At 41.4% G+C, this 546,492-nt stretch overlaps 3 protein-coding genes, 1 long non-coding RNA gene, 1 other non-coding gene and 4 pseudogenes across 18 annotated transcripts; 3 read left to right on the forward strand and 6 right to left on the reverse strand.

Annotated features, from left to right (window-relative positions):
* Positions 1 to 33,695: 33,695 nt before the first annotated feature.
* On the reverse strand, positions 33,696 to 40,010 carry LOC132230595 (uncharacterized). The gene is made up of 3 exons (XR_009451894.1): positions 39,489 to 40,010; positions 34,235 to 34,393; positions 33,696 to 34,048 (listed from the first exon to the last, which is right to left on the reverse strand). It is a non-coding gene; the product is annotated as an uncharacterized LOC132230595 (long non-coding RNA).
* A 41,950-nt stretch (positions 40,011 to 81,960) lies between these two features.
* Positions 81,961 to 268,720, forward strand: ATR (ATR serine/threonine kinase). 6 transcript variants are annotated; one of them, XM_059688266.1, is made up of 47 exons: positions 81,961 to 82,190; positions 97,001 to 97,092; positions 98,359 to 98,508; positions 101,032 to 101,909; positions 103,276 to 103,448; positions 104,230 to 104,421; positions 106,081 to 106,271; positions 107,231 to 107,383; positions 107,963 to 108,155; positions 108,390 to 108,649; positions 110,136 to 110,326; positions 110,410 to 110,510; positions 110,688 to 110,859; positions 111,463 to 111,633; positions 113,277 to 113,471; positions 124,899 to 125,084; positions 142,030 to 142,122; positions 144,456 to 144,586; positions 149,051 to 149,194; positions 151,708 to 151,801; positions 152,772 to 152,897; positions 175,875 to 176,081; positions 176,951 to 177,064; positions 179,721 to 179,836; positions 196,571 to 196,691; positions 197,994 to 198,131; positions 201,484 to 201,694; positions 209,191 to 209,369; positions 212,061 to 212,225; positions 213,215 to 213,306; positions 218,183 to 218,274; positions 218,497 to 218,674; positions 221,746 to 221,925; positions 222,346 to 222,505; positions 224,383 to 224,562; positions 231,923 to 232,065; positions 234,643 to 234,740; positions 238,616 to 238,848; positions 240,797 to 240,931; positions 242,434 to 242,634; positions 243,668 to 243,811; positions 245,924 to 246,074; positions 257,376 to 257,532; positions 257,639 to 257,792; positions 259,618 to 259,769; positions 267,227 to 267,332; positions 268,355 to 268,720. In XM_059688266.1, exons 1-47 carry the CDS (start codon positions 82,132 to 82,134, stop codon positions 268,526 to 268,528), a joined length of 7,926 nt encoding a protein of 2,641 aa, XP_059544249.1. In that variant the 5' UTR covers positions 81,961 to 82,131; the 3' UTR covers positions 268,529 to 268,720. The 6 variants fall into 6 exon arrangements, with proteins under 6 accessions (XP_059544249.1, XP_059544251.1, XP_059544250.1 ...); XM_059688268.1 differs by lacking the exon at positions 111,463 to 111,633; XM_059688267.1 differs by lacking the exon at positions 107,231 to 107,383.
* On the forward strand, positions 102,956 to 103,054 carry LOC132232088 (U6 spliceosomal RNA; annotated as a pseudogene).
* Positions 137,040 to 139,202, reverse strand: LOC132231885 (sestrin-3-like; annotated as a pseudogene).
* Positions 141,694 to 141,800, reverse strand: LOC132232014 (U6 spliceosomal RNA). Its single transcript, XR_009452178.1, has one exon. It is a non-coding gene; the product is annotated as a U6 spliceosomal RNA (small nuclear RNA).
* LOC132231886 (serum response factor-binding protein 1-like) lies at positions 185,558 to 187,419 on the reverse strand (annotated as a pseudogene).
* A 1,901-nt stretch (positions 268,721 to 270,621) lies between the features above and the next one.
* XRN1 (5'-3' exoribonuclease 1) lies at positions 270,622 to 466,921 on the forward strand. Of its 9 annotated transcripts, none has more exons than XM_059688272.1 (42): positions 270,623 to 270,818; positions 288,270 to 288,502; positions 307,929 to 308,026; positions 309,197 to 309,306; positions 309,399 to 309,509; positions 310,696 to 310,778; positions 314,476 to 314,563; positions 314,647 to 314,815; positions 315,537 to 315,604; positions 315,918 to 316,055; positions 318,682 to 318,748; positions 318,955 to 319,060; positions 326,698 to 326,787; positions 329,553 to 329,709; positions 331,084 to 331,203; positions 356,207 to 356,376; positions 357,619 to 357,739; positions 357,844 to 357,942; positions 361,012 to 361,115; positions 367,016 to 367,147; positions 393,509 to 393,671; positions 394,626 to 394,739; positions 396,262 to 396,360; positions 402,829 to 402,944; positions 403,438 to 403,584; positions 419,607 to 419,696; positions 420,086 to 420,221; positions 424,670 to 424,726; positions 424,861 to 424,993; positions 427,438 to 427,507; positions 433,441 to 433,663; positions 435,343 to 435,438; positions 441,830 to 441,929; positions 450,352 to 450,413; positions 451,598 to 451,711; positions 451,863 to 451,985; positions 452,662 to 452,821; positions 456,786 to 456,967; positions 459,452 to 459,565; positions 459,659 to 459,761; positions 464,899 to 465,059; positions 466,042 to 466,921. In XM_059688272.1, exons 1-42 carry the CDS (start codon positions 270,744 to 270,746, stop codon positions 466,342 to 466,344), a joined length of 5,205 nt encoding a protein of 1,734 aa, XP_059544255.1. In that variant the 5' UTR covers positions 270,623 to 270,743; the 3' UTR covers positions 466,345 to 466,921. The 9 variants fall into 9 exon arrangements, with proteins under 9 accessions (XP_059544262.1, XP_059544264.1, XP_059544255.1 ...); XM_059688274.1 differs by having other exon boundaries at positions 451,598 to 451,678; XM_059688273.1 differs by having other exon boundaries at positions 270,624 to 270,818; positions 433,441 to 433,648.
* LOC132230596 (SREBP regulating gene protein-like) lies at positions 322,457 to 323,647 on the reverse strand. Its single transcript, XM_059688265.1, has 2 exons — positions 323,396 to 323,647; positions 322,457 to 323,250 (listed from the first exon to the last, which is right to left on the reverse strand). The coding sequence occupies exons 1-2, from the start codon at positions 323,583 to 323,585 to the stop codon at positions 322,901 to 322,903; spliced, it is 540 nt and encodes a 179-aa protein (XP_059544248.1). The 5' UTR covers positions 323,586 to 323,647; the 3' UTR covers positions 322,457 to 322,900.
* On the reverse strand, positions 337,016 to 338,032 carry LOC132230598 (COMM domain-containing protein 2-like; annotated as a pseudogene).
* Positions 466,922 to 546,492: the final 79,571 nt, after the last annotated feature.

The following is a 546,492-nucleotide window of genomic DNA, read 5'->3' on the forward strand; positions in this document are numbered from 1 at the left end:
GTGAAAAATCATTTAGCAATTAAGCATACATTGAGATTCCTGTAAAGTATTAGAAACTTGTGTTAAATGTTTTCTTTTTTTTAAAAAATACACCCTACCATTTTTTTTTTTTTACAGTCACTAGACTAATTTCAAGCAAATATACAAAATTACCTTTGAATGGTAACTGGAAACATAATATAGAATTATATAGTGTTAGAGCCAGGAAGTGCCTTAAGGGGTGTCCCATTCTCCTCTTTAAGTGAGGCAAGAACAAGCTCACTTAAAATCTATATCTATTTTCACTGACTGGTTAATTCTCTGAAGAGGAAATCTGAAACATTATTTATGACGGCTCCATAAAAGTAAAGAATGGCTGTTATAAAAATGCTTCACAAAGTGAAAGAAAAAGTTAAGGATTTGTATGTTATAATCCAGTTAAAAAGGAAAGTACATACTGTATAATTTCATTTATATGAAATTCTAGAAAATGCAGTTTAATGTATGTCATATGCCTTTCTTGAGTTCCTATTATAAAACAAAACCAAACTTCCAGAAAAAATATACTGATTTTATCTCAATAATGACTATGTAGAGAATGATGTGGTGCCGAGTGACTGATCAGGGCTAAGTGCAGAGTGCAGTCCTGACACCTTGTGAAGACAAAAGTACAGTTTGAGCCATTATGAGTGCTCAATAAACAATAATCAGATTCAGAGTTGCTTATGTAACTGAAACTATTTAATAAAACAAGAATATTTAGAAAATGTTCCGTGTCTGCACCTTTTGGGAATGAGCCACATTTTTTTCAATCTCTATAAACCCACACATACTTATTGGGAGATTTGCTTGTAAGAAGTATTTCCACAATATGTAAAGAATTTGTTCTGTACCTTAGAAATAGTCCATTTCTCAAACTTCTAAAACATCAGGGTAGTGATTACCTTTGAGAATGGTAGCAACTGGAAAAAAGCAAGAAGGTTTCTGGGGTTCTGGTAATAATTTGGTTTCTTGGTATATAGGTGTTGATTTTGTGAAAATTCATCAAGTTATACACTTAGGATCTATACATTTTTTTTTTGCTTGTATACTATACATCAATTAAAGATTCAAACACACACACAAAAAAAAACATAAAAAGTCTACTCAGTAAAAGATGTATTGCAAACCTCATCTTTAAAATCCAATTTTTACTCACTTTAAATTAAACATTCTTGGCAATGTTCTTCTATTAACAGCATTTTGAGAAAACAATAAATACACATACCTTGCAGCGTTTGGGTACATAAATAACATACGCAAGTCACTTAAGTTTAGTACTTGAAACCAATTCAATCATTGGTTCTGAGTACCCAAATGGTGCAGGGCTTCTTTCATGCCCCACAGATTTAGGGAGGACATCATCATGGAGAAGAACTCATGAATCACCTTGGAAAGATCAGCAGACGATATGGATGGACTCTTTCCACCACTTTAATTCAGCTACTAGTAAAAGTGAGTAGATGCCATACTTTTAGCACCTTGAAAAACATTTCCTAGAATAAGTAGGTGTCAAAACTTGTAAATATGTGTTGTTATAGATAAATGGACATAAAGCGTTGGTCTTATTTAATATTTTTTTTTAAAGGCAGACCAGGCAGTTGGAAGTATATGAACAAAGTTGTGCAAGCAAGAGCACATGGCAGGCAATGGGTGAGGGAAGGGAAACATCCTGGCTGGAGGAGTGGGCCTATTTCACATCATAAGAGTTTTTTCTGAATCTAAGTTACCGGAGAAGCAGGCACAACACGAATCACCCCCATTTGAGACACAGAGGTAGTGCGGCTGCAGCTCTGCCTGACACACCCATGTTCAAAAATCCTGGCACATTCTTTCCCTGGGCCCTGAGCTGATTTCAATTTAGAAAAATATCCGTTAAATCATATTTTCTCATACACATAAATATTAGTGCCTGGTGCCCTGCTGTCCTGTTTGTCAACAAAGGCAGACAGTGTATCTGTGGCAGCAGAATAATTCTCCCCAAGCGGGCCCCAAGCCCCAAACCCCAGAACATGTTACCTTACATACAAAAGGGACGTGGCAGATGTGATTAAGGGTTAGGGCCTTGTAGCAGGCAGATTATCTTGGGATATCTAGACAGGGCCAATCTAATCACATGGGTCAAAGAGCAGAGAACTTTTCCCTATTGGGTGAGATGAAATAAAAGGAGGAAGAGGAAAAGAGATTCAAGATGTGAGAGGGCTGGACCCACCCTTGCTGGCTGTGAAGATGGAGGAAAGGGGCCATGAGCCAAGAAATGCAGGTGGGAATGGCCTTCAGTTTACATCCAGTGATAGAAGCGGGATCTCAGGCCTACCCCTTCAAGAAACTGAATTCTGCCAGCCCAAATGAGCCATGAAAAAGGTCCTCCCCTAGGCTTCCAGAGAGGAATGCAGCCCTGCCAGCACCTTGCTTTTAGCCCCATGAGCCCCGTGTTGGATATCTGACCTACAGAACTGTCAGATAATCAATGTGCTATTTATGTCACTAAATTTGTGGCATTTTGTTATAGGATCAATAGAAACTAATATAGGCTCAAATGGGTTTATTCAGAGCAGGATGTTCTTATCACCTTGGCCTTACATTGCCCACAAGAGAACAGCTATCATTCGGGAGAAGAAGAGTGTGTTTGGGAGGAGGGGGCAATATTGGTTTACAGCTCTCCTTAAATAAATTTCTCTCTGAAAGGGTGTACTCACATATGAGAAGTAAATTCAAATACTCAGCTTAGCAGCTTTAAAAAATTACAAAAGTTAAAATATTCAAGATTCTGCCAATAATGACGAGCAGGGGTGCCTCCCTGTCTTAATCCTCCCTAGCACACCAGGGCCCAGAGATTACTGCAATTGACACTAAATGCTACCCAGCAACTAGGTGCAGTGGTTCTCATTAGTAGTTCTAAGATTGCCTTCTGTGGACTGTTTTAAATGCAGATTCCTGGGCCTCATCCCCAAGGATTGTCATTCAGAAGTAAGTGAAGTGTAGCCGAGGAATCGAAATAGGATCAAAATTAAGAATTTCTAAATTCTGAATGACTAATATTGCTGGAAGCATTTTCCCCTTCTCCCACCAACCATCTGAGACCTCTCCTATTCTGACCAAGGCCTGAAATGCAATTCTTGTCAGGAGTTAGCCTAACAGCTAGCACACAGAACAGACTAGATGGTTAAGGGTATAGATATGATATAAACAGACATGGATTTGATTCTGCTACTTATCAACAGAGTGTTTCTGGCAAGTCACTTAAGTTCTCTGTACCTCACTTTGCTCATCTCCATAAAGGAATGACAAGACCTACCTACCCATGGGGTTGTTATTAAAGATTTAGAAGTTCTTAAAACAAGTAACTGACCAGTTATTAATACCACCATAATTTCATTTCTGGTTGAAGTCAGAGCAAAATATTTATAAGCAGAAGTAGTTTAAATTCTTTAGCATTTTTCATTCCTGAAAACATTAAGTATTTAATAGAAACAAGCTTACATTCTGGACTGCATGGAATTGAGTGTGTTTACAAGATGCTGTGCTATGGAAAGTAAATAATGGGAACCATAATATTCCTGTCTCTTGAAGGTTATAATACCCAAGGAAGCATAATTTTATACCACACCTCTAAAAAGTTGGCTAAAGCAAAAATATATTTTTCCAAAACACAGGCATTTGGGAAATTTATCTCTTTTCACCTTATATTATGAAATGGCAACTGTATAGATTGTTGAGACAACTATCACTAAGTATTTAGTGACTAACCAGGCCTCCTTTCTAATTTGAAAACTGCCGAGAGTGAAATTGAACCACCTGCTCAAGGTTACAAATCAAGTTAATAAATAAGCTCCTCTGCCAAGTAGAGATGAAGGACATAAAAAATCCTTTTCCTAAACAGTATATAGAAGTCAATAACTTGAGCATGAATGGACGAACAGGAAGCAAACAGCAGTACAGTTGAGTCTGAGCTGATGACACTATCACAGTCAAATGGCCAGTATTTGGGGTCACAACTAGAAAAATAAATTCAAGACTAAATTTTTAATTAATAAAACACAAAATAAATGATTAACTGTAAAGGATGATGTTGGAAGAAATACAATACCTATTTCATTATTTTTTCTATATCCTTTAGTGTTCTTCCTATCTCTGCTTGTGTTCATTCCTTCATCATTCCTTTTTGTCTCATTTACCTTTTATAGAAAAGGTAGGAAACATTGACCAATGAGGAAAGGGGCATCTAAAGAATGTCTTCATGTTTTCACCTGCTGATCCTCAGACTACAGTCCTCTACACTGGAGTTTACTACAGAGAGCTGTGGGGGAAGCCCATTCTCCTAACTGTATATTTCTCTCGGGGCCTATTGCGAAAGCAGCATTCTGGCCTCTTTCTCTATACTCTTTTCTCACTCTTCCCCAAAGAAGGGGAACTGATTCATCTTACTGGTAAGAGGGTAAGTGTCTAGAGTCCATAGCAGGGGTGGGCAAACTTTTTGACTCAAGGGCCACAATGGGTTCTTAAACTGGACAGGAGGGCTGGAACAAAAGCATGGATGGAGTGTTTGTGTGAACTAATATAAATTCAAAGTAAACATCATTACATAAAAGGGTACGGTCTTTTATTTCAATAGTTTTATTCATTTCAAACGGGCCGGATCTGGCCCGCGGGCCGTAGTTTGCCCACGGCTGGTCCATAGGAACCTCATTCCTGTACTGCAATGATTCTCAACCTTTAACTACAACAGAATCATAGATGGGGCTTATTAAAACATAGACTTCTGGGTCTAGATTGGAAACCACAAATCTACATTTCTAAAAAGTTATATAAGGTGTTTCTGACACTGCTTGTCTGGGGAATCACACTTTGAGAAACACAACTTTACTGAATGTGGGAAAATGTTCAAGGTCATTGTCCACACATGACTTGCCCCTCCCTCTTTAGCAGTAGCTTGTCTTCAGAACACAAGAGCCCTCCCTTTCTTCTATATAGAAAGCAACCCAGAGGCAATTGCCCAGCAGGTCTGCCTGGGATGGGATGGGTAGAAGCTAAAATTCTGGGAGGAAAGGTCTGAGGAAGACCATTTGCCACACAGGACCCAGCTACAATCCTGGTTCAACTGCACCAGGAATAAAGTCGTTATTTTGAACTCTGTCTGAAAGGCCTCTATTTCTTAATCATTTCAGAGAATAAAGAAAAGAAGAGAATGAATTATCAGCCCCTTCAATCCAAGAGCGTCCAGCATAATGACTGTGGGAATGATAGGGGATATGACTAGGAATTCCAAAGGTGTGACCTCATTCTGGAAGCACTGTGACCCTGTCTTGTCTAAGCCACAGTGCTGAAGCCAGATGTCATCAGTTGTGCTTACTGAATGATGTCCCTGCTCCTGAAGAACATGCAATTACCACCCAAGTGGTGTAAGTGGAGAGAAGATCCAGGGCCTTCAGGAAATGCAGCCTAGATGACTTATCTGGGTTAATCATCAACCATCCAGATCAGGCTGGCTGGCTCAACAGCTCCCTCCCACTCACAGCAAAGCAGAGCCCTCCCAGTTCTTCAGGGCCGCAGACACCTCTTGACCACTCCTCCTATGCCTGCTTTCCATCCTTGAGTCTGGCAGCTCCTCCTCTGTGCCATATTCTGGCCACCTATCCACACCCTGTACATGATGATTTTGATGGGTCTCAAATGACCCATCAAACCCTGCAGTGGAACCAGTCTTGCCCAACCTCTTATTCAGTCCCACTCATCTCCTGCAGCCCCCACAACTGGGTTCAACATCCCAGCCCCTCTTTCTCTAGGAAGTAAATCTGGATAGCAAAAGGTTTTCCTTAAGAAGAGCAACAAAATTAAAACACAGTCTCATCAGCCAAACAAAAGAAGAGGGTGAAAATGCATACCAGGTATTGCATTCTACAACCTCCATGCTCCTGGGGCCCCCATCTTTCTTTCCATCGCAGGGCTCTTATAACTTCGTCACCAAACCAAGAGCCTCTCCTGCCTGTCAAAGGGACCAAATTCTGAACACATGTCCTCTGTGGGTCACTAAGTATTTTTAAATGTTGAAGCTAAAATATAAAAATTAGGAAATGAACATAAAATTCACATTTATATTTTCTCTTTGAAAATCAGAAGGTATGGCAACACTAAGCCCACATCTCCACATGACCACAAAGGGCTAGGCCAGTGACTGTCACACCCTTTATATAAGGTGTAAACAAGTTTGCCACAATCCTTATGATCCCCTGCCATCTTCATTCTCCCACTGCCTTTCCTCCACAGAGCATCCATGAAGAAACATTAGGTAACCACAGCTCTGCTTCCTGCCACTGTTTATTTTCTGAGATGTCTCTGAACTCAAATTATAGTATTGTGAGGTGGAAATAAAGAAATGTATTTTATTTTCTCTGCAGCTGATTGTTGCTTCCATTATTAGCCATATTGTAGGGATCATGAACAAATGGGCAAATGTTTACCCCAAAGTGGCCCAGATCCTAGAGAAAGAGGTGAGAGAGGGTAAAGGCAATCTTCTTTTCAACATCCATAGTTCCTTAAAAGATCAGGACTCATGAAAGAAGAAACAGCCATTATCTTGTGTTTTTATAGGACAAAAATTCCCTAATCCAAAGTTACCAAATGTAGAATTTTATGGCACACTTAATTTCTTAAAATTACATATAAAGCAAATAAATATTTATCATTTTTGGAAAGATCCTATCACCTGCTAGTCCTTTTCATTTAGCAATAAACTATATTACAAGAAAACTTTGAAAATTATTAACTAATTAGGACTGATTACTGTGCAATAAAAGTATATAATGATCTTTTCTTATCTCAAATCATCTTTTATTGGTATGTACAATAACCATCCAGTGACCGCAGTGTCACAGAGACTGGCTCCAGAGGGGTACAAGTTTGTGGACCTCTTGAATTCCTGCTGTTTGTCCACAAGATTAGACTAGTTAATAGTGTCAAGGCAAATATTTGATTTTCAAAATTCCTCTTTTTTCTTTCTCACATCTTTCTTTCCAAAGCCAGCACTTAAATGAAAAAATAAAATGTATCTCGTTTACTTGCCTTTCTTCTCAGAGACTTCCTAGGACAAGAATGGATTCTATAGTCCTTGTCCTTGTGGTTCAACACAGAACAGGTCCAAAAGCAAATTAGGGGAATTTTAAATAGTTCACCAAGAATCTTTCAAAGGTGTGTTCACTTAAGATCTAACCTGTTCTACTGATTAAACTGAAGGGACAATAAAACTAAGGCTAAGGCTATATCTACAGTGAAATGGCCCACTGAAATGACTAACAATAATTCCTTTGGACTACGACTTGCAGGTTACAGAGTGCTTCCCCATAATGTGTCACATGTAACAGAATATTTTGTAAACTCTATATACAAATACAAAGCATCTATATTATTTTTGGGCTGAACATGATGCATAATTCTATTGTAAATCCAGCCCTGCCCTGATTCTCAGTATTAATTCAGGAAGCTCAGAAAAGAGAAAAATCTCAGCACACTATATTTATCCCAAGATAGTCTGAATGATTTATCATTACTCATGGACAAGATAAAATTAAATAGCAAAAACTATTAGAACACTCATTTCTTAAATGTTTCCTTTTTCAATTGCATATTTGCTTTTAAGGAAAAATAGTCTTTTAATCTTTATTCACCACTTCTATTTTCTTACACTGCAATTACAAAAAACAGTTTAACTACTTTAATGCATATATTTCAGTACCTATGAAGGCACAGTAAATATATATTAGGAGCCCTGGCTCTGGAGTCATAAATCTTGGGAATGAATATAGACTCTGATTTTTAACCTTGCGTGAGTCATTTTGAATTTTGGTTTTTATAGCCCAAAAATAAAAATGATGATAATAATACCAACTTCATAGAGTTTTTGGAAGGATTAATTAAAATAAACAGCCAAGGGCTTAAAAAAGGACCTGACATATAGGAAGTGCACAACAGAGGTTAGGTATTTTAAATACTAGAGGCCAGGTGCACAACATTCGTGCACTGGGGGGGGGGGCGGTCCCTCAGCCCAACCTGCACCCTCTTGAAGTCTGGGAGCGCACGGGGAGATGTCCACCTGCCGGATTAGGCCTGCTCCCTGTGGAGAGCCTAAGCCAGCAGGCGGACATCCCCCAAGGGGTTCTCAGTGCTGCAGCAGAGCTGGACTTCTTGTTGAATGGCACTCCCCCTGTAGAAGCGCACTGACCACCAGGGGGCAGCTCCTGCATTGAGCATCTTCCCATTGGTGGTCAGTGTGCATCATAGGGACTGGTTGTTCTGCTGTTCGGTTGATTTGCATATTAGGGTTTTATTATATAGGATTGATGAGTATGATTTTCATAAAATTAGTGGTCCTCAATAGTAATATATGTATGTGCTCACTTGTATATTATGTATTTTGCATAATATACAAATTTGCATATTGCATGTTAAAATTTGTATATTATGCAAAATACATAATTTGCAGAAATGACATTCACCAATAACTGATGGAAGAGTTGTTTTGGGGAGAAAGAACTGAATGAAGTTAATTATGTTTAAACACTGAACTTGAATAATTTAAGTAATCATTAAGGCACTTCACTATTTGTGAGAAGAAACCACAGAAAGCTGGTTCTAGACCAGGGGGAGGTAAACTCAACCTGCAGGTCAAATCAGGCCCACTGCCCACTCACACACAACCTGTATGTATAGTTTTTGCATACTTAAACAGTTGAAAAAATTTCAAAACAATGATAGTTTGTGACATGTGAAAAATAGAAGAAATTTTCATTTTAATGCCCATAAATAAAGCTTATTGGAGCAAAGCCATGCTCAATCACTCACGTATTGTGTGGTTACTTCTGTGGCATTAGGGAAGAGTTCAGTAGCTGAGACAGGCCACATGGCCCACAAAGCCTAGAACACTTATTATCTGGCTCTTCACAGAAAATGTTTGCCAACCTTTGGTCAAATCAGTGGTCGGCAAACTCACTAGTCAACAGAGCCAAATATCAACAGTACAACGATTGAAATTTCTTTTGAGAGCCAAATTTTTTAAACTTAAACTAAGTAGGTAAGTACATTGTTATTAACTTAATTAGGGTACTCCTAAGGCAGTGATGGTGAACCCTTTTAGCTCAGCGTGTCAGAATTTTGAAAAACCTAACTTAACTCTGGTGCCGTGTCACATATAGAAATTTTTTGATATTTGCAACCATAGTAAGACAAAGACTTATATTTTTGATATTTATTTTATAGATTTAAATGCCATTTAACAAAGAAAAATCAACCAAAAAAATGAGTTTGCGTGTCACCTCTGACACACGTGTCATAGGTTCACCATCACTGTCCTAAGGCTTAGGAAGAGCCACACTCAAGGGGCCAAAGAGCCGCATGTGGCTCGTGAGCCGCAGTTTGCTGACCACTGGTCTAGACTGTTGTTTCTATGAGGACGAAGACTGCTGGGGCATAGCTCAGTGACTGGCCCAAAACTGTGTTCAGTAAATATGGGATAAAAAATATGGTGTCAGCATAAAGAGTCTGAGGTAGGTGGTGGCATTTACTAGAGATAGTTGTTCTCAAGTAAAAGAGAGCCTTTTTCCAACAGAGAGCAAGAGAGGACTTCTCCTGTCAGCGCAACCTGACTATGGTCTTTGTTATCCTATCATTCCAATGGTGGAGTTTTAGGCCACACTGAAGAGAATAGGAAAGGGCAGACCATGAAGGTAAACTAAACAGGAATTCTGCATTTTCTAGTAGTATATTTTTAATTTAAAAAAAGGCTTCACAAAAATATAACTGAAGAAAATTATTAGTTTGCAAAAAGCATTTATATAAAAGAATACATTATGGCCTCAGTTCTCCATAAACTTATTTCTAGAAGTGGCAGCTAAAAAGGTTTGCAAAATCTTAAATTGTGTGTGTGTGTGTGTGTGTGTGTGTGTCTAAATCACAGTAAATAGTAAGTCTCTTGTAATCTATGCTAAGTAGACAACATCTAGAGTGTTGTCTTCAACCTAGGGAGTACAGTGATAGCCATTCCCAGAAGAGAGCTACAGCATGGAGACGGCTCTAATGTACGCACAATTTCAAATAAGACCAGTTGATGGAACTGGAGAATATTTACCTTGGAGATGAAATCACAGTCCTCAATGTGAATTAATTTAATTAAATACTAAATATTTCAGTATACTTTTCTGTCTTTACTGGAACTGTTTTCATTTTGTTTCGTTTGCAAACTGGCCAGTTATCTTGCTTGGAAGGTGAGGCAGAGGCATTTATTGCTCACTGAATAGCTATGTGTTCTTCCTCACTTCCTAGGGTCATGTGACTTGTTCTGGCCAATGAGCTGTGAGAAGTGATTTAGGTCCCTCAAGGTCAAATTCTTTCAGCATGTGATCCTCCTTCCCCTGCTAAGACAATCTGGAAGCCCCACGTAAAAACAATGAAATCACAGCAGCTTGTTTCTCTGAGACGCTGTACACACAACAGATGCATGAAGAAGAGCCAAAAGCACACTGACATTTATGTGAACAAGAAATCAATGGAGAGCTCAGTGCTGATTTGTTACTGCAACAGAGCATACTCTATCCTGGCTTCTAAAGAAAGTCTAAGCAAAAAGAAACCTTATATCAGTCTGTGATCAACCAATGGGCCGTTCACAAGGATTAGCTGAATAAGTAGGAAAGTTTTCATACCTTCCTCAGACAGGTATCTGTGCAACTTTATTATTTCATTTCAAGTGTGTTCACAGATCATTACCACACTTAATTCTATTCAAAGGTAAATATTAAAAACCAAATCCTTTATGCCACTCACTTATCAAAAAAACTTAAGAGCTGACTGAGACATCCCTTGAGTGATGTGCATTGAGTGATGCAATCACTGACAAGCCTTGGTGGATGCTGTTCACCCACACAGTTACTCCTGCTTTATGACGCTCAGGATTCTTTTTCAGGAGACACATGTGGTAGTGGACTGCAGTGCCCTGGGCAAAGCAGGCTCAGTTTCCCTGTGTTAGCAGTTAACAAGTATGCTGTTCACTGAACTGACTGATTTCAGGGGGCCTTGAACACACAGAGAAAGATGCTATCTCCTCTGGCTGGCAGTAAAATTGTCCAGTAAGAGAAGAACTTAAGCTTAGGTTCTTTCGATACATTTCTGATTAAAAACCACTGGAAACTCTGGAGCCTGACAGACAGTGGGCTATAAACTTGTATATCCCTAGGTTCAGTTCTCAGCTCAACTACTGACAGCTGTGTACGGTAAGTCAAACCACAGACTCTGAGCCACAGTTCCACCTCCTTCACAGGGCACCTGTCAAGGTTAGTTGAACTGATGGAGGGGGAAGTATTCATTGTATATTGGACTCTTGCTGCCTTGATGTCATGGAGTTCTTCTTAACATTAATCTGAATTTCTATTAACATTATGTCTTATTACAAGCAAAACAATATTCTCAGTTACATGTAAAGCTGTGAAAAATATACCTTTGGCTTTGCCCTTAGATTAGATGCTATTTAATGACAGTCTCAAAAATAAATTATATTACTTAATCTGATCCTTTTTAATGTGACCAAGTCCTCTCTATGAAAATATATCTTTAGTTACATTTCTGGTCATCTTCCAGGAGCAGTTGATTGTTTAAATTCCTAAGAATTTCTTAACCACACTTCTGCTAGTTTCCAATTCTGTGATTGTGTATTTTTATACTTCAAGTAAACTGCTTTTATTTTTTTCATATGAAAAACCAATGCCATCACAACCATTTTTTAAAAAATTGGAATTCTAACAGAGGGGCATCTTACATTGTATCTACTATAAGGACCACTACTACTCAAAACTCTCCCTGTCATCAAAAAAATCAACAACAAAAAAACAAGGAAAGTCTGAGAACTGTCACAGCCAAGAGGAACCTATGGAGAAATGAAAGTAAATGTAATATGATATCAAAAATGGGATCTTGGAACAGAAAAAGGAGTTTAAGTTAAAAAACTAAGAAAATATGAATAAACTATGCATTTTAGTTAAGAATAATATAACATGCCCTGGCTGGTGTGACTCAGTGGTTGAGTCTCTACCCATGAACCAGGAGGTCATGGTTCAATTCCTGGTCAGGACACATGCCCGAGTTGCGGGCTCAATCCCCAATGGGGGGCTTGCAGGAGGCGGCCAATTGGTAATTCTCTCTCATCATTGATGTTGCTATCTCTCTCTCCCTTTCCCTTCCTCTCTAAAGACAACAAAGAAAACCTAAGAAAATATGAATAAACTATGCACTTTAGATAAGAATCCTATCTAATAATAGAGAAACATGGTAATTAACCGTAACTTCGCTACCCTTTCCATTAGCTAATCAGCAGGATACGCAAATTAACTGCCAACCAAGATGGCAGCCGGCAGCCACGCAGCTGAAGCGAGCAGGAGATTTGCTTGCTACAGTGATGGAGGAAGCCAAGGTTCCCCGCCTGCCTCAGCCCAGCTCTGAGCTCCGGATGCAACAATGTTGCAATTATAGAAGCTAAACAAACCCCAGAAACGTGCTGTCAGCCGTCCACGGGCTCAGAGCTTAGAGCATAAGTGATGGTAACAGAGTTTCAATTATAGAAGCTAAACAAACTCAGATACCTGCTTTCAGCCAGCCGCAGCCTCAGAGCTGGAGCCGGCTCTCAGCTCCAATGACAGCCATAGAAGGTAAATAAATCCCAGGGGGAAAAAAAGAGGCTGGGAGCTTCAGTCACCCGCCACCCTGAAAACGGCCCTCAGCCCCTCACCCAGGCTGGCCAGGCACCCCAGTGGGGACCCGCACCCTGAAGGGAGTGTGACCAGCTGCAAACAGCCATTAGCCTATCATCCAGGCTGGCCAGGCACACCAGTGGGGATCCCCACACTGAAGGGGGTGTGACCAGCTGCAAACAGCCATCAGCCCATCATCCAGGCTGGCCAGGCACCCCAGTGGGGAGCCTCCCCTGAAGGGGGTGTGACCAGCTGCAAACAGCCATCAGCCCATAATCTAGGCTGGCCAGGCACACCAGTGGGGACCCCCGCCCTGAAGGGGGTGTGACCAACTGCAAACACCCATCAGCCCCTCACCCAGGTTGGCCACACCCCCATGGTGTGAGGGTCCCTGCTGGGGGGCTTGGCCAGCCCGCAAACAGCCATCAGCCCATAATCTAGGCTGGCCAGGCACCCCAGTGGGACCCCCACCCTGATCCTGGACACCCTTCAGAGCAAACCAGCCGGCCCCCTCCCATGCACCAGGCCTCTATCCTATATAGTAAAAGGGTAATATGCAAAATGACCCTAACAGCAGAAAGACTGGGGATGACTGGTCACTATGACACACACTGACCACCAGGGGACAGATGCTCAGTGCAGGAGCTGCCCTCTGGTGGTCAGTGCACTCTCACAGGGGGGAGCTCTGCTCAGCCACAGGTCAGGCTGACAGCTGCCAGTACAGCACTGGTGGTGGGAGCCTCTCCAGCCTCCTCAGCAGCGCTAAGGATGTCTGACTGCAGCTTAGGTCTGCTCCCCGCTGGCAAGTGGACATCCCCCGAGGGCTGCCGGGCTGCCAGAGAGATGTCTGATTGCCATCTTAGGTCCAATCCCCCGGGGAGCAGGGCTAAGCCAGCAAGTGGTCACCCCCGAGGGGTCCCAGACTGCGAAAGGGCACAGGCCAGGCTGAGGGACCCCCTACCTCCGAGTGCAGAAATTTTTGTGCATCAAGCCTCTAGTCCTATATAATAAAAGAGGAACATGTAAATTGACCGTACCTCTGTGATGCCTACCAGCCGATCAGGAGTGTGTATGCAAATTAACCCGACAAAGATGCCAGGTTAATTTGCATACATAGGTGCCAGGCAGAGAGCAGAGTGGTCACTGGGTGTGACCGAGGGAGCCATGCCTCCCCAAGCTGCCAGGCACAGAGCAGAGCGGGAGAGCTGGTGGAGAGTGGAATGACTTGGGGAACTCTCCAGACGGAGAGAAGAGAGAGAGAGCTGGGGGCTTGGAGGACTTGGCTGAGTGGGAGGACATTGGACGGAGACAGAGCAGGAAGGGAAAACCAAGAGCACAGGGAGCACCAGAAATTCTGGGAATAGTAGTTCTGGTAGCAGCCCCAGGACCTGAAGCAGAAGCCCAGAGCAGGGAGCACCGGGAATGCTGGGAATCATAGTTCTGGTGGCAGACGAATCTCCTAGACACTAGAGCAGTGTTTCTCAACCTGTGGGTCGCGACCCCTTTGGCAGTCGAACGACCCTTTCACAGGGGTCGCCTAAGACCATCCTGCATATCAGATATTTACATTATGATTCATAACAATAGCAACATTACAGTTATGAAGTAACAATGAAAATAATTTTATGGTTGGGTCACAACATGAGGAACCGTATTTAAAGGGCCAGAAGGTTGAGAACCACTGCACTAGAGCAAAGTGAACCTGGAGCAAGCTACTGTTGTGGTGGGGGATGGAGGGAAAGAAAAAGTGAGAGACATAAAATCAGAGTGTCTAGGAAAAATTAAAGGGAAGATATCCGAAAACTTCCAGGAAATCTCTACCAATGAAGCAAAGAAAAAAAAAAGCCTTTATTATTCTGTGAGCAACAAACCAAACTGGGTTGGGTGTCTCAGAGAATTCGCTCATACAAATGCAAAGACAGACAGAAACTCCCAGATTGGAGAGGGCTTCCCTGAGGGCTCCCATACTGGAGAGGGTACAGGTCAGGCTGAGGAACCCACCCCCCATGCACGAATCTTCATACACCAGGTCCCTAGTCATATAATAAGCCCAGGCCAGTGTGGCTCAGTGGTAGAGTGTTGACCTGTGTACCAATGTGGGTTAGACTCCCAGTCAATGGAATGTACCTCGGTTGCAGGTTTTTCTGGCCCTGGTCAGGGTATATGCAGGAGGCAACCAATCCATGTGTCTCTTCTCACATTGATGTTTCTCTCTCTTTCTCTCCCCCTCCCTCCCTTCCACTCTCTTTAAAAGTCAATGGTAAAAATAACCTTCAGTGAGGATTAACAACATCAAAAGAATAATATAACAATATTGGTTCATTAATTATAACAAACTAGAGACCTGGTGCACAAAATTTTGTGCACTAGGGGGGGAGGGGGGCCCCTCAGCCCGGCCTGTGCTCTCTCGCAGTCTGGGACCCCTCGGGAGATAACGACCTGCTGGCTTAGGCCCGCTCCCGGGTGGCAGAGGGCCGGCCCAATCCCTAGGTGCAGCCCCTGGTCAGGCTCAGAGCAGGGCTGATTGGGGAGTTGGGGCGCCGCCCTCTGTCATGCACAGAGCAGGGTGGATCGGGAGGTTGCGATGCCACTCTTAGTCATGCTCAGGGTAGGGCCAATTGGGGGGTTGGGGCAACTCCCCCTGTCACACTCAAGGCAGGGTCAATAGGGAGGTTGTGGGGCCCAACCCCCTGTCACGCACAGAGCAGGGCCAATCGGGGGGTTGGGGCTCCCCCCTGTCACGCACAGAGCAGGGCCCATCAGGGGGTTGGAGAGCTCCCCCCTGTCATGCACAGAGCAGGGCCCATCAGGGGGTTCGGGAGCTCCCCCCTGTCATGCACAGAGCAGGGCCGATTAGGGGGTTGAGGAGCTCCCCCCTGTCACTCACAGAGTAGGGCTGATAGGGGAGTTGGGGCACCACCCCCTGTCACACACAGAGCAGGGCGGATCAGGGGGTTGGAGCGCCACACCCTGTCACACTCAGGGCAGGGCCAATGGGGAGGTTATGGCTCTACCCCGTCACACACAGAGCAGGGCCCGTGGGGGGGGGGGCGCGTTGAGGTGCCACACCCTGTCACACACAGAGCCGCAGGGCGATCAGGGGGTTGGGGAGCTCCCCCTTATCAGGCACAGAGCAGGGCTGATCAGGGGGTTGGGGTGCCTTCCCCTGTCACGAACAAAGCAGGGCGGATAGGGAGGTTGTGGCCCCACCCCGTCGCACACAGAGCCGCAGGGTGATCAGGAGGTTTGGGCGCTGGCCCCTGTCACGCTGATCCCGGTGATGGGAGATCTCGCGGCTCTGCTGATCCCGGTGCTGGGAGGCATATTACCCTTTTACTATATAGGATAGAGGCCTGGTGCACAGGTGGGGGCCGGCTGGTTTGCACCGGTGTCCTGGATCAGGGTAGGGGTCCCCACTGGGGTGCCTGGCCAGCCAGGATGAGGGGATGATGGCTGTTTGCAGCTGGTCACACACCCTTCAGGGTGGGGGTCCCCACTGGGGTGCCTGGCCAGTCTGGCTGAGGGGCTGAGGGCTGTTTTCAGGCTGGCGGGTGACTGAAGCTCCCAACTGCTCCTTTTTTTCTTTTTTTTTTATTCTGGGCCAGCTTTAGCTCTGAGGCTTGGCTCCAGCTCTTAGGCCTCAGCTGCTGAAAGCAGGTATCTGGTTTGTTTGGGTTCTATAATCGAAATACTGTTTCAACTCCAGCTCTCAGATCCCAGCTGGCTGAAAGCAGGCTTCTGGGGTTTTGTTTAGCTTCTATATTTGTAACAATGTTTCAAACTGCAAGCTCAGAGGCCGGCAGCGGCAAGCGGGGAACGTTGGAGTCCTCCATCACTGAAGCAAGCAAGCCTCATGTTCGCTTCAAGCTGCCTGGCTGCCGGCCGCCATCTTGGCTGGCAGTTAATTTGCATGTCGCCCTGATTAGCCAATGGGAAGGGTAGTGGAGTGACACCAATTTGCATGTTTCTCTTTTATTAGTGTAGATACTAGAGGCCTGGTGCATGCAATTCGTGCGGGGGGGGAGGGTCCCTCAGCCTGGCCTGTGCCCTCTTACAGTCTGGGCCAGGGGGGATCAGGACTAAGCCGGAAGTCGGACATCCCTCTCACAGTCTAGGACCCCTCACTCCTTCCCGCCCACCTGCTCACAGCTCCTTACCATTCAGCTTGCTGCTCCTTAGCCAGCCATGAGCCCGGCTTCTGGATGAGCAGCACCCCCCCTGTAGGAGCACACTGATCACCAGGGGGCAGCTCCTGTGTTGAGTGTCTGCCCCCTGGTGGTCAGTGTGCATCATAGTGATCGGTCGTTCCGCCGGTCATTCTGCCGTTTGGTCTATTTGCATATTAGGGTTTTTTTTATATAGGATACCATACTAATATAAATCATCAATAATAGGGTAAACTGTGTATCCATGTGGGGGCACACAAGAACTCTCTGTACTATCTGCTTAATTTCTCTATAAATCAAAATGATTCTAAAATGTAAAGTTTAATACAGAAAGAAATGTCACCACAATGAGATACCACTTCCCACCCACTAAGACAGCCTTAATAAAAAACACAGATAATAATAAGGGCTGATAAGGATGTGGAGAAATTGGAACCTTCATACATAGCTGGTGAGATGTAAAATGGTATAGCACTTTCAAAAACAGTCTGTCAGTTCCACAAGATGTTAAATGTTGAGTTATCATATGACCTAGCAATTCCACTTCAAGGTATATGCACAAGAGAATAAAAACTAGTTCACAAATGTTCATAGCAGCATTATTCATAATAGCCAAAATGTGGAAACAACTCAAATGTCCATCAACTGATGAATGGATAAATAAAATGTGGTAGATCCACACAATGGAACTTTATTCAGCCATAAAGAATGAAGTATTGACACTACAAAATCAATGAACCTTGAAAACATTCTGCTAAATACATAAGCCAGACACAAAAGGTCACATATTTTATGATCCATATGTAGTGTATGAAATTTCACAAATATGCTCATTTACATACAGAAATTAGATTGTCGTTGCCTATACAGGGTGAAGGAGGGGTGCAGTAAGAAGTGAGGAATGAGTGCTAATGGATACAGGATGATGAAAATATTCTAAACTGATTAACTTTAAATGAGTGAACTAGACCTCAATAAAGTAGTGGTTTTAAAAAACAGTAACATCATGTGCACCAAGAACACTGCTGGAACGCCATTTAATACTATTCAAGGAAAAGATTTTGACAATGCCTGGTTGATATGAAACCTTTAATTTCCCTGAGGAATCCTGCTGCATGAGTTTGTAATACCTTAGTATAGTGTCTAAGGGCATAATATAGTGGAAAAAACCTATGCACATAGAAGGTCTGAATTAGCCATGGTATCCAATTTAGATTAAAATAAGCAACATCTGTAACATAAGGCCTCCCTACATTACACCCAAGACATGAAACAAGATTCAAAAGACTATTCCCACTGATATTTAATAAATTAATTTGCAAAAATGTGTATCATTGTGTCCCCTTTTAGTACACTACCTCAGAATGTAATCATTTCCTCTGAATTACTAGAAAATTACAATGTTTTCAGTTCTCCTAGTATTTTCTATTCTAGTGCTATGAGAAAACGTAATACTTACCTTGCAAAAATATGTCAAGATTTAATGTCCCATAGCACAATACACATAAGTACAATCCGTCATTAAAAATTTACAAAGCTGGCCCTAATCGGTTTGGCTCAGTGGATAGAGTGTTGGCCTGCAGACTGAAAGGTCCCAGGTTCGATTCCAGTCAAGAGATGTACCTTGGTTGCAGGCACATCCCCAGTAGCAGGTGTGCAGGACGCAGCTGATCGATGTTTCTCTCTCATCGATGTTTCTAACTCTCTATCCCTCTCCCTTCCTATCTATAGAAAATCAATAAAATATATATTTTTAAAAAATTTAGAAAGCTTAATTTTTTTTACTATTAGCTAATTTATTTAATTTTTTAATTTTATATTATTGTTTAAAGTATTACAGATAGTAATATATATGTCTCCTTCCCCCCCACCCCCATTGACCTTCCCCTGGCCTCCCCTACTTCCCGGCACATGCCCTCACTCCCCCCCGCCCGCCCCCGCCCAGTGTATTGTGTCCATTGGTTATGCTTATATGCATGCATACAAGTCCTTCGGTTGATCTCTTACCTGCCCTACCCAACACTCCCCAGCCTTCCCACTGTAATTTGACAGTCTGTTCCATGCTTCTCTGCCTCTGTATCTATCTTTTTGTTCATCAGGTTATAATGTTCTTTATTATCCATAAATGAGTGAGATAATGTGGTGTTTTTCTTTCACTTCCTGGCTTATTTCACTTAGCATAATGCTCTCTAGTTCCATCCATGCTGCTGCAAATGGTAAGAATTCCTTCTTTTTTATAGCAGCATAGTATTCCATTGTGTAGATGTACCACAGTTTTCTAATCCATTCATCTGTTGATGGGCATTTAGGCTGTTTCCAAATCTTGGCTATTGTAAATTGTGCTGCTATGAACATAGGGGTGCATATATCCTTTCTGATTGGTGTTTCTGTTTTCTTGGGATATATTCCTAGAAGTGGTATTACTGGGTCAAATGGCAGTTAAATTTTTAAATTTTGAGGAAATGCCATACTGTTTTCCACAATGACTGCACCAGTCTGCATTCCCACCAGCAGTGAAGGAGGGATCCTTTTGCTCTGCATCCTCTCCAGCACTTGTCATTTGTTGATTTGTTGATGACAGACATTCTGACAGGTGTGAGGTGATACCTCATTGTCGTTTTGATTTGCATCTCTAGGATGATCAGTGACTTTGAGCATGTTTTCATGCATCTCTTGGCTTTCTGAGTGTCCTCTTTGGAAAAGATTCTATTTAAGTCCTTTGCCCATTTTTTTTATTGGATTGTTTATTTTCCTTTTGTTGAGTTGTATGAGTTCCCTGTAAATTTGGAGATTAAATGCTTATCAGAGATAACATTGGCAAATATGTTCTCCCATGCAGTGGGCTTTCTTGTTGTTTTGTTGATGGTTTCTTTTGCTGTGCAGAAGCTTTTTATTTTGATATAGTCCCTTTTCTGTATTTTCTCCTTAGTCTCTCTTGCCCTAGGATGTGTCTGTAAAGATACTGCTACGACAAATGTCTGCAATTTTGCTGCCTATGGAGTCTTGTAGGATTTTAATGGTTTCCCATCTTACATCCAAGTCCTTTAGCCATTTTGAGTTTGTTTTTGTGTATGGTGTCAGTTGATCTAGTTTCATTTTTTTGCATGTATCTGACCAAATTTCCCAGCACCATTTATTAAAGAGGCTATTTTGTCTCCATTGTATACTCTTGCCTCCGTTGTCAAATATTAATTGAGTATAATGGCTTGGGTCAATTTCTGGGTCCTCTATTCTGTTCCATCGGTCTATATGTCTGTTATTGTGCCAGTACCAGGCAGTTTTGAGAACCGAGCTTGGTAATATATTTTGATGTCTGGTATTGTGATCCCTCCAACTTTGTTCTTCTTTCTCTGGATAGTTGTGGCTATTCGGGGTCTTTTTTATTCCAGGTGAATTTTTGGAGAGTTTGTTCTAGATCTTTGAAATATGCCATTGGTATTTTAATAGGTATTGCATTGAAACTATAGATTGCTTTAGGTGGTATTGACATTTTAATGAGGTTGATTCCACCAATCCCTGAACATGGTATGTTCTTTCATTTGTTTATGTCTTCCTCTATCTCTTTTTTCAATGTCCTGTAATTTTCCGAGTACAGGTCTTTTACGTCCTGGTTAAGTTTATTCTAGGTATCTTAATTTTTTTGGTGCAATGGTAAATGGGATTGTTTTTTTCATTTCACATTCTGTGAGTTCAGTATTGGTGTATAAAAAGGCCCTAGATTTCTGGGAGTTAATTTTCTATCTTGCTACATTGCCAAATTCATTTATTAGGTCTAGTAGTTTTTTGATGGAGTCTTTGGGGTTTCCTAAGTATAATATAATGTCGTCTGCAAATAAGGACAGTTTTACTTATTCTTTTCCAATTTGGATGTTTTTTATTTTTTCTTCTTGTCTGATCGCTATGGCTAGTACTTCTAGTCCTATGTTGAACAGGAGTGGTGAAAGTGGGCATCCTTGTCTTGTTCCTGTTCTTAGGGGAAATGATTTTAGTTTCTGCCCATTGAGTATGATGTTGGCTGTAGGTTTGTCATTTAGGGCTTTTATTATGTTGAGGTATGATCCCTCAATTCCCACTTTGCTAAGAGTTTTTATCAAGAAAGGATGTTGAATTTTGTCAAATGCCTTTTCTGCAACAATTGATATGATTATGATTTTTGTCTCTCAATTTGTTTATGTGATGTATCACATTTGTGGATTTGCAGATATTGAACCATCCTTGCATCCCTGGAATAAATCCCACTTGGTTATGGTGTATGATCTTTCCAATGTATTGCTGAATCTGATTTGCTAAGATTTTGTTGAGGATTTTAGCATCTATGTTCATCATGGATATTGGCCTGTAGTTCACTTTCTTTGTGTTGTCTTTATCTGGTTTTGGAATTAGGGTAATGCTGGATTCATAGAAAGAGCTTAGAAGTGTGCCTTCCTCTTGAATTTTTTGGAATAGTCTGAGGAAGATAGGTTTTAGCTCTTCTTTGAATGCTTGGTAGAACTCCCCTGTAAAGCCATCCATGGGCTTTTGTTTGCTGGAAGATTTTTGATCGCTGTTTCAATTTCTTCAGTAGTTGTTGACCTATTCAGGTTTTTTTACTCTTCTTGGTTGAGTTTTGGGAGCTTGTATATTTCTAAGAATATGTCCATCTCATCTAGGTTGTCCATTTTGTTGAAATAAAGTTGTTCATAGTATTTTTTCATAATCGTTTGTATTTCTGTGGGATCGGATGTTATTTCACCTCTCTCATTTCTGATTTTGTTTATTTGGGTCCTCTCTTCTTGCTTCTTGGTGAGCCTGGCTAGAGGTTCATCAATCTTGTTTATCCTTTCAAACAACCTGTTCTTGGTTTTGTTGATCTTTTGTATTGTTTTTTTTTGTCTCTATGTTGTTTATCTCCCCTCTGATCTTTATTATTTCCTTCCTTATGCTTATGGTGGGCTTTTCTTTTTGCTCTCTTTCTAACTCTTTGAGTTGTAGGGTTAGGTAATTTATTACCATTGTTTGTTGTTTTTTGGAGGCAGGCCTGTAGAGCTATGAACTTCCCTCTCAAGACTGCTTTCACTGTGTCCCATAGATTTTGGATTGTTGTGTTTTCATTGTTGTTTGTTGACATGATGGTTTTTATTTCTTCTTTGATCTCTCTGGTAACCCAGTCATTGTTTAATAGCATGCTATTTAGCCTCCAGGTGTTTGATTTTTTATTGTTTTTATTGTAGTTGATTTCCAATTTTATGCCATTGTGATCTGAGAAGATGCTTGATATGATTTCTATGTTATTGAATTTGAAGAGACTTTGTGACCCAATATATGGTCAATCTTTGAAAATGACCCATATGCACTTGAGAAGAATGTATATTCTGTGGCTTTGGGGTGAAATGTTCTGAAAATGTCAATTAATTCCACTTGATCTAGTGTATCATTTAGGATTGATGTTTCTTTGCTGATTTTTTGTTTAGAGGATTTGTCCAATGGTGATAGAGGGGTATTAAAGTCCCCTACTATGACTGTATTGCTATCAATCTCTCGCTTGATATCCTCCAAAAGTTTTTTTTATGTATTTGGGTGCTCCTGAATTGGGTTTGTATATGTTTACCAGAGTTATATTTTCTTGTTGGATTGATCCCTTTAGTATTATGAAGTGGCCTTCCTTATCTCTTGTTATGTCCTTCACTTTGAGATTTAATTTGTCCGATATAAGTATTGCTACCCCAGCTTTTTTTCCATTTCCATTTGCCTGAAAAATCTTTTTCCATCCCTTCACTGTCAGTCTGTGTGAGTCTTTTTTCTGAGGTGGGTTTCCTGTAGACAGCAGATACATGGGTCATGTTTTCTTATCCTCTCAGCTAGCCTATGTCTTTTGATTGGGGCATTTAATCCATTAACATTTGAAGTTATTTTTGATAGGTACGTGTTTGTCACCAATTTTATTCTTTATGCCTGTGTTCCTTCTTCTTTTCCTATTTCTTCTTTTTACAGCAGACCCTTTAGCATTTCTTGCATTGCTTGTTTGGTGGTAATAAACTCCCTTAGTCCCTTTTTATCTGTGAAGCTCCTGATTTCACCCTCAATTTTGATTGACAGCCTTGCTAGGTATAGTATTCTTGGATTCAGGCCCTTCCTTTGCATGACTTTGTATAATTCAGTTCATTCTCTTCTTGCCTGATGTGTTTCTTTTGAGAAATCAGTTGCTCGTCTGATGGGGGATCCTTTGTAGGTAACTTTCTGTCTCTCACTGGCTGCTTTTAAGATTCTTACTTTGTCATTGGTGTTTGCCAATGTAATTATAATGTGCCTTGGTGTCAGTCTTTTGGGGTTCATTTTGTTTGGGACTCTGTGAGCTTGTTGGATTTGTGTGAGTTTTTTCTTCCCTATACCAATATGGGAAGTTTTCTATCATTATTTCTTCAAATAGGTTTTCTATTCCTTGCTCAGTTTCCTCTCCTTCTGGCACCCCTATTATGCGGATGTTGTTTCATTTCATGTTGTCCCAAAGTTCTCTTAGGCTCTCCTGTTCTTTAAATTTTTTTTCTAGATGCTGCTCTGCTTGGGTTGTTTTTTTTTTTCCTACCTTGTCTTCTAGCTCATTGATGCGGTCCTCTGCTTCTTCTAGTCTACTGTTTACACTTTCTACTGAGTTATTTATAGCAGCCATATCATTTTTATTTCTTCTTGATTCTTCATTTCCTCTTGGTTCTTACACATATTGTTCAATTTGTCTTCCATTCTTTTCAGCCACCTTATGAGCATTTCTCTGAGTTCTTTCTCTGACATATTGCTTGCCTCCTTTTCGTTTACTTACTTTTCTGGTGATCCCTCTTTTCCTTTCATTTGTGGGCTTTTTCTGTGTCTCCCCATGCTCTCTCTTCTCCAGGTGTCTGGTTATGTAGCTCTGTCTCTCTTGCATTGACTTAAAGGCATAAAATACAACACAACAAAGCACAGCACACAAGGCACTGAACACAAATGTATTCACAATACTAATAACCCCAAATAAAGGTGACCACCCAAGAAAAGAGAATTAGGGGGATAAGAAAAAAAAGTGCAAAAATGATATTGAGAAAATGAAAAGAAGTAAATCAGACAAGAAAGAGAGTAAGAAAAGAAGGGGGGAAAAACTATTTATATGGGCAGAAAACTCCAGTAGAACAACAACTGATCCCAAAAAATGCAAACAACAAACACCCAGAGATGAATGCAAACTATGAATAACAACTAATAACAAGCGAGGAGAGGAAAAACAAAAGCAAAAAATAAAGACAAAAACAAAACAAAAAAATGGAAAGAATCTCACAAACAATAAAAAAAACAACAATCTAATCAACAATCAAGCAAACCAGAACAATAGGACAGAGAGAAAGCAAGGCAAAACAAAAACAAAACAAAACAAAAATAGTACAAAAAAAAACAAAACAAAAAATAACAACAACAAGAGAAAAAAACAAAAATAAGATAGAAATTTGATAGTGAAGAAGGTGAAGAGAGAGGTGTGTATGGACTTGGAGGAGGGGGTTGGAAATTAGATTTATAAGTAGGATGAATTTTTAACAGGTGGTAAAAAGGAGGAATAGGGAAAATCTAATGCAGGAATAGGGTAACAGAACAGGACAACAAAAGGGGAAAAGTGAGGGATGGAGTGTTGGCATATAGGTAAAGTTGAGATAGAGTAAAATGGTGCTAAAGGAAAAATGAAAATAGAATGTAGAACATTAATCCCAAAATAAAGAGAAAATAAAATGACACTTTTTTAAAAGGTTACAATAGTAGTAGTAACAATACTAATTAAAAATAAAAATATAATAATTAAAATGGTAAAATCAAGTGAGGAAAAAAAAAGAAAAAAATAGTTTCTTAAATAAAAGGTGAAAAAATAAAAATATGCAGTAGTGAAGGTCATTCATTTTCTCTACCCTTCTGTTTGGCATGCCTTGTTCCTATCAGGTAGTCAGGACAGTATTGAAGTTCCCTGGGATACACTGCTCCTTCGTGTTGTAAACCACAGTCCTGATTTTAAAGCAGGCACTATTTCTTTGTTTCCGAGACCGCCTTTATTTGTGTTTACAGAAGAGTCAATTTGTGATTCAGTCCCTGGCTGGCAGTGTTTCTGGATTGACCTCAGGACTATAAGTCCACTCTAGCCAGTATTTAGATTTTGTTTTTCCTGTGATTAACTACCTGCCTGGCATTTAGTTAAGGGGTTTTATTCCCTCCCTAACTTCAGGGAAAAATCCCTACCTGGGGAAACAACCTTTCTCAGAGAGGTGACCTTGGTTAAAACACATAGTGCCAAGAAGGTGAGCAAACATATTAAGAACAGTATGCCATATACACCAGGTCCCTTGAAACATATGCTGTGCAGATGTTTCTTCCCTGCAGCGACTGTGTCAAGCAGCAATGATGGACCGGCTTCCGGCATTCTGAGTCCAGGTATTTGCACTGCTTGAGATCCAGTGTTCCTGGGTTCATAGCTGGTCCCTGGATGCCATGGTTCCAGGATCCCTGGATGTATATGCTTCCGATAACAGCCACTTTCCCCTTCAAGATGGCGTGTCTCCGTGGCAGAGCCAGCCACGCCGAGAGAGATTTCAGCAGCAGTGGAGGCTGCCTGGTTAGGGGAGCCTGATCCAGCAGTCTCCAACAGTCCCCTGGAGTATAGCTATCACTCACCCACAAATTTACACTCTCCATACCCTCTCCTTTCGTTCTCTCACTCACACACTATCTTGCAGTCTGCCTTCCCGTCGGCAGCAATCTTCCTATACCCAAAGCTTAATCTTTTTTATCCTACATATTCCAGATGCATATAAGCAGGAAATAAAATTTTAAAAACCAAACTACTTTGTTCAAAATGAAAGAGATGAACTAATCAAGTCTAATTTAAGTAATCAAGAACTAAATTACTGTTAACATTAAAGAAACTAAAACTAAGGTAGAATAAAATAACTTCTTGTTTTTGTTTCATTATACTGCTGAAAAAACATATATTCAAGCTTCTAGCCAAACAGTGTATTCATACACATTGTTATGTTATTCTCCTACTTTTACTCTGATTTCTCGTAATAAAAAATACTTTAAGAGAAACAGAAACTCAGTTTATTTTAAAGGTGAAATCAGTTTTACATACAAGGATTTATATGTAAAACATTATATACATTTTTAAATTTATTTCTGGAATAGTTTAGAATGCATATGAATGTACAAAGATCCTTATACTTTGAATTCAAGCTATGCAACAGTCTCTTGGATAAGGCTGGAGTATCTTTCAAGATTTACTGTCAGTAAAACACAGAAAGAGGTTAATAGTCTAAATATAATGATCTTAAATCTCTATAAGCAAGTAAAGGCTAGAAAGTATTAGGTATGTGGGTGAGGAGGGGATTTGCATAGTTCCATACATTCATTCATTCCTTTTTATCTTCCATTCCTTCAGCAACCATGCACCAGGCAAAGGGGATTCAAAGTGGAAAAGACATGATCCTGCCCTAAGTGGCACAGATATGGACAAAATACTTACAACAGAATAAATTTAGTATTAGAAGATTTTTATCCAAAATGTGCATAGTACTTACACATTTTATCCTATTTAATCCACACAAAACAGAACAACCAACCATCTCGAAGGTTCAGATAGGCTGAATGACCTGAGGTTCTCCTACCCATTGGACCTCTCCGCTATGGATCTTGGGGAAAGGGAGTGAGTCAGTCAGCTCTGTCCCACTCACTCACTAAGCTACTGCTTCCATCAGTCAGCTAGCAAGTGGCAGCACCAGGATGACAACTTCTACTTAAGAATTCACCATTTTTGCTTTTCCCACCACAACATAGTTCTCAGCACAGGATACTTTTTAAAGAAATTTATATTTATTGTTGAAAGTATTACAGATGTCTCCCTCCCCCCGCCTCCCCCATTGACCTCTCTACCCTGCTCCCACCCCCTCTCCAGGCCTTCACTGAACTATTTATTGTCTGTGTCCATGGGCTACACATATATGCATATAAGTTATTTGGTTAATCTCCTCCCACCTCCAACTCCCTTCCCTCTGAGATTTGTCAGTCTGTTCCATACTTCTATGTCTCTGGGTCTATTTTGTTAGTCAGTTTTGTTCATTAGATTCCATATATATATAAGTGAGATCATGTGATACTTCTCTTTCTCTGACTGGCTTATTTCACTTAGCATAATACTCTCCAGATCCTTCCCTGCTGTCTCAAAGGGTGAGAGTTCCTTCATTTTTACAGCTGCATATTATTCCACTGTGTAAGTGTACCACAGCTGTTTTATCCACTCATTTACTGATGGGCAGTCGGGCTACTTCCAAATATTAGCTATTGTAAATAGCCCTTCTTTGAACATAAGGATGCATATATTCTTTCAAATTGGTGTTTTGGTATTCTTAGTATATATTCTTAGAAGCGGGATCACTGGGTCAAATGGCAGTTTCATATTTTTTGAGGAAACTCCATACTGTTTTTCCATAGTGGCTGCACCAGTCTACATTCCCACCTGCAGAGTACCTTTTTTTCCACATCGTTACCAGCATTTGTTGTTTCTTGATGGTAGCCATTCTGACAGGTGTGAGGTGATATCTCAGTATGGTTTTAATTTGCATCTCTCTAATGATTAGTGACTTTGAGCATGTTTTCATATGTCTCTTGGCCACCTGTATGTCCTCTTTGGAGAAGTATCTACATATGTCCTTTGCCCATTTTTTAATTGGATTGTTTGTCCACCTTTTCTTAGGTTGCATGAGTTCTTTATATTTTGGGGAAATTAACCCCTTATGAGATGTATCATTGGCAAATATGTCCTCCCATAGAGTGGGCTCCATTTTCATTTTGTTGGTGGTTTATTTTGCTGTGCAGAAGCTTTTAATTTGGTGTAGTCCATTTGTTTATTTTCTCCTTTGCTTCTCTTGCCCTAGGACCGTGGTCGGCAAACTGCGGCTCGCGAGCCACATGCGGCTCTTTGGCCTCTTGAGTGTGGCTCTTCCTAAGCCTTAGGAGTACCCTAATTAAGTTAATAACAATGTACTTACCTACATAGTTTAAGTTTAAAAAATTTGGCTCTCAAAAGAAATTTCAATCGTTGTACTGTTGATATTTGGCTCTGTTGACTAATGAGTTTGCCGACCACTGCCCTAGGAAATGTATCCACAAACATATTGCTGTGAGAAATGTCTGAGATTTTGCTGCCTATGGTTTCTTCTAGGATTTTTATATTTTCATGACTTACATTTAAGTCTTTTATCCATTTTGAGTTTATTCTTGTGTATCTAGTTTCATCTTTTTGCATGTACCTGTCCAATTTTCCCAACGCCATTTATTGAAGAGACTCTCCTTACTCCAATGTATACTCTTGCCTCCTTTGTCAAATAATAATGGAGCATAATAAGACAGGTTGATTTCTTGGTTCTCTGTTCTGCACAGGATATTTTTTAGGAGTCACACATGGAAGATTCTCAAAATCTCCAATGAGACACAAATATCCTTCCCATCTGTGGACATCCCCTCAAAAGAAGAACAGAAGAGACCTTAGTGTACTCTGATCCCCAGACAAGTTCTTCTAGTACTAAACCAGTAGATAGTTTTGAATTTATAAAATGATTCTAGAGACCACCGTGCTATTCACCCTTACCTTTGGAGTCTCCCAGCACTGGAAGTCAGCTTGAGAGGACCTGCTTGGTACACCATGTTTGTATCCTTAGCTTTAACTTTTGAAATCCCCAGCTTCACAGAACAAGCCAGAACAAATACTATAATCATTTATTTTTTGTCTCACTTTTAGAATTTGTCTCTCAGAATTTGGAATTGGTTATTCTTCCATATTTTACATAATTTTGAAAGACAAAGGAGCCTTTAATGACGGATTAATTTTTGCAAGTCTTGAAATTTGCATAATAAAATGAGAACCAGAGAGAAGTATTTTTAGACCAGTACATTGAGAGAAATGGGGTATGTTTTGGGGGTGAGAGGAAGCTGGCAATTAGGGTAAGGCAAGATACGCCTGCAACTCAGCATTGCCTACAGAATAAGTCCAAATTCCCCACCCTCATCTGCAAAATGTCCCACAATCTTCCTTTTCCAGTCTTATCTCCCTGTACTTCCCAGCCAGAGTCCTCACCAATGGCTGCATGTACACTTCCCTGCTGTACCTCTGTTCTGAGGTTCAGTTGCCCCCTTGTCTGGAATGCCCCTTCCTAGGCCTCTCCCAATTGACCACTCTACCTGGTGAGCATCTGCCTGTCCTTCAATGCCAAATTCAAATGCTCCGTCCCCTATTATTTTCTTCATGTAGACATATGCTCCCTCATTTCAGAGGGCTTACAAAGATGCATAAAACAGTTTTCATTCAATGTACCGCAGAATTTTTAAAACATGCAATACCTGACTATTTATAGTCAGGGGCAATGACCTCTTTTCCCTTAGTCAGCGGTTCTCAACCTGTGAGTCACGACCCCTGAAAATACATCCTGCATATCAGATATTTACATTACGATTCATAACAGTAGCAAAATTACAGTTACGAAGTAGCAACGGAAATAATTTTATGGTTGGGGGTCACCACAACATGAGGAATTGTATTAAAGGGCCACGGCATTAGGAAGGTTGAGAACCACTGCGACTGTCAAATAAAAATATGACAACAGCAAACACAATAGCCGTCCAGTGTGAATGAATCAAAATTATACCTATTTTTTTGTCAGATAGGCAAAAAATGTAATATGCTTTTTGGTGTATGGCAGAATTTTAGTAATTAGTTTATGTGTACCATGAGATGGAAAGGTTGAAAATCGCTGGCATAAAACATCAGAAGACAGCATAAATCATCATCCCCTCAACTCTGCCATAATGGTTCCACTGGAAAGTGAACCTTCCTTCTCAGTTCTGTCACAGTTGGTTTCTTTCTTTCTTTCTTTTTTTGTTCTCAATAACTCCTTTTATTTTTTACTTAAAAATAAACTTTTACTGTTGAAAGTATTACATGCCCCCCCCCCCCGCCCCATTGACCTCTTCTAGCCCTTCCCACCCCTGTCCTCCATCCCATGCCTTCACCAACCTATTGTCTGTGTCCATGGGTTATACATATATGCATACAAGTTCTTTGGTTGATCTCTTTAACACCCACCCACCCTTCCCCACCTTCCCTCCTAGCACAGTTGGTTTCTATCATTCTTACTGCTTTCAGCACCAGCTGCCCTGTACTGGAGCCATGAATTCATACATAATTAACCTTCCTGCAAGACTACATGTTTTTTGAGGGCAGGGAAGGAACTTTATGCAATTGTGTAAGTTCTAGCCATTCCAAACATACTTGTTGAAAAAGTTTAACATTATGAACGAATTAACAAAATAAAAACCAAATACATACTCCTTGAGTACACCAGTCATTCATAATTGGTTTAGGTCACCCCCTAACATCATCCAACTGATGTTGGCTACTCAGCTTTCCATGAGTGGAATGGTCACACTGGCTAAACAACAGTTACTTTAAAACATGAAACAAAAGAAAAGGGATGGTTTCTTGGGAAAACTAGCCAGGAAGGGTGTGTGTGTGGCAGGGGGCGGGGGGGGGGGGGGTGGTGGTGTAGACAGAACCAGATAAGAAACTTCCAGACTGCAACAAGTAGCACAAGGCAGCAACCACTTGGTAAATTATACTCATTAAACAAACAAAACAATAACAACAATAACCACCCTGAACCATCTATTTTGTGACAGTAAAGTTTCAAGAAAACAATTTTTTTCTAGATCATCTGTCCCCTATACTCTAGCCAGGTGGTTCCCAGATCAACAACCTCAGCATCACCTGGGAACAGGCTAAGATGAAATTCTCTGGCCTCACCCCAGACCTAAAGAATGAGAAATCCTGGAGTTGGAGCCCAGCAATCTGTTCTTTAACAACATCTCCAGGTGATTCTTATCATGCTCGGGTTTTAGAACACATTAAAGTACCAGCAATCTCCTGAAGGGGCCAGCTCTTCCCTGTCTCCTCGATTTTGTTTATGATGTCTCTTCCCCCATGGAATGCTCTTACTAGACTCTATATTGAACTTGTACTTTCCTTTCAAGGCTCAGCTCGAAAGTCCTAACACCTTCCTCAACCCACTGAACAGAATTAACTACTCTCCATTTATGCTCTCCCAAAGCTTCATTCCATGCTTCCACCTGGTGCCCACTCATGTCACAGGCTATCTCTGTGTCCTCCATCTGACTGAGAACCCATGGGTGCAAGGACTATGTCTCACTTATAGCCCTTCCCCCAGCCCAGTTCCCTTTACTCAGTCACATCCCTTTGATTTTGTGTAGAAGAGAGAAAATACTCTCCTGGAACAAGCCTCTGATTAACAAAACGAATGCTGAGAGGCATCCAACCCCTCTCTCCACAGTGGAAATTAATAAATATCCTGTCGAGTGAATCTGAAGTTTAGGGAGCAATCATTGGAGGCACCTATGGCAACAGAGATATAACTTTAATAGCTCCACAGTCGGAAAACACATATAGGATTTTATAAAAACCAAATAAAATTGCAAGCAATTATTCCCTCTGGTCAGTAAAAGCAAAAATGTAGATTAATTGGAAGAGCACTAGATTTGGGGCTACACTGAAGTTCCATTAGGATAAGGACCCTAGACCTGTCTAGGAGGCCTTCACTGTGGTCCCAATGCTGAGTTCTGACATTCTGTCAAATTAAAAGACACAAATGTGAGTCCCATCTCTACCACTTCCAAGCCAAGTAACCTCAAACAGGCAAGTCATTCTCAAAGTCTTGGCCACTTATCAGTGAAAGACAGCAAAGTCAGACATTTATTATAACTATATTAAATACCTTACTTCCTTATCTTACAGTTTACTAATTGCTTTCACATCCAATGTCTTGTTTAATCATCAAACCTGCAGTTAAAGAGAAGGCCTCCCTTCTCGTGGGGTCAGAAACAGAATCACAGGTCTTGACTTTCCATCCACAGCCCTGATCAGAGGCCAAATGACCTCAGATCTCTGAACTGTAAATTATCGGAAGCAGCTCACTTTGGTTGACCACTAAACATTCAAAGATTCTTAGGTTACTTCTTTCCACTGATGGTGATCCTGCTTTATGTGGCCTGTTTTGGGATTTTAAAAAAGGGATCAAGCAAATTGCTATTACCATTATTTTTCCAAAATTAATTCATTAGCATGACAACTTTTGCTAAAAAACATCATTGGGTTTTTGTGAACTGAGTTTCACAGTTGACATCTCACTGACGTGATAATAACACTTTTTTAAAAATCCTTACCTGAGGATATGGCTTTTTCCTAAAATGATTTTAGAGAGAGGGAAAGGGGGAGGGGGAGAGAGAAACATCAATGTGAGAGAGAAACATCATTCAATTGCCTCCTGGGGATCAAAGCTGTAACTTTTTGGTGTACAGGATGATGCTCCAACTAACTGAGCCACCTGGCCATGGCAATATACTTAAACTCTTTAAGAACTGGGCCACTCTTAGAAACATTCCCCTGGACCAAAAGAGTGTCCCAATGAACAGAAAGCTGAGGAGAGAGGAAAGAAAGGGAGACTTCACAATAACAGAATGCTGACAGGCTATTGAGGCGAAAAAACACAGGAGCCTTTGAGAATTGTTGGTTTGTTCTCAAAGATTATAAGTACTAACTTCATATCTAGCTAAAGGTTCAATTATCTACTAACTTGATATTGTCTTTCTGCCAAATTATTGATGAATGGCATTAATTAAAGCCATAAGCAGAGATTCATTTATCAAACCTCAAAATTCTAGTTTGCATTGATTTTTTTCTATAAAAGTACACAGTGAGTATATATTATTGAGGGCCAAAAGAAAGAAACCAATATAGCCATAAAAGATATCTTTAAGATGATAAAGTGAAATGAGACAAAGTCTACTTGTTTGTGCCTTTGATCATTCACTGTGAATGAGTCAGTTCTGAACCTGCTTCTCTTTTACTTCAACAATTTAACCTAGAGCAGGGGTGGGCAAACTTTCTGACTCGAGGGCCACAATGGGTTCTTAAACTGGACCGGAGGGCCGGAACAAAAGCATGGATGGAGTGTTTGTGTGAACTAATATAAATTCAAAGTAAACATCATTACATAAAAGGGTACGGTCTTTTTTTTTCAATAGTTTTATTCATTTCAAATGGGCCGGATCTGGCCGGGCCATAGTTTGCCCACGGCTGACCTAGAGTCTGAGCACCAGCTTTGGAAACAATATGTGAATAAAGCTGGAACTTTCTAAGGCATTCAAATCGCTTGATCAACACCAGTTTTAGATTGTCATGCATTACTTTGGATTTTACAATTGTGATCCATGGGGATAGGTTTACTCATATATTCATCAGTCCAGAGGGTGCCACATGGGAATTCATTGTTGAGGAGAAGGTTTAGACAAGTAGACCTTGGCCCAAGGTGTAATTAACAGGACTAATCTTCCTATACATAATTGCCAATGTTTTAAACTCAAATTCAATCCAAATTCTATTTTGACAGCACTGGTAAGCTCTCGTGTTTCTTGGTTCTCCAACAAATTGAAGAAGCTTTTGTCATTTTTTAATAAAAGATGTGTTATTTTCTGGGACTGGACCTTTAAACAATTTAATTTATTGAGTTTCTCAATAATAAAGTAAATCTAATTTCCTCTAATATTTTGAGTCTCTATGGTAAACCATCCCCCCAAACCTTTTACTTTTTATCACAAAGAAGCCCCCCACCCCGCAAACTTCTTCCACCTTAATAAGACATTCATCTATCTTACTATCAGCAAAGACAGTTTCTCATGTTTCCTCTGTACAGCATATCTGTATGCAGTCAGTTATCCCAATATTCTTAGAGTTTTATAGATCTGGATTGCTCAAAAGAGTAAGCCATACAAATTCAGTTTATTATAAAGTCTAAAGTCCCCTTCACAACTGGGCTTTATGAGCAAGTTATCTGTAAGTGTACTAGAAAATAAAATACTTTCTCATGAAATAAGTGTTTAAATAAAAGAAAAACTCTTTTAATCACCATTCTAATTCCCACCCTTTCTGTGTGCAGAGTATTACTAAAAAGCAACTTGTTTTTATAGAAGCCATGGTATGTGTTTCTCACCAAAAAAAAAAAAGGCAAACAGGAACTTTCAGACACAGCAGTACTGAAAAGAAATAAGATGATTAAAGTTAACACAGCCTCAAATCTCAAGTGATTTATATGTCAGCAAAATTTCCAGCAATCAAATTGTATAACCATTTTATAACTGATCAACCTATATGGAGCACAAAGGCCTCTTTCTCCTTCTCCCTGATTTTATCATGATCCAAAATAAAATGTTGATTCACACCTTTGTTCAGGGAAAGAGCTGGGTGATGTGATGAGTTTTTGGATGTCGAGACGAGTAATGGGTAGAGGTCAGAAGCGGACGTCCTTTCCTTTCACATCTGAACACAGGTCTTACCCAGGAGAATATGAAGTAGAAGCAGGTAATGGAAAGAAGGCTCACCTAGCACAGGGAGGGGAGAATGCTTTCAGCTGGATTCCATTTTGAAACTCTCAAAAGAGATTAATTAGGTTCATGTGGGGAGGGAGAGGTTAGCATTTTCTCACAGCTAATTTCACTGGTCAAATTTGGGGCCTGATAGTCCTGTCTCTAAATTACTCTCTAAACAGGAGCCTTACCTGAGGTATCTACACACACTTCCAACTGCAACAAGTCCACACTGACTTCAGAGCTCCCTGATCTCTAGGCTCCCAGGAGAAGGTGCTCAGGTCTGGATTCTCCCTGGGCATTCTAACCAGTTCACAGGCCTGAAATGAGGGGAAGGGTCAAGACTCACAGATATTCCAAGGATTCCAGCAGTGGATTCCACCACCCCAGGGGGGGAAGTCCTTACAAACTGGGCCACTCTGCAGTCCTCAGGCTCATGTGCAGAGTTTCCCACGCACTGCCAACCCCTGAGGTATCTCTTGGATCAATATCAACTAACCTCTATCACCCCAGTTCCTCCTGAAAGGAGGGAGCAGGACAGAAATAGCTTTATGGTGCTGTTTCTGCCTCTAGGAATGCTCCAAGAGTACAAAGGAGATAAAGACCACTACGAATAATTTAAAAAAAAAAAAAAAAAAAACAGAAAGATTCATCACTGTTGCTTGTTCCTCAGATTAAAGTCTGGCTCATAGAATGTTGAGAGTTTCACCAGCTAAAATCTGTGACCATTCTCAATGGACGCCTAAGCATCTGTTAGGGTTGCCACCGATAAAGTTTTGCATTTTAAGATATTTGATTAAGTTATTTAAGCTCTCAGTGCCTGAAGTCAGGCAGGGTTGGGATCAAAGCTCAACTCAGCCACTTGTCAACTGTGTGACCTCAGAAATGTGATTTTTACCTAAGCCTCAGTTTTCTCATCTGTAAAACAGGAATAATAATTGCACCAATTTCACAGGAGGGTTTGTAAAGCCTAAATGGCATATTGCTTATAAAGTGTTCAGTACACTGGTAATGGAAAACATTCTATAATACTAATTACTAATATTACCTTTATTATTTTGAGAAGGTTACATAATATAGTCATTTTACATAAGATTGTAGTATATAACTCTAGATTTCAATATTTGGGCATTTTTAAATGTATGAGACATTAACCTCAACATACCACCTGATTTTCATTTGGCTGTCCAATCAATTTTGACTAAAGTCGTAATTTAAAAAAAAAAAGTAATCCCGCTATACGTGCCCAACCCTCCACTTCCCCTTAGGAAACTGTGTCTCTCCCCTCAATTGCTCTCTCTTCTTAATATTTTTATGACAAGCACAGAACTGGCAGTTGAAGACAGTGATCAACTTGCTTGTGAAGGTGCTAACAGCTCGCTCAATGCTGTGTGCAGCTCAATGGAAAGGCTGTGTTTTGATTTGCAAAATCCCACAAGTATTCCAAAATGGGATTGGAGATTCTGAAGGACTGCCTTCTGTCTTGTTCTTCCAAGTAGAGAGTCTGATCACAATTCTCTCTCTCTCTCTCTCTCAACCTTATCCCCACTTTCCTGAGTCATAAACAACATGGCTATCGCTCACCACTTCCTGGTAGTGTGGAATGTTTCTCCCAAATATACTCTCAGCCCAAGGACTTTGGGTAGATCTGTTTATGTCTTCTGTCCTGACAAGTTAAGCTACACTCACCTTTCCAGACTCCTCCTCAACTCCCTCGAGTGCAGATACCCCAAACCCCAGCCTCAGCCTCCTCCTCACTCTGTGCACTCAACCTTGAATTGACCAGTCACCCCTTATCTCATCTCTTCCAGTGACAGACATCCACCCATCGGCCACCAAGTTCCCACTTTAGATTGCTCTCCAAGGGCTTTAGATCCACAAAACATTTCAAGCTAGAGTGTCCTGCTGCCATTTCAACTTCATCTTAGGGTCAACAACCTTGAAAAGGAAGGGTCAACAAAACAAGCATGGCGCTAGTAATGAGGAAACTTGAGTAGAAGCTCCAGTTACACCACTAACTACCTTAGTTAGTGGTTTGGATAAAGTGATACTTCACAGCTCTAAGATCCTAAATGCCCACCCTCTCCTTGTCAAAATACACTATTTCTTCATTTATTTACTCATGCAACAACTAAGTTACTGTGCCTGGCATTATGAGGCGTTAAAGATCATCCCCCAAAGAACTTATCATCTAGAATGGGAAATAAGACAATCACACCAGTAACTGTAAGAAACAAAAGGAATGTCATGATTGGAGGGACTTTTAAAAAGAACATTACAACCCATTACCAACATACCAAGCCTGAAACTAAAGTAATTTTCAAGATGTCTTTCCTTTTCTGCATCCAGTCTTTTACCAAATGCTTTTTCCTTTACACCATTTCTTAAATCTGTGCTCTCCACTCTGCACTTGGAGTGACATGCTTAAATCCAGGCCTCAGGCAACACTCCCCTCTTATGTTGGGCAACCTCTGTCCCCAACACTTTCCTAACTTATGTGTGATCTCCCATCAAAATAGGAGACTCACCCCATCAAGCTGTTTTGACTTGACAACTCTCTTGCTATAGCTCTAAGGTGGCCTTCCCATATTACACAACATCCACATCAAATTCCTTTAAAAACTATTCGTGCTTTACTTCCTCCCTCTCGAAAACAGTGGCTGAAAACAAACTTTGTACTTTGTGCTGGGTGGGATATCTAAGTCATAGACTTTAACCTCCAAGAGCTTACGAACTGGTCAAGAAGTTGGGACTGTGCTAAAATTCAAAAATTCAGAAATCTAAAGATGAGGTGCCTTCTAGCAACACAGAAAACAGTAATAAATGCTAGAGGATTAAGAACATGGAGAGCTATTTTCTGGCCACAGTAATCAAGGGAAGCTTCTAAGAAGACGTCATACCTGAGCTATCCTGGCAGTATGGGCAGGACTTCACGGAGGGAAGTAAACAGGTAGTCTGGCCCAATGTGACTGAGATAGGAAAGAAGGGCAGTTTCAAGACCAGCAAATAGTTAGGTGGGACTTGGGTGAAAGGGTATATTTATATTTATATTTATATTATCTATATCTATATATTTATATGTATTTATTTATATGTGTGTGTGTGTGTGCGTATTTTAGAGAGAGGATACTTTTTGAAAGAACTTTAAAAGGTACTAGCAAGTTGAGTAGCAGGAATAACTAATTATCTGGTTAAGCCAGACTACACAGTATAAAGATGTAGATGTTTAACAATCTAAACCAGCGGTGGGCAAACTTTTTGACTCGAGGGCCACAATGGGTTCTTAAACTGGACCGGAGGGCCGGAACAAAAGCATGGATGGAGTGTTTGTGTGAACTAATATAAATTCAAAGTAAACATCATTACATAAAAGGGTACGGTCTTTTTTTTTTTTTTTTTTAGTTTTATTCATTTCAAACGGCCGGATTGGGCCTGCAGGCCCAGGCCCCGTAGTTTGCCCACTGCTGAAAACTGTGAAGAGAGTTATCAGCAGGGGGATGGTAAAAAGAGCCCTGAAAATCAGAAAACCTGGGTCGCAGGCCCAGCTTTGCCAAGGAGGGGCTCCAGCAGCCACGGTAAGTCATTTAACCTCATCGGTCTCAGTTTTCTCATTTGTAAACTGAAGCAATTGAACTAGCTGACCTGGAAGGTCTCTACAGTCTAAAACTAAACCAACTATATATTATTTCTGCCATTAAAACATTCTTCATCGGGGGGGTGAAGGGAAAGGCAGGTATCTGTATTTCCTTTCCCACATAGGTTTCTCTTCCAGAACTAAAAATTTCTTTTTCCTAAACTTATTAATTCTATATATATATGCCCCCCATCATAAATTTAACACTTAACCTAAATAATATTCAGTGTGTATGTACCCCATGGTCTAAATTTTTGTTTATGGTTCATAGGTTATCCAAGAAATTTGTGCAGCACAGCCTTAGCCTTGTAGGAGTGTAACCAATACCGCAGCCCCAGTGTAAAATATCTCTGTATGAGACACAAAATGTGACAAAGTGACAAAAAGGGAAAAAAGTGAGAACTGTTACTCACTAAAACACCACTTCCTGCCCAGACAAGTGGCTCAGTGATTGAGCCTGGACAGAGCAAGAGGCAGCCTATCAATGATTCTCTCTCATCATTGATGTTTCTATCTCTCTCTCCCTCTCCCTTCCTCTCTGAAATCAATACAAAAAAATATTTTTTAAGCATTTAAAAAAAATGATTAAGTATTTCTTTTTTCAAAAGACCACTTCCTTTTAATAGCACCAAATAAGGCCTGAAATAACAGTAATGTAAAAAAGTAAGTGGTGGGGCTGTAATGTCTTAAATTTTAGAGTCTCCACTTAAAAATACAGCTAGCCCTGGCCAAGTAGCTCAGCTGGTAGAGTGTCCTAGGGTATGCTAAGGTTGTGGCACATACAAGAATCAACCAATGAATGCATAAATAATCTCTCCCTTCCTGTCTCTAAAATCAATAAATAAAAAATGTTGCTAAAATACAGAACGTTTTAGGCTCTGAAATTCGCCATAAGTTTACTTTTTTAATGGCGCACCCAGAAGCGCCCTGCTCCAGGAAAGGCACCAAAACCAGAAACCGGGATACGATTTCACTCCAGCCCTATTGATCCTATGCACCAAAAGTCCAAAGGCACATAAACCGGTCACAGAATTCACGCGAAACAGGCTGGATTTGAAAGCCTCAGCAGCAGCCTTCCACCCAAAGTTTGAGAGAAAGAGGGAAACAGCAAAGTTAACTAAAAACCTAACTTCATGCAGATAATCATAACACAGTTCTCAGGCTGTGTAAACAGCATAAACACACAGTGTAACACCTGCCGGCTACAGCCTGTCCAAAATGGGCAGGAGAGCGCCTGAGCCACCAGGCGAGAGAGGGAAACCCCGATAGACCCCCGCTAGCCGCTGTGAGCCAGCGACAAAGTGAGGCTTTGTCTTCTGCCTTCGTGTCCAGCCCTCCCCTGGTACCCCACCGCCGCGCACCCAAACCTACCGCGCTGGTCCAGCCGCTACCTCCCTGCTCTCGCTGTTCTGCTGCGCTCGCCAGTCTGCGCATGCCCGTCCGGCACCCAGGCCAGCCCAGTCGGAATCCACTTACCAGGATTTGGCCACGGCTCCCAGGGAAAAGCACCCAAGTCCGAGAGCTTGGGCTCAGCGGAGGGTGCTGGTAGAGGCGAGGGGGAGAATTGGCCTGGCGCCGCGCTAATGTTACCCTGCTGCCCAGTTACGCAGGACTTACGCTTCTCCCATCCCAAAGATAACCGCCTACATTCCTGGAATGAGCTTAGCACAATGGTTCTCAAACTTGAGCTTCGATCAGAACCACCTGGATGGCTTGTCGATTTGGCTCAGGCGTTTGCCCGCGGACTGCAGGTTCCAGGTTCGATTCTGGTCAAAGGCACATGCCCAGGTTGCAGGCTCCGTCCCCAGTAGGGGGTGTGCAGGAGGTAACCAATTCATGTGTTTTTCTTGCATTGATATTTTGCTCTGTCTTTCCCTCTCTTCTACACTCTCTGAAAATCAATGGAAAAATCCTACACCCGGAGTTTCACTCAGTAGGTCTAGAGTGAGGCCCAACATTTGCATTTCTAACGTTTTTAAAACTCTTGTTTTTAGTCCCCCTCCCACGCTTTGTGAACTGCTAGTCTAAAGAAAAGTTTTCTTTCTCCCCTTTTTGAGATTTCACAAAACATTTCCTCTTCATTTAACAGCCACACCTGTTTTAAAAATAAGTAAATAGCTACACCTAGCACTCAAACAAAGGTGGAATATTTCCTCTAGCATGTGAATCAAGTAAATGGAATGCAGCCCCAAGACTTCTCACAAAGAGTTTGCACAGCATAGTCTTTCCTTGTGGTCACTTCAGCTCTGTCGCCAGAGGCTGCAGGAGGGGTCTCTATTTTGCTGCCCCTTTAACTGTGTGCCCTCTCATTACCTAGCACAGTACTGGGTACAAAATAGATACCCTGAGATGGTATCAGTAGGGCTGGAGAGATGGAAAGAAGGATATTGAAATTATTTTAGGAACCCAAAGGAATTGATAAGCAATTAAATATGGAAGTATGTGAGCCAGGTTTGGGGAGGATAAGGATTTTTTTCCTGCCTTTTACCTAGAGAAATTGATGGATTTAGTATCCTTATCTGAGCCCAGATATACAGAAGGAGTTGAATATGTAAGTTCTCACAAAATATTTCTTAAAAAGTTAAACACACATCTGCCACACAAGCCAGCCATTTGTGAATGATAAAGGAATTCTATAATAAAACTAGTAAGTCCAGTGGCAGAAAGTAACCCCACAGGGTGATCTGATCATAAACTCCTAAATGGGCATGTCATGGTGAGTAGTCACCCCAGGCATATCACTTTTTTAGTAAAAAGTTTATTTCACCTTAAGCAAGACCTGCCCAGTTGTTCTTAGGCATCTGAATTAAAACATTTGAAATGCCAGAGTATTTATCTTTTTTCAAGTCCCTCTGAAGCAACCACCCTCAAGAAAGCCCATAATCTTGATAACTATCCTGTAATCAAATTCCTGCTTTGCTTTCTCCCACCTCCATGTAAGTTTTCTTACCTCATCCCCCTATTCCAATGTATACCATAAAAGAAACTGCAAAACTGTCATTCTCCAGAACAGTTGAGATCTTGCTGCCCTGCAATTGTCCTAAGTTTGGCTCAAATAAATTCATATAAAGATTCTCTACAAGTTTGGATGTTTCCTTTTTAAAAAATTGTTTTATTTTATTTTTATTGTTGACACTATTACAAATGTCCCCCATGGACATTTCTTGCATTGACATATTTGTACTTATTATCCAAGAGAAATTAAAACATATATGTTCACACAAAGACTTGAACACGAATGTTTATAGCAGTTTTTTTCACACAATAGCACCAAACCAGAAGGAATTCAATGCCTATCAATAGGTTCATGGATAAACAAATTGTTTAATCTATGCAATGGAAATAATTACTCATACAGGCTTCAACATGAATAAATACAAAAATTATTATACTGATTGGCAGATGCCAGAGACAAATGTATGATCCATTTATATATAAAGTTCAAACTAACCTCTTGTGATACAAAGCAAATCAGAAATATCTTGAAGCTAGGGGTAGAGGGAGGGATGAGCTATAAAGGGGCAGTAAAAATATTTTAGGGATCATAGAAATCATCTCTTGATTGCAGTAAAGATTTTATAGGAATACACACTGTCAAAAGTAAATTGTACACTTTATTCTTTTTTTAATACTTTTATTGATTTCAGAGAGGAAGGGAGAAGGGAGAGAGATAGAAACATCAGTGATGAGAGAGAATTACCGATTGGCTGCCTCCTGCATGCCCCCCACTGGGGATCGAGTCCAAAACCTAGGTATGTGCCCTGACCTGAAATCGAACCCTGACCTCCTGGTTCATAGGTCAATACTCAACCAGTGAGCTGCACAGGCAAGGCTAAATTGTACACTTTAAATCAAAAGTCTGTAACAACCCATTTCTAAAAGTTGCAAACCTCAAGATGTGATTTGTAAATTTATTGCTGATAAAACTAACATATTTCCCAAATGTATCTCCCAAATATAAAACAGAAAATAGAGTATATCATTAGAAATGCACAACCAGCGAATAACAATTACAAAGAAAGTTATCTGGTTGTAATAACCACTAGAGGCCCAGTGCATGAAATTCATGCACAGAGTGGGGGGGTTCCCTCAGCCCAGCCTACACCCACTCCAATCGGGGACCCCTCTCACAGTCTGGGCCACTGGCTCCTAACCACTCACCTGCCTGCCTGACCACCCCTAACTGCCCTCCGCTGCTGTCCTGATCTTGCCACCAACTGCCCTCCCCTGTAAGCCTGATCTCGCCCCTAACTGCTCCCCTGCTAGCCTGATTGCCCCTAACTGCCTCTGCCTACCTGATCACCCATAACTGCCCTCCCCTGCCCACCCCTGCAGGCCTGATCTCACCCCCAACTGCCCTCCTCTGGCGGCCAATTTGGTTCTGATTGGTCAGTTTCTATGCCAGTTAGCATCAAAAGCTCCAACTTCTAGGCAGCCATTGGCTCCTCACAGTTGACCCAGATTTGGTTCTGATTGGCCAGTCTCTATGCCAGTCAGTGTCAAAAGCTCCAACTTCTAGGCAGCCATTAGCTCCTCACAGTTGACCCAGATTTGGTTCTGATTGGTCATTCTCTATGCCAGTCAGTGTCAAAAGCTCCAACTTCTAGGCAGCCATTAGCTCCTCACAGTTGACCCAGATTTGGTTCTGATTGGTCATTCTCTATGCCAGTCAGTGTCAAAACCTCTGCCTCCTATGTAGCCATTGGCTCCTTACATTCACCCAGATTTGGTTCTGATTGGTCAGTTTCTATTCCAGTCAGCATCTCTGGGCCTATCCACAGGGCCTGATCAGAAAGGCATCAGCAGCCCGGGTGGAGGCCTAGAGAGAAATGGAGACGCAGCTGTTGGCCAGGCTGGGAGAGAAAGAGAGGCAAGTTCTGATCAACAGCTACCACAGAGGCTATGGATCAGACCCTGCCTCTCTCTCTCTGCAAGCCTCTCTCCGGGCCTAGGCAGTCAGTGCTGGGTCGGGGTGCCTACAGCGCCCTCGTCAGTGCTACACTGCCCTTGAAACCCAGCACTGATTTCCAGTCTGGTCGAGCCTTCGGTAGTTACAACCCTGGCTCTTTATGATATAGATACTAGTGTGCCAGTGCACAAAATTCATGCATGGGGGTATCCCTCAGCCCGGCCTGCACCCTCTCCAATCTGGGACCCCTCGAAAAATGTCCTACTGTCGGTTTACAGGGATCGGGCCTAAACCGGCAGTCGGATATCCCTCTCACAATCTGGGACTGCTGGCTCCTAAACACTCACCTGCCTGCCTGCCTGATTGCCCCTAACCACTCTGCCTGCCAGCCTGCTCACCCCCAACTGCCCCGCTGCTGGTCTGCTCGCCCCCAACTGGGCCCCCCTGCTGTCCTAATCACCTCCAACTGACCCCCACTGATGGCCTGCTCACCCCCAACTGGCCCCACTGCTTGTCTGCTTACCCCCAATGGCCCCACCCCCCATCAGCCTGATCACCCACAGCTGCTGTCCCAACCTGGTCTCTAACCGCCTCTACCTCAGTCCCACCACCATGGCTTTGTCCGGAAGAACGTTGGAAGGTCTCCTGGAAGGTCTCCCAGTCTAATTAGCATATTACCCTTTTATTAGTATAGATAGAGGCCTGGTGCATGGGTGAGGGCGGGCTGGTTTGCCCTGAAGGGTGTCCTGGATCAGGCTGGGGGTCCCTACTGGGGTGCCTGGCCAGCCTGGGTGAGTGGCTGATGGTCGTTTTCAGGCTGACCACGCCCCCGGGTGACCCAAGCTTCCAGCCTCTCCTTTTTTTCTTTTTTTTTTTTTCAGCGCCTCCTTGAGCAGAGGCCAGGGTGGGCTGTACGCAGGTATGTGGGATTTATTTATCTTCTATAATTGAAACTTTGTAGCCTTGAGCAGAGCCCAGGACCAGCCAGGCAGGCAGGCAGGAAGCTTGGTTTCCTCCATTGCCAGGGGCAACCCAAGCCTCCTGCTCACTCCATCTTAGTTGGGTTAATTTGCATACTCGCTCCTGATTGGCTGGTGGGTGTAGCGGAGTGGCAGAGTGATGGTTAATTTGCATGTTTCTCTTTTATTAGTGTAGACTAGAGGCCCAGCACGCGATTGAAATTGCAGGAGGAGGTGCCCCTCAGGGGGCCTGGACCTGCGCCTGACCCGGGTAGCCCCGGCCTCAGCGTTGTGTCGGCTGGGGTGGGGGCAGGCCTCCTGTGTGTTGTGTCTCCACTCTGGCCTGCCCCCAGCCCCAGCCTCTCCATGTGTTGTGTCTCCACTCTGGCCTGCCACCAGCCCCAGCCTCCCCGCAGGGCCTGGGGTGGGGGCGGCATGCAGTCCCCTCCTGCCCATCTGTGCACACAGCTCCTCCTGAGCAGTCATGATGCAGCCTCCTCCTGAGCGGTTGTGACACTCAGCTAATTAGCATATTCCCTGTTTATACATATAGATGTTTCATTTTCCCAGAATAGTTCCAATTTAAAATACTTATTTTATCAAATGAATTTATGTCTAATAATGTGTTACAATTGAGGATTGAAAAAATAAAATCAACTTAAATTGAAATAGGGATAATTTTCTGGCTCTTCTATAGCTTATATAAAATATTAGTAATATAATAATAATAAATATTAATAACATACCTAGGAGTTATTTAATTCTTACTGTGTACCAATAACTATTTTAAGCACTTTAGAATGTTTTATTTTTTTTAATTTTTTTACATATTGATTTTAGAGAGAGAGAAACATTGATTTGTTGTTTCACTTATTTATGCATTCATTAATTGATTTTTGTCTATGCCCTGACCAGGAATCTAACCTCAATGTATTTGGATGACACTCTAACCAACTGAGCTACCTGGATAGGTCTCAAAGTTTTCTCATTGAATATCCATGACAACCCTTTTAAGTTATTCTCATTTTATAGGTAAGGGAGACACAAAAATGCTAATTATTTTTTTCATAATACAATTAAATAAAGACCATTTTATACAAATACAATCTTTGCTCATATCACACTTCACAAGGGTTATTAATTTACTTTTTCAGGCTCATTGACACTGGGAAGGGGTCCACACAGAGCAGACTTCCCATAATAACCACCACCATCATCTTACTATCATCTCTAATATCTATTCTATGTTCCCTGTGTGCTAGATGCTGTGCCAAAAACTTCATGGTTTTTCTCTTATTTACTCAGAAGGACAAAAGTAGAGATTCAGAAATATTAAGTAACACAGAGAGTGAATGAATGGTGGAGCCAGGATTCCAACTCAAGTCCAACTCCAAATTTATGTTACTTATCAGAAGTAGCCCCTACAAAGTTATAATATATCCCATACTCTTAAAACAAGAAAAGCATTCTGTGTTATAAAGTGAATCTCTGTGAATGTGGTTAGTGTTAGTTCCCCAGAGCCTTATGGTTTCTACAATGTTTATAATCAAAATGACCAACTGCCACCCAAACCTAATCCTAATCTGAAAATCAACTGCTACTCATAGATGCACCAATATTACCTCCCAATTCAGGAAATGTAAATTTTTAATGACATTGGGTAGCACCAGGAAATATGATGATAAAATCTTTACTTTATTTGGCCACTTTTGCAGAATACAGGGAATAGAGAAAAAAAATAGGTGAAAAGGGTTAAGATTTAGTTCAACTCTGGCTGTATTTCTTTTAAATAATTTAGAGGAGAAAAGAATAATCTGAGAACTAAAAAGATAAAATAATGCAAAAACCTCTCTCTCTCTCTCTCTCTCTCTCACACACACACACACACACACACATTATTTAATAGAGATTTGATCATAATAGCTTATCAAGGTCATGCACCTATACCCTATTTCCCACATAAAATCCCATGAAATGATAGATACTTTTTAAAAGTAAAAAAAATCTGGAATCTTTAGAGAAACCAAGATGGCAGAATAGGTTAATGCCAGAGTTTGCTGCCTTGAACCACCACTTCAAAAATACAACTAAAAGACGGAACGGACATCATCCAGAACCACAGGAAGGCTGGCGGAGTGGAAGCTCTACAACTAGGAGGAAAAAGAAAAGCATACCAAGACTCAGAGGAGGCGCAGTACTGAAGTGAAATACTAAGGTGCGGAGTGCATGTGGAGCAGACTGGCGGCTGAGGGCGAGGTTGTCTGTTTCAATCAGGAGGGAGTTTCAGACTCTGAGCTCCAGATCCGGGCGAGTCTCTAGGGACCCAGACTCAAAGGGGACTGTCTGGCTTCAGTCAGAACTCGAAGGCAGCTTTCTCTCCGAGGTTTGCAGCGATTGCTGACACTCTGAGAGGCAGAGCCCCTGGGGACGGGACTGAGAGCAGCCATAACTGCTTGCTCCGCCTGCCCTGTAGATCCCCTGGGACCCGCCCCGCCCAAGCCCTGCACAGGGCTTTTTTTTTCCCCCTCTTTGATTTTGCTTGCTAAATCCAGTACATAGGATCTTCCATTTAAAAACACTCACCGAGACTGCAGGGGAAAGTTGTTTTTGTGGAAACTGGGGATCAGAATAAAGAGAGACAAGCAGGAATTGAAGGTCAGATAAAGAGCTTCACAGATAAGGAAAAGCTAAAGGAGTTCATCGCCACCAAACCAGTATTATATGAAATGCTGAAAAGTATCCTTTAAGAAGAGGAAGAAGAAGAAAAAGGTAAAGATACAAATTATGAACAACAAATATGCATCTATCAACAAGTGAATCTAAGAATCAAGTGAATAAATAATCTGATGTACAGAATGAACTGGTGATTATAATAGAACCAGGGACATAGAAAGGGAATGGACTGACTATTCTTAGGGGGGAAAGGGGTGTGGGAGATACGGAAAGAGACTGGACAAAAATCGTGCACCGATGGATGAGGACAATGGGTGGGGAGTGAGGGCGGAGGGAGGGGTGGGAACTGGGAGGAGAGATGTTATGGGAGGGAAAAAGAGGAACAAATGTAATAATCTGAACAATAAAGATTTCATTTAAAATAAATAAATAATCTTTAGAAAATAAATAAATAAATAAATAAATAAATAAATAAATAAATAAATAAATAAAAGTAAAAAAATCTGGAAAACAAGAAAAACTGCTATCAATAAACCAGAAATATTAAGAAAATATTAAGAAATACTAAGAAGAGAGAGAGCAAGATGGCGGCCAATGGGACGGCAGGCTGCAAGATAGTGTGTGAGTGAGAGAGCAAAAGGATAGTGTGTGGACGTGGGGGCAGTGTCTATATTTGTGAGTGAGGGAGAGCTATATCACACAGGACTGTTGGGGACTGGCAAACCAGGCTCCCCTGGCCGGGCAGCCTCTACTGCTGTTGAAATCTCTCCCAGAGCGGCGGGCTCTGTCACAGAGACCGTGCCCTCTTGAAGGGGAAACTGGCTGATTGGAAGCCCAGCCTTACCTTTAACTGGGGAGACCTCAGATACCTCCCGGGACCCTACAACCACAACGCACAGGGACCAGCTGCCTCAGCTGTGAACCCAGGAACACCACGACTCCAGCCTCCCAGGACGTGGGCGCTTTAAAAGTTTGAAACAGGGGGAGACAAAGTGACGCCAAATATGCAGACAGGCCCTGCGCCTTCTCACAGAGCAGATAGAAGGAACAGCTGAATCGAATAACATCCACCCTGTATTGGCGAATTAAACACAGCATGTGAGTCAATGCTTGGACAGAAAGGTCAGAGATCTCAACCTAGAGAGAGGTGAGATATGGAATCCATGCTAGAGAAAGAAACACACGCAGTGGGGAATAGAGTCTCAGAGGGAGACCTCGCCCCACCAAATCCTTGGTCCTTGGGGTCAGTGTAGCCCTTGAATGTGGAAGGGGGTCCACAGGGCTGCTGGAAGAGTGGGACTCTAGATCTAAGCCTACAGACATGGGAGACTGTGCCCAAAAAGGCAGCCTGACATTCTATGCTGGCCATGCAGTGACAGGGGAAAAAGACGTGAATTGGTGTGGCTCCTTTGCCTTTTTTTTTCCCCTCTTTGATTTTGCTTGCTAAATCCAGTACATAGGATCTTCCATTTAAAAACACTCAACGAGACTGCAGGGGAAAGTTGTTTTTGTGGAAACTGGGGATCAGAATAAAGAGAGACAAGCAGGAAACCAGCTCTGGGTCAGTCCATCCCTCCAACCTAGTAGTAACTGTGGCAAGAAAAGAAGAGTCTAAACACTGTGCAGAGGGGCCATTTAGTCCCAGAAATTAATACAGAAACACTGCCACCCAGGGGTTGTGTAGGAAATTGACTTTTTTGTAAACACAACTGAAGGCAGGAAGAGAAACAGTCAGCAGAGAGAGCCCACCTACTTGAAAACAAGCCTGTGGCTTATGACACAGAGGAGCAGTGGATCACAGAGAACTTCAACACTATGCTGACTACCTGACAAGAAATAGATATGCCAGGCAGAACAGCAGAGGAAGTGAACGACCTTCACTACTTCACTTTTTTATTTTTTATCTTTTACTTAAGAAAATAACATTTTTTGTCTCACTTGATTTTACTTTTTTTATTATTATACTAGAGGCCCAGTGCACAAAAATTTGTGCACTCGGGGGTATGGGGGGTCCCTTAGCCCGGCCTGTGCCCTCTCGCAGTCTGGGACCCCTCAGGGGATGACCACCTGCTGGCTTAGGCCCGCTGCCCAGGGGATTGGGCCTAAGATGGCAGCCCGGCAGCCCTCGGGGGATGTCCACTTGCCAGTGGGGAGCAGGCCTAAACTGCAGTCGGACATCCTTAGCACTGCTGAGGCAGGAGAGGCTCCCACCACCACCGCTGTACTGGCAGCCATCAGCCTGGCTTGTGGCTGAGCAGAGCTCCTCCCATGTGACAGCGCTCTGACCACCAGAGGGCAGCTCCTGCATTGAGCGTCTGCCCCCTGGTGGTCAGTGTGTGTCATAGTGATCAGTCATTCCCAGTCCTTCTGCTGTTAGGGTCAGTTTCCATATTACCCGTTTACTATATAGGATAGAGGCCTGATGCACGGGTGGGGGCCAGCTGGTTTGCCCTGAAGGGTGTCCCAAATCAGGGTGGGCGTCCTGCTTGTGTGCCTGGCCAGCCTGGATGATGGGATGATGGCTGTTTGCAGCTGGCCACACCCCCTTCAGGGTGGGGGTCCCCACTGGGGTGCCTGGCCAGTCTGGGTGAGGGGCTGAGGGCTATTTTCAGGCTGGTGGGCAACTGAAGCTCCCAGCCTCTCCTTTTTTCTTTTTTCTTTTTTTTTATTCTGGGATTAATTTACCTTCTATAGCTGTCACTGGAGCTGAGAGCAGGCTCCAGCTCTGAGGCCATTGCCGGCTGAAAGCAGGTACCCGGGTTTGTTTAGATTCTATAATTGAAACTCTGTTGCCATCACTGGCCGCTCTAAGCTCTGAGGCCGCGCTGGCTGAAAGCAGGTTTCTGAGGTTTGTTTAGGTTCTATAATTGCAACATTGTTTCATCCGGAGCTCAGAGCTGAGCTGTGGCAGACGGGGAACGTTGACTTCCTCCATCACTGGAGTAAGCAAGCCTCATGTTCATGTTCGCTTCCGCTGCCTGGCTGCTGGCCGCCATCTTGGCTGGCAGTTAATTTGCATATCTCGCTGATTAGCCAATGGGAAGGGTAGCGAAGTTATGGTTAATTACCATGTTTCTCTATTATTATATAGGATTTTTACTTTTTTATTATTATTACTACTATTATTTTAACTTTTATAACTTTTATTTTTTTCTTTATTTTATTTTATTTTGGGATTAGTGTTCTACATTCTATTTTTCTTTTTCTTTTAGCATTATTTTACTCTATCTCAATTTTTCCCTCTTCCTTACTTTTCCCCTTTTATGTCCTGTTTCTCTTACCCTGTTCCTGATTTAGTTTTTCTCTAGCCTTTCTTTTTATTCCATTAAAAATTGATCTTACTCCTATATCTAATTTCCTCTCCCCTGCTTCAAGTCCAGGCACACTTCTCTCTTCTCTTTCTTCACTAGCCAAATTTGTTTCCTTTTTCTTTCTTTCTATCTTGTTATTGTTGTTTGTTTGATTGTTAGTTTGTTTTTTTTCATTTTTTTCTTCTTTTTTTGTTTTTGCTTCTGTTTTTCCTCTCCTCACTTGTTCTCTTCTACTAATAATTAATTCCAATCACCAACTCAGCCCTATCTACTCTCTATTATCCTTCTCCAATAATAGATGAATACATAGATGATAGATAGATAGATAGATAGATAGATAGATAGATTAAAGGGGAAAATTTTTATATCCTATATAATAAAGAGAGAATATGTAAATTAACCATCACTCTGCCACAAAGATGGCAGCGTCCACAGCGGAGGCGGGGGTTTTCATAACACAAGATGGCTGTGCCCACAGTAAAGGAGGAGTTTCCATAACACAAGATGGCTGCACACAGTGGAGGCCAAGTCCCCATAACAAGCCTTACCGAGCAATCAGCGGGGACCTGAGGCTGTGCGCACGCCCTCCTCCCCTGCTCCTGTGGAACTTCACAGGGGACCACAGGCCATGACCCATCGTGGCACCAGGCTGGGGGACCGTAAGCTGCACCCCTGCCTTGGCGCCAGCTGAGGGACCTCAGGCCATGCCCCCCACCCAGCAGGGCTTGACAGGGGACCTTGGGCCATGCCCCCCACATAGCAGGGCTTAATGGGGGACCTCAGGCCGTGCACCATGACCCAGCGCCAGGCCAGGAGACCTGAGGCCGTGCCCCCACTTTAGCGCCAGGCCGGGTGACCTCAGGCCATGCTCCACGCCTGGCAGGGCTTGATGGGGGACCGCAGGCTGCTCCCTTTGCCCTGAGCCTGGGGACTTCAGGCCATACCCCCCACACAGTGGGGCTTGATGGGGGACCTCAAGGCACACCCCCTGCCCCAGAGGGGCTTAACAGGGGACCTAAGGCCATGCCCCCCCCCGCAGCACTGGGCCAGGGGACTTGATGCTGTGCCCCCACCTGGTGGGGCTTGACAAGGGTGGGACAGGCTGAGTCTGTATCTGGCCCAATGGGTGGGGGCAAGCGGGTCTGGGTCTCGCACAATTTTGAGGTGCATGTGGGTGGACGGGGACTTGACTCTGGGTCTCATGGTGTGTCCCAGACTCTGACAGGAGGAAGATTTTCATATACATTTGACTAATTTTCTTTCATCTCTGACATTTCTATTATAGAGAAAGAGAGAATAGCAATAGCAATACTAAAATAATTCCTCAAATTAATCCCCTTTTAATGTGCACAGATTTTGTGGACCAGGCCACTAGTGTATATATAAATTTATATATATATATATTTCTTTTCTCTTTTTATGTATTTTGTTTTTAACTTTTCTTTTTATACACTCATTCTCTTTCTACCTCCTCTATACTTAATTGTGGCCATTCATTCAATTCCTTGACCTTAACTTCTGGAAATAAGCTCTGCCTCCTTAAAACAGCTGGGTGTTTGTTGTTTGGGTGTTTGTTGCTTGCATTGTTTGGATTAGTTGTTGTTTGTTGTTTTCATTCATTTCAGGTGTTTGTTGTTTGCATTTTTTGGATTAGCTGTTGGTGTTTTTGGAGTTTTCTTCCCTTCTACACTAATAAAAAAGAAACATGGTAATTGGCGTACGACCGCTACCCTTCCCATTGGCTAATCAGGGAGATATGCAAATTAACGGTAAGAGCCAAGATGGCAGCCAGCAGCCAGGCAGCTGATGTAAACAGGGAGGCTTGCTTGCTTCAGTGACGGAGGACTCCAACGTTCCCCACCTGACTTGCCGGCCACTCAGCTGCAACTCTAAGCAACTATGTTGCAAATATAGAAGCTAAAAAAACCCCAGAAACCTGCTTTACTCAGCGGGGCTTCAGCCAGCCGGACCGCAACATTGTATCAAATACAGACGGTAAACAAAGGCCAGAAACCTGTTTTCAGCAGCCGAGGCCTCAGAGCTAAAGCTGCCCCAGAATTAAAAAAAAGAAAAAAAGGAGCGGTTGGGAGCTTCAGTCCCAGCCTGAAAACAGCCCTCAGCCCCTCACCCAGACTGGCCAGGCACCCCAGTGGGGACCCCAACCCTGAAGGGTGTGTGACCAGCTACAAACAGCCATCATCCCCTCACCAAGGCTGGCCAGGCACCCCAGTGGGGACCCCCACCCTGATCCAGGACACCCTTCAGGGCAAACCAACCAGCTCAACCCATGCACCAGGCCTCTACCCTATATAGTAAAAGGGTAATATGCCTCCCAGCACCGGGATCAGCGGAGCCGCGAGGCCTCCCGGTACCGGGATCAGCGTGACAGAGGCCAGCGCCCAAACCCCCTGATCGCCCTGGGCTCTGTGTGTGACAGGGGGCAGGGCCCCAAACCCCCACCCCCCACGGGCCCTGCTCTGTGTGTGATGGGGCAGAGTCATAACCGCCCCATCTGCCCTGCCCTGAGTGTGACAGTGGCGGTGCCCCAACCCCCTGATCGGCCCTGCTCTGTGGGTGATAGAGGGTGGTGCCCCAACCCCCTGATCCACCCTGCCCTGAGTGTGACAGGGGGTGGTGCCCCAACTCCCCTATCGGCCCTACTCTGTGACAGGGGGAAGCTCCTCAACCCCCTGATCGACCCTGCTCTGTGCATGACAGGGGGGAGCTCCCCAACCCCCTGATGGGCCCTGCTCTGTGCATGACAGGGTATGGAGCCCCAACCCCCCTGATGGGCCCTGCTCTGTGCGTGACAGGGGGTGGCGCCACAACCTCCCCATTGACCCTGCCTTGAGTGTGACAGGGGGCGGTGCCCCAACCCCCCTATTGGCCCTACCCTGAGCGTGACTGAGGGTGGCATCACAACCTCCCAAACTGCTCTGCTCTGTGCATGACAGGCGAAGGCGCCCCAACTCCCCAATCGGCCCTGCTCTGAGCCCGACCAGGGGCTGCACCTAGGGATTGGGCCTGCCCTCTGCCACCCGGGAACAGGCCTAAGCCAGCAGGTCGTTATCTCCCGAGGGGTCCCAGACTGCCAGAGGGCACAGGCCGGACTGAGGGACCTCCCCTTCCCCCGAGTGCACAAATTTTTGTGCACCGGGCCTCTAGTATACATATATTTTCCCCCCTTCTTTTTTCTTCTCTTTCTTGTCTCTCTTACATTTTTTTCCTTTTCTCAATATCATTTTTGAACTCTTTTCTCTCCCCTAATTCTCTTTTCTCTGGTGGTCACCTTAATTTGGGGTTATTGGTATTGTGAATACATTTGTGTTTGGTGCCCTGTGCATTGTGTCTTGTTGTCTTTTATTTTGTGCCCTTAAGTCAATGCAGGAGAGAGAGAGCTACATAACCAGACACCATGAGAGGAGTTACAATGGGGAGACAAAGAAACAGGCCCCATATGAAAGAAAGGAGGAATCACCAGAAAAGGAAGTAAACGAAATGGAGGCAAGCAATATGTCAGAGAAAGAATTCACAGCAATGGTCATAAGGATGCTGAAAAGCATGGAAGACAAATTCAACAATATGTGTAAGAACCAAGAGGAAATGAAGAAGAACCAAGAAGAAATGAAAAATGACATCGCTGTAATAAAGAACACAATAGACAGCATCAACAGTAGACTAAAGAAGTGGAGGACCGCATCAGTGAGCTAGAAGACAAGGTAGGAAAAAATACCCAAGCAGAGCAGCAACTGGAAAAAATAACTTAAAAAACAGGAGGAGAGCCTAAGGGAACTTTGGGACAACACAAAACAAAACAATATCTTTATAATAGGGACCCCTGAAGAAGAGGAAACTGAGTACGGAATGGAAAACATGTTTAAAGAAATAATGACAGCCGAAACCGGTTTGGCTCAGTGGATAGAGCGTCGGCTTGCAGACTGAAAGGTCCCAGGTTCAATTCCGGTCAAGGGCATGTACCTGGGTTGCGGGCACATCCCCAGTAGGAGGTGTGCAGGAGGCAGCTGATCGATGTTTCTCTCTCATTGATGTTTCTAACTCTCTATCTCTCTCCCTTCCTCTCTGTAAAATATCAATAAAATATATTAATATATATATATATATATATATATATATATATATATATATATATATGAAAGAAAGAATGACAGAAAACTTCCCTGATATGGAGAAGAAGAAGTTCACACAAGTTCAAAAAGCACACAGAGTCCCAAACAAGATGAACCCAGAAATACCAACACCAGGAAACATTATAATCAAATTGGCAAACACCAAGAACAAAGTAAGAATCTTAAAGGCTGCCAGTGAGAGACAGAAAGTTACCTACAAGGGATCTCCCATCAGACTATCAACTGATTTCTCAACAGAAACACATCAGGCCAGAAGGGAATTGAATGAAATATACAAAATCAATCTAAGCAAGGTTCTGAATCCAAGAATACTGTGCCCAGCAAGGCTGTCAATCAAATCGAGGGTGAAATCAGGAGCTTCACGGATAAAAAAAGACTAAGGGAGTTTACCACCAAACAAGCAATGCAAGAAATGCTTCTTTTTTCTGCTGTAAAAAGAAGAAATAGGAAGGGAAGAAGGAACACAGGAATAAAATAAAAATAGTGACAAACAACTTTAAATGTAAATGGATTAAGTGCCCCAATAAAAAGATATAGGGCAGCTGAGTGGATAAGAACATATGACCCATATATCTGCTGTCTACAGGAGATGCACCTCAGTACAAAGGACTCACACAGACTGATGTTGAAGGGATGGAAAAGGGTTTTTCAGGTGAATGAAAATGAAAAAAAAAAAAAAAAGCTGGGGTAGCAATTCTTATACTGGAAAAAATGGACCTCAAAGTGAAGGCCATACCAAGAGATAAGGAAGGCCACTTCATAATACTAAACAGATCAATACAATAACGAGAAATAACTCTGGTAAACATATACACACCCAATACAGGAGCACCCAAATACATAAAAAAAAAACTTCTGGAGGATATCAAGGGAGAGATACATTCAATTGTTTGTTGTTTTCATTCATTTCAGGTGTTTGGTGTTTTTGGAGTTTTGTTTTGGGACAACACAAAACAAAACAACATTTGCATAATAGAGGTCCCAGAAGAAGAAGAAACTGAGCAAGGAATAGAAAACATGTTTAAGGAAATAATGACAGAAAACTTCCCTGATATGGGGTAGAAGAATTTCACACAAGTTCAAAAAGCACACAGAGTCCCACTAAGTAGGGGACTTTAATACCCCACTAACACCACTGGATAAATCCTCTAAACAAAAAAAAAAAATCAGGAAAGGAACCTCAATCCTAAATGACTCACTAGATTAGATGGAATTAATGGACATCTTCAGAATATTTCATTCCAAAACCACAGAATATACATTTTTCTCAAGTGCACATGGGTCATTTTCAAAGATAGACCACATATTGGGACACAGGCAAAGTCTCTTCAAATTCAAGAAGATAGAAATCATATCAAGCATCTTCTCAGATCACAATGGAATGAAAGTAGAAATCAACTACAATAAAAACAATGAAATGAATAAAAAACCTGGAGGCTAAATAGCATGCTGTTAAACAATGATTAGGTTAGCAAAGAGATCAAAGAGGAAATAAAAAGCATCATGGGAACAAACAACAATGTAAACCCAACAATCCAAATGCTATGGGACACAGTGAAAGCAGTCTTGAGAGGGAAGTTCATAGCTCTACAGGCCTACCTCAAAAAACAACAATGGTAATAAGTTATCTAACCCTACAACTCAAAGTGTTAGAAAGAGAGCAACAATAAAAGCCCAAACATAAGCAGAAGGAAGGAAATAATAAAGATCAAAGCAGAAATAAATGACATAGAGATCAGAATATATATACAGAAGATCAGCAAAACCAAGGGCTGGTTCTTTGAAAGGCTAAACAAGATTGATGAACCTCTAGCCAGGCTCACCAAGAAGTGAAGAGAGAGGACCCAAATAAACAAAATCAGAAATGAGAGAGGTGAAGTAGCACTGATCCCACAGAAATACAAATGATTATGAAAAAATACTATGAACACCTCTATTCCAAAAAAAAAAAAATGGACAACCTGGATGAAATGGACATATTCTTAGAAAAATGCAAGCTCCCAAAACTCAATCAGGAATAATAAAAAAAAAAAAACCTGAATAAGCTAATAACTACCGAAGAAATTGAAACAGTGATCAAAAATCTTCCAGCAAACAAAAGCCCTGGTATGGATGGCTTTACAGGGGAGTTCTATCAAGCATTCAAAGAAGAACTAAAACCTATCCTCCTCAGACTATTCCAAAAAATTCAAGAGGAAGCAATACTTCCAAGCTCTTTCTATGAAGCCAGCATTACCCTAATTCCAAAACCAATAAAGACACCACAAAAAAAGAGAACTACAGGCCAATATCCTTGTTGAACATAGATGCTAAAATCCTCAACAAAATTCTAGCAAATTAGATTCAGCATTACATTAGAAAGATCATACACCATGACCAAATGGGATTTATTCCAGGATGCAAGTCTGGTACAATATCTGCAAATCAATAAATGTGATATATCACATAAACAAATTGAGAGACAAAAATCATAATCATATCAATTGATGCAGAAAAAGCATTTGACAAAATCCAACATCCTTTCTTGATGAAAACTCTCAGCAAAGTGGGAACAGAAGGATCATACCTCAACATAATAAAAGCCTTATATGACAAACCTACAGCCAACATCATACTCAATGGGCATAAAACAAACCCATTTCCCCTGAGAACAGGAACAAGACAGGGATACCAAGAAGAAAAAATAAAAAACATCCAAATTGGAAAAGAAGAAGTAAAACTGTCTATATTTGCAGATGACATGATACTATGCATACAAAACCCCAAAGACTCCATCAAAAAAACTACTAGATCTAACAAATGAATTTGGCAATGTAGCAGGATAGAAAATTAACTCCCTGAAATCTACAGCCTTTTTATTCACCAATACTGAACTCACAGAATGAGAAATGAAAAAAAAAATCCCATATACCATTGCATCAAAAAATTAAGATACCTAGGAATAAACTTACCTAAGGAGGTAAAAGACTTGTACTCAGAAAACTACAGGACATTGAAAAAGGAGATAGAGGAAGATACAAACAAATGGAAGAACATACCATGTTCAGGGATTTGTAGAATCAACCTCATTAAAATGTCCATACTACCCAAAGAAATCTACACATTCAATGCAATCCTCATTAAAATACCAATGGAATACTTCAAAGATCTAGAACAAACTGTCCAAAACTTCATCTGCAATAATAAACCCCGAATAGCCACAGCAATCCTGAGAAAGAAGAACAAAGTTGGAGGGATCACAATACCAGATATCAAGCTATATTACCAAGCCACTGTTCTCAAAACTGCTTGGAATTGGCACAAGAACAGACATATAGAGCATTGGAACAGAACAGAGAACCCAGAAATCGACCCAAGCCATTATGCTCAATTAATATTTGACAAAGGATGCAAGAGCATACAGTGGAGTCAAGACAGTCTCTTCAATGAATGGTGCTGGGAAATTTGGTCAGATACAGAAAGAAAGAAAGAAAGAAAGAAAGAAAGAAAGAAAGAAAGAAAGAAAGAAAGAAAGAAAGAAAGAAAGAAAGAAAGAAAACTAGATCACCAACTTACACCATACACAAAAACAAACTCAAAATGGCTAAAGGACTTAACTGTAAAACTGGAAACCAAAAAAATCCTACAAGACTCCACAGACAGCAAAATAGCAGACATGTGTCATAGCAATATCTCTACCGACACAGCTCCTAGGGCAATGGAGACTAAGGAGAAAATAAACAAATAGGACTACATCAAAATAAAAAGCTTCTTCACAGAAAATGAAACCATCAACAAAACAACAAGAAAGCCCACTGAATGGGAGAACATATTTTCCAACGATATTTCTGATAAGCGTTTAATCTCCAAAATTTATAGAGAACTCATACAACTTAACAAAAGGAAGATAAATGATTCAATAAAAAAAAATTGGGCAAAGGACCTAAATAGACACTTTTTGAAAGAGGACATACAGAAGGCCAAGAGACATATGAAAACATGCTCAAAGTCTCTAATCATCCAAGAGATGCAAATCAAAACAACAATGTAATACCATCTCACACCTGTCAGAATGGCTATCACCAACAAATCAACAAACAACAAGTGCTGGTGAGGATGTGGAGAAAAAGGAACCCTCCTGCACTGCTGGTGGGAATGCAGACTGGTGCAGCCACTGTGGAAGACAGTATGGAGTTTCCTCAGAAAGTTAAAAAAAGGCCCTAACCGGTTTGCCTCAGTGGATAGAGCGTCGGCCTGTGGCCTGAAGGGTCCCAGGTTCGATTCTGGTCAAGGGCATGTACCTTGGTTGCGGGCACATCCCCAGTAGGAGATGTGCAGGAGGCAGCTGATCGATGTTTCTCTTTCATCAATGTTTCTAACTCTCTTTCCCTCTTCCTTCCTCTCTGTAAAAAATCAATAAAATACATTTAAAAAAAAGTTAAAAATGGAACTCCCATTTGACCCAGTAATCCCACTTCTAGGACTATATCCCAAGAAACCAGATACACCAATCAGAATGGATATTTGCACCCCTATGTTCATAGCAGCACAATTCACCATAGCTAAGATCTGGAAACAACCTAAGTGCCCATCTGTAGATGAATGGATCAGAAAACTGTGGTACATCTACACAATGGAATACTATGCTGCTATAAAAAAAGAAGGAACTTTTACCATTTGCAACAGCATGGATGGAACTGGAGAGCATTATGCTAAGCGAAATAAGCCAGCTGCAGAAGGATAAATATCACATTAGCTCACTCATATGTGGGGTATAATGATCAACATAATTTGATGAACAAGAATAGATCCAGAGATATATGGCAGGTTTGGAGAGCAACCAAAGGACTTGTATGCATGCATATTAGCATAACAATGGACACAGACACTGGGGCGGTGGGGGCTTGCCCAGGGTGGGAATGATTGGCGGGGGGTGGGGAGATCAAGCAGGGAAAAAAAGGAGACATATGTAAAACTTTAGACAATAAATAAATTTTTTTAAATATATTATATTGAATTTTTACAGAGAGGAAGGGAGAGGGATAGAGAGTTAGAAACATCGATGAGAGAGAAACATCGATCAGCTGCGTCCTGCACACCTGCTACTGGGGATGTGCCTGCAACCAAGGTACATGCCTTGACTGAAATCGAACCTGGGACCTTTGAGTCCGCAGGCCGACACTCTATCCATTGAGCCAAACCAGTTAGGGCAACAATAAATAAATTTAAAAAAAAAAGAAATACTAAGAAAAGACATAATACAGAATAGGCTCACATCTCAGAAAAAGACAATAGAAGGAAAGTTCAGATCAAATCACACAGAGGAGGAGCATTGAAATAAGGTGTGCAAGCTCACAGTTAACATACCAAGAAGTAGGAAAGAGGGCACCGTGGCATTGGTCAAAGTGGTTGGAGAAAGACCACTAAAGCAGCTAGACTAATCAACAACTTTCTTCTCTGCACTGATTCTAAATTGTGGCCCAGGAGCTACTAACTTTTAAGAAGAACATAAGGCAGACACAGCTGACTCTCATAGCCAGTTAGTCTGGAGGTCAAATCACCCCCGGTATTGCCGACAACAATCAAGGCTTAACTACAACAAGACTGCGCACAAGGACAACTAGGGGGTGCACCAAGAAAAGATAAAAAAATGCGGAGACAAAGAAACAGGATGCAAATGTCAGAAATGGAAGATATAGAGCTCAAAACCACACTTTTAAGGTCTCTCAAGAACTGTCTAGAAGCTGCCGATAAACTTAGTAAGGCCCTCGAAAAGACTGGTGAGACAGCCGATAAATGTAGTGAGATCCTCAAGAAATCTAATGAGACCCTCGAGGTTGTGATAAAGAACCAACTAGAAATTAAGCATACACTGACTGAAATAAAGAATATTATACAGACACCCAACAGCAGACCAGAGGAGCGCAAGAATCAAGTCAAAGATTCGAAATGCGAAGAAGCAAAAAACACCCAACCGGAAAAGCAAAATGAAAAAAGAATCCAAAAATACGAAGATAGTGTAAGGAGCCTCTGGGACAGCTTCAAGCGTACCAACATCCGAATTATAGGGGTGCCAGAAGATGAGAGAGAGCAAGATATTGAAAACCTATTTGAAGAAATAATGACAGAAAACTTCCCCCACCTGGTGAAAGAAATAGACTTACAGGTCCAGGAAGCGCAGAGAACCCCAAACAAAAGGAATCCAAAGAGGACCACACCAAGACACATCATAATTAAAATGCCAAGAGCAAAAGACAAAGAGAGAATCTTAAAGGCAGCAAGAGAAAGAAAGTCAGTTACCTACAAGGGAATACCCATACGACTGTCAGCTGATTTCTCAACAGAAACTTTGCAGGCCAGAAGGGAATGGCAAGAAATATTCAAAGTGATGAATACCAAGAACCTACAACCAAGATTACTCTACCCAGCAAAGCTATCATTCAGAACTGAAGGTCAAATAAAGAGCTTCACAGATAAGGAAAAGCTAAAGGAGTTCATCACCACCAAACCAGTATTATATGAAATGCTGAAAGGTATCCTTTAAGAAGAGGAAGAAGAAGAAAAAGGTAAAGATACAAATTATGAACAACAAACATGCATCTATCAACAAGTGAATCTAAGAATCAAGTGAATAAACAATCTGGTGATCATAATAGAATCAGGAACATAGAAAGGGAATGGACTGACTATTCTTGGGGGGGAAAGGGGTGTGGGAGATGCGGGAAGAGACTGGACAAAAATCGTGCACCTATGAATGAGGACAGTGGGTGGGGAGTGAGGGTGGAGGGTGGGGCGGGAACTGGGAGGAGGGGAGATATGGGGGGAAAAAAGAGGAACAAATGTAATAATCTGAACAATAAAGATTTAATTTGAAAAAAAAAATAAGAAGAACATGAGTCTTCCACACCTTGAGGATAAGCTTGCAATACATCCTTGCCTTTTGAGTGCTGTTCCTTACCTCTAATTGGCTCAACTATTAAAAAACAAAAAAACAAAAACAAAGTGGGTAGAGATTCTAAAATAGAAAATTGAACAGATAACTAAACATTATCGCACATTTTTTGGGAAAATTATCATGAGAGAATCACCATTTCTACAATTAATATTACAGAAAACAGAGTTAGAGAATAGTCAGAAGAAGACATTTGAAGAAGACATTAATATCTTCAGAGAAACATGAGATGTACAGAATATTTAACTAGATATTTGGGAGCTTAAAAGTTTGATGACTGAGATAAAAACTAAATGTAAGGTCTAGGTTTCAGAATAGACGCAGGTGGTGAGCAGTTAGGAACTGGAAAATCAAGCTTAATTATCTCAGAATGAAGTCAGCCTAATAGGCGTTGGGGGGAAAAGTGGCCCTTCGGGCATAGGAAGGTGATTGGGCAGCTTATTCCATCCTCCATCCTCCCCCCACACCTTGCCAACCCTTATTTGAAAAAAATAAAATCAGGTGCAACAGATGGGAACTAGGAAAAGAGCTGTAGAGGGTGGCAGAGACTGTTCATTGTCCCCAAATGTCTTTTCATTTATGATATACTAGAGGCCTGATGCACGAAATTCATGGACAGGTGTGGTCCCTAGGTTCCCTCCCTCCCCCCGTCGCCATCACCCACCCTAGGTTCCCTGTCCCAGCCTGGGGCCTGAACTGGGGAAGGGACTGGGAGGTTGGCTGGCAAGACCCGATCACTGGATCGAGGCCTGCAGGCTGGGGACAGCTCCTGCATTGAGTATCTGCCCCCTGGTGGTCAGTGTGCATCATAGTGACCGGTTGTTCTGGTCATTCAGTCATAATGGTCACTTAGGCTTTTATGTGTATAGATGGGATATCTCCACTTTTTTAAAAAAATAAGTCTTTATTGTTCATAATATTACAGTTGTTCCTCTTTTTTCTCCCCATAGCTCCCCTCCGCCGGCTTCCCACCCCACCCCATGCCCTTACCCCCCCCCCCATTGTCCTCGTCCATAGGTGTTCGATTTTTATCCAGTCTCTTCCCACACCCCTCACACCCACTTCCCCCAAGAATTGTCAGTCCACTCCCTTTCTATGCTCCTGATTCTATGATATTCACCAGTTTATTCTGTTCATCAGATTTTTTTGTATTCACTTGATTTTTAGATTCACTTGTTGATAGATATGTATTTGTTGTTCATGATTTTTATCTTTGCCTTTTTCTTCTTCTTCCTCTTCTAAAGAATACCCTTCAGCATCGCATATAATACTGGTTTGGTGGTGATGAACTCCTTTAGCTTGTTCTTGTCTGTGAAGTTCTTTATCTGACCTTCAATTCTGAATGATAGCTTTGCTGGGTAGAGTAATCTTGGTTGTAGGTTCTTGCTATTCATCACTTTGAATATTTCTTGCCACTCCCTACTGCTTGCATAGTTTCTGTTGAAAAATCAGCTGACAGTCATATGGGTACTCCCTTATAGGTAACTAACTGTCTTTCTCTTGCTGCTTTTAAGATTCTCTCTTTGCTTTTGCTCTTGGCATTTTAATTATGATGTGTCTTGGTGTGGTCCTCTTTGGATTCCCTTTGTTTGAATTCTCTGTGCTTCCTGGACTTGTAAGTCTATTTCTTTCACCAAGTAGGGGGAGTTTTCTGTCATTATTTCTTCAAATAGGTTTTCAATATCTTGCTCTCTCTCTTCTTCTGGCACCCCCATAATTTGGATGTTGGTATGCTTGAAGTTGACCCAGAGGCTCCTTACACTATCTTAATATTTTTGGATTTTTTTCTTTTTGCTTTTCTGGTTGGGTGTTTTTTGCTTCTTCATATTTCAAATCTTTGACTTGATTCTTGGGATCTTCTCATCTGCTGTTGGATCTCTGTATATTATTCTTTATTTCAGCCAGTGTGTATGCTTAATTTCTAATTGGTCCTTTTTCATATCCTTGAGGGTCTCACTAAATTTATCGGCGGTTTCTAGAAAATTCTTGAAAAACCTTATAACCGTGGTTTTGAACTCTATATCCAGTAGTTTGCTTTCCCCCATTTATTTAATTTGTCACATGTTTCTTTGTCTCCACATTTGGGCTGCTTCCCTGTGTTGATAGAGTGGCTTTGTGTGCTAGGTGTCCTTTAGGGTCCAGTGCCTCAGCCTCTTCAGTCACCTGAGGTGGATGCTCTTGATGCACCCCTTTGTGGGCTATGTGCACAGTCTTGTTTTAGTTAAGCCTTGACTGATGTTGGTATCACTGGGAGGAATTGACCTCCAGACCAATTGGCTGTGAGGACCAGTTGTGTCTACAATGGGAGAACTGCTGTGCTGGAAATACCCTATGGGGCAGGACTTGCTTCAGTGGGGCTTTGGTGCTCACTGAGTCTGCCCCTTGAGTGTGTCACTTATGGATGTGAAGAGTTGTAATCTGGTAAGGTCTCACTTTGACCACTGGGTACACTGGCTCTTGGATCTCCAAGGAGGTGCAAAGTCAGCCACTGCCTGAGGCCACCCAGCAGGAGCTACAGAGAGGTATGCAGATTCCTCCTCTTTGTATGGGGTTTGGAGGTGCCCAGATGAGGTGCAGCTGTGAAGCAATGCAGGCTGCTGGCAAGCTTTAGACTTTCTTTTGGAAGCTCTGGGGTTCTTTGACCCAGCTGCAGTTTGTTAGGTTAGGCTGCAAAAGGAGAAGCCATTCATATGCAAAAGTCTCTGCACACAGCTTGGTTGGGGTTGTAAATTGGGTGGGGCGTGGTCTCAGGGAATCACAGGGTGGTGCAAACAGCAATGGTTGCCCATCAGCCCTGCCCCAATAGGTCCCTGGGTCTCTGTGTCCCGCGGCCCCGTGCAGGAACAATGAACACTGCAAGCACCTCTGAGAAAAAGCTGCCCTCGTGTTCTGGACCAATGCCAGGCAGTCCAGTTTCTCCCCGTATGAATCTGGGTCCCCAGAGTCTCACCTGAAACTGGATTTCAGAGCAGTCGGGAGTTTGTATCTCCCTCCTGATTGAAAAAGACCACAGCGTACCCAGTTGCCAGCCCATTTCGCACACCTCCATACCTCTGCTCTTCCGCACCTCTGCACCTCCTACCAGTCTAGATGCGCTCTTCTCTTTCCTTCTTGTTGTAGAACTTCCACTCAGCCAGCCTCCCCCTGGTTCTGGATGATATCTGTTTTGTCTTTTAGTTGTAGTTTTGATGTGATTGTGGGAGGCAGCAAGTACAGGCGTTTAACTATGCTGCCATCTTGGTTCTCTCAATATCTCCACTTTTGTAAAATTCTCATGATGCCACTTTACTTTTACGAAAGACCTACAATGGTACTTGTTGTCACTACCTGAAAGAAATCTGAAGAGGATCTTTGCTTTTAGAAAAATAAAAAATGAGAAAGAAAAAAGGTGAAAATAGTGATCAGCATTTGTTTTGCAGCAGTCCTTACAGAGGCAGCATGCACATGAGCAGCAAGGGCAGTGCCAAGCTCCTTGCCAGGAACCGCACTCAGCCTCTCAGCATCAAGGTGCCATAGCTTTGAACATAATTGTGCATCATTTGCAAGATTGTCCTAAGGTAGCAAAAGAGTCTAAGAAAGCACATAAGGGTGTCATGTTTATCGTAAAACTGGAAGTAATTACGTGTATATGGTATGATTTGTTAGCTTATTTGGGGGGTCTGGGAATGCCCACAGATTTTTCCATATAAATCGATGGTATTTGTTTCTTTGCTTTATCCCATCCATTTTGACTTATGAAAGCTCTACTTTTGGATAGTGGGGAAAACCTGTACTTATGAAATTATGGGCTATCAAAATAATGGGATATTATGGACAAGTCAGTAACAGATACCGTGGACTGCTCCAACTCTCTCCTTGGATACCTTCCTAGAAAGCCAAAGTTATGTTTCAAGATTCACTTGTAGCTAGGGTTCCATATATGACTTAGGTTCCACAAAGTCAGGTAAGACTTGGTTGAACATTGAATTGCATGAGATAGAGGCAAGGCGTGTCCTTCTTTTGGCAGTTTTTAATCTTTTCAGAGTTAGCAACTGCCTTGACAGGAAATTTGGGTAATTCTCATGATAAAGTCTGTTTCTCCCAAAGATTCTATATATTATCTATATCTCTTAACAAACCTCCTTTTTCTTAAACTAGCAAAAGGGACCTCAATCCTGAAAAATGCATTATCCATCTGGAAAACAGGTTGTCGTACTAAAAAATGATCACCAAGTAAATGAGAAAATGAATACTAGAAAACTGGAGTACAAAATTCTTAGTAAAAGTAAAGAACACTTTTTTTTTTACGGGCACTTACAACACACTGGGCATTATGCCAAGTGCTGCTTTATTATTAGTGCATTTAATTATCAAAATCACCCTGTGAAAAAAGAGGCGAATAGCTTCACCAAGGCCAAATTGGGTAATAATTGGCAGGCGGAGGTTTGATCCTGGCAGTGAACAAAACGAAGTCCCCATAGCCATAGAACATACATTTCAGTAGCACAGACAGCTGACCATGTAAATGTATCATATGTCTGGTGGAGATAGTGCTGGGAGTAAAAATGAAGTGGGGTAAGGAGATTGATGGGGTGGGTGATCCGGAAGGTCTTTATATAAGGGGACATGTGAGCAGGTGAACCAAGGAGTGACCCATTTGGGGGAGAACATCAGAGAAGTTCAAAGTTCATCTCTGAGCCCCAAGCTTTTTTTTACTGCCCCCCCTGACTCTGTCTTCATATGAGGGCCTTAAAGTACAGAACACTTTTACACTTGGGGTTAACCTTCCTAAGCAAAACTCAAAACCCAGAAGCCATAAAGGAAAAGATAGATCTGATATAATAAAAATAAAAATTTCTTTAGGACAAGAATCAAGTGACAGACTAAGAGAAAATATTCTCAGAATATAAATCAGAATAGACATATGAGTAGATGCTTGAACTTGCTGGCAAGTAGAGAAATGCATATAAATACATATAAGTGCCTTACCCCAAATCAATTAAATCAGAACCTCTGGGATTAAAAACTTTCCACCCACATAATTTCAATGTGTAGCCAAGGTTAAGAGCCATTTCTCTAAAACATTAATTCAAAGTGTGGTCCAACTAATATCAGCATTATCTGGAAAGGAGCTTGTTAAAAATGCAAATTATTGAGTTCTTTTTAGACACATTGCATCAGAATCTCTGGGGCTCAGGAAATTGTTTTAATGCCCTCCATGAGAGCATTATGCTAAGTGAAATAAGCCAGTCAATGAAAGAAAAATGCCACATGATCTCACTCATTTATGGATAATAAAGACCATTATAAACTGATGAGCAAAAATAGATACAGAGACAGAGCAACATTGAACAGACTGTCAAACTACAGCAGGAAGGCCAGGAAGGTTTAGGGGGGTGGGTAAGAGATCAACCAAAGGACTTGTATGCATGCATGTAAGTATAACCAATGGACACAAGACACTGGGGGGTATGGGAGGCTAGGGGAAGGTCGAGGGGAGAAAAAAAGGAGACATATATAATACTCTTTGTAATACTTTAATCAATAAAACAATAAAAAAAATGAATTAGAAAAAAAAAGACCTCCAGGTGATTCTGATACATTCTCAAGTTTGAGAACTCAGAAACCTCTCTACTCAGGCTTTAGGCAGGGGCATATTAGCTAGAAACCCTCTGTGGCCCATTATTTCTGAGTTGTCTAGCAAGAATTTGCCTACCATGTGTGCTCCTCTCATCTTCAACGACCTATAAATTGCCCATTCTCACTTCTGAAATCTAATACTTTGTTCTTCCTTCACCTTTCTCCTTTGTCCAAATATGTCATCTACACCCAATGTTGCCTCACTGAATTTAGAATTTTCATGCATGTTAATTCCCCATGCACATGTATTAAAATTTTAATTTTCCTGTTAAAAAAAGAGAGAGAAACCTTTCTCCTCAACCTTTATTTATATTAGGAAAATAACAGCAGATGAAACATATTAAAATATTTTTTAAAAAGTAAAAGTAATGATTGCAATTGCAAATAATCATTACCATTCAAACAAATCCTATATAATAAAAGAGAAGCATACAAATTAACCGTCCCTCCGCTATGCTCAAGCCACACCCACAAGCCAATCAGGAGTGAGTATGCAAATTAACCCAACTAAAATGGTGGAGGCCACGGAGCTGGAGTGAGCAGGAGGCTTGGGTTGTCCCCGGCAATGGAGGAAGCCAAGTTTCCCACCTGCCCTGACTGGCCCTCGGCTCTGCTCAAGGATACAAAGTTTCAATTATAGAAGATAAATAAATCCCAGATACCTGCTTCCAGCCTGCCATGGCCTCTGCTCAAAGAGGGGCTGGGAGCCTGGGTTGCCCTTGCCCAGCTGGACCTGGGTTCCGCTCAAGGCTACAAAGTTTCAATTATAGAAGATAAATAAATACTAGAAAAAGAGACAAAAGAAAAAAAGGAAGAGGCTGGGAGCTTGGGTTGCCGAGGGGCGTGGCCAGCCTGAAAACAGCCCTCAGCCCCTCACCCAGGTTGGCCACACCCCCATGGTGTGAGGATCCCTGCTGGGGGGCTTGGCCAGCCCGCAAACAGCCATCAGCCCCTCACCCAGGCTGGTCAGGCACCCCAGCAGGACTCCCACCCTGATCTGGGATACCCTTCAGGGCAAACCAGCCAGGCCCCACCCATGCACCAAGCCTCTATCCTATATAATAAAAGGGTAATATGCAAATTGACCCTAACAGCAGAACAACTGGGAATCACTGATCACTATGACACACACTGACCACCAGGAGGCAGACGCTCAATGCAGGAGCTGCCCCCTGGTGGTCAGTGCGCTCCCACAGGGGGAACTCTGCTCAGCCACAAGCCAGGCTGATGACTGCCAGCACAGTGGTGGTAGTGGGAGCCTCTCCTGCCTCCTCAGCAGTGCTAAGAGTGTCCAACTGCAGTTTAGGCCTGCTCCCTGCTGGAAAGTGGACATCCCCCGAGGGCTCCCAGGCTACCAGAGGGATGTCTGACTGCCAGCTTAGGCCCAATCTCCCAGGGAGTGGGCCTAAGCTAGCAGGTGGACATCCCTTGAGGCGTCCCAGACTGCGAGAGGGCACAGGCTGGGCTGAAGGAATCCCCCCAAGTGCACAAATTTTTGTGCACCGGGCCTCTAGTTTGATATAAATTTAGTGTCATACTTAATACTATAAGTGACAATAATTCATTAGAGATAGAAATCTTTTGGACACGTGGGAAAGTAGTCCATGTCCTAATTTCTGGTTCATCTCCAAATATAGTGGACTCCTAGTTTTATAATATAGCCTTAGTAGATGTAAAACTATTACATAAATAGGATAACAAGTAGCTTTACTTTTAAGTCTCTTAAATACTATAAGTTCCCCTACGAGAACTAGATGCTATTTGTAATGTTTGTTTGTTTGTTTGTTTTGCAGTGTTTTGACTAAATTGGACCAGTGTATTTGGGCAATTTGACTATCCAGGATAATTATTCTGCTTTACTTCGTTTCAGAATGTTGATTTGTGGTTATGTTGGTCTGTTATTTGAGGTTTTCTTCAATGAAAAACAGACATGTGCTTCTTTTCACCCATTAATCTGTCTCACAATATTCAATATATAGTCAAGTTACTGAAGTAAGGGAATGGCATAACAGTATTTGGGTTTTGAAAGGTTGCTCTGTCTGTTGTGTAGGACAATCCCAAACAACATCAGCATTGACTAGTAGTAAACTTAAAATTTATAAAAAATGCAAACTATTAAATAATAAAATAAATAATTTAAAATTGTTAAAATTATTTAATATGCAAATTATTGATTGTGTGTATTTTGAAGTGTATTCAGGTGTAGAAAGGAACTTGCAAAATTGTATTTTTATCTCATTTTTAAAAGATTTTCATTTTAGTGTTTACTTTATGATATTAATTATATAGTAAAATCTTGACATAATACCACAAACCAAGTAAAAAAATTCAATGCATTATGATGGAGCTTGCACAGTTAGGCTGCCAAGTTTGGGCATTTGACTGAGAACCAAGTGATCTTGGTCTCATTTGAGTTGTAGTGCCACCTAGTGGTTATTCCAACCCTAGTTTAATCATCAGTGGGGGCAATTCTACATACGTGCTGTATGAAACTTCAAGAGGATATTGGTTGATGACCTTTGTGGACTTGATCTGGGACACTGGGCTTAGGAAATGCCTAAGTTCCAAGCACACTGGGACCCACCTAAGCCTCTCTGCTTTCTGCCTCCGTCTCCCCTCACATTTCAACCCCCCTACCCCAAATTATAAAAAGGGAGATGAGAGGAAAACAGGAACCAATCAACAGTTGTATTATAACCAAATTTACAAATCATGAGTTTTATGTATAATACAGTACTAAATATTAAATATATGATATATATATTAATGATATATGTTATATATGATATATATTATATATATTATATATATGATATATATATATATATTGCATATTTTAAATATTTCAACAAGCCTGGCTGGCACCAGATGGTGGCTGGTTTGTTGCCTGGTCAGGGCACATGTCCGGGTTGTGGGCTTGATCCCCAGTAGGGGATGTGCAGGAGGCAGCCAATCAATGGTTCTCTCTCATTGATGTTTCTATCTCTCTCTCCCTCTCCCTTCCTCTCTCTGAAATCAATAAAAAACATATTTTTAAAAATATTGCTTTCTTTTTTGATTGATTGATTTTTGAGAGAAAGGGGGAGAGAGATAGAAAGAAACATAGATTGGTTGTTCCACTTATTTATGCATTTGTTGGTCAATTCTTGTATGTGCCCTGACTGGGGATTGAACCCATAATCTTAGTATATCAGGACGACATTCTAACCAACTGAGCTACCTTGCCAAGGGCAAGATTTGCTTTCTTTAAAAATAAATAAATAAATAAATAAATAAATAAATAAATAAATAAATATTTCAATAATGTTATTGAACAATTAAAACAGTTGGGAGACTCCCCGTATAGAGAATAGATTTAAGGGATACAAGCCTAAAGGAAGAAAGGCAAGCTAGAACACTGTTGAAGTAATTTTGGCAAGAGTGATAGTTTGAAAGTAGAATGATGGTAATTGGATTTGGAGGAAAGTGGATAGCTTTGATATTTAGGAGTCCATATCTTTAAAAGATACAAACTGAAGTATTTACAGGTAAATTGATATGATGTTCAAATTTTCTTTAAAATAATCCAATCGGGGACAGGAGAAGTGGGAGGGGTGGATATAGATGAAATACAGACACACCATATGCTGATAACTGTTGAAGTTGGTGATGGGCATAAGGGAGTTCTCTAGTCTCTCTATTTTTGTATCTATTTGAAACTTTCCATAATAATAAGTTAAACAAAAAATAAAGTGCCTGGGAATAATTCAAGAGAAAAAAATTCAGTTGGAAGAGAAAAGTTCAGACCTCAGTAGAAGCAAAGAATTTGGGAGTGATCAGTAGGTGGAAAGTTAAGGTATCAGAAGCTTTAAGAGTAAATGAGGTCACTTAGGAATAAAAAAGAGAAAGGAAGTTAAACTAGAATTATGCAGGTCAAAGGAAGAAAGTGTTGCAAGAAGGAGATATTAATCTATGTTGTCAAATGCTGCTGAGAGGTCAAGAAAGGAAGGGCTGATCGATGTCTTTTGGGATTTAGTCATATGAAAATCATTGGTGACTTTGGTGAGAGGTATTTAAGAGGGGGTAGAAAGACAAAGAGTATAGTGTATGTAGGTTTAGGACTGAGTGGGAGATAAGCAAATAGACTCAGCTGTATGAAAAACTTCAAAAGTTTAGAGGAGAGAAATATGTGGGTACCTGGAGGAAGGATTTCTACTTAGAATAACATCAACTGCTCATTTATTGATACACTGCTAAAAAAGTTTGATTTCTTTAAATGATCTACTACCCTCTGTTTATTCTGTCCTGTACCCTCCTGCCAGATTTGAATGTAGCTTTGACTGTGTCACTCTTCATATAAAATATTGCAGTGCCTCTCTGTTGTTTACTGAGGTCTGTACAAGCATCCCAGACTACTTTAAATGTTCCTTAACACCAGCCAAACTGAATCACTCTACTCTCCTTCAGGATGCTTTTTGTTCATACTATTATTTCTAGTTAGAATATATCCTTCTTCTCCAATCTTTGTCTCTTCAAATCTAGTTCATCTTTCACACACTGTCTCAGATGGGGTGTACATTCTCTGTCAGCTCCTTATCTACCTTTTCTCCTCTTAAAGTAGGTATGATCTCTCCCTTCTCTATATTTTTTCCAGTGCATGCTATTTACATATTTAATCTGGCACTTGTAGGATTTTGCTTTGCTTGTAATTTTCTGGGTTATTATATTTTTTCTACATCCACAGATTGTACATACTTGAAACTAACTTTGTCTTCCTCATCTTGTGTCACATAAGTAAATAACACAGTGTCTTGCACAAAAATACCTTTTTGAATTAAATCGAATTCCCAATTTATTGTCTCTAATGTTTGTTCTAATTCTGCCTTTTAGAATTGCAATGATATTCAGCTATTGCCTCCCATATAATAATTGTAATTTTTATAATCTTTCTTCATATGATCCAAAAATAATACCTAACATTAGTTACTTTTTGGTTGATCATTTTTCACCCTAAGGATATTTTCATACATTTTGGGATATCTTAACCATACAGATACAAATAGTAATAAAACATCCATCCAAATATAACCAGTGTTAAATTATTCATGATTAATTCCGGTCCTATTGAAAGAAAACCCTCACAGATATTCTGAAGGCTCCTAATTTCATTTCCTGTTCCCTTCTTCAATGGTATAGCAGTTCTGGTGTTGATGCATATCCTCCCCAGTCATTTTTATACTTTATATATATACACTAGAGGCCCGGTGCACAAAAATTTGTGCACTCGGGGGGGAGGGGGCTCCTTCAGCCCGGCCTGTGCCCTCTTGCAGTCTGGGACCCCTCGGGAGATAACAACCTGCTGGCTTAGGCCTGCTCCCGGGTGGCAGAGGGCAGGCCCAATCCCTAGATGCAGCCCCTAATGGGGCTCAGAGCAGGGCCAATTGGGGAGTTGGGGAGCCGCCCCCTGTCATGCACAGAGCAGGGCGGATCAGGAGGTTGCGATGCCAACCTCAGTCACGCTCAGGGTAGGGCCGATTGGGGGGTTGGGGCACCGCCCCCTGTCACACTCAAGGCAGGGTCAATGGGGAGGTTGTGGCGCCACCCCCTGTCATGCACAGAGCAGGGCCCATCAGGGGGGTTGGGGCTCCATACCCTGTCATGCACAGAGCAGGGTCAATCAGGGGGTTGGGGAGCTCCCCTCTGTCATGCACAGAGCAGGGCCCATCAGGGGGTTGAGGAGTTCCCCCCTGTCACTCACAGAGTAGGGCCGATAGGGGAGTTGGAGCACCGCCTCCTGTCACACACAGAGCAGGGCAGATCAGGGGGTTGGGGCACCGCCCTCTACCAGCCACAGAGCAGGGCAGATCAGGGGGTTGGGGCACCTTCCCCTGTCACGAAAAGAGCAGGGCAGATAGGGAGGTTGTGGCCCCGCCCCCTGTCACACACAGAGCTGCAAGGCGATCAGGGGGTTTGGGTGCTGCCCCCTGTCATGCTGATCCTGGTGCCGGGAGGCATAATATTACCCTTTTACTATATAGGATAGAGGCCTGGTGCATGGGTGGGGGCCGGCTGGTTTGCCCTGAAGGGTGTCCTGGATCAGCGTGGGGGTCCCCACTGGGGTGCCTGGCCAGCCTGGGTGAGGGGATGATGGCTGTTTGCAGCTGGTCACACACCCTTCAGGGTGGGGGTCCCCACTGGGGTGCCTGGCCAGTCTGGGTGAGGGCCTGAGGACTGTTTTCAGGCTGGCGGGTGACTGAAGCTCCCAACTGCTCCTTTTTTTCTTTTTATTCTGGGCCAGCTTTAGCTCTGGCTCCAGCTCTTAGGCCTCCGCTGCTGAAAGCAGGTATCTGGTTTGTTTGGGTTCTATAATCGAAACACTGTATCAACTCCAGCTCTGAGATCCCAGCGAGCTGAAAGCAGGTTTCTGGGGTTTTGTTTAGCTTCTATATTTCTAACAATGTTTCAAACTGCAAGCTCAGAGGCCAGCAAGGCAGGCGGGGAACATTGGTTTCCTCCATCACTGAAGCAAGCAAGCCTCATGTTCGCTTCAAGCTGCCTGGCTGCCGGCTGCCATCTTGGCTGGTAGTTAATTTGTGTATCTCACTGATTATCCAATGGGAAGGGTAGCGGATGTACGCTAATTACCATGTTTCTCTTTTATCAGATAGGATATATATATGTATATATATGTATATGTATATGTATATGTATATGTATATGTATATGTATATGTATATGTGCCGGGGTCCAACCCCAGCAGGTCCAGGGGTTCCCAAAGGCGTGGACGGAGTCGGCGAAGAAGGAATGACACGGAGACAGCATTCAGTTGATCAGCAGCCTAGCCAGGATCTCCAGCCAAGTTCTGGTCTCGATCTCCAGAGAGGTTCTGCTTAGGATCTCCAGCCAGGTTCTGTACAGGTTCTAGTCAGGTTCTCTTGCCAATTTCTGTAGTCAGGTTCAGTCCAGGATCTTTTGCCATTTTCTCTCCAGCGAAGTTCTTCTGTCTCCAGGCTCCGTGTAGGTTCTGTCTTCTGAATTCTGTGTTCTAAGTTCTGTGTGTTTCTGTCTTGTTACAACTGTATTTATACCAGTTGATTCAATCCTATCAATCTCTATTACAAAGGTTAGGGCGTTTCTTATCTCCATTCCAGGGAGAAAAGATTATGTAGTTTAAGCATGATTGTGCGTAGTTAAAGTGATTAATTACCCGCCTGGCACTTAGTTGAAGGGTTTTATTCCCTCCCTAACTTCAGGGGAAAATCCCTACCTGGGGATTCAACCTTTCTCGGAGAGGTGACCTTGGTTAAAACACAGCGCCAAGAAGGTGAGCAAACATATTAAGAACCGTATGCCATATATGCCAGGTCCCTTGAAACAGCAAGGATGGACCGGCTCCCGGCATATATGTATATGTATATATGTACATATATATATATCTCCCACACAAAGTCTTTTTTTGTGGTTTTATAATGGAATGTAAGTGATATACTATTATGCATTCCTTTGCAATTTGCTTTTTTCCCCTCAACATCATTTTCAGGATTTATCTTGGTTGCATGTGATGCATAATTCATTCACTTTAAGAAATTATATTCGGGTTTATGACTCTACCACCTCTTATTTAATCTTTACCATAATCTTGTGAGGTAGCTACTATTAAATTCCATTTTATAGATGAAAACTGAAGTATGGAGAGGTTAAGTAACTTTTCCTAGATAATACAGTTTCTAAAAGATCGAATGAGAGCCCAAGCCAGTTTGGCTCAATGGATACAGTGTTGGCCTGAGGACTGAAGGGTCCAGGGTTTGATTCCAGTCAAGGGCACATGCCCAGGTTGTGGGTTTGATCCCCAGTAGGAGGCCTGCAAGAGGTAGCTGATCAATGATTCCCTCTCATCATTGATGTTTCTAGCTCTCTCTCCTTCTCCTTTCCTCTCTGAAAGCAATAAAAATAGATTATCTATACTAATAAAGAGCTAATATGCTAATGGTTGATACGCAGTAACAGTAATGACCAGGTCATTAGCATATTAGCTGTGGTGTTGCTCCAGAGACAGGGTGGAAGCGGGGAGGCGCCCAGAAGAGACGGGACCATCCCTTGCGGGGGAGGGCAGAGGTGAGTGCGCATAGCGCCCTCCTCACCAGTCCTTCACTACCCACTGCTCGCACTCTGAGTGCCCCACATGGCCCACCTGCTAGGGGAGGGAGCACAGCGCAGGGCACTCAGAGTGCGAGGGGAAGGAGAGGCAGGAGGCTTCCACGCTCTCCTCTGGTGCCATGACAGGGCAGAGCCACCGCATTGCTCCAGAGACAGGGCGGAAGTGGGGAGGCACCCAGAGAAGGCGGAACCAGCCCTAGGTGACTCAAGGGACTGAGGGAGGGGCTTGAAGTGGCCAAAGAAGGCCAGAGGGTTTGGGGGTTGGGCCAGGAGCACTGGAGCTCTGCGTGGACAGGTTTGGGTGTCAAGGCAGGGCAGTGTGTGATTTCAAACTGTGCACTGGGCTCCTAGTTTTATGTAATAAAAGCCCAGCAACTGTTATGGTGTAATGACCACAACAACCAGAACGACCGTGGCCTCTCACCCCTGCTGGCCCCACCCCCAAGGGGTCCCCCCACCCCAATTGGGGGCGGGGTTGGCCAGAAAACCTCCCATGGCCCCTGGTCCCGGCTGGCCCCACCCCCCAGCAGGTACCCTCAACCCCAACTGGGGGGCCCCCATCTGGGCAGGCTGGCCAGACCCCACCCATGCACTGGGCCTCTATCCTATATAATAAAGAGGTAACATGAAAATTAACTCTCACACTCTCACAAGATGGCTGCCTACGATGAGGCCGCAGGGGGGTTAGTGAGAGATGAGGAAATGACTGAATAAGCAGGCTGCATGGGGCGACCAGGCTGGCAGAAGGGCCATGAGGAGCAACCAGGCCAGCAGGGAGGGGCAGTTGGGGGTGACCAGGCTGGCAGAGGTGAGCAGTTGGGGGTAACCAGGCTGGCAGAGGGGGCAGTTAGGGGCGATCAAGCTGGCATGTAGAGACAGTGAGGGGCGATCAGGCTGGCAGGGAGGGGCAGTTAGGGGTGATCAGGCAGGCAGGCAGGTGAGCGATTAGGAGCCAGTGGTCCAGGATTGTGAGAGGGATGTTCAACTGCCGGTTTAGGCCCGATCCCAGGGATTGGGCCTAAACCAGCAGTCGGACATCCCCCAAGGGGACCCGGATTAAAGAGGGTGCAGGCTGGGCTGAGGGGACCCACCCCCTCATGCATGAATTTCGTGTACCAGGCCTCTATAGAAATATAAAACCCTACCCCGCCACCACTCCAACCCAACCCAGCAAAGGCTCCTGAAACCACAAAATTAGATCACTGCTTCAGGCTAGCAGTTCAAAGTATAAAGCCTCATTCATGAGGAATTCACATCTCTCTCCTTCCCCTTGGACTCCGAGTCCCAGAGGAGGCATGCACGGTGTGGATGCGCAAATGAAAGCTCAGGAAAGTCACCCTTTTGGGGTCCTGTGGTGCATCAAGGCAGAAACAAACTGATCACCAACAGCCAAACATCAGACTCTGTCCCTTCCTCACCCTTGGCCTCAGCTCCAGACAGGCACTCCCCGTGGCAGGATACAAGGAGAGCCGAGTCTCAAATCTTTGCAGAGAGGGGAATGCTCAGGAGGCCAAGATAATAGAAAGCTAAGGACCCAAGTGTTGGGGCCCATGCCGCCAGGGCCCACTCAGCACAAGGCCAAGGGGAGCTCGAACCAAGTTCTGGTCCAATTCCTAACCTGGTCGCGACCTGCCATCTGGGGCATTCAGGGGCCCAGCGCGCACTGGAGTGTGTAATCATGGGAGGTGGGGGGTGGGGGTGAGGGTGCTCTGGAGACTGAGGGCTCACTCCAACCCCTGGGGCTATCCACCTGCCCTTCCCTCCCCAAGACGCTCAACCCCAGCTGTGCCAGCAAAGCCCCAGCAGCAGGGGGCAGGCCGGGGGAGGAGTGGCCCAGGGGTGGGCAAACTTTTTGACTCGAGAGCCACAATGGGTTCTTAAACTGGACCGGAGGGCCGGAACAAAAGCATGGATGGAGTGTTTGTGTGAACTAATATAAATTCAAAGTAAACATCATTACATAAAAGGGTACGGTCTTTTTTTTTTTTTTTTAGTTTTATTCATTTCAAACGCGCGGGCCGTAGTTTGCCCATGGCTGGGCCAGGCCCATGGCCTCTGCTGCGGCTGTTTGCACACATATAATTAGCTCTAATTATCCCAGGCTTTCAGTTTGGAGCTGCACCCAGGGTGAACACGCCCACGGAGCTGCTGCTCAGCTGAATGAATGAGCTCTCTTACTGGCTGGGAAGCTCTATCCCTGTCCACAGACAGCACCCTGTGTCATGTTGTGTGTGTTTGCCCAACTGTCTACAGCTGGCTAGGGGATATCTTTGTGTGTCCTAGGCTGCGTGTCTACACTGGCTGCTGGGCAGGTTTGCGAGTACCAGGCACCGATGAGGAGAGGAGGGGTGGCAAGTCCTACATACTCGTAAGCCAGGAGCAGGGGCGAAGGCCAAACATCCCTGGGACTTCAGATGTAATCGCTAAACCTAGGTGTCCTAAACAGCACTCTGTCTCCTCAGCCCCCGGAGCCATTTCCCAAACCTCAGCCACCAGTGCTCTTCTCCTGCAGGTGGCACAGCCAGGGCTCAGTGAGGTTAGGGAAATCACACTAGGGCACTCTCCAGAGGCTCGGCACAGGATTGGGGATTCGGGTTTCAGGCTTCACTCAAAAACAGAAGGTGTGTGGGGACTTGGGAGGGATCGCCTCCAGGTCCTCCTCTCTGTCTGGTCTCGGATCCCTAGCCCTCAGCGATCCTGGTCCTGAGTACTCAGTCCATTGCCCGCCACATCCTTCCAGCCCTTTCCCTGAGGCCAGTTCAGCCATGTCTATGCTGAACGGAACCAGAGCACAGAGGAGAGCAAGCTCAGCCCCAGGGGCCTTAGTTGGAGGTGGAGGGATCCACCATCCCGAAGCAGGATTTCTCAGCACACTTGCACTGCCCTTAGGGCTGAGTCCCTCCCTTAGCCTTCCTGGGTTCTCTGTGTCTGTCTGTCTCACCCTGTGCATCTCTCTCCCTGTTCCTTGCTCTCTGATCCTGTTTACTCATTCCCCATGTCTCCCTGGGCCTTTTGTCTCTGTCTCTCATCGGATCTCTGCCCGTGGAGAACACCCCTGCTGTCCCCGCAAAGGAACACACACCTGCAGAATCCGCCTTTTCAATAAAAAATGACAAGTAGGAAACAGAGTGAATTAAAAAGATAACTTAAAAAAATCCATGTGTCTGCAAATGTGTTCCAAATGGCAGCACTTCGACGGGGGTGGCAGGGGCGGGGTGTGTTGGCCACATGTTCTGGAGCCTCAGACTCAGACACAAAGTGTAGGGGGCTCAGCACCTCACTATGGACCCCTCCCACTAGCCACCTGGGATGGCAGGGTCTGGGGAAGGGACTTAGTATATACTCACCCTTGCGGACCCCCACCTGATTCTGTAGACCCTTTCCCCTGTTCTGGCATCTGCAGGTCCCTCTTAATGCCCCAGTACCTCCAAACCTTCCTATGCTGCCCCCAACTCTCTTTCTGCACCAGCCCTCCTGCCCCCTCACCCTCCCACACAGATTTCACCCTCTCCCTCTCTCACCCTCAATCTTTTACTCCATACTTCTTCCTGCCCTGCCCTTTGACTCTGGTTCTATTCTGTCCTCCTGCCCCAGGCCACCCAGCCACCCTGGCTCCGGGAGAAATGGCCTTTGGCCGGAAGAGACTCTCCAGGGAGCTGCATGCAGAAAGGCACTCCCAGTCCTGTACCTGCAACTGCTCTGTCTTGCCAGATGCCAATCAGAAATTGTCTCTCTAGAGACAGAGGGTAGCAGAAGTAGGCTGCTGTCCTTTGAAGCCCCTCATCGGGAGGAAACTCTCCCCCCCAAAAAAATAAAAAAGTTCACCCTGCTGCTTCCCTTATCACTTTCAGCAACCCTCTTTTGGCCCTTTCTCTGGAAATGGAAGGATTAGAGCATATATATATCCTATCTAATAATAGACAAACATGGTAATTGACCATACCTTTGCTACACCTCCCATTGGCTAATCAGCACGATATGCAAATTAACCGCTAACAAAGATGGCGGTTAATTTGCATACGTAGGCTCCAAGCGGTGGAGTGAAGCCTGATGGCCCAGGGCCAGTGGAGCAGCGAAAGCCTCACAGCCGTGGAGCCGGTTCCGGCCAGAATTCAGCCAGAGCGAAGGCCTGGGCCCCGGGTGCCAGAGGCAAACCGGTGCCAGCAGCCAGGGGAAAGGAAGGCCTATTGCACGAATCTCTTTGTGCAACAGGCCTCTAATATAAATATAATAAGCAAATCGACAGAATGGCCGAACGACCACTTGACCAGTCACTATGAGGTGCATGACCACCTCTCAGTCCTTCCCTCCAGCTGGCAGGCTGCGATCGCCCAATGGTGAATGAGGAATCGAGGGTGGGTGGCAGTGGGGGGGTGGGACCAGTGAGCGGGAAGAATGGCCAACCACTCGGTCCCTCCCCCTGGCCAGCAGGCTCTGATCACCCAATGGCAAATAGGGAATCAGGGGTAGGTGGTGGCGGGGGGTGGCGCCGGGCGCCAGCAGCCAGGGAAGATGGCCCTGATCACAGGCCAGGCCTAGGGACCATAACCACTCACGAATTTTGTGTGCTGGGCTTCTAGTCTATATATATCAAAGCCTAAACAACTGTTTGACTGTTAGTTATGTCATGCATTGACCACCAGGGGGCAGACGCTCAACACAGGCAGGGAAACATGGAACAGACTGATGAATGTCAGAGGGAGGGGGGAGGGGTAGGAAGAAACTAACCAAAGATCTTATAAGCATATTAGAGGCCCAGTGCATGGATTCATGCACCAGTGGGGTCCCTCAGCCTGGCCTGCGGGGACTAGGCCGAAACTGGCAGTGCGACATCCCTCGAGGGGTCCCGGGTTGCGAGAGGGTGCAGGCCAGGCTGAGGGACCCCACTGATGGATGAATCTATGCACTGGGCCTCTAGTTTTTATATAAAATAAAAATATATATAAAATTAAAAAAATATATAAAATAAAGATAAAAGATGGAATGAGAACTTGTGCAGAGCCTCTAATTTCTAATCCCATGTTCTTTCCACTATATAATTTATCCATTTAACAGATATGTACTGAACACCAACTATATGCCAGGCAATGTTTTAGGTCAATAAAACAGACAAGATCCTGCTCTCAAGGAACCTATATTCTAATTGGAGGTAAATGAAATATTATATACTATACTATATTGGTTCTCAGTGTTATGAAGGAAAATAAAGCAGGTGGAAGGGGAAAGAGTGTGAGTGTAAGTTTGCTAGTCTACATGAGGCTCTCTGGTGGCTGCAAATATCTGAAGAGGAGCAATGAGAGGGGTGCCAGCAGCCAGGGGAAAGGAAGGCCTATTGCAAGAATCTCTTCATGCAACAGGCCTCTATATAAATATAATATGTAAATCAACAGAATGACAGAACTGCAGAACGACTATACAAGGTTAAGGCAAAGGGTACAGCAAATGCAAAATCCCCAAGGCAGGAGGATATGTGGCTGTCATTTCATAACTTGGATTTTTTTTTTAGATACTGTATCAAAGAACAAATGTAAGTATACTGCATAGCTTTGCCTGATTAAATGCATACTTTTGACATGTTGACAGTCTCTTACAATAACTATATTTCAAATATAAACAAATTGGGTTGAACTAGAAAATGTCTACAGCCAGAATCCACTGATTTACTTTAGACACCTGTTAAGGGGTCAATGAAAGGCGCGCCGCCTGCCTTTCCGGGCGGTGCGGGAGGAGGAGTCCGGCCGCTGGGCTCTGGAATCCCTCCCCGCCCGCCGTAGGGCCTGGCCTCCCCGGAGCGGGTCCGAGTGTCCTGACCGGCTGCGAGGCCAGAGGCGGGCTGAGGGGTGGGGCCAGGCGGCGACTGACCACGGGGGAGGTCGTGGGAGCGGAAAGCCTCACCGCCTGGCTCTTTCCTCCCTTCCCCCGTGGTCGGCTCCCCGCTTGCCCGCACTGGGGCCGGGGGTCCATGCGGCCCTCAGGGCCCGGTCAGGGGGGCCGGGGCCTGTGTGGGCCGGCCGCCAGGCCCCATGAGGCACGGCCTGGCCATGCTGCTGGCGGCCTTGGGCATCGACTCCCCCGTCCACGGCGGGAGCCCAGCGCAGGCTGCCACCCGCCCGCTGCCCCCCGGACTGGACCCACGAGGCAGCGGTGGCGGCGGAGTGGGGCGCGTGCCCTAGCCCGGGGAGGCCGCCGTGCTGCAGTGTGCCAGCCTCGTGGGCCAGGCCTGCTCCGAGCGGATGCTGCTCTTCCGGAGCTGGGTTGCTCCGCCGGCCGCACCCCGTGTGCTGGGCCTGTGCCGCCCAGACGCGCCGCTGCGGGAGTCCCGGTCCGCCCGCAGGCCGGCTGCAGGTGCTGTACGGGAGGGCCATCCTGCCTTGTGGCGTGTTCGAGCGGCAGCAGCGGGAGCCGGGCGAGGACTGCGCCCTCCATCTTGCCTTGGGTCCTCCATTTTGGGACAGAGCCATGTGTTTCTTCACGGAAGAAGCCTCTGCTAGCCACATCCAGGATTTCTCTGGACTAACCAATAATAGTCAAAGGAAGTGTACACCATCACTATGACCACATCCTGTGTAATGAGACACCGACTCGCGCCTGGCCAATCGGCGGGGCCCACAGTCCCCTCTCCTGCTCTCACTCCACCCCCCTATAAAACCCCCTGTCCCATCAGGCCTCGCTCTCTCGGCCACTGGACTTTCCGTTGTGTCGGTGGGTCTGGTGAATGGGGAGCGCAAGCCGGCTTGCATTAAAAGGACTCTTTGCTTTTGCATGGGACTGACTGGCTCCCTGGGGGTCTTGGGAACCTTGAAATCTGGGCACAACAGTCAACACAGTACTGCTGCTGATTTGATATCTATAAATACAATTAAGCCACTTTTAAAATATTAAGAGTTAGGAGAACACTTAAGGAAACCTGAGTAACTTCAGGTTGAAAAAGACTGCTGAAACAGAAAGGACAGGAGGAGCCCCCTTTTGTAGAAAGGCTGCCAAGAGAGTGGGAGGAACACGAGAACCCTAACGTGTGGGGGCTAGTCTAGGCCTTGACCCGCTGAACTATCTCAGTTTTCACCAGTGAAGCGAAGAGTACGGCCCGTGCCCTCAGGGCCCCTTTCCTCTGTACTAAGATGGGATATTCTGCTTTGCGAACCCTTCAGGTGGGAGTCACAGAGCACAGGGCTCCGCTCCGCCCTCACTGCGCCACCAGCAGGCGCGCCGCCCGTCCGCCGGAAGCCGCCGGGAAAGGGGCGGGGCGCGTGCGTCGCTGGCCCCTCCCACTCGGCGTCAGTGGAGACCTGAGGGCCGGCGCGCAGCACTCACCGCGGCTTCCGGGAGGAGTTTTGGGCTCCGCGAGGCCCCTTCCAGCGCTGAGCCGCACGGCAGAGGCCGTGGAGACGCCGCGAGCCCTCTGCGCGTCGTGGACGAGCGTCGCGCTCCTCACCATGGGCGAGCCCGGCCTGGAGCTGGCGTCCATGATCCCCGCCCTGCGGGAGCTGGGCAGGTAGGTGCCCCGGGCCGCGGCTCCCCTGTAGGGTTTCGGTGCTCCGGGGCGGAGCAGCGCCTCCCTCGGACAGCGGTGGGGACGCCCGCGGAGAGGGAGGCGGGCCGGGACTGAGGCCAGGGCCCGGATGCGCTCGCCCCTGCTCACTTCCCGTCGCTGGCCGCGCTCACCTGCTTCTTGCCTTACGTGAGGGACTGCCCCAGTCTCTAGGATTTATGATTGCTCGTGGAGGAATGGGGTTTTTAGCTCCACATTTTGACTCAGAACTATCCATGGGAGAAAAATCATTAGTTCTGATTCTGTGCAAGGAAGGCTAATTGCTAGGAAAGGCAGTTCGATTCCTTCTTCGAAGCGAAACCGTAGGCCATTCTGAGGATGTGACCCCTTTCGCTTGGACCATCGGCCCCAATCCGTTATTTCAGTCAGAGAGTCCGGGTCGGGCATGGCGTTCATGAAGTGCACAAGATGTTGCCGGAAGTTGAAGATAATTTAATATAGTTTCAGTTGCAAAAGCTTGTTTTCTGAAAAGCTAAGAGTAAAATATAAACCAGCCATCCCGGAAGAGGGGCAGATTTTTGTCCACTTTTTCCACAGCACTAGGAGGCAGGGCTTTCCTGTGTTCGTCTTGTCTTGTCTTACCTTGTCTTGTGTTTTCTTTTCTTCTTCCTTCTCCTCCCCCCTCCCCCTCGCCCCTCTCCCTTTTCCCCTTCCCTCCTTTTCCCTCCCCTCCCCTTCCTTTCCCCTCCTGGCTTCATCCAAAAGGTCCTCCGGCCTGTTGTTCTGCTGTTTGGTCTAGTTAGCATATTAGCTCTTTATTATATAGGACTAGAGGCCTGGTGCACGAAATGTGTGCACAGGTAGGGTTCCTAAGCCTGGCTGGAGATCAGGGCTGATGGGGGCCTTCCTTCATTATGCACCACCTCCTGGTGGTCAGCACACATCATAGAGAGGATCGAACTGCTGGTCTCAGGGTCAAACTGGGGGGGGGGGGGGGACGACGACGACACTTTGCATATTAGCCTTTTATATATATAGAAGAGGATAAATGAAGGGGCTATACTTGTCCTGACAAAATCATCCTATTTTTGTGCATGTGAATTTTTTCACTTTGCATGAGTACTGAGGGCATACTTGGTATTAATATTTTATAAACTAACATATGCCTTTCTAAAAGAAGAATACAAGTGCTTATTTTGGGAAGGTGATGTGTAGATTCATTATTCAGGCTCAATGCTAAGCTATTATGTTTTTTCTCAATGTTTTGCTTTAATATAGAAATAGCTTGTTAATACTTCTCTTTCCTCATATCTCTACATCTATGTGTTAATAAAAATATCTTAGATTTATTTATAGTCTCTTTCATCAACAGTTACCTTTCTTTTTTTTTTTTATTGCTTAAAGTATTACAAAGAGTATTACATATGTCTCCTTTCTCCCCCTCTCCCCCCCTTGACAATTCCCTGGCCTCCCTTACCCCCCAGTGTCTTATGTCCATTGGTTATGCTTATATGCAGGCATACAAATCCTTCGGTTGACCTCTTACCCCCCCTCCCGCCCCCCAACCCTCCCCAGCCTTTCCGTTGTAGTTTGAGTCTGTTCCATGCTGCTCTACCTCTGTATCTATTTTTGTTCACCAGTTTATAATGGTCTTTATTATCCATAAATGAGTGAAATCATGTGGTGTTTTTCCTTCATTGACTGGCTTATTTCACTTAGCATAATGCTCTCCAGTTCCATCCATGCTGTTGCAAATGATAAGAATTCCTTCTTTTTTATAGCAGCATAGTATTCCATTGTGTAGATGTACCACAGTTTTCTGATCCATTCATCTACTGATGGACACTTAGGCTGTTTCCAGATCTTCGCTATGGTAAATTGTGCTGCTATGAACATAGGGATGCATATATCCTTTCTGATTGGTGTTTCTGGTTTCTTGGGATATATTCCTAGAAGTGGGGTCACTGGGTCAAATGGGAGTTCCATTTTTAACTTTTTGAGGAAACTCCATACTGTTCTCTACAGTGGCTGCACCAGTCTGCATTCCCACCAGCAGTGCATGAGTGTTCCCTTTTCTCCACATCCTCTCCAGCACTTGTCGTTTGTTGATTTGTTGATGATAGCCATTCTGACAGGTGTGAGATGATACCTCATTGTTGTTTTGATTTGCATCTCTCGGATGATTAGTGACTTTGAGCATGTTTTCATATGTCTCTTGGCTTTCTGAATGTCCTCTTTTCAAAAGTGTCTATTTAGGTCCTTTGCCCATTTTTTGATTGGATTGTTTATCTTCCTTTTGTTAAGTTGTATGAGTTCCATATAAATTTTGGAGATTAGGCCCTTATCAGATATGACATTGGCAAATATGTTTTCCCACGCAGTGGGTTTTCTTGTTGTTTTGTTGATGGTTTCTTTTGCTGTGCAGAAGCTTTTTATTTTGATGTAGTCCTATTTGTTTATTTTCTCTTTAGTTTACAGTGCCCTAGGAGCTGTATCAGTGAAGAAATTGCTTCAGCATATGTCTGAGATTTTGTTGCCTTTGGATTCCTCTAGTATTTTTATGGTTTCCTGTCTTACATTTAAGTCCTTTATCCATTTTGAGTTTTTTTTGTGTGTATGGTGTAAGTTGGTGGCCTAGTTTCATTTTTTTGTATGTATCTGTCCAATTTTCCCAACACCATTTATTTATTTATTTTTTTTTTAATTAAATCTTTATTGTTCAGATTATTACATTTGTTCCTCTTTTTTCCCCCCCCCATAACTCCCCTCCTCCCAGTTCCCGCCCCACCCTCCGCCCTCACTCCCCACCCACTGTCCTCATCCATAGGTGCACGATTTTTGTCCAGTCTCTTCCCACATCTCCCACACCCCTTTCCCCCCCAAGAATAGTCAGTCCATTCCCTTTCTATGTCCCTGATTCTATTATAATCAACAGTTCATTCTGTTCATCAGATTATTAATTCACTTGATTCTTAGATTCACTTGTTGATAGATGCATATTTGTTGTTCATAATGTGTATCTTTACCTTTTTCTTCCTCTTCCTCTTCTTAAAGGATACCTTTCAGCATTTCATATAATCCTGGTTTGGTGGTGATGAACTCCTTTAGCTTTTCCTTATCTGTGAAGCTCTTTATCTGACCTTCAATTCTGAATGATAGCTTTGCTGGATAAAGTAATCTTGGTTGTAGGTTCTTGGTATTCATCACTTTGAATATTTCTTGCCACTCCCTTCTGGCCTGCAAAGTTTCTGTTGAGAAATCAGCTGACAGTCGTATGGGTATTCCCTTGTAGGTAACTGAGTTTCTTTCTCTTGCTGTTTTTAAGATTCTCTCTTTATCTTTTGCTCTTGGCATTTTAATTATGATGTGTCTTGGTGTGGTCCTCTTTGGATTCCTTTTGTTTGGGGTTCTCCGCGCTTCTTGGACCTGTAAGTCCATTTCTTTCACCAGGTGGGGGAAGTTTTCTGTCATTATTTCTTCAAATAGGTTTTCAATATCTTGGTCTCTCTCATCTTCTGGCACCCCTATAATTCTGATGTTGGTACGCTTGAAGCTGTCCCAGAGGCTCCTTACACTATCCTCGCATTTTTGGATTCTTTTTTCATTTTGCTTTTCCGGTTGGATGTTTTTTGCTTCCTTGCATTTCAAATCATTGACTTGATTCTTGCGCTCCTCTGGTCTGCTGTCGGGCGTCTGTATAATATTCGTTATTTCAGTCCGTGTATGCTTAATTTCTCATTGGTTCCCCAATATAAGATCGAGGGTCTTATTAGTTTTCGTGTAGATCTCATTAAGTTTATCGACAGCTTCTAAACAGTTCTTGAGGGACCTTAAAAGTGTGGTTCTGAACTCTATTTCTTCCATTGACAATTTTGTCCTGTTTCTTTGTCTCCGCATTTTGTTATGCTTCCTTGGTGTACCCCCTAGTGGTCTTTGTTCGAAGTCTTATAGTTAAATCTTGATTGTTGTAGCTAATTCCAGGGAGGGTTTGACCTCCAGGCCAAGTGGCTATGAGAATCAGCTGTGTCAGCAGTGAGAGAACTTCTGTCCTCTAGGGAGGTGCTAATCTAGCCTTTGCCTGAGGCTATCCGGCAAATGCCTCCGTGCAGGGCTTGGGCGGGGCGGGTCGCACAGGATCAACAGTGTGGGCCGGAGAGAGCAGTTATGGCGGCTCTCAGTCCTGTCCCCAGGGGCTCTGCCTCTCTGAGTCCCAGCACCCGCTGCAAAGCTCGGAGAGAAAGCTGCACTCACTCTGACCAAAGCCAGACAGTCCCGCTTCTCCCGTTTGAGTCTGGGTCCCTAAAGACTCGCCCGGATCTGGTGCTCAGAGTCTGCGACTCCCTCCCGATTGAAAACAACAACCGCGCCCTCCGCCGCCAGCCCGCTCTGCGCACTCCGCACCTCAGAATTTGACTTCACCACTGCGCCTCCTCTGAGTGTCCGTGTGCGTTTCTCTTTCCTCCTAGTTGTAGGACTTCCACTCAGCCAGCGTTTCTGTGGTTCTGGGTGATGTCCGTTCCGTGTTTTAGTTTCACTTTTGAAGTAGTTGTTCAAAGCAGCAAACTCTGGCGTTAACCTATGCCGCCATCTTGGTTCTCCCCAACACCATTTATTGAAGAGACTGTCTTGACTCCATTGTATGTTCTTGCCTCCTTTGTCAAATATTAGTTGAGCATATTGATTTGGGTCTATTTCTGGGTTCTCAATTCTATTCCATTGATCTATATGTCTGTTCTTCTGCCAGTTCCACGCAGTTTTGAGAACAGTGGCTTTGTAATACAGTTTGATATCTGGTATTGAGATCCCACCTACTTTGTTCTTCTTTCTCAGGATTGCTGCAGCTATTCGGGGTCTTTTTTTATTCCAGATGAATTTTTGGAGAGTTCATTCTAGGTCTGTGAAATATGCTGTTGGTATTTGAATGGGAAGTGCGTTGATCAACAGTTACCTTTCATTTCATTAATTTGTAGCCATTCTAAAAGAATGAATAGAAAAAACAGACCCACAAAGAATTGTCTAATAGTAGTTTGTAATTGTCATGAATTTTTCATTGCAACTGCTTCATTCAAGCTTATTCAATCTCACAGTATCTTCATGATATAGAATATGGAAAATATTATCACTATTAAGAAATGGAGTTACAGAAGTTTATGAACCAAAGGCAAAGAGATAGCAGTTATCAGAGCCCTTTCAGATTCAAGTCTTTAAGGCCTTTTCTCCAATGTTTGTTTTTCTTTGATTTGCAATTCAATTTTTGAAAAAAATGAGATGTCACAGTTCTAATGTGTAGGCTCATATTCCTGTATCTCTTAGGGATAGATTTTGTTACACTGTTTTTTGTTGTTAGCACTCTTTCTCTGCATAGTCTTTCTGGGTTATCTCATCTGTTTTCCAGCCAAACCATATCTAGCTACAATAGAGCTACATGTACAACTGTATACCAGGTGTACCGGTTAATAATGTGAATTTCATAATCAAAGAAAACATGATAATTTCAAGAGAAACATCAAAAGTACTTTATTCATGTAAATAAACATCAAAAGACATTTATTTAATGTCCATCGCTAGCTATACATTTCCCCCATCTTTCAGGCAATTTGTGGATACCGTCCCAATAGAACTTTTCTTGTTTTGAGGCAAACCATTCAGAGACCAAATTTCCACTTCTTTTTACGTTTTGAAGTGCTGCTCAGAAAGTGCGTGTGCCATCGATCAGAACAAGTGGTAATCTGAAGGAATAAGATCTGGTGAATACGGTTGGTGGATTAATACTCCCCAGGCAAGATCTTTTAACGTGTCTTTAACTGGTTTTGAAGTGTGTGATGGTGCGTTATCATGAAGCAAAATTACTTTGCCGTGTCTTCTGGCACATTCTGGTCATTTCATGATCAAAGTGTGGTTCAAATTGTGGTCGGGCTCAGAGCAGGGCCGATTGGGGAGTTGGGGCGCCGCCCCCTGTCATGCACATAGCAGGGCGGATTGGGAGGTTGCAATGCCACCCTCAGTCACGCTTAGGGTACGGCTGATTGGGGGGTTGGGGCACCGCCCCCTGTCACACTCAAGGCAGGGTCGATAGGGAAGTTGCAGCGCCACCCCCTGTCACACACAGAGCAGGGTGGATCAGGGGGTTGGGGCGCTGCCCCCTGTCACGCACAGAGCAGGGCCCATCAGGGGGGTTGGGGCTCCGTACACTGTCACACACAGAGCAGGGCCGATCAGGGGGTAGAGGAGCTCCCCACTGTCACTCACAGAGCAGGGCCCATCAGGGGGGTTGGGGCACCGCCCCCCGTCACACACAGAGCAGGGCGGATCAGGGGGTTGGGGCGCCGCCCTCTATCACCCACAGATCAGGGCCGATCAGGGGGTTGGGGTGCCGCTACTGTCACACTAAGGGCAGGGCCGAGGGGGAGGTTATGGTTCTACCCCATCACACACAGAGCAGGGCCTGTTGTGGGGGGGGGGGGGTTGGGGCGCCGCACCCTGTCACACACAGAGCAGGGCGGATCAGGGGGTTGGAGCGCTGCCCTCTATCACCCGCAGAGCAGGGCTGATCAGGGGGTTGGGGCGCTGCCCCCTGTCACACACAGAGCAGGGCCGATCAGGTGGTTAGGGTGCTGCACCCTGTCACACACAGAGCCGCAGGGCGATCAGGGGGTTTGGGTGCTGCCCCCTGTCACGCTGATCCTGGTGCCGGGAGGCATATTACCCTTTTACTATGTAGAATAGAGGCCTGGTGCACGGGTGAGGGCTGGCTGGTTTGCCCTGAAGGGTGGGGGTTTGCCCTGGATCAGGGTGGGGGTCCCCACTGGGGTGCTTGGCCAGTCTGGCTGAGTGGCTGAGGGCCGTTTTCAGGCTGATGGGTGACTGAAGCTCCCAACCCCTCCTTTTTTCTTTCTTTCTTTTTTATTCTGGGCCAGCTTTAGCTCTGAGGCCTCGGCTGCTGAAAACAGGTTTCTGGCCTTTGTTTACCGTCTGTATTTGATACAATGTTGCGGTCTGGCTGGCTGAAGCCCTGCTGAGTAAAGCAGGTTTCTGTGGTTTTGTTTAGCTTCTACATTTGCAACATAGTTGCTTAGAGTTGCAGCTGAGAGGCCTGCAGCAGCCGGCAGGGAACGTTGGAGTCCTCCGTCACTGAAGCAAGCAAGCCTCATGTTAGTTTCAAGCTGCCTGGCTGTCGGCCACCATCTTGGCTGACAGTTAATTTGCATATCTTGCTGATTAGCCAATGGGAAGGGTAGCGGTCGTACACCAATTACCATGTTTCTCTTTTATTAGTGTAGATTTTTGAAGTTGTTGTGCGAGGCAGCAATCTCCGGTGTTTACCTATACCACCATCTTGGTTTCTCCACCTTGTAATTTTAGACTTACATTTTTTTTTGGTTATATTTAAATCTGAAATGTCCTATAATATGGTAGCCGTTAGCCAAATTGTGGCATTAATTTTGAATATATCACTACCATTAAAATTGCCTGTTTCTTTTACATTCTTAATGTGGCTACTAGAAAACTTAAACTTAAGGTTTAACACATGTGGCTTACATTATATATCTGCTAGAGGCCTGATGCATGAAAATCGTGCAAGAGGCTTGGCCCTTGCAGTCGTGGTGGCCTGCCTTAGCTCTCGCAGCCCTGGCTTTGTCCAGAAAGTAGTCCAGAAGGACGTCTGGAAGGTCATTCAGCTGTCCGGTCTAATTAGCATATTACGCTTTTATTATTATAGATTGGCCAGTGCTGGTTTAAATATTAAGATATATTGTGGAGAGCGGCTACAGTGTTTGGACAGGTTCAAGCCTTGGACTAATGAGAGGGCACAGTCCTCTCATTGCCATGTGCAAGTCCCAGCTTGGAGGGCAGAGCCCTCCCAGCACAATTATAGCCAACAGCTATAGTTGTAAGCTTGATCCTATGGTCCGAACACGTGGCCCCATGTGCCTGAGTGATGTTGGCTTGATAGAGTTCAGGTGCATGTAATTGAGTAGATTCAAAACCCATGAGATTGTTGTAAACATCTTGACCACGCCCTCACATTGCCTAGTGGAATCTGGCTATAAAATAAAGACACAGCTTGTAGTCCGTGGTGCTGTCGCTTGCTCTCCATCAGAGAGGACAGCGTCCACCCAGACCCAGCTTTCTCCTCTTGTCTGTCTTTTCTCCATCCTTCACCGCCCCCTCTCAGGGTCACTGAACCTGGCTGAGCTAGCATGGCACATATGGCGCCCTGGGGCTGAGTATGCCATGGCCGTGCCAGCTCACCACAATATATAGCACCGAGTTTTTTTGCTTTAATGTACAACTATAATTACTTGTTTGCTTATTCTTTATATTCAGGGTTTATACTATCTTATATAATGAAAGCCTAATATGCTAAGTGTCCAACCGTTAGATTGTTCGACCAGTCACTATGATGCTCACTGACCACCAGGGAGCAAACGCTCCGACCGGTAGGTTAGCTCACTGCTGGGGTCTGGCCAATCGGGACTGGGCAAGATGGGCTGGGCATGCCCTGGAGCCCTCCTGTGGTCCTTCCCTGGCCCCGATTGTGCACTGGTGGGGTCCCTCAGCCTGGCCTGCGCCCTCGCAATCCAGGACCCCTTGGGTGATGTCAGAGAGCTGGGTTCAGCCTGATCCCCACAGGCCAGGCCAAGGGATACCATACCCCGGGCCTCTACTTTGTAAACATTTGTTAAATTCAGCAACTTAGTAGTTGTTTGTTGGTGTTAAGCAAGACACAGTTCTAGATGCTGCAGTGGTTACATGCAGAAACAAAACAGTTTCCCATGGTCTACTGGCAGGGAATAACCCCAAACTCCATAGGTCCAGAAGGTTATATATTAAAAATTAAGGAACCACATAATCCAAGAAGATTCTTATAAATCATTCATTCATTCATTCATTCATTCAACAAATGTCTTTTTGACTAGTCACTGTGTGCCAGGACCAATTATTTAATAGCACTTAAGCACTATACACCATGCGTCCTTTATGCAATCAGTTAGGATTGGACTTTGTGGTTAAATAATAAAGAAAACAATCTTACTTCTTCTTTTAGCATTATTTGAGATAATAACGGGGAAAATATATGTGCATTTTACAGTGATATAGAAGTTATAAATTGTTACTTTTATGGAATATATAAATGACCAGTTTACCAATACATCCTGAGCTGTTTTGTCAGAAGTGGTGGACTGAGCTAATTATTTACACAGCCTTCCTCTAGACAGAGTTAATTATTTCCTACTTCGGTTGTATATGACACTTGGTTACAATTATTTGTGTGCCTTCCTGTCTTCTCTCCAGCAACTAATCTGAGTTCCTTGAAGCAGGGGATCTTGCCGGGGTTCTTGTTCCAGCATCTAGAAGGGTTCAGCAATCTGGAGAAAGGGCTATGTGTAACTTAAAGAGTCCAGAGACGAAGCATAATTTTGAAAGGCATTTGGGGGTCAGAGGAGCCTAGCTTAAGAAACTAAGCTCTCAACCTCCCCGGGGCCATTCCCACTTCACCGGGGCCGTTTCGGCCTCACCGGGGCCGTCCCAGCTTCACCGGGGCCGTCCCAACCTCACCGGGACCGTTTCACCTCACCGGGGCTGTCCCAACCTCACTGGGGCCGTTTCAATCTCACCGGGGCCATTTTAACCTCACCGGGGCCGTTTCAACCTCACCAGGGCCATACCGACCTCACCGGTTGAAACGGCCCTGGTGAGGCCGAAATGGCCCTGGTGAGGTTGGGATGGCCCCGGTGACGCCGAAACGACCCTGGCGATGTACGGCACCGGCAAGGTCGAGATGGCCCCGGTGAGGTTGAAACGGCCCTGGTGAGGTAGGGATAGCCCCGGTGAGGTAGGGATGGCCCCAGTGAGGTCGGGTCGGCCCCGGTGAGGTCAAGACGGCCCTGGTGAGGTTGGGACGGCTCCAGTAAGGTTGGGACAGATAATGGGGACCAGTATAGACTGATGAACAGGGCTAGATGCAGAGGCAGAGCAGCATTGAACAGACTGTCAAACTACAGTGGGAAGCCTGGGGAGGGTTTGCGGGGTGGGGGGTGGGGTGGGGGGAGTTTAAGAGATCAACCGAAGGACTTATATGCATGCATATAAGAATAACCAATGGACACAAGACACTAAGGGGTAGGGGCCGGGGGAATGTCAAGGGGGAAAAAGGAGACATATGTAATACTCTTTGTAATACTTCAAGATATAAAAATTATTTAAAGAAAAAAAGAAAGAAACTAAGCTCTCCTCGTTTCAGGACCCCATACTTTTTATTAACACAAATTGTCCTGAGGCAAGGTAGAGATATACACTTCAAAGGGCAGGGTTTCATATACACAGTCCTTTGTCAGATTTGAGGAAATGCCTCCGGCTGTTCAGGTGTTTTGCCAGTAGGAGGCAGTAACATGTAGATTAAGATGCTATCTGGCAGCAAGCAATTATCCCTTTTCAGGTTTGGGGAAATGCCCTTCAGCCACTCCAGATGATTCAGCCTTGCTGTACATGCTGGAATTGGTTTCCTGCATATCACCCTTATGGATTATTTAAATTTAACAAGAATGTATGTTTTAAGATTTTTGAAATTCAATGGAAAGGACAGAGTTCTAGCAAGTCTCTTTAAATTGCTGTCAGGCATTAAAGGAATCAGTTTGCAGTAACTTTCTTTCTGGGCCAACAGTTATTTGAGTCCCAATTTCAATGTCCAACAGTTCCTTATGTGTACATGTCAGCAATGATATATCAGTTCTGGATGGTGGACAAACGGTGGCAATGCAGGTCCAACCTTCTCTGGTTTGTTCCTGGGCAACCTGCAGCGATGCACAGCTGCTGACTGCTAGTATGGCAAGGTGTCTTCACCATCTTAATTTCAGGACTGTTTCTCTTCTTGTCTTCAAGGGCCACTGTTTATTTTGTGGCTGGAACAGTCCGGTCAGTTCCTCTCTGGGATCTGTTGTTGCAGGAATCTACATGGGCTTGGAGGAGATTTCTGGAAATATACAAACATATTCTCGACCAAAGGTTAATAAAGGAATCATTTTTATAAATTAGACTTGGGATCCTTTTAATTTTTGCCCAAACGATTTTCCTTTGGCTTATTTTGACACCATGTGTATTTTTATGGGTGTCTTGTTATTAGCATTACAAGTGAAAAATAATTTTCAAAATAAAAATTTAAAGCAATTAAGGTTTGATGTAATTTTCTTACAGGATATTTTTCCACTATCCCCCCTTTTTTGATTTAAATATTAGGAGGATTTTGGAAATTTTACAATGCAGCATTGATAGCTTTTAATTTCAATTTTTCTGTTTAGAAATATGGCTGCTCTGGATTCATTGCATATTAAACAATTTTTGAACCATCAATAAAAAATTTAGTTAATACTTCAGGAACAGGTTCCTGCACAGTACAATTAAGTTTTCTTGAATATTCAGTTATTTCAATTAGCCAATTTAAATTAATCTGAAGTAAGGTCTATTTTTTAACTTTACTTGTCCTAGGTTATGGACAGTAAATGACATTAATTAAGTTTTTGCAATTAGTTTTTGAGTAACTTTACATAAGCTTTGTTTAGGGAGGCAAAAATACAAATTATTTACTTTTATTTTTGAGGCCTAATATATTGATTTTCAATTATAGTTTTCCAGATGTTTGAAGGAAACCTCTTTTTATTTCCTTCCAGAGCAATTTCCAGGCCACACTTAGAGAATTTCAATTTAAAAAAATCTTTGTCTTTCTTTTACACCAAGCAACAAATGTAACAAACATGGCTGTTTTTTGATGCTGGCTGATATTGCCAGGCCATGTCACATTAAACGACTTCCCTTCATGGTGACTATTATTATAGTCAGATTTGGTATTTTAACAACAATCTTTAGATTACCCTGTAAATATTAGTGGAAGAGATTTTAAAATTTAAAAATTTCTTTTTATTAAATTTAGAATTGTATTTGTAAAGAGTATCCCCTTCTGCTTAATTGCATATACAGAGGGATTATGGGAAGCCGTCAGTAATTTAGAAAACTTTACTAGGATTAAATTGTTTTCTTTTTTGTTTTGTTTTTTAAATTAATTAATTAATTATTTTTTTATGGTTTTATTGCTTAAAGTATTACAAAGAGTATTACATATGTCTCCTTCCCCCCCCCCCCCCCCGCCCTTGACAATCCCCTGGCCTCTCCTACCCCCAGTGTCTTATGTCCATTGGTTATGCTTATATGAATGCATACAAGTCCTTCGGTTGATCTCTTACCCCTCCCCTCCTGCCTCCCAACCCTCCCCAGCCTTCCCGCTGTAGTTTGAAAGTTTGTTCGAGGCAGCTCTGCCTCTGTATCTATGTTTGTTCATAAGTTTATAATGGTCTTTATTATCCATAAATGAGTGAGATCATGTGGTATTTTTCCTTCATTGACTGACTTATTTCACTTAGCATAATGCTTTCCAGTTCCATCCATGCTGTTGCAAATGGTAAGAGTTCCTTCTTTTTTACAGCAGCATAGTATTCCATTGTGTAGATGTACCAAAGTTTTCTAATCCATTCATCTACTGATGGGCACTTAGACTGTTTCCAGATCTTAGCTATGGTGAATTGTGCTGCTATGAACATAGGGGTGCATATATAGGATTAAATTGTTTATAGAAATATTGGCTTCTCATATACCTTAATTTATATGAGACCTTGATTATATTTTAAAAAGCTAATTTATTAAGTAATTTAAGTAGGCATTTTTATTAAAAAAGCAAAGCAAGTAAATTTAGTAAACTTATAAGTCTGATTCACAAGGTGCAGATGCCACCCCACCTCCAGCCTAATTAAAATGCAGGTGGCTAGGGGCTCTTGTTTGCTTTATTCCGTCTTAAAATCCTGCTTTTGGATTTTAAGAAATATTTTGTTACTTTATTTTGCCCTCCTTAGAGGCCATAACCTTCATAACATTTAAGACATATGTATATAAGTAAAATATATGTGTTAATTTTTATTTGTTTATGTCAACTTTGGATACACATAAAGCCCTTAGTCAGGCAGGCAATAGCAGTAGCAGACAGACTATCTTAAAGGTCATTAAATATTAGAAGGATTTACTCTGAGAATATTTGATCAGGAAATAGCTTGAGCCCCCATTGTGAGGACAATTGGTGCATAACTCTGGCCCTTGCCATTGGTTCAAGGTTCACCAGTGTTCCGGGATCCTTGTTTGTACTTCTCTGCTAGTGAAGACAATGGGCGGCCTCCTGCATCTCCCCTGTTTCTTTTCCTTAGTAATTCTTGAAAAGTGAGAACAAAAATGAGACAGGCAATAGTGGTTATGCTGAGAACCAAATGAATCAGTCTGTAGTAAGTTTCTTTCTGGACCAACAGTTCTTTGAGTCCCAATTTCAATGTCCAACAGTTCCTTATGTGTATTTGCCAGCAATGATATGCTAGTTCTGGATGGTGGGCAAACAGTGGCAATGCAGGTCCGACCGTCTCTGGTTTGTTCCTGGGCAACCTGCAGCGACGCACAGCTGCTGACTGCTATTATGGCAAGGCATCTTCACCATCTCCATCTCTGGACTCTTAGGGTCAGTTTGCATATTACCCTTTTACTATATAGGATAGAGGCCTGGTGCACGGGTGGGGGCCGACTGGTTTGCCCTGAAGGGTGTCCCGGATCAGGGTGGGGGTCCCACTGGGGTGCCTGGCCAGCCTGAGTGAGTGGCTGATGACTGTTTGCAGGCTGGCCACAGTCCCTTCATGGTGGGTGGGTGGGGGGGGGGGGGGTCCCGCTTTGGTGCCTGGCCAGCTTGGGTGAGGGGCTGATGGCTGTTTGCAGGCTGGCCAAGCCCCCCAGTGGGGACCCTCACCCCATGGGGGTGTGGCCAGCCTGAGTGAGGGGCTGAGGGTCGTTTTCAGGCTGCCCACAGCCCCTTCAGGGTGAGGGTGTCCCGCTGGGGTGCCTGGCCAGCCTGGTGAGGGGCTGATGGCTGTTTTCAGGCTGGCCATGCCCTCTGGTGACCCAAGCTCCCAGCCTCTCCTTTTTTTTCTGGGATTTATTTATCTTCTATAATTGAAACTTTGTAGCCTTGAGCGGAGCCGAAGCGGGTCAGGGAAGCGGGTCAGGCAGGCGGGAAGCTTGGCTTCCTCCATTGCCAGGGGCAACCCAATCCCCCTGCTCACTCCAGCTTGGTGGCCACTGCCATCTTAGTTGGGTTAATTTGCATACTCACTCCTGATTGGCTGGTGGGCGTGGCTTGAGCGTAGCAGAGGGACAGTTAATTTGCATGTTTCTCTTTTATTATATAGGATTTGCAGGTCATGCAAAATTATAAACTTAAAAATTAGCCTGATATATCTATCAGGTCAAACACATATGTAATTTTAATGATCTAGTTGCCACATTATAAAAAGTAAGGAAGTAAATGAAATTATTTTATTTAACTCAGTAATATATCCAGATAACATTCAATAATTAACGTAAAATTATCAATGAGATATTATACTAACTTTTGTACCATACATTCAAAATCCAATGTGTATTTTATATTTATAGTGCATCTCAATTTGGACTAACCACATTTCCAGTGCTGAATTCCTACTACATGTGACTACTGGCTACTATATTGGGCAGGGAAATTTAGGTTTTGCAAATTAGATGCCTGTGGTGTCATTTAGCATGTTCTTTTTTTCCTTGTTAAGTTAGATTGTCCTTTCATTTTTAAACAGAAGAATATTGTGAATGTCAACATTAAAGTTAAACAAATTTGATAAGTTCAACTTTAGAGAATTTTTTACAAGTGAAATTGTGACTCCATTTAATGGTTTAAAAACTTTTTATTTGTATTTTAGTGCCAGTGCAGAGGAATATAATACAGTTGTGCAGAAGCCAAGACAAATTCTATGTCAGTTTATTGACAGAATACTCACAGATGTAAATGTTGGTAAGAAATAACTATTTCTTTTATAAACTTTACAAATTGTTTTCTTTTCCATATATACAATGTTTTGCAAGCATTTTTCTCCATGTAGTTTTATGGAATTAGTATTTATGATAGTTAACTATTTTCAAGCAAGTTATTTACAGTATTTGTTATATAATATCAATTAGGCTCTTAAAAGAAATCTGTTTTCCTATTTGTTATCTATATTTTCTGTTGCTTACAGTGAGTTCTTTGATATAAGATATTATTATAGATAAAAAATATTTGGTCAGTTCCGATTATGTGGACTTCTTTTAGCTAGGTCTTGTGCCAGTGGTTGAAAAACAGCAAATGCCATAAAACTGGTAACTTTGTAAGTTGTTGAATCAACTCCTGTTTGTTTTTTCTATCTGGGGCAATCTAAAAGACAAATTACAGCCCAGCCAGTGTTTCTCAGTGGTTTAGCATCAACCTTAGAAACAAGATTAACTGGTTCCATTCCTGGCCACAACACATGCATGGATTTGGGGTTCCATCGCCATTAGGGGGCATGCAGGAGGCAGTTTCTTTCTCATTGATATTTCTATCTCTCTATTCTTTTCCTTTCCTCTCTCTCCCAAAATCAATAAAAACATTAAAAAAAAAAAAGACAAATTAGAAACTTGGCAAGAATGGTGTCATATCTGATATATCTATTAAAATTACATTGGAGGGGTAATATAGAGTGCCATTTGGCTCATGGTTTATAAATTTAATTCCAAATTTGGCACAGATTTTATGGTTTGTGACAGTTATTTACCCTTTTTTCAATCAGTAAAATTATTTGCTGAAAAATAACAAAAAAACTACTGAATATTTGCAAGATATGTTTAAACCGCTAGTCCACCCCCCTTGTGCTTTACTAACTCTTCACCATCCAGGAATCAAGATGCCTTCACAGCATCTTCCCACACACTTGTTTTCTTTATGCTGCATTACTGTAATTAAATATTATATTACAATTATTAGTTTATTTGTGTCACCTGAATATGATTTTTTTTTTTTATCTTCAGATTTTAGCACAGTGCCAGGCGTATTTTATGGGCCTGTAGTACATATTTGATGAATGGATGTATAATAGATAAATGAGCATGGTTATTAAACATTCAAAATTAGGTAGGATTGTAATGGTTAGCCCCATTAATTTACCATGAGCACTATAATTATGGTCACCAAAGTCTAGTTTTTTTAACAAAATACTGTTGTTTAACTTGTCACAACTCTTTAAAATGAATCTTGTATTTTTAGTTGCTCTAGAGCTTGTAAAGAAAACTGACTCTCAGCCAACCTCTGTGATGTTGCTTGATTTCATCCAGCATATCATGAAGTCCTCCCCTCTTATGTTTGTAAATGTGAATGGAAGCCATGAGCAAAATGAGGCCAAAGGCTGTTGTATTGGTAAGTCTTGCTCTTTGTACATTCATTTGCAATTGGTTTTTTGAAAGCTACCTTCTTCTCTCTGAAATATAATATATATATATTGACAGATATATTTTAGTCACATTTGTTATAAATTGAGGAAGTAAAATGGTAATGGTTAATTTTATTTTCTGCATCCTTATTGTTTTAATTTTTTATGAACTAGATACCCACAATGGAACAGAAGTAATTAAATTTGTTTATTTGCTATTGAATACTTTAGCTGTTTTCTTTTTTTCTGGTTTTGGTAATCTTTCTTCTAGATTAGGCATTAGTAAACAATAGCCTAATCTAGAAGATTAGGCTGCCTGTTTTTATAAAGAGTAAACACTATTTATTGTAACACAGCCATGCTCATTCATTTACTTACTAGGGGCCCGGTGCACGAAATTCGTGCACTCGGTGTGTGTGTGGGGGGAGTGTCCCTCAGCCCAGCCTGCCCCCTCTCACATACTGGGAACCCTCAGGCGTTGACCCCCATCACCCTCCAATCGCAGGATCGGCCCCTTGCACAGGCCTGACGCCCCAGGGCCGCCTTTGCCCTGCCCCCCAGCTCTTAGCTCCCCCCTGGGTTTCTGATCACTGTCAGTGGCAGGGGGCTTCTTCCTGCTTTCCCTTTCGCCTCCCTGCATTGTGCCTACATATGCAAATTAACCGCCATCTTGTTGGCAGTTAACTGCCAATCTTAGTTGGCAGTTAACTGCCAATCATAGTTGGCGGTTAATTTGCATATAGCCCTGATTAGCCAATGAAAAGGGTATCGTCGTACGCCAATTACCATTTTTCTCTTTTATTAGTGTTGATTGTTTGTAACTACTGAAAAGACAACATTGAGAACCCTGAGTAGTTCACTTGGAGACCACATGGCCCTTAAACCTATCTGGTTCTTTAAGAATGACTTTGGACCCTGTCCAGGTGGCTCGGTTGGGTAGAGCTTCATCCCATATACCAAAAGGTTGTGGGTTCGATTCCTGGTTAGGGCACACACCTAGATTGGGGTTTCAATCCCCGGTTAGGGTGCATACAGGGGTAGGGTGAGATGGGGTGAGATAGGGTGGGATGGGGTGGGATGGGGGGGCAGCTGATGAGTGTTTCTCTCTCACATTGATGATTCTCTTTCTCCCTTCCTTTTTCTCTCTCTAAAATCAATAAAAAACATATCCTAGGTTGAGGATTAAAAAAAAAAACAAAACCCAAAAGAATAAGCTTGCTGAATTTTTGTTTTTCTCAATCCCTTCACCTTTTTTACCCAGCCTCGAAATCACAAAAAACAAAACAAAAAAACACAAAAAAGTCCTCATTGACAGACAACATTATGGTGATTACCAGAGGGAAAGGGAGGTGGTGTGCGTTAGAAGAGGATATAGGGGGGATAAATGGTGATGGAAGGAGACTTGACTTTGGGTGGTGAACTAATATATAATGATGTATTACAGGATTGTACACCTGAAATCTATATACTTTTATTAACCAATGTCATCCCAATAAATTCAATAAAAAATGAATTTGCTGACACCTGTTCTAGATGTTGAAATTTTTTCTAGACTTTATCCTTATTTTCCCCACTACTTGTCCTTTTATTGGCTTGCTCCTAAAGAGATGTAAAGCAAACATCTCTTATTTTTATGTACTATGCACAGTATTTTAAATATTTTTGCTTGAATCTCAAGACTCAACTTTATAGCATGTCTTCCAAAAAGCCTTTCTGACCACTATTCCTGATTGCCTGGATTAGGACTGGTTTAGTTGCTCCTTCTTAATGATTTCTTAATACAGAGTGTTCTGCATTTCTTCTATCGTAGTGGTTTTTAAATTATATTATAAATACCTGTATTTCTGTATTCTTTGCCACACTGTTTTTTAAATAATAGATCATGACCCATAATAGTTTCGGTTATGAAGATAAAATATAATAGACTAGAAACATAGTACACTGCATATAATAAGAATAAATACTGTTTCATGAAACTTTTGTTTCATACATTTAAATATGCCTATGTGTACTGGGTCATAATATAAAGTGTATCTCAGCTTTAGTCAAAAAGTTTCAGAAACTGTATTAAAGGATTTATGAGGACAGGACTAGGACTGATTTGTTCTTGTGCACTTGGGACAAAGTTGCCACTCAATAAATACTTGTTGAAGGGGTATTAATAACTATAACTGCTATTTATTGAGCATTTATTTAACTTCAGGCACTATGCTGAGAATTTCACATGCATTATCTTACTTGGTCCTCACAGTAACACGTAAAGTAGGTGTCATTATTCCCTTTTCATAGATGAAGTTAGAGATTCAGATAAATTGAAAGTTCACACAGCTAGTAAGTGGAAAGCTAGGACCTTGTCTGTTTGACATCAAAATTGGTATTCTAAATTATTATATTTGCATTGTATAGAGAATGTTTTAGACTATTTTGTTAGTGAAGTTTGTACTTTAAAAATAAACTATCAGGCATTTAATTTAATTAGTAAATATCTTTTTTGTTTGTTTATTTCAAAGACTTTAGTAATTGGATCATAAGAAGACTTCTGCGGATTGCAGCAACTCCATCCTGTCATATGTTACACAAGAAAATCTGTGAAGTCATCTGTTCATTATTGTTTCTTTTTAAAACCAAGAGTCCTGCTATTTTTGGAGTACTGACAAAGGAATTATTACATCTTTTTGAAGACTTGGTTTACCTCCACAGAAGAAATGCAATGGGACACTTTGTGGAATGGCCAGTGGTACTTAGCCGATTTTTAAGTCAATTAGATGAACATGTGGGATATTTACAATCAGCTCCTTTAAAGTTTACGAACATGCAAAATTTAGAATTTATTGAAGTCACTTTATTAACAGTTCTTATTCGTATTATTGCAATTGTGTTTTTTAGAAGACAAGAACTCTTACTTTGGCGGATAGGATGTGTTCTGCTGGAGTATGGTAGTCCAAAAATTAAATCCTTGTCAATTAGCCTTTTAACTGAACTCTTTGAGCTTGGAGGACTTCCAGCACAACTGGCTAGCACTTTTTTCAGTTCATTTTTGGAATTATTAAAACACCTTGTAGAAATGGATGCTGACCAGTTGAAACTCTATGAAGATCCATTATCAAAGCTGATAAAGACACTATTCCCCTTTGAAGCAGAAGCTTATAGAAATATTGAACCTGTCTATTTAAATATGCTGCTGGAAAAACTCTGTGTCATGTTTGAAAATGGTGTGCTTATGTGGCTTAAGTCTGATTTGCTAAAAGGAGCTTTTTGCCATTTACTGCAATATTTCCTTAAATATGTGCCTGCTGGGTATGAATCTGCTTTACAAGTTAGGAAGGTTTATGTGAAAAATATTTGCAGAGCTCTCGTAGATGTGCTTGGAATTCAGGTAGATGCAGAGGTAAGTAATTTTAAAGGTTACTTGTTAGGTATGTATTTTTTTTTTTATAATTTGTATATGCATATATGCAGGATAAAATAATGAGGAAATACAATTTTTTTTTCTTTTGTTAATCTTCACCTGAGGATATTTTTTCCCCATTGATTTTTAGAGAGTGGAAGGGAGGGGAGAGATAGAAACATCGATGTGAGAGAGAGACATCGATTGGTTGCCTCCCACCTGAGCCCTGACCAGGGCTGGGGATCTAGCCTATAATTGAGGTACAAGGTACATGCCCTTCAGTCTGAGGGCCGACGCTCTATCCACTGAGCCAAACTGGTTAGGGCAAAAATACAAATTTTTAATAATGTACATTTAGAATGAAATGATTTTCATGATCTACTTTGGCTTCCTATAATAGATTTTTACTTTGATTTTAGAAGAATTTGTTCACTTACTTGGTAACAAACCTCCAAAGTCAAATGTTTTTTTTAAAAAATATGTTTTTATTGATTTCAAAAAGAGGAAGGGAGAGGGAGAGAGAGATAGAAACATCAATGATGAGAGAGAATCATTGATCAGCTGCCTCCTGCATACCTCCTATTGGGGATTGATTCCTGAAACCTGGGCACGGGAATTAAACTGTGACCTCCTGGTTCATGGGTTTATGCTCAACCACTGTGCCACTGGCCAGGCCAAATTCAGCTGTTTTAAAGTAGAATTTGTGAAGTGTATGCATGTTTGTGGCATTATTAATTAAAAGGGGGCCAGTGAACAACTTATTACATAAACTTTGAGCAGTAACAGATTTTATCTAATCAATAACTTAGAAAACCTATGGGTGCATAGTACTAGTCATGCTAAATTATCCCTCTTTTCCTGTTTGGACTATGGGAGATAGGCAGTATAATGAAATAGATATGCAGTAACTTGATTAAATGACTTTCTGAATTTGTAGTATGAAAGAAGTTAGTAGTTCCCTTATAGAAATTTTTTTTGTGGCATTTTGATAGAGAGATAAACAAGGTGTAGGAGGATTTGTCATGCCTTTTAAGACTATAGAATCAGTGCTTGCTTCGGCAGCACATATACTAAAATTGGATACAGAGAAAATTAGTATGGCCCCTGCGCAAGGATGACAAATTTGTGAAGCGTTCCATATTAAAAAAAAAAAAAAGACTATAGAAACATAGTTATAGATAAAGAACTACTGATATATATAGACTGTGAATAATAGATTAACTTAGGTCTTTGTTTTGCCTGATGAGACTCCAAAAATAGTTTACCTTATTAGAAAACTTATAACCAATACCTAATGCATATTTGCTGTCTATGAATATAAACATTTTCTAAGAGATAATTTTTGAAGTTCTTTTTGCTTCCTCAGTATTTGTTGGGCCCACTTTATGCAGCCTTAAAAATGGAAAGTATGGAAATTATTGAGGAAGTTCGAATTCAACAGGAAAATCTCAGCAGTAATAGTGATGGAATATCACCTAAAAGGCGTCGACTCAGCTCATCTCTGAACTCTTCTAAAAGAGCAACAAAACAGACTGAGGAGTATGACCTTCATTCATTTTTTATTTAATCATTTAGTAAAACGTTATTTACTCTTAAAAATTGCCTTTAGTTAATGCTTCAACTTAAATACACAAAGAACATTGTTTCTTTCTAAAGGTAGTCAAAGGAATGCTTAAAATATTTTAATAGTGTTAGTATGAAAATTTCATGGCTGAATATGGTTATTTAAAATATTTTTAAGTCTTACCTGCCTATTTAGTTTAACTTTTTAATATATGAAAAGTATCTGAGACTATACATCTAATAGCAATTTTAAAAAATGTGAACAAATAATTCTTTTTGTCTTGTGGCAAAGAATTCCTATATTTCAAACAGCCCTGGAAATTGTTCTGAATCTTTTATTTATTTATTTTTTAAATTTATCTTTATTGTTGTATTACAGATGTCCTTTTTTTTACTCCCATTAATCCCCCTCCTCCCCACTTCCATCCCCTCCCCAGGCCTTTACCCCACTATTGTCTGTGTCCATGGGTTATGCATATATGCATATAAGTTCTTTCGTTGATCTCTTCCCTTCTCTTGCTCTTGCCCTCCCCCCCTTCCCTCTGAGGATCCTCAGTCTGTTCCATGCTTCCATGTCTCTGGATCTATTTGTTTGTCAGTTTATTTTGTTCATTAGATTCCACATATAAGTGAGTGTTTTAAATTTTAGGATACATTTCAGTAGTTGACATTGCATGTTATCTTTTGTTTTACATATTTTTCATATTTGAACCAAATTTACATTAAATATGAATATATTCTGTGGTTATAATTACAGAATCAATCATGTGGATATGAACAAAAAGAGCATATTATGGAGTGCACTGAAACAGAAAGCTGAATCCCTTCAGACCCTCCTTGACTGCAGTAGTCTAAAGAATCCTGTTACTGAGACGTTAGAAGGAATTGCTGTTGTCTTACAACTGACTGCTCTGTGTACTGTTTATTGTTCTCCTCAAAACATGGACTGGTAAAGCAACTTGTATTTTCTGGGTGGGTTTCCTGTAATAAATTTGAATTTATTAGGAGACCTCATTCAATTGATTTCTGTGACCTGAAAACACAAGCTTTTCAGTGAAGTAGAAATTTGTTTTTTATTGAGTACTTGCTAAATGCGAAGTACTGTGATAAGTACTATTTATAACTTATTTAATTTTTACAACAATTCTGTGAGGTAAATGCTATTATTAAGGGTTGGTGAAATTGAGGCTTTTTTTTGTTTCAAGTCTAAACTAACTTTCCTGGGCATACATGTTTAGAAAGTAGCAGAATACATTTTTATGCAACTCAAAAGCCACTGTTCTTTTAGTCAAACATTAAGTTAAAAGAACATTTGCCTTTGATAGTAAGAGTAGGAATTTAGAACTCCTCAGAGGTATATTTTCAGTTCAGTATTTTTAATATAGGTTAATTATTCTACCAGAAGAAATAATAAGCTAGCTGTCTCTCTGAGATTTAGTCTTTTTTTCAGTTGCACATTGTTAATTTTTTACATTATCATTTGTTCTGTATATCCTGATTTAATCTTTTTTTTTCCAATTACAGTTTATATTCAATATTATTCTGTATTAGTTTTGGATGGACAGCATAGTAGTTAGAAAATCATGTACTTTACAGAATGGGTCTCTCTGATAACATAGTTATTATGATATTACAGTGGGGCCTTGACTTACGAGTGTCCTGACTAATCAGTTTATCAGCTGATCTTTTGCTTTGAGTTGCAAGCTAAAATTCGGGTTATGAGCCAGCTTCAGATCCCCACCGCTAGTTGGCGCAGCGAACGTCACAGTGAATGCCACAACATCAGCCCAGCATCACGTGTCTCACTCCTTCACTTTAAGATTTGACATATGAGTAATTTGAGTTACGAGCTCCGTCACGGAACGAATTAAACTCGTAAGCCAAGGCCCCACTGTATTGCTTATATTCCCTATGCAGTAATCTACATCACTCTGACCCTTCTGGTCTGATTTACTCTTTTAACTAGCCAATACAAAGTTATGGAAGAGATTTTATTTTTTTATTATTTTTTCTTTTTTAAAATATATTTTTATTGATTTCAGAGAGGGAGAGAGAGATAGAAACATCAATGATGTGAGAGAATCATTGATTTGCTGCCTTCTGCATGCCCCACACTGGGGATCAAGCCCACAACCTGGGCATGTGCCCTGACCGGGAATCAAATGGTGACCTCTAGGTTCATAGGTTGATGCTCAACCCCTGAGCCATGCCACCCGGGCTGGAAGAAATTTTACAGAAACTATATTAATTAATGTTACCTTTAATTTAGAATTTGGGATAACTTGAAGGAATAACTAATTAGGCCAAAGTCTCCCCTAAGAAAAGATTTAATTAATAATTATGAAGGTATATCTTTGGTCAATTTTAAGCCTGGTGATGCCAGATTAAAATATCCTAGATTAATTTTCTTTACCAAATCCTTAGAGTGCTTAGAAAGACATAAAGAGATTAAAATTAAAATAATTAAATATTAATTGATTTACATATTTACTTTGAATTGGTTTAAAATTATATGTTAGTTTCATACAATTTCTTTTGGGTTACTATATTATTAGTTTTGACTAACAATTCATTTTAATCCATGTCTTAAAAAATGTATTAACTGCAGCCATAATTTCAAAGACTGTCACCAGAAGTGTAAGAAGAAAACTTCAGTAGTAATTACTTGGATGTCTTTGGATTTTTACACAAAAGTGCTTAAGAGCTGTAGGAGTTTGTTGGAATGTGTTCAGAAACCTGATCTGGAAGCAGTTATTGATAAAGTGATGAAAATATATGATGTTTTGATTTATATTCAAGGTGAGTACAAATAAGTAGTAATTCAAAATAACCTTCAGAGATAATCAGTATAGAAATCTCTTTTGCCTAAGGTGTAAATGAACAAGTGTTTGGAATAACCGGAAGTTTTCTTGATTTCAGTTTTGTTAAGCTTGTCAGTAATTTCCAGTTGTGAAATTTATTTGTGTAATATATTGATTTATTATACGTTTTCAGTCAATAGAAATTATAACTTTAAAATTTTTTTGAGAGCCCTAGCCGGTTTGGCTCAGTGGATAGAGCGTCGGCCTGCGGACTCAAGGGTCCCAGGTTTGATTCTGGTCAAGGGCATGTACCTTGGTTGTGGGCACATATCCAGTAGGGAGTGTGCAGGAGGCAGCTGATCGATGTTTCTCTCTCATCCATGTTTCTGGCTCTCTATCCCTCTCCCTTCCTCTCTGTAAAAAATCAATAAAATATATATAAAATTTTTTTTGAGAATCTGAAGAATGCTATGATCTTTAAAAATACATAGATGTATATTTTAATGAAGTTACATTTAATTTTTGAGGGATTCACAGGCCTTAGAGCATTATATCTGTTAAGAACAGCTGTTAACTGAACATTTGTTCTAATTCCACTTGATGTTTAGAATGTCTGGCTTTGTGTGTGTGTGTGTGTGTGTGTGTGTTTGGTTTTTTTAAGTTGATTTTTAGAGAGAGAGGGAGGGGGAGAGAGAGAGAAAGAAACAAACATCGATGTGAGAGGAAAAAACATCTATCAGTTGTCTCCTGTACGTGCCCCAACCTGGGACTAAACGCACAAGCCAAGTATGTGTCCTGACTGGGAATCAAACCCACAACCTTTTGCTTTATGGGATGAGGCTCCAATCAACTGAGCCACCCTGCCAGGACTGTAGCATCTGTTTTTAATTGATAAAAAGACACAGGTGAATACAATTAAGGAAAAGATAATTAATCACCTGTTATGTGTTTCTGTAGTAAAAACTTCATTTGAAGATCATATTCTGGAAGATTTATGTGGAATGCTCTCACTTCCATGGATTTATTCCCATTCTGATGATGGCTCTTTAAAATTGACCACATTTGCCACTAATCTTCTAACATTAAGCCAGAGGACTTCAGATAGCTTCTGTAAGTGGTCACAAAATTCTGTGTGTGATCTGTCTTGGTTTAACTCATTTCTATATGGGACTGTTAACACTTATTTCTATTTTTTCAGTAATTAAAAGAGGAGGTACATTTTTAATGATTCAAAATGAGTTAGACATGTAAAGAATTAAAATGTGTAGGATTTGCACATCCTCAAATCTATAATGCCACAATGTTGTCTGAACATGTCTTTCTAATTTACAGTCTTGATAGCAGAATTATGGGAGTTCCCATCCTCACTTAAAAATTTTTGCTATCTAAAAAAAAAAAAAAAAAAAATGTCATTGTCTAAGAGGTAACTATGTAAAAGCAAACTTTTGTTATCTGATGGCTGTGCTTTTCTATTTGCATTTCTCTTATTATATAGTAATATTGTACATAGACTTTTTTCTATGAACATGTTTTAATTTTGGAAAATGAGCTTTTAATTAAATATATGTATTTTAGATGTTATTTTACTTTTTAACAAAGAATGAATATGTGTGTATACATATATATGTATATATATACTTATATAAAATTAACACTTAGAAATCTTATATAATAGACTTAATTTTTCAGCACCACAGGCTCAGTCACGATGTGTGTTTCTTCTAACTCTGTTTCCAAGAAGAATATTCCTTGAATGGAGAATAGCAGTTTACAGCTGGGCCCTGCAGAGCTCCCATGAAGTAATCAGAATTAGTTGTGTTAATGGATTTTTTATATTATTTCAGAAGCAGAATTCTTATCACACAGTTCCCAAGATTCTTATGTATGTATTCCTATTTTAATTTGAATATATAACTTGTTTGGAAAGATCACATTTGTAAATGTATGTTAATTGCTGATATTAATAGAACAAATGTTGCTTTTTGTTTTAGAATTTAAATGTTTTTTCTTCGAGGCTTTGTCTTACTAGTATTTTTGTCCCAAATTAAGTAAGACTATTTAGACTACACAATTAAGCAAAAAGGTTTAGTACCTTTTTTTTTTTTTTTGCCCCCAGAGATAAAGTTAAAGATGATTCTGATATTGTCAAGAAAGAATTTGCCTCTATACTTGGTCAACTTGTCTGTACACTTCATGGCATGTTTTATTTGACAAGTTCTTTAATAGAACCTTTTTCTGAACATGGACATATTGACTTCTGTAAGAGCTTAAAAGTCACTTCTCAACATGAATGTTTATCTTCTCGACTAAGAGCTTCTGTTTTCAAGCCATTCCTTTTTCTACTGAAAGAAAAAGTACCTAGTCTAGTGAAACTTGGTGAGTGATTTGTTATTTAATATTTTAAAATACATTTAACCTCTGTTTTTAAAATCAGTGATAAAATTAGCCTGAAGCCTTAAAAAATTAGACTTGCTTGATAGGTTCAGACTTGTTCAAGCATTGATCCTATTTAATAAAAGAGCAATATGCAAATTGACCATCACCCCAACACACAAGATGGCTACCACAAGATGGCCAGCAGGGGAGGGCAGTTGGGGGCAATTAGGCCTGCAGGGAAGGGCAGTTAGGGGCAATTGGGCTGGCAGGGGAGGGCAGTTAGGGGCAATTGAGCTGGCAGGGGAGCAGTTAGGGGCAATCAGGCCTTGAGGGGAGCAGTTAGGCGTCGATCAGGGTGGCAGGGGAGTGATTAGGGTGTGATCAGGCTTGCAGGCAGAAGCAGTTAGGGACAATCTGGCAGGCAGGCAAGCGGTTGGGAGCCAGCAGTCCTGGATTGTGAGGGATGTCCCAGATTGGAGAGGGTGCAGGCCCCCCACCCCCCGTGCATGAATTTCATGCACTGGGCCTCTAGTTATTTATAAATGGGATGACTGTATCATAGAACTAACAAGGGAAGTAATATTTGGATTTTAAAATGCTCTTGTAATATGACAGCATAATGGGGCATACCTGATGTTTTGGTTCAATGTAGTGAGTTTCTTTGGAGATACCAGGACCTTCTTAATTTGCTCCATGCCACTACCTTGACCCTTCAGAACTTCAAATAGTTAGAAATGCCCAATTGAGGCTATAGATTGTGTCTTCTTGACCACTTTCCAATGGTAATGGTGTATGAGTTTGTTGGGAGCATAAGATTTATACAAATACTTAGAAGACCTATTGATTTGGATTCTAATTTGTAACTTGTCAAGTTTTCAAAACAGTATGTGATAGGTAGTTTCTCTGACTTCTTAATTTTTTTAAGTTTTATCTTATTGTTTAAAGTATTACAAATAGTAGTACATATGTCTCCTTTTTTTCCCCATTGACCTTCCCCCGGCCTTCCCTACCCCCCCACCCCCCACCCCCCCGCACATGCCCTCCCCCTCCTCCCCCCAGTGTCTTGCTTATATGCGTGCATACAAGTCCTTCGGTTCATCTCTTACCTAAATATTTTAATGTAAGATTAACAGTAAGGCGATGATTGCCTTGAGTTCACAGTTCTTCAGATTAGTGAAATGTACTTTTATGTCTCTCTTGGTAACATAAAATCATAAGTGACTAGCAATTTTACAACTTAAAAATTTCTAGAGTTTATTTTAGATTTCAATTACTTATAACTTTTATTAAGTATAAAGATATTTAAAATAAGTTCATTTTAATCTTCCACAATTTGATGTGCTCTTCAAATTCAAATACTAAATATTAACAGGATAAGGCAACTTAAAATTCTAAGAAGCATATTATTTATTGACCATATTTTTTACAATAAAACTCTTGATATTTAATGTACTAAGTTAGGGGTTAATATGCTCTTGCTTTTTAGCTTTCATAGATAATTTGTGTCATCTTTGTAAGCATCTTGATTTTAGAGAAGATGAAACAGATGTAAAAACAGTTCTTGGAACTTTATTAAATTTAATGGAAGATCCAGACAAGGATGTTAGAGTGGCTTTTAGTGGAAATATCAAGCATATATTGGAATCCTTGGACTCTGAAGATGGATTTATAAAAGAGGTTTGATAATTTTTATTTTTAAACTTTTGTGTTTTCATAAACCTGGCCTTAAAAATTTTAATTAATTAATTTTATTATTCTAGCTTTTTGTCTTAAGAATGAAGGAAGCATATACACATGCTCAAATATCAAGAAATAATGAGCTGAAGGATACCTTGATTCTTACAACAGGGGATATTGGAAGGTATATTTGGCAGCATTATTCTTCCTTATTTTGGTCATTTTTATTTGCCTGGTGTTTGAAATGGTGATATGAGAGTTGTGGTATTATAGAAAGAAATGTGACATCAGCATGTATTTATTTGTGGATTTCCATTTATTTTTGAGACATTGATGATAACTTTTTTATTTTTAATTTTAGGGCAGCAAAAGGAGATTTGGTACCTTTTGCACTTTTGCACTTACTGCATTGTTTACTATCCAAGTCAGCATCTGTCTCTGGAGCAGCATACACAGAAATTAGAGCCCTGGTTGCAGCTAAAAGTGTTAAACTGCAAAACTTTTTCAGCCAGTATAAAAAACCCATCTGTCAGGTGAGAGTCAGCATTGGTCTTGACTATAGGAAATAGCAGTGCTTTGCAAGTGTTAAAAGAATATATATATATATGTTTTATTTTTCTTACCTTAAAAGATACTGTTTTTAAAATGATATATTCAGTTTATTTAAGAGGATCTAAATCTTGCCAGTTTTATATTTTAGTATCTTGGACTAAAGATGTAGAGAGGAAAAATCATTTTATAATAATATATTGGATTATCATACTCTATTATTAATCTATTAAGAGATGCCTCTTTTAGCCTTCCTTTTAGTGATGATAAACTTTTTTTTATGCTTTGATATTATGGAAAAGGTATTTTGTGAAAAGGTTGAAGCAGAAAAGTTAAGGTATATTAAAATATTGGCTTTGTCCTCTATTGGTGTAAGATATTCAAGTTTCTTATGTAAGCCTGGTTATTTACCTGTAAAAGGGAGATTACACATAATCTGTTCCACTAAGGTTGTTATAACAATTAAATGAATATTAATTCAGGTAATATGTTTAGAACATTGTCTGGTACTTTCTGTTATGTTACCTTGAAAAGTATTAGTTAAATTTTTTTCCTTGTGTGAAAACTAACAAATCATTTTGCTCTAGTTTTTGGTGGAATCCCTCCACTCCAGTCAGATTGCAGTACTTCCTAGTACTCCATGCCAGAATACTGAGATGCGCAAACAAGATATGGCTCACCAGAGAGAAATGGCTTTAAATACCTTGTCTGAAATTGCCAATGTTTTTGACTTTCCGGATCTTAATCGTTTCCTTACCGTAAGTCCCATAGTATAGTTGACTTAACTGAGGTTTTTAATTCAATATTTTGTATTTATTCTAGATGTTTAAAATTTTTTTATTTTTAAATTTTTTTTGTTAATCCTCAACCAAGGATTTTTACCCATTGACATTTAGAGTGAGTGGAAGGGAGGGAGGGAAAGAAGGAGGGAGAAAGAGAGAAACTTTGATGTGAGAGAGACATCGATTGGTTGCTTCTCGCAGTTGGCCCCAAACAGAGCTTGGGGATCGAATCTGCAACCCTTCAGTGCATGGGTCAACACTCTAACCACTGAGCAATATTGGCCAGGGCAGATTTTTTTAAATTGAATTTATTGGGATACAGGTTTCAGGTGTACAACTCAATAAGACATCATCTGCACACTGCATTGTACACCTATAAAACCCTGAGAAGAATCTAAATGTCTAATATTTAAGTCATAGAATATTATAAATGCTTTGTAGAAACTACCTTATAATGTTTAGCAGTCTTATAGGATTAATATTAGTTGAAAGACATAATACAAGTGGGATGTAAGCATCTCTGAAGGCAGGCCTAAATCTTGATCATTGTCTCATCTTCAGTGACTGACATGGAGTAGGTATTCATAGGTTACGTGTTGAATGAATAAATCAAAAGTCAATCATTTTATGTTTGGAATTTTGAGTATATTTTATGAGCAAGATCTTAAGGGAAATAGGCCAAAATCAAAATAGATTTGTTCCTGTTTTGGGACAGTGGGTGTTGTTAAAAAAGTTTTCTTCAGTACTTGTAGCATCAACTTTCTAACTTAAACAACTTAAAATATCGCCCTGGCCAGATGGTTCAGTTGGTTGGAGTGTTGTCCCATATACTGAAAGGTTGTGGGTTCCATTCCCAATTAGGGCAACATAACTAGGGTGTGGGTTCTATCCTTGGTCAGGGTGCATATGAGAGGCAGCGGATTGATGTTTCTCTTCCACCTCAGTGTCTTTCTCTCCCTCACTCCCTTCTCTCTTTCTCTCTTCCTCTCTAAAAGCAATAAAAACGCTCTAGGCAGTGTGATTCAGTGGATAGAGCGTTGGCCTGTGCACCGAAGGGTCCCAGGTTCAATTCTGGTCAAGGGCAAGTACCTTGAATGCAGGCTCCCCGGCTCAGGCCCTGGTCAGGGTGCATGTAGGAGGCAACCAATCGATGTGTTTCTCTCACATTGATATTTCTCTGTCTTTCCCTCTCTCTTCCACTCTCTAAAATCAATGGAAAAATATCCTCTGGTGAGAATTAAAAAAAAAAAAAAATCAATAAAAATAAGTTAGCTCAAATAATAAATCAGGCCTGGAACTTATCCTTAGATCATAAGTATATTTTAACACATACTCATGAAAAAGTATCTTCTTATTTATTGTCTCTTCCACTCTACATTTTAAACTCTGTCATCAGGAACCTTGCCTGTTTTTTCATTACTTTATCTGTAATGCCTGAATTGTAGTATATGCTTGGTAAATATATGTTGAATGAATAAATTGTAAATAGGAATTCAAATGTCATATGTGGACTTTGAATTTGTGTGGCATTTTAAAATATTTTTGCATATAGCTTATGTGAATATTTTATTGCCTGGACAAATGTACTTTTTGGTAATTGTAGTGTGTGTTTTTTTCAGAGGACATTACAACTTCTGCTTCCTGACCTTGCTGCCAAAGCAAGCCCTGCAGCATCTGCTCTCATTAGAACTTTAGGAAAACAATTAAATGTCAATCGTAGAGAGATTTTAATAAATAACTTCAAATATATTTTTTCTCACTTGGTTTGTTCCTGTTCCAAGGATGAATTAGAACGTGCCCTTCATTACTTAAAGGTAATTGAATATCTATCTATCTATCTATCTATCTATCTATCTATCTATCTATCTATCTATTTTACTCTTATTAAATTAACATTAAAGGACACTTCAACATGGTGGCCAGCAGGACCTGAATGAGGTTGAGACTGTGAGTGAGGGAGTAAGATGGCAAGTGCGCAGGTGGTTGTGGGTGTGGGTGTGGGTGTGGGTGAGGGTCAATCAGATCACGTGCGGGAGTCTTAGGGGCAGGAGGTTTGGGCTCTTTTGGCCTGGTAGCTGCTGCAACTCCCATAGCCATTCCTGGGCATGGCTCTGATTTGGAGACTGCTCCATCTTGAAAGTTTTATAAGGTCCTCCTGGGGCTGTGGGGAGCAGCAGCCTAGCCTCTCCACGACCTGTACTCGCCGGAACCAGGCCCAAACCTATGTGCATCCAGCCCCAAGCCCCACGTGTTGACTGAGGACACTGCCCGGACCTGTGTGACTGACACTGACCCAACGGGACTCTTGCCCCTGCTGTGCTGCTACAGCACGAGAACCCAGCTGCTCTGCTCCACTGCCAAGGCTCGGGGGCAGGAACTGCGCTGAAGGCCATGGAGGTGGATGTAGTCTCCCCTGCCCTGGACCTACTAGAACAGAGTACCTGAAGAGGCTGCAGATTTGAAGCATCTCATGCTGTGGAGCAGAAAGGGGATTGAACAGTAGGACCAGGAAGGAGGATCAGCCCTGCCAACTTGAACACGGAAGAGAAGCCTTCTTTCCCACTGGAAAAACAGCTGCTTCTGACCCAAGCTTCAGCTACCTGAGGTAATGAGGAACAGCCCAGGGCTGGGAATCTGTGCCTCTGCAGGTGGCAATGAGGAGGAGCCAGCAAGCCAAGCAAGGTTGAGGCATTGGAAGGGGAGGAAGTGCATGCTACTGGCATCACTCCCAACACTAGTCTGATCAAATCATCCTGGCTAAGACCAGGATATCCCTACAGAGCCCAGCTTGTGGAGGAAGGGAGAACAGGGACACTCAAGGCATGAGACTTGAGGCAGACTCAGCCTCTGGGCTAAGGAGACCCTGCCTGCTGGATGGCTATGGGCTTCAATGTATCAGGCCTCAGGTTGCCTAGGGCCAAAAAGGGATAGTGACTCACATTGGCCTGCTGCCAAGGAAGCTCCCGAGAGGCCCAGTTTAGACACACCAAGGGACCAAATTCAACAACATCAGAGTAAAATCTAGTAAGCGCCACAAATAGTGGACCAAAAGTTTTGGAGTGTGTGAGTGTGTATGGTTTTTTGTGTGGCATTTTTCTGGGGCGGGGGGGGGGTGAGGGGGAGTGGGGTGGCTTTTGTTTCTTTTTGTCTGTTTCTTCCCATTTTTTCTTCTCTATTTTCTTGTATATTTCTAATTTCTCTCTTTCCTTTGATTGTATTCTCATTTCGTCTTTTTTATTGTTATTAACTTTTCTCAATTTATTTTATTTTTCTTTTTTCATTTTTTGCCTATTTTATCTATATCTTAATATGTCCATTGTTACTGTATGTTAAATTCACTATTATTATTTAATTTTTTTGTTTCCTTTCCCTTTTCATTCCTATACTAGATTTTTTAGCTTCCTTTTTGATCCCATAATGCCATTTTTCTTCTTCTTTCTCCCTTTGTCTTTATATCCCCTCTAAGTTTTTGGTCTCGTGTCTTTTAATATTCTTTTTATTTAATTAATTTTGCTTTGCTTTTTCTTCTTTTTCCTTCTTAGACTTTCCTGTTGTTGCTTTGAGTAGTTTGATTTTCAAGGTGTTTTTGCTCCATCCTATTGTGTCTTCTGTTCTGTCAGCACCTGTATAACAGCTGGCACAGCGAAATTGGTGTTGAGCTTCACTGTCAGCAAGTTGGAGGGGAGATTCCTCCCATGAAGGGGACGTAAATAGTCAAGTCCCAGTTACAGCAGGAGAGCACAAATAATGCAAGGAAGGGGCAGTTGTGGGGCATCCAACTCAGGAGATCAAAGAGACTGCACCACTGGACCCGTCGAGACACTTTCGATACAAGGCCATCCCACAAAGACAGGGAGACATAACAGTTCTATCTAATACATAGAAATGAATACAAAGAGACAGCTAAAATGGGGAGACAAATTAACAACCTCCAAATGAAAGACAAGGAGGAGTCTCCAGAAAAAAAATGAAATGGAGGCAAGCAACGTTTCAGACATAGAGTTCAAAGCAATTGTTATGAAGATGCTTTAGGAACTTAATGCAAACTACAACAACATGAAAAAGTAATGAGAAACCATGAACAAGAACCAGACCAAAAAGAATAATAATATATTTGACATTATGAACACACTGGAAGAAATTATAAGTTGATTGGATGAAGTAGAGGATTGAATAAGTGATTTGGAGGATGAGATAGAAATAATTACCCAATTAGATCACAAATCTAGGAGAAACTAAGATGGCGGCCTAGGGAAACACCGAAATTGCTGCCTCCTACAACAACTTCAAAACAAAATAAACAGACAAAACGGACATCACCCAGAACCTACAGGAAGGCTGGCAGAGTGGACATTCTACAACTAGAAAGAAGGAGAAAAGCACATTGAGGGTCAGGAGCTGCGGAAGTAAAGTGCAAAGGTACGGAGGCTCATGCGCGCGGAAAGGGGCTGGTACGTGAGGACGCGGCTGTCTTTTTGAATCGGGAGGGAGTCACAAGCTCCCGACTGCTCTGAACTCCGGTTCCAGGAAGTCTCTGGGGACCCAGGACTCATACGGGGAGAAACTGGACTGTCTGGAAGCGAGCAGAACTCGGAACTTGAGGGCGGCTTTCCCTCAGAGGTGCTTGCAGCAATTGGATTGTTGGGACACTGAGACGCATGCGGCCCCTTAGGGCAGGGCTGAGAATCCCCCATAGTTCCTTGCTCCGCCCTTTGATACCCTGAGACCCCGCCCCACCCAGGCTGCCGCAGAGGCTTTTGCATATGAATGCCCTGGCCCTTTGCAACCTGAAAATTACCTAACAAATTGCAGCTGGGCCACAGACCCAGAACTTCCAAGAGAAGGCCCAAGGCCCCACAGCAGCTTGCATTGCTTCACAGCTGGGCCTCATCAGGGAACCTCCAAACTCCAAAAAAGGAAGGGGAATCTGCAGTTCTCTTCATAGCTCCTGCTGGGTAACCTCCAAGAGCCAGTGTACCCAGTGGTCAGAGGGGGACCATGCGGATTACAACTCCTCAGATCTATAAGGGACATACCCAGGGGGCAGACTCAGTGAGCACCAAAGCCCCACTGAAGCAAGTCTTGCCCCAGAAGAGTGTCTTCAGCACAGACACAGTCGATTCTCACTGCCAATTGGCCTGGAGGTCAGTTCCTCCCAGTGATCCTACAACAATCAAGGCTTAACTACAACAAGACTGTGCACAAAGCCCACAAGGGGGTGCACCAAGAGTGTCCACCTCAGGTAACTGGGGAGGCTGAGCCACTGGGCCCTACAGGACACCTAGCACACAAAACCACTCTACCAACACAGGGAAGCATAAAAAATGCGGAGACAAAGAAACAGGTCACAAATGACAGAAATGGAGGAAAGCAAACGACTGGATATAGAGTTCAAAACCACGTTTATAAGGTTTTTCAAGAATTTTATGGAAACCACCGATAGATTTAGTGAGACCCTCAAGAAATCTAGTGAGACCCTTGAGGATATGAAAAAGGACCAACTAGAAATTAAGCATACACTGACTGAAATAAAGAATAATATACAGAGATCCAACAGCAGACAAGAGGATCCCAAGAATCAAGTCAAAGATTTGAAATACAAAGAAACAAAAAATACCCAACCGAAAAAGAAAAAAGATTCCAAAAATATGAAGATAGTGTAAGGAGCCTCTGGGACAACTTCAAGCGTACTAACATCAGAATTATAGGCATACCAGAAGAAGAGAGAGGGCAAGATATTGAAAACCTATTTGAAGAAATAATGACAGAAAACTTCCCCTACCTGGTGAAAGAAATAGACTTACAAATCCAGGAAGCACAGAGAACCCCAAACAAAAGGAACCCAAAGAGGACCACACCAAGACACATCATAATTAAAATGCCAAGAGCAAAAGATAAAGAGAGAATCTTAAAAACAGCAAGAGAAAGAAAGTCAGTTACCTACAAGGGAGTACCCATACGACTGTCATCTGATTTCTCAACAGAAACCATGCAGGCCAGAAGAGAGTGGCAAGAAATATTCAAAGTGATGAATAGCAAGAACCTACAACCAAGATTACTTTACCCAGCAAAGCTATCATTCAGAATAGAAGGTCAGATAAAGAGCTTCACAGAGAAGAAAAAGCTAAAGGAGTTCATTACCACCAAACCAGCATTATATGAAAAGCTGAAAGATATTCTTTAAGAAGAGGAAGAAGAAAAAGGAACTCTTACCATTTGCCACAGCATGGATGGAACTGGAGAGCGGATAAATACCACATGATCTCACTCATTTGTGGAATATAATGAACAACATAAACTGATGAACAAGGACTGATCCAGAGACGGAGAGGCATTGATTGGACTGTCAGGCCTTGGAGGGAAGGTAGGGGAGGGTGCGGGTAAGGGGGAAAGATCAATCAAAGGACTTGTATGCAAGCATATAGGCCTAACCAATGGACACGGACAACGGGGAGGTGAGGTCATGAGCGGGGGGCGGGGAGGGTAGGGGGTAACGTGGGGATAAGGACACATATGTAATATCTTAATCAATAAAAAATATATTTAAAAAAATAAATATCACAAATCTAAACCATAAAAAATAAAAAAATTAAAAAAATAGAAATAATTACCCAATTTGAGCAGCAAATAGAAAAAAGAATTAAAAAGCAGGATTATAGCTTAAGGAAGCTCTGGGAAAAATTATGAAACCTAATAACATCCATATCATAGTAATACTGGAAGGGGACGAATATAAGCAAGGAACAGAGAAACTGACGAAATAATGATAGAAAACTTCCCCAACTTGGTGAAGGGAAATACCACGCAAGTTGAGGAGGCACAGAAAGTCCTAGTCAAAATGAACCCAAAGAGACCCACATCTAGACACATCATAATTAAAATGGCAAACGTTAAAGACAAAGAATCCTAAAGGCAGCAAGAGATGGACAGAAAATTACCTACAAAGGAGATCTCATTAGAATGTCACCTGACTTCTCAATAGAAACACTTCAGACCACAAGGGAATGGCATGAAGTATTCAAAGTAATGATAAGCAAAGGCCTGAACCCAAGGCTATAACATCCAACAATTTCATATAAAATTGAAGGTGAAATAAAAAGCTTTCCAGACAAAAAAATAAAAATTAAAGGATACATTACCACTAAACCAGCAATGCAAGAAATGTTAAAGCGACTGTTTTAAGAAAAAAGGAGAGAGGATCATAAATATAAAGAAAATAAAAATGACAATAAATAAATACCTATCCTATATAATAAAACCCTAATATGCAAAATGTCCCCTCGACTGGGAGTTTGACTGCTTGCTATGATGTGTGCTGACCACCAGGGTGCCAGGGCTCACATGCCGGGGAAGCCCCCGTGCTCAGGTGCCGGGTACCTGCGAGGAGTCCCCCCCCTGCACCCACGCTGCCTCCCCCGGGTGAGCTGGGCCACAGCTGCTGGGGCCATGGGTGCCAGTCAGGTTTCCTGTTGGTTTGCACAGGAGCTGGTCTGCGAGGCCGGCTGGGAGAGAGCATACTGCCCACCTAGTTTCCATGTGGTGCCACTGGTCAGCCCAGAGGCTCATGCTATGCCCCAGCTCACGGCATCTGGCCGCGCTCACTGCATCTTCGCATGGGGACTCAGGCGCCGTGACTCAGGCAGAGGGGGTCGGGTGGGGACCTGGGTGCCCAGGTGCTGCCCAGGGCCCAGGGGTCAGCTGGGACCTGCCCTTAAACTCCAGACACTCGCACTTCAATTGTTGGCCAGGCCTAGGGACTGCATCCGTGCACGAATTTCATGCACCGGGCTTCTAGTCAATAACAACCTTAAATGTAAGTGGAATAAATGCTCCAATCAAAAGAGATAGGGTGACTCAATGGATAAGAAAACATGTAAGGGACGAAACCGTAGAAATCTTAGAAGAAAACAGGCAGTAAAATGTAAGACATCTTTTGTAGCAATATGTTTATGGATACATCTCCTAGGGTGAGAGAAACCAAAGAAAAAATAAACAAATGGGACTACATCAAACTAAAAAGCTTTGCAAAGCAAAAGAAACCACCATCAAAATGAAATGGGAACCCACTATATGGGAGAACATAATTGCTAATGATACATCTGATAAGGGGTTAATCTCCAAAATATATAAAGTACTCATACAACTCAACAAAAGGAAGATAAAGAATCCAATTCAAATATGGGCAAAGGACCTGAATTGACACTTCTTCAAAGAGGACATGATCCATATATGTAAGTCTACAAGAGACCCACCTCCGAACAAGAGATACCTACAGATTGAAAGTGAAAGGATAGAAAAGAATATTCCATGCAAATGGAAAGGAAAAAAAGCTGGGGAAGTTATACTCATATCTGACAAAATAGACTTCAAAACAAAGGCTATAATAAGAGACAAAGAAGGCTAAATAATACTAAAGAGAATGATTGAACAAGAAAATAAAATGCATGTAAACACACATGCACCCAAACAGGAGCATCGAAATACCTTAAAAAAACAAAACAAAAAAACTTGTGATGGACTTTAAGGAAGAGACAGACAGCAATACAGTCATAGTAAGGTACTTTAAACACCTTTCGTACCACTCATGAGCTTTCTCATGTTTTGCGCGCCATCTGTTAAGGACCGCTCACGAGTTTTCTTGTTTTTCACGCGCCATCTGTTATGGACCTTAGATGTCAACACACTGTCTTGTCCACATTGAATGAAGCAATCTCATTGGTGGAAACCGTGCAGGTCAATCTACGAAAAACTATATAATTGCACAAACCCATAAAGCATTGCAGTTACGTTGTATTTTGGTCATTTGAATAGTCTTCGTCTTCAAGTTCCTGCGGCTTTTAGAAAATGTTTTACGCAGTACCATACGTTAAAAAAGTACTAGGAATTTGTTTAATTAATTGTTTTTGTAAATAAAAATGTTATAATTATTGAAAAACAACACCTAAAGTGCATTATGATCTGTAGTTATGATGATTTAAATAACATGCAGTTTGCCCAAAAACGTGCGGTCCCTGGCGTATGTCTTAGAGATTTCTATGCGGTACGAAAGGTGTTAACACCCCACTGACATCACTGGATAGATCAGTGATGGTGAACTTTTTGAGCTCGGCATGTCAGCATTTTGAAAAAACCTAACTTAACTCTGGTGCCGTGTCACATATAGAAATTTTTTGATACTTGCAACCATAGTAAAACAAAGATTTATATTTTTGATATTTATTTTATATATTTAAATGCCATTTAACAAAGAAAAATCAACCCAAATTATGAGTTTGCGTGTCACCTCTGACATGTGTGTCATAGATTCGCCATCACTGGGATAGATCTTCCAAATAAAAAATCTGCAAGGAAACAGATGACTTAAATGATAACACTGTATCTAACTAATATTTACAGAACATTTCACCCCAAAGCAAGAAAATATACAATATTCTCAAGCACACATGAAACATTGTCAAAGCTAGAACACGTTATGGCTCAAAATAAATCTATATGAATTTAAGAAGATTCATATCATACCAAGCATCTCAGATCACAATGGCATGAAGTTAGAAGTCAACTACAATAACAACAAAAAACCTCAAAAACACCCAAATACATGGAAACTAAATTGCAAGTTGTTAAACAATGTGTGTATTACTAATGTGATAAAAAAAAAGATACTAAAAACTTCCTGGAAACAAATGAAAATGAACACACAACCACCCAAAACCTATGGGACAGAGGAAAGCAGTCCTCAGAGGGAAGTTCATAGCATTACAGGCTTACCTTAATAAACAAGAAAAAGCACTAATAAATTAACCCTACAACTAAATGAGTTGGAAAGAGAACAGGAAGAAAAGCCCAGAGGAACTATAAGGGAGAAAATAAAGATTGGACCAGAAGTAAAAGACATAGAGATTAAAAAAACTGTACATAGGATCAACGAATCCAAGAGCTGGTTCCTTGAAAAGATGAACGATTGAGTAACCCTTAGCCAAACGTATCAAGAAACAAAGAGAGAGGACCTATATAAATAAAATCAGAAAGAGACGATATAATAATGGGCACCACAGAATTGAAAAAAGGATTGTAAGGTAATACTGTGAACACTATATGCCAACAAATTGGACAACCTGTGCGAAATGGACAAATTCCTAGACATACACATTTACAAAACTCAATCAGGAAGAATCAGAAAACCTGAATAGGCCAATAACAACTAATGAAATTGGAACAGTAATTTAAAAACTCCCAGCAAACAAAAGTCCTGGACCAGATTACTTCATAGGCGAGTTCTACCAAACATTTAAAGAACTAATACCTATCATCCTCAAACTATTCCAGAAAATTCAAGAGGAAGGAACACTTTCAAGTTCTTTTTACAAAGCCAGCATTATCCTAATTCCAAAACCAGATAAAGGCACTACAAAGAAAGAAAAGGCTAGTATCCTTGATGAACACAGATGCTAAAATCCACAACAAAATATTAGCACAACAAACGCAGGAATATATTAAAAACACACCATGATCAAGTGGGTTTTATTCTGGGATGCAAGGCTGGAACAGTTTTGGCAAATCAATAAATGTGATACATCACATAACAAGATGAAAGATAAAATCCACATAATCATATCAATAAATACAGAAAAAGCATTTGAAAAAATCCAGCACCATTTTTTGATAATAACTCAGCAAAGTGGGAATAGAGGGATCATAACTCAACATAATAAAGGCGATATATGACAAACGTACCGGTACATCATATTCAATGGGCAAAAACTAAAAGCATTTCCCTTAAGAACAGGAACAAGGCAAAGATGTCCACTTTCACCGCTCTTAGTATAGAACTGAAAGCCCTAGGCATGGTGATCAGAGAAGAAGAGATATAAGGCATCCAAGTTGGAAAGGAGGAAGTGAAAATGTAATTATTCACAGATGTCATGATATTGTACATAAAAAACACTAGAGACTCCACTAGGAAACTATTAGACCTAATAAGTTAATTCGGCAATGTAGCAGGATACAGAATTAATATTCAGAAATCTATGGCATTTTCTACACCAATAATGAACTCTCAGACAAACTAAAAAAAAAAATCCCATTTACTGTTTCAACAAAAAAATAATAAGATAGCTAAGAATAAACTTATCCAAGGAAGTAAAAGCTCTTGGACACAAACAATGGGTGGTAAAGACCTACAGTGGTGGGTAGTGGCTGGGGAGAGTGGGGCAGAGGGGATGGGAAATGGGAGAAATCTGTAATACTGTCAACAATAAAATAAATTAGCATTAAAGAAAGCTGCAGTAACATTTTTGCCTGAAGGAGAGTGGTTAATTTATTGCCTATCCTAGAGTAATACAAGTTTAAATGGTATTATGCAAATAAGCTTTGTCCTGGGACTAGAGGAGCTTATTACATAAATAGAATTATTATTTTGATTTTTTCTTTGATCATTTCACCATAATGGCATATGATAATCATCCATTCATGGATCAGTTTCTCAGCTAATTTTATTTTAGGAGTTTTTAAACGATTGGAACTATAAGTTGATGAATAATATGCAAGTAATTATATATATAGGAAGAGGCAGTTTCCTTTAAATGTAGTATAATGTCAGCATTTAGTTTACTGAATGCTCTGATTACAATTTTGCTCAGTTTCTTGGTAGTTTTTTAATTTAAAATAATAGCTGTGCATCTTTTTGGTGTCAGATTAGCAATGGTATTTGTAGACTACGAGACTACATGGGAACAGGAGAACCTGTACAATATGCATATGTGACTTTAGTATTTCCTCTGATGTTAATTTATTTCATGTATTTAATGATATGCCAGCAATTGATCTCTCTCCACATGAGAGTTGTTGAATATTGGGTATATTAATTAATTTTGAGAAAAAAAGTCTGTATCATAGAGGTGAAATGATAATAAAATATTTATAGAGTGCTTACTACATGTCAGAAACTTTGATAAAAAACCTGCCGAACTGGTTTGGCTCAGTGGATAGAGCGCCGGCCTGCAGACTGAAGGGTCCCGGGTTCGATTCCAGTCAAGGGCATGTACCTTGGTTGCGGGCACATCCCCAGTGGGGGGCGTGCAGGAGGCAGCTGATCGATCTCTCTCATTGATGTTTCTAGCTCTCTGGTCCTCTCCCTTCTTCTCTGTGAAAAATCAATAAAATATTTAAAAATAAAAACAAAAAAACTTACGTATCCTAACCGGTTTGGCTCAGTGGATGGAGCGTCGGCTTGCGGACTGAAGGGTCCCAGGTTCAATTCCAGTCAAGGGCATGTACCTTGGTTGCGGGCACATCCTCAGTGGGGAGTGTGCAGGAGGCAGCTGATTGACGTTTCTCATTGATGTTTCTAACTCTCTATCCCTCTCCCCTCCTCTCTGTAAAAAAATCAATAAAAAAATATAAAAAACAGCAACTTATATATCATTTCATTCACTGTTACCTAATGAGATAAAGATACTAATGTTTTTCCATTTTGTTGATAAGGAAACTAAGGCAGAGAGAGGTCAGATGAGGTAACTTGTTTAAGTTACAGCACAATTAATAAGTGACAAAGTTGGAATTTAAATTTTAGCAGTGTGACTAGAAAGGCTGTGCTCTAAGCCACTGTACTATAATGGTATTTCTTCTCAGGGAGTTAATGGAATTTAATTTAAAGCCTTATAGAAAACTAGGATTTCATTTTTAAATTTTATTCCCAAATGAAATCTGATCATTTCTCTTCATTATCTATAACCCATGGGAGACCAAGAACAAGATTAGAATAATTTCCATGGCCTATGTCTTTTTTTAAAAAATATATTTTTATTGATTTCAGAGAGGAAAGGAGAGAGAGAGAGAGAAACATCAATGATGAGAGAGAATCATTGATTGGCTGCCTTCTGCACGCCCCCCACTGGGGATTGAGCCCGCAACCTGGTCATGTGCCCTTGATTGGAATTGAACCTGGGACCCTTCAGTTCGCAGGCCAATGCTCTATCCACTGAGCCAAACCAGCTAGGGCAATCCATGGCCTATGTCTTTAAAATGAGTCTGAGAAATCATTCGGCATCTTGCTGTTTCTATAGCTGGACAACTCAGATCTTTATCCATTGCCTTTTAAAAATGTCATCAGTAAATCTTACCACCTGATCTAGAGTTCTTAATTTACTAATAGTATATTAAAAAATCAATATACTTATTTTTAGGATATTAGTATGGATAAAAGTTCTTAAATTTAAAAAAAAACTGTATCTTTGGATTAGAATGAAACAGAAATTGAACTGGGGAGCCTGTTGAGACAAGATTTCCAAGGATTGCATAATGAATTATTGCTACGGATTGGAGAAAACTATCAACAGGTTTTCAATGGTTTGTCAATCCTTGCTTCGTTCGCATCTAGTGATGATCCATATCAGGGCCCAAGAGATAGCATATCACCTGAACTAATGGTAAGAAATGTGTTATGTGGGTTTTTTCCTCCTTTTTGTAGCTTAATTATGATGCTGGTAAAACATCTGTTTTGTGCATTTTTCAAATGCCAGATATGAGTTTAAATTTTAAATTGGGTGCTTAATTTTGAGAAGGTTGAAATTTAAATTGTATGATCACAGCAAGGCATTAACAACATATATTAGCTTGAAAAATTGATATTTTCAAATGATTTTAGATTTTATTTTTTCACTGGGTAAAATGTTTATGTGTCTTTACTACTTATGAACTGTAGATTGGAATACATTTGTATCTCTCCCCAACTACCCCTTTCTTGGAACAACATATTAAAACCTTTTCTAACAATATTTAAATCCACTGTTGGATTTAAGGGGATTACAGGATATGTTAACCTTTTTATCTTTTCTTATCTTAAATTTGTATCTGAAGTCATTTTACTATTTTATGTTTTCATCTGAAAACATGTAAATCCAAGGCTTACTATGTTTTTCCTTTTGATTGCCCTCCTTCCTTCAAGAGACTCTCAGGATTTCTATCTCTGCTTTCTCCTTTTCCATTCATTCTTTAGCCCATTCTAGTTCGACTCCGTTCTCATTATTCTCCTGAAATTCTTGTCAAGGTCAAAAACAGTCTTCCTACTGTCAAGTCCAGTAGTTACTTCTCCTTTCCTATTTCATTCTACTTTTCAGTAGCATTTAATACAACTGACCATCCTTTCCTATGTGGCATCTATACCACATTTTCTTTTCTACTTTATTTTTATTGTTGACACTATTACAGATGTCACCATTCCCATCCCCCCTTTGCCCACCTCCCCTTTTCCCTCTGGCCATCAGCACACTGTTGTCTGTGTCTATGGGTTATGCATATATGTTCTTTGGCTAATCCCTTCTCCATTCATCCAGTCCCCCTCTTCCTCCTCCCCTCAGACAGCTGTCAGTCTGTTCATGTATCCAGGCCTCTGTTTCTATTTTGTTCGTCAGTTAATTTGTTGTTGTTAATCCACACCAGAGGATATATTTTTTCCATTGATTTTTATTTTTATTAATATATTTTTATTGATTTCAGAGAGGAAGGGAGAGGGAGAGAGAGATAGAAACATCAATGATGGGAGTATCATTTATCGGCTGCCTCCTACACGTCACCTACTGGAGAATGAGCCCGCAACCCAAGTATGTGCCCTTGACTGGAGTCAAATCCGGGACCTTCCAGTTTGCAGTCCAATGCTCTATTCACTGAGCCAATCCTGCTAGGGCTCCATTGATATTTTAGAGAGAGTAGAAGGGAGGGAGGAGGGGGAGGGAAAGATGTAGGGTGAGAGGGAGGAAGAGAGAGAGAGACATCATGTGAGATTGACCAGTCGATTGTTTGCCTCCCACATGCACCCCAACTTGGAGTGGGGATCAAACCTGCAACTCAGGTACATGACCTTGACCGGAATCGAAACTGTGACCCTTCAGTGTACTGGCTGACGGTCTGACCACTGGACACACCAGCCAGGTCTCATCAGTTATGTTTTCTGTTTTTTTAATTTAAATTCTTTATTCTTTAAAGTATTACATATGTGTCCTTTTCCCTCCATTAACCTCTCCCCGTCCACTCCCACCGCCCCAGCACCTGCCCTCACCCCCAACTGTTTATGTCCATTGGTTATGTTTATATGCCTGCATACAAGTCCTTCGGTTGATCTCTTACCCCCCAACCCACCCTTCCCCAGCCTTTGCTCTGATGTTTGAGGGTCTGTTAGATGCTTCTATGACTCTGGATCTATTCTTGTTCATCAGTTTATGTTATTCACTAGAGGCCCGGTGCATGAAATTCGTGCACTTGCGGGGGAGGTCCCTCAGCCCGGATTGTGCCCTATCGCAGTCCAGGATCCCTTGGTGGATGTCCGACTGACAGTTTAGGCCTGCTTCCCATAGGGAGCAGGCCTAAACTGTCAGTCGGACATCCTTAGCACTGCCACAGAGGCGGTAGAGGCTCCCGCCACTGCTGCTGTGCTTGCCAGCCGTGAGCCCAGTGTCTGGCTGAGCAGCGCTCCCCCCATGGGAGCGCACTGACCACCAGGGGGCAGCTCCTGTGTTGAGCATGTGCCCGCTGGTGGGCAGTGTGCACCATAGTGACCGGTTGTTCTGCCGTTCGATCGATTTGCATATTAACCTTTTATTATATAGGATTATATTCTACAAATGAATGGGATCATATGATATTTATCTTTCTCAGATTGGCTTATTTCACTTAGCATAATGCTCTCCATGTCCATCCATGTTGTTGTGAATGGTAAGAGCTCTTTCTTTGTTACAGCAGCGTAGTATTCCATTGTGTAGATGCACCACAGTTTTATTTTTGTTGTTGTTTTGTGTTTTTTAAAATATATTTTATTAATTTTACAGAGAGGAAGTGAAAGGGATAGAGAGTTAGAAATATCGATGAGACAGAAACATCAATCACCTGCTCCTGCACACCACCTCCTGGGGAACGAGCATTCAACCAGGGTACATGCCCTTGAACACAATCGAACCCAGGACCCTTAGTCCAAGGGCCGACCCTCTATCCACTGAGCCAGACCGGTTTTGGCAACCACAGTTTTTTAATCCACTCATCTGCTGATGGTCACCTAGGCTGTTTCCAAATCTTAGCTATTGTAAATTGTGCTGCTATTAACATAGGGGTGCATATGTCCTTTTTGATTGGTGTTTCTGTCTTCTTGGGATATATTCCTAGAAATGAGATTACTGGGTTAAATAGGAGTTCCTTTTTTAATTTTTTGAGGAAGTGCCATACAGTTTTCCACAGTGTCTGCACCAGTCTGCATTCCCACCAGCAGTGAAAGAGGGTTCCTTTTTCTCCCCATCTTCGCCAGCACTGGTCTTTGGTGATTTGTTGATGATAGCCATTCTGACAGGTGTGAGATGGCATTCATTGGTGTTTTAATTTTCATTTCTCAGAAGATTAGTGACTTGAAGCATGTTTTCATATGTCTCTTGGCTTCTGAATGTGCTCTTTCAAAAAGTGTCTATATAGGTACTTTGCCCATTCTTTAAAAAATATATATTTTATTGATTTTTTACAGAGAGGAAGGGAGAAGAATAGAAAGCTAGAAACATCAATGAGAGAGAAACATCGATCAGTTGCCTCCTACACACTCCCTACTGGGGATATGCCTGCAACTAAGGTACATGCCCTTGACCAGAATCAAACCTGGGACCCTTGAGTCTGCAGGCTGATGCTCTATCCACTGAGCCAAACCGGTTAGGGCCTTTGCCCATTTTTTGATAGGATTGTTTGTCTTCCTTTTGTTAAGTTGTTTGAGTTTCTTATAAATTTTGGAGATTAAACCCTATTGGAGAAACATTGGCAAATATGTTCTTGTTGTTTTGTTGATGGTTTCTTTTGCTGTGCAGAAACTTTTTATTTTAATGTAGTCCCATTTGTTTATTTTCTCCTTAGTTTCTTTTGCTCTAGGAGATGTATTGGTAAAGATATTGCTATGACAAATGTCTGGTATTTTGCTGCCTTTGGATTCTTCTAAGATTTTTATTGTTTCCCATCTTACATTTACGTCCTTTACCCATTTTGAGTTTGTTATTGTGTGTAGTGCAAGTTGGTGGTCTGTTTTCTTTTTTTTTTTGTATGTATCTGTCCAATATTCCCAGCACCATTTATTGAAGAGACTGTTTTGACTCCACTGTTTGCTCTTGCCTCCTTTGTCAAATATTAATGGAGCATAATGGCTTGGGTCAATTTCTGGGTTCTCTGTTCTGTTCCTTTGGTCTATATGTTTGTTCTAGTGCCAGTACCAAGCAGTTTTGAGAAGAGTGGCTTTGTAATATAGCTTGTTATCTGGTATTGTGATCCCTCCAACTTTGTTCTTCTTTCTAAAGATTGCTCCAGCTATTTAGGGTCTTTTTTTATTCCAGATGAAATTTTGGAGAGTTTGTTCTAGGTCTTTGGAATATGCTGTTGGTATTTTAATGGGGATTGCACTGAATCTATAGATTGCTTTCGGTAATATGGACATTTTAATGATGTTGATTCTACCAATCCATGAATGTGGTATATTTTTCCATTTGTTTATGTGTTCCTCTATCTCTTTTTACAGCATCCTGTAATTTTCAGAGTACAGGTTCTTCACATCCCCAGTTAAGTTTATTCCTGGTATCTTAATATTTTTGTTGCAATGCTAAATGGGATTTTTATTTATTTATTTTTTCTTTATTGATTAAGGTATTACCATTGCCCCCGCACCCCACCCCCACTCATGCCCTTACCCCCCTGGTGTCTGTGTCCTTTGGTTGATCTCTCCCTTTTAACCCTGCCTTCCCCTTTCTTCCCTCTGAGATTTGATGGTCTGATCCATGCTTCTCGGGGTTGTTTTTTCAGTTTCTCTTTCTGTGAGTTTGTTATTGGTGTAAAAAAAACGCCATAGATTTCTGGGTATTAATTTCCTATCCTGCTACATTGGCAAATTCATTTACTAATTCTAGTAGTTTTTTGATAGAGTCTTTAGGGTTTTCTAAAGAATAATGACAATTTTATTTCTTCTTTTCCAATTTGGATGCCTTTTATTTCTTCCTTTTGTCTGATCGCTATGGATAGCACTTCCAGTACTATATCAAACGGGAGTTGTGAAAGTGGGCATCCCTGTCTTGTTCCTGTTCTTAGGGGAAATGGTTTTAGTTTTTGCTCATTGAGTATGATGTTGGCTGTAGGTTTGTCATATAAGTCTTTTATTATGTTAAGGTATGATCCCTCTATTCGTGTTTTGCTGACATTTTTTATCAGGAAAGGGTGTTGGATTTTGTAAAATGCCTTTTCTGCATTAGTTGATACGATTATGTGATTTTTGTCTTTCAATTTGTTTTTGTGATGTATCACATTTATTGATTTGTGGATATTGTACCAGCCTTGCATCCCTGGAATAAATCCCACTTGGTCATGGTATATGATCTTTCTAATGTAATGCTGGATCCGATTTGCTAGAATTTTGTTGAGGATTTTAGCATCTATGTTCATGAGGGATATTGGCCTGTAATTCTTTTATTTTTTTTTATTTTTTGTAGTATCTTTATCTGGTTTTGGGATTAGGGTAATGCTGGCTTCATAGAAACAGCTTGGAAGTGTGCCTTCCTTTTGAATTTTTTGGAATAGTCTAAGAAGGATAGGTTTTAGTTTTTCTTTGAGTATTTGGTAAAACTCCCCTGTGAAGCCATTCGATCCAGGGCTTTTGTTTTCTGGAATTTTTTTGATTTCTGTTTCAATTTCATAAGTAGTTATCGGCCTGTTCAGGTTTTTTGATTCTTTCTGATTGACTTTTCGAAGCTTGTATTTTTCTAGGAATATGTCTATTTTGTCATCCTTGTCCAGTTTTTTTGGAGTAGAGTTGTTCATTGTATTTTTTTGCAATCCTTTGTATGTCTGTGGGGTCAGTTGCTACTTCACCTCTTTCATTTCTGATTTTCTTTATTTGGGTCCTCTCTCTTTGTTCCTTGGTGAGCCTGGCTAGAGGTTCATCAGTCTTGCTTAGCCTTTCAAAGAACCAGCTCTTGGTTTTATTGATCTTTTGTATTGTTTTTTTGGTCTCTATATCGTTTATTTCTGCTCTGATCTTTTCTATTTTCTTCGTTCTGCTTACTGTGGGCTTTTCTTGTTGCTCTCTTTCTAATTCTTTAAGTTGCAGGGTTAGATAATTTATTACCATTTTTCTGTTTTGTTTTTTTTTTTAAATGAAATATATTTCATTGATTTTTTAGAGAGTGGAAGGGAGAGGAATAGAGAGTCAGAAACATTGATGAGAGAGAAACATCAATTAGCTGCCTCCTGCACACCCCCTAATGGGGATGTGCCTGCAACCAAGGTACATGACCTTGACGAATCAAACCCGGGACCCTTCAGTCCCCAAGCCGACGCTCTATCCAATGAGCCAAACCGATCAGGGCTTTTCTGGTTTTTTGAGGTAGGCATGTAGAGCAATGAACTTCTCTCTCAGGACTGCTTTCACTTAGTCCCATAGATTTTGGACTGTTGTGTTTCCATTGTCATTCATTTTCAGGATTTTTAAAATTTCTTCTTTGATCTCTTTGGTAACCCACTCATTGTTTAATAGCATGCCATTCTCCCTCCAGGTGTTTGAATTTTTTCATTGTTTTTATTGTTGATTTCTAATATTATGACATTATGGTCTGAGAAAATGCTTAATATGATTTCAGTTTTCTTGAATTTGGAGAGACTTTGCTTGTGACCCAATATGTGGTCTATCTTTGAAAATGTCCCATTTGGACTTGATAATAATGTATATTCCTTAGCTTTGGTGTGAAATATTCTGAAGATGTCAATTAAGTCCATCTGATCTAGTGAGTCATTTAGGATTGCTGTTTCTTTGCTGATTTTTTGTTCAGAGGAATTATCAAGTGATGTCAGTGGGGTATTAAAGTCCCCTACTATACTTGTATTGTTGTCAATCTCTCCCTTGATTTCTTCCAGAAGTTTTTTTATGTACTTCGGTGCCCCTGTATTGGGTGTATATGTGTTTTCCAGAGTCATATCTTGTTGTTGTATTGATCCCTTTGGCATTATGAAGTGGCCTTCCTTTTCTATTGTTATGGCCTTCACTTTGAAGTCTATTTTTTCTGATATATAAGTATTGCTACCCCAGCTTTTTTTCATTTCCATTTGCCTGAAAGATATTTTTCCATCCCTTCACTCTCAGTCTGTATGCATCCCTTGCTGTGAGGTGGGTCTCCTGCAGACAGCATATATATGGGTCATGTTTTCTTATCTATTCCACCACTCGCTATCTTTTGATTGGAGTATTTAGTTCATTTACATTCAAGGTTATTATTGACTAGAGGCCTGATGTGCAAAATTTGTGCAAGAGTAAGCCATCCTTCTCCTGGCTGCCGACACTGGCTTCCCTCTGGCATCCAGGATCCGGGTTTTTGTCCGGCACCTGGGACCCAGGTTCCCTCTGGCCGCCGGCAGGCATGTGGGACCTGGGCTTCCCTCCACCTGCCAGCAGGTACCCAGGAGCTAGGCTTCTCTCGCAGCTGTAGCTTCGTCCAGAAGGTCATCTGCTCTAATTAGCATATTATGCTTTTATTATTATAGCTAGGTACTTACTTGTTTGTAGACATTTTTATTTTTTGTGCCTGTATTCCTTCTTCTCTTTTTAGTTCTCCTTTTTACAGCAGTCCTTTTAGCATTTCTTGCATTGCTGACTTGGTAATGATAAACTCCTTTAGGCTTTTTTTTTTTTTCTGTGAAGCTCCTGATTTCCCCTTCAATTTTGAATGATAGTGTTGCTGGATAGAGTATTCTTAGACTCAGTCCTCTGCTCTGCATCAATTTATATACTTCCTTTCATCCCTTTCTAGCCTGATGTGTTTCTGTTGAGAAATCATTTGGTAATCTAATGGGACATCGTTTTTTGGTAACTCTCTGTCTCTCTCTTAGAGCCTTTAAGATTCTCTCTTTGTCCTTAACATTTGCTATCGTAACATTTTCATCTTGTTTGGGACTCTCTTGTGAGTGCTTGTGTGACTCTCTTCTTTCCCAAATTAGGGAAGTTTTCTGACAGTATTTCTTCACATAGGTATTCTAACCCTCTCTCCCCTTCTTGTCATTCTGGTACCCCTATTAAACGTATGTTGCTTTCTTTCATGTTGTCCAAAAGCTCCCTTAGGCTCTCCTCCTGCCTTTTAATTTTTTTCTCCAATTGCCATTCAGATTGTATGTGTTTTGCTGCCCTGTCTTATAATTCACGAATTTAGTCCTCTGCTTCTTCTAGTATACTGTTGAAACCTTCCATAGTGTTTTTTATTGTCGCTATATTACTCTTTATTTTCTATCAATTTTCTTTTTTTAAAAATATATTTTATTGCTTTTTTACAGAGAGGAAGGGAGAGGGATAGAGAGTTAGAAACATTGATGAGAGAGAAACATTGATCAGCTGCCTCCTGCACATTCACTACTGGGGATGTGCCTGCAACCAAGGTACATGCCCTTGACTGGAATCGAACCTGGGACCCTTGAGTCCGCAGGCTGATGCTCTATCCAATGAACCAAACCGGTTAGGGTTTTTCTCTCAATTCTTACATAAATTGTTGATTTTCTCAACCATCTTCTTTATGAACTGTACGACCCTTATTCTGAATTCTTTTTCTGACAAATTGCATGCTTCCATTTCATTTAATTCCTTTTCTGGCATTTCCTTTTCTTTCCTTTAGGGTTGTTTCTTTGTCTTCCCATTTTTGCTCTCACCGAAGGATATAACTGTTGAGTTGCACTGTGCCTGTGACTGCAGCAGTGGGCTTGGCGGCAGCTTGCACAGTCACCAGGCCCGGGATTGATTCGTCTGGCTTGGCTGCAATTTGTGTGGTCACAGTGCCCGGGGTTGTTGTGTGAGGCATCTGGTGTTGCTGCATAGGGCTTGGCTGCTCGCGTTTGTTTGCGGTTCCTAGGATTTCTGTGTTGGGCTTGGTGGCTGCTACTGTCCAGGGTTGCTGCATGATGCTCCTAGGGTTGCTGCATCGGGCTTGGCTGTTCATCCATGGTCGTGGAGCCTATGTTTGCTTTGTAAGGCTTGGCTGTTCTGGCACGGATGTGGATTCCCTGGGTTGCTGTGTAAGGCTTGGCTGTTTGCACACATGGAGCCTGGGGTTGTTGTGTAAGGCTTGGCTTTTCGTGCGCAGTCGTAGTTCCCGGGGCTTAAGCGTCTGGCTGGTGGGTGGGGAGTGTGCTCCAGAACTTTTAGGGAGGCTTTAGTCTTAGTGTTCCTGATCCACAGCTGAGGTAGTACATGCCTGGTCGGAGTGGTTGTAGGGTCCCTGGTGGTGTCCGAGGGTACCCTGGGTGGAAGTGAGCCTAGTCTTCCAGTCATAGCATCTTTCCACTTCATGATGGTGCGGCATTTGAGGCAGAGCCGGCTGCCCCAGGAGAGATTGCAGCAGTAGCAGAGGCTACTGGCTAGGGGAGCCTGGTCTGCCAACTTTCAACATCCTGTAGAATCTAACTGTCTCTCACTTACACACATACACATCCCACACATTCACACACTCCCATTTTGCACCCTCACTCACTGACACTCTCTCCCTCCCTGTTTCAGGATTCTTAACACGATAAATGCCAAGCCTGTTTTGTCTTCTGCACAGAAAGTATAGTGTCAGTCACTGGTGACTGACAAGGCGCTTAACGTGTTAAGATAGAATCCCAGAAGTGTGATTGCTTGTGCAAAAAGGAGTTCCATTTTTAATTTTTTGAGGAAACTTCATATTGTTTTTCACAGTGGCTGCACCAGTCTACGTTCCCCAACAATGATGTACTAGGGTTTCCTTTTCTCCACATCCTCATCAGCACTCGTCATTTGTTGATTTATTGGTGGTAGCTACTCTGGCAAATGTGAGGTGCTTTATTATTGTGCTTTTAATTTGCAAGTCTCTGATGATTAGTGACATTGAGCATTATTTCTTGTGTGTCTTGGCCACCTGTAATGTCATCTTTGGAGAAGTGTCTTTTCCAGTCCTTTTCCTATTTTCCCCCCTTTTTATGCATAATCCCACTTTTAATATATACATCTGATATAGGAAACTGAAATTTCTGTTTCAAAAGAGAAAGAAAATAGCTGAATTTGGCATTTTAGTAGCATGCCTTAAAATTCATCATGATTAATTTCCCATTAAATTATGGACATGGCTATATCACATTTCGTATTATCAACAATAGCAGTAAAAAAAAAAACCACTAAACTAAAACAAACATGAAATCCAAGCAGTGCCTGACAAACCATCTCTGGTGACACAGGTATGTGTCCTGTGAGCATACCTTTCTTCTACCAGATTTAGGACACAACATGAAAAGGTGAGAATGTTCAGAGGAGGTTATTCTTTGCTGAATTCTAGTATCCAAATAAGCGATTCAGCAGATTTTGAACACTTTTCCTTATTTAACAACAATAACAAAAGATGGGTAGAGAAATACACATACACATAAACTCCAAAGTGCTAAAGTTAAGCATTAACAAACCAGGTTAATGATTTATGATCAGTTTCCAGAACTCCAACTATAAACAATACAAGTGCTCCTCAATACTATTTTTGCAATTGTTTGTAAGGGTAAGCATCAAGAAAAAGAAAACATATCATTGTATAAACCAGCTAAACTTTGACACAGAGAATTGAATAATTTTTGATGCTACATCACAAAAATTTATGATGTATATCTTATGTGAAAAGGTTTTTACAAATCCATATATATAATAAAAGTGTAATATGCTAATTAGACTGGACAGCCTAACAACCTTCCGGATGTCGTTCTGAACAAAGCTGCGGTGGCAGGGGCCGAGACAGAGGCGGTTAGGAGCGATCAGGCAGGCATGAGAGTGGTTAGGGGCAATCAGGCAGGCAGGAGAGTGGTTAGGGGCAAAAGGGCGGGCAGAGTGGTTGGGGTGATGAGGCAAGCAGGTGAGTGGTTAGGGATGATGAGGCAGGCAGTCAGAGTGGTTAGGGGTGATCAGGCAGGCAGGAAGGCGAGTGGTTAGGAGCTAGCAGTCCTGGATTGCGAGAGGGTGAGGCTGGGTTGAGCTAACCCCCTCCTGTGCACGAATTTCGTGCACTGGGCCTCTAGTCCTATGTAATAAAGCTGGAATATGCAAATTGACCATCACTTTGCGACAAAGATGGCAGCGCCCACAGCCAATAAGGAGGGAATATGCAAATGGACGCAACAAAGATGGCTGCAGCCGGGCCGGGCCACTTGCATCATCACCATGGTGACGACACAGGCATTCCACCCTCCCAAGCCATTCCAGGCCTCTGGGCAGTACATGAAGGTGGAAAGGCGGAGCGAAGGTGGAAAGGCGGAGCGAAGGTGGAAAGGCGGAGCGAAGGTGGAAAGGAGGCTTCCGGCCAGAGTGAAGGCAGTAAGGCAGTTCTGGTCGGAGCAAAGGTGGTGCCGGCAGCCAGGGGATGGAAAGCCTATTGTTGCACGAATCTTCGTGCGTCAGGCCTCTAGTACACATATAAAAGACTTAGACGACAAACTCTGGTCGACCGGTTGCTATGACATTCACTTACTACCAGGGGGCACACACTCAATGCAGGAGCTGCCCCATGGCGTTCAGTGCACTCCCACAGTGGAGCGCCGTTCAGCTGACCAACCTGTCCTGGCGGCTCACCAGCCTGGCAACAGCCACTCACTCCCTTAGTAGTCCTGCAGGTCCAATCTCTGGAGAACAGACCAGGCACCGGTGGACTGGTGCCGCCAGCATGATCCCAACAGTGCTGCTGGCCTCCTGGAGGTTGGTCTCAAGTACCGTGGCTGCTTCCCCTCCCTAGATGCTCGGCAAGGAAGAAATGATATAAAAGTGGCTGCCAGGTGGCTCCTGACAACCAGTGCAAACATCAGTGGGATGGATTTATATCTTGGGCCAGCAAGGGTGCTTCACCACTCTCCTGGAGGGCCAAGTGAGTCCAGGCTCCCCTCTGCCCCCCTTGCGACCGACACCAGATGTAGGGCTCATGTCTGGTGAGCACCGCTGTGGCTGCTTGAGCCTTTCCTGATCAGGACTAACTGGGCGCGAGCCTGAGGCAGGCGCAGCGGGGCCGGGATGAGCGAGAGTGGCAGGTGGTGTTGGACTGCGGGTTTCAGCTCGATCTCCACAGGCCAACCCCAAGGGACCCCATCTGTGCACGAATTCGTGCACTGGGCCTGCAGCAATGATATTTCCCCTAGGTCAGTGGTGGGCAAACTGCGGCTCGCGAGCCACATGCGGCTCTTTGGCCCCTTGAGTGTGGCTCTTCCACAAAATACCACGTGCGGGTGCACACGTACAGTGCGATTGAAACTTCATAGCCCATGCGCAGAAGTTGGTATTTTGTGGAAGAGCCACACTCAAGGGGCCAAAGAGCTGCATGTGGCTCACGAGCCGCAGTTTGCCAACCACTACCCTAGGTGATGCTTCAGGTCAAATGCCGAGTTATAGTACTAAAAGCTTATGAAAGTTCAGTTTGTATCCATGCTTCCATTAATTGTAAATTGACGTGAACCTTTCTGAGTGAACTGACGCCAGTAACTATCATTCATGCACTTGGTGGTTCTCTCAGTATAGCAGTTCATTGTCTTAATGGAAACCTTCAGGCTTCTTTCAAGTAACTGATTCCAAACATGAAGTGAATATAGTTAAATAAAGCTCTTTGCAGCATGGTTGTGTCAACATCCTGTGGGTGGCTGTAGTATTGTAGGTGAGACTGTAGATCATGCGAAACTTTTCAAGATGTCCAATGTCAGAATAAAGTCTGTTCACCCGGGAGAACCCATGACTTTCCCAGGTATAGTCTGAGCTCAGGATGTTGGCAGATGCTCTTCTGGTCTGACAAAGTCTACCTACCCAGAATCGGGAGACCTCAGGTGGTCTAATCATGTCATCCTCCAAATCTGTATGGGGAAATCAATGAAAAGTATCTTCAGAGACAACGAAACGAATTTCTTCTCTGAATAAGTGGTCATTTCTTCCTGAGATGCGTCTTCATCTTCCCTTTCTTCTTGATGCCTTTTCATTCTTTCCAGTAAGACCTCTAGCTCAGAGAATATACATTCCCAAAGTTGTTGCTTGTAAGGGATGTATTCTTTATGTTGTCATTAGTGAGGTCACAGACACAGAACTTGTTTACTGATATTAGCCTGAACCCATTGGAGATTTCTGGAACTCTCTCTGGATTGATACTACTACTAAAAATGAAGCTTGCCAAACCATGATAATATGCCAGTAGAACCACAGTATGTACCAGTTCGGTCAGAGATAATTTATTTTCTCCAGTTTAAATTTCTGAATGTGCTCCCTCCCAATTAAAAATGCAGCACACGGACCAGACCGTTCAGTGCCTCAGCCCCTCCTATCATTCTCAATGTGTTTTCTTCTTTACTTCTCTAGTTGTAGGACTTCCATTCAGCCAGCTTTCAGGCAGTTCTGGATGATAGTTGTTCTGTATTTTAGTTATAATTTTGATGTGGTTGTGGGAGGCAGCGAGTTCAGGCTTTTACCAATGTCGCCATCTTGATTCTACCCCAACAAAGGGTCTATTTTTATTGTCATGCCAACATTAAGAGAGCGAGCAGGTAATGTTAAAGAATCCAGTGGGTAGAAAATTTGTGCTCCTCTTAGTCCTGGGCAAGGAGAGGAAATGGTGTTACCAGAACCTGGTGGGGTGCTAGAATTATGGTGTGGGGGGAGGTCTATCACTATACCGGGATGTAGCCACCACCAGAAACACCTCAAAACAAAGAAGGGGCAGGAAATTTAAGTGTCATGCTTTTCCCTCCTGCTCTCAGTTCCTCCATTGGTGCTTCCTGTTGAGTAAATTTATTGGGAGGCCAGAGAGAGGGATATTGAGGATGAAATCTGTTAAGCCTCCCACGTACATAGCAGTGCAGAAAAGGGCAGAGAATGGATCTGAGTATGAGAGGATGGCAGAGACTATCCAACTTCCTCTTTGTCATCTCTACTTCCCTGTCATAAGCATCTGAAACAAGTCTAAACATAACATGTCCATTAGAAATCTTTGCTTTCCTTCTCTCATCTGTTTATCTCATAGTCTTCCCTATCTCAGAAAATGGTACCACTATCAACCTAGTTGCTCAAATAAAGACCTGGGAGACATTCATAAGCCCTCCATTTCCTTATGCTTTATAATATCAGAAGTCCTGTCACATTTCTCTCCAAAATATATCTTTCCATCTCTGCTGCCATTACCCTCATGCAAGTGACCATCTTTCTTCCAGACAACTGCAACACATCCTAACTATTCTCTCCCTTCACTCTTCTCTTCCTACAAATTTACTCAGTTATTTACACAGCAAAGTGCTCTTTTTACAACTTAAACTTATATCATTGCCGAAATTTCTTCTATGGTTTTTATTGCTCTTAAAGTAAAATCTGTAAGACTGTATGTGATCTGTCTAACTTTACCCTCATATTGTACAACTTTTTTTCTCCCATTCTCCCTAATTTGTAGCATTGTTTTATTTGTGTTTCTTAAGCATGTCAAATTTTTTCCTTCTTCAAAGCCTTTGTACTAGTCTATTAGATTAATAATACTTGGAATAATCTCGTGGATCTTTCTCATTCTTCTTTTTTTTAAAAAAATATATTTTTATTGATTTCAGAGAGGAAGGAAGAGGGAGAGAGAGATAGAAACATCAATGATGAGAGAGAATCATTGATCGGCTGCCTGCTGCACGCCCCACACTGGGGATCAAGCCCACAACCCAGGCATGTGCCCTTGACCAGAATCGAACCTAGGAATTTTGAGTTCCCAGGCCGACACTCTATCCAGTGAGCCAAACTGGCTAGGGTCTTTCTCATTCTTTTTTTTTTTTTTAAATATATTTTTATTGATTTCAGAGACGGAGAGGGAGAGAGAGATAGAGACATCAGTGATGAGACAGAATCATTGATTGGCTGCCTCCTGCATGCCCTACACTGGAGATCAAGCCTGCAACCCAGCCCTGACCAGGAATCAATCAACCGTTCATAGGTCGATGGTCAACCATTGAACCATGCTGGCCGGGCCTCTTTCTCATTCTTAGATCTCAAGAGTTTCCTGATCCTCTTATCTGAACTCTCTCATCCTAGCTCTTCTCTCTCTTATGTGATCATGCTTATTTCCATATAGCACTTATTGCAAACTTATTTACGTATTTACTTACTTATGTCCTCCACTTATATTAGTCTCTCGTTTAAAGTAGTAGGGAGAAAGTAATTTACTGATATTATGTACCTGAACCTGGCATAGTATTCTAAGCATAGATAATAAATATTTGGTGAGTGGTAGATGAATGAACTCTTTGTCTAAATTCAAGGTCTTTAAAATTAGAATGTTGACATATATACTCTGTGAGTATCATCTGTGTCTGCTTTTTATTTAAGAAGCTTGGGCTGGAACCATGCAATTAGTGAATTATGGGTTATTAAGCCTAAAAATAAGTTTAGGCCAAATCAGAAGTTTGCAAATTAAATGTAATTTAGGCTTGAATGACATGTGATTCTCTATGTTTGGCAAAAGAAAAATTTATCCCAGCATCTAGAGAGACACCTTGGACAGGAAACTTATTTTCTATTATGTGCTGGCACACACCTCCTACTCCACCCCTCCCCTTGGCAGTGTATGTAACCTTGAGATTCCCAAATCAGGTGCTTCACCATCAAACAATACACGTTTCTTCCAGAGTTGGAAAATACTTTAATTGCTACTTTTCCGCAGCTCTTTTTCTTTCACCTTTTTCTAACTGTATATAAAGATTTTGAAAGAGAGGAATATTCTTTGCAAATTACTCACATTCCAAGTTTGTTATAATATTAACAACTTAAATTTATTTAACTCTTTACTGTATTCTCTGTGCTTGACACATGTTATATTTAACCTCTACAACAAGTGTATGTAATAGGTGCTTTCTTTGTTCCCATTTTACAGAATCAGAGGAGTTAAGTAACTTATCCAAAATCACGTACTAGGACAGCGATGGTGAACCTTTTGAGCTTGGCCTGTCAGCATTTTGAAAAACCCTAACTTAACTCTGGTGCCGTGTCACATATAGAAATTTTTTGATATTTGCAACCATAGTAAAACAAAGATTTATATTTTTGATATTTATTTTATATATTTAAATGCCATTTAACAAAGAGAAATCAACCAAAAAAATGAGTTCGCGTGTCATAGGTTCGCCCATCACTGCACTAGGAAGTATCAAAATTGGGATTCAAACCCAGGTCTGGCTGACTTAAAGTCTCCTCTAGGACCTTCTTTCAAGAAAGAATTAATACAGCCCTAACCTGTTTAGCTCAGTGGGTAGAGTGCTGGCCTGCCCAGGTTCTATTCTGGTTAAGGCTATGTACCTTGGTTATGGGCTTGATCCCTAGTAGGAGGCAGCTGATTGATGTTTCTTTCTTATCAATGTTTCTAACTTTCTATCCTCTCCCTTCCTCTAGACTGTAAAATCACTAAAATATATTAAAAAATTAAAAAAGAAAGAATTAATACAAAGTGCCACATTCAGCCTGGCCAGTGTGGCTCAGTAGTTGAGTGTTGACCTATGAACCAGGAAGTCCAGGTCCGATTCCTGGTCAGGGCACATGCTTGGTTTTGGGCTTGATCCCCAGTCGGGGGCATACAGGAGGCAGCCGATCAATGATTTCCTCTCATCATTGATGTTTCTCTCTCTCCCTTTTTCTTCCTTTCTGAAATTAATAAAAAATATTTTAAATAAGCATAAATAAAGTGCCATCATAGTGATACCTAATCTATAACTATTGATGCCCGTAGCCTGAGCTGGAACCATGAATTAGTGAATTATTTCTTTACCAGTATTACCTCAGGGGATATTGACCCCTATGTTAGACCATTGTTCTGGCAGGGTACCTTTTTTTTTTTCCAGCTTAGATCTAAATGCTCTCTAGAATGACAGTCAGTTGTCTTTCCTAGTCTTCTCCTTAAGATAAATGTTCTCTCCACTCTGGATCCTGATGTGAATCAGATCCTTAGGATCCCACCCCAGCTGAGTCCAGAATTCAAAAGCTTATTTTCTTGTACAGTACTATTTAACCATATATATATATTTTTTAATATGGAACGCTTCACGAATTTGCGTGTCATCCTTGCGCAGGGGCCATGCTAATCTTCTCTGTATCGTTCCAATTTTAGTATATGTGCTGCTGAAGCGAGCACTATTTAATCATATTTTGTAATGGTGGTTATAAATCAGTTTCATGAATTTAAAAAATACTAGATGTGAAAATAATATGCATTTGGAGAAACTTAATTCACCAAGTATCTATTTCTGTTATTCTTATAGGCAAAATAGAAATGATGGTAGTTAAAGAATTAAATTATTGGTTTATAAAATTTTATTTGTATAAACTTTACATAATTATCTGTTTGTTTGTTTTCCCCTTAGGCTGATTATTTGCAACCCAAGTTGTTGGGCATTTTGGCTTTTTTTAACATGCAGTTACTGAGCTCCAGTGTTGGCATTGAAGATAAGAAAATGGTAGGTAGTGATAGTTGAGTTGCAGAGTGATGAAATAGAACTCATGTAGAATATGCAGGAGACATGACTTTTGCTACTACCTACAAACATTCAAAGATAAGAAATAATGGAATGTGATATTCTGTATTACTGAACAACTTGTGTAAGCTTTTGGGGAGTCTAAAAAGAGGAATTATATTATTTGCAGTTCTTTTTTAAATAAGGGACAGAAAACCCAAACCAAATTGGCTTACTGCAATTTGTTGGCTCTGTAACTGAAAGTAGAGGGATAATATAGCTTCAGGTATTGTTTGATTTTGAACACAGTGTTCTGCAATCAGTTTCTTTTTATTCTATTTTTTTTAAATGTATTAAAAATTTTTTAATGTTGACATTATTACAGGTGTCCCCTTCTTCCCCCCCTTTGCCACCCTCCACCTCCCTACTCGCCTTCCCTTGGCCTTCACCAAATTATTGTCTGCATCAGAGTATGAATATATATGTTGTTTAGTTAATCTCTTCACCTTCTTTATCCAATCACTTCACTTTGGTACCAGCCAGTCTGTTTCATAGTGTCCATGTTTTCAGTTGCATTTTGTTCATCAGATTATTTTATTCATTAAATTCCACACATAAATGAGATCATATGGTATTTGTCTTTCTCTGACTGGTTTATGTCGTTTAGCATAATACTCTTCAGGCTCATCCATGCTGTCACAAATGGTAAGAGTTCCTTCTTTTTTACAGCTTTAGCTCAAATATCCTTGGATTGTTCTATGCTTAAGTGCCAGGTATTGGCCCCAATAGTTTCAGGCTCACCTAATCACAGCATTTAGCTCAGTGGGAAAAAAGAGACCACCAATCACTGATAGCTCAAAGAACGGTTGCATAGTTGAATTTATTAGTCCACATTGGTCTGATGTGGCTCATGGTCCATGCTGTTTTTGAATACTAAAAATGCTGGGTTATCTACAGTAAGTAAAGTAGTGTTAGTTACTTGTCAGTTTATGTTTAAATGTATTTGGCACAGTATAGTTTAATTATGATTGCTGACCACTGGAAATTTTTGTCCATAGATTAGGATAGAAGTTTAAATAATGCTTTGTTTTCTATCACTGCAGTCAGTAAAATTATAGTAAAAATTTATGAATAGAATTTTATTTCAGTCTGTATTACCCTTAATAACCTTAAGGAGCCAAGAAAAACATGGTAAAATATTAAACTCTATGAACTTAAGCAACGAGTATTCATTCTTTGGTGTTAACTGATAAATTTAATCCCCCAAACAACTTCTAGTTCATCTGTATGGAATCTTCCTTATTGTTTTCCCAAGTGAGAGAATCTCAAATTTAAGAAAACTAGAGTTTTTTTTTTAAATCACAGAGAGCTTGCATATTTTGGCATATAGTTAATGTCATCTAGGCAGTTCCTTTACCCCTTCATTATAATCTGGAGTTGTTGATACAAGTCTGATTATGTGTTTCACACACAATGGAATGTGCGTATTATTTTCTGGGTATGTTACCAGCTACTTATTTGTTTCACTAAATTCAGAGCATCTTGAACTTAGTACCATTATGACAAAAATGCATGTACTATATAGCAGTTTGGGATGGATTTATATATATATGTATATTTCAATCCTCAAGCAAGGATTTTTTTTTTTTTTTTTTTTTTTTTTTTTTTTACTTTATATTATCTAGAGAGAGGGAGAGAGAGAGAGAGAGAGAGAGAGATGGAGGGGGTGAAGAGAGAGAGAGAAACATATATTAGTTGCCTCCCATTTATGTCCTGACTGGGGATTGAACCCACAACCTTTTTTGGTGTAAGGAATGATGTTCCAACCAACTGAGCCATCTGGGCCAGGACAGATACTGTATTCTTAATAAATTTGAAAAATCACTGGCTAGAGGAGACCAGCAGGCCTAAAACAACACATTACCTTCAAGGGAAAGAACATACAAAACAGAACTCATATTTTTCAAACTCTTAATTCCTACATAAGACGTTGGACAAAATGAACTGGACAGCATTTATTAGCCAATGGTTTTCAACCTTCCTAATGCCGCGACCCTTTAATACAGTTCCTCATGTTGTGGTGACCCCCAACCATACAATTATTTTCATTGCTACTTCATAATTGTAATTTTGCTACTGTTATGAATTGTAATGTAAATATCTGTTATGCTATATGTGTTTTTCGATGGTCGCGACCCACAGATTGAGAACCGCTGTTTTAGACTTGTGTTTCCAGAGAATAGATAACTACTCCAAGATTAGAATGTTTTTACTGCTCATCTCCTCCTGTCATCTTATTTCTATAAATAAGATGTTAAAGCCCTTCTTACTTTTAGGCCTTGAACAGTCTGATGTCCTTGATGAAACTGATGGGGCCCAAACATGTCAGTTCTGTGCGGGTGAAGATGATGACCACACTGAGAACTGGTCTTCGATTCAAGGATGATTTTCCTGAATTGTGTTGCAGGTAAGTAACTGCCTTAATTTATTAGATTTTGTTTTGCATTTCACAGGAGTACTAACTTGAATCCTTATCTCCTTGAGGGAAATTGGGTTCAAACCATAAATAATTAAGATAGAAAGCCGATTTGTATTGGAAAGAGAATGTATTTCCTAAAAAACATTTTACTGTGAAATGTTGTAAATACTGAAACATAGAATAATATAGTAAATCTCTCCACATACCTGTTTTTCAACCTTGGCAGTTGTCAACATTGCTAATCTATAATAATAAAAGCATAATATGCTAATTAGACTGGGACATCCTTATGGACGAAGCCGGGGCTCTGAGGGAAGCCCGGGTCTTGGGTGCCTGCTTGCGGCCAGAGGGAAGCCTGGGTCCTGGGTGCCTGCCGGTGGCTGGAGGGAAGCCCAGGTCCTGAGTACCAGAGGGAAACCTGTGCCAGCAGCCAGGGGAAGGAAGGCCTACTCTTGCACGAATTTCGTGCATCAGTTTTCTAGTCTATAATAATAAAAGTGTAATATGCAAATTGACCAAACAGCCAAACAGCGGAACGACGGTCCAGACCACCTTCCAGAGGAAGCCGGGGCTGCAAGGGCCGGCTGAGGCGGCTGGGGCTGTGAGGCAGCAGCCGAGGTGGCCTGGACTGCGAAGGCCATGGTGGTCTGGGCTGCGAGGACTGAGGCAACAGGGCTACAAAGGCCTACCCCTAGCACGAATTTCGTGCATCGGGCCTCTAGCCTTATATACTCTTCCACCCCCGCCATTTTTATTATTAGTTGGAATGTTTTAAAGAAAATCCCAGTATCACATCATTGTACTTGTAAATACCTCAAATGTAACCATCATGAATTACTATACTAAGTAGGCAGTCCTTGGGTTACATTGGACTTGATGTACATCATCTCGTGGTTACGTCGCCATCTCCCATTTACAGTATTTATAAAAAAAAAAAGTTGCGTCATTTCAACGTATGTACATATGTGCTTTATGTTTTTTATTATTTATTTACCACAAGTAAAGGTCAGGAATTGTTATCTTTCTTTTAAATTTATTTTACTGTTTCACTTCATTACTGTTGTGTATGTGCTCCATGTGAGTGATGTAGGTGCTTATGTAGGTGGGTTCCAACTTACGTTGCACAGCAGGAACGGATCTTCAACGTAACCCAAGGACCTACTGTAATAGGAATTCCTGAATATCATCTCAACTCAATCTATATTTAGATTTCCTTAGTTGTCTCAAAGAGGTTTTCCCCAAAAATGTTGGTTTAAGTCAGAATCCATATAAGGTACAATCCATAAAAGGTACACATGTCAAACATTTAGTTGTTTAGCCCCTTAAGTATCTATACTAATAAAAGAGAAAAATGGTAATTGGCGTACGATGATACCCTTTTCATTGGCTAATCAGGGCTATATGCAAATTAACTGCCAACTAAGATTGGCAGTTAACTGCCAACAAGATGGCGATTAATTTGCATATGTAGGCACAATGCAGGGAGGCGAAAGGGAAAGCAGGAAGAAGCCCCCTGCCACTGACAGTGATTGGAAATCCAGGGGGGAGCTAAGAGCTGGGGGGCAGGGCAAAGGCGGCCCTGGGGCCGCCTTTGCCCTGCCCCCCAGCCATGATCAGAGAATCAGGTGCCTTTTCCGCCCTGGCCAGTGATAGCAGGAAGTAGGGGTGGAGCCAGCGATGGGAGCTGGGCACGGTCGAAGCTGGCAGTCCCAGGAGCTAGGGGTCCCTTGCCTGGGCCTAAAGCGAAGCCCACGATAGCGGGGCCGCTGCAGCTGTGGGTCCCCGCTGCCTGGGCCGGACGCCTCAGCCAGAGGCTTCCTGCAGGGGCAGGGGCGGAGCCCGCGCGATCGCGGCACCCCCCGCTGCCACTGCAGGTCCCCGCTGCCCGGGCCGGATGCCTAGGCCAGAGGCGTCTGGCCTGGGCAAGGGGCCGATCCTGCGATTGGAGGGTGATGGGGGTCAACGCCTGAGGGCTTCCCAGTATGTGAGAGGGGGCAGGCTAGGCTGAGGGGCACTCCCCCCCCCCCACCCAGTGCACGAATTTCGTGCACCAGGCCCCTAGTCTAATCTAATAAAAGAGAAACATGGTAATTGCCATACGACCGCTACCCTTCCCATTGGCTAATCAGGGAGATATGCAAATTAACTGTCAGCCAAGATGGCGGCTGGCAGCCAGGCAGCTTGAAACTAACATGAGGCTTGCTTGCTTCAGTGATGGAGGATTCCAATGTTCCCCGCCTGCCTTGCTGGCCTCTGAGCCTGCAGTTTGAAACATTTTAACAAATATAGAAGCTAAAAAAACCCCAGAAACCAGCTTTCAGCGAGCTGGGATCTGAGAGCTGGAGTCAGAGCTGGAGTTATACATTGTTTCGATTACCTACTTTCAGCAGCAGAGGCCTAAGAGCTGGAGCCTCAGAGCTAAAGCTGGCCCAGAATTAAAAAGAAAAAAAGGAGCGGTTGGGAGCTTCCGTCAGCTGCCAGCCTGAAAACAGCCCTCAGCCCCTCACCCAGACTGGCCAGGCACCCCAGTGGGGACCCCCACTCTGAAGGGTGTGTGACCAGCTGCAAACAGCCCTCAGCCCCTCACCCAGGCTGGCCAGACACCCCAGTAGGGACCCCAACACTGAAGGGTGTGTGACCAGCTGCAAACAGCCATCATCCCCTCACCCAGGCTGGCCAGGCACCCCAGTGGGGACCCCCACCCTGATCCAGAACACCCTTCAGGGCAAAACAGCCAGCCCCACCCATGCACCAGGCCTCTATCCTATATAGTAAAAGGGTAATATGCCTCCCAGCACCGGGATCAGCGTGACAGGGGGCAGCGCCCAAACCCCCTGATCGCCCTGCGGCTCTGTGTGTGACAGGGGGTGGGGCCACAACCTCCCTATCTGCCCTGCTCTGTTTGTGACAGGGGAAGGCGCCCCAACCCCCTGATCAGCCCTGCTCTGTGCCTGATATGGGGGAGCTCCCCAACCTCTGATCGCCCTGCGGCTCTGTGTGTGACAGGGTGCGGCGCCCCAACGCCCTGATCGGCCCTGCTCTGTGTGTGACAGGGTGTGGCGCCCCAACCCCCCCCACCCCCCCCACGGGCCCTGCTCTGTGTGTGATGGGGTAGAGCCATAACCTCCCCATTGGCCCTGCCCTGAGTGTGAGAGTGGTGGCAGCCCAACCCCCTGATCAGCCCTGCTCTGTGTGTGACAGGGGGCGGTGCCCCAACTCCCCTATCCGTCCTACTCTCTGAGTGATGGGGGAGCTCCTCAACCCCCTGGTGGGCCCTGCTCTGTGCGTGACAGGGGGCAGCACCCCAACCCCCGGATTGGCCCTGCTCTGTGCGTGACAGGGGGCAGTGCCCCAACCCCCCGGATTGGCCCAGCTCTGTGCGTGACGGGGTGGCGCCGCAACCTCCCCATCGACCCTGCCTTGAGTGTGACAGGGGGCGGTGCCCCACCCCCCCCAATCGGCCCTACCCTGTGTGTGACTGGGGATGGCATAGCAACCTCCCGATCCACCCTGCTCTGTGCATGACAGGGGGTGGCGCCCCAACTCCCCAATCAGCCCTGCTCTGAGCCCGACCAGTGCCTGCACCTAGGGATTGGGCCTGCCCTCTGCCACCCAGGAGCAGGCCTAAGCCAGCAGGGCGTTATCTCCCGAGGGGTCCCAGACTGCGAGAGGGCACAGGCCAGGCTGAGGGGCCCCCCCTTCCCCCCGAGTGCACAAATTTTTGTGCACCGGGCCTCTAGTTTCTTATAAACAGATTTACCCCTTAAGTCCCTCCCCACATTACTTTTAGGCCATTGAGATTTGTAGGGTTTGGTTGATTGCTAATCTAATTTAAATACTACTGCTGCAATAAGACTACTGAGTGCAGTTTAAATTTCTTGGAGGTTCTATATGTCCTTAGACTATAACTTACTGTAGATGTACAGTCATAATAATACGTTTTGAAGTCATGTGAAGTAACTTTTCTGAATGCAGGTACCACTAATGATTTTGTTAGGTTAATTTATTTCAGTTTTCTTAAAATTTTTAGAGATTGCTTTTACTCTTTATTTAATTTTAATGTCACATAACACATTTACACTGTCCCAAATTCAAATTTGCTGTAAGTTACACTCAGAGAATCTAGCTTCCATTCTTGAAGCCTGGAGGTATCTATTTTTATTAACTTTTATATAAACCCCCTTTCTAAAACTATAAGCAAATACACACATACATTTTTTATATTAATCCTTCATCAAAAGTAGCATATTATAAGTACTGTTTTTACCTTTTTTTGCTTCATATATTAAGTATTTGAGTGTACACTACTGCATTTTTACAGCTACCTTGTAATTTTATTACTTGTATGTACTATTGTTTGTTTACCTAATAAATCATTGAAAGAACTTTACAAATAATAAAAATAATGTGACTTTTAACTTTTACTTTTTGTTGTTTGTTGTTTTTCCATAGAGCTTGGGACTGCTTTGTTCGTTGTCTGGATCATGTTTATCTAGGCTCCCTTCTCAGTCATGTGATAGTAGCTTTGTTACCTCTCATACATATCCAGCCTAAGGAAACTGCAGCTATATTTCACTACCTTATCATTGAAAACAGGTATTGTAACTGAAAAATTGATAACAAATGTAGCAACTTTTTATTACTGTATTTTTATGTCTCATGGTATTAGGATTACTAATGATAATGTAGAACTGTTCATATTCTGTTTAATTTAGTGTTCATCAGTAAAAAAAGTATATTGACATATTTTAAGACATATTGAGCTGATGCTATTTCAGTTGTGACATGATTTCCATTATAAGTATATTTTAAATTTATTAATTAGTAGGTCATCAACTGAATTATTTTTCAGCAATTTTGAAAAAGGTGAAGCTAAATTTACCTTCTCACAGTAAAAAGGCATATAATTGAGTAACATGAGAAAGTTAAGAGGGATATTCATTACTTTCTATAGCTTACCTCAGTTGAAACTCTTACTACTTCATTAGATTAACTTTCAAACCAGTCTCCCTTCCTTTAAGCTTTTATTACATTTCTTTATATTGGGCATATTTAAAAGCATTTCTTTATCTAGAACTTTATAGCATGCAGAGACATTTTGTGGTTCTCCATTTCCTAATTGACAGATTCCAAATTGCTTATTTTGACATTCAAGGCTTTCCAAAATCTGGCCACATCATACTTCTTAAAATCATTTCTCAAGATTTTCCAAAACAGACAGGCTGTAACCAATCCAGATTGTTTATTTTGAACTTTTTTTCATTTTCATTGCAAGAACACACATTATTCCTTTCCATTTTTATTTCTCATGCAGGCTGCCTTTTAGCCCAGAATTTTGTCCCATACATTTCAAATTTTTTCCATTATGCCACTTACTGGTGTGTTTATTTGCTTCTGAAAAGTTAGGATTTAAGTACTACTTATTTACTTACTTACTCATGTAATTGCTATTCCCATTATTTCCAGTAACTATCCAATGTTATTGGAAATAATGAAATTTTCTGAAAACACCGAAGAAAAGGCTAATGTAGTTTTTTTTTAAATCAAAAGCTTTTATTCTATTTTGTACATTATAGAACTGCATAATCACTGATCCAGACCACTTTTTAAATACTTTTTGTATTATCATGAAAATAGCTTTATCTTTATCATAGAGGAATCATTTCTCCATCATTAAAAAATTCTGCCGAAACCGGTTTGGCTCAGTGGATAGAGCGTAGGCCTGCGGACTGAAAGGTCCCAGGTTCGATTCCGGTCAAGGGCATGTACCTAGGTTGCGGGCATATCCCCAGTGGGAGATGTGCTGGAGGCAGCTGATCGATGTTTCTCTCTCATCGATGTTTCTAACTCTCTATCTCTCTCCCTTCCTCTCTGTAAAAAAATCAATAAAATATATTTAAAAAAAAAATTCTTTTACTTAGTGCTAGATAGAAGATCTTAAGCTCCTTGAGTGAGGAAATTATTTCAGCTTTCTTTATTGTTACAAACTCAGTGTCTAGCGCATAGTAGTTAGTTAATGCATATTTGTTGCATGAGTTAATGAAGACGAGAAATTATTATTATTTTTCTTTACTTGAATTTATTGAGTTATGTGAGACCAGAATTTAGAAACACTTTATTTGGACCCAGAAAGATTAGTGTATTGTATTTGAAGCAGATTAAAAATTATTTGTGTCAATAGGAATTATTTGAAATATTCTCTAAAATTCTTTTTTTTCTCTTTTTTTATTGCTTAAAATATTTTGAAGAGTAGTACATTTGTCTCCTCCCCCTCCCCCCCCCGCCTTGACCTTCCCCCAGCCTCCCCTACCCCCCAGTGTCTTGTGTCCATTGGTTATGCTTATATGCATGCATACAAGTCCTTTGGTTGATCTCTTATCCCCCCCGCCCCCCCAACCCTCCCCAGCCTTCCTGCTGTAGTTTGAGAGTCTGTTTAATGCTTAATGAGAGTTTGGCTATCTATTGCTGCACTCCAAAACAAAGCTTCTTAAAACAATGAGCATTTTTATTTACTCATAATTTTGCAGTCTGGGCTGGGTTCAGCTGGTTGAGTCTTTGGCTGGTCTTGCGAATAGTCATTGGTATGACTGCACTCAGTCTTCTGCTACACTTGCCTGGGCCTCTCCCTTTTTCCATGTAACCTCAGAGCCTTTTTGTCCATGTAGCCTGTCCTTGTTGGTGGCCAGACCTCTTATGTGGTTACCACTCAGGATTCTTATGAGCACAAACCCAGCTAGAAGCTGTAAGACTTTTTTTTTTAACACATAGGCCTTAAACTGGCACAGAATCTCTTCTGCCGTATTCTGTTTGTTAAAGCAGGTCACACACCAAGCACAAATTAAAGAGGAAGTTACTATACTTGTGTGTATACAAAAAATATAGTTTATTCACAGACTGCCACAGGGTTGTTTTTTTCTTAGGTCTGATTATTTGCTACTCTTAATTAGCTGAGCATCCCTAGACATGGTTAGAAAGAATACTTTGAATGTCAGTAATTAACTACCACTTTTAAATGTGCGTTAAGTTGGCCTTAATTTTAGCCTCTTTTTATATATTGTTAGTGTGCATTCTCTTTGCAAATAATGCTTTTTCTTCCAATTGACAATTAGGGATGCTGTACAAGATTTTCTTCATGAAATATATTTTTTACCTGACCATCTAGAATTAAAAAAGATAAAAGCAGTTCTGCAGGAATACAGAAAGGTAATTATTATTTTTTTTTTATAATTTAGATCAGTGATACAAAATTATTCCCAAATTCCAGTACATTGAAAGAGATTCTTTATATTCATACCTAGGCATAATATAGTCATATTCTAATGGCTAATTCCTGGTGACTAGATAATTCTATCATAAATCCATGATTTTTAGAAGAAAGTTTTAGCATTTAGATAAAAGCTGTAATAGCATTAGGTAGAACAGAGAGCCTTTATTACCTAGGCCAATATGTCCTACATATAGCCCCCAAAAGAAGCTACCATGGCTGCATGTCCTGGGTAAAGAAAGAAAAGCTGTGGGATTCTAATTATGTTGTGCTATAAACTATGGTATGGAAATTCAGGCCTGACTGATTTCTGAGCTTTAGAAAGGGAATAACCTGTAGTTCCATCATCTTGAAGTCCAGTGAACTTGGATTTGTAAAACTATTAGTGGTGATTCCATAGAATTTTAGGGCAGAAAGTGGAATACCTGACCTTGGGCCAGAGTGGCAGAGGTATTTACTACAGACCCCATGATAGGTTCTGCAGACTTTATTTCTCCTTTAAAAGGTAATTCATGATAGTTATAAGAAAATTAGTAGTCGGAGTAAGGAAGGGGTGAATTATCTGCATAATCTATAGACTTGGCTCAAGGCTATGATGTAGCCCTTTGTAAGTTAAGAGAAACTTGTATTTCTTACCAAACAAGGGATTTATTTTAGGTAAGTAAATTCATATGTAATTGGAAAAATGTATTCCTCCAGCTCTAAAGATGATAGAATGAAATCCCTTTCCCTGAGAATTGATTAAAATGACATGTTATCCAAGGGAAGAGATTGAAATTATATTTTAAAACTGCTTTTAATAGGGGTGTAACTTAACTACTTTAATGATAACTCTGGGGACTATAGGCCTTCCACTATTTCCTGAAGTGGTTAATGGATTAGATATACCTCTCTGTGCTCTTTATGTAGGAAACCTCTGAGAGTAATGATCTTCAGACAACTCTGCAGCTATCGATGAAAGCAATCCAACATGAAAATGTAGACGTTCGTATTCATGCTCTTACAAGCTTGAAGGAAACCTTGTATAAAAATCAGGTATCCTAAGATACAATTAAAAGGCTATAAAAAAGAAAGTGTGGAAGTTTAAAGACAAGATGACAGATTGGCGTATTTGCTTGCGATTCAGTATGTTCAGTGAAAAAAGTGATTTTAATTTTATTTAGATTATAATATCAGATTTAGAATCAGCAATCCATGTGGTATCCTTTGAGACTGAATATCAGTGGTTTGCAAAGGTTTTTTGTTTGAAAGGCCATGATTTGATGGTTATATGGTAGGTTCTGTGTCTTTCCGAGTAAGGATGCATGTTTTTTTTAACAGCAGCAGTTTATGTGAGACTTCTCATATAATTTCCTATAGCTATCTGTCATATAAAATTTTAGTGATTTTGCCATTTTACATTTTATTAGTTTTGACGAAGCTAAATTTTTAAATTCACTTTTTCCTGGGGCTGGTGAACTTTATTTATCCTTTTCCATGTCAGTATAATGTAGGTTATCCCTAATCTTGATGCTGTGAGAACTGAACTTAAAATGCCACATCACTATAAATATAAAATGGAAAAATTTAACTTAATTTTGCATATTAAGAATCCATATGATAAGATGTAAGAGTCTTAAGACCCTCATAGTTAGTGTTATTTTCATGATAGAAAGAAGCATTTATTTAGGACAAAAGATATACATGATGGTAATGACTACATGCTTGTGGGTCATTGAGCTTATATAACCAATGTGGGGAGCAGCCAATGTGAAGATGATCCTACCATATGTGAAGAGCTTTGAATCTCCTTGAATGTGTGATTTATGTCATATCAACTGTGGTTCTATATTATCAATGTTAGCTCTGGTCCGTGTTTCTCGGTGGTTAGAGCGTCAGCCCTAGCATCGTAGGGTCTTAGGTTCAATCCCTGGTCAAGGGCATGTACCTGGGTTGTAGGTTCATTCCCTCATGCGGGAGGCAACCAATTGATGTGTCTCTCTCACATCCATGTTTCTCTTCCTCCCTCCCCGTCTCTTTCTCCTTTCCCTTCCCTCTCTCCCTATCACTGTCTAAAAAAGCAGTGGGAAATATCCTTGGGTGAAGATTAACAACAACAAAAAATACCCCACAAATATATCTATATCTATCTACCTCTATATCTGTATCTATATGATCAATGTTATAGCCTCATTCTTTGCCCTATACTACATTGAAACTACTCTGCTTACCCTTGCCCCAAACCTCTACCTGGATTCCATACTTATAGGTCTTCTAGTTTCTTTTGTTGAAAGAAGTAGCACGATTTTATTGAAATGTTTTAGTGCAGTGTTGGAAGATCCTAAAATTCTCCATTCTAAACCAATACAATCACTGCAAACAATGTGTTCCTGAATCTAGTTGACATCCTAGCTAACAAAAGACAATTATAATATGAATGTTAGTAAGTTGATTAACATAAGTTAAGTTGTAGGCAGAGCTACTTTGGTATATTTACATATCTCTGGCTCCTCATTTATGTTTCCACACCAGCAGCAAGGGAAGTGTGGGTTATGGGATGAAGCTGATCAGAGGCTTGCTTCCTCATTTTTGTTGAACTGAAACCATCAAATAGCTCAGTTCTGCACTGCCACTTTGTATGGCTAAGTCTAACTTAATTAGTTAATAAACGTATTGGGAGTACTTTAAAACACAAATGTGGTCTAAATAATGATATAGACAATCAGGTTTTTTTTAAACTTATTTTTATTAATTTTAGAGAGGAAGGGAGAGGGAGGGAGGGAGAGAGGGATAGAGAGAGAGAGAGCGAGAGAGAGAGAGCGCAACATCAGTGATGAGAGAGAATCATTGATCGATCCCCTATTGGGGATTGAGCCTGCAACCTGGGCATGTTCCCTTGAATGGAATTGAACCGGGGACCCTTCAGTCCACAGGCCGACACTCTATCCATGGAGCCAAACCGGCTAGGGCTTGATTGATTAATTTGAGAGAAAGAGAGAGAGAGAGAGAGAGAGAGAGAGAGAGAGAGAGAGAGAGAGAGAGGAATGGGGCTGGGGTGGAGAGAGAAAGAGGCATGGATCTGTTATTCCACTTGATTTATGCATTCATTGGTTGATTCTTATATGTGACCTGACCAGGGATTGAACCCGCAACCTTGGTGTATTGGGATGACACTCTAATCAACTGAGGTACCTGGCCAGAGGGAAACAATCAGTTTTGAACACATAGAATGACAATATATATTTTTCTATCTTTTTTAAAATCTCAAAATCATTATTTTATTTATTTATTTATTTATTTATTTATTTATTTATTTATTTATTTATTTATTTTTATTGCTTAAAGTATTACAAAGGGTATTACATATGTATCCATTTTATCCCCCCGCCCTAGACAGTCCCCTAGCCTCCCCTATCACCCAGTGTCTTATGTCCATTGGTTATGCTTATATGCATGCATACAAGTCCTTTAGTTGATCTCTTACCCCCCTACCTCCTGCCCCCCAACCCTCCCCGGCCTTCCCGCTGCAGCTCGACAATCTGTTTGAGGCAGCTCTGCCTCTGTATCTATTATTGTTCAAAAGTTTATAATGGTCTCTATTGTCCACGAATGAGTGAGATCATGTGGTATTTTTCCTTTATTGACTGGCTTATTTCACTTAGCATAATGCTCTCCAGTTCCATCCATGATGTTGCAAATGGTAAGAGTTCCTTCCTTTTTACAGCAGCATAGTATTCCATCCTGTAGATGTACCACAGTTTTCTAATCCATTCATCTACTGATGGGCACTTAGGCTGTTTCCAGATCTTAGCTATGGTGAATTGTGCTGCTATGAACATAGGGGTGCATATATCCTTTCTGATTGGTGTTTCTGGTTTCTTGGGATATATTCCTAGAAGTGGGATCACAGGGTCAAATGGGAGTTCCATTTTCAGTTTTTTAAGGAAACTCCATAGTGTCTTCCATAGTGGCTGGACCAGTCTGCATTCCCACCAGCAGTGCACAAGTGTTCCTTTTTCTCCACATCTTCTCCAGCACTTGTCGTTTGTTGATTTGTTGATGATAGCCAGTCTGACAGGTGTGAGATGGTACCTCATTGCTGTTTTGATTTGCATCTCTCGGATGATTAGCAACAAAATCTTAGCAAATCGGATCCAGCAGTACATCAGAAAGATCATACACCATGACCAAGTAGGATTTATCCCAGGGATGCAAGGATGGTACAATATCCGCAAATCAATAAACGTGATACATCACATAAACAAATTGAAAGAAAAAAACCACATGGTCATATCAATTGATGCAGAAAAAGCATTTGACAAAATTCAACACCCATTTTTGATAAAAACTCTCAGCAAGGTGGGAGTAGAAGGATCATACCTCAACATAATAAAAGCCATATATGACAGGCCCACAGCCAACATCATACTCAATGGACAAAAACTAACACCATTTCCCCTAAGAACAGGAACAAGACAGGGATGCCCCCTCTCACCACTCCTGTTCAACATAGTACTGGAAGTGTTAGCCATTGCAATTCGGCAAGAAGAAGAAATAAAAGGCATCCAAATTGGAAAAGAGGAAGTAAAACTGTGCTTATTTGCAGACGACATGATATTATACATACAAAACCCTAGAGATTCCATCAAAAAGCTACTAGACTTAATACATGAATTTGGCAATGTAGCAGGATACAAAATTAACCCCAAGAAATCTGAGGCATTTCTATACACCAATAGTGAACTTTCAGAAAGAGAGATTATAAAAACAATCCCGTTTACCATTGCACCGAAAAAACTAAGCTACCTAGGAATAAACTTAACTAAAGAGGTAAAAGACCTCTACTCAGAAAACTATAGGACGTTGAAAAAAGACATAGAGGAAGACATAAACAGATGGAAGAACATACCGTGTTCATGGATTGGTAGAATCAACATCATCAAAATGTCCATACTACCCAAAACAATCTATAAATTCAACGCACTTCCCATTAAAGTACCAACAGCATACTTCAGAGATCTAGAACGAACTTTCCAAAAATTCATCTGGAATAAAAAAAGACCCCGAATAGCTGCAGCAATCCTTATTTATTTATTTAAATTAAATATTTATTGTTCCTCTTTTTTCCTCCCATAGCTCCCCTCCACCCGGTTCCCAACACACCCTCCACCCTCACTCCCCACCCACTGTCCTCATCCATAGGTGCACGATTTTTGTCCAGTCTCTTACCGCATCCCCCAAACCCCTTTTCCCCCCAAGAATAGGCAGTCCATTCCCTTTCTGTTCCCTTGATTCTATTATAATCACCAGTTTATTCTGTTCATCAGATTATTTAGTCACTTGATTTTTAGATTCACTTGTCGATAGATGTGTATTTGTTGTTCATAATTTGTATCTTTACCTTTTTCTTCTTCTTCCTCTTCTTAAAGGATATCTTTCAGCATTTCATATAATACTGGTTTGGTGGTGATGAACTCCTTTAGCCTTTTCTTATCTGTGAAGCTCTTTATCTGACCTTCAATTCTGAATGATAGCTTTGCTGGGTAATCTTGGTTGTAGGTTCTTGGCAGTCATCACTTTGAATATTTCTTGCCAATCCCTTTTGGCCTGCAAAGTTTCTCTTGAGAAATCAGCTGACAGTCATATGGGTACTCCCTTGTAGATAACTGCCTTTCTTTCTCTTGCTGCTTTTAAGATTCTCTCTTTGTCTTTTGCTCTTGGCATTTTAATTATGATGTGTCTTGGTATGGTCCTCTTTGGATTCCTTTTGTTTGGGGTTCTCTGCGCTTCCTGGACTTGTAAGTCTATTTCTTTCACCAGGTGGGGGAAGTTTTCTGTCATTATTTCTTCAAATAGGTTTTCAATATCTTGCTCTCTCTCATCTTCTGGCACCCCTATAAGTCTGATGTTGGTACGCTTGAAGCTGTCCCAGAGGCTTCTTACACTGTCTTCATATTTTTGGATTCTTTTTTCATTTTGCTTTTCCAGTTGGGTGTTTTTTGCTTCTTCGTATTTCAAATCTTTGACTATGCTCCATCTCAAGATACTTGTGAACGCTGGTTTGATCACTTTAAAAGTGATGATTTTGATGTGAAAGACAAAGAACGTCCAGGTCAACCAAAAAAGTTTGAAGACCAACAATTACAAGCATTATTGGATGAAGATGCATGTCAAACTCAAAGACAACTTGCAGAAAGATTAAAGGTTGCTCAGAAAACAATTTCCTATCCTTTACAAGCAATGGGAAAGATTTTAAAGGAAGGAAAATGGGTGCCACATCTACTGAACAAAAGACAAATGGAAAACCGAAAAGTCATCGGTAAAATGCTGCTTCAGTGGCACAAAAGAAAGTCTTTTTTGCATCGAATTGTGACGCGATGTAAAGTGGATTTATTTTGAGAATCCCAAATGCACAAAATCATGGGCTGATCCAGGTCAACCATCAACATCAACTGCAAGGCCAAATTGCTTTGGAAAAAAGACAGTGCTCTGCGTTTGGTGCGATCAGGATGGTGTGGTGTATTATGAGCTTCTAAAACAAGGTGAAACAGTTAATAAACGACCACTACCGGCAACAAATAATCAATTTGAACCATGCTTTGATCGTGAAATGAGCCAGAAGACACGGCAAAGTAATTTTGCTTCATGATAACGCACCATCACACACTTCAAAACCAGTTAAAGACACGTTAAAAGATCTTGCCTGGGAAGTATTAACCCACCCACTCTATTCACCAGACCTTGCTCCTTCAGATTACCACTTGTTCCGATTGAGGGCACACGCACTCTCTGAGCAGCACTTCAAAACGTACGAAGAAGTGGAAATTTGGTCTCTGAATGGTTTGCCTCAAAACAAGAAAAGTTCTATTGGGACCTTACCCATAAATTACCTGAAAGATGGGAGAAATGTATAGCTAGTGATGGACATTACTTTGAATAAAGCACTTTTGATGTTTCTCTTGAAATTATCGTGTTTTCTTTGATTACAAAATCTGCCATTATTAACCGGTACACCTAGTATGTGGCAGTGAGTGAAGATTCCATCTAAAATGGTTTCTGACTTATATCTATTGCTGAACATAATTTTGTAATTTTAGCACATGACATTTCAGGTAGGTGATAGTTATAACATGTTTTTCAGACATGGAAATAAAAATTATTGAACTGCACGGCCTCTGATGTGTCATTGGACCTCAAGCTTTTAAATTTAATGTAGGGATGTATGACTAGCAAAGGATCTCTCCTCTTGGCAGTTTAAATTATTTCTAAGCATTTGACATGGTCATGGTGTAACAATGAAAATTCATATTGATCATCACCTCTTAGATATAAATTGCTAAATGTGAGAACTCAAGATTTCTTATACTCTTAAGGAAAAGCCACAACTGCCCCACTTTTTCTACAAACGTTCCTTTAATGTAAAGCTCCAATGCTGATAGATTAACTAGGCAGTGTAAGAAAGTAAGTGCACTTGCAGGCGTCTTAAAAGTCTGATGGAGTAGTTTGAATAAGATATAATGGCTACAGATTATTAAAGGATATTTTTTAAAAGTGAGGTTTAATTTAGTTTAGAATCAATATGTACCTGGATACATTTATTTTAAGTTGGTAAGAAGAAAATTGAAAAATATTCTGTAATTAAACATAAGTAATGGTTGCACTTGTAAATATTTTAAACCTTGTGAATATATGAAAGACCACTGATTTTTATACTTTAAAGAAGTGAACTTATGGTATGTGAGTTATATTTTAATACAGCTGTTTTTTTTAAGAAAAGGTAGCACAGGAAGAGAGTAATAAAAAATAAAAGCAAAAAGTAATGTAGAAAAGAGAAAAATGGGACAAATTAATAAATAAAAATTCTGGTTCTTTGAAGAAAACTAGCTTAATAGATACATCTTTAACCTAAAGAAGAACTAAAAACAGAAAGCACAAATGTGCAAATAGGAAATGATCAGACACAAATATCAGTTGAAACTAAGAAATTATTTTTTAAAAATGACAGAAACTGCATGCTCCACATTGGGGACCAATCCTGCAATCTGGTCATGCACCTAACCTGGAATCTAACCATGACTTCCTGGTTCATAGATTGAGGCTCAACAATTGAGCCATGCCAGTCGGGTCAAAAGCATATATATTTTTTTAAAGGAGCAATGTATAAAGATGTTCAGTAAACTTCATAAAGATAGCATAAAATCAATAGAATTAAAGATCATTATTACTTACAGATATCCAAGCAAAAATGTAAATGAAATATTTTCAAACAGAATTCAGTTTCACATTAAGAAAACACTCAGGAATGATTGTAATTTATTCCAGGATTACAATGGTGCATATTTGGGCACATGGGAGGCTTTCCCGTGGTACAGGAGTGGACCTTCTGCCAACACAGGGTGGCTGTGAAACTCAGCCCCCCAAGCAGTCTAGGGACCCTGATTCTCTGCACGAGAGGCAGCACTGAGCACCAGTGACTTGACTCTTGGCAAGTACACATGATGACTCTGTTTCTTATTGTGCGTGCTCGGGTTCCCTGATTGTTAGTTCACTCACACTGAGCGCGTGTCACTCCAATTCTCAGTGCACGCACACACAGGGACCCTGATTCATGGCGTGAGGCCGCACCAAGCGATAGAAAATCCCATTTTAAGCGTGCACACAGGGACTCTGACTTGTGGCGCGCGCTAGGGGACTCTGATTTTTGGTGTACACCCATGGTGACTTTTTTTCAGTGCGACGCATTCAGGGTCCTTGATTTTAGGTGTGTGAACAAGGCCACACTGAGCGCAGGTGACTCTGATTCTCGGCATGTGTGGCTCCCACCTACCCGTGGCAGCCACATGTCTTGGGGTCGGAGCTCTTCAAGGACACTCGTGGCATGAAGCTTCCACTGCACCTGGCTCAGGCCCCCGTCCAAACGGCGTTTGGACATTCTGGCGATAGTTAGAATGAGGAGACAGCGAAACAATCCCCAGAGGAAAGAAAAAGAGGAATTGGCAACAAAAGAAATAAATGAAACTGACGCATGCATTATGACAGAAAAAGAATTAATTGTAATGGTCATACAGTTCATATACTGGATGGGTGAGAAAATTAACAACCTATGCAAAAATCAGGAAGAAATCACAAGTGATATAGCTCCAATGAGAAATACCATGGAAGGTTTAAATAGTAGACTAGAAGAAGTGGAGAACTGAATTAGCGAGTTAGAAGATAAGGTAGAGGAACAAGTCCAATCTGAACACCAATTGGAGAAAACAATTAAAAAGCAGGAGGAAAGCCTAAGGGATCTTTGGGATAGCACGAAATGTGGTAACATATGTATAATAGGGGTTCCAGAAGGACAAGAAAAGCAGCAAGGATTAGAGAATCTATTTGGAGAAATAAAGACAGAAAACTTCCCTGATGTGGGGAAGAAAAAAGTTGCACAATTACAGAGAGTCCCAAGCAAGATGAATGCAAAAGACCCACACCAAGACACGTCATAATTACAATGGCAAATGATAATGACAAAGAGAGAATCTTAAAGGCTACAAGAAAGAGACAGAGTTACCTACAGAATCCCCCATCAGACTGAAAGTGAAGGGATAGAAAAATATCAAACAAATGGAAATGAAAAGAAAGCTGGGGTAGCAATGCTTATATCTGACAAAAAAGAAATGAAAGTGAAAACCATAACATGAGACAAGGAAGGCCACTTCATCATTCTAAAAGGATCGATACACCAAGAGGATGTAACTATGGAAAAACATATATGTACCCAATGCAGGAGCACCCAAATACATAAAAAAACTTCTGGAAGATATCAGGGGAGAGATTCACAGTAATACAATCATAGTAGGAGATTTTAATACTTCATTAACATCACTGGATAAATCCTTAGACAAGAAATTAGCAAAGAAACAGCAATCCTAAATCATTCACTAGATCAGATGGACTTATTCAACATCTTTAGAACATTCCACCTCAAAACTACAGAATGTACATTCTTTTCAAGCGCACTTGGGATATTTTCAAAGATAGACCACATATTGGGACACATGCAAAGTCTTTCCAAATTCAAGAAGATTGAAATCATATCAAGCATCTTCTCAGATCACAATGGCATAAAATTAGAAGTCAACTACAGTAAAAACAGTTACAAAAATTCAAACACTTGGAGGCTGAATAGCATACTATTAATTAGTGGGTTACCAGAGAGATCAAAAAAGAAATAAAAAACATCCTGGAAACAAATGACAATGAAAACACAACAATCCTAAATCTTTGGGACATAGTGAAAGCAGTACTGAGAGGGAAGTTCATAGCATTACCCGCCTAACTCAAAATATAAGCAAAACTAGAAATAAACTATCTAAATCTTCAACTTGAACAATTAGAAAGAGAGCAATAAGAAAAGCCCAGAGTGAGCAGAAGAAAGAAAATAATAAAGATCATACTGGAAGTAAATGACATAGCAAACAACAAAACAATACAAAGGACCATTGAAACCAAGAGCTGGTTCTTTAAAAGGATAAACAAGATTAATGAACCTCTAGCCAAGCTCACCAAGAAGCAAAGAGAGAGGACCCACATAAAATCAGAAAAGAATGAGACAAAATAACAACAGACCCTACAGAAATGCGAAGAATCATAAAAAAAATACAATAAGCAACTCTATTCCAACAAACTGTTCAACCTAGAAGAAATGGACATATTCCCAGAAAAATATGACCTTCCAAAACTCAACCAGGTGGAATAAAAAAGGTGGGAATAGAAGGATCATAACTCAACATAATAAAGCCATATATGACAAACTTACAGCCAACATCATACTCAATGGGTAAAAACTAAAACCATTTCTCCTAAGAACAGGAACAAGACAGAGATGCCCACTCTCACCACTCTTGTTCGACATAGTACTAGAAGTACTAGCCATTGCGATAAGGCAAGAAGAAGAAATAAAAGGCATCCACATTTGAAATGAAGAAGTAAAACTGTCCTTATTTGGAGATGACATGATATTGTACGTAGAAAACCCCAAAGACTCCCATCAAAAATCTACTAGACTTAATAAATGAATTCGGCAATATAGCAGGATACAAAATTAACACTAAGTAGTCTATGGCTTTTCTATACACCAATAATCAACTGACAGAAAGAGATACTAAAAAAGCAATCCCATTTACCATTGCAACAAAAAAATTAAGATATCTAGGAATAAATTTAACCAAGGAGATAACGGACCTGTACTCAGAAAATTTCAGGAGGCTGAAAAAAAGTGATAGAGGAAGACATGAACAAATGGGAGAATATACCATGTTCATGGGGTGGTAGAATCAATATCATTAAAATGTCCATACTACCCAAAGCAATCTATAAACTCAATGCAATCCCTATTAAAATACCAACAGCATACTTCAAAGACCTAGAACAAACTCTGCAAAAATTCATCTGAAATAAAAACAGACCCCGAATAGCTGCAGCAATCTTGAGAAGGAAGAATAATGTTTGTGGGATCACAATACCAGATATCAAGCTGTATTACCAAGCCACTTTTTAAAAAACTGACTGGCACTGGCACAAGACCAGACAAATAGACCAGTGGAACAGAACAGAGAACCCAGAAACTGCCCCAAGCCATTATGCTCAATTAATATTTGACAAAGGAGGCAAGAGCATACAATGGAGTCCAGACAGTCTCTTCAGTAAATGGTGTTGGGACAATTGGACAGATACCTGCAAAAAAATGAAACTAGACCACCAACTTACACCATACACAAAATAAACTCAAGATGGATAAAGTACTTAAATGTAAGATGGGAAACCATAAAAATCTTAGGTGAGGCCATTGGCACCAAAATAGCAGACATTTGTCATCGCAATATCTTTACTGATCCAGCTCCTAGGGCAATGGAAATTAAGGAGAAAACAAACAAATGGTACTACATCAAAATAAAAAGCTTCTGCACAGCAAAAGAAACCATCAACAAAACAACAAAAAAGCCAAATGCATGGGAGGACATATTTGCCAATGTTATCTCTGATAATTGTATAATCTCCAAAATTTACATGGAACTCATACTAATTAACAAAAGGAAGATAAGCCAATCAAAAAATGGGTAAAGGACCTTTAGAGACACTTTTCGAAAGAGTACATTCAGAAAGCCAACAGACATATGAAAACATGCTCAAAGTCAGTAATTATCCGAGAAATGGAAATCAAAACAACAATGAGGTACCATCTCACACCTGTCATAATGGCTATCATCAACAAATCAACAAAGGCAAGTGTTGGTGAGGATGCGGAGAAAAAGGAACCCTCTTTCACTGCTAGTGGGAATGCAAATTGGTGCAGCCACTATGGAAAACAGTATGGCATTTCCTCAAAAAATTAAAAATGAAACTTCTGTTTGACCCAGTAACCCCACTTTTAGGAACATATCCCAAGAAAACAGAAACACCAATCAGAAAGGATATATGCACTGCTATGTTAATAGCAGCACAATTTACAATAGCTAAGATTTGGAAACAGTCTAAATGCCCATCAACAGATGAGTGGATTAGGAAATGGTGATACATCTACACATGGAGTACTATGCCATTGTAAAAAAGAAGGAATTCTTACCATTTGCAACAGCATGGATGGAACTGGTGAGCATTATGCTAAGTAAAATAAGCCAGTCAGTGAAAGAAAAATACCACATGATCTCACTCATTTCTGGAATATAAACAACATTATAAACTGATGAACAAAAATAGATACATAGGCAAAGAAGCATTGAACAGCTTGCCAAACTACAGTGGGAAGGCTGGGGACTGTTGGAGGGTGAAGGTATCAGATCAACCGAAGGACTTGTATGCATGCATATAAACATAACCAGTTGACGCAAGACACTGCCAGGGGGTACTGGTGGCTGGCGGAAAGTCAGTGGGGGAAAAAAGGAGACATATGTACTACTTTAAACAATGAAATAAAATTTTAAAAAAAGAATGGTCCATATTTGACAATCCATTCATATAATTCAGTGTATTAATCCATTGAAAAAGAAAATCATACTATTTCCGCAAATGCTGAAACAGACTCTGACAAACTATAACATCCACTTGAGATAAAAAACTCATGAAAATAGGAATTGATGGGCACGATCTCAGTAATAGTATACAGTAAAACCTCCATTTAATGGACCAGTTTGGGCAAGGGAGTGTGTCCATTAAAGCCAAAAGTCTGTGACATTATAAAGTGGGTTTTCTAAATGCATATGTCCAAAAATTGATAAATTAGTTTACCTGTTTTCATTTATGTGGACACATTTGTGTAATTAAGTATGTATGAAAAGTTTAATTTCGCAGAAAAGTTTTCTTTATGTATTACTGTAATTTTAAATTTATTTTGAATAGGTCTAGTAGATGCGTGCATTGACCTGTCACCTTGAGTAAACAAATGCACATGGCTGGAGCATGGCTTAGGCACTGGGAACATCAGCTGGAAAGACTTAAAACTGCTGCCGAATCAGGCCTAGGTGACAACCGAAGCAGTTACCGCATGCAGTGCAGCGTGATCACATGTTAATCATTCTCCGAAAATTGTTTACCAGTGGTGACTCTTCGATTTAAATATATAGACTACTAGAGTCCCGGTGCACAAAAATTTGTGTACTTGGGGGGGCAGTTGGGGGGTCCCACAGCCCGACCTGTGCCCTCTCGCAGTCTGGGACCCCTTAGGGGATGACCACCTGCTGGCTTAGGCCCGCTCCCCGGGGCATTGGGCCTAAAATGGCAATCAGACATCCCTCTGGCCGCCCGGCAGCCCTCGGGGGATGCCCACTTGCCAGCAGAGAGCAGACCTAACCTGCAGTCAGACATCCTTAGCACTGCTGAGGAGGCAGGAGAGGCTCCCACCACCACCGCTGTACTGGCAGCAATTAGCCTGGCTTGTGACTGAACAGAGCTCCTCCCATGTGAGAGCGCCCTGACCACCAGGGGGCAGCTCCTGCATTGAGCGTCTGCCCCCTGGTGGTCAGTGTGTGTCATAGTGACCAGTCATTCCCAGTCCTTTTGCTGTTAGGGTCAGTTTGCATATTACCCTTTTACTATATAGAATAGAGGCCTGGTGCACTGGTGGGGGCCAGCTGGTTTGCCCTGAATGGTATCCCGGATCAGGGTGGGGGTCCTGCTTGGGTGCCTGGCCAGCCTGGATGAGGGGATGATGGCTGTTTGCAACTGGTCACACCCCCTTCAGGGTGGGGGTCCCGCTTGGGTGCCTGGCCAGCCTGGATGAGGGGATGATGGCTGTTTGCAGCTGGTCACACACCCTTCAGGGTGGGGGTCCCCACTGGGGTGCCTGGCTAGTCTGGGTGAGGGGCTGAGGGCCATTTTCAGGCTGGTCACACCCCCTTTAGGGTGGGGGTCCCCACTGAGGTGCCTGGCCAGTCTGGGTGAGGGGCTGAAGGCCGTTTTCAGTCTGCCGCATGACTGAAGCTCCCAACCTCTCCTTTTTTTCTTTTCTTTTTTATTCTGGGATTCATTTACCTTCTATGGCTGTCACTGGAACTGAGAGCCGGCTTTAGCTCTGAGGCTTGGCTCCAGCTCTGAGACCTCGGCTGCTGAAAGCAGGTATCTGGGTTTGTTTGGCTTCTATAATTGTAACCCTGTTGCGGTCCTGCTAGTTCCAGCTCTGACAGCTGAAAGCAGGATTCTGGGGTTTATTTACCTTCTATAATTGCAACATTGTTTCTAAGACTGCAGCTCAGAGGCCGGCAAAAGCAGGTGGGGAACCTTGGCTTCCTCTTTCACTGGAGCAAGCAAGCCTCCTGTTCGCTTCAGCTGCATGGCTGTCTGCTGCCATCTTGGTTGGCAGTTAATTTGCATATCTCGCTGATTAGCCAATGGGAAGTGTAGCGAAGTTACAGTCAATTACCATGTTTCTCTATTATTAGATAGGATAATTTATGTATGTTCTGGAAATTACTAGTGTTTTTTTCCAACATATGGGCTCTTTGCTAAAATTTGTTAAAAATAATAGTGAATTAATAACAAAGAATTCCTGTTAATCTACACTAATAAAACTAATAAAAGACAAAGATGCTAATTGACCGTATCTTCACTACGCCCTAAGCCATGCCCACCAGCCAACCAGAGCGACTTTAAGCAAATTAACCCAACCAAGATGCTGGCCAGCAGCCACGGAGGTAGAGCAAGCAGGAGGCTTGGTTGCCTGGGCGATGGAGGAAGCCAAATTTCCCCCCTGCCCTGAGCCGGCTGTGGCCTCCACTCATGGCAACAAAGTTTCAAGTATAGAAGACAAGTAAATCCCAGCCAGCCTCCACTGGGAGCTTGGGTGGCTAGAGATTGTGGGCAGCCTGCAAACAGCCATCAGCCCCTCACCCAGGCTGGCCACACCCCCATGGGGCGAGGGTCCCCACTGGGGGGCTTAGCCAGTCTGAAAATGGCCCTCAGCCCCTCACCCAGCCTGGCCAGGCACCCCAGGGGGAACCCCCACCCTGGAAGGGCTGTGGCCAGCCTGCAAACAGCCATCAGCCCCTCACCCAGGCTGGCCAGACACTCCTATATAATAAAAGGGTAATATGCAAAATGACCCTAACAGCAGAACGACTGGAAATGACTGGTCACTATGACACACACTGACCACCAGGGGGCAGATGCTCAATGCAGGAGCTGCCCCCTGGTGGTCAGTGCGCTCCCACAGGGGGAGCTCTGCTCTGCCACAAGCCAGGCTGACGGCTTCCAGTACAGCGGTGGTGATGGGAGCCTCTCCTGCCTCCTCAGCAGTGCTAAGGATGTCCGACCGCAAGTTAGGCCTGGTCTCCGCTGGCAAGTGGACATCCCCCGAGGGCTCCCGGGCTACCAGAGTGATGTCTGACTGCCAGCTTAGGCCCAATACCCCAGGGAGTGGGCCTAAGCCAGCAGGTGCTCATCCTCCAAGGGGTCCCAGATTGCAAGAGGGCACAGGCCGGGTTGGGGGATTTCCCCGAGTCCACAAATTTTTGTGCATCGGGCCTCTAGTTTAAGTATAAGCAAATATTGGTTAAAAGCATTTTATAATTAACAGGGTGTTAATTTTGTTTTTTTTTTAATTAAATCTTTATTGTTCAGATTATTACATTTGTTCCTCTTTTTTCCCCCATAACTCCCCTCCTCCCAGTTCCCGCCCCACCCTCCGCCCTCACTCCCCGCCAACTGTCCTCATCCATAGGTGCACGATTTTTGTCCAGTCTCTTCCCGCATCTCCCACACCCCCTTCCCCCCCAAGAATAGTCAGTCCATTCCCTTTCTATGTCCCTGATTCTATTATGATCACCAGATTGTTTATTCACTTGATTCTTAGATTCACTTGTTGATAGATGCATGTTTGTTGTTCATAATTTGTATCTTTACCTTTTTCTTCTTCTTCCTCTTCTTAAAGGATACCTTTCAGCATTTCATATAATACTGGTTTGGTGGTGATGAACTCCTTTAGCTTTTCCTTATCTGTGAAGCTCTTTATCTGACCTTCAATTCTGAATGATAGCTTTGCTGGATAAAGTAATCTTGGTTGTAGGTTCTTGGTATTCATCACTTTGAATATTTCTTGCCATTCCTTTCTGGCCTGCAAAGTTTCTGTTGAGAAATCAGCTGACAGTCGTATGGGTATTCCCTTATAGGTAACTGACTGTCTTTCTCTTGCTGCCTTTAAGATTCTCTCTTTGTCTTTTGCTCTTGGCATTTTAATTATGATGTGTCTTGGTGTGGTCCTCTTTGGATTCCTTTTGTTTGGGGTTCTCTGCGCTTCCTGGACCTGTAAGTCTATTTCTTTCACCAGGTGGGGGAAGTTATCTGTCATTATTTCTTCAAATAGGTTTTCAATATCTTGTTCTCTCTCATCTTCTGGCACCCCTATAATTCTGATGTTGGTACACTTGAAGCTGTCCCAGAGGCTCCTTACACTATCTTCGTATTTTTGGATTCTTTTTTCATTTTGCTTTTCCAGTTGGGTGTTTTTTGCTTCTTCACATTTCAATTCTTTGACTTGATTCTTGCGCTCCTCTGGACTGCTGTTGGGTGTCTGTATAATATTTTTTATTTCAGTCAGTGTATGCCTAATTTCTAGTTGGTTCTTTATCACAATATCGAGGGTCTCATTAGATTTCTTGAGGATCTCACTACATTTATTGGCGGCTTCTAGACAGTTCTTGAGAGACGTTAAAAGTGTGGTTCTGAACTCAATATCCTCCATTGACAGTTTTGTCCTGTTTCTTGGTCTCCGCATTTTTTATGCTTTCTTGGTGCACCCCCTAGTGGTCTTTGTGCGCAGTCTTGTTGTATTTAAGCCTTGATTGTTGTCGGCAATACCGGGGGTGATTTGACCTCCAGGCTAACTGGCTATGAGATTCCGCTGTGTCTGCCTTGTTTTTTTTTATTGATTAAGGTATTACATATGTGTCAGGGTGTTAATTTTCATATACCACATATGGATCAGAAATTTTGTCCCTTAAATGTGAATTGTATTAAATCGAAGTCCACAAAATTGAGGCTTTACTGTATTATAATTGTATGCATTATACATATATGTCCGTATATGCATATATATACACAGATACAGATACTTAAGGAGGAAATAGATGCACTCCCACTACAAGTAAGATTGCTTATTGACTCTACTAATATTTATTTATTTATATTTTTATTTTTTAAAAAATATATTTTATTGATTTTTCACAGAGAGGAAGAGAGAGGGATAGAGAGTTAGAAACATCGACGAGAGAGAGACATTGATCAGCTGCCTCTTGCACACCTCCTACTGGGGATGTGCCCCCAACCAAGGTACATGCCCGTGGCCGGAATCGAACCTGGGACCTTTCAGTCTGCAGTCTGACGCTCAATCCACTGAGCCAAACCGGTCATGGCGACTCTATTAATACTTAACATTTACATTGAGAAATGAATTTAGACAAGAGAAAAGCAATCAGAAGCACATGAATTGGAAAAGACGCAAAACTCTATTTGCAGATGATATACTAATATACTTTGAAAACTTTAGAGAATTTATATTAACACTATTTCAGACAACAAACTAAATCAGTATTGTATGAGGATATAAAAATCAATCATCATAGCAAGCAATAACTGGATAGAAGACTTGTTGGAACACCCAATTGATAGTAGTAACTGAGAAAGATAATGTACTTAAAAATAAGCACCCCAATAAACATATAAGCCAATAAGAGGAAAACTTTAAAATATCCCTTAAAGACAAAAATGTAGCAGATTTATTTTATTTATTTATTTTTATTTTTTGGTTAATCCTCACGTGAGGATATTTTTTCCCATTGATTTTTAGGGAGGTTGGAAGGAAGGAAGCAGGGAGAGTGAGACAGAGAGGAAGGGAGAGAGAGAGAGTGAAGGAGAAAGAGAGAAAAAGAAACATTGATGTGAGAGAGAGAAATCGATTGATTGCCTCCTACATGTGCACCAACTGGAGTCACGGATTGAATGTACATCCCAAGAATATTCCTTTGATCGGAATTGAACCTGCCACCTTTCGATCCGTGCTCTGATGCTCTAACCACTTAGGAATACCGGTCAGGATGGTTATGCACAATATTATAAAGATTTTAATACTTTCTACTGAATGCCATCCCAAAGAAATGCCAAGTTTTTTGTTTTTTTTCAACTAGAAATGTTTATTCTAATGTTTATATGGAAAAACAAACGTAAAAATAGCTACGAAAACTCCAGAAAAAAAATAAAGAACAGCTTTGAGAGTTCAGCAGCCTATCAGATATTAACCTTTTGTGTCCAATGTTATTTTTGGAATTCAAACAGTCTGGTCCAAATTAATTGACGGGAATGAATGTTGAACTTTTTAATGTTCTTATTGCTCGACATTGGACGTGCTCCTAGCGCCTGGTCTGTCGAGTCAGCCTGGAGGTTGGACCAAAAAGGGTTAATATACTCTGTAACCTCCATAATTATAATATAACTAGAGGCCCCATGCACGGATTCTTGCATTGGTGGGGTCCAGCTGGCCTGCCCTGATGGCCATTGGGAGCAGGCTGACTGGGACAGGCGGTGGGGCCCACCAGGGTGAGGGCCCATGGGCTGTTTTCTGGTGTGCCTGTCTCCAATCGGGGTCGGGGTTCCCACTGGGTGGCAGGGCCGGCTGGAACGAGGGGCCACAGGCGTTCTGGTTATTCTGTAGTTCGGTCTATTTGCATATTACCCTTTTATTATATAAGACTAGAGGCCCGGAGCACGAAATTCGTGCACAGGGGTGGGGGTTCCCTCAGCTCCGTCTGCAACCTCTGCAATTTGGGACCCCTACACCTTTTTCTTATCTAGCTAACCTCTTCACATTTAAAAAAATTAACTGAAATACCACCTACACTAGGAAATCCTCTTTGAACAAATCTCTTTACAGTCTGTATTAAGTATTTTCATAGTATATCATTCTTTTTCTTTAACAGCAACTTAGAGTGGATGCAATGTGCTTCTCATTCTTGCATCTGAATTTTATCTTCTTGCTCTTGTAATAGCAAAGCTTATCCAATTTACATTTGCCCTTCAAGGGCTTATATTGGGTTTAGTTTCTAGTTGGCTCCCTGCTTTTTTTTTTTTTTTTTTTTAAGCAATAAATTTGAGTTGTGATAGTAAGCCTCACTTGTAATCAAGCCTGTAGGTCTCCCTATCTGAATATTTCTATAATATCTATCACTTTAGCATTCCAGAGATTGTGTTCATTTATTGAAAATTACAATAAATGTTAACGGATCATTTGATCTTCTAGTAATATTTTATAGCTAGATGTATTATTCTAGTAATTTAACTATTTCAAAATTGAGGCATGCAGAAATAACATTGAACAATAAAGAATGACTCAAATATCAAAGCATAGTACACTTAGGGCCTCCCTTGTCCTGTGCCTCAGATATCATAGCATAGTACACAGTTCACATGGAACTCAGTTTTCTTTAAAATAGGAAGGGATCCCATACTCATGAAGCAGCTACTTCCACACATATTTTTTTTATTTAATTCACAGCACATACTTTTGTACTAATTGTTGGAAAATCATCCTAGCAATTGCCTTTGTTCCTCTCTGTATTGTTGCCTTACAGTCTGATGTCATTACTGTGCTTTTATCATCCACTCGCTCTAATAAGATTGTTGCTGGGAGCCAGTCCATCCTTGCTGTTTCAAGGGACCTGGCATATATGGCATACTGTTCTTAATATGTTTGCTCACCTTCTTGGCGCTGTGTTTTAACCAAGGTCACCTCTCCGAGAAAGGTTGAATCCCCAGGTAGGGATTTTCCCCTGAAGTTAGGGAGGGGATGAAACTCCTTAACTAAGTGCCAGGCGGGTAGTTAATCATTTTAACTGCAAACAATCATGCTTAAGCTACATAATCTTTACTCCCTGGAATGGAGATAAGAAACGCCCTAACCTTTGTAATAGAAATTGACAGGATTAGAATCAACTGGTATAAATACAGATGCAACAAAACAACAAAAAACAGAACTTAGAACTCAGAACACAGAACTAAGGACACAGGGCTTGGAAGACAGGACCAAGAGAGACAGAGCCTAGGCACAGAACCTACACAGAACGTTCTCTAGAGACAGAAGAACTTCGCTGGCGAGAGCATGCCGGAGGATCCTGGACAGGGACTGGCCTCGGAGCCTGGAGGCGGAGCCTGGCGAGAGAGCATGGCAGGGGATCCTGGACTGAACCTGACTGCAGAGATTGGCAGGAGAGCCTGACTAGAACCTGGTGACTGGACCTGCCTGGAGAACCTGGACAGAACCTGGCTGGAGATCCTAAGCAGAACCTCTCTGGAGATCGAGACCAGAACTTGCCTGGAGATCCTGGCTAGGCTGCTGATCAACTGAACGCTGTCTCCGTGTCATTCCTTCTTCGCCGACTCCGTCCACACCTTAGGGGACCCCTGGACCTGCTGGGGTTGGACCCCGGCATCGATTGTGAATTATTTAAGGGCAGAGATCATGAGTTGAGCTTGTGTGTTCCCTGTCATGGTGCCTGGATAAATACTCAAATGCCATCCAGTCCAAATGACTGTGATGAGAGAGGCCCACTGTTGCTGGAGACCTCTGATTTTTATTTAAGGGGCCTCACTTGTTCTGCGCCTTTACAGAGGTGAGAGTAGTGGGGAGGCTGAAGGAATTTCAGGGAACCCAGACAGAATTCTCCTAAAAGATTTGCTAAGCTGGCAGCCGGGACCGCTGGGCAATTGTCCAATTAAATCCTGGACACACATCAATAACAAAGGCACTGGTCTCCTACTGCTAATGCCTAGGGATCAAACCCCAGCCTGCAGGAACTCACCCCCGCAGTCAGGACCAGGCCACTGGGTGGACGTGGGCTGGTGCTCCTAACTGTGGGGAGAGGGAGACTTCCCGTGGCTGCAGCCTAGAGGCCCCAGACTCCATGCCACTCACCCAAACAGGTCCATAGCGCAGGCTGGTCAGCAGAGCGGCTTCTTCGCCTGGGATCACAGGGAGGCCTGGCCTGGCTTGTTCGCCCCTCGATCGATCGCGGAGAGGCCTGGCCTGGCCTGTTCACCCTGCGATTGATCGCGGGGATGCCTGGCCTGTTCGCCCCGTTATCGTGGGGAGGCGTTGGACCCGGACCGCCGCTTGGTGCTGGCGCACACGGAAGCAGACACGGGGTGGGAACATCCACTTGGGGCCTGCTCCCGTAGGCCCAGAGTGGCTGGGGGCGTTCTAGGACCCCGGCTGCTCAGGGCCTATGTGTGGGCCTACAGGGTAGGAGCGGCCTGGGTACCAAGGATGTTCCCGGGACCCAAGCTGCTCGGTGCCTGCATATGCAAATTAACCTGCCATCTTTGTTGGGTTAATTTGCATACTCTCTTGATTGGCTGGTGAGCGTAGCGGAGGGATGGCAATTTACATGTTTCTCTTCTATTATATAGGATGATACTGGTACATGAATAAACAGATCAGTAGGAAAGAATAGGAAGTCCTGAAATAGAACCAAGTGTATATGGACTTTTAGGATATGATAAAAATGACATTTCAAATAATTGGAGTGTCCATGGATTTGTTTTAACGACTTGTTAAACATTTGGAAAATTACACAATTGCATCCATATGTTAAAAAGCTTGTCTAAATATTAGTAGATGCATTGCACATACTAGTCATTTTAAAAATTCTTTTGGAATTCAACATTTTTTTTGCAGAAAAATAAAACCCATTTTTTTCTAACATAGTATGAAGTAGGGTAAAAGCATTTTTAAGGCCGAAACCGGTTTGGCTCAGTGGATAGAGCGTCGGCCTGCGGACTGAAAGGTCCCAGGTTCGATTGCGGTCAAGGGCATGTACCTTGGTTGCGGGCATATCCCCAGTAGGAGATGTGCAGGAGGCAGCTGATCGATGTTTCTCTCTCATCGATGTTTCTAACTATCTCTCTCCCTTCCTCTCTGTAAAAAATCAATAAAATATATTAAAAAAAAACATTTTTAAGGACTTAGGAGATATATATTTATATACCTATATATAATTTTTAATTTTATTGGGGTTACAATGGTTACTGAAATTATATAGGTTTGAAGTGTACAATTCTATAATACATCGTCTGTATATTGCTTTGTGTTTATCACTCAAAGTTAAATCTCCTTCAATCACCATATATTTGACCCCCTTCCCCCCCTTACTAATCCCCACTCTCCTTCCCTTTGGTAATCACTATATTGTTGTCTGAGTCTATGAGTTTTTGTTTGTCTCATTTGTTCATCTGTTGTTTTCAGTTTTTTATCCCACATATGGGTGAGATTATATGGTTCTTGACTTTCTATCTGACTTATTTTGCTTAGCATGATATTCTCAGGATCCATCCATGTTGTCACAAATGGCAGTACTTCATCTTTTCTTATGATTGAGTAGTATTTCATTATATATCATTTAAATCATCTTTTATTTAGTGTTTCATAATTTATCTTGAATATGAACTGCATTTATCTTTGTCAACCAAAGTGTTATTTTCCTGTTTTCTAATTTTAATAAATGAATGTCTAATTTTTATATTAGCTATTTGTTGATTATTGGTTCCTCTTTTTATGTATTTATATCTGAATTAAGTTGTAATGTTATTTAAGTGATTGCATTTTGAAGATTCTAGATGAGATAAAACTTCTTTTTTCTTTTGAAATATATTACTCTAATTTGAATCAGTTTTAACATAGAATTTGAGATGCTCATATATGCTTGACTTTTGCTAGAAAGAAAATTATATAAATGAAGTATCTAAAATGGTCACAGAACAAAAAAAATAAAAAATAAATAAAAATAAATAAAATAAAATAAAGTGGTCACACAAGTACAATATCTAACCCTTAACTGGCTTTAGAATAATCTCTTTTTAACATTTTTTTAATTACAGCATCCTATAGAGGTAGATGAAAAAGAATTATTTGAACCAACATGTATTTAATCTTTCTTCCTACCTCTTTTTAAAAGATCATTTTCACAGAACCCTTTCCCCTATCTTTTTTAACTTCTCTAGTAGTTTTTTATATATTTTTCAGTCTTCTGATTTTAACTAATAGCTGTTCCTCCTTAATTTATTTGCTGAAATATCTGTTGACTATCCTGAGTTCTTTTTCTTCTTCTTCATTACTTCTTTACCTTGTAAATATATTTGTTATTGTACATATATGATATTTTAAGTATTTGTTTACATGTTTATTTCCCATTAGGTTATGAACTTTGGATAAGAACTGTCTTAGTTATTTTTTTTTATGCTGATGTAATAATACTCAGTTATACTGATGTACCAATAGTAACTGTTTAATGGATTAATGATTACAATTTTCAAACACTTAATGATTCTAATACTTTGGAACATATTGTGAACTATATTATGTGAATTCATCAAAAACTACCTAAAAAGACTACAGATATGAGAATTTAATTTTGTAATATTTATGTCAGATATTCCTTAATCTTTTAAAGTTTTCTAGTTAGGAAAATATACTAGTTTGTAGGACTATGTGTAAACTTTCTCTTTTTATTTTAGGAAAAACTAATAAAATATGCAACAGATAGTGAGACAGTGGAACCTGTTATCTCACAGCTGGTGACAGTGCTTTTGAAAGGTTGCCAAGATGCAAACTCTCAAGCTCGGTTGCTCTGTGGGGAATGTTTAGGGGAGTTGGGGGCAATAGATCCAGGTCGACTAGATTTTTCAACATCTGAAACCCAAGGAAAAGATTTTACATTTGTGGTAAGTAATGGTAATTTGGAATGACAAGAAGAGTTCTCTGCCCTATTGAGGTTTCTATGTTCCATTTACAAAGAACTATTCAGTTTATTCTTAGCTAACTTGATCTAAACTAGGCAATTTAGGTAACTTCTGACTTTATTCCTTAATACTATTGTAAAGATCTTCAGCCAAAAAAGTAAAGTTTGAGCCCAGTTTAGTGTGCTGTGTTCTTTTTAATAAACTTCCTAATCTATTTTTGACAAATACTTAAAACTTAGCACCTTGCTGACTGGTCATGATATAACTTGTATCTGCACTTACATTAATTTCAGTAATTTTAAAACTCTACATTGCTTTCAGACCTTAACATTTCTTAAGTTAATCTAAGTGCAGACACAAGTTATATTGTGATTGGTCATCACGGCGTTAATTACGTAAATATTACTATTTTTACACTTATTGCTGAGTGTTTCCATGGGAAACTAATTTCCCAGAGTGTTCTAAGAGTGTGTGTATAAAAAAGTTTCTGAGTTCAAATGACTGCGAAATTCTATAAAACGAAATTAAACAGAACTTTTAACATATTGGTGCATATTATTTTTTGGAGCTTTTCCAGGAAATGACATATTTAAAACTTTCTTTCTAAGTGTTAAAAAGACAAAACCCACAAATTGTTGGAGTTATGTAAAAGTTGATTCTAATATATCTTATAAATAGCCTTTAACGCCTTTGATTTAACGTCTTCGCTACAGATTATATTTTGGCCTTACTACCAAATTTAGTTTACCTTACTAGTCTTTCCTTTTCTAATTTAAATTCACCATGGAAGATATAATACAGTTTAGAAAAATTTATACAAACTATCTGATTTTTTTCTTGTTTTTATTGAGACTGGAGTAGAAGATTCGAGTTTTGCCTATGGATTATTGATGGAACTGACAAGGGCTTACCTTGCATATGCAGATAATAGCCGAGCTCAAGATTCTGCTGCTTATGCCATTCAAGTAAGAGTGCATATAGTCATTACTGACTTTATGTTACTGGCTATTAGTAAGAAATTTGTAATTCTGTACTTTGGAAACTCTTATTTTTTTAACTAATATTTTTGTTATTAAAGTAATACAAGTTCATAATAAAAAGTTCAGAGTACAGAAGTGTACCCTCTCAACAGATTATTATAGGTATTTTGAAAAATTATCTCTCTATATAAATATGTATATTTTCTCTAACAAACAAGGAGATCATATTACTTATGATATTCTGTAATTTTATTTACTTTTGTGTTTAACAGTCTTTCTTGGGTAATTTCCATGTCAGTACAATTCATTTTTTTTTCAATGACTTATTATTCATTATGAATATACATTTATTTAAGAAATATATTTAACACATTTAGATTATGTTTAATGTTTTGCTTTTACAAAAAATGATTTAGAGAACATATTTATATTTTTGAGCACTTTGAGTAAATATGTTAATAATATAAATACCCAGAAATTAAAATGTCTCAGAGCAAGTTCAGAGCTTTATTAAAAAAAAGTTTCACCGGTTTCTATTCCCTTGACAAATGTTTTTTATCAAAATTTTAAATTTTTACCAGTGTGACAGATGAAAAATGCTACCATTTTATTTTACTTTCCATTTAATTAGGAGAGAGGTATAACATCTTTTATAGGTTTATTGCTTTTTTATGAATTTCCTCTAGCTCTTTTCCCATTTTTCTCTTGGTAATTGGTATATTTTTAATTGATATGTAAGACCTATTTGGATATAATATAAATTAACCCTTTGTCTACCATACATGTAATAAATACTTTTTCAGTGTGGCTTTCTTTTTTCATGTTTTTTTTTTTTCAATTAGAAGGTTTTTTTTTTTTTTGTTAGATATGCACGTCTAGCATTCATGGTGAGAGGTCTCTGTTACAGATAAGTATTTGGAGCTTTATTATAGAGATGGTACTTAAAACTATGATTCTGGAAGAGATGATCAAGAGAGGGAATATTGATAGACCGGTTCTAGTAATTGAGATCTGGACAATGAGAGGTCAGTGAGAAGAGGAGGGAACAATTAAAACTGAGAAGGAATTGCCAGTAAGGTAGAATAATGTGTTTTGGAAGACAAAGAAGTGTTTCAAAAAGTATGGAGTGATTCACTGTATTAAATGCTGATTACAGGATTGACAATTGACTTGGCTGTCGTAACATAAATGTCATTGATGACCTTGATTAGAGCAGTTTCAGTGGAGTGTAGAAAGCCTTGTTAGAGTATTTTAAAGAACATATGGGAAGAGGGGAATTATAGAAATTACAGAAACTCTTGAGTGTAGAAGAATGAGAGTGGCTGGGGAATGAGTAAAGGTGGGGGAAATAACAATGCTTATATGTTGCTTGGGAACAGTTTAGCAGAAGGGAGTAAAGTGATGAAGGAGATAATGTAATGCTATTTTAAGTACGGAAAGAGATGTGGAACTAGTGTAGAAGTGAAAGGGATAAGTAACCTTAATTAACAAGAAAAACAATCCATCTGTAGTAACAAGCGAAAAAGAGCATGTGGGCAGTGATACTGATATTGCCTAGTTGAGTAGATATGAAGATAGAAGTTGTAGAGGTTTCTGCTGATTGCTTCTGTTTTCTCAATGAAATATGAGGCAAGGTCTGCAATTGTAAATATGCTAGCATTTTTCAGTGTAAATGGTCCTGAAACCCAAAAGTCAGGGAATTAGTAAGTCTGTCACTGAAGGTTGATGAAGAGAGTTTCTGTGAGCTAAAGCAACTTTGCCAAACATAAGAAAAAGCTGACTTCAAATAAAATTTTTATAACACTTTAAAGTTAAATGAAAGTGAGTTTGGGATATTTCTGTATTTGGACTTTTCACATATTTCCTTACTTTAATTTAAAAATACTAAATATAAAATACATTTTGCTATATAATGCTTATATTTTGTAAGTATTAGGATAAAGCTATGCGTATGGTCATTTTTAATGGAGTTTGAAAGAAAGAGTAATATATAATGGAAGATACAAAACACTAACATATTTGTCTAGTTTTGAAGATTGATATTAGAGATAAAAGATTTTTTTCTTCATGTATAAAATCCCAAGAATTTTATTTTCAGGAAGGTAAAATATAAACATTTAATTCCTGGGCTTGAATAGTAAATTGATCTTTAACATTTGCATCTTATTTTTTAAAAAGTTTAAGCTCAATATTTTATATCTAGAATTTGAGATATTTTGTGAATTTTTGAATTGGGATTATTAGTTGCTTTCATTAAAATTCAGAAATGGTGATAAATTAAAAATAAATATACAACAAGCAAAAATTTCAAAAATGGTTAAATTCTAAGAATTATACTTTTGCAGATATAGGAAATTTCGATATTTTTCTTCCAAATACCTCTCAATTTTATATTTTAATACATATTATATATAAAATATAAACTTAATGTTCAAATATTACCACAGCTTTGTGACCTTGAATAAGTCACCTAAATGGTTCTAAGCACTGAAATAAATGTCCTAAGCAGGTCCATAACCCCATTTTATAATTCTGTGTATCTTTCTGTGTTTATTTATAACTATCATATGTGGAATGTTAGTGAATGTAAAGGTTTACCATCTTTATTAGAGATTTAAAAATGTAAAATATGCATTTGTAGGAGTTACTTTCGATTTATGACTGTAGAGAGATGCCGACCGACAGCCCAGGTCACCAATTGTGGAGGAAATTTCCTGAGCATGTTCGGGAAATATTGGAACCTCATCTAAATACTAGGTTGGTGGACTCATTAAAACTATTTTCGTAAAATTGTGTCTAACTGCTAAAGTTAATTTTATTTTTGATATAGTATTTTGGCATTCAAAGTTGTTGTTTTTAGTATGTTTTAATATGTATTTTCCACTGTGATTTATGTTTATTTATAATTTTGTTAAATTGAAAGTACAGTTTGCCCATTAGTTAAATTCTGTAACTTTAAATATTTAGGCATATTTATTGAAGCTAAAAGGATTGATTTTTTAAAAATTCAGCCAACATAGTACTTTGGAAGAATCTATTATTAATTGAATATGAGTTGAAGTTTTTGTTAGGTGTAATTAATATAGAAATTTAAGAGTTTAAAGGTAATCTCGATTAGAGATAACAGATTTTTAATCCTAGCCAATTTCTCCTCATAAAAACATTTTCTACCTCTACTTTTTTAAAGCTATAATAAAAATTATACTTATTTGTATAATTTATTATATGTATACCCTAATAAGCATTACTCTCTTAATCTTAGTTTTGCTAACAAGAATAACTTTTATACTTTAAGCAATAAAAAAAAAAAATAATAACTTTTAGCAGAGGTGATCTATTTTAAATAGCTAAAATTTCCTTATATTTTTCTATTATTATTTGAAATGTACCTCAACATTTATTTTCAAAGAAAAGAAACACAGACCTAATCTAGTTAGGTACATTTCATGATAAGCACAAATGAGGAAATCTGAGAGTTACAATCTTAAATTCTCTTAAAAAGGGAACAGTATGGCTCTAGCCATTTTGGCTCAGTGGATAGAGTGCCAGCCTGCAGAATGAAGGGCCCTGGGTTCAATTCCAGTCACGAGCACATACTTCGGTTGCAGGCTTGATCCTGGTTGGGGTGCATGCAGGAGGCAACCAGTTGATGTGTTTCTCTCGCATCGATGTTTCTATCTCTCTGTCTCTTCCCCTACCTTCCACTCTCTCTAAAAATTCAATGGACAGAATGTTGAACCTCAGAGGGAAGACAGGGAAGGGATGGAAGTGATCAACCAATGAACTTGTATGCATATATGTATACCAGGTGTACCGGTTAATAATGCGGATTTTGTAATCAAAGAAAACACGATAATTTCAAGAGAAACATCAAAAGTGCTTTATTCAAAGTAATGTCCATCACTAGCTATACATTTCCCCCATCTTTCAGGTAATTTATGGGTAAGGTCCCAATAGAACTTTTCTTGTTTTGAGGCAAACCATTCAGAGACCAAATTTCCACTTCTTCGTACATTTTGAAGTGCTGCTCAGAGAGTGCGTGTGCCCTCAATCGGAACAAGTGGTAATCTGAAGGAGCAAGGTCTGGTGAATAGAGTGGGTGGGTTAATACTTCCCAGGCAAGATCTTTTAACGTGTCTTTAACTGGTTTTGAAGTGTGTGATGGTGCGTTATCATGAAGCAAAATTACTTTGCCGTGTCTTCTGGCTCATTTCACGATCAAAGCATGGTTCAAATTGATTATTTGTTGCCGGTAGTGGTCGTTATTAACTGTTTCACCTTGTTTTAGAAGCTCATAATACACCACACCATCCTGATCGCACCAAACGCAGAGCACTGTCTTTTTTCCAAAGCAATTTGGCCTTGCAGTCGATGTTGATGGTTGACCTGGATCAGCCCATGATTTTGTGCATTTGGGATTCTCAAAATAAATCCACTTTACATCGCGTCACAATTCGATGCAAAAAAGACTTTCTTTTGTGCCACTGAAGCAGCATTTTACCGATGACTTTTCGGTTTTCCATTTGTCTTTTGTTCAGTAGATGTGGCACCCATTTTCCTTCCTTTAAAATCTTTCCCATTGCTAGTAAAGGATTGGAAATTGTTTTCTTTTTTTTTTTTTAATATATTTTATTGATTTTTTACAGAGAGAAAGGGAGAGAGATAGAGAATTAGAAACATTGATGAGAGAGAAACATTGATCAGCTGCCTCCTGCACACTCCCTACTGGGGATGTGCCCGCAACCCAGGTACATGCCCTTGACCGGAATTGAACCTGGGACCTTTCAGTCCACAGGCTGATGCTCTATCCACTGAGCCAAACCGGTTTCGGCGGAAATTGTTTTCTGAGCAACCTTTAATCTTTCTGCAAGTTGTCTTTGAGTTTGACATGCATCTTTATCCAATAATGCTTATAATTGTTGGTCTTCAAACTTTTTTGGTTGACCTGGACGTTCTTTTTTTTTTTTTATATATACATGTAATTATGGATGGCATTCTACCTTAGGTCTTCCATTTTTGTCTATTTATTAAAAATTTTTTTTAATTAAATCTTTATTGTTCAGATTATTACAGTTATTCCTCTTTTTTCCCCCCATAGCTCTCCTCCACCCAGTTCCCACCCCACCCTCTGCCCTTACCCCTCCCACTGTACTCATCCATAGGTGTACGATTTTTGTCCAGTCTCTTCCTAGACCCTCACACCCCTTTCCCCCCAAGAATTGTCAGTACACTCCCTTTCCATGCCCCTGGTTCTATTATATTCACCAGTTTACTCTGTTCATCAGATTTTTTATTCACTTGATTTTTAGATTCACTTGTTGATAGATATGTATTTCCTGTTCATAATTTTTATTTTTACCTTTTTCTTCCTCTTCTTAAAGAATACCTTTCAGCATTTCATATAATGCTGGTTTGGTGATGATGAACTCCTTTAGCTTTTTCTTATCTGTGAAGCTCTTTTTATCTGACCTTCAATTCTGAATGATAGCTTTGCTGGGTAAAACAATCTTGGTTGTAGGTTCTTGCTATTCATCACTTTGAATATTTCTTGCCACTTCCTTCTGGCCTGCATAGTTTCTGTTGAGAAATCAGCTGACAGTCATATGGGTACTCCCTTGTAGGTAACTGCCTTTCTTTCTCTTGCTGCTTTTAAGATTCTCTCTTTGTCTTTTGCTCTTGGCATTTTAATTATGATGTGTCTTGGTGTGGTCCTCTTTGGATTCCTTTTGTTTGGGTTTCTCTGCACTTTCTGGACTTGTCAGTATATTTCATTCACCAGGTAGGGGAAGGTTTCTGTCATGATTTCTTCAAATAGGTTTTCAATATCTTGCTCTCTCTCTTCTTCTGGCACCCCTATAATTTGGAATTTGGTATGCTTGAAGCTGTCCCAGCGGCTTCTTACACTATCTTTGTATTTTTGGATTCTTTTTTCATTTTGTTCTTCCAGTTGGGTGTTTTTTGCTTCTTCGTATTTCAAATCTTTGACTTGATTCTTGCGCTCCTCTGGTCTGCTGTTGGGTGTCTGTATAGTATTCTTTATTTCAGTCAGTGTATGCTTAATTTCTAGTTGGTCTTTTTTCATATCCTCCAGGGTCTCACTAAATGTATCGGCGGTTTCTAGAAAATTCTTGAGGAACCTTATAACCGTGGTTTTGAACTCTATATCCAGTAGTTATCTTTTATCCATTTCTGTCATTTGTGACCTGATTCTTTGTCTCCGCATTTTTTATGCTTCCCTGTGTTGGTAGAGTGGCTTTGTGTGCTAGGTGTCCTATAAGGCCCAGTGGCTCAGACTACCCAATTACCTGAGGTGGACAGTCTTGGTGCACCCCTTTGTGCACAGTCTTATTGTAGTTAAGCCTTGATTGTTGTAGGTATCATTGGGAGGAATTGACCTCCAGGCCAATTGGCTACGAGAATCAGCTATGTCTATGGTGGGAGAACTTCTGTGCTGAAGACACCCTTCTGGGCAAGACTTGCTTCAGTGGGGCTTTGGTGCTCACTGAGTTTGCCCCCTGAATGTGTCCCTTATGGATCTGAGGAGTTGTAATCTGGATGGTCCCACTCTGATCACTGGGTACACTGGCTCTTGGATCTAAGGAGGTGCTAATTTAGCCTCTGCCTGAGGCTACCCAGCAGGGGCTATGAAGAGATCTGCAGATTCCCCTTCCTTGTTTGGGGTTGGAGGTGCCCAGATGAGGCCCAGCTGTGAAGCAATGCAAGCTGCTGTGGGGCTTTGGGCCTTCTCTTGGAAGTTCTGGGTCTGTCTGGCCCAGCTGCAGTTTGTTAGGTAATTTTCAGATTGCAAAGGGCCAGGGCATTCATATGCAAAAGCCTCTGCCGCAGCTTGGGTGGGGCGGGGTCTCAGGGAATCAACAGGGCAGAGCAAACAGCTATGGCTGATCCTCAGCCTTGCCTTAAGTGGCTTTTCTCAGTGTCCCGTAATAGCTGTAAGCACCTCTGAGAGAAAGCTGCCCTCGAGTTCCGAGTTTTGCCCGCTACCAGACAGTCCAGTTTCTCCCTGTATGAGTCTGGGTCTCCAGAGACTTCCCAGAACTGGAGTTCAGAGCAGTCAGGGGCTTGTGACTCCCTCCTGATTGAAAAAGACAGCCGCATCCTCAGTTGCCAGCCCTTGCCGTGTGCGCCTCCGTACCTCTGCACTTTACTTCCGCACCTTCTCTGAGTCTCAGTGTGCTTTTCTCTTTCCTTCTAGTTGTAGAATTTCCATTCAGCCAGCCTTCCTGTAGTTCTGGATGATGTCCGTTTTGTCTTTTCGTTGTATTTTTGAAGTTGTTGTGGGAGGCAGCAATTTCCAGTGTTTACCTATGCCGCCATCTTGGTTTCTCCTGACCTGGACGTTCTTTGTCTTTCACATTGAAATCATCACTTTTAAAGCATTTAAACCAGCATTCAGAAGTATCTTGAGATGGAGCATGTTCACCATAAGCTTCCCACAGTATACAATAACTTTCAGCAGCACTTTTCTTCAAAATAAAGTAATGAGTTAAAACTTCCTGCACCTGTTCTTTTTTTGGCACGAAATTCGAAATTTTTAAGCATAAAAATATCTATGATGTTAACACCTTCAGCAAATTTGATATATGAAGTTTTGGAGCTTTTTGTCAATACAACAAAATAGCATAAATATCAAATCGCATATATATCAACATATGTGTAACTCTATCTCTGGAAAAAAATCTGTATTATTGACCAGTACACCTGGTAAACCGTGACTATGTGGTGGTCAGGGCCTGGGGGTGGGGATGGGAGCTGGGAGAGGTTAATGGCGGGAAAAGGAGGATCTATGTAATACTTAAAAAAATATATTAAATAAAAAATATCCTTGGGTGAGGATTAACAAGCAAACATAAAGGAACAGTATGAGCATATTTTTAAAAACCAATTAATGAGTCTGGTCCGCATGGCTCAGTGGCTGTGTTGACCTATGAAACAGGAGGTCAAAGTTCGAGTCCCAGTCAGGGCACATGCCCAGATTGAGGGCTGAAATCCCTGTGTGGGGTGTATAGGAGGCAGCCGATCAATGATTCTCTCTCATCATTGGTGTTCCTATTTCTCTCCCCCTCTCTCTTCCTCTCAAATGAAAGCCAATGTATACAGTTGATTTGTGGAAGGTTTGTATAAACATAACTTGAACACACTTAAAAAAGAGAAATAAAGACAACAACAAATTTATTTCTAGGCCCCTCCAAAGAGACTTCTTCAAATATGAGTTTAAATAATGGGCTGGTAAAAATTAAAGAGAAGAAAAAGAATTTTTAGATGGAAATGTTCAGAAAAAAAGTTACTAATCATCAGATGTAATTTTTCCCCCTTGAAACAGCAAATTTTTTGTTTTTTCTCCACTTCCTTGCTTCCCATGAGGATACTGAGGCAGCTGTGTGTTTTGTATTTTCAAGTCCTCATTGTGCACCCTAAAAACTGATCCTTGAGCTGAAGTTCATTTGGTTTTCTCTGTGCCTATTCTCTGTAATTTCTTTCAAAGCCATTCGAGCCTTGGAAAAGCTGTAATTCAAACTTCCTTGCTTGTGTACTTGGCTCGTTTTTGTCATTTTTATACCCTGATGGGATTCAAGTATATCTTCTTCAGGGAACACTTTTGGTGGGGATTTTGTTGCAAAGCTGAAGCATGACAACTGCTTTCTTTGTTTCATGTCTGTCTGACTTTTCCAATGAAGAAATTATCACCACTATCACTGTCCTCAGACATGGAAGATTCTAAAGCCTTTCTTCTATGCTGTCATCAAAATACTTTTCTTCTTCATGTAATTCATCATCACTGTTACCACCAAGTGAGCTATAGGACTTTTTTGTGTGTGATTTTACATAATGTTTTCATTTTGGGGTCAGCAGGTGTCTTCTGGGATTCAGAGGGAACTATATAATTCTTTTCAGAAGGCTTTAATGGAGAATTTGGAATGTCCATTGTTTTGGGCCCATGTTCCATCATGGCTATTTTTCCTTTTGAACTATTTATTGGTTTCATTGCCAATATTTTAGCTTCTTTGTCATTTTGCTCACTGATAATAATTCCTTTATGCTGTAACTTAATGGTATTATCATTTGAATATGATGTGTCCTTGGAGTGATTTTTGTCTGAAGCATTCTTAGATGAATTTGTCTTGGACCTTTAAAGGCTTTAACACAAGCTTTTAGCACATCTGTTTTTTCCTTCAGAAGAGGGTGCCTTGGTAGTCTGGCAATTGCTCTTTCAGTTACATTAGAATCAGGCTTTTTGCAAATTTTTTCAAAATTGATATCATCACCAAGAGCAGATATAGTTACTATATTGGCTTTCCATTCCTTCATGGCATGAATTTCTTCAAGCAATTGTTGATCCTATCTTTGGTTTTTTAAAAGTGCATCTTCAGCACTCTTCCTTGACTTTAGTCTGCCAACACTCCTGACAAGTTTTCGGGTAACTAAAACTCAGATTCTCACCCTAGCTGATTTGTCTCAGTGGAAAGAGCATCGGCCTGTGGACTGAAGGGTCCCAGGTTCAATTCTGGTCAAGGTTATGTACCTTGGTTGCAGGCATATCCCCAGTAGGGATGTGCAGGAGGCAGCTTATTGATGTTTCTCTCTCATCGATGTCTCTAACTCTCTATCCCTCTCTCCCTTCCTCTCTGTAAAAAAAAAAATCAATAAAATATATATTTTTTAGAAAAAAAATAAAAAATAAAACTCAGATTCTCTTCCCTTCTTTTCTCATCTTCACAACCTCATTATTGAGGTTCAGATTCCACAGTTGAGACATGGTAGATCTGAGAAGAGGATCCACTGCTGCTGGCATGTGAATGCCTCTCCCTCTATTATTACAAAAAGTATTTTCTAATCTTCTTTTCAGTTTTGTAACTTTGTTAGGACTGATTGAAACAGATAAATTATTAATTATTTCATTTAGAAATTATAATTTTAGGTAGTCTAGGCCACATGCTAATTGGATATGTGACCTTGGATAAATTACTACTTTGAGCCTTAATACCAGGCCTTGTAGTAAAATTTATATATATCAAGACGTAATACGCAAATTATCCAGGCCGCTGTAACAGTCACGACCAGCTCAGGAGGAGGTTGTTTGTGCAGATGGGCTGGAGGGCACTGTGCGCTGTGAGGCAAGCCATGGATGGCGCAGCCCCAGAGCAGGGAGGCAAGGGGGCGTGCCCAGGCCGCCGCTGCTGGGAGACAGCACCCCAGCAGGCCTGGGAGCGGGAGCTGAGAGGCAGGAGAGCATGCACAGGCTGCTGCTACTGGGATACGTTGCCCCAGCAGGCCCACATCTGCATGTGAGCTGCAGAGGAAACACCTTTCTTACAGCTCATTGGCTCGGCTCCCTGTACACCACTCTCAGTGTTCTTGATAACTTTGGTAATAAGATTTCAAGAAGGTGATCTAGAGTTTTTCCACCTCACTCCTGGAGGAAAAAGTGAAGGTCCGCTGCTAGTGGGGCTAAGAAATGTCATATCCTGCCCTAGCTGGTTTGGCTCAGTGGATAGAGCCTTGGCCTCCTGACTGCAGGGTTCAGGTTCGATTCTGGTCAAGGGCATGTACCTAGGTTGCAGACTCCTCCCTGGACAGGGCCCAGGTCAGGGCTCATGCAGGAGGCAACAAATCGAAGTGTCCCTCTCACATTGATGTTTCTCTCTGTCTTTCCCTCTCTCTTCCACGCTCCCTAAAAATCAATGAAAAAATATCCTCAGGTGAGGATAAAAAAGAAAGAAAGAAAGAAATGGCATATCCTATGAAAGAGACATCTTGAAAAGGGCCTAAAGAAACTTGTCATTTTTTCGTGGTGGAGTGACCGGAGTCCGTGTTGAAAACACCTTGGTGGCCGGCAGTGGCAGCAGCAGTAGGGTGATGGGGGTGGTGCCTTCTTCTGATCAGCCCGCAGAGGGAGGCCAGACTGTGGTTTGGAGCAGGCCTAAGCCGTCAGTAGGACATCCCCTGAGGGCTCCTGGACTATGATTGGGGGCAGGCTGGGCTGAGGGACCCGCCCCCCAACCCCAGTGCACAAATTTCATGCACTGAGCCTCTAGTCTATACTAAGGAAAGGGGAATGTGCTAATTAGACCGGACATCCTTTCTTCGGGACAAAGCTGCAGCAGGCAGGGGTCAAGGCTGTGGCAGTAAGAGCCGCGGGCAGGGGCCGCGGCAGAGGCTGCAGAGGTGTCCAGCCATTGTGGATGGGGGTCAGGGCTAAGGCCCTTGCATGAATTTCATGCATCGGGTCTCTAGTCCTATATAATAAAAGGCCAATATGCAAATTGACCAAACAGCAGAACCACCAGTTGCTATGATGCACACTGACCACGAGGGGAAGATGCTCAATTCAGGAGCTGCCCCCTGGTGGTCAGTGTGCTCCCACAGGGGAGCACTGCTTAACCAGAAGCCGGGCTCATGGCTGACGAGCGCAGTGGCAGTGGTAGGATCCTCTCCTGCCCCTGTGGCAGCACCAAGGATGTCCAACTCCTTGCTTAGGCCCACTCCTGCTGGGAAGTGGGTCTAAGCCGTCAGTCCAACATCCCCCGATGACTCCTGGATTGCAAGAGGGCGCACACCTGGCACTGGGCCTCTAGTTCTTTAGAAAAGCTCTTGAGTATGCATACTTACATGCTAGATAACTTTTTTATCTTTATACACTTTTTAAACATTTTAATTTTTTAAAATATGTTTTTCTTGATTTTATTTTTTTATTTTTTAAATTAAATGCTTATGGTTCAGATTTTTACAGTTATTCCTCTTTTTCCCCCCGTAGCTCCCCTCCATCCCATTCCCACCCCACCCTCTGCCCTGACCCCCCACTGCCCTCATCCATAGGTGCACGATTTTTGTTCAGCCTCTTCCCGCATCCCCCAAACCCCTTCCCCCCCCAAGAATAGTCAGTCCACTCCCTTTCTATGCCCCTGATTCTATTATATTCACGAGTTTATTCTGTTCATCAGATTATTTATTCACTTGATTCTTAGATTCACTTGTTGATAGATGCATATTTGTTGTTCATAATTTGTATCTTTACCTTTTTCTTCTTCTTCCTCTTCTTAAAGGATACCTTTCAGCATTTCATATAATATTGGTTTGGTGGTGATGAACTCCTTTAGCTTTTTCTTATCTGTGAAGCTCTTTATCTGACCTTCAATTTTGAATGATAGCTTTGCTGGATTAAGCAATCTTGGTTGTAGGTTCTTGCTATTCATCACTTTGAATATTTCTTGCCACTCCCTTCTGGCCTGCAAAGTTTCTGTTGAGAAATCAGCTGACAATCATATGGATACTCCCTTGTAGGTAGCTGACTGTCTTTCTCTTGCTGCTTTTAAGATTCTCTCTTTGCTTTTGCTTTTGGCATTTTAATTATGATGTGTCTTGGTATGGTCCTCTTTGGATTCCTTTTGTTTGGGGTTCTCTGTGCTTCCTGGACTTGTAAGTCTATTTCTTTCACCAGGCAGGGGAAGTTTTCTGTCATGATTTCTTCAAATAGGTTTTCAATATCTTGCTCTCTCTCATCTTCTGGCATCCCTATAATTCGGATGTTGGTATTCTTGAAGCTGTCCCAGAGGCTCCTTACACTATCTTTGTATTTTTGGATTCTTTTTTCATTTTGCTTTTCTGGTTGGGTGTTTTTTGCTTCTTCGTATTTCAAATCTTTGACTTGATTCTTGCGATCCTCTGGTCTACTGTTGGGAGTCTGTATAATATTCTGTATTTCAGTCAGTGTATGCTTAATTTCTGGTTGGTCCTTTATCAGAACCTCAAGGGTCTCATTAGATTTCTTGAGGGTCTCATTAAGTTTATTGGCAGTTTCTAGAAAATTCTTGAAAAACCTTAAAAGTGTGGTTTTGAACTCTATATCCAGCATTTTGCTTTCCTCCATTTCTGTCATTTGTGTCCTATTTCTTTGTCTCCAAATTTTTTTATGCTTCGCTGTGTCGATAGAGTGGCTTTGTGTGCTAGGTGTCCTATAGGGCCAGTGGCCCAGCCTCCCCAATTACCTGAGGTAGACACTCTTGGTGCACCCCCTTGTGGGCTTTGTGCACAGTCTTGTTGTTGTTAAGTCTTGATTGTTGTAGATAAAACTGGGAGGGATTGACCTCCAGGCCAATTGGCTGTGAGAATCAGCTGTGTCTGCAATGGGAGAACTTCTCTGCTGGAGACACCCCTCCAGGCAGGCCTTGCTTCAATGGGGATTTGGTGCTCACTGAGTCTGCCCCCTGAGTGTGTCCTTTATGGATCCGAGGAGCTGCAATCTGGATGGCTTCAGTCTGATCACTGGGCACACTGGCTCCTGGGTCTCTAAGGAGGTGCTAATCGAGCCACTGCCTGAGGCTATCCAGCAGGAGCCAACTGTGACACAATGTAAGTTGCCCTGGGGCCTTGGGCCAGGGCAGTTTGTTAGGTAATTATTAGATTGCAATGGGCCAGCCCTGTCATATGCAAAATCCCCCGTGCACGGCTTGGGCGGGGCAGGGTCCCAGGGGATCAACAGGGTGGAGCTAGGAGTGATGGCTGCTCTCAGTCCTGCCCTCAGAGGCCCTGCTTCTCAGTGTCTCGCCTATCGTTGCAAGCACCCCCGAGAGAAAGCTGCCCTCGAGTTCTGACCCATGCCGGATAGTCCATTTTCCCCTATATGAGTCTCAGTCCCCAGATACTCGCCCGGAACTGGAGCTCAGAGGTTGAGACTCCCTCCCGATTGAAAAAGACAACCGTGTCCTCAGCCGCTAGCCCTCTCCGCATGCGCCTCTGTACCTCTGTATTTTACTTCTGCACCGTACCTCCTCTGAGTCTTGGTATGCTTTTCTCTTTCCTTCTAGTTGTAGAATTTCCACTCAGCCAGCCTTCCTGTAGAACGGATGATGTCCATTCCATCTTTTAGTTTTATTTTTGAAGTGGTAGTGTTAGGCAGCTATCTCCGGTGTTTACCTATGCAGCCATCTTGGTTACTCTGACTGTTTTTCTTGATTTTAGAGAGAGAGAGGAAGGGAGAGGGGGATGAAATAGACATCAATTAGTCGCCTTCCATATGCACCGTGACCATGGATTGAACCTGAAACCTGGATATGTGTCCTTACTGGGAATTGAACCAGCGACCTTTTGGTGCACAGGATGATCCTCAACCAACTGAGCTACACCGGCCAGGGCAAAACATTTTATTTCTTATGAACAGCATCATTTAAATATATATTTTATTATATAAAGTAAAATTCCACAGTTAAATTTTGGTTTTTCTTTTTTGAGGATACTACACTTATTTATTTCTGTATTCTGTATTTTATTCCTATATAGATAGATGCTTACGAGTTTCTGTGATCTAGTGGAAAGTTTATAGTCTTTGGATTCACATAGATCTAAATTTGATTCTTAGCTCTGCATTTGCTAGTTACTTAACATTTCAAAGTCTCAATTTTTTTGTCTTGATAATATTGATGGTCTTATTTACCTTGAACAGTTATTGTTAAAAATAAAGAAGATAATTTTAAAATTTACCTGGTAGAATGCATAATATTTAATTGATACTCAATAATAAATGCTTTTTGAATCCCAGCTTGCTCTTTTGCAAGGGGTAGGGTGGCTTGCCTATTTCACATAAAGTGGAAGGTAACATTTTTGCCTATTTCATTTTCATTTTCCATAAGAAGCAAACATTGCAAACTTTCTATCTATGTCCTATACAATAAAAGGGAAATATGCAAATTGACCCTAACAGTGGAACAACCAGGAATGACCAGTTTCCATCACACACTCTGACCACCAGGGGGCAGACCCTCCATGCAGACCCCCTGGTGGTCAGTGCTTTCCCACAGGAGAAGCTTCTCTCAGTCACAAATTGGGCTGATGGCTGTGAGTGCAGTGGTGGTGGTGGGAGCCTTTCCTGCCTCCTCGGCAGTTGGACATCCCCCGGGGGCTCCTGGGCTGTCAGAGGAATGTCTGATTGCCAGCTTAGGGAGCAGGCCTAAGCTGGCAGGTGGACATCCCCCGAGGCGTTCTGGACTGGTAGAGGGCACAGGGCAGGCTGAGGGTGGCCCCTAGTGCATGAATTTTCGTGCTCCGGGCCTCTAGTCCTATCTAATAAAAGAGAAAAATGGTAATTGGCGTACGACGATACCCTTTTCATTGGCTAATCAGGGCTATATGCAAATTAACTGCCAACTAAGATTGGCAGTTAACTGCCAACAAGATGGCGGCTAATTTGCATATGTAGGCACAATGCAGGGAGGCGAAAGGGAAAGCAGGAAGAAGCCCCCTGCCACTGACAGTGACCAGAAACCCAGTGGGGAGCTAAGAGCTGCGGGGCAGGGCAAAGGCGGCCCTGGGGCCGCCTTTGCCCTGCCCCCCAGCCATGATTGGAGAATCAGGCGCCTTTTCCGCCCTGGCCAGTGATAGCAGGAAGTAGGGGTGGAGCCAGCGATGGGAGCTGAGCACGGTTGAAGCTGGCAGTCCCAGGAGCTAGGGGTCCCTTGCCTGGGCCTAAAGCGGAGCCCACGATCGCGGGGCCGCTGCAGCTGTGGGTCCCCGCTGCCCGGGCCGGACGCCTAGGCCAGAGGCCTCAGGCCTGGGCAAGGGGCCGATCCTGCGATTGGAGGGTGGTGGGGGTCAACGCCTGAGGGCTCCCAGTATGTGAGAGGGGGCAGACTGGGCTGAGGGACACTCCCCCCCCCCCCAGACACACCCAGTGCACGAATTTCATGCACCGGGCCCCTAGTATATATATGAAAGCCTAAGTGACCAGCCAACTGGCCGGTAGCTATGACATGCACTGACCACCAGGGGGCAGAAGCTCAACGCAGGAGCTGCCTTATGACAACAACTTTGCAGAGTACCGTTGCACTCTGGGACCCATTGGGGCAGCGGTTCTTAACCTGTGGGTCGCGACCCCTTTGGCAGTCGAACGACCCGACCCTTTCACAGGGGTCGCCTAAGACCATCCTGCATATCAGATATTTACATTACGATTCATAACAGTAGCAACATCTGTAATGTATGAAGGAGCAACGAAAATAATTTTATGGTTGGGTCACAACATGAGGAACTATTTAAAGGGCCAGAAGGTTGAAAACCACTGCATTGGGGGGTTGTCGGACTGCCAATTTCAGCCAGATCCCTGCAAGCCAGGTTGAGTGACCCCACTGGTGCACGAATTCATGCGCACCGGGCCTCTAGTTCTTTCATAAGAAGCAACATTTCAGTGGTCATTTATAAGAGTGATCTTAGCAGAGCAATGAGAATTCTTATGATCCTTCTACTTTTATATCTGAGACCTTGAAGGAACCTCTAAGAAGTCTCCCAATGGTGGAAGTTAGGAGACTTATCTGGCTGGGATCTGCTCATTGAAATTGTACTCATAAAATAAAAGGTCATTAGCGGGGCAGTTTTAATGGAAATTTGTTTGAAAGCTTTTGTATAAAACAGCAAGATGCCTGGCTGGTGTGGCTCAATAGGTTGAGTATTGTACCGTGCACCAGGAGGTCATAGGTTCGATTCCTTGTCAGGGCACATCCCCAGTAGGGGGCATGCAGGAGGCAACTGATCAATGTTTCTCTCTCATTGATGTTTCTATCTCTTCCACTCTGAAATTAATAAAAACATATTTAAAAACAAAATAAAACACCAAGATACCAGATTAAGCTACAGGTCACTTATATAGCTTAGACTTCTTGATATTTACTTCATTGGGCCTGGGAATAATAAAGAATTTCCTAAAACCATATATATTTTTTGCTGCCCTAAACTTCTATATTCTCCTTTAAATTTTTTTTTTCAGTTAGGGCATTAATATGCAATCACTAAACTTGGATTAAAGGATGGCTGTCTTTGGGAGATTTTATTTTTAGAACTTAGATCAACTACAGTTCAAAGTTGCCATCAAAATTATTTCCAGAAAAAAAATTCGGCTGCGACTAAATAGAATCTGGCTCGAATACTAATATTGGCAATTTTCTTACTAAGTTCATTATAAAGCTCGGTAAAATCATCTAGAGAATTATACTTAAGATGATTCAAAATAGTGATGGTTAATTGAGAGATCATTGGATCTTCCAATTTTTTTTAGATATTTAAAATATGGTGAAATATATAATGTTTGCTGGGGACCTTCACTATAGGGCATTTATTATATTTCTCATTTTCTAACCTTAATTGGTGATTGACAAGCAACGTACTCCCCTTAAAAGCTACACACATGTAATAAGGTGAGAGCTATTCTTTTTTTAAAATACATTTTATTGATTTTTTAAAAAACATATATTTTATTGATTTTTCACAGAGAGGAAGTGAGAGGGATAGAGAGTTAGAAACATTGATGAGAGAGAAACATCGATCAGCTGCCTCCTGCACACTCCCCACTGGTGATGTGCCCGCAACGAAGATACATGCCCTTGACCGGAATCGAACCTGGGACCCCTGAGTCCGCAGGCCGATGCTCTGTTCACTGAGCCAAACCGGTAAGGGCTAGGTGAGAGCTATTTGATCATGTTTAAATGTTAATGCTGAGGAGCAAATTGGATCATGTTGAAGTTATAGAGGAAAATTGATAATTGATATAGCCTGAGGATGATAGCCATATTCCTAATGAGTGATTAAACCTAGAGGAAGTAAAATATTTTCCTTTGTAATAGGGGAAGATAAAATTATGGATATAACTTAGCTAAATTTACAGATGTGATTATGGGAAGCAGTGGTTTATTTTCTCCATGAAGTATGAGGTATAGAAAATGACCCTGTTGATGCAAGTGGCAGTGGAGTTGGTATAGATATAATTGGGAAAGTGAGGATTTGACATAGGCACTGTGGAAAACAAGAGTAAGCTAATATGCAAAGCTTAGAAGGATTTCTGGGCTGCAGAAAGGTGCACTGATGTTGAAAATTAAGAATATACAGTAGTACCGACCTCATAAGCAATTGTTTTTCTGCTATCAGTCCAGTGGCCTGGATATCATTACAGTGAAGGCAAACATTTAGATTGACCCAAGGTTTGGAGGTTGGCAGATGAGTACAGCTGGTAGAGACAGTGTGGCAGTGGAATGGGTAGAGGATGTTATCAAGAGAGTGCTTGGCCGAAACCGGTTTGGCTCAGTGGATAGAGCGTTGGCCTGCAGACTGAAAGGTCCCAGGTTCGATTCTGGTCAAGGGCATGTACCTGGGTTGTGGGCACATCCCCAGTGGGAGATGTGCAGGAGGCAGCTGGTCGATGTTTCTCTCTCATTGATGTTTCTAACTCTCTATCTCTCTCCCTTCCACTCTGTAAAAAATCAATAAAATATTTAAAAAAAAAAAAAAGAGAGAGTGCTTGAAGTAAGGGACAATGAAAACCAAGCTGGTTTGGGAAAGAGGTAATGAAAGGAAGGTATTATAGATAAGGAGAGTTTAGCTGGGTCAAGGGATAAAAGATCTCAGTGAGAGAGAAAATCTTTATTAGAGTAACTGGGTGAAAGGACTGGAAATTTGGGAAACTGTAGCCATAGAGTAAAGTGTTTAAGTACTTCATTTTGGAAGTGATGACGTTTCTTTGTATTGGCCAGTGTGTTCTGATAAAGTGTGGAGAAATTCATTGAGAAGTTTCAAGTTTAATTAGATGTCCATCCAGACATTGAAGCCAGTTAGGATGATACGACTCGGGGAAGAAAGAAAGCACAGAGCAATGTACTAAAGTTATTAATGAGCTTGATAATCAATGAAATTGGTAAATGCCCTTAATGAGGAGTAGAGAAGAGAATAGTATTCCTGAGTGACTCGAAGCTCAAAGGAAAAGATCTTTCTTACAGGAGATAAGAAGGGCATTCAAAGGATCTGAAAGGAGTACTGAGGAAGAGGAGGCCTACTGTAATCCTTTGAAGTATTTGGCATGTATTAAGAATGACCTCCCTGCCCTGACTGGTTTGGCTCAGTGGATACAGCATCGGTCTGCGGACTCAAGGGTCCCAGGTTCGATTCCAGTCAAGGGCATGTACCTTGGTTGCGGGCACATCCCCAGTAGGGGGTATGCAGGAGACAGCTGATCGATGTTTCTCTCTCATTGATGTTTGTAACTCTCTATCCCTCTCCCTTCCTCTCTGTAAAAAATCAATAAAATATATTAAAAAAAAAAAAAAGAATGACCTCACATCCCATCATTAAAAAGAATGTAGAAAAGCCCTGGCCAGGTAGCTCAGTTGGTTAAAGCCAATGTTGCAAGTTTGATTCTGGTCAGGGCACCTACAAGAATCAACCAATGAATGCATAAATAAGTGGAACAACAAATCAATGTTTCTCTCTCCTTCTCCTTTTCTCCCTGTCTCTCTTCCTTTCTCTAAAATCAATAAATAAATTTAAAAAGAAAGATACAGGAAAAGTAGTATCTTTAACTAGGTTTCAGTAAAGACAAAGCACTAGTGGGATAGTCAGTGGTAGAGTTGATAGTTTCTTCAACTTTATTTTTATTAAAGATCTTAACAGATGGTTATATAATTATATATTTTTTCAATACACAAATTTTCAAAATTACAGATACAAGAGTTCTCAGAAGTCAACAGATTGGTCTGGAGTAAAGAAGCCAATTTACTTAAGTAAATTAGGTAATAACTTTGCAGAATGGTCAGCATCTTGGGCAGGTTATCTTATAACAAAGGTAAGAGAATTGTGTTAAGAATTTGTTCCCTGAACACAGAAAGTCTAAAAGAAGTGAGGACATCTATCTGAATACATAGCACACACAGGAGGCATTGAAATATTTGTGTTGACAATGATACAAATTTTTGTAGAAAATTTTAGTAGAAAATGTTTACTAATAAAGAGTAACAATTTCTCTATTGCTACCAGTTTCTGAGTAAGGAGGTCATTGTTTTATCAAATTTCTGTGGTCTTAATGTGTTTGTAAACATTATTACTTTATGTTTGTTCATTTTAAGTTGTAAAATACTGTTTAAAAGGAAGTTAATGCCTTATCAGAGTTCATTACATAATAAAAAATACTTTATGTAATAAAAGATATATTTCCCTTTATTGGTTACTTTTAAAAGAAGATACATGATCTGAACTTGCCCCAAAATAAAAATAAAGATTTTTAAAAAGTTGAAATTTCATAGAAAAATAGAGGTATAGTTCTGATAATGAAATTTTTACATGCCCAAAGACAAAAAGGTATTCTGTGTTCCAAGAAAATGTTTAAGGCATATTTATAATCCACAACTTTAAAAAAATTCATATTTCTGTTAGTGTTTAAAATATTATAATTTATATTGGTAATTTTAAGAAAATTTCTGTCATTTTTTATAAACATACTGAAAATATAATATGTGAAATGTAGAACATAATTGCTTCTAGCAATGGATTTTTTTACATTTTTTTAAGTGAAGCATTTATATTTGAAGAAGGGAGGCTATAGAATTTTGTAAGAGAATAGTACTGTAGGTAAATCAAAGGATAGGTCATATTAATAAAATTTGACTCTAACCCTAAGTAATTTAATGTTCTATTAAAATTTTTTTCTCCTATAGTTAATCACTCTTTATTACTCATTAAAATGTTAACCATATGTTTGATGTGCTGGCCCAGAGCATACTTTTTGGTTATTTTACTCATCTGTGTGCTCAGGGAATTAATGCTCTAAACTTAATGTTAGCTAAGTAAAATATACTGTAATCAAGGAAGTTAATCTGTAACAAAACATCCTGCATTAAGAAATGAACTGTAAGGGGTAAAGGCCATTTATACTGAGGTAGTTGGAGCCCAGGTAGCTGTATTGCCTATAGGGATCTCAGTAGTTCAGGCACTTGGAGGTATTTAGAGTAAAAAGAGAGGCGGGGATCTGAAAGCTGCCTTGCTTGAGTGCATATGCCTCCCTTTTTTGAAAGAGTACCCACTCTGTAATCTCACATGTTTTTCTTTGACATTAAAATTCCTCACTTTCCCTCAACCATTGAGTTTACAGGTTCGGCATGATCTTGCCAGTAAAATTTTCACCTGCTGTAGCATTATGATGAAGCATGATTTCAAGGTGACCATCTATCTTCTTCCACATATTTTAGTGTATGTGTTGTTGGGTTGTAATCAAGAAGATCAACAGGAGGTAAGAGGGATTATTTTACTTGGGTTCTCTTTGTCCAAACATTTTCCAGCATATTAGAAAGACTTCATATTAGTAGGAAATGTAAATCAGTACTATGAATGTACATATGTAAAGGCATACAATATTCTCTTTATACTTTTAATTATAAAAAAATTATATATGCTTAGTGCAGAAAGTATGTAAAATATATACCCAAATAATCACAGAGCTTTTGAGAAGGATACAGAAGAAAATATTAATAGTGGTTTTTCCTGGGAAATGGTACTGTGAATTAGGGTAGGGGAAGGAGAATATTTTATTATTGACTTTTATAATATTTTGTAAATTCAATTTTTTAACTACATACATATAGCACTTTTTAAAATGTTTCTTTTTAACACCCTAAGTAGCATATTACTATAGTCTTAATGTAAAAATTAAAATTAGATGAATAAATCAAAGTATACTCATTAATTACTATCCTAATCCTAAATCCTCAGAGGTTATTACTGCTAATTAATTTGATATATTTTTTTTCAGGCCTTTTTTTTTTTAATGCAATTGATTCTGTTTTGTTTTTTTATGGTAGTATCATATTGTAGGTATTGTTCTGCAACTTGCTTTAATTTATTAATTAAGAGAGACAGTGCCACCTTTTATTAGTGCTCATAGTATATTTCCACTTTATAGTTGTATGATGATTTATTTAAATATTGCCATAGTAATATTGATTATTTCCAATGTTTTGCTTTTACAAACAATGCTATGGTGAGCATGACAATTCTTACTTGTGGACATGTTTGTGTATGTGTGTTTAGGGTGGATTCCAAAAAGTAGAACTGTTGGATTATATAGTATGTATATTTAACATTTTATTAGAGACAGCAAATGTACATACAGATTTAGAATCCTACCAGTTCACAAGTCTATCCATTTCCCATACACTGGCCAGTACTTGATATTTTCAAACATTTAAATTTTAGGCAACATGATGGGTAAAAAAAAAAAAAAAGGACATTTTATTGTTTTAATTTGTGTTTTTATTATTCCCAGTAGTTATGTTTGTTGGCCATTTGGATTACTTTTCTATAAACTAGAGGCCCGGTGCATGAAATTCGTGTACTGGAAGGGGGGGGTGTCCCTCAGACCAGCCTGCACCCTCTTCAATCTGGGACCCCTAGGGGGATCTCCGACTGCCGGCAGTTGGACATCTCTCTCACAATCCAAGACTGTTGGCTCACAACCACTCAGCTGCCTGCCTGCCTGATTGCCCCTAACCTCTTATGCCTGCCAGCCTGATCACCCCCTGACCATTCCCCTGCCGGCCTGATCGATGCCTAACTGTTCCCCTGCCAGCCCTGTCGCCCCTAACTGCCCTCCCCTGCCAGCCTAATCGCCCCTAACTGCCCTCCCCTACCGGCCCAGTTGTCCCAACTGCCTTCCACTGCAGGCCTGGTCGCGCCCAACTACCTCCCCTGCCAGCCCAGTCACTCCTAACTGCCCTCCCCTGCCGACCTGGTCGCCCCTAACTGTCCTCCCCTGCCAGCCTGGTCCCCCCCCCAACTGTCCTCCTGTGCTGGCCTGATTGCCCACAACTGCCCTCCTCTGCAGCCATCTTGTGGTGGCCATCTTTTGACCACATGAGGATGGCCATCTTGTATGAGGGCATGATGGTCAATTTGCATATTACAACTTTATTATATAGGACTAGAGGCCTGGTGCACAAAAATTTGTGCACTGGTGGCAGGGGCGGGGGGTGTCCCTCAGCCCCATTTGTGCCCTCTCACAGTCTGGGACCCCTCGGGAAATAATGACCTGCTGGCTTAGGCCCGCTCCTGGGTGGCAGAAGGCAGGCCCAATCCCTAGGTGCAGCCCCTGGTCAAGCTCAGAGTAGGGCTAATTGGGGAGTTGGGGCGCCGCCCCGTGTCACACTCAAGGCAGGGTCGATGGGGAGGTTGCGGCGCTACGCCCTGTCACACACAGAGCAGGACCGATTGGGGGGTTGGGGCACTGCCCCTGTCACACACAGAGCAGGGCCCATCGGGGGGCGGGGGTTGGGGCTCTGTACCCTGTCACACACAGACCAGGGCCGATCAGGGGGTTGGGGCACTCCCCCCGTCACACTCAGGGCAGGGCCAATGGGGAGGTTGTGGCCCTGCCCCCTGTCACACACAGAGCCACAGGGCGATTAGGTGGTTTGGGCTCTGCCCCCTGTCACGCTGCTCCAGGGGGCAGGAGGCCTCGCTGCTCTGCTGATCCTGGTGCTGGGAGGCCTCGCGGCTCCGCTGATCCCGGGGCGTGAGGCCTCGCGGCTCCGCTGATCCCGGTGCTGGGAGGCATATTACCCTGTTACTATATAGGATAGAGGCCCGGTGCACGGGTGGGGGCCAGCTGGTTTACTCTGAAGGGTGTCCTGGATCAGGGTGTGGGTCCCCACTGGGGTGCCTGGCCCAGCCTGGGTGAGGGGCTGAGGGCGGTTTTCAGGCTGGCAGGTGACTGAAGCTCCCAACCTCTCCTTTTTTCTTTTTTCTTTTTTTTAATTTCGGGATTTATTTACCTTCTATGGCTGTCACTGGAGTGGTTTTCTTTTTAACCTTTGTTTATACCTTTTACATGGAAAGATTTAAAATGTAATGCCAAATTTATCAATCTTACAACTTTTTAATTTTAAGCCTTTTATATGATTACTTCTCTTAATTCAATGTCATGAATATATTTCCTACATTTAAAAAAAATTATTTTAATATTTCATTTAGCCCTTTAATTACTCTGAAATTGACTTTGTGGATAGTGTGAGATTGTTTTAAGTTGTTTGCTACTAGTTAATAAATAGTTTCATTAAAATTTATTGTATAATCTAGAACAGGGACTTTCAACCTTTTTTATCTCATGGTATACATAAACTAATTACTAAAATTCTGTGGCACACCAAAAAAATATATTTTGTGCCAGTCTGACAAAGAAAATAGGTAGATTTTGACTCATTCACACCAGATGGATAGTGTTGTATTGGCTGTTGTAATTTTATTTGTTTGTCAACCTAAGGGAAAAGAGTTAAGTGCCCCTAATTAAAATAGTCAGGTATTCCATGTTTTAAAAATTCTTGGCGGTACATCAATGTGCCATGGCACACTGGTTAAAAACCACTGATCTAAAAGAATTTTAAAATATTTTTATGTTTACATTTGTTACTCTTTTATAGTAGGGTTTCTTTTTATTGGTTTTAACTATAGATGCGAAAACTAATTTATTATTAAGCCATGGTGGGTTGTTTTTTTTTTTTAGTTGTTGCCTTAGAATGGTTAGTCTTATATATTGGATACTAGTAAAATTATTATATATACATTATTAATTTTAAAATGATTTCTTTCAGGTTTATGCAGAAATTATGGCAGTTCTAAAGCATGATGATCAGCATACTATAAATAGCCAATACAGTGCATCTGACCTGTGTCAACTTAGTACACAAACTGTATTCTCCATGATTGACCATCTCACACAATGGTCAAGGCACAAATTTCAGGCACTGAATGCTGAGAAATTTCCACAAAGCAAATCAAACAGAGATAAGGTAGACTCAATGGGTGAGTCATAACTTCTGTTTATTTTTAATCTTAATTATTAACAAATTAGCTCCTTTCTGGATCAGTTTTATAATTTAAGCATTAGCTTTTAAAAAACCTATGTATTTTTTTTTCTTGGCCTTTTCACTGAGTAATTGTACTGAATTTATAATTAGAAAACCTCTCTTTCAAGTTCTCAGTCTCATTTCCTTGGGCAAGACACATAACTAATTTTTCTTTATATAAAATAGAATTAATTTTATCTCTCTTAGTAGATTAAGGATTAAATAAGATGATGAATATATAAACTGTAAAGTGTGAAATAAGTGCCTTGTTAATATTGTTATTAACCTACTCTTCAGTGTTAACTCATTTACTCATGTCACCTCAGTGTATTTGCATGTGTATACATATACATGTGCATATACATACGTATACATATATATGTAGTGAAGTGTTCTTTGTCCATTTACACTTGTGAAATACAGTAAATCCTCAATCCTGTGCATCGGGATTTTAGTATATGTACTGCCGAAGAGAGCGCTGTGGACCTCTATTAATGGGTAGGATTTCAAGTCTATATGTCATAAGTGAAAATTAACATCCTATTAATTTTTAAATGATTTTAATCAAGATTTGCTTATAATTAAATTAACAGGTTATTTTTTTTTATTAATTCACTGTCATTTTTAACAAATAGGCCATATGTTGGAAAAAACACTGAGTAATTTAGCTGACATAAATAAATATTACCTATCTACAACTATAGTCTACATATTTAAATCCAAGTGTCACCCCTGTAAATGTTCGGGGAATGATCAGCACATGATCACCTGCATTGCATGTGGTAATTGGTTCTGTTGTCACCAGGCCTGACTTTTCTGCTGCAGTTTTAACTCCTGCAGGCTGATGTTCCCAGTGCACTAAGCCACACACCAGCCATGTGCATTTGTTTAGTCAAGGTGATTGGTGAATGCGCGCATCTACTAGACCTATTCAGTATAAATTTAAAATTACAGTAATACATATAGAAAATTCTTCTGTGAAATTAAACTTTTTATACATACTTAATTTTAATTACACCAACGTGTCTACATAAGTAAAAACTGGTAATCTAATTTGTCAATTTTTTAACATATGCATTCAGAAAACCTATATTATTATATAACTAGAGGCCCGGTGCACAAAAATTTGTGCATGTTGGGGGGGGAGTGCGGGGGGGGGGGTCCCTCAGCCAGGCCTGTGCCCTCTCGCAGTCTGGGCCCCTCGGGAGATAACGACCTGCTGCCTTAGGCCAGCTCCCGGGTGGCAGAGGGCAGGCCCAATCCTTAGGTGCAGCCCCTGCTCGGGCTCAGAGCAGGGCCGACTGGGGAGTTGGGGCACCACCCCCTGTCATGCACAGAGCAGGGCGGATGGGGAGGTTGCGATGCCACCCTGAGTCACGCTCAGGGTAGGGCCGATTGGGGGGTTGGAGCACCGCCCCCTGTCACTCACAAAGTAGGGCCGATAGGGGAGTTGGGGCACCGTCACCTGTCACGCACAGAGCAGGGCGGATCAGGGGGTTGGGGCGCCACACCCTGTCACACCCACGGCAGGGCCGATGGGGAGGTAATGGCTCTACCCCGTCACACACAGAGCAGGGCCCGTGGGGGGCGGTTGGGGCGCCACCCTCTATCACCCAAAGAGTAGGGCCGATCAGGGGGTTGGTGCGTCACCACTGTCACACTCAGGGCAGGGCTGATGGGGAGGTTATGGCTCTACCCTGTCACAAACAGAGCAGGGCCGATCAGGGGGTTGGGGTGCCTTCCCCTGTCACGAACAGAGCAGGGTGGATAGGGAGGTTGTGGCCCCGCCCCCTGTCACACACAGAGCCGCAGGGCGATCAGGGGGTTTGGGCGCTGCCCCCTGTCACGTTGATCGCAGTGCTGGGAGGCCTTGTGGCTCCGCTGATCCCGGTGCTGGGAGGCATATTACCCTTTTACTATATAGGATAGATGCCTGGTGCACGGGTGGGGGCCGGCTGGTTTGCCCTGAAGGGTGTCCTGGATCAGGGTGTGGGTCCCCACTGGGGTGCCTGGCCAGCCTGGATGAGGGGATGATTGCTGTTTGCAGTTGGTCACACACCCTTCAGGGTGGGGGTCCCCACTGGGGTGCCTGGCCAGTCTGGGTGAGGGGCTGAGGGCTGTTTTCAGGTTGGCGGGTGACTGAAGCTCCCAACCGCTCCTTTTTTTCTTTTTTTTTTTTTTTAATCCTCAGCTTTAGCTCTGAGGCTTGGCTCCAGCTCTTAGGCCTCGGCAGCTGAAAGCAGGTATCTGGTTTGTTTGGGTTCTATAATCGAAACACTGTTTCAACTCCAGCTCTGAGATCCCGGCTGGCTGAAAGCAGGTTTCTGGAGTTTTGTTTAGCTTTTATATTTGTTACAATGTTTCAAACTGCAAGCTCAGAAGCCGACAGTGTTGGAGTCCTCCGTCACTGAAGCAAGCAAGCCTCATGCTCGCTTCAAGCTGCCTGCCTGCCGGCCGCAATCTTGGCTGGCAGTTAATTTGCATATTGCCCTGATTAGCCAATGGGAAGGGTAGCGGAGGTACGGCTGATTACCATGTTTCTCTTTTATTAGATAGGATGAACTTTCAGCTTAATGGACACACTCCCTTTCCCAAGTTAGTCCTTTACATCAAGGTTTTACTGTACTCCTTGCAATCTTTTTCACATTTAAGTTTTCAATTTCAAAGGAGATTTTAATTTCATGGACTTTTTGTTCATTTTATTTATTTTATCCTTTTTGTTTTTCTGTGTCTGGCACTGTTTGGTATCCAGCAACTCTCCAGATGTGCGTAATACATGTTATTACACTAAACCCTTCTGTTCTTACTATTGTTCTAGTTTTTATCTGTGATATTACAATTCCTAGTAAGGTGACTAAAAGGAGAATCTTACTAGAGCTAAAAATGACACCTGCCTCTCTGATATGAGCAGTTGGTGAGAAGAATTATGTTATTAAGACAGTAATGGATACTCTTAATATAATGGATACTCTTAATGTCTTTGAACCTTTTTTTTTCTCATTCTTATTGCAAGTAGATGAAGTATGTAATCTGTCTGCTTCTGTATATTTCAGCCATGTATGTTTTCCCACCAGGCTTTGAGGCTAATTGAAAAAAAAATTGATTAACAACTCTTAAAGATATCTTCACTTACACAGTTCCCAGTTTCTGAGCATTTCTCTCTTATTCCTATACCTGTTGAAGTGCATACATTCCTGTTAAGCACAATAGTTTATTTTTGTAAAATTTCTTGATCTGGCAATAATTATTTGTTTGGGACAATTTTTCTCCCCCTCTGGAATATGGCTAATATATTTCACATTAGTTTAACACTTAAGTGTTTTTTCCTGGTTCTGCATGTGAAAATTGGGCTATTAAACCAGGTACGAACTCTGTTATCAGCATTTCTACTAACATTGCAATGAAAATTAAAGATTTCAAGGACAGTATTTATAATGCTTCTAAAGTATAATACCCTTAGCATTTCTTATAATTTGAAATCATATACAAATATTGATGAAAGTAATGGACTTATTTTAAATATAATTTCTCTTAAATTTACTATCTTGTTTATTGGAATTTTGGAAAAATTTATTTCTGTTTCCTGTGTTCTACATACTATTATGAATCATTATTAAAAATAAGATGCCCTAGCCAGTTTGGCTCAGTGGATAGAGTGTCGGCCTGTGGACTGAAGGGTCCCAGGTTCGATTACAGTCAAGGGCACATGCCTGAGTTGTGGGTTCAATCCCCAGTAGGGGGTGTGCAGACGGCAGCCAATCAAAGACCCTCTCATCATTTGATGTTTCTCTCTCTCTCTCTCTCTCTCTCTCTCTCTCTCTCTCTCTCTCTCCCCCTCTCCTTTCCTCTCTGGAATAAAAATAAAAATATTTTAAAAATAATATTTTATAAATAAGAATTCATAAAATAGGGGGGGAGCACGGGGAGAGGGGTCAATGGGGAAAAAAGGTGACATACTTTCAACAATAAAGAGCTTTTTAAGCCCTAACAGGTTTGGCTCAGGTGAAGGGCATGTACCTTGGTTGTGGGCTGTGCAGGAGGTGGCTGAATCAATGTTTCTCTCTCATCGATGTTTCTAACTCTCTATTCCTTCCCCTCCCTCTCTGTAAAAAATCAATAAAATATATTTTTTTAAAAAGAATTATTTAAAAAAATAAAAATAAACAATAGAGAGATTAAAAAGAAAGAATTCACAAAATGGACTGCCCTCATTTAGAAGCTTCCAATTTATGCCTTTTCTTAGACTGCTGAAAAAAAGTACCCTTTTAAATATTTGTGGTTTTACTTCAAAGGCACTTTTACTTTTAGTTTCCATTGCAATAGTTGATAATGTATATATGGCAGGCAACACAGAAAAAACACACCAGAGTGTTAACAAAGAATTCTGAACTTTAAATTTAAAAAAGGTTACTTTAGTACAGGGGTCCTCAAACTACGGCCCGCGGGTCACATGCAAATACAAATATTGTATTTGTTCCCGTTTTGTTTTTTTACTTCAAAATAAGATATGTGCAGTGTGCATAGGAATTTGTTCATAGTTTTTTTTGAAACTATAGTCCGGCCCTCCAACGGTCTGAGGGACAGTGAACTGGCCCCCTGTTTAAAAAGTTTGAGGACCCCTGCTTTAGTATTTCTTTTTTCTACCAATAGCTATACTGTATCAGTGTTTTTAGAGGTATCAATAATAAATAACTCATCTCTATATCTTTTGTATCATATTTATATCTTTTCTACATTTCATATAGTTTTATAATTAACCCTCACCACAACATTGTAAGGAAGGCAGGATAGATAATAATATTTCCCTTTTATTTATGAGGAAACAAAAGTTCAAATAAGTTAAATGACTATCTAAGGTAAAGTAAATAATGTGAAGTTGAAGCATTTCTCTGAGCAATCACCTTGTTTTTTTTTTAATTAAATCTTTATTGTTCAGATTATTACAGTTGTTCCTCTTTTTTCCCCCCATAGCTACGCTCCACCCGGTTCCCACCCCATCCTCTGCCCTTACCCCCTCCCCGCACCTGTCCTCATCCATAGGTGTATGATTTTTGTCCAGTCTCTTACCACACCCCCGACACTCCTTTCCCACCCAAAAATAGTCCACTCCCGTTCTATGCCCCTGATTCTATTATATTCACCAGTTTATTCTGTTCATCAGATTATTTATTCACTTGATTTTTAGATTCACTTGTTGATAGATGTGTATTTCCTGTTCATAATTATCTGTGAAGCTCTTTATCTGACCTTCAGTTCTGAATGATAGCTTTGCTGGGTAAAGTAATCTTGGTTGTAGGTTCTTGGTATTCATCACTTTGAATATTTCTTGCCACTCCCTTCTGGCCTGCAAAGTTTCTGTTGAGAAATCAGCTGACAGTCGTATGGGCACTCCCTTGTAGGTAACTGACTGTCATTCTCTTGCTGCTTTTAAGATTCTCTCTTTGTCTTTTGCTCTTGGCATTTTAATTATGATGTGTCTTGGTGTGGTCCTCTTTGGATTCCTTTTGTTTGGGGTTCTCTGCACTTCCTGGACTTGGAAGTCTATTTCTTTCACCAGGTAGGGGAAGTTTTCTGTCATTATTTCTTCAAATAGGTTTTCAATATCTTGCTCGTTGGTACGTTTGAAGTTGTCCCAGAGACTCCTTACACTATCTTCGTATTCTTGGATTCTTTTTTCATTTTGCTTTTCCGGTTGGGTGTTTTTTGCTTCTTCGTATTTCAAATCTTTGACTTGATTCTTGCGATCTTCTAGTCTGCTGTTGGAACTCTGTATAATATTCTTTATTTCAGTCAGTGTATGCTTAATTTCTGGTTGGTCCTTTTTCATAACCTTGAGGGTCTCACTAAATTTATCGGCGGTCTCACTAGACATATTGAGGTTCTTACTAAATTTATCGGCAGTTTCTAGAAAATTCTTGAAAAACCTTATACAGTGGGGTCTTGACTTACGAGTTTAATTTGTCCGAGACCAAACTCGTTAAGGAGCTCGTTAACTCAAATTACTCTGTCAACTCAATGCAAAACATCGGTGAGAGATAGCTGGTATCTCAAAAAACTCGTTAGTCGGGACACTCGTAAGTCAAGGCCGCACTGTAAGTGTGGTTTTGAACTCTGTATCTAACTCTCTTTCCTCCATTTCTGTCATTTGTGACCTGTTTCTTTGTCTCCACATTTTTTATGCTTCCCTGTGTTGATAGAGTGTCTGTGTGTGCTAGGTGTCCTATAGGGCCCAGTGGTTTAGCCTCCCCAATTATCTGAGGTGGACACTCTTGGTGCACCCCTTTGTGGGCTTTGTGCACAATCATGTTGTAGTTAAGCCTTGATTGTTGTAGGTATCACTGGGAGGGATTGACCTCCAGGCCAATTGGCTGTGAGAATCAGCTGTGTCTACAGTGGGGGAACTTTTGTGTTAAAGACACCCTTCTGGGGCAAGACTTGCTTCAGTGGGGCTTTGGTGCTCACTGAGTCTGCCCCCTGAGTGTTTCCCTTATGGATCTGAGGAGTTGTAATCTGGATGGTCCCACTCTGACCACTGGGTTCACTGGCTCTTGGATCTCTAAGGAGGTGCTAATTTAGCCTCTGGCTGAGGCTACCTAGCAGGAGCCCAGCTGTGAAGCAATGCAAGCTGCTTTGGGGCCTTGGGCCTTCTTTTGGAAGTTCTGGGTTTCTCTGACCCAGCTGCAGTTTGTTAGGTAATTTTCAGATTGCAAAGGGCCAGGCCTTTCATACGCAAAATCCTCTGCGCACAGCTTGGGTGGGCCGGGGTCTCTGGGGATCAAAAGGGCGGAGCAAGCAGCTATGGCTGCTCCTCAGTCCTACCCTAAGAGGCCCCGCTTCTCAGTGTCCCAGTACTCAGTGCCAGTACCTCTGAAAGAAAGCCTCCCTCGAGTTCCAACCGATGCCAAACAGTCCAGTTTCTCCTGTATGAGTCTGGGCCCCCAGATACTCGCCCGGAACTGGAGTTCAGAGCAGTTAGGAGCTTGAGACTCTCTCCCGATTGAAAAAGACAACCATGTCCTCAGTTTCCAGCCCTTTCCACGTGAGCCGCGTCCTCAGCTGCCAGCCCTTTCCGAGTGCGCCTCAGTACCTCTGCACTTTACTTCCACACCGCACCTCCTCTGAGTCTCTGTGTGCTTTTCTCTTTCCTTCTAGTTGTAAAATTTCCACTCAGCCAGCCTTCCTGTGGTTCTGGATGATGTCCGTTTTGTCTTTTAGTTGTATTTTTGAAATTGTTGTGCGAGGCAGCAATTTCCGGTGTTTACCTATGCTGCCATCTTGGTTTCTCTAGCAATCATCTTGTTGATAGTTGCATTCTAAATATGATACCCTAATACATTTTGATAATTTTGTTAGTGAAATATATTTAATTTAAAATAAGAAAATTGAAATTATAATTAACACTTTTAAAATTTTATTTTCTAAGTCTTTAATTATTATCTTTTTATAATCTAGTATCTACTGTGGATCATGAAGACTATCAGAGTGTAACTCGTTTTCTTGACCTCATACCTCAGGATACTCTGGCAGTAGCTTCTTTTCGCTCTAAAGCATACACAAGAGCTGTAATGCACTTTGAATCATTTATTACAGAAAAGAAGCAAGATATTCAAGAGCATCTTGGATTTTTACAGGTTTGAAATTCATATTGTGAATTTAATAATGTTTATTGCTACTCTTTTTATGAGGAAATGAAATATTGTTCATTTTATGGAGTGTTTTAGATGCTGTGTTAGGAACTAGATATTTGTAAGTACTTTAGAAGCTTACAGATTAGTGTGGAGAGATAAACACCAATTTGGTGTAATATCTTAAGTATACAGTGACATAGATATGCCCTGAGGAAAGACATTTAACTCATCTTCTATGTAGGGTGTGATGAAAGATGGGAGTGGCTGAGAAAGGATTCAGTAAGGGCTTCTTGAAGATGATATCTAAGGGGTCTTAAAGAAAGAATGAATGATAGGTACAAGGAGGAGGCAAGACATTCCAGGCAGTGCATCCCTCTGGATTTGAGAAAGAGTGCCTATATGGAATGTCAGAGGAAAGATAAATCACAGACGATTGTAGAGGATTTGAACCAGGAAGTGCTTTAGTCAGAATTGCATTTTAGCTAAATGCCTATGGCAGTCATGGAGGAAGGACTTTAAAGGGCTATAATTTAAGTCAAGCAGGCCATTACTATTGTGAGAAACGTGGGCCTGAATTTAGGGGTGGGTGGATAGGGGGATGTACTGGTTGTAACAGGCATCAGCCATGGCAATGCTGGTGAAAAAGTGGTTTAGGTGATAATGTTATGACTGTGTGGGGAAGAAAAGAAACTAAGGGCAGGTGGGACTAATGCAATGGGACTTAAATAAGAGGTCAAAATTGGTGGGCTTTTTTCAGTAGAAAAACAAAGTGTGGTGAGAGAACTGGAAAATTAGTAGCTTTTAGTCTGAATAAATATTAGCCCTCTTCCTGTTGTTTTCTTCCTTATCTAGTTTGAGTCTTTTGTTCATTGTTAAAATCATTCCCTTTACAAGGATATTTAACTCCCTTGTCTTTCTCCAATCCTTCTGTATTGTACTCACTTTGTAAAACTTCAACCCTGAATAAATTCACCCAAATGCCTTCCCAGTATCTGCATGTAAGCAGCTGAACATTGCTGTAGAAAAATATCACAATCACAGAATTGGCTTTTAACTTATAATTTCAGCCATAAGCTGGACTCTTTAATACTCTCTTCAGTTCTTCTACTGGTAAATGTTTCTTTCGTAAACCCACTTTCTCACTCTTCATGATAACCTTCTCTTCATTTCTTACTTTCCATCTCATTTACTCTCAGCTGATGTTCTTGCTTCATTGTTCATTAGGAAAATAGAAACCAAATATCTATCAAATCTGAAAGCACACTGGCTGTTGCACCATATTCTTTTCCTTCTCTTCTGTTGTTCCTAAGGAAGGGTTCCCTGACAAAATTCAGCCCTTTTATTTATAGTTTCAATTTTTAAGGCTTTCACTCCTTCAAATATTTCTACTTTCTCTAGTATCATTAATTTATTTTTCAGCCAGAGTAAATAAGTATATAGATGTGCTCTGATATCTTCTATTTAAATTTTTTATAATTCCCTCATTTTAGCTACTCCTTCAGATGCTTTCCCTTCACAGTCAGTTTTTAAAAGAATCATCTAAAAAAAAAAAAAAAAGAATTGTCTATCTTTCCTGTATTCACTTCTTACTTTCCATTCAGTCTTTACCCAGTCTAACAAGTCTTTTTTCTCCATTCTGCTGACACTGTTCTTGCTAAGGAATTCAGTGAGCTTATGTTACCAAATCCAATCAATGTTTTCAAATCCTCATTTGCTTAACCTCACAACATTATTAGACCACTCCTTTCTTAAATAAGACATTTGCTTTTCTCCCACAACTCCTGGGATACCACATTCTCTAGGTTTCTTCAAATTACTTTGGTTTCTGTTCTCAGTTTCATTTGCTAGTTCTTCCTTATTTATAAACTAGAGGCATGGTGCACGAAATTCTTGCACTGGTAGGGGGGAGGGTCCCTCAGCCCAGCCTGCGCCCTGTCGCAGTCTGGGACTCCTTGCTCCTTACTGCCTGCCTGCTCGCTGCTCCTTACCACTTGGCTCACTGCTCCTTAGTGCTGCTGCAGAAGCGGGAGAGGGTCGTGCACCCCAGCTACACTCTCCAGCTATTAGCCCAGCTTCTGGATGAGCAGCGCTTCCCCTGGTGTTCAGTGCACATCATAGCGACTGGTCATTCTGGTTGTTCTGCTGTAAGGGTCACTTAGGCTTTTATTTTATAGATATAATACTCTTCTTCCCTTGCCCTCTTTTCTCCTCTCTCTCTATTCATTTCTTAAATCATGCCATTCTTTCCCCTGCCATCTTTGTGCTAATTGCCCCATAGATTTTTATCTTTAACCGGAATATCCCATTGGAACTCAGATTTGATGTCTTGGGTTTCTTGAAGGCATCTAAATACCAGCATTTTAAAGTGCTTGCTTAAATGTTTTTGTTTTAAAATGCAGTAAAACACATAAACTATACTCAACAGAATTTATTTGAAATTGGGTTCAAAATGAGTTCAGACCCTTGAAGTTCTTTACAGCTCTTGTTGTCAATAACAGTTACTAATGTAGGTGTGTATTTAAATGGAATGGAATTAGTGTTGCGGTAACAGAAAGGCTGGGGAATAAAATTATAATATTGCTGCTTTGAGAAAAAAATTCTCTTACGTCCTTTTCATGTAAACTGGTGGTTTGATAGTATTATTTTCAGTTGTGTTTTTCCTCTCATTTGATTGTTTTCAATGGTTGAACAAAGAAATTATATGCTGCTATGCATGAACCAGATGGAGTAGCTGGAGTCAGTGCAATCCGAAAGGCAGAACCGTCTCTAAAAGAACAGATCCTTGAGCATGAGAGCATTGGCTTACTGAGGGATGCCACTGCTTGTTATGACAGGGCCATTCAGCTAGAACCAGACCAGGTAAGATGATGCATGAAAGGCAACACAATGTAAAGAACACTATACAAGGAACTCTGGAAAACTTAGTTCACTACTGTCTCTACCAGTGTCCCAGTGTGTTTGGAAACCATTTCATCATCTCTGAGCTTGAGTTTTCAGATTGATAAAAGTAGAGACTTACATTAGATCTCAAAGATCCCTTCCAATCCAAATTTCTATGACCTTATATATCCCCAAATAAATGAGATTATTACAGAGTATATTTATATTAAACTGTGTATTAAATTACTCTAAAATTTATATAATTTTAGTTTGCTATTAAAAGTATAAGACATGCACCAATTTTTAATAATAATAGTGATTCTCTAGTCTAAGGAACTTCTTCAGATTTCACATGTTCGCGGTCAACATCTGAAACTCTGAAGTGGTCCCTTAGAAACAATGAACTACAGTTATTCATGGGGATATGGGGAGAGGGGTTGAGAATTGTTGATTTATAATTTTGGCTTAAATTCTTTCGAATCTGAGAGTATTTTGTCATATTTGCCATGTTCACTGTCTCAATGTACAGGGTTTTTGTTTTTCACAATCCATTGTTTTCAGCTTTAAAAAATATTGCATAATCCTATTTAACTTTCTTGTTTTGTTACTAATTCCCAAAATCTACATTAATAATGTTGTGAACTTGAATTTTCATTTTCTGTTACAATATGACAAATAGTCTTTAAATAAAATAGTAAAGAGTGCTTTTTACTTTTATATTTGATCTGAACCAAAAATTAGACCAAATCTGGAAAAAAATAAGAAATTTGAGTTTTTAAGGTTGTCTGCATTTAAAAAAATTTAGATGTTGTATGACATTGGTAGGAGGCTCTGCCATATACCAAGCAAGTTGACTGCTAAGGATGCATAAGCTCAATGAGGTAAATAGTATTTTTTAAAATAAATATTAAACTTTCTTTTGTTCCCAAGATATATTTGAAGTCACAATTGTTATTTTAAATTTTTAGATCATTCATTATCACGGTGTAGTGAAGTCCATGTTAGGTCTTGGTCAGCTATCTACTGTAATCACTCAGGTGAATGGAGTGCATGCTAACAGGTAATATATTTTTAAAAATTATTTTATTTTGTTGTAGCTTAATGGGGAGTTTTTAAATCAATGAATTGGGTTGACATAATAATTACTAAAGTAATGAAATATTTTTTTTTTCATGCATTGGAGATAAGCACTTTCTCATAAATTGATCTGGCACTTAACAGTTTATCTTCTGTCCAAAGAGTCGTCCTTGAATTAGAGCTGTGTTAAGACAGAAACCTTCCAGAATTTGCTTACTTCTGGTGAGGCTCATCTAGGCACTTCCAAACGGTGTCTGAGCTCTCCTGCGTTATCAGCATCCATTATTGTCTGTGTTGGGGGTGGGCGGGGTGGGGGGGGTGCCTTTGTGACTGAGATGCATGTGGAATACCACTCGACACTGTGTGGGTTGATTTCCCCAAAGGATTGATGAAAAGCAAAGCAACCTTCCTTTCCTAAAGAAACCAAATAATACCAAACAGAAAATAACACTTGTGTGTGGCAAAGTGAAGGTCACACAGTTCTAGTTTGTAGTTTCTAGCTCTTGAAGCTGCCATACTCTGAGACCTGAAAGCCTTGTTTTTTAATGGTTTTACCAAGACCCAACTGGCTTTTCTGGGCAGTGAGATCTGGTCAAAAGGAATAAGATATTAGTTAACCAAAAAGCACAAAACTGTTTTTACTAAGTACAGTTTCTGTACATTTCAAACTGTAATTTATAAATACCACTATTCTGAAGTGTCTAAGATCAGAGAAGCTTACTGTTAGTCACATGTTATCCAGTAGTAGAATTTATGAAATGACTAGAGGACCAGGGCACGAAATTCATGCACGGGGAGAGGGGACCCCTCAACCCAGCCTGCACTCTCTTCAATCTGGGACTCCTTGGAGGATGTCCGACCGGCAGCCGGACAACTCTCTTACAATCCTGGACCGCTGGCTCCTAATTGCTCACCTGCCTGCCTGCCTGATCGCCCCTAACTGCCCCCTCGCCCTCCGCCGGCCTGATCATCCCTCACTGCCTCTATGTGCCAGCCTGATTGCCCCTAACTGCCCCCCCCCCCTTACTGGCCTGGTCGCCCCTAACTACCCCCTGCTGCCAACAAGGTCACCCTCAACTACTCCCTCCCTACGGGCCTGGTTGCCCCTAGCTGCTCCCCCACCCCTGCCGGCCTGGTGGCCCCTAACTGCCTCCCCCGCTGGCTGGTCACCTCTTACTGCCCCCCCTGCCAGCCTGGTCGCCCCTAACTGCCCCCCCTGCTGGCCTGGTTGCCCTCAACTGCCCCTCCCACCAGCCTGGTCGCCCCTCACAGCCTTTCCTCCGTCCTGGTTGCCCCATGCAGCCTGCTGTGCAGTTGTTTGGTTGTCCCTCACTAACCCCCTTCTGCCGGCCTGGTTGCCCCATGCAGCCTGCTTGTTCAGTCTTTTGGTCGTCCCTCACTAAGCCCCCTGCTGGCTTGGTTGCCCCACATAGCCTGTTGGTTCAGTCATTTGGTTATCCCTAAATAACCCCCCTGCCAGCCTGGTCGTAGGCAGCCATCTTGTGAGGGTGTGAAGGTTAATTTGCATATTGCCTCTCTATTATATAGGATGGTGGAAATTTTGCAGAAGCAGGAAAAGGATAGGTTATATGTTTTACTAATCGAAGTGTTTCTCTAGATTAGTTGAGAGACCTTATGAATAAAAAGGTTGCAGAAATTTATAAATTTATCATGGCTCAAACCACGGTATCAAGTTTCCTTATGATGCACACTGGACAGTTAGATTCCTCATCTTTTCTTGGGATCTATAAAATGGCACCTCTCAATATTCAGTGAATCATACTGTATCACTTTGGAGCAAATGGTCGTTGAGGATAGGTGTTTTCAGGGGGGTGATACTTGCAATTTAAACAAATATATGTCCAACATTATTGTGCTTGACTTTCACAATCATTCTTTTAAATGTACTCATTTATGAGGATAAGTTCTTACAGCCTGATTCTCATTGTCATTTGGTACATTTTTGGTATAATGCTTGATACACACACCCTCCGGATAGTAAATCATACTAATTCTCCTCAGATTTTTATTCTAACATTTTGTTTGTCTGGCATCTAGTGATAAACTTGTAAAGTTATTAAAAATTATAGTTTTGAAAATTACATTTCTATTATATTTCTTTTGGCCTCCTTGTTTTTGATTGTTTATGGTGGTATTCATATTTAGAAATTAGAGAATATTCAATATTTATGCTGTTATTTTTTACTAGAGGGCCCGGTGCATGAAATTTGTGCATGCGGGGGTTCCCTCAGCCCAGACTGCACCCTCGGGAGATGTCTAATTGCTGATAGACCCCCGGGGATCAGGCCTAAACTGGCAGTCCCTCTCGCAATCCAGGATGCTGTATGCACCAGTGACCATACTTTTCATACAGGTGAAAGGCATCTTGCTGTTGTATGGGCAGCTACTTTTTTTTGCCCTGATTATAAAAAGTAGTACATAACATGATCCTTCCTAGGCAGTAGTACCATTTTCCCCATCTTATGGGTGGAAAAACTGAAATAGAAATTAAGTAATTGGCTTTGTCACACAATTATAAGTGTCAGAATCAGGGCTGACTACAAAATGTGCAAGCCAGAGTCCATTATTGTCACCGCTGCATCATCCTGTTTTTTCAGTATTAGCGTAGCCTGGCTAGGTTTTAATTTTATATCTAGGAGACTGTTCCCAATATATAGGGTAGGGTCCCTAGGCTTGGTCGGTGATCAGGGCCGATCTATCTGTTGGGTGATTAGGGGACCCCCCGACGGCACCTTCCTTGGCTGGTGGCCTGGCACTGCCCGCTGGCCGGCCCCGCCCCCTGATCACTGCCGCTGGTCGCCTCCCTCTTGGGATGCAGATGCTCAATGCAGGAGCTGCCCCATGGTGATCAGTGTGTGTCATAGCAACCGGTCATTCCGCTGTTCTGTCAATTTGTATATTAGAGTTTTATTATATAGGATTTTTAGAAAGAAAATGAAATTAATTTATTTGTTACATTTCTTCATGTGTTTTTACTGCAGAAAGAACAAAAAGGACTTTTTAAAAAATATATTTTTATTGACTTCAGAGAGGAAGGGAGAGAGTGATAGAAACATCAATGATGATGGCTGTCTCTTGCATGCCCCCTACTATGGATTGAGCCCGAAACCTGGATATGTGCCCTGACTGGGAATTGAACCTCCTAGTTTATAGGTCAAAGCTCAACCACTGAGCCACACAGGTCGGGAGGGAGGAGAAGGGAGAGAGGACGCAGGGAGAGGGACATTGATCAGCTGCCTTCCACCTGCATGCCAACTGGGAATCAAACCTTCCACCTTTTGGCGCAGGGGACAACACTCCAACCAAGTTACCCCAACCAGGGACCAGGGCACCTTTTTTATAATATGAGGATATGTGTGCCTTTCATTGTTATTAGTTAATTAAATGGAAAATTGTGCCTTGCCCAGGATCTAGCATGTAGCAGGTATTCAAATGGTATGATTAATAAAAAAAACATGGCAAAAGTCTAGCTTCTTTTATATAGTCATGATCTAAAGTATCACTAGTTATCTTAATGTCGCTTAAGTAGAATACTTAATAAAAATGAGTACCTATATTATACTGGTTTTATAAGCTCACATTTTGAAGTTACTGAAATAGTTTAAGAATAGGTATAGCCCGACCGGGTGTCTCAGTGGTTGAGCATCGACCTGTGAACCGGGACATTACCGTTTGATTCCTCAGGGCACATGCCTGGGTTGCAGGCTTGATCCCCAGTAGGGGGCGTGCAGGAGGCAGCCAATCAATGATTCTCTCTCTCTCTTTTTTTTTTTAATATATTTTATTGAATTTTTACAGAGAAGAAGGGAGAGAGATAGACAGTTAGAAACATCGATCAGCTGCCTCCTGCATGTCCCCTACTGGGGATGTGTCCACAACCAAGGTACATGCCCTTGACCAGAATCGAACCTGGGACCTTTCAGTCCGCAGGCCGACGCTCTATCCACTGAGCTAAACCGGTTCCGGCCAATGATTCTCTCTTATCATTGATGTTTCTATCTCTCTCTCCCTCTGCCTTCCTCTCTGAAGTCAATAAAAATATATTTTAAAAAAGAATAGGTATATATTTTAGTTAGCTACTTTTATATCCTTTGTTATGCCATTGACACATCATTTGTCACTTTCTTATGCCCTAATATGATGTCCTATGTACTCCCCACCTGCTCCTGACCAATTGCACCATCTCCTATAATTTTATCTTAAATTTCACTCAATCCCAGGTTATTGGAATTGATTACCTCTGAATGCATGGATGTTCATTTGGCTTTTATTCCTCCTTTCCCTTTGTTCAAGTGAAGCACAGAGCTAACCTTACAAATACATTTTGTAATTATCCAGGTACTAATTCTGTTCTATTATTATGGCTTGACTCAATTCATCACAAAATGGCATTTTTAAAAATATGGCTTTATTAATTTGAGAGAGAGAGGGAGAGAGAGAAACAGTGATTGGTTGCCTCCTGTATGCACCACAACTGGGGACTGAACCCACAACCGGGCATGTGCCTTGACCGGGAATCGCACCAGTGATATTTCAGTACATGGGACGATACTTAGCCAGCTGAGCCACATTGGCCAGGACAGAGAATGGCATTTTTAAATGGCCCTATCACAAGTAATTATTGAAGAAATGTTTGCAGAAAATGGGAAGATTAAAATTTGGGAGATACTTTTTGATAGACAATTATTTTGTATCTAAATACAAAATACAATACAGTGCAAATACAATAAGCAGAACAATAAATGCAGTATATAGAGTATCTAAACTAATAAAAAATAATCTTTAAATGCCACTTTACATTGAAATAAATTAAAGCTTAATATCGTTTCTTTTAATAGGTCTGAATGGACAGACGAATTAAACACATACAGAGTGGAAGCAGCTTGGAAGTTATCACAGTGGGATTTGGTGGAAAATTATTTGGCAGCAGGTAAAATTACTTCTTAAAATATAAGTTGTTTTAAGATGCCATAAATAGACTAAGTGTCTAAGAAATAGTCATAATTAATCTCTCAACTTGTTTTGTGATTGCTTTGTTTAGTTGTCAAAATGAAATCATCGGTTCAGTATTTTTTCTGAGAATTTTACCAAATGAAATAAAACTTGTTCATAGACCCAGCTCTAATTACTTAACTCTTTATGTGTTTTTCAGATGGGAAATCTACCACATGGAGTGTCAGACTGGGGCAGCTATTATTATCAGTCAAAAAAAGAGATACCACAGCTTTTTATGATACATTGAAACTAGTGAGAGCCGAACAAATTGTACCTCTTTCAGCTGCAAGCTTTGAAAGAGGCTCTTACCAACGAGGATATGAGTATATTGTCAGGTATTTCAAAGTTCCCATATTTATATTCCTGGTCTATAAGTATCATCTGATAGGCTTAGAATGCTTTGATTAGTAAATAACTGATATTATGTTTATTATCATGCATAGCTAAACAAAATAGCTTTTTCATTCTTTAACTCACAATTACTCTATATTTTTCCCTTTTTATTCATTTACTAGAGGCCCGGTGCACAAAAATTTGTGCACTCGAGGGGTTCCCACAGCCTGGCCTGTGCCCTCTGACAGTCTGGGACCCCTCAGGGGATGTCCACCTGCTGGCTTAGGCCCACTCCCCAGGGGATCAGGCCTAAGCTGGCAGTCAGACATCCATCTGGCAGCCCGGGAGCCCTCAGGGGATGTTCACTTGCCAGCGGGGAGCAGGCCTAGCTGCAGTCGGACATCCTTAGCACTGCTGAGGAGGCGGGAGAGGCTCCCGCTGCCACTGCTGTGCTGGCAGCCGTCAGCCTGGCTTGTGGCAGAGCAGAGCTCCCCCTGTGGGAGCGCACTGACCAGAAGGGGGCAGCTCCTGCATTGAGCGTCTGCCCCCTGGTGGTCAGTGTGTGTCACAGTGACCAGTCATTTCCAGTCGTTCTGCTGTTAGGGTCAATTTGCATATTACCCTTTCATTATATAGGCTAGAGGCCTGGTGCATGGGTGGGGGCCGGCTGGTTTGCCATGAAGGGTGTCCTGGGTCAGGGTGGGGGTCCCTCTGGGGTTCCTGGCCAGCTTGGGTGAGGGGCTGAGGGCCCTTTTCAGACTGGCCAGACTCCCTTCAGGGTGAGGGGGTCCCTCTGAGGTTCCTGGCCAGCCTGGGTGAGGGTCTGAGGGTCGTTTTTAGGCTGGCCACACCCCTTTCAGGGTGGGGGGTCCCCACTGCGGTGCCTGGCCAGCCTGGATGAGGGGCTAATGCTTTTTGCAAGCTGGCCAAACCCCCCCTATTGGGGACTTTCACCCCATGGGGGTGTGGCCAGCCTTGGTGAAGGCCGTTTTCAGGCTGCTCACAGCCCCTTCAGGGTGGTGGGGTCCCGCTGGGGTGCCTGCCTCGCCTGGGTGAGGGGCTGATGGCCGTTTTCAGGCTGGCCACCCGCCCCCAGCCCAGCCAGGGCAGGTGGGAAGCTTGGCTTCCTCCATTGCTGAGGGCAACCCAAGCCTCCTGCTTGCTCCAGCTCCGTGGCCACGGCTGGCTGGAAGTAAGTATCTGGGATTTATTTATCTTTTATAATTGAAACTTTGTAGCCTTGAGCATAGCCCAAGGCAGGTCAGGGCATGGGGGAAGCTTGGCTTCCTCTATTGCCGAGGGCAACCCAAGCCTCCTGCTTCCTCCAGCTCTGTGGTCGCCACCATCTTAGTTGGGTTAATTTGCATGCTTGCTTCTGATTGGCTGGTTTCAGTGTAGCAGAGGGATGGATAATTTGGATGTTTCTCTTTTATTATACAGGATTATTATTATTTTTTTTCCTAATCTTCACCCAAAGACATGGTCATTGACTTTTTTAGAGAGGGGAAGGGAGCGAGGGACAGAGGCATGGAGGAAGGGAGAGAAAAATAAAACATCAATCAGTTGCTTCCTACACTTTCCCTGACAAGGGTTTGAACCCAAAACCTAAGCATGTGTCCTGGCCAGGAATCAAACCTCTGACCTTTTGGTTTATGGGATGGTGCTCCAACAAACTGAGCAATACCGGCTAGAGCCATTTTGTAGTTTTTCAAAAACATTTTAACATACATTCTATTAATTGGGAAGGCAATTTTGAGACTTCTAAAAAAATAACGAGAAAAATTTTATATTTGTCCTGATGTAATTCATAGTTTATTTTTTATACAACTAACCTAAGTAATCTAGACATCTGTATTTGACACATTGGTCTTCACTACTTATTGGTCCCCTTCCCTTCTTCTCATTTAGAAAGGCATTTGACATTTCGCCCCCCAAAAATGTAGGCATTACATTACTAGAAAGGAATATTAACTTATAGAGGTAAGAAAGAAATGATGGAAAACATTTTAGGCCTGTTAGTTCATCTGAAGAAAATAATTAAACATGTTTTAATTGAACTATAATAAAAAAAGATAAGTAAGCAATTTTTCTTTTTTTTTTAGTTAGAATAATCTATATTTTTTATAAGCCCCTTTGGTAACAGCTTAATGAAATCAGAGATTGGACCACCAAAATTATTTCTGTTCTGTAGTTGTATCTTGAATACTGACTGAATCATAGGCTATTGTGAAAGTATGAGTGCTTCGATTACACTTAGGAAAAAATCAACTGTATAATTTCTCATTTTTTGCTGGCATTTACTATGCCAAGTCCTCTTATGGGCAAATATTTATGTTAACATATAATGGATTCATATTTTCTTTTATCTTCATAAAGGTGATAAAGTTTTATTTTCATACATTTGAATTTAGTTTTATATATCATTCTCTAACTTAATTAACAAGAATTTGGGGATCATAGTAAGCACTAAATTTTTTAAAGTATGTTTAAAAATATATCTTTATTGCCCTAACCAGTTTGGCTCAGTGGATAGAGCGTTGGCCCTCAGACTGAAGGATCCTGTGTTTGATTCCGGTCAAGGGCATATACCTTGGTTATGGGCTCGATTCCCAATAGGGGGCATGCAGGAGACAGCTGATCAATGTTTCTCTCACATCAATGTTTCTAACTTTCTATCCCTCTCCCTTCCTCTCTGTAAACATCAATAAAACATAAAACACATAGAGGTAAGAAAGAACAATAAAGATATATATACATTTATTGATTTCAGAGAGGAAGGGAGAGGAAGAGAGAGATAGAAATATCAGTGATGAGAGAATCATTGACTGGCTGGCTCCTGAATGCCCCACACTGGGGATCGAGCTGGGCTAAATATTTAAATCAACATCATACTATACCCAATATGAAAAGATGTTACTGTTTATATTTACTAAGAATATGTATTGGTTAAAGTTCTTCCAAAGAAAACTGCACATTTTAGATTTTCATGGCTAATTTAATATACATGCATTATATATGAGATTAATAAGGATGAAGATTATATTATTTTAACATTGCCTCTGTTTGTCTCTAGATTACACATGTTGTGTGAGTTGGAGCATAGCATCAAACCACTTTTCCATGAGTCTCTAGGTGATAATTCTCAAGAAGATTCTCTAAACTGGGTAGCTCGACTAGAAATGACCCAGAATTCTTATAGAGCCAAGGAACCCATTCTGGCTCTCCGGAGAGCTTTATTAAGCCTCAACAAAAGGTTTTTCCACACTTTGTTTTAAAATGTCAATTATTGTGAATTTAGTATTGTATTTGCATATTACTTGGGGGTATATAGCTTTCCTAATTTTCTCTCTGAATCTCTATTTTTTTGGTTTTAATTGTCAGGGCTACTCTACATAGTTGAAACTTAAGAATTACATGTACATGCAATATATCTTTTTTTAATGTTAAAAAAAACTTACCAGGGGGAAGTACAGATATGGGTCATTAATAGGTCTTCATAGACTTATTGATAAAAATGGAGTACTTTAAGAAAATTAAAAGTATTTTTTTAGCAAATCTTTGATTTCTTTGAAATAGTGTATTAAGAATGTTCCATGTTAGAAAGAGGTATTTTAATTGTCATTGAATACACTTAAAAATGCTCTTTTCCTCCTGTTCTGTCACATTTCTTTAGACAAGATTACAATGAAATGGTTGGAGAATGCTGGCTACAGAGTGCCAGAGTAGCTAGAAAGGCTGGTCACCACCAGACAGCCTACAATGCTCTGCTCAATGCTGGAGAATCACGACTTGCTGAACTGTATGTGGAAAGAGCAAAGTGGCTGTGGTCCAAGGTAACACCAAGGGAATATCATCATATACATATGTATTTTGCAGATTATGTACTTTTTCTAAAGGCCTGAGTGACAGACAGTGTGTAATCTCAATTGAGAACCTTCTTTTTCTGTCACCTTTTTTCATCATTAGCTACCATGATTGGGAAGGAACTATTCTTTCTATCCTGAAGACCCCAAATAGTTTTCCATTTCAAGACTTAAGTGTAGTTATTTCAGTTTTCACATGTTTTTCATTATTTTCTTGAGGGACGTGACCAATTTTACTTTGTTTTAACCTCCTATATGTATAAAGAGTGTATGTAGTAAGATATCAAAAAATATTTGTTAAATGAACACAACATTGTCCTTATTCACATCCTTGGCAGATAATTAGTTTTGTGTGGACTTGTCAGTACTTACCGTCAAGATTCACTTCCAATTAATCTAGCTTGTTAGGAAGGGCTTAGCTTCTGCACAAAGTCTCCAATAGTCAGATTAAAGCTACAGTAATGTGAAAAAGGCTTTTTAAATATCTTAACTTGCAAAGCTTATGCCCAATATTTAAAAGGTTGTTATTTATATATCTCCTCATGTTTGCCACCAGTTTAGTATTAGCAGTAGGTATAGCATGTTCTGAAGTTGACATTTACCAATTATAGTTGGTACCACCTGTGGCTGGACCAACTTCATGGTGGCTGAGAAACGACAGGAGGGAAGATGTTTCCTGGACGGACGGGAATTGAAAGTAATAATTCAGGCTGCATTGGTTAGTGCCTGATCATTTTCTGAGCTAGTATAATTCTATAAGTTGTAATACCTTAAACACGATATGTTAAAAATGCAGTTCAGTGCCATTTTTTCTCCCATTTTCCCTATTTTTCTAGGTAGGACTCTTACATTCTCTCATCCAAGATATCAGGGCATCATCTTGACCCTCCTACCCTCCCTCACTTTTCACATCCAGTTGGACACTAAATCTACCTTAGAAATGTCTTTTAAATTATCTCCCTCTTATTTGTCTCTGCTGCTTTTATTCATTCCATTTGTAACCTATAACAATGTTAATAGCCTTTTTGGCAGTCTCACCTTTTCTCTATATACATTACTGCAATCTGATGTTTCTAAAATTCATGTTGAATCATGTTGCTCCACTGATTAAAATCCTTCAAAGTATTCTGTATGCCTTTAGCATTAAGTCTGAATTCTAGAAAGTACAAAAGGCCCTTTGTGATTGAGTTCCAGTCTGCCTCTTCAGTTTCAGTAACAAACCCTTTAGGCTTCAGCTAAAACCAGACTACTCACTTTTCTACCAATTAAAATTATTTTTCCTTCTACCAAGAATGTTTTTTACTGAATTCTCTGCAGGGAAAATTCATACTCATTATTTAAGACCTAATTCAGATCTTCCTTATTTGGTAACCTTTCCTGACTGATGCTCTTTTCCATTTTCCTGTATTTTCAGGTATATTTAGAGGACTCCCTTTACTTTACCCCATTATGTCTATGTATATTCCTCTGTTAAAGGTACTTAACACATTGGGTTGTTATTTTAGGTACATAGTCTATTTCTTCACTTGACTGTGAACTTTTTTAAGCCAGAGGTTTGGGTTTATTCATTGTTTATCCCCAGTCATATAGACTTATTTTCAGTCCCCATCACTTTGATCGACTAAAATGAATGAGTATATGATTATGAATTTTACACGAAATGAAGCAATGTTACCTTTTTAGGATTTTACTTTTATAGGATGGAAATAAGAGCTGAACATGAAACTCAGATGGACCTACACATAAAATATCTAATGAACTTTAAATCCTAACAATTGTATTTGTTTTTCAAAAAATGGAAATACGTTCTTAAATTAAAAGATTTGTTGTTGCCTTTTTTCTTTTAGGGTGATGTTCACCAGGCACTAATTGTTCTTCAGAAGGGAGTTGAATTATGTTTCCCTGAAAATAAAACTCCAACTGAGAGTAAGGACATGTTAATCCATGGTCGAGCTATGCTGCTAGTAGGCCGATTTATGGAAGAAACAGCTAACTTTGAAAGCAATGCAGTTATGAAAAAATATAAGGCAGGTATAGTTATAATACAATTTCAATAAGAAACTCATTCTTTTGTTTTGTTTTTGAAAATGGATCAAATTATTTTAAAGTCCAGATGGAAGAATACATGTATAAAAATAGCCAAGAGCCCTGGCCAGTGTGGCTCAGTTGGTTTATCATTGTCCCATGAAACAAAAGGTCACCAGTTCTATTATAGATAAAGGCACATGCCAGAGTTGCCAGCTAGATCCCCAGTAGGAGGTGTGCAGAAGGCATTCAATCAGTGTTTCTCACATTGATTTTTTTTCTCTCTTTCTCTCCCTGTCCCTTTCTCTCTCTCTAAAGGCAATAAAAAATATAATTTTAAAAAATAGCCAGGAAACCTGTTTGACTTTTAGTGCGTATATAGCATAAGTATATAGCTGGAGGAACTATTACAAAGTAAATACACTCATGAAACCATCATCCCGATGAAGAAGTAGAATATTATTAGCACTTCACAATCCACTCTTTCACCCTCATTCCCCAAAGTTAGCTACCCTAGCCTGAATATTTTTGAACAAACACAATATATACCTTCCTTACTAGTAGTTATTAAGATTTACTAGGTACGTAGATGGTGTTATAAGACAGATACTTCTCAGTAACCCATAGGTCAGAGAACAAATTGCAGTGAGAATTGAAAAATACTTTGAACTGAATGATAATAAAAATATGACATGTGATACAGCTAAAGCCATTCTTTTTTATTAAAATATATATTTTATTGATTTCAGAGAGGAAGGGAGATGAGGGAGAGAAAGAGATACAAACATCAATGTTGAGAGAGAATCATTGATCAGCTGCCTCCTGCACGTCCCCTACTGGGGATTGAGCCTACAACTCCAGGCGTGTGCCCTGACCAAGAATCGAGTTGTGACCTCCTGGTTCATGGGTCAATGCTCAACCATTGAGCACACTGGCCAGGCAGCTAAACCCATTCTTCAAGGGAATTTAAAATGTTATTTTACATGTATTAAAAGAAAATAAAGGCTCACAATTAATGAGCCTTAAGTATCCACCTCAAAGTGTTAGAAAAGGGAACAAAAATTTTTAAAAAAAACAAAGAATGTAGAAGTTAGGAAATAATAAAGTAAGAGACAGTGGCTATAATTTGTGAGGCAGATTACCTGAGAAAGAGAAGTTAAACAGACAAAAAGTTATAGATCCCGCCGAAGCCGGTTTGGCTCAGTGGATGGGGCGTCGGCCTGCGGACTGGAGGGTCCCGGGTTCGATTCTGGTCAAGGGCATGTGCCTGGGTTGCGGGTGCATCCCCGGTGGGAGATGTGCAGGAGGCAGCTGATCGATGTTTCTCTCTCATCGATGTTTCTAACTCTCTATCTCTCTCCCTTCCTCTCTGTGAAAAATCAATAAAATATATTTTTTAAAAAAAAAGTTATAGATCTGTATAGGTAGCCACCTGAATCTTTGATTAAGGGCCATGGTGTACATACATAACTCAAAACTCTATGAGGCCCAGCTGGAAGCAGCTGCTGAGGAAAGAACAATTATGGGGAAACTATAAGAACAACAATATTGCCCTAACCAGTTTGGCTCAGTGGATAGAGCATCGGCCTGCGGGCTCAAGAGTCCCAGGTTCGATTCCAGTCAAGGGCATGTACCGTGGTTGTGGGCACATCCCCAGTGGGGAGTGTGCAGGAGGCAGCTGATCGATGTTTCTCTCTCATCAATGTTTCTAATTCTCTATTCCTCTCCCTTCCTCTCTGTAAAAAATCAATAAAATATATATTTTTTTAAAAAAAAGAAGAACAATTTTTGGAGGGCACATAGACCCTTTGATGTAAATTATCAATGTCAATCTTTTGAGACACAGGATAGAAAAAGGTAAAGTGTGATAAGTATATCTGGAGGGCAAACTGAGAAAAATTAGTGTATGTGTCAAAACTTATTATAAATGTACTAGAGGCACATTGCACAAAAATCTGTGCACTGGGGGGAGGGGCGGGAGGGTTTCTCATCCCACCCTATGCCCTCTCACAGTCTGGGACCTTTTGCTCCTTACTGCTTGCTGCTCCTTACTGCTTGGCTGCTGCTCCTTAGCGCTGCCGCGCAGGCAGGAGAGGCTCCCACCACCGCTGCTGTGCTTGCCAGGCGTGAGCCTGGCTTCTGGCTTAGTAACGCTCCCCCTGTGGGAGCACACAGACCACCAGGGGGAAGCTCCTGCGTTGAGGTCTGCCCCCTGGTGGTCAGTGCGCATCATAGCGACCGGTCGTTCTGGTCGTTGTGCTGTAACGGTCGCTCAGGCTTTTATTATATAGACTAGAGGCCTGCTGCACAAAAATTTGTGCACTCGGGGGTCCCTCAGCCCGGCCCGTGCCCTCTCGCAGTCTGGGACCCCTCGGGGGATGTCCCCAGGGGATCGGGCCTAAGCTGGCAGTCAGACATCCCTCTGGCAGCCCAGGAGCCCTCGGGGGATGTCCACTAGCCAGTGGGTGCTGGGGTCCAGCCCCAGCAGTCCAGGGGTTCCCAAAGGTGTGGACGGATTTGGCGAAGAATGTTTTACACGGAGACAGCGTTCAGAACTCTCTAGCTTTCCTTAGTCTCAGTGGATCTTCCCTGTGCCTGGCTGAAGCCACAGAGAGAGATCCCAAGGCAAGCTGAGCCTTTATTTTATAGTGAAAGGTAAACAAGGTAGTGGTTACCAAAATTACACTGTTCTTGTGAGTTTCACTTGTTTACACTGTTCTTGTGAGTTTCACTTGTTTACACCATGGTTATACTTCCTGCACTTCCTCAGGCCATTAGCTTCCCAGATAAGATCTAGGGAGTGTTATAAGGTCAAGCCTAATTATGCTAAGAGGACTGTGCCCTCTAAGCTGGGAATTGTTTGTGACTTTGCCCACAGGTCAGTCCGAGGCTTAACCCTATATCGGCTCCCCACAAGTGGGGACCAAGTCTAAGCTTCAATCGGACACCGCTGTGCTGGCAGCCATCAGCCTGGCTTGTGGCTGAGCAGAGCTCCCCCTGTGGGAGCACACTGACCACCAGGGGGCAGCTCCTGCATTGAGCCTCTCCCCCATGGTGGTGAGTGTGTGTCACAGTGACCAGTCATTCCCAGTCGTTCTGCTGTTAGGGTCAATTTGCATATTCCCCTCTATTATATAGGATAGAGGCCTGGTGCATGGGTGGGGGCCGGCTGGTTTCCCCTGAAGGGTGTCCCGGATCAGGGTGGGTGTCCCGCTGGGTTGCCTGGCCAGCCTGTGTGAGGGGCTGAGGGCCGTTTTCAGGCTACCTACAGCCCCTTCAGGGTGGGGAGTCCTGCTGGGGTGCCTGGCCAGCCTGGGTGAGGTGCTGAGGGCTGTTTTCAGACTGCCCACACCCCCTTCAGGGTGGGAGTCCCGCTAGGGTGCCTGGCCAGCTTGGGTGAGGGGCTGATGGCTGTTTTCAGGCTGGCTGCGCCCCCCGGCTCCCCAAGCTCCCAGCCTCTCCTTTTTTTCTTTTTTCTTTTTTTTCTGGGATTTATTTATCTTCTATAATTGAAACTTTATAACCTTGAGCAGAGCCCAGGTCCGGCTGGAAGCCTTTCAGTCAACAGGCCGACGCCCTCTCCACTGATCCAAACCAGCTAGGGCCACTATTGGTATCTTGGTAGGCATTGTGTTGAATCTGTAGATTTGTTTGGGTAGTATGGCCTTTTTAAATGATATTAATTTTTCCTATCCATGGACATGTTATATGATTCCACTTGTTTGTATCTTCTTCAGTTTCTTTCTTCAATGTTTTACAATTTTCTGAGTACAGGTCTTTTATATCCTTGGTTAAATATACTCCTAGGTATTTCATTCTTTTTGGAGCAGTTGTGAAAGGGATTCTTACTTTCTTTCTCCCTTCCTCCCTCTCTCTCTCTCTCTCTCTCTCTCTCTCTCTCTCTCTCTCTCTCTTTCTCTCTTCCTTTCTTGCCTTTCTTTTTTTCTTTCCTTTCTTTCGTTTTGTTCTCTGAGAGTTCATTATTGGTGTATAAAAATGCTACTGGCCTGACTGGCGTGACTCATCAGTTGAGCGTTGACCCAGGAACCGAGACATCATCATTTCCATTCCTGGTCAGGGCACATGCCCAGGTTGCAGGCTCAATCCCCAGTGTAGGGCATGCAGGAGGCAACCAATTGATGATGTTCCTGTCTCATCAAAGTTTCTATCTTTTTATCCCTCTCCCTTCCTCTCTCTAAAAATCAATTAAAAAAACAACAACACAAAACTTCTTTAAAATGCTACTGATTCCTGGATGTTTATTTTGTATCCTGCTATTTTACTGAATTCAGTGATCAGTTCAAATAGTTTTTTTGGTGGAATCTTTAGGATTCTCTATGTACAGTATCATGTCACCTGCATATGACAGTTTTACCTCTTCCTTTACAATGTGGAGCCTTTTATTTCTTCTTCTTTTCTGATTGCAGTGGCTAGACCTCCAGTACTATATTGAATAATAGTAGTGAAAATGGTCATCCCTGTCTTCTCAGTCTTAAGGGGAACACTTATAATTTTGCCCATTGAATATGATATAGGCTCTGGGTTTGTTACATATAGCCTTTATTATGTTGAAGTATGTTCCCTCTATTCCCACTTTCCTGACAGTTTATATCATACATGGGGGCTGGATTTTATCAAATGCCTTTTCTGGATGTATTGATATGGTCACATGCTTTTTATTCTTAATTTTGTTTATATGGTGTATCACATTTATTGATTTGTGGATATTACACCAACCTTGCATCTTTGGAATAAATCCCAGTTGATCATGCTATATGATCTTTTTAATGTATCCCTGAATTTGGTTTGCTAATATTTTGTTGAGAATTATGTCATCCATATTCATCAGGGGTATCCTATCTAATAGAGGGAATATGCTGATTGACCCTGATGTCATAAAGATGGCAGCACCCATAGCCAATAAGGAGGCAATATTCTAATTGACTGCCACCCCCTCAAAGGTGGCGGCGCCCACAGCCAATAAGGAGGGAATATGCAAATTGACTGCCCCACCCTCAAAGATGGCAGTGCCCACAGCCAATAAGGAGGGAATATGCTAATTGATTGCCATGCCCTCAAAGATGGATGTGCCCACAGCCACAAGATGGTGGTGCCCAGCCCCCTCAGCCCCTCCTGGGGGTGGGCCCATCCTTGCCATGATCCTGCCTCTGGATTCCCCTAGTCCCCTCAGCTCCCCAGCCGCCCAGGGCCGCCCGAGGCTCAGGTAACCAGGGCCGGCTGATGCTTGCGCTGCTGACAGTGGCAGCAGTAGAGGTGTGATGGGGTGTCACCTTCCCCTGATCACCAGGTTGCCTCCCACCCCTGAGGGCTCCTGGACTGTGAGAGCAGCCTGGCCGGGCTGAGGGACCCCTTCTCCAGTGCATGAATTTTCATGCACCGGGTTTCTAGTCTATACTAATAATTGAGAAATATGCATATTGTTCAGAATACCGTCACAGTATCAGTAACGACCAAACAGGGCCGGCAGGGGGTTAGTGAGGGACGACCAAACGACCAAACAGCCAGCTGCGTGGGGCGACCAGGTCAAGAGGGGGGTTAGTTAGGGACGACCAATGACTGAACAGCTGGCTGCATGGGGCAACCAGGCCGGCAGAGGGGCAGTAAGGGGCGACCAGGCCAGTGGTGGTGGGGAGTTAAGGGTGACCAGGCCAGCAGATGGGGGAAGTTGGGGGTGACCAGGCTGGGGTTGGGGGGAGTTGGGGGTTTCTTGACCAGCAGCGGGGGCAGTTAGGGGCAATCAGGCCAGCAGGCACAAGTGTTTAGGGGCGATCAGGTAGGCAGGTAGGTGAACAGTTAGGAGCCAGTGGTCCCGGATTGTGAGAGGGATGTCTGACTCCAGGTTTAGGCCCGATCCCTGGGGGCAGTTGGATATCCCCCGAGGGGTCCCAGATTGGAGAGGGTGCAGGCTGGTCTGAGCAGTCCCCCACCCCCCCATGCATGAATTTCATACACCGGGCCTTTAGTTAGCCTATGATTTTCTTTCTTTGTTGTGTCTTCATCTGGTTTTGAAATTAGGATAATTTTGTCTTTTGTCCTTTTTAATTTTTGAAATAGTTTGAGAAGGATTGGTGTTAGTTTTTTGAATGTTTGGTAAAATTCACCTGTAAAACCATTATGTCCAGGGCTATTGTTTTTGGGCCTTTTAAAAATACTGCTTCTATTTCACTAGTTTTAATCTGTCTAGTGAGATTCTCTGATACAACCTAATTTAGTTTTGGAAGATTATATGTTTTTAGGAATGTACCCATTTTGTCCACATTATCCAAATTGTTGGCATATAGTTGTTCGTAATAATTTTTTTACAATATTTTATATTTCTTTGGTGTCAGTTAATGCTTCTCTTTCACTTCTTGTTTTATTTGTTTGGGTCTGCTCTCTTTGTTTCTTAATGAATCGGTGTCTGGTTAAAGGTTTGTCAATCTTCTGTATCTTTTCAAAGAATGAGCTTTTGATTTTATTTATATCTGTATTGGGGTTTTTTTTAGACTCTATTTCATTTATTTCTGCTCTGATCTTTATTATTTCCTTCTACTCACTTTGGGCTTTGTTTCTTGTTCTTTTTCAAGTTCCTTTTAGTGGAAAATTAGATTATTTATTTGAGATTTTTTTTGTTTCTTGAAGTAGGCCTATAATGTTAATGAATTTCCCTCAAAGGGCTGCTTTCCCTGTGTCCCTCAGATTTTGGGTTCTTGTGTTCTCATTTTCAGCTGTTTCAAGGTATCTTTTGACTTATTTCTTGATCTCATTGTTAAGCCATTCATTGTTTAGTAACATGTTAGTTAGCATCCATGTATTTGTTTGTTTTTCATTTTTCTTCTTGTGATTGATTTTAAGTTTTATAAATTATGGTCACAGAAGATGCTTGATATGATTTCATTCATGTTAAATTTATATAGACTTATTTTGTGTCCTAATATGTGGTCTATCCTCGAAAATGTTTCATGGGCACTTTACAAGAATGTATATTCTGCTGCTTTGGGGTGAAATGCTCTAAGAATATCAATCGAATCAATTTGATCTAGTGTGTCATTTATGGCCACAGTTTCCTTGTTGATTTTCTGTCTGGAAGATCTATCCATTGATGTCAGTGGGGTGTTAAGATCCTCTATTATAATTGTATTACTGTCAGCTTCTCCCTTTATGTCCATCAAGGTTTGCTTTACATATTTAGGTGCTCCTATGTTGGGTGCATAAATGTTTGCAAGGGTTATATCCTCTTTTTGGATTGCTCTCTTTATCATTATGTAGTGTCTTTCTTTACCTCTAATTATCTATTTATATTTTACTTTCTAGTATAGTGTGGGGTTTTCTGAGGAGAGTATCCTGTGTTCTCTTTTCCAGGATGTGACCTTGTTCCTGCCAGAGTGGGAGGATGGGCACTTTTACCTTGCCAAGTATTATGACAAATTGATGCCCATGGTCACAGATAACAAAATGGAAAAGCAGGGTGATCTCATTCGGTATATTGTGCTTCATTTCGGAAGGTAAGTGTGAGAACTGCGAGTTTGCTGATTATATATGTCTAGGTGACTATTTTTTTAAAAAATATATTTTATTGATTTTTTACAGAGAGGAAGGGAGAGAGATAGAGAGTTAGAAACATGGATCGGCTGCCTCCTGCACACTCCCCACTGGGGATGTGCCCACAACCAAGGTACATGCCCTTGACCGGAATCGAACCTGGGACCCCTCAGTCCGCAGACCGACGCTCTATCCACTGAGCCAAACCGGTTTCGGCGTGACTATTGACATTGAATTGTTATCACAGATCTTAGCATATTCAGGATGTTTTCTGCTTTACCACTGATTCAACCTATTACATTAGATGAGATGTTAATTTTTTTTCTTTCCTTAAAAAAAACCAATTTTATCCCTAACCAGTTTGGTTCAGTGGTTAAGAGCATTGGCCCATACACTGAAGGATTGTGGGTTTGAGTCTGATTAAGGGCTCATACCTCAATTGCAGGCTTGGTCCCTAACCCCGGCCAGGGAGCATGTGGGCAGCAACCAGTCGATGTGTCTCTCTCACGTCGATGTTTCTCTCCCATTCCCTTCCGTTCTCTCTAAAAATCAAGGGGGGAAAAATCCTTGGGTGAGGATTAACAAAAAAACAAAACATCAACAACAAAAAACTATTTTAATGGAATAAGGCATGCATATTTTAAAAACATTTTATAGTACCAAGTATATACAATGAAAATTACATGTCCTTCCCATTTCAGACCCTTATTCCCTGAGTCCCTCTTCCTAGAATGCCAGAAGTCCCTAAATCTGACATATTTAATGGTTGTATTTAATTGCCAGTGGAATCTTCTAGCCTATTTAAGAAGTAATACCTATACAAAAATGATTTTGACATCAAACTTGTAAAAAGAACTTATCTCTTAAGCTAGATACCAGATGAAATATAACTTAATTTCATCTATTAGAAAATTGTAGCCAAATGGTGTATTATCTCACGACTACTGTTTATATAGTCACAAATTATTAATTCCTAACAAGTAATAATGACATTCCACTCATTCTTTTTATCTTGCTCATTAGCATTGCTTTACATTGAAGGGTAACTTACTTCAGAGCAATAAATCTATTTAAAGTTGCTAGTACTAGGTATTTGGACTTCTCAGTTCAATATTTTCAGGAATCAAAGCAATATTTGTTTATAAGTGAAAGGATTATAATATTTTCCAAGCCTTCCTTTCCACAATGGAATTCAAGTTTTATAAAATCCAAACTTATTTATTTATTAATGATTATTAATTGCTTGTTATTGAGGCAGAATTTCTGGCATATTGGCATTTTAAAATTAAAGTATAAGCAGAGGATATTTTTCTTTTCTAAAGTATGTAATAGCTTTCATTTGCTCTAGTATTAGTATATGTATTGGTATATAACATTTACTTAATACATTTTCTTTAAAACAGTTATTTGGAGTCCTTGATGTGCATAACACTGTTAGCTATAGTGTGATATATCTATAAATATAGTTTAAGAAAATAAGGCAATTTTATAAAATTTTATCCATAGTTACACTAAAACATTTGGATACTTAGAAGAGTATACTCAGTTATGGAGATTTACTTATATCCTTTGAATGATTGAATTACTGTGTTATTACTAATTAAGTATCAGTATTTGTCCTCAGGGAACTCCAATCTAATTAGATAGAGAAACGTTAAACATGTAAAACATTTAAATATTGATGTATAATAGAATGGTATCCAAATAAATAGTGTAAATATCTTTTTTATATTATCAAGATACCAAAAATGAATCAAATGAGTCCAGATTTTGGGCAAATCTGAAGTCAAAACTCAAGCCCCTGGCTTTGTGATTTAAAAAGCATACCTATTTGTACTTCATTGCTACAGAAACCTGGTAGGCCTCATGAAGAAGGTAGAATTTGAAAGATAATTACATTTAAGAAGGAGAGGACATTACTGACTTTTTACAGATTGGCAGAGAAACAGGGTTGAATGGTTTATTCAGAGGATTGTGAGGAAATTGGAGTTGATGGAAGATGTATGCTGGTGAGTAGTAAGAGACTATGATTGGAAAGTTATAAAGAAACAAGATTGTGAATATTTGAATCCTAGACAGAGTCGTTCATGTGGTCGTAATAAATAGGAGGAGAGCATGATAAAACTAGAATTTAAAGAATATTCGTCTGGAATTTATTGAAAGGAAGAAATGTAGAATTAGGGAAACTAAGTTATTATAATTTCCCAGAAATTGAGTGATTGGGCATGACCTGGGGCATGGAGTGCAATTGAAGGCACAGATCCTAAGGGCAATTTGAAGGAATTATTGACAGGATTTTGACTAGGTCATAACTTACATTAATTTTGTTACAGGCAGTATCGAGCTTAGTGAGGAATATAGTAGGAAAAAAGGAGAGAGAGGAAGTTAAAAGATAACCTCTACCTGGAAGAAATAATGATACTATAATTTTTGTTCAGAAGGCTATATATTACTCAAGTAATAGTTTAAATTTTTAATTTTTAATTTATATAACATAAACAAAGAACACTGTTAATAATATCTTCTCTGTATGATTGCAGATCTCTACAATATGGAAATCAATTCATATATCAGTCAATGCCACGGATGTTATCACTATGGCTTGATTTTGGTGCTAAGGCATATGAATGGGAAAAAGGTATAATTTTTTATGTAAAATTTTAAGGAACCAAGAATTATTTTTGTATAAAATCATATTTGGCTTCACAGTTTAACCTAATAAAAGCTAGAAATGAATTTGATAATTAAGATTTTATAAATTACAAAAGTTAGCTATAATTGAAAAATAAATTTTAAAATTATTTTATACTATAGGCCCAGTGCACAGGATTCTTGCACTGGTGTGGGGGTGTGGCCTGCACGGATCGGCCAGCTGTGGGAGTGTCACTCATCCTGGTCAGCCAAGTGGCTGTGGACCCGCCCTCTGAGCGGCTGCTCCCCAATCTGGCATCTTCCCTGCAGCCAGAGCACTTGCCTCTCCAGGAGACCCGGTTCGGGCCGGGCCCAGGGACAATAGCACTGAGAGGTGGCAGAGTAGGTCTCAGTCCCATTGCAGCCATGAGCCCTCCTCTCAGCCTCTGGGGTCAGCTCTGCAAGCCCTGTGTGGTGGTGCTGCGCAGCCTATGGACGTCCGGAGGAGGCGGCTGGGAGTGAGGAGGAGGAGCCTGGGGTGAGGAGGCAATTATCATAGCCCGGGTTCCTGCCCGTCAGCCTGCGGTTCACAGCTGGAGGAGCCACTCATCCCGGTTGGTCGAGCATTGCACCCACTGTGGTATCGCACTGACCACCAGGGGGCAGCTCCAGCATGAGCGTCTGCCCTCTGGTGGTCAGTGTGTGTCGTAGCAACTGGTTGATCAGTCGTCTGGTCCTTCGGCGTTTGGTTGCTGAGCTGTTATTATATAGGATACGTGTGAACAAGAAACTAAATGTGCCGAAACCGGTTTGGCTCAGTGGATGGAGCGTCGGCCTGCGGACTGAAAGGTCCCAGGTTCGATTCCGGTTGGGGGCATGTACCTGGGTTGCGGGCATATCCCCAGTGGGAGATGTGCGGGAGGCAGCTGATCGAAGTTTCTAACTCTCTATCTCTCTCCCTTCCTCTCTGTAAAAAAATCAATAAAATATATTTAAAAAAAAAAAAAAAAAAAGAAACTAAATGTTAAAAACAGGAAAGACTGCCCTGGCCCATGTGGCTCAATTGGTTGGGTGTCATCCCATGCATGTGCACCAATGGATTGCTAATTTGATTCCAGGTCAGGGCACATGCCTGGGTTGCACGCTATATCCCTGGTGGGGGGACATGCAGGAGGTGGCCAATCGATGTTTCACTCTCACACAGATGTTTCTTTCCGTCTCCTTTCCTCCCTCCCTCTCTCTCTCTTTCTCTCAAAATCAATTTTAAAAAATTTTAAAGGGGGAAAAACTAAACATAGGCTTTTTAAATTATAATAGGGTAAACTTTCAATATTCTATTAGTTTCAATTGTACAACATAGTTAGTCAACATTTATATACCTAACAAGGCCATCACCATGATTAGTCTGGTACCCATCTGTCACTGTACGAAATTACTATAATACTAGAGGCCCAGTGCATGAAATTCATGCATGGGAAAGGGAGGGGTTCCTCAGCCCGGCCTGCACCCTCTCCAATCTGGGACCCCTCGGGGGATGTCCAACTGCCTCTAGCAATCCAGGATTGCCTCCTCCAGTTGGTTGCAGGCACCCTGGACCCGGGCTTCCCTCCCTCTGGCCGGCCGCAGGGGACCGTGGACGGGCAGCTTCGCCCAGGCCGCAGGCACTCAGGACCACAGGGCAGGCGGCTTGTCTCTCTCCAGGGCTTCAGGTGCAGCCACTGGCTCCCAGGACCATGGGGCGGGAGGCTTGTCCCTCTGCTGGGCCGTAGCCTGGCTGGTCCCCATTCCTATCTCATGAGCTCATTTGTGCCTGGCTAGTCCCCATTCCTCTCTTGCGAACTCATTTGTGCCTGGTTGGTCTCCATTCCTCTCTTGTGAGCTCATTTGTGCCTGGCTGGTCCCCATTCCTCTCTCCCCAGTGTTGAGTGTCTGAACCGTTAACGTATGAGAGCGTGACGACCATTTGCATATTAGCTTTTTATTAAATAGGATTATTGAATATATTCTCTATTCTGTACATTACATCCCCTAGACCAGTGGTCGGCAAACTGTGGCTCACAAGCCACATGCGGCTCTTTGGCCCCTTGAGTGTGGCTCTTCCACAAAATACCGACTTCTGCACATGGGCCACGAAGTTTCACTTGCACTGTACATGTGCGCCTGCATGTGGTATTTTGTGGAAGAGCCGCACTCAAGGGGCCAAAGAGCCGCATGTGGCTCTCGAGCCGCAGTTTGCCAGCCACTGCCCTAGACTTATTTATTTTTTAAAAATATATTTTATTGATTTTTTACAGAGAGAAAGGGAGAGGGATAGAGAGTTATAACATCGATCGGCTGCCTCCTGCACACCCCCCACCAGGGACGTGCCCACAACCAAGGTACATGCCCCTGACCGGAATCGAACCTGGGATCCCCCAGTCCGCAGGCTGACCCTCCATCCACTGAGCCAAACCGGCCAGGGCCCTAGACTTATTTTTCAAATTTGTACCTCTTATTCCCCTTCACCTTTTTCACCCTTCCCCTGACTTTCCTCCCCACTGGCAACTATCAGTTTGTTGTCTATATTTATGAATCTGTTTCTGTTTCTGTTTTGTTGGTTTGTTTTACTTTTTAAATACCTAAACATAGACTTTTTAAGTAGTTACAGTTCAGGACCTGCAATTGAAAATCTGCTTACTCTTTGATGAAGCTAACAGATATTGAAAAATATTAGTTTAAGCCAAATAATTTACCATAAAAATTACAATGGATTGTGACTTGTTTTGTTTGTTTCTAGTGAAAATTAAAAGCCCTTAAATTTTTCAATGGCCCTAAATATTTTTTCCTACATGGACAGAGAAAACTATATTTTCATAAATTGGCACATGACCTGGTTTTGTACATGAGAATAGCACACAGTAGTCCCTCTACTACTATTACTACTACATGGGTGAAACATTCCTAGACCCCAGTGGATGTCTGAAACCATTGGTAGTACCAAACCCTAATCAAGTTCTTCAACTCTGTTGGAAATGTGGCAGCAGCTTCTTCATTGGCAAATGTAGCCTCTGCCGTAATTTTTATATTTTTCAGTCCAAATCTATTCCTAAATCTGTGTAACCAATCCTTATTTGAAGTAAATGGCTTGGTGTCACTCATTTCAGGGGCTCTCTTGCTGAAGTCTTTGTATGGGCTCATTGCTTGCTGGTGCAACACGTTACTCTCAGTCGAAACAGGTTTTCTGTGCATGTCTTCCATCCACAAATTTAATACATTTTCTGTCTTAAAGCACTTTTTCCTTCTTCAAAACTTCACGGATAGAAGAGTCTTCTTATTATATTAGTAGATGTTAGCAAACCCAGCATATGATTTTTTTTCCCTTTCCAGATGGTTGAGAACTTTTACCTTTTGACTTAAATGAAGCATGTTAGGGCTTCTCTTTGGCATATAGGAATTGCCAGGGTCATTACTCCTGTGCTTTAGGGCCATTATTAAAGTAAAATGAGGGTTATCAGAATACAAGCACTGTAATATGTTAATAGTTGATCTAATAAGTGAGAGACCTAAGTGACTAGCATGTACAGCATGAAAACACTGGACAAAAGTATGAATCATGTCCTAAGGAGGACAGAGTAGGGATGGAATGAGATTTCATCATGTTACTCAAAATATTGTGCAACTTAAAACTTAAGAATTGTTTATTTCTGGAGTTTTCCATTTAATATTTTCAGACAGCAGTTGACTGCCGGTAATTGAAAATGTGGAAAGCAAAACAGTGGATAGAGGGGATTACTTTATATCTTAAAGCTGTTTTTAAAACAAAATTTTTCTTCTGTGAAATGAACTGATATATTGTTCTATTCTTTCTAACTTCTATTTTTTTTACTTTGATTTTTCTTCCAGCTGGCCGGTCTGATCGTGTCCAAATGAGAAATGATTTAGCTAAAATAAATAAAGTTATCACAGAACACACAAGTCAGTTAGCTCCATATCAGTTTTTAACTGCTTTTTCACAGTTGATCTCTCGAATTTGTCATTCTCATGATGAAGTTTTTGTTGTCTTGATGGAAATTATAGCTAAAGTGTTTCTGGCCTATCCTCAGCAAGCAATGTGGATGATGACAGCTGTCTCAAAGGTAATATGTTAATCACAACATTGGGTTTTTCCCCTTCTTATATGGCATTAATTATTTAATGCTAATATGTAGGTGTGAGTACCAGGGTTTCTCTTTTATATTAGATTTGTAGTAAACATAAATATTTAAAAAACAAATTATAGCATGTTTCATTTAAAACTTTGGAAATATCTACCATACCAAATGAATTGACTAGTAGGTTTAAGATCAAAGAATTCAGCATGCTTTCTATAAGGTATATAAGTTGTTAGTGCTTGGTATAAAGTAGCAACATGTCCTAGGCAGGTAGCTTAATCAGTTGGAGTGTTATCTGTACACCAAAAGGTTGCAGGTTTAATTTCTGGTCAGTGCACATACCTAAGTTGCAGGTTCTATCCCTGGTCAGGCGCATGTCTGGGGCAACCAGTTGATGCTTCTTTCTCACATCAATGTTTTCCTTTCTCTCTCTCTAAAATCAATCAAAAGCATATCCTCAGGTGAAGGTTAAAAAAACACACACATAAAACAAAAACAGCGCCTTAGCCAGTTTGGTTCAATGGATAGAGCGTCAGCCTGCAGACTAAAGGGTCCCAGGTTTGATTCCAGTCAAGGGCACATGCTCGAGTTGTAGGCTTGATCCCCGGTAGGGGGCATGCAGGAGGCAGCCAATCAGTGATTCTCTCTCATCATTGATGTTTCAATCTCTCTCTCCCTCTCCCTTCCTCTCTGAAATAAATAAAAATATATTAAAAAACAAAAACAACATATTTTTTCCCCAAGTGGTTTAATCCTAAGTACCAGAACTGTTAATACTAGATAGAAAAATGTTTTTGCATTATTAATAGAACTTTACAACGTGGTAAATATGTTTGTTTAATAAATACTTAAGAGAATTTTAAAAATAATACAGATATATAAAAAGGAAAAAATTTACACTTTTAATATTTTGATGTAATTTTATATGTGCATATTTTAGCTCTAAGTTTGATTACATAGATACATAATTTCATATTTTCACTTGATTGTTACCATAAGTCAGTTTTCATGTAATTAAATATTTTTCAAAGACATAATTTTAATAATTATATAAAATTCAGTAGTAGTATTAGAGGCCCAGTGCACAAGATTTGTGCACTGAAGGGAGGGAGGGTCCCTCAGCCCTGCGTACACCCTCTCGTAGTCCGGGAACCCTTGAGGGATGTCTGACTCATGGCCTAGGCCTGCTCCTCCCACCACTGCCTCTACGCTCACCAGCCATGAGCCCAGCTTCTGGCTGAGCGGCACTCCCCCTTTGGGAGCGCACTGACTACCAGGGGGTAGTTCCTGTGTTGAGCGTCTGCCCCCTGGTGGCCAGTGCATATCATGTGACTGGTCATTCTGCCCGTCGGTTGATTTGCCTATTACCCTTTTATTATATAGGATTCTGTAGTAGTTAGCCATCTGTATTTTCACTGTTGATCATTAAGTTTGTTTACACATTTTTGCTATTGTATTACATATAGACACATCAACATTTATTCTCATTTCTGTTTCCTTCTTCGGGGTAGGTTCTAAGAAGTAAATTCATCAGGTCATACGATAGCAGCATTTTTATGACTATTGATAATATTGCCAAATTGATTTCCAAAAAATTTGAGTCAGTATAATCACATCATGAATACTTTCGAAGTTGATTTTTGTTAAAAGTTTTGTTGTTAATCTTTTTTTTTTTTAATATATTTTATTGATTTTTTACAGAGAGGAAAGGAGAGAGAGAGAGATTCAGAAACATCGATGAGAGAGAAACATCGATCAGCCGCCTCCTGCACATCCCCCATTGGGTACATGCCCTTGACCGGAATCGAACCTGGGACCCTTCAGTCCGCAGGCCGATGCTCTATCCACTGAGCCAAACTGGTTTCGGCTGTTAATCTTTTTAAAATCTTGTATAAAATTGCATTTGACTTTTTTTTTTTTTTTTTTTTTACAGTCTTCTTATCCCATGCGTGTGAACAGATGCAAGGAAATCCTAAATAAAGCCATTCATATGAAAAAATCTTTAGAAAAGTTTGTTGGAGATGCAACTCGTCTGACAGATAAGCTTCTAGAATTGTGCAATAAACCGGTATTGTCATAAATCTTACTACTGTATAGAGTAGACCAATGTTGGATAATTTATACAAAACTTCTAGATGATTTTAGCTGGTTTCTTTCATTTCATTAAGTTAAAACTATAACATATATTGTATACACAGATAGCAGAAGTCATCAAATTGTTTGCTTTAAATCTGCAGTCTACCCTAATAAAGCTGATTTTAAAATTTCTAACATGTCCCTCTCTTCAAGCATCCTCCAAATTTCTAAAAGTTCTTAATGTAAATTCTTCTAAGAGTAAATTATCCATGTTTATGAAAAGTAATTTTTTTAAATAGAAGATATGAGATAAGCCATGTAAAATATGCAGTGAATTCAAATTGTCTCTATGGTTGTTTTCTGTCATATCTTTTTAAACTTTTAAACTTACTACATAAACCTACATTAAAGGAAAGAAATTGGAGTTTTTGATTTGGTTTTTATTCTTTCAGTACACATTTTATTACCTACCAGGAGACAAACATGTTGAGGCAAACAAAGATGCATAAGACATGTTCTTCTGTCTGGATGTGCTCATGGTCTCATAGAAAACTAAGTAGATGGTTATTATCCAGTTTAATAACTACTTTTTTTTAAAAGTAAATTTGTGAGTAGAATTTGGACATGCTTATAGGACTGACCCACTCTTGTACCTAAGGAATTGGAGGGGAAAAAATCCTAAAGAATGTGTAGGAAAGTCAAAGGTGGGTGTATGGCTAGTTACCAGAAGTGAGAGAGACACCTTTATATAGTTAATAACTATATTTCTCTTTACAAATATTCACTATTAACTGTTTATAGGTGAGGAAATACAAGGTTATCTTATCTCTCATCTTTCCTCAACAATAAACATCTTCCAAGAATAATCTGTTTTTCTATTTGCATTAATTCTATTGGATTTCTGATGCACTTGACATTGTCAAAAACATTGTGATGATAATGGCCAATGTTTTTTAAACACTGACACTTTTATAAGATTCCAATTCTTTATCTGAAACTTTTGTGGCCAGCTACATTTAGGAATTCAGAATCTTTCAGATTTTTAAAGGGAATACAGTGCATTACTTTATATTGAGTGTCATAATTGGATATATAATTATTTTTGTAGTGGAATGTATTAATTTTTGCACTAAGTGCAAAATTTTGGTATTATTTTGCTGCCAAAGGAAATGTAATACAAAAAAACAGTTTTATTTACAGAGCTGTTTGAATTTTGTAATGTCTGATAATGGATTATAAGCCTCTATTATCTCCTTTAGTCATTTAACAGTCCTACTGTTGTTGATTAGGTAAAAGAATACAGAGTGGTTAAAATAAGATGATGTATTAAAAATACTTAAAAATAAAGATAAGAAAAAAATACTTAGAAAACTACAGACTGTGGAGCTATTGTAACTAAGATACTGTAGAATGAAATTTTATTTTGGGTGAAACTAGAGATTCTATAATTCAAGGTAAACAGAGAAATTAAAATGTACAATTTTCCTCCCCCAGGTGGATGGAAATAGTTCCACATTGAGCATGAATACTCATTTTAAAATGCTTAAAAAGCTGGTAGAAGAAGCAACATTTAGTGAAATCCTCATTCCTTTACAATCAGTCATGATACCTACTCTTCCATCAATTCTGGGCACCCATGCTAACCATGATCCATTTCCTGGTCATTGGGCTTATATTGCAAGTTTTGATGATACGGTAAACTTCAGTTTTATATACCTATAACTACGTTTCTTAAATTTAAGTTAAAATTTTCAAATTAATTTTAAAAGTGTCTTTTCTCAGAGACTAAGTGAATTTTATTGGCAAAGAAAATGTGATTGAAAATATAGAAAAGTAACACTCTCTTGTATTGATGAAATAAAATTAAGTGATAAAAATCCCATCTTCAGCCTACTATTTTGATTTTTCACATGCTCACATTTGTTTTTAGTATGAGTATAATCTTTATTTTTTTTCACAATTTGATTTTTCCATACTCTTCTTTTGTCTTAAATATAGAGAACAGGAAAAAACAAACAAGCAATTTTTTGTTTCTATTTTATAAGAAAGTGAAATTCAGCTAGGAAGAGCCCGATTCTTTTTTTGAAGTATGATGTGTGGCTGTTTTAAAGAAATGGTAGTAGAGTATTTCTAAGTAAATACTTTTGAAAACAAATTTATTACAATGCTTCTGTTTTAAAACATTTGTTTAACTGCTTCAGAACCAGTTATTAAATCACATAATGCAAGCATTCTTATTACTTACAGTCATGGTTTCTTTTAAATTAATATTATTAGGTAGACTTATTAACTAGATTTGAATTTGGAGAAGTTTCTTTAAAATAATCAAGTTACTTTCAATTGATAAACATTTGTTATAATTAACGATTTAATAACAGTGTCTTAGCCTTTGAAGAAAGGTCCTAAAAATATTTTAATTTTTTTTTAACTTTGTGACTACTTTAAGGGCTGCCTAAATTTTGGTGTGTATGCACTTACATTGCTGATAAAATAATCCTTTTATTTCATAGTCATTAGTAATTGGAGAAAATGTGTCTCTACGTATGGGCAACCATTCTTTTCATACATCGTAGATAATTAAAATGAAAGAAATGGTTAAAAGAATAAATTTACCACATAATATAGATTTTTCTCCTTTTTATTATGTTAGGTAACACAATATTTATAATACATAGAAACTTATACAAAGAATTTTACCTTAATTTATATATAACTTATCATCTTTTAGGTGGAAATTCTTGCTTCTCTTCAGAAACCAAAGAAGATATCCTTAAAAGGATCAGATGGAAAGTTCTACATCATGATGTGTAAGCCAAAAGATGACCTGAGAAAGGATTGTAGACTAATGGAATTCAATTCCTTGATTAATAAGGTTTGGAGATAGTTTGCTTTTATTTTATAATTACCATAATTACTGTCAATTTGATACAGGCTTTTCAGTATGGAGATAGATCAGTCTTAAAAACAGGAATAAAATATACTGCTTTTTATTTTAAATTAATTTTTAAATTGGGAAAAATATACATAAAATTTATCATCTTAATCATTTCCCCCCCATTGATTTTTAGAGAGACTGAAAGGGTGGGAGGGAGGGTGAAAGATAAAGAGAAACACGTCAGGAATCAAACCTGCAACCCAGGTACATGCCCTTGAACAGGAATTGAACCCATGACCCTTCGGTGCACGTGCTGGTGCTCTAACCACTGAGATACTGGCCAGCACTCACTTAATTTTTTAAAATGAGATACTTGCATTATACTGAGAAAAGTGAATGTTATATTAATGAGGGAAAATATTTTCTATTTAATGTTTAAATGATCTATAATATGCTTTTATATCAGATTTAGTTACATTTTATGTTTCATTGCTAGAAAGAAAATGTTAGGTTCTTTCTATTTTATCAATACGCTCTTTAAAGGTGGATCATTGGTATTTTTTGTTTGTTTATTTTATTGGTAAATACTTGATTTCTATTTCATAAATGGTATGAGAAATTTTATTAAAGGTTCATTAAAAATATATGGTCTTAGTTATTTTGAATTATTCTGTAAACAGGTATTATAAATGCACAGAATCTGTTTTTCTATTGTAAAAATAAGCCATACTGTAGAAGGATGAAACCTATTCTTTTTTATAAGCTTTTTCCCTATTCTCCACCCCCCTTCCCACATTTCACTAGTACCTCTTTTATAAGCAGAAAAGGTATGGACCTTTAACATGGAAAAGATATGGCAGCAGATGAGTTCATTAAAAAGAAAGACAATTATGGTTTGTCTTTAGTTTAATCAAAAGTAAGTTAAAAATTAATGCCATATTAAAAATCCATTTCAAAGGCAATATGAAGAGAATGAATATTTTTATTTTAAATGTTCGGTAAATGATAATTTAATTTACTGATTATTAAACTATTAGTATGTTCACCCTGAAGCTCTCTGAGTGTTTTTCTGGTTGAGATTATCAAGTGGCCTGGCTTTACTTTATGTATTTGTCTTTTTAAAGATTATTGATTTGAGAGAGAGAGAGAAGCATCGGTTTGTTGTTCTACTTATTCATGCATTCATTGGTTGCTTCTTCTATGTGCCCGGAATGGGGATTGAGCTTGCAACCTTGGTGTATCGGGATGATACTCTAACCCACTGATGTAGCTGGCCAGGGCTCTATATTTATCTTGATAGGCTTTGTCACTGATTAGGTTATTTTATTACTGTTCTCCTACATTAACATGGTGAGAAAAGTAGCCTGATTGTGAAAAACTAGAGTTTGACATGTTATTCAAGGAGGCTTTACGTGTGATTCTGATGTCATACTGTTTTGTTGACATTTATGAAGCCTACTTATTCCTAAAGTTTAAAATATGTTTTTGGTCAGTGATGTGATTTTGAATTGGACAGGTTACAATTATAGTTATGTATAGTTAGTTTATTTCATACAGGTCCAGAATTAAACAAAATACGCTTTATTCCTTACCTGATATATTTCAGGATTAATCAGATGAGATGTGAAAAGCTTTCTTACGCTAGAAGAGAATTTTTTAAATGAAGCTATATTATTAAATTGTAACAGTAAACTAGGGATATCATAAAACTCATACTTTTATTTATGCATTTTTGAGAGAATTAAAATTAAACAGCAGTCTCTGTGACTAAGTACTTAATATTTTAGTAATATTTTTGGAAGCAATAAAAATAAAAGAATACTTTGTCATTATCAAATATACAACTATAATATTTTTTAACACAATATTGTTGACACATTTGGCAAATAATTTATAAAAGGACTTACCCAAGTCATTTTTAATGATTTAGAAAGAGATTAGGGATACTGTCCAATCAGTTTCCTTGCCTATCATTATGAAAAATTACTCATCTACACTACATGGTAAGCTTTTATTGACCTTCTTTTGCTATGAAATGAGCAATCTTAGATATATTTGATATAACATTTAGAAATTTTTTAAGTTTATGGTGTTTTGTTTTTTTTATAGTGCTTAAGAAAAGATGCAGAATCTCGTAGAAGAGAGCTTCATATCCGAACATATGCAGTTATTCCATTGAATGATGAGTGTGGAATTATTGAATGGGTTAACAACACAGCTGGCTTGAGACCTATTCTCACCAAACTATATAAAGAAAAGGGTACTAAAATTAATTTTTACAATATAAGTATATAATATGCATATAATAGCTGCTAACATGTATAATATGGATATAATTGTTATTAACATATATCATAGTATACTTTTTGGTATAACCCATGATGAAATTTCCATTCAAATGAGATCCTATATATAGAAGTACTTAAGTGTTTTTCTGTCTTTCTTCCTTGTGTTTTAATTCCTTCTTTATTTTCATCCCAGAAGGATTGTGGTAGCTTAAAATAAATGTATAGAAAATTTGTTTTTCACAGAGTTACTGGTTAGCAATTCTGGGATGGTTATGTGTATACTAGATTTTAGCAAATAAGTAAATATATTGTGGCTAACGGGAGCTAGTTTTTCACTGTCAGAAAAAGAAAAGAAAAGGGAAGGCTGGAATGAAACCGAAATTATTAGAATTGAAGTGGAGCCTCCCACTGGCCAAACCTGGCATAAAGGAGTGCCAAACTAGATAAAGATAGTCTTAAATTATAACCCATGGACTAAATAAATAGAAAAATCCACACCAATATAAACAAATACTTGAATAAATAAGGAAGTACAAACAGTTCTTCTTTATATTAGAATTGCAGTGAATAAATGAAGAATAAATTATGGAACTAGAAAATCACCAATTAGCAAATACCATAGTAATAATTGTTATAGGCAGTGAATCTTGATGGATGCTGACATTAATAGGGAAAATATGACAGGAAACATATTATTTACAGAGTCTCAAAGTATATCCCTCAAAGATAGATTATTAATTACAAAAGGAAAATGTAATAACTTTGCAGTGGCAAAACAAAACTATAATTGCTCAGAACACTTTTAAAAATGTCAATATAGCCGAAACCGGTTTGGCTCAGTGGATAGAGCGTCGGCCTGTGGACTGAAGGGTCCCAGGTTCGATTCCGGTCAAGGGCATGTACCTGGGTTGTGAGCACATCCCCAATGGGAGATGTGCAGGAGGCAGCTGATCGATGTTTCTCTCTCATCGATGTCTCTGACTCTCTATCTCTCTCCCTTCCTCTCTGTAAAAAAAATCAATAAAATATATATTTTTTAAAAAATGTCAATATAATGAAAGATAAAGACAGAAATTTCCCAGATCTGAGAACATTATGGAAGCATGACAACTGAATGCAATATGGAATCCTGGATTGGATCCTGACCCAGAACAAGGGTGATAGTAGGACAGTTGGTGAAATTTGGATAAGGTCTGAAGATTAATCAATAATAGTCTAACAATATTAATTTTCTGGTTTATATAATTACTAGTGGCCCAGTTCACAAAACTCGTGCACGGTGGGGGAGTGTCCCTCAGCCTGGCTTGCACCCTCTCCAGTCTGGGACATCCCTCTCGCAATCCCGGACTGCTGGCTCCTAACCACTCACCTGCCTGCCTGCCGGATTGCCCCTAACCACTCTGTCTGCCAGCCTGCTCACCCCCAACTGCCCCCCCAGCTGGCCTGCTCACCCCCAACTGGGCCCCCCTACTGGCCTGCTCACCCCCAACTGCCCACCTCCCCCACCGGCCTGATCACCCATAACTGCCCTTCCCTCTTGGCCCCTAACCGCCTCTACATCGGCCCTGCCACCATGGCTTTGTCCAGAATGTCCGGAGGGTCTCCTGGAAGGTCTCCCAGTCTAATTAGCATATTACCCTTTTATTAGTATAGATAGAGGCCTGGTGCATGGGTGGGGGCCAGCTGGTTTGCTGGGATGTGTGTCCTGGACCAGGGTGGGGGCTCCCTTGGGGGGTGGGGCAGCCTGGGCGAGGGTCTGGGGCAGTTTGCAGGCCAGCCACGCCCCCATGGAGTGAGGGTCCCCGCTGCGGGGACATGGCCAGCCTGGGTGAAGGGCTGAGGGCTGTTTTCAGGCTGGCCACGCCCCTCAGTAGGGACTCTCACCCCATGGTGGTGTGGCCAGCCTGGGTGAGGGGCTTTGGGCCGTTTGCAGGCCCATCCCTCGGCAGCCAGCCTAGGCGACCCAAGCCTCCCGCCCGCTCCAGCTGGCTCCATGGCCACTGCCATCTTTGTCCCACTATTTTGCATACTCAATCCTGATTGGCTGGTGGGTGTCATGAAGTGACAATTTACATATTTCTCTTTTATTAGTGTAGATATTACTGTAATGAAAAAGATGGAAGATAAGAAAATTTGGGGGATGAATATATGTGAAGTCTGTGTCATTATGAAATTTTTCTAAGTCCAAAATTCTACTTTTTAAAATGCATGTGATGCAAATACATACTAAATGAATATATCAGAATGAAGTATAAGTGTTAGCTTTCTAGGGCTGCTGTAACAAGGTACCACAAACAGATTATAACAGTAGAAACTTACTCCCTCACAGTTCTGGAGGCTAGGAGTCCAAAACCAGGTGTGAGTAGGACCATGATTTCGGTGAAGGCCCTAGAAGAGAACCTGCTCCAAACCTTTTTCTTAGGTATTGCCAGCAACCTTTTATATTTCTTATTGATGCTTATAGGTGCATCAGCCCATTCTCTGCCTCAGGTGTGATAGCATTCTCCCTAAGTCTATGTCTGTTTTCTCTTATTTTTTTTTCTTTATTTTATTTTATTTTTTTGTTTTATTGCTTATAGTATTACAAAGAGTATTACATATGTCTCCTTTTTTTCCCGCCCTTTACAATCCCCTGGCCTCCCCTACCCCCCAGTGTCTTATGTCCATTGGTTATGCTTATATGCATGCATACAAGTCCTTCAGTTGATCTCTTACTCCCCCCCCAAACCTCCGCCCCTCAACCCTCCCCGGCTTTCCCACTGTAGTTTGATAGTCTCTTCGAGGCAGCTTGGCCTCTGTATCTATTGTTCATAAGTTTATAATGGTCTTTATTATCCATGAGTGAGTGAGATCATGTGGTGTTTTTCCTTCATTGACTGGCGTATTTCACTTAGCATAATGCTCTCCAGTTCCATCCATGCCGTTGCAAATGGTTAGCGTTCCTTCTTTTTTACAGCAGCATAGTATTACATCGTGTACATGTACCACAGTGTTCTAATCCATTCATCTACTGTTGGACACTTAGGCTGTTTCCAGATCTTAGCTATGGTGAATTGCGCTCCTATGAACATATGGGTGCATATATCCTTTCTGATTGGTGTTTCTGGTTTCTTGGGATACATTCCTAGAAGTGAGATCACAGGGTAAAATGGGAGTTCCATTTTTAGTTTTTTGAGGAAACTCCATACTGTTCTCCACAGTGGCTGCACCAGTCTGCATTCCCACCAGCAGTGAAGGAGGGTTCCTTTTTCTCCACATCCTCTCCAGCACTTGTCGTTTGTTGATTTGTTGATGATAGCCATTCTGACAGGTGTGAGATGGTACCTCATTGTTGTTTTGATTTGCATCTCTCGGATGATTAGTGACTTTGAGCATGTTTTCATATGTCTCTTGGCTTTCTGAATGTCCTCTTTTGAAAGGTGTCTATTTAGGTCCTTTGCCCATTTTTTGATTGGATTGTTTATCTTCCTTTTGTTAAGTTGTATGAGTTCCCTAAAATTTTGGAGATTAGGCCCTTACCAGCTATAACATTGGCAAATATGTTTTCCCACGCAGTGGGCTTTCTTGTTATTTTGTTGATGATTTCTTTTGCTGTGGAGAAGCTTTTTATTTTGATGTATTCCCATTTGTTTATTTTCTCTTTAGTTTCCAATGCCCTAGGAGCTGTATTGGTGAAGAAATTGCTTCGGCATATGTTTGAGATTTTGTTGCCTTTGGATTCTTCTAGAATTTTTATGGTTTCCCATCGTACATCTAAGTCCTTTATCCATTTTGAGTTTATTTTTGTGTATGGTGTAAGTTGGTGGTCTAGTTTCATTTTCTTGCATGTATCCATCCAATTTTCCCAACACCATTTATTGAAGAGACTGTCTTGACTCCATTGTATGTTCTTGCCTCCTTTGTCAAATATTAATTGAGCATATTGGATTGGGCCAATTTCTGGGCTCTCTATTCTATTCCATTGATCTCTATGTCTGTTCTTGTGCCAATACCAGGCAGTTTTGAGAACAGTGGATTTGTAATACAGCTTGATATCTGGTATTGAGATCCCACCTACTTTGTTCTTCTTTCTCAGGATTGCTGCAGCTATTCGGGGTCTTTTTTTATTCCAGATTAATTTTTGGAGAGTTCGTTCTAGGCCTGTGAAATATGCCGTTGGTATTTTAATGGGAAGTTCGTTGAATTTATAGATTGCTGTTAGTAGTATGGACATTTTAATGATGTTGATTCTACCAATCCAAGAACATGGTATGTTCTTCCATCTGTTTATGTCTTCCTCTGTCTCTTTTTTCAACGTCCTGTAGTTTCCTGAGTAGAGTTCTTTTACTTCCTTAGTTAAGTTTATTCCTAGGTATCTTAATTTTATTGGTGCGATGGTAAATGGGATTGTTTTTTTAGTCTCTCTTTCTGTAAGTTCACTATTGGTGTATGGAAATGCTATAGATTCCTTGTCGTTAATTTTGTATCCTGCTACATTGCCTAATTCATTTATTAAGTCTAATAGTTTTTTGATGGAGTCTCTAGGGTTTTGTATGTATAATATCATGTCATCTGCAAATAAGGACAGTTTTACTTCTTCTTTTCCAATGTGGATGCCTTTTATTTCTTCTTCTTGTCTAATTGCAATGGCTAATACTTCTAGTACTATATTGAACAGGAGTGATGAGAGGAGGCATCCCTGTCTTGTTCCTGTTCTTAGGGGAAATGGTGTTAGTTTTTGTCCATTGAGTATGATGTTGACTGTGGGTTTGTTATATATGGCTTTTATTATGTTGAGGTATGATCCTTCAATTCCCACCTTGCTGAGAGTTTTTATCAAAAATGGGTGTTGGATTTTGTCAAATGCTTTTTATGCATCAATTGATATGACTGTGTTTTTTTTCTTTCAATTTGGTATGATTTCAATCTTCCTGAATTTGGGGAGACTTTGTTTGTGACCCAATATGTGGTCTATTTTTGAATATGTCCCATGAGCCCTTGAGAAGAACATATATTCCATGGCTTTGGGGTGAAGTCTTCTGAAGATGTCAATTAAGTCCATCTGATCTAGTCAGTCATTTAGGATTGCTGCTTCTTTGCTTATTGTTTGTCTAGAGGATTTATCCAGTGATGTCAGTGGTGTATTAAAGTTCCCTACTATGATTTTATTGTTGTCGATCTTTCCTTTGATATCTTTTAGGAGTTTTTTTTATGTATTTGGGTGCTCCTGCATTGGGTGCATATTTGCTATACAGGGTTATATCTTCTTGTTGTATTGATCCCTTTAGTATTATAAAGTGGTCTTCCTTATCTCTTGTTATGGCCTTCACTTTGCGGTCTATTTTGTCTGATATAAGTATTGCTACCCAAGCTATTTTTCATTTCCATTTGCCTGAAAGATATTTTCCATCCCTTCACTTTCAGTCTGTGTGTGCCCCTTCTTCTGAGGTGGGTCTCTTGTAGACAGCAAATGTATGGGTCATGTTTTTTTATCCATTCAGCCACTCGATGTCTTTTGGTTGGAGCATTTATTCCATTTACATGCAAAGTTATTATGGAAAGGTACTTGTTTGTAGACATTTCTTTTATTGTGTGGCTGTTTTCTTTCTAAGATTTTTTTTTTTTTAATTAAATCTTTATTGTTCAGATTATTACATTTGTTCCTCTTTTTTTCCCCCCCCCATAACTCCCCTCCTCCCAGTTCCCGCCCCACCCTCCGCCCTCACTCCCCACCCACTGTCCTCATCCATAGGTGCACGATTTTTGTCCAGTCTCTTCCCACATCTCCCACACCCCTTTCCCCCCCAAGAATAGTCAGTCCATTCCCTTTCTATGTCCCTGATTCTATTATAATCAACAGTTCATTCTGTTCATCAGATTATTAATTCACTTGATTCTTAGATTCACTTGTTGATAGATGCATATTTGTTGTTCATAATGTGTATCTTTACCTTTTTCTTCCTCTTCCTCTTCTTAAAGGATACCTTTCAGCATTTCATATAATCCTGGTTTGGTGGTGATGAACTCCTTTAGCTTTTCCTTATCTGTGAAGCTCTTTATCTGACCTTCAATTCTGAATGATAGCTTTGCTGGATAAAGTAATCTTGGTTGTAGGTTCTTGGTATTCATCACTTTGAATATTTCTTGCCACTCCCTTCTGGCCTGCAAAGTTTCTGTTGAGAAATCAGCTGACAGTCGTATGGGTATTCCCTTGTAGGTAACTGAGTTTCTTTCTCTTGCTGTTTTTAAGATTCTCTCTTTATCTTTTGCTCTTGGCATTTTAATGATGATGTGTCTTGGTGTGGTCCTCTTTGGATTCCTTTTGTTTGGGGTTCTCCGTGCTTCTTGGACCTGTAAGTCCATTTCTTTCACCAGGTGGGGGAAGTTTTCTGTCATTATTTCTTCAAATAGGTTTTCAATATCTTGCTCTCTCTCATCTTCTGGCACCCCTATAATTCTGATGTTGGTACGCTTGAAGCTGTCCCAGAGGCTCCTTACACTATCCTCGCATTTTTGGATTCTTTTTTCATTTTGCTTTTCCGGTTGGATGTTTTTTGCTTCCTCGCATTTCAAATCATTGACTTGATTCTTGCGCTCCTCTGGTCTGCTGTCGGGCGTCTGTATAATATTCGTTATTTCAGTCCGTGTATGCTTAATTTCTCGTTGGTTCCCCAATATAAGATCGAGGGTCTTATTAGTTTTCGTGTAGATCTCATTAAGTTTATCGACAGCTTCTAAACAGTTCTTGAGGGACCTTAAAAGTGTGGTTCTGAACTCTATTTCTTCCATTGACAATTTTGTCCTGTTTCTTTGTCTCCGCATTTTGTTATGCTTCCTTGGTGTACCCCCAGTGGTCTTTGTTCGAAGTCTTATAGTTAAATCTTGATTGTTGTAGCTAATTCCAGGGAGGGTTTGACCTCCAGGCCAAGTGGCTATGAGAATCAGCTGTGTCAGCAGTGAGAGAACTTCTGTCCTCTAGGGAGGTTCTAAGATTTTTATTTCTTCTTTTTATACCAGTCCCTTTAGCATTTGTTCCATTGCTGGCTTGGTGGTGATAAACTCCCTTAGCCTTTTTTTGTCTGTGAAGCTTCTTAGTTCCCCTTCAATTTTGAATGATATCCTTGCTGGATAGAGTGTTCTTGGATTCAGTCCTTTGCTTTGTATCACTTTGTAAATTTCTCTCCATTCTTTTCTGGCCTGATGTGTTTCTGTTGAGGAACCATTTGATAATCTAATGGGAGATCCCTTGCATGTAACTTTCCGTCTCTCTCTTGCAGTCTTTCAGATTCTCTTTTGTCCTGAACATTTGCCATGGTAATTATGATGTGTTTTGGTTTGGGTCTTTTCAGGTTCACCTTTTTTGGGACTCTCTGTGCTTGTGTGATTTTTTTCTTCCCCACCTCTGGAAATTTTCTGATATTATTTCTTCCAATAGGTTTTCTAACCTTTTTCCTCTTTGTGTTGTTCATGCACCCCTATTATTTGTATGTTATTTCGTTTCATCTTGTCCCATAGCTCCCTTAGGCTCTCCTCCTGTCTTTTAATTTTTTTTCTCCAATTGCTGTTCAGTTTGGATGTGTTTTATTTCCCTGTCTTCTAATTCGCTAATTCGGTCCTCTACTTCTCCTAGTCTACTGTTGAAACTTTCAATGGTGTTTTTTATTGCAGCTATATCGCTCTTCATTTCTTCTTGGTTCTTACATAATTTATTGATTTTTTCATCTGTTTCACCTTGCTTGTTGCATAAGTTGTTGATTTTTCCTCCATCTGGTTTATGCACTCTAGGACCCTTCATCTGAATTCTTTTTCTGTCATGTTGCATGCCTCTGTATCACTTAGCTGCTTTTCTGGCGAGTCATCCTTTTCTTTCCTTTGATGGTTTCTTTGTCTACCCATGTTTAATCGTACCGCCATATCTAGATGTTGAGTTGTTCAGTGGCTTCTTCTTGGGTGGCAGTGGTTCCTCAGGCTGCAATTGCTCCTCGGGCGGTTGTGGTAGCTGCTGCTCCTCAGTTGGTAGCAGCTCCTCTGGTTGGTGCTGTTCACAGTTGTGGTGGCTCCTTTGGTTGGTGGGGGGAGGCTTCACACACAGCTGATGTTCCTCAGACAGAGGGTGTGGTGATCAGGAGGCTGCTGTTCCTTGGATGGGGACGGGCTACACAAGCAGCTACTACTCCTTAGAATTGTTACTTTTAATCTCTTAAGCGGCCTCAGGGCAAGGTGTTTTCCTATAGGGTGTGTCAACTGTCTTCCCCCCAGGCAAGGCAGATGTCTATCCCCCCAGGCAAGGCACATGTCTATACCCCCAGGCAAGGCAGATGTCTATGTGGCTGTGTGAGGGAATGACTGAGCTGAGGAGACGTGGGGTGTCTGCCTTCTGAGCTCTGTCCCCCTAGTCCGCAGTGCTGGCTTCTGCTCTCACAGCTCTAGTCCACTTCACCCTCCCTCTGCCAGAGCACAAGGTGGGTGGCTCCACAGGGAATGTTTGCGCCTTGGCCCTTTAAGAGGGTGCCTGAACTTTCAGCTGCCACTCCCTGGCAGATAGCACCCCACTGCTTTTCACAGCTTGATGTTATGTGGATACCTTCCTCAGTTCGGTGCTCTGTGCTGGGGATCCCAGCTCCGGGATTAGATCCCCTTCTCCACCATTGGCTGAGATGTCTCTCTGGGACTTCAGTTCCCCTCTGTGGGTCACGTCTCTGCCCCTCCTACCAGTCGCTATGCCGGCTCCACCTTCGGTTCTTGGGTATCAGGGTTCTCTCCTGTGAGTTTTCTGTTGATTATTCAGGAAGCCTTCTCGTATTTCAGTTGTAATTCCAGCTTGTTCCTGAGAGCATGACCATGTAGCATCCTCCTACTCTGCTGCCATTGTTAATCTCCTTGTTTTCTCTTCTTGTAAGGATACCAGTCATATTATATTAAGGGCCCACTCTTGATGACTTCTTCTTAATCTGATTATGTGGACAAAGACCCTTATTTCAAATCACATGCATAGGTACCAGGGGTTAGGACTTCAACACATTTTTTGCAGAATAAAATTCAACCCATAACATTACATAATATTGATGAGGTACCATATTATGTATATTGTGCTAAGTATGTTATGTACATTATTTTAAATAGTGGCAGAGAGGTTAACTAATTTATCCAAGCTCACATAGCTAGTATGTTGCAAAACTGTAGTTAAAACATATTTGAACCTGATTGCAAGAAACTTGCCGTTGATTATTTTATTTACAAGGATGAAATAATGTATAATTTTATATCTTCTACACTAATAAAAGACAAAGATGCTAATTGAGTGTACCTTTGCTATTCCCAAGCCACGCCCATCAGCCAATCCAAGCGACTATATGCAAATTAACCCAACCAAGATGGCGGCTGGCAGTCACGTAGCTAGAGCAAGCAGGAGGCTTGGTTGCCCTGGCTATGGAGGAAGACAAGCTTCTCACCTGCTCTGGCTGGCTGTGACCTCCACAAAAGGCAACAAAGTTTCAATTATAGAAGCTCAATAAATCCCAGATACCTGCTTCCAGCCAGCCTCCACTGGGAACTTGGGTGGCTGGGGGCTGTGGCCAGCCTGCTAACAGCCATCAGCCCCTCACCCAGGTTAGCCACACACCCCCACGGGGTGAGGGTCCCTGCTGGAGGGCTTGGCCAGCCTGCCAACAGCCATCAGCCCTTCAGCCAGACTGGCTAGGGACCCCAGCAGGACCCTCCACCCTGAAGTGTGTGTGGCCAGCCTGAAAATGGCCCTCAGCCCCTCACCCAGGCTGGCCAGGCACCCCAGGGTGGACCCCCACCCTGATCTGGAACACCCTTCAGGGCAAACCAGCCAGCCCCCACCCATGCACCAGGCCTCTATCCTATATAATAACAGGGTAATATGCAAATTGACCCTAACAGCAGAGCAACTGGGAATTACTGGTCACTATGACACACACTGACCACCAGGGGTCAGACGCTGAATGCAGGAGCTGCCCTCTGGTGGTCAGTGCGCTCCCACATGGGGAGCTCTGCTCAGCCACAAGCCAGGCTGACAGCTGCCAGTACAGTAGTGGTGGTGGGAGCCTCTCCTGCCTCCTTAGCAGCGCTAAGGATGTCCGACTACAGCTTAGGCCTGTGCCCCGCTGGCAAGTGGACATCCCCCGAGGGCTCCCGGGCTGCCAGAGGGATGTCTGACGGCCAGTTTGGGCCCAATCCCCCGGGGAACGGGCCTCAGCCAGTAGGTGGTCATTCCCCAAGGGGTTCCAGACTGCGGGAGGGCACAGGCCGGGCTGAGGGACCCTCCTGAGTGCACAAATTTTTGTGCACTGGGCCTCTAGTGTGTATATATATATATATATATATATATATATATAATCTCCTACCTTACTATGAACACACAATTGTACTGTGCAACATTTAACTCCCAAGAACCTCAAATCACAAATTAGGCGATCGAACTTTTAGCTGTGCGTTGTTTTATGAAGATTAACTGTTACTAATTAATTTTCAAGAGCACCAAAGCAAGGTGGGCCTAAAAGGCATTTGCTAGAGTAGAGTCATACCAGTCATCTGTCATGGCTCACAAATATATCAGAAGGAGAAGTTCTGCTTCCCCACATGATTTGCATTTTCAAGATTAGTTTAAGAACCAGGTATACTGTGAATCTTATAGGCTAGCCTTCACACAGAGTAAATTATTCCAGAGCACCATAGTACATTTCTTAGTAATGATTCAGTGTGGATCTACCTAAAACATACTGATTAACAGGGGGATCACTATAATTTTAGTGATGGTTGCAGCAATTTTACAATATTTACAAGGGGCACTATTCACATTGGATTTATTCTAAGTGCAATCATATAGTATTATTTGATTCCATAACATTGGTTTTAGTTGACATTAATTATAATGAACAAGAGGATAAATTTATCTATACATAATTGAAAGTTTTCTATTCTTGCTCTTGAATAACAATTTGAATAAAAGTAGAGTTTTCGCCCTATCCGGTTTGGTTCAGTGGATAGAGCGTCGGCCTGTGGACTGAAGCGTCCCAGGTTCGATTCCGGTCAAGGGCATGTACCTTGGTTGCAGGCATATACCCAGTAGGGAGTGTGCAGGAGGCAGCTGATGGATGTTTCTCTCTAATCGATTTTTCTAACTATCTGTCTCCCTTCCTCTCTGTAAAATATCTATAAGATATATTTTTTAAAAAAGTAGAGATTTCCTGTCCTATTTAACAACAACAAGAAATGCGCTTTTTCTCATTTGCCTTATGAAGATTCATGGAAATCACTCTGCTTTGCAGGAGTTTATATGACAGGGAAGGAACTTCGCCAGTGTATGCTACCAAAGGCAGCAGCTTTGTCTGAAAAACTCAAAGTATTCCAAGAATTTCTTCTGCCCAGACATCCTCCTGTTTTTCATGAGTGGTTTCTGAGAACATTCCCTGATCCAACATCATGGTAAATTACCAAGATTATAATACATTATTATGGTTGGATATAAAGAAGTATTTTAAGTTTATGTTACCTGATATGCATGAGGATATTTGATAGGTATTTTCTTTAGGTACAGTAGCAGATCAGCATATTGCCGTTCCACCGCAGTTATGTCAATGGTTGGTTATATCCTGGGCCTTGGAGACCGTCATGGTGAAAACATTCTCTTTGATTCTTTGACTGGTGAATGTGTACATGTGGATTTCAACTGTCTCTTCAATAAGGTATATGATATGACTTACTCTAGGTCAGTGGTCGGCAAACTCATTAGTCAACAGAGCCAAATATCAACAGTACAACAATTGAAATTTCTTTTGAGAGCCAAATTTTTTAAACTTAAACTATATAGGTAGGTACATTGTTATTAATTAGGGTACTCCTAAGGCTTAGGAAGAGCCACACTCAAGGGGCCAAAGAGCCGCAGTTTGCCGACCACGGCTCTAGGTAATTGTATGTTTTCTATTAATTTTCTTTCTTCAACAACTGTTCTTCCTAGATGTACCCATTGGTAGCAGTTATAGTCACAGTTGAGTCTCATATCCCATCGCCATTAGTAAAGCAATCTAGGATGGAGAGAACTCAGAAGCGTAATATAATAAAACTAGCACTGAACTTAAGTCTGAAAACACAGGTTCAAGTTCTGATTCAATTAGTTCTTAGTTATATGAACATGGACAGAGCAGTTCATTTTACTGAGACTCACTTTTAGAGAAATAGTAGTTTAATGTGATGGTTTCCAAACATGTCAGCATATCAGAATCATCTAAGAGGTGTTTTTTGTTTTGTTTGTTTTAAATATCTTTTTTCACTGATTTTTTTTAGAGAGAGAAATAGAAACATCAATGAGAGAGAAACATTGATCAGCTGTCTCCTGCATGCTCCCTAGTGGGGATTAAGCCCACAACTGGGCATGTGCCCTGATCAAACTGGTGACCTCTTGGTGCATGGGCCTACACTCAACCATTGAGCCACACTACCCTGGATAAGAGGTTGTTGTTTTTCTTCTTAATGCAGATATCTAGGAAACATCCCAGGAAGTTCATATTCTGTAGGTCTAGAGTAGGGCCTGGGAATTAATTAAGGTAGTTGGACTCTCCCTAAGGCCTTCTCCAATTTTCCAATGTTAGGATCTTGGAAAGCAGACTAGTAGTTAGACCACTTTTTTCTTCATCCTCATTCTCTATTGATTGCCTTCTGCTGTCACAGGAAAACAAGAAATGTCACAGGCCAAATTGAGAACAAATCAAAGATAAACCACTGGTATATGTTAAGTCATACAAGAGAGGAATTTAGGGAAACTGGAGGGATGAAAAATTCCTAGGAAGGCTCATTAAAGAATGGCAAAAAATAAAGGAACTGGACTACATTACATTCCATGTTGCATTTCCTTCTAATGCTTGGCTATATCTTTTTACCTACTCCTTTAAAATCAAAGTTTTAAAGCAGCGGTTCTCAACCTGTGTGTCGCAACCCCTTTGGGGGTCGAACGACCCTTTCACAGGGGTCGCCTAAGACCATCGGAAAACACATTTATAATTACATATTGTTTTTGTGATTAATCACTATGCTTTAATTATGTTTAGTTTGTAACAGTGAAATTGGGGGTCACCACAACATGAGGAACTGTATTAAAGGGTCGCAGCATTAGGAAGGTTGAGAACCACTGTTTTAAAGAAAAGAAGAAATATATAACAATACATGTAAGTACTTTATATTATTCAAGAAAGACATTAAGGATGTTGATATAACATAAAATATTGAATGCATAAAAATTTCTCTTTAATGCTGTTTACCACAGTAATTCAATAAAAGGTGAGTCCGTCCATCCTTTAGTTCTTACCCAAGGGGTTGCATTTAAATTCCCCAAAAAGCAAAGGTAGAGTCATAGTCATATAGATCATTTGTGATATAGGCTCTAACATAGTTACAAATATAAATATTTTGACGGTATGTTTGCTTTTTGCTAAATGAGTCTAGACATGAAGTTCTAAATTTTTTGCATAAAGATTTAAAAATTCTAACATTGTTGCTTTTTAATAATGTTTTAAGGGAGAAACCTTTGAAGTTCCAGAAATTGTTCCATTTCGCCTGACACATAATATGGTTAATGGAATGGGTCCTATGGGAACAGAAGGTCTTTTTCGAAGAGCTTGTGAAGTTACAATGAGGCTGATGCGAGATCAGAGAGAGCCTTTAATGAGGTAATCACTTATATTTTGTAAACAATTTACAGTAAGTTTGAATGGAATTATTGGTTCCTAAGTATGCTTTCTTTATATAGAAGCCACTTTGCATTGGTTGAAGTAGATTTTTTAAAAATCTTTATGTAATTTACATACCATAAAATTTACATTTCATAAAATTCACTCTTTTAAAGTGTATTCTACCATGGTTTTTAGTATATTCGCAAAATTGTGCAACCATCACTGCTTAATATAAAACAACCATCACTGCTATCTAGTTATAAAACATTTTCATTACCCCCAAAAGAAATAGTAGCAATCATTCCCCATCTCTTCTCTCTCACCATCCCTTGGCAACCACTAATATACTTTCTGTCTCTATGGATTTGCCTATTCTGGACACTTCATATATAAATGGGATCATACGACATGTAGCCTTCTGTGTCTGTTTTCTTTCACTTAGCATAATGTTTTTAAGGTTTATCCATGCTGTAGCATGTAGCAATATTTCATTCTTTTTTATTGCCAAATAATATTACATTGTATGGATACATTTTGTTCATTCATTCATGAGTTAATGGACATTTGGATTGTCTGCACTTTTTGGCTATTGTGAATGGTGTGGCTATGAACTTTTGGGTATAAGTTTTATGTAGATATAGTTATTTAATACTTTTGGATATACCTTGGAGTAGAATTGCTGAGTCATTTGTTAACTCCAAGTTTAACATTTTGAGGAACTTTCAAATTTTTTCAAAGCAGCTGTAATACTTTATAATCCTACTAGGAATGTCTAAGATCTCCAATTTCTCCACACCCTTACCAACACTTGTGATTGTATGTATTTTTAATTTTACCTGTCCTAGTGGGTGTGAAGTTGTATCTCATTGTGGATTTTTTTTAAATTAACTAGACATTAAATTATTGACTTTTCCTAGATGTGAACAGTTTTGTGATTATGTTGTAAAGGGCCCTAATCTTGGACAGATGCATTCTTAAATATTTGTAGAAGAAATAACCAGATGCTCAAGGTTTGTTTCAAAAAGAAAAACACAGAGGAGAACCAAGATGGCGGCATAGGTTAACGCCGGAGTTTGCTGCTTTGAACAACTACTTCAAAAGTGAAACCAAAAAACGGAAGGGACATCACCCAGAACCACAGGGTCGCTGGCTGAGTGGAAGTCCTACAACTAGGAGGAAAGAGAAACGCATACGGACACTCAGAGGAGGCGCAGTGCTGAAGTCAAATTCTGAGGTGCGGAGTGCGCGGAGCGGGCTGGCGGCGGAGGGCACGGTTGTTGTTTTCAATCGGGAGGGAGTCGCAGACTCTGAGCACCAGATCCGGGCGAGTCTTTAGGGACCCAGACTCAGGCGGAAGAAGCGGGACTGTCTGGCTTCGGTCAGAGCGAGTGCAGCTTTCTCTCCGAGCTTTGCAGCGGGTGCTGGGACTCAGAGAGGCAGAGCCCCTTGGGACAGGACTGAGAGCCGCCATAACTGCTCTCTCCGGCCCACACTGTTGATCCTGTTCGACCCGCCCCGCCCAAGCCCTGCACAGAGGCATTTGCCGGATAGCCTCAGGCAAAGGCTAGATTAGCACCTCCCTAGAGGACAGAAGTTCTCTCACCACTGACACAGCTGAATCTCATAGCCACTTGGCCTGGAGGTCAAACCCTCCCTGGAATTAGCTACAGCAATCAAGATTTATCTATAAGACTGCGAACAAAGACCACTAGGGGGTGCACCAAGGAAGCATAACAAAATGCGGAGACAAAGAAACAGGACAAAATTGTCAATGGAAGAAATAGAGTTCAGAACCACACTTTTAAGGTCTCTCAAGAACTGTTTAGAAGCTGCCGATAAACTTAATGAGCTCTACACGAAAACTAGTAAGACCCTCGATCTTATATTGGGGAACCAACTAGAAATTAAGCACACACGGACTGAAATAACGAATATTATACAGACGCCCGACAGCAGACCAGAGGAGCGCAAGAATCAAGTCAATGATTTGAAATGCGAGGAAGCAAAAAACATCCAACCGGAAAAGCAAAATGAAAAAAGAATCCAAAAATGCGAGGATAGTGTAAGGAGCCTCTGGGACAGCTTCAAGCGTACCAACATCAGAATTATAGGGGTGCCAGAAGATGAGAGAGAGCAAGATATTGAAAACCTATTTGAAGAAATAATGACAGAAAACTTCCCCCACCTGGTGAAAGAAATGGACTTACAGGTCCAAGAAGCGCGGAGAACCCCAAACAAAAGGAATCCAAAGAGGACCACACCAAGACACATCATCATTAAAATGCCAAGAGCAAAAGATAAAGAGAGAATCTTAAAAACAGCAAGAGAAAGAAACTCAGTTACCTACAAGGGAATACCCATACGACTGTCAGCTGATTTCTCAACAGAAACTTTGCAGGCCAGAAGGGAGTGGCAAGAAATATTCAAAGTGATGAATACCAAGAACCTACAACCAAGATTACTTTATCCAGCAAAGCTATCATTCAGAATTGAAGGTCAGATAAAGAGCTTCACAGATAAGGAAAAGCTAAAGGAGTTCATCACCACCAAACCAGGATTATATGAAATGCTGAAAGGTATCCTTTAAGAAGAGGAAGAGGAAGAAAAAGGTAAAGATACAAATTATGAACAACAAATATGCATCTATCAACAAGTGAATCTAAGAATCAAGTGAATAAATAATCTGATGAACAGAATAAACTGTTGATTATAATAGAATCAGGGACATAGAAAGGGAATGGACTGACTATTCTTGGGGGGGAAAGGGGTGTGGGAGATGTGGGAAGAGACTGGACAAAAATCGTGCACCTATGGATGAGGACAGTGGGTGGGGAGTGAGGGCGGAGGGTAGGGCGGGAACTGGGAGGAGGGGAGTTATGGGGGGGAAAAAAAAGGAACAAATGTAATAATATGAACAATAAAGATTTAATTAAAAAAAAAAAAAAGAAAAAGAAAAACACATACAGGAGTGGGTAGGACAGTTGTGGGTAATTGGTGGTCAGATATGGGTGGGTGCACAGGGTTCACTATACTATTCTGAGGACTATTGCCATATATTTGAAATTCTTCCTATTTCAAGAGTGTAAAAGACCTGTCAGGAATCTGACTTCCCACTCTCCCCGTTCTGATCCAACCCCACAGATGGAGGAACACTAATGTCTGAGTCGTCTAACTTCCCCACAAAAACAGCGGCAAGATAGGTACATGCTTTAATGGGGCGGGTTGGGGGGTTCCCATCTGCAGTGTCATGCTCAATGGCTCAGCTTGAGGCCCTTGAATATTCAGTGAAGGATGATCTGAGCATAGGCCAACGTGCTCAAGTGCATGATTCAGCCATGTTTGTGCTTGTATTTGATGTTGCTCAGCTGGTACTTGTTCCTGCATGCCTTACCCTGGCTTGGCTGTGTGATGAGGAGTCCCTAGGTGTTGGGGAGCCCCAATCAGGCCTGGGCATAGAGCCACCTGACATCTAGTATTGTTACTGACCTACTGACAGCACACAACAGGCAACAACTTGGGGATTTGCCCAAGAGAGCCATGTCTAGGTGCTGGTCACGCTGCCCCCCACATCTCATAGAGTTTAATTTGCATTTCCCTAGTGACCAACGATGAGGAATATCCTTTCATGTGTGTTTGTTTGGGGTTTTTTGTTTTGTTTTGTTTTTGTTTTTGTCAGTTGTATATCTTCTTTGGACAAATGTCTATTCAAATCGCATTTTTAATGGGATTATTTATATTTTTGTTGAGTTCTAAGAGTTCTTTATATAAGTAGATAACTAGCCCCTTATGAGATACGATTTGCAAATATTTTCTCTGATATATGGGTTGTCTTTTTCCTTTCTTGATGATGCCCTTTGAAGCATAAAAGTTTTTACTTTTGATAAATTCCAATTTGTCTCTTATTGTGGTTATTTGTGCTTTTGATATCTTATTTAAGAACCTATTGCATAATCCCAAGTTATGAAGAGTTATACCTATGTTTTCTTCTGTTTTATAATTTTAGCTCATATTTCAATCCTTCATCATTTTCAGTTATTGTTTTCTATTTAGTATCAGGTAGGGGTTCATATTTATTTTTTTGAATATCCATATCTAGTCCCAGCACCATTTTTAAAAAGGATTATTTTTTCTCCATTTAATTTCTTGGCAATTTTGTTGAAAATCAGTTGCCCATATATAGAAGAGTTTATTTCTAGATTCTCAGTTTTATTCCATTTATCTTTATTTCTAACCTATGCTAACACACACTGTCTTCATCACTGTAGGTTTGTGGTAAGTTTTGAAATCAGGAAGTGTGATTGGGTCCAACTATTATTTCTTTTTCAAGATTGTTTGGCTCTCCCGGCCTGCATAGCTCTGTGGTTGAGCATCATCGACCTATGAACCTGGAGTTCAATTCCTGGTCAGGATACATGCCGGGGTTGTGGGCTTTAATCCCAGTGGGGGGCATGCAGGAGGCAGTCGATCAGTGATTCTCTCTCATCGATGTTTCTAGCTCTCTCTTCCTCCCCTTTCCTCTCTGAAACCAATAATGCACACACACACACACACACACACATATATTTTAAAAGACTGTTTGGCTATTGTGGGTCCCTTGCATTTCCATATGAATTTTGTCAATTTTTGCAAGAAAACAACCTGGATTTTATAGGAATGGCATTGAATCTATAAATCAATTTGAGGAGTATTGCCATCTTAACAATATTAAGTTTCCTGACCCATGAATGTGGAATTTTCCCCCCATTTATTTATCTTTAATTTCTTTCAATGTTTTGTAGTTTTTAGTTTGCAACTTTTCTATTTAACTTTTGAAAAAATGTGTTTCTAAATACCTTACTCCTTTTAATCCTATTCCAAAAGGAATTTTCTTAATTTTTTGATTGCTAGTGTATATAACTGATATTTGTATATTGATCTTATATCCTACAACCTTGCTGAACTTGTTTATTACTTTTAAGAGTTATTTTTGTAGATATCTTAAAATTTTCTCTCTACAAAAACATGTCATCTGAAAATAAAGTTTTATTTCTTCCTTTCCAATCTTAATGCCTTTTCTTTTTCTTGCCTAATTGCCCTAGCTTAGATCAGTGTTGAATAGACATGGAAAGAATTCTGCATTCTTGTATTGTTCCTGATGTTAGGGCTAAAGGAGTCCATCTTTCACCATTAGATATTATGTTAGCTGCAGGAAATACAGTTAACCCTTGAACAACATGGCAGTTAGGGGCACCAATACCCTTGCACAGTGGAAGTCTGCATATAACTTTTGACTCCCCCAAAACTTAACTACTAATAGCCTATTGTTGACTGGAAGCCTTACTGGATGACATAAATAGTCAATTAACATATTTTGTACGTTATATGTATTCTATGCTGTATTCTTACAATAAAGTAAACCAGAGACACCGAAACCGGTTTGGCTCAGTGGATAGAGCGTCAGCCTGCGGACTGAAGGGTCCCAGGTTCGATTCCGGTCAAGGGCATGTACCTGGGTTGCGGGCACATCCCCAGAAGGAGATGTGCAGGAGGCAGCTGATCAATGTTTCTCTCTCATCGATGTTTCTGGCTCTCTATCTCTCTCCCTTCCTCTCTGTAAAAAATCAATAAAATATATTAAAAAAAAAAAGTAAACCAGAGAGAAGAAAATGTTACTAAGAAAATCATAAGGAAGAGAAAATTTATAGTAGTGTACATAATTATTGTAAAAAGTCCTCATATAAGTGGACCTCTATAGTTCAAGCCCATATTGTTCAAGGCTCAACTAGTTTGTAAAAAGGACTTATAAAGTTCATTTATTCACTTTTTTATATAAAAGCTGTCTACCAGACATTACCCTATATAATAAAAGCATAATATGCAAATCAACTGAACGGTGGAACGAATGTCGCTATGATGTGCTCTGACCACCAGGAGGCAGACGCTCAGTGCAGGAGCTGCCCCTTGGTGGTTAGTTTGCTCCCACAGGGGGAGCACTGCTCAGCCAGAAGCTGGGCTCACTGCTCGTGAGCGCAGCTGTGGTGGTGGGAGCCTTCCCCGCCTCCACTGCAGGAAGGCGGTAAGGAGCGAGGGGTCCCATACTGGGAGAGCCCCAGACTGTGAGAGAGATGTCTGACTGCTGGCTTAGGCCTGATCCCCTGACATCACCTGAGGGGTCCTGGACTGCGAGAGGGCGCAGGCCAGGCTGAGCGCCACCCCGTGCCCCACACGCCACCCCCCCCCCCCACCCCCCAGTGCACAAATCTCATGCACTGGGCCTCTAGTGGTAGAATACATGGGTTAGTTAGAGAAAGGCAAAAGCAAGTTCTCTGAAAGAAGAAGTATAACATCCTGTGAAACACTCAACTAGGAGCTTCTATACTAGTCTGAAATAAGTCAGGAAATAACTTCTAGAGGAAGTAGTTGAGACCTTTAAGATAAATAGAATTGGCCACGCAAAAGGGAATAGAGTCTTCTGAGAGAAAGAAATATCAATGGTATTGAAGGCATGGCTTGCTTGAGAAATGCAATACTGTATTCTAGAGGGTAGAGTAGACTTTAAGTACTTTATTCCTAGGAGGTGGTGTGAGCAGAGCTACATTATGAAAGGTCCACATGAGTTCGGTTTACACATTTAAACTTTGCCCTGAGAACAATCAGAAGTCATTGGAGGGTTTTAAGAAGAAAATAAAAAAATAAGAAGAAATGATATAATCAGATTTGCATTGTAGAAAAATTACAGTTCCAGTTTGGGTTAGAGGCCAGAAAACTAGTTAGAGGACTCTTGCAGTACCCCAGGCAAATACTGGCTGAAGTAGTGACAGTCAAGATGGAGATTAAGTAGAGAGATTCTAAAGAGATTTAAAAAGTAGGATTAGGTGTTTAGAGGAAGGGGGGCGGGGGGAGGCAAGGGATAGTGGATGAATGGTGTTACTCTTTACTGATTTGAGGATACAGAAGAAATAGTTTGGGGAAGAATCATGAGTTTTGTTTTGAAAATATTGAATTTGAGATGCCTACAGGATATCTAAGTGGGTTTTCCCCATAGGTAATTGGATTTGACATCTAGAGCACAATAGAAAAATCTGAACTGGGTCTGTTTATATGGTAGCTATAGATACTTTATGGTCATTATGGAGACATGGCAGGGGATAAAATTCACTCATTCAATAAATATTCATTAAACAGTTTACAGTATGCATTCAGAGATGGCACACAGACCATTTTACTGTACTACACGAACACCTCTAACCCTCCTCTATCTTGTCTCTCCCCCCCCCCACTTACCTTTCCCTCCTCTCATCCCAAAACAATAAGTTCACATATTTTACTGAAATAGGAATAATGTGTATTATAAGAGTATTACCATTAGTTTCTCATCTTTCACTTACTTTTCACCTAAGTATTTTCTTCATTAAGATTTCTTTTTACAAAGATAACATTGTATTATTACTTACAATGTTTTCTTTCCATTTTAGTGTCTTAAAGACTTTTCTACATGATCCTCTTGTGGAATGGAGTAAACCGGTAAAAGGGCATTCCAAAGCACTACTGAATGAAACTGGGGAAGTTGTTAATGAAAAGGTTAGTAGAAGGTATAGCTTGATGTAAGCTTATATTGTATATCTCTACAAATGAGAACTGAATCTAAATACTATCAGTGACTGACCATTGAATACTCTGAAATCTAGTACTCTAGTATGCTAATGCCCTACGTTTTCTTTATTATCTTTAGTAATGTTAACATTATTATCATTTGTATAATACAAGCAGAGTTGAGGACACACTTGTTTAAACCATAGACAATTTGTAATTATGAGATAGAGTGGGGAATACCTGAACACAAATTGTGTGGACTTACAGAGCAGCAGATCTCAGCTTTAATATTTTAATTGCTCTAATTTTACATTAATCATAAGTATATAAGTACTTAATTTATAAACTCAGTTGACACTCTATATAAGTAGAAATAAATTGTCAATAGCTGGTAAATTATATCACTGCATTTTTATTGCAAAATATTACTTATTTAAGCACTTAAAAATGGAAAGTGTACAAAGATTAAGACATGGTAAATTGACTAACCATACTGTTGACATGTAACAATACTGTTATAATACAACAGTTAAATTTATGAGTCTACAACAGATGTAGTTAGTAGTTGTTAGATTAACAAGAAACAAAGTTGAAAAGACCATGTTAAAACAAATTTACTGGCACTAATAGGTCAGGACTGTAATAGCAACAAAAGTATTCACTCAGCTCCTGAGTATGTCAAGTTTTACAGTACACATTAAAAATTATTTCTTTTATCAACAGTGTAAAACATTTTTTTCACTCCCTACTAATATTCCCTGGTATTTCAAATAGTCCAGGAAAATGTCTAAATAGTTGATCTTGGATCAACATTGCAAGACTTCAAATCAGTATCTTTTTATTATTCTTGTTTCATTTCTTCTCTCATATTTGCTCTGACAAAAGGGGTAATGATCAATAAAATGGCACTAACATTTGTTAAATAACAAAAAAGGTAGTAATTTCAAATTATCAACATGCTCATGTCATTGAGTCCTTAATTCTTATGATTTTCAACTTTGTCCTTTTAGGCCAAGACCCATGTTCTTGACATTGAGCAGCGACTGCAAGGTGTAATCAAGACCCGAAACAGAGTGACAGGGCTGCCCTTATCTATTGAAGGACATGTACATTACCTTATACAAGAAGCTACTGATGAAAACTTACTATGCCAAATGTACCTTGGTTGGACTCCATATATGTGAAATTAAATTACTTCAAAGAATATGTTAATAATCCAAAGTTAACATATTTGGTATTAATCTGTTTTTATTGAATTCCAAAGTACAATATAAGTTGCTTTATGTTCTCAAAGCAACTGTGTTATTTCTCCCTTTATGTTAACAATATTTAAAGTAATATATGTTGTTATTAAGAAATAAACTGCTTTGTTACTATCTACTGTGTATTATAACCAGAAATAGCACATCAAATATTCTCATACTCTAAAAATATTTATTTGCAAGAAGCAAGCCAGCCTTATTTCATTTTACACCTTTTATTTTTAAGTACTTGCTAGCATAAGGATTCATTTGGACAACAATAAAAACTGAATAAATTATGTGGATAGAACACTGCTAGATTTGTACACAGAACTTATGTCCCCTGACAGCCTAGTAAAACAGATAGCATAACAAAAATAGCACATCATTATGTTCATGTAACAAAACTCTTTTTTTTTTTACATATATATTTTTTTATTGATTTTAGAGAGTAAGTGAGAGGGAGAGAGAGAGATAGAAACATCAGTGACGAGAGAGCATCATTGATTGGCTGCCTCCTGCATGCCCCATACTGGGACTGAGCCGGCTCCCTGGGCATGTGCCCTTGATCTGAATGGAACCAGGATCATTCAGTCCACAGACCAGTGTTCTGTCCACTGAGCCAAACAGGCTAGAGCAAAAACTCTTTATGTGTGTGGTTTAAAGTGTGATATGGAAAAAACATAAGACAAACAAGCATGAATCTGAAAACAATATAAATATTGTGTAATTGTAAAGATGTTCCCATACTGAATGCAGTGGTCTTGGAAGACAGCAACACTTGAAATTTCAAGAGATTTTAAATGTGTTTAAAATTTGTTTTTTCTTGCAGAGGATTTAAAATAGTTTATAGAATTATGAAACAGTGAGGTTACTACATTCAAATAAATGGAAAACTTTTTTATAATTGACTAGAGACCCAGTGCATGAAATACATAGGGTCCCTAGTGGCTGCTGGCTGGGGCTCCCTTCAGGGCTGTTGGCTGGCCGCCCCACTTCCTCCTCGAATTCTGGGGGGAGGGGACAATTTGCATATTAGGCTTTTATTATATAGGATGATTGCACTTAAGTTCACTTGAGAGAATGCTGCTTTTTTGCAGAGTTGAGATTGATGGGGAAAACAGGATAAGCCCAAAGGTATGAAGGTGAAAACTAAACATAATTTCCAATTGAAGGCCTTATAATTAAGAGTTAAGGAGGAACCTGGATGGGGGTGGAGGCAGTTAGGAATATTTTTTTCAACGAATAACTTGTTAAACAACATTTTAAAAGAAACTGTTGTGTGTGTGTGTGTGTCCTTCAAAGAAACAAATTCACTGAACCAAATAAAACTAAACCAAATAAATCACATGATCTTTCCAAATCTGTGTTGAAAAATACTGAGATGAGCCCTGGCGGGTGTGGTTACAGCATGGGCCCTTGAATCAAAGGGGGCCTCAGGTTCCATTATTGGTTAATCCCTAGAGTGCCAGGGAGCGCAATAGGATTGTGCTCCTCCTGTCTTTCGCCAAAAGTACTAAGTCTGCTTTTATTAGTGATGATAATATTGCTAAATATGTCAAAGATGAAAACAAATATAGTAAAGGTTTCCTTAAGTTTTTGAATATGTAACTTCATTTACTTGCGATTCATAATTTTTTTCCTAAACTGCTGTAAAATCAGCAAAAATGCCTTGGCAATTTTAGCATAGCTCCTAGGATATTGGTTGGCACTCAAAGGGTTAAGGGCCTGTATATGGGTTGCAGATTTGAAGGTTTGATTCACTCCCAGCCCAGCGGACAGAGCGACAATCTCTCTCTCTCTCATTCCCTCTCCCTCCCTTCCACTCTTAAAAAAAAAAAAGAAATCCTCGGATGAAGATTACAGGAAAAAAAAATTAAAAATACTGTGATGGCATCCCAGGAGACTAAAGCCGACAGGATAAAATTCAGGGTCCGCCAACATTTTCAGAAAACCGCCCGCGCCGCCTACGCTGGGCGCCACGCCAACCCCACTCGGCCCGGAGGCCTCGGGGCGGCCGCTCTACCCCACGGCGGCCACTCTATGGTCGGGCGGGCGGTGTGTTGTCATCAGCCGAGCGACGGCGGCGGCGGCGGCGGCGGCCCCGGCGGGCGTTCGGTTTCGGTTTGGCCCTCAGTGGGGTTGTGTTGAAGTGGAGATGGGAGTCCCCAAGTTTTACCGATGGATCTCGGAGCGGTACCCCTGCCTCAGCGAAGTGGTGAAAGAGCATCAGGTGGGTGAGCCGGCCGCGGCTCTCTCCGCCGCCCACTTGCCGGCGGCCGGCTGTGGGCTCGGGAAGGAGGGCTCCGGAGGTATGGGGACCCCGTGGCCGAGGGGGCGAGCCAGGGGCGGTCGTGACGGCGGGCGGACCTGCGCGCTGCCCACTCAGTCTCCGGCCGGCTCTGGGGGCGTCTTCTTGCCGCAGCGGCGGGAGCTCCCCCGGGGCGCGAGCCCCAGAACGAGCCCCTGGGGCCTCCCGAGCCCGGAAAACACCCCGCGCCGCCGGCGCCGCCCCACCAGAACCGTGCTCACCCCGAGAGAGCCCCCGCCCCATGCCTGAATCTGGCACTGCCGAACCAGTGTCCTATTCCAAAAAAGTACACTTGGAAGGGCATTGGTTTTGGAGGCTCGTGTGTGTGTGTGTGTGTGTGTGTGTGTGTGTGTGTGTGTGTGTGTGTGGTGTGTGTGAGGTGTGTGTGTTAGGGGTGTGTTAGCTGTGTGTGTGTTGGGCGGTCTGTGTGTGTTAGATATGTGTGTGTGAGGTATGTGTGTTAGGGGTGTGTGTGTGTGTGAGGTGTGTGTGTGTTAGCACACCAATGTATTGGAACTGTGGAAAGGGCCTAGAAAGCAGTCAGACTGCTAGACTTTGAGTGATAGGTCACATTTAATGATTTCAGTAGATCTCTTGTCCATTTTGTATTTTGCAGAAAATAATTAGTTTTGAAATGTGTATCACTAATTGAATTAGTTGCATTGTATTTGTGGTGGGGCATAGTAATCCAGGGAACACCATCGTGCTCTGTGGAGTTATAGTTTGTTTGTTTTTAAAGTACCATAGCATGAAGGTAGTGTTAAACTTCCAGAAATAATTCTTTGTTGTTGTTACAGTCAGATTTGGTATATGAGGAAAATTTACAAAAAATTTCAAAATGGTAGTTTATCTTTAATTTATTTGAAACATGGGTTGTGTTAGATTAAGGAGACACTTCTTTCCAGAGAAGAGGTTACTGATACATTGCAGAAAGGGAAACAGCTAACTTTGGCTTTTCTTAGTCCTTCATTCAGAAAACATTTGAGTACCTGCCATCCATCATTCACTTTCTCAAGTGAAAAAAAGACTGTTATTCAGACTCATTTTATAATACATGATTTGTTCAGTAATATTTTTACTCTGTACTCTTTGGCACGGAATTCGGTTTGGTTGAAGTATGTGATTCTCTCCATCCTGAGGATTTTGTTATTGAAGAACAAAAATAATCTAAGGCAGTTTTATGATATGAACAATAAGGATAGGTTTTAATTGGTTCATCAAAGTGATGTCTTTCAAATATGTTTGATTCTGGTAGTTAACAACAACAAAAACAAAAACAGATGTTATAAAGGGTTACCATGCAGTGCTTGCAAGATGAGTGAGTGCCTAAATGAGTCACAATAGTGGAAAAGCTAATCTTGGGGGAAGAGACTGGAAAGAGGTTTGGTGGAGGGGTAGGTTCTGGAAAGTTGGTAGTGGTGGTGATAGTAGCATAGTTTTTGGTCTCTGAATCCTTACATAAAGATAGAAAGAGCAATTAGCAAAATTTTAAATGCCTAGAACAATTATAATAAAATCATGTAATAGAGTATTTCTACAAACCCCCAAATACAAGGAGATGGGAACAAACTACCTTTAGACCCAATCAGTATTGGCATCTCTGCAAGAGGAAGAAGGAAGCAATGGGGCGACATCGGATATACCTAAAACAGGAGAACTCCAGAATAGTGACTAAAAAACTATGAGGGTTGGTTGGACAGTAGTAGCTATAACTGAGGAGCTTTAAAGGGCAGGAGCAGTCTACCTCCTATCAACTTTCAAGACTGACTTGCCAAGGCACCATTCTAAGGCAAAGCTCACCCTAAAGAGAAACTGCTCAGAGTGATATATCTTCTATATTAATAAAAGAGTAATATGCCAATTAGCCTGGGAGACCTTCTGGATGTCCTTCCAGACAAAGCCATAGTGGCGGGGCTGAGGCAGAGGCAGTTAGGGGCGATCAGGCTGGCAGGAGAGGGCAGTTGGGGGTGAGCAGGCCAGCAAGGTGGGGGTAGTTGGGGGCAATCAGTCTGGCAGGAGCTGGCAGGTAGGGATGATCAGGTCAGAACGTGGGGGTGAGGGGGGCAGTTGAGATTAATCAGGCTGGCAGGCAGAGTGGTTAGGGGAGATCAGGTAGGCAAGCAGGTGAGCTTTTAGGAGCCTAAAATAGGCAAGAGCGGTCCCAGATTGCGAGAGGGATGTCCGACTGATGTTTAGGCCCGATCCCACAGGGATTGGCAGTCCGACATCCCCCAAGGGGTCCCAGATTGGAGAGGGTGCAGGACGGGCTGAGGGACATTCCCCCCACACACACGAATTTCGTGCACCGGCCACTAGTCTATTATAATAAAAGCGTAATATGCTCATTAGACCGGATGACCTTCCGGATGAAGCTGGGGCTGCTAGAGAAGCCCGGGTCCCATGTGCCTGCTGGCGGCCAGAGGAAACCCTGGGTCCTGGATGCCTGCTGGCTGCCGGAGGGAAGCCCAGGTCCCGGGTGCCAGAGGGAAGCTGGTGTCGGCAGCCAGGGGAAGGAAGGCCTGCTCTTACACGAATTTCATGTATTGGGCCTCCAGTAAGTTTATAAGAAAAGGTACAATAGAGATAAAAGAAGAAGGTCCAAATAAAAGTGAGAGGGTTACAGAGTCAAGAAATCTTAGAGCCATGGCCTCTGTGGCTAAGTTGGAGTATTGTTCTGTACACCAAAAGGTCGCAGGTTCAATTCCCAGTCAAGGCACATGCCTAGGTTTTGGGTTTGATCCCACGTTGAGGCTACTGGTCAGTGTTTCTCTCTGACATCAGTATTTTTCTCTCTCCCTCTCTCTAAAATCAATAAGCATATCCTCAGGTGAGCATTAAAAAAAAAAAAAAGAAATCTTAGAAACAAACCACCAACCAAACCCGAAACAGGCGAAGAGGAAGCTTTATGAAGTTAAAGCTTTCCAGAATCCCCTTATTCTAAAAGTTCAAGAAAATTAAATTTACATAAAAGTGAATAATTGAAATGTATCAAGGTCAAATAGCATGCAAAATTATTATAGGGAAAAAAAGGAACTTAATTCCCTATAGACAATAAAAGCTTATAATAGAAGGAGTACACAAAACAGACCAAAACAATAACCTACAATTTCAGAATGAGCTAAAAGGCACTAAGAAAATTATATAAGCCATGAAAAAATAACATAAGTCAATTATGAAAATTCTGGAATAAGGTGACAGAACCTAGGGAAAAATAGACGTAAATGAAAAAATTATTTCAGAAATGAAGCCTAAAATAGGCAAGAGCAAAATGATGCCATCAGGAAAACACAAAAGGTGAAAAGAAGAAAATTTAAAAGATAAAATAAGTTTCAAGAGAAAGTAATAAGAAAGACAAATAATAGAGGTTTCTGAAAAAGGAAATGAAAGCAATATAACAATAAATACTAAAACTATAGTTAAAGAAAACTTTTCTGAAATTAAAAAATATATATATATATTTGAAATTGCATGTTGAAAGAATATGCCAGGTGCCTGAGAATAGTGTTTCAGATGACCAACACCAAGACCTATTCTAGTAAAGTTACTTGACTAAAGGAAAAAAATAAGCTTTGGGTATTTAGAAGAAAAGAACACATGACTTACAAGGAAAAGAAAATTGGGTTTTCATCAGTTTTTATGCTAGAAGAAACTGGAGTTACATGATATTCAACTGACTTTTGCACAGACAGAATTACCTAATAAACTGCTATCAGTGTATGGTGGTTCAGGGAATATTGTTCCTTTGAGTACTTCCTTGAGGAATCTAGAGAATGAGCTTCAGACAAAATGACCAGGGAGACATAATGGAAGGACCAGTGGTGAACATTAAATATGGTTACCTGAAGAATGAAAATAAGAGTTGACGGAGTAAGTTTAGTATATACAGTAAAACCTCAATATAATGGACTAATTTGGGCAAGAGGGTGTCCATTAAAGCCTAAAGTCCATTATATAATGGAGGGTTTCCATAGTATATGTTAAAAAATTGACAAATTAGTAAATCTGTTTTTACTTATATCAACACATTTGTGTAGTATTAAATATGTATGAAAACTTTAATTTCATAGAAAATTTTTCTATGTATACTGTAATTTTAAATTTATGCTGAATAGGTCTAATAGATGCCTGCATTCACCAGTCCCCTTAAGTAAACAAATGCACACAGCTGGGACGTGGCCTAGTGCACTGGGAACATCAACTGGAAAGAATTAAAACTGCTGCAGAAAGTCAGGCCAAGTGTCAACAGAACCAATTACCACATGTAATGCAGGTGATCACGTGCTGATCATTCCTCGAACATTTACAGGGTGACTCTTGGATTTAAATGTGTAGACTATAGTTGTAGATATGTAATATTTATTTATATCATAAGCAAAATTAGTGTTTTTTCCAACATATGGCCTGTTTGCTAAAATTAGTTAAAAATAAGTGTTATTAATAATCCAAAAAGCCTATAATTTAATTATAAGCAAATCTTGATTAAAAGCATTTTAAAATTAACACGGTGTTAATTTTCACACGTGACATATGGACCAGAAATTTTGTCCATTAAATTTGAAGTCCATTAAATTGAAGTCCACAAAATCGAGGGTTTACTTTAATAGCTATATGCTCTGACAGTATATAGATAGCACAACTACAAAGTAAATGGGGATGGGGAGAATGGGGGAAACTTATGCAAAAAAATTTAAATTAACAATACTCAATAGTGATGGTGATGTTGTTTTTTTGAAATCCATTTGGGTGATATGGTAAATGCCTAATATAGTGTATTTTAATTCTATTATCTCTTGATTCATTGACAGCCAAGATTCTTGGTGTGTAAAATAGTTACAAATGTAATATAGAAAACGTTAAGTAAAAACTCTAGTCTTGAATTTGAATTTGGAAGTATCAATATGAATTTATGAGACATACACATGCATGTGTAAATTTTCTAGCTCTGTTCCCCTCTTGCCCCTATGTCCACGGAACAGGCTTAAAAACAATGATCAATCCAGTGTTAATATATATCCTTAGTGCCCAGGTATGGTTTTGAAATACCCTTGCTCACTAACAGAAATCAGGATTTGTTGGAGAAATGACAGCTTCTAGGTCAGTCAGGAAGTATTCTAGTAGGCCTGGAAATTTATCACACCATATAGCAAAGATGCTAATAAAGACTACTAGGAACATGCAAAGGTTTTGAAGAGACAACTGGAAGAGGCTTATAGTGTCCCCAAGTGGGACAATTTTGAGTTTCAACATTAATAATTCAGTATATTAAAACCCATCAAATATGCTTAAATCCCTTCTTAATTCATAATGGTACTCAAAAAAAGGGGTTGTCTTCCAAAGGTGATAGGGACTGTTCCTAATCTTGAAAACCGATAAAGGGAAAAAATTAAGCATTTGTTCTACCTTTCTTGTACCATTGGGTAACCAAATGGTAAAATGGTCTCTTTATAAAACTATTCCAAATGATAAAAAGAAATGATAGAATGTCACCATTTTGCAACCTCAAGTGAATTAATAGAAATCGGCATTAACCTTTTTCGGTCCAACCTCAAGGCTGACTCGACAGACCAGGCGCTAGGAGCAGGTCCAACGTCGAGCAATAAGAACATTAAAAAGTTCAACATTCAATCCCATCAATTAATTTGGACCAGACTGTTTGAATTCCAAAAATAACATTGGACTGCAAAGGGTTAAGCATCAATGGCTGCTAATACTAGAAAAAAGAAAGAAGGTGAGGTTACCAAATTATAGATCATAACTCTTCCTATTTCAGAGAACAGAGTCTTACCCTCTTTATTTTTTAAAATTGTTTATTGATTTTTTTTATTGTCTTAAGTTTTACATATGTCTCCTTTTCCCCCCAATTCACACCCCCCCAATCATTCTCACCTGAGCAAGCCCCCACCACCCCAGTGTCTGTGTCCATTGGTTATGCTAATATGCATTCATATAAGTCCTTTAGTTGCTCTCTAACCGCCCCCCTCCACCTCCCCTGCCATTTTGCTGGGGTCCAACCCCAGCAGGTCCAGGGGTCCCCAAAGGTGTGGACTGAGTTAGCGAAGAAGGAATGACACAGAGACAGCGTTCAGTTGATCAGCAGCCTAGCCAGGATCTCTAGCCAAGTTCTGGTCAGGATCTCCAGCGAAGTTCTGGTGTTTATTGTCTTGTTACATCTGTATTTATACCAGTTGATTTTAATCCTGTCAATTTCTATTGCAAAGGTTAGGGCGTTTCTTATCTCCATTCCAGGGAGTAAAGATTATATAGCTTAAGCGTGATTGTTTGTAGTTAAAGTGATTACCAGCCTGGCACTTAGTTAAGAGGTTTTATCCCCTCCCTAACTTCAGGGAAAAATCCCTACCTGGGGAAACAACCTTTCTTGGAGAGGTGACCTTGGTTAAAACACATAGCGCTAAGGGGAGCAAACATTAAGAACAGTATGCTATATACGCCAGGTCCCTTGAAACATATGCTGTGCAGATGTTTCTTTCCTGCAGCGACTGTGTCAAGCAGCAAGGATGGACTGGCTTCCGGCACCATTTGTCTCTAGATCTATTTTTGTTCATCAAATTATGTTGATCATTATATCCCACATATGAGTGAGATCATGTGATATTTATCTTTCTCTGACTGGCTTATTTCGCATAATGCTCTCCAGTTCCATTCATGCTGTTGCAAATGCTAAAAGTTCCTTCTTTTTTATAGCGGCGTAGTGGTATTCCATTGTATAGATGTACCACAGTTTTTTAATCCATTCATCTGCTGATGGGCACTTAGGTTGTTTCCAAATCTTAGCTATTGTAAATTGTGCTACTGTGAACATATATCCTTTCTGACTGGTGTTTCTGGTTTCTTGGGATATAGTCCTAGAAGTGGGATCACTGGGTCAAAATGAGAGTTCCTTTTTTAACTTTTGAGATATGTCCGTACTGTCTTCCCCAGTGACTGCACCACCAACAGTGTACGTACGAGGTTTCCTTTTTCTCCACATCCTCTCCAGCACTTGTCATTTGTTGATGATAGCCATTCTGACAGGTGTGAGGTGGTACCTCATTGTCGTTTTGATTTGCATCTCTTGGATGATTAGTGACTTTGAGCATGTTTTCAACTGTCTCTTGGCCTTCTGTATGTCCTCTTTCAAGAGGTGTCTATTTAGGTCCTTTGCCCATTTTTTGATTATATCGTTTATCTTCCTTTTGTTAAGCTGGATGAGTTCTCTGTAAATTTTGGAGATTAAACCCTTATCTGAAATAACATTGGCAAATATGTTCTCCCATGCAGTGGGCTTTCTTGTTGTTTTGTTGATAGTTTCTTTGCTGTGCAGAAGCTTTTAATTTTGATATTGTCCAATTTGTTTATTTTCTCCTTAGTCTCCATTGCCCTAGGACAGTGATGGTGAACCTTTTGAGCTTGGTGTGTCAGCATTTTGAAAAACCCTAACTTAACTCTGGTGTCGTGTCACATATAGAAATTTTCTGATATTTGCAACCATAGTAAAACAAAGATTTATATTTCTGATATTTATTTTATATATTTAAATGCTATTTGACAAAGAAAAATCAACCAAAAAAATGACTTCGTGTGTCACCTCTGACACGTGTGGCATAAGTTTGCCATCACTGCCCTAGGAGCTGTGTTGGTAAAGATATTGCTACGACATATGTTTGTTATTTTGCTGCCTATGGAGTCTTGTAGGATTTTTATGGTTTTCCCGTCTTACATTTAAATCCTTTATCCATTCTGAGTTTGATTTTGTGTATGGTGTAAGTTGGTGATCTAGTTTGATTTATTTGCTAATTTCCCAACACCATTTATTGAAGAGACTGTCTTGACTCCATTGTATGTGCTTGCCTCCTTTGTCAAATATTAGTTGAGCATAGTGGCTTGGGTCGATTTCTGTGTTCTGGTCACCTGCCCTTTTCCCACATATCCCTATGCTATGGTTCTCCTAACCAATTCATTCCCCAAATACATGTATTGCATGCCTCTGTGCCTTTATTCCTGTAGTTTCTCCTGGAAAGACCTTTTCTTCTCCGTCTGGTATTCACCTCCTCCTTCCCAGTCTCCTCCGCAAGGAAGCGCTTGACTCCTTCATACTTTACCAGTCTTTGTTTTATGCAGAAAGGTGCATGCACAGTATTGTTGCTTTTGATTTTCCTGTCTGTCTTCCTTTACTTTATTATACCTGAGAGCATGAACTCTTTCTTATGTGGTTCATTTCTTTCATAGTGTCTGGCAGATAGCAGTTGTTCAGTTAATGTTTCCTGATTTAATGAATAACATAGATAAAATAAAAACTAGAGATTCTTATGAGGAACATACATATTTAATGAAAACTTAACCCTTACAAAACATATAATCCTATCTAATAATAGACAAACATGATAATTAACCGTACTTCTGACATGCTTCCCATTGGCTAATCAGGGCGATATGCAAATTAACTGCCAACCAAGATGGCGGCCGGCAGCCAGGCAGCTGAAGCGAACAGGAGGCTTGCTTGCTCCAGTGATGGAGGAAGCCAAGGTTCCCCGCCTGCCGCTGCCGGCCTCTGAGCTGCACTCTAAGAAACAATGTTGCAATTGTAGAAGGTAAATAAACCCCAGAAACCTGCTTTCAGCTGTCAGAGCTGGAGCTAGCAGGACCACAACAGGGTTACAATTATAGAACCCAAACAAACCCAGATACCTGCTTTCAGCAGCCGAGGTCTCAGAGCTGGAGCCAAGCCTCAGAGCTAAAGCCGGCCCTTAGTTCCAGTGACAACCATAGAAGGTAAATAAATCCCAGAATAAAAAAAAAGAAAAAAGAAAAAAAGGAGAGGTTGGGAGCTTCAGTCACCAGCCAGCCTGAAAACAGCTCTCAGCCCCTCACCCAGACTGGCCAGGCACCCCAGTGGGGACCCCCACCCTGAAGGGGGTGTGACCAGCTGCAAACAGCCATCAGCCCCTCATCCAGGCTGGCCAGGCACCCAAGCGGGACCCCCACCCTGATCCAGGACACCCTTCAGGGCAAACCAGCCTGCCCCCACCCGTGCACCAGGCCTCTATCCCATATAGTAAAAGGGTAATATGCAAACTGACCTAACAGCAGAATGACTGGGAATGACTGGTCACTATGACACACACTGACCACCAGGGGGCAGATGCTCAATGCAGGAGCTGCCCTCTGGTGGTCAGAGCGCTCTCACATGGGAGGAGCTCTGCTCAGCCACAAGCCAGGCTGATGGCTGCCAGTACAGCGGTGGTGGTGGGAGCCTCTCCCGCCTCCTCAGCAGCGCTAAGGATATCCGACTGCAGTTTAGGCCTGCTCTCCACTGGTAGTGGATCCCCCGAGGGCTGCCGGGCTGCCAGAGGGATGTTTGATTGCCATCTTAGGCCCAATCCCCCATGGAGCGGGCCTAAACCAGCAGGTGGTCATCCCCTGAGGGGTCCCAGACTGCGAGAGGGCACAGGCCAGGCTGAGGGACCCCCCCTTCCCGAGTGCACAAATTTTTGTGCATCAGGCCTCTAGTTACAATTATAAACTCTTAGAGCATAATCTTTGTGATTATGATCCAGTGCAGTGCTATTATAATAGCTAATATTTGTTAAGCACTTCCCCATGTACTGAACACTGTTTTAAATGCATTCACTTATTTAATCATAGCAATCTTAGAATTATCTCCCTTTTGTAGCTTAGAAAACTGATTCACAAAAGGATTGAGTTACTTACCCAAAATACATTGCTCCATAGCTAGTAAAGTAAGTGTTGGAGCTGAATTGAAACTAAGCAGAATTGCTGCAGAATAGTGTTTCTTTTTTTTTCTTTTTTAATCCTCACCCAGGATATGTTTTTATTGATTTTTTTTTAGACAGGGAGGAAGAGGAAGAGGGAAAGGGAGAAGAGGGAGGGAGGGAGGGAGGGATAGAGAGAGAGAGAGAGAGAAGAAACATTCATCTGTTGCCTCCCGTACTCACCTGACCTGGGATAGAACCAGCCACCTAGGTATGTGTACTAACCAGGAATCAAACCTGTTCCATGTAGGGACAATGTTCCAACCCACTGTGTCACATGGCCAGGGCCAGAATAGTGCTTCTTAACCTTTCTTTTATCATTGCCCCTCCTCCATGTGGCTCTTTAGACTTGTTTTTTTTTTTTTTTTTCTTGCCTCCTCCCCGCTCCGTGCCATGAAATTTTAATACCACAGCTATACCATCTATCTGTTTATGTACTGTAGCACTTCATTATGTACCCTGTAGTCCCCCCCACCCCCAACAATTTTGATACCTTTAGGAGCCATATAGTTTTCTCTTGATAAAGTATACTCTAGAACCTGTACTTTAAAAAATTGTAGTAAAATACACATAACATTTGCCACTTTACCCATTTTTAAAAATATATATGTATATTTTTATTGATTTCAGAGAGGAAGGGAGAGGGAGAGAAAGATTAAAACATAAATGATGAGAGAGAATCATCGATCAGCTGCCTCCTGCATGCCTCCCACCAGGAACTGAACCCACATCCTGGGCATGTGCCCCGATCCAGGAATCGAACTGACCAGGAATCGAACCATGACCTCCCGGTTCATAGGTTGACGCTCAACCACTGAGCAACACTGGCTGGGCAACTTTACACACTTTTAAGTGTACAGTTCAGTACTGTACACTTAATTAAGTTCATTCGCATTGTTGTGCTAGAGCCTGTATTTTTAAAACCTGTCTTCTATACATTTTGCTAAAAATGGTTTCTTGACTATGAAAACCTAAATTTTCAAATTACAGGGAACATAAATTGGCATTTCTGTTTTAAAGTACTGCTCTTGTATAGGGAGCTTATCTGTCTTATCCTTTGTTCTATTCGCTATCCTATCTAATAAAAGAGAAAAATGGTAATTGGCGTACGACGATACCCTTTTCATTGGCTAATCAGGGCTATATGCAAATTAACTGCCAACTAAGATTGGCAGTTAACTGCCAACAAAATGGCGGTTAATTTGCATATGTAGGCACAATGCAGGGAGGCAAAAGGGAAAGCAGGAAGAAGCCCCCTGCCACTGACAGTGATCGGAAACCCAGGGGGGAGCTAAGAGCTGGGGGGCAGGGCAAAGGCGGCCCTGGAGCCGTCTTTGCCCTGCCCCCCAGCCATGATCGGAGAATCAGGCGCCTTTGCTGCCCTGGCCAGTGATAGCAGGAAGTAGGGGTGGAGCCAGCGATGGGAGCTGGGCACGGTCGAAGCTGGCAGTCCCGGGAGCTAGGGGTCCCTTGCCTGGGCCTAAAGCGGAGCCCACAATCGCGGGGCCACTGCAGCTGCGGGTCACCGCTGCCCGGGCCGGACGCCTAGGCCAGAGGCGTTAGGCCTGGGCAAGGGCGGAGCCTGCAACCGCGGGGAGCTGGGGGTCCCCTGCCCAGGCCTGACACCTCTGCCGGAGGCCTCAGGCCTGGTCAAGGGGCCGATCCGGTGATTGGTGATCGGAGGGTGATGAGGGTCAACTCCTCTGGCTGAGGCATCAGGCCTGGGCGGGGGGCGGAGCCGGGGATTGGGGGGATATGATGGTCCCCTTGCCCAGGCCTGAAGCCTGGGTCAGAGGCGTCAGGCTTGGGCGGGGGGTGGAGCAAGCGATCAGAGGGAGATGGGGGTCCCCTGTCGAAGCCTGACACCTCTGGCGGAGGCGTCAGGCCTGGGCAAGGGGCCGATCAGGCGATCGGAGGGTGATGGGGGTCTACGCCTCTGGCCGAGGCATCAGGCCTGGGCTGGGGGCAGAACCAGTGATGGGGGGAAATGAGGGTCCCCTGCCCAGGCCTGACGCCTCTGTCAGAGGCGTCAGGCCTGGGCAAGGGGCCGATCCTGCGATTGGAGGGTGATGGGGGTCAATGCCTGAGGGCTCCCAGTATGTGAGAGGGGGCAGGTTGGGCTGAAGGACACACACACACACACACACACACACACACACACACACACACACACCCAGTGCACGAATTTCGTGCACCAGGCCCCTAGTATTACTATATTTATTGTATCTCCCAGACCCAAGCACAATGTGTGGCACATAATAGGTCTTCAGTAAATATTTATTGAGTGATTGAATTTTTTAAGTACAGTTTATTACATAATCTGTAAAACATACATAGCATATAAAATATTGTGTACTGAAAGTTTATTAAAATATTTATGGTGTTTTAGTATGTCTTAAAACATAGAATATTAAAAATTAATTGAAGCAACAAAACTTTGGGATTGTTTAAGATAAATATTATTAAAGAGCTAGAGAAAAATAATTGTTAACAGTTCTTTTAATCAGTCAAATAGATACTGTCTCTATGTAAAAGGCATTTTGCAAGGACAAAAAGTAGGATACAAAGTTATCCTAACAAAAGGAAACTAGTGTTTTGAGAAAATTAGATGCCAAGATGTTAATTCAATACATAACTACAATTGAAAGCAGCGTGACTGTGTATTCTAAGTGAATGGTAAAGGCTACATGTACTATCATATTCAGTAAAGGGAAGCTTTATTTGTTTATTAATTTACTAGAGGCCCGGTGCACAAAATTTGTGCATTTGGCATGGATTCACTCAGCCCGGCCTGTGCCCTCTTGCATTCTGGGAGCCCTCCGGGAGTGGGCCTAAGCCAGCAGTCAGACATCCTTAGTGCTGCCGCGGAGGCAAGAGAGCCAGGGCACTTGCCAGCCATGAGCCTGGCTTCTGGCTGAGCAGCACTCCCCTTGTGGGAGCGCACTGACCACCAGGGGGCAGCTCCTGCATTGAGCGTCTGCCCCCCTGGTGGTCAGTGCACGTTATAGCGAGTGGTTGAGCAGCCTTACCATATTATTAGCATATTACACTTTGATTGGTTGAACTGTTGACTGGACACTTAGCATATCAGACTTTTAATCATTTTTTATTTACTACTTTGTGTCAGACATTGTGCCAAGACTTCTAAACATGACCAAATCAAAGACCTTGCTTTGAGGAATTTTACAGTTCAGCAGGAAAGGACAGACATTTGATGGGTAGAGCACCTAATATGTTCTGGCATTCTTGTATTTATTGGGAACACAAAATCAAGTAAGATGCGACATAAAGAAAGGAGCATCATTTCCCTTTGGGAGAGGAAGGGAAAGCTTCCAGACAAAGATACCTGAGCTGGATCTTGAAAGCTGATTCAAGGTCAGGGAGTGAGGAGCATGTAGGAAAGAAAAGAATTTCTGGTAGTAGGAACATGTGTAAAGTCACAGAGGTTTGAAAGCCTAGCATGTGTAGGGCTCTCTACTTTACTGCAGTTAGCTTGTAGGATATATGTGGAAATTGGAAAGCATATGGTATTGGTTGGAAATATAGCACCCAAATCATACAGGACCTTTCATGGTATTAAGGATTTGTAGTATCATGTGGGTTTAAGTAAGAAAGCAACATGATCAGGTTATGTTTTAGGAAAATGGCTGAACTGGTGAAAGAGAAAACTGTAAGAAAGCAGTCCAGTTGGAAAACTGAGGTCCTTAAGCTGAGATGGGGAAGCAGAATGGAGAAAAAGATAAGATTGCCTGAAACAACGTGAATGGATAGGAGGGTAAGATTGCAGAAACATTTGGGATGTTAAATTTAAAAAAAACACAGAAACTAATTAGATATGGGGTTGAGGAAGAGGGCGAAGTATAAGATAACCTTGAAATTTTTATTATAATTTCTAGTTATTCTCCTGCATGTTCTCATTTTCTTCTTTTTTTAAAAAATAAAATAGTAGGGTTTATTGATGTTTGTGTGTGTGAAATGAGAGGGTTTAGGAAGTTCTCATTTTCTTTACTGCATTAGCTGATGATTAGTTAATCATTCTGTACCTTTCTTATTAATCTTAAAGAGAATTTTAAATTTTTTTTCTAAAAAGAATATTATAGTGTGTTTTTCCAGATTATAAAGGTAATATGTGCTCATTATGTAAAAATTTTTATTAACACAGAAAGGTGTAAAAACTATTAGAGGAAAGTAAAAAGCAACTGAAATTCTATCATCTTGTTTCTGTATACTTCTTTCTTCTCTATGCAAAATACATATGTAGATATGAATGGGATAATAATATACTTGCTATTTTATGACCTACTTTTGTTGTCACTTGACCATCTGTATTATAATTTATAACTAGAGGCCTGGTACACGAATTTGTGTACCAGTGGGGTCCCTCAGCCTGGCCTGTGGGATTGGGCTGAAACCAGCTCTCCTACATCCCCTAAGGGGTCCCGGATTGTGAGAGGGTGCAGGCCAGGCCGAGGGACCCCACCGGTACACGATTGGGGCCGAGGAGAGACACAAGAGGTTGGCCAACCAGGGAGGGACTGCGGGAGGGCGCCAGGGTATGTCCGGCCCATCTCACTCAGTCCTGACCGGCCAGACCCTAGCACCAAGCTAACCTACCAGTCTGAGCGTCTGCCCCCTGTTGGTCAGTGCAGGTCACAGTGAGCATTTGAGCGGCCTTAGCATATCATTAGCATATTACGCTTTGATTGGTTGAACGGACTACTGGACACTTAGCATATTAGGCTTTTATTATATAGGATTGTGGAGTATTCCATTGAATGGATGTACCATCATCAATTTTCTTTTTTTTTTAATTGAATTTATTGGGGTGACATTGGTTAATAAAATTATATGGGTTTCAGGCATATAATTCTACAATACATCATCTGTATATTGTATTGTGTGTTTACCATCCCAAGTCAAGTCTTCTTCCATCACCATTTATTCCCCCTTTATCCTGTCCTAACTCCCACACCCTCCCATCCCTCTGGCAGTCAACCATACTGTTGTCTGTGTCCATGCCATCACTTTTCTATGAGGCCTTTCAATGGTTTTCAGTTTTTATCTTTTCTGAGCAATACTGACATGAATATTTTTGTACTTATATCTTTACGCAAATTTATGATTATGTCCCAGGATAAATTTTCAATAGTAGAAATCCTGGGTCAAAGATGTGCATACTTCGAGTCATATGGGTGCTCCCTTGTAGGTAAATAACTGCTTTTTTCTTGCTGACTGCTTTTAAGAGTCTTTGTCTTTAACCCTTGACATTTTATTTATGATGTGTCTTCATGTGAACTTCTTTGGGTTCCTCTTATTTGGGACTCTCTGTGCTTCCTAGAATTGTAAGTCTCCTTCTTTCACCACATAGGGGAAGTTTTCTGTCATTTCTTCAAATAGGTTTTCAGTATCTTGCTTTCTCTCTTCTCCTCTGGCACTCTATAATAACATATGACCTATGCATTTCCCCAAACCTTACCAATAATGGGTAGCAATCTTACTGATCTTTGCTAACATGATAGGAAAAATGATGTGTCAGTTTAATTTGAAATTTGGGGATGTTGAACATCTTTTCATATGTTTTTTAGCAATTTGTGTTCCTTTTTGCATTGCTTTGCATTTTCCATGCTTACTTTTAAACTTGCTCTTTTCCTTATTTATATTTGAGGATTTTTGTATGTTAGGAATATTGACTTTGTCCTAATTTGCAAACATTTCCTGCATTTTGTTATATTCAATTAAACTTTTTTATGGCTCTTTTTTTATTAACCCTGTAGATTTAAAAATATATTTTTATATAGCCAAGTCCACCATCAGTTTGGTTTTTTATTTCTGGATTTCCCCACCCTAACATTTCCAAAATACTTGTATATAGTTTTTTACTTTTATTTCTCAAATTAAAATGTCTAATCTTTATATGTCATTGTCTTTATTCTGCTCACTGACACTGCAGAGAAGCTATTCTTCATCACTGCTCCGCAAAATCATATATGCTCACTGCTTAATCATCACTTGTACTTTTTCATTTCATTTTTCCAGCTTCCTTGCATTATTATAGTGTCACTGGATTTTAAGAGCTTGTTTATAACTAAATATGTTAACCATTTCTCATGCATTGCAAATGATATACCATGTTTTTTGTTACTATTTTACTCTGCTGTTTTACTTTTTGGTTGTATCAAACTTGTGCATTAAATATAATCATATTCTGTTTAAAAATAAATAAATAAATAAAATGTCTAATCTTTATGGAATTTATTTCGTTATACAGTGAGGTACCTTTGTTTACTAATAGTTGCCTAGGTGCCCCCATTTCTTTCTTTCAGACTTGAAATGCCTCTTATGTACGAAATTTATATGTACACTTAGACTGCTTCTAAACTATGTGGTTCAATCATATGGTCTTATAATTTTTAATATAGAGAACGGATTTTTCTTTATTATTCTTTTTAATATTCTGTGTATGTTTATTCTCCTAGGGAAACTTTGTAATCGTTTTATAAAGTACTCCCACCTCCTTAAAAAAGATCACATATATATTTTGATTGAGGGTTTTCAGATTTTTTGAAACAGTAAATCTTTAATTTACTTTTAAAATCTCATTATTATAATAAGTCATTTCAGTTGAGTCTGTTATTCAGTAAGGGCATTTAAATTTTTTATGTGGTATTCAGCACAAGTGCGTTTTTACTGAAATATTTTATAGTTTTATTGATTCAGAGGCCAAAACTTTTCACAACACCCCTCCCCAATAAAAAACAAAACAAAACAAAAAACTCAAAGGTATGTCATTTTCTCAATAATAGGAAAATGTATTGTTACCTGTGCATATGGTAAAACTTGAATAACTGTTTCAGAGATGGTTCTCATTAAGTTTACACAAGGAAAGTCTATTAAGCTTGAAAATTCAAAACACTTTTCTTTAGTATGTAATGCAGACTATAAAAATTATTTAATTACACTAGATGTTTCAGGTATTAAGTTATGTCCATTCTAGTTCTTGGTTAATGTATGTTTTTTTTCAGTAGTGTTTTCTTGTCCCAGACATATAAACAGAGGAAAAATAAATTCCTGTAACCAAAAATAAATTTAATAAAATAATATACCCAAATTAGTGACTCTATTTTAGTGAAACCAAATATTCAGTAAAGCTTTAAATCATTTGTAAAACCTTTTCATAATCATGTACACACAGCCTTTTTATATAAATGGACATTACAGTAATAATCCATTCTTAGAGAAAATTGAGGTTTTGAGAGTTAATGTCAAACAGTAGGAAGAAAAGAAACTAATATTTTGAGTACCAAATGAACCAAGCACTTTTTATGGTGTTTTCCCAGGTTATCTTATTTTAAATAGATAATTTCCTGACAGTAACTTTGATCAAGCTATGGCTACATTATGCACGTAACCATATAATATGTCTCCATCTTACCAGTGCTTCTGTTTTTTCCCCTTTACTTTCTTTATTGAAATGTGGTTGTTCACTGTTTTTATATAATAAGAATGCCTCAGTATCCTGCTTTTTATTGGCTGCTTTGTCCAGCCTCTTAAATATCCATGGTTGATTATAATTATAATAATGATCTTCATCATTTTTTTTTAGATACCTGAATTTGACAACTTGTATCTGGATATGAATGGAATTATACATCAGTGTTCCCATCCTAATGATGATGATGTTCACTTCAGAATTTCAGATGATAAAATTTTTACTGATATTTTTCACTACTTGGAAGTGTTGTTTCGCATTATTAAACCTAGGAAAGTGTTTTTTATGGCTGTTGATGGTGTGGCTCCTCGAGCAAAAATGAACCAGCAGCGTGGAAGGCGTTTTAGGTAAAACATTCATGTCTTATTTTAGGATACTATTTAGATTAATAAAATATATTATTTTAATGATAACTGACTTAACACAATGTATCTTCTGTTCATGTTTCTTTTCTGCTTAAATTTCTCGAGAAATGAAACTATAATTATAATGTAACATTTTATCAATTAAGTAAACAAATTAGTAATTCAAGTGAGGTGTCATTTCTCAAAGCTGTTGAAAGGTTAAAATCTGTGGTGTGCAGGTAGGCTAAATAGCTATGTCAGGTGGTGAATAAAGAAAAATTGAATTTATTTAAGGAAAAGGGGTTGGGGAATGGGGATATCCAAAGGAAAGGGCTACACAGAACTGAGCCAAAGGGTATTGGGTCCATGATGGCAGCAAAAATGTACTTAGGACACTGAAACAAAGAAGGGCATAGAAGAAGCAACAGGAAAGCTTAGCCTGGGCTGCTTTGGCTCACTGAGAAGTCAGAGAAAAGGGGGCTTTGGAGACAGGTTCAGGGGGTTAGCCTGGGATGAGCTGCTGCTTCCTATTGCTCTCCTGGTTGCAGGCCTCATGGGATCCCTTGCCCATTTGCCCTCAGAGGTTGGGGGATACCTACGTGCCTGTGGGCAAATGGGCAAGTGTGTGCTCCTTGGAGAAAGAGAGTGCACCTGGGTCCTTTGTCCTGAGTATATTTATCTTTCTTGCGGGTGGAAACTTTATGGGAGGGTCTTAATAGAATATACATTAGCTTTCCAAGTGTGCTCTTTCAGGGTTGTGGTCTCTACTGATTGGTGGGTGCCAGGGCAAGGGGGCCTGAAGCAGCCAAGGCATCACTTGTCTGGTTTTGCTGCTTTTTGGGGCCTGGAACTGAGATATAATTGAGACCTAGATGTTATCTCTAGGGAGGAAAAGGTCAGGGGTCTAAACTGCCTGGCCAGTGATATGCTAGGCAAGGTTCTTGTTTTCCCAGTTTTGCCCCTTGTAAGGCATCCGGGGCTTTCTGCCCTGGTGAGTTTCTATACCTGACCCATCATCCTTGCTCTGCTCATGTCTAACACCTATGTTGGGCTCTATAAAGTTATTCTGTTGTTCCCTCACAAATTTTTCAAACACTTTACTGATAATTTGCAAATGGTAGTAACAGAGAAAGCTTCTATAGTAGTATGCCTTGAGCTAGGAAACTGCAGAATGATCTGAGAGATTATTCTTATCAGAATACCATTGCTATTTTAATTTAATTCAACAAATATTTGTTGAATGCCTAGATTCTGGGCTAGCTGCTGACTGAGCATGACTCCAGGTCAAGTGAAACTAGGTCTGAGTTAGGACATGTGATGTACAGAGTGGGGCAAAGTAGGTTTACAGCTGTTTCTATGGCAAATAATACATTAATAAATAATAGAACAATAAATTGTGTTTTGCATTGTTTCTATGGAAAATAATACATTAATAAATAATAATACAGCAATAAACTGTTTTGCATACTCAGAACTGTAAACCTACCTTTGCCCCACCTGTATTATCAGCCCTGTGAGTAGGATTGTAGAAGTAAAAGGATGGCCCTGACCGGTTTGGCTCAGTGGATAGAGCGTCGGCCTCTGGACTGTTCAGGTCCCAGGTTCGATTCCGGTCAAGGGCATGTACCTTGGTTGGGGGCACATCCCCAGTAGGGGGTGTGCAAGAGGCAGCTGATTGCTGTTTCTCTCTCATCGATATTTCTGGCTCTCTGTCCCTCTCCCTTCCTCTCTAAAAAGTCAATAAAATATATTTAAAAAAATAAAAAGTAAAAGGATGAAAAGAGGTTATACACACAGAGAGGGTTTAAAAGTCAAAATCCTGGACCTGTGAAATATTTCTGAATAACAATGAGAGCATGCTGTGTCCTTGTTTGTGAGTAGCAGAAGTAAAGTTAAGAGGGTTATTGGAATTGAAGGAAAGAAACCCTGAGTTTAGCATATTTAATGGATAATTAGCATAATGAATCCTTTCACCACTGTGGCAAGTAAAGTAGTCCAAAGGGCACCAGTAGAATCAAATGTGGAAATCATCAAGGAACTTGAGAGTATGTTGGAAGCTACCAGTGAGAATAGGAGGAGGATGGCCAAAAGTACTGATTTAAATATCAAAAGAGAAAAGATACTGAAGATAATGGAACTCTGAAATCTTTGAACACAAGGACCATCTCTTACTAAAATGTAGATTCTCAAATACCATCTAAGACTTTTTTAACCTGGATCTCTAAAAATTGGGCCCTGGAAACCATTTTTACTAGACTCCCCTGGTATATATTAAACTAGTTTTGGGGAACTACTGGGCTAGAAAATGTAGTGTTGAGAAAGAGTTATATAAGCCCATTGTATCAGTCAGTATTCAGTTTCTGGTAATAGAATTCTAGCTATTTTAATCAGAAAGGTCTATAATAGAATTAGGTGCCTATAAAAATTGTTCTAAGAGCCAAAAGGGTGAGAATCTAGGTGAACATTCAAGAATGATTTCCTGAACACACCATACAATTGACCCACCAGTAGATGGCACTGCTGCTACCACTTTGACGAAGGTGAGTTCAGAGGCCCCACCAGAAAAGGTGGTTCCAGGAACTAACTTACACCTTTATTGTGTTTCAGAGATTAACAAACTACCACCTGAGCTGTTGGCTCCAAGAATACATTACTTTGGTTAAAATTCAGTAATCAAGATGCTAACACTGAATCTGTTAGCTCTACAGCACCTGCTCCATCTGTAGCAAAAAGCAGATGCCCTGTACCTTGCTTTTCAGCACCTACTAAGCTGCTGAATATTAAGATCTCTTCTACTGATGAAACACCCCACACACATGCACACTACTCTAGTATCTCACTTCTACCTTCGAAACCGTTTTGGAGGCATTTGACTGATAAAATCTAAGTAATGTCTAGAAACCTCACTGCAGGAAAGCACAAGAGTTTAATTTTTTTAGCTTTCCAACCTCTCCAGTATTAGAAGACAAAGTAGGAATAGAATGGATGCTGAGGGCCAATTCACCATCACCACCAAATACATTTACTAAGTGCTGTGCTGGCATCGAGTGCTCCAAGTGCCCCAAATCCCCCACTTAGCAGTTTCTCATTCTTCACAGCGACTACTTTCTCCATTCATAATCTTTAATCATAATCTTTCCACATCTCTAACTCACTTTAAAATCTGCTCTCTCTGGCTTTCATCCCCCCCCATTCCACTGAGACTAACAAGATTACTAGTAGAATCCTTATAGGGAAATCTAAAGAATAACTCTGTACATTACTTCATTTTTCTACAATATTTTAACAGAGTTGACCTTTCTTTTTTGAACTTCCTTTCTGTCACGTAACCACACACTGACTGCACCTTATTAGTCTTATTATTATCCTCTCATCCTCTGCTTGTTCTTAAATATTGATGTTTCTTAAGGTTCTATCCTGGGTCCTAAGTGATCTTATCCAATGACTAATTACTATATCTGTACTGAGGACTCCCAAATGTATCTTTCTGGTAGATAACTCTCCAGAGCTCTCTATATATCCATATTCCTGCCAAATGTTTCCTTTTGGATACCAAAGGTACATTTCAGGTTTAACATGTTCAGAACTGAACTCCTCTTTGCCTCAAAACTGCCTTCATTCTGTCTTGCCTATTTCTTTTTTAAAAGTTTTTATTGATTTCAGAGAGAAAGGGAAAGAGAGAAATATCAATGATGAAAGAGAATCATCTCATCAATATGTTGCCTCCTGCACACGCCCTAATGGGGACCAAGCCAACAATCTTGGCATGTGTCCTGACCAGGAATCGAACTGTGACCTCCTGGTTCATAGGTCAATGCTTAACCACTGGGCAACACCGGTTGGGCTATCTTGCCTGTTTTAGTGAATGACAACACCATGCAAATAGCTGCTCAACCCAAAAGTCCAAGAGCAATTTGGAATTCTTCCTGTTCTTCATTTCTCTATATCCAATCTCTTAAAAATTCTTTTTTTTTTTTAATTCTTTCTTTAAAATTTTATTTATTTATTGTCTGAAGTTTTACATATGTCTCCATTTTCCCCAATTGACCCCACTCCCCCAGCCATTCTCACCCAGGCAAGCCCCTACCGCCCCAGTGTCTGTGTCCATTGGTTATGCTAATATGCATGCATACAAATCCTTTGGTTGCTCTCTAACCCCCCCCCCCACCCTGTACCATTTGTCTCTGGATCTATTCTTGTTCATCAAATTATGTTGATCATTATATTCCACTTGTGAGTGAGATCATGTGATATTTATCTTTATCCTACTGGCTTATTTCACTTAGCATAATGCTCTCCAGTTCCAGCCATGTTGTTGCAAATGGTAAAAGTTCCTTCTTTTTTTAGCAGCATAGTGGTATTCCATTGTGTAGATAGTTTTTTAATCCATTCATCTGCTGATGAACACTTAAGCTCTTTCCAAATCTTAGCTATTGTAAATTGTGCTGCTATGAACAGAGTGGTGGCATATATCCTTTCTGATTGGTGTTTCTGTTTTCTTGTGATATATTCCTAGAAGTGGGATCACTGGGTCAAATGGCAGTTCCATTTTTAATTTTTTGAGAAAACGCCATGCTGTTTTCCACAGTGGCTGCACCAGTCTGCATTCCCACCAGCAGTGAAGGAGGGTTCCTTTTTCTCCACATCCTCCCCAGCACTTGTCCTTTGTTGATTTGTTGATGATAACCATTCTGACAGGTGTGAGATGGTACCTCATTGTTGTTTTGATTTGCATCTCTTGGATGATTAGTGACTTTGAGCATGTTTTCAACTGTCTCTGGACCTTATTTATGTCCTATTTCAAAAAGTGTCTATTTAGGTCCCTTGCCCATTTTTTGATTATATCGTTTATCTTCCTTTTGTTAAGTTGTATGGGTTCTCTGTAAATTTTGGAGATTAAACCCTTATCTGAATTAGCATTGGCAAATATGTTCTCCCATGCAGTGGGCTTTCTTGTTGTTTTGTTGATGGTTTCTTTTGCTGTGCAGAAGTTTTTATTTTGATGTAGTCCCATTTGTTTATTTTATCCTTAGTCTCCATTGCCCTAGGAGCTGTGTCAGTAAAGATATTGCTATGACATATGTCTGCTATTTTGCTGCCTATGGAGTCTTGTAGGATTTTTATGGTTTACCATCTTACATTCAAGTCCTTTACCCATTTAGAGTTTGGGTTTGTGTATGGTGTAAGTTGGTGATCTAGTTTTATTTTTTTTGCATGTATCTGACCAAATTTCCCTCACCATTTATTAAAGAGACTGTTTTGACTCCATTGTATGCTCTTGCTTCCTTTGTCAAATATTAATTGAGCATAATGGCTTAGGTCGATTTCTGGGTTCTCTGTTCTGTTCCATTAGTCTATATGTCTGTTCTTGTGCCAGTACCGGGCAGTTTTGAGAACTGTGGCTTGGTAATATAGCTTGATATCTGATATTGTGATCCCTCCAACTTTGTTCTATTTTCTCAGGATAGCTGTAGCTATTCGGGGTCATTTTTTATTCCAGATGAATTTTTGGAGACTTTGTTCTAGATCTTTGAAATATGCCATTGGAATATTAATTGGGATTGCATTGAATCTGTAGATTGCTTTGGGTAGAATGGACATTTTAATGAGGTTGATCCTAACAATCCATTAACATGGCACGTTCTTCCATTTGTTTATGTCTTCCTCTGTCTCTTTCTTAATGTCCTGTAGTTTTCCGAGTACAGGTCTTTTACCTCCTTAGTTAAGTTTATTCCTAGGTATCTTAAATTTTTTTTGCAATGGTAAATGGGATTATTTTTTTCATTTCTCTTTTTGTGAGTTCATTATTGGTGTATAAAAAGGCCATAGATTTCTGGGTGTTAATTTTGTATCCTGCTACATTTCCAAATTCACTTATTAGGTCTAGTATTTTTTTTAATGGAGTTTTCTATATACAGTATCATGTCATATGTGAATAAGGACAGTTTTACTTCTTTTCCAATTTGGATGCTTTTATTTCTTCTTCTTGTCTGATTGCTGTGGCTAGCACTTCCAGTACTATGTCGAACAGGAGTGTTGAAAGTGGGTATCCCTGTTTTGTTCCTGTTCTTAGGGGAAATGAGTTTAGTTTTTGCCCATTGAGTATGATGTTCGCTGTAGGTTTGTCATATAGGGCTTTTATTATGTTGAGGTATGATCTCTCTATTCCCACTTTGCTGAGAGTTTTTATCAAGAAAGGGTGTTGAATTTTGTCAAATGCTTTTTCTGCATCAATTGATATGATTATGTGATTTTTGTCTATCAGTTTCTTTATGTGATGTATCACATTTATTGATTTGTGGATATTGTATCATCCTTGCATCCCCAGAATAAATCCCACTTGGTCATGGTGTATGATCTTTCTAATGTAATGCTGAATCCGATTTGCTAGAATTTTGGTGAGGATTTTTGCATCTATGTTCATCAAGGATATTGGCCTGTAGTTCTCTTTTTTTGTGGTATCTTTATCTGGTTTTGGGATTAGGGTAATGCTGGCTTCATAGAAAGAGCTTGGAAGTGTTCCTTCCTCTTGAATTTTTGGAAAAGTCTGAGGAGGATAGGTTTTAGTTCTTCTTTTATGCTTGGTAGAACTTCCCTGTAAAGCCGTCCAAACCAGGGCGTTTGTTTCCTAGATGATTTTTAGTCACTATTTCAATTTCTTTGGTACTTATCAGCCTTTTCAGGTCTTTTGATTCTTCTTAAATTGAGTTTTGGGAGCTTGTATTTTTCTAAGAATATGTCCATTCGTCTAGGTTGTCAATTTTTTTGGAATAGAGTTGTTCATAGAATTCTTTCATAATCATTTGTATATCTGTGGGATCAGTTGTTACTTCACCTCTTTCTGATTTTGTTTATTTGGGTCCTCTCTCTTGCTTCTTGGTGAGCCTTGCTAGAGGTTTATCAATCTTGTTTATCCTTTCAAAGAACCAACTCTTGGTTTTGTTGATCTTTTGTATTGTTTTTGTTTTTGTTTTGTTTTTTGTTTTTGGTCTCTATGTTGTTATCTCCATTGTGCTCTTTATTATTTCCTTCCTTCTGCTTAAGCTGGGCTTTTCTTATTGCTCTCTTTCTAACTCTTTGATTTGTAGGATTAGATAATTTATTTCCATTTTTTCTTGTTTTTTTTTGAGGTAGGCCTGTAGAGCTATGAACTTCCCTCTCAAGACTGCTTTCACTGTATCCCATAGATTTTGGATTGTTGTGTTTTCATTGTCATTTCTTGCCATGATGCTTTTTATTTCTCCTTTAATCTCTTTGGTAACCCAATCATTTTTTAGTAGCATTTAGCATGCTACCAGGTGTTTGATTTTTTTTTATTGTTTTTATTGTAGTTGATTTCTAGTTTTATGCCATTGTGATCTGAGAAGATGCTTGATATGATTTCTGTCTTCTTGAATTTGAAGTGACTTTGTCTATGTCCCAGTATGTGGTCTATCTTTGAAAATGACTCATGTGCCCTTTAGAAGAATGTATATTTTGTGGCTTTGGGGTGAAATGTTCTGAAGATGTCTATTAATTCAATCTGATCTAGTGAGTCATTTAGGATTGCTGTTTCTTTGCTCATTTTTTTTTTTTAGAGGATTTGTTCAGTGGTGTTAGTGGGGTATTAAAGTCCCCTACTATAACTGTATTGCTATCAATCTCTCCCTTGATATCCCCCAGAAGTTTTTTTTATGTATTTGGGTGCTCCTGTATTGGGTGTATATATGTTTACCAGTGTTATGTCTTGTTGTTGTATTGATCCCTTTAGTATTATTAAGTGGCCTTCTTTATCTTTTGTTATGGCCTTCACTTTGAGGTCTAATTTGTCACATATAAGTATTGCTACCCCTGCTTTTTTTTTCATTTCCATTAACCTGGAAAACCTTTTTTCATCCTCTTCACCATCAGTCTGTGTGAGTCCTTTGTTCTGAGGCAGGTTTCTTGTAGACAGAAGATATATGTGTCATATTTTTTTATCCACTCAGCTCTCCAGTGTCTTTTTATTGGGGCATTTAATCCATTTACATTTAAAGGTATTATTGATAGGTACTTGTTTGTCGCCATTTTTATTCTTTATGCCTGTGTTCTGTCTTTGCTTCCTATTTCTTCATATCACACCAGACCCGTTAGCATTTCTTGCATTGCTGGTTTGGTGGTAATAAACTCCCTTAGTCCTTTTTAATCTTTGAAACTCCTGATTTCACCCTCAATTTTGATTGATAGCCTTGCTGGGTACAGTATACTTGGACTCAGACCCTTGCTGTGCATGACTTTGTATATTTCATTGCATTCTCTTCTGGCCTGGTGTGTTTCTCTTGAGAAATCAGTCGATAGTCTGATGAGTGATCCTTTGTAGGTAACTTTCTGTCTCTCTCGGGCAGCCTTTAAGATTTTTAATTTGTTGTTGCCTTTTCCAATTTGAATATAATGTGTCTTGGTGTCCGTCTTTTTAGGTTCATCTTATTTGGGACTCTGTGTGCTTCTTGAACTTGTGAGTTTTTTCTTTCCTATATCAGGGAAGTTTCTGTCATTATTTCTTCAAACAGGTTTTCTATTCCTTGCTCAATTTCCTCTCCTTCTGAATCCCCTTTTATGCGGATGTTGTTTTGTTTTGTCTTGTTCCAAAGTTCCCTTAAGCTCTCCTCCTGTTTTTTAAGTTTTTTTCTAGATGCTGCTCTGCTTGAGTATTTTTTCCTACCTTGTCTTCTCGCTCAATGATGTGGCCTTCCCCTTCTTCTAGTCTACTGTTGATGCTTTCTATTGAGTTCTTTATTGCAGTGATATCATTTTTTATTTCTTCTAGATTCTTCATTTCCTCTTGGTTCTTACACATATTGTTGAATTTGTCTTCCATCATTTTCAGTAATATTTCTCTGAATTCTTTCTCTGACATATTGCTTACCTCCATTTCGTTTACGTCCTTTTCTGGTGATGCCTCCATTTCTCCCATATGCAGGCTGTTTCTTTGTCTCCCCATGATCATTCCTCTCTGGGTGTCTGGTTTTGTAACTCTCACTCTCCTGCATTGACTTAAAGGCACAAGATACAACACAACAAGACACAACGCACAAGGCACCAAACATAAATGTAATCACGATACTAATAACCCCAAACATAGGTGACCACCAGAGAAAAGAGAATTAGTTGAGAGAAAAGAGTGCGCAAATGATATTGAGAAAAGGACAAAATGTAAAAGAGAAAAGGAAGAGAAGAAAAAAGAAGGGGGGAAATATATGTATATGGGGAGAAAACTCCAATAAAACAACTGATCAAAAAAATGCAAAGAAGAAACACCCAGAGATGAATGCAAACTACAAACAACAATGAATCCAAAAAATGCAAACAAAAAACACCCAGATGAATCTGAGGAGGCAGATCTTATTTCCCAAAGGTAAGATGAAGGAATTGAATGTATGGAGAAATAGCCTCAATTCAGTATAGAGGAGGTAGAAAGAGAATGAGTGTATAAGAAGAAAGGTAAAAAACAAAATACAAAAAAAGAAAAATATGTATATATATTAAAATATATATAAAAGGAAACTTAATATATTAAATTTTACCCTGCTTTTATCTATCTATGTATTCATTAACTATTGGAAAAGGAGAATAGAGAGTAGATAGGCCTGAGTTGGTGATGGGGATTAATTAAGCTATTAGTAGAAGAAGATAACAAATGGGCAGAGGAAAAACAGAAGCAAAAAAAGCAAACAAACTAATCAACAATCAAACAACAACAAGACAGACAGAAAAAGATTAAAACAATGAAAAAAATTTGGATAGTGAAGAAACAGAAGAGAGAAGTGTTTATGAACTTGGAGCAGGGGAGCAGAAATTAGATATATAAGTAAGATCACTTTTTAACTGCGTGAAAAGGAAGGATAAGAAAAAAGTAAAGCAGGAACAGTGTAAGAGAAACAAGACAAAAAAAAGGGAAAATAAGAGAGTGTTGGCTTAAAGGAAAAATTGAGGTAGAGTAAAATAATGCTAAAGGAAAAATAAGATTAGAAAAAAGAACACTAATCCCAAATATAATAGAGAAAAAATAAAATAAAACTTGAAAATGGGTAAAATAATAGTAGTAATAATAATAATTAAAAATATAATAAAAAGGTAAAATCAAGTGAGAAAAAAATGTAGTTTCTTAAGTAAAAGATAAAAAATAAAAATGTGGAATAGTGAAGGTCATACTTCCTCTACTGTTCTGTTTGGCACGTCTGTTTTCTATCATGTAGTCAGGACAGTATTGAAGTTCTCTGCAATCCACCACTCCTCTGTGTCATAAGCCACAACCCTGTTTTCAAGCAGGCAAGATCTCTTTGTTTCTCAGACTGCCTTTAGTTGTATTTACACAAGAGTCCATTTGTGATTCAACCCCTGGGTGACAGTGTTTCTATATTAATATCTGAGGATAAAAGGCCTCTCTACCCAGTATTTACATATTGCTTTCCCTGCCGCACTTAATACTGGGTTGGGGAAATAGACTGCCCCAGTCCTGGTTTTCTGTTAGTCTCTCCCCACTCTGATCCCCATGTTTCACAAAAACAACGTTACCCTGCAGTCTCAGTGAGTGTTTTTAATTGGAAGATCCTATGTACTTGGCTTAGTAATCAAAAGCAAGGACTTAAAAAGAAAAAAAGCCAGAGTAAGCACGTAGCCTCGCAACTTTTTACCCTGGCACTGTGCATGTCTCTGTGCACATCTTTTTGCCCTGGCACTGCGCAGCTGGTATACTGCTAGAAGTTAAGGCTGCCTTTCTTGGGCCAGCCCAGCTGTGGGCTGATTTCTAGAATCCCCTTCTGCCAATAGCCCTGTGGACCCCCTTCCACATTCGCAGGCTACACTGACCCCAATGGCCGCGGATTTTGTGGGACGCAGTCTTCCTCTGAGACTTTAGATGTCGCTGCACGCATTTCTCCCTCTACCCTGGATCCCAGACCTCACCTTTCTCTAGGCCAGCGGTTCTCAACCTGTGGGTTGCGACCATCGGAAAACACATATAGCATATCAGATATTTACATTATGATTCATAACAGTAGCAAAATTACAGTTATGAAATAGTAACGAAAATAATTTTATGGTTGGGAGTCACCACAACATGAGGAACTGTATTAAAGGATCGCGGCATTAGGAAGGTTGGGAACCACTGCTCTAGGCAATATCTGACCTTTCCGTCTGCAGATTGCCTCACCAGCTGTGTTTAACTTGCCAATTCCAAGTGGGTGTTGTTCGATTCAGTTGTTTTTCTATCTACTCTGTGAGAAGGAGCAGGGCTCATTGCATCCACGTATTTGCGCCACTTTGTCTCCACTGGACAGAGTGGGCGCCCGTGGTTGGGGAAGCTGGAGTCCTGGTGTTCGTGGGTTTGCAGCTGGTCCTGGGGCATTGTGGTTGTAGGGTCCTGGGAGGTATCTGAGGTCTTGCTGGTTGAAGGTGAGGCTGGGCTTCCGTTCACAGCCACTCTCCCCTTCAAGATGGCGTGGCCTCAGCAGCAGAGCCGACCACTCCAGGATAGATTTCAGCAGCAGCAGAGGCTGCCCGGCCAGCGGAGCCCAGTCCAGCAGTCCCCAACAGTCCCTTGGAATATAGCTGTCCCTCACTCACAAATAGACACTCTGTGATCACCCACGCACTCTCCTTTTGTTCTCTTACACAGTATCTTGTAGCCTGCCATCCTGTTGGCAGCCATCTTAGATTTCCTTTTAAAATTCTTCCTATCCATTTACTTATTTTCATCTTACTGCTACTTTCTGAACTTAGGCCATCATAATCTATGACCTAGATTAATTGTCTTACCTTTTCCCTTGGCCAACATTCTATTAAACATTATGGCTGTTTAATTTTTTGTTTCCCTACTAGAGTTTCTCTTTTATTATATGCCAAGAATTTGGCATATAGTAACAAATAATCGTTTGTTCAACCTAAGAGTGAAGGGAAGAAAAAAAGGACAGAATGGTTTTCATTGGAGAGATGACAAATAAGTTGATATCTTCAGAGGTTTTGTTATGTAGAAGGAGTTGGTAAGAGAGAGGTTAAATATGAAGAAAAGTTTGTTTATCATAGAAATAGAATTCCACAGGGCACGGTAACAAGGCTATAGAAAATGTACATAAAGCAGAGTTTCCTAACTTGTATGCCATGTAGCATGCTGATGTACCACAAATGGATTATAGGAGAAACCAGACAGTAGCTGGGATGCTTCTGTTCAAACCTAGGTCCCACTGACTCTAAAATTCATGTTCTTTCTAGTAAATCTGATTGCCCTAAATGTGAAATGATTTTGCCAACTGATGCCCTTAATTTTATTAAGCTTTTATTTTCAATGTTTTTATGAGGAAACCTAAAGATATACATTACAATTTTATAATTATTTTTATTTAATATTCTTAGAGATCGTGTTAATGTGCTTCTTGTTTGATATTATTAAATGTATATACAAGGTGGGGCAAAAGTATATTTACAACTGTTCATATGGAAAATAATACAATAATTAATAAGTAATAATACAAGAATAAACTCTTTTACATACTCACAACTGTAAACCTACTTTTGCCTAAGGCTGTATAATGAAAGTTTAATTCTGTACTTTTGAGCTTGTTCCCAGGATGAATTTTATGTTTACTAGTGATAAGAAAGGAATTACTTGCCCTGGCTGGTATTTCTCAGTTGATTGGGTGTCCTCCTGGGTACTGAAAGGTTGCTGGTTCGATTCCCGGTCAGGGCAAATGCCTGGGTTGTGGGCTTGATCCCTGGTGGAGGGCGTGCAGGAGACAGCCAATCAATGTTACCCTCTCACATCGATGTTTTTCTCTTCTCCCTTCCTCTCTCCCTAAAAATTAATAAACTACCCTTTAAAAAAAGAAAGGGATTAGTTTATAATAACTATCTGTAATTGTCAGTTTTATACTATTACAATGTTGTTGACGTAAGGAACATTGAAACCTGTGAAGAATTTTTGTGAGTTCGTTTATTATCTCTATTATTGAAAGTATTATAGATGGCCCCCTTTTTCCCCCCATTGACTCCTTCTAGCCCACCCCTGTCCCTTGCCCCAGGCCTTCATCACACTATTGTCTGTGTCCATGGGTTTTGCATATCCTATCTAATAATAGACAAACATGGTAATTGAACATACCTTTGCTATGCCTCCCATTGGCTAATCAGCGAGATATACAAATTAACCCAACCAAGATGGCAGCCATGCTGCTGAAGTGAGCAGGAGGCTTGCTTGCTCCAGTGATGGAGGAAGCCAAGATTCCCCACCTGCCGCGGCCTGGCTCTGAGCTCGGAAAGCAACAAAGTTTCAATTATAGAAGCTAAATAAACCTCAGATACCTGCTTTCAGCAGGCTATGGCCACAGAGCAGGAGTGAGCAGGAGCCCAGCTCTTAGCTCCAGTGACGGCAACAAAGTTTCAATTATAGAAACTAAACATAGAAAACCAAGATGGCGGCATAGGTAAACACCGGAAATTGCTGCCTCCCACAACAAATTCAAAAATACAACTAAAAGACAAAAGGGACATCATCTAGAACCACAGGAAGGCTGGCTGAGTGGAAATTCTACAACTAGAAGGAAAGAGAAAAGCACACTGAGACTCCGTGGAGGTGCGGAAGTACAGAGGTACGGAGGCATACGCTGCAAGGGGTGGCAACAGAGGACGCGGCTGTCTTTTTGAATTGGGAGGGAGTCACAAGCCCCCGACTGCTCTGAACTCCAGTTGCGGGTGAGTCTCTGGGGACCCAGACTCATGCAGGGAGAAACTGGACTGTCTGGCAGCGGGCAGAACTCGGAACTCGAGGGCGGCTTTCTCTCAAAGGTGCTTGCAGTGACTACCTGGACACTGAGAAGCGTGGCCCGTTAGGTCATGGCTGAGGATCAGCCATAGCTGCTTGCTCCGCCCTGTTCATTCCCTGAGACCCCACCCCACCCAAGCTGCAGCAGAGGCTTTTGCATATGAATGCCCTGGCCCTTTGCAATCTGAAAATTACCTAACAAACTGCAGCTGGGCCAGACAGACCCAGATCTTCCAAGAAAAGGCCCAAGGCCCCATAGCAGCTTGCATTACTTCACAGCTGGGCCTCATTTGGGCACCTCCAAACCCCAAACAAGGAAGGGGATTCTGCAGATCTCTTCGTATCTCTTGCTGGGTAGCCTCAGGCAGAGGCTAAATTAGCACCTCCTTAGATCCAAGAGGCAGTGTACCCAGTGGTCAGAGTGGGACCATCCAATTACAACTCCTCAGAATCATAAGGGACACACTCAGAGGGGAGACTCAGTGAGCACCAAAGCCCCACTAAAGCAAGTCTTGCCTCATAAGGGTGTCTTCAGCACAGAAGTTCTCCCACCATAGACACAGCTGATTCTCACAGCCAATTGGCCTGCAGGTCAATTCCTCCCAGTGATACCTACAACAATCAAGGCTTAACTACAACAAGACTGTGCAGAAAGCCCACAAAGGGGTGCACCAAGAGTGTCCACCTCAGGTAATTGGGGAGGCTGAGTCACTGGGCCCTATAGGACACCTAGCAAACAGAGCTACTCTACCAACACACAGGGAAGCATAAAAAATGCGGAGACAAAGAAACAGGTCACAAATGACAGAAATGGAGGAAAGCAAACTACTGGATATAGAGTTCAAAACCACACTTTTAAGGTTTTTCAAGAACTTTCTAGAAACCGCCATTAATTTAGTAAGTTCCTGAAAAAGTGGTGAGACCGCCGATAAATGTAGTGAGATCCTCAAGAAATCTAGTGAGACCCTCAAGATTATGAAAAAGGACCAACTAGAAATTAAGCATACACTGACTGAAATAAAGGATATTATGCAGAGTTCCAACAGCAGACTAGAGGATTGCAGGAAACGATTTGAAATACGAAGAAGCAAAAAACACCCAACTGGAAGAACAAAATGAAAAAAGAATCCAAAAATACGAAGATAGTGTCAGGAGCCTCTGGGAAAGCTTCAAGCGTACCAACATCCGAATTATAGGGGTGCCAGAAGAAGAGAGAGAGCAAGATACTAAAAACCTATTTGAAGAAATCATGACAGAAAACTTCCCCTACCTGGTGAAAGAAATAGACTTACAAGTCCAGGAAGCACAGAGAACCCCAAACAAAAGGAATCCAAAGCGTATCACACCAAGACACATCATAATTAAAATGCCAAGAGCAAAAGACAAAAAGAGATTCTTAAAAGAAGCAAGGGAAAGACAGTCAGTTACCTACAAGGGAGTACCCATACGACTGTCAGCTTATTTCTCAACAGAAACTTTGCAGGCCAGAAGAAAGTGGCAAGAAATATTCAAAGTGATGAATGCCAAGAACCTACAACCAAGATTACTTTATCCAGCAAAGCTATCATTCAGAATTGAAGGTCAGATAAAGAGCTTCATAGATAAGGAAAAGCTAAAGGAGTGCACCACCACCAAACCAGTATTATATGAAATGCTGAAAGGTATTCTTTAAGAAGAGGAAGACGAAAAAAGTTGAAGATATAAATTATGAACAACAAATACACATCTATCAACAAGCAAATCTAAAAATCAAGTGAATAAATAATTTGATGAACAGAATAAACTGGTTAATATAATAGAATCAGGGGCATAGAAAGGGAGTGGACTGACTATTCTTGGGGGGGATAGGGGTGTGGGGGATGCGGAAAGAGATTGGACAAAAATTGTGCACCTATGGATGAGGACAGCGGGGGGAGGGTTGAGGGCGGAGGGTGGGGTGGGAACCGGGTGGAGGGGAGCTATTGGGGGAAAGAAGAGGAACAACTGTAATAATCTGAACAATAAAGATTTAATTTAAAAAAAAAAAACACGAAGCTAAGCAAACCCCAGATACCTGCTTTCAGCAGGCCGTGGCCTCAGAGCTGGAGCGAGCAGGTGTCCGGCTCTCAGCTCCAGTGACAGCAACCAAGTTTCAATTATAGAAGGTAAATAAATTCGAGAATAAAAAAAAAAAAAAAGGAGAGGCTGGGAGCTTCAGTTGCCGGCCAGCCTGAAAACGACCCTCAGTCCCTCACCCAGAATGCCCAGGCACCCCAGTGGGGACCCCCACCCTAAAGGCGGTGTGGCCAGCCTGTAAACAGCCATCAGCCCCTCATCCAGGCTGGCCAGGCACCCCAGTGGGGACCCCCACCCTGAAGGGGGTGTGACCAGCTGCATATAGCCATCAGCCCCTCATCTAGGCTGGCCAGGCACCCCAGCGGGACCCCCACCCTGATCCGGGACACCTTTCAGGGCAAACCAGCTGGCCCCCACCTGTGCACCAGGCCTCTATCCTATATAGTAAAAGGGCAATATGCAAACTGACCCTAACAGCAGAAAGACTGGGAATGACTGGTCACTATGATACACACTGACCACCAGGGAGCAGACGCTCAATGCAGGAGCTGCCCTCTGGTGTTCAGTGCGCTCCCACATGGGGGAACTCTGCTCAGCCACAAGCCAGGCTGATGGCTACCAGTACACCGGTCGTGGTGGGAGCCTCTCTTGCCTCCTCAGCAGCGCTATGGATATCCGACTGCAGCTTTGGTCTGCTCCCCACTGGCAAGTGGACATCTCCCAAGGGCTCCCGGGCTTCCAGAGGGATGTCTGATTGCCATCTTAGGCCCACTCCCCGGGGAGCAGGCCTAAGCCAGCAGGTGGTCATCCCCTGAGGGGTCCCAGCCTGCCAGAGGGCACAGGCTGGGCTGAGGGCCCCCCCCCCCCACCGAGTGCACAAATTTTGGTGCACCGGACCTCTAGTATGCATATAAGTTCTTTGATTAATCTCTTCCCCTTCACCTTCATCTTCCCTCTGAGATTCATCAGTTTGTTCCATGCTTCTATGTCTCTGGATCTATTTTGTTCATGAGTTTATTTTGTTCTTTAGATTCCACATATGAATGAGATCATGTGATACATGTCTTTCTCTGACTGGCTTATTTTGCTTAGCATAATACTCTCCAGGTCCCTTTCTCAAAGGGTGAGAGGTCCTTCCTTTTTACTGCTGCATAGTATTCCACGGTATAAGTGAACCACAGCTTTTTTTATCCTTTCATCTACTGAAGGGCATTTGAGCTATTTCCAGATCTTAGCTGTTGTAAATTGCGCTGCTATAAAGATAGAGATGCATATATTCTTTCTGATTAGTGTTTTGTGTTTCATAGGATATATTCCTAGACGGGGGATCACTGGGTCAAATGGCATTTCCATATTTAACTCTTTGAGGATGCTCCATACTGTTTTTTATAATGGCTGCACCAGTCTGCATTCCCACCTGCAGTGTACTAGGGTTCCCTTTTCTCCACATTCTCACCAGCAGTTGTACTTGCCATTTGTTGATTTGTTGGTGGTAGCCATTTTGACAGGTATGAGATGAAAATACCTCATTGTTGTTTTAATTTGCATCTCTCTGATGATTAGTGACTTGTGAGTTTATTTGAGTCAAACTGTTCACAATTGCTGGGAAGCAAAATCTCAAAGATTGCGATAATGCTCTTATTGAGATAGTGCTCAGGATAATGGCAGTTTTGCACCTTATTTAAATTTTGTGTGGATGATAAGGGGCTACATGCTAAGTAAACTGACAAGGTCAGAGAAGGCCTGCATGGAGGCCTTGTAAAGTTGGAAACCTAAAGGAACCACAAAGGATGATCTAAAATTAAAGCTTTTTAACTAAAAGCAGTTTATGGTAAGTAGTCATATCCCAGGCTGGCATCTTCCTTGACAAAGGTCAATCTTTACCCTAACTAAGCCTGTCTATTGTCTTTTTGCATATATGATAACATATCATTGGAATGTCAAAGTAATTTTTTCTTTTTCTGGATCCCTCAAAGCACAAGTGCCGGGGTCCAACCCCAGCAGGTCCAGGGGTTCCCAAAGGCGTAGACGGAGTCGGCGAAGAAGGAAGGACACGGAGACAGGGTTCAGTTGATCAGCAGCCTAGCCAGGATCTCCAGCCAAGTTCTGGTCTCGATTTCCAGAGAGGTTCTGCTTAGGATCTCCAGCCAGGTTCTGTCCAGGTTCTCCAGGCAGGTCCAGTCACCAGGTTCTAGTCAGGCTCTCCTGCCAATCTCCGCAGTCAGGTTCAGTCCAGGATCCCCTGCCATGCTCTCTCGCCAGGCTCCGCCTCCAGGCTCTGAGACCAGTCCCTGTCCAGGATCCTCCGGCATGCTCTCGCCAGCGAAGTTCTTCTGTCCCTAGAGAACGTTCTGTGTAGGTTCTGTGCCTAGGCTGTCTCTCTTGGTCCTGTCTTCCAAGCCCTGTGTCCTTAGTTCTGTGTTCTGAGTTCTGAGTTCTGTCTCTCTGTCTGGTTACATCTATATTTATACCAGTTGATTCAATCCTATCAATCTCTATTACAAAGGTTAGGGTGTTTCTTATCTCCATTCCAGGGAGTAAAGATTATGTAGCTTAAGCATGATTGTTTGTAGTGATTAACTACCCGCCTGGCACTTAGTTAAGGAGTTTCATCCCCTCCCTGACTTCAGGGAAAAATTCCTACCTGGGGAAACAACCTTTCTAGGAGAGGCATCCCCTCCCTGACTTCAGGGAAAAATTCCTACGTGGGGAAACAACCTTTCTCGGAGAGGTGACCTTGGTTAAAATACACAGCGCTAAGGGGAGCAAACATATTAAGAACCGTATGCCATATATGCCAGGTCCCTTGAAACAGCAAGGATGGACCGGCTCCCGGCACACAAGCACAGCTTTCTGGGGACTGCAAATCCCTTCATTGTTACTAAGTTAATTGTTGGCTGTTAACTATCCTGTATCCACCAATATAAAAGATGTATGTGTCTGTCATTTTGCTTTTTATCCAATCCCAGAGATTTCCCTGCTTTGCTTTCTCCCATCTATCACCATTGGATTTCATGTAACCCACATAGGTCTTCTCTTTTGATTGTAATGTATGAAATGAGGTGCAAAACTGCCATTCTCTGGAGCAGGGGTCCTCAAACTATGGCCCGTGGGCCACATGTGGCCTGCCAAAAACATTTATCCGGCCCGCCGGGTGTTTTTGCCGCCGCTGCCTGTCCTGCTTAGCAGCCGACTCGTCCCGGTCCCGCACTGCGCATGTGTGGAATGTCTGAGGGACAGTGAACTGGCCCCCTGTTTAAAAAGTTTGAGGACCTCTGCTCTGGAGCATTATCTCAATCTGTTGAGATTTTGTTCCTGGTAATTGTCTACAATTTGCTTCAAATAAACTCATAAAAAATTCTTCACAGGTTTGAATGTTTCTTACATTGACAGTGTTCTACTTCTATAGTCCTTATCCAAAAAAAAATTTAAATTTTTTAAAAACTAACAATCCTGAGACTGAAAACTTACATTGTTTTGAACCTAAAAATTGATGAATTAGTATTTTAGTTATAAAAGCATCTAATAACAGTTTACTTTATATAAATATCTTTCCTTTTTCCCAGAAAGTTTAAGATATTTTCCCCCTTATCATTTAAGGTCAGCAAAGGAGGCAGAAGACAAAATAAAAAAGGCAATAGAAAAAGGAGAGACTCTTCCTACAGAGGCCAGGTTTGACTCCAACTGTATTACACCAGGTAATTCCCTAAGAGATTGAAAGTGTAAATTTTAATTTTTGAAATGTAATTTTTCTTTTCTAGCCTTTATGTATTTTGTCTTTAGGATTCCATTTGTTTTATTTTTTTAATTGTGTCTCCTCGTGAGATAGTTTGGTCACCTCGGTCATAGTGCTCTTGTGAAAACCCACTCTAGGGATTAGTAGATGTTGATAAGAGCAAGTGTAGACTGAACTCTTCCAGATGCACAGAATTTCAGATCTAAAAGAAACTTAAAAGATTCGTCTTACTGCTGCCATTTATTTGTATGAAAAAGTGAGGTTGTGGCTCATCCAGGTTCATGTAGCCAGCTTGTTGTTTTCCAAATAAGAAACCTATTCTTCTAGTTCAGGGTGTTTACTACTTTACTTCTGATAGGCATTTTAGACTTCTATGACTTTAGGATAAATGAATTTATCAGTATTACAAGTATAATTCTACATGCAACAACATACTCTGTACTTCCTAGAGCTTTGTCTGATGGTATAATCCTTTGCTTTGAAAAAAAAATCTTAAGTCTTACTTTCTCATGAATTATTTACTAACTCTGATAATTTTCTTTTTCATTAAGTGCCCTAATCACACATTGCTTGATTTCATAACCAGTTTTATCCTAATTGTGGTTTAAGTTTAAGACTGTATTGCTTTGGCTATTGATCATCTGGACTTTTCATAAAACATAATCATGTAGACATAGTTTCCAGATTAACAATAATTTTCCAGGTTAACAGTAGCAATAATAATAGTTGCCTTTGTTGTTACTATTAGCAATGTAAGTGAAGTTACATTACTTATGACAAAAACTTCAGAATCCAGTGAGGAACTAGAAGATTAAGGTTTGTTAGACAGTTGAAACTGCCCTTGTGTGAAAGTATTTGCAGCAGAATCCTGAGGCAGTGGTGACATTCTTTGACTTTTCCTGTGGGACATTAACTTCATTTAAGGATAATCAGTGAAATTAGAAACAGTGGTGATATTTGACAGGGAAAGGTATGGCATTACTTGCTTTACTAAATAAGAAAGAAGCTTTTGTCTGCCTTTGGAGATCTTAGCTATTCCCTGGACATCAAGATCCATTTTCATGTTGTCACTGGGAATGTACTGTTTTTATGTCTCTCTTAGATTAAACTTTTTAAAACTTTTTATTTATAGGGACTGAATTCATGGCCAGGTTACATGAACACCTGAAGTATTTTGTAAATATGAAAATTTCTACAGACAAGTCATGGCAAGGAGTTACCATCTATTTCTCAGGCCATGAGGTTATTATCTTTTTTTATTTATTTAAAGAGTTTTAAAATTTTAATTTCTAATGCATATCATATTACCAAAATTTTGAAAACATTATATTTAGACTCCTGGAGAAGGAGAACATAAAATCATGGAATTTATCAGATCCGAGAAAGCAAAGCCAGATCATGATCCAAACACCAGACACTGTCTTTATGGTTTAGATGCTGACTTGGTAAGTATACTATTTGTTGTTATAACCTTATGCCATTGTAGTTTAATATCTGTGATATTTAGTCTTTATGTAAGAAGCTTTCGGGCTGTGGAAACAAATATTGGAGACAAAATAGTGATTGCTACTTCTGCCATTATAAAAACAATTGAAAAATGAGTTCTTTTGCCATATATGATCAGCAGGTCTCTTTGTAGTTAGTCTTCACACCTGACTAACCCTAATGCTATGAATGACCTGCTGAAGTCAGGGTAGGAGGCGCTTTTTACCCACATGTTAATACATAACTTTTAATACCACGTGATTTGATAACTCCATGACCCAACTAACTTGACTAGACTTCTTTTAAGTTTTTGTTGTGAAAATTTTCAAACATAGACAAAAGTAGAGAAGATAGTATAATGATCCTGCTCATGTCCTTTATTTACCTTAAATAATTTTCAACTCCTATCCGTACCCATCTGTCTCCCTTTTCCTTCTCTGGATTCTTGAAGCATATCCCAGACCTTGTATCATCTAATTTATAACTATTTCTCTAGAGGGGTTTATTTTAAAAAGCAACGCCATAATCTCACATAAAACAAAAATCAACAATCACTGTTTAATATGTAAATAACCACTTAGTATTCTCATTTCCCTGATTGCTTCATAAATGTTTTATTTTGTTGGTTTTTTTTTTAAATCAGTACTGAAATAAAGAAAACAATATACATTGAATTTGGTTGATATATCTCACTAAACTATTTAATGTGCTTTGGGGATTAGAATACTAAGTAACAAAATTTAATGAAAATGCACTTTTCCAATATTTTTCTGAGTTTTCACATACTAGAAGTATCCTGGCTTCCAGAACAGTCCTATTTTCTGCTATTGAAAAAGCTGCTGTCTTTAATTTCTTACCCATTCTCTCCTGGTTTGGGGGATTTTTTTTTGTTGGGGGTGGGCAGAATGAGTGTCTAAGGTTGTGTGAGTATAAACATTTTTTTTCTTAGAATAGTGCATTCACTTTACCCCATTCATAACCCATAAATGGATCATATTTGATATTTCTATATTTAATGTGCTAAAAAGTTGTTTTATTTTCCTTAAATAATCATGTTCTCTATATAGAAATATTTTTTATTTAATTGCTTTTGTGAAACTGATAAAAGCGAGAGAATGAAAACATTTCTTAATCATTTTTCAACAGATTATGCTTGGATTAACAAGCCATGAGGCACATTTTTCTCTTTTAAGAGAAGAGGTTCGGTTTGGTGGCAAAAAGACACAAAGGTAAATCACACTGCATATATGTTGGAAGAAAAAAAACAAATTAAATAAAGAATACAGATATCTGATCTGTAAATATTTTTTCCCATTCTGTGGATTGCCTTTTCACTCAGTTGATAGTCATAATAATCACAAAATTTTTAATTGTGATGAAATCCAACCTATTGTTTTTGTTTCCTGTACTTTTAATGTAATGTCCATGAAATCATTGACAAATAAATGTCCTAAAGCTTTTCCCCATTTTATTCTAAGAGTTTTATAGCTTTAGCTCTTACATTTAGGTCTTTGATACATGTTGAATTAACTTTTATATATAATACTAGTGGCCCAGTGCACAAAATTTGTGCATGGGGGAGAGGGGGTTCCTTCAGCCCAGCCGACACCCTCTCCAATTGGACATCCCTCTCGCAATCTGGGACTGCTGGCTTCTGATTGCTCAACTGCCTGCCTGCCTGATCACCCGTAACTGCTTTTGCCTGCCTGCCTGATCACCCCTAACCCCTCTGCCTGCCTGCCTGATTGCCCCTAACCTCTCTGCCTGCCTGCCTGATCGCCCCTAACCTCTCTGCCTGCCTGCCTGATTGCCCCTAACCTCTCTGCCTGCCTGCCTGATCGTCCCTAACTGCCCCTGTCTGCCTGATCACCCCTGCCCTCCCTTGCCGGCCTGATTTTGCCCCCAACTGCCCTCCCCTGCCAGCCTGGTTGCCCCAAACTGCCCTCGCCTGCCGGCCTGATCTCGCCCCCAACTGCCCTCCCCTGCCAGCCTGATGGCCCCTAACTGCCTCTGCCTCGGCCCCCACCACCATGGCTTTGTCTGGAAGATGGCTGGTTGACCCTGTCTAATTAGCATATTACCCTTTTATTAGTGTAGATAGATTATATAGGATAGGATTGCTTAAATGGGGGAAAAAGCCTTTTTCAGCAGGAGGAAATGCTCTTGGCAGACATAATCACATAATCCCTATATCTGGACTGATAGCCAGCCATATGCACTATACTGCCAAACTGGTCATTAAAAAATTGAACCACTTTCTTACACCTTACACCAAACAGCTGTTGCCCTTAAAATCCCTCCTCAGCCCCCACCTTAGGTTCTGCCATTCCTAGTTTTCCCGGATGAGATTCTGGTTGGTTGGTTTCTATGCCAGTCAGCGTCAAAAGCTCCACCTCCTCGGTAGCCACTGGCTCCTTGCACTTTACCCAGATTTGGTTCTGATTGGTTGGTTCCTTTGCCAGTCAGTGTCTCCGGGCCTGATCAAAGAGGCAGGGCTGATCAGCCCCCATGGAGACCTGGAGAGAAAGAGGCACGGCTGCTGGTGAAGCCTGGAGAGAAAGAGAGGCAACGGCTGATCAACAGGTGCCATGGAGGCTGCAGATCATACCCTGTCTCTTTCTCTGCAGGCCTCTCTCCCGGCCTGATCTGAGCCCCCTCGGCAGTCAGTGCTGGGTGACTGTGCCGCACTGGCTGCAGTCGGTGCTGGGTTGCCACAGCAACCCAGTACTGACTTCCGGTGTTCGGTCAAGTCTTAGTTTGTTGTGGACGTTATGGACCCTGGCTCTTTATATCTATAGATAAGGTAAGGGTCCAACTTCATTCTTTTTCATGTGAATATCCAGATTTTTCACCACCACTTGTTGAAAGATTGTCTTTTCCCCATTGAATGGTCTTGGCACTCTGGTTGAAAATCACTTGACCATACAGTGGGGACTTGACTTACGAGTGTCCCGACTAACGAGTGTTTTGAGATACCAGCTGTCTCTCGGCTGATTTTTTGCATTGAGTTGACAGAGTAATTTGAGTTAACAAGCTCCTTAACGAGCTCCTTAATGAGCTCGGTCTCGGAATGAATTAAACTCGTAAGTCAAGGCCCCACTGTATATGCAAGGGTTTATTTCTCGACTCTGCACTCTATTCCATTAGTCTGTATGTCTGTCTTTATGCCAGTACCCTACAGTATTTTGATCACTGTAGCTTAAAAGTAAGTTTTTAAGTCAGGAAGGGTATGAGGCCTCCAACCTTGTTCTTATTTTTCAGGTTTATTTTGTTTTTTGCGGGGTGGGGTTATCTCCTGAGATACAATTTTTAGGATGGATTTTTTTAGTTTTGTTAAAAAAAATCCTTGAAATTTTATTAGCGACAGCATTGAATCTGTTGATCCTTTTGGTAGTATTTACTTACATCTTGATATTAAGTCTTCCAATGCATTAGCATGTGGTGTCTAATTTTTTCCATCTACGTTTTGTAGTTCAGTGTACAACTGTTTTACCTTCTTTTTTTTATCTCTTTTATGTAAAAAAGCAAACACAAAATATAACCACCAGGCTGTACATTTCATCCCCAGGACTTATTTAACCTATAACTGGAATTGATATCTTTTGACCACCTGCACTCATTTTCCCCTCCTCCCCCCTACCTCTGAGTACCATAAATCTGTTCTCTGTGTCTCTGAATTTGTTTTATGCCTCTCTTTTTTCCTTTTGCCTCAGTGGTCAAGTTTATTACTAAGGGCTTTAGTTTTTTGGGTGTAATTGCTTCTTAATTTCCTTTTTGGTTTCTTTGTTGCTGGTGTGTAAAAACATAACTGACTTTGTATATTGATCAGCTGTGCTGAATTTTTGTTTTTTTGCACTCGTAGCTTTTTCTGTGGATTCTGTGGGATTTTTTTTATATAGAATTATGCCATCTGTAAATAGAGATACAGTTTATTTCTTTTTTTCTAATTCGGATGCCTTTTATTTGTTTTCTCCCCTATGTGCCTTGGCTAGGACTCCCAGAATAATGTTGTAGGACTACTAGAATAATGAATAACTATAGTGAAAATGAGCATCTTGTCTCGTTCATGATCTTAGAAAGAAAGCTTTCAGACCATTAAGTGTGAAGTTAGCTGTGTTTTTTTTGTTTGTTTTTTAAATTCCATTTATGATGTTAAGGAGGTTTCCTTCTATTCATACTTTGCTAACTATTTTTATCATGAAACTGTGTTGAATTTTGACAAATTTATTTCTGCTAAATGATTATGTGGTGGTTTTTCCTTTATTACTGTAGTGTATTACATAAACTTTTTTCTTATATTGAACCATCTTTGCATTCCTGTGATAAATCCCTTGCTGTTGGTGTATAATCTTTTTAATATGCTATTGTTAACTTGTATTCTTACTTGTAGTTAAACTTAGAGTGTAGGCTAACACCAGGAATATAGACCTCTATACCAAGCCAGGAAAAAATGAGAAAAAGTGATGCTGCCTCAGCATTGAAGCCTTGGACTCTACTGCAGTAGATATAAAAGTATATACTCACTTATCTGTCTGCTGTCTGCTGGTGAACAGCCTTCAATGGGACAGACGCCATGGTTCCTTATATCTATTATGTATTATTTAGGCTTTCTTAATTCTGAGTCCTGTCATAGAAAACATAATGTAAACCAATTATTTTGAACTTTATGCTATATGTATTATAATTACAATTATATATTTATCTTTATCCTGCAACTTTCATATAAATTACATGCCCTGAGTGTAAGAATTGTCTTCTCATAAGTTTTAAGTCTTGCTACATTTTTAAACTTGAACCTTAAAAATATAATTAACTATATATTTATTATGTACATGTATAATATATATATATATGTATGTATATACACACACACACACACACACACACACATAAATAACTCTGTGTTGATCATCTGACTAATTACAGGGTATGCGCACCAGAAGAAACCACATTTCACCTCCTACACTTGTCTTTGATGAGAGAGTATATTGATTATGAGTTTTCAGTATTAAAAGTAAGTATTAATATAGTTGTGGACACAAGATATGTATGCGGAAATTTTCATAGGGCTTGACATTTTTCTCCATTTTACTATAGGATAAGATCCCATTTAAATATGATATTGAAAAGATAATAGATGATTGGATTTTGATGGGATTTCTTGTTGGCAATGATTTTATCCCCCATCTACCTCATTTACATATTAATCATGATGCACTGCCTCTTCTTTATGGAACATATATTATCATCCTACCAGAACTTGGGGGTAAGCAAAATTTAATATTCATTTGCGGCTGCTTTAACTTAGCATTCCACTAATTCTAAAAATGTGACTCAGTTTATGAGATTATAGCATGCCTAACTAAAGTAGGAAAAAAGGGGCTTCTTTTGATCCAAGGCTCCAAGCTTTGAGGTTATAGTTTTCAGTAGTTCATAAGCAAAGAAAATGACCAGAATTATGCAGCCTCATTTATTGATAACTAATCTCTGCCTTTAAATTGTTTAAGAAACTCAGTAGAAGTTGTTGGTTTCACTTAGTTTCTTTAACATTTAAACATAGGAATTCAGTTTTCTAAATGGGTAAGTCATCAGAGTAATATGAGGGAAAGATTTTTCAATTAAAATAGGAAATTCACAAACAGTAGTGATGCTGAATAAAGCAACAGAGTAGCAGGAAATCAGTCCTTTTCTTCTCAAGGTAACATCAAATGAACAATTTGGATATATTCTAGAACATACGTAATTAACTGTTACCGTGTATTGGACATGTGGGAGGATTATAATTATATGAACCTAGAATTTTTTATATTTTTCTTCAGTTGTTACTTATTGTATATTATAGTAACAGCAAGTTAAATAATCCAACATTGAGTGTTTTTCTTTGATTAGTAGAATATCAACATTCAACATTTTATAAAAAGAATTTTATAGAATTGTTTAGAAAAAATGTCAGCTTTTAGTGCTAATTTAGATTTTGTTTCTTTTAGGTTATATTAATGAAAATGGGTATCTCAACTTACCTCGATTTGAGAAATACCTTGTGAAATTATCAGATGTAAGTAACCAGAACTTTTTGTTTTCTTATCCCAAGGTAGCTATAAATGGTCAGTAAGCAATTACATAATACCAGAAGAAAATTTTTTTGTAATTATAATCTTATTGGTCATTCTGTATAAATAATTTTATCTAAATTATTTTTATTTTCTTTTTTATTTTTCATTTTCAGATAGTAGATGAGATCCCCATGTGCATAAAAAAGTAACATTCTCAGGATATCTATGCCCAGAAGTAATCCATGTTAAAAGTTTGGTTTGTATTCCAGAAAATTCTTAAATGATTTTTAAATTAATTTAAATATTCCTATACAGTTTGATCGGGAGCACTTCAGTGAAGTTTTTGTGGACCTAAAGTGGTTTGAAAGCAAAGTTGGTAACAAGTACCTCAATGAAGCAGCAGGTGTTGCAGCAGAAGAAGCCAGGAACTACAAGGAAAAGAAAAAATCAAAGGTGTTCATTTTTTAGGTGTCCTTTAATTTTTTTTAGCTGTAAAGTTAAAACTGATATTCCTTGTTTCTCTACTTCTTTCCTAAGGTTTTGGGGTTGCTTCATTTCATTTTCATTTCTTCTCTATGGACATTTAAAAAAAATTGTTGTAGTTTTCTCTTTCCCTATTAGATCCTATCATTTAAGTCTTATCTTTAAAAATCAATTTCTTATTTTTACCCTTGAAGAAGAACATTGTGTTTCCTTTGCTCTTCTATTCTTTTTAAAGTGTAGAAAATATTTCTAAATATAAGAACTGAGAAAATTAGTTTAAAGGAGAATATAGCATCTAATGTTATGAGGCATTAACTAGATGAGTGATTTATCTGTAGAAATAATTTATGTATAAAATGAGGTATTTATTATGATTAGCACAATATCTCCTAAATATTAGGTGCTTAGTAATTGAATAACATTATTAGTTAGTATATGTTAGTACCCTGTAAAACATGCTATATAATAAAACCCTAATATGCAAATCAAATGAACAGCAGAATGACCTGTCTCTGATGCGCACTGACCACCAGGAGGCAGATGCTCAATGCAGGAGCTGCCCCCTGGTGGTCAGTGTGCTCCCACAGTGGGAGCACTGCTCAGCCAGAACCCAGGCTCACTGCTGGCGAGCGCAGTGGCGATGGTAGGAGCCTCTCCCACCTCTGCGGCAGCACTAAGCAGCAGCGAGCCAAGTGGTAAGGAGCAGCAAGCAGGCGGACTCTAAGAAGTGAGGGGTCCTGGACTGTGAGAGGGCGCAGGCTGGGCTGAGGGCTCCCCCTCTCCAGCACCGCCGCCCCCCCCCCCGCTCCCCAGTGCACAAATCTCGTGCACTGGGCCTCTAGTATTTTTTATAATTTATTAACCAATATTGTTACATTATTCTTTTGATGTTGTTATCCTCACTGGAGGATATTTTTACCATTGATTTTTATAGAGAGTAGAAGGGAGGGATGGGGAGAGAGAGAGAGAGAGAAACATCGATGTGAGAAGAGACACATGGATTAGTTTCCTTCCTTATACCCTGACCAGGGCCTGGAAAACCTGCAACTGAGGTGCATGCCCTTGACTGGGAGTCGAACCCACTTTGGTGTACAGGCCTACGCCGGCAGGCAGACATCCCCCAAGGGGTGCTGGACTGCAAGAGGGCGCAGGCCCCCCAGTGCAAGAATTTTGTGCACTGGGCCTCTAATCTCTAATAAGGTATAAAAAATGTCTTATATGTGTTAACTTGGAAAATAAACCTCTTTTGAAATTTTCCTCAGCTTATCTATAATTATTGGGTTCTTGTGAAGTTGATTTGCTTCCTGTACTCTCCTTGCTGTACTGTTTCTAATTAGGACTCTTGCTCCAGGAAGGGCAACTATCTTGATTTTTCTCTAGTAAAGTCCTTTTAGTTGCTTAGGTTTTTCTTAGTGCAACATAGCAGCATCAGTCTGCATTCTGCTTTGTGTTTTTCTCTAAGAAAACAGCCTCTGCAACTTTTTGGGAAACTGGCCTTACAAAACTTATATATCAATCAGTAATCTCTGGCTCTGTCCACCTCAACTTGATCCTTAAACTTCAGAAATCTTCCAGGCATCTGTGGTTAGCATTAGAGGCACTGGTAAAATAAGAGTAGCTGGAGGAACAGCCCAAGCACAGGAAGTTGGCAGAAGCCCAGTTTACCTGAAGAAAAGGAAATGATAGGGATAGGGAGTAGGGAGAACAAATGAGAGTCACTGGCAGTAGATAGGCAGTCAGAAAATAGAGGGAAGAAAAGATGAAATTACAAGAGAGGAAAAAGATAAGAAGGATGTGATGAGATGGAAAAACTATAGAAAAGCAAATGAGTTGCATAGAAGAAAAATTTAGAGCCGAAACCGGTTTGGCTCGGTGGATAGAGCGTCGGCCTGCGGACTGAAAGGTCCCAGGTTCGATTCCGGTCAAGGGCATGTACCTGGGTTGCGGGCACATCCCCAGTAGGAGATGTGCAGGAGGCAGCTGATCGATGTTCCTCTCTCATCGATGTTTCTAACTCTCTATCTCTCTCCCTTCCTCTCTGTAAAAAATCAATAAAAATATATATTAAAAAAAAAAGAAAAATTTAGAAGTGGAGATTTGGCAATGGAGCCATAGGAATGATGGGATTCAGAGAAGTAAGTGATCTTTGTAATCATTGGATTCCATCATAATCAAATATATTGTGTTAGCAGTTGCCCAGAATTTGACACATAAAAATGTTAAAATTGATAAATCATAAATGGATTTTATGTTGCTTATATATTTTTTCTAAGTAATATTCTTGGAAGTGGGTGTTTTTTTTTAACACATATATAATTAAGTATATTTCTCTTCCATATTTATGACCGTTACTTATTACATATTTTTGAGAGGCCTGAAGGTCAAGTTCTGCATATAAAGATTTATAGCTTTAGAAAACAAGTGATATAAAACCAAAAACATTTACACAGTATTTGAGAATTAGTTTTAAAATATTTATAGTGTGTCATTTAAGGATCATTCAGTTATTTTTAGTATTTTTAAAATCTCCCTGTGAAATGTCTCACTTTGAAATGCATCTTGCCATTAATTTTATATTGATTTATAATTTTTATAGGGCCAGGAAAACTCTATATGTTGGGCTGCATTAGATAAAAATAGAGAAGAAGCTGTAACTTCTAAGGGTGAGTACAAATTATGTTATTTTGATATGTTACATTTTGTACAGAATGGTTGTTATATATTTTACTAATACTATAATATTGGATGGAACGAATTTCTATGAAAGCTTATAAGCATCTATTTTGCTATGTATTGATCAAAGCTTTAGGTGGAAAACAGAATATTCACAATTGTCAGGCACTGTTTCTGGCTTTTTTTTTTTTTTTAGATCATTTGGAGGATGAGACTGAAGAAGATGACCTATTTGAAACTGAGTTCAGACAATATAAAAGGACATATTACATGACGAAGATGGGAGTGGACATAGTGTCTGAGTATGGTTTTGCCAATGTTTATTATACTTCAAAGTAGAAAAAAATTAGATTTTGCAGTTCTTCATAAAACAGCATAATTTTGGTAGTTAAGGTAGTGAGAAAGAAGGGTTTTTTGGTTTCATAAATTATTTTCAATCTTTCAACTGGTATGATTTTGAAGAAGGTGATATTAACTGATGTGTTCATCTATGATAAAAGTTGCCAAATAGAAATAGTTTTATGCTTATGTCTTCTACAGCTTACAGCACACTTATCTCATTGGACACCTGGCTCAACCGTAGGTTAATACCTATCCAAAATTTTCTTAAGAGCATGCCCTCTGGAATGGTGATTTTCATACTTTTAAACTGGAGCCCACAGTATGAATTACATACGATCATATTTTATTTACTTTAATTAACAACTTATAAAGTGCTTACCAAGTCCAAGCACTATTTTAAGCATTTAAAAAATATTACCTTATTTTATTCTCACAGTAGTTCTTTAAGGTAGGTAGAATTATTATCATTTTACAATAGAGGATATTAAAAAACAGAGAGGTTTAAGTGATTTGCTCAAGGTGACATGGGTGGTGAGTTGGCAGATCCAGGATTCGAACAGAGGCAGTCTGGCTTCAGAACTTAGGCTCTTATCCCTAGATTAGGTTGCTTCTCTGTTAGTAAAATAAGTGTTTCATGAACTGCTATGTGCCCTGATTTATATGCAATATATCTAGATATTTTCTGTACTATTGTTTTTACTGTTGTTTTTTAAAATGAAACTAAGTATTAGATTTTCCTAGAGTCTGCCAGGGAGAGTCCACGTTTTCAGACATTGCTCTGTAGTCTCTCAGACTGTCTTCTAATCTAGGCAGGCTAAGTGTCTATATTCAAACTGACTTCCAATAACAGGAGATATAGGAATTTTAGTATGTTCACCAGCTCATTTGAAGGTTTGTCAGTTGGCATTACTACGTAGGACTTTTGAGACTTGATATTTCAGTGCATCTCTACCTGAATTTTGGTAATAGACACTATTAACAAGTTTATAGCCACTTTTGGCTTTAGCCTAGAGCTCTTTTTTTTTTCTTTTGGTCTGGTCAAGATTTATTTTACTTTACATAGTTTTTGAGAAATATAAAGGGATTAGAGGGAAAATTGTCAATGGATATAATAGTACTTTTCAAAGTGTGTTCAAGCTGCTACTGAGAAATAAAATATTTATAATAGTTATGCTTTTAATCCTTTATTCTTTAGTTATTATTTCCTTGATTACAGTTATATAGAATTATAGTACCTGCAGTTGGCACTAAATGCTTAATTTGATAGGTAACTAGCCTTTGGTTTTATTTTCCTTCCTTTTATAGATTAAAATACAGATATGAAAATGAGATGCCAATTATTTACCTAGATAATAAACAAATCTTTTAAAATTACTGGTCCAGGGTGGTAGTACAGTTCTTCCCTTAGTTACTGGTGAGAATATAAATTGGTAAAATTATTTTGGAAAGCACATATCAAGAAGCCTTTAAAATATCCCTTTAATCCAATAATTCTAATGGTTAATCGAGGGGTGGGCAAACTTTTTGACTCCAGGGCCACAATGGGTTCTTAAACTGGACCGGAGGGCCGGAACAAAAGCATGGATGGAGTGTTTGTGTGAACTAATATAAATTCAAAGTAAACATCATTACATAAAAGGGTACGGTCCTTTTTTTCAATAGTTTTATTCATTTCAAACGGGCCGGATCTGGCCTGCGGGCCGTAGTTTGCCCACGGCTGGGTTGATCTATCTAAAAATATAAACTCAAGTACAGAAGATTTTTATACACAAGGATGTTTATTACAAATTTTTTTTTATTAAATCTTTATTGTTCAGATTATTACATTTGTTCCTCATTTTTCCCCCCATAACTCCCCTCCACCCAGTTCCCACTCCACCCTCCTCCCTCACTCCCCACCCACTGTCCTCATCCATAGGTGCACAATTTTTGTCCAGTCTCTTCCCGCATCACCCTCACCCTTTCCCCCCCCCCCCCGCAAGAATAGCCAGTCCACTCCCTTTCTATGCCCCTGATTCTATTATAATCACCAGTTCATTCTGTTCATCAGATTATTCACTTGATTTTCAGATTCACTTGTTGATAGATGTGTATTTGTTGTTCATAATTTGTATCTTTATCTTTTTCTTCTTCTTCCTCTTCCTCTTCTTAAAGGATACCTTTCAGCATTTCATATAATACTGGTTTGGTGGTGATGAACTCCTTTACCTTTTCCTTATCTGTGAAGCTCTTTATCTGACCTTCAATTCTGAATGATAGCTTTGCTGGATAAAGTAATCTTTTTTTTTTTTTTTTTTTTTTTTTACCCTCAAAGAAAACTTATCAGGACAAACCACTTTGGGAAGGTTAAGTATAAGAAGTAGTAGGAGGGGGTGAAGGGAAACGGCCACTACATATTGCAGAAACACACTGGAAGGCAAACATGGCCCAAAGAAAAAGAAGACAAAAAAAGTCAAAAGCAGCTTATAAAATAGCGCTCTGCTCCAAGGTCAACAACTTGAACCAATAAAATGAAAAAACCTTGCCCAACCCCAGGTCAGCATGTGACTCCAGGAAAGAGCTCTGCAGTAATGGAACTCCTGAGAGCAAAGAGAGATACTACTCAAGGGGCCTGTCGTGATTTGAGGACCAAACACCCCTGGCCTTGACCAGAGAGGTTTGGTGTTGTTCGGAAACACAGGGCACGCCTGGAGCGTGTGAACCTGCAATTGCATGCCCTGCGTTCATTCACTCGTCCCACTGAGGGTAGATGTTAAGTCTCTTACAGCTCCTTCCTAGCAACTTGGGTTTTCTTCTCCCTCTTTGTGAATCATGGGGAAACTGCATGTCTGTACTTGTTACATCTCATGAAGCTGAAAGCAATAAAGGATGACCGCTTATGGCCAGTTGTAGATGTATCTCCATTGAGGAAGCGCCTTAACACAGGGTTCCATGACTGGGAGGAGAGGAGGCTGCGGTGATTTTCCTGAGGCTCCTGCTGGACCACAACCAAGATGACCAGGCACTTCATAGGAAATGAGAACAAAATCCTCTGGAACAGTAAGTCAGACTCTCAGGTTAAAACGATGCTTGCCACAGGAATACAAGTATCCCAGATCCCCCAGAAAAAATCTGAGAGCACATGGTAGCAGCTGCTGGAAACTTGGCGCTAGATGAGAATGAAACAGTATCTTTGAGATCTCAGACCGTTTTAGATGTCAGCATACGGTGTTCAGGGCCCACTCCTGAAGATGCTGTTAAAACAAAACCAAAATAACTACCTGGAGAGAACATGCATGTTCTAAGAGGCCATTTTATCTGTGTGAAGGGATGATTTAACTCATGAAACTAAAGAACATAAGAAAACAACAACCACAACAGTTTCCTTGAATATATTCAACTATCAAGGCAAGGCATTCTTCAATATAAAACATTATAATTTTCCCAATACTACAAAGAAATCCAATAAATAACTGTACAGTGAAGGGCCCCGATGAACCCTGTGAGTGACCCTGGGACCCCAAGCAGCTGCAATGGTGGAGGTGCCCACAGCACCAATCCCTCCACAAGGTCGCCTGCAGTTTGGTCTTTTTCAAATGTGACCCGCTGGTGTTTCCAAGCTGCTTTATATATCAGTCCCATCTGGTGAAGCCTGGTGGGGAGTGCAGCCCAAAGAGTACAACCCAAGAAGTGGTCAAAGCCAAGGTTTCCGCACGACAACTCTCTTCTTCCAAGGGACTAGTGACCGCTGAGCCTAGCTTCAGACTAAGTGCTTTAGCCGCATGCGCTTGGAAAGTCTTCTGTGCCCATCACTGTGCCCATCACGCTGGGAAGAGCTCGGGAGGGCTCTCTCCATAGCAATACTTTGCTATGGGATCCCTATAGGTGTTCTTGTGCTGCACACTCTGGGATGAGGTCCTGCATTTAGCCAAACACAATTCAAAGTGATCCTCCACTGCCATGAAGAGGTTCTGGAAGGCCACAGCTGCCCGGTTGAGGAAGCGCTCCAGGAGAAGTTGCTTGTTGGGCTGCAGACAGCAGGAAACGCAGTGCTCGTAAGCGCTGCAGCAGCCATTGGTCAAGCAGCCATCACAGCAGTACTGCTTGGTGCACGGGACATTGACATTACAGCAGCCATTCCCCAGCAAGTCCTTCCTTTCACAAACGTATCCTAGTTCGTCGGTGATGAGGTGCTTCCCTTGGATGGAGTTCCGGCACTGGTTGCTGGGCCGACTGCTATTGCCCAAGTTAAACTGCACTTTCTACAGAATGGGCTGATCATGGTCTTGAACCTGGAGGAGATTCCGATCTCTCACTGCCCTCTCCTCCTGCTTGAAGGTGCTGGTGAGGAAGTAGACGAGCGAGAGCCCGAAGACCAGGGCAAGCAACCACCGCTTCCGCAGGAGCCGGCACCACACCATGGCCGCCAGGTTCACCATGCCAGTGCGGATGCGGGGCGCGGCGGCCGGGGCGCGGAACGGGGCAGGCCCGGAACCCAGGCGGCATGGCCCCTATGCGGCAGGCAGCCCCATTCCTCACACCAGGCACCGCCCCGTGGCCCTCAGCCCAGGCAGCTCCCAACAGCCACCCCGTGCCGCCTCCTGGATAATGTAATCTTGGTTGTAGGTTCTTGGCATTCATCAGTTTGAATATTTCTTGCCACTCCCTTCTGGCCTGCATAGTTTCTGATGAGAAATCAGCTGACAGTCATATGGGTACTACCTTGTAGGTAACTGCCTTTCTTTCTCTTGCTGCTTTTAAGATTCTCTTTTTGTCTTTTGCTCTTGGCATTTTAATTATGATGTGTCTTGGTGTGGTCCTCTTTGAATTCCTTTTGTTTGGGGTTCTCTGCGCTTCCTGGACTTGTAAGTCTATTTCTTTCACCAGGTAGGGGAAGTTTTCTGTCATGATTTCTTCAAATAGGTTTTCAATATCTTGGTCTCTCTCATCTTCTGGCACCCCTATAATTCTGATGTTGGTACGCTTAAAGCTGTCCCAGAGGCTCCTGACACTATCTTCGTATTTTTGGATTATTTTTTCATTTTGCTCTTCTGGTTGGGTGTTTTTTGCTTCTTCGTATTTCAAATCGTTGACTTGATTCTTGCAATCCTCTAGTCTGCTGTTGGGAGTCTGTATAATATTCTTTATTTCAGTCAGTGTATGCTTAATTTCTAGTTGGTTCTTTATCACAACCTCAAGGGTCTCATTAGATTTCTTGTAGATCTCATTAAGTTTATTGGCAGTTTCTAGAAAATTCTTGAAAAACCTTAAAAGTGTGGTTTTGAACTCTATATCCAGTAGTTGTCTTTCCTCCATTTCTGTCATTTGTGTCCTTTTTCTTTGTCTCCATATTTTTTATGCTTCCCTGTGTTGATAAAGTGGTTTTCTGTGCTGAGTGTCCTCTAGGGCCCAGTGGTTCAGCCTCCCCAATTACCTGAGGAAGACACCTTTGGTGCACCCCCCTTGTGGTCTTTGTGCACAGTCTTGTTGTAGTTAAGCCTTGATTGTTGTAGTTATCACTGGGAGGAATTGACCTCCAGGCCAATTGGCTGTGAGAATCAGCTTTGTCCGCTGTGGGAGGACTTCTGTGCTGGAGACACCCCTCTGGGGCAAGACTTGCTTCAATGGGGCTTTGGTGCTCACTGAGTCTGCCTCCTGAGTGTGTCCTTTATGGTTCCACGGAGCTGCAAACTGGATGGTCCCACTCTGACCTCTGGGTTTCCTGGCTCCTGGGTCTCTAGGGAGGTACTAATCTAGCCTTTGCCTGAGACTATCCAGCAAAAGCCTCCCTGCGGGGCTTGGACGGGGCAGGTCCCACAGATCCACAGGCCAGGGCTAGCAGTTATGGCTGCTCTCAGTCCAGTCCTCAGAGGCTCTGCTTCTCAATATCCTGGTAATCTCTGCAAGCCCCTTGGAGAGAAAGCTGCCCTCGAGTTCTGACTGAGCCAGACAGTCTCGCTTCTCCCATGTGAGTCTGGGTCCCTAGAGACTCACTTGGAACTGCAGCTCAGAGCCTGAGACTCCCTCCCGATTGAAAACGACAACCGCGCCCTCAGCCGCCAGCCCGCTCCGCATGCACCTCCGCACCTTAGTATTTTTCTTCCGCACTGCGCCTCCTCAGAGTCTCGGTATGCTTTTCTCTTTCCTTTTAGTTGTAGGATTTCCACTCAGCCAGCCTTTCTGTAGTTCTGGATGATGTCCGTTCCGTCTTTTAGTTGTATTTTTGAAGTGGTTGTTCGAGGCAGCAAACTCCGGTGTTTACCTATGCCGCCATCTTGGTTTCTCCAAAATTTTTTATAATAGTGAAAAATTATAAATCTACATTTCCAATAAGAAGGTTCATCATAATCATCTCCATCTCTTCCTCATCATAATCACCATCTCGCCATCTACACCAGAATCTGCAGAACTGCTAAACTTGTAATAATAGAAAGTCCCTAATAATTTAGAGAGATACTTAACATTATTCATTCATAAGTACAAGTTTTAAAAGCAGGACACACACAAACTATATATACAGTGTACTCTCATTAAAAGGAAAAAAATCAATCTGGGCATATAAAAAAGACTAAAAAGAAACATACTAAATGTAATAGTGAATGCTATAAGGTGATAAAAAATGCTTTTCGGCCGAAACCGGTTTGGCTCAGTGGATAGAGCGTCGGCCTGCGGACTCAAGGGTCCCAGGTTTGATTCCGGTCAAGGGCATGTACGTGGGTTGCGAGCACATCCCCAGTGGGGGAGTGTGCAGGAGGCAGCTGGTCGATGTTTCTCTCTCATCGATGTTTCTAGCTCTCTATCTCTCTCCCTTCCTCTCTGTAAAAAATCAATAAAATATATTTTAAAAAAAATGCTTTTCTTCATTATCTAAATTTTCAGTAATGAGAAAATGTTGAGTTTATAATGAAAAAGTTATACATTTCACTTTCAAGAGTATATGCTTCCTTAAAAAATGGAAATCTTAGATATTTAAGTGCATTTCTCCCTGAATTTGGTAATAGACACTATTAAGTTATAGCCACTTTTGGCTTCAGCTAGGGCTCTTTTTTTTGTTTTGGGGTTTTTTTGGTTTGGTCAAGATGTATTTTATATTACATGATGATAGTTTTTGAGAAAGAAGAAGGGGTTAGAGGACAATTGTCAGTGGATATATAGCACTTTTCAAAGTGTGTTCTAGCTGCTATAACCAGATTTTTGAAGATCTTTCTGATTTCCTGTGATTCTCTCAGGCATCATCCCACAGGAAGAATATACCCATCCCTGTCTCTCAAAGCCCCCTCACTACTTAAGGGTAGTACCACTCTATAGAAAGCTGTATGGGCTAAATCCTAAACCTTTAAACCAAAACATAATAAATTGACTGAATAAATATGCACAGCAGGTTTAAATATTCTGGTGACCAGTTTAGGAAAAATAAAAGGCAAACTTTAATGTGATAAGATGGAATTTTTTTAATAAAATATTTTGGAGTTTTTCTGATCATAATGATTTAGCTTATACATTAATTAAATAAAACGTATTGAGGCAGAGTGTGGTATCAGCAGATATTATGCTCTAAAGATAATGGCCTGTCTTTAAAAAATGATGTCATAATGAAAATATTATTTTCTGTTTTCAGTGATTTTCTGGCTGATCAAGCTGCATGTTATATTCAGGCAATACAGTGGATTTTGCACTATTACTATCATGGAGTTCAGTCCTGGAGCTGGTGAGGGAACACAAAAACAAATATTTTGATTTTTTTAGCAATGGTTAATTCTATTATAGTTTCATTTGGGGATTTCTTTTCCTTTTCTGTTTTTGGTAGTATTTTTTAAAAGGTTCGTACAGCCAAGTTTAAGGGAAATACAGATAATCTCTTCCTATATAAAAATACTTTTAAAAAGACCTTTGTATAATAAAGGTACTCTCAGCTCTGACAGATGGCCAATAATAAAAGCTCTTTTTAATCTAAGGATTTAAAATTCTTTATCATTGCCCTGACCAGTTTAGCTCAGTGGATAGAGCGTCGGCCTGCGGACTGAGGGGTCCTAGGTTCGATTCTGGTCATAGGCATGTACCTTGGTTGTGGGCACATCCCCAGTAGGGGGTGTGCAGGAGGCAGCTGATCGATGTTTCTCTCTCATTGATGTTTCTAACTCTCTATCCCTCTCCCTTCCTCTCTGTAAAAAATCACTAAAATATATTTTTTTTAAAGAAATTCTTTATCATGATAAATCAAGACTGATGAAGTCTTAATAATTATTGGGTTTGAGTGATTTTTATGTGGAATTGTTCATTATATTCTTTTATATATATATAAGATATTTTTATTGATTTTAGAGAGGAAGGAAGGAGAGAGAGAGAGGGAGAGAGAGAGAGAGAGAGAGATGCATCAATGACGAGAGAGAATCATTCATGGCTGCCTCCTGCACATCCCCTATTCGGGATGGAGCCTGCAACCCAAACATGTGCTGGGACTGGGAATCAAACTGTGACCTCCTGGTTTATAGGCCGACACTGTACCACTGAGCCACATTGGCTAGGCAATGTTCATTATATTCTATTTCACATTTTGTGTGTTTGAGAACATTTTTCTATCAGGAATAATTATTGAGGTTATTTGAATGTTAGACTTGGAATGATAAAAAAGAAAGGAGAAAGAAATTATTTGCTTTTCCTGAAAATAGTAATAATTTTCATTTCTCTCGTGCTTCCTATTCCAGCAAATACCATCCACATTTCCAAATTATCTACCCAAATAGAAAAATAAACAAAGCAGAAAATGCAGGGGAAAGTACAGACTTCTAGGTGATGAGATAGTTCGTTTTGTTTTGTTTTCAAAGCATCTCTGCTGGGTTTTATTTTAAAGCATCACATAGTAAAACAAACCAAAGCTGGATAATGTGACTAGTTATGATTTCACTTATTAACAGCCTTTAAAAAATGTTTCCAAAAACTGACCTGATTCTCAAAAACTCTTTAAAGAGTGTTCTAATGACAGAAATCTTTGATTTGTCATTTTTTAAGAGGGTGAGTCTTATTCCTATTATTGTATCCGTAGTAAGGCCTAGCACTTAAAAAGCATCCAATATAATAAAGAGGCAATATGCAAATTGACCATCACTCCAACATACAAGATGGCTACCCCCATGTGGACACAAGATGGCCAGGAGGGGAGGGCAGTTGGGAGGGACCAGGCCTGAAAGGGAGGGCAGTTGGGGGCGATCAGGTCTGCAGGGGAGGGCAGTTAGGGGTGACCAAGCTAGCAGGGGAGGGCAGTTGGGGGGGACCCAGGCCAGCAGGGGAGGGCAGTTAAGGGCGATTGGGCTAACAGGGGAGCAGTTAGGCGTCGATCAGGCTGGCAGGGGAGTGGTTAGGGGGTAATCAGGCTGGTAGGCAGAGTGGTTGGGGGCGATCAGGCGGGCAGGCAGGCAGGCGGTTGGGAGCCAGCAGTCCTGGATTGGGAGAGGGATGTCCGACTGCCCATTTAAGCCCGATCCCACCAAGTCCCAGATTGGAGAGGGTGCAGACTGGGCTGAGGGACACATACACACACACACACACACACACACACACACACACACACACACACGTGCATGAATTTCATGCACCGGGCCTCTAGTGTTCTCATATAATCCTCACAACCATTTAAATTAAGTGTTGTTGTCTGCCTTTTGCAGATGAGGCTCAAAGAGATTAAATAATCTTTCTAAGACCATACACACAACAAAGATCAAGTCCAAGCCTATCTGATTCCAAAGTCTATACATTTTCCATAATTCTACATGCAATTCTGCCTCCTAAACTTTTCCATTCTTTTGAAGTATGCCATAATTGTGGAATATAAAAATATTTATTTTGTGAGCATTTTTAGTCAAACATTAAGAACATTAAACTTTTTAAAAAAATTGTACATGTGAAGCTTTCTAAAAACATTTACACTTGTAGTTAAAGATGGGAAGTTATTAAAAACAAAAATAGTTCTTGATAAATATTTTAATCCTTATTGAAAACATAGTAATACATGGATACTAATTTAAATATAAAAGTTCTTAGAGCTGACTAGTAAGAGCCATATGAACTCATATTCACTCTTCTCTTTGTCCTATGGCACAGATCCAGGCTCACATGAGCCTGTTGAGAGTCTTCTGACTACCTCATTACTTCATTCTGAGATTTTATTGATTGGAAGATTCATTCTTTACATTTGGGGAACTAAAATACTGTGTGTATATGCTTCAATTACACTGTACATTCCAATTTTGGAAATGGGAAGCTATACTTTAAAAATTAAATGTAAAATTTGTTGCTATCTTTGACCTAAATTTTCCAAGGCTACTGATTTCTTGTATTTATGTGGTAGAAGTATTGGTGATAATTTTTTCCTTTAGAATTATTGTTATGTGTTATTAAAATATGGAAACATATGTACTTAATATTGACCTGTTTCATAACATTGCCAATTGTTTAAAACTCAGTTTTGTTTTATAGGTATTATCCTTACCATTATGCACCTTTCCTGTCTGATATACGCAACATCAGTACACTCAAAATCCATTTTGAACTAGGAAAACCTTTTATGCCATTCGAGCAACTTCTGGCTGTACTTCCAGCAGCTAGCAAAAATTTACTTCCTACATGCTACCAGGTGGGATTTAGAATTAAATGTTTTTATGTTCTATTTAATATTTGGGAGGTCTTCCTCCAAACCTGGAAACATACAACCCAAATAGCTAAATATATTTTTATTTTTAAATACAGTAGTTCTTAAGTATTTCTGATTTAAACTTAGCTTTAAATTACTTTGAAAAGTAATTTGACTTAATATAGTTTTGTTTTTAAAATGCAAGCAAACTGTATAAACCATTCAGAGCATAGCTTTTTCATTTTTAGCACCTCTATCCAAATCTTCAGTTTGTCTCTTCTCTGATGACAATAAACTGAGACAGGAAAAATCTGAAGCCATCAACTTTGTCCAAACATTTTCAGATCATTCCTGTACTTTTACCTTCTGTCTATTAGAATAGGTATGGTTCTGATAAGTCATTTCTCTCCGTTTATGTTTCGGTTTTAAGCATTTCATTTATCAAATTGTGGAACAAATGGCTTTTCCGTGGTTAACATATTTCACATAACAAGGGGGAGATATTTAGGGGCAGTTGAGTTACCACAATTACACTAAGCCTACAAAGCTGATTCTGAGGGTAAAAATCATTTAGTTCTTTTAGAGTAGGGGTGGGGAATGTTTGGCCCAATGGATGCATAAGGCTCATGAAATTACTTGGTCTGGCACTGCCAAGGGATTAGAGGTGAGTTAAATGCTTGACCAAATATAGCCTGTTATTTTTTTTTAATATATTTTATTGATTTTTTACAAAGAGGAAGGGAGAGGGATAGAGAGTTAGAAACATTGATGAGAAAGAAACATCGATCAGCTGCCTCCTGCACACTCCGTACTGGGCATGTGCTCGCAACCGAGGTACATGCCCTTAACCGGAATCCAGCCTGGGACCCTTGAGTCTGCAGGCTGACGCTCTTTCCACTGAGCCAAACCGGTTAGGGCGAGCCTGCTAATTTTTAAGCTGATAATTTTATATGGCCCACAAGTGAAGTTATAAATATTCAAATGGCCCTTAATAAAATCAGATGATTAGGGCATGAAAGTAAATTATTTAATTCAAGGTTAAAAATGGAGAACTATTAGAAGCCTGTGAAATAAAAACAGAATTTAGGTAGAAATGAAGAGTGAAAGGACAAGATAGAAATGATGAAATTAAATTTCATAATCCAGATAGTTTTGCCACATTACCACTGGAATGGGAAAGTAATGAGTAGCAGTGAAGTTAGAAGTATCATAGGTGAAAATCAAATTATAGTATGTTGCAACATATCTAGGACATAAAAATTTAGTAGTGCTTTGCTTAGCAATTTTAAACTAACATTTGAGGAAATATTATAAATATTAACATAAAGTTATATTGATATTCTTATATCTCTATTATACTATTTTGTCTTTCCACAGCATTTGATGACCAGTGAGGACTCACCCATTATAGAATATTATCCACCTGATTTTAAAACTGACCTAAATGGGAAACAACAGGAATGGGAAGCTGTGGTACTAATACCTTTTATTGATGAGGTCAGTGCATGAAAGATTTAAATATACATATATATTCTTTTATTTTTAATATATGTGATTTGTTGTTTTTAATGGATCTAAGAGAGGAAGGAAGGGAGAGGGGGAGAGAGAGAAAATAATTCATGAGAAAACACATCATCAGTTGACTGCCTCCTGCATATCTCCTGCTGGTGAATAAGCCTGCAACCTGGGCATGTGCCTTGACTGGGAATTGAACCAGCGATCCCCTGATGCACACACGGGTCAGCCCCCAAGCACTGAACCACAGCGACTGGGCTACACGCACACACACACACACACACACACACAAATATATATATATCCTATCTAATAAAAGAGAAACATGGTAATTAGCGTATGTCCGCTACCTGTCCCATTGGCTAATCAGGGCGATATGCAAATTAACTGCCAGCCAAGTTGGCGGCCAGCAGCCAGGCAGCTTGAAACTAACATGAGGCTTGCTTGCTTCAGTGACAGAGGTAACCAACATTCCCCGCCTGCCTTGCCGGCCTCTGAGCTTGCAGTTTGAAACATAGTTACAAATATAGAAGCTAAACAAAACCCCACAAACCTGCTTTCAGCGAGCCAGGATCTCAGAGCTGGAGTTGATACAGTGTTTCGATTATAGAACACAAACAAACCAGATACCTGCTTTCAGCAGCAGGGGCCTCAGAGCTGGAGTCAGAGCTAAAGCTGGCCCAGAATTAAAGAAAAAAAGAAAAAAAGGAGCAGCTGGGAGCTTCAGTCACCCGCCAGCCTGAAAACAACCCTCAGCCCCTCACCCAAAATGGCCAGGCACCCCAGTGGGGACCCCCACCCTGAAGGGTGTGTGACCAGCTGCAAACAGCCATCATCCCCTTTCCCAGGCTGGCCAGGCACCCCAGTGGGGACCCCCACCCTGATCCAGGACACCCTTCAGGGCAAACCAGCCGGCCCCCACCCATGCACCAGGCCTCTATGCTATATAGTAAAAGGGTAAATGGCTCCCAGCACCAGGATCAGCAGAGCCGAGAGGCCTCCCGGCACCGGGATCAGCGTGACGGGGCAGCGCCCAAACCCCCTGATTGCCCTGGGGCTGTGTGTGTGACAGGGGGCGGGGCCACAACCTCCCTATCCACCCTGCTCTGTTCGTGACAGGGGAAGGCGCCTCAACCCCCCGATCAGCCCTGCTCTGTGCCTGATGGGGGGGGGAGCTCCCCAACCCCCTGATCGCCCTGCGGCTCTGTGTGTGATAGGATGCAGCGCCCCAATCCTCCCGCACGGGCCCTGCTCTGTGTGTGACAGGGTAGAGCCATAACCTCCCCATCGGCCCTGCCCTGAGTGTGACAGTGGCAGCGCCCCAACCCCCTGATCGGCACTGCTCTGTTGGTGATAGAGGGCCGCGCCCCAACCCCCCCCCCCCACGGGCCCTGCTCTGTGTATGATGGGGTAGAGCCATAACCTCCCTATCGGCCCTGCCCTGAGTGTGACCGTGGCAGCGCCCAACCCCCTGATCGGCTCTGCTCTGTGGGTGATAGAGGGCGGCACCCCAACCCCCTGATCCACCCTGCTCTGTGTGTGACGGGGCGGTGCCCCAACTCCCCTCTAGGCCCTACTCTGTTAGTGACAGGGGGGAGCTCCCCAAACCCCTGATTGACCCTCCTCTGTGCATGACAGGGGGTGGCATCGCAACCTCCCCATTGACCCTGCCTTGAATGTGACAGGGTACGGAGCCCCAACCCCCCTGATGGGCCCTGCTCTGTGCGTGACAGGGTATGGAGCCCCAACCCCCTGATTGGCCCTGCTCTGTGCGTGACGGGTTGCGCCGCAACCTCCCCATCGACCCTGCCTTGAGTGTGACAGGGGGCGGTGCCCCAACCCCCCAATTGGCCCTACCCTGAGCGTGACTGAGGGTGGCATCACAACCTTCCAATCCGCCCTGCTCTGTGCATGACAGGGGGCGGCGCCCCAACTCCCCAATCGGCCCTGCTCTGAGCCCGACCAGGGGCTGCACCTAGGGATTGGGCCTGCCCTCTGCCACCCGGGAGCAGGCCTAAGCCAGCAGGTCATTATCTCCCGAGGGGTCCCAGACTGGGAGAGGGCACAGGGTAGAGCCGGGCCTCTAGTGTGTGTGTGTGTGTGTGTGTGTGTGTGTGTGTGTGTGTGTGTGTATACTTTTTTTTTTTATTCTTTATTGTTTCAACTATGACATATACTATTGCATATGTCTCCTTTTTCCCCCATTGACTTCTCCCTGACTACTCCCACCCTCCAGCACATGCCCTCAACCCTCTGTTGTCTGTGTCCATCGGTTATGCTTATATGCATGCATACAGGTCCTATGGTTAATCTCTTACTCCCCCACTTCCCTCCCCTACCTTCTCTCTGAAGGTTGATGGCCTGTTCAATGCTTCCCTGACTTTGAATCTATTTTTGTTCATCAGTTTATTTTGTTCATTATATTCCACAAATGATCTCACTCATCTTTCTCTGACTGGGTTATTTTGCTTAGCATAATGCTCTCCATGTCCATCCATGCTGTTGCCAATATAAGAGTTCTTTCTTTTTTACAGAAGCCTAGTACTCCATTGTGTAGATGTACCAGGGTTTTTAAATCCACTCATCTGCTGATGGGCACTTAGGCTGTTTCCAAATCTTAGCTTTTGTAAATTGTGCTGCTATGAACACGGGTGCTTGTCCTTTATGATTGGTGTTTCTGGTTTCTTGGAATGTATTCCTAGAAGTGGGATTACTGGGTCAAATGTGAGTTCCATTTTTAATTTTTTGAGGAAACTCCATATTGTTTTCCACAGTGGCTGCACCAGTCTGCATTCCCACCAGCAGTCGTTTGTTGATTTGTTGATGATAGCCATTCTGACAGGTGTGAGATGGTATCTCATTCTCATTTTGATTTGCATCTCTCAGATGATTAGTGACTTTAACTATGTTTTCATATGTCTGTTGGCTGTCTGTATGTCCACTTTTGAAAAGTGTCTTATTTAAGTCGTTTTCCCATTTTTTGATTGGATTGTTTATCATCCATTTGTTAACTTGTGTGAGTTCCCTATAAATGTTGGAGATGAAACCCTTATCGGATATAACATTGGCAAAAATGTTCTCTCATGCAGTGTTGTTTTGTTGATAGTTGTTGTGTGTTTTTTGCTGTGCAGAGCTTTTTATTTTGATGTTGTCCCATTTGCTTATTTTCTCCTTAGTTTCCATTGTCCTAGGAGCTGTATTGGTAAAAATATTGCTATGACATATGTCTGCTATTTTGCTGCCTGTGGAGTCTTGTAGGATTTTTATGCTTTACCATCTTACATTCAAGTCCTTTATCCATTTTGAGTTTATTTTTGTATATGGTGTAAGTTGGTGGTCTAGTTTCATTTTTTTGCAGGTATCTGTCCTATTTTCCCAACACCATTTATTGAAGAGACTGTCTTGACTCCATTGTATGCTCTTGCATCCTTTGTCAAATATTAATTCAGCATAATGGCTTGGGTCAGTTTCTGTTACATTGATCTATATGCCTGTTCTTGTGCCAGTACAAGGCAGTTTTGAGGACACTGGCTTTGTAATATAGCTTGATATCTGGTATTGTGACCCCTCCAACTTTGTTCTTCATTCTCAAGATTGCTGCAGCTATTCGGGATCTTACTTTATTCCATACTAGAGGCCCGGTGCATAAAATTCGTACACTCCAGCGGAGGATCCTTCAGTCCGTCCTGTGCCCTCTATAAGTCCGGGAGCCCTCAGAGGAATAGGCACAAGGGGAGCGGGCCTAAGCCATCAGTCAGACATTCTTAGCACTGCCATGGATGTGGGAGAGGCTTCCATCACCGGTGCTGTGTTCACCAACTGTGAGCCCATCTTCTGGCTGAGCGGCGCTCCCCCTGTAGGAGCACACTGACCACCAGGGGCCAGCTCCTGTGTTGAGTGTCTGCCCCATGGTGGTCAGTGTGCATCACAGCAACTGGTCTTTCTGCCGTTTGGTCGATTTCCATAGTCGTTTATTATATAGGATGAATTTTTGGAGAGTTTGTTGTAGGTCTGTAAAATATGCTGTTGGTATTTTAATGGGAATTGCATTAATCTATAACTTGCTTAGGGTAGTATGGACATTTAATGCTGTTGATTCTACCAATCTATGAACAAGGTATATTCTTCCATTTGTTTCTATCTTCCTCTCCCTTTTTTTTTTCAGTCCCTGTAGTTTGCCGAGTACAGGTCTTTTTCTTCTTTAGTGATGTTTATTCCTAGATGTCTTACCCTTTTGGTGCAATGGTAAATGGGATTGTTTGATTTGTTTCTCTTTCTGTGAATTCATTATTGGTGTATAAAACAGCCATAGCCATAGCTTGTTTTGCTCAGTGGATAGAGCATTGGCCTGCGGACTGAAGGGTCCCAGGTTTGAATCCAGTCAAGGGCATATTTCTGGGTTGTGAGATCAATCCATGGTAGAGGGTGTAAAGGAGGTAGCCGATCAATGATTGTCTCTCATCATTGATGTTTCTATCTCTCCCTCTCTCTTCCTCTCTGAAATCAATAAAAAAAAATTTTTTTAAAGCCATAGATTTCTGGGTGTTAATTTTGTATTCTGCTACATTGCTGAATTCATTTATTAAATCCAGTATTTTTTTGATGGGGTCTTTATGGTTTTCTATGTATAATATCATGTCATCTGCGAATAATGACAGTTTTGCTTCTTCTTTTCCACCTTTTATTTCTTCTTCTTTTCTAATCGCTATAGCTAACACTTCCAGTACTCTGTTGAACAGGAGTGATGAGAGTGGGCATCCCTGTCTTGTTTCTCTTCTTAGGGGAAATGGTTTTAATTTTAGCCCATTGAGTATGATGTTGGCTGTAGGTTTGTCATATAAGGCTTTTTTTTATGTTGAGGTATGATCCCTCTATTCCGACTGTGCTGAGAGTTTTTATCAAGGAAATGTGTTGGATTTTGTCAAATGCTTTTTCTACATCAATTGATAGGATTATGTAATTTTTATCTCTTAATTTGTTTATGGGATATATCACATTTATTGTTTTGCAGATAATGTACCATCCTTCCATAAATCCCAATTGGTCATGGTATGATCTTCCTAATATAATGCTGGATCAGATTTCCTAGGATTTTTTGGAAGATTTTAGCATCTATGTTCATCAGAGATATTAGCCTGTAATTCTCTTTCTTTGTAGTGCCTTTATCTGGTTTTAGGATTAGGGTAATGCTGGCTTCATAGAAAGAGCTTGGAAGTATTCCTTCCTCTTGAATTTTTTGGAATAGTCTGAGGAGGATAGGTTTTAGTTCTTCTTTGAATGTTTAGTTATATGCTCCCCTGTGAAGCCTTCTGCTCACAGCTTTTGTTTGCTGGAAGTTTTTTGATTACTACTTCAATTTCCTTCATAGTTATCCTATTCAGATTTTTTTTTTTGCCTTCTTTATATTTTATTTAAACAAAAATATAAAAAGTGACTGTAATTTTTAGCCAGATAATTAAAAATCAATTATATTACTCCTGCAAGCATTGTTTATAAATGTAAATGACAACATGTATCTTAGTCACTTTGGGTATTCGGGCAAAAAGTAGTCCTTGATAAAATGTAATATATATGATTGCACAAATTTGATTACTAAATACTTAAGCTAATTAGCCATGACAATTCAAACTTAAGCAATGCGCAAAGAAAAATGCATGAACTGCCTAAGCTATAGAGCATTTAAAAAAATTCATATTTATTTCCAACTATTCTGTGGCTATTAACATCCATGAGTTGCTTTTAAAGTTCAAAAACACTGAACTGTCTAGAAACATTCTGAATAGTAACAGTATAGTAATAGTAATACTGCAAATTTTATTTTCAAATTTTGGTCAATAAGGAAGAAAATAATAAAGTTAAGTAGTCAAAAGAAGTACTAAGTGTAATCATTCATATATACAGATAGTATGAACAGTATAGATTCACTTTCAGCTGATTCAATCCTATTTACATATTTGAAATAGAAAATACATCCTAATTTGTCAAGAAGCTGACCACATTTAGCACCAGGAAAGAAACTTTATGTCAGCTTTTGAACATGACTTCAGATCTTGTCATAGGAAAAAAAACTTTCATAGAATCTATATGTAGTTATCACTATCAATTAAGTAAAAAAAAACAGTTTTTAAAAGTAATTGCTGCACATCATTAATTCACAAGCAATTAAAAGGAAATAAAACTTAAAACCGGGACTACTTGATACTGTGCACAACTCTCCTACAGTGGTTTGTTTTCATTTCCTCCAATGCTTGTTCCAGTTGCTGAACCAAGTGCATCAGGGTAGCTGGATCTGTCTGCAGAACTTTGGTGTTGCGATCTCCATTCTGATTAAGGTGTAATTTTATAGTCACTGATGGTTTTATCTGTTGCCTGAGGCTTCTGCTTGCAAGCTGTACATCTAGTCGCCATTCAAGGCTGTGGCAACTGGGGAGGTCTGGTGCCAGTTCACTCAGAATAGTTCTGATCTCCTTTCTGTTATCCAGATAAAGCTGAAGCAACAATTTGTTCAATTCTTCTGAGAATCCCAGAACAAAAACAGTCTTGGAAATCCAGTTCGGAAATCATGAGCTTTGAGCTTTCAGTGAGCAGGTATATTAATCCTTCCACGCCATGCTGGACAGTGTTACTACTCACATTGAGTTTTCTGGCAGCGCCCTCGTAGATCTTGGGGTTTGCGCCTCGCCTCAGGAACTCCACCACAATCCGCCCAAACTCGGCGACGACCGAGTACTGAGCTGTTCACTCGCGGCAGAAAGGCCAGGTGCTCCTTGTGCTCCTCGGACAGGTCCAGCAACATCTTCGCGGGCCGCCACCTTCCCTTCCCTATTCAGATTTTTTTATTATTCCTGATTAAGAGCTGGGGTCTTACTCAGCATCTACAACGGTTCAGGAATCTGGAAAAGGGGCTGTGCATCAGTGGATTAAAGAGAGTAGTCAAGAAATGTGAATTTGGAAGGCATTTTTGAGGGCCAGACAGAAACTTAGTTCTAGTGACTAAGCTTCTGGAATCTCCTCACCCAGGGCTTTTTATTTACACATTTTGCCCTCTAGCAAAGCTGATATACATATCAAAGGTAAGGTCTGGTAAACAATAAAAAAATTATCAGGTTGGGGGAACTGCCTTCAGCTGTTCCAGCAGCAGGTCATATCATTCAGATTTTCAACCCTGCTGAAGGTGTCCATCAACCTTTTGATGGACCTCCTGCCTTTATTATGCTAACTACTGTTCCTAGCCTCCAGCAATTGAGTTTTTGGAAGGTCATATTTTTCTAGGAATATGTCCATTTCTTCTATATTGACCAGTTTGTTGGAATAGAGTTGTTCATAGTATTTTTTTACAATCCTTCTTTTTGTGGGGTCCGTTGTTATTTCGCCTCTTTCATTTCTGATTTTGTTTATTTGGGTCCTCTCTCTCTGCTTCTTGGTGAGCCTGGCTAGAGGTTCATCAATCTTGTTTATCCTTTCAAAGTACCAGCTCTTGGTTTTATTGGTCTTTTGTATTGTTTTTTTTGTCTCTCGGTTATTATTGATAGGTGCCTGTTTGTAGCCATTTTGATCTTTGTTATTTCCTTCTTTCTGCTCGCTCTGGGCTTTTCTTGTTGCTCTCTTTCTAATTCTTTAAGTTGCAGGGTTATATAATTTATTACCACTTTTTCTTGTTCATTGAAGTAGGCCCCTACTGCTACGAACTTCCCTCTCAGGACTGCTTTTACTGTGTCCCATAGATTTTGGATTGTTGTGCTTTCATTTTCATTTGTTTCCGGGATGTTTTTATTTCTTCTTTGATCTCTTTGGTAGCCCATTCATTGTTTTATACATTCTGTTTAGCCTCCAAGTGTTTCGATTTGTTTTATTGTTTTTATTGTAGTTTATTTCTAATATGCCATTGTGATCTGAGAAGATGCTTGATACGATTTCAATCTTCTTGAATTTGAAAAGACTTTGTCTCTGTCCTGCCGGGGTCCAACCCCAGCGGGTCCAGGGGTCCCCAAAGTTGTGGACGGAGTCGGCGAAGACTATCCACCCTCTTCCTACGGTGGAGTCTGATCCGTCCCGAGTGTGGGGGTTCTCAATGGGGGAGGGGGGCTTACCTAGGGGAATCCTGTTCCAGGGGTTCCCAAAGGTGTGGACGGAGTCGGCGAAGACTATCCACCCTCTTCCTACGGTGGAGTCTGATCCGTCCCGAGTGTGGAGGTTCTCAATGGGGTGGCTTACCTAAGGGAATCCTGTTCCAGGGGTTCCCAAAGGTGTGGACGGAGTCGGCGAAGACTATCCACCCTCTTCCTACGGTGGAGTCCTATCCATCCCGAGTGTGGGGCGCTTACCTAGGGGTCCCTGTTCGGGCGCCATATGCCGGGGTCCAACCCCAGCGGGTCCAGGGGTCCCCAAAGGTGTGGACGGAGTCGGCGAAGAAGGAATGGCACGGGAACAGTGTTCAGTTGATCAGCAGCCTAGCCAGGATCTCTAGCCAGGATCTCCAGCCAAGTTCTGGTCTGGATCTCCAGAGAGGTTCTGCTTCGGAGATCCAGCCAGGTTCTGTCTGAGATCTCCAGCCAGGTTCGGTCTTCAGGTTCTAGTCAGGTTCTCTTGCCATGTTCTATAGTCAGGTTCAGTCCAGGGTCTATTGCCATGTTCTCCCGCTAGGCTCTGTCTCTAGGCTCCGAGGCCAGTCCCTGTCCAGGATCCTCCGGCATGCTCTCTCCAGTGAAGTTCTTTTGTCTCTAGGCTCCGTGTAGGTTCTGTCTTCTTGATTCTGTTCTAAGTTCTGAGTCTTTCTGTCTTGTTACAACTGTATTTATACCAGTTGATTTAATCCTATCAATCTCTATTACAAAGGTTAGGGCGTTTCTTATCTCCATTCCAGGGAGAAAAGATTATGTAGTTTAAGCATGATTGTTCGTAGTTAAAGGGATTAATTACCCGCCTGGCACTTAGTTGAGGGGTTTTATTCCCTCCCTAACTTCAGGGGAAAATCCCTACCTGGGGATTCAACCTTTCTCGGAGAGGTGACCTTGGTTAAAACACAGCGTCTAGAAGGTGAGCAAACATATTAAGAACCGTATGCCATATATGCCAGGTCCCTTGAAACAGCAAGGATGGACCGGCTCCCGGCACTGTCCCAGTATGTGGTCTATCTTTGAAAATATCCCATGTGTACTTGAAAAGAATGTATATGCTGTATCTTTGGGGTAAAATGTTCTGAAGATGTTAATTAAGTCCATCTGATCTAGTGAATTGTTTAGAATTGATGTACCCAGTGATGTCAATGAGAATTATAGTCCCCTACTATGATTGTATTGCTCTCAATCTCTTCCGTGATATGATCCAAAAGGGGTTTTTTTGTATTTGGGTGCTCCTACATTGGGTGCGTATATATTTACCTGAGTTATATACTCTTCTCTCCCCACCCCCCCCACCCTCCCCACCCCCACTGGTCATTGGTGATTTATTTATTTTCTTTGTCAAGAAAAACTATTTTAAATATCATAATGTTACATGCAGTAAACACCAATTATTCAAGAAAAATGAACTTACATATAATAATATGACATGCAATAAACATTAATATTTCAAGAATAAAAGGATTTTAGGTATAATAATATTACCAAAACTAACATAGTATGATATCACAAAAATTTTAGGAAATATTAGAAATCTACAAATAACATGATTACTTCTATTATATTCTAGAATATTTTTCCCCCCTCTGGCTCTATTTTTGTTCATCAGTTTATGTTGTTCAGTATATTCCACAAATGAGTGAGATTGTATGATATTTATCTTTCTCTGACGTGCTTATTTTTGCTTAGCATGATGCTTTTAAAGTCTATTTTGTCAGATATGAGTATTGCTGCTCCAGCTTTTTTTTCTTTTCATTTGCATGGAAAATTTTTTTCCATCCCTTCACTTTCATCATGTGTGTGTCTTTGTTTTGAGGTGGGTCATCATATAGTTGGGTCATGGTTTTATATCCATTCAGCTACTCTACACCTTTTTATTGGAGCCTTTAATCCATTTACATTTAGGATTATTATTGAGAGGTACTTATTTATAGACATTTTAATTCTGTATGGCTAGGTTTCTCTCTCTGTTTCTTCTTCTCAGCAATCCCTTTAGCATTTCTTGTAATTCTGGCTTGGTGGTGATGAATTCCTTTAGCCTTTTTTTGTCCGGGAAGCTCTTTATTTGACTCTAGTTTGAATGATAACCTTGCTGGATATAGTAATCTTGGCCTTAGATCCTTGCTTTGCATTACCTTGAGTACTTCATGCCATCCCTTCAGGCCTGTAGAGTTTCTGATGAGAAATCAGGTATCAGCCTTATGGGAACTCCTTTGTAGGTAACAGTTTTCTTTTCTCTTGCTGCCTTTAAGTTTCTCTCTTTGTCTTTCATTTTTGGCATTTTAATTATGATGTGTCTGGGCGTGGGCCTTTTTGGGTTCTTCTTCTTTGGGATTCTCTGTTCCTCCTGAACTTGTGTGACTTTTTACTTTACCAGGTTTGGGAAGTTTTCTACCATTATTTCTTCAAACACCTTCTCTATTCCTCTCTTCCTTTCTGCTTCTTCTGGCGCATCTACTATTCTAATATTGTTACATTTCACATTGTCCCACAGCTCCCTTAGTCTGTCCTCCTTTTTTTAATTGTTTTTTTTCTTTTTGGTTCTCTAATTGAGTGATATTTTCAACTCTGTCTTCTAAATCACTGATTCCATCCTCAGCTTCCCCCAATCTGCTGTGTGTTCCTTCCAGTGTGTTCTTTATTTGTATTATGTCATTCTTTTTCTCAGACTGTTCTTTTTTCATAGTTACCATATCTTTTTTCATACTGTGGAGCATTTTTACCACCATTACTCTGAACTCCGTTTCAGATAAATTTCTTTTCTTTTTCTTTTTTTTTTTTTTTTTTACAGTCCCCTAGCCTCCCCTATCCCCCGGTGTCTTATGTCCATTGGTTATGCTTATATGCATGCATACAAGTCCTTTGGTTGATCTCTTACCTTCCTACCTCCTGCACCCCCACCCTCCCCGGCCTTCTCGCTGCAGTTTGACAATCTGTTTGAGGCAGCTCTGCCTCTGTATCTATTATTGTTCAAAAGTTTATAATGGTCTCTATTATCCATGAATGAGTGAGATCATGTGGTATTTTTCCTTCATTGACTGGCTTATTTCACTTAGCAAAATGCTCTCCAGTTTCATCCATGCCGTTGCAAATGGTAAGCATTCCTTCCTTTTTAGAGCAGCATAGTATTCGATCATGTAGATGTACCACAGTTTTCTAATCCATTCATCTACTGATGGCCACTTAGGCTGTTTCCAGATCTTAGCTATGGTGAATTGTGCTGCTATGAACATAGGGGAGCATATATCCTTTCTGATTGGTGTTTCTGTTTCTTGGGATATATTCCTAGAAGTGGGATCACAGGGTCAAATGGGAGTTCCATTTTCAGTTTTTTGAGGAAACTCCATACTGTCTTCCATAGTGGCTGCACCAGTCTGCATTCCCACCAGCAGTGCACAAGTGTTCCTTTTTCTCCACATCCTCTCCAGCACTTGTCGTTTCTTGATTTGTTGATGATAGCCAGCCTGACAGGTGTGAGATGATACCTCATTGTTGTTTTGATTTTCATCTCTCGGATGATTAGTGACTTTGAGCATGTTTTCATATGTCTCTTGGCTTTCTGAATGTCCTCTTTTGAAAGGTGTCTATTTAGGTCCTTTGCCCATTTTTTGATTGGATTGTTTATCTTCCTTTTGTTAAGTTGTATGAGTTCCCTATAAATTTTGGAGATTAGGCCCTTATCAGATATGTCATTGGCAAATATGTTTTCCCACACAGTGGGTTTTCTCGTTGTTTTGTTGATGGTTTCTTTTGCTGTGCAGAAGCTTTTTATTTTGATGTAGTCCCATTTTTTCATTTTCTCTTTAGATTCAAGTGCCCTAGGAGCTGTATCAGTGAAGAAATTGCTTCGGCATATGTCTGAGATTTTGTTGCCTTTGGATTCTTCTAGAATTTTTATGGTTTCCTGTCGTACATTTAAGTCCTTTATCCATTTTGAGTTTATTTTTGTGTATGGTGTAAGTTGGTGGTCTAGTTTCATTTTCTTGCATATATCTGTCCAATTTTCCCAAAACCATTTATTGAAGAGACTGTCTTGACTCCATTGTATGTTCTTGCCTCCTTTGTCAAATATTAATTGAGAATATTGGTTCGGGCCGATTTCTGGGCTCTCTATTCTATTCCATTGATCTGTATGCCTATTCTTGTGCCAGTACCAGGCAGTTTAGAGAACAGTGGCTTTGTAATACATCTTGATATCTGGTATTGAGATCCCACCTACTTTGTTCTTTTTCAGGATTGCTGCAGCTATTCGGGGTCTTTTTTTATTCCAGATGAATTTTTGGAAAGTTCGTTCTAGATCTCTGAAGTATGCTGTTGGTATTTTAATGGGAAGTGCGTTGAATTTATAGATTGCTTTGGGTAGTATGGACATTTTAATGATGTTGAGTCTACCAATCCATGAACACGGTATGTTCTTCCATCTGTTTATGTCTTCCTCTATCTCTTTTTTCAACGTCCTGTAGTTTTCTGAGTAGAGGTCTTTTACCTCTTTAGTTAAGTTTATTCCTAGGTAGCTTAATTTTTTTGGTGCGATGGTAAACGGGATTGTTTTTATAATCTCTCTTTCTGAAAGTTCACTATTGGTGTATAGAAATGCCTCAGATTTCTTGGGGTTAATTTTGTATCCTGCTACATTGCCAAATTCATGTATTAAGTCTAGTAGCTTTTTGATGGAATCTCTAGGGTTTTGTATGTATAATATCATGTCGTCTGCAAATAAGGACAGTTTTACTTCCTCTTTTCCAATTTGGATGCCTTTTATTTCTTCTTCTTGCCTAATTGCAATGGCTAACACTTCCAGTACTATGTTGAACAGGAGTGGTGAGAGGGGGCATCCCTGTCTTGTTCCTGTTCCTAGGGGAAATGGTGTTAGTTTTTGTCCGTTGAGTATGATGCTGGCTGTGGGCCTGTCATATATGGCTTTTATTATGTTGAGGTATGATCCTTCTACTCCCACCTTGCTGAGAGTTTTTATCAAAAATGGGTGTTGAATTTTGTCAAATGCTTTCTCTGCATCAATTGATATGACCATGTTGTTTTTTTCTTTCAATTTATTTATGTGATGTATCACGTTTATTGATTTGCGGATATTGTACCATCCTTGCATCCCTGGGATAAATCCAACTGGGTCATGGTGTATGATCTTTCTGATGTACTGCTGGATCCAATTTGCTAAGATTTTGTTGAGGATTTTGGCATCTATGTTCATGAGGGATATTGGCCTGTAATTCTCTTTCATTGTGTTGTCTTTACCTGGTTTTGGTATTAGGGTGATGCTGGCTTCATAGAATGAGCTTGGAAGTGTTCCTTCCTCTTGAATTTTTTGTAGTAGTCTGAGGAGGATAGGTTTTAGTTCTTCCTTGAATGTTTGGTAAAACTCCCCTGTGAAGCCGTCTGGTCCAGGGCTTTTGTTTGATGGAAGCTTTTTGATGACTTCTTCAATTTCTTCCATAGTTATTGGCCTGTTGAGATTTTTAGATTCTTCCTGATTGAGTTTTGGAATGTTGTATTTTTCTAGGAATTTGTCCATTTGCTCCATGTTGTCTAGTTTGTTGGAGTAGAGCTGTCCATAGTATTTTTTAACAATCATTTGTATTTCTGTGGGGTCTGTTGTTATTTCACCTCTATCGTTTCTGATTTTGTTTATTTGGGTCCTCTCTCTTTGCTTCTTGGTGAGTCTGGCTAGAGGTTTGTTAATCTTCTTTATCCTTTCAAAGAACCAGCTCTTGGTTTCATTGATTTTCTGTATTGTTTTTTTGGTCTCTATGTCATTTATTTCTGCTCTAATCTTTATTATCTCCTTCCTTCTGCTCACTCTAGGGTTTTCTTGTTGCTCTCTTTCTAAATCTTTGAGTTGTAGAGTTAGGTGATTTACTACCATTTTTTCTTGTTTTTTGAGATAGGCCTGTAGCGCTATAAACTTCCCTCTCAGGACTGCTTTCATTGTGTCCCATAGGTTTTGGATTGTTGTGTTTTCATTGTCATTAGTTTCCAGGATGTTTTTAATTTCTTCTTTGATCTCATTGGTAACCCAATCAATATTTAATAGCATGCTATTCAGCTTCCAGGTGTTTGAGTATTTTGGGTTGTTTTTATTGTAGTTTATTTCTAGTATTATGCCATCGTGGTCTGCGAAGATGCTTTTTATGATTTCAATCTTCTTGAATTTGGGGATACTTTGCTTGTGACCCAATATGTGGTCTATTTTTGAAGATGTCCCATGAGCACCTGAGAAGAACGTATATTTCCTGGCTTTGGGGTGAAGTGTTCTGAAGATGTCAATTAAGTCCATCTGATCTAGTGAGTCATTTAGGATTGCTGTATCTTTGATGATTGTTTGTCTATAGGACTTATCCAGTGCTGTCAATGGTGTATTAAAGTCCCCTACTATGATTGCATTGTTGTCGATCTCTCCTTTGATATCTTCCAGGAGTTTTTTATGAATTTGGGTGCTCCTACATTGGGTGCATATATGTTTACCAGGGTTATATCTTCTTGTTGTATTGATCCCTTTAGTATTATGAAGTGGCCTTCCTTATCTCTTGTTAAGGCCTTCACTTTGAGGTCTATTTTGTCCGATATAAGTATTGCTACCCCAGCTTTCTTTTCCTTTCCATTTGCCTGAAAGATATTTTTCCATCCTTTCACTTTCACTCTGTGTGAGTCCCTTCTAATGAGGTGGGTTTCTTGTAGACAGCAGATGTATGGGTCATGTTTTTTTATCCATTCAGCCACTCGATGTCTTTTGGTTGGAGCATTTAGTCCATTTACGTTTAAAGTTATTATTGAAAGGTACTTGTTTGTAGCCATTTCTTTTTTGTGTGTGTGTGGCTATTTTCTTTCTGAGCTTTTTATTTCTTCTTTTTATACCAGTCCCTTTAGCATTCCTTGCATTGCTGGCTTGGTGGTGATAAACTCCCTTAGCCTTTTCTTGTCTGTGAAGCTTCTTATTTCCCCTTCAAGTTTGAATGATAGCCTTTCTGGATAGAGTATTCTTGGATTCAGTCCTTTGCTTTGCATCACTTTGTAAATTTCAGTCCATTCTTTTCTGGCCTGATGTGTTTCTGTTGAGAAATTATTTGACAATCTAATGGGAGATCCCTTGTATGTAACTTTCCGTCTCTCTCTTGCAGCCTGTAAGATTCTCTCTTTGTCCTGAACATTTGCCATGGTGATTATGATGTGTCTTGGTGTTGGTCTTTTCGGGTTCACTTTGTTTGGGACTCTCTGGGCTTGTGTGACTTTTTTCTTCCCCACCTCAGGGAAGTTTTCTGATATTATTTCTTCTAATAGGTTTTCTAATCCTTGTTCATCCTTCTGTTGTTCTGGTACTCCTGTTATTCGTATGTTGTTTCGTTTCATGTTGTCCCAAAGCTCCCTTAGGCTCTCCTCCTGTCTTTTAATTTTTTTCTCCAATTGCAGTACATTTTGGGTGTGTTTTGCTTCCTTGTCTTCTAATTCACTAATTCGGTCCTCCACTTCTCCTAGCCTACTGTTGATACTTTCAATGGTGTTTTTTATTGCAGCTATATCACTCTTCATTTCTTCTTGGGTCTTACTTAAGTTATTGATTTTTTCATCTGTTTCTTCTTGCTTCTTGCAGAGGTTGTCGATTTTTCCCTCCATCCGGTTTATGCACTCTAGGACCCTTATTCTGAATTCTTTTTCTGTCATGTTGCATACCTCTGTATTACTTAGCTGCTTTTCTGGAGAGTCCTCCTTCTCTTTCCTTTGGGGGTTTCTTTGTCTACCTATGTTTGATCTCACTGACATATCTAGACGTTGAGTCGTTCAGTCGCTGCTCCCTGGATGGCAGTGACTCCTTGGTCTGTGGTTGCTCTTCGGGCGGTTGCGGTAGCAGCTGCTCTTCAGTTGGCAGCAGCTCCTCTGGTGGGTGCTGTTCAAAGCTGTGGTGGCTCTTCTGGCTGGTGGGGGGCGGTTTCACGTACAGCTGCTGTTCCTTAGCCGAGGGTGTGGTGCTCAGTTGGCTGCTATTGCTCGGATCTGCTGCATTGATTTAAGGGCACAAAATACAACACAACAAGGCACCACGTACCAGGCACTAAACACAAATATATTCACAATATTAATAACCCCAAATAAAGGTGACCACCCGAATAAAGAGAATTAGGGGATAAGGAAGAAGGAAGAGATAAAGATAAAAGAGAAAAAAGAAAAGAAAAGTAGGGATCAAAAAAGGGAGTGCAAAAATGAAATTGGGAAAAAGAAGGGGGAAAAATAAAAGTGAGAAAAGAAAAGAAAGAAAAAAGAGCGAAAAAAGAGAATGAAGTGGAAGAGGGGAAGAGACTTTTTATATGAGGGGTATACTCCTATAGAACCGCCACGAATCCCAGCAAATTCCAGCAACAGCTCCCTGTAGATGGATGCAAACTAGAAACAACCAATAATATAACGATGAAAATAGAATGGAGAACACTAATCCCAAAATAGAATAAAGAGAAAATAAAATGGCACTTTAAAAGATGGTAAAATGGTAGCAGTAATAATGCTGGTTAAAAATAAGAAGGTAGTAATTAAAAGGGTAAAATCAGGAAAAAGAAGAAGAAGAAAAAAGAAAAATTGTTTTCTTAGTTAAAAGGTGAAAAAAGGAAAAAAAAATTGCAGTAGTGAAGGTCCTTCGGTTCTTCTATTCTTCAGTCTGGCTCGCCTTTAGTCCTGCCAGGTATTCAGGAGAGTGTTGAGTTTCCCTGTGATATACTGTTCCTCTGTGTTGTAAACCACAGTCCTTATTTCAAAGCAGGCCTTATTTGTTTCTCAGACTGCCTTATTTTGTGTTTAGCAAAGAGTCAGTTTGTGGCTCACCCTCTGGGTGGCAGTGTTCTGGGGTTGGCCTCTGAGGCTATAAGGCATTGAAAATCCTTCTATAGGCCAGACCCTGTTAACTCCCAGGGACTGATCAGATTATTTTAATCCTTGATCTTGTTCAGGGTGGAATCTGGTTGTGGCTGTGCTCCTTGCCTAGGGGCTAGGGGGTGGAGTCTCACTCTCTGGAGAGAATGGCTGCCCCAGTCCTGGGCTAAGGGGTGTCTCAGCACTCAACACTCAATTCGCTGCCACCTCTCCTGGCCCCCCTTCTCTCCCCAGATTCCACTCCTCCGCACCCTCTCCCTCTCTTCAGCACAGGTGAGTGTCTGTATCCGAAATGTCCCATGAACAGGATTTGGTGAGAACAAACAAACAAACGCCGGCCGCGGAAACGGGGAAGGCTTAGGTTCTGTAAGCTCCTCTCTTACTGGCACTGCATGGTCAGGTCAGCTCTTCAGGCTGCCCCCTTTAGGCTCAGTCCTCCGTGGTCACAGAACCCAGTTCTCAAATCCCCTGGCAGCGCCAGGAATCCCGCAGATCTCCTTTCCCCCGTCAGGGGCTGTGCCTGTCCCAGGGGACGCGGCTGTCTGCCATGCGGTCTCCCTCCGACCCTCTGGGCTCAGAGGTCTGGCAAACTTTCCTGCCCAAATCCCTGGTTTTTTTTACCTTTCCAGGGGAGTTCTGCCCTTCCCGGCTGCAAACCGTCTCACCAGCTGAGCAATTTCGCCAATTTGGGGTGGGTGTTCGATAAATTTCTTATCTCTGCTTCATTTATCACTTCTTCTGGAGAATTCTCTAGTTCTTTCATTTGGGAGTTTCTTTGTTTCCACATTTTGGTTGTTTGGGTTTGTGACTATGTATTAGGTATTACCTCTATACCTCTCAGTCTCTAGTACAGGGCAGTGTTAAAGGCTGTTTCTGACTACTTGGATCTGGCAAAGACTCAAAGCCTCCAGAAACCACCTCTGTCTAGAGACTAATAGAATTCCAACTTGAATTGCCCCCAGACAATCATCCTCAGGTATGGCAAGAGTTTATTTCAACATGGTGGGGCAGTTGCTTCTTCCTGGAGGCTAATTGTTACTTTTAATCTCTTAAGACAGCGGTTCTCAACCTGTGGGTCGCGACCCCTTTGGCGGTCGAATGACCCTTTCACAGGGGTTGCCTAAGACCATCCTGCATATCAGATATTTACAATATGATTCATAATAGTAGTAACATTATAGTTATGAAGTATCAACAAAAATAATTTTATGGTTGGGTCAGAACATGAGGAACTGTATTTAAAGGGCCAGAAGTTTGAGAACCACTGTCTTAAGAGGCCTCAGGGCAAGGTGTTTTCCAATAGGGTGTGTCGACTGTCTTCCCCCCAGGAAATGCAGATGTCTATGTAGGAAAGATGTCCTCTGCTGCGTGAGGGAATGACTCAGCCCAGGAAACTTGGGTTGTCTGCTTTCTGAGCTCTATCTCCTGAGTCCCCAGTCTTGGGTTCTGCTCTCGCAGCTCAAGTACACTTCACCCTCCCTCCGCCAGAGCATAAGGTGGGTGACTCCACAGTGACTTTTTGTGCATTGGTCCTTTAAGAGGGTGTCCAAGCTTTCAGCTGCCACTCTCTGGCAGACAGCACCCCACCACTTTTCAGAGCTAAATGTTATGTGTGTACCCTTCTCAGTTTGGTGTTCTCTGCTGGGGAGTCCAGCTTAGGGATTAAATCCCAGAGTTACCAGTGGCACCCCTCCACAGCTGATATATCTCTCCAAGATTCAGTTGCTGTCTATGGGAGCCCGGACAACCCTTTCATGCCTCTGCCCCTCCTTCCAATCTCTATGAGGTCTCCACCTTTGGTCCTTGAGTATCAGGGTTCTCTCCTATGAGTTTTCCATTGATTATTCAGGAAGCCTTTCCATATTTCACTTGTAATTCCGGCTTGTTCTTTATTAATTTTTATTGCAGAGAGGAAGAAAGAGATAGAAACATCAACGATGAGGGAAAATCATTCTGATTTTTATACTTTTGTTGTATCAATCCCTTTAGTATTATGAAGTGGTCTCTTGTTACGGCGTTTGCTTTAAGGTCTGTTTTGTTGGATATAAGTATTGCTACCCCAGCTTTTTTTTTTTTTTTTCGATTCCATTTGCCTGAAAAATATTTTTCTATCCCTTCACTTTCTGCATGTGTGAGTCCCTTGCTCTGAGGTGTGTCTCTTGTACACAACATATATATGGGTCATGTTTTTTTACCCATTCAGCCACACAATGTCTTTTGATTGGCACATTTAATCCATTTATATTTAAGGTTATAATTGATAGGTACTTGTTTGTAGCCATTTTTATTCTTTATGCGTGTGTTCCTCTTTCCTTTCTATTTCTTCTTTTTAGAACAGTCCCTTTAGCATTTCTTGCATTTCTGGCTTGGTAGTGATAAACTCACTTAGCCTCTTTTTGTCTGTGAAGCTCCAGATTTCCCCTTCAATTTTGAATAATATCCTTGCTGGGTAGAGTATTCTTGGATTCAGTCCCTTGCTTTGCATCACTTTGTATAGTTCATTCATTCCCTTCTGGCCTGATGTGTTTCTGTTGAGAAGTGATTTAATAATCTAATGGGAGATCCTTTGTAGGTAACTCTCTGTCTCCCTCTTGGAGCTTTTAAGATTCTTTGTTGTTAATGTTTGCCATGTATTACTGTATGGCTTGGTGTGGGTCTTTTGGGGTTCAACTTGTTTGGGACTCTGCCTATGTGACTTTTTTCTTCCCCAAATCAGGGAAATTTTCTGTCATTTCTTCAAGTAGGTTTTCTAATCCTTGCTCCTCTTCTTGTCCTTCTGACACCCCTTTTATACATATGTTACTTAATTTCATGTTGTCCTAAAGCTCCCTTGGGCTCTCCTCCTGCTTTGTATTTTTTTCTCCAATTGCTGTTCAGTTTGATTGTGTTTCTCTGCCTTATCTTCTCACTAATTTGGTCCTCCTCTTCTTCTAGTCTTTTTTGGGAACCTTTCATTAATTTTTTTTATTTTAGTTATATTGTTTTTTTTCTTTCCTCTTGATTCTTACATAGATTATTGATTTTTCTCATCCAGCCAGTTTAGGAATTGTATGGCCCTTGCTCTGAATTCTTTTTCTGAAATACTTCATGCCTCTGTTTCATTTAGTTTCTTTTCTAGCGATTTCTCCTTTTCTTTTCTTGGTGGTGGTTTCTTTGTCTCCACATTTTTGCTTTCTCTTTCTGGCCATGGGCATTCTGCTTGGAGTTTGAGAGGTTGAATACCCTATCCAGGCAATTTTCTGGAAATCGTAGACCAGAGATTGAGTCTTCCTTGAGTCTCACGCCTTTATTGTCTCTCCACTGAGTTGTATCCCCTTCTCCGACATATCTGGTTCCTCAGTTGTCTGCTTCATATGATTGGGGTGTTGGGAGTGCATTCACAGTTCCTGTGGGTGCTATTCCCTGTGAGGACCCAGAGCCCTCTGGCATCTAATGTGCTGCCCTGGTACCCCTGGTCCCTCTGGCAGAGCATTTGCAGCGCAGTCCTGTGGCCTCTGGCTGGGCACACTGGGTTGGTCCAGGTCACCCCTGCAGGACTGCGGGGTTGAAGCAGGTGCAGGGTGCTCTGGGTCACACAGTCAGATTTCCTCTCTGGCCTGAGTGGGGCACAAGCTGGGTTACTCCAGGTTGCCCCAGCAGAAAGACTTTGGCCTCGGGGTGGAGCATGTGCAGGTTGCTCTGGGTCACACAGTTCTCTCTTTCTTGTAGCCTGGAGTGAGACATGTGCTAGGTTGCTCAAGTTCACCCCTCCTTAGAGTGGAGCGGGGGCAGGTTGCCCACGTGGCTCAGTCCGCACTCTCTTGTCTCCTGAAGTGAGGTGCGAGTTGGGTTGCTCTGGATGGCAGGACTGTCCAGGGGGCCGGTGTGGACCAGGCACAGGTTGCTCTGGGTCACACAGTCAGAGCTCCCCTGTGGTCCTCAGTAAGGTGTGTGCTATGTTGCTCTGGCTCACCCCTCCAGGTTTGGGTTGAAGTGGGCACCTGTAAGCAATCCTGTCTAGGGCTTTTGTTTGTTGGGAGTTTTTTATTATTATTATTGTTTTAGTTTCACTAGTTCTAATCTGTCTATTCAGATTCTCTGATTCTTTCTGATTTGTTTTGGAAGATTTTATGTTTTTAGGAATGTAACCATTTTGTCCACATTGTCCAATTTGTTGGCATATAGTTGCTTGTAATAGTTTCCTATGATACTTTGTATTTCTTTGGTGTCAGTTGTTATTTATCCTCTTTCATATCTGATTTTATTTGTTTATTTTTTCTTGTTTAATCTGATTAAAGGTTTGTCAGTTTTATTTATCATTTCCAAGAATATGCTCTTGGTTCCATTAATCTTTTGTATTGTTTTATTAGACACTATTTTGCTTATTTCTGCTCTTTAATATTTACTTCCAGCTCACTTTGAACTTTGTTGTGGTTCTTTTTCCAGTTTCTTTAAGTGTAAAGTTAGATTATTTTTTAGAGATTTACAGGTTACTTAAGGTAGGCCAGTAATGCTATGAATTTCTGTCTTATGCCTGCTATTCTTGTGTCCCACAGATTTGGATTGTTTTGTTCTCATTTTCATTTGTTTCAAGGTATCTTTTGATTTCTTCCTTGATTTACTTTTTTGCCCATTTATTATTAAGTAACATTATTTAGCCTCCGTGTCTTTGTTTTTCAGTTTTCTTGTAATTGATTTCAAGTTTCATAGAATTATGGTCACAGAAGATGCTCGATATGCTTCAATCTTCTTAAAATTCTTGAGACTTGTTCTGTGTCATAACATGTGGTGTATCCTAGAAAAGGTTCCATGGGCCCTTGAAAAGAATGTATATCTGCAACTTTGGTGTGGAATGCTCTAAAGATATCAATGAAATCCACCTGATCTTGTGTGTCATTTAAGGCTGCAGTCTCCTTGTTGATTTTCTGTTTGGAAGATCTGTCCAGTGATGTCAGTTGGGTGTTAAAATCTGCTACTGTATTACTATCTGTAACTGTATTTCTATCAATCTCATCCTTTATTTCCATCAGGATTTGCTTTCCATATTTATTTTTGTTTATTCTGGGTTTTTTTTTATTTTGTTTTGTTTTTTGCTTTCCATATTTAGATGCTCATATGTTGGGTGTATAAATGTTTACACGGGTTATATCCTCTTTTTGGATTGCTCCTTTTATCATTATGTAGTGTCCTTCTTTTCCTCTTAATATAACCTTGGTTTTAAAGTCTATTTTGTCACATGTAAGTATTGCTACCCCAGCTTTTTATTCCTTTCCATATGCATGAAATATCATTTTCCATCTCTTTATTTTTAGAGCTTATATGTTTCATTCTGAGGTGGGTCTCTTAAAGACAGCATATACATGAGTCTTGCTTTCTTACCCATTTAGCCACCTCTGTCTTTTGATTAGAGCATTTAAGCCATTTACATTTAAAGTGGTTATTGATATGTATATATTTATTGCCATTTTATTTTTTAACTATGTTCTGTTTTCTCCTCCTCCTCCTCCTCCTCCTCCTCCTTTTCTTCTCCTTTTTGTCTTCCTCCTCTTTCTTCTTCCTTCCTCCTCTTCCTCTCTCCTTCATCTTGGTAACAAACTCCTTTCACTTTTTCTTGTCTGGGAAGCTCTTTATTTCTCCTTTAATTTTTAATAATAGCCTTACTGGGAAAAGTAGCGTTGGTTGTCCTTGCTTTTCATTATTTTGAATGTTTTATGCCAATCTCTTCTGGCCTGAAATGTTTCTGTTGAGAAATCTGCCAACATTCTTATGGAAGCTCCCTTATAGGTAATGTCAAGTGCTGTCTGTCACTAGCCTTGGGTAACCTGTTTGGAACTATCAGAAATCCACAGCTTGTGGTTCCCCCTGCTGGGCCTGGGCGCATGTGAAAAGAACCAAGATGCACACCAAGGACTGCTTTTACTAGCCCTGGTCCCAGGAGCAGGTTAACAAACGTCTCAAAGCACTCAGAAATCTGCCTCTCCTGTGGACTCTCAGTCACTTAAAGAGCCTCTGACTACACTCCTCTGCAGGGATAAGCTCCATAGGATCATAGGGTGGGGTGAGAGGGATTCCAACGTGGTGGGGAGGCATCAACTGCGTCCCCCCAGACTGATGCTGCATAGAAGTGCATGCTCTTCCTATGAAAGATGACTTCCACCAGTATTGGGGAATGACTCAGTATAAGGATCCTGGTGACTGTCCTCTCAGCTCTCCCCCCAGAGCCACCAACCTTAGACTCTCTTCATGCAGCTCTAGTCTGCCCTGCCCTCCCTCTGCTGGATCCCAGGGTGAGTGGCTGCACACAAAATTTTGTGTTTTGGCCCTTTAAGAATGTGCCTGCATTTTCAGCCATCTCTCCCTGGCAGACAGCAAGCCCGCTGCTTTTCACAGCTAGATGTTAATGTGGGCACCTTTCTCAGTTCTGGTGCTCTAGGCTGAGGAGCCCAGTTTGGGATTTAGACTCCATACTTCTCATGGGGAATCCCCTGCAGCTGAGATATCCATCTGGAACTTCAGCTGCTGCCAGTGGGAGCCAGGCCAGCCCTTCAGAGCCTCTGCACTTCCTACCAGTCTCTATGTGGTCTCCATTTTACATCCTTGGTTATATGGCTTCTCTTCAGCAAGTCTTCAGTTGGTTATTCAGGATGGTTTATTTCTATACTTTAGTTGTAATTCCATTTTGGTCCTGGAAAGAGCTGAGTGTAGGTTCCATCTAATCCACCAGCATATTGTATCACTGTGGTATATTTTTATGTGTGCTTGCCCTTTGCATTTTTTAAATTGCATGTCATATATTGCCTGTTTATATTCGTTCCCTCATTTTTTATTTTATTTTTAGAGCTCTTTGTATATTAGCACTGTTCTTTCCCAAATGTGGCATTTGTTTCTTGATTTGTGCATGGCACCTTCTGTCACATTTTTTTATTTAAAAATGTCTTTTCCTTTAAAACTGTTTTAGTTTATCACTCCAAATTATCAATACTCCTAGATTTTCTTCTAATACTTTTATTGTTTTATTACTCTGCTTTTTTCTGTTACTCTGATTTCTTGGCATATGGTATGAAGTTGGGAAATGTATATGCTTTTTTTTTCTTTACAGCTAGATAGCTAGTTATGACAACACCACTTAAATATTTGAATACTATGTTTTTGACACAAATTTCTGTCTTTTTTTTAACTCTTTCTTCTGTTCTTCTGGTCTTTGGTTCTCTTGTGGTATCACAAGAGATGTTTTGATTACAGGAGCTTTATAAAAAATTATAAGATCCAGCCCTGACCGGTTTGGCTCAGTGGATAGAGTGTCAGCCTGCTGACTGAAGGATCCCAGGTTCGATTCCAGTCAAGGGCATGTACCTTGGTTGTGGGCACATCCCCAATGGGAGGTGTGCAGGAGGCAGCTGATCGATGTTTCTCTCTCATCGATGTTTCTAGCTCTCTATCCCTCTCCCTTCCTCTCTGTAAAATATCAATAAAATATATTTTTAAAAAATTATAAGATCCTTTAAGCATGTCCCCAATTACTTTTGCAATGCACACATTCATTCTTTCATATGGACACTCACATCATTTTGTCTGTTAAAAATATTTTAAACCATTGTAATTCTGATTGGAATTACGTTAAATATAAGATAATTTGTTAATATAAGCATTTCTGTACCATTGCAGAATTGTAAAGTAAGATAGTAATGCTTTATGATAAATAATAATAATCATGATAAATTCACGTTTAAAATTTGATCGTCTGTTTATCCACATTTTGTGACTACTGTTGGAGTAATAGGTCAGAGGAATTTGCAGAGGCAAGCGATATTCTATCATTATCAATCAAGTCCTTTGGAGTGGATAAATAGTATATTAGTTTTTCCTGTAATGAAATGGAAAATAATTCCATTAATTAAGGTTTTTGTTTTTCACACACAAAAATAATTATGTATACACGTGAAAAGATTTATTCTATATGTTGAAATTACAGAAATTTTATGCTTTTAACCTTTCTCTTCAATCTTTACATTCAGAAGCGATTGTTGGAAGCCATGGAGACATGTAATCACTCCCTCAAAAAAGAAGAGAGGAAAAGAAACCAACATAGTGAGTGCTTAATGTGCTGGTATGATAGAGACACAGAGTTCACCTATCCCTCTCCATGGCCAGAGAAATTCCCTGCCATAGAACAATGTCGTACAAGGTAATATTACTTGGTAATTTTCAAAAACTGTCAAGAGTCCCTACCTCATACCAAAAGAAAAAATTTTTGAATATCTATTTGGAGAATTAAAAAATCATTTATAACAGTTATAGTAAATTTATAATGAATTACACCAACTTATATCAAGAACCATAGCATCTCTCTCTCACACACAATTGTTTATATTGTTCTCTGCTTTCATCAGATGCTGCTTCTTTCTCTCCATCTTCTTGTGGTTTTAAGTATTTTCCTCCTGAGTGTATATCTGTATTATTCCTCAAAAGGATGTGTGAATTTTTGTTTCTATTTCCAGTGTCTGGTCCCAGCATTATTTGACATGCTATAACTGTTGCCCAGCTACCCAATTAGAAAGACGAAAAAAAGAAAGAAGGAGCTTCTCTATTTCTTGCCTCAAACCCACCTCTTCTTTATCTTCCTCATTAAAATGTATTCCCTTTTTTTCTCTTCTCTCTTCTTCCCTGCAAATAATGTATTCAGGTGGTAGTTGAGTTGCAAAGAAAGTGAACATCTCTCAGTTAATATTTTTTTCTTTTAATCCTCACCCAAGGATCCTTTTCATTGATTTTTAGAGAGAGTGGGAGAGAGAGGGAAAGACAGACAGAAGTGTGGATGTGAGAGAAACACATGGATTGGTTGCCTCCCTGACCAGGGCCCAGGCCGGGGAGAGGCCTGCAACCAAGGTACGTGTCCCTGACTGGAATCGAACCCGGAACCCTTCTGTCCACAGGCTGACACTCTGTCCACTGAGCCACACTGGCTAGGTCAAGATTTTTTTCCTTTTTTAAAGCAAAGAGAAAGATGAATAGACATTATAAAACATTTATTTTACACTCTGGGTTTTGGAAGATGGAGGATATGGAGATGTATAATATACTTAATACATCCATTTATTTTTAAAATTAATTATATATGCATAGCTTTGTTTTTATATAGTTTGTTTATATATGTAGTTTATATATGTGTGTGTGTGTGTGTGTGTATAGTTTGGTTTTAAATGAGTGGGGAAAACTTCCATTAAGTAACCTACAAGCATGTCTGGATCAATAACAACAGAGAATGTGAGTTGTCCTGCTCTATATTTTCTTTGTTTGTAGGAATGAATTATAGTTGCCTTATTTAAAAGCAAGGATGACTCTTGCACAATATTCAAGGGAATGCTAAAGAACTGTGATTGCTTATAATGTATGAGTTTTAAATTGAATGCCTTGATTTATTTTTTAGGTATAAAGTAATATCATTAGATGCTTGGCATGTAGACATAAGCAAGAACAAAATAACCAGGGTTGACCAGAAGGCTTTATATTTCTGTGGATTTCCTACTCTGAAACACATCAAACACAAAGTCAGTGGCTATTTAGTTCACAATTTTTTTTTTTAGTTTATTAAATATAAATATTAAGTGATTATGGAGAAAGTTAAAATTCAATTTCCTGAACTTTTTTAAAGTTTTTTTTGAAGAAAAGCGGAGTTCAAGTATTCCAGCAGAGCAGTCGTGGAGAAAACATGATGTTGGAAATCTTAGTTAATGCAGAATCAGATGAACTTGTAAGTATGTTCTTTATTATATATTTATTGGGTGTTTATCATGCATAAAACTGTCCTAACTGTAACATGTTTACAAGAGGTCTGATATAGTTTCTCCAAAAGTTCACAGTAAATAAGGATAAAGTAAACGAACATTTACACAAATAAAAGGACATGTATAATTGTTACATAAAGAGAAAAATATGCTCCAGGAACTTTGAAAAAGAAGATGAGCTGTGTGAACTAAGTGTAGACCTGTAGATGAGAATAGGCTTGAACGGGGTGCTAAGAAAAAGATCATCACAATGAGGAGAAAAGGAAGGGAAAGGAATTTTAGTTGAAAGGAATAACAAGACCTGGGAATTGCCATCCAATGTAAATTTGCATGTGATGCATTATCTTATTCTTTTTAACCTTTTTGTGTGTCTGGAATTTTTCTTAATACTTCTTCTTTTTTTTAGAATAAGTATGATATATTTAAGGAAAAGGAACAGATAAACCTGACTGAAGTAGAGGACTTGTGTTGGGAAATAGTGGAAGATAAGGTCGAAAACACAGATTAAGCCAGGTTATGGAGGACCTTGAATACCAGGCTCTGGAGTTTAGACTTCTTTTAATCAGTGTTATCTTGAAATTGGTATTTCCTTAAAGGTTAATTTGGTGGCAGTATAATAGACTAAATTGCACAAGAGAGAAATGGAAGAAAATGGAAAAGCCTGCAAGTTCAGCGATTGTGGTTATAGAAGCATTAGGCAACAAGGACATAAACTGTGGAAGTTGTAGTAGATCTAGATCAGCAATTTTTATCTCACAACTCACCAAAAAATATATTTTCTGCCCATCTGACAAGAAAAATAGGTATAACTTTGATTCATTCACACCAGATAGCTATTGCTCTATTGGCTGTCATTTTTTAATTTGTCAATCTAAGGGAAAAGAGGTCAGTGCCTCTTACTAAATAGTCAAGTACTGCATGTTTTAAAAGTTCTTGTGGCATACTGGTTGAAAATCGCCGGTCTTAGATGAACAAGACTAAATAAAATTGACATTTGATCAGCTGTTTAAATCTGGAAGTTGAAAAGAGGAAGAAAATGTTAAACGTAACTCTTAGGATCCATGCTAATTAACTAGAAAATAATTGCTGTTTATTGGAATAAAAAAGTTAAAATGGGAGAGTCCCTGATTTGAAGTGATTCATGATAAATAATGATGGAATTTTAAGGTGCTGCTATGACTTGTAACTACAGCTGCCCTACCAGCCTTTCTCAAAGAGATCCACAGAGATTTTAAGCCCTAATGTCCTAAATCATCCAGTTGTATATACTGGATTAAACTTATCTTCTGCATTTAGAAGGGTGCTTTTTACATACTATCCTTGGGAAAATTGAGAAAATAGTCTGATTGTTTATAATATTCTGTATTTGAGATGAAAAACCTTCATTGAGAAAGGGTGCTTACTAGTATACACAGTTTAATATCTGGAGCTAGAGCTTAGAGGGTAGATAGGTATATACAGTCATCAGCAAGGAAGTGCTGGCTGAGGCCTGGGGCTCATTTCCCCAAGGAAAAAGAATTCTGGTGATTCTAGGTCTCAGCATCAAGAAATACTCACAGTTATAAAGAGTGGAAAAGGAATAGTAAAAGTGACATAGTGTTTAGAGAGGTAAAAGAGAATGATTCCTAAGTTAGTAGTATCACAGTAGCATGAAGAGGATGCTGCATGTGGTTCAAGAATAAAAAAAAAAAAAAAAAAAAAAAACTAAAACCAAGTCTGAATTTGTCCTTTAGGCATCATTTTTGGCCTTTGATAATTCCATTCTTATAGATTGGTGGAGGCTGAAATACAATTCCTAAGGATTAGTCTGGGGCCGCATACTAGTAGATGGAAAGTAGAGGTAGCAAGAAGCCATTAAGCCCGTGGTTAAGAAGTTTATCATTAAAAGAAGGCTAAGTACAAAACTAGGTAGAGAAGAGGCAGTTCATCAAGCAAAATTCAAACAGAGAGAAATAAGGCTAATGGAGAAAGGAGGTAGGTATTAAAAGTACTGTGAAGGGGCCTGGCCGGTGTTGTTCAGTGGTTGGGCAGCTAGAGTTGCTACTTTGTTATATCAACCACAAAGTGAAAAGAAATCAGATTTCTTAGGTTCTGTTTTATACTGTCTGGCTATTTGATGTGAAAAAATGAATAATCATAGCCCTTTTCTAGACATTTCTGTTTTTGGGGGGTTTTTTTCGTTTTCAATAAGAAAAATAAGCAAGATGATCGTGAAAATAATGGAATCATAGAATTTTACAACTAGGTGGGATTTTGTAAAGCCACTAGTTCAACTCATTAATTTTACAAATTAAAAAACTTAAGTTGAAATTTAAAAAGGGACATCCACTCAGCTAGTTAGCAGCAAAACTAAAAACTTAAGTTTCTTGCTGAACATTGTTTCTGCTAATGTTGACTATTATTATGGACAGTAATACATTGTGGATCAGCACTCTTTTATTTTACTGAAACTTATTTTCTCACCAAATAATTTCATTTAGGATTAGAATCAGTGGGCTGCTCTACTAAGTAACTGCCACTGCTATTGAGAAAGTGAGTAGGAAGCAAGCTTCCTAGTGTCCTGATGTATATTCTGCAAAAAAGTACTTTATGTTGGTCATACTGTCTCTAATAAGAAGAGGTTGGCATAGAGGAAGGTAAACTTGGTTAACTTTTACAGGTTCATACTAAATTAAATGGTGAACAAAGGCATTTAGGTAAAAACAACTGAAAATAATTTTTTAAAAAAGAAAGGTCTCAAAAGTCCTGGAGAATGTACTAGAAAGAAAAAGAAGAGAAAATTAACTGAATTTCAGTGTATGTAAGATTTAAGTTGGAATAAAGTTGAGAAGAGCGGCACAACTAAGAACTATAGGGAATAGGTATTAGAGTGTATAATTGACTTGAGTGAGCAAATGTTTTATCTGTTTTAATTATTATTTTATAGATTTTAAATGCACAATTATAAACACAAGCCATTTTTAAATTAATATTTCTTCTTTATAATTTTCTACTGGACCTGACATATAAATGAACTTCTCTGCTTTTACTTTAAGAGTGTAGAAAATGTAGCTTCATTGGTGCTTGGAAAGTCTGTCTTTGTTAATTGGCCTCATCTTGAAGAAGCTAGAGTTGTTGGTATATCCGATGGAGAAACCAAGTAAGATTTGCATTATAATTTTTTTTAAATTTATATTTGCTTTACTACTTAATGGCTTTTATTGGTACATTTTTAGCTGATAGAAATATTGATATATTTATACTCTATAGTAAAAATGAAATCACACCACTTGAAGTTTAACCACTATTGCAGTTTATTGTGCATTCCTTGAGATATTTTATATGCATTTATTATTTTTTCCCTTTTGCCTTTTCCTTTTAATAGCTTGGAAGTTCTATAGCTTAATTCTTTTCTACCAGTTACCATTATATTATTTATGAAATAATTTCTCTTTTTTTAAAATAAATATTGTTCAGATTATTACAGTTGTTTCTCTTTTCCCCCCCCATAGCTCCCCTCCACCCGGTTCCCACCCCACCCCATGCCCTTACCCCCCCGCCCCCCACTGTCCTCGTCCATAGGTGTAACGGTTTTTTTAAAATATGTTTTTATTGATTTCAGAAAGGAACGGAGAGGGAGAGATAGAAACATCAATGATGAGAGAGAATCATTGATCGGCTGCCTCCTGCACGCCCCCAGCTGGGGATCGAGCCCGCAACCCAGGCATGTGCCCTTCACTGGAATCGAACCTGGGACCCTTCAGTCCACAGTCCAGAGCTCTATCCACTGAGCCAAACTAGCTAGGGCATAGGTGTAACATTTTTGTCCAATCTCTTCCCGCACCCCCCAAGCCCCCTTCCCCCCAAGAATTGTCAGTCCACTTCTTTCTATGCCCCTGATTCTATTATATTCACCAGTTTATTCTGTTCATCAGATTTTTTATTCACTTCATTTTTAAGTTCACTTGTTGATAGATAAGTATTTGTTGTCACTTTGTTGTTCATAAATTTTATCTTTACCTTTTTCTTCTTCTTCCTTTTCTTAAAGAATACCTTTCAGCATTTCATATAATACTGATTTGGCAGTGATGAACTCCTTTTCCTTTTTCTTAGCTGTGAAGCTCTTTATCTGACCTTCAATTCAAAATGATAGCTTTGCTGGGTAGAGTAATCTTGGTTGTAGGTTCTTGGTATTCATCACTTTGAATATTTCTTGCCACTCCCTTCTAGCCTGCATAGTTTCTGTTGAGAAATCAGCTGACAGTTGTATGGGTACTACCTTGTAGGTAACTAACTGTTTTTCTCTTGCTGCTTTTAAGATTCTCTCTTTGCCATTTTAATTATGATGTGTCTTGGTGTGGTCCTCTTTGGATTCCTCTTGTTTGGGGTTCTCTGCACTCCCTGGACTTGGAAGTGTATTTCTTTGACCAGGTAGGGGAAGTTTTCTGTCATTATTTCTTCAAATAGGTTTTCAATATCTTGCTCTCTCTCTTCTTCTGGCACCCCTATAATTCGGATGTTGGTACGCTTGAAGTTGTCCCAGTGGTTCCTTACACTATCTTCAGATTTTTGGATTATTTTTTCTGTTTGCTCTTCTGGTTGGGTGTTTTTTGCTTCTTCATATTTCAAATCTTTGCCTTGATTCTTGGGATTCTCTAGTCTGCTGTTGGATCTCTGTAAATTATTCTTTATTTAGTCAGTGTATGCTTAATTTCTGATTGGTCCTTTTTCATATCCTTGAATGTCTCAATAAATTTCTCAAAGAGTTTTCTAGAAGATTCTTGAGTAACCTTATAACTGTGGTTTTGAACTCTATAGTTTTGAACTCCAATAGTTGGCTTTCCTCTATTTCTTTCATTTGTGACATGATTCTTTGTCTCCGCATTTTGGCTGCTTCCCTGTGTTGATAGAGTGGCCTTGTGTGTTAGGTGTCCTATAGGGTCCAGTTGCTCAACCTCCCCAATTACCTAAGGGGGACACTCTTGGTGCACCCCTTTGTGGGCTGTGTGCACAGTCCTGTTGTAGTTAAGTCTTAATTGCTCTTGGTATCACTGGGAGGAATTGACCTCCAGGCCAATTGGCTGTGAGGACCAGCTGTGTCTACAATGGGAGAACTGCTGTTCTGGAGACACCCTTATGGGGCAGGACTTGGTTCAGTGGGGCTTTGGTACTCACTGAGTCTGCCCCCTTGAGTGTGTCACTTATGGATGTGAAGAGTTGTAATCTGGTATGGTCTCACACTGAGCACTGGGTATACTGGCTCTTGGATCTCCAAGGAGGTGCAAAGTCAGCCGCTGCTTGAGGCCACCCAGCAGGAGCTACAGAGAGATCTGCAGATTTCTCCTCTTTGTATTGAGTTTAGAAGTGCCCAGATGAGGCCCAGTTGTGAAGCAATGCAGGCTGCTGCTGCCAGGGCTTGGGCCTTCTTTTGGAAGCTTTGGAGCTCTCCGACCCAGTGCAGTTCGTTAGGTTTTAGGTTGCAAAATGACAGGCCATTCATATGCAAAAGCCGCTGCACACAGCTTGGGTGGGTTTGTAAATTCGGTGGGGTGGGGTTTCAGGGACTCACCAGGGCAGAGCAAACAGTAATGGCTGCCAGTCAGCCCTGTCCCGGAGAGGTCTCTGCGTCTCTGCATCCCGTTCCCCCGTGCAGGAACAATGATCGCTGCAAACACCTCTGAGAGAAAGCCGCCTTTGCATTCCGGCCCGATGCCAGACAGTCCAATTTCTCCCTGTATGATTCTGGGTCCCCAAAGTCTTACCTGGAACTGGAGTTGAGAGCAATCGGGAGCTTGTATCTCCTTCCCAGTTGAAAAAAACAATAGCGCTCCCAGTTGCCAGCCCATTTCGCGCGCGCCTCCATAATTCCTACCAGTCTGAATGTGCTTTTTTCTTTCTTTCTAATTGTAGAACTTCCACTGGGGCAGCTTTCCCGTAGTTCTGGATGCTATTTTTCTTGTCTTTTAGTTGTAGTTTTGATGTGGTTGTGAGAGGCAGCAAGTACAGGTGTTTACTTATCTTGGTTGTCTCCGAAATATATTTCTCTTGATGACAGGAATGAGTAGCATATATAAGGTGTCTCCCCAAAATATATATGCACTTCAAATGATTATAAAGTCAGTGTTCATTAACATACTGTTCATTTTCAAAATTTAAAAGTATCTACAGAAATGAATAATTTTTTTGTCAATGCCTGTTTTCAAACTAGATGTTCTAGTCCAGGCACTGCTGATAATGCGAAGCAATGTAATTGCAAATATCAAGAATCATTTTGTTTGCTTTTTGTGTGCCCTCAATTCATCAACTGTTGCGGGTTTTATACTTTGAACATTATCTTCTATGTATCCCCATAGAAAAGTCTAGTGGATAATTTTTTTGTTGTTCAATACTTTTAATACCTACCTCCTTTCTCCACTAGCCCTATTTCTCTTCTGTTTGAATTTTTGCTTGATGAACTGCCTCTTCTCTACCTACAGTTTTGTATGTAGCCTTCTTTTAAATGATAAACTTCTTAACCACGGGCTTAATGGCTGCTACCTCTATGTTCCATCCACCTTTGTCTGGCTTCACCCATTATTTCAAATCAGTTAAAGCTGAAAAAGAGTGAAAATTAAGTGAGTTATTAGCTGTTAAAGTGTGTCCCCCCCCCCCCCCAAAATATTCAAAGTTTAGTCTGGCTGAAAAGAAGGAAACATCAGTTGAGCTATCAGCTGTTAAAGTGTGTATATATGTTTTTGGGATACCCTGTATATAACCTTACCTTTACCATGCCCCTCCCAGATTTCTTTTAAATAATAATTTTTTTAAAAAAACTATTTTCGCCGAAACCGGTTTGGCTCAGTGGATAGAGCGTCGGCCTGCGGACTGAAAGGTCCCAGGTTCGATTCCGGTGAAGGGCATGTACCTGGGTTGCAGGCACATCCCCAGTAGGAGATGTGCAGGAGGCAGCTGATCGATGTTTCTCTCTCATCGATGTTTCTAACTCTCTATCTCTCTCCCTCTCTCTCTGTAAAAAATCAATAAAATATATTTAACAAAAAAAAAAAACTATTTTCTAGTGGTAACCGGTTTGGCTCAGTGGATAGAGTGTCGGCCTGCGGACTGAAGGGTTCCTAGGTTCGATTCTGGTCAGGGGCATGTACCTTAGTTGCCGGCACATCCCCAGTAGGGTGTGTGCGGGAGGCAGCTGATCGATGTTTTTCTTTCATCAATGTTTCTAGCTATCTATACCTCTTCCTTCCTCTCTGTAAAAAAATCGATAAAATATATTAAAAAAACACCCATTTTCTTTTTTAAAATTTTATTCAAGTTCACAATCATTTTGTCAGTGATTATTTAGACCAGTTATTCTTTGTCATCTCTATCTTTATTTCATGTAAACTTGGTCTGATTTCTTGTTCTTTTATTTTCATATAAGTTTCTAAAGTAACTTTTTTTTCAGAGAAAATGAGGGGATCTTATGTTTTCTAAGTTATTACATGATCAAATGATCTTTTTTGTTTCCCTCCCACATAGGTTTAGAATTATAGAGGCCCAGTTGTTTTTCTTCAGATCTGTACAAACATATCTTAATTATGTTCTGTCATGTAATTTTCTTGATGAGAATTCAGTGCCTGTATGAATTTTTCCTTTGTGGATATTTGCTTTTTTGTATGAAATTGTGAGGGTTCTTTTTTAATTATCAATTCAGTCCCTCTGCCTTCTGGATGAAATGTATTTTATCAGTTTTTTATTTTATGGATCATGCTTTTGGCCTAAGAACTCTTCACCTAGCCCTAGGTACCTGAGATTTTTCTCCTATACTTCAAAAAGTTTTATAATTTTTTATATTTTTACTCCTTTTACATTTAAACCCATGATCTATTGTGAGTTAATTTTTGTAAAAATATAAGGTTTAGATCAAAGTTCATACATTTGCCTATGAATACTCAATTGCTTCAGCACCATTGGTTGAAAGGGATATTTCCCTTATAAGATTGTTTTTACACCCTTGTCAAAAACAGTTTAGCACCTTGTGATTTTACTTATACATGGAATCTTAAAAACAAAATTTAAAAAAAAGAATAGATTCAGAGAACAAACTGATGGTTGCCAGAGGAAGGATGAGGTTCGAGAACTGGTTGAAAAGGGTGAAGAGATTAAGAAATACAAATTGGTAGTTACAAAATAGTCACGGGGTTATAAAGTAGAGTATAGGAACTATAGTCAATTATATTGTAAGAACTATGTTTGGTGCCAGGTGGGTACAGACTTAATAGGGGAATCACTTTGTAAGTTATCTAAATGTCTAACAACTATGCTGTTCTGTTCACCTGAAAGTAATATAAAATAATATTGAATGTCAACTGTAATTGAAAGAAAAAATATTAGTTGAGTTGAGCACTTTTGTGTGGCTCTACTACTTCTGAGTTGTCCATTCTGTTCCAGTGATCTGTCTGTTTTTTGTCTTGTTACTGTAGCTATATAGTAAGTGTTAAACTTAGGTAGAGTTATTTCTTCAACCTTATTTTTATTTTTCAAAATTGTTTTAGCTTTTTGTTCCTTTGCCTTTTTATAAAAATTTTAGAATAAATTATTCTATACCTATAAAAATCATGGAGAGATTTCTTCCCTGCCTTTTATTTTTTTTTTAAAGCGTTTAAGCCAGTTATTTTGTAGGATTCTGGATTTACCTGGCTATTTTCTCTTAGTGTCACTTAGGTGGATCCTTCATCCCACATATTTCCTATAAACTGGAGCTATGTGTAATGGCTTATAGAGTCAAGTTAAACACTTTTAGCAAAAATACTTTATTGAATTTGAGAGTACTTTATAATCCTTATATTTTTGTTGTATATTTAGTTTGGTGTCTTAAGAGAGAAAGAATATTAATTTGTTTTTAAGTTTTGATTGAATTTTTTACAAGATTTTGTTCTGAAATTTATAGTACAGTTTTTTAAAAGATGGCTTTTTTTCTATTATACCATGTAGAAACCTTTTTACTTTGAAGATTTATACTACTAGAACTCTATATTAAACCACAAATTTGGGTATAATATAATTTTTATATGAATTTTTAAGGTTTTACTTGGAAGAACCTCCAGGCATACAGAAGCTTTATCTGGGAAGAACTGCTCCACCATCTAAAGTGGTTCATCTTGGAGAAAAAGAACAATCTAACTGGGCAAAAGAAGTACAAGGAATTTCAGAATAGTGAGTGTCATTAAAAGTATTTAATATCATAGAACTAGAATGGGATTTAATGTACTTATCCTCTAACTTATTTTACACTTAACAAAATAATCACTCTGAATACTGACTACATCTTCATTTTATGTTCTAAAGAAAGTAATAAGTTCTAATTTAAAATAATACCTGGTTAGCAGTAGTTAAAGCCTTGCTCAGTTTGTCATTGAAATACTTCATTATATACAGAAAAGGAAAAGACATGATCACTTAGTACTGTGAATAACAGTTAATAGATTGTTGCCTGAATTTGAGAAATATTTTTACTAACTTAAAGCCATTGAATTTCTTGGCCACATGTAAATAATAAAAATAGGAGGGAAGACTGTCTTTGGATTCTCACCTCTCCCTTACCCAGTCCCCTTCACCCAAGCCCATATGCCCATGAATTCAGAAATGCAAGGTTTGTATCAACCAAACAACTAAAAAGCTAACCCTCCTCAGAATGCTAATTTCCAGGGTCACCATGATTCCACCCTAATAGTTCCTCTCTTTCTTCATCTAAACACTAGGATTTCCACAACCAAAACAATGATTGACTGGCAGTGGCACATGAAATGGTATTATAAATGTATATCCATCAGCCCTCCTGTTTAAACTGTAATAGCATTCACTATAGTAGAGGAGAAATATATTCTATAGTTTTGGAGCTAATACCAGGCTATTCAAAGATGAGTAAACAGGGAAAATCTAAAAGAAAAAAATCTACCGTAAATGAAGAAGGTAAATATAGCTCTCAGAAGGTAGACATAAAGCCTTCCAACAATATCAGAAGCCCCTGTTATAGCTCACATCTTTCTGAATTTTTTATCGCACATAAACAAAAATCATAATAAATTTATTTTTTTATTACCTTAACCATTTTTTAGATAGTGTGCTCTATAAGGTAGGGAACATACCTGTTTTTGTCACCACTCTGCTCTCATTCCTTAGCATTCGATACATATTTGTTTGAATGAAATAGAGATTCTCTTAGTTAAGACTCTTAATAGGATAAGAAAAATTATTCAAAATACTATGAGTTTAGTCATTTATTTATATAACAATTCAACAATTATTTATTGATATGTGCTGAGTACAGTAGTTGGCAGTATACCACAGTGAATAAAATCCCAGAGTCCCTATATTCATGAACTTTATGGCTGGTAGATGGGTTATGGATTTTAATGTCTTGTGTGGTTTGTTTTTTGTTTTTGCTTTTTTAATCAAACTGCGACTATGATAATTGCTCTGAAGGAATAGTACTGTGAGACCATATAATAGCAGGGTTTGACCTAACTAGGGAAGAATTTGCTCTAGTCAGATAAAGCTTTCCTGAGGAAGTGTTGATTAAACTGCTACTTAAATGTAGAGTAGGATTTGGTCAGAGTGGAAAAGAAGCATATTTCAGAATGAATGAAGAGTTACATGCAAAGTCCCTGTGGCACAAGGAAAAGCAGAATGTGTCATGGCTAATGTGGCTAGAGTGTTGGAATCAAGAAGGAAGATGAGGCAGGGGAAACAAAGGAGGCAAGCCAAGAGGTAAAATAAAAGACAGGAGATTCACATGTTATACTATGGAAATCAAAGAAAAAGAGTGTTTCAAGAATAAGGAAATAAGCCATGTAAAATGTTTTGATAAGATTTAGCAAGAGCTATTTTGGTTTTGAAAGGGGTCTTGTTCTTATTCAAGGGAATGAATTCTAGTACCTGCCAGTTCAGGGTCTCTTGTCAGCCAAGAAGGGTAGTTAAGACTACATAATTCATAACCATTCAGGTTTATTTATTCTAGTCCCCATTCTCTTAAATTGCTTTTCTTTACCACAGTATTTCCTTCATATCATCCCACATTTTGTCCCCTCTTCCCTTACCCCCCAAGTTCTTTGTAATCTGTCTTCCAAGGTGAACTTCACAAGACCACTGTTGCTCTTCCCCTGAGGGTTTACTTGACTTATTTATGACTTTGCACATTATGTCAGTAGAATGAGGTGATGATCCCGTAGCTCCAACAAGGAGTAATGCTTGTGCAAACCATTCTTAGTTCTAAGAGTTCTACAGCAAGAATGTAGAACCTATTACTTATCTTAGTTATATATCCATGAATCTTATTAACCAAAACATGTTCTCCTAAATTTAACACATCCTTTTTCTCTGAACATTAGACATGAAATATTTCTGTGAGTATCAAATTATATGATTTTTTTTAGAAATCTAACTATACCCATATGCTATGCGTGATAAATTTCTGTATTCCTGTGTAACATTTACTTTCTAATAGATACTAACAATAAGAGATAGATGAAGAAAGTTATAAAATTAAGTGGCATTGGTTTTGGTTTATTCAAGGAGATTTGATATGTGTAAAAACAAATGGCAAGAGAGGTACAAAAGAGAAAGCAATACATTTGAAGAAGAAACAAGATGTATTCATTAAGAAGATGGGATGGAACTGTTGGTTGGTGTGTGTGTTTGGTGTGAGGAAGATGAGGAGATTTGAGTTTGGCTATTGAGGACTGTGTGGGGTTGGCCTTAAGTAGAATGGAGGCAGTTTGAAATAGTCCTTGGAGAAAATGGGAGAGTTTCCATTGATAAGATAAACATGGTAAAATTATAGCCAGTATTAAGGACCCTTTTTGAAGTTGAAAGACATGAATTTATCTATCCTATCTAATAATAGACAAACATGGTAATTGACCATACCTTCGTTATGCCTCCCATTGGCTAATCAGCACGATATGCAAATTAACTGCCAACAAAGATGGCGGCTAATTTGCATACTGCAGGCAGGGCAGGACAGCGCCATCCTGCCTGCCCCGCTGCCATCCAGGCCTGCTATCTGCGACGTGGGGCGGCGGGCACCTGTGTGCGACCAGACCCAGGGTGGCCGGGCAGGGCAGCAGCAATCCGCCGGCCTGCTCAGGCGTCCCGTGTTCAACCCGACCGGGGGCGGTGCCCCAAACCCCCTGATCGGCCCTGCCATGTGCGTGACCCGGGGCTGCGCCCCAACCCCCAGATCAGCCGTGCCGTGTGCGCGACCCCGGGAGGCGGGGCAGGCACCGAGGGATCAGGCCTGCCATGTGCCACCCAGGGAGCGGGCCTAAGCCAGCAGGTGGTTATCTCCCAAGGGGTCCCAGACTGTGAGAGGGCACAAGTGGGGCTGAGGGAAGAATTGAATTTGAGAGTACTTTATAATCTTTATAATCGCCCCCTCCCCCGCCAGTGCACAATTTTTTGTACACCGGGCCTCTAGTCCTATCTAATAAAAGAGAAAAATGGTAATTGACGTATGACGATACCCTTTTCATTGGCTAATCAGGGCTATATGCAAATTAACTGCCAACTATGATTGGCAGTTAACTGCCAACTAAGATTGGCAGTTAACTGCCAACAAGATGGCGGTTAATTTGCATATGTAGGCACAATGCAGGGAGGCAAAAGGGAAAGCAGGAAGAAGCCCCCTGCCACTGACAGTGATCGGAAACCCAGGGGGGAGCTAAGAGCTGGGGGGCAGGGCAAAGGCGGCCCCAGGGCCGCCTTTGCCCTGCCCCCCAGCCATGATCGGAGAATCAGGCGCCTTTGCCGCCCTGGCCAGTGATAGCAGGAAGTAGGGGTGGAGCCAGCGATGGGAGCTGGGCACGGTCTAAGCTGGCAGTCCCGGGAGCTAGGGGTCCCTTGCCTGGGCCTAAAGCGGAGCCCACGATCGCGGGGCCACTGCAGCTGCGGGTCCCCGCTGCCCGGGCCGGACGCCTAGGCCAGAGGCGTTAGGCCTGGGCAGGGGCGGAGCCTGCAACCGCGGGGAGCTGGGGGTCCCCTGCCCAGGCCTGACACCTCTGCCAGAGGCCTCAGGCCTGGTCAAGGGGCCAATCCGGTGATTGGTGATCGGAGGGTGATGAGGGTCAACTCCTCTGGCCGAGGCATCAGGCCTGGGCGGGGGGCTGAGCCGGGGATTGGGGGGATATGATGGTCCCATTGCTCAGGCCTGAAGCCTGGGTCAGAGGCGTCAGGCTTGGGCGGGGGGTGGAGCAAGCGATCAGAGGGAGATGGGGGTCCCCTGCCCAGGCATGATTCCTGGGCCAGAGGCCTTAGGCCTGGGCGGGGGCCAGAGCCAGTGATCAGGGGGAGATGCGGGTCCCCTGTCCAAGCCTACACCTCTGGCGGAGGCGTCAGGCCTGGGCAAGGGGCCGATCAGGCGATCGGAGGGTGATGGGGGTCTATGCCTCTGGTGGAGGCGTCAGGCCTGGGCAAGGGGCCGATCAGGCGATCGGAGGGTGATGGGGGTCAACGCCTGAGGGCTCCCAGTATGTGAGAGGGGGCAGGCTGGGCTGAGGGACACTCCCCTCCCCACACACACCCAGTGCACGAATTTCGTGCACCGGGCCCCTAGTATATATATAAAAGCCTAAGCGACCGGCCAATGGCCAGTAGCTATGACACACTCTAACCACCAGGGGGCAGATGCTCAACACAGGAGCTGCGGTTCTCAGGTGACACATGGGAAACCAGAGAGGAGAGAGCCCGATTTTGGGATGCACCACCCAAGAACAACTCTCTCACAATCCGGGACTCCTCAGGGGATGTTGGAGAGCCAGTTTCAGCCCGATTCCTGCAGGCCAGGCCGAGAGACCCCACCAGTGCATGAATCCATGCACTGGGCCTCTAGTAATGTAATAATTGTTCTGTCTTTTGTTAGTAGAACAGGGTTCATCAGTCACAGGTCTAGAAAAAGCAGATAGGTTGATTTAAACAGCACTGGATTTTACCAAATGGGTACAACAAAAATATGAAGAGGCAAAGATTTAGGATACTGGCAGGAATGTTACTGAAATGATAGACAGTGGCATCTAGGTGAAATATAGACATTAGGAAAGTAGAGGGTTAATAGTTAATGGGAGTAATTAGAATAATAGATGGACTGGAGATCCCAAATTAATGGAATATGAGTCATAAACAAAATGGTTGAATAAGCAAGTTAGATGGAGAAGTTTTTATTTATTTATTTATTTATTTATTATTATTATTTTTTTTTAGATGGAGAAGTTTTTAGACAAAATATTTGAGGTAGTGATTTTAGAGGTAGAGGAGAGATTTGAGCCCATAGGGACAAATAAGCTTTCAGACCTAGGCCTCTGCCGTGATTGAGGCTCTCTTGGCAGAAATGGAGAGATTAACAATAGTAGCAAAGTATGTGGATGCTACACAGAAACACTCCCAGGACTAAACTGGAATTACAATTAAAATACAAAAAGAATTTTTTCTTAATAATTAACTGAAGACTGGCTGGAAAGAACCTTGATAACTAGGGATGGAAAGTGGAGACTGGTGGGAAGGGTAGAGGCATGAAAGGCCTGGCCAGGCTCTGACAAACAGCAGCTGAAGTTCCGGAAAGTATTGCAGCTCTGAGGGGTGGCCACTGAGAACTCTGGGGTCTAATACCCAAGCCAGGCCCCCCAGCAGAGAACACCAGAACTGAGAAAGGTGCCCACATAACATCTGGCTGTGAAAAGCATCTGGGTTGCTGTATGCCAGGTAAAGATGGCTGGAAATGCAGGGCCAATGCACAAAATTCTGTGTGAAGCCACTCACATTGTGCTAGGGCAGATGGGACTGGAACTGTGTGGACAGAAGCCAGGGTTAGGGGCTCTGGTGTTATAGCTCAGAAGGCAGACACCCCAGTTTCCTGTGCGGAGTTCATCTTTCTCACACAGACATTTGCTATGCATGTGGTTTTGCATGGGGGGAGGACAGTCAACCCACCCTATTGGAAAACACCTGGCCCCATAATGTGGAGTTTCTGAGGCCCATTAAGAGACTGAGAATAACAGTTAACCTTTAGGCAGAAGTAGTTACCCCATGCTGTTGGCAAAACTCATGCCACACCTGTAGATGATTCATGAACGCTACTCAAGACTAAATCCAATTAGTCTACAGACAGAGGCAGTCTCTGGAGGCCTTGAGTCTTTGCCTGATCTAATAAGTCACAAACAGCATTTGACACTGCCCTGCACTAGAGATTGAGAGGCGTAACAGATCTACCTAATTCATAGTCACAAACCCAAACTGGCAACCAAAATGAGGAGTCAAAAATACAACGTCCAAATGAAAGAACAAGAGAATATCCAGAAGAAGAGATAAATGAAATGGAGATAAGAAATTTTTTCTGATATAGAGTTCAGAATAATGATGGTAAAGATGCTTAATACCATGAGAAAAGATATAGTAACTATGAAGATGAAAGTAAAGAATGACATAGTACTAATAACACATTACAAGGAATACACAACAGATTAGAGGAATCTTAGAATCGGATCAGTGAATTAGAAGACAGGGTAGGAAAAAATCACTCAATCACAGAACCAAAACTAGAAAACAGTTAAAAAACTAGAGGACAGCTTCAGAGAGCTCGGAGATAATGTGAAACATAACAATATTTGCATACTAGGTGTGCCAGAAGAGACAGAAAGAGAGAAAGAGATAAAGAATGTATTTGAAGAAATAATGGCAGGAAGCTTTCCTAACCTGGTGAAGGAAAAAGTCACACAAGTTCAGGAGACACAGAAAGTCCCAAGCAAAAAGAACCCAAACAGGCCCACGTCCAGGCACATCATAATTAAAATGCCAAAAATTAAAGACAAAGAGAGAATCTTAAAGATAGCAAGAGAAAAGCATACTGTTAACTTCAAAGGAGCTCCCATAAGGCTGACACCTGATTTCTCATCAGAAACTCTATAGGCCAGAAGCAAATGGCATCAAGTACTCAAGGTGATAGAAAACAAGGATCTGAAACCAAGATTACTATATCCAGCAAGGCTATCTTTCAAAATAGACGGTGAAATAAAGTGCTTCCCAGACAAAACAAAAACAAAAACAAAAACTAAAGGAGTTCATCACCACAAATCTAGCATTACAAGAATTGCTAAAGGGACTGCTGTAATTTGAAGAAGAAATAGAGAAACCTAGGCAGACAGAAAGCAAATGGCAATAAATAAGTACCTATCAATAATAAGCTTAACTGTAAATGGATTAAATGCTCCAATCAAAAGACACATGGTAGCTGAATGGATAGAAAAATATGATCCAACTCTATGCTGTCTACAAGAGACCGACTTTAGAACAGAAGACTCACTCAGGATGAGAGTGTAGGGATGGAAAGAAATTTTCCATGCAAATGGAAACGTAAAATAAAGCTGGGGTAGCAATACTCATATCTGACAAAATAGACTTCACAATAAAGGCCATCACAACAGACAGTAAAGTTCTTAATACTAAAGGGATTGACCCAACAAGAGCTTATAACCCTGCTAAACATATCACCCAATATAGGAGTACCTAAATATGTAAAAAAAAAACTTCTAGAGGACTTTAAGAGTGAGATCAACAACAATACAGTCATGGTAAGGGACTTTAACAACCCGCTGACTTCACTGCATAGAACTTCCAGGCAAAAAAGAATGTTAACAGGAAAACGGTGACTCTAAAGGGCACAGTGGATCAGATGGATTTAGTTGAGATTTATGGAACATTTTACCCCAAAGCTGCAGAATATAAATTCTTCTCAAGTACACATGGATCATTCACAAAGATAAACCACATATTAGGACACAAAACAAGTCTAAGTTCAAGAAGATTGAAATCCTCTCAAGCATTTTCTCAGATCACAGTGGAATAAAATTAGAAATCAACTACAGTAAAAACACCCCAAACACATGGCAGCTAAGTATCATGTTATCAAACAATAAAATGGCTATTGATGAGATTAAGAAAGAAATCAAAAACTTTCTGGAAACAGATGAAAATGAACACCGAAAAACCCAAAATTTCAGGGACACAGCAAAAGCAGTGCTGAGAAGGAAGTTCATAGCACTACAGGCCTACCTCAAGAAAAACAAGAATAATTAATAATAAACTATTTAACTGTACAACTTAAAGAATTAGGAGCAACAAGAAACGCCCAGAATAAGTAGAAGGAAGGAAATAATAAAGATTAGAGCCAAATAAACAATATAGAGACTTAAAAAAAAAACTACACTAATTAAAGGGAAACATGCAAATTGACGGTCCCTCCGCTATGCCCACCAGCCAATCAGAACAAGTATGCAAATTAACCCAACAAAGATGGCTGCGGCCACGGAGCTGGAGGCTTGGGTTGCCCCCGGCGACAGAGGAAGCCAAGCTTCCAGCCGGCCCTGGCCTCCGCTCAAGGAGGGGCTGGGGGCCTGGGTCTCTGGAGGGCGTGGCCAGCCTGAAAATAGCCCTCAGCCCCTCACCCAGGCTGGCCATACCCCCATGAAGTAAGAGTCCCCACTGGGGGGCCTGGTCAGCCTGCAAGCAGCCATCAGCCCCTCGCCCAGGCTGGCCAGGCACCCCAGCAGGAACCCTCACCCTGAAGGGGGTATGGCCAGCTTGAAAAGAGCCCTCAGACCCTCACCACATGGGGGTGTGGCTGGCCTGCAAACCACCACAGGCCCCTCGCCCAGGCCACCCCACACCCCAAGGGAACCCCCACCCTAATCCAGGACACACTTCAGGGCAAACCAGCTGGCCCCCACCCGTGCACCAGGCCTCTATACTAATAAAAGTATAATATGCTAATTAGACTGGGAGACCTTCCAGGAGACCTTTTGGACATTCTTCTGGACAAAGCCATGGTGGCGGGGCCGAGGTAGAGGCGGTTAGAGGCCAAGAGGGGAAGGTAGTTGTTGGGTGATCAGGCCAGGATGGTACGGCAGTTGTGGGTGATCAGGCCGTTGGGGGTGATCAGGTCAGTGCAGGGGGTCAGTTGGGGGTGAGCAGGCCATCAGTGGGGGGCAGTTGGGGATGATCAGGACTGTGGGGGGGAAGGTTGGAGTGAGCAGGCCAGCAGGGGGCCAGTTGGGGGCGAGCAGACCAGTGGGGAGGGAAGGTGGGGGCAAGCAGGCCAGCAGATGGGGGCAGTTGGGGGTGAGCAGGCCAGCATGGCGGGCAGTTGGGGACGAGCACACTGGCACGGGGGGCAGTGGGGGTGAGCAGGCTGGCGGGGGGGCATTTGGGGGCGAGCAGGCCGACGACGGGGGGTTGTTGAAGGCGAGCAGGCCGGCAGGCAGAGTGGTTAGGGGCAATCAGGCAGGCAGGCATGTGAGTGGTTAGGAGCCAACAGTCCCGGATTGCAAGAGGGATGTCCGACTGCCGGTTTAGGCTGATCCCTGTAAACCTCCAAGGGTCCCAGATTGGAGAGGGTGCAGGCCGGGCTGAGGGACACACACACACACACACACACACACACACACACACACACACACACCATGCACCGGGCCACTAGTAATAATAATAATTACTGAAAACAAGAGCTGGTTCTTTGAAAGGATAAAGAAGATTGAATAACCATTAGCCAGACTCATCAAGAAATAGAGAGGTCCAGGTGGCGTGTCTCACTGGTTGAGCGTATATCTATGAACCAGGAGGTCACTGGTTCGATTCCCAGTCAGGGCACTTGCCCAGTTTGTGGGCTCAGTCCCCAGGAGGGGAGTGTGTAGGAGGCAGCCAATCAATGATTCCCTCTCATCATTGATGTTTGTATCTCTACCTCTCCCTTCCACTCTGCAATCAATAAAAATTAAAAAAAGAAAGAAAGAGGACCCAAATAAATAAAAGCAGAAACAAAAACGGAGAAGTAATCAATGACACTAGAAAAATACAAAGGATTGTAAGAAAATACTATCAACAACTATATGACAACAAGCTGGACAATTTCCTAGAAAAATAGTCTCCCAAAACTAAATAAGGAAGATTCAGAAAACATGAATAGGTCAATAACAACTGATGAAATAGAGGCAGTAATCAAAACACTCACCACAGACAAAAGCCCTGGTTCAGATGGCTTCACATGAGAATTTTACCAAACATTGAAACAAGAACTAACACCCATATTGCTCAAATTATTCCAAAAAATCCACGAGGAACACTTCCACGATCTTTTCTTATGGGGCCAGCATTATCCTAATTCTCAAACCAGATAAAGACACTACAAAGAAAGAGAATTACAGGCCAATATCCCTGATGAATATAGATGCTAAAATCTTCAACAAAATTTAACGAATTGGATCCAACAATATGTTAAAAAGATCATATACCATGACCAAGTGGGATTTGTTCAGGGATGCACGGTTGGTACAATATTCACAAATCAATAAACGTGATATATCACATAAATTGAAAGAAAAATCACATGTACATATCAATACAGGCAGAAAAAGCATTCAACAAAATACAGCACCCATTTTTTATAAAACTCAAAGTGGGAATAGAGGGATCATATCTCAATATGATACAGACCTACAGTGATCATCATACAAAAACTAAAACCATTTCCCCTAAGATCAGAAACAAGATAGGGATATCCACTTTCCCTACACTTATTCAACATAGTACTGGAAGTCCTAGTACAACAATCAGACTAGAAGAAGAAATAAAAGGCATCCAGATTGAAAATGAGGAAGTGAAACTCTCATTAATCACAGATGACATGATATTGTACATAGAAAACCTAAAGACTCCACCAAAAATCTACTAAATTTAATAAATGAATTTCACAATGTAGCAGGAAACACAACACCCAAAAATTGATGTATTTTTTATACACCAGTAATGAACTAAACCAACAGTCCCATTTACCACTGCAAAAAAAAAATTAAGATGCATAGGAATAAACTTAACTTAGGAGGTAAAAGACTTGTACTCAGAAAAATACAGGACATTGAGAAAAGAGATAGAAGAAGATATAAACAAGGGAAGGAAGATTCCATGTTCATGGATACATAGAATTGACATCATTAAAATGTCCATATTACCCAATGCAATCTACAGATTCAATACAATCCCTATTAAAATACGAACAGCATATTTCACAGAGCAGGAACAATTATTCCAAAAATTTATATGGAACAAAAAAAAAGACCCCGAATAGCTGCAACAATCTTGAGAAAGAAAAACAAAGTTGAAGTAATCACAATACCAGATTTCAAGTTATACTACAAAGCCACCGTAATCAAAATAGCCTGGTACTGGCATAAGAACAGGCATGTAGATAAATGGAACAGAACAGAGACCCAAGAAATTGACCTAAGCCATTATCCTCAATTAATATTTGACAAAGGAGGCAAGAGCATACAACAGAGTCAAGAGAGTTTCTTCAATAAAGGGTGTTAGGAAAATTGGACAGATAATATGCAAAAAAATGAAACTAGACCATCGACTCACATCATACACAAGAATAAACTCAAAATGGATAAAAGACTTAAATGTAAGTCTGGAAACCATAAAAACCCTAGAAGAAGCCATAGTCAGCAAACTTTTCAGACATCTCTCGTGTCAATATGTTTCTAGATACATCTCGTAGGGCAGTGGTCGGCAAACTCATTAGTCAACAGAGCCAAATATCAACAGTACAACAATTGAAATTTCTTTTGAGAGCCAATTTTTTTAAACTTAAACTATATAGTTAAGTACATTGTTATTAACTTAATTAGGGTACTCCTAAGCTTAGGACGAGCCACACTCAAGGGGCCAAAGAGCCGCATGTGGCTCGCAAGCCGCAGTTTGCTGACCATGGTCCTAGGGCAAAGGAAACTAAGGTGAAAATAAACAAATGGGACTACATCAAAATAAAAAGCTTCTGTATAGCAAAAGGAACCTTCAACAAAATGAAAAGGGAGCCCACTATATGGGAGAACATATTTGGCAATGATACATTTGATAAAGGGTTAATATCCAACTTAACAAGAGGAAGACATACAATCCAATTAAAAAAAGGACAAAGGACTTAAATAGACACTTCTCTAAAGTAGACATACTAATGGCCAACAGACATAAAAATGCTCAATTCACTAATCATCAGAGAGATGCAAATTAAAATGACAATGAGGTATCACCCTAACACCTGTCAGAATGGCTACCATCAACAAATCAACAAATGACAAGTGCTGGGAAGGATGTGGAAAAAAGGGAACCATAGTACATTGCTGATGAGAATGCAGACTGGTGCAGCCATTATTGAAAACAGTATGGAGTTTCCTCAAAAAATTAAATATTGAACTGCCATTTCATCCTGTGATCCCACTTCTAGGAATATATCCTATGAAACCCAAAACACCAATCAGAAAGAATATATGCACCCCTATGTTCATAGCAGCACAATTTACAATAGATGTGATCTGGAAATAGCCCATCAGTAGACAAGTGGATTAAAAAGCTGTGGTACATTTATATCATGGAAATACTATGCAGCAGTTAAAAAGAAGCTCTTACCCTTTGCGAAAGCATTGAGGGACCTGGAGAGTATCATGCTACGTGAAATAAGTCAGAGAAAGACAAGTATCACATGATCTCATTCAAATGTGGAATCTAATGAACAAAATAAACTGATGAATGGAATGGATCCATAGACATGGAAGCATGGAACAGAGTCTGGAATCTCGGTGGGAAGGTGGGGGATCGTGGGTGGGTGGGAGACAATCAACCAGATACCTTGTGTGCATGTATGCATATCCCATGGACACCTAATAGGGTGGTGACAGTCTGGGGTGGGGGTGGAGGCAGGCTTTTGGGGGTCAGTGGGGGTGAGGAGGGGACATATGTAATATTTTCAATAGTACAAATAAAAATAAATAAATGGGTGATGTCTTTACCCAAGTCATAGCCAAGGGAATAGGTGACCAAAGTAGAATGGAGGAGAAGGTTATTAAAGATAGGGAGGCTGAAGAACTACTGTGGTCTTGGATAGGTCATACATGTAACATTGAGAGGCTACCACTTGAGAGAGCTACCCAGGGAAGTGGTGGAACATTCATTTAAGAATGTGGATATTGAGGATATAATGGTTTCAAAAGGTTTAGGAATTAAAGAACAGAATCCAGGGAGAAGGGAGCAAGGTAATACTTTATGGATGTTATAGAGAACATTATGATGCAATTAGAGGATAATTTGGAGGAGGGTGCTTTGTTTAATCTTATACCTCAAACAAGAAGAGAATAGACTTACATTAAAAAAAATAGGGTTATCAAAATATTGGTTGTAAACACTGTAACTAGTAAAGAATTTTAAGTACTAATTCTCATTTTAGATATAAAAAAGTTACAAGGTAGTTTGTTTATAATTTAGAAATTTGGAGAAGTATGAAATGTTTTCAAAAGTTTAAGTCAGAAGTAACCATAAATAGAAATATAAAGCAAGATTTCTAACTTGCAAAGTACTAGCAAGAAAAAAATTAAATGAAAGAAATTATAGGAGTCTTCCTGTCAAGATGGCAGAGTAGGGAAAATGGTGTACTTGCCTGCTACCATGACCACATCAAAACTGCAAATAAACTAAAGACTGCCATTAGTGAGAACTATCTGATATCTGGCTGACCAGACAGCATATAACTAAGGATATACAGAAGAATCTACATCAAGACCAGTAGAAAGGGCAGAGGTGCGGAACAGGTTGGTCCCACACCTACATGTGGTGGTTAAAAGTTGGGAGTGATATCTCTGCTGCTGATGTCTCCCCTGAGGAGCAAGGTATCCCAGCCCTATACAGGGCTTTCCCAGCCCAGTGGCCCAGTGCCATGAAAAGAAGTCCCCATAACTTCTGGCTAAAAGAACCAGAGGGGATTGTGAATGAGTGAAACAGAAAGTTGCTGAAGTCCCAGGAAGTTCCTCTTACAGAGCCCATGCATGGACTCACTAATACCCACTTGCTCTAAGCTCCAGGACTGGGGCAGCAGTTTTTCCTTATGGGAAGGAACTGAGTTGTCTGGCTTCACGGTGAGGACTGGAGGGGCAGCTTTCTCCCAGACAGAAGTGCTGGCAGAAGCCATTGTTCCTTTGCTGAACGCTTTCTCCTGCACTGCAGGCTCCATGTCTGGGTTTCCATCAATCTGGGTAACAATATTTGCCCTGCCCTGGTGATTCTCTGAGACCCCATCCAACTTGCAGGCCCACCCAAGCCACTTCCAATGGCTTTTCCATACAGATGGCCTTGGCACATACTTCAGACTTTCCTAAAATCTCTCAAACCCCAAACAAGGAGCAACTGGCCTTATAGTGCCCCTTACCTTTTTCTAAGTAGCTCCAAGTCTGGCAATAGTGACGTATGGCCCAAGTTCATAGCTTAGCCTCTTCCAGGCACCTCCAAGCCCAGTACAAGTGGCAACCATCTGCAGATCACTTTGTAGGTCATAACAAATGTCCTTGGGCAGAGCACAGGCTCCAGAACTAACACACTGTAGTCACAGCCAGTCCTCAAAACCAATAGGCCTGAGGGTTAATCCCTCCCACTGACATGCCAATAGCAATCAAGGCTCAACTACAGCAGGAGGACAGCCCACACAAGAGACACATCTGGAACACCTGTGAACAGTGAGACTGTGCCCCACAGGACATGTGCTACATAAGGCCACTCTACCAAGACTGGGAGAGGTAGCAGCTCAACTTAATACATAGAAACAAACACAGGGAGGTAGCCTAAAAGAGGAGACAAAGAAACATGTCCCAAATTAAAGAACAGAACAAAACTCTAGAAAACAAACTAAATAAAATGTATACAAGCATTTTACCAGATGCAGAGTTTGAAACACTGGTTATAAAGGTGCTCAATGACCTCAGTGAGAACTTCAACAAAGAGAAATGGAGATGGAAAACATAATAAAGAACTGGTCAGAAATTAAGAATACAATAACAAATGAGGATTACATTAGAAAGAGTCAGTAGTAGGTTAGATGAAGCATAGGATTGCGTCAGCGATTTGCAAGATAAGGTAGCGGAATATACCCAATCAGAACAGCAAAAAGAAAACAATCCAGGAAAATAAGGATAGTTTAAGGGGCTTCTGGGACAACATCAGCACCAACGTTTGCATCATGGTATAACATAAGGAGAAGAGAAAGTGCAAGGAATTGGGAGCCTTTATCTACACTAATAAAAGAGAAAAATGGTAATTGGCGTATGGTGCTACCCTTTTCATTGGCTAATCAGGGCTATATGCAAATTAACTGCCAACTAAGATTGGCAGTTAACTGCCAACAAGATGGCGGTTAATTTGCATATGTAGGCACAATGCAGGGAGACGAAAGGGAAAGCAGGAAGAAGCCCCCTGCCACTGACAGTGATCGGAAACCCAGGGGGGAGCTAAGAGCTGGGGGGCAGGGCAAAGGCGGCCCTGGGGCCGCCTTTGCCCTGCCCCCCAGCCATGATCGGAGAATCAGGCACCTTTGCCGCCCTGGCCAGTGATAGCAGGAAGTAGGGGTGGAGCCAGCGATGGGAGCCGGACACAGTCGAAGCTGGCAGTCCCAGGAGCTAGGGGTCCCTTGCCTGGGCCTAAAGCAGAGCCCACGATCGCGGGGCCGCTGCAGCTGCGGGTCCCCGCTGCCCGAGCCGGATGCCTCAGCAAGAGGCGTTAGGCCTGGGCAGGGGCGGAGCCTGCAACCGCGGGGAGCTGGGGGTCCCCTGCCCAGGCCTGACACCTCTGCCGGAGGCCTCAGGCCTGGTCAAGGGGCCGATCCGGTGATTGGTGACCGGAGGGTGATGAGGGTCAACTCCTCTGGCCGAGGCATCAGGCCTAGGCGGGGGGCGGAGCCGGGGATTGGGGGGATATGATGGTCCCCTTGCCCAGGCCTGAAGCCTGGGTCAGAGGCATCAGGCTTGGGCGGGGGGTGGAGCAAGCGATCAGAGGGAGATGGGGGTCCCCTGCCCAGGCATGATTCCTGGGCCAGAGGCCTCAGGCCTGGGCGGGGGGCAGAACCAGTGATGGGGGGAAATGAGGGTCCCCTGCCCAGGCCGATCAGGTGATCAGAGGGTGATGGGGGTCTACGCCTCTGGCTGAGGCATCAGGCCTGGGCAAGGGGCAGAGCCAGCCATCGGAGGGGTCTGGGGGTCCCCTGCCCAGGCATGGTTCCTGGGCCAGAGGCATCAGGCCTGGGCTGGGGGAAGAACCAGTGATGGGGGGAAATGAGGGTCCCCTGCCCAGGCCTGACGCCTCTAGAGGCGTCAGGCCTGGGCAAGGGGCCGATCCTGCGATTGGAGGGTGATGGGGTCAACGCCTGAGGTCTCCCAGTATGTGAGAGGGGGCAGGCTGGGCTGAGGGACACTCCCCACACACACACCCAGTGCACGAATTTCGTGCACCAGGCCCCTAGTTAAGAAATAATGATTGAAAACTTCCCTAATCTAGTAAAGGGAATAAACTTACATGCCTAGGAATCACAGAGAATCCCAAACATCATGAACCCAAATAGGCCCACACCAAGACACATCATAATTAAAATGTCAAAGGTTATAGACAAAGAGAATCTTAAAAATGGTAAGAGAAAAGCAGTTAGTAACCTACAAGGGGTGCCCATAGGGCTGTCCTCTGATTTCTCAACAGAAACTTTGCAGGCCAGAAAGGAATGGCAAGAAATATTCAAAGTGATGAAAAGGAAAGACCTACAACCAAGATTACTCTACTCAGCAAAGCTACCATTTAGAATTGAAGGTCACATAAAGAGCCTCCCAGATGAGGAAAAACTAAAGGAGTTCATCACCACCAATCCAGTATTTCAAGAATGTTAAAGGGATTCTTAAGAAGAAGAAGAGAAAAAGGAAACATAAATATAAAAAATATGATTAACAAAATAGCAATAACTACATATCTATAAATTTATTAAATGCAAATGGATTAAATCAAAAGACATAAGGTAGCTGGATGGATAAGAAAACAAGTCCTTTACTTATGCTGTCTACAAGAGAGTCACTGCAGATTGAAAAGTACAAAGACTGAAAGTAAAGAGATGGAAAATATTTTATGAAAATGGAAGCAAACAAACAAAAAACCTATGGTAGTAATGCTTATACCAAACAAAATAATACCAAACAAGATAGACTTTACAACAAAAGATGGACCCACCAGTTTCACTTCTGTGTATTTATCTGAAGAAACCCAACACACTTCATTTGAAAAGACATAAGCACCCAAATGTTTATTGCAGCATAATCTACAGTAGCCAAATGAGGAAGCAACCTGTCCATTGGTAGACAAATGAATAAAGAAGAAGCGATGCATATATACAGTGGACTATGCCTCAGCTGTTAAGAAGAATGAAATGTTGCCACTGCAACAACATGGATGGACGAAGTGTATTGTGCTGAGTGAAATAAGTCAGCAAAATTAAATGTCATATGATATCATTCGTGGAATCTAAATAAAATAAATGAACAGTCAGAAACAGAGAATGTTTTGATGGTAGCCAGATGAGAGGGGTGATGGTGGTATGGGTGCAAAGGGGGAAGGGATAAGAAGTACAAATTGGTAGTTACAGAGTAGTCATGGGGATGTAAACTAAACACAGAGAATATAGTCAGTAATATTGTAATAACTACATATGGTGTAGACTTATCAGGGAGATCACTTCATGAGTTAACAAAATATTTAAACACTATGTTGTACAACTGAAACTAATAAAATATTGTATATCAACTGTAATTGAAAAAAAAACTTTTAAGAAAAAGAATCTATGATAGAGAAGCAAAACAAAATATAGTTTAGGCTGCCTAAAATGATAAATAAAATAAAATGGCAGAAACATAATTAAAATAGGAATTGTCATTAAATCTAAGTGGCTATAGCTCCTCAATTAAAGTACAGAAGCACTTTGATTATATCACCAGCATGATTATCCAACTGTAAACCAGCTATAAGAAGTACACCTAACACCAAAATTAGTAAGGTTTAAGGTACAGTAATCCCTCACCACCTACAGTTGTCAGAAATTATAATTTTATATTTATATCCCAACCATTTAAAAATGAATCTTTGTTTCAGCTCAGTCTCATGAAATAATACATTATTAAATATTGGGAAATGCAGACAGAAAGAAAGCAAGGGTTTCAGTATTAAAAATCAGACAAAATTGAATCGAAGGCTAAAAGAGTAAATAGTGGGAAAGGTGACTACAGAAAGTTTATTTCACAATGTAGATAGAACCACATAAAGCGTTATGTCCTGAATAACATAGTTGACCTCATTTATTTGGTGGATTTTGAAGTGCATATTTTCACTTTTTATCATCTTGAACTTAAAATGTAGTTTTCAATTTTGTAGTTTCATTGGTGGACTCTTTTTCTTGCTCAGTGGTTAATAAATTAATTACATATCTTAAAATCAATGGTGTCTTAACGGTCTTCAGGAAAAACTGAAGCGAATTAAGGACCACCATAATTTTGGAAGACTGACCTTTCTGACAGATTTGGTAATCAAAAAGCAAATATGCAGATACAAAATCTAAGCAATATAATCATTTGACTTAATAGTAATAGATTAGATTCCGTAGCCCCACAAAATAAATAAATAAATAAATAAATAAATAAATAAATAAACCATTTCACATAGGCTGCTAAGTAAATGCAAGAAATTTAAAAGTCCAGAAGGAATACAGACTACAACAATGACCCCAAAGCTATAAAAGTGTAAAATAAAGCAAAAGTTAAATAGAAAAGGTCTCCCAACCACTTAGGAGTTTAAAAATACTGTTCTAAATAACTATTTTGGTGGTTCTTTTTAACAGAAAATTTTTACTGAAGTATATGTACAGAGAGAAAAAAATGTACAAATCATAAGTGTATTACTTGATAAATTTTCATGTGTACAACCAGAATACAAGTCAATAAACAGAAGCAAAGAAAAATTGCTTAGTGGGAATTAGTGGGAAAGTCCCACTAATTGCTTAGTCCCACAAAGCCAAAATCCTTATACCAAAATCTTTTAAGCCATTACCATCCACTTCTCTCCCCCAACAATAACTATTTTGATTTACAACCCCAGAGATTAGTATTTGAATGTTACATGATTGATTCACACAGAATATACTGATTTTTACCTCAATTTCTTTTGCTCAGTACTGTGATTTTAAAATATTCATTTGTATTGGTACATATGGTTATATTTTGTTCATTTTCACTATGATAGCATTACATTGTATGAAGACAGCACAATTTACCCACTATATTGTGGATGGATAATTGAGTTGTTTCTCATTTGCGACTTTTGATGAATGCATATATATGCATTTCTGTTAGGTGCTATCTATAGGTGGAGTTGCTGCTTTATAGGATACTAGAGGCCAGGTGCACAAATTCGTGCACAGGTCGGGTCTGGCCAGCCTGCCTGGATTGGGGTCGATAAGGCCAGGCCGGCTGGCCAACTCCACCCTCTAGTCGAACTCCCAGTTGAGGGGACAATTTGCATCTTAGCCTTTTATTATATAGGATGCTTAAGATCAGCTTTAATAGACACCATCAAAATGAATTTTGCAAAGTTATCTCATCAGTTTACATCTAACAGCAGTTTATAACAATTTCTGTTTCTCTCTACATTCATCAATACTTATTACTATTGTCTCTTCCCTTGTAGCCATTCTGACATAGTGGCTACCTCATTTTGGTTTAATTTGTATTCTTTCATGCCTAATGAAGTTGAACATCCTTTTATGTTGCTGTCCATTTGAATATGTTCTTTTCTGAAATGGCTGTTCAATTGTTCTGCCATTTTCTATTGAAAACTGTTGAACTTTTTCTTATTTGTAATTTTTCTTATATATCTGTGTTGTCATTTTCAATTTCATGAAAAACCCTTAAATGATTCACTCAATATGATTGCTGTAGAGTTTTTTTATTTTTCAATATTCTTTATCAGATTAAGGAAATCTCCTTCCATTCCTAGGTGGTTACGTGTTTTTAATCATTAATTTGTGTTGATTTACCAAAATTTTTCTCCATCTGTGAAAATAATCATATGACTTCCTTTTTCTGTTAATATAGAGAATTACATTGATTAAATTTCAAATATTTATCTACCCGTGAATTCCTGGAATAAATCCCATTTGGCTGTGTTATATTATCCCTTTATATATAATTGGATTTATTTTGTTTAGGATTTTTGCATTTACTTTCATGAAAGTGATTGGCCTATAATTTCCCTTTCTTATAATGTCTTTGTCAGCTATTGATATCAAGATTACACACATGATAACTTTTGAGTGAAAATGGTAGAAAAAATCCCATTGAATTTTTAGAAAATGGTAACAGAATGCTGCATTTCAAAAATTTGTTGGAAAAATGTCTGTTTCAGGCTAAGATGAGATGGCTCATTTCAACCCTGCCATCAAGAGCAAAACCATTTAAGAATAAGCTGCTATGAAAATACCTATTGAAATACAAGGGTAATATGCTAATTGGACCAGACATCCTTCCAGACAAAGCCACAGTGGCTACAGGGGCCAAGGGCCAGCAGCTACAAAGGCTGAGGGCCGGCAGTGCAGGAGGTTCTCATAGCAGCCTCAGGAGGAGAAGGCACTCGTGGCAGTCACGTGAGGAGAAGGCGGCACCAAGGCCCCTTTTGCAGAGGCAGCTCAGGAGAGGGGGCTATGCAGTCCCAGTCCCAGTGCTACTCCTTCCACAGAGGCAGTCACAGAGGCAGCGGCGTGGGCCAGTCCCGGCGCCACACCTACACAGAGGCTGGACGGGGTGAGACCTGCTGTGCCTCAATCTCCCACAGCCCCAGATCTACCCCCACCCACCAGTGGGCAGGGGGGCAGGGCCAGTGCTAAGAAGCGAGGGCCAGCAGCTGCAGCAGCCGGCAGTGGCAACAGCAGTGGGATGATGGGGGTGGCACCGTCCGCTGATCCACCCAGTCGCCTCTCACAGAGGAGGACATCCCCTGAGGACTCCTGGACTGTGAGGAGGGCAGGCCGGGCTGAGGGATAACCTCCCCCAGTGCACGAATTTTCGTGCACTGGGCCTCTAGTGTGTGTACTAGTGACCTGTTGCACATAATTTATGCACATTAAAAGGGAATTAATCACACGAGACCCAAACCCGACCAGCCCCACCCTCATTGGGCTAGATCCAGACCCAGCCGGCCCCACTCCCATCAAGCCCCACCAGGTGGAGGGTGCAGCCTCAGGTCTCCTGGCCCAGGGCGGGGGTACAGCCTCAGGTCCTGTGGGCTGGGGGGTAAGCCTTGAGGTCCCTGGCCCAGGCCAGTGGGTTCAGCCTGAGGTCCCCCTGCCCAGCGCCGGGGCTGGGTGCATGGCCTGAGGTCCCCCATCAAGCCCTGCTAGGTGGGGGGCATGGCCTCAGGTCCCCTATTAAGCTCCGCTGGGCGGGGGATGTGGCCTCAGGTCCCATGGCCTGGTGCTGGGGCGGGGGTGCGGCCTGAGGTCCCCTGTCAAGATCCACTTGGCTGGGATCATGGCCTGAGGTCTCCCTTTAAGCCCTGCTGGGCATGGGGCGCAGCCTGAGGTCCCCCGGCCCAACGCCAGGGCAAGGGACACAGCCTGAGGTCCCCTGTCACACCCCACCAGGGCGGTGGAGGAGGGGGGTGCAGCCTCAGGTTCCCTGCCCCGGCCCAGCGCCACGCAGCCTCAGGTCCCTGCTGATTGCTCGTTAAAGCTCATTACGAGAACTCGGCCTCTGCTGTGGCTGTAGCCATCTTGTGTTATGGAATCCCTACTTCCGCTGTGGGTGCAGCCATCTTGTTATGATGTGATGGGCAATTTGAATATTCCCTCTTTATTAGATAGGATGTCCTATATAATCAAAACCTAATATGCAAATTGACCAGACAGCACAATGACTGGCGGAATGACCAGTTGCTTGATGCGCATTGACCACCAGGGGTCATATGCTCAATGCAGGAACTGTCCCCTGAAGGTCAGTGGGCCTCCACCAGGAGAGCGCCGCTCAGCCAGAAGCTGGGCTCACTTTTGGCGAGCGCAGTGATGGTGGCGGGAGCCTCTTCCACCTCCGCAGTAGCGCTAAGAAGCAGCAAGCAGGCGGTAAGGAGCGAGGGGGGTCCCAGGCTGCGAGAGGGCTCAGGCCAGGCTGAGGAACCCTCCCCCGCCCCCCAGTGCAGAATTTTGTGCACCGGACCTATAGTATGTACATAATATATAATAAAGTTATTTAATATATACTACATATAACTATGTACAGTATATGTCATTCATATATTTAAATATAAACACATATATAAAAATTAAAATTGTGATTGTTACAATGAGCTCAGTAGATGGTCTGAATAGTAATATGGGCATCCTAACAATTGAATCATTGGGCTGCAGTAAAAGGTCAAGCTAAAGGCTTCCTTCAGCACACAAAGCACCATGAGATGTAAAGAGTATACTCAGAATTGCTTACCTCTGTCTAATAGGAGTTTTGGAAAGAAAAAATGGAAAATAGGTAAGAAAATATCCCTCAGATGAAGAATCTTTAGATCAGGGATCAGCAAAATCCTATATAATAAAGAGTCATCACGCCCTCGCGCCTGGGCTGGGGGACCTGAGGCTGGGCCTGGAGACCTGAGACCCTGCCGCTGGGGCCGGGGGACCTGAGGCTGCGCCCCCTGCCCAGCAGGGCTTGATGAGGGTAGGGCCAGCCAGGTCTGGGTCTCGCGCAATTTCAAGGCACGCATGAGTGGGCGGGGACTTGACTCTTGGTCCCGCCGCATGCCCCAGACTCTGACAGAGGGAGATTTTAATATACATTTTACTAATTTTCTTTCTTCTCTTACACTTCTATTATAGAGAGGGCAAATAGCAATATTAAAATATTTCCACTAATTAATTCCCCTTTAATGTGCATGAATTTCGTGAACCGGGCCACTAGTGTAGAATAATAAAATCGCAATGTGCTAATTAGACCTGACAGCCAAATGACCTTCTGGATGTCCTTCCAGACAACCTTCCAGACGAAGCTGCGAGGGCCAAGACAAGCCGCCTCGGCTGCGAGGGCTAAACCCCTTCCACGTATTTCATGCATCGGGCCTCTAGACCTATATAATAAAAGCCTAGGTGGTATCACGCCCTCGCGCAACTTCAACACAAGATGGCCACCATAAGATGGCTACCACAAGATGGCCACACGCACAGTGGAGGCGGGGCTCGGTGGCCGCTCTGCGCAGTGAGGCCTAGGGGTCCTGCTCTGTGTAACGCGGAGGAGCCTGGTAGTAACATCTCCACTGCCTCGCATGGAGGAAGCGGGTTCAGTGTAGTAGGCAGGTCGTGGCAGGGGAGGGAAGTTGTGGGCAATGAGGCCAGCTGGGGAGGGGAGTTGGGGACAGTCAGGCCCCAGCAGGGGAGGAAAGTTGGGAGCCATCAGGCCGGCAGGGGAGGGCATTTGGGGGCCATCAGGCCAGCAGGGGAGGGCGGTTGTACATGTGACCAGAAAAAGGAAGGTGGCCATATTCCTTCCCAGATGGACGAGATCTGCAAAGAACATGGCTTCACTGGATGGTTTCAAACCTCTGCAAAGGACAGTATTAACATAGGGGAACCAGCCTGGTTCCTAGTGGAGAACATTCTCGTGAACCACCAAAGCTTTCCTAATGAAGACAATGATATGGACAAAATTAAACTGTACCAGGAGGCCTTGCCAGCAGAGAGCAAATCCCAGTATTGCTGACGTGGCTACAGCTCCTCTCATGCTTTCCAGATGCAGCCTGACTTGATTTCTCCATTTGGAGCAAAATCCTGAGAATGGTGGATGGATGCCCTGCTCTGTGATCTTCCCAGGGCTGTGCTTTAACATGACCATGAGGGTACCCCAGGAGCCTTAGCTGAAGTGGGTGTTCGTGTCTATCCTGAGCATGGCTCTATACCTTAGAGTGAGCACTCAGGCTTCTCTTGTTGCTGCTGCCATCAGGTTCGGGATAATGTTTATGTCCTTAACATCTTTGAAAATGACAATGCTCAGGATTTGGTATGAGTTGCAAGTTGTAGCTCTTAGTGTAAGCACTGGAGTAGTAATAAAACTTTCCCAGCCAAAACCGGTTTGGCTCAGTGGATAGAGCATCGGCCTGCGGACTGAAGGGTCCCAGGTTCGATTCCGGTCAAGGGCATGTTACCTGGGTTGCGGGCATATCCCCAGTAGGAGATGTGCAGGAGGCAGCTGATCGATGTTTCTCTCTCATCAATGTTTCTAACTCTCTATCTCTCTCCCTTCCTCTCTGTAAAAAATCAATAAAATATATCCAAAAAAAAAAAAAACTTTCCCAGCAGTCTTAGAGTAATTGTATGAGTCTGTATTTTTGTATTCCATCTTTACTTTTAAGGGAGTCTTTTAGACTATTAGCCACAGAAGGCTTGAAGTTTCTGTTCAGCAATTTCTTCCCCCTGGAAACTTCTAACTGGGGCTAGTTTTGTCAGATCTATAACAGTCATAGTCAAGGAGAGAAGTTATTCAAAGCACAGATTAGATCCGAGGTTCCATAGAATGAATAGTGAGAGAAACAAGGTCGTGTAGTTTTTATATAAAGTTTTGGGCATTTAAAGTATAATACATGAGAAAGGTATGTCTGGCTCACAATATTTGTATTACCATTCAAGCCAATTAAGAACAGAATAAATATTTTGAAAGGGAGGGAGGGAGGGAGGGAGGGAGGGAGGGAGGGAGGGAGGGAGGAAGGAAGGAAGGAAGGAAGGAAGGAAGGAAGGAAGGAAGGAAGGAAGGAAGGAAGGAAGGAAGGAAGGAAGGAAGGGCCCAGTGAATGCCCCTGTCAACCTTTTGTCTGTCTGCATTTATCTATTCTGGATGTTTCATATAAATGCAGTCATATATGTGACCTTTGGTGTCTGGCTTGTTTCATTTAACATGTTTTTGAAATTCATATACATTGTAGTATGTATCAGTACTCATTTCTTTTTATGGCTGAATATTCCATTATATGGATATGCTACCTTTTGTTTATCCATTTATCTGTCAGTGGACATTTGGGTCGTTTCTACCTTTCTGCTATTGTTAGTAGTGTTACTATTAGTATTTATTTATTAACTAGAGGCCCAGTGCACGAATTCATGCATGAATTGGCCCGGCCCCAATTGGCGGATCGGGGCTGGGCCTGTTGGGAGGAGGTGACAGCAGCTGACTGGGGGTGGGGCTGCAGGTGATTGGCCAGTGGGCCCCTCCCCTGATTGGGTTGCAGGGGCCCATCCAGGGCAGGGCAGGCTGAGGGGAGGGGCTGCAGGCTGATCAGTGTGGTGAGGGCCATCAGGGGCAGGGCCAGCTGGGGGGGGCGGGGGGGAGCGGGGGGGGGGGGGGGAGGTGCTGGGTCAGGGCTGGCCAGAGGGAGGGGCTACAGGCCGATCAGGGTGGTGGGGGCCCATTGGGGATGGGGCTGGCGAGGGGGTGGGCCTGCAGGAGGTTTGCCAGCCAGACCCGCCCCCTATTGGGGTGGGGGGGGTCGATCAGGGGTGGGGCCAGTCGGAAGGGCCACAGAGGAGTTGGCCACCAGCTCCACCCCCCTATCAGGGTGGGAGAGGCTGATCAGGGGTGGGGCGGCTGGGGGTGGGGCCTACAAAGGTTGGCCAGCCAGCCCCACCCGCCGATCCGGGGGTTCACTGGCTGCAGTGGGTGTCATAGTGACCGGTCATTCAGGTCGTTAACAGCGTTATGGTTGCTGGCTTTATATATAGATAGATAGATATTTAAGTATCCATTTCTAGTTCTTAGGGTATATACCTAGAAATGGAATTGCTGAACTATATGGCAATTCTATGTTTAACTCTTTGAGGAACTGTCCAATTGTTTTACACAGTGACTGCACCGTTTTTACATTCTTACCAGCAATATATATGTTCCAATTTCTCCACTTCTTTTCCAACACTTGTTTTCACTTTTTATATGATAGCCTTCCTGGGGTAAAAAACACAGGAGTTTCTTATAGTTCTGTGACTTCTCATTTAATTTCACAGACATTGGGATAGGTATTCAGAGAGTAAAAAAATGAATGCAAAAGTCTTAAGTGTCGAGTAAGACTCCCTCCACGTTCTGCGTGGAGTAGGGTTCAGTATCTGAAAGAGGAGCCGCACAACAAATGAGAGAAAAAGACACGAGATAATTTTGCAATATTGGGGGACCAGGCGGCAAGTCCCAAACGTCTTCCTCCTGTGCTCAGGCTTTACCAAGCTTTTATTGATCTGGGATGCACCCATAGCATAGCCCTTAGGCAGGTGACCCCCTGCAACAGGCAGACTAGCCCATCAGCAAGGATTTACATAATAATAAATGGGGGAGTAGTTTCAGCTACCACTGTCTGGACAAACAGAGGTGGTGCCTAGCTCCGACCTTTGCTAGGGCTTCAAAGGCACCCAGCCTTGGGGGGGTGGGGGGGGTTCTCTGTCTATGCTTATCAGATAGTGAAGGCAATAAACAGTTTCCCACACTTAAGTACTTAGAATTATTAGCATATTTATTTAAAATTTATTTAAGCATTTGAATATGAGTTGGTGGTTTGGAGGATGATTGTCATCCTAAATTATATACATACTCATACATATCTATATTTCTTTTTTATTCTTTCTTTTAGCTACCTGAGAAGAAAAGGAATAATAATAAATGAAACATCTGCAGTTGTATATGTTCAGTTACTCACAGGTCATAGATATCAAATAAATCAAAATGGTGAAGTTCGTCTAGAGAAACAGTGGTCAAAACAAGTTCTTCCTTTTGTTTATCAAGCTGTTGTCAAGGTAAGTCTCCATCAGGTCTCAATTATATCTTAGTGTACACTATTGCACACTGTATAAAGACAGATTATATATCATATTAACATTGGCTTCTAATTAGAAGAGTAATATATCAATGTATAATGGAAACTATTATTTAATATAATTTGCAAAATACTGTCTTTTTTAAAAGGCAGATTACCTCCTCAGACACTCTGTGGTTAGGAACATGTCCTTTTAATTTTTTTTTTAATCCTCACCCAAGGACATGCTTAGAGAGAGGAAGGGAGATGGCCGGGGAGGGGTAGAATGAGAGAGAAACATACATCGGTTGCCTATCATACACTCCCTGATTGGGGATCAAACCTGCAACCTTTTGGTGCACGGGACAGTGTTCAACCAACTGAGCCACTAGGGCAGGGCTAATTTATTTTTAACTTAATCTCTAAAAGAAAAATCTCAGCATTAACTTATACCTTTGCATTTTTAGATTTTTATACTCAAAAGAAAATGTTTGCCTTAAATAAATTAGTAAATGCAAAAGGCTGTTGTTGTGTTTGTAATCTTAGATGTAGTATGGGGATAACATTTTTTAAAGCATGTAGTGATTCTGTAATTTTGGGGAAACATTACAGTGTAGTGATTAAGAGCACAGATGCCTAAGTTGACTTCGTAGCTATATGACCTTGGGCAAGATTCACCCTCTTTCTGTGCCTTAGTCTCCTCATCTCTAAAGTGGGGCTAATAATTAATAATGGTCTTGTCACAGAGGGTTGTCTTAAGGGTAAAATGAACTAATAAAAGTGTGCAATGCCTAAAAGCAGTCAATAAATTTTAGCTGCCAGTATTGGTATGTAGACAGTCTTTGCATTTGACATTTATAAGTAGTATAGCCATAGTCCCATAGGAAAAAAACTTGTGTACAATCTATGAAAGATTTGACTGTGATGATTTACTTTTATATTTTACTCTATATAGGACATCCGAGCTTTTGATTCCCGTTTCTCCAATATCAAAACTTTGGATGACTTGTTTCCTCCTAGAAGTATGGTCTTTATGCTGGGAACTCCCTATTATGGCTGTGCTGGAGAAGTTAGTTACTGTTACTAATTAAATTTCTCTCTGGTTTGAAATTAATACAATTCTTTACCTTTTCTTCACTTAAGTGTAAAATAGAAAGTAATACTAAAGTGGAAAAATAAGAAAAAATTCATTCATCTTACTAATGAACATAGTATTTGGCTATATATCTTTAGTCTTAAGCATGTTGGGGTCAGGAGGTGGGGATAAAAAAGAATTCAAATCCTGCTCTCTGTAGTAGTATATTGTGGTATACATGAATCAATTCTGTAGTTATTTTAGATGTATTATTGGGTTAATGAATTTATAGATGTGTTAATGTTTTGGGAAGGTCCAGTTCTCACATGGAAAAAGGCACATGCAAATATACATATATGCCTATACATACACATATGTGTCTTTGCTACTTTCTGTGCAAATGATGAGAGGGTATCACATAGTCACAGGAATCAAGTTGAAGGGACTCCTACTGGTCAGATTTGGAACAGTTCGGGGGGACCTGGCCTGCGGCGGGGGGAGGACAGTTGAGGACAACCAGGCCTGCAGGGGAGGGCAGTTAGGGGTGACCAGGCCGGCAGGAGAGGGCAGTTGAGGATGACCAGGCCAGCAGGGGAGAGCAGTTAGGAGCGACCAGGCCAACAGGGGAGGGCAGTTAGGGGTGACTGGACTGGCAGGGGAGGGCAATTAAGGGCGACTGGGCCTGCAGGGGTGGGCAGTTAGGGGCTACCAGACCGGCGGGGGGGGGCAGTTCGGGGCGACCAGGCTGGCAGCGGAGGGCAGTTGTGGGGGACCGGGCCTGCAGGGGAGGGCAGTTGGGCGCAACCGGGCCAGCAAGGGAGGGCAATTGGGGGCGACTGGGCTGGCCGGGGAGGACAGCTGGGAGCAATCAGTTCGGCAGGGAGCAGTTATGCGTCAATCAGGCTGGCAGGGGAGTGGTTAGGGGGTGATCAGGCTGGTAGGCAAAAGTGGTTAGGGGCAATCAGGCAGGCAGGCAGGCGAGCAGTTGGGACCCAGCAGTCCTGGATTGTGAGAGGGATGTCCAACTGCAGTCGGACTATCCCCAAGGGGTCCCAGATTAGAGAGGGTGCAAGCTGGGCTGAGAGACACCATCCCCCTCCCCAGTGCACAAATTTCGTGTGGCCTCTAGTAATTATATATATTTAAATATGCATACAAAGCACAAATGTTAAAACATGGAGTAAAATGTTAACAGTAGGTTGATCTGAGTAAATGTTTTTCAAGTGTTCTTTGACCTGTTTTTAGTTTTGCAACTTCTTGGTAGTTTGAAATTATTTGCAAATTAAAAGTTAATAATAATAATAAAAAAAGACTGCACCTATTAAACAATGTAGACTCAAATTTGCAGTATAATCACATTCCCTCAAAAATTCCAAGAGAATTTCCACTATCCATCTTTATTGTCTTACTGTATTTCAGAAATAATAAACACTGTTCAAATAAATAGAAAAATCAAGTGAGTAAAATGTAGTGAAAGAGACTAAAACCTATTGTGATTTTTTTTTTTTTCTCCAAGGTTCAGGATTCAGGGGATGTGATTACAGAAGGTAGGATTCGTGTGGTTTTCAGCATTCCATGTGAACCCAATCTTGATGCTTTAATACAGAACCAACATGTGAGTACTATAGTCCATATTGTTTAATTTAGAATTAATGAACTATAAAAAATATTAGAATGATATTTTTGCCAACTTCTTGGAATTTATTGCAAATATTTTATCTAATACTAATTAAGTTTCCTTACAGTTATATCTAGTATTATTTAAAAACAAATGTGGAGTCTGCTTAGAACTTCATGTAGAACTTTGAGGGGGGGAGGAAATCACTGAAATCCCATTATTAATCTACTAGGGGCCCGGTGCACGAAATTCGTGCACTGGGTGTGTGTGGGGGGGGAGGTGTCCCTCAGCCCAGCCTGGCCCCTCTCACATACTGGGAGCCCTCAGGCGTTGACCCCCATCACCCTCCAATCGCAGGATCGGCCCCTTGCCCAGGCCCTGACGCAGGGGACCCTCATTTCCCCCCATCACTGGTTCTGCCCCCAGCCCAGGCCTGATGCCTCTGGCCCAGGCATCAGGCCTGGGCAGGGGACCCCCAGACCCCTCCAATTGCTGTCTCTGCCCCTTGCCCAGGCCTGATGCCTCGGCCAGAGGCATAGACCCCCATCACCCTCCGATCTCCTGATCGGCCCCTTGCCCAGGCCTGACGCCTCCGCCAGAGGTGTCAGGCTTGGACAGGGGACCCCCATCTCCCCCTGATCACTGGCTCTGACCCCCGCCCAGGCCTGAGGCCTCTGGCCCAGGAATCTTGCATTTGCAGGGGACCCCCATCTCCCTCTGATCACTTGCTCCACCCCCCGCCCAAGCCTGATGCCTCGGCCAGAGGAGTTGACCCTCATCACCCTCCGATCACCAATCACCAGATCGGCCCCTTGACCAGGCCTGAGGCCTCCGGCAGAGGTGTCAGGCCTGGACAGGGGATCCCCAGCTCCCCGCGGTTGCAGGTTCCGCCCCTGCCCAGGCCTAACGCCTCTGGCCAAGGCGTTAGGCCTGGGCAGGGGACTCCCAGCTCCCCGCAATCTCCCGCTCTGCCCCTGTCCAGGCCTAACACCTCTGGCCAAGGCATTAGGCCTGGGCAGGGGACCCCCAGCTCCCCGTGGTTGCAGGCTCTGCCCCTGCCCAGGCCTAATGCCTCTGGCCAAGGCATTAGGCCTGGGCAGGGGACTCCCAGCTCCCCGCGATCTCCCGCTCCGCCCCTGCCCAGGCCTAATGCCTCTGGCCGAGGCGTCCGGCCCAGCCAGCGGGGACCCGCAGCGGCAGCAGCGCCGCAATCTCCCGCTCTGCCCCTGCCCAGGCCTAACACCTCTGGCCGAAGCATTAGGCCTGGGCAGGGGACCCCCAGTTCCCCCCGGTTGCAGGCTCCGCCCCTGCCCAGGCCTAACGCCTCTGGCCTAGGCGTCTGGCCCGGGCAGCGGGGACCCACAGCTGCAGTGGCCCAGCGATCGTGGGCTCCGCTTTAGGCCCAGGCAAGGGACCCCTAGCTCCTGGGACTGCCAGCTTCGACCGTGCCCAGCTCCCATCGCTGGCTCCACCCCTACTTCCTGCTATCACTGGCCAGAGCGGCAAAGGCGCCTGATTCTCCGATCATGGCTGGGGGGCAGGGCAAAGGCGGCCCCAGGGCCGCCTTTGCCCTGCCCCCCAGCTCTTAGCTCCCCCCTGGGTTTCCGATCACTGTCAGTGGCAGGGGGCTTCTTCCTGCTTTCTCTTTCGCCTCCCTGCATTGTGCCTACATATGCAAATTAGCCGCCATCTTTGTTGGCAGTTAACTGCCACCTTAGTTGGCAGTTAAATTTGCATATAGCCCTGATTAGCCAATGAAAAGGGTAGCACCATACGCCAATTACCATTTTTCTCTTTTATTAGTGTAGATAATGGTTACTATGGGCTATTGTATTTGAACTTATAAGTAGCACGTTGATTAGCATACCCTCTGGGAATAGACTTGGGTTTTTAAATGATTGATAATCAAAGCCTGCATTTTTTATTTACAAGTGACATATGGCCTTCTTGCACAAGTTAAATGTTTCTACTCAGCTAAAGATGAATAGTCCCTAGAGAAAAGTTGAAAATTACATTTAAGGTCACAGCACCCTTTTTCAGGACCTTTTTCTCCAAAGATGTTCACTGTCCTCTTTCTGATTTCCCTGTTAAAGTAGGGAGAGGATCCTGATATATCTGTCATTTTTCTTATTGATTGGATAATTAACTTGACTAAAATTAATTCACAAGCAGCCAGCTATTGCTACTTATATTTTATCTAATGATAAAATCTAAAGTTTTATATCTTGTGGAATGAATGTATGGCATTAGGCATTAGCATACCCATGAGGAAACTTTATGGAAGGCAGAAAAGTTTCTAAAATCTTACCATTAGGCCTGTTGGAGGAAGAATCCTCCAAGCACATTCAGGAAATGGAGACAGTGGCCCATTAGGTAAAAAGCTGTAGCTCTGTTCTGGGAGTCAGAGGAGGTGGAAAAACTTGCATTCATTCCTTCATGCCTAGCTTTTTCTAGACCTGCAGGCACCTTCCCACTTCTAGCATATAGTGTTTCTAGGTGTACTTTCTCTGTACATACCTTCTTTAACTTTTACTCAAGCCTTCTTTCACTCTCCTAATGGTCTCACCTAATATTTTACAATTTCTAGGATGTTTGTGTAATTTTTTTAATTGATTTCAGAGAGGAAGGGGGAGGGAGAGATGATGAAAGTGAATCCTTGATTGGCTGCCTCCTGCACGCCCCCTACTGGGGATCGAGCCTGCAACTTGGGCATGTGCCCTTGACCGAAATCGAACCTGGGTCCCTTTAGTCTGCAGGCTGACACTCTATTCTCTGAGCCAAACCAGCCAGGGCTGTTTGTGTGACTTTAATAATTTTAGTTATACCATAACCCAATATTTCTCAAAAGGAGTACTATTGGTATTTTGGGCAAGACAGTTATGTCCTTTATCTGGTAGGACAGTTGGCATCCTTAGCCCCTGAACACTGAGTAGTAGTAGCCTTTGCCTTTTGTTCTTGTTTTTATCCTGACCCGAGGATATTTTTTCCATTGATTTTTAGAGAGAGTGGAAAGAAATGAGGAGAGAGGGAGAGAGATAGAGAGAAAAAGAAAGAAACATTAGTGTGAGAGAGACACATCAATTGGTTGCATCTAGCATGTGCCCCGATTGGGGCCGGGGATCGAACCTGCAACCCAGGTACATGCCCTTGACAGGGAATTGAACCCACCACCCTTTGGTGCATGGGCCAATGCTCTATCCACTGAGCCATACCAGCCAGGGCATTGTAACATGATGTGCCCCTACACATTTCCAGATGCTTATTAAAAAAGTGATAATTACCTGTGATAGAGAACTGCTACCTTAATTTTTATTATCTATTCGGGAAAGCATACTTGATTTGTCTGTATTATTTCTAAGTCTGATAAGGTTCTTAGTGGCAAAATTGTGTCATATTCTTGACTAGCCTATTAATGGTAACTATATTCCAGGGCACTAAAAATCTTTATCCACTTAGGAGTGACTATAGACATGATCATTAAAAAAATAACAATGGATGAATTAATTCCTTACCAATTACTCTCTGGAAATTTTGTATTTATTGGTGATAAAATATCCTTATCCTATACTAATAAAAGAGAAAAATGGTAATTGGCGTACGACCGATACCTTTTTCATTGGCTAATCAGCGAGATATGCAAATTAACTGTCAGCCAAGATGGCGGCTGGCAGCCAGGCAGCTGAGAATAGGAGGCTCGGTTGCCCCAGCGATGGAGAAAGTCAAGGATCCCCGCAGCTGCCGGGGCTCTGAGCTCCTGAAGCAACAACTCCAAAAGATACAATGTTTCAATTATAGAAGCAAAAAGATGGCGGTTAATTTGCATACTCAGGCTCCAAGCAGAGCGAAGCCAAACAGCCCTGAAGCAGCAGGGCAGAGAGGCCTCAGGGCCTGGGATCAGCGGAGCCGAGAGGCCTCCCGGCCCCAGTGATCAGCGGAGCCGAGAGGCCTCCCAGCCCAGGTGATCAGCGGATCCGAGAGGCCTCCCGGACCCAGTGATCAGCGGAGCCGAGAGGCCTTCCAGCCCAGGTGATCAGCGGATCCGAGAGGCCTCCCGGCCCCGGTGATCAGCGGATCCGAGAGGCCTCCCGGACCCAGTGATCAGCGGATCCGAGAGGCCTCCCAGCCCAGGTGATCAGCGGAGCCGAGAGGCCTCCCGGCCCCGGTGATCAACGGAGCCGAGAGGCCTCCCGGCCCCGGTGATCAGCGGAGTCCAGAGGCCTCCCGGCCCGGTGATCACCCGAGAGGCCTCCCAGCCCCGGTGATCATCCGAGAGGCCTCCCGGCCCCGGTGATCAGCGGAGCCGAGAGGCCTCCCGGCCCCTGTGATCAGCAGAGTCCAGAGGCCTCCCGGCCGGTGATCAGCGGAGTCCATAGGCCTCCCAGCCCCGGTGATCAGTGGAGTCCAGAGGCCTCCCGGCCCGGTGATCAGCCGAGAGGCCTCCCCGGCCCGGTGATCAGCCGAGAGGCCTCCCAGCCCCGGTGATCAGCCGAGAGGCCTCCCAGCCCTGGTGATCAGCGGAGTCCAGAGGCCTCCCGGCCCGGTGATCAGCCGAGAGGCCTCCCAGCCCCGGTGATCAGCGGAGTCCAGAGGCCTCCCGGCCTGGTGTTCAGCCGAGAGGCCTCCCAGCCCCGGTGATCAGCGGAGTCCAGAGGCCTCCCGGCCCGGTGATCAGCGGAGTCCAGAGGCCTCCCGGCCCGGTGATCAGCGGAGTCCATAGGCCTCCCAGCCCCGGTGATCAGCGGAGTCCAGAGGCCTCCCGGCCCGGTGATCAGCCGAGAGGCCTCCCAGCCCCGGTGATCAGCCGAGAGGCCTCCCAGCCCCGGTGATCAGCGGAGTCCAGAGGCCTCCCGGCCCCGTGATCAGCGGAGTCGGAGGCCCCGCGATCAGCGGAGCAGAGAGGCCTCCCGCCCTGGTGATCAGAGGAGCTGAGAGGCCTCCGGCCCCGCGTTCAGGGGAGCCAAGAGGCCTCCCGGCCCGGTGATCAGCGTAGCCGAGAGGCCTCCGGGCCAGGGATCAGGGGAGCCGAGAGGCGTCCTGGCCCTGGGATCAGCGGAGCAACGAGGCTTCCCAGCACAGGGATCAGTGTGACAGGGTGCGGAGCCCCAACCCTCTGACCGGCCCTGCTCTGTGCATGACAGGAGTGGCGCTGCAACCTCCCTATGGACCCTGCCTTGAGTGTGACAGGGGGTGGTGCCCCAACCCCCCAATCGGCCCTACCCTGAGCATGACTGAGGGTGGCATGGCAACCTCCCAATCCGCCCTGCTCTGTGCATGACAGGAGGCGGGGCCCCAACTCCCCAATGGGCCCTGCTCTAAGCCCGACCAGGGGTTACACCTAGGATTAGGCCTGCCCTCTGCCACCCGGGAGCAGGCCTAAACCAGCAGGTCCTTATCTCCTGATGGGTCCCAGACTGTGAGAGGGCACAGGCCAGGCTGAGGGACCTCCTCTCCCAACCCCGAGTGCACAAATTTTTGTGCACCGGGCCTCTAGTATTCATATAAAATAAAACATATGAATATGAAACATATGATTTATGTAAATATAAATAAGTATGTGTTATCATTATGTAAATTATGTTCGAAATGTATGGTAACTTACTCTAGTTGGTACTGGATTTGTAATTTGCTTCCTAATTAAAAATTTACATCATCTGATACTTTTAAAAAATTAATAATGTTCATAGTTTCTTCCCTTAAGTATACAATTAAGATTACATTTCATTGACTATATTAATTACAATCTTATACATACTTGTTACTTTCATGTGATAATAAATATTAGGGGAAACAAGTATTGTTTATATCTATATATAATACAAATATCATATATATTTTAATCCTCACCAGAGGATATTTTTTTCCATTGATTTTTTAGAGAGAGTGGAAAGGAGGGAGGAGGTTGGGGAGAGAGAAACATGGATGTGAAAGAGACACATCAATTGGTTGCCTGCCATTTGCAATCCAACCAGGAATCAAACCCAGGAGTAGGTCAGGGCAGAGCATACTTTTAATTTCGCTCAGCAGCAGCAATTTTGATGACATACTCATGTTTTAATTCATTGTAATAATTATCAAGGCCTGATTTTTTTTCCCAGGTACTTTACTAAGCCCTACTTGCAATATGAAAATTTATTTTAAGTATTTAATTCTTGCCTGCATTGTTTGCCATTTATTACTTACTGTAGAGTTTATTTCTTGAGACATTTCACAAACTGTATATTTCTTCTTCCTTTCACCTGTCCTTGGAAATTCTATCCTTTAAGGAAGGGAAGGTGCAGAAAGATTCTGCTTACAGATCCTTTTTAAAAAGAGGGTAGCGGAATGATCATTTACTTTTGAGAATTCTTATATAGCCACAATACAATGGTTAGTCATGTCTTGGATATCTCCAAATTTTAAACATAAAGAAATAACATTTAATGCTTTGCGTTTCTATAATTGACCTTTTTGTTTTTATATTTAAAGAAATATTCTATAAAGTACAACCCAGGATATGTGTTGGCCAGTCGCCTTGGAGTGAGTGGATACCTTGTTTCAAGGTTTACAGGAAGTATTTTTATTGGAAGAGGATCTAGGAGAAAGTAAGTTTATGTTAAAGAAATTTACTTAAAGTGGCAGAAAAAATTGAATGATAAAGATAAAATGATCAATATTTTAGTATATATTTTCTCTGACTTTTCCTTAAAAATTTTGCATAAATTTCTCTAATGGTGATATTTTCTCTAAATGGCATGTTATAGGTGGTTGAAAAGACAGTTGTTATTTTTGCAGCTAGTATATTGAACCTTGAAAAAAGGTATCAAGGTGTGTGTGAATCTCAATAGTATATTTTCCTATATCATTCTCCTCGCTAATTACATAATCTTTGTTAACTTATGCTTTCTTGACTTGGATTTCCTCTATTTTTTTCAATTACTGCTACTTCAGAAATAACCATGATAACTAAAATATAAAACAATTAAAACTAACTTTTTCTAAGATTTGAAATCAAAACTTTTTGTTCTTTCAACAAAATTTTAAAATGTGTGTGTGTGTGTGTGTGTGTGTGTGTGTGTTTGTGTGGTTTAAATTCAGCCCTCACGGAGACCATAAAGCAAATGTGGGTTTGAATCTCAAGTTCAACAAGAAAAATGAGGAGGTACCAGGATATACTAAGAAAGTTGGAAATGAGTGGATGTATTCATCTGCCACCGAACAACTTCTTGCAGAGTACATAGAGAGGTAAGTGCTGAATAAGATCCCAGTAGGCATCCTGAAACATAGGAATATAATAATAATAATTTTGCCTTGCTGATAAACAGTTTTAAAGAGAAAATGTTTCTTTTAGGAAAATTTGACATGTGTTACATATAAACTTATTTTTACCATTGGCAGAGATTTATTTACCTATTTTAATTTTTTTTTAAAATTTTAGTTACAGTTGAAATACAATATTATATTAGTTTCAGGTATACAGCATAGTGATTACAGATTTATATAATGTACAAAGTACTCATCCCCAAAAGTCTAGTACTCATCTGACACTATACATAGTTGTTACTATATTATTGACTATATTACCTATGCTATACTTTATATCCTCAAGACTATTTTTATAACTGCCAATTTGTACTTCTTAATACCTTCCCCTTTTTCACCCCTACCCATAACACTCCCTCATCTGACAACCATCAAAATGTTCTCTGTACCTATGAGTTTGTTTCTGTTTTGTTTATTTGTTTATTTTGTGTTTTAGAGTCTACATATAAGAGAAATCATATGGTATTTGTCTTTGTGACATATTTTACTTAGCATAATACCCTCTAGGTTCATCTATACTGTCGCAAATGGTAAGATTTAATTCATTTTTATGGATGAGTAATATTTCATAGTATACTAGAGGTCTGGTGCATGAAAATTCATGCACTGGAGGAGGGGTCCCTCGGCCTGCCCCCTCTCACAGTCCCGGAGCCCTCTGGGGCAGGAGGTGACCCTGCGATCAGGGGAGGGCGACGCCCCCATCACACCTCTGCTGCTGCCACTGCTGGCAGCGCAAGCCTTGGCTAGCCCTGGTTACCTGAGCCTCTGGCCGGCCCTGGGTGGCTGGGTGGCTAAGGTGCCTGGGGGACTCTGGAGGCAGGTGCACCGCAAGGCCAGGCGGGGCTGAGGGGCCTAGGCACCACCATCTTGTGGCTGTGGGTGCTGCCATCTTTGAGGGCGTAACACCCAATTAGCATATTCCCTCCTTACTGGCTATGGGCACCACCATCTTTGTGGGCGTGGCGGTCAATTAGCTTATTCTCTCCTTATGGCTGTGGGTGCCTCCATCTTTGCAACAGCGTAAGGGTCAATTAGCATATTCCCTCTTTATTAGATAGGATATGTACCACATCTTTATCCATTTGTCTATCAGTGGACACTTGGGTTACTTTGATATCTTAGCTATTGTAAATAATGCTGCAATGAATATAGAGGTGTATTTTTAATTAGTGTTTTGGATTTCTTCTAATAAACAACCAGAAGTGGCATTGCTGAGTCATATACTAATTCCATTTTTAATTTTTTTAGGAACCTCTATACTGTTTTCCATAGTGGCTGCACCCATTTACAATTGCACTAATAGGGCATTTAGGTTCCCTTTTTCTCCACATCCTTATTAACACTTGTTGTTTGTTGATTTTTTGATGGTAGCCATTCTGACAGGTTTATGGTGATGTCTCATTGTGATTTTAATGTGCATTTCCCTGTGGATTAGTGATGTTGAACATCTTTTCATGTCCTCATTGGAGAAATGTCTATTCAGGTCCTCTATAAAATTTTTAATTGGGTTGTTTGTGCTTTTTTGGTGTTAAATTGTGTTCTTTATAAAATTTGAATATTAACCCCTTGTTGGATGTATCATTGGCATATATCTTCTTCCATTCAGTAGATTGCCTTTTTCATTTTATTCATTTTTTTCTTCTGTGCAAAAACTTTTTAGCTTGATGTGGTCTCATTTGTTTAATTTTTCTTTTATTTTTCTGTGTCGAGGACACATACTGAAAAAGACAATACTGAGAGTGATATCAAAGAGTTTACTGCCTATGTTTTCTTCTATGAGACTTATGGTTTCAAGTTTTATGTTTAAATCTTTAATCCATTTTGAGTTTCTTTTTGTATGTGGTGTAAAAAATGGTGTTTTATTTTTTACATGTATCTGCCCAATGTTGTCAACACCATTTGTTGAAGAGACTGTCTTTATCCTATTGTGTATTCTTGTCTCATTTGTCATACAAAAATTGACCATATATGCCTGGATTTATTCCTGGGTGCTCCTCTGATCAATGTGTCTGTTTTTATGCCAATACTAGAGGCCCAATGCGTGAAATTCGAGCTGCCTCTGGCTCAGCCTTGGCAGAAGGACGTCTGGTCTAATTAGCATATTATGCTTTAATTATTATAGATTATTATAGATGATGCTGTCTTGATGACTATAGCCTGATGACTATAGTTTGATATCAGGTATCATGATACCCCCAACTTTGTTTTCCTTTCTCAAGATTGCTTTGGCTTCAGGTCCTCTGTGGTTCCATATAAATTTTAGGATTATTTAGGTTATAGTTCTGTGAAAAATGCCATTGGTATTTTGATAGGAATTGCATTGAATCTATAGATTGCTTTGGGTTGTATGGATATTTAATGATGTTAACTCTTCCTATCCATGAGCACAGTATAGGCTTCCATTGATTTGTATCTTCTTTATTTTCTTTCTTCTATGTATTAATAGTTTTCAAATTTAGGTCTTTTATTTCCTTGGTTAAATTTATTCCTAGGTATTTTATTTTTTGACTCAATTGTAAATAAGATTGTTTTCTTAATTTGTCTTTCTGATAGTTCATTAATGGACTATAAAAATGCAACCAATTCCTGAATATTAATTTTGTATCCTGCTACTCTGCTGAATTCATTTATCAGTTCTAATACTTTTTTTGTTATAATCTTTAGGATTCTATACATAGAATATCATGTCATCTGCAAGTTATGACAATTTTACTTTTTATTTTCCAATTTGGGTAACTTCTATTTCTTTTCCTTGTCTAATTGCTATAGCTAAGATTTCCAGTACTATGTTAAATAGAAGGGGTGAACAACCTTTTTTTGTTCCTAATCATAAGAAAAAATGCTTTACCTCTTCCTCATTGAGTATGATGTTACCTATGGTTTTGTCATATATGGCCTTAATTATGTTGAGGTATGTTTTCTCTGTTCCCACTTTGCTAAGAGTTTTTATCATAAGTGGATAATGGATTTTGTAACATCCTTTTCTGCATCTATTGATATGATCATGTGGTTTTTATTTTCATTTTATTTATGTAGTGTATAACATTAATTGACATATGGATATTGAACCACCCTTGAATCCGAGAAATAAATCCCACTTGATCGTGGAGTATGATCTTTGTAATGTTTTGCTGAATTTGGTTTGCAGGTATTTTGTTGAGACTTTTTGTATCTATGTTCATCAGGGATAATGGTCTATAGTTTTCTATTTTTCCGGTGTGTTTGTATGATTCTGAAATCAGGGAAATGCTAGCCTTGTAAAATGAACTTTGGAGCCTTCTTACCTCTTCAATTTTGAATAGTTTGAGGGGGATAGGTGTTAAATTTTTTCTGAATATTTTTTTAATTTACTTATTCAGGACTTTTATTAGAAGTATTTTGAATACTGATTTGATTTCATTGGTCATAATCAGTCTATTTAGATTATCTGGTTCTTCTTGCTTCTGTCGTGGAAGATTCTGTGTCTAGGAATTTAACTAATTCTTCCTGGTTGTTAAATGTGTTGACATATAATTGTTTATAGTATTTTCTTATAATCCTTTCTATTTCTTTGGTGTCAGTTGTTATTTCTCCTATTTCATTTCTAATATTATTTATTTGGGTCCTCTGACTTTTTCATGACTCTGATGAAAGTGTTATCAATTTTGTTTATCTTTTCAAAGAACCAGCTGTTGGTTTCATTGATATTTTGTTGTGTTTTTGGACACAAGTTTATTTATTTCTGCTCTGATCTCTATTATTTTATTCCTTCTACTCACTTTGGGTTTTGTTTATTGTTTTCTGTTTAGTTCTTTTAGGTGTAAGGTTAAATTTTTTGAGATTTTTTTGGCTTGAGATAGTCCTGTATTGCTATGATTTTCTCTTTTAGAACTACTTTGGCTGGTCTGTAGATTTTTTAGGCTTCTTGTATATTCATTATCATTCCTCTCATGATAGTTTTTTATGTCTTCCTCAATTTTTTTGTTAACCCAGTGATTGTTTTGTATCATGTTATTTAGCCTCTATGCATTGTGTGTTTTTCAGTTTCCTTCTTATCATTGATTTCTCATTTCATAACACTGTGATTCTAGCAGATGCTTGGAATGGTTTCAGTCTTTTTAAATTAATTGAGACTTGTTTTGTGGCCTAACATGTGATCTGCCCTAGAAAATGTTCTATGTGTGCTTGAAAAGAATATAAATTATGCTGCTTTTAGATTGAAATGTCCTAAAAATATCAATCAGATCCATCTGGTCTAATTTATCATATTGCCTTGTTGATTTTCTGTCTATGATCTATCCATTGATGTCACTGGGGTGGTTAAGTCCCCGACTATGACTGTATTATTGTGACCTCTCCCTTTGTCTCAATATTTGCTTTATTTATTTAGATGCTACTATTTTGGTTATGGAAAGGTTACAGGGGGTTATATCCTCTTTTTGAATTGATCCCTTTACCATTACAAAATGTCTTTCTTTGTTACCTGTTATATACATCCTTTGTTTTAAAGTCTATCCAATATGTCTATTACTACTCCAGCTAAATTTTTTTCATTTGCATTTGCAAAAAATATCTTTTTTCATCCCTTTACTTACAGTCTGTGTATGTCTTTTAGTCTGAAGTGGGTCTCTTGTAGACATCATATATATGGGTCTTTTTTTCTTATTCATTCACCGTTTGTCTTTTCATTACAGCATTTAATCCATCTACATTTAAAGTGATTGATCATTTATAATATGTAGTTATTGCCATTTTATTATTTATATTTTTATTATTTTTTATGTTCTTCATTTTAAAGAACTCCCTTTAACAATTTTTTGTAATACTGGTGGTGAACTCCTTTAGCTTTTCTTGTCTGGGAAGCTCTTTTATCTGTCCTTCAGTTCTAAATGATAGTCTTTCTGGGTAGAGTAATCTTCCTTATATGTTCTTGCTTTTTATTACTTCCATCCCTTGTGGCCTGCAAAGTTTCTGTTGAGAAATCAGTTGGCAGTCTTATGGGAGCTGCATTATAATAACTAGCTGCTTCATTATAATAACTAGCTGCTTTTAAGATTCTCTCTTTGCCCTGGCCAGGTAGCTCAGTTGCTTGGAGCATCATCCCGTATACCAAAAGATTGCTGGTTCAATTCCCCGTCTAGGCATATACCTAGGTTGCAAGTTTGATACCCAGTCAGGGCTCCTATGGGAGGTAACCAATTGATGTTTCTCTCTCACATCAGTGTTTCGCTCTCTCTCTCTCTCTCTCTCTCTCTCTCTCTCTCTCTTCCCCCCCCACCCCCTTCTTTTCTAAAATCAATAACAACATATCCTTAGGTGAGAATTAAAAAGAAAAAAAGATTCTCTCTTTGTCTTTAACCGTTGGCATTTTATTTTTTTAAATATATTTTTTATTGATTAAGATATTACATATGTGTCCTTATCCCCACGCTACCCCCTAACCCACCCCGCCCCCCGCTCATGCCCTCACTTCCCCCCCCCCCATTGTCCGTGTCCATTGGTTAGGCCTATATGCTTGCATATAAGTCCTTTGGTTGATCTTTCCCCCTTACCCCCACCCTCCCCTACATTCCCTCCAAGGCCCGACAGTCCAATCAATGCCTCTCCGTCTCTGGATCAGTCCTTGTTCATCAGTTTATGTTGTTCATTATATTCCACAAATTAGTGAGATCCTGTGGTATTTATCCGCTCTCCAGTTCCATCCATGCTGTGGCAAATGATAAGAGTTCCTTTTTCTTCTTCCTATTCTTAAAGAATACCTTTCAGCATTTCATATAATGCTGGTTTGGTGGTAATGAACTCCTTTAGCTTTTTCTTATCTGTGAAGCTCTTTATCTGACCTCCTATTCTGAATGATAGCTTTGCTGGATAAAGTAATCTTGGTTGTAGGTTCTTGCTATTCATCACTTTGAATATTTCTTGCCACTCTCTTCTGGCCTGCATGGTTTCTGTTGAGAAATCAGCTGACAGTTGTATGGGTACTCCCTTGTAGGTAACTGACTTTCTTTCTCTTGCTGCTTTTAAGATTCTCTCTTTGTCTTTTGCTCTTGGCATTTTAATTATGATGTGTCTTGGTGTGGTCCTCTTTGGGTTCCTTTTGTTTGGGGTTCTCTGCGCTTCCTGGCCTTTAAGTCTATTTCTTTCACCAGGTAGGGGAAGTTTTCTGTCATCATTTCTTCAAATAGGTTTTCAATATCTTGCCCTCTCTCTCCTTCTGGTATCCCTATAATTCTGATGTTGGTACGCTTGAAGTTGTCCCAGAGGCTCCTTACACTATCTTCATATTTTTGGAATCTTTTTTCTTTTTTCTTTTTCGGTTGGGTATTTTTTGTTTCTTTGTATTTCAAATCTTTGACTTGATTCTTGGGATCCTCTTGTCTGCTGTTGGATCTCTGTATATTATTCTTTATTTCAGTCAGTGTATGCTTAATTTCTAGTTGGTCCTTTTTCATATCCTCAAGGGTCTCACTAGATTTCTTGAGGGTCTCACTAAATTTATCGGCGGTTTCCATAAAATTCTTGAAAAACCTTATAAACGTAGTTTTGAACTCTATATCCAGTCGTTTGCTTTCCTCCATTTCTGTCATTTGTGACCTGTTTCTTTGTCTCCACATTTTTTATGCTTCCCTGTGTTGGTGGAGTGGTTTTGTGTGCTAGGTGTCCTGTAGGGCCCAGTGGCTCAGCCTCCCCCATTACCTGAGGTGGACACTCTTGGTGCACCCCCTTGTGGGCTTTGTGCACAGTCTTGTTGTAGTTATGCCTTGATTGTTGTAGGATCACTGGGAGGAATTGACCTCCAGGCCAATTGGCAGTGAGAATCGGCTGTCTCTGCAGTGGGAGAACTTCTGTGCTGAAGACACCCTTCTGGGGCAAGACTTGCTTCAGTGGGGCTTTGGTGCTCACTGAGTCTGCCCCCTGAGTGTGTTCCTTATGGATCTGAGGAGTTGTAATCTGGATGGTCCCCCTCTGACCACTGGGTACACTGGCTCTTGGAGGTTACCCAGCAGGACCTATGAAGAGAACTGCAGATTCCCCTTCCTTTTTTGGAGTTTGGAGGTGCCCTGCTGGGGCCCAGCGGTGAAGCAATGCAAGCTGCTGTGGGGCCTTGGGCCTTCTCTTGGAAGTTCTGGGTCTGTGGCCCAGCTGCAGTTTGTTAGGTAATTTTCAGGTTGCAAAGGGCCAGGGCATTCATATGCAAAAGCCTCTGCCGCAGCCTGGATGGGGCGGGGTCTCAGGGAATCAAAGGGCGGAGCAAGGAACTATGGCAGATTCTCAGCCCTGCCCTAAGGGGCTGCGCGCTCTCAGTGTCCTGATAATTTAATTGCTGCAAGCACCTCTGAGGGAAAGCCGCCCTCGAGTTCCGAGTTCTGCCCGCTTCCAGACAGTCCAGTTTCTCCCCGTATGAGTCCTGTGTCCCCAGAGACTTCCCAGAACCGGAGTTCAGAGCAATCGGAAGCTTGTGACTCCCTCCCGATTGAAAAAGACAGCCGCGTCCTCAGGTACCAGCCCCTTTCCGCGCACTCTCAAGCCTCAGTACCTTTGCACTTTACTTCCGCAGCTCCTGACCCTCAATGTGCTTTTCTCTTTCCTTCTAGTTGTAGATTTTCCACTCTGCCAGCCTTCCTGTAAGTTCTGGATGATGTCCTTTTTGTCTTTTTATTGTGTTTTGAAGTTGTTGTAGGAGGCAGCAATTTCGGTGTTTCCCTATGCCGCCGTCTTAGTTTCTCCCACTGTTGGCATTTTAATTATATTGTGTCTTGGTGTGGGCCTCTGAGTTCATTTTGTTTTGTTGGGGACTATCTATGCTTCCTGGGCTTATATTTCTATTTCCTTCACCAGGTTATGGAACTTTTCCATCATTATTTATTCAAATAGGTTTTCATTTCCTTGTTCTTACCTTCTCTTGGTTCCCATATGGTATAAACATTGCTATGCTTTATATTGTCCCAGTGGTCCCTTAAATTATCTCTGTGTGGGGTTTTTAATTGTTTTTTTTGTTAATCCTTGCCCAGTGATACTTATTCCCCATTGATTTTTAGAGGGAGTAGAAGGGCAGGGGGAGAGAGAAACATCAATGTGAGAGACATATCGATTGCTTACCTCACCCATGTGCCCCAACCAGGGCCAGGGATTGAATGTGCAATCCAGGCACATGCCCTTGACCAGAATCAAACCCGTGACTCTTTGGTGTACAGGCCAGCCCTCTAATCACTGAACACCACCAGCCGGGGCTGTTTACTTTTTTAAATAATTTTATTTCTATTTGCTCTTCTGATTATGTGTTTTCTGCTACCTTGTTTTTTGAGATGCTGATTTGATCTTCTGCTTCATCTAATCTGCAATTGACTCCAACTAATGTATGCTCATTTCAGTTATTGTAATCTTCATTTCTGACTGGCTCTTTCTGATGTTTCTTATCTCTTTGTCAAAGTTCTCACCAAGTTCATCTAACCTTTTCATAAGTTCTTTGAGCACCCTTCTAATCAGTGTTTTGAACTTTGTATCTGGTATGTTCCTTGTCTCCATTTCAGTAAGTTCTTTTTCTGGAGTTTTGTCTGGTTCTTTCATTTGGGCCATGTTTCTTTGTCCTCACAGTATGGCTGCTTCCCTATGTTTGTTTCTACGTATTAGGTAGATCTTCTACGTCTCCTAATTTTGGTATAGTGTCCTTACTAGTATATAGTAGGTGTCGTGTAGGGCCCAGTGGCCATAGTCTCCTTCATCACCTTAGCTGGGTGCTCCAGTAGTGTTTCTTGTATCTTCTGTTTGGGCCTTTCTGTTGTAGTTGAGATGTGATTGCTGTTGCAGTGTCAGTGGGTGGGGTTGGCCCACAGGCTATCTGGCTGTGAGGAATGGCTGTGACTATAGCTGATGAGCTGCTGTGTAGGGGCTAACTACAGGTACCAGGATTTGCTGTAGCAGTGCTCTGGTGCCTGCCTAGTTCTCTTTTTGAATGTGTCATTTTATGGAGTTGATTAGGTGGTGCTGATGTGATCGGAAGCCAGCCAATAGGTGTGTTAGTTTTGGGGCCTCTTGGGAAGTGCTCCAGTGCTGTCTAAGGCCAGCCAATTTTGTATAACTGAAGCCGAAAGAGGTTATATAGCCTGTTGCAAATTGGGTGGGCGTGGTCTCAGGGAATCATCAGGGCAGGAGTGAACTGCATTACCCAAGTTACTGGTCGTTCAGATTTGGTGCCTCCCTGTGCCTGCTAGCTGGGTAGGGATATGGCTCTACAAAGGAACAATGTCTCCTGTGAACACTTCAGCCTGCACCTTTGGGCTGGGTGGCAGAAGGCTCAGCAAAGGTACAGTGTCATATGCCAGCATTGTGTCTGGAGAAAGCTGCCCCTTCAACTCTCACCCTGGAACTAGACAATTCAGTTCCTTTTAGTGTGTCCCTGGCACCTTTTGAGTTGCTTCCCCAACGCTGGAGCTCAGACAAAGTGAGACCATCAGCCAATAAGTCTGTGTGCAGACCCTTTAAGAGGAATGCCTAAAATTCCAACAGCCCTCCGTTCCACTCATACACTATCTCCACTGGTTTTTACAGCCAGAAATGTTGGGGACTTTCTTCCTGACACTGGTCTCTAGTCTAGGGGAGCCCATGGTGTGACTGGGATACTTTGCTACTCAGGGGGAACCTCCACATCCAAGATACCCCTCCTAATGTTCAGATGCCACACATGGGACCAGCCCATTCTACGTCTTGGCCCTTCTTACCATTCTTGATGTGGTTTCTTCTGTATATCCTTTGTTGTAGTACATCTGTTTAGCTAGTCTTCAGGCAGTTTTCAGTGTTGGCTGTTCTACAGATTAGTTGCAATTTGGAAAATGTCATGGGGGGAGATGAACATAGTGTTTACCTACTTCACTACCTTTATGAAGCGCACATAGAAACTTAATTTTATATTGTAGAGCTCCTTTGCTAAAATAGAGAGACAAAATACTGTTTTTATTCTCTCTGGAACTCTAGATTGTAGCTAGACCTTCTGGATCAATTGCCTTACTTTCCTTTATCTCTTCTCATCCTTTTTCTATAGTGTATTCTTTTTTCTTTAATCCTTTATTGTTTAAAGTATTTACATATGTCTCTCCTTTTCCCCCCATTGACTGTTCCCCAGGCACTCCCACCCCCCAGCATATGCCCTCACCCTCCTAGTGGCCTGTGTCCATTGGTTATGCTTATATGCATGGTTGATCTCTTACCCTTCCCGGGCTTTCCTCTGTAGTTTGACAGTCTATTCAATGCTTCTCTGTCTCTGGATCTAATTTTGTTCATCAGTTTATGTTGTTCATTATATTCCACAAATGAGTGAGATCATGTGATACTTATCTTTCTCCAACTGGCTTATTTCGCTTAGCATAATGTTCTTCGTGTCCATCTATGCTGTTGCCAATGGCAAGAGTTCTTTCTTTTTTTTTACAGCAGCATAGTATTCCATTGTATAGATGTATCATATTTTTTAATTCACTCATCCACTGATTTGCACTTAAGCTGTTTCCAAATCTTAGCTATTGTAAATTGTGCTACTGTGAACATAGGGGTGCATATATCCTTTCTCATTGGTGTTTCTGATTTCTTGGGATATATTCCTGGAAGTGGGATTACTTGGTCAAATGGCAGTTCCATTTTTAATTTTTTGAGAAAACGCCATACTGTTTTCCACAGTGGCTGCATCAGTTTGCATTCCCACGAGCAGTGCAAGAGTATTTCTTTTTCTCCCCATCCTCACCAGCACTTGTAATTTGTTGATGATAGCCATTCTGACAGGTGTGAGATGGTACCTCATTGTTGTTTTGATTTGCATCTCTCAGATGATTAGTGACTTTACGCATGTTTTCATATGTCTCTTGTATGTCCTCTTTCAAAAAGTGTTCTATTTAGGTCCGTTGCCCATTTTTGGATTGGATTGTTTATCTTCCTTTTGTTAAGTTGTATGCTGGCTTCATAGAAAGAGCTTGGAAGTGTTCCTTCCTCTTGGATCTTTTGACATAGTCTGAGGAGGATAGGTTTTAGTTCTTCTTTGAATGTTTGGTAAAACTCCCCTGTGAAGCCATCTGGCCCAGGGCTTTTGTTTGCTGGAATCTTTTTGATTACTGCCTCAATTTCCTCCATAGTTATCGGCCTATTCAGATTTTTTTATTCTTCCCGATTGAGTTTTGGAAGGTCGTATTTTTCTAGGAATATGTCATTTCTTCTATGTTGACCAGTTTGTTGGAATAGAGTTGTTCGTATTTTTTTACAATCCTTTGTATTTCTGTGGGGTCTTTTGTTACTTCGCCTCTTTCATTTCTGATTTGGTTTATTTGAGTCTGCTCTCTGCTTCTTGGTGAGCCTGGCTAGAGGTTCATCAATCTTGTTTATCCTTTCAAAGAACTAGCTCTTGGTTTTATTGATATTTTGTATTGTTTTTTTGGTCTCTATGTCATTTATTTCCTCTCTGATCTTTATTATTTCCTTTCTTCTGCTCACTTTGGGTTTTCTTGTTCCCTCTTTCTAATTCTTTAAGTTGTAGAGTTAAATAACTTATTACCGGTTTTTATTTATTTATTTGTTTATTTATTTATTTATTTATTTAGGTAGGCCTGTAATGCTATGAACTTACCTCTTAGTTCTACTTTCACTGTGGTGTCCCATAGATATTGTATTGTTGTGTTTTCATTGTCATTGGTTTCCAGGATTTTTTTTTTTCTTATTTGATATCTTTGGCAACCCAGTCATTGTTTAAAAACATGCTATTTATCCTCCAAGTGTTTGAATTTGTTTGATTGTTTTTATTGTAGTTTATTTCTAATACTGTGCCATTGTGATCTGAGAAAATGCCTGATATGACTTTATTCTTCTTGAATTTGAAGAGACTTAGCCTGTTTCTTAATATGTGATCTGTCTTTGAAAATATCCCATGTGTACTTGAGAAGAATGTATATTCCTTAGCTTTGGGGTGAAATGTTCTGCAGATGTCAATTAAGTCACTCTGATCTAGTGAGTCATTTAGGATTGCTGTTTCCTGTGGATTTTTTTGTCTATAGGATTTATCCAGGGATATCAATGGGGTATTATAGTCCCCTATTATTATTGTACTAGAGGCCCGGTGCACAAAAATCGTGCACTTGGGGGGAAATTCACTCAGCATAGCCTGTGCCCTCTCACAGTCCAAGACCCCTCGGGGGATGTCCACCTGCGGGGAGCAGACCTACGTTGGCAGTCAGACATCCCTCTCACAGTCTGGGACCCCTCGCTCTTACTGCCCGCCTGCTTTTGCTCCTTACTTCTCGGCTCGCTGCTCCTTAGTGCTGCCACGGAGGTGGGAGCGGCTCCCGCCACTGCCGCTGCACTCGCCAGCCATGAGCCCGGCTTCTGGCTGAGTGGTGCTCCCCCTGTGGGAGTGCACTGACTACCAGAGGGAAGCTCCTGCGTTCAGCGTCTGCCCCTGGTGGTCAGTGCGCATCATAGCAATGGATCATTCTGGCCATTCCACCACAATGGTCGATTAGGCTTTTATTATATAGGTTGATGTCCATCTCTCCCTTGATATCTTCCTGGAGTTATTTTATGTATTTGGGTGCTCCTGCATTGGGTGCATATATGTTTACCTGAGTTATATCCTCTTGTTGTATCTATCTCTTTAGTGTTATGAAGTGGCCTTTCTTATCTCTTGTTATGGCATTCACTTTGAGGTCTATTTTGTCAGATACAAGTATTGCTGCACCAACTTTTTTTTTTTTTCATTTCCATTTGCCTGAAAAATATTTTTTCATCCCTTGACTTTTAATCTATGTGAGTCCCTTGCTCTGAGGTGGGTCTCTTGTACACAGCAGATATATGGGTCATGTTTTCTTATCCATTCAGCCACCCAATGTATTTTGATTGCAGCATTTAATCCATCTACGTTTAAGGTTATTATTGATAGGTACTTGTTTGTAGCCATTTCTGTACTTTATTCCTGTGTTTCTTCTACCCTTTCTATTTTTTCTTTTTACAGTAGTCCCTTTAGCATTTCTTGCATTGCTGGCTTGCTTGTGATAAACTCCATTAGCCTTTTTTGTCTGCAAAGCTCCTGATTTCACCTTCAATTTTTAATTATTTCCTTGCTGGATAGTGTATTCTTAGATTTAGTCCCTTGTTTTGCAGCACTTTGTACAGTTCATTCCATTCCCTTCTGGCCTGATGTGTTTCTGTTGAAAAATCATTTGATAATCTAATGGAAGATCCCTTTTAGGTAACTCTGTCTCTCTCTTTCAGCCTTTAAGACTCTCTCTTTGTACTTAACGTTTGCCATTGTATTTGTGACGTGTCTCATTGTGGGTCTTTTTGTGTTCATGTTGTTTGGGACTCTCTGTGCTTGTGTGACTTTTTCTTCCCCAAATCAGGGAAGTTTTCTGTCATTGTTTCCTCAAATAGGTTTTCTAATCCTTACTCCTCTTCTTGTCATTCTGGCACTCCTATAATATGATGTTACTTCGTTTCATGTTGTCCCAAAGCTCCCTTAAGCTCTCCTCCTGGTTTCTAGTACTTTTCTCCAGTTGCTCTTCAGATTGAGTGTGTCTTTTTGCTCTGTCTTCTTTCTCACTAATTTGATTCTCTACTTCTAGTCTACTGTAGAAACCTTCCATTGTGTTTTTTATTGTAGCTAGGTCAGTCTTGATTTCCACTTAATTCTTACATAATTTGTTGATTTTCTCATAGAGCCAGTGTAAGAACTGTATGACCCTTATTCTGAATTCTTTTTTTGCCATATTGCTTTCTGACATATTGCATGTCTCAATTTCATTTAATTCTTTTTCTGGCAATTGTTTTCTTTCCTTTTTTTTTTTTTTTTTTACTTTGGGGGTTGTTTCTTTGTCCCCATCCCATCCTCCCATTCTTGCTGTCTCTTTCCTGCCTTTGGCTCCCTTCTTGGAGTATGAGGTTTTAAAGTCCCTAGCGGTTCAATGATCTGGCACTCCCTAGACCAAAGGCTGTGTCTGCCTTGAGATTTCACACCTTATTGTCTCTGTTCTGAGTTGTACTACCTTTTCCCCCAGTTCTGGTCTCTCAGTGGCTCACTTCATATTCTCGGGGTCAGCGAGGGCACATGCACAGTTTCTCTGGTGTGCGACTCCCTGTGGGGGCCCAGAGCCCTCCAGCATGCAATTCACTGTGCTGCCCCAGTACCCAAGGCCACACACATGGAGCGAGGTCTGTGACCTGTGGCTGGGCACATCAGGTAGCACCAGCACCATTGACTTGTGCTGGGGGTAGTACGTGCCCCATGTGACAGCTCTGTCCATGCCGGCGGGGAGGAACCTGTGGTGTGCTTTGCATTGGGGAATGCACTCAAGTCTCACCAAGGGGTCCAGGCACCAAGTCGCATGCGGTCTGCAGCTGAAGCTGCTGGCTTGGCGGGAGGGGCGCATATGCCAACACTCACCAACAGGTCCAGTTGTCAAGTTGCAAGGGGCCTGTGGCTGAAGCAGTGAGCTTGGCGGGAGGGTCACACACTCCAAGGCTCACCAAAGGAGGCACTGAGTGGCGCAGGGCCTATGGCTGAAGCAGCAGGCTTGGCAGGAGAGGCACACACACCAGGACTCGCAGGAGTCTGCAATCGGGGAGGCTGGAGTCTCAGAGTCTGTGGGTCTGCAGATGAGGTAGCAGGTCTTTGACTGGAGTTGCTGCAAGGTCTGGATGGTGTCTGAGGCCAATCTGGGTGGTGGTGAGGCTGGGCTCCTAGTCACAGCAGCTTTCCTCTTTAAGGTGGCATGGTTTCTGTGTCACAGCCACCTGCCACAGGAGTGCTTGCAGCAGTAGCAGGGGATCACCATCTAGGAGAGCCTAGTCTGCCAGCCCCCAAGACTCCTGCAGGATCTAACTGTCCCTCACTCACACATACACACACCGCACATGTGCACACACTCCCCTTTTGCTCCTTCACTCACTCACACTCTCTCACTGCCATCGCTGCCACCTTATCCTTTCCCCTCTATACTGTATTCTTATACTTTTGTTCTACACTGTGGGAGACTTCATCTTATATCATTTTAAAATTCTCACTTATCTTTCATTTAAAAGTATGTCCTTATTCTCTAGCATTCCTTTTTAAATATCTTGTTCTTATAATGAGTGAAATATCTTCTTTCATTTTTCTGAAGATAGTACTTCCAGAGTTTCTTCTTCTGTTTATATTTTCTGTTTTTTACAAATTGTCTTTTTTTGTTGTTGTTCATCTCTGCTTTCATGTTAAAGGTATTTTTTTATTTGTTGGTGGTTCTTAGGTTCCAATCATATTTAAGAGTGAGGCACTAAAGAGCTGATTAGATACTTAGTCTGTTTTGGTGGGGCTTGTCAGGTGGGACTTGGCTATTTCTGCAGAGGACCTGCAAATATCACTACCTATATGTATATCTTTCCCTTGAGACTGGCTAGTTTCCCTAAGAGGTGTGACCTCCAGCCTTTTTCTTAGAGGACAGATGTGGAGAGGAAAATTGACTTCCAGTGTTCTAGAAATTAACTAGGGAAAAGGGTTTTCACTACATACATACACACCCCCACCTTCAATCTGCACTATAAAGAAAACAATGGAGTTTTGAGAAATATCAGATGAATCTTTTAATATATTTAATTTGTGGCATGCTCCAGCTTTGTTGTAAAAATTAGAAAATCAACCTGTAGATATTTTTTTGTCCATTATGATCTAAGGAGAACAGAGTCAGTAACTGAAGTTAATATGTAAGTGAAGTTTATTATAGTTTAGAAATTGAATCATTTCTCCCTCATCTAATGTGAGGTTTTTGTAGGCCTGTAAATACTTTCAAATATTTTCGTCTCTATCCCTTATTAATACTCTGTGTATAATAATCAGTCCTCAGTATATTTTATATATTCCCTTAGGGTCCAAAATGGTTTGATCAGAAGTTCATGTGAAGTTTGCCATATGTATATTTTTAAAGCGGTATTATGTTTGTTTGTTTGTTTGTTTGTTTTGCTAGAGCTCCAGAACTATTTAGTTATATAGCCAAAAATAGCCAAGAGGATGTATTCTATGAAGATGACATTTGGCCTGGAGAAAATGAGAATGGGTAAGCAAAATGTGTGGCATTTATGGCCTCATAGTTCATCTTAGTGGTTCCAGTAAAGGTACAATACTAGTTTATCAGGAATTTACATTACTTTTGGGGAGAGGGTTTTGTATTGTTTTCCTTTTGCTTTAAGATCTTAATATAATTTTTTAATTTATATAAAAGTACTTTTAAACTAATTTTGTGATTTTTAGAAAATTACTGAGAATTAACATGTTCATGTTTATATTAGATTTATAATTATTCCCAATTAAATGCAATGATTAATTTTTAATAACATATTTGATGTCTTTATATTTTATAACCCTCAGAATTTTTTATATCAGGCCTTTTGTATAAGCCCTCACAAAGTTTTAATCAATGTGAAACAATTACTGTTTTTAATGTAGTGCTGAGAAAGTTCAAGAAATTATTACTTGGCTAAAGGGACATCCTGTCAGTACATTGTCTCGTTCTTCATGTGATTTACAAATTCTGGATGCAGCTGTTGTTGAAAAAATTGAGGAAGAAGTCGAAAAGTACAAGGTACTAATTTTTAATAACCAAGATATTGATGAGATTTGAAGCTAAATGGACTATATATTATTTTACCAATAACTTATTTATGTTTCAACCAATTAAAACATATTCAGTAGTTTCTAATTTATGTAAAATAATCCTATAATTTAAAAAAATGTTCCAGCTATTTCCTGTGGCAATTAATAAATTTATATGAATAAATATAAATGCACTATAATACACAAAAGAATTAATATTTTGTGATTTTAGTCAAAATAGAAGCTTATGATTGAGAAATAAGGTTAATCCCTATTCCTTCCTATTCTAAATTCCTTAAAGACAGTTCATCCTTTTATAGAACATAAAAATTTTATTAACTTTTACACAATTAGTTCTAAGGGTTCTTTCCCACTCATAAACTCATTCAGTTACTGAGTATTTTGTGTAGGAATAGCCATTTCAACTATTTTGATCCCCTGTCTTGATGTAATAGAAAATTAATTGATTACATATATTTTTTTTACTTGTGATTTTATTTTCCACACATTTGCCTTCTTATAAGAATGATGTTGCTCTGCTAACACATTGTTTTAATAGCAGAGTAAGTTAAGAACTGGGCTCTGAAGCCACCTTCCCCATTCCTCTTTTAACACTTATAACCTTAGGCAAGACACTTACCCTTTCCATGACTTTGTTTCCTCATTGGTAAACTTATAATAAAATAGTACCTACCTCATAGGGTCATCAAGAGGATTAATTGAGCTGATGCATGTAGACTTCTTCTAATAATGCCTTGCTATTATTAATGCCTAATGATGCTTGGGTATCATTATTATCATCATTTGAGCTCTCTTATCACATACAGAAGAGTTGTAAGTATAGTCTGGGAAGTCACCACTAGATAACTCTCTCTTTAGGAAAAAATACAAGTCTCAGAGCCAAGAGTTTGACTTTTTTTAAGAGGTTGTTGACATTCAGTTGAAGATGATAGTAAGCCTGCATTTCTTTCTCTTTTTTCTTTTTTTTTTAATTGTCTTTCAGTGTAAAATGAAATATATTTATCCAGCATTGTTTTTGAAATGAGTTTTCTACTTAACAGAAGTTCATAACTTTAAGCCTCCAAATTTTACTTTAACCCAGTTGGATGAAGAACTTTTTAAAATGTTTTACACATTTTTTTCTTATTTTATAAACAAGATACATATACAAAGTTGTAGTCTACTGTTTTGGTTATAACATTTTTTAAAATATGTGGTTCTAAATAAGAGGAAATTTTTTAAAACCTATTAATGTGTCAAGGAGGTACAGTTATGAGTGATTTCCCTCCCTTTTAGGTTTATAAAGAAAAGGAGAAAAACCAAATACATTTTGAACATAATTTATACTTTTCTTTTATAATTCAGGATTATCATTAAAAGTATCAGGAGTTTTCTTATTGGATTCCCAAAGTCAACAATTGTCAAAATTACTGGAAGAGCTTTTTAAAAAAATACACATTCTGGATTACACCGTTAAAGCAGTACTTCTCAAATTAATGTGCAGTCAGTGGAAGATCTTGTTAAAACACAGCTTTTGATTCAGTAGCTCTAGGGTTAGGCATGAGATTCTGCATTTCTAAGCAGCTTGCAGGTGACCACAGTGTGAGTAGCCAAGCCCCAGAAATTCTCACTTAGTAGTTGTGAGTTACCCAGTTTATTAATTTGCCTAATGAATCAGGTTTAATTGCCACATCCTCTAATCAGTGCTATTATGTAATGATTAGAGCAGCCGTGGGCAAACTACGGCCCACGGGCCGGATCTGGCCCGTTTGAAATGAATAAAACTAAAAAAAAAAAAAAGACCGTACCCTTTTATGTAATGATGTTTACTTTGAATTTATATTAGTTCACATAAACACTCCCTCCATGCTTTTGTTCCGGCCCTCCGGTCCAGTTTAAGAACCCATTGTGGCCCTCGAGTCAAAAAGTTTGCCCACCCCTGGACTAGAGGCTCAGCGCACAAAATTGCGCAAGACCCATATTCCCCCCCCCCACTACTCCCCCTGCACAGCAGGACCCAGACTCCCTCCGCCATGCCTGCCAGCAGAACCCCAGACCTCGCTGCCACTGCCGCGGGCCTCATGAGCTCATTTGTGCCTGGCTGGTCCCCATACCTCTCTCCCCAGTGTTGAGTGTCTGAGCCGTTGGCTGCTCTGAACCATTTGGCTCTTTCCCTTAGTAACAGCTTTTGGCTTCTGCCTCAGTTCCTCTCCCAGCTCATGCCCTTCTCCCATACACTGCCTCCCCCTGCCCGCCCCCCCCCACCGCCCCCCGCAGCGAGAGCACCTCTGCTCGCCACCTGGGGATCCACGACGTGCTCCCCACCCACCCGTGCCCATCCCCTGTGCCCTCTTCACCACACGGCCTGTCCGCCCACCGCCTGCCTTGCAGCAATCAGAGCCTGTGGGCCGCGAGACTGAGAGGTGCTCCATGCACCTCCTGGTGACCGGTCTTTGGTCATTATGGTGTTACGGTCACAGGCTTTTTATAAATATAGATAGATGCCTAGGGATATATATTAGATCATATGGGGTTTTTTTATATGCAATTCTCCAGGCCTAGTTCTTTTTTTTTTTTTTTTTAATATATTTTATTGATTTTTTACAGAGAGGAAGGGAGAGAGATAGAGAGTCAGAAACATTGGTGAGAGAGAAACATCGATCAGCTGCCTCCTGCACATCTCCTACTAGGGATATGCCCGTAACCCAGGCACATGCCCTTGACCGGAATCGAACCCGGGACCCTTCAGTCCGCAGGCTGACGCTCTATCCACTGAGCCAAACCGGTCTCGGCCAGGCCTAGTTCTTGGGTCTGCTTTTTAAAATAGTTTTAAAATGTCTTTATTCTTTCTCCTTTTTGCTGTTGTCAGTTTTGTATCAGTATCCTTCTGGTCTGGAAATAGGCAACTTGGTCATAAGGCCTTCACTTTTCACCCTATTTAAAATGGCAATCTCTCCCCACACTGCTGATCTGCATTACCTGCTTTATTTTTCACTATGCTTTTACCTTCAAACATGTTATATATTTTTTTCACTTTGTTTCTTTTATGTCTCCCTCAACTAGAATAAAAGAATAGATCCCTGTTATAGCCCCAGCACCAAAACCAATACATGGTATATAAATGGAATTCAGTAAAGATTTATTGAAAGAATAAGTGAAATATTTCTATAATAAAAGAAAACAGGCTCTCCTTAAAGGCTTGAGTGTTTTACAGTGTATAAAAACATGACCTCTTGCCTGGCCAGCATGGCTCAGTGATTGAGCATCAACCTATTGTGATCAGGAGGTCACAATTTGATTCCTGGTCAAGGCACATGCCAGGGTTCCTGGCTCATCCTCAGGGGTGGGTGGGAGTGGAGGGATATGCAGGAGGCAGCTGATCACTGATTCTCTCTCATCACTGATGTTTCTATCTCTCCCTCTCTGAAATTAATAAAAATATATATTTTTTAAAAATGACCTCTGTAGTGTATGATCTCTGTAACTAGGACTATTTTGTCCTTTTGTACTTATTTCTGTAAGTTATGTTCTAAAGATAGGTGACTGCCATGTAAGTAAACTGCTGTCATTTTTCTTATAAGTAAGAATTCACTTCAAAAAAATATAATGTGAATGATAGTTATGGATTTCAATGGGTATAAATTATCCTCACATTTTTATTACGTAAAGCAGGTAATATTATTTCCATCTCATAGATGGAAGAAACTGACACTCAAATTAAGTTTGAGTTGACAGAACTAACAAATAGCAAAGAGAGTGCAAAAGTCTTCTTCCAGCCCTTGCCAGATGAATCTGTTGTTTGGACCATCATCCTGTACACCAAAAAATGCAGGGCGTGTGTGGGAGACAATTAATGGATGTTTCTCTGTCTTTCTCCTTGACTCTCTCTCTCTCTCTCTCTCTCTCTCTCTCTCTTCCCCCCCTCTCTAAAATCAATAATATATATATATTTATTTTAAAGTTTTCTTCCAGCATTTTTTAGAGGATCAAAAAATTTAAACATCAAAGCCAGTTTCATAATAGATTTCAGAAACAAGGATTTTATTAAATGAGTGCCACTTTTTTAGAAGTAGCCACAAAAAAATACAGTATTATCATAGATCAATACTTTATACCTTTTAGAAAAAAAGTTTTTGTTGGCCAAAACTTTTATAGTAAAAGCATTTGAACAGGATAGCACTTACATAAAGTTCAAAATAGACAAATCTAATCTTTTGTGTTAGAAGTATGGTTACTTTGGGGAAAGGTAGTAACTGGGTGGGATGGAAGGGAATTGAGGTGTTTTTATGTTGTGCTTAGTAATGTTTTGTCTCTCTTGAACTAGATATGGTTATACATAATTTTGCATTTTTCTATGTCTTACACTTCACATTTTTTACTGTAAGAATTTATTATTCCTCCTTCAGATATAAATATTTAAAATGTTTACTTCCTCAGCAAAGAAAGAATAATAAGAAGGTACGGGTGACAGTGAAGCCCCATTTGCTGTACAGAGTAAGTTTTCTGTTAAATAATTCAAAGTTGTTTTTACTTGGAAAGTATAGAAGAACCAAAATGTTTTCAATATATTATTAGAGTCAATATAAAATTAGAGTGAATAGTAATAGTTTGAGCTTTCTTCTCTTCAGCCTTTAGAACAGCAGCATGGAGTCATTCCTGATCGGGATGCAGAGTTCCGTCTCTTTGACCGGGTTGTGAATGTGAGAGAGGACTTTTCAGTGCCAGTTGGTCTTCGGGGCACCGTCATAGGAATTAAAGGAGGTAATCCCTCAGTACTGGGCAAGTTGTCAGCTGCATTTATTGTAGAGTAAAACACAAATTTCTGTGTCATATCTAAACAGAAATTGACTCTAAGTTAGGAAAAACACTAAATCCTTGTATGTTTCAGTTCATTTTTGTTTTAGTTTTCAGAGAAAATTTTATTTTCTGTCTTGTGTAATTATCTAGAAAACGATTAAAAGAAGGGAAAGTTGAATAAAGACTGCTGAAAATGTGGTAGCTTGTATATAACACATTAAAATTATACAAGACCTTAATGGGTATGCACACATTTTCATGAAACTGCGAAAAGTTTCATCATTTTTCTTAAGTTAGGCTTTCATCTAGTTTTGCTCAGAAGTTTACCTCAGTTATCATTGTAATCTCTTGATTTCTGTGGAGAAATAAACAAACATGAAGTGTTAACTCATTTACATTTAAAAGATTTTAATTAAATATGCATATTCATTTGAATTTTATGAATACAGGTAGATCATGAATATAAAACAGACCTATCAACCTGTTGCACAATGTGCATATAGGTAATACTTCTGTACTGTATACTTAAAAGTAGTTAAGAAAGTAAATTTTATGTTGTGTTTTTTATTTTAAAAAATTAATAAATTAGAAAGTGCTGAGAAAAGGGAAGAAGCAGCCTAAGATTTCAGTGTGCCTGAAAGGGAAGTCTGGACTAAGCAACTTTGCAGCAGAGATTCCAGAAAGAGTAAACAGCATAAAGCAACACACCAGGTGTCCAGGGGTCACAGTGCTGGCAGCACTGCCACTCCACGTCTCAGGCAGGCCATGAGCCTAAGAGAACTGCTTACTCAGTGCCAACACTGCTATGTACTTTTGCATTTTGCATTTAACTCTCAAGTGTTATTTTCTCACCTGAGAGGTTAAGTGACTCACCTGCCTTTACACAGATGAGTGGCAGAGCTGGGATTTGAATTATTTCACCTCATTCTTACCTAACTTTGAGCAGTGTGGTTCTTCACATTTTTCATCTGCACATCTTAGGATCTTCCCTGCTTACTTGACTCTAAAAGAGAAATTTTTTTTCTGAATGTTTAAAAATACTTTCTTGGATATATTTTTGGCTGCTGGAAGTGGAGAGAGGAAGGTCAGGGCTAGGTGTGGTAAGGGTCAGATGGCTGTAATGCAGCAACCCTCCTGCTATCTGCTCAACCCCCTGAATCAGCTTTTCAGACACTGAGCTTAATTGGATTGTACTCTAGTTAGGTTGTCCTGATAAAGACCTTAGGAATCTGATAACATGGAAGTTTCCTTTCTTCTGACAACAACTATCAGTAATAGTGACTGCTTGGAATTTTGTCTTGAAGGGTTTTAAAGCTACATCTATCCTGAGTGGAAAAGAGCTCTGTGATTGATTAGCCATGTCTGCCATGGGCATGGTATAGAAAGGGGATTATTTATTACTACTGCCCTCATCTGAGACCTCATCTCCACTAAAGGGATGAATAAATGTCAATAATTTTTTGAAGAAGTGGTTCCTCCCACAGACTGGAAATGGGAACCTAGAAAGTGGACCTTCTTAAAGTTTAGATTTTAGGTAAAAGTGCCAGGTTAAAAGGTACAACGGGATGAGTTCTGCAGGCCTGGTTTCACTTAGCAATGAGGGACTGCGGGTCAGGGAGACATCCTCCCACCCACTCCAGAAGCTGATGTAGTATTAGAAATTGTGGTTGTCAGAGAACTAGAACCAGTATAATGGAAAGGTAGTGGTATGGGGAGAGGGGAGGAAGAGAGTCAATTCTGAAGTTATGTGATAACTCTTATTAATTTGGGCTTAGAATTCAAAACGTTAATTTAACTAGTTATTTCACTTTACCTTGGCGTTCTGGGTAAATTTAATATTTACAGATATATCTTTCATGCTCTCTCCCAAGTTTGTCCTTCCCTGCACCTAAGTTTATTGCACCAGTGTCTTTGTCCTGAGTCTCACGTCTCAATTATGATGTCTATAATCTTCCAGGTCATTATCAGCCAGAACCTTGGAGTCATCTTTGGTATCTCCATCCTTTTTATCCACATAGGTTACAAATCCTACCAATTCTATCTAATAATATATTTGTTCTTTCCATTCTACTCCCAATTCCTGCCATGTTTTCAAAATTTCATTGTCTTTTGTCTTATTGGAAGAACTTTTAGACTGCAAACTCTAAATTATATCTTATTTATTCTCTTATTATGAATCATTTCAAACATATACAAAAGCAGAGAGAAAAGTATATTCCTCACAGCATCTGATTTAAAATATTATTTTACTTTAAATAACAAGTGAGGTAATCTGTAAGCTTATTTACTTTTCATTTACTGTCTGTATTCCTCTACATCATTTTTTTTTGGTAGCTTTAATGCTTTTTAAATTTTAAAACCTCATATGCTGATTTTTCATCATATGATTTTTCTCTCTTTTTTAACAGCTAATAGAGAAGCTGATGTCCTATTTGAAGTTTTATTTGATGAAGAATTTCCTGGAGGCTTAACAATAAGGTTTGTATTTCCAGATTACAGTTATACTTTCTGAATATGTCCCTGTGACCAGTGACTTTTCATTACTTGTTTGTACGGTTTGAGTTCCTATTATGTGCAAGACATTATACTTGCTACTAGGAATGTAACAGTGAATAAGACAGACATGTTTTCTATACTTGTAGAGCTTTTATTTTTGTGTGGAAGATAATTAACTGACTACAGTATTAATTAATTACATTGTGACTAATTCTGGTAAGGAGAAGTTCAGGTTTCTATAATAGTATGACCCTGATAGTTCCAGAAAGGTGGGACTTAAAGAATGAATACTGGTTAACTAGGGAGAGAAGAAAAGTGACAAGTAGTCAAGAAGAACAAATAGCATATGCAACAACATTTTTACCCATTCAGAAAACTGAAAGAATACAAGTGTTCCTGAACTTCAGTGACTGAGTAAGATTAGAGTCAGAGAGAAAAGCAAGGACCACACTGTGCAGGAACTTTTAAACCAACTTTCAGGACATGTTGACAATCTTGGTCTTCATTCTTAAAGCAATGTGAAGCCATCAAAATCAGAGATGTGGCATTATCAGTTTTGCATTTTGAAATGTTTAAATAACTTGAAGAATACAAACGTTTTTGAATTTAGTAACATTAAGTCTTCGTCATCTGTTTATGTAATTGTGAGTGCTCGAGCTAGAGTGGGCTGGTGTGAGGCATGAATGGCAAGTGTAATAATAGAGACAATAATTGAGCTGACTCCTGAGAAGTTTGACTATGAAGGGGAGAAAAGAGAACCAGAAATTAGGGGGTTTAGAAGAAGAGTTATTTTTTGTTTTAATTTTATATTAAAATTTATCTTATTTTTATTATACTTTTATTTTCATTTTTATTAAATCTATTGGGGTAACATTGATTAATACTATTGTATAAGATTCAGGTGTTCAACTTTATAAGCAACATCTGTGTACTCCATTGTGTGCTCACCCCCCAGGGTCTAGTCTTCTTTTGTCACCATATATTTGGCCCCCTTTACCCTCTTCATCTTCCCCCTAGCTTCCTTCCCATCTGGTACCCGCATTCTGTTGTCTGTATCTATGAGTGTGTTTTGTTTGCCCTTTTTAAATTGAAGTTATTAGGGTTACATTGATTAATTATATAGGTTTCAAGCACAATTCTATGATACATCCTCTGTATATTGTGTTGTGTGTGTTTACCCACAGTCTAGTCTCCTTCCATCACCATTTATCCCCTCTTTGCCCTCTTCTACCTGCCCCTATCCCCCTTCCTCTGGTAGTCACCATACTGATGTCTGTATCTATGTTGTTTGTTCTTTTGTTGCTTTTTTTATATCCACATATGAGAGAAATCATATAGTTCTTGTGCTTTTCTGTCAGACTTATTTTACTTGGCATGATACTCTCAAGTTCCATCCATGGTGTCACAAATGGAGATATTTTTTCTTTTTTATGGCTGATTAGTATAGCTATCTTCTTTATCCAGTCATTGGTCGAAGGACACTTAGGTTGTTACCATGTCAGGGCTATTTTGAATAATGCTGTAATGAACATAGGGTTATAAAATCTTTATGAAACAGTGTTTTCAAATTTTTCATGTATGTAGCTAGAGGAGAGATTGTTGGGCCATATGGTAGCTCTGTTTTTAATTTTGGGAGGAACCTGTGTACTGTTTTCCATAGTGGCTGCACCAATTTACAGTCCAGTCAGCTATATCAGGTTTCCCTTTTCCTACAACCTCTCCAACACTTGCTATATCTTGTCTTATGGATAATAGCCATTCTAACAGGTGTGAGGTAGCATCTTATTGTAGTTTTGATTTTCATTTTCCTAATAACTAGTGGTGTTAAACATCTTTTCATGTGTCTCTTGGCCCATCTGTTTGTCTTCCTTGGAAAAGTGACTATACATGTCTCTGCCCATCTAAAATCAGATTTGTTGTTTTTGAGTTGTGTGAATTCTTTTTTTTTTCTTTTTTAATTAAATCTTTATTGTTCAGATTATTACATTAGTTACTCTTTTTTCCCGCCATAACTCCCCTCCACCCAGTTCCCACCCCACCCTCCGCCCTCACTCCCCTCCCCACTATCCTCATCCATAGGTGCACGATTATTGTCCAATCTCTTCCCTCACCCCACACCCCTCTCCCCCCACCCCCCAAGAATAGTCCATTCCCTTTCTATGTCCCTGATTCTATTACAATCACCAGTTCATACTATTCATCAGATTATTTATTCCCTTGATTTTTAGATTCACTTGTTAATAGATGTGTATTTGTTGTTCATAATTTGTATCTTTACCTTTTTCTTCTTCTTCCTCTTCTTAAAGGATACCTTTCAGCATTTCATATAATACTGGTTTGGTGGTGATGAACTCCTTTAGCTTTTTCTTATCTCTGAAGCTCTTTATCTGGCCTTCACTTCTGAATGATAGTTTTGCTGGATAAAGTAGTCTTGGTTGTAGGTTCTTGCTATTCATCACTTTGAATATTTCTTGCCATTCCCTTCTGGCCTGCAAAGTTTCTGTTGAGAAATCAGCTGACAGTCCTATGGGTACTCCCTTGTAGGTAACTGATTTTCTTTCTCTTGCTGCTTTTAGGATTCTCTCTTTGTCTTTTGCTCTTGGCATTTTAATTATGAGGTGTCTTGGTGTGGTCCTCTTTGGATTCCTTTTGTTTGGGGTTCTCTGCGCTTCCTGGACTTGTAAGTCTATTTCTTTCACCAGGTGAGGGAAGTTTTCTGTCATTATTTCTTCAAATAGGTTTTCAATATCTTGCTCTCTCTCTTCTTCTGGCACCCCTATAATTCGGATGTTGGTACACTTGAAGCTGTCCCAGAGGCTCCTTACACTATCTTTGTATTTTTGGATTCTTTTTTCATTTTGCTTTTCTGGTTGGGTGTTTTTTGCTTCTTCGTATTTCAGATCTTTGACTTGATTCTTGCGATCCTCTGGTCTGTTGTTGGGAGTCTGTATAATATTCTGTATTTCAGTCAGTGTATGCTTAATTTCTAGTTGGTCCTTTATCACAGCATTGAGGGTCTCATTAGATTTCTTGAGGATCTCACTACATTTATCGGCAGTCTCACCAGTCTTCTTGAAGATCTCACTACATTTATCGGCGGTCTCACCAGTCTTTTCGAGGGCCTTATTAAGTTTATCGGCGGCTTCTAGACAGTTCTTTAAAGACCTTAAAAGTGTGGTTTTGAACTCTATATCCAGCAGTTTGCTTTCCTCCGATTCTGTCGTTTGTGTCCTTTTTCTTTGTCTCGGCATTTTTTATGCTTCGCTGTGTCGATAGAGTTCCTTTCTGTGCTAAGTGTCCCAATTACCTGAGGTAGACACTCTTGGTGCACCCCCTTGTGGGCTTTGTGCACAGTCTTGTTGTAGGTAAGCCTTGATTGTTGTAGTTATCACTGGGAGGAATTGACCTCCAGGCCAATTGGCTGTGAGAATCAGCTGTGTCTGCAGTGGGAGAACTTCTGTGCTGGAGACACCCCTCTGGGGGTCGACTTGCTTCAATGGGGCTTTGGTGCTCACGGAGTCTTCCCCCTGAGTGTGTCTTTTATGGTTCCACAGAGCTGCAAACTGGATGGTCCCACTCTGACCTCTGGGCTTCCTGGCTCCTGGATCTCTAGGGAGGTGCTAATCTAGCCTCTGCCTGAGGCTATCCAGCAAAAGTCTCCCTGCAGGGCTTGGGCGGGGCAGGTCCCACAGGATCAACAGGGCAGGGTTAGCACTCAGTCTTGCCCTCAGAGGCTCTGCTTCTCAGTGTCCCAGTAATTGCTGCAAGCCCCACGGAGAGAAAGCTGCCCTAGGGTTCTGAGCGATGCCAGACAGTCCCGCTTCTCCCATATGAGTCTGGGTCCCTAGAGACTCGCCCGGATCTGGAGCTCAGAGTCTGAGACTCCCTCCCGATTGAAAACAACAACCACGCCGTCAGCCGCCAGCCCGCTCCACATGCACTCCGCACCTTAGTATTTTACTTCAGCACTGCGCCTCCTCTGAGTCTCGGTATGTTTTACTCTTTCCTCCTAGTTGTAGAACTTCCACTCAGCCAGCCTTCCTGTGGGTCTGGATGATGTCCGTTCCGTCTTTTAGTTGTATTTTTGAAGTGGTTGTTCGAGGCAGCAAACTCCAGTGTTTACCTATGCCGCCATCTTGGTTTCTCCCTGTGTGAATTCTTTATATATTTTGGATATTAACTCCTTATCAGAGTCTTGTTTGCAGATATCTTCTCCCTTTCGATTGGTTGCCTTTTTGTTTTGTTGATGGTTCTTTTGCTGTGTAGAAGCTTTTAGTTTGATGTAGTCCCATTAATTTATATTTTGCTTTTCTCTTGCCTTTGGGATCAAGTTCACAAAAACCCCTCTGAGACCAATGTGTATACCTTTGTTTTCTTTTGTGTATTTTGTTCCAGGTCTTTTGAGTTAATTTTTATGTATGGTGTCAGATTCTTTTGCATGTGGCTTCCATTTTTCCCAACACCGTTTATTGAAGAAGCTTTTCTTTCTCCATTGTATGTTTTTGGCTCCTTTGCTGAAAATTAGTGGCCCATATATGTGTGGGTTTATTTTGGGCTAACAGTTTTGTTCCTTTGGTCTGTGTATTTGGCTTTTTCTGCCAATACAATACTGCTTTGATTACTATAGCTTTGTAATATAGTTTGAACTCGGGGAGTGTGATACCTCTGGCTTTGATTTTTCCCAGAATTGCTTTGGCTCTTTGGGATCTGTTGTAGTTCCATACAAATTAGAGAATTTTTTGTTCTATTTCGGTGGAAAATGCCATTGAGATTTTAATGGTGTTTGCATTAAATCTATATATTGCTTTAGGTTATTTGACTGTTTTAGCAATGTTAATTCTTCCAATCCATGAACACAGAATATTTTTCCATTTCCTTGTGTCTTCAATTTCTTTCAATAATGTCTTGTAGTTATCAGTGTATAGCTTTTTCATTTCCTTTGTTAAATTTATTCCTAGGTGGGGTTTTTTGTTGCAATTGTAAAGGGTTTTTTTTTTGTTTTTTCCTTTTACTATTTCATTGATAGTATATAGGAACACAGCAGATTTTTTTATATTGGAACACAACGAATTTTTGTATTTGATTTTGTATCCTGCAACTTTACTGTATTTGTTTATTGTTTCTAATAGTCTTGGTGGAATCTAGGGTTTTCTATATAAGAGAATCATGTCATCTGCAGATACTGACAGTTTTACTTCTTCATTCCCAATTTGGATACCTTTCATTTCTTTCTGTTGCCTGATTGCTCTGTTATACTATTTTGAATAATGGTGAGATTGGACATCCTTGTTTTGTTCCTGACCTTAAAGGAAAAGCTTTCATTTTTTCATCAAGTATGATGTGGGTTTGTCATATATGCCTTTATTATGTTGAGGTACTTGTCTTCTATATTAACTTTATTGAGAGTTTTAATTATAAGTGGATGTTGTATCTTATCAAATGCTTTTTCTGTATCTATTGATATATGATTTTTATCTTTTGTTAATGCGCAGTGTTTGATTTGCATATGTTGAGCTATCCTTGCATCCTTTAAATGAACCCCACTGGATCATAATGTATTATGCTTTTAATGTACTGTTGCATTCAATTTGCTGGTATATTTTTAGGATTTTTGCATCTGTATTCAGAGGTATTGGCCTGTAGTTTTCCTTTTTTGTCTTGTCTTTGCCTGTTTTTGATATCAGGGTTATGTTTGCCTCATAAACTGAATTAGCAAGCATTCCCTCTTCTTCAGTATTTTAGAATAGGTTGAGAAGGTATTATATCTTTTAATTTACTGGTGAGGCCATCTGGTCCTGGACTTTTGTTTTTTGGGAGGTTTTTGATGTTGGACGATCCATCCAAATATTATTTGCTTCATCCTAGCACATTCAGTATTATTTCACTCTGGTTCTGATGTAACTTTTTACTTTTAGGTGCTCACCTGGTAGGGGATATCGACTGCCAACAAGTGCCTTGGTGAACCTTTCTCATGGGAGTCGCTCAGAAACTGGAAATCAGAAGTTGACAGCCATTGTGAAACCACAACCAGCTGTGAATCACTATAGCTTGAATTCGTCAGTTTCATCTGGTCATTTGGGAGGCCTGAACCATTCCCCTCAATCTCTTTTTGTTTCTACGCAAGTAAAGACTCTTTCTGTAATTTTTCTCTACCCCCTTTACAAATTACAAGCACACTATAAATAGAGACCTAAACTGACTTAGATTTTTTTAAAATTTTTTGTTTAAGTCATTTCTAGTTTTGTTTTAAACTCATAGGCTAGGAGAGAATGATATTGATAGTATTCTACCTATGTTATAAAATTATAGTTATATTCAAGAAGAAAGACATTTATTTTTAAAATATCCTGAAAATGTCTTTTTTCTCTATATATTTGCTTTCAAACTAACATTTAAATATTTTTATTATATACAAATTTTCTATGATATCTGTTATAAAATGACATAAATTTGAAAGGTAGAAGAAAGAGGATATATCTTTATGAAAAGCAATTTTCTAGTTCCCACCATGTAACTCATGGTAATTTCCTTTATTTCATCTTCCAGGGGGCAAAAATTGAATTGTTTTGTGTGAGACACTTACCTTTATTTAATTCCATGACCACAAATCTTACCACACTTTTTAATCCAAATAATACATGTCTATTATATAGACTAATTACAAAGCACAGATAAGTAGATAATAACAAAGGAAACAAAAGCAAAAATCCTCTCAAATATCATAGCTAACTACTGTTAAATTTTTGGTACATTTTTTTGAGAAATTTTATATATATATATATTTTTTTTTTTTATTGATTTCAAAGAGGAAGGGAGAGGGAGAGAGAGATAGAAACATCAGTGATGAGAGAGAATCATTGATTGGCTGCCTCCTTCACTCCCCGCCCCCCAATGGGGATCGAGCCAGCAACCCAGAGTGTTTTGACCTGTATGAAATCAGTTCCCCATGAGTAATAGCGAATTTTTAATCTGTTAGATTACTTTTGTGTAAGATGAAAATTTTTTAAGTTAAATCATTAGATGTTAGCTTAAATGAGATAATTTATCAGTGCAATAGAAGACAAAAAGAATCTATTGGTGGGGATATATTGATACAGTATAATTTTTATAGCATTTATTATGCTTTAAAATTCAGTGGTTCTCACCCTTCTGGCCCTTTAAATACAGTTCCTCATGTTGTGACCCAACCATAAAATTCTTTTCGTTGCTACTTCATAACTGTAATGTTGCTACTGTTATGAATCGTAATGTAAATATCTGATATGCAGCATGGTCTTAGGCAACCCCTGTGAAGGGGTCATTTGACCGCCAAAGGGGTCGCGACCCACAGGTTGAGAACCACTGCTTTAAATGCTTTCAATAAAACCAAAACAATTACAAAAGAAGAAAGCCCTTTTCACTCTAATAGAATACCTTTATGATGACTCTACTGAGCTCTAGAAAAAGAGAATTGAGATTTCAAATAATGAAAGTTAAATATTCTCTCATGATAAATAACTTTAATTAATAAATTATTTGATTTTTATTTTTTTTAAAATGTATTTTATTGATTTTTTACAGAGAGGAAGGGAGAGGGATAGAGAGTTAGAAACATCGATGAGAGAGAAACACAGACCAGCTGCCTCCTGCACACCTCCTACTGGGGATGTGCCCCCAACCAAGGTACATGCCCTTGACCGGAACCGAACCTGGGACCTTTCAGTCCGCAGGCCGACGCTCTATCCACTGAGCCAAACTGGTTTGGCTATTTGATTTTTAATATGAATCTCTATTTCTTCATGTGTCAGTTTCTTAAGAAATTTGTCGCGCTTTGCCAGGTACCTACTAAAGATGATGATGAATTTTGCAACATTTGGCAGTCCTTACAGGGATCCAGAAAGGTTCAGCACTTTCAGCCAACTCTACAAGAGAAGGTTAGTATATCTTCATTGATGGACATTTAACTCGAAAAATTTTCATTTTATATTTCTTTCTCAGGCATGCAATGATTAATTTTCTTCTAAAACATCCTAAAATAGATATAACAGTTTTGATCATGAATTTGCATACTTCTGTTCAGTTGTATATAAAATTTTTTTGATCAGTGAATGAGAATATAGACAATTTTTATTTTAAATTAGTTTTGGATTATTTTTTAGTTGTTTAGAAAATCATAATAACTATAGTCTAAATTTAACAAAGGCCTTAATGGCACTCATTAAGTTAATTATTTCCACTTGAATGTGTAGCTTTATACTGACAGTTGGTTGTCTTAAAGATGAATGAGCAAATTCACATTCCTCTGCTAAAAGAGTAGACTCAGACAAAAAAAACAACAAAGAAAGGGACTGAATGCCTATAACTTTGTTACTAGTTACTGGCCTGTCTTCTCAGTTTAGGTCAAGAAGGAATGTTCTCTCAAGTTTATAAACCAGTAGCCTGTACCACACGGGCCTCATTTATACTAAATCCTTCAGTGATGGTGGCATTATCAGAACTAGAGAGGGGGAAAGAGCAAAGGGAATGGAGATAAAATAAACATAAAAAGTGAGAGTGACAAAATACACAGGTTTCTTCTGCAAATACGCAATTAAAAGCTTTCCTTACATCATTCATAAATTGTTTCTACCTGAATTTAACCCATTTCCAGATTTTCAAACCCTCTTTTCCTCCTTAATTTATTTGATACTGCTAACCACTCATTCTTCAGTGCTTTGCTATCATTCATTCATTCAAAACATATTTCTTGAGTGCCTACCATATGGACTTAGACCTGGTAGTAGGAGCCTGTGAGAATTGGTCAAATTGTAGACATTTTTTTAAAAATTATTTTATTGATTTTTTACAGAGAGGATGAGAAGGGGATAGAGAGTTAGAAACATGGATGAGAGAGAAACATCCATCAGCCGCCTCCTGCACAACCACTACTGGGGATGTGCCCGCAACCAAGGTACATGCCCTTGACCGGAATCGAACCTGGGACCTTTCAGTCCGCAGGCCAACACTCTATCCACTGAGCCAAACCGGTTAAGGCAGTAGACATTTTTTAGATTGAATTTATTGGAGTGACATTGGATAATAAAATTATACAGGTTTCAGATATGCAATTCTATAATAAATCTTAGACATCATAGAGGGATTGCCAGCTGATGATGAATTACATTTGGAATTAAAAGAGAAAGAATGGATTAAAGAATGTGACTCTTAAGGTATGAGTAACTAAAAGGATAAAGTAGCTATTAACTGAGATGGGAAGGATTGCAGGTCAGTAGATATGTGGGGAAAATTAAGAATTCAATTTTGGACATAGTGAGTTTGAGACATATATTAAACATTTAAGTCAGTGGTTCTCAACCTTCTGGCCCTTTAAATACAGTTCCTCATGTTGTCACCCAACCATAAAATTCTTTTCATTGCTACTTCATAACTGTAATGTTGCTACTGTTATGAATTGTAATGTAAATATCTGATATGCAGGATGGTCTTAGGTGACCCCTGTGAAAGGGTCATTCGACTGCCAAAGGGGTCGCGACCCACAGGTTGAGAACCGCTGATTTAAGTGCAGGCGTAGAGTTGGCCATTGAGACTGAAGCTCATGAAGAATGTCCAAACTGGAGAGAGAATTCGAGAGTCGCCATCTACATACATGCATGTGTATGTGTATATCTGTATAACTATATTTATCTATATCAAGGAAGTAGATGTAGATAGAGAAGAGGTCCAATAATTTAGCCTTAGAGAATTCCATCTTTAAAGAATTCGAGAAATTAGATGAAACTGACAATGAAGACTGAGAAGGAACAGCCAATGAAACAGAAAGAAAACTAGGAAAGGGTGGTGTCTAGATGCCAAGTGAAGAATGGATGTCTTACTGGACCAGGTGATCAACTGTGTTGAATGTTGCTCTTGGATCAATTAAGGTAAAAACTGAGAATTGACCACAGAGTTTAGTAGATGAAGGTCACTGGGAACCTTAAACAATTCTAGTAGAGTGATAGGAGTGAAATATTAATTAGAGGGGGTTTAAGAGAGAAGGGGAGGAAAGAAATTGGAGGCTGTAAATATAGACAGTTCTTTCAAGGAGTTTTGCTGTAAAGAAAACATTGCCCTAAGTTTCCTCTCACCTTTCCTATTAACTTCTTTATTAACCTCTGTTCTTCCAGACTTTCACTGGACTGTTCACCAAAACTCAAGAACAGTTTTCTTTTCCCTTTGCCCTATTGCTTGATTTGTGACTTTAGCTTTCTCGTCTCTTTAATTACCACTCAAAATAATCTGTCTGATTCCAAACTCTCAATCAAGATCTAGCCCAATACCTCCAACTCTCTGGAAGACAGATATAGATGGATGCCTACCGTCCCTCTCAATCTCAAGATGTCTCAGAATGGACCTGATCTATGGCCTGTTCTCTTATCCTTGTTTCTAACACTACCATTTTCGTCAAACATATAATCTGGAAAGTATGGAATTAAAAATTTTTACTCTTTCTCTCCTAATATTTTTTTTGCAGTGAGACTGCAAACTGTTTACTCCTTCTCAGTTTCCATAATTGGACCTTAGGTCGTCATCCCATACCTAGATTAATCTCCTATCTGCATTTCTTATTTCTGACCTCTTTCTTTTACAGTTCTTACATAGTACTGCTCGATCTATCTTTCCTAAAGATCCCTTCACCAGTCTTGGCCCTATGGCATAATTGGGCAAAGTTTCTAATTAATAAGAGCTCCTGGGTTTGAACTCAACTTATACCTTTACGTATTGTGGTGTCGTAAATCTGGTAGTGAACTCAGAATCAGGAAATCAGGTTTTGTGACTCAAATTGAGCAAATCTTATTTCGCTGAGCTTCTTTGGGCCTCAGTTATAAAATTAAGTTGGTGGACTTAGATCACCTTGGAGGTCTTTTCCAGCCCTAAAATAGTATAATTCAAATACTTAGAATGTACCCGGCTCCCTGTTTAGTTGCTAGAATTCAGCCTATACTCAAACTAATGCTTAGTTCTTCTATAATCTAACCCTACCTGATTCTTATATAAAGCATGTCCAAGTACTTGGTAAATGGTCTGTTCCAGTCAGGTTGGTCTCTTTACCTTCCCTTTCCTACAAACAGATAATTCCATTTCAGGTTATCTGTACTTCTTGTTCCTTCCGCTTAGGATGCTATTCCTCTCTCACTTCCAAAATTCCCCTAGTCGTGTTACTACCTATTTCAACACTTGATATATTTTCTCAGAATGTTCTGTATACAATTCCTGTGATTGGTTGCTATTTCATTATTTATATCAGTTTAATACTCCAGTGTTTGATCTCCTGTGTGTTCCAAGAATTCTGAGCCATCACATACAACACATGTATCTGTGAGGCATTAAAAAGCAGCCTGATATTCATCCAATGAGCAAATTCTAAAACACTCAACCCAATAAAAAAAAAGTTAAGCTTATGGAAAAGGCAAAACTATGGAGACAGTAAAAAGATCAGTGGCTACCCAGCCGGCATGGCTCAGTGGCTGAGTGTCAACCTATGAACCAGGAGGTCATGGTTCAATGCCCGGTCAGGGCACATGCCTGGGTTTTGGGCTCGATCCCCAGTAGGGGGCATGCAGGAAGCCAATCAATTATTCTCTCTCACCATTGATGTTTCTATCTCTCTCTCTCTCCCTTTCTCTCTTAAATAAATAAAAATATGAAAGAAAAAAAATGGATCAGTGTTTTCCAAGGTTGGGGAGAGAGGGAGGAAGGAATAAGTGCACTGAAGATTTTTAGGGACTGAAAAATGCTCGATGTGATACTATTGTCGTTGATGACATAAGAGAAACATCCAAACCTGTAAAGAATTTTTATGAGTTTATTTGACCAATGTTGACAATATGCCAGGAAGCAAAATCTCAGATGCTCCCCAGAATGAGAATTTGCAGTGTGTTTTCTCATTTGGAGTTAGGAAGGGAACATATGGAAGATACATGGATATGGAAGAAAGCAAGGCAGAGAAACAGCAATGATTGGTTACAGGATAACAAGGTTATGTGCGGTCTTGAGGGTTGTTACCCTTCTGAGGAATCTGAAAAAGTCATTTTAAAGCTATATCAATCTAGATGCACAGAAACAACGGACAGGGCTTGCATAAGGCAAAGATAACCTTTCATTAGGGAAGTTATAGGCCCGAGGCTTGACTTACCCACCATGACCTTCCCAGTTAGAAATTTATGATTAGATCACCCTGTGAGATTACTTTCAGTTAGATTTATTACAGAGCCTTTTTCATCCATACTGTAATGGTGAATACTTGTCATTATACATTTGTCCTAACCCATAAAATGTACAACACCAAGAGTGAACCCAGTGTAAACTATGGACTTGGTGTGATATGTCCATGTAGAGTCATCAGTTGTGACAGATATACTCCTCCCAAGTGGGATCTTGATCATGGTGAGGCTGTGCATGTGTGGTGGCAGGGGGCAATTTTGTTGTGAACCTAAAACTGCTCTTAAAAAAAAAAAATCTTTAAAAAAATTCAAGCCTTTATTGGCAAAATATGAAAATATGACTAACAAATAGCTTTATGTAAATAGAACAACTCAAAAAACTTTTTTTTCCTCTCTCTCCCCCCCTTCCCTCCCTCTCTACTTTCCCTCTTCCCCTCTCTCTAAAAACTATAATGTTTTCTTCCTAATTAAACTTATGACACACTTTTTCTCTGAAATGGTACTGTGAACTTGAGTTTTAGAGTTAGAACTCAAATGTCAGTTCTCCCATTATTTAGTACTGTAACTAAATTACTTTATCACTTTGAGCCTCAGTTTAGTCATCTATACAATGGAATCAAAATCTACCAAAGCATTTTTATAATCATAGTATTGTTGTAATGAAATTAAGATAATGTTCCATCCCTGGAACATAATAGACACTAACACAATATTTGTTCATACCAGTTTATTGATCCTGATGTTCTTAAAGTCAAAATCTCCCATAATGTACCCCACCAATTATTGTGCTATTCAAATAGAAATCTCTTGGCCCTTTTGATTCTCAAAGGCTAAAGTGCCCTGGGTGTTATATGCATATGAGCTCATTGGACCTTCCTGCACACAATGGTGCACATCACAATTATTTTTGAGCATGCCTACTGCCAAGCAGGATATGCCTTTGTACCTAGTGTTCATTATTTGTTTATGCTCAGAACAAAATAAATAGGGCCCACCAAAAGTAAAACTGTGAATTGATAGCCCTGGCTGGTGTGGCTCAGGTGGTTGGCGTGTTGTCCCATACACTGAAAGGTTGCGAGAATGAAACCTGGTCAGGGCACATTCCTAAGTTGCAGGGTACATATGGGAGGAAACTAACTAATGTTTCTTTCTCCCTCTCCCTCTCCCTCTCTCTCTCCCTCTCCCTCTCCCTTTCCCTCTCTACACTTCCTTTTCCCCTCTTTCTAAAATCAATACATATATCTTCAGGTGAGGATTTTTTAAAAATTGTGAAATAATAAATTTGTATTGAACATCTGCTTTTGCTTCCTCTTCCTCTTCAGCTGTGGAAATTATGTCTTTTTTGCCTTCAGGCATTCTTTCCCTGTCAGAAAACAAAGTGATCTAATCTGATCATTAGACAAAACTTAGGCCATTTTGCTAATTCTGTCTATTCCTGTACTGACTAATTATTGTAGCATTATAGTCAGTTTTGCTATCTGGTCATAGTCTTCCATCATTTGAAATCCTTGACAATATAAGTATTAGTTAATAAAAATCAGGTTTTGGGGAAAGGAATGAAGGAGTAATATTCTCAACTTTCACATCAGAGGTAGAAATGATGAATTTTCTAGAAGTTTTTAATGAAGACAAGAGAATAGTATAATGAACCCACAGATACCCATCCTTACCTTGCACATGTCCTATAGCACCTACTATTTCCCACCTCCCCCAGAGAGGAGGGTTCTGAAGCAAATCTAGAGGGTCTTTAGAGGGTGTTATTTCTGCTTGGAAAAAACATTTACCTAAAGTTTATTTCTTTAGTTTCTCTTTTAACTTCAAGCAAAACTATATTTAATATTTTTCTGTTGAAAACAGCATTATTGTAAATGATAGTTTTCTGTGTATCTTGCTAAGTAATACATAGAGAAACATAAGGAATTATGATCATTATGTTAGTAATGGTTATTTCTAGGTGGTGGGTTTGAGTGGTTTTTAAAATTCCCTATACTTTTCTGCATTCCTTAATTTGTTTTCTAGAGATATATAATTTTAATTATAAAATAATTATTTATTAAACATTGAAGAAAAGTACTTATAATAATAAAAGTTTCTTTAAATCATTTATAAGAATTTTAACTTTCAGGGTGCAGTTCTACCTCAAGAAGTAACTCAACATCATAAATCTGACTTAAATGACAACAGTGTTAAATGTCAGCAAAGAAAACATGAGCCTCACAGAAAATGTAAGTTTTAAGTTAGAAAAGTATACTTATGGTGCTGCTTCCTTTTATTTTTATTAACAACTTTACTAAGTTTTAATTCACATAACAAAATGGATCATTTTAAAGTGCAATTAGTGGTTTTTTGATATTTTCACAAAGTTATGCAACCATAGCCACTATCTATATTGAAATATTTTCATCACCCCCAAAAAGAAATATCATACCTATTAGCGTTCGTTCCTCTAGCCCCTGCCAACCACTGACTGCCTTACTGCCTTATGGATTGGCTTATTAGACATTACATATAAATGAAATCATAAAATATGTGTGACCTTTTATGGCTGGCTTCTTTTTTTTCTTTAATCCTCATTCAAGAACATGTTTTTATTGATGAGAGAGAGAGGAGAGAGGGAGGGAGGGAGGGAGGGAGGGAGAGAGAGAGAGAGAGAGAGAGAGAGAGAGAGAGAGAGAGAAACATCAATCTGTTGTCTCCTGTACACAGCCCAGGGATCGAACTGGCAATCTAGGTATGTGCCCTGACTGGAAATCGAACCTGCAGCCTTTGGGTGAATGGGACAGTGCTCCATCCAAATAAGCTATCCAGCTAGGGGTATGGCTGGATTCTTTCTATAGACATAATGTTTTCGGGGGTCTTCAATGTTTTATGTTGAGGCATGTATCAATACTTCATTCCTTTCTTTGGCTAAAACAAATTGCATTGTACAAATACTACATTTTGTTTACCATACACCTATTGATGGACATTTGGGAAGTTTCCATTTTGGGGTTATTATGAATAATGCTGCTGTGAATATCTGTGTACAAATTTTTGTGTGAACATATGTTTGCAGTTCTCGGGTATATATGAATGAATGGAATTGCTGAGTCATGTTGTATCTATGTTTACCACTTTGTGGAACTATCAAACTTTTCTCCAAATTAGCTGTACCATTTTACTTTCTATCAGCAATGTATAAGGGCCTAACTTTTCCACATCCTCTATAGCACTTGTTATTGCCCATCTTTTTTATTATAGCCATCCTAGTGGGTGTAAAGTGAACCCTCTTTGTGCTTTTCACTTACCATTCATTAATGACAAGTAATGCTGAGCATCTTTTCATGTGCCTATTGGCTGTTTATATATCTTTGGTGAAATGTCTATTCAAATTACTTGCTCATTTTAAAATTGGGTTATTTGTCTTTTTATTCTTGCTTCATAAGAATTCTTTATGTATTCTGTATACCTCAGGCTTATCCAATATTTTTTCTACTTTTTTTGTTGTTGCTTCTGCTTTAGTTGTCATAACCAAGAAAGCATTGCCTAATCCAAGATCACAAAGATTGACACCTTTTTTTTCCCCTAAGAGTTGTATAGTTTTAGCTCTTACATTTAGTTCTTTTTTTCCATTTTTGTGTTTGAATATGGTATGAGGTAGGGGAATCTCTATTCATTCTTTTACATATGGATATCCAGTTGTCCCAGCACCATTTGCTTAAATACTGTTCTTTCCCTATTGAATTGTCTTGGCACCCTTGTCAAAAATCAGATTACCATAAATGTATAGGTTTATTTCTGACCTCTTCATTCCATTCCATTGGTCTATCTGCCATTTTTATGGGAACAACACACCATCTTAATTACTGTACTTTTGTTGTTTTAGTTTTGAAATTGTGGTATTTGACTCCAACTTTTTCCACCCAGATTGTTTTGTCTGTACTGATCCCTTGCGTTTTCATATGAATTTTATTATCAGTTTATTTATTTTTGCAAAAGTGGCAATTGGAATTTTTATAGAGATTACGTTGAATCCATAGATCACTTTAGGTGGTATTGTCTTTTTAACAATATTAAGTCTTCCTATCCATGAATGCAAAATGTCTTTCCATTTATTTGGGTCTTTAATTTATTTCAGTGATGGTCTTATAATTTTCAGTATACAAGTCTTGCACTTTTTTTTAGGGAGAGGGAGAGAGAGAGAGAAACATCAGTGGTGAAGAGAATCATTGATGGGTTGCATCCTGCATGCCCCCTACTGGGGATCGAGGTTGCAGCCCCCACATGTGCCCTGACCTGACCAGGGAATTGAACTACGTGACCTGATTCATAGGTTGATGCTCAACCACTGAGCCATACTGCTGAGCAAGTCATGCACTTTTTTGGTTAAATTTAGTCCTAAGTATTTTATTTTTTTACTGCTATTGTCAATGGAACTATTTTCTTTTTATTATTATTATTTTGTTGTTGCTGTTAGTCCTCACCCGAGGATATTTTTCCATTGATTTTTAGGGAGAATGGAAGAGAGAGGGAAAGACAGATAGAAATATCAGTGTGAAAGAAACACATGATTTGGTTGCCTCCTGCACGAGCCCTTACCAGGGTCCTGGCCGGAGAGGAGCCTGCAACCAAAGTACCCTTGACCGTAATCGAATTCAGGATCCTTTAGTCTTCAGGTGATGTTCTATCCACTGACCCAAACTGGCTAGGGCAGAAATATTTTCTTTAAAAAATTTTTTTATTGTTCATTGCTATATATAGAAATAAAACAGACTTTTGTGTATTGATTATATATCCTTCCATCTTTTGGAACTCATTTGTAATCCCTAATTTTTTGTGGCGTTTGCATGTATAGTTTTAAGTTTTTCCTGTACAATCTGGATGCCTTTATTTCTTTTTCTTGCCTAGTTGCTGTGGCTAGAACTACCAGTACAATGTTGAATAGAAGTGGTGAGAGTGAACATTCTTATCTTGTCTTGATCTTAGTGATAGCTTTCAATTTTTCAGCATTAAGTGTAATATTAGTTGTGGGGTTTTGGCAGATGCCCTTTGTTAGGTGAGGAAAGTCCCTTCTATTCCTAGGGCGTTTTTTGTTTTTCTTGGAAGGTTGTTAGATTTTGTCAAATGCTATTTCTGTGTCTATTAAGATAATTATATGGTTTTCATCCCTTTATTCATTAATATGGTATATCTCATTGATTGTTTTTCATTTATTGAAACAGCCTTACATTCCTGGGATAAATCCCACTAGATCATGGTGTATAATCATTTTTGTATGCTACAAGATTTTGGGTTGCTAGAAATTTTTGAGGAGTTTTGTGTCTGTATTCATAAGGGATATTTTTTCTTTTCTTTTCATGTGATGTCTTTGATTTTGATATCATGGTAATACTGACATCATAGACTGTTAGGAATAGCACTGTGAAAGATCAACCTTATTCTGATCTCTGTGGTGGCAGCCAGGCTTATGGGTTTTCACCAAAAATGCTAGCTATTATTTCTGAAGGCTATGTGGAACTGGAGACTGTAAAATGGGATTAGAGCAATTTAAAATGCCAAAAGCTCACTATCCTTACTGAGATTTTTGTCTTTTTTTTTCCCATCCTCACCTGAGAATATGTTTTTTATTGATTTTAGAGAGGGGGAGAGGGAGGGAGAGAGAGAGAGAGAGAGCGAGCACGCGACATGGATCAATTGCACCTACCCTGACCAGGGATCAAACCCGAAACCTGAGTATGTGCCCTGACTGAACCCACCCCGCTTCAGTGCACAAGATGATGCCCAACCAACCGAGCCACCCCAGCCAGGGCAATTTTGTCTTTTCTTGAATAAGCATTCCCCTAATTGCTGCCAGCCTTTGATTAACTTCCATAATTCTGAAAATTTGGATTTTGGTTATTATGTCCATTTTCTCATTGCTTTTATGTAGGAGAGAATTTTTAGAGATCCTTACTCAGACATTTTTACTGACACCTCTGCTCTACTTTATTTTTATAATATACTAGAGGCCCCGTGCACGAATTTATGCACGGGTGGGGTCCCTCAGCCTGGCCAGCAATCAGGGCCAATCGTGGCCAGCCAGCAGGAGGGACCACGGGAGGTTAGCTGGCCGTGGGAAATTGGCCGGCTGCAGGAGGTTGACTGTGGGAGGAACACATTAACCACCAGGGGGACAGCTCCTGCATTGAGCGTCTGCCCCCTGGTGGTCAGTGCATGTCATAGCAACCAGTTGACTGGTCATTTGGTCATTCAGTCCCTTAGGCTTTTATAGATAGATAGATTTTTATTGATCTCAGAGAGGAACTGAGAGGAATAGAGAGATAGAAACATCCATGATGAGAGAGAATCATTGGTCGGCTGCCTTCTACACACCCCTACTGGGGATCAATCCTGCAACCCAGACATGTGCCTTGATTGGGAATCAAACCATGACCTCCTACTTCATAGTTCAATGCTCAGCCACTGAACCACATCGGCTGGGCTCTAACTACTTTTTGAGATAAATTTTATTTAAAGTAATCCAGTTCCTTTTTTGTGTATAAACACTTCATGCTAATTAAGTTACTCCGAACTATATTACAGATTTTTGCTAAAAATCTGTACTAATATTTTGTTATTAATATTCTCTTACCTAGTTTTTATATTTTTCCTTTTTTCCTTTTTGCAGTTGTGTCTAGTATGTGTTAGTCACAGTAGGAGATGCAGAGATAAGAATCTTCATCTTGCACTTTTTCTCTTCTCTTGATCAAAGTATTCCCAAATTGACTCATTTGTTATTCATTTATCTATTAAACTGCCACTTCTTAAACTATTATGTGCAAGATGCTGGGCATGAATGAATAAAACAGACAAGTTTTTACATTCTAAAGTGTAACCTGATCATAGACAAACAATAAATTCCATAATCTATAGTAATGATAAATGCTGTGGTGAAAAATAAGGCTGTTTATGAGGCTAGAGCAGCCATGGGCAAACTACGGCCCGCGGGGCCGGATCCAGCCCGTTTGGCTGTTCTATCCGGCCCACGGAGCCGAAAGAGCGGAGGGTTCTCTTGCTCTCCCCTCCGCTCCTTCACCAGCAGCAGTGTTAACATGTATTAGTTCACACAAACACCCCATCCATGCTTTTGTTCCAGCCCTCCATTCCAATTTAAGAACCCATTGTTGCCCTTGAGTCAAAAAGTTTGCCCACCCCTGGGCTAGAGTGATAAAGGTGTCCTATTTTAAATAGATGGTCAAGGAATGCCTCTTTGAGGACATAACATTTTAACAGAGACCCAAATAAAATGAGTGGAATGAGTAAGCTATGCAGAAAGTTTGCTAAAGAGCTCTCCAGCAGAGGAAGCCTCAAATACTAGATTCTAATTTATTATATACTAGTGGCCTGGTGCACGAATTTGTGCACATTGAAAGGAAGTTAATTAAAGGAAATATTTTAATATTGCTATTTGCCCATTCTCTATAATAGAAGTGTCAACCAAATTCACGATCAACAATGACAAATCAAAACACACGCATACAATTGGCACCTGCGAGAGCTTTATATGTATTGTGCATGCAGAAGTCAACTTAGCCTTTTATAGATATAGAATAAACTTGCTTAATTAGACCTGCTTTCTGATTTAGCTAAACTTTTTCCAGCCCAGTGAAGCATCCCAGCTTCTCTTTCAGGTAATTGTCAGCAACACAGCAGTAAATTTCAACACGAAGCAAATTATTATTATAGATCACGCAGGGAGAACAAAGGGTAAAATATTTAACTGCAGCAGTATTGATTATATTCTGCGCAATAAGAAAACCTGAAGTCATTTTCAAGGTCCACCATTTCTTCTTTTCAGTCGGGTAAAGTTTCTAGGCTTTCTGAATGTCTTTTTTCCAGCTAGTGAAAAGGAAGTCAGATTCCACCCAGTCTCCTATCTACCTACTCCAGGACTTCTGTGAGGATCAAATGAGATGAGGCACGGGAAAATGCTTCACGGACATTTGGTTAAAGTGTAAAATGTTTCCACGTGGCTATAAAGCAAGTCATGTTCCTGGGCTGAAGAAACTGCAAGGAGGCTAGTCACTAGGGAGAGGAAACCAGGCGTTGCTACGTGACATCATTACCCGGATGGATACTTAGCATATTAGCCTTTTATATATGTAAATTATATATATGCATGCTATTTTATGTATCTATATAGTACATGTAGTATTAAAATAGTGCTTTAAATTATTTTTCTAAAAAGCGATATGGAAATTTTGGACTGGAACGTGCAGTGTTCCCCTGGGCAGGATGGATTGTCCCAGACTCTTTGTCCATCGGAGTCTAAGAATAAAACCACTGATGGAAGATGGTAGGCTTTTATAGATAGATAGATTTATGTAAAGGTGGAAATTTATTGAAGAACAAGTACAGACTCCCACATGGGGAGGGGGAAAGAATCTCACAGCACAGAATCCCATGTGTGGGACTCTGTCCCACCGAGTTCCTTTTTTCCTGGTTTATAAAGGCTGCAGTTTTTGTGCCTCAATATCCCCTCTGATTGGCCACTATTCCCCTTTGATTTGGTCACTATAGCTACTCCTAAGCTCAAAGGTCAAACCTCGCGTGGGACATGCAAGGCCCTCCTTCTTTATTTTGTAAATATAGACCTTTTGCTACTCCCAGTTGCCTAATTTTTTGGAAATGTAACTGCTGCCTCTCCCAACTTCCTTATCTTATGGAAATGTAACTTCTGCCTCTCCCTTGTCTTATGGAAATGTAACTTTTGCAGCTCCAGGTAGCCTGTGCTTTTTCCATGGACCTCCTTAATTTTAAAAATTCCCTAAACCTGCCTATTTTACCCCTAAAAATTCCTATTTCAAAAGTAATTTTAAAAAATTTTTGTGGTTGTATAACTTTGGTTAAGTTCGATAACTGCTAGACTATATTTTTATACTAATATCTTTATATTATTTTTCCTTTTATATTTTAAGTTAAATATAGTCAAACCTCCACAGAAAAAAAATGTCTTGGTAGTCAAACCAAACTTCTGTGTTTGAAATTGATAATCCTTTCTTGCTGATACCTCAGCATGACAAAAAGCATCTGTTAGGCCACAAACAAAGGAGAGAAGGCATTTGTTGCCAGGGACGTCAACAATTAGCATAATTTTAAAACATAAAGAGGCCATCAAGAGTTTGAAAGAAACAGTGATCACAGGCAATTATAAAGAGGTAGAAAAACTATTGTTGATTTGGATAAAGGAAAAACTGCCAGGTGACAGCGTTTCAAAGGCAGTGATAAGAACAAGCAAAGGTGCTTCAAGCTGACCTGAAAGACATCTCTGGACCCAGTGCTGAAAGTGATTCCTTTAAGACTGATAGGGGATGGTACAATAAATTTAAGAAAAAAAAGTGCTTATTTATAGATTAAACAGTACATTAGACATGTACTATATATAAGAAAAGTGGAATGGAGTAAGCTATTTGACATATATAAGAAAAGTTAAAATGAAATCATTTGTGGGTCTGGAATGGATTAATTGAATTTACATTCTTTCTAAGGGAAAAAATGATTTGCTTTTCGAACAAATCACTTCTCGAACAGCCTTCTGGAACTAAGTTCAGAAACTGAGGTTCCACTGTACGGATTAATGTCCCCATAAATATGATAAATATAACTTGAAGATTTTATATTTAATTGAAATACATTGTGCTTATTCTTCAAGTTATTGTTTACATAAATGTATGTAAATTATTTACATTATGTGGAATTCTAATTACTTTTCTTGTGAGTGTGTCTCAATAAAGGTTTAATGTTGATACCTGTCTACTCACTTTTTCTTTTCCTCCTTTTCACAAAATTATTTCCTTTCCTCCCTTCCTTCCTTCCCTTACCTTTCTTTTCCCCTCCCCCTTTCTTTTCCTCTCTCTGTTCCTGCTCTTCCCTTCCTCCTCTGCTCTCATTCTATCCCTTTTCCTCTCTCCCATCCCCTCCCCCTACTTCTTTCCTCACCATCTCTTATTTTTGTCCTTTCTCCCTCCTTTCCTCTTTCCTTTTTTCTTCTTTTCTTTTTTACTTTCTTCCTTCATCTTCTAATTCATCCTTTCCATTTCCCCTACCATTTCCCCAATTTATCCTTAACATTAATACTAAAATAGCATCCTAATTTGTCTCTTAATAAGCCACTGACATTTTAATCTTCTTATTAGATCACTACTATCTGCTCAAAACCTTTCTATGATTGGTTGCCCTTTGTCTACCAGTTTATTCTATAGTCTTCAATACCTCTCAGATTATGGCACCAACCTGCTTCTGGAGTTCAATTAAATTCCATTATACTCCTTCACTTCTAGCAGAACTGGTCTATTGAGAGAAGAGACACATTCCTTGTTCTCTGTTTCCATGTCATTTCTCCTATTATTTCCTTTGCCTGGAATACTTAGCCTCTTATTCTGCCCATTGGAAACCTATTATCCTTCAAAGCTCAGTTAGATGCCCCCTTTCCTTTTTCTTGCTGTTGTTACCTGTGAGTATCTCTTCTCCTCTAATCTAGATTATAGTTCTTCAAGATCAGGATTTTCATCTTTTTGGAATTATGTGAATTTTTAACAAAGTACCTTGAAGTGGTAAATATTTGGTAAATGTAATTGGTGTGCGGTGAGTTTTTTTAATTTATCAAAATTTCTATTTTCTTGTCTCTAGTTAAGGAAGAATCTAGGAGCCCTAAAACTGAGAGTTGGTCACAAAAAATGTCAAATAATCAGGTAAGCTTTCTTAAAATGAAATACCTAATAGCCAGCTTCTTATTCCAACTGGTGGCTTTGTGGCATCTGACTGAATTTTGCAGCCAAATTTTCAGTTAATTCCTAAGTTTTGTTGCAAGATGGTGCTAAAGTATAACCTGAGAGTCACTGGATGGGAAGTTGCACAGTTAGAGTTCAGGATTTGGAACTAGAAATACCTGAAATCTTAATAGTTGGGTGGCTGGAGCAATTCATTACCTCTCTCAGCCTCAAGATCTTCATCTTCAAAAAATAGATAAAAATAGATCACTTGTCTCTCTCAACACATATCATCTAAATATACCTACATACATAAATGCATGTATGTATACATAAATATAAATGTGCAAAGTATGCATATACATATATATATACAATGAAAATATATGGATCAACATAGTAAAGTTTCTGGTTAATTCTGCCAAATTAGGTTGCAGAGGGGAGCTGAAGTTTGTTTTATTTTATGTAGTCTGCTGTTTGATATGAAGTATGTATACATTTTATAATCAAAGTATAACAAATTTTAATCTAAAAAAGTCAGTATGTGGCCTGATGATGTGCATATGTTCTGTATGTATATTATATTCTAATACAGAGTTAGAAAAAATTAGATCTCTTATAACTATTAATATATTAAATGATATCTTAGCATAATATGTGTCTGGCACATAATAGGTTCTTAGTAAATAGAATTCATTAATAGTTGAATATTAGTAAAATGATTTAATTATATGACTTTTAAGACCCTATTCTGCAACTCTTATGCTATGATTTCCTTTATTCTAGAAAAGGGTTTATGAATGTTTCATGCCATGGACCTTTGGTGAAGCCTATAGACTCTCTAAGAATAATGTCTTAAAACTAAAATAGAGTATATTCAATGCAAAAGAAAACCAGTTATGTTGAAATAGAATTAGAATCACCCCTATTGTGGTTTACTGCCTGTATTCATAATTGAAGGAAATTCTAAATTCTTATTTAGAAATTAGTTAATAAGATAAAAACGTAATTTTTTCCATCATCCATGTTTACAGGCCCCCTTTTTTTCTTATGATGTAAAAGGAAGAATACCACATTTTAAAGTTTACAGTGATGTATTTAGAGCACTAGTAATTAGTAACTATAAAATTTATTTGCACAAAAAGCTCACTCTTACTCTTTTGTAGACATTTGGACGGCCTGGCAAATGTAATAATACTAAGCTACTGAAGAGAAATGAAAGTACGGAAGTCTCAGAAAACCAAAAGGTTAGGACTGGTTATCCAAAAACTGTTGATAAGGTAAAAGGCCATTTATTCAATTGATCTTCCCACACTCTAGCACATAATTAGATGATTGGTGAAAATTATAAATCATTTTTGTACATACAACTTGTAGCTTTTTCTTTGTCCTTGTACTTTCATCTTCATGCACAAAATATTATTCTTTTAGCCTAACACTGGATTTGAGGACTTTCTAGCATCCTTGAATATCTCCAGAGAAAAGGAAGCACAGTCATCTCCTCACGAAGAGCCTCCCAGGGAAGAACATTGGTCACCACAGTCATTCGCTATGGTGCGTATTTTGGAGGAACTTTTGTACTATGGTAATTTCACCATCATTGGCCATGAATACCCACCCCCTACAACCAATTAAACCCTTTTCTCTCATCTAATGTGTTGCATCTTTTCTCTTTTTAAAATATATTTTATTGCTTTTTTACAGAGAGGAAGGGAGAGGGATAGAGAGTTAGAAACATCGATGAGAGAGAAACATCGATCAGCTGCCTCCTGCACACCTCCTACTGGGGATGTGCCTGCAACCAAGGTACATGCCCTTGACCCGAATCGAACCCGGGACCCTTCAGTCCGCAGGCTGACGCTCTATCCACTGAGCCAAACTGGCTAGGGCTAATGTGTTGCATCTTTCTTGTCATTCCATGAGAAAAACCAGGCTGTCCTGGGCAATTAAGCCATTTTTTTGTTATTTCTCTTTAGATCATACATAGCTCCCTTGCTTTTTAAATATTAGTACTAGGCAGTTTGGTCCAAAGTTATGCCTGGAAATGTTGGGGTTTGTTGTTGTTTTTCTACTCCAGGCTATTGATTTTCCTTATTCTCTATCTCAGTGAAGTTATTGTTTTAATTTTTAACAATGTAACTCATTAAAAGAAGGAACAGTAAGCTCTGTAATTCTGTTAACTTTTCTCCTGCTACCCTCACCATCTCCATATCACTCATTTTCAAAACAGAAGGGAACACAGATGCTTAAAGAAATTCTAAAAATTGATGGCTCTGGTAGTGTGGACCATAAGAACGAAATGAAGCAGTTTGGTAATGAAGTCATTGTTTCCTGTAATAGAAGAGATGAATATGGACCTTCCTCACAGCCTAAACAAAATGAGAAATTAAGTAAGTAAACAAAGTACAACTACTAATAACCAATTTCATTTCAGAAATTCAGTTTATTTTTTATCATGTGCTTTTTAAAGATAAAACTACTTTTATTTTTAAAGGAATATAATTAAAAGTAACAAATGAGTGTAATTTTTATGTTTATATCATTTATATAATAACTATGTAGCCAATAGTAGATGTCTAGTTTCTAAATGTCTTATTGTGAATACTGAAATTGGACTATTACAGACACTTCTTCTACAGATCTCAAGCCTAGAAAGGTTTTCACATTCTAGCCTTTTCCCCCCCAGCAATTAAGAATGATTATGTAACTTAAATATATCACTTAACTTTTCTAAAATTCTTTTTTTCTATTTACAGAATGAGAATAACATTTCAAATGACTGTTGTGATGATTATATGGCACATATAAAGCAGTTAGCACTGTGTCTAGCACATTGTAGGTGGCAAAACTTAATGTTAGTATTATGTTAAAATAATGTTACCAACATAAAAATAAAAGAAGCTATTAAATTATTAAAAATAGTTAACGGAGGCAGACATTGGAAAGTGGTTACTTACTTAAAATCTACGAAGCCTGTAGCACAATATCTGGCAGGGAGCTGGATTTTAGTAACTACCCATCATTGCCCCTGCCCCTTATTTCCCCTATACTTTAGTATTTTGTCTATGTAATTATCTGCAAATAATTACATAGGAAGAATCACTAGTGCAAAAGTCGGTGGGATAGAAGTTTCTCAGAGAGCTAAAAAATATTTTGAAATAAACATATCTGAATTTATTATGGAACAAAATATGCAAGAAATCCAGAGCCTTCCTCCATTTATACTCCAATTAATATTGGGATAATTAAAATTCCAATAACTATTAGGAAACTAATTGCTTAATACTAGAGACCCAGTGCACAAATTCGTGCACTGGTCGGGTCCCTCGGCCTAGCCAGTGATTGGGGCCACCAGCCAGAGGGAAGGACTGTGGGAGTGCACTGACCACCAGGGAGGCAACTCCTGCATTGAGCATCTGCCCCCTAGTGGTCATTGAGCATCATAGTGACTGGTCATCCTGTCAACTAGTCATAATGGTTGCCTAGGCTTTTATATATGTAGATAGTGACAGACATGCTCTTGAAAGAGACCAAAATATAAATTTAAAACAAAATTGGATAAAGATGGTCCCACTGCCAAAAACGAGTAACTTTTTCTTTGTTTCAGTAGTGAAAAAATTCATATACCTGAGAGTCAAGAGCTCAGAATCCAGGCTATGTTGCATAACTAACATCATCGGTGGCTTTGGGCAAGCCACTTAACCTTTTTTTAGTCTAAGATAGGAAGAGGTTTAGATTCATTCTTCACTGGGATATGCTCTTGTTCTATTAGTGAGTTTATTGATCATAAAGAATGTGAACTTTTAGAATTTTAAAATTATCCTATCTAATAAAAGAGAAACATGGTAATTGGCGTACGACCACTACCCTTCCCATTGGCTAATCAGGGCGTTATGCAAATTAACTGCCAGCCAAGATGGCGGCCGGCAGCCAGGCAGCTTGAAACTAACATGAGGCTTGCTTGCTTCAGTGATGGAGGACTCCAACGTTCCCCGCCTGCCTTGCCAGCCTCTGAGCCTGCAGTTTGAAACATAGTAATAAATATAGAAGCTAAACAAAACCCCAGAAACCTGCTTTCAGCAAGCTGGGATCTCAGAGCTGGAGTTGATACAGAGTTTCAATTATAGAACCGAAACAAACCAGATACCTGCTTTCAGGAGCGGAGGCCTAAGAGCTGGAGCCTCAGAGCTAAAGCTGGCCCAGAATTTAAAAAAAAAAGAAAAAAAGGAGAGGTTGGGAGCTTCCGTCACTCACCAGCCTGAAAACAGCCCTCAGCCCCTCACCCAGACTGGCCAGGCACCCCAGTGGTGACCCCCACCCTGAAGGGTGTGTGACCAGCTGCAAACAGCCATCATCCCCTCACCCAGGCTGGCCACGCACCCCAGTGGGGACCCCCACCCTGATCCAGGACACCCTTCAGGGCAAACCAGCCGGCCCCTACCCATGCACCAGGCCTCTATCCTATATAGTAAAAGAGTAATATGCCTCCCAGCACCGGGATCAGCGTAGCCGCGAGGCCTCCCAGCACTGGGATCAACGTGACAGGGGGCAGCGCCCAAACCCCCTGATTGTCCTGCGGCTCTGTGTGTGACAGGGGGTGGGGCCACAACCTCCCTATCTGCCCTGCTCTGTTCGTGACGGGAAGGCGCCCCAACCTCCTGATCAGCCCTGCTCTGTGCCTGATACGGGGGAGCTCCCCAACCCTCTGATCACCCTGCAGCTCTGTGTGTGACAGGGTGCGGCGCCCCAACCCCCTCTCACCCCCCCCCCCACGGGCCCTGCTCTGTGTGTGACAGGGTAGAGCCATAACCTCCCCATCAGCCCTGCCTTGAGTGTGACAGTGGCGGCGCCCCAACCCTCTGATCGGCCCTGCTCTGTGGGTTATAGAGGGTGGCGCCCCAATCCCCCGATCCGCCCTGCTCTGTGTGTGACAAGGGGGTGTTGCCCCTACTCTGTGAGTGACAGGGGGGAGCTCCTCAACCCCCTGATGGGCCCTGCTCTGTGCATGACGGGGGAGTTCCCCAACCCCCTGATCCACCCTGCTCTGTGCGTGACTGGGTGGAGCTCCCCAACCCCCTGATGGGCCCTGCTATGTGCGTTACAGGGTACGGAGCCCCAACCCCCTGATCAGCCCTGCTCTGTGCATGACGGGGTGGCGCCGCAACCTCCCCATCGACCCTGCCTTGAGTGTGACAGGGGGCGGTGACCAATCCCCCAATCGGCCCTACCCTGAGCATGACTGAGGGTGGCATCGCAACCTCCCGATCTGCCCTGCTCTGTGCATGACAGGGGGCGGCGCCCCAACTCCCCAATCGACCCTGCTCTGAGCCCGACCAGGGGCTGCACGTAGGGATTGGGCCTACCTTCTACCAGCCGGAGCAGGCCTAAGCCAGCAGGGCGTTATCTCCCGAGGGGTCCCAGACTGCGAGAGTGCACAGGCCAGGCTGAGGGACCCCTCTTTCCCCCCCCCCCCCCAAGTGCACAAATTTTTTGTGCACCGGGCCTCTAGTTTTCTATATAAAACTTTTTAAACACTTAATTTCAGAAAAAATAATTTTAACAAGCATCATTTGAAGCAACAAAAACGTTCACCTATTGTATCTTAGAGTGTAAGATGAATTTCTGAGAAAACTAAAGCCAAAGCCTCAAAACTTAAGAATTAATTATAAATCAGCTCAAGAGAGCTATTTGCTTGTTTAAATTTTGCCTGAAACATAACTATACTAGAGGCTCCGAGCACGGATTCGTACACCGGTGGGGTCCCTCAGCCTGGCCGTGCCCTCTCACAATCCAGGACCCCTCGGGGAATGTCGGAGAGCCAGTTTCGGCCCGATCCCCACAGGCCAGGCCTAGGGACCCCACCTATGCACAAATCCGTGCACTGGGCCTCTAGTATGCATATAAGATCTTTGATTAATCTCTTCCCACTCTCCCCTCCCCCTTCCTTCTGAGATTCATCAGTCTGTTCCTTGTTTCCATGCCTGTGCATTGAGCATCTGCCCCCTGGTGGTCAGTGCGTGTCATAGCTACTGGTTGAATGGTCACTTTGGCTTTTATATATATAGATAGTCATTAATCTATCAAGATGTTCATTTTTGGCCGTCAGCTACTAAAATTTTATTTTAAAATTTCTATTTTAATCATATATCATTAATCAGTTATAATCACCTAAAAAATCTTTACTGAATTCTTAGTAATTTTAGGTAGTACTGAATAGTTCTTAAATCTGCTTCATGGGAGATTCCCCTTTTCACCTTTTAACAATTTTTTGCTCTTATTCTATGAAACCTTGCAGTAATTGCCTAATTTGAGATATCACTTAATACAGATATGTCCTGTTCTCTTTTTTGGTAGCATCTTATGTGAACAAGCCTCAAAGTGCTAGTGAGTACCATCATGTTCGGTCTATAGACAATGTATGCTGGCCTGCTTCAAGCCAGATCCCTCCTGTGTCCACACCAGTAACTGAACTCTCAAAAATTTGTTCCCTTATTGGAATGCCACAACCAGATTTCTCCTTTCTTAGAACACCACAGGTATAGTATACTACTGTTCCATTTAAATATGTTCTTTAACACTGAGTTTAAATAAATTGACTGAATGTCTTTGGCTAAAAAAAGACATTTTTTTAAATTAACTCACCGTAATGCCTTGGCAGGGTCAGACCGAATGATTTCTTAGGCCTTATACAGCCCACCGGCCAAATGTTCCCCACCTCTGGTCTAAAGAATCTTAGTTCAAACTTTTTGATCTTAGAAACTCCCCACTTTTGGGGGTGGACCTCAAAGAAACTTTGTTTATTTGTGTTATATCCATATTTACTATACTAGAAATTAAAACTAAAAGGTTTTTAAATATTTATTTAAAAATACGTTTTTTTAAAAATGTAGTAAATGGCCTTGCTTTACATTTTTGCAAACCTTTTCCATGTCAAGCTTAATAGAAGAAGCTAGATTCTCCTATCTTCTTACTTTCGATCTCTTGTGATACATTGTTTTGGTTGAAATCAATCAAGTAAACCTGGCCTCACGTAGATAGTTGAAAAATGGAGCCAGTGTGGTTCAGTGGTTGAGCATCAACCCATGAACTGGGGGAGGAGGGCAAGCAGTGCCAAGGTTCGATTCCCAGTCAGGGCACATGCCCAGGTTGCAGGCTCAATCCCCAATAGGGGGTGTGCAGGAGGTAGCCAGTCAATGATTCTCATCATTGATGTTGTTGCAGAAATTACCAGGCAACTGGAAAACACACAATGGGCACTCAGAAGATTCAGGAAAAAACCCTTATTTGCAGATGCACTAGTGCGGTGACTCAGGGAAGTCAGTCTCCAAAGCCTGAGTGTTGAATGTAGGGGGAGCTTTCCCTTTTATCCCCTGAGTTGCTTTGTTTCCCAAATATGGACCAGGATTCCAGACTTTTTGCTGGCTTTGCAGCCCCCCGTGGGTTGGAATGGGGGAAGTGAGAATACACCCAAAGGCCAGGCCTGACTGGCGCCAGCGCTGCCAACTCCCTCCGGGGCTTATGTATGGATCATGGTTTATGGCCTCTGTACAATGGAAGTATTCCGGAAAGCAGGTTCTGCAAGGCTAGACAAGCCTTAACGATAAGAATGGGGCTTAATTATACTAGCAAGAATGTGCGTCAGAATACTGGTTACTGGCACAGATTCAGATTGCTAGCCCCCCAGTTGTCTTATATTCCCCCTCAATGTTTCTCTCTCTCTCTCTCTCCCCCTCGCTCTCTCTCTCTCTTCCTCTCTGAAATCAATAAAAACAAATTTTTTAAGGGGGGGTGGGGATTTTAATAGCCTTTTCATATAACTGTGGATATTTGATACTACAGTAAAAGGTAGTGTTTTCTTGAAAGTTAGTTGCAATGTAGAATCTGAAACTATATCAATGAACTTTTTGTCTTCTGTATACTTGTGGGAAAATGAGAGTCAAAAGGCAAATAACATCTTAATACTATTATGAAAATAGTTGTGACTTCAACAACCCCTGGAAGGTGTCTCAGGGACCCTCAAGGTCCCCAGGCTGCATCTTGAGGACCACTAGCTACAAGAAAGTATGTTTTATCCTTTTTACATCTGAGTTCTTGATACATTACTGCCTAAAACAGAAAGCAAAGTTAAACTCTGCTACCTTTTGAAAAAGTACAATTTAAAAGAAAGAATCCCTTTTGTAAAATAAAAAAGTATAATGTAAAGAGTTATAATTTAAATGTGAATATAAAACTATAAAACCTCTGAATCTTTTAGATTTGGGTAATTAATTCATATTGGCAAAATATCTGCTGTTTGGTGGATGGTGTAATGCAGGGGCCAGCAAATTTTTTTCTCTAAAGGTCCAGCTAGTAAATATTTCAGGCTTTGCAGGCCATGTGCTCTCTATCACAACTACTCAACTGTGCAGGTACAGTATAAAACAGCCATAGTGGTTACATAAAAGAATGGACACAGCTGTGTTCCAGTGAAACCTTACTTACAGATACAAGTATAAGTCCTAGTTTCCCAGGCCTTGGTATAAAGAAAATAGTTTTGCTGGCTTTCATTTGCATTAGGATGCTCGACCCTTCAGCTAGCTTAGAAGGCATTTTATTTTGTAAACATTGAAAGATAAGGTAATAATTCTAAAGTTTTTGCATGCTAATGCAACATTTTTTAAAAAATATATTTTTATTGATTTCAGAGAGGAGGGGAGAGGGAGAGCGAAATAGAGACATCAGTGATGAGAGAATCATTGATCAGCTTCCTCCTGCACACCCCACACTGGGGATCAATCCTGCAACCCAGGCATGTGCCCTGACTGGGAATCAAACCATAACCTTCTGTTTCATAGGTCAACATTCAATCACTGAGCCACGCTGGCTGGGCCTAATGCAAAATTTAAATAGTCCTCTTTTGAATTCTTGAATTTTTTTTCAACAGATTGTTAAAATTATTCTACTTGTTTAAACTAAGCTTTGAGGGAAGAAGTTGGTTTCCTAGCCAGACTTTCATAGACATTTCACATTCTCTTTTTCAGACAATGATAGTTTGCCAGGTGAAATTACCTAATGGCTTGCTGGTGCATGGACCACAGTGCCGTTCTGAAGAAGAAGCCAAGGACAAAGCTGCACTTTTTGCTTTACAACAGTTGGTGAGAACTGTTCACGACTTCTCTACTAAGTTTGAATTAATTACTAGAGCTGTTATTATTGCACTGTCTTACAACTTTCAAATACTTCCATAGGGCTCCTTAGGAATGAATTTCCCTTTGCCTCCACCGATATTTACAAATTATCCTCCTGCTGTACCACCTGGAACCATTCCTCCAGTTTTTCCCCAACCTACTGGTAAGATAATATTTGCAGTTACTATATTTAGAAAGTTCTTTCAAGATGCATCATTTTTGCCCTGACTGATTTGCTCAGTGGATAGAGCGTCAGCCTGCGGACTGAGTTCGATTCCAGTCAAGGGCCTGTACTTTGGTTGCGGGCACATCCCCAGTAGGAGGTGTGCAGGAAGCAGCTGATCGATGTTTCTCTCTCATCGATGTTTCTAACTCTATCCCTCTCTCTTCCTCTCTGTAAAAAATCAATAAAATATATATTTTTAAAAATGCATCATTTTAAAGAAAAATCCTAATATATAAAGAGCCAGGGTCCATCACGACATAAACGATCAGATGGACGACCAAACAGCAGGCTAGGGTCCTGGTCGGCGCGGTGGGAGGCAGTCCAGGGTCCCAGCCATGCCGGGCGGAAGTCAGTTCTGGGTCCCAGCTGCCTGCAGCATGGTGGCAGGATGGAGCTGTGGGAATGGAGCCATGCTGCCATCAGACTGGCCTCTTGATCCCTTCCCCCGCCCTCAGGCTCTGGGGAACCAGAGACATGCTGCAATCAGATTGGCCTCTTGGTCCCTCCCCCATAGCCCACAGGCCCGGGGAACCAGAGCCATGCTGCGATGGGACTGGACCCTACCCAAGGGGTCCTGGATTGTGAGAGCGTGCAGTCTAGGCTGAGAGATCCCCCCTCCAAGTGCACGAATTTTCATGCAGTAGGCCTCTAGTTTTATATAACTGTCTAGGGAATAGAAGAAGGAATTGTGAGAAGTTAGCCTGAAACCAGAGCCTACAGATTCATTTGGAAATGTCATTTCCCTCCTACAGCCTCTAGTGTGGCTAGAATAGGACAGCATTTTGTTTTGGGTAGCCCCATATTCCCCCAGAAGCTGCCAACATGAATTTTGGTTTAAGGTAGACATTAAAAACCTTTGGGAGAAAATAGAGATGAAGGGAGTAAAAATAGGTCAGGCTTTGAAGCTGTGGATGTGAAAGACACTGTCCTTCATGATGAGGGAAATGGAGAGTAGAGGGATTTTTAAGCTCACTGTGTGTTTCTTAATATTCTCTCATAATTCTCTTCCTCCTCCAAATGTGATGCCTGAGTTATCGAGCAGGGAGCTTCAAGTAGCCAGTGGTGACTTCCTAGTGTGGTAGGGCCTGGAAAGATCCCTGGGGACTCAGGACTCTTTTTGTCCAGGCTCTTTCATTAATGACTAAAAAAATGATGGAACTTCTTTGGGACTCCATTTTCTTATTTATACTAGATGCACCTAGGATCTCTTTGAGACTAACATTTTACAATTTTATGATTCTAAATCTTAAGTTCATTAGCATTTCTTTTGTCACCCTTTTTTCCCTAATGACAGTTGGCTTCTTCATATCCTAATCATTACCATTTTAAGACCAATAACTTATTTGTTTCACATTTAGAAAATTACTTTTCTGAGTCTACTATATGCCAAGTATTATTCCAGGATTTCTACATATCTAATCCTCACTAAAACATTAAAAATGACTAATGCTGATTAAACAAGTTATCTTTTTTTTGCCTAAACTCCTTTGAACTAAAAAATAAATTACTTTAAAAGTGTTAGGACAAAGAGATGAGAGGAAAAAATATCAGCAAATTAGAGATTTGAAAAGTTTGTAATGAGAAAAGCAATTAAAGGAGTAGTAACCAGCATAGTATAGCATATAGTAGAGTTAGGCTACAAACTAAAGTGTCCATAGAAGAGTATACAAATGAGCTGATAAGCAGATTGTCTTTTAGAATTCCCAAGAGATTCAGACCTTGGAAGTGTCAGACTCTGCAACGGTGTCAGATGAGGTCTGGGCTAAGAAGGGTGGTATGGTTTAGAGTCTGTATGGAGTGATGGGATCCTCTCTAAGCCCCTTCTCCACACAGCCAGGCAGTGCCTCTTTAGACAAAAGACTGGAGGTATGTTCTCCAGAGGGCTCCCTAGATATGTGGGAACACCAGGTCAGAGTGGAGAATGAGATATTAGGCTGAAAACTGAGATTAAAGTAAATTTGATTTCCCCATCCTATTTTCCCTCTATAGCCAGCCATAGCCCAGATAGGAAGTTAGTTGGAGGATGGTTCTTTTGAGAAATTCATTGAACTCCAAAGAAAAGACCTACTGACATTTGGAGGGTGTCCCAACAACCAAAAGGTGGCTTACCACCCAGGCATCCTTGAGAGAAGCCCTTGAGTCCTGTAGCCCTCCCACACAGATGCTGCTTCTAATCGTTGCTGGGTCTTGTGCTTTCCTATGAATAAACTGGGAGATCCTGAACATTTTAGGAAAAGAGAATCTCTAAAATTAAAAGAGAATCCAAAACAAAAACAAAGGAAAATGACCTGGAAACAGAGATAATGTAGGAAATAACAATATTGCAACCAAAAAAATAAGGAAGTATGAAAAAAAGAATAATTGGAGAACAAGAATCAAATATTGAGTTGATTTTTCAGTAGATAAAGCCCAAGCAAAGCCATGGAAATCTCAAGAAGAGGAACAGGACAAAAGGTGGAAAATAAGAAAGAAGGGACAGTGTGCATGGATCCAACACCCATCTAATTAGAGTTCCAGAAAAAGAGACCAGAGATGGAAAGGAGGAAAAGTATCAAAGATATAGATAAGAAAGCTTTCTGGACTGAAGGACATGCATCTCTAAACTGAAAGAGCCACCAAACACTTAGCACAGTGAATGAAAAGAGATACAGATTGCCTTGAAATTCAGAATACAAGTAATAGATGGTCTGAAGAGGTCAGGGAGGAGGGGGAAATACATTTAAAAGATCAAGAATTAGGCCCTGGCCTTGGTTGGTGTGACTCAATGCTTCGGTTAGAGCATTGGCCCACTCACTGAAGAGTCACAGGTTCAATTCCCAGTCAAGGGCACATAGCTGGGTTGCAGGTTCATTCCCCAGTTGCAGTTGGGGTGTATGCAGGAGGCAACCAAGCAATGTGTCTCACATTAATATCTCTCTCTCCCTCTCCCTCCCCCTTTCTCTCTTTCCTCCTCCCTCATTTTCACTCTCTATAAAAATCAATGGATAAGCCGAAACCGGTTTGGCTCAGTGGATAGAGCGTCGGCCTGCAGACTGAAAGGTCCCGGGTTCGATTCCGGTCAAGGGCATGTACCTGGGTTGCGTACACATCCCCAGTGGGAGATGTGCAGGAGGCAGCTGATCGATGTTTCTCTCTCATCGATGTTTCTAACTCTCTATCTCTCTCCCTTCCTCTCTGTAAAAAATCAATAAAATATATTTTTAAAAAAAAATCAATGGATAAAATATCCTCAGTTGAGGATTAACAACAACAATCTGGCCCTAGCCAGTCTTGCTCAGTGGTTAGAGTGTTCTCCATTGCACTGCATGGTCACAGATTCGATTCCTGGTCAACGGCATGTACCTGGGTTGCAGGTTCGATCCTCAAGAGTGCATTCAGGGGGCAACCAATCAATGCATCTCTCTCATATCAATGTTTCTTTCTCCTTTCCTCCTTCCCTCCCTCCCTCTCTTCCATCTACTCTCTCTAAAAATCAATGGAAAAAATATCCTTGGGTAAGGATTAACAAAAAAAATATTTTGAAATATATCTTACTGATTTTTTACAGAGAGGAAGGGAGAGGGATAGAGAGTTAGAAACATCAATGAGAGAGAACATCGATCAGCTGCTTCCTGCACACCCCCTACTGGGGATGTGCCCGCAACCAAGGTACATGCCCTTGACAGGAATCGAACCTGGGACCCTTCAGTCTGCAGGCCGACGCTCTATCCACTGAGCCAAACCAGTTAGGGCAACAAAAATATATTTAAAAAAAAGAAAGATCAAGAATCAGAATGGTATTTTACTATTTAGCAAAGGGTCAAAGCTAGAAAGCAGTTGAGCATTGAATCCTAAGGCAGAATTAGTTTCATCTGATTTTTCTGTATAGCCAAACTGAATCATCTTAACAACTGCTACCAAAGTTGCTTATAGATGTTATCAAGACCTAATTTTCTCAATGTTTTTAGTTTTCGTCATCAGAATTTGTGCATGTATAATTCATAACACTGTATTATGATTCTCCTAATACAAAAATTTCTTAAGGGGCTTAATTTTAATTAAGTTATGCTATGTTACAGTTCTAACTGCCTTTTATCTCTCTGAAAAGAAAGTTTGAACCAGTATATATCTTCTTCATTGGCAATGTGTTGTGTAATACAGCGGTGCCCACATGCTGCACTGATATTACCTACATACTAGTAAGAATCACCTGTGGAGCTTGTTAACAGTACAGATTCCTGGACCTCTCTGACTCTGGTACTTAACAAGCTCCTGAGGTGATTCAGTATACAACCTTAAATCAGGTTTGGAAACTCCTGGTTCAATGTACTTTTAATAAGAAACAAAATATAAATTCTTTTTAATTTTTTTTTTTAAAGAGAGAAGGAAAAGGAGGGGTGGGGGAGAGAGAGAGAGAAAGAGAAACATAGATGTGAAAGTGGAACATCAGTTGGCTGCCTCCTGCAACCCCCCTAATGGGGATTGAGCAAGCAACCCGGGCATGGGCCCTGACCTGGAATTATACCAGGAACCTTTCAGTGCACAAAACAATGCTCAACCAACTGAGCCACACCAGCCAGGGAAGATGTAAATTTTTAAAAATTCTTGAATTAAAAATATTAGAATAGGGAAAAGAAAGATTCTACATGTCATGAAAATGGTCACATTTGAACACTTGGGCTTTGGGGGGGTTTTGTAGGCTGGGAACACTATGGAAGCCACTTAGCATTGGGGGCAGGTGAGATCCTTAAGATTTCTCTCTTTGTGCCCTGGCTTTTGTCCCCCAAGGGACAGTTTCAATAACCCTTTTATTATTTTTAAAATAGTGCTACAAATATTCCTAAAGCTCACATCAGTATATGTTGTTCTTGGCCATTGTAGGCTAGACAGCATAATGATAAGCTGACTTATGCAAATTGTTCATAGTCCTAAAAGGGGCTTCTGAGGTTGAATGTTGTAAGCAAGATTAAAGTTAAGTGTATGCCTCTTTGCCAAAGTGAAAAAAGCCAAGAAGCATAGCACAAGGAAGTCTTACATTTCAGGGCTTTGTTAAGACCATTTTACTAAAATATAAATTTTCTGTGATTTTTAACAGCTAATATAATGCCTTCATCATCTCATCTCTTTGGCTCAGTGCCATGGGGAGCACCAGTGCCAGTTTCTGGAAAGCCCTTTCATCATACTTCATATTCTGGGGCCATGCCCATGGCTGGGGGAATGGCAGGTGGTGTGCACAATCAATTCATACCTCTACAGGTGAGACCTGAAAATAGAATTGTTATGTTTTAAGAGAATTTCTCAATGCTCAAAGATGACTGATAATAGAATAGTGTATTATTCAATAATTACCTATCACTGCCAACTAGAAGCCCAGTACTGGTCTAGGTGCTGAGATAGTGACCAGTGGTACCAGTCTGACCTGGCCCCTGCTGTCTGAGTTTATCCTATCTAATAAAAAAATAATATGCAAAATAACCATCACTCCATCACACAGATGGCGGCACCCAGTCCCCTCAGCCCCGCCACTGAAGTGTCCAGGCTTGTCACCACTCCAGCGGGCCGATCTAGCCTCGCTTCTCTGCCGCCACTGCCACTGCTGCAGTGTCCGGGCCTGTGGACCCAGCCAGGGGCTGCGGGGGCAAGCAGTGAGGCACAACCCACCCACTCCAGCAGGCCGATCCAGCCTCACCACTGTGCCGCCGCCACTGCCGCTGCAGTGTCTGGGCCTGTCAGCCCCTCCATGAGGCTGAATGCTTCGTCCAGGGGGCACATGCAAGTGGGTGGGGACTTGACTCTGGGTCTTCTGGTGCAGGGGGACTTGATGCTATGTCCCCATTTGTGCTGGCCAGCAGATGGACATCCCCCGAGGTGTCCCAGACTGCGAGAGGGCGCAGGCTGGGCTGAGGGACCCCCCGAGTGCACAAATTTTTGTGTACGGGGCCACTAGTATTCTAATAAATAATAATAATTGCAGCAAGTAATGATATCCTTTTCTAGTACAAAGTGATTTAAATTCAGGAATATAAAATTTCTTTATATTTAAGGTACAAAGAATTTTTAGATATTTTATTCATAACTATAAATTCCTTTAATTTCTAAAGTCTCATTTGGGAATTTATAATTGAAAGTCACAAGTCAGCAGTGATCGACAAATATTACCAGCATGGTTTATGGTATTTTCTGACACTAGTTTTTTTTAGCCTACATTGTTAATCGATGATGTCTTTATTCCTTAAAGGTTACTAAAAAAAGGGTTGCAAACAAAAAGAACTTTGAGAATAAGGAGGCCCAGAGTTCTCAAGCCACCCCACTTCAGACTAGCCAGCCAGGGTCTTCCGATGTCCCCAAAGTGATTCCACAGGAGAGTTCATCAGCTCCCTTCAAGTCCTCTCAGATTACTCAGCCTGCATCTTCCTTTCAAGTTGAAGCTGCCTCGCAAGGCCATAGTATATCTCACCATAAGTCAGCACCCAGCTCTTCTTCAAGAAAAAAATCAAGAAAACTAGCTGTCAATTTTGGCATTTCTAAACCTTCTGAATAAATGTGGTACTTGAAGTTAAATTAATTTCTTTTCACCCACCTTTTTATAAATCCATATCTGTGTCTCCTAAAAAAAAAATAGAATGTGCTGTTTTAAGATAATGTTTCAATTGGAAAATTTTAACTTAAGTTGTGGGGCACTTTTCATGCTGTTTAAAAGACTGTATATCAAATTGTGCATCTTAAATATGTGCAGTTTGCTTTACGTTAATTATACCTCAATAAAGCTATTTTTTAAAAGACTAAATTAAAGCTTGTGTGAAAGTAATACTAGCAGACTAAGCATTAAAATGGACCACTCTGACTACCGGCCTTGTTCTAAACTATGAATTAGACATAATATTGCAATAATAATAAACATTTTTACATGTCATTGAGGGATAATTAAACGGAGCATGAAAATTGGGCCCCAGGTATAATTTACTGAATATGAATTTCATTTTTCTTTTTAATGATGTAACAAAATTTTCAGGGGACTGACTCTTATGTACATGTATTTTAACGTATCTTCTATTGTCTTTGTGAGTCTCTTAGACCTGCTGTGAACTGATCACACTGTGTGGTGCTGCCAGTTTTGCTTTATTCCAAATTTTGTACCAAAGCAACTTTAGAATACTGATCAGAATATTTCACTTAATTACTTACAATTATAAATAGCAATCTAGATTTAAGCAACTAATTACATATTTGTAGATATTCAAGAACCAGCATTTGTAATTTCAAATAAAATTAAGTTTAAAAATTTACAGGGTACAATGATTATAAATTAATCTTCCAGTAGAATAAAGTAGAAGCTATTAATCATGTTAATTAAGGATATTGCATTATTATTTTGTAGAGCTCACTTGCACAGCTGTAAGAGCTCCATGTTGGTCCCCATTTAGTGCTCCCTGGCTGAGGAAATTGTAGTTCTAATATCCAAGCACATGTGTTACAAGCACAATACCATTTTGGTGTGCATTATTTCCATTGTCTCCCTGCTCCTAGCTCTATGCTGCACTGGCCAGCACCAGCACTTGGTCTTTGCATGTCTTGTGGGGGGTATTGTTCAAGCTGTGGCTCTAGGATTCTTTTAGAGTTTTTTAAATTTATCAGTGGTTCAGGGCCTGAATTTTTATATATATATATATATATATATATATATATATATATATATATATATATATATATATATTTATCCTTTAGTTTTTGTGATGTGCTTATATTTTTAAGGAAGTAAGTTATCGTACTTTTTTAAAAAGTTGGAACCACAATTTTTATATGGAGCTGCTTCTTATATCTAACTTGATTGAGTGCATTGGACACTCTACCATGAGTCTTAGAGTGGTCTCTCTGTTTAAAGTGCTGGCCTTGACCAAGTGAGTTCCTTTAACTGCTGGTTTCAGAGTTTCTCTAAATGTTAATAGGTTATTTGTATATTAATAATGCCTTTAGTATAAGAGGACAATGTTCATTATCTGTCTTTTGTTATGGTCATGTGGGTCTGTGATCTTAATTTGTTTCCTAGATTCACAGGTTCAGCAGTGTCCAGCCAGCAGTTCCTCGTTGGGAGTGTTTCTTTTATCTCTAGTGGAATCTTGAGTAATTACGTTCAAATAATTCTCAGCGTTTGTCCTTATTGCCTCACAACCTATTTGTTGTAAAAGGAAATATCTATTATGGGAATGCAATACAAAGAAGTTAAATTGTGACAGTAATGTTCTGTTTAAAGTGTCTAATGTTTTTCACCTTCTGTAACTATACAAACTCCAGCATTCAGTAATGGCCTCCCTCATCACTTCTGTGTGACCACTCTATAAACAGTGCATAGCTCACAGATTTTTTAGATCACAGAGCAAGGAATGCACACCAACTGAAAACTCCAAGAAAAATTTCAGTAAGCATGATGCCACTGAACCCATGAGGATATTCCCGTATCTGAGCAAAGCAAGTTGATGGTTCTACATGAATAGGCAGTAGATGTGTTTCTCTTCGTTCCTCCTTCTCTTTTTTTAAAACATGTTATTCTGAAGGTCAAGATTAAAGAGATTAAAATGGAAGGGAGTTCTGTAATGACGAGGTAATGGTCAGGCATTAGTCTGTACTCTTCTCCCCGTGTAGACTTATTCCAAATGTGGGCCCAACGTCCATAGGAGATGTGCCCTCCCTGTAGGCTGTTTTATCTCATGACTAAAGGCTTGGTGCACAGATTCGTGCACCGGTGGGGTCCGTCGGTGTGGCCTGCAGGGATTGGGCCGAAACCTGCAGTCCAATGTCTCCTGTTGCTCCTGCCTGCCACTTCCACTCATCCTGGCCCCACTGCACCTGCTGATGGCTCACACCCAGACAGTCCAGATTGGGAGAGGCTCACACTGAAGTGGAGCTACACAGCCATGAGCCCAGCATCTAGCGCCTGTCAGTCAGTTGAGCGGTGCTCCTGCTGTGGGAGCACACTGACCACCAGGGGGCAGCTCCTGCGTTGAGTGTCTGCCCCCTGGTGGTCAGTGCATGTCATAGCGACCAGTAGTTCAATTGCTTAGGCTTTTATATATAGATAGATAATCATAAGGAGACTGGATCCATTGATAGTTTGAGAAACTAACAGTTTTTCTTTTTTGGGTGGGCTGACTCAACCACCTAAAAGTTTAGTTATCTGTCTGTTCCACGGTTGGATCTGCTGTGGACTTGCTGCAGGAACAGGGGCAATGAAGGCGCCGAAAAGCAGGGTCCCCAGATCGCCCCATGTTTCCACATAACTGGAGCAGTTAAATCTAAGTATTCTTGTTCAGGAATGTTTCTTTTCCTTTCTTTTTGAGTGCAGTAAGTGGATTTAGAAGATTGATCCTTCCAGTTTCATTGTTTCTGTTCACAATTTCTGACATTACCTGAGCTTTATAATTTGGCAGAAAGAATGAACTAATTGATTTAAACATCGTGTAGACCAAAGTCTTAAACATCTGATGAGAAAAAGATAAATAGATCCTTTTTCCCCCCTATTGAAGGGAGGGATGAAGAACTCGAGGCAGGTTTTTTGTTGTTTACTTCCTTTTCTCTGATCAGGTATTTGCTTTAATTTTAGACTGATACTTCCAAACTTATCTTAGTTTTAAGAAGAAGGGGGAGAGAGACGGTGGTTGGAAGAGGGAAACCAGTTAAATAAGACATATCCAATCACTGCTTTTTCAGATTGTTTTATATCTTCTAGCTCAAGGAAGCAGATAAGCTTTAAGGTCTATTTCATTTACTTTTTAAGCATCTGTTTTATTTCTATGAGTAAATCATACATTTGCATAATGGTTGTCTTATTTTTACCTTAAGATAGAACTGGAGCTCCATTGTAGTTCTACCATGCTTTATCTCATTGGTCAGCAGTTTTTAAAACAACTATGTACAATAGCCCAGCTTTTTGAGCTTGGTGTTTACCTGTAAACATGATTTTTTCCAACAGTTTCAGCAGTTGGTATGCTGCCCAGGCCCAACAGTTAAGTTCCTATAGATGGTTCAGTCACTTCAAGTCAAATCCCTTTCCCATTTCTAATAAAATAATATGAGAGAACTTGGTCCACAGTTTGGTTTAAGTTCTTTTCTTTCTTCGCCTTACAGTTAAGAGGTTTGTTTGTCTTGAGGGTTTTTTGTTTTGGTTTGGTTTGGGTTTTTACCTCTCATCCCTTACCTTTTCTTTTGCCTGCACCCAGTTGCTTCCTAGAGTGTTTTCATATATTTTGAGTGTGCTGTGTAATCAAAGTGTTCCACAGTTTGTTCATTTAAACAATATGATTAAGTATAATTCATACATCTATATTTTAATTCCTTTCTTTTCTCACATAACTATTTTATAAGTAACTAGAATTTTTCATTAGATCTTCTAAAGAACAGTATTTTATTAAAAACTCAAAAGGGAAGAGACTTTTGTGCTCATTTTGTAGTTTTTTTAATATCTTTTCATTATCTGCAATTAAAGTGTTTTAAACTTGAAATAGAATGGACTTCAAATGTATTTTTGTGTTGTTCATTTGTAAATTTATAGCATGAAGTTAGCCTCAAAATGTGCAAAAGGATTTTTAAATGTAAGAATCACTGAAAGAGTTTAAACATTGTACATGTTAAATGCTATATGGATTTTAATTAAACACTTGAGAATGATTTTATAAGCTGTTTGTTCTTGTATGTTTGCATTAATATCAAAAGTGGAAACATTGTACTAGCCACTTAAATCTCACATCCTTTTACGTCTGTATTTTGGATCTTTGTCATTTAGTGTAAACTAGCCAGCATGGTTGATAGGAAAAGTCTAAATTGTAGATTCAGGTGGCCACTCTTCTGATCTTAGCTCTGCTGCTTACTAGTTATACATGGGTCATTATCTATTAACACTGGCAAGTTAGGTAAGGTTTATGTCCAATTTTTTCATCTCCTAAGTAAGAAAACAACACCCTTGTGTGATTAATATGTAGAAGGCACTAGGAGCATAGCAAGCATATTACAGATTTTAGTAAATGAGGCTTTGTCACATGATCTATTTTCTGAGTCCCAAACACATATCCTCTGGACACTGGTGGGTACCACTTTGTCTTTCCCACAGAGTCCCTCTGTAGTGTCTAGCTCAGGGGTCCTCAAACTACGGCCCGCGGGCCACATGCAAATACAAATACTGTATTTGTTCCCATTTTCTTTTTTTACTTCAAAATAAGATATGTGCAGTGTGCATAGGAATTTGTTCATAGTTTTTTTTTTTTAAACTATAGTCCGGCCCTCCAACGGTCTGAGGGACAGTGAACTGGCCCCCTGTTTAAAAAGTTTGAGGACCCCTGGTCTAGCTCATACAGAGCCCCCTGCTTCCCTGAGCATCTAGGAGCCTCTTCCCTTTCTGTCATTGTTTTTCCTGACATGATCCCATCTTATCTTTTCTACATGTAGGGGAAGGTTCTTACCAAGCCACATAGAGGGAGGCTTTAATTCCTACTCATAAGACCAGGGAATCTACAAGACTAACGTCTTGTTAATAATGGCCGTGTCTCACACTAGAACTCTTATGCATAATTTTACCAAAATCTCCATGGTAGGGGTGGGTGTGAAGGGGTTAAGGAGGGAAGAAAGTCTCTTCCTGCTACATCTGCTTCCAGCTCTGCCCTATAAATCTGAGGCTGTTTCTAAGATTGTACTTAAGAACCCCAAGGAGTCACATTCTGATGTGTTTGGCCACCTTGATCCAGAGAGGCATGTGGCCTGGGACCACCAGTGGAATCTCAGCTTGCTGCTTTTCTGCTGCATTCCCAGACTGCCAGCTTCCCACACTGAGAGCCTCAGTCACCAGCCCTCTTCACCCCAATCTAGAGCACATTTGGCTCCCTTAATCATGGCGAAGCAAAACTAAAACCAAAACCCATTCAAACCATCATAAGAAAGGGAAAGTTGTAAGAATATGGGGTAATATCAAAATCCAATCCAGGAAGTACAACGAAGCTTCTAAGAAACAGAACTCGGTGTTACCTTCCAGTTAACTCTGTCTTCCCTCCATGGGGTCTTGGCTCACGCATCTGTAGTGTGGGTGGGTGGGCAGGTAACCTTCAGGGGCTGCTCCTCCTGGGATGTGGGTTGATAAGGAAATGCCAACCTCCTAAAGGCAAACAAAAACAACCACCATATCCTGGACCCACAGTTAGTCTATGTAGGGTTTTGTTTGTTGTGTGTGTGTGTGTGTGTGTGTGTGTGTGTGTGTGTGTTTTTTTTGGGGGGGGGTGTTGTTTTGTTTTTGTTTTTGTTTTTAAATATATTTTTATTATTGATTTTTTCGTAACTGGAATGGGTGAGCCACAGTTTTTCCCCTGGGTCATGTCTCATGATGCCAAAGAATGAGCTCCTCAGACCAGAAGATTTAAGCAAGCAAAGTGTGAAAAATTTATTACAAGCAGATTCAGACTCCCCTCAAGGGGAGGGAGGGGGCCTAATGGGCTGCCTGCTAAAGCTTTGTAGTCCAGGGGTATGTATTTGCTACAAGCTTTTTTCTATATCTTTCCATGTCACCTGATTGATTTCCTCAATTGTTCTTGTCCAGCAACGGACCTGAACTTCCCCTGCTTCTATGTGTTGTTTCTCTGTTTCTATGCATTTGTATGCCTGTTGCTGCAGGCCCTCCCTTGTTTTCCCATGCCTCCCTCTTTAGTCCAGAAACATTATTTCTGCCACCAGGCTTGCCTGTAATACCTGCAGATTCGGGGTGCATTCCCTGAATTGAAGTCTCCACAGGTGTCTTGAGGTCCTTCCATGCTATCTCTCAGGAAAGCAACCTTCATTTCTTATCTGGAAAGACTGCCATGAATCACGTGACCAAGCGGGGCACCAGGCTGTTCTCTAAGGTGCTCACATTGGCTTCAAGTTGTGACATTCAGAGTCCAGGCATGTCTCTCTAAGACATGACACTCCAGTCAAAGTCTTGGTTGATAAAACTATTATTGGAAACTGGTCTTACTGAATTCATGCAAAGAAACACATTGCTATGACCTATTTATTATGGATTGCCAAAATCTGGAGGGATTAGGTAGGGAGAAAAATATATAATTTACCAAATTGTTTTGTTTTCTTGTATCTGAAAAACAAAGCCCCCAAATTAGGAATACTTTTAACAAAGTCACAAAACCTTAATTTTGTCTTCTCATATAAGTGAATTTATATGTGAGACCTTGACTGTATTGTATCTAAGTATGTATCTTTATTGAAAAAGCAAAGTAAGTAAACCTATACATCTGGCTCATGAAGTATAGATGGGCCACCAGCCAATCCAAAGAGCAGGCTGGGTGGGGGTCCAAGGCATCATATACCCTCCTGTCTGCAGGTCTTAAAATTGCTCTGTTGAGTATTCTGGTACAGATTAATTCTTAAGATTCCCTGTTACTTTGTTGTAGTCTTTCCAGAAATCATTAGAAGCACCTGGCAACTTTACCTTGCCAAGCCGTGAGACTGCCAGCCTCTCTGCCTAGGGAATAAAACAGCCCTTTTTTCCTTTCCCCCTTCCCTCCTCCCTTTCTGTATGAGTTGTTTTGTTTTTGCTTTTTGTTTTTAACCATTTGCTCTGTGTCCTTTGCTGGGGAAGGTAATGGTTTGTTAGTTACAAGCTGGCTGTAAATTGCCCATATTGTTTGGTTTGGTTTTGATTTCCTTTTAACATTTTTCCTTATAAATCTCCTATAATTTTCATAAACCTTTGTACAACTTTTAGGAATAACTAGTTTTCAAAATGCATCTCTATGCACCATGCCTTTTATTACCAAAATCACATAATTTCTAATTAATAATTCTTAGGAGCCTCAATCCTCAATAACCAAGAAAAGCAAACAACCAGCATTCCTTAGACTGACCCTTATGAACATATTTTAAACATACCTAGTTTCCAAGCACATTCTCAATTAAGCATAAGACATTATTATAACAGCTCCAAATCTACTTTACAGACTTTATGCAACAAAGATAAAAGGTGATCTAGCAATCAAAGCTGTAATGAATTAATTTGACCTGCACACATAGCTAAGTTTTTCCCAGAAGCTTGTACCTTTAAAGGTAGCCAGACTAGAGTTTTTTACCAGGTAGTCACATTTCTGAGGTCCTAGGAACCACCGGGGAGCACTGTAGAAAGTGAAGGGCCTCAAGCACGGTTGTAAACCCGAACCGTGGTCCTCCATTCTGTCTGGTGGTCTAATGCACTAAGGTATGGAAAATGCCCTGATCTACCTCCCCATCTTACTTTAAATGCTCGCCAGCACATGTCCTGGTGTGAACACTAGGGGTAGGCTCTGTCCCTCAGGCAAGGATATTCCTTCCCTGGCTCCCCTAACATGCCCTCTGATCCTCACAAGGCCACTGCAAGAAGCTGGACAAAATCAGGTCTGGGGGTCAGGTCCAAGGAGGCATTGAGGGGATGAGGGAATCCTCCGCTCACGCATGGCTGGGTCCATCTGTGATAGGGACACCACGATGGGCAGATCAGCCAGCCTGAGGCAGGATCTGAAGATCTTAGCATCCCTCTACCCCCAACCTCAGGCAAGAGGAGTAAAAAGGCAGGAAAGTTTGAGCAGATCTCTGGCAACAGAAATCCTAAGAAGGGAACAGGCCAGGGTTGGGCTGTATGTAGTGGGTCCAAGTATGCTGTTTGTGGAGGGAACTCCCAGAGGCGGTGAAACTTCTGGTCATTTCCCTCCTTTTACATGCCTTAGTTTCTCTCTCCGGCTGTCTAAAACAGCCGTGAGGACCTAGAGTGCTGAATGACCAGCTCTTTAGTACACTCCCTGGATGAGTCAGAGTTTAATTATAGTTGTACTAGAGGCCTGTTGCATGAGATTCATGCACTGGGGGGTGGGGTGGGGGGCTCCCTCAGACCCGCCTGTGCTCTCTCACAATCTGGGAGCCCTGCAATGGGCAACCCCAATGAAGCAGGCCCTGCCACCTGACTGGGGCTCCATGATGGATGGTTCCCACAGAGGGAGGCCCAGACTACCCACCACAGCGCTGCTGTATCACACCCGCCTTGGCTGGCCTGGTGCCAGTGGATGTCATAGCATGGTCGCCCGGAAGGTCATCTGGACGGTCGTTCTGCTGTTCAGTCGTTCTGTTGCTCAGTCGTTCAGTTCATTTGCATATTACACTTTTATTATTATAGACTAGAGGCCCAGTGCACAAAAATTTGTGCACTGGGGGGGGGGGGGGAGTCCCTCAGCCCGGCCTGTGCCCTCTCGCAGTCTGGGACCCCTCGGGAGATAACGCCCTGCTGGCTTAGGCCTGCTCCCAGGTGGCAGAGGGTAGGCCCAATCCCTAGGTGCAGCCCCTGGTCGGGCTCAGAGCAGGACCAATTGGGGAGTTGGGGCACCGCCCCCTGTCACACTCAAGGCAGGGTTGATGGGGAGGTTGCGGCGCCACCCCCTGTCATGCACAGAGCAGGGCCAATCAGGGGGTTGGGGTGCTGCCCCTGTCACGCACAGAGCAGGGCCCATCAGGGGGGTTGGGGCTCCATACCCTGTCACGCACAGAGCAGGGTCAATCAGGGGGTTGGGGAGCTCCCCTCTGTCATGCACAGAGCAGGACCGATCAGGGGGTGAGGAGCTCCCCCCTGTCACTCACAGAGTAGGGCCGATAGGGGAGTTGGGGCACCGCCCCCTGTCACTCTCAGGGCAGGGCAGATCAGGGGGTTGGGGCACCGCCCTCTATCACCCACAGAGCAGGGCCAATCAAGGGGTTGGGGCGCTGCCACTGTCACACTCAGGGCAGGGCTGATGGGGAGGTTATGGCTACCCCGTCACACACAGAGCAGTGCCTGTGGGGGGGTGAGGCGTTGGGGCGCCGCACCCTGCCACACACAGAGCAGGGCTGATCAGAGGGTTGAGGCGCCGCACCCTGTCACACACAGAGCCGCAGGGCAATCAGGGGGTTAGGGAGCTCCCCCCTATCAGGCACAGAGCAGGGCTGATCAGGGGGTTGGGGCGCCTTCCCCTGTCACAAACAGAGCAGGGCGGATAGGGAGGTTGTGGCCCCGCCCCCTGTCACACACAGAGCCGCAGGGTGATCAGGGGGTTTGGGCGCTGCCCCCTGTCACGCTGATCCCGGTGCTGGGAGGCCTCTCGGCTCCGCTGATCCCGGTGCTGGGAGGCCTCGCAGCTCCGCTGATCCCGGTGCTGGAAGGCATATTACCCTTTTACTATATAGGATAGAGGCCTGGTGCATGGATGGGGCTGGCTGGTTTGCCCTAAAGGGTGTCCTGGATCAGGGTGGGGGTCCCCACTGGGGTGCCTGGCCAGTCTGGGTGAGGGGCTGAGGGCTGTTTTCAGGCCGACTGAAGCTCCCAACTGCTCCTTTTTTTCTTTTTTTCTTTCTTATTCTGGGCCAGCTTTAGCTCTGGCTCCAGCTCTGAGGCCTCTGCTGCTGAAAGCAGGTATCTGGTTTTTTTCGGTCCTATAATCGAAACAATGTATAACTCCAGCTCTGAGATCCTGGGCTCGCTGAAAGCAGGTTTCTGGGGTTTTGTTTAGGTTCTATATTTGTTACAATCTTTCTTAAACTGCAAGCTCAGAGGCCGGCAAGGCAGGCGGGGAATGTTGGAGTCCTCTGTCACTGAAGCAAGCAAGCCTCATGTTAGTTTCAAGCTGCCTGGCTGCCGGCCGCCATCTTGGCTGGCAGTTAATTTGCATATCTCACTGATTAGCCAATGGGAAGGGTAGGGGTCGTACGCTAATTACCATGTTTCTCTTTTATTAGGTAGGATTCTGGAGACCCTATGAGGTCTCTGCATGTCTTAGGATTCACCCCCAGACACCTCTGCGAGGTCCTTACTTACGTTAAGGACATTTGAGATTCTTGAACCAGAGGGAGGAATTTGCCTCTTTGATCTTCAGAGCCTGCGTAAGGACCCAAGCACTCATTTAATCGTTGGTTGGACTTTGTCTTGCAACTGGTGGGAAGCCTATTGCTTTCTGGTCCAACAACCAGTTCATCCTTTCATGGGAGACTTTTTTTGCGGCAGCTGCCCTAATGGCTTTTAACTGCTGAAAAGGCTGGAGACCGCTTTTGGAACGTGAAAGAGAAAAATGTCTGCTGGAGATGGCAGCCTGCTTAAGTGGCTGACAGGCACCCAGCAACGCCTCCAAAATTACAAAGGAAACATCAAAAGAAGCGATAGGGTCCATAGGCTCGCTGTTTGATGTGGAGTGGTTGGGTCCTGGACCGAGCCCCAAAGTTGATAACCGGAATGGTGAGCCTAAGGTTTTTCTTGGGGTCGTGTCTCGTGGTGCTCCTCGGACCAGAAGATTTAAGCAAAAGTGTAGAAAATTTATTACAAACAGATCAGACTCCCCACACGGGGAGGGGGCCCAATAATGGATTGCTCAGTGAAGCCCTGTAGTCCAGGTATATATATTTGCTACAAGCCTGCTTCTATATCTATCTGTGTCGTCACGGATTGACTCCCTCAATTGTTCTTGCTCAGCAACAGACCTGAACTTTCCCTGTTTCTATGTGTCCTTTCTCTGTTCCTATGCTGAATTTTCTCTGTTTCTATGTATCAGTACACCTTATTGTTGCAGGCCCTCCCTTGGTTCCCCTTGCCTCTCGCTTTGAGTCCAGAAACATTTTATTATTTCAGCATGGTTGGTTCCTGTGGTTAGGCTTGCTCAAACTGCCATGTCTGCCCCACCTATGTTCCACCTGCCTTTGTTTCCCACTGGACCCCTGCCTTATCTGCCTGTGTTTCAAGTTAACCCTCTCAATTTCAGAGAGGGAGGGAGAGTGAGAGTGAGAGATAGAAACATCAATGATGAGAGAATCATTGATCAGCTGCCTCCTGCACGCCCCACACTCGGGATTGAGCCCACAACCACAACCCAGGCATGTGCCCTGGCCAGGAATCTAACCGTGACCTCCTGGTTCATAGGTCGACACTCAACCACTGAGCCACACCAGCTGAGCAGTCCATGTAGTTTTTACATAAGAGAAGGCCTAATATTAACCAGAGAGCACTATCATATGCTTGCAAACAATTCATAAAAGAGTAATTCCAGTTAAACTCCTTCATTTGGGAAATGGTTGCCTTTAGAATTTTTTCTCAGTGCTTTGGTGGAGTGTGATTCCTACAGTTGTAGGAGCTTTAGCCATCTTTCACAAAGTCCCTAAATATAGAACCAATAAATAGTATATATCTACTGATTATTAAATGCCTCTTGAGTGTTTACTATCCCAGGCCAGTGTTGTAAATGGCTTATATTGATTATCTCTGATCCTCAGGACCCTGTCACATATACTGGTACAAGCCCCACCAATGCACAAGTCTGATCTAAATAAATACTCTTAACTGCTTTGCTATACTATAAGGTTTAGGTTTTATAATCTAGTTTTCACATCAACATTGTCTCATTTATGCTTTCATTCCATTTGTTATTTATTGCTATCTTTTTTTTTATTTTGAGTGAGAGGAAGGGAGAGAGAAATAAACATGTGAAAGAGAAAAATCAATCAGCTGCCTCCTGCACGCCCCCCACTAGGGATCGAGCCTGCAACCCAGGCATGTGCTCTGACTGGGAATTGAACCAGCAACACTTCGGTACACAGGATTATGCCCAACCAACTGAGTCACACTAGGCAGGGCATTTATTGCTCTTTTAAGAGCTTAGCACAAGCAGAGAGGTTATGAATAAGAATTCATAAGAAATGAATAAGAATTCATAAGAAAAGAGGTTATGAATAAGAAATATGAATAAGACCTAGTCTTCAATGGCATATTTCACAGACCTAGAACGAACTTTCCAAAAATTCATCTGGAATTAAAAAAAAAGACCCCAAATAGCTGCAGCAATCCTGAAAAAGAAGAACAAAGTAGGTGGGATCTCAATACCAGATATCAAGCTATATTACAAAGCCACTGTTCCCAAAATAGCCTGGTACTGGCACAAGAACAGACATATAGATCAATGGAATAGAATAGAGAACCCAGAAATTGATCCAAACCACTATGCTCAATTAATATTTGACAAAGGAGGCATGAACATACAATGAAGTCAAGACAGCCTCTTCAATAAATGGTTTTGAGAAAATTGAACAGATAGATGCAAAAAAATGAAACTAGACCACCAACTTACACCATACACAAAAATAAACTCAAAATGGATAAAGGACTTAAACATAAGACTGGAAACCATAAAAATACCAGAGGAATCCACAGGCAACAAAATCTCAGACATATGCTGAAGCATTTTCTTCACTGATACTGCTCCTAGGGCAATGGAAACTAAAAAGAAAATAAACAAATGGGACTACATCAAAATAAAAAGCTTCTGCACAGCAAAGGAAACCATCAACAACAAAACAACAAGAAAGCCCACTGCATGGGAGAACATATTAGCAAATGTTATCACTGATAAAGGTTTAATCTCAAACATTTACAGGGAACTCATACAACTTAACAAAAGGAAGATAAACAACCCAATCAAAAAACGGGCAACGGAGCTAAATAGATACTTTTCGAAAGAAGACAGAAGAAAGGCAAAAAGACATATGAAAACATGCTCAAAGTCACTAATCATCCGAGAGATGCAAATCAAAACAACAATGAGGTACCATCTCACACCTGTCGGAATGGCTATCATCAACAAATCAACAAACGACAAGTGCTGGGGAGGATGCAGAGAAAAAGGAACCCTCGTGCACTGCTGGTGGGAATGCAGACTGGTGCAGCCCCTGTGGAAGACATATGGAGTTTCCTCAAAAAACTAAAAATGGAACTCCCATTTGACCCAGTGATCCCACTTCTAGGAATATATCCCAAGAAACACCAATCAGAAAGGATATATGCACCCCTATGTTCATAGCAGTACTATTTACCATAGCTAAGATTTGGAAACAGCCTAAGTGCCCATCAGTAGATGAGTGGATTAAAAAACTGTGGTACATCTACACAAAGGAATACTATGCTGTGGTAAAAAAGGAGTTCTTACCGTTTGCAACAGCATGGATGGAACTGGGGAGCATTATGCTAAGTGAAATAAGCCAGTCAGAGAAAGATAAATATCACATGCTCTCACTCATTTATGGAATATAATGAACAACATAAACTGATGAACAAAAACAGATCCAGAGACAGAGAAGCATCGATCAGACTGTCAAATCTCAGAGGGAAGTTAGGGAGGATGGGAGTAAGGGGGAGAGATCAACCAAAGGACTTATATGCAAGCAATAGGGCTAACCAATTGGCACAGACAACAGGCGGGTGAGGGCATGAGTGTGGGGGGGTGGGGGGTAATGTGAGGATAAGGACACATATGTAATAACTTAATAAAGAAATTTTAAAAAAAGACCTAGTCTTGATGTTCATAAAGTCTAGTAAAGGAGGGACAAGTCACCACTAGACACAGTTTCAGTATAACAAGCATACAGGAAAGGAGTACCTCAGGTGGGGAAGATATCAGGGTCTCTTTTCTGAAGGAGCTGAGATTTAAAGGACCCAAGTAAGGGAAGGTGACTCATGAGAGCTGAATTACTTATGGTGCAGACAAGAGAGGTCAGAGGTAAAATGTAGGTGATAGTAAGCTACTGTCATAACACTGCAGTTGATTAAAAGGTGTTTGAATTTCATCCTAAAGACTGTCTTAGTCTTAGCTCTTTTGTGTAAATGTAACAAATCTCACATAAATTAGCTAAAGAAAAAATAAAATAAGGGTAGGGATGGAAGATTTACCATGTCGATACAGGAAAATGGCCTAGAATCCAAGAACAGGAACACAGCTGGCTCTCCAAGGGGCCTGGACTGAGAATGAGATGGCTGTGAGGGACCAGAGCTCAACCTCTCTCTCACCTCTGCCTGTCTATGTAACACTTGTGGTTTCCGTGTTCCAGTTGTACTTGCTTCAGTTCCAGCAACCACCTAGGACTAGCGTTTCTGCATCTCACCTCCACAAGGGTGAAGCTGTGTCAGATGCCCAAATCTGCCCAGGCCAGTAAGATCGACCAATACAAGCTTGGCTGCTGTGGCTGGTGCATGTGGAGTAGCGTTCTTTAGGGCAAGAAGGTCAGGATGTGAAGACATCCCTCAAATGTTCTTCTAATAGAAGCTACTGCATGATTTTAAGAAGGTGGTTACCAGGTATTTGCTTTCAAAATGGAAACTGGTGGCATTGTGGAGACTGCATTACACAGACAGCGGAGGTTTCAGTGAACCGGGTAAGAACGGCAGCACGGCCTTGTTCAGCGTGTTGGATATCACAGTGAAACAACAAGTGCGGGGCCAGGGTCTCCAAGACCACCCCCGGTGCCGGCCACAGTGCCCGGAGGCCCTTGCTGGTCCACTGCAATGCATGGAGCACTCGGTCTAGAAATAGCATGGGAGCCCCACGCCTTCCTGTCTAAGCCACAGGAGTTACTTTCAGGATCTTCTTCAGCCTGCGGACAGTTCCTAGGCTGCCACACAGCCGCGTTCACGGGGCATCAGGAGCATCAGTTCCTCTCCTCTCAGGAATGTTTCACCTGGTGGATGCGGAGCTGCCCACGACCACCAAGTCCAGAAGGCGGCAGTGCGCTGTGCTTAGCATCCCTGCCGGGGGCCGGTCCATCCTTCCTGTTTCAAGGGACCTGGCATATATAGCATACGGTTCTTAATATGTTTGCTCACCTTCTTGGCGCTGTGTTTTAACCAAGGTCACCTCTCCAAGAAAGGTTGAATCCCCAGGTAGGGATTTTCCCCTGAAGTTTGGGAGGGAATAAAACCTCTTAACTAAGTGCCAGGCGGGTAATTAATCACTTTAACTACAAACAATCATGCTTAAGCTACATAATCTTTTCTCCCTGGAATGGAGATAAGAAACGCCCTAACCTTTGTAATAGAGATTGATAGGATTGAATCAGCTGGTATAAATACAGATGTAACAAGACAGAAAGAGACAGAACTCAGAACACAGAACCTACACTCAGAACCTAGGCACAGAACCTACACAGAACGTTCTCTAGAGACAGAAGAACTTCGCTGGAGAGAACATGGCAAAAGATCTTGGACAGAAACTGGCCTTAGAACCTAGAGACAGAACCTAGCGAGAGAACATGGCAAAAGATCCTGGACTGAACCTGACTATACAACATGGCAAGAGAACCTGACTAGAACCTGGTGACTGGACCTGCCTGGAGAACCTGGACAGAACCTGGCTGGAGAACCTAGCAAGAGAACATGGCTACAGAACCTGGCTGGAGATCCAAAGCAGAACCTCTCTGGAGATCCAGACCAGAACTTGGCTGGAGATCCTGGCTAGGCTGCTGATCAACTGAACACTGTCTCCGTGTCATTCCTTCTTCGCCGACTCCGTCCACGCCTTTGGGGACCCCTGGACCCGCTGGGGTTGGACCCCGGCACATCCCAGCAGGACACCGCGTCCTCCCGAAGACAGCTGGGCATAGAGAGATGGGGAAACCCTTCACAGGGCCAAGGCGGGCGTTTCTCCACTAAAACGTCGTTAGTCACGGGGCTTTACAGTTTGTATTGCTCACAGGCAGAAGTCCCGTCACTCATTCTGTCTCCAAAAGGACGGGAAGTTGTGCTGAAGTCTCAGCAGTAGGAACAGTTACTGCCTGCAGGCTACCGGCAAGGTACCAGTCACTTTACATAACACTCTCAATCTCTGGACATTAACTGAATTAAATTTTAACTCATTTCACACATGAGGAAATTAAGACACAAAAAGGTTAACTTGCCCAAAGATATAGTATGTAGCTGACCTGTAACACAAAAGAGGTCATTTGGATCCCCAAGCCCATGGTCTAGCTTACTTTATCTAAGTTAATTTTGAATATTGCAACACATGGCTACATTTCCTACAAATTTTAAAGCATGGCAGGTAAGAATAGCATCTTTTGATCATCTCCTAGAGATAATCTCTGTGAGCATGTGATGTGTGTCCGTCAGCCCTTTTGGAATTGTACACCCTATCTGCACATTTAACTACTTAAAAGTGTTTGTTTTGTTGTTGTATTTTACATAAATGGCGCCATTCTTTATGCAGCATTCTGAAACTTGCCTTTTACCTCAGCAAACTTCTCTGAGAGTTGGCGTGCTGTGCCCACCGCTGCCTGTCCCTTTCTGGCCTGACAGCTTCTCCAAACACCTGGTGGAACAAGCTGGTGCTGACCATCTCAGCTCATCACTGACAGCTCCTTTAGGGATTTTTTTTTCTTTTTTCAAACTGAGAGAGGCACAAAAAGAGCTCCATCAAGAATCCAGATTGAATATGTAATACCCTTTGTAATACTTTAAGCAATAAAAATAAATAAATAAATAAATAAACAAATAAATAAATAAAAGAATCCAGATTGAGCCCAGCCCATGTGGCTCAGTGATTGAGCATTGACCAGGAGGTCATAGTTCGATTCCTGGTGAGGGCATATACTCAGGTTGTGGGCTCAATTCCCAGTGTGGGGTGTGCAGGAGGCAGCGGATCAATGATTCTCTCTCATCATTGATGTTTCCCCCTCTCTCCCTCTCCCTTTCTCTCTGAAATATATATATATATATATATATATATATATATATATATATATATATATATATATATATATGTGTGTGTGTGTGTGTGTGTGTGTGTATAAGCAAGGGTCTGTGGGTTCATCCCCTAGAAGAGAAAATACATTATTTTGCAGCAAAGGAAAAGAGCAAAATTCTCTGTCTCTGTCAAAAGTTTCTCTTTGCCTGGAAATCAGCCAGCTTACTTTTTAATGTTCTGATTGTAGAAGAAACTTCTTCTTTAGAATCTCAAATGAGGTGGGAGCGTTTTAATAAATACAGAGTCACTTCTCCTTGAAAGGACTGTATGCTTTTTGTTAGGGTTTGTTATCATTTGGTACCACTTTGTTACTATTATGAGACAACTCTTTCCTGAACTGAACACACACAAACCACTCTCCCCACCTCAATAGCTGAATCAAATACAAGTCAAGTCTTGACCAGCAATGTCTGGGTTTATCGGTGTGATTTCATAGTTACACTTCCTTAGGGCCAGTAAGTGAAGGAAGTCATGACTTTCTGCTGAAATGTCATGTGGTATTTCTACACTTATTACTAACAAATAGTGCAGGTCACAGTCACACGAGTTGTCTGTGCTTCTGCTTCCTCTTTCCCTTCACCCTACACACATTCGTCTTCACGTCCTGGTGCGTTCACGTCCTGCAGCCGCCCTCGTCTCCACCCTCCTGGTTACTGTGTCCAGACAGGGCCTCTTCTCCTCACAGTGCCAAGGTCTTCCATTTTCCCCACTTAGTCCTGAATCACTCAGTCCATGAAAACAGAGGCAAATGCTGCACAGACTTAGTGCTTTATAGCATGTTATTTACCTGACTACAGTATTGTGAGATAGGCATTTAAAATTATTATTTTTTTAATATATATATTTTTGATTGATTTTTTACAGAGAGGAAAGGAGAGGGATAGAGAGCCAGAAACATCGATGAGAGAGAAACACCGATCAGCTGCCTCCTGCACACCTCCCACTGGGGATGTGCCCACAACCAAGGTACATGCCCTTGACCCGAATCGAACCTGGGACCTTTCAGTCCGCAGGTCTGACACTCTATCTACTGATCCAAACTGGTTAGGGCCATTTAAAATTATTTTACTGGGGTAAGCACACAGCATAAGATGTACCCTCTGCACATATAGGCACAATATTTCATAGGTCTCTAGAATTATCCATCTTACATAGCTGAGACTTTATGCTCATTGAGTAGTATCTCCCCATTTACCCCTCATTCCCACCCTGCAACCACCTCAGATTGAAGTTTTTTCTGAGATTTCTTCAGGTTGACTTTTCCTCAAGTACCCAGCAATGAAAAAACAATACTCTACTAGGAGCTCTGGCCAGGTGGCTCAGTTGGAGTGTCAACCCATGTTTGAAAGGTTTCAGGTTTAATTCCCAGTCAGGGTACATGCCTAGGTTGCGAGTTTGATCCCTGGTCAGGCATGTTGGGAGGTGACCAGTCAGAGGAGATTGTGCTTCCTAGTGTGGAGACTTGATGGTCACTACCTTAAGCAGTGGTCAAGCTTGGCAACAATTGTCAAGAGTAACAGAGAAAGCCTGACATATATGCTTTTTGATGTGATGCAGAGGGAAGAACACACATTTCTAATGTGGTGTTGTGGCCAGAAATACTTGTCCTGACTCTAATAATGGGAAACAGAAAAGTATGAGATGTACGGCTCAAATCCAGGCTAGACAACCAGCCAAACTCTTCAAAGGGACGGGGGGGTGGTTGGGGGAACTGGGAGAGATTCAAGAAACCTAACAGTTAAATATAGTGTGTGAACTTTGATTGGATCAAGTTTAGGGGGAAAATAGCAACTTCTCTAAGACATTTTATGGAACAACTAGAGGCCTGGTGCATGAAATTCGTGCACTGGGGTGAGGGGTCCCCTCAGCCCAGCCTGCACTCTCTCTAATCTGGGACCCCTCAGGGGATGTCCGACTTCAGTTGTACATCCCTCTCACAATCCGGGACCGCTGGCTCCTAACTGCTCACCTGCCTGCCTGCCTGATCGCCCATACTGGCTCCCCTGCCAGCCTGATCACCCCTAACCACCTCTGCCTGCTGGCCTGGTCGCCCGCAACTGCCCCCCCTCCTGCCAGCCTGGTTGCCCCTAACTGTGCCCCCCCCCAGCCAGCCTGGTCACCCCCAACCGTCCCCCCTGCCAACCTGGTCACCCCCAACTGCCCCCCCCCCGCCAACCTGGTTGCCCCTAACTACCCCCCTGCCAGCCTGGTCACTCCTTACTGCCCCCCCTTCAGGCCTGGTTGCCCCCAACTGCCCCCCCCCACTGACTTGGTCGCCCCCAACTGCCCCACTCAGCTTGGTTGCCCCTCATGCCCCGCCCTGACAGCCTGGTTGCTGCCAACTGTGCTCCCTGCCAGCCTGGTCGCCCCTCACTGCCCCCCTCTGCTGGCCTGGTTGCCCCATGCAGCCTGCTGCTCTGTCGTTTGGTCGTCTCTCACTAAACCCCCTGCCAGCCTGGTCGTCCCATGCAGCCTGCTGTTCAGTCGTTTGGTTGTCCCTCACTAACCCCCCTGCCAGCCTGGTTGCCCCACACAGATTGCTGCTCAGTTATTTGGTCATCCCTCACTGCTCCTCTTGCTGGCCTGGTCACCCCATGCAGCCTGCTGCTCAGTTGTTTTGTTGTCCCTCATTGCCCCTCCTGCTGGCCTGGTCGCCCCACATAGCCTGCTGCTCAGTCATTTGGTCATCCCTCACTGCTCCTCTTTCTGGCTTGGTCGCCCCACTCAGCCTGTTCAGTCATCTGTTCAGTTGTCTGTTTGGTTGCGATGGCCCCTGGCTCTTTATATATATAGACTAGTGGGCTGGTGCAGGAAATTCATGCACTTGGGGGTGGGTCCCTCAGCCCAGCCTGCACCCTCTCGCAGTCTGGGAGCTCTCAGTGGATGTCCGACTGACGGCTTAGGCCCACTCCCCTCCATGGGGAGCAGGCCAAAGCCATCAGTCGGACATCCTTAGCCTTGCCATGGAGGCAGGAGAGGCTCCTACTACTGCCACTGTACTCACCAGCTGTGAGCCCAGCTTCTGGCTGAACAGTGATCCCCCTGTGGGAGCACACTGACCACCAGGGGGCAGCTCCTTCATTGAGCGTCTGCTCCCTGGTGGTCAGCGCATGTCATAGTGACCAGTTGTTCTACTGTTGTGCTAAGATCAGCTCTCCAACATCCCCTGAGGAGTTCCAGATTGCGAGAGGGCGCAGGCCAGGCCGAGAGACCCCACTGGTGCACGATCAGGTCTAGGGAAGGATGCGGGAGATTGGCCAGCTGGGGAGGGACTGTGGGAGGGTTGCAGGGTGTGTCTCACTCAGTCCCTATCAACCAGACCCCAGCAGCAAGCTAACCTACTGGTCAGAGTGTCTGCCCCCCGGTGGTCAGTGCATGTCATAGTAAGCAGTTGAGCAACCTTAGCATATCATTACCATATTACACTTTGATTGGTTGAATGGCTGACTGGACCACTGGACACTTAGCATATTAGGATTTCATTATATAGGATGATGTAAATATATCACAATAGAGGCTGGGTGATAAGGCCCAAGATGTCCCCTCTATTAAAGAAATCGGGGACCATATTGTCACGCACTAATTCGGCGAACATCTCCAGCACTTTCTCTAGCCCTGAGCAGTCTTTCTGTGGGTTCCCAGGTGACAGAATTTCTACCAATGACCCCCGATGGCCCTTCCGAGGAGACACTGCCGACAGACACCGCACTGGCTTATCTGACTCTCAGATTTGTTTTGTTTTGTTCATTTGTACATTTCTTACAGTGGAATCTGTGTCTGACATGCTAGACTTGGACTGTTTCACATGGACAAAAAGATCTGAGTCTCTAGGCCCCCCAGCAAGACGGCCTCTGCAAGGCCTCCTAGGAGATCTGATAACTGCCAGTGGGGACCATGGAGAATGGACCCGTCACCTCCTCAGACAAACAGTTGGCAGGAGTCACATGTTTCCCAACATTTAGGATCCAGGCAACACTGTGACAGGTCCAGGGTGACTGGTGTACATGGTGGGCAGACCCCAGTGGCCCAGTGGCCTGCCTCATGTGAACGTTTCCTCTCGAGTGTGGGAGAGGCCATGGCTGCTCCTAACAGCCCAGCCAGGGAGCTGGGATGTGGTTTCTGCAGCTCCCTGAGGCCTGTCCTGCTCAGTGGTGACAGCCGCGGAGGGAGGCCCCCTTGGGGACTGGAGAAGATGTGGTAAGGAGCTGGGGTGGCCTCTAGGACCTCAGGGGGTCTCTGTCCACAGACAGCACGCAGCTGGGACTCTAGTCAGACAGTCCCCAGGATGCGTCCTGCCAGCGTCCCAACGAGCACGGGCCAGAAGGCTCCCTGCTCACCGCAGCCTTGCACAGCATGTGAGAGCTGGAGCAGAGGGTCCGCTAAGCTGCCCTATTCTGACCACAGGACCTGTGAGGCCCAGGCCTGCTGTTGGCTGAGTCCACAGGGGTTTTATTGCCCCCGCTGCCCTATGCCACCACCTCCCCTCTTGTGCAGCACTGCTGTCTGCCTGCCCAGCTCCCGTGTTCCCTCACCGCTCAGTGTCCCCCCGTGTATTCCTGAGTGCACCTTGCTTTCTGAAGTGCTATCCTCATCCTTCGTCACTTACTCTCCACTTGCTCGCTCATTGGCCACAGAACCTCTGACCCCATCCCCCTGGGGGCCAGTTTCCATCCTCCTGTAAGGAAGGACCACACACATGGGCTGACAGCAGCGCCTGCTGATGGACTTGCAGTTCTGTCGGTAGGGACACAGCGGCAGCACTGGGTGTGGCAGGCCCGTCTCTGCCCAGCGGCTCGGGAGAACCACTGGCTCCACTTCCAGCCTCTTTCTTCAGCAATAAAAGCCGAGCCCCTCACACTTCCTCAGGTCCTCCTTCTGCCTCCCTCGGCCCCGGCCACCCCGTGTGAGGACTCCCGTGATCACAGAGGCCCAGGGATTCAGGGCACCCTCCCGCCTCAGTCAGCTGAGGCACCATCGCAATTCCACCTGTTTAGCTTTGCGTGTCACCCTGTAACACCTGGGGACAGGATGCAAATTTCACGGCTGGCCTGCCTTCACACATTGTGAGAGCTGTAAGTTCAAACAATGGTCTGAGGCCTCCCCAAAGCCTGGGGTTCACCCTCCAGGGGATGTACACCCTCAGGAGACCCCGAAACACACAGAATGCTTACATCTAAGGGCTCCGCTCCCCATGGGCTCCCTGGCACTGAGCAAGTCCTGAAGATATATTTTAAGGGGGACATTCAATGGTTCACAAACCACATCATAAAATGATGTCTGGGTCCATCTTCTTATGAAAATGTCTCCTAGTTCGGCCTTCACGGTTCACACCCTCTTATTCTCCTCTCACAACCTGAAGGGGTTGGAGGTGCAGCTGTGATGATGAGCTGAGCAGTGAGAGTGCTAGAGGCCCTCAGAGCTGGTGCCAGGCCTGCAGGGTGGGGGGCAGGGAGGCAACCACTGTGTCACAGCCCCCAGCAGCAGTCGCTTCAGGGGCTCTGCTGGGTGACTCCCCGGCATGCATCAAAGGTCTCAATGAGAGTCCCAAATTTCCCAATAAATCTCCAAACAAAATTAATTTTAATGGCTTTAATTAGCCTTAATGGACTATTCCTATTAGTATCTGCTCCTTTTGTGAGGTTGTTGAGGAAATACTTAGAGAGGAACAAACCAACAGGCCAATGAGGGAAACGATTGGTCCAAAATCTTTTGAAATTAATTGCCTGTGTGCTACCTACTCACATCTCCTTCCCTGTGCAGTGCACACACTTCATCTGGAGGGGCCGGGCAACCTGGAGGAAGCACAGGGAGAGCAGTAACTGCTGGCGCTGTAGAGCAGTAACAGCACTAGATGGTGCTGCTGGTGATATCCTTTCTTCCTTGTGGAGTGTCTGGGGAGGGGAAGCGGCTGCAATGCCCGAGGCCAAGTTCCAGAAGCCGGTGTTGCTGGTCCGTGGGTGCCTGGCCTGTCCTCTGAAGATTGTACCTGCAGGACTACTAAGGAAGCCAGTCCCCAGTTCCGCCTCACCTCTTTCACCAATTGATTGGAGCCTGAGGGCCAGGAGGAGGGGCCAAGAGGCTTGCCTTCCAGCTGCTCACCAGTCCCCACTCCACTCACTCTGGCTCCATTGGTCAGGGGATGGTGGTTAAGAGGGAACTGGTGTGAGCGCCACTCACTCTAAGTTCCCTGTTAGCCATCCCCTGATCAATGGGAACCTGCAGGCTGGGGAGGGACCAAGTGGTCTGCCTTCTGCCTGCTCACCAGGATTCATTGGAGCCTGAGGGACCTGGTTCCCCTGTTAGCCATCCCCTGATCAATGGAGCCTGAGGGCCGGGGCTGGACTGGTCACCCATGTGGTTGTGATGGACCCAGGGTTTTTATGTATATTAGGACTAGAGGCCCGGTGCATGAAATTCATGCACAGGTAGGGTCCCTAGGCCTGGCCAGCAATCAGGACTGATCAGGGCCTTCTGGCTGCCAGCTGGGGCCTTCCTTTGTTCTGTGCCGCCCCCGGGTGGTCAGCACATGTCATAGCAAGCGATAGAACTTCCCAGTCTCCCGGTGGAACTCCTGAGGGGGACACTTTGCATTTTAGCCATATACATATATATATATATATATACTAGAGGCCCGGTGAACAAAAATTTGTGCACTCCCCAGTGAGGGGGGGGGGTGTCCCTCAGCCCGGCCTGTGCCCTCTCGCAGTCTGGGACCCCTTGGGAGATAACGACCTGCTGGCTTAGGCCTGCTCCCGGGTAGCAGAGGGCAGGCCCAATCCCTAGGTGCAGCCCCTGGTCAGGCTCAGAGCAGGGCTGATTGGGGAGTTGGGGCACCACCCGCTATCATGCACAGAGCAGGGCAGATCCGGAGGTTTCGATGTCACCCTCAGTCACGCTCAGGGTAGGGACGATTGGGGGGTTGGGGCACCGCCCCCTGTCACACTCAAGGCAGAGTCGATGGGGAGGTTGCAGCGCCACCCCCTGTCATGCACAGAGCAGGGCCAATTAGGGGGTTGGGGTGCTGCCCCCTGTCACACACAGAGCAGGGCCCATCAGGGGGTTGGGGAGCTCCCCACGTCACGCACAGACCAGGGCGGATCAGGGGGTTGGGGCGCCACCACTCTCACACTCAGGGCAGGGCCAATGGGGTTATGGCTCTACCTCGTCACAGACAGAGCAGGGTCCATGGGGGGGGGGGGTTGGGGCACCACACCCTGTCACACACAGAGCCACAGGGCAATCAGGGAGTTGGGGAGCTCCCCCCTATCAGGCACAGAGCAGGGCTGATCAGGGGGTTGGGGCGCCTTCCCCTGTCATGAACAGAGCAGGGCGGATAGGGAGGTTGTGGTCCTGCCCCCTGTCACACACAGAGCTGCAGGGCGATCAGGGGGTTTGGGCGCTACCCCCTGTCACGCTGATCCCGGTGCCGGGAGGCCTCGCAGCTCTGCTGATCCCGGTGCTGGGGGGCATATTACCCTTTTACTATATAGAATAGAGGCCTGGTGCATGGGTGGGGCCGGCTGGTTTGCCCTGAAGGGTGTCCTGGATCAGTGTGGGGGTCCCCACTGGGGTGCCTGGCCAGCCTGGGAAAGGGGATGATGGCTGTTTGCAGCTGGTCACACACCCTTCAGGGTGGGGGTCCCCACTGGGGTGCCTGGCCAGTCTGGGTGAGGGGCTGAGGGCTGTTTTCAGGCTGGTGGGTGACTGAAGCTCCCAACTGCTCCTTTTTTTCTTTTCTTTTTTTTTATTCTGGGCCATCTTTAGCTCTGGCTCCAGCTCTGAGGCCTCTGCTGCTGAAAGCAGGTATCTGGTTTGTTTGGGTTCTATAATCAAAGCACTGTATCAACTCCAGCTCTGAGATCCTGGCCGGCTGAAAGCAGATTTCTGGGATTTTGTTTAGCTTCTATATTTCTAACAATGTTTCAAACTGCAAGCTCAGAGGCCAGCAAGGCAGGCGGGGAACATTGGTTTCCTCTGTCACTGAAGCAAGCAAGCCTCATGTTAGCTTCAAGCTGCCTGGCTGCTGGCCGCCATCTTGGCTGGCAGTTAATATGCATATCGCCCTGATTAGCCAATGGGAAGGGTAGTGGATGTATGCTAATTACCATGTTTCTCTTTTATTAGATAGGAGATATATATATATAATGTATTACTTTCCATATAAACATCTGTCCACAGTGTAATTGGCTATCAAAGCTTAGCAATTGACACTAGGAAGCTTCTAAACTTTTGGCGCTCAACCTTTGGCCTTGCTGTCAAAAAGGCAGCACAGCCAAGACTGCCCCAGAAGGTTTGTTGCTGCACAGAGTGATTACTGAGATTTTTGACAGAGAAAAACAGTTCTTAGAATTTGGGGTACTTGGATTATTAAAAAATTATATCTGTCTGAGTATCTTCTCACATTTTAAGATTCCAAACAATAAGAAGGGTAGGTTTGATAATGTGTATTTTAATTTTCCATCTACATTTAAAAAAAAATATTTTATTGATTTTTTTTTTTTAGAGAGAGGAAAGGAGAGGGATAGAGAGTTAGAAACATCAATGAGAGAGAAACATCAATCAGCTGCCTCCTACACACCTCCTACTGGGGTTGTGTGGGCAACCAAGGTATATGCCCTTGACCGGAACCGAACCTGGGACCTTTCAGTCTGCAGGCCGACGCTCTATCCACTGAGCCAAACCAGCCAGGGCCATCTACATTTTAATCTAAACACACATGAAAGGTAAAAACAATTACAATGAACATCCATATATGCACCACCTAGATTCTACAATTAATACTTTACTATTCTTACTTATTATATGTATCCATCCCTCTATCCATCTCTCTTTCTATTTAATAATCCAACTTATTCTTTTTTTATTAATTAAAACTTTATTGTTCAGATTATTACATTTGTTCTTCTTCCCCCCCCCCCATAGCTCCCCTCCACCCGGTTCCCACCCCACCCTCCTCCTTCACTCCCCATCCACTGTCCACATCCATAGGTGCACGATTTTTGTCCAGTCTCTTCCAGCATCCTCCTCACCCCTTTCCCCCCCAAGAATAGCCAGTCCACTCCCTTTCTATGCCCCTGATTCTATTATAATCACCAGTTCATTCTGTTCATCAGATTATTCACTTGATTTTCAGATTCACTTGTTGATAGATGTGTATTTGTTGTTCATAATTTGTATCTTTATCTTTTTCTTCTTCTTCCTCTTCTTAAAGGATACCTTTCAGCATTTCATATAATACTGGTTTGGTGGTGATGAACTCCTTTAGCTTTTTCTTATCTGTGAAGCTCTTTATCTGACCTTCAATTCTGAATGATAGCTTTGCTGGATAAAGTAATCTTGGTTGTAGGTTCTTGGCATTCATCACTTTGAATATTTCTTGCCACTCCCTTCTGGCCTGCAAAGTTTCTGTTGAAAAATCAGCTGACATTCATATGGGTACTCCCTTGTAGGTAACTGATTTTCTTTCTCTTGCTGCTTTTAGGATTCTCTCTTTGTCTTTTGCTCTTGGCATTTTAATTATGAGGTGTCTTGGTGTGGTCCTCTTTGGATTCCTTTTGTTTGGGGTTCTCTGTGCTTCCTGGACTTGTAAGTCTATTTCTTTCACCAGGTGAGGGAAGTTTTCTGTCATTATTTCTTCAAATAGGTTTTCAATATCTTGCTCTCTCTCTTCTTCTGGCACCCCTATAATTCGGATGTTGGTACGCTTGAAGCTGCCCCAGAGGCTCCTTACACTATCTTCATATTTTTGGATTATTTTTTCATTTTGCTTTTCTGGTTGGGTGTTTTTTGCTTCTTCATATTTCAAATCGTTGACTTGATTCTTGCAATCCTCTAGTGTGCTGTTGGAAGTCTGTATAATATTCTTTATTTCAGTCAGTGTATGCTTAATTTCTAGTTAGTCCTTTATCACAACATCAAGGGTCTCATTAGATTTCTTGTAGATCTCATTAAGTTTATCGGCAGTGTCTAGAAAATTCTTGAAAAACCTTAAAAGTGTGGTTTTGAACTCTATATCCAGTAGTTGTCTTTCCTCCATTTCTGTCATTTGTGTCCTTTTTCTTTGTCTCCATATTTTTTATGCTTCCCTGTGTTGATAAAGTGGTTTTCTGTGCTGAGTGTCCTCTAGGGTCCAGTGGTTCAGCCTCCCCAATTACCTGAGGAGGACACTATTGGTGCACCCCCTTGTGGGCTTTGTGCACAGTCTTGTTGTAGTTAAGCCTTGATTGTTGTAGTTATCACTGGGAGGAATTGACCTCCAGGCCAATTGGCTGTGAGAATCAGCTGTGTCCACAGTGGGAGAACTTCTGTGCTGGAGACACCCCTCTGGGGCAAGACTTGCTTCAATGGGGCTTTGGTGTTCACTGAGTCTGCCCCCTGAGTGTGTCCTTTATGGTTCCACGGAGCTGCAAACTGGATGGTCCCACTCTGACCTCTGGGTTTCCTGGCTCCTGGGTCTCTAGGGAGGTGCTAATGTAACCTTTGCCTGAGGCTATCCAGAAAAAGCCTCCCTTCAGGGCTTGGGCAGGGCGGGTCCCATAGGATCAACAGGGTGGGCCTAGCAGTTATGGCTGCTCTCAGTCCTGCCCTCAGAGATTCTCCTTCTCAATGTCCCTGTAATCGTTGCAAGCCCCTCGGAGAGAAAGCTGCCCTCGAGTTCCGACCAATTCCAGACAGTTCCGCTTCTCCCGTATGAGTCTGGGTCCCTAGAGACTCTCCTGAAACTGGAGCTCAGAGCCTGTGACTCCCTCCCAATTGAAAACGACAACCGCGCCTTCAGCCGCCAGCCCTCTCCACATGCACCTCCTCACCTTAGTATTTTACTTCCGCACCTCCTCTGAGTCTCGGTATGCTTTTCTCTTTCCTTCTAGTTGTAGAATTTCCACTCAGCCAGCCTTCCTGTGGTTCTGGATGATGTCCATTCCGTCTTTTAGTTGTATTTCTGAAGTGGTTGTTCGAGGCAGCAAACTCCAGTGTTTACCTATGCTGCCATCTTGGTTTCTCCTCCAACTTATTCTTTTTAAAAAATTTATTTTATTGATTTTAGAGAGGAAGGAAGAAGGAGAGATAGAAACATTAATAATGAGAGAGAACCATTGATTAGCTGCCTCTTGCTCTCCCCCTACTGGGGATCAGCCCAAAACCCAGGCATGTGCCCTTGGCCAGAATCAAAACTGGGACCCTTCAGTCCACAGGCCGATGCTCTATCCATTGAGCCAAACCAGCTAGGGCTCCAACTTATTCTTCTATGCATTTCAAAGTAAGTTAGTTATAGAGGTCAATATACTTTCCCCCAAATACTTCAGTATGCATATCATTTAACAGAATTCAATATTTTTATTATTTTATTTTTTTCTTTAGAGGTACAATTCACATAAAGTGAACTGCACAGCCCTCAGTGTACCATCCATGAGGTCTGGCACCCAAGTCATTGCCAAGACACGGCATGAGCATCACATGCAGAAAATTCCCTCATACCTTCTTCAACATGCTCCCCAACCTCAAGGCCAGAGGCATTCATTATTCTGAAAAAATTTTTTTTTACCAAAGCTTAATTTGCAAGTTCTAGAACTTTGCATCAATAGAAAAATGCAGCATGTGCTCTATATGCAATGTTTCTTTACTCAGTGTAAGGTTTTGGTACTCGTCCACGTTGTTGTGAGTTTCTCCATGTCTGAATAGTGGTCCATTGTGTGAGGAACATAGCTTGTGTGCTATTCTCCAAAACAGAGACAGCTAGCTCTTTCCCATTCAGGGCTTTTAGGAATAAAGCTGCTATGAATGTTCCTGTGGGAGTCTTTCTGTGGACATTTGCTTTCCCTATCTTGTGTCAATAGCTAGAAATGGAATTTTGGGTCACATATGTAGTTTCATAAGAAAATGTTAGAATTTTTCAAGTGGCTGTACCATCTTACACTCCCTCTAATACCATTATGAGAAGTCAGGTTACTCCACATGCCCATTTGTCTGGCTAGGTTTCAGTGTTAGCCATTCTGTTGATGTCAGAGTGTTATGTATTTTTTGTTAGGACACACACACTCAAAGAAGTTGATAAGACTGTTTTCTTTGCACTCACAGGAAATATATTTTAAAACATATACATGCAGTCTCTTTTTTAAAGACCCTGCCTTCTTTTATTTTTTTACCTTGCTCGTTTTTTGTGGGAAAATACATATAAAAATGTGCCATTTAAATAATTTTTTATAGAGAGAAGAAGAGAGAGAGAGACAGAGAGGACAATCTGTTGTTCCACCTATTCCTGCATTCATTGGTTGATTCTTGTATGTGCCCTGACCAGGCATTGACCCCACACAACCTGTGTATTGGGACAACACTCTAACCAACTGAACTACCTGGCCAGGGCCTATTTATTAATTTTAAAGTATTTAAATTACCTAAAGGGTATTAGGTAATTCATGGTGTTATACAACTGTCACTACTCTCTAGCTGCAAAACTTGTTCATTACCCCAAATGGAAGCCCCCTTGTCATTCCTCACTCTCCCTCCTCAGAGCCCCTGGCAGCCATAAATCTGATTTTTGTGTTTATAGGGTTTCTTATTCTGTGGCTCTTTTATGATTATATGATATTAGATATGATTATAAATTCTTTGGCTGACAGAAAACAACAAAAAGACACTGGATAGATGAAAAGCAGAAGTTTTATTGCTAACAGCTTCAAATGAGAGAAGGTTGTCTCTCAAGGCCATGCAGGGTGTTGCACCTGGGAACAGGTAACAAAAAGCTGTAGGAGGAACTAGAGAAGGAGGCATATGTAGTAGGACAAGAAGGATAGGATCAGCTAGGTTTTTGTGTTTCCTGGGAATTGGATATTTTGAATAATTCTGTGTGTCCAGGGAAGACTAGCCACCCCTGGGTGTTAGATAACGTGGGGCCTATGGCAGTTAGGAATGTGTTTATTACAACCCAGGAGTGTCAAAGCCTGAAAGGGAAGTATTTGGGGTGGAGGCTTAGCCTACTGTCCACAAACGAACAAAGGAACTTAAAAACTGGGTTGAGGCAACACCTGTGAAATATTGTGTGAAGGTGGCCTTCCCTGCCAGGCTGCTTTCATTCGGTGCCATGCTCTCCAGGTCCATTCTCATTGTCTGTGTCAGTGCTTCCTTTTTTGTTACTGCTGAATGACATTCTGTAGTATGTTTAGACCACATTTTTATAAACACAAAAATAAAATTTATTAAGTGGCCTATTTCATGAATACACAAGAATTGCTATAACTTGCATTTCTTTAAATTTTTTTTATTTTTCAATTACAGTTGGCATATAACATTATATTAGTTTTAGATGTACAACATACTGATTAGACATTTATATACCTTATGAAGTAACCACCCCAATAAGTCTAGTACCCATCTGATACCATACATATTATTACGATATTATTAACTATACCAGTGTCCCAGTGCACAAAATTTGTGCACAGGGGGGTGGGGGGTGTCCCTCAGCCTGGCCTGCACCCTCTCCAATTTGGGACCCCTCGGGGGATAACCAGCAGTCAGACATCCCTCTCACAATCCAGAACTGCTGGCTCCTCTAACTGCTCGCCTGCCTGATTGCCCCTAACTGCTTCTGCCTGCCAGCCTGATCATCCCTAACTGCTCCCCTGCTGGTTTAATTGCCACTAACCATCTCTGCCTCAGCTCCACACCCAGGACCCAGGATTCCCTCCTCCAGCCGACCACAGGCACCTGGGATCTGGGTTTCCCTCCCTCTGGTCAGCCATAGGCACATGGGACCCGGGCCGGCTTTGCCTAGGCCGGCTGCAGCCGCAGGGTATGGTGGACAGTTGGCTTCACCCTGGCTGCAGCCGCAGGGTGAGTGGCGTCTCTGTCTCATGGGCTGCAGCCAGCCGCAGGCACTGGTGTTCAGGACTGCTGGCATGCGGCTTTGCCTGGGCCCGACTTTGTCAGGAAGGATGTGCGAATGGTCGTACAGAAGATGTGTGGCCTAATTAGCATATTATCCTCTTATTAGTATAGATCTTGGTGTGTTTTTTCTTGCCATCATTAACCATAGTAACGGTTGCTTATGTATTGAGGGCCAGATGTAAGCTGGCAAGGTCCTTGCACCTGCAGGGGCTAGCAAGGCTGGGACCCTTACCCACACAGTTTTCCCAGACTTGTTTGGATGGCGATTATCAGTAGAATGAGAGCAACATTTGTAGAATGAGAACAGCCTTTCATAGCTTACCAAGAAGTCTGTAACTATTTACTGAGATATGCTGTACTGAGAACTTGTCCTTCTGCTGTATCTCTCCCTTAGAGATTAAGAGGAACAAAGAATACATTCCTCTTGACAGACCTCCGATTCAGTGTGTTGTGTATAAATAGGATTGTATAGCTAATAAACTCGCTTCAGTTCATCAAGAGAACTGGGGTCCTCCCGACCCCGCTTTCCTGTCTTTCTTTCTTTTCTCAATTCCCACCTCCCTGCCTCAGCTTGGCTCAACCCTGTCAGGCTGGCCCTGACACTTATGTATTAAAGTTCTATTCCTGCTAAGTCTAGAAGCAGCTTCAGAATCATTCTCACCATTCATCTTAAGTCTGATGCTTAGTTGATCAGAATTAACACCTGAAGTAAAGCCTCTTACTGCAGATGTATCACCCCAGGGGGCAGGTGTCCCTCAGCCCGGCCTGTACCCTCTCCAATTTGGGACCCCTCAGGGGGTAACCAGCAGTCGGACATCCCTCTCACAATCCAGAACCGCTGCTCCTAACCAGATGTATGGCATCCTCTCAGCTTTATGATCCAGCTAATAATACATTGCCTCAATCATGTTGATTGAGGCCATTTTCCCCCTTGCAATTTCTAGTAGTAGATTACCATCTACTGCTTAGGAAGTAAAATTGACTGTCTCCATGTAGATCGCAAAATAAGGCATTTTTCTCATCAATAAAATTTCATTCTTTCAGCATGAGTAGAGTAATTTTGTCAACAACGTTTTGAGGCAGTAACAGTTTATAACAAATTGAGTGAATTATTGTTTCAGGTACTGTGCTGTGTCATACAGAGATTTCGTTTTATCTTTGCAACAACTGTATACAGTAGGTACTATAATTACACAGATGAGAACCCTGAGGGATAGAGAGATCAGGTAGCTTGACCAGTAAAACCTGAAAGTGGCTGAGTCTCATTTCAAATCCATGAGCCATGCCCTTTTACCATTACACTCCACTCAGTATTGTGCTGGAGTCTGCTCTTACCAGCTCACAAATTTTCAGGAATTTTGTAAGCTGGTTGTTAAACATGTTCATTACTAAAAATTAAATTATATAATCTTAAAAATGAATAAATTACCTTAAAACCAAAGGTAATACATACTCTAAATTCATCACTACTCAATTATTTACTACACTTTAGTGTTCTGACTCTTGACATTATTTATGTCTTTGGTTCTTTCTAGTAATAGTGTATTACTGCATGTTTCTCCTCAGCTCTGCATTTAGTGGCATCACATTAGCAGCTGAAATCAGCCACGGATGGAGAATTTATGCCACAGAAATTAGCCGATAGTATAAATCAGAGTTTTGTTTTCTTTGATTGAGAGCCAGTTGTTAAACATTTATTGGCACAACACTGACCACATTGGTGGTGGTGGTTTTGTCAGAATGTGTTATATTATGCAGATGAAAATCTATTTAAATAGACTTGATGTAGATATTTTCAAAGATGGAAGAATTGTCCCTGTCAACTATTTTAGTTGATTCATATCTTCACTAATTGTCATCATTGCAAAGTTTTCAGTCCCCATATGGATTGCTGGATACAATATGTCATGCCCTGTCCCTGTCCCCTCCCTTTGTAGCCTTTGTTACCTTAAGGACTCTAGTTTTCCATTTATATGTTTAAGTACCAACCTTAATGGCTTAAAAATGTACGCTTTTAACACTGCTCTCTCTGTTCCGTATCCTTCCGATGAAAAGTGGGTTGCAGCAGAGGAGAGAAATTCAGAAGGGGAATATTAGAGTAATGACTGCAGTAGGAGAAGAGGGAACCTATCTCCCAGGCCACAGGCACTGGCGCCTGGGACAACAGGGCTGGCAGCTTCTCCAGGTGGCTGCAGCCTGGGACCTCAGGGTGGGTGGCTTGTCCTTCTCCTGGGTAGCAGCCCGCTGAAGGCGCTGGCACCTGGACTGCAGGTGGGCGGCTTCTCTCTGTCCCCTGGGATGCAGTGTGGGTGGCTTCTCTGGCTGGCTGCGGCCTGGGATCATGGGGCAGGCGGCTTCTTTATCTCCCAGGCTGTGGGGCTTCTTCATCTCCTGGGTGAAGCCAGCCTCAGGCCCTGGAGCCAGAATTCTCTGTCTAGCCGTGGCTGTGACACAAGTATCCCAGCTCCAGCCTCCGTCATCTTTGTTGGGTTAATTTGAATACTCACTCTGGTTGGCTGGTGAGCCTAGCAGAGGGATGGTTAATTTACATGTTTCTCTCTTATTATATAGGACTAGAGGCCCGGGTCCACAAAAATTTGTGCACTCGGGGCGGAGGGGGGGGTCCCTCAGCCTGGCCTGTGCCCTCTCGCAGTCTGGGACCCCTCAGGAGATAACGACCTGCTGGATTAGGCCTGCTCCCGGGTGGCAGAGGGCAGGCCCAATCCCTAGGTGCAGCTCCTGGTCAGGCCCAGAGCAGGGCCGATTGGGGAGTTGGGGCGCCGCCCCTGTCATGCACAGAGCAGGGTGGATTGGGAGGTTGTGATGCCACTCTCAGTCATGCTCAGGGTAGGGCTGATTGGGGGTTGGGGCACCACCCCCTGTCACACTCAAGGCAGGGTCGATGGGGAGATTTCGGGGCCACCCCCTGTCATGCACAGAGCAGGGACAATCAGGGGGTTGGGGCGCTGCCCCCTGTCACTCACAGAGCAGGGCCCATCAGGGGGGTTGGGGCTCCGTACCCTTTCACGCACAGAGTAGGGCCGATAGGGGAATTGGAGCACCACCCCCTGTCACACAGAGAGCAGGGCGGATCGGGGTTTGGGGCGCCGCACCCTGTCACACACAGAGCAGGGCCGATCAGGGGGTTGGAGCACCGCAGCCTGTCATACACAGAGCCGCAGGGCAATCAGGGGGCTGGGGAGCTCCTCCCTATCAGGCACAGAGCAGGGCTGATCAGGGGTTTGGGGTGCCTTCCCCTGTCATGAACAGAGCAGGGCGGATAGGGAGGTTGTGGCCCCGCCCCCTGTCCCACACAGAGCCGCAGGGCGATCAGGGGGTTTGGGCGCTGCCCCCTGTCATGCTGATCCCGGTGCTGGGAGGCATATTACCCTTTTACTATACAGAGGCCTGGTGCACGGGTGGGGGCCGGCTGGTTTGCCCTGAAGGGTGTCCTGGATCAGGGTGGGGGTCCCCACTGAGGTGCCTGGCCAGTCTGGGTGAGGGGCTGAGGGCTGTTTTCAGGCTGGCGGGTGACTGAAGCTCCCAACTGCTCCATTTTTTTTTCTTTTTTTTTTTTATTCTGGGCCAGCTTTAGCTCTGAGGCTCCAGCTCTCAGGCCTCCGCTGCTGAAAGCAGGTTTCTGGCCTTTGTTTACCTTCTGTATTTGAAACAATGTTGCAATCCTGCTGGCTGAAGCTCGGAGGACTAAAGCAGGTTTCTGGGGTTTTGTTTAGCTTCTATATTTGCAACATATTTGCTTAGAGTTGCAGCTCAGAGGCCGGCAGCGGCAGGTGGGGAACGTTGGAGTCCTCCGTCACTGAAGCAAGCAAGCCTCATGTTAGTTTCAAGCTGCGTGGCTGCCGGCCGCCATCTTGGCTGGCAGTTAATTTGCATAATGCCCTGATTAGCCAATGGGAAGGGTAGCGGTCGTATGCTAATTACCATGTTTCTCTTTTATTAGATAGGACTAGAGGCCCGGTGCACAAAAATTTGTGCACTCGAGGCGGAGGGGGGGTCCCTCAGCCGGGCCTGGGCCCTCTCGCAGTCTGGGACCCCTCGGGAGATAACGACCTGCTGGCTTAGGCCTGCTCCTGGGTGGCAGAGGGCAGGCCCAACCCCTAGGTGCCTGCCCCGCAGCCCCTGGTCTGGCTCAGAGCAGGGCCGATTGGGGAGTTGGGGCGCCGCCCCCTGTCATGCACAGAGCAGGGCGGATTGGGAGGTTGTGATGCCACCCTCAGTCACGCTCAGGGTAGGGCCGATTGGGGGGTTGGGGCACAGCCCCCTGTCACACTCAAGGCAGGGTCAATGGGGAGGTTGTGGCACTGCCTCCTGTCACGCACAGAGCAGGGCCCATCAGGGGGGTTGGGGATCCATACCCTGTCATGCTCAGAGCAGGACCCATCAGGGTGTTGGGGAGCTGCCCCATGTCACGGACAGAGCAGGGTCAATCAGGGGTTTGGGAAGCTCCCCCCTGTCACTCACAGAGTAGGGCCAATAGGGGAGTTGGGGCACCGCCCCCTGTCACCCACAGAGCAGGGCCTATCAGGGGGTTGGGGTGCCGCCACTCTCACACTCAGGGCAGGGCCAATGGGGAGGTTATGGCTCTACCCCGTCACACACAGTGCAGGGCCCGTGGTGGGGGGGTTTGGCGCCGCACCCTGTCACACACAGAGCCACAGGGCGATCAAGGGATTGGGGAGCTCCCTCCTATAGGCACAGAGCAGGGCTGATCAGGAGGTTGGGGTGCCTTCCCCTGTCATGAACAGAGCAGGGCGGATAGGGAGGTTGTGGCCCCGCCCCCTGTCACACACAGAGCCGCAGGGCGATCAGGGTGTTTGGGCACTGCCCCCTGTCACGCTGATTCCGGTGCCAGGAGGCCTTGTGGCTCTGCTGATCCTGGTGCTGGGAGGCATATTACCCTTTTACTATATAGGATAGAGGCCTGGTGCATGGGTGGGGGCCGGCTGGTTTGACCTGAAGGGTGTCCTGGATCAGGGTGGGGGTCCCCACTGGGGTGCCTGGCCAGCCAGGCTGAGGGGATGATGGCTGTTTGCAGCTGGTCACACACCCTTCAGGGTGGGGGTCCCCACTGGGGTGCCTGGCCAGTCTGGGTGAGGGGCTGAGGGCTGTTTTCAGGCTGGTGGGTGACTGAAGCTCCCAACTGCTCCTTTTTTTCTTTTTTACTTTTTTTATTCTGGGCCATCTTTAGCTCTGGCTCCAGCTCTGAGGCCTCTGCTGCTGAAAGCAGGTATCTGGTTTGTTTGTGTTCTATAATCGAAACACTGTATCAACTCCAGCTCTGAGATCCCAGCTCACTGAAAGCAGGTTTCTGGGGTTTTGTTTAGCTTCTATATTTCTAACTATGTTTCAAACTGCAAGCTCAGAGACCGGCAAGGCCGGCAGGGAACGTTGGAGTCCTCAGAGTCCTCCGTCACTGAAGCAAGCAAGCCTCATGTTAGTTTCAAGCTGCCTGGCTGCCGGCCACCATCTTGGCTGGCAGTTCATTTGCATATCTCGCTGATTAGCCAATGGGAAGAGTAGCAGATGTACGCTAATTACCATGTTTCTCTTTTATTAGATAGGACTAGAGGCCTGGTTCACAAAATTCGTGCAGGGGTGGGGGGGTGGGTCCCTCAGCCCGACCTGCACCCTCTCCAATTTGGGAGACCTCAGTGGATGTGCTACTGACGGCTTGGGCCCACTCCCCATGGTACTCTGCTCTCTGCAGGGCCTGCCTGCTCCACACCATGGGGATGGGCAAGCAGGCCCTGTTGGGTGATGCCTGCGGGCCCCGTTTGCCTGCTTGTGGGTCACCGCCGCCACCGCCCAGCAGGCCCTGCTGCATGCTGCCTGTGGTCCCCCTTACCTGCTCGGCTCACGTTGCTGGGGTAACACCGCCAGCGTCCTGCCCAGCCGCTATGGGCATCGCCATCTTTGTCTCGGAGTGATGGTTAATTTGCATATTACTCTTTATTAGATAGGATTCCCTATGCTGTACTTCCCATCCTGTGACTACTCTGTAACTATCAATTTGTACTTTTCAACCCCTTCATCAGCCATCCCCTCAAGCCCCCTATCTGGCAACCATCAAAATGTTCTCTGTATGTATGAGTTTCTTTTTGTTCTGATTTTTTATTTATTTTCTTTTTTATATTTCACATATAAGTGAAATCATATGGTATTTGTCTTTCTCTGTCTGACTTATTTTACTTAGCTTCATACCCTCTGAGTCTATCCATGTTGTTGCAGATGGCAAGATTTCATTCTTTTTATGACCAAGTCATATTCCATTATATATATGCATCACTTCTTTATCCATTCATCTATTGACCGGCACTTAGGTTGCTTCCATATTTTGGCTATTGTAAATAATGCTGCAAAGTACATATAAAAGTATATGCCTGTTTGAATTAGTGGTTTGGGTTCATTCAGCTAAATATCCAGAAGTGGAATTGCTGGGTCTTTCTTTATCTCTTGTTATAGCCTTTGTTTTAAAGTCTGTTTTGTTTGTTATAAGTATTGCTCCCCAGCTTTCTTGTTTGTTTGTTTCCATTATCATGAAATATCTTTTTCCATCTCTACTTTCATTTCAGTCTGTATGTGTCTTTTGATCTGAAGTGAATCCCTTGTAGACAGCATATGTAAGGGTCTTGCATTCTTATGCATTCAACCATCCTGTCTTTTGACTGAAGCATTTAATCCATTTAAATTTAAAGTATTTGTTGATAGATATGTAGTTATTGCCATTTTATTATTCGGATTTTTTTAATCCTCACCCAAGAATATGTTTTTCCCCCCTCCCATTTATTCTAGAGAGAGAAGAAGGGAGAGGGAGAGAGGGGAAAAATAGATATTTATCTGTTTCCTCCTGCAAGCACCCTGTCTGGGGATCGAACCCACAATCCAGGTATGTTCCCTGGAATTAAACCTGCAACCTCTTGGTGCACAGGATGGCACTCCAATCACTGAGCACACTGGCCATGGCTATCAATCATATTGTTTTATTTTCCCCCACCCTTCTTTTTAAAGAAGTCTCTAACATTTCCTTTAATACTGGTGAGGTGGTAATAAATTCCTTTAGCTTTTTCTAATCTGGGAAGCTCTTTATCTGTACTTCTTTTCTAAATGATGGCTTTGCTGGGCAGAATAATCTTGCTTATAGCTCCTTATTTTCCATCACTTTGAATATTTTTCCCACTCCCTTCTGGCTTTCAAAGTTTCTGTTGAGAAATCAGCTGACAGTAGTATGATAAGTCCCTTGTAGGTAACTAACTGTTTCTCTCTTGTTGTTTTTAAAGTTCTCTGTCATTAACCTTTGTCATTTTAATTATGATGTGTCTTGGTGTGGGCCTCCTTGGGTTCATCTTGTTTGGGACTTTCTGTACTTATATGTCTTTTTACTTTACCAGGTTAGGGAAGTTTTTAGCCATTATTTCTTCAAATAGGTTCTCAAGAACTTGCTTTCTCTCTCTTCTCTTTCTGGTAACCCTATGATACAAATGTTGGTTTGCTTCATGTTGTCCCAGAGGCCCCTTAAACTATCCCCATTTTTTAATTTTTTTGTGACATTTAAAAAGAATTTTTTAAAAAACTTTATTGTTGAAAGTATTACATGTGTTCCCTTGTTTCCCCATCAACCCCTTCCAGCACACCCCCATCCTCCACCTTAGGCCCTCACCACATCATTGCCTGCATCCATGGGTTATTTATATATATATGGTCTTTAGTTGATTACCTCCAACCCACCCACCCTCTCCTGCCTTCCCTCCGAGATTCCACACTCTGTTCCATACTTCCCTGTCTCTGGATTCACTCCATTCATCAGTTTATTTTGTTAATTAGATTGCACATATGAGTAAGATCATGTGATACTTGCCTTTCTCTGACTGACTTATTTCACTTAGCATGATACTCTCCAGACCCCTTTATGCTGTCTCAAAGGGTAAGAAATTCTTCTTTTTTACTGCTGCATAGTATTCCATGGTATAAATATTCCACAGCTTTTTTATCCACTTATCTACTGGGCATTTGGGCTGTTTCCAGATCTTAACTATTGTAAATTGTGTTGCTATGAACATAGGGGTGCATACATTCTTTCTGATTGATGCTTCAGTTTTCTTAGGATATATTACTAGACGTGGGATCACTGAGTCAAAGGGCAGTTCCATATTTAATTTTTTGAGGAAGTGCCATACTGTTTTCCATAATGGCTGCACCAATCTGCATTCCCACCAGCAGTGTACTAGGGTTCCCTTTTCTCTACATCCTTGCCAGCACTTGTCATTTGTTGATGGTAGCCATTCTGCCAAGAGTGAGGTGAAACCTCATGGTCATTTTAATTTGCATCTCTCTGATGATTAGTGACTTTGAGCATTTTTTTTATGTCTCTTGGTCACTTGTATGTCCACTTTGAAGAAGTGTCTATTATGTTCTTTGCCCATTTTTAAATTGGATTGTTTGTCTTCCTTTTGTTAGGTTGTATAAGTTCCTTATACATTTTGGATATTAACCCTTTATCAGATGTATCATTGCCAAATATGTTCTCCCATACAGTGGGCTCCCTTTTTGGATTTGTGTGAGTTTTTTCTTCCCTATATCAGGGAAGTTTTCTGTCATTATTTCTTCAAACAGGTTTTCTATTCCTTGCTCTGTTTCCTGTCCTTCTGGCACCCCTATTCAGCAGATGTTGTTTCGTTTCATATTGTCCCAAAGTTCCCTTAGGCTCTCCTCCTGCTTTTTAATTATTTTTTCTAGAAGCTGCTCTGCTTGGGTATTTTTTCCTACCTTATCTTCTAGCTCACTGATGTGGTCCTCTGCTTCTTCTAGTCTACTGTTGATGCTTTGTATTGAATTCTTTATAGCAGTGATGTCATTTTTCATTTCTTCTTGGTTGTTCTTCATTTCCTCTTGGTTCTTACACATATTGTTCAATTTGTCTTCCATTCTTTTCATTCACCTTATGACCATTTCTCTGAATTCTTTCTCTGACAGGTTGCTTGCCTCCATTTTGTTTACTTCCTTTTCTGGTGATGCCTGTTTTTCTTTCATATGCAGGCTGTTTCTTTGTCTCCCCATGATCTCTCTTCTCCGGGTGTCTGGTTATGTAGTTCTCTCTCTCCTTTCTGTGAGGAGGAGCAGGATTCGTCTGAGTCCACGTATTCACACTGCTTGAGATCCAGTGTTCCTGAGTTCATAGCTGGTCCCTGGGTGCTGTGGTTGCAGGGTCTCTGGATGTATACACTTCCGATAACAGCCACTCAAGATGGTGTGGTCTCCATGGCAGAGCCAGCCGCCCTGTGAGAGATTTCATCAGCAGTGGAGGCTGCCCGGTTAGGGGAGCCCGATCTGGCAGTCTCCAACAGTTGTCTAGAGTATAGCTATTGTTCACCCACAAATTTACACTCTTGGTACGTCTGCACACTCTTTTTGTTCTCTCGCTATCACACTGTCTTGCAGTCTGCCTTCCCATCGGCAGCCATATTTCTTCCCTGGGCTCCCTTTTTGTTTTGTTGATGGTTTCTTTTGCTGTGCAGAAGGGTTTTTTTTATTTTGATGTAAGTCCCATTTGCTAATTTTCTCCTTATTTCTTTGCCCTAGGAGATGTATCAGTAAACATATTTCTATGAGGGATATCTGAGATTTTCTTGCCTATGGTTTCTTTTAGGATTTTTATGGTTTCCTGACTTACATGTAGGTCTTTTATACATTTTGAGTTTATTTTTATATATGATGTAAGTTGGTGGTCTAGTTTCATTTTTTTTTCATGTATCTATTCAATTTTCCCAACCACATTTATTGAAGAGACTGTCTTGAATCATTGTATGTCCTTGCCTCCTTTGTCAATTATTAATTGAGTGTAATGACTTAGGTGGATTTCTGGCATCTCTGTTCTGTTCCATTGATCTATATGGCTGTTCTTGCTGTTTTGATTATGGTGGCTTTGTAGTATAACTTGATATCTGGTATTGTGATTCCTCCAACTTTGTTCTTCTTTCTCAAGATTACTGCAGCTATTTGGAGTCTTTTGTGGTTCCATATAAAATTTTGGAGAATTTTTTCTAGATCTATGAAATATGCTGTTGGTATTTTAATAGAGATTGTATTGAATCTGTAGATTGCTGGGTTGTATGAACATTTTAATGATGTTGATTCTACCAATCCATGAACACGGAATATTCTTCCACTTGTTTACATTGTCTTCTATCTATTTTTTCAATGTCATGTAGCTTTCCAAGTACAAGCCTTTCACCTCCTTGATTAAGTTTATTATTAAATATCTTAATTTTTTTGTTGCAATGATAAATGGGATTGTTTTTTTTGTTTCTCTTTCTGAGGATTCATTATTGGTATATAGAAAAGCCATTGATTTTTGGATGTTGATTTTGTATCCTGCTACATTGCCAAATTCATTTATTAAGTCAAGTAGTTTTTTTGATGGAGTCTTTAGGATTTTCTATGTACAATATCATGCCAACTGAGAATAATGAGAATTATACTTCCTTCTTTCCAATTTGGATTCCTTTTATTTCTTCTTCTTGTCTAATCACTGTGGCTAGTACTTCCAGTACTATGTTGAGTAAGAGTGGGGAAAACGGACATCACTGTCTTATTCCTGATCTTAGGGGAAATGGTTTTAGTTATTGCCCATTGAATATGATGTTCACTGTAGGTTTGTCATATATAGCCTTTATCATGTTGAGATATTCTCCCTTTTATATGTTGGATTTTGTCAAATGCTTTTTCTGCTTCTATTGATAGTCATATGATTTTTGTCTTTCAATTTGTTTATGTGAAGTATCAAGTTTATTGATTTGCAAATATTGTACCAGCCTTGAATCCCTGTAATAAATCCCACTTGGTCATGGTGTATGATCTTGTTAATATATTCCTGGATCCCATTTGCTAATACTTTGTTGAGGATTTTAGTTTCTATATTCATCAATGATAGTGGCCTGTAATTCTCTTTCTTTGTAGTGTCTTTATCTGGTTTAGGATAATGATGGCCTCATAAAAGAGTTTAGAAGTATTCCTTTCTCTTGAATTTTTGGAACTAGTTTGAGGAGTATAGATATTAGTTCCGCTTTGAATGTTTGGTAAAACTTCCCTATGAAGCCATCCAGACCCGGGTTTTTGTTTGCAGTTTTTTTGTTGTTGTTGTTATTACTGCTTCTATTTCATCAGTTGTTATTGGCCTATTCAGGTTTTCTGATTCTTCCTGATTTAGTTTTGGAAGAGCATATTTTTAAAGGAATTTTTCCATTTCATCCATATTGTCCAGCTTGTTGGCATATAGTTGTTCATAGTATTTCTTACCATCCTTTGTATTTCTGTGATATCAGTGGTTACTTCTCCATTTTCATTTCTGGTTTTATTTATTTGGGTTCTCTCTTAGTTTCTTGATGAGTCTGGCTAACAGTTCATCAAGTTTGTTTATCATTTCAAATAAGCAGCTATTGGTTTCATTGACTTTTTATTTTTTAGTTTCGATGTCATTTATTTCTGCTCTAATTTTTATTATTTCCTTCCATCTACTTACTTGCAGCTTTTCTTGTTGTTCTCTTTCTAGTTCTTTAAGTTGTAGGGTTAAAATAGTTTATTATTAACTAGAGGCCCAGTGCACAAAATTCATGCATGGGTAGGGTCCCTAGGGCTGCCGGCTGCTGGCTGGGGCCTCCCTTCCCAAGGCTGCCTGCCACTGCCACCCCCTCGTGGTCAGCGCACATCTAACTCCTGGTCAGTCGAACTCCCACCCATGGGGACATTTTGCATATTAGCCTTTTATTATATAGAATTTTTCTTGTTTCATGTCCTTGCTTTCCATTTTTCTGAGGTAGGCTTGTAGTGCTATGAACTTTCCTCTCAGGATTGCTTTTGCTTTGTCCCAGAGATTTGGAGTTGTTGTGTGTTCATTTTCATTTGTTTCTAGGAAGTCTTTTATTTCTTTCTTGATCTGGTTGGTAACCCATTTATTGTTCAATAACATGCTATTTAGTGTCCAGGTGTTTGAATGTTTTTGGGTGTTTTATTGTGGTTGATTTCTAATTTCATTCCACTATTATCTGAGAAGATGCTTCATATGATCTCAATCTTCTTGAACTTATAGAGACTTGTTTTGTGTCCTAATATGTGGTTTATCTTTGTGAATGATCCATATGTACTTATGGGCCCAGCACACTTCCGCTGTGCAACTCTGCTGTCTAATCCATATGTACTTAGAAGAATGTATATTCTGCAGCTTTGGGGTGCAAAATTCTGTAAGTGTCAATTAAATCCATCTGATCCAGTGTGTCCTTTAGAGTCACCGTTTCCTTATTAATTTTTTGTCTGGAAGATCTATCCAGTGAAGTCAGTGGGGTGTTGATGTCCCCTACTATGACTGTGTTGTTGTCAATCCCTCCCTTAAAGTCTTCTAGAAGTTTTTTTTATATAGTTAGGTACTCTTATATTGGGTGCATATATGTTTACCAGGGTTATATCCTCTTGTTGGACCAATCCATTAGTATTATGTGGTGACCTTTGCTGTCTCTTGTGATTGTCTTCATTTTGAGTCTATTTTATCAGATATGAATATTGCTACTCCAACCCTTCTTTGATTTCCATTTGCATGGAAAAAAATTTTTCTATCCCTTCACTCTCATCCTGTGTGAGTCTTTTGTTCTGAGGTCAGTCTCTTGTAGACAGCATAAAGTTGAGTCATATTTTTGTATCCATTCAGGTACCCTATGTCTTTTTTTTTTAATTAAATCTTTATTGTTCAGATTATTACATTTGTTCCTCTTTTTTTTCCCCCCATAACTCCCCTCCTCCCAGTTCCCGCCCCACCCTCCGCCCTCACTCCCCACCCACTGTCCTCATCCATAGGTGCACGATTTTTGTCCAGTCTCTTCCCACATTTCCCACACCCCTTTCCCCCCCAAGAATAGTCAGTCCATTCCCTTTCTATGTCCCTGATTCTATTATAATCAACAGTTCATTCTGTTCATCAGATTATTTATTCACTTGATTCTTAGATTCACTTGTTGATAGATGCATATTTGTTGTTCATAATTTGTATCTTTACCTTTTTCTTCCTCTTCCTCTTCTTAAAGGATACCTTTCAGCATTTCATATAATCCTGGTTTGGTGGTGATGAACTCCTTTAGCTTTTCCTTATCTGTGAAGCTCTTTATCTGACCTTCAATTCTGAATGATAGCTTTGCTGGATAAAGTAATGTTGGTTGTAGGTTCTTGGTATTCATCACTTTGAATATTTCTTGCCACTCCCTTCTGGCCTGCAAAGTTTCTGTTGAGAAATCAGCTGACAGTCGTATGGGTATTCCCTTGTAGGTAACTGAGTTTCTGTCTCTAGCTGTTTTTAAGATTCTCTCTTTATCTTTTGCTCTTGGCATTTTAATTATGAGGTGTCTTGGTGTGGTCCTCTTTGGATTCCTTTTGTTTGGGGTTCTCCGAGCTTCTTGGACCTGTAAGTCCATTTCTTTCACCAGGTGGGGGAAGTTTTCTGTCATTATTTCTTCAAATAGGTTTTCAATATCTTGCTCTCTCTCTTCTTCTGGCACCCCTATAATTCTGATGTTGGTACGCTTGAAGCTGTCCCAGAGGCTCCTTACACTATCCTCGCATTTTTGGATTCTTTTTTCATTTTGCTTTTCTGGTTGGATGTTTTTTGCTTCCTCGCATTTCAAATCATTGACTTGATTCTTGCGCTCCTCTGGTCTGCTGTCGGGCGTCTGTATAATATTCGTTATTTCAGTCCGTGTATGCTTAATTTCTAGTTGGTTCCCCAATATAAGATCGAGGGTCTTATTAGTTTTCGTGTAGATCTCATTAAGTTTATGGGCAGCTTCTAAACAGTTCTTGAGAGACCTTAAAAGTGTGGTTCTGAACTCTATATCTTTCATTGACAATTTTGTCCTGTTTCTTTGTCTCCGCATTTTGTTATGCTTCCTTGGTGCACCCCCTAGTGGTCTTTGTTCGCAGTCTTATAGTTAAATCTTGATTGTTGTAGCTAATTCCAGGGAGGGTTTGACCTCCAGGCCAAGTGGCTTTGAGAATCAGCTGTGTCAGCAGTGAGAGAACTTCTGTCCTCTAGGGAGGTGCTAATCTAGCCTTTGCCTGAGGCTATCAGGCAAATGCCTCTGTGCAGGGCTTGGGCGGGGCGGGTCGCACAGGATCAACAGGGTGGGCCGGAGAGAGCAGTTATGGCAGCTCTCAGTCCTGTCCCCAGGGGCTCTGCCTCTCTGAGTCCCAGCACCCGCTGCAAAGCTCGGGGAGAAAGCTGCACTCGCTCTGACCGAAGCCAGACAGTCCCACTTCTCCTGTTTGAGTCTGGGTCCCTAAAGACTCGCCTGGATCTGGTGCTCAGAGTCTGCGACTCCCTCCCGATTGAAAACAACAACCTCGCCCTCCGCCGCCAGCCCGCTCCGCGCACTCCGCACCTCAGAATTTGACTTCACCACTGCGCCTCCTCTGAGTGTCCGTGTGCGTTTCTCTTTCCTCCTAGTTGTAGGACTTCCACTCAGCCAGCGTTCCTGTGGTTCTGGGTGATGTCCCTTCCGTTTTTTGGTTTCACTTTTGAAGTAGTTGTTCAAAGCAGCAAACTCCGGCGTTAACCTATGCCGCCATCTTGGTTCTCCCTCCCCTATGTCTTTTGATTGAAGCATTTAATCCATTTACATTTAAGGTTATTATTGATAGGTACTTATTTATTGCCATTTTAATTCTGTATGCCTAGGTTTCTCTCTCCATTTCTTCTTTTCATTACAGCAGTCCTGTTAGCATTTCTTGTAATGCTAGCTTGGTGGTGATGAACTCCTTTAGCCATCTTTTTTGTCTGAGAAGCACTTTATTTCACCATCTATTTTGAAAGATAGCCTTGCTGGATATAGTAATCTTGGTTTCAGGTCCTTGCTTTCCATTACCTTGAGTACTTCATGCCATTCCTTTCTGGACTGTAGAATTTCTGATGAGAAATCAGGCGTCAGCCTTATGGGAGCTCCTTTGTAGGTAACAGTTTGCTTTTCTCTTGCTACCTTTAAGATTTTCTCTTTGTCTTTAATTTTTGGCATTTTAATTATGATGTGTCTGGGCATGGGCCTGTTTGGGTTCTTTCTGCTACCTTATCTTCTAAATGGCTGATTTGATACTATGTTTCATCTATTCCACTGTTGACTCCATCTAGTGTATCCTTCATTTTTATTACTGTATTCTTAATTCCTGACTGTTTTTTTTCCATCTTATTTTTATGTTTCCTTTCTCTATGTTGAAGTTCTCAATGAGATCACTGAACACCCTTATGATCAGTGTTTTGCACTCTGTATCCAATAAATTAGTTGTCTCCATTTTGTTTTGTTTGTTTTCTGGAGTTTTATTCTGTTCTTTCATTTGGGACATGTTTCTTTGTCTGTTATTTTGGCTGCTTCCCTGTGTTTCCATGTATTAAGTAGAACTGTTTTGTCTCCCTATCTTGGTAGAGTGGATTTATGTTGTAAGTGTCCTGTGGGGCCTGGGTGCAGTCTTCCTGTTCATCTGAGCTAGGTGCTACATATGTGTTCTTTGTATTGGTTGTGTGTGCACTCCTGTTGTAATTAAGCTTTAATTGCTGTTGGCATTTCAATGGGAAGGAATGATCCTTACGCTATTGGTTGTAAGCATTGGCTATGACTACAGTGGAGGATCTGACCCTATGAAGCAGGATTTGCTTTAGCAGTTCTTTGGAGCCTGGTGAATCTGTTCTTGTGTATTGTTTCTGGAGGTGGTTGGATGGTGCTCTGTTGTAGTTGAAGCTGGCCACCAGGTGCATTAGTTTTGGGGCCTCTTGGGAGGGTCTATGGTGCATGCCAAGGTCAGCTGCTTTCTATGCCTTGCCTGAAGCCATTTGGTATGAGCTACAATTGGTTTCCATTTGTGGTGGCTTTGGAATTGCCTCGGAGAGGCTAGGCTGTGAACTTAGGCCAGCTTCCAAGCTTAGGATTGCTTAGCAAGAGGTATAGGGCACATGGAAGACAATGGTGTTTGTGAACCTTTGAGAGATTTTATGAAAGTCTGTAGTATAAGCCAGTACAGGTCAAGGTTTATTCTGTGGGGAAGCCACTGAAAGTTGCTTGGGTGGGCATACAAGCTGAATGCTGTGGGGTGTCAGGGAATCACCAGGGGGCAGTGAACAGTATTAGCCAGGTTGATGGAGACTCAGATATGGCTCCCACCTATGAGTGCAGGCTGGGTGGGAGGAGGCCTCAGCAACAACAACAAAATAAACATTTGTCTCGGCCAGCATTTCTTTTTGGAAAAAAGCTGCCCCTCCAGTTTTTGCCTAAAGCCAAAAAATTCAGTTCCTTTCATATTCCCAGGCACCCTTTGAGCTGCTGCCCCAGGACTGGAGCTCAGAGGTAATAAGGTTGTCAGCAAGTAACTTTGTTTGCAGGCCCTTTAAGAGAATGCCTGAATTAAATTTGTAAATTCCTTTGGGTAATATAGCCATTTTAACTCTATTGATTCTTCCAATCCATGAACACAGGCTATATTTCCATTTCTTTTTTTTTTTTTTTTACCTTTATTGTTGAAAGTATTACATAGGTCCTCCTTTTTCCCCCATTAACCTCTTCCAGCCTGCTCCCATCCCCCACCCCCCACCCTGAGGCCTTCACCTCCTGCCCTATGCATATATGCATACAGGTTCATTGGTTGATCTCTTCCCAACGCCTACCTCTGCCTTCCCTCTGAGGTTCAATATTCTGTTCATGCTTCTATGTCTCTGGGTCTCTATATTTGATATTCATTTTATTTGGTTAATTATATTCCACATGATTGAGATCATGTGATACTTATCTTTCTCTGACTGACTTATTTCACTTAGCATAATACTCTCCATGTCCATTCATGTTGTTGCAAATGGTAAGAGTTCTTTCTTTTTTATTGTCATGTAGCATTCCATTGTGTAAATGTACCACAGCTTTTTTATACACTCATCTGTCTCTGCTCAATATTGGCACTTAGGCTGTTTCCAAATCTTAGCTATTGTAAATTGCATTGCTATGGCCCTAACAGATTTGGCTCAGTGGATAGAGCGTCGGCCAGCAGAATGAAGGTTCCCAGGTTCCATTCCAGTCAAAGGCATGTACCTTGGTTGTGGACACATCCCCAGTGGGGGTGTGTGCAGGAGGCAGCTGGTCGATATTTATCTCTTATTGATGTTTCTAACTCTATCCCTCTCCCTTCCTCTCTGTAAAAAATCAATAAAATATATTTTTAAAAATTGCATTGCTATGAACATAGGGGTGCATATATTTTTTTCTGATGAGTGTTTCAGGTTTCTTATGATATACTAGATTCCTGCAAGAATAGGGCTTCCTGCAGCTGGAGTGAAGCAAAGAAGGGAGTGAAACCTGCTGAGGCAGGTTTCCCTCCCGCCTCCCACCTCCACCGCCTTGGCTCCGTTCCTGTCTCTGCCACCTCTACTTTGCTCCCTTCTGCAGTGCATCGCTTCCATGTTGTTTTCAGTCTTCACTCCCAGCCATTATATGCAAATTAACCACCATCTTGGTTGGGTTAATTTGCATATAGTCATTCTGATTGGCTGGTGGGCATAGCTAAGGAATGCTCAATTAGCATCTTTGTCTTTTATTAGTGTAGATTCCTAGAAGTGGGATGACTGGGTCAAATGGGAGTTCCATTCTCAACTTTTTGAGGAAACTTCATATTGTTTTCCACAGTGGCTGCACCAGTTTGCATTCCCACCAGCAGTGTACTAGGGTTCCCTTTCCTCCACAACCTTGCCAACACCTGTCGTTTGTTGATTTGTTTATGACAGCCATTCTGACAGGTGTGAGATGGTATCTCATTGGTTTTCATCTCTTGGATGATTAGTGACTTTGAGCATTTTTTCATGTCTCTTGGCTTTCTGTATATCTTCTTTGGAGAAGTGTCAATGTAGGTCCTTTGCCCAGTTTTTGATTGGATCGTTTATCTTCCTTTTGTTAACTTATATGAGTTCTCTGTAAATTTTGAAGATTAAACCCTTATCTGAAATAGCATTGGCAAATATATTCTCCCATGCAGTGGGCTTTCTTGTTGTTTTGTTGATGGTTTCTTTTGCAATGCAGAAGCTTTTTATTTTGACATAGTCCCATGTGTTTATTTTCTCCTTAGTCTCCCTTGCCCTAGGCACTGTGTTGGTAAAGATATTGCTACAACATATGTCTGTAATTTTGCTGCCTATGGAGTCTTGTAGGATTTTTATGGTTTCCCATCTTACATTCAACTCCTTTAGCCATTTTGAGTTTGTTTTTGTGTAGGGTATAAGATGGTTATCTAGTTTCATTTTTTTGCATGTAGCTGACCAAATTTCCCAGCACCATTTATTAAAAAGACTGTTTTGTCTCCATTGTATGCTCTTGCCTCCGTTGTCAAATATTAATTGAGTATAATGGCTTGGGTCCATTTCTGGGTTCTCTATTCTGTTCCATTGGTCTATATGTCTGTTCTTGTGCCAGTACCAGGCAGTTTTAAGAGCGATGGCTTGGTAATATAGTTTGATACCTGGTATTGTGATCCCTCCAACTTTGTTCTTCTTTTGCAGGATAGCTGTGGCTATTCGGGGTCTTTTTTTATTCCAGATGAATTTTTGGAGAGTTTGTTCTAGATCTTTGAAATATGCCATTGGTATTTTAATACGGATTGAATTGAATTTGTAGATTGCTTTAGGTAGTATGTATGAACATTTTAATGATGTTGATTCTACCAATCCATGAACATGGTATGTTCTTCCATTTGTTTATGTCTTCCTCTATCTCTTTTTTCAATGTCCTGCAGTTTTCCAAGTACAGGTCTTTTACATCTTTAGTTAAGTTTATTCCTAGGTATCTTAAATTTTTTGGTGCAATTGTTAATGAGATTTTTTTCATTTATCTTTTTGTGAGTTCATTATTGGTATATAAAAATGCCATAGACTTCTTGTCATTAATTTTGTATCCTGTTACATTGCTGAATTCATTTATTAGGTTTAGTAGTTTTTTGATGGAGTCTTTGGGGTTTTCTATGTATAGCATCATGTCACCTTCTTCTTTTCCAATTTGGATGCCTTTTATTTCTTCTTTTTATTTGATTGCTTCAGCTAGTACTTCTAGTACTATTTCGAACAGGAGTGGTGAAAATGGGCATCCTTGTCTTGTTCCTGATCTTAGGGGAAATGAGTTTAGTTTTTGCCCATTTAGTATGATGTGGCTGTAGGTTTGTCATATAGGGCTTTTATTATGTTAAGGTATGATCCCTCTATTCTTATTTTGCTGAGAGTTTTTTTTTTTTTTATCAAGAAAGGGTGTTGAGTTTTGTCAAATGATTTTTCTGCATCAATTGATATGATTATGTGATTTTTGTCTTTCAGATTGTTTATGTGATGTATCACATTTATTGATTTGTGGATATTGTACCATCCTTGCATCCCTGGAAAAAATCCTACTTGTTCATGGTGTATGATCTTCTAATGTATTGCTGAATCTGATTTGCTAGAATTTTGTTGAGGATTTACGCGTCTATGTTCATCAAGGATATTGGCCTGTAGTTCTCTTTTTTTCTGTGGTGTCTTTATCTAGTTTTGGGATTAGGGTAATGCTGGCTTCATAGAAAGAGTTGGAAGTGTTCCTTCCTCTTGAATTTTTTGGAATAGTCTGAGGAGGATAGGTTTTAGTCCTTCTTTGAATGCTTCGTAAAACTCCCCTGTGAAACCATCTGGACCAGGGCTTTTGTTTGCTGGAAGATTTTTTAATGCTGTTTCAATTCCTTTGGTAGTTATCAGCCTTTTCAGGGTTTTTTTTATTCTTCTTGATTGAGTTTTGGGAGCTTGTATTTTTCTAAGAATATGTCCATTTCATCTAGGTTGTCCATTTTGTTGGAATAGAGTCGTTCGTGGTATTTTTTCATAATCATTTGTATTTCTGTGGGATCGGTTGTTACTTCACCTCTTTTATTTCTGAGTTTGTTTATTTGGGTCCTTCCTCTTTGCTTCTTGGTGAGCCTGGCTAGAGGTTCATCAATATTGTTTATCCTTTCAAAGAACCAGCTCTTGGTTTCATTGATCTTTTGTATTCTTTTTTGTTTGTTTGTTTGTTTTTGGTCTCTATGTCATCTATCACCCCTCTGATCTTTACTATTTCCTTCCTTCTGCTTATGCTGGACTTTTCTTGTTGTTCTCTTTCTAACCCTTTGAGTTGTATTGTTAGATAATTTATTACCATTTTTTCTTGTTTTTTTGAGGTAGGCCTGTAGAGCTATGAACTTCCCTCTCAAGACTGCTTTCACTGTGTCCCATAGATTTTGGATTGTTGTGTTCTCATTGTCATTTGTTGCCATGATGCTTTTTATTTCCTCTTTGATCTCTTTGGTAACCCAATCATTGTTTAGTAGCATGCTATTTAACCTCCAGGTGTTTGATTTTTTTGATTGTTTTTATTGTAGTTGATGTCTAGTTTTATGCCATAGTGATCTGAGAAGATGCTTGATATGATTTCTATCTTCTTGAATTTGAAGAGACTTTTCCCATGTCCCAATATATGGTCTATCTTTGAAAATGACCCATGTGCACTTGAGAAGAATGTATACTCTGTGGCTTTGGGGTGAAATGTTCTGAAGATATCAATTAATTCCATCTGATCTAGTGAGTCATTTAGGATTGCTATTTCTTTGTTGATTTTTTGTTTAGAAGATTTTTCCAGTGGTGTTAGTGGGGTATTAAAGTCACCTACTATTGCTATATTGCTATCCTCCAGAAGTTTTTTTATGAATTTGGTACTCCTGTATTGGGTGCATATATGTTTACTAGAGTATATCTTCTTGTTGAATTTCTCCCTTTAGTATTATGAAGTGGCCTTCCTTATCTCTTGTTATGGACTTCACTTTGAGATCTAATTTGTCAGATATAAGTATTGCTACCCCAGCTTTTTTTATTTCCATTCGCCTGAAAAACCTTTTTTCCATCTCTTCACCATCAGTCTGTATGAGTCCTTTTTTTCTGAGGTTGGTTTCCTGTAGACAACAGATATATGGGTCATGTTTTCTTATCCACTCAGCTACCTTATTGTACGTAGAGCTCGGGAAGTACATCTCAGCGCTGTGGCTGATGCAATGGTGTGAGCACACTCCACCATGACATGCTTCCTCGGCACACCAGGAAGTAGCAACACCCACCTGAATGAACTCCTAGAGCCACGTGCACAGTACCCCAGCCTTTCAGCCATTGGTTGCCTGTAGCAACGTGTCTCCCTCTGATTGGTCCCCTTATGCTATATATACCCTTGTAGTTCCACAATAAAACGGATCTGCGTCACCGAACCTGGTCTCCGGAGTTGTGCATGCAGACACCCTAGTGCGTTGGGGCTCCGTCATCTTCACCCCCAAGGGACCCCCTGCTTCATCTGGCACCTGAACGTGGGGCCCCGGGAATGGCTGGACGGGTGAGCGACCCTCTACAGTAAAATGGGAAACCTACCCCCTTCGGTGAGAGCGCCACAAGTGCATGCGCTCCACGCCTTACTGCAGAGCAGATGAGTTAAGGTCTCTGAAAAGGAACTCCAAACTCATTGGGAATATCTATTACAGTCCAATCCGTGGTTAATCGAGGCCCCCAGTTGGGACCCCTCCACTTGGGAGAAGGTCTTGAAAAGGATTCCATCCGCTGAGGACCACGAGGAAAAATCGTTACCCCCTTCTCTGACACCGGCCATCTTAGCTATCCTGGCTTGCCTGTCCAGTGCTCCGCCATAATCGCCACTCCCAGTACCCACAGCCTTTTCAGCCACAGTGAAGGATGAGCCTCCTCCTAACCTTCCCTTGCCACCTTACAATCCCCTGGTCACTACCAGCACTCCTTTGGCACCTGAGGGTGCCCCAGAGGCCGACCCTTGGGAAGTATCTACCACCAACAGAGCTCAGAAGGAAGCGGAACAAAACGAAACTAAAACGGGGGAAGCCGCTACCTCAGCCAAAACAGCGCAGGGCAGGAAGCCAAGCGCAGGTCCCCTGAAGCAGACTGCTCTGGCCCCCCTTGTTGGGGACACGAATATAATCCCTGGACAGGGCCATACCAATCCCAATGCCGGCAGAGGGACATGGCACGGTTCTCTTTGGGCTTAGAAACTCAGGCTTTCCCTGTCAACACTAATCCTACCGCCCCACAACCTCAGGCGTGGATACCGCCTATCCAAAAGGAGCTACTAGCCATTAGAAAGGCAGTACAAGAGGATGGGTTAGCAGCCCCGTACACCCAACAGCTACTTGAAAATTTTAGTATAAATCTTAACTGCCCTCATAATTGGAAATGCCTCTCTTGCACCATACTAGCCCCAGGGGACATGATTCAGTGGGAGGCTTTGTTTTATGGACAGTGCAAGCAACAGGCAGAACGCAATCGAGCTGCGGTAGCAGGAAAAGCCCATAATCCAAACGATGAGGCAGATGCACTACAGGGAGAAGGAGTTTCTCTTCCCCTGCTGTCCAGGCCCAGGGGCACGCTAGATATTTTGATCAAAGTCCGCCTCTGTGCTATGCACGCTTTCGCACAAATAAATCCGAGGGGTAAGCCTACTCGACTCTTCAAGCTCGTACAGGGTTCCAATGAAGTGTTTTCGGAATTTTTACATAGAGTCAGGGAAGCTGTGGACCGTAAGGTTACTCACGCCCAGGCAGCGGAAGCCCTTACCAGGGAACTCGTCTGGGAGGGGCTAATACTGAGTGCCGCCAGGCAATCGCTCCGATTAAAGCAGGCAGTATAGATGACTGGGTGCTTACCTGTCGAGATGTAGGCAGTAAGTCGGCCGCCACCCTTGCAGCAGCGCTGGCCGCTCATATCAATCTAGGAGGACAATCGGGAGGACAGAAAGGAGCATGCTATGAGTGTAAAGGGATCGGCCATTTTGCGAAGAATTGCCCTAACAGGAAGAGAAAACAGGGAGGGGAAGGGAAAAAACCCCCCTCCATTTGCCCCCGCTGTAGAAAGGGACTACACTGGCGCAGGGACTGCAGATCCAATAAGGATAAAGATGGCAATCCACTGCCCCCTTTAAATGAGCAGAAGGGCAGCTCTCAGCCCCGCCAGTAAGAGAGCAGCCGACCCAAGGGGTATATTGGACGCTACCTCTTACACAGAGCAAGGCGTTCCTTACCTTAACGGTCGAGGGAGAGAGAATAGAAGGGCTAGCAGACACTGGGGCAGACGTGTCGGTTATTCAAGAGGAGAAGCGGAGTTCCAAATGGCCGACCACTTCCGGTCCGCTAGTTCAGGGAGTCAGCAGCTACAAGAAGGCTGCCCAAGCTGCCAGGGGACTCTCTTGGGCGGACTCAGACGGGAATACCGGGACTTTCTGCCCACTCTTCATGACTGACATCCCCCACACTTTGTGGGGCTGAGACATCCTTGAGGTGGTCAATGCAATCATATACACCGCACCGCTCCCCCCAAACCTAGGGGCCACTGTTCACCCACCGGCGCCACAGCCGATAAAGTTATCATGGGACACCACCGACCCCATATGGGTAGAACAGTGGCCTTTACCGCAAGAGAAATTACTTGCCCTTAAGCAATTAGTACAGGAACAACTAGATGCTGGACATGTTGAACCCTCTCTCAGCCCTCACAATACACCAGTCTTTGTCATGCAAAAGAAGGATAAAGTAAAATGGAGATTTCTACAGGACCACAGAGCTGTAAATAGACACATGAAAAAACTAGGCCCTCTACAACCGGGACTGCCTCACCCCTCGGCTATTGCAAGGGGAGCACATATAAAAATCATAGATATTAAAGACTGCTTTTTCTCTATCCCGTTGCACCTGGAGGACAGGCCCTACTTTGCCTTTTCAGTGCCCTCTACCAACCATCAACTACCGGCAGATAGATACCAATGGAAGGTACTCCCCCAGGGCATGAAGAACAGCCCTACCATGTGCCAGGCTTACGTTGGAGTGACAACCAAACCTCTAGCCAAATAATGCTTTATCACTCATTACATGGATGATATCCTTATTGCCCATAGGGACCCTATATGGCTAGAGCAGCTGTGGGCAAACTACGGCCCGCGGGCCGGATTCGGCCCGTTTGAAATGAATAAAACTAAAAAAAAAAAAGACCGTACCCTTTTATGTAATGATGTCTACTTTGAATTTATATTAGTTCACACAAACACTCCATCCATGCTTTTGTTCCGGCCCTCCGGTCCAGTTTAAGAACCCATTGTGGCCCTCGAGTCAAAAATTTTGCCCACGCCTGGGCTAGAGACATGCTACCAAACACTTATTAACAACCTACGAGCTCTTAACCTCCATATAGCTCCCGAAAAGGTCCAGACCATTCCTCCATACTCCTTTTTAGGATATAAAATACATGAACAGCCGAAACTGGTTTGGCTCAGTGGATAGAGCGTCGGCCTGCGGACTGAAAGGTCCCAGGTTCGATTCCGGTCAAGGGCATGTACCTGGGTTGCGGGCACATTCCCGGTGGGGGATGTGCAGGAGGCAGCTGGTCGATGTTTCTCTCTCATCGATGTTTCTGACTCTCTATCTCTCTCCCTTCCTCTCTGTGAAAAATCAATAAAATATATTAAAAAACAAACAAACAAACAAACAAAAACCGAATCACTATTAAAAAAAAAAATACATGAACAAATAGTACCCATAGCTCCTCAGCTTGCAATTCCTGATACCATCTCCCTACATGCGCTACAGGAACTATGTGGCCAGATTAATTGGGTTAGGAACAGTTTATCAATCTCCACCGGGGCCCTAGGCCCCCTCTTCCAATTGCTTGAAGGAGACACAGACCCCCTTAGTACCTGCTCTCTAACCCTCAAGGCCAAAGCGGTCTTAAAAGCTGTCAACCAGGCTCTAAGGGAGCTAGAGCTACACAGAATAGACTTGACCCAGCCAATCCAAGTGATAGTACTGGCCACCATTGGGACTCCTACAGGAGTACTATTTCAGGAGGGTCCTCTATATTGGGTACACTTGGCCTACAGCCAGCTTGCTAAAGTAATGCCCCCAACAGCGGCCTACGCCCTCATAGGACGGAAGGTCAGGCAGGCTTCGCTTACCCTATATGGAAAAGAACCTGACACTCTCATATTTCCTTATACGCAGGAACAAATCTCTCATCTATTAACCACAGATCTTTACTTCTCCTAAACTACCCAGGGCAGGTAGATAATCACCTACCCAATCATAGGCTCCTCCAAACCCTCCAAAAGGTACCGTTAGAGACACTAGGTCTGGTACACCCCTCTAGTAAGCCTATCCCTGGGGCATCCTGCGCCTTCACTGACGTGGGGAAGCATTACTGTGTAGCAATAATAAAGTCCCCTAAAACTTCCACCAACCCCACTTATCTTAGATATACTTATCAAGGCTCAGCACAAGTAGGAGAACTCAGAGCTATAATATATGCCCTTCTCTACTGTCAAAATAGTCCAGTCAATTTATTCTCAGATAGTGCTTACTGCCGGGAGCCGGTCCATCCTTACTGTTTCAAGGGACCTGGCATATATGGCATACGGTTCTTAATATGTTTGCTCACCTTCTTGGCTCTGTGTTTTAACCAAGGTCACCTCTCCGAGAAAGGTTGAATCCCCAGGTAGGGATTTTCCCCTGAAGTTAGGGAGGGAATAAAACCCCTCAACTAAGTGCCAGGCGGGTAATTAATCCCTTTAACTACGAACAATCATGCTTAAACTACATAATCTTTTCTCCCTGGAATGGAGATAAGAAACGCCCTAATCTTTGTAATAGAGATTGATAGGATTGAATCAACTGGTATAAATACAGTTGTAACAAGACAGAAACACTGAGAACTTAGAACACAGAATTCAGAAGACAGAACCTACATGGAGCCTGGAGACAGAAGAACTTCGCTGGAGAGAACATGGCAATAAATCCTGGACTGAACCTGACTATAGAACATGGCAAGAGAACCTGACTAGAACCTGGTGACTGAACCTGGCTGGAGATCCGAAGGAGAACCTCTCTGGAGATCCAGACCAGAACTTGGCTGGAGATCCTGGCTGGAGATCCTGGCTAGGCTGCTGATCAACTGAACACTGTCTCCGTGTCCTTCCTTCTTCGCCGACTCCGTCTACACCTTTGGGGACCCCTGGACCCGCTGGGGCTAGACCCCGGCAGCTTACGCAGTGCATACGGCAAAAAATATAGGGTATTCCACCTTAAGAGTTAAAGATACCCTGCTAGATCAGAGCCTCCAACTCCTAAAGGACATCCTAGAGAACCGTAAACAGCCCTGGTATATCTAACACTTACAGTCTCATACTGGCCTACCAGGCCCACTTTCCCTAGGCAACGCAGAAGTGGACAAGCTAGTTCTTACCCTACAACCCATAGAAGAGACCAGACTCCTACACACCAAATTTCATATGTCAGCCTCCTCTCTCCATAAGCTCTCCCCCCATCTGCCCCTAGCTCAGTGCAAGCACCTCATATGTGCTTGCCGATCCTGTGGCCCTCTACTAACCCTCGGGCCTTTACAACCCAGAGGGGCCAATCCCCGAGGACTACAGCCCAATGCCATATGGCAAACGGATGTCATGTATGTCCCAGCATTTGGCAAATTGAAATATGTCCACACAGTCATAGATACTTGCTCAGGAGCAACGTTTGCCCAGGCCCAAACGGGGGAAAAAGCCAAACATAGCATTGCCATCTTCAAGGCTGCCTTTCTCATCCTTGGATTCCCATGGGAGATAAAAACTGACAATGGACCATGCTACACCAGCACTCTATTTCAAGACTTCTTAAAATCACACGACATCAAGCATACCATGGGCATCCCCTCTAACCCCCAGGGACAGGCAATTATTGAAAGACTACACAGGGAACTCAAGGCCCAACTGATTAAAGAAAAAGGGGGAGTGATAGGGAGAAATCCTCATACACTGCTAACCCAAGCCTTAACTACCCTCAATTATTTTCATTTTGATGAGCATGGATTAACCCCTATGTATAAACATTGGGGAGGACTCCGGGACATACCAACACCTCTTCCTTTGGTCCGGTGGAGAGACCCACTCACCGGAGCCTGGAAAGGCCCTGACCCGCTCTTAACCCGGGGGAGAGGGTTTGCTTGTATTTTTCCAGAAGGAAACAAAAGTCCCACGTGGATCCCTGCTCGTGACGTCAAACCCTACACCACCAGCGATGAGCCTTAGATCGCCACCATTGCCCCCGTGGAGGATATAGAGGACCTGACCATAGAAGAAAACCAGCCCCGACGGCAGAGACGACCTAGACACCGACGAGCCCACCCCATCACCTAGGGTGACATCAAGGCTCTACAGGACCAAGCCGCGCGCATGGCGCCAGAGGGGAACCCGTCGGCAGGAACGTTATTCTTATTAATGTGTGCTATCATCACAGCTAATAGCACAGGGGCGCACAGATAAGAACTGTGGACTGTGATACCTCACCCTGGCGTTCTCATGCCAGTTGGTGTAGAGTACCCAGTTTCCAGTGGCACGTGACTCTGCTACTCCTTTTACCCATCTCTAAGGCCACCCTTCTATCTCCTTCTGAGTAGTGACAACTCCTTTGCTTTGGTACTAATTAGAAAGGAAGGGAGAGATGTAAATATAGCTCAGGAATTATGTCTCAGCGCTGTGGCTGATGCAATGGTGTGAGCACACTCCACCATGACATGCTTCCTCGGCACACCAGGAAGTAGCAACGCCCACCGAATGAACTCCTAGAGCCACGTGCACAGTACCCCAGCCTTTCAGCCATTGGTTTCCTGTAGCAACGTGTCTCCCTCTGATTGGTCCCCTCATGCTATATATACCCTTGTAGTTCCACAATAAAATGGATCAGCATCACCGAACCTGGTCTCCGGAGTCGTGCATGCAGACACCCTAATGCGTTGGGGCTCCGTCATCTTCACCCCCGAGGGACCCCCTGCTTCACCTTATGTCTTTTGATTGGGGCATTTAATCCATTTATATTTAAAGTTATTATTGACTAGAGGCTCAGTGCACGAAATTCATGCACTCGGGGTGGGGGGAGAGGGGTCCTTCAGCCTAGCCTGTGCCCTCTTGCAGTCTGGGACCCCTTGGGGGATGTCCATCAGTCATCCCTCTCACAGTCCGGGGCCCCTTACTCCTTACCACCCACCTGCAGTGGAGGTGGGAGAGGCTCCCACCACCACCACTGAGCTCGTCAGCTGTGAGCCTGGCTTCTGGCTGAGCAGCATTCCCCATGTGGAAGTGCACTGACCACCAGGGGGCAGCTCCTGCATTGAGCGTTTGCCCCTGGTGGTCAGCGCATGTCATAACGACCAGTTGTTCCGCTGTTCAGTCAATTTGCATATTAGGGTTTTATTATATAGGATAGGTACTTGTTAGTCGCCATTTTTATGCTTTATGCCTGTGTTCCTTCTTTGCTTCCTATTCTTCTTTTTACAACAGACCTGTTAGCATTTCTTGCATTGCTAGTTTGGTGGTAATAAACTCCCTTAGTCCTTTTTAATCTGTGAAGTTCCTGATTTCACCCTCAATTTTGATTCATAGCCTTGCTGGGTACAATATTCTTGGATTCAGACCCTTCCTTTGCATGACTGTATATTTCAGTCCATTCCCTTCTGGCCTGATGTGTTTCTACTGAGAAATCAGTTGCTAGTCTGATGGGGGATCCTTTGTAGGTAACTCTTTGTCTCTCTCTGGCCGCTTTTAAGATTCTTACTTTGTCATTGGTGTTTACCAATTTAATTATAATGTGCCTTGGCATCAGTCTTTTGGGGTTCATTTTTTGGGGACTCTGTGAGCTTCTTGAACTTGTGTGAGTTTTTTCTTCCCTATATCAGGGAAGTTTTCTGTCATTATTTCTTCAAACAGGTTTTCTATTCCTTGCTCAGTTTCCTCTCCTTCTGGCACCCCCATTCAGCAGATGTTGTTTTATTTCATGTTGTTCCAAAGTTCTCTTAGGCTCTCTTCCTGCTTTTGAAATTTTTCTTTAGATGCTGCTCTGCTTGGGTATTTTTTCCTGCCTTGTCTTCTAGCTGACTGATGCGGTCCTCTGCTTCTTCTAGTCTACTGGTGATACTTTCTATTGAGTTCTTTATTGTAGTGTTGTAATTTTTCATTTCTTCTTGGCTCTTCTTCATTTCCTCTTGGTTCTTACATATATTGTTGAATTTGTCTTCCAAGCTTTTCAGCAACCTTATGACCATTTCTCTGAATTCTTTCTCTGACATATTGCTTGCCTCCATTTCATTTACTTCCTTCTCTGGTGAGGCCTCCTTTCTTTCGTATGTGGGCTGTTTCTTTGTCTTCCCATGATCACTCTTCTCCGGGTGTCTGGTTATGTAGCTCTCTCTCTCCTGCCTTCACGTAAAGGCACAAGATACAACACAACAAGGCACAACACACAAGGCACTGAACCGATATGTATGCATGATATTAATAACCCCAAATAAAGGTGACCACCAGAGAAAAGAGAATTAGAGGATAAAAAAGAGTGCAAAAGTTATATTGAGAAAAGGAAAAAAAGAAAGATAATTAAAAAGAAGGCAGAAAAAAGTATTTATATGGGAGAAAACTCCAATAGAACAACAACTAATCCAAAAAAATGCAAACAACAAATACCCAGAGATGAATGCAAACTACAAACGACTAATAACAAATGATGAGAGGAAAAACAGAAGCAAAAAAAGAGAAACAAACACATAAACAAGCAAAGAAACAAACAAAAAAATCAAACTGATCAACAATGAAACAAACAACAATTGGACAGAGAGAAGGAAGGGCAAAACAAAACAAAGTAAAACAAAAAACACACAAAAACAAAAAAAGAAAAAAAGGGAAGAGAGAAAATATTTGGACAGTGAAGAAAGAGAAGAGAGAAGTGTGTATGGACCTGGAGCAGGGGAGCGGAAATTAGATATATAAATAGGATGAATTTTTAACAGGGGGGAAAAAGAGAGAATAGGGAAAATTTAAATCAGGAATAGGGTAGGAGAAACAGGACAGCAAAAGGAGAAAAGTGAGGAAGAGAGTATTGGCATAAAGGTAAAACGGAGATATAGTAAAATGAAAATAGAATGTAGAACACTAATCCTATATAATAAAGAGGAAATATACAAATTGACCATCACACCATAACAAGATCGCTGTTCCCACAGCAGAGACAGGGTTTCTGTAACACAAGATGCCTACGCCCACAGTGGAGGCTGAGTTCCTATATCGAGCTTTAACAAGCAATAAGCAGACACCTGAGGCTGCGTGATGCTGGGCTGGGGCAGGGGACCTGAGGCTGTGCTCCCTGCCTGGTGGGGCTTGATAGGGGACCTCACGCCGTGCCCCCTTCCTCAGGGCTGGGGGACCTCAGGCCACAGCCCCCGCCCCGGGCCAGGGAAGGGGACCTGAGGCTGCCCTGGCGCCGGGCTGTGGGACCTGAGGCTGCACCCCTGCCCCAGTGCTGGGCCAGAGGACAGAGGCCATGACCCCACCCTGGTGCCAGGACAAGGGGCCTGAGGCTGCGCCCCTGCCATGTAGGGCTTGACAGGTGACCTCAGGGTGCACCCCCACCTGGCAGGGCTTTATGGTAAACCTCAGGCTGCGCCCCCTGCCCTGGTGCTGGACCGGAGGACCTGAGACCACGACCCCAGCCTGGTGCTAGGCCAGGGGACCTGAGGCTGCACCCCCCGCCTGCAGGGCTTGATGGGGAACCTCAAGGTGTGACCCTTTCCCCAGCCCAGGCTGGGGGACCTCAGGCCATGCACCCCACCCCAGCACCAGGCGGGGGTCCTGAGGCTGTGTCCCTGGCCTGTTAGGGCTTGACAGGGGACCGCAGGCTGAACCCCCTGGCCTGGGCCAGGGGACCTCAATGCACACCACCTGACCCAGGTCAGGGGACCTCAGGCCATGTCCCCTACCCTGGTGCCAGGCCAGGTGACCTGAGGCTGTGCCCCCTATCCAGTGGGGCTTGACAGGGGTGGGGCTGGCCAGGTCTGGGTCTAGCCCAATGGGGGTGGGGCCAGCTGATTCTGGGTCTCACATGATTTTGAGGCACACATGGGTGGGAGGGGACTTGACTCTGGTTCCCATGGCACGCCCCAGACTCTGACAGGAGGAAGATTTTCATATACATTTTACTAATTTTCTCTCATCTCTGACACTTCTATTATAGAGAAAGGGCAAATAGCAATATTAAAATATTTCCTCTAATTAATTCCCTTTTAATGTGCACAAATTTTGTGCACCAGGTCACTAGTCCCAAAGTAAAAACCTTTGCCCATTTTTTAACTGGATTTTTTGTCTTCCTTTTATTAAGTTGTATGAGTTCCCTATATATTTTGGAGATTAACCCCTTATCAGATGTATTATTGGCAAATACGTTCTCCCATGTAGTGGGCTCTCTTATTATTTTGTTGATGGTTTTTTTTTGCTGTGCAGAAACTTTTTATTTTGATGTACTCCCATTTGTTGATTGTCTCCTTAGTTTCCATTGTCCTAGGAGATGTATCTGTAAACATATTGCTACAAAAGATGTCTGAGATTTTGTTGTCTATGGTTTCTTCTAGAACTTTTTATGGTTTTATGTCTTACATTTTAGTCTTTTATCCATTTTGAGTTTATTTTTGTGTATGGTATAAGTTGGTGATCTAGTTTCATTTGTTTGCATGTACCTGTCCAATTTTTCCAACACCATTTTTCGAAGAGACTGTCTCTGCTCCAATGTATGCTCTTGCTTCCTTTGTCAAATATTAATTGAATATAATGGCTTGGATTGATTTCTGGGTTCTCTTTTCTGTTCCATTGATCTATATTCCTGTTCTTATGCCAGTACCAGGCTGTTTTGAGAACATTGGCTTTGTAGTATAACTTGATATCTAGTATTGTGATTCCTCCAACTTTGTCCTTCTTTCTCAAGACTGCTATGGCTATTTGGGATCTTTTTTGGTTCCAAATAAATTTTTGCTCTAGGTCTGTGAAATATGCCATTGGTATTTAAATAGGGACTGCATTGATTCTGTAGATTGCTTTGGGTGATATGAACATTTTAATGAGGTTGATTCTACCAATCTATGAGCATGGTATATTCTTTCACTTGTTTATATCCTTCTTTATCTCTTTTCTCAACGTCCTGTATTTTTCAGAGTACCACTGAGATAGTGAGGGGTCATAGATAGCTACTCGGAGCATTTGCACTCCAAATGGTCAAGATAATAGTACAAATTTAAAGAGACTTTAAAATAACTATGTTTAAAAAATAAAATAAAATAAAATAAAATAAAATAAAATAACTATGTTTAAAATAGTCAAATAGATAAAGCAAAGAAAAGACATAGTAAAGCAAGAATAATGGACAAACACATACACACTCACACACAAAGAATGATAGACAGCAGTAATAATAATAATAATAATAATAATAATAAATAACTTCTGGTCAAGATGGCAGAGTGGGTAAACTCTGTGCACTCTTCCTCCCACAATCACATCAACATTACAACTAAACTAAAGAACCACCATCATGAGAACCACTTGAACACTAGCTTATCAGAATTCCTATAAATAAGAACATAAAAAAGGCAGTACAAGGCTGGTAAGAGAGGTGAGGACATGGAATGGGCTGGGCCCACACCCTCGGAGTGGGGATTAAGAATCAGGAGGGCTATCTCAGCCGCAGAGGTCTTCCCTTAGGAGTGAGGGATATCTAGTCCAGTGCACCAGTGCTGGGAAGAGGAGTCTCCATAACATCTGGCTTTGAAAACCAGTGAGAATTGTGACCCAGAAAGACAAAGGGCTGCAAGTGACTGAGGCACTGCTCTTAAAGGGACTGCACATAGACTCACTTGTTCACAAACTCACTCACTGTAAGCTCCAGTACAGGGGCAGCAGTTTGAAAATAGCCAGAGATATAAGAGGGGGAACTAACTTCAGGGTAGGGGTTAGGGCGATTCTCTCAAAGGACAGAAGTGCTGGCAGATAACCATTGTTCCTTTGTTGAGCTCTCCTCCAACCTAGCAGGTTTGGCAGAGGTGGGCACAAAATCTAAGATCTCCCTGAATCTGGCTAACACCATTTCCCCCTGCCTTGGTGGTTCCCTGAGACCCTGTCACACTCGTGCTCCCTTGGCCAGGGCTCCTTACAGCCGGCTCTCCACAGGGCAGCCTGCTTCAGTTTACGCTGCAGAATTTCCCCAAATCTCTCAAAGGTCCACATCACCCGAACGAGCAGCAGCAGCACTGCCATGCCTTGTGACTCTTGCTAAGTGGCCCCAAGCCCAATGCAAGTGGCAACTAGCCTCAATTTACATTGTAACTGCCAGTAGGTGGCTCCCAGCCTGGCATAAGCAGTGGCTAACATTGGCCTGGAACATAGCTTTAACTAAGCAACCACCAGGCTGACACAAGTAGCAGCTGGCTTCAGATTGCAATGTAGCCTCTCCCAGGCACCTCCAAGCCCAGCAAAAAGTGGCAACCATCTTCATATCACTTTATAGCTTCCACCAGGTGGCCCCAAGCTGGGCACATGCAGCAGCTCATTTTAGTCTGCACCAGTGCCCTACCCAACAGACTCCAGACCCAACACAACCAGAGCCAGTTTCATACCACACAAGAGCACAACACAACCAGTTCCACAAACAACATACCCAAAGGACAGACTCCTAGGGCCTGCAGTGCTGGAAGGTCTGGCTTGGTCCCTGCAGCTCCTTTACGGAATCCCAGGCTTCACGCACACAGCGCACACAGTGGGGAAGGCTGGGCTCCATGGTTCAGCTGCTGAGAGGAAGGTTTTCTCTCTCATTATTGATGTTTCTATCTCTCTCTCCTTCTCCCTTCCTTTCTGAAATCAATGAAAAGAAATATATTTTAAAAGAGAATGATCAATGAACTTGGGAGAAACAGCAAGGAACTCAATGAGAACTTCAACAAAGAGTTAGAAAACAAACAAACAAAAAAAGATTAAAAAAAAACATAGAAAAGAACCAGTCAGAATTGCAGAATACAACAAATAAAATGAAAAATACACTGAGAGAAACAACAATCAATTATATAAAACAGAGGATACAATAAGCAATTTCAAAGGCAAGTTAGAATAAAGCACCCAATTGGAACAGCAAAAGGAAAAAAAAAAATTAAAATGGGATAATTTAAGTCACCCCTAGGACATCAAGCATACCAGAAGAATGATGGAGAGATAATTTTTTCAAGTTGAAAACCTATTTGAAAAAAATAATGATGAAAAACTTCCCTAATCTGGCAAAGGAAATAGACATAAAATACAAGAAGCACAGAGATTCCCAAACAAGATGAAGCCAGAGGCCTACATGAAGACAATTCATAATTAAAATGCTAAAAGTTGCCAAAACCGGTTTGGCTCAGTGGATAGAGCATCGGCCTGCGGACTGAGGGGTCCCAGGTTCGATTCCGGTCAAGGGCATGTACCTGGGCTGCGGGCACATCCCCAGTGGGAGATGTGCAGGAGGCGGCTGATCGATGTTTCTCTCCCATCGATGTTTCTAACTCTCTATCTCTCTCCCTTCCTCTCTGTAAAAAATCAGTAAAATATATTTAAAAAAAAAAGAAACAAACAAACAAAAATGCTAAAAGTTAAAAAACAAAGAATTGTAAGAGTAGCAAGCTAAAAGCAGTAAGTTAGTTATATCCAAGGAAGCTCCCATAAGATTGATTTCTCAACAGAAACTTGGTAGGTCAGAAGGGATTGGCATGAAATATTCAAAGTGATGAAAAGCAAGGTCCTGCAACCAAGATTACTTGGCCAAGCAAAGCTATCATTTAAAATTGAAGGAGACTGTTTACAAATCTTACCTATTGTAAATTTATAGGAGCACAATTTACCATAGCTAAGATTTGGAAACAGCCTAAATGCCCATTAGCAGATGAGTGGATTAAAAAACTGTGGTACATCTACACAATGGAATACTACACTGCTGTAAAAAAGCAGGAACTTTTACCATTTGCCACAGCATGAATGGAACTGGAGAGCATTATGCTAAGCAAAATAAGCCAGTTGGAGAAAGATAAATATCACATGATCTCACTCATTTGTGGAATATAATAAACAAAATAAACTGATGAACAAAAATAGAGCCAGAAGCATCAAACAGACCGTCCAACCTAAGAGGGAAGGCAGGGAAGTGGGGGGTGGGGTAGGAGATCAACCAAAGGAATTATATGCAAGCATATGAGCATAATCAATGGACACAGACAGTAGGGAGATGAGGGCATGTGCTGGGGGTGGAAAGAGCTGGGGAGAAGTCAATGGGGCCGGGGGGAAGGGGAGGGAGACTTATGTAATACTTTAAACAATTCATTTTTTTTATTTTTTATTTTTTTTTGCTTAAAGTATTACAAAGGGTATTACATATGTGTCCTTTTTTTTTCCCCCACCCTTGACAATCCCCTGGCCTCACCTACCCCCCAGTGTCTTATGTCCATTGGTTATGCTTATATGCATGCATACAAGTCCTTTGGTTGATCTCTTACCCCCCTCACTCCTGCCCTCCAACTCTCCCCGGCCTTCCCGCTGCAGTTTGACAATCTGTTTGAGGCAGCTCTGCCTCTGTATCTATTATTGTTCAAAAGTTTATAATGGTCTCTATTATCCATGACTGAGTGAGATCATGTGGTATTTTTCCTTCATTGACTGGCTTATTTCACTTAGCATAATGCTCTCCAGTTCCATCCATGCTGTTGCAAATGGTAAAAGTTCCTTCTTTTTTACAGCAGCATAGTATTCCATTGTGTAGATGTACCACAGTTTTTTAATCCACTCATCTGCTGATGAGCACTTAGGCTGTTTCCAAATCTTAGCTATGGTAAATAGTACTGCTATGAACATAGGGGTACATATATCCTTTCTGATTGGTGTTTCTAGTTTCATGGGATATATTCCTAGAAATGGGATCAATGGTCAAATGGGAGTTCCATTGTTAGTTTTTTGAAGAAACTCCATACTATTCTCCACAGTGGCTGCACCACTCTGCATTCCCACCAGCAGTGTACAAGGGTTCATTTTTCTCTGCATCCTCCCCAGCACTTTTCATTTGTTGGTTTGTTGATGATAGCCATTCTGACAGGTGTGAGATGGTAGCACCATGAGGCTTTGAATGAAGCTAGCTCTTCCTGGGGACCATGCAGGCTTCAATGTCAAGAACATGTCTGTCTGCTGTGACCTTTGCAGCAGGGTTCAGGATGTAAAGGAGAGGCCAATGCACAAATGAAAATGCTATACAAGAAATATGAATTTAGTAGGCATTAGGGGCCAGGTGGAGCCTATTTCTTGAAGAGACACTGAACCTGGGCTTATCCGTTTTTTATTCAGTTTTAGATAAACATCTTGCCCTCAGTAAAGCATGGCAAACAGGTAGCAGACAGACTGTCTCTAAGGTCAGTAAAGATCAGTAAAGATTAGTAAGGTCTAGTAAACATTTACTTGGAGACAATCAGGTCAGGAAATTGTTTCGAGCCACCACTATCTCAGCACAAACAATCAGTGCTTAGTGTCAGCCATGCTAATCCTCAAGCTCAGTGGTTCTCAACCTGTGGGTCTCGACCCCTTTGGGGGTCGAACGACCCTTTCACAGGGGTCACCTAAGACCATCGGAAAACACATATATAATTACATATTGTTTTGTGATTAATCACTATGCTTTAATTATGTTCAATTTGTAACAATGAAAATACATCCGGCATATCAGATATTTACATTACGACTCATAACAGTAGCAAAATTAACAGTTATGAAGTAGCAACGAAAATAATTTTATGGTTGGTGGTCACCAACACATGAGGAACTGTACTAAAGGGTCACGGCATTAGGAAGGTTGAGAACCACTGGTCTAAAGGTTCATAGCAGGATGTCTCCAGTAGGATAAATTAAAAATATGACCACACCTGGGAGAACCAGAACACTGAATTTAAATAGAAAATCTTAAAGCCACCAGAGAGAAAAGATACACTGCCCACAAAAGAATAAGAACTAGACTGGTAACCAACTTCTCATCCTATCTAATAAAAGAGAAAAATGGTAATTGGCGTACGACGATACCCTTTTCATTGGCTAATTAGGGCTATATGCAAATTAACTGCCAACTAAGATTGGCAGTTAACTGCCAACAAGATGGCGGCTAATTTGCATATGTAGGCACAATGCAGGGAGGCGAAAGGGAAAGCAGGAAGAAGCCCACTGCCACTGACAGTGATCGGAAACCCAGGGCCGCCTTTGCCCTGCCCCCCAGCCATGATCGGAGAATCAGGTGCCTTTTCTGCCCTGGCCAGAGATAGCAGGAAGTAGGGGTGGAGCCAGCGATGGGAGCTGGGCATGGTCGAAGCTGGCAGTCCCAGGAGCTAGGGGTCCCTTGCCTGGGCCTAAAGCGAAGCGCACGATTGCGGGGCCGCTGCAGCTGCGGGTCCCTGCTGCCCGGGCCGGACGCCTAGGCCAGAGGTGTTAGGCCTGGGCAGGGGCGGAGCCTGCAACCGCGGGGAGCTGGGGCTACCCTGCCCAGGCCTGACACCTCTGCCAGAGGCCTCAGGCCTGGTCAAGGGGCCGAACCGGGGATTGGTGATCGGAGGGTGATGAGGGTCAACTCCTCTGGCCGAGGCATCAGGCCTGGGCGGGGGGCTGAGCCGGGGATTGGGGGGATATGATGGTCCCCTTGCCCAGGCCTGAAGCCTGGGTCAGAGGCGTCAGGCTTGGGCGGGGGGTGGAGCAAGCAATCAGAGGGAGATGGGGGTCCCCTGCCCAGGCATGATTCCTGGGCCAGAGGCCTCAGGCCTGGGCGGGGGCCAGAGCCAGTGATCGGGGGGAGATGGGGGTCCCCTGTCCAAGCCTGACACCTCTGGCAGAGGCGTCAGGCCTGGGCAAGGGGCCGATCAGGCGATTGGAGGGTGATGGGGGTCTACGCCTCTGGCCGAGGCATCAGGCCTGGGCAAGGGGCAGAGCCAGCAATCGGAGGGGTCTGGGGGTCCCCTGCTCAGGCCTGACGCCTGGGCCAGAGGCATCAGGCCTGGGCTGGGGGCAGAACCAGTGATGGGGGGAAATGAGGGTCCCCTGCCCAGGCCTGACGCCTCTGTCTGAGGCGTCACGCCTGGGCAAGGGGCCGATCCTGCGATTGGAGGGTGATGGGGGTCAATGCCTGAGGGCTCCCAGTATGTGAGAGGGGGCAGACTGGGCTGAGGGACACTCCCCCCCCCAACACCCAGTGCACGAATTTCGTGCACCGGGCCCCTAGTTAGTAATAACAGCTAGAAGCCAATGGAACAATATTTTCAAAGTGCAGAAAGAAAACCACTGTCAAACTAGTATTCTCTACCAAGTTGAACTATCTTTTGAACGTGAGGCTATAATAAAGATATTTTCAGATATTTAAAAACTAAGAAAGTTTAATATTCAAAGTCCCTCGCTGAAAAAAACTACTTACTAATATAATCTAAGACAAAGGAAATAAACCTAGAAAGGTGGAACTTAAATGAGATATGAAAAGCAATGTTGGCAGTTAAATTGATAAATGTGGCTAAATCTGGACACAGAGCTACAATTTGTGATATAGCCTGAAGTAACTATATTTCAAAACAGAGCTGTTCCTCCCTTGACAGGATAAAATGTAAACAAGCCTACTAAATGTCCCCCTTGCTAATAATCATATCAAGTAGTTTGGATTCACTCAAGTCATATAAATGAATCAAGAGTTGTCAGTTATTCGGCTTAGCTCTACATAAATGGGTCGTTTGGTGTAGACGTGGAGGTGCACACATTTTGCCCATGTGTCACAAGGATTGAGCTCATTTAAATTCAGTCTGGAACCTGAAACTTCTTTTTGGAGTGGGCTGCATTTAATTAAATGACTGAGATCAATTTGCTAAATTCAAGAAATCTGAATTAGGTATGCAGATGATATCACCTTATGCTCATAGCAAAAGATTCAGAGTATTGTGGTCAAGGGACTTCTCGGAGTGATGGAAATATTTTCTATCTTGATAGTTGTGGTGGTTATATGACTGTATACCTTTATCAAAATTCATAGATTGTACATCTCAGTAAATCTGACATCAAAAAGCAAGAATTCGCCCTGGCCGGTTTGGTTCAGTGAATAGAGCATCGGCCTGCAGACTGAAGGGTCCTGGGTTCGATTCCGGTCAAGGGCACATGCCCAGGTTGCAGGCTCAGTCCCCAATAGGAGGCGTGCAGGAGGCAGCCAATCAATGATTCTCTCTCATCATTGATGTTTCTATCTCTCTCTCCTTCTCCCTTCTTCTCTGAAATCAATTAGAATATATATTTTTTAAAAGCAAGAATTCTGTGGTATTTAGGAAGACAATAATGCCAATAGAGAATAAGAATTGTGTGGAGAGGAGTTTCTTTATTTTGCCTTATTCTTAGCCCAAAAGATGAGATAGAAATCTTTCTATCTTTGGATTTTTAATTGTCTTATGACATAATTCTAAAAATTTCCTCAAAAACAGTTTTATTTATATCCATGAATTTAAAAAAAGTTTCCAGCCATTCTCTAATGTAGTTTAATTCTCAACTCACAGAATTCACTCATTTGAAATTTTATAACATAAAATGTCCTTAGTTGAATAAAAGGCTTCTGACCTTGAGTGAATCAAGGGGAAAATAGAATGCTCTCCTTGAACAGTGCTTCTCTTTGGAACTTCCCAGCCTTTAGTGTTCATAAACCTAAAAGGCATTACATGGCTCCTTCCCCTCCCACAACATTTATGGATAAGTGAGTGAATGGATAGATTTCCTGTCACTTAATACACTTCAGGAGTGGAGAAGTTAAGAGATGAAGGAATGAGTCTGCTCATGTTTCTGACACTGGATGCCTTTTAAGAGCATGGGATAACTAGGAAGGTGTGGCAGCTGTGACTGGTTTCCCATATATTAGAAGGTAACCCTTTCTAAGACCCTCAGCAGCTCAGCTAGGAAGAGACCACCATTTCTGCAGGCCCCCTCAAGGTTTAGGCAGGCCATGTTCCTAGCCAGCTCCTTCTTTGCTGAGTAATGCTGGAAGAAACCTCACACTCATACAGCAACCACACTATGGGGTTTGCGCAGAGTTGTCAGATGGCAGGATGAGTTCTTCCTGTTGACTTCTGGACAAAGGTGATGTTTCAGGTGCTCTGAAGAATCAATGTATAGAAGAAGATTTCTGCTTTCATCAGGTACTAGCTATGCAACCTTGAGAGATCTGTTATTCCCTCCTCTGACAACAAAATGGCCCTCACTGGGTTCTGGAGATAATAAAGTGAGAGAACACATAGGATGCACATATAAGTACAGTTGCTGTGATTGGCACAGCAGTTACACAACTTCCTTTTTTCTCTTTATTTGCTGGGAAGTATGCAACTAAGCTTCTGCTTAATTGCTTCAGTTATGAAGTAACTTCTTCAAGTCTGGGTTTTCTGGTATAAATATTCTGTCTTTCAATTTTTCCATTGATTTTGGTCTGACTCAGTCTTCTTTTATTTTCAGACCTTCATGGGCATCAGGCCTGAGAATGTGAAGATCTTGGTTCTCATTCCTTCTAGTTCAACTGCTTCAGGAGTGAATGGACTTCATGGCAAGTGCAGGCAAGGACCCCAGAATGTGGTGAAGAATGGGCAGGACCAGGTATTCCCCCTGGGGAGGGGAGCCAGAGCTTAGAATCATAACTACTCAGAACTGTGTAGGGAGTGCGGAACTGGCCCCAGCTGATGCCAGTATCCTGGGGGTTCAGAGTGGTGAGTAGGTGTTTAGTGCTCCGAGCCAAGCTGGGGCATGGCAGCATCCCAGACCACCATGTGGAGAGCCAGAGGAGGGATTACGGGCCTTGAGAAGGAAAGAACTTCTGAGGAGGAAAGGAGGTGGGGAGGATTATGGTTTTATGAGATAGGAAGCTTATACAATTTGGGGGACCCACTTTAAGAAAAACACACACACACAAAATAATTCACTTTTCCAAATGCTATAAAGCACAGGACTCTTCTCTAGGGCTCTTCATGAAGAGCCCAGGCAAGTGAGGGAAATGAAACACAAGCTTTGTTAACTTCATGGTACATCCATCTCTGTCCTGCAGTGGTGTTCAGGCTAGGGCTCCAGACAGTCGGGAGTGGAGGTATAGATCAGGAAACATGCAGGAGCCCAATCAAAATCATGCTGGGCTCATCAACAAATGTTAAGAGAAAGGAGGTGGCTTGCTGTGAACGTGGGTATCAAGGCTCAGTTCTGGCACTCCAGACACCAGGGCTGGTACAGCTGGCACTCCACCCACCTTAAGCTTTGGAATGTCTGCCTGGGTGGTCACAGGAAGGAGGGACTCACTGCCTCTCTGTCTTGTGGCCAAGTCAGGCAGAAGGTGAGTCAGGTACATATGAATTTATTTGTTCATTCAGTCATTGAGCAACTAGTTTGTTTGTCTTGGAGGAAAAAAGAAGACTAAGGCCCCATCTCTGTCATCATGGAGCTCATTGTCTAAAAGAGTGGCTGACATCTAACCATGATATGGCCAGTGTCCCAAAGGAAATCACCTGTGCACCCAGAGTCTCTGAGTAGTGAGGAGGACTGAACTGGTTTTAGCATCAAAAGCCATATGTTTCAAAAAATTCCTCAGGGTAAACCAGGTCAGTGGTCAGTAGATGGGAGGGACAGTGACTAGGTTTCTTGGAGGAAGGAGAGCATTGAGGTCCCTGGGCTGAGCCTTGAAGCATCCTTCATTTTCCTTTGGGGTGTGATAGGGAATGGTGGACCTCATACACTTTCCGATCCAGCCCTGAGGGACAATACCCAAGTTCCTTTGGAGTGTGGGAGGCTGACAAATGAGTTGTAGTCTTGGGTCTACTGCAAGAGGAGAAGGTGAAAGGAGTGACAGTGGTGGGAAAAGGCCTGGGAGAGTAGCCTCAGTGGCACATCTGAGGGCAAGCCCCGAATCTGAGGAGAAGCAACAGCCAAGCCAGGTCAGAACCCAAACCACCAGGTGGTGAAGTACAGAGTAGCAGTGGCCTCTGAATCAGGAATGCTTGACTGACCCACTAGCAATAGAACCTTCAGTGTTGCCGAGCATTGTGCCTTGTAGTATATGTGCTCCTTTCTCTGAGGGCAGAGCAGGGTGAGATATGATAGCAGACAACAATGAACATGGGAGAAACACAATATCCTTTGCTCCCATAGACAACAGCCTGTCCAGCTTAGGGAAGTCAGCTCTTGGGGTTTATTTTTTATTTATTTTAAAAAATCTTTATTGTTGAGAGTATTACAGATGTTTCCCCCTTTTCTCCCCTCATTGCTCCACTCCACCCGGTTTCTGCCCTGCCCCAGGCCTTCACCACCCTATTGTCTGTGTCCATCGGTAATGCATATATGCATATAAGATCTTTGGTTAATCTCTTCCTGAACTCTCCAATCCCCTTCCCTCTGAAATTCATCAGTCCATTTCGTGTTTTCAAACCTCTGGTTCTATTTTATTCATCAGTTTATTTTGTTCATTAGGTTCCTTGTTTGTTTACTTTGATTTTTAGATTCAATTGTTGATACATATGCATTTATTGCCATTTTATTGTTCATGATTTTTATTTCTTCTTCTTCTTCTTCTTCTTCTTCTTCTTCTTCTTCTTCTTCTTCTTCTTCTTCTTCTTCTTCTTCTTCTTCTTCTCCTTCTTATTCTTTTTCTCCTCCTCCTCCTCCTCCTCCTCCTCCTCCTCCTCCTCCTCCTCCTCCTCTTCCTCCTTCTTTTCCTTTTCCTTTTCCTTTTTCTTCTTCTCTCTTCTCATCCTTCTTCTTCTTTCTCTTCTTAAAAAATACCCTTCAACATTTCATGTAATACTGGTTTGGTGGTGATGAACTCCTTTACCTTTTTCTTGTCTGACCTTCAATTCTAAATGATAGCTTTTCTGGATAGAACAGTCTTGGTTGCAGGACCTTGCTTTTCATCACTTTGAATATTTCTTGCCACTTCCTGCTGGCCTGCAAAGTTTCTGTTGAGAAATCAGACAGTCCTATGGGCACTCCCTTGTAGGTAACTAACTACTTTTCTCTTGCTGCTTTTAAGATTCTCTCTTTGTCTTTTAATCCTTGGTATTTTAATTGTGATATGTCTTGTTGTGGGTCTTGGGTCATCTTGTTTGGGACTCTCTGCATTTCCTGGACTTGAAAGTCTTTTTCGCCCTAACCGGTTTGGCTCAGCGGATAGAGCATCAGCCTGCGGACTCAAGGGTCCCAGGTTCGATTCTGGTCAAGGGCATGTACCTTGGTTGCGGGCACATCCCCAGTAGGGGGCATGCAAGAGGCAGCTGATCGATGTTTCTCTCTCATCGATGTTTCTAACTCTCTATCCCTCTCCCCATCTCTCTGTAAAAAAATCAATTATATATATATACTAGAGGCCCGGTGCACAAAAATTTGTGCACTCGGGGGGGGGGGAGGGGGGGTCCCTCAGCCTGGCCTGTGCCCTCTCGCAGTCTGGGACCCCTCGGGAGATAACGACCTGCTGGCTTAGGCCTGCTCCCGGGTGGCAGAGGGCAGGCCCAATCCCTAGGTGCAGCCCCTGGTCGGGCTCAGAGCAGGGCTGATTGGGGAGTTGGGGCGCCGCCCCCTGTCACACTCAAGGCAGGGTCGATGGGGAGGTTGTGGAGCAACCCCCTGTCACACACAGAGCAGGGCCCATCAGGGGGGTTGGGGCTCTGTACCCTGTCACGCACAGAGCAGGGCCCATCAGGGGGGTTGGGGCTCTGTACCCTGTCACGCACAGAGCAGGGCCCATCAGGGGGTTGGGGCGCTGCCCTCTATCACCCACAGAGCAGGGCGGATCAGGGGGTTGGGGCGCCGCCACTCTCACACTCAGGGCAGGGCCGAGGGGGAGGTTATGGCTCTACCCCGTCACACACAGAGCAGGGCCCGTGGGGGGGGGAGCTCCCCCCTATCAGGCACAGAGCAGGGTGGATAGGGAGGTTGTGGCCCCGCCCCCTGTCACACACAGAGCCGCAGGGCGATCAGGGGGTTTGGGCGCTGCCCCCTGTCATGCTGATTCCAGTGCCGGGAGGCCTCACCGCTCCGCTGATCCCGGTGCCGGGAGGCATATTACCCTTTTACTATATAGGTTAGAGGCCTGGTGCATGGGTGGGGGCCGGCTGGTTTGCCCTGAAGGGTGTCCTGGATCAGGGTGGGGGTCCCCACTGGGGTGCCTGGCCAGTCTGGGTGAGGGGCTGAGGGCTGTTTTCAGGCTGGGGGTGACTGAACTCCCAAACGCTCCTTTTTTCCTTTTTTTTTTTTTTTTTTTTTTTAATTCTGGGCCAGCTTTAGCTTGAGGCTTGGCTCCAGCTCTTAGGCCTCCCTCCGGTGCTGAAAGTAGGTTTCTGGCCTTTGCTTACAATGTTGCGAATCTGCTGGCTGAAGTTGGGCGGTATTTGTTACAATGTTTCTTAAACTGCCAGCTCAGAGGCGGGGAACGTTGGTTTCCTCCGTCACTGAGGCAACCAAGCCTCATGTTAGTTTCAAGCTGCCTGGCTGCCGGCCGCCATCTTGGCTGACAGTTAATTTGCATATCTCGCTGATTAGCCAATGAAAAGGGTATCGGTCGTACGCCAATTACCATGTTTCTCTTTTATTAGATAGGATATATATATATCTTTTTCTTTCACCAGGTAGGGGAAGTTTTCTGTCATTATTTCTTCAAATAGGTTTTCAATATCTTGCTTTCTCTCTCTCCTCCTTCTGGCACCTCCATAATGCAAATGTTGGTACACCTGAGGTTTTTCCAGGGGCTCCTTACACTATTTCATTTTTCTTTTTTTTTGGTTCTTTTTTCTTTTGCTCTTCTGATTGGGTGTTTTTTGCTTCCTCATATTCCAAATCATTGATTTGATTCTCAGAACCCTCTGCTCTAGTGTTGAATCCCTGTAAATTATTCTTTATTTCAGTTAGTGTATGCTTAATTTCTGACTAGTCCTTTTTCATGTCTTTGAAGTTCTACTAAGATCCTTGAAATTCTCACTAAGTTCCTTGAAGTTCTCATTAAGATAACCATTCTTTGAATTCTATATCTACTAGTTTGCTTGCCTCTATTTCATTTAGTTCTTTTTTTGGAGATTTCTTCTGTTGTCATTTTTGACATGTTTCTTTATCTCCATGTTTTGGCTAGTTCCCTGTGTTTGTTTCTATATATTAGGTAGGGCTCCTGTATCTCCTAGATTTGGTAGAATGGCTTGTGTAGGAGGTGTCCTCTAGGCCCAGTGACTCAGCCTTTTCAGTTACCTGAGCTGGGCACTGTAGGTGCACCCATTTGTGGGCTGTGAGTACAGTCTTATTGTAGTGGAGCCTTGATTGCTGTTAGCATCCCTGGGAGGTAATTGGCTGTGAGGATCAGCTGTGACTATAGTGAGACATTGTTATGCAGGAGACACTCCTATGGAGCAGGACTTGCTTCAGTGGAGCTTTGATGCTCACTGAGTCTGCCCCTTGAGTGTGTCTCTTGTGGATGTGTAGAGTAGTAATCTGGTATGGTCTGAAGCTGTCCACTGGGTGCACTGGCTCTGGAACCTCCTGGGAGGTGCAAAATCAGCTACTGCTTGGGCTACCCAGCAGATCTACAGATGGCTGTTACTTATATTGGGCTTGGAAGTGCCCAGACAAGGCCAAGCTATGAAGCAAGGCAGGCTGGTGCTAATGCTGGGCTTTGGGCCTTACTGATGCCAGCTGCTGCTTATTTGAGAGATTTTAGGACATTCTGAAGCCTGATTTGGACAGGCCATTCATATGGAAAAGCTGATGCAAACAGCTTGAGTGGGGCTGCAAATTGGATAGGGTGGGGTCTCCGGGAGTCACCAGCGCAGAGCAAACAGTGTGAGACAGGCTGATGGAAACTCAGATATGGCTGTCAGTCAGCTCTGAGATGAGGGAGGTCTCAGCATAGGAACAATGACCCCTGCGAGCACCCCTGTCTGGGAGAAAGCCACCCCTGCATTCTTATTCCAATGCCAGACAATCCATTTACTCCCTGTATGTTGCTGGATCCCCCAAAGCTCCTCCCCCAGCAATGGAGCTCAGAGGGTGGGAGTCCCTGTATGTTCATGTGTCAGCCCTTTAAGATTAATTTTCTGGGTCTCAAGCAGCCTCTGTGTCACTCAGTCACAATCCCTGCTGGTTTTTATAGCCCAAAGTTACAGAGGTTTCTCTTCCCAGCTATGAAACCCTGGGCTGGGGGTCTGGTGTGGGGCTGGGATCCATTGTTCCTCATGGGATGCCTCCTCAGCCTAGATATCCCTCCCAATTTAAAAAAAACTGCACACATTGGTGTCATACCAGCCCGTTCCACACCTCTGCACCTCCTACCAGTTTCAATGTGCATTCTTCATTACTTCTCTAGATGTAGGACTTCCATTCAGCCAGCTTTCAGGCAGTTCTGAATGATGGTTGTTCTGTATTTTAGTTCTAATTTTGATGTGGTTGTGGGAAGCAGCAAGTACTGGTGTTTACCTACACTGCCATCTTGGTTCTTCAACTGAAGCTCTTTTTGAGCCAGTTCTGGGTTTTAAATCTGAGATCTTTAAGTTTAGTTTGTCCCACACCCAGCACCTGAAAACATCTGCACAATGTTTTGCATTTGAGCATTTATCTGGGTCTCAAACTGTTCAAGATTGGAAACATTAAGAAACACTGAACTAAGTGGTTGCTAAGGTCCTTGCTTTCACATTCTATGATTTTTTGATAATATTAAAGACTAGAGGCCCAATGCATGGGATTCATGCACTGGTGGGGGGCGTGACCTGAGGGGATCGCCCGCTGTGGAAGCACCGCTCATCCCGGTGAGCTGAGCAGAGCTCCCACTGTGGGGGTGCACTGACCACCAGGGGGACGCTCCTGCATTGAGCATCTGCCCCCTGGTGGTCAGTGCGTGTCATGGTGACTGGTTGACTGGTTGTTCTGGTTGTTCCACTGTTCGGTCACTGGGCTTTTATTATATAGGATAATTGATTTGAATTTTATTATCAAAAGGTCACTGTTACTAATTCAGTGCCACCAGGGGTCCCCAATTTGGGGAGTGGTTATGTGAGAAACTTTGAGTGAAACAGCTCAGAAAGTTTGCAATCCAAACCAGAGAAACAGTCATTGATAGAAACTGAAACTACACTCTACCAGACAAAGGGGAGGCTGGGTATAGAAAAATTCCTGCCAATGTCATGCAAATGAGGATTTCAAATTTGCACAGTCTGATTGGTCCAAATTGCACTGTTCGGATTGGTTGTTATGAAACAGTTCTGGTTGGTCATTAAACACATAGCTATGCAGCTCCCATGGGACAAGGAAGGTTTCAGTACCATTTGTCAAAATACAATATCAAGAACTTCTTTATAAGAGTTGGCTCATACCAGGAGTACAGTATAAGAGGCTGCCAACTCAGTCTGCTGCTTTTCCCTGAAACTCAGTATGTGTGAGAGGCCTCTGTAAACCATGGATGCTAGACTTTAGTTTTTGGGTCCAATTAACCACAAGGAATCTTTCTTTCTTGGATTTGATGATTTATAAAAAGGATCACAAAGGAAGTGTCAGGGTCCAAGCAGCCCAAGAACTATCATTTTAAAAACTAGAGGCTCAGTGCACAAAAATTTGTGCACTCGTGGGTGGGGGTGGGGGGGTCCCTCAGCCCGGCCTGTGCCCTCTCGCAGTCTGGGACCCCTCGGGGGATGTCCACCTGCTGGCTTAGGCCCGCTCCCCAGGGGATTGGGCCTAAGCTGTCAGTCAGACATCCCTCTGGCAGCCTGGGAGCCCTCAGGGGATGTCTACTTGCCAGCGGGGAGCAGACCTAAGCTGCAGTTGGACATCCTTAGTGCTGCTGAAGAGGCGGGAGAGGCTCTTGCCATCACCGCTGTGCTGGCAGCCATCAGCCTGGCTTGTGGCTGAGCAGAGCTCCCCCTGTGGGAGCGCACTGACCACCAGAGGGCAGTTCCTGCATTGAGCGTCTGCCCCCTGGTGGTCAGTGTGTGTCATAGTGACCAGTCATTCCCAGACATTCTGCAGTTAGGGTCAATTTGCATATTACCTTTTTATTATATAGGATAGAGGCCTGGTACACGGGTGGGGGCCAGCTGGTTTGTCCTGAAGGGTGTCCCGGATTAGGGTGGGGGTCTCGCTGGGGTGCCTGGCCAGCCTGGGTAAGGAGATGAGGGCCATTTGAAGGCTGGTCACACTCCCTTCAGGGTAGGAGTCCCCACTGGGCTGCCTGGCCAGCCTGGGTGAGGGGTTGATGGCTGTTTGCAGGCTAGCCACAGCCCCTTCAGGGTGGGGGGTCCCGCTGGTGAGCCTGGCCAGCCTGGGTGAGGGGCTGATGCCTGTTTTCAGGTTGGTCACACCCCCTTCAGGGTGGGGGTCCCCACTGGGGTGCCTGGCCAGCCTGGGTGAGGGGTTGATGGCCGTTTGCAGGCTGGCCACAGCCCCTTCAGGGTAGGGGGTCCCACTGGTGAGCCTGGCCAGCCTGGGTGAGGGGCTGATGGCTGTTTTCAGGTTGGTCACACCCCCTTCAGGGTGGGGGTTCCCACTGGGGTGCCTGGCCAGCCTGGGTGAGGGGCTGAGGGCCATTTTCAGGCTGGCCACAGCCTCTTCAGGGTGGGTGCCCTACTGGGGTGCCTGGCCAGCCTGGGTGAGGGGCTGTAGGCTGGAAGCAGGTATCTGGGATTTATTTAACTTCTGTAATTGAAACTTTATAGCCTTGGTCCAGTTCAAAGCCTGGGTTTCCTCTGGAAACCCAGGTTCCCAGTCCCTCTTTGAGCAGAGGCCACACCGCCGGCTAGAAGCAGGTATCTGGGGTTTATTTATCTTCTATAATTGAAACTTTGTAGCCTTGAGTGGAGGTCAGGGCTGGCAGGGCAGGTGGGAAGCTTGGCTTTCTCCATTGCCAGGGCAACTCAAGCCTCGTGCTTGCTCCAGCTCCGTGGTGGTCGCCATCTTTGTGATGGAATGATGGTTAATTTGCATATTATTCTTTTATTAGATAGGATATGCTAAATATTAATAAGGGGATACAAAACAGTATTCTCTTTTGTGAAAGGGGGTCTGTGATGGTTAATTTTAAGTGTCACTTGAGCTAGGCTAGTGGGCACATTGTGAAGGTGCTCAGTTATTTGGCCAACACCACTCTAGTTACTGTGATGTAGTTTTTAAAGATGTAATTAGCATTTAAATCAATAGACATTGAGTAAAGCAAACTAATCTTCATAATGTTGGTGGGCCTCATTCAATCAGTTGAAGGACTCATATGCA

This window comes from Myotis daubentonii, chromosome 3 (assembly GCF_963259705.1).
Source record: "Myotis daubentonii chromosome 3, mMyoDau2.1, whole genome shotgun sequence".
In the NCBI taxonomy this organism is placed as follows: domain Eukaryota; kingdom Metazoa; phylum Chordata; class Mammalia; order Chiroptera; family Vespertilionidae; genus Myotis; species Myotis daubentonii.

Excerpts from the sequence above, each read along its gene's own strand:
- ATR (XM_059688266.1), top strand. The coding sequence starts at position 82,132 with ATGGGCGAGCCCGGCCTGGAGCTGGCGTCCATGATCCCCGCCCTGCGG. Across the intron at positions 125,085-142,029 it reads GCATATCACCTGAACTAATG|GCTGATTATTTGCAACCCAA; the intron begins GTAAGAAATGTG and ends TTTTCCCCTTAG. Across the intron at positions 234,741-238,615 it reads GGCATATGAATGGGAAAAAG|CTGGCCGGTCTGATCGTGTC; the intron begins GTATAATTTTTT and ends TTTTTCTTCCAG.
- LOC132230596 (XM_059688265.1), bottom strand. The coding sequence starts at position 323,585 with ATGCCGCCTGGGTTCCGGGCCTGCCCCGTTCCGCGCCCCGGCCGCCGC. Across the intron at positions 323,251-323,395 it reads TCAAGCAGGAGGAGAGGGCA|GATACGTTTGTGAAAGGAAG; the intron begins GTGAGAGATCGG and ends CCGACGAACTAG.
- XRN1 (XM_059688272.1), top strand. The coding sequence starts at position 270,744 with ATGGGAGTCCCCAAGTTTTACCGATGGATCTCGGAGCGGTACCCCTGC. Across the intron at positions 270,819-288,269 it reads AAGTGGTGAAAGAGCATCAG|ATACCTGAATTTGACAACTT; the intron begins GTGGGTGAGCCG and ends ATTTTTTTTTAG. Across the intron at positions 326,788-329,552 it reads GGAGTTCAGTCCTGGAGCTG|GTATTATCCTTACCATTATG; the intron begins GTGAGGGAACAC and ends TTTGTTTTATAG.